General features: G+C 37.0%; 2 protein-coding genes, 3 long non-coding RNA genes and 1 pseudogene across 26 annotated transcripts, besides 12 other annotated features; 2 read left to right on the top strand and 4 right to left on the bottom strand.

Moving 5' to 3' along the window:
- COL19A1 (collagen type XIX alpha 1 chain) lies at window positions 31,991-377,903 on the top strand. 8 transcript variants are annotated; one of them, NM_001858.6, is made up of 51 exons: window positions 31,991-32,075; window positions 44,971-45,093; window positions 64,383-64,457; window positions 65,674-65,773; window positions 93,344-93,467; window positions 94,860-95,135; window positions 98,218-98,298; window positions 102,220-102,345; window positions 103,473-103,535; window positions 125,431-125,475; window positions 128,261-128,305; window positions 189,062-189,115; window positions 199,680-199,733; window positions 201,339-201,374; window positions 233,858-233,911; window positions 267,604-267,657; window positions 287,315-287,377; window positions 295,617-295,658; window positions 303,120-303,182; window positions 306,389-306,424; window positions 307,328-307,363; window positions 307,458-307,511; window positions 308,202-308,255; window positions 309,645-309,698; window positions 310,353-310,442; window positions 312,094-312,138; window positions 312,247-312,324; window positions 315,139-315,174; window positions 315,286-315,339; window positions 315,427-315,480; window positions 316,832-316,873; window positions 321,562-321,666; window positions 321,751-321,804; window positions 322,105-322,158; window positions 327,335-327,388; window positions 328,778-328,831; window positions 331,376-331,420; window positions 333,460-333,510; window positions 333,606-333,650; window positions 334,090-334,116; window positions 337,399-337,452; window positions 341,955-341,999; window positions 345,747-345,791; window positions 345,896-345,958; window positions 350,138-350,173; window positions 350,306-350,350; window positions 353,510-353,680; window positions 355,750-355,816; window positions 365,043-365,171; window positions 372,336-372,413; window positions 372,582-377,903. In NM_001858.6, the coding sequence occupies exons 2-51, from the start codon at window positions 45,003-45,005 to the stop codon at window positions 372,707-372,709; spliced, it is 3,429 nt and encodes a 1,142-aa protein (NP_001849.2). In that variant the 5' UTR covers window positions 31,991-32,075; window positions 44,971-45,002; the 3' UTR covers window positions 372,710-377,903. The 8 variants fall into 8 exon arrangements, with proteins under 8 accessions (NP_001849.2, XP_047274144.1, XP_011533739.1 ...); XM_011535437.3 differs by lacking the exon at window positions 31,991-32,075 and adding an exon at window positions 32,110-32,440; XM_017010253.2 differs by lacking the exons at window positions 31,991-32,075; window positions 295,617-295,658 and adding an exon at window positions 32,110-32,440.
- Window positions 32,629-32,678: a silencer, noted in NCBI's record as "silent region_17314". NCBI's record gives its function as "represses an Ori minimal core promoter by ATAC-STARR-seq in GM12878 lymphoblastoid cells {active_cell/tissue: GM12878}" and the evidence as "EXISTENCE:reporter gene assay evidence [ECO:0000049][PMID:35858748]".
- Window positions 32,899-32,948: a silencer, noted in NCBI's record as "silent region_17315". NCBI's record gives its function as "represses an Ori minimal core promoter by ATAC-STARR-seq in GM12878 lymphoblastoid cells {active_cell/tissue: GM12878}" and the evidence as "EXISTENCE:reporter gene assay evidence [ECO:0000049][PMID:35858748]".
- Window positions 32,959-33,028: a silencer, noted in NCBI's record as "silent region_17316". NCBI's record gives its function as "represses an Ori minimal core promoter by ATAC-STARR-seq in GM12878 lymphoblastoid cells {active_cell/tissue: GM12878}" and the evidence as "EXISTENCE:reporter gene assay evidence [ECO:0000049][PMID:35858748]".
- Window positions 53,482-53,665: a silencer, noted in NCBI's record as "fragment chr6:70597939-70598122 (GRCh37/hg19 assembly coordinates)". NCBI's record gives its function as "represses an EF-1alpha promoter that drives an FKBP-Casp9 reporter gene in an ReSE screen in phorbol 12-myristate 13-acetate-treated (for megakaryocytic differentiation) K562 erythroleukemia cells {active_cell/tissue: K562(+PMA)}" and the evidence as "EXISTENCE:reporter gene assay evidence [ECO:0000049][PMID:32094911]".
- Window positions 79,341-79,862: an enhancer, noted in NCBI's record as "NANOG hESC enhancer chr6:70623798-70624319 (GRCh37/hg19 assembly coordinates)". NCBI's record gives its function as "activates a minimal SCP1, AML or CMV promoter by ChIP-STARR-seq in naive H9 embryonic stem cells {active_cell/tissue: H9 hESC(naive)}" and the evidence as "EXISTENCE:reporter gene assay evidence [ECO:0000049][PMID:30033119]".
- Window positions 79,341-79,864: a biological region, named in NCBI's record as "NANOG hESC enhancer GRCh37_chr6:70623798-70624319".
- Window positions 79,666-79,864: a silencer, noted in NCBI's record as "fragment chr6:70624123-70624321 (GRCh37/hg19 assembly coordinates)". NCBI's record gives its function as "represses an EF-1alpha promoter that drives an FKBP-Casp9 reporter gene in an ReSE screen in K562 erythroleukemia cells {active_cell/tissue: K562}" and the evidence as "EXISTENCE:reporter gene assay evidence [ECO:0000049][PMID:32094911]".
- Window positions 82,806-84,005: an enhancer, noted in NCBI's record as "CDK7 strongly-dependent group 2 enhancer chr6:70627263-70628462 (GRCh37/hg19 assembly coordinates)". NCBI's record gives its function as "activates an origin of replication core promoter dependent on BRD2, BRD4, P300/CBP, MED14 and CDK7 cofactors, with strong dependence on CDK7, by STARR-seq in HCT116 cells {active_cell/tissue: HCT116}" and the evidence as "EXISTENCE:reporter gene assay evidence [ECO:0000049][PMID:35650434]".
- Window positions 263,824-264,117, bottom strand: RPL37P15 (ribosomal protein L37 pseudogene 15; annotated as a pseudogene).
- Window positions 300,646-301,147: an enhancer, noted in NCBI's record as "OCT4-NANOG hESC enhancer chr6:70845103-70845604 (GRCh37/hg19 assembly coordinates)". NCBI's record gives its function as "activates a minimal SCP1, AML or CMV promoter by ChIP-STARR-seq in naive H9 embryonic stem cells {active_cell/tissue: H9 hESC(naive)}" and the evidence as "EXISTENCE:reporter gene assay evidence [ECO:0000049][PMID:30033119]".
- Window positions 380,496-468,519, bottom strand: COL9A1 (collagen type IX alpha 1 chain). 11 transcript variants are annotated; one of them, XM_011535429.4, is made up of 39 exons: window positions 468,346-468,519; window positions 467,436-467,509; window positions 465,744-465,821; window positions 465,478-465,610; window positions 459,602-459,998; window positions 449,172-449,255; window positions 448,333-448,353; window positions 446,825-446,899; window positions 446,439-446,474; window positions 446,247-446,309; window positions 440,154-440,207; window positions 439,482-439,517; window positions 437,500-437,523; window positions 437,090-437,143; window positions 435,749-435,802; window positions 435,068-435,100; window positions 434,239-434,295; window positions 432,152-432,205; window positions 428,679-428,732; window positions 426,092-426,145; window positions 422,203-422,256; window positions 420,772-420,825; window positions 420,585-420,638; window positions 420,398-420,451; window positions 420,175-420,204; window positions 419,911-419,964; window positions 418,820-418,864; window positions 417,697-417,750; window positions 417,555-417,608; window positions 408,097-408,150; window positions 407,399-407,470; window positions 406,854-406,889; window positions 406,124-406,168; window positions 404,689-404,721; window positions 400,229-400,375; window positions 399,974-400,028; window positions 398,018-398,206; window positions 391,367-391,444; window positions 380,496-382,516 (listed from the first exon to the last, which is right to left on the bottom strand). In XM_011535429.4, the coding sequence occupies exons 1-39, from the start codon at window positions 468,357-468,359 to the stop codon at window positions 382,332-382,334; spliced, it is 2,796 nt and encodes a 931-aa protein (XP_011533731.1). In that variant the 5' UTR covers window positions 468,360-468,519; the 3' UTR covers window positions 380,496-382,331. The 11 variants fall into 11 exon arrangements, 10 of the variants coding, with proteins under 10 accessions (XP_011533731.1, XP_016865735.1, NP_001364218.1 ...); NM_001851.6 differs by lacking the exon at window positions 420,175-420,204 and having other exon boundaries at window positions 381,561-382,516; XM_017010246.3 differs by lacking the exons at window positions 465,744-465,821; window positions 467,436-467,509; window positions 468,346-468,519 and having other exon boundaries at window positions 459,602-459,760; window positions 465,478-465,531.
- Window positions 433,007-433,207: a silencer, noted in NCBI's record as "peak5887 fragment used in MPRA reporter construct". NCBI's record gives its function as "represses an SCP1 promoter by STARR-seq MPRAs in K562 erythroleukemia cells {active_cell/tissue: K562}" and the evidence as "EXISTENCE:reporter gene assay evidence [ECO:0000049][PMID:32103011]".
- Window positions 435,759-435,868: an enhancer, noted in NCBI's record as "active region_24730". NCBI's record gives its function as "activates an Ori minimal core promoter by ATAC-STARR-seq in GM12878 lymphoblastoid cells {active_cell/tissue: GM12878}" and the evidence as "EXISTENCE:reporter gene assay evidence [ECO:0000049][PMID:35858748]".
- LOC105377848 (uncharacterized) lies at window positions 511,305-546,882 on the bottom strand. 3 transcript variants are annotated; one of them, XR_942673.1, is made up of 5 exons: window positions 546,742-546,882; window positions 517,078-517,161; window positions 516,324-516,368; window positions 515,728-515,794; window positions 513,556-513,704 (listed from the first exon to the last, which is right to left on the bottom strand). It is a non-coding gene; the product is annotated as an uncharacterized LOC105377848 (long non-coding RNA). The 3 variants fall into 3 exon arrangements; XR_942670.2 differs by lacking the exon at window positions 515,728-515,794 and having other exon boundaries at window positions 511,305-513,704; XR_942671.2 differs by lacking the exons at window positions 515,728-515,794; window positions 546,742-546,882 and adding an exon at window positions 520,452-520,692 and having other exon boundaries at window positions 511,305-513,704.
- Window positions 541,441-541,735: a silencer, noted in NCBI's record as "tiled region #4194; HepG2 Repressive non-DNase unmatched - State 13:Ctcf". NCBI's record gives its function as "represses a minimal TATA promoter and a strong SV40 promoter by Sharpr-MPRA in HepG2 cells {active_cell/tissue: HepG2}" and the evidence as "EXISTENCE:reporter gene assay evidence [ECO:0000049][PMID:27701403]".
- A 2,727-nt stretch (window positions 546,883-549,609) lies between the features above and the next one.
- LOC105377847 (uncharacterized) lies at window positions 549,610-564,643 on the bottom strand. 3 transcript variants are annotated; one of them, XR_942667.1, is made up of 6 exons: window positions 564,394-564,643; window positions 560,454-560,677; window positions 553,284-553,494; window positions 552,977-552,986; window positions 552,500-552,644; window positions 549,610-549,730 (listed from the first exon to the last, which is right to left on the bottom strand). It is a non-coding gene; the product is annotated as an uncharacterized LOC105377847 (long non-coding RNA). The 3 variants fall into 3 exon arrangements; XR_942668.1 differs by lacking the exon at window positions 552,977-552,986; XR_942666.1 differs by lacking the exons at window positions 552,500-552,644; window positions 552,977-552,986.
- LINC01610 (long intergenic non-protein coding RNA 1610) lies at window positions 559,637-564,852 on the top strand. Its single transcript, NR_125857.1, has 4 exons — window positions 559,637-559,707; window positions 560,120-560,478; window positions 560,662-560,701; window positions 564,650-564,852. It is a non-coding gene; the product is annotated as a long intergenic non-protein coding RNA 1610 (long non-coding RNA).

The raw sequence follows: 576,716 nt of genomic DNA on the forward strand, positions 1-576,716 counted from the left end.
ATGTGTTGAATCCTCTTCAGAACAGTGTATGGTTGGGTCAGTTGGGATGAGACTAATTCTTCAGGGTGTTGTAGAAGTGGCTATACTGAAGGATGCTTTATTTTGCCCTTCATCAGGTTCAGTATTGCCTAATTATGTTTTAGCTCTTGAGAAGTGTCAAATGGCCTGAATACTAAGACTTCGCTGCTCCCAGTAGCCACTGAATCCTGGCATTGGGTAGTTAAATATTTTCCTAGAGTAATAAACACATTTTCAACTACACGGCAAGAAGAAAAAAATAAACCAGAAGTTTAATTAAGTATAGGTAGAACAATTAAGGAATAGAAAAATATAGGTTAAAGCACTTAAAGTGGCCTCTTACATAAAGCTTGTTGATAATAGGTGATATATTAAACAGTGTTTTGAGATACTACTGTCCTACATAAATTTAAAGTATTATAATTTTGAAGCATTGATGACATTTTTCAATGTGAAACTTCCAAAGATTTTTGTCAGAATAATCAAAAGTGATTACTCTTTTTGTAGCTAATAAATATTTTTAAAGGTTATGTAGGAATATAACATGAATACTATGGTGAGTTGTCAAGCATGAAGGATGTCTTTTTATGAACAAAATTCCAGTTAACTAAATCAATCTGTGTTCTCATTCTTTTAAAAACCCTTGTAAAATTTTATTTCCTTTCTTTTAATTATTTCTAAATAGTTACACATGCACAATAAACTCAACTGGAGGAATATTTAAATTGACCAAAAAGGGCAGTACAAATGATTAGCTGAAATGTATAATGTAATCTTTAAGCCGTGAAAAAATGCAGATAGCAAAAACATTTTGTTTTAAAATATTTTCCATTCAATACTAAAAGATACTTTTGGTATTAAAACTGTTAACTGGAATCTTGTTCTTTTTATAAAATACTGATTTTATTAAAATTAGATTGTTTCTAAAATACACTGGAGTTCATTATACACCAAGATTACACTTACTGCGAATTTATGCTGCTGATTCATAAGCACCAGAGAACGAAGTTCATAATGAAACCACTGACATCATTGTGTTTAAATGTACATAAACCTTTGCTATTATGATCTGTTTTATATTTCATATTTACCTATGAATGATTTATTTTCCATAAGAAACTCTAATATGGCAAATGAACAACAGCTGTTGCAAAGCGTGCTTATTTTCTGAGGGAATGGGGGAAGAAACAGCCAATTTAGAACTTTAACCAATAAACTAAAAACACTAAAAAGTAAGTTTTCCTTCCCCCTGCTGGGAATTAACTTTACGTACCATTGAGAATCAGAAGACTTGGTTGCAGTTCTAGAGGCCAAAACTAGATGGTGCTCTACAGTTGTCAGTACTTCAAGTCAATTCCAGACGTTTAGAGTAATGGAATTTAAGGGCTTTATTAAGGATGTATTTCATGAGTTTCATATTTGATTCTTCTTCTTTCTTCTTCCACAGACTTTCTTAGGGGATAAGAAAGTGGATAACATTCAGAATTAGCATGGCTCTAAGTGCTTTACAAGCATATTTTTCTCTTTTGATTGCCTTAGTTATTTCCTGCCCCACTTCTCAGCCCTTATCCATCACTTGTAAAATTATGAGACATACCAGTATCAGATGAAGAAATAAAGCCTAGAGTAATAGTTAAGGGAAATATTTCGTGTTATGCAAGTCAAACTCTTGGCCAGAATTAACATTCAGGTCTTTGCTTTATCAAGACTAGCTACCTTACCTAACAAGGCGAGAAAGTACAGGCAGTAAGACTAAATTCTTTTTGGGGAAGGAGAAGAGCCAGTAGTAACACATGGTTGTTGTTTCTTCCATCTTCATAGCAGTTTTTGCTCCCTTTCCTGAATATTCTCATTGTTCCCTGTCCACCCTTCTGAGGATATGTTGATAGAAGAGCAGAAAAAAAGAATAGGAAGGGGGATAAAATGTTCACAAACAAGCATACTCCACATGCCAGGCACTGATTTAAACATTTTACATATGTTTTCATATTTATCTTTTGAAGAAATCTAAGAAGGCATAAGTGAATGACCTCCCTTTTACATATGAGGAGTTTGGCACTCAGATTAGTAACTCCTCAAAGTCAGTAAGTAAGTGCCATTCTAAGGATTTGGCCATAAGTTTGTCTAATTCTAGAACCAATCGGGTTTTCTACAACTACAATTGTGACATTAAAAAAAGAAAACCCAAAATTGGTTATAGTCTCTTTCCTAGTGCCTGTTTACATTGAGCATGGCATGATTCTAGGTTTATACTGTTCAATGTACTGTCCTATGTATTATCTCATTTAATCTAATAGCCAACTCTATCACACTATGAATAAAAGTGAAATTTCCAAACTTAACTCTCTAATCAGTGGCAGTGCCTAGTTAACAGCCTAAGTATTTTCATAATAAATTTTAGTTTTACAGTAGAACTTAAGCACATGAAAATGATCAACTTGTACATTTTTACTATTTGCTTTATTTCTTATAATTGATATAAATGATCTTAATTTACAATTTTCCTAGTCACTAAGGGATCAACAATATGTATTAATACCATAATTTCTCAAAAATACAAATAAAAACTCTTCCAATTAAATTTTTAACAATTGTCTATGTTTACATTCATTATACCATATATACTGTGAAGAATATAAACAAATAGAAGATGATTTTTTCCGTCAAGTTTTTAATAAATGACTGGGTAAGACATATATGAAGATTCATTCATTAAACACTTAATTACTGACTACTGTGCAAAACCATCCTTGACACTGCAGGAGCCAGAAGGACAACCAAGTCAGAGCCCCTGACCAAAAGGACTGATGAACAAGGACGTGCCCAGGTACTGCCACACCCAGTCATGGATTCCTTTGTCTAGACACAATCTTGGAGAAACCACTTGCCATTTGAGGGAAATGCCATTGAATTTAGGATAAGACCTTCATTTCCTGTTCGGTATATTCAAAACCCATATCAGAAGAGGAACTCTTAAAATTGCCCCATCACCAGATGTAAAGCCAAGTTTCTTCCTTCCTCAACCTTCCACCTACTTTTGCCTCGTTTGTCATGATTGCCATGTATTTGGAGACTTGAAGAAAGTGTTTATGTAAGTGTAATTCATTGTTGATTGTGTTGCATGGCTTAAAGTCTTTAGTTTCTCCATTGATTTCTGAATATTATCCACTTTCTGATTGATAATTCAGAACCTTAGCAGCTGACCCCCATGTGACCTTTATTTTGCTCAGTGAGACCATTTTCTAATGGCTAATTATTAGGATGGTCTTATTCCTAACCAATTTGTCTTTTCCACTTCTCCAATTCGTTCCACTAAAATTATTTTTACAGTTGACATTTTATAGTATTTCATTAGCTTTTCTGAACCTTTGATTACAATACTATCACATAAACTGAGAATGATGTTCATACTGAAAAGAAAAGCTATTGTTAACATGTAACTTTTGTCAGAAGTGTAATTTTTAACATTGTCATTTTCCATGGTAAGTACAGGAGCCTTGATGGGTTAAGGATCAGTTTTACTTTCCTTTATTACAGAACAAATCTGGAATGTACTCCCAGAGTCAGAAAGTCAGTGAACATTGGTGTCTAAGTAAGTTAGTATTATATATATACAGTTGACTTCTGGCGCCAAAACTTCTTAGCCGTCTAGGTCAACTTTTATTCCTTGTACATTACAAATAACTGCGACACATTTTATCCCATTAAGTCTTCATGACACCCTTGTGAAATTTCTTTTTGATTTTTTTAAATCTCCAAATTATCCAAGAAGAAAGAAGGCGTTAAATAAATGAAGGGATTTTCCCAGGGCACACAGCTATAAGACACATGGAACTGAGATTTCAAAATTAGATCTAACTCTAAATAGAGTACTAACAGCTCCTAGTTATTTAGCACCTACTATGTTCCAGGCATGGCTCCACGTACTTTATAAGCATTAACTCAAATCTCACAACAACCCTTTTATGGAGGGAATATTTTTGTCCCCACTTTACATATGAGTAAACTGAGGCATCAAGAGGTTAAGTAACTTCTCAAACTTCCACAGTTAGTAAGAGGCAGAACCTGGCTTCAAACTCAGGCTGACCTCTGTTTTGCTAACTCTTTGTATACTACCTGATAGGTTTAATAACCACTTTGGCATCTCATAGAGGTGTTGTTAGAATTTAATGGCATAAAATGTACCATGGCTGTTTGTAAGGAATAAACATTTATCAGACTATGTGAAAAAAAATTTGAGGTCAGAAATGAAATACATGTACATTTTATTGATGATGCACATTCCACCCAGATAAAGAATATAAGACTATAATCAGGAGACAGCATCAGAGAATATGTGTTGTGAACAGCTTTTCCTTCATTTACCATTTTTTCTTCAGAATTTCTTTGAGATGGTTAAGGAATCTAGATCAGAAATTTTAAGGGCAGGAAACACAAATATTGGAGGTCACAGGTCTAGTTCATATTATTATTAATCTACTCTAATTCTGCTCCTATTTTTGTTTTTAAATTATTGCCTTCTCATAAAGACTGGTTTAAATTGCCTTCTTGGAAATTCAGGAGCTTACAAAAAAATTTTTTTTAAAAGAACGAAAATATCTCTTCCATTCAGACTCCACAAATACTGAAATTTCACCACGGGATTAATCTTTTTTCCCTTATTTTAGATGTTTTTTACATCACTTCCGCTTGTGTGCCATTGCAACTTTGACTACTTCTGCATCAAGCTTTTTAGGACATTTGGTTCTGATCAACTCCCTTTCTGATTTCCTAGCTCTGTCTTACAGTGGAAAACTCATTTATTTTTGCCCTGGGTAAACAACTTATGCTCATTTATAACTCAAAGCTACCTGGGCAATTGGGTGATTATTCAGTGATCTGAATATAAACAACCAAAGTAGATAAAGGCTGGAATAACTTAAAAAATTAAACTTTTTTAATTACCCAGTCTTTCCAGGTAATTGTCTCACTTCAGCACTTTAATTTCTCTGTAGATCAAACTTAAGGGCTGTTAATAAATGACCTTAAAGAAAGCATCCTTTTTCTCATTATATTTTTGTAATAGTCTATGCTATGCTTTGTCTGTATATAACCTGCCTACACCGATGTTACTTGGCTATTGTGTTTTATGACATGGTGCTTTTAAGCCAAGTCTACCAACTCTCACTTGACTGATAAAACACCTCAATCCACATATAGTGGACCGCATTTTCTTGCACTTCCTGTTGCTATACTCTGAAATACTTAGACTCAAATTTATTTTTCACAAGAAGCTGTATTTTGGTAATATGTATTAATAAGGAATATTTGTTACTGAGACACTGAACATGGATCATGCTTACATGGTATATTTCCACTACAAAATGTAAGCTCCAAATGCCATAGTAAGGTTGGCCAAAGCAAGTTTAAGAAGTGAAAAAGAAAAAACACTTATAGAAATCTCAGAACTGTTAAGATCATAAATCATAAGTAGATTTTCTTTCTAATCCCAGCAGTATACCCTAAAGGATAAAGATTTATAGTCCTTGTAATTTTATTTTAGGTACTATAACGGCTAGTTCTATTCTTAGCTATATAAATGTATCATTTTTCACTCTTACAAAACTATTTGCTTCAGTATCTTCTAGCCAGTGAATTCCATGTGTGTTTGAAGATTTAACACATCAGAAATTTTTAAAGTTGGTTGCTTTTGTTGACTTTTAAAGTTTTTTTTTTCATTGTGGTCGTTTAATATACATTTTGTTTATAGTTTCTTATTAAAAATTTTTATTGTATATATTTGAGATGTATAACATGGTGTTTTTACACACATATACATAATGAAATGAGTGAAATGATTACTACAAATTTACATATCCATCACCTTCCATAGTTACCGTGGGTGTGTGAGTGAATTGAGAATACCTAAAATCCACTCTCTTAACACATTTTTAGAATACAATATAATATTATTAACTATATCCTCATGTTGTACATTGTATCTCTAAACGTATCATACATAACTGCAAATTTGTACTCTTTAACCTACTTCTCCCCTTTTCCTCCCCCTCCCTGCTCCTGGTAACCACTGTTTTACTGTTTTTATTTATTTGACTATTTTTTTAAAGATTCCACGTATAGGTGAAATCATACAGTCTTTTTCTTTCTGTGTCTGGCTTACTTCCTTAGCATAAGGTCCTCTAGGTTCATCCATGTTGTCACATGGCAATATCTCTCCTTTTAAAGGCCAAATAATATTCCATTGTAGATATATACCATAATTTTTTTAAAAAAATCTATTCATCTGTTGATGGCTACTTAAATTATTTCCATATCTTGGCTATTATAAATAATGCTGAAAAGAACAAAGGAGCACAGATATCTCTATGAGGTGCTAATTTCATTTCCTTTGGGTATGTACCCAACAGAGGGATTGCTGGGTCATATGGTACTTCTAGTTTCGATTTATTGAAGAACACCCACATTGTTTTCCATAATAGCTGTCCCAATATACATTCCCATCAGCAATATATAAGGGTTTCCTTTCCTCCACACCCTCTCCAACCCTTGTTATCTCTCAGCTTGTGTGAGGTAATATCTCATTGTGGTTTTGATTTGCGTTTCCCAGATGATTAATGATGTTGAACACTTTTTAACATTTCTATTGGCCATATGCATGTCCTCTTTGGCAAATTTTGATTCAGGTCCATTGCCCATTTGTAAATTTGGCTATTTGGTTTTTATTAGCTATTGAGTTGTGTGAGTTTCATATATTGTTTTGATATTAATGCTTATTAGATCTATGGTTTTTAAATATTTTCTCCCATTCTATAGGTTGCATTTTCATTTTATTGACTGTTTCTTTTACTAGGAATCTTTTTAGTTTGGTGTAGTGCCACTTGTTTAATTTTGCTCTTGTTGCCTGAACTTTTGCTGTGTTATCAAAAAAATCATCAAGGTCAATATCAAGGAGCTTTTCCCCTAAGTTTTCTTCTAGGAAGAGTATGGATTGTTTCTTACGTATTTATTTTTCATTAACATTTTTCTTATTCTCATTACAAATCTCAAGTTGTCTTTGGCACTATAATAAACTTGGCTAAGAACTTTAAAAGAATGTACATGACTACATTAAAAAAATTGCCTTGTCTCCCGGGAAGATGATATGTAAATATATTTGGCATAACTGGCATGACATCTCCTCACAGAAACACAAGGCAGCTTCTCAAATGGTTCCCAAATTAAAAGTTCTGCCCACCTCATATACGCTGTTTTCCATTACCTTTTCCAGTAAAGTGGGGAGGGGATTCCTCTCCCTAAGTACCTATAGATAGCTTCCTACAAATTGGGGCAAAGCTTAATGTCTAATGCTTTGGTCTTCAAACATTAGTATCAGAATTACCCAGAGAGCTTGTTAAAGGACCAAGTGCTGGACCCATTCGCAAAATTTCTGATCCAGTAAGTCTGGGGTGGGGCAAGATAATTTGCATTTCTAACAAGGCCCAGGGGATGCTGTTGCTGCTGCTGCTCTGGAGCAGCACTTTGAGAACCAGTGCCTTCATGCATGAGAGTAGGGGTATTTATTTACTTGCTTTTTCTTGATCAAAAAAATTTATGCATATAACTGAGTAATATATACTTAAGTTCCTGATAAGTTGCTTTTATTTTCTTGCTGGGAATGTGGATTTTTAAAAAGGAAGATGTTAAAAACAATAAAGACCAATGGATGGATTTTTTACTTTCCACATGAATTTTGTTATTCTTTTTCCATTTTGTACTCATTGCAATGGTCATTGTCTCTCTTTTCTTAGAGGCTACCCTTGTGGAATTACTGTTATATGCCATTAACATGTCTTTTACAGATGAAGAAACTGAGGCACAGAGCGATTTAGTAGCATGCTCAAGTCATACAGCTAGTAAGTGGCAGATATGGGATTTGAACCAAGTCAGTCTGACTTTACAGCTTGTCCTTAAACAATGTGCTTTATTACCTTCCAATCTTCAGATGGCATAGCAATTATTTAAATAACTTTTGAAATAGCCAGAAATGCACTTTCAGCTGTTGAAATAGTCAATTTTGAAAAATATTTTTGAGACTAATGATTATACATGGTGCAAAAATTTTTGTAGTTGCAGTCAGTTGCAAAAAGAATAAAGTATGACATTTCTTGTAAGATCTGACCCCTAACAACTTTTCAGATTTTTTGCACCCTGCCTTCAGTTGACATTAGTCTATTCATTAGCCCCTAAAATGACTGTGCATTTTGTTACTTCAGAATCCTTGCTTATGCTGTATTTTTAACCTAGTTTAAAACATTTCTGTTCTGCTCCCTTAGGTGAGAATTGTTCCTTTATTTTAGACTCTCAACGTGCTTTTTACCACTCACGTCTTTCCACTTTGAACCAGAAAGTCTATTTTTACATATTTGTCTATTCCTTTAGAATCTAAGCTCCCTGGGGGCACAGTCAGACCTCACTCATTTCCATCCCTTTTCCTATACCTCCTACTCCTGGTGGTGCCTGGCTCAGAACTGAGTAAATGGAACCTGAAATATTACTGAATAATTATAGACAATTAAAAAATTGGCTTTTATTTATTGCCTGTGGTCACTCAGCTATTTGGTTTTGGCCTGGGACTCTCAAAACCAGGTGCTTGCTGTAAATTCCCGCCAGATCTAATGTTTTTCTAAAAGATTATTTGGTAACACTAGTTCTCTGTGACTCTCTGTTTTGTGTTACCACCTATCTTACTAGAATGAATTATTTCCCATTTTCTTCTCTGTGTTTGTGTCTATTTCTCTGATCTGTGGCTAATGTGTGGGGTAACTCTTTCTCACCTACTCTAACACCAGTCAAGCTCTGAATCACTTACATTTCAGCATGCTATTCATAAAATTGCCTCTGCTCCAATCTCAGTTTTTGAACATGTCCAAAGCATTATAATTTTTCCACACCCTTGACTTTGATGAGGTCATGTGCTATAAATTTGTCCATATCACCTAAAAGTTCAGATTTCTCTGTCTTCTAGCTCCCTTTTTCTTCTTTAGTGGTTTCATAACTGAACATCCTAATATGATTTTTCCAGTCCAGCTAAGATCCAGTGCTTAGAGGCATTGCAAAATCAATGTCTACTAATAAGTTCAAAATATTTTCACTTCTTTTATTGGTTGTCTTTGAACACAAAAAGAAATATGAAAAAATATTGTGAACAAAGGCACCCATTTTCAATGTAAGTATTTGCCAAGATAGGCTTGGACCTAAGAAATGTTGTGAGTTTTTTTTTTCATATTCTTTCTCAGTGAGTTGATTCTTCTCTGTTCTATTTTTTCCCCACTCTACACAAGTCTTTTTATGAGTCTTAAAAGAAAATTGCTAATGTCTTAATTCTCTTGCCTGGATTTCTTTTCAGATTAGTTTTTCTTGATTTCCTTACCCTTATTTTTAATCATTTTCTCTATTTTCATCTGTGAGTAGCAGATGTGTGTAGGCTCAGTTTAGCTAAATAAAAATTAGGTACCAAAATATAATTATTCACCCATGTTGGTATACTTGATTTAGGAAAATATATGGATGATTATTTGCAAGGCTTATGAGTCAATGATTATCTGCATTTAAACTTCAAATTTTTATACAAAAAATAGAAATATGATTTCAATATATACGACCCTTATATAGTTAGAATTGTAATATCAATTGAGAAAAGAATAATGGAAAGAAACTACAGCATTATAAAATAAGTTTAAAAAATCAGGATTCTTTAGCCACTTACCCAATAAACAGATGTTGAATTCATATTATCCATAATCACTAAGGGGGATATTAAAAATATTGAGCCCTGAAAGGAATCTATTTTCCCAGAGCTCACAATTATATTACATTTATTTACTACTTGCATCACATAGGTGTGAAAAAAGGTATTATAGAGGATATTAATGGATTTTATATAGGATAGTAAAGAGATATCAAGTTCAGGGAGTTTTATTATTATAAATTATAAAACATTAGGATAGGGTATATGTTTGCCTTAAAGGTGTTTGATTGTTTGGCTGCAGCCCTCTTAGGGATCCATAGAGCTTTAGGTCTGAAAAAACTTAGACATTATTTAGTCCAACTTCATCACTTTACAGCTTAGGAAACTGAAATCCAGAGAGTTAGATGACTTATCCAACATTAGTGGCATGTAACAGCCAACAGTGTAAAACTGGGGTATTTTTTTTTCACCTTTCCATTTACCTATTTATCTCTTTAAGAAATATTTGAATAGACCTGGGAATACAAAATATCGGGACAAAATAAATAAACCATCATTTGCTCTCTCGAAGTGCTTCTTGTACAACAAACTATAATTGATGGAATGACATAATGGCATAGATAATAAAAGAGTAGTCATGTTGGCGTGTGTGGGATTCCCACATCAGTGTTGCCACATAGCCTCCTCTTCAACTTAGGATAATTTCAACAGATTTTTAAAAACCTTGTCAACAACATTTTAGACAAGCAGAGAAAGATTTTCACTTTACACTTGTGCTAAAAGTGTGGGCAAAACCAAGTTTTACTTGAAATGTCTTGTTTCATTTAACATTTTGGGTTAGATAAAAAACAATGTATTTATTTATTTATTTTTAATTTTTCTTTTGAGGTGGGGTCTTGCTCTGTCACCCAGGCTGGAGTGCAGTGGCGGGATCTGGGTTCACTGCAACCTCTGCCTCCTGGTTTCAAGCGATTTTCCTGTCTCAACCTCCTGAGTAGCTGGGATTACAGGCGCCCCACCATGCCTGGTTAATTTTTGTATTTTTAGTAGAGACAGGGTTTCGCCATGTTGGCCGGGCTGGTCTGGAACCCCTGACCTCAGGTGATCTACCCACCTTGGCCTCCCAAAGTGCTGGAATTACAGCTGTGAGCCACTGGGTGGGCCAATGTATTTATTTTTATTAAAAGTTTCACGCATAGTGTTTCACAAAAATAAATAAACACAATGCTACATTTTATTATACTTTTTAAACATTGTTTTTCTTTTAAAGAAAGTTTGAAATTTGAGCTAGTACTAATTTTGCTGCTTCAATTTAGCATAATTTAAGTCACTTTAGGAAGGCGTATTTGTTGTTTTTATCGATTATTCATGAAAAGAAAGTTCCAGTTCTGACAGTCAATTTTTATCAAAGGAAGATATGAAGTTATTGTTTAACATACATTGCCAACTGAATTACATGGAGTGAAAATAAAGTAGTGTGTAGCTTTATTAATGAATTCAGACACTCAGCATTGACTCCAAGTCTCTTTAAAATTAGGTTGAATTTAAATATAGTAAAAGTCCAGTTTCAAACTTAGTTTATTTTTATAATGCTAAATTTCTCATATTAAAATTTTGATGATTACATAGTCTCCATTTTATTAAAACTTATCTTTATTGTCATCTTTCAAAAATATGAATAGCAATAAGGACACATGAACACTTTTTATTTTTTTTCTAATGAGACTGCATAGAATTGTTATGCATAAAGCAGACTTCAAAACAGGTCAGGCATATCTAACTTGTAAAATAGAGTGTACATAGTTCAATACATAATGTGTATGCTTTCATTACAGGGTGAATGTGTTTAGTGTGTCCAAAAAATTTTGGTAATACAACTAGACTATCCTTCCATCCTCCAGTACCTCAAAGGTAGAACACAATGTATGTTTTTAAGATAAATATTATTTCTGAAATACTCCAGAACCCTAAAATTTTGCTGGTAGTTCTATCTATGTTCTGGATGCCCCAAATGTCTTTATGCTTGAATTATTAAAAATGAAAATCTTGGCTGGATGTCATAGCTCATGCCTGTAATCCATGCATTTTGAGAAACCAAGATGGGATGATTGCTTGAGCCCAGGAGTTTGAGACTAGCCTGGACAACCTAGTGAGAATGCATCTCTACAAATTTTGTTTAAAAATTAGCTCGGTGTGGTGGCTCACAGAGGTGGTGCCTGCTACTCGGAGGCTGAGGTGGGAAGATCACTTGAGCCTGAGTGATCAAAGCTGCAAAAAAATGGAAATCTTTATTTTTGCAGAATTTACAGAAGTCCTAATCTAGACAAAGGCACTTTTTATAATGGTTAAAGGTTGCTGCTGCTGTTTAAAGTTAGTAAAGTGGCTTCTAATCTAGGAATATATGAAAATGCACTAGAATACAATTTTTAAATAATCTGTAAGCAAATACTACTAAAAGCTCTCAAGATTTATAAATTTTGAAATTTTACCACCATATTTAAAATATTATAGTTGATTATTCCTGCTGATGGTGGAGTTTCTATCACTAGACTTGCATTTAGGTTTGAGGTAGCAAAAAACTGTTCCTTTTGGCTTTCCAAACAACCAGCAGAAGTTAGTGTGTAATTTCCAGTTAAGTTGTTACTATTTGCTTTTTTGTTTTGTTTTGTTTGTTTTTAATTGTTGCACAATCAGCCAGGACACCATTCTTGACTCAATTACAATAATATATTCTGAGAAATAATAAACAGAAACTCTATTTCTCTTACATGTATCAATGACATACAAAATATTTCCTCATAAATCTAAATTTAGCCCTCTGGAAAGAATCTAAATAAACTATAAGGGAGGTGGATAAACTCTTGGCAATGGTGTGGTATGCAGTAGAAACAGTACAGTCTATATTACTCAGCAGTCTTTTTATCTGCAACTGATAGAAATTTAAATTCAAGTTAACTAAACCAACAACAAGGAAAAGAGAACTCATTGACTAACATCATAGAAAATTCAAGGGTTCCATCCTGCTTCAGGGCTTGCTAAATTCAGAGACTCGAATGAAGTCATCTTTCTCTTTTTATTCCCTAGCTCTAGTTTGTTTTGTGTTGGCTATCTTCCACGAGTAAGCTGTCTATTTGAGGTGGCCTCCAGAAACTCTAGGCTTACTGCTAACTATTCCAGTGAAAAACGGTTTCTCTTCTGAATAATCCCAATAAAATCCCAACACTAAATATCACTGGATGACTTGGATCACACACACACCCTTGAGCCAATTGCTATGACCAAGGAGGTAGGATATGCTCACTATACAGGGCTAAGTCACATGCCTACTCCTAGATGAGAGAGCTATGGTCAGCTCCATTTAAACAACCTAGACTGAAAGTGGAGAAGACTTGATCACTGAAAGGAAAACCAGATGAAGTTACCCAAAGAAAGATGTTTAATAGGAAAAAAAAAAATTTAAAATCTACCTTACTTTCAAATTCAGGTGATTTTGGTCTACTTAATGATAGGTGACTTCTACTGACTCATTTTCTTCTCCATATATGATATTGATTTGGGGGTCAAATGACTAGCCTTAAGAATGTAGGTTCGATGGGGCACAGTGGCCCATGCCTGTAATCCCAGTAGTTTGGGAGGCCAAGATGGGTTGATCACTTGAGGTCAGGAGCTCAAGACCAGCCTGGCCAACATGGTGAAATCCCCGTCTCTACTAAAAATACAAAAAATTAGCTGGGTGTGTTGGCAGGTGCCTGTAATCCCAGCTACTCGGGAGGTTGAGGCAGGAGAATTGCTTGAACCCAGGAGGCAGAGGTTGCAGTGAGCTGAGATCTTGCCATTGCACTCCAGCCTGGGCAACAAGTAAAACTCCATCTCAAAAAAAAAAAAAAAAAAAAAAAAAAGAGAATGTAGGTTCATCTTGATTTTTATGGTATCAGAATAAAGGGCACATACAGTACATACAGTTTCTGGAAACAAGTTTATAAGAAATTGTCTCTGTAGCCTCAGGTTGATATAAAGGAAATAAAGATTTTAAGTAGTTCAATTCACTGTTTTAAGGCATACATGAAGTCTTAGTATTCTAGTATTTATATGACATTACTTTTTGTATTTTATCGTTGGATATAATATTTAAAAAACCACTAATTCCTGATTTTTCCCCTTATTTATAAGCTGGTTTTCTCTTCCAACATGAAGGTCACCATTACAGTTCCAGGCAAATAAACAGGAGATAGCAGATGTCTTCTCGGGAAGAAGAGGGTTATAATGTAGTGGGAAGCCTGCCTCCATTGTCAAGGGGTTTGTGCAGAGAACTGGGGAAGCAAAGGTAAGAGAGGGAGCTGTAGCACCAGACTGCGGAGACCTAGTCAGCTGAAAGAAGCCATTGGATCCTTACTAAGCTGAGAGGGGATAGACAAGGGGTTTATTAACATCAGACACTAACAGCAGGTGCAGAGCTGTGAGTCAGCCAGCATGCAGAGTATGATTGTACTGGTAGTTTTTACTGGTAGTTTATAGTTGTGCCTGTATTCTTAGGTACTTGCGTTGTACTGATTTCTGTGTTTTTACTTTCAGTATCAATTAAATGACATTCAGCGCATATCCAAGGACTAGCATGAGGCCAGCATTCTCCCTCTTCCCCAATGCTATCGAGTGATTTACACTTCTCTCCCACACATTCAGATGCCGTCTTAAAGAGAAATAGAGAAAGGAGAATGAAATGTTTTTGCAGAATTATTGTAGGATTACCCCATGTAATCTCTTCAGATAGCTGGATTGTACTAATATTTGAAAACCAAATTCAGTATTTCAACCCTACTTCCTAGTGTGTGGGTGGGTAGGGTCATAAAGATTAGATCAGTTATAGAGAAATAAAGAAGTCATGTGATATGCACATCCAAGTTGTGGTATGTGTAAATCCTGATACACAAACCAATGAATTAGCTTTAAATGTAAATTTATACTATTGGCCACTAGCAAGAGGCCACTTAATTTACTCATAGACATTTAGCTGGGATCTCTGTGTGTGATGTTAGTGCCATAAAAGGATGAACTTGAACCTCATAAGGCTGCATTTTTGTCTAGGTAGATTTAGCAAAGATTATGATTTTTTTTTTTTGTTTTTGAGGTGGAATCTTGCTGTGTCGCCCAGGCTAGAGTACAGTGGCCCGATCTCAGCTCACTGCAAGCTCCACCTCCCGGGTTCACACCATTCTCCTGCCTCAGCCTCCCGAGTAGCTGGGACTACAGGTGCCTGCCACCACGTCCAGTTAATTTTTTGTATTTTTAGTAGAGATGGGGTTTCACCGTGTTAGCCAGGATGGTCTTGATCTCCTGACCTCATGATCTGCCCGCCTCGGCCTTCCAAAGTGCTGGGATTACAGGTGTGAGACACCACGCCCAGCCCTAGTAAAGATTATAATTTTTTTTAAAACTAGGTCACCTTGTAATGGAAATAGTAGCAGAGGATAAAGAAGAAAGTAGAAAAAAAGGTTTTAATAAATATAGCATGTATAGGATGAATATTCTACTTATACCAGATACATAGATGATTGAAAATGGGATCATAAATAGGGCAAAAACACTGAAATGTGTACTTATGTAGAAACATATATGGATAGAAAATTTACAAAAGAAGAAAAAAGAAATTTGGAAAATATTCATTTTAGTTTTAATAAACATAAATCACACAAATGATTTATATAAATATAAAAAGTCCCCTTCTCACTATTGAAAGAGCATATTTTATATTGCTGGTGAAATTGTAAACCTTTTTTTTTTTAGTAATTTAGCAGTATTCATAAGACAGTAGATGTTTTCAGGAGTATAACTTAAAGAAGTAACCTCAAATATAGAAAACTCTGGGTTCACAAATATGTTGATCATGTTTTTTAGTAGTAAGAAAGTAAAAACAACCTAAGCATTCCAAAGTAGGAGAATGATTAAATATACCTAATTGTTTAAATATTATGAAGGCATTTAGGACCAAAGCAAAAAGGAAAAAAAGTCATTCTAATATTTTATAAATGTTACTCTTATACCTAATGACAAATATACATTTTTTAAGAAACAAGATAATGTCAGAATCATAGGAGTATCAGGTATTATTTTTCTGGTTTCCAAATACTAACAGTGTAGTCAGAATATCTGTTCAATGGCTAAGTGCATAAAGAAAGAAAATTGCTATGGGGACAGAATTGAATATCTCTGAACCCCAGTTTTCTTCTCTACAGATACCATCCAATATAATCCCTCATTCAAGTTTTCTAGATTCTAAAACTCTGTAATCTATGGTCTATAAATAATGAGCATATGAAAGATTTAGTTTTAGACTTCTTTCAAAACGTTGTCACTAAGATTCCATGGAAATAGAGCATTGCCATCTGGTGGGATAGCTCATAAATAAGAACATAAATAATGCATTTTAAAAGTTTGTTGCATTAATAAATATTTCAAAAAATATAGAAAAGTTATAAAAAAGAAAGGATTATTGAGCAAAAGCAAAATAATAGATACTCAACACTCAACAAGATTTCATTCTCAGCAAACCATCGCAAAGACAAAAAACCAAACACCGCATGTTCTCACTTATAGGTGGGAATTGAACAATGAGAACACATGGACACAGGAAGGGGAACATCACACACCTGGGACTGTTGTGGGGTTGGGGGAGGGAGGAGGGATAGCATTGGGAGATATACCTAATGCTAAATGATGAGTTAATGGGTGCAGCACACTAACATGGCACATGTATACATATGTAACAAACCTGCACGTTGTGCACATGTACCCTAAAACTTAAAGTATAATAATAATAAAATTAAAAAAAATACCTACTTTGTGCAAAACATTGTAGTAGTAAAAATTAGAGAAAGTCTAATTAGAGAGATAAAATTTTAAATTGAAAAGTTACATTAAATATAAAGCAAAGTTCACTCATTTTTGGATTAGTATATTTTTGTGTATTTTGTTTAAAAATCTTTGCTTATCAGTAGGTAGTAAGAATATATTGTGATATTGTATTTTAAAAGCTTTGTTTTATGTTTTATATTTAGGTGTATAATCAAATTGAAATTGATTTTTTAAAAATATGGTAACACGTAGGAGTCACCTCCCACATCTATAGGCATCTTTCATCATTTATTAAAAACCTGTTATGATAGACTCTCCTTTCTCTGCTTCCCAGCTCACCACATTTCACATAAATCGTGTATATATGGGTTTGTCTCTAAATCTTCAATTTTGGTCTATTTGTCTATACTTGTACCAATACTTCATAGTCTGAATTACTGTAGTTTTACAATAAATCTTGAATTTTGGAAGCGGATGTCCAGCTTTCAGCATCATTAAGATTGCTTGGTTCTTTGTATTTTTATATACATTTTGAAACCTTGTTGTTGGTTGATGCTCATATACTTAAAAAATAACTTCTGAGATTTTGACTGGGAAAACAGTTAAATAGACTAATTTGTGGAAAATTGACATCTTTATAATACTAAGTTTGTCAAATCATAAATATGGCATATACACCTCCATTTAAATAAATGGAGGCACTTAAAATTATCTCTATTATTATTGTATTTTTTTCTGTGTGGAGGCTTTGCACAACCTGATTGAAATTATTCCTTAGTATTTTTGGCTTTTATTGTTATTGTACATTTTTAAAAGAAAATGTCATTTTATATCTATATGTTCTCAGTGGAGAAATATAATTAATTTTTATATATTGATTAATATTGTTGAATTCATGTATTAATTCTAGTAATATATCTACAATTTCTTTTAAATTTTCTGCCATTCAATTGTTATCTATGGTGATTGAGAGTTCTTTTTTTCTTTCTAATCTTTCTGTATTTTATGTTTTTGTCTTCTTTAGATATTATTTTCCCCTTTGTTATTCCATTAGCTATGTATTCTTTTGCTACTATTTCAAAGTGGATATCTTAAAGCATAAAAAATGGAAATGTATGAAAGTTTCCATAAACTCCAGTCCTTTTACTACCACCAATGTAATGACCTTTGAACACTTTATTTTTAATCTTCTTTTGTGCTATTGTGTATGTAGTATATATATATTTAAAATCATACTACACATTTTAAACTCAAAAGTTTATTACATTTTGGTTTTGCCAGTCAAAATTGATTTTACTTTACTCACTTATATACCTTTTCTATGGATCTTCCTTCTTTCTTGAATTTTTGTGCTGCCTTCTAGGATTATTTTCCTTCTGTCCAAAAAACTTCCTTTAGCGTTTTCAGTTAAGATGTGTTCATAGTTAAATACTTACTTTGGTTTGTTTGGAGGTGCTTTTATTTTCTCTTTCATTTAAAGGATAATAAATGGGTCTGGAATTCTAGATTGGCTGTTATTTCTTTTCAACACTTCAAAGACCTCATACCATTGCCTTCTGGCTCGTATTATTTTTTCAGAGAAGTGAGCCATCAGTTTTATGTTGCTCATTTGAAATTATGCTGTCTATCTCCCTCCACATGCTTATAATTTTCTGAAGTTTTACTATGATATGCATATATTTGGTTTATCTCTCTTTGATTTTATACTATTTCTTGAATCTGTAGCTTTATATCTTTCATCTGTCTTGAAAAAAATTGGCCATTTTCTCTTCAAATACACTATTGATCTATTCTCTATATCCTCTCCATGGTGGACTCTAATTACACATAAGTTAGACCTTGCATTTTGTCTCAGATGACTCTGGCTGTCTTCTATTTATTGGTCTTCATACATTTGTTCAGTTATTTCTACTGACTTTTTTTCCAGTTTCACCAATCTTCTCTCCTACTTTGTCTAATTTACTGTTAAACTCATTTATTGAGTTACCTTCAATTATCATGCATGTGGTTTTCTATTTTTTACTTCTAGAATTTTCACTTGATTATTCGTCAATTTCTTTTTTGCTAAAAAAACTCTTCACCTTTTCATCTAATTTCTTGAACATACTATTCATAGTTATTTTAAAATTCATGTCTGTAAACTCCAGTGTATTCCAATTCCATCTCTGAATCTAACTACCTTTCTAGCATCAGAAAATATAAACTTCTTATGTCACTGTTTCTCATCTACCAAATAAAGAGGTCTATTATTGTGATAAACAAAACTACTTTGCTCTTAGTACTTGAAGCATCACCTTACAATATTGAGCTGCACTTAGCCATAAATTTTAATTAAAAGTAAGGGGTTTACATAAGATTATCTCTAGATTCTTTTCTAATTCTACAAGACTAAGTCTATGGCTATTTTGAAATATCTTCCATATTTGGTACTATGCTAGGTACTGTGGGGACATTTATCCAAATTTAGTATTCAAGAGAATATGATTTAGACTGAAAGCCTCATGGCACCTCTCCATCTTTTTTGCTGATCTCCTTGTCTCCTAGTACAGTTGGTGGCACACGGCAGGTGCTCATTAAGTACTGATTGAATGAATAAATGAGTAATTTGGTTAATTGTATTAGAAATATAGATAAAGGGACAGAGCTTATACTCTTTTGGTGAAGGACTAATAGAAAATAGTGATTGGCTGAACATAGGAATTGAAAGAATAGGGAAGAGGTAAGGAGATGATAATTACTATACTCTATTGAGCATTTGCTATGTATCAGATTCTGTTCTGAATGTGCCATATACATTACACCAGAAAATCCCTATAGTTTCTCTTTGAGGTAAACATTTAGAGCAAGGCTAAGTTACCTGAAAGTGGCAAAGGTGAGACTCAAACTCAGCTTGGTCTGACACTAAAGCTTATAGTCATACTTAATGATGCCTAAAGTTTTAGGCAGAAAGACAGAAAAAAGTATCTTTTCATGCACAATTAAAAATCTGTAAACCTAGACATATGAAGATAGATAGATACAGATTGTCATATATTAAAAACAAAAGAAAAATATTCTTTGCCTTTGGAGGTTTTCTTTTCCTCTTCTTTGGTGTTTTTTCCCACCCTGAAGAAAAATACATTATGTCTTCTTCATAATCCATAACTCAACTGCCAATGAGTACAGAATCTTTAAAAATTTTACGTAATATAAGACAAGGTTCAATTCTTAATATTGCAGAAATAGATTTTTAAATGCAAACATACGTATTACATACACATAATTACACACATATACAGGAGAGAAAGAATATGTTTTCCTTGGCATAGCAGATCAGTAAGAAAATATTTCACCAGTCCAGTAATCAAACATATTATAATTTCCAGAATTAATTAGAATAAATATTCTTGTTTCTCTTTCAAATGACACTTTGGTGAGTGGTTATTGTATCCTATTGCAAAAAGTAAATTAAAAAAAATCTCAAGAAAGCAGTTAAGAAATCTTATTTTATATATATACAATATGAAGATAACACAGTTTTAGCATAAGGATTCAAAATAAAAAAGCCTAGAAAGAATTTAATGTGATAAATAGACCAAAATGAATACTTCTTTCTATTGCCAGCTTATCTTCTACAATAGATCACTGTGTAGCAATTGGAGGCAACACAGTCTCAGACCTCATCTCTTACTGTTCTCCTCTTTGTTTGCTCCATTTTAGCATCACTGGCATTTGTGGCGCTCCTTGTATACAGCAAGAGCATTTCAAACTCAGGACTTTCATACTAGCTTTTTCTTCTGCTTGTTATATTCTTGCCCCCAAGAATAAAAAGATTACCTTTTTATTTCTTTCAGGTTTCTGTTCAAATGTTACCTTTCTAGTGAAGCTTTCTTGACCACCCTTTACAAAAGAGTAACCCATGCCCTGCCTTACTCTCAACAGCAATCCTGGCACTATCTCTTGCCTTCCTTTATTTTCCTTTAACACTTGTGTTATCATTGGATATACTCTATATTATTTGCTTATTTCTGCAATTAATATCCATCTCTTTCCTTAGGAAATAAGGTCTATGAAGAAAGAAAATTTATTTTGTTCACTTTGGTATCTCAATGACTACCACAGTACCTGGTGCATGGTAGTCTTCAATAGATATTTATTGAACAATTGAGTGCTAAATGCATAAGAAAGCATTTTCAGAAGGTTTTCAACTCTTCCAAGCCAACAGATTATTATTCACGGAAATTAAGCTAACTCTTCCAATTAAAACATAGCATTGGCAAAAGGAAAAAACCACCATGCATTCATTTTGTTCTAGAAGAATTGTTATGCATATCTGTAAATAGTTAAACCAAAAGTATTGATGGAAAGATTGGGAACTGTCCCGATCTCAATTAACTTTTCTATCACAATTCATGTAAAGAACATGGAATCCTGTCCTATTTTGATGGTTGTTTGCAAAGAAGTAAAAACAGCACAGGGACCTTAATAAATATTTGTTGAATTAGAACATATATATGTTTATATACACATATAATGTATATATCCTATTACAGACAAAGTTCTGTGACATTAGAACCTCTTGTTTATTCGATGAAGAAATATTCTATTTTCTCTTGTGCCTCTAATTAAAACAGAAGGCCAAATGCTCCAACGTTGTAAATTACCGAAGTATTAACCAAAGCCAGCTGCAACTTATAAATGCCCCCCTTTTTATAAGAAGTCAACTTGGGCATGTGTTCTTCTTGGTATTATATAGCATTTGATATCTCTTGTTCATGCCTTCCAATTTTTTAATAGCACATTATCTTCTTTATGAGGTTTCCTTAAGCCCAGTAATGTATTCAACATACTCTGAAGAAACACATACACAAATGCATTCATTTTAAAAGCCCATTATTTGTATACAGCATGTGGTAACATAATAAAGGACTGAGGTTTTAACTTTCTCTATAACAAAGTACCTGAGATACTAATTAAGACATTTATATGGGTGCCAGTGTAAAACCATGAAGAAATTGGTCAACAGTATTTAAAACTGTAACATTACCTTAAATTCACAACGAAGAGATGTTAGAACAGGAGACTCAGTTTTGCTTAGAACACAAGTCATGCTCTGATAGAAAGCGCTTAGAGAAGCACTTAACTCTTGCAAGCATCCAGGAAGTTATTTTAGAACTGTAAGATACACAGTGTAGTAATATAGGCACTGAGGCAGTGTTAGGCCCTAGGGATAAGATGACCAATTAACAACACTTGCACAAAAGCTTACAATACTAGAACAGCTTTCAGGGGCTTTTACTGATCCACAGTCACTTAGGTCCCAAATCAGATTTTTGAAAGTGAATCCTAAGTAAAAAGGTGAGTACACTAGGCCCTTCTATCTTTTGACGTTTTGTTGGTGTGTTATATGCTTTGAATCTTGGGTCACCATACAGGCATTAATGCCTATATTCCTGTTATAATATTCATAAAGCCTCCTTTCATTCTTGAAAATATTCCTGTTTTGGAATAATCTGTCTGGCCGCCCAATATAAACCCTTCTGCATATATCAAGTGAAAAGCTTCTTTATCTAAGAGGCAGGAGTCATCCAAGATCTTCTCTTTGCAGACTACACCCTTGGAGAGACTCATTAAGATGAAAGACACAAAAAGGCCTAAGAATTGATTTACTTTGATCACTTAAAGAATACATCTTGATGTTTGAAAATAATTTTAAAATTATGTTTTCATGTGTGTATATACGTGATTTTAAAATATGGACAATTTTAACTTTAAATTTAGCCTTGGTCATATGAACACTACTGGGACTTCAATATTTAAAAAATATATTATACCAAATACCAGTATTTTTTAGTAACTGGGTTATTATTATGTTCTCTTTTCCCAAAATAAACCGACAGCCTCACAAACAATGAGAGATTATTAAATAAAGGAAGAAATGTTAGGAAATCATGTCTGACTATTTTTTCCACTGATTGCAACCCGACATTATTGGAGATCTGGTCCTTTACACAGAGTGGGAAATCTCCAAGACGACTGAAGGTGGTTGAGTAATGGCTCAGACCTCAGCCACTCACTAATTAACTTACCTGCTGTATCAGGAAATTATGTGAGTAAATATGGTCATTTACTTAACTTATTTGATATTCAAATCACTGGATTATTAAAATAATATTTTGCCAAGTCTTACACAAGTGACTTTAGTCTAAAAGAAACTTAAACACTGGATCCACACAGACATTTTTAGTTTATTTCTTCAAGCCCATAAAACAACTCTAAAATGTAGTGTTTAATTGTCCCTACCCTGTCTATACATCTGTAAGAGTCTCTGTGCTCATAATTATAATTATGATTCATGAAAAGAAAAGTTCTTTCTCTGGAATCCCTTACTTTTCCCCTACTGTCTCCTTTTTTCCTTTCCTCAGTTTATCTAAGGTGATTGGACAGGAGTCATCCAGGGCTATAGCAACTCCAGTTCAGGTTGAGGGACCAAGGAAAGCTGTTAATACCCTACCTTCTGTGGGAAAAATCTGGTTTCACTTGTGGGAAAAATCTGGTTTCACTTGTAGAACTTGCTGCTTCAGTCTGTTCCCTCTTGGAGAAGCTAGTGCAATTCTAGGTTGCCGCTTCTATGCCGTGCCCCTCTTTCTCCTCACAATGTGATAGGAAAGCACTTGGAAGGGCTTGTGCCCTTGCTTGGCACCCCAAGGCAAATTGTAACACATGGCCTTGACTGTCATTTATATACGATATTCTCTCCTTTTCCCCCTTTTCTAAAGGATGAGCATTTGAAAACAATGCAACTTTAATTTTTATTGATTAAAGGGAGCATAAAAACATGATTGGCTCAAACCATTTTAAAAGTCTATTGTATCCTTGAGATATAGGTTTGTTCTATGCCTCTGTTTCCTTCAGCCCTTACATCCAGCCCTTCAGTGAGTCTTTTCAAGTCTACCTCTAAAATGTGTCTTGAATTTGTTTACTTTTTATCTTCTACAAATATCATCCTCATTGTAGCCATCATCATCTCTCGCCTGGGTACAACAGCTTCAGAAATGGTCTCTTTATATGTATTCTTGCCTTGCTACAACCTATTCTCCATAGAGAAGGCTGTGATCTTTTTAAAACAAAATTCAGTTTATATAATTCCCCTGCTCAAACCCTCCAATACATTCTTACCTTGTTAGTGTACAAAATACACAATTCACTGAAATCTAAAAGGCCCTGCAGGATTCAGCTGCAGACTATATCATCCTTTATCTTTACCATGACCTCTTTTGCTTACCTGCTTCTAGGCATGAAGCCATTTCTATAGTCATTGGACAGACCCAGGTCTGCTTAACCTTCCTCTGATCTTTTCAGGGCTGGCTCCTTTCTGGCATTCAGGTTTCAGCTGAAATATCACCACTTTGAGAGGCCTTCTACAGCTATTCCATCTAAAGTTGTCCCTTACAACCTCCGCCGGAAACTTTTAATCACACCACATTATTGTAGAGACACCTAACAGGTTTTTGTTTTGTTTTGTTTTGTTTTGTTTTTGACACTAAATTTGTAATGGCTAGGTGCAAACAGTTCTGGTAACTTCCTCTCTCAGGCCCCTCAAGGTCTAAAGAAGACTAAACTGGCTTAATAGTCATTGTCACCAGCAAATCAGTGGAAACTGCAAAAGAAAAGGAGTTCTTCTAGGAGAGAAAGGATTGAAGATAAGCCAAAGAGTCCTTCTCACCACATTTGGGGTATCGGATCTCTCTCCCCTGGGGCTTGTGTTTCTGAAACCTAATGATAGGACTCACTTCTTCCCTTGAAATTTCTGAAGGAGGGATGCCTGCAGGGCAAGTGGAAACTACAGTTTAGGTTTTCTAAGAAGGAAAGGTTAGGGATGTCCACATCCCAGTTCTCCACATTTCTGGGAAAGGATGAAGTAGAGGATCTCTTCAGTTTCCATGATCTCATGTGAAAGTGACTGGCATTAGCTAAGGGATAGGACTTGTAGAGCTGAACTGGTAGTTGCTTAGTGGGATTTCTGGAGGCAAGAGACATTAAGTAGAGGATATAGGACATACCACTGGTGGGAGCTGAATGAAGATGCCCTTTGTGCATCTTCCTAACCACAGAAAATTACAATGCCCCCAATTCATCACCCTCTTATATCTGTGCTCTATGCAATGTAACTTCGAAGCTTGTCCCATCAAGGGATGGAGTTTTGACTCTTACCTGGCCTGTGACTTGCTTCAGCCAATAAAATTTGGTAGAAGTGATTGTGTGTCAGTTCTGAGCCCAAGCTCAAAAGGCCTTATGAGCTTTCATTCTGTCTTAAACCCCTGGGATCTCTTGGACCAGGCTAGTCTGTTAGAGGATGAGAGATCATATGGAGGAGAGATGGCTTTTCCAAGTAATCCACCTTCCTACCAGCCAATACTCTTATGCCCTGCCAGCTGGTGGCAGACACATGAGAGAACCTAGCTGAGATCAGCCAAGCCCAGCCTAGACCAGATGAATTTCAACCAGCAGACTTGTGAGCAATAACAAATGGTTATTATTTTCAGCTACTGAGTTTTGGAATAGGTTATTATGCTGCAGTAGCTAATGATATGTGGGTGAAAAAAGCTGAATACTGTCTGAGAATACCATTTGTTACCTTCTATGCAACTGTCATTCTAAAAGAAACCACCATCAGACTGACATTGATGGAGAAAACAGGTCTTTCCTTTGTATCTTAGTCCATTTGAGCAGCTATAACATAAAACCATAAACTGGGTAAACAACAGAAACTTAATGCTCATAGTTCTAGGGGCTGGGAAGTCCAAGATCAAAGCAGATTCAGTGTCTGGTGAGAGTCTACTTCCCCATAGATGTCTATCTCCTTGCTATGTCCTCACTTAGTGGAAAGGGAGAGGGCCTCTCCAGGTCCTTTTTTATAAGGGCACTAATCCTATTTGTGAGGTCTCTGCCCTCATGACCTGATTACTTCCCAAAAGCCTCACCTCCTAATACTATCACCTTGAGGGTTAGGATTTGAACATACAAATTTTGAAGGACAAAAAGCACTCATATCATAGTGTTCTGCCTCAGATGGCAGCTGGCTCCGGATGCAGCTAGCATCCCAAGGGCTGGGGCCAAAACTGAGTGATGGCACCGCAGCAGAACCAGCTGAGCAGTAACCACGATTAGGGATAGGATTAGGATGAGAGCCATTGTCTGGCAGCCAATGCAAGCAAATCTTTGGATAAAAGATAGTGGACTTAAGAGATTTTAATGTTGCTATCTGAAGCACTAGAAGTTATTATGAGGTTTTTATTAAAAATAAAACAGCTCTGTGTGGAAAACAATTCTGTACTTTTTGGTTAACATCTGAAGTGATTTAAAAGAAGTATAGATTTATGAACTATTATTATTTCCTTTACTAGCTATGTTTTATGACTTCTCGTAATTACTTTAAAAGGGGTTTTATAAACATAGAAGTTTACATTTCAAATGGGTAAAAATGGGTTTCTGGTAAAATAATTTGACAGCAAGAATGTCCTCAAATATCAAAAACACAGGTAAATCTGTCACCTTTGATAAAGAACAGAGTCAAGTCCAATTTATCTTATTTTGCCTTAGTTGAATAGTCAACTACGAAAAGCTCTTTGCCTAGTCTGCTATGTTGTCATTTTTTCTCTTTTAAGCCAACAAAGACTAAAGCATGTTGCAGCATATGAATAAAGAAATTCTAGATCCAATTAATTCATTTATGGTTTTCTTTTCATTAAAATTGGTTCTTGTTGTATACGTATTTTTCTTTTTTGTAATATCTTATAAGAGGAATGATGTAACTTTGCCAGGTAACTTTGAGGCCTCTGCTCTGCTTGAGCACCCACTGAGCTGTTCTTTTGGGTGTTGTAGCTCTGGATTGCAAATAGGTGCTTGCAGAACATTTGTTAAAGAAGTGATTGAAGACTAGGTACTAGAGCATAGTGAATGTGACTCTGAACTTTGGAATGAGACAGATCTGGGTGCAAATCCTGGCTACATCAGAGATTTGTTCATAGCCTTATTGTACTGTAAAAATAGGACAACAAAATTACTGAAGGAGTTAAAAAAGATGAACTATGTAAAGAAGTTAGCACTGTGCCCAGGCTAGCACAAGGGGATTTTTACAAAATGATTCTATGAGAATCATGGAATAAGCTAAATCGGTTCTAAATTGAAAATAAATGTTCCAGTAAAAAGTTACAACAAAGAGAAGCTCAATTTTATAGACATAAACTTTACATAACATATGAGCCAAGTGATCATTTATGATACGCCAATGTTGCATTATTCTTTTTAAAAATGTTGTAGATAGAATTGGTTGTTTAAAAACATTTAGGAGTTAGATCATTTTTCATGGTCTAATAATAATAAGAGATTAAACAGGGTTGTGCTCTATTACTGATAGTGTAAATTTACCTTAAGTTTGGTAAAGGAATGAAGAGAATATATGATGAGGATGTTTTCAATTGATGAGAGTCTTGTCTTCCTGTGTTGCTGTCCTCAGAGTTCCTGCTCTGGGAGTCTTTTATAGGTGAGAACATTTTTTCCTGTGATTCTTTTATCAGTAGAATAATTCCCTTAGATATAACACAACAAGGAACCCATCATTTTTTCCAGACAAACTGTAAGACTCAGTCCATACTTCGTCATTAGAAAATTTTATGTCCTTGATTATTTAACCTCTACAGGTTTCATTTCAACAAATATTTGAAGACTATATTAAGCAGAATTAATTCATCATACTTGATGCTCCGGGTATTATTAAAAATGAGAGGACCCAATTCCAGTCCTCAAGGAGCTTACAATTAAGTCAGAGGATGCAGTACAAAAATATTTCTGAAACAAGGCCGGGGAATGTAGATCATCATTAAAGAGGCACAAATTGTGCTCTGTGCTGTTCAGAGGCAGAGGAGGGTTTGTCTGATGGGAGGAGGGCAGGAAAGGAATCATCTTATAGCTAACACCTGAAGTAAGCCTTGAATGACTGGCAGAATTCCCAAAGCCACTTTGCATTTCAGTGGGAGGCAGCAACATGAATACGCTGAGACATGCTCATTCTGCGGTTACAAGTCACTAAATCTGGTTGTGGCAAAATGTACATTTAAGGGAACTGATAAGAGTAGATTGGGTGACACTGTTTAGGACTCTGAATTTGGCAAAAGGTTTTAATTCAGCAGGAAATAAGAAATCTCATGTTCTTCATCTGAATAAGAAGTAGCCTTGTTCTCTGTGGATTCTTTCAACAAACATTTATTAAAGAAACAGTAAACCCATAATTTCATAATTATTTAGTTACAATGCCCTTCTCTGTACTATGATTCTATAATTATTTGTAAGTATATTTATTTAGACTAACAACAAATGGATAGATTTTGTCCACTGAAATTTTTTGATTCCAATGCTTCCACGTTTGAACATAGTCCCTCCACCTTAGAACTCAGTTAGAGCTTTATAACTACTTTGTTTATTGCATTTTGCATGTTCATATCCTATTATTATTACGTATTTATACATGTCTTCTTCTTCCTTTTTTTTCTGAATGTTAAACTCCAGACAGTGGGGCCCACGTTCAATGTATCTTTGTATACTGTGCAGTGGTCGGTTTAAGAAGCATTCAAAAATATATGTTGAATGAATAAACAATTTAATTAACATCTGCTTCCTAGTGAAATCACTAGACTCAGTTTAAATGGCTTAAATTACATACTAATTTTTACCTGGAAGATTCTTGTTGAAAATGATTGAAAATCTTATTTAAAAGGCCAATTTCTCGGCTCTCTTAATACCACTGCTTTACTAATTTGTTGGAGATAAAACATCGCATTTTTTCAAGTTTGTTATATTTTTATTACAACAGTAACACATGTTCACTGCAGAAACTTTACACATTACATATAAGCAAAAAGAAAAAATCATAATTCTCAAAATCTCAAACTATAAGTAACCACAGTCACTGTTTTAGGGTAGTTTATGATGCAGTCTATGTGCATTTTTTTTAACGCTTTTAATAAACATGGCTAATTTGCCCTTTAGAAACACTGAACTATTATATGTTCCTGGAATTGTTGAGAATGCTCTTCGCTTATAGTAACACCACGTCTAATCAGCAATATTAATCTTGGCAGAATGGGTAGGGGAAAATAGTTCCTTTATAAATGTGCATTTCTTTGAATACTAATTAAATTGAATATTTTTCATAAATGTATTGACCTTTTCTATTTCCTTTGTAAACTGCCTCTTTGCTTTTTGGCCTATTTTTCTATTGGGGTATTTCTTTCTCTCTCTTTCACTCTGTCTCTCAAATGATTTTTCAGAACTGGATGTATATTAACCAACATTTTCCCCAGTCATTTGTCTTTTACCATATTTCCTTTCAGAGTCACTGATCCCTAGGAAGAGTCTAATAAACTAAGTGAAAGTCACATTATGATCGCCTCTTCCTTTCATTTCTAAACTGAGTAAATGTCATGAGCTAGAATGTCTTCTAGGAAGGGAAGCAAACCTAAAAACAACCAGTGGAATATTATTTTCTCTATGAAGAGAATTATTTTCAGAAGCAACGGTAAACACAGCATTTAAAATAAAAAGATGTCCTAATTTACTTTTGGCAATTACTCAGAATTTAGAATTGATATAACTACTTTCTTTTTACCCTTAAGAATATCATACATAGTGCTGGCCTAAAAAGGAATATAATGGGAAGTGCATGCTAGGGATGACAAGTCAGATTTGGTAATTACAGTTAACAGTAACGTCTGTTCATCCACTATTGACGCATTGAAGTATTTCCATGGGATATGTAAGGGAGTCATGTATAGCTGTGCCCCATAAATTCAATAAAGAATGAACACTCTTATGGTTTGGTAACTGAGAAGTTAGCTGGGGGCAATGGTGAAATTCTTTCTTCCTGAAAAATGGAAACTATGAAAGGGGAGAAAAGTGAAAGACATTACAAAAGGGAACAAGAGCAACATGACTGGGAGTACAGAAGTATAGAAAAAAGGAAAAAAGAAATAGACATAAAGTAGACGAGATGGACAACTAAGGGTTAGGAGAAACACATTTTAAAAATGTATTAAATCCAAATTATAAAAAATGGTACAATGATCATTGTAAATTGTTAAATTTATATCAGTGGGGCATTACAAATATGGAACAGTTTTTTAAAATGTTTTCAATGGAATTTATCCCTCACATGACATAAAAACATTTAATTGTATCTTCCTTTAGGCATAAATGTTGAAAGAAGTTCGTTTTTTAAATCTGTTAAATTTTTTAAGTACATACGTGCACACAGATGAACTTGGTGTTAGAAGTGCTGCAAGCTGTTTATTAAAACTTAGAGTGCTGTCAGATTCCCCTGATATTTTCAGATGTTTGTTTACCAGCAGTAGCTTCAGAAGCAAGAAGAAAACCGGATCATTTATAATTGTATTTGGCTTAGATAAATAAAAGGTGTTTGGCTAAAGGTTCTTCCTAATTGAAGTCACTTTAAAATTCAATAAAAAGAACTGGCTAAAGAAGCAAACCCTAGGTATACAATAGTTTGTAATCATGAAACCAGCCTAGATTCAAACCCTTTCCTGAAAGAAAAATAGAGAAATATTTGTTGCCCTGGGGATGTTGGTGTATCTAGAAACAGAATAAGCAACAGATAATAATAATTTGAAGTTTTATTTATTCATTTTTCACTTTCTTCCAAAATCTTGCTTGGGTCAATATTAGAAATAAGAAAAGGGCCATTTTGAAATATAAACAAAAATATAAGTGTTTAGCTCTCTCAAATATCTTAACAATTATGAAATTATTAAAATGTTTAAGAAAATAATTCTAAGATAAACTTGATTTACTTGTATTAAAACAAAAATTAGAGACAAAATTGTGGACTTCCTTTTAGGTAGTTTTAAAGCATTACTTTAAATAGTTTCAATTAAGTGTAAATAAGGTGAATTTAATAGTCTGACAAAGAAATAAAGCCTGGATGCTCTTAGTTCAATTCATTAGTGATGGCAAGGTATATAAAGTAAAATTGCTTAGAGAAAGAAAAAAATCAAATGGGATAATACTTCAAAAAAATAGAGACTGATCACCAAAAGTCTAATGAAGGTTTGTGAATCATGTTTTTCAAATGGCCATTTGAGTAGCGTGACTCATGCAATATCCTCCCTCCTTGGCCTCTTTCCACAGTCAGCCAAAAATTAGTGATGAAAATCATATGAGAAGGAAATGTATCAAGTGGTTTTAAATCCTGACATAGAAACATGGTTTGCATCACCATGAATGCCGAACTCTAAAACTGCAGGTATCTTGATTAGGTTGAGAGAGAAGTTTAAAAATCACAAGTGATACTTTAATGGTTTCACTCCAATGAAGTGGAAAGGAGCTATCTTTTAACATTTTTCTTAACATCTTTATTTTTTGCCTGCCTGATTTTATTTATTCCTTGATCTGTGAGCTCTGATATGTGAAGTGTATTTCTATGGTTCTAAGGTAACTTTTAAGCTTGATGATTTTCACCATTGTGGATCAATAATATAATTTATCCTATTTCTCCCACTGTGGCAATACTGAAATAAAAATGTAAAACCAGTTTATCTGTTTTCTAATGCCTGGTTTACTCTTCTGAATTCTATAAATCATTCTGTTTTTCATATATACACATACATATGCATACACTATATGTATACATATAAATTTACTATATATGTATATATACCTACAAATATATATGCCTACAAGTATCCATATATACCTCCTATATATGTATATAAACCTACTATATATGCCTACAAATATATATATACTCTCTCTACACACACATACATGCACCTACACAGAAATCTGCAGGAAAATGACACTTTCACATATTCAAAGGGATCCCAAAAGAGTTCAAAAGCCAAGATTGGAAGCACCAACCCATGGAAAGATGTATTTAAAATCACAAAATACTTCTGTGGACACTGAGAAAAACCAAGCCACACAAACGTTTACATATGAGCGTGATTAGAAGGTGGGCAGACTGCCTTAATCAACTTTATATAAACTCTTGACATAAAAGTGAAAAAATGAAACATAAATGATATATTTTCTTAGCTCAACCGTTAAAAAGCCAATTACCTACTCGTGAACGTTTGCCACATACAATAATACTTTGAAGACACTTCATGATCAGAAGTGAGAAACTCTAGGCATTTGCATCCAACCGTCATTTTATCTGTGAAACTGCTAGTAAAACATAAACCTGAAAGGCATTACTCCCAGCTCTAAGGCGACATCGCTGTCATTAAAGAAAACCTGTGCCTGAGTTGGCTGAGTACCTTCTTGCAGAGTCCTCTGTCCTCGCGGAGTGGGAGGGTCACACTGGGAGAGACTAATAAGGGCAGAGATGCGTCCCCCTTCCCCACTCGCAGGGAGCTCACTCCTCGGCGGTGCCGCAGCCCTGTCCGGACTCCACTGCGCCTCTGAGGGGCTCAAATACGAATTCAAGGTAAGCTGCGCGGCTTTGCGACCGGCTCTGCACTTGCCCTCTCACACATGCCCGGGCTATGTCATCTGCTCGTGTTCCTAGTTATCTGTGTGCATCTGCTTTTCAAGAAAATGTAAAAACTGTGCTACACATGGAAATATGTTTAGGTGGATAAATAATGCACACCTGCATACGTTTCCATAGGGGCCTTAAGGATGGGACCAAAAACGTTTGGCAGGAGACGGCCACTCTCATGTGGTACATACCATGTAGTTCGTGTTCCTATGTTCACATGATGCAGGCTTCATGCGTTACACCTAAGTTCTAGGTGGTTTTTCTGGCTATGTGTGTCTGTGAAGCGGAACTATGGAGCACTGCTGATGCGGGTAGGGACAGACATCAAATACATTACAAAAAAAATGGGGGGTTAAAGGAGTAAAACAAACTCACTATCAATTCATGCCGTTAGAGCGCTTTTTTTTTTTTTTTTTGACGGTGTTAGCCCTGGAAGCGAGGCAGCCAGTTAAGCGGCGTAAGCTAAGAGACGCGGGGTTCCGGTGCGGTGCCCTCCGGCCCGGGGTTACCTACTCCACATGTGGGTGTTTTTCCCAAGTGCGGCTTCTGGGGGGCGGCGCGGGCGCGGGCGGGGATTCCCGGACTCCAGCCCCACCACGTTCCGGAGCGTCCGGCCCTGTTCCTTAATTACCCTGCAGCATGCGCAGCGCGGTCGGCCACAGCGCCGCCGCCGTCCCCGCAGTCCTCCCTGCAGCCACCGCCGCCGCCGCCGGAACGTCCCAGTCGCGGCGCGAGGAAGACGCGGCCCCAGCCTCTGCCGCCTCCGCTGTCAGAGTCCCGAGGCCACCGCCGAGAGCGCGCCGGCGCCGCAGCCACAGCGGCCGAGAACCAGGAGGCGGCGCCGGGCGGCCCAGCTAGGGCGCTGCAGGGTCGCGAGGAAGTTTGTTGGCCCGGAACCAAGCACGCCGTCGGGCACGCTAGCTCCCCGAGAGCAGGCGGGCGCGTAAGCGAACCCCCTTAGAGGTTACGGAGGGAGCGGGAAGCCGGCAAGAGGGTGGGCAGAGGAGCTGGGGGACAGGCGGGTGCCACAGGAGCCCCCGAGGAGCTTCATTTGATGAGAAGGTGAAGAGGCAGAGGGGACCAGCGTGCCTTGTCAGCCTCAGGGGACAGTGGGCTGGAGAGCAAAAAGAGGAGGGCCCAGAATGCTGATAATAAGTAGTTTTAATAGAACAATCCGTGAATAGAGGCAAGAGAGTGATCATCGGCCACAGCTTGAGATTGGGAGATGGAAGAGTAAGGGAAATAAATTGCGCCACCTCCCTCAATCCCCAATTCCAAGACGACTCAGTCCCATCTTCTGCTTGGATAAGTCTGAGGAGGATTAAGATGTGAGGATAATCACTCTGCTGTAGGGGAATTTACATCTGCCTGTTAATGGAGGAGATGAAACAAACGCACACCAGTATCTATTTTCAACCACCACCCCTCCCCAAAAAGGAGAGAACACCAATGCCTCCCCCTCTGCCCGAATCAAACACTGCTATAATTCTTTAGGAGACTAAAGGGAAAAAAAAAAAAGAAAGAAAAGAGCCCCTGCTCGTATGTGGGGTCTTGGCATCTCCTTGTTTTTGAGTGGTGGGAAACTTGCAGGACCCTCTCTAAGTAGAGAGATCTTTGATATGGGCCTGCAAAGCTGAGATATTTAGGTATTCCAGTGGTGAAAAACATGCATAAATGCCCCTTCCTGAGGAGGGCTGACAGGGTTTTTGTGTAGGAATATCTCTTCAGGATGAAAAAGAGGAGGGTGACCCCCAGAGGCAGAAAATTTATGCTCTCTCTAGGGGATAGAAAGTGGAGAAAGTAACTGTCAGGTGCTTCCGTTAGGTTTTGTCCTACCTGAGCTCTCTAAGTGCTAAGGGACCTAAATGGGGTTTCCTGGGAAAGGAGGGAGACAGTATGGCAAAAGAGCAGGAAAGTGAACCTGAAACTGAAATGGACAGGACTAAGAAAGAGCAAAAAGGTGAAAGAAACCCAAATGTGATTATTACCACAATTGGGACATCATCTCTATATCTGAATCATTCTCATCCTAGAAAACCATCCAAAACAGATGGGAACTGTTGGTATTTTCCAAAAATGGAAAATTTCCATCTACTTTCTGGTCCTCCAGTTTAATCTCTCCTGCTGCAATTTTAGTTTATTTTCTCCAGCAGGCAGAAATGCCAATGTGGGTACACAGAGTCAATGGTTCTAGAGGCGGAAGAAGATATGAAGTTAGAAACCATGGTAGTGTGACTAAGAGGCATCACAAATGAAAATTCAATTGAAGTATGAAAAATAAACTGAAATGCAAGGAAGTAGGGCTATAGATATGCTAATATATAACCCTGAAAAGATGCTGGAAAAAAAAAAAACCCAGAATGAATAGGACCAGAATTGAGTCATCTGAGGCAGGCCACATTGAGGATGTACATCTTAAACAGGCAGAGAATAACTAGCTTAGCAGAAGAGATCCAGCAGGGAGGGCATTCCAGCCAGAAGAAATTGCATGTGTGAAGGCTTAGAGGTAGGAGCAAACAGTCATGTGCCTGGTAAGACAGAAAATCCAAGCGGGGTGAAATCTGAGATGAGTAGAGCAGATAGCACCTGCCAAGGAGAGATTGGAAAGGACTGGCTAAGAAGCAATAGGCTTTTTAGGGTGTTATTTTGTAAGCCAATAATAAAATAATCAGGTGAGCAAGTTGCATATTAAATTCGATAGAAATATGATGTATGCAGAGTGGACTATTAGGCCTCTCTTATCTATGCATACGTTATGAAGCACAAAGGATTTCTGACCTCCTCTTTTTAAGAGAAATCAAAAGTAATTGTGAAATTTTAAGATTATTAGATCAGAAAACCAGTAGAGCCCTTCAAATTGAAAAAAAATGGGAAAAAGGATGAATTTGAAAATACGGCCATATATTATATATTAATTTAAGATGATATTGGATCATTGATATAGATATATCTGTGGAACACAACAGAGCAAGAGAATTGTAATCAGAAAAAAATGTAGGTCAGTTGTGATGGTTGAAATTGAGAATGGTACCGGAAAAGTTGATGGAAACAAATCATAGTTCAGAGAAGTGAGTCGGTAAAACAGACAAGTTGATGAGAATGGAGAGAATAGGTTAAGTGTGCTCAAAGGGAATCCCAGGTTTGAGACCCTCTGGAATGTAGACACTAGTTTGGAAGTAACAGAAGTAATAACAAAACTGAGGAAATGTAATAGAGTTGGACATATTTCAAAGTAGTACAAACATTAGGAACTAGGGAGTATGCTTTCTGTGGAGGCAGAGAGCAACTTCAATAGTACTATTTTTTTGTCCCACTAAGTAACTGAAATTATGTTCACTGAGCTTTCTTTTAGTAATTTTTACTCTATTTCTCCATCATTCTTTTCTTTATGCCCATCATTCTACAGATGTTAAGCCCATACCTGTCTATATTACTTAATGGTTCCCAACCTTTGATTTGTTTATTTTTAGTCCAAGTGTATTGCCTTAGACTGTATCATTCTACAGATTGATCCCATGAATACCTACTAAATGTCAAGTTTAAAGAAGACACAGATAAATAAAATACAATCTGTTTTCTCCAAGATGTTCAATATAGGGAAGAGAAAGAATGCAAAGGAGTTATAGCAGTGCAGTATAAAGTGTGCAGAAGCATAAGTGGGTATTGAGCTCTGTTGAATCACAGGACAGTGAGTAGTGAACTCTCCCTGGTATGATTCTCACAGACTTCACAGAGGACATGGCATTTGAGCTACACGTTGAAGGCAGACTAAGTGTTTTCCAGATCGGAGAGGATTGGAAGGACTTTCCAGTAGCCAAAAAAGCACATGCAGAAACCTGTGAATTGTTAATAATTTGATGGCGGAGAGTGTTTGGAAGGAGGTAGCAGGACAGGTGGTTGGACAGATGAGTTGAGGCCCCACTGTAAAAGAGCCTTGAGTGCCTCACTTTGGAGTGGGCAATGAAGAGCCACCAGAAAACTTTGAGCAGGGCAGTTAAGTGACTAGGTCTTTGTTTTAGAAATAGAATTCTTGAGAAGTAGGGAGGTGGAAATAAAGGGAACAAGATGGAGAAAAGGAATCCAGTTAGGAGTCTATTGCAATTTTCCAGATTAGGAATGGTAAAAACGTGAACTAAGGCAGTTTCAGCGAGGATGAGAAAGTTGGTATGGATTCAAAAGACGTTTACAAATAGATTTGATAGACTTTGACAGAGATTTGATATGGGGTGAGGGTGAATAAATTGAAGATGATTTTGAAATTTTTAACTTGAGTTCCTAAATTAATGATGATGCCTGTAATTAAAATGTGTAGGTCATGAGGTTTCTGTAGAATATAATGAGGGCAGAAACTTTGCCTAAATTGCAAAAGACATCTGCAAACTTACTTCAATTTAATTACTCCAGCCACTGATAAAACTAAGGAATAATGCTAGACCTAGTCGTAAACTCTTAGGGATATTTTGCCTGATTATTGGCTTGAATTTTTTACTCTATAGGCTTGGCTCTTCAGCTGGTTTTCTCTAATAGTTTACAGACTCTACTATAGCTTCACTAAAGACAGATTCTAAAGATTGGTGAAAGAACAGATGTGTAACACCTGTTGTTTTTGCTTATTTACACAATGTGTCACTTCATAACAGTATGACCAGATTTTCCTGGTGGAGTTACGTATGTATAGGCATACTGGATGGTGGTCAAGAAGTTTTGATTTAAAAATCAACCTACACAGTCACACATTATTTCCCTTTATAATAAATGCTCTGAAAACATGAGTTCTTTGAGTCATTTAACAAATTAAATCTACTTTTTTGAGAGTTGAGATGCCATGTACATTAAATGTAACAACGTATGTAAAGCAAATAAGTGTTCTCTTTCTATTTCCTCCTCTTTCTCTCTTTTTTCATGGTTCCTTTCCATATTATTTTCTATTTTGGTGTTGGCTTTAACACTCTGACCTTTTACCTAACACCAAGTTTCAAAGATGTACAATGAACACTTTAAATTGTTAGATGGCTTAACAGTAAAAATGTTAATGTTTCACAGGCAGATTTGATTTGGCTCACTCAAAAACTGGTGCTGAGAGGCTCCTGACCATCTTATTTAGCAAGTCCACCATTTTTTTTTTTTTTTTTTTTTTTGAAACGGAGTCTTGCTCTGTCGCCCAGGCTGGAGTGCAGTGCTGTGATCTTTCGGCTCACTGCAACCTCCGCCTCCCAGGTTCAAGTGATTCTCCTGCCTCAGCCTCCTGAGTAGCTGGGACTACAGGTGCCTGTCACCACACCTGGCTAATTTTTGTATTTTTGGTAGAGACGGGTTTTCACCATGTTGGCCAGACTTGTCTCGAACTCCTGACATCAGGCAATCTGCCTGCCTTGGCCTCCCAAAGTGCTGGGATTACAGGCGTGAGCCACCATGCCTGGCTGTACATGTTATTCTTTGTTTTTTGTTTGTTTTTTTGTTTGTTTTTTGTTTTTCATTTTAACTCTTTAGTGTCTCTCAAAGAAAACATGATGTTTGTTTACTTTTGAGCTCTGTGACCAGAGTGGTACAATGGACTTTCCCTATTTGGCTCACTGATTTATCCCCAGTGATTGTTACATAGTGGAACCTCATCCTATCAATAGGTATCAATAGGCTATCTAGAGGCCAGGTATTAATAGGATATCAATAGATATCAATAGAATATCTATTGATAGGATGAGGTTTCTTAATGCCTATGATTAATGGTAATGAGTAATGATTAAGGTTTCTTAATGTCCCTCTCTATTCATTTTGTGTTTTCTATATACAAATAAAGATTAATAAGAACTTAAAAAAATCTATATCCTTATTCAAATATCTTTGGTTTCGATAGGTGCCTTAATGATTTCAAGAGCTAGATTAAGAAAGTTGAAGGGACAATGGCGTTTTAAAATTCACTTACCCAGCTGGTACCCAAAATTATTCCATATGGCAAATGATGGTGAGAATAATGGAATGGGGTAAAGGTTAGGGCTAGGCCTTCAGCCACTTATTATCTTTTTGTTGCCATAAGAAATATATTACAGGGACGGCTGTCTGAATGATTTTAAGACTTTATAGGCTCCATCAATGTTGTCTACTCAAGACTGCCAGTGCTGGGCACACTCACCATTGTGATTTTGGTGCTTTGTAGCACTGGGGAACTCTGGGGTCTGGCCAGAATCTTGATAGAAATAGCTGAAAATTTAAGAGAATGCATGTAGGAATGTGATATGTCTGTCCCACATCCTGAGAGTAAACATTATGATATAGCAGTAAAAGCATTTTAGTCAGGCAGACTTGGACTTGAATCCCAGGCTTTGGGATTATTCTATGAGCGTTAGTGTTTTTTATGTGTAATATGCGGATATAATACCTGTCTTCAGTACCAACATTAGGCCTGCTCTGGACCCTACATTTTAGAACACCCCACTATAGTCTTGCTCTGGATGTGCACCCGCTCTCAGAGTTAGGAGTTTACAGAGCTAAGGGGACCTGCCCACCTAAAACCTGAGCTTCTAGACCAGTCTCTGAATAATCAAGATCCTGAAATTCCCTGAAAAAAAAAAACGATCCTTAATCCCCCGCAGCATCTAACAGACCCTGTCGTTGGGTCCATCTTCCCAGGGAAAGACCACAGGTGTAAACACTCCTAGGCCCAAGGAATGGTCAAGAGTTAGCTGTTTGCAGGCATTATGGACACAACTTTGACTTACTGGCATATTTACATATGCGTGTGTGAGGCTTTTCAAGCTGCAGATGGACCCAAGAAAGAAAAAAAATGAGGGATGAACTTTGGTTTAGGCCAGAGGCCAACTCATCCCATATCACCTGCTCTGTTACATTCTAACTTGACATGGACTTTCAAGACTTTATGAAGGTATTTGCTGAAGAAAAATGAGAAAGCATATTATTTTTTATGAGTGTTATTAGCTTTATTTTAACTTTCAAATATTTAAACATATGGTATGCAGACCTCTTGCCCTGTACCCACCCTCATAATAATTAACCCAATGCCTTAAAGACCCCACCTCTTAATACTGTGACATTGGGGATTAAGTTTCTAACACAGGAAATTTGGGCAACACATTCAAATCATAGCACCAATATTCTCCATAGCCTTCTTAATATGTACTGTGAGCCATCTTTGGACAAGTTTGAGAAAAAAATTTGAGGGCCTTAAGAAACCTCAGGATCCACATATATTAGCTTGAGGTTCTTCATTAGCCACTCCATTGAGAAAGCATTAAAGATCTATATTATAGCTTAACTTTTATCTGGGAGGAGCAACACATTAAAATCTGACAACATTGGCTTGGTTCATTTGTAAATCTATCTTGATAATCACCTAGCTGGGACCTGTGGGGACAGGAAGGAAATGTGGCAAGTTTTGATGAGCAAGGAGGTTGTGGACAAAGCCAATAATTGAGAAATCCAGGGAAGGTACCAGAGATGTGTTCAGAGCATCAAGAAGAAGCCTGAGAACCGCAGGTGTCAGGGAATGGTGAGAGGTTTCTGGTCAGGAAAAGGAGAGGTTCAGAAAGACACAAGGCAAACTTTGCCCTTGTCAGTTTTGTTGAGGTCAACCTACCGGTGCCTCCAGCAAGGTTTACAATCTGAACAATTTGTTTTTAAAACATATACAAGGATTTATTTTGAGAGCTTGATGAAAAGTTTTTCAAATGTTCCTAGCTGAATGGGCTACACTTCCATTTTATCAGGATCTGAATAATAGAACCCTCAAATAGCGAACACATTTTAGAAATGTGCAGAGAGGCTGGGTGTGGTGGCTCACACCTGTAATCCCAGCACTTTGGGAGGCCAAGGCAGGCGGATCACAAGGTCAGGAGATCGAGACCATCCTAGCTAACACGGTGAAACCCCATCTCTACTAAAAATACAAAAAATTAGCCGGGCATGGTGGTGGGTGCCTGTAGTCCCAGCTACTTGGGAGGCTGAGGCAGGAGAATGGTGTGAACCCAGGAGGCGGAGCTTGCAGTGAGCCGAGATCGCACCACTGCACTCCAGCCTGGGCAACAGAGCGAGACTCTGTCTCAAAAAAAATAAAAAAAAAAGAAGTGTGCAAAGAGAAATAATATTCATGATAATGACCCTTGAAAGATTATAAGATCTTGTAATGCCTTAAGAATTATTTTTAAATATTGAATTATCACTACAGATTCCAAAATAAGTATATTTCACTGTATCTCAAGATTTGTAAATTGGCAGTCTCTTACTTTTTAAAAATTCAACAAATATTTATTGAGTCTCTGATTTTCCAAGTACTGTGCAAGGCACCTAGGATACAGTGATGGACAAGACAGATATAGTCCCTGCTCTCATGGAACTTAGAATTGAGTGGGGAGCAATAAACATACGTATACAGAAAAAATAATGTCTAAGCTAGAGACCAATGTGCTTCTTGGTCAGGTAAGGGCTTTTGCGCATAGTAACATTTAAATTGAAAACTGAAGGATGAACACAGAATGTTCCAGGATGAGGAAATAACATACACAAAAACCTTGAGGTTGAAAACAGCCTGGCAATTTCATCACTGGAAAGAATGGTACCATATGAGGCTGGAGATGTGGTTAGGGGCCTGGTTATTTGGGACTTCTAGGCTGTAGAACAGCTTTTGGACTACATTCAAAGTACAATGGGAAGCCATTAAAAAGCTTGAAGCAAGGAAGTGACATGAACCAACTCTCATTTTAAGAAAAGTTCTCTACTGCTATGTAGAGAATAACTGTGGTCAGAATTCAGTAATGAATGAATTCAGTAATTAATTGGAAGCTGTTGAGGGGTCTAGACCAGGGTGATCTGAACTGGGATAGTGGCAGAGAAATAAGAGAAATAAGTGGATGTGAGATGTGTTTGGGGTAACACTGACATGACTTGTTGATGGTTTGGAAGTAGGAGATGGGGATAAGGAAGACAGAAGAATCAGTGGGGTCCTTGGGTTTCTGGTTTGATCATTTTGATGGGTAGTAATTACTGAGACTGGGAAGAGCATGAGAAGAACAATTTGTGGTTGGAAATCAGGAATTTATCTGGATGTATTAAGTTATAGATATCTGTGTGACATCTAAGAGAGAATTTTGAATAGGCAGCTGGACACACAGTCTAAAGTTCAGTCAAGAGGACTGGATGGGAGATGTAAATTTTAGATTAACCATCTTACAGATAATATTTAAAGCCAAGAGAATGGTGACGTCATCTAAGGAGACATTATAAAGAGAGGAAAGGAGGGCTCACAGATCCCAGTATTAAGAAATCAGATAGAAGAAAGGTCTGAGAATATTTAAAAGGAAATCTGAGAGAGTGTCAGATCAGGGAGGCCAATAAAAGAGAGTTTCAGGAAGGAAAGAATTGTCGGCTATTGGAGGTGCCACCAAGAATTGAAGAAGGGAAGAGAAACGGATTCTTCTTTCAAGTTCCTGCTGAACTTGGTGAGAGGCATTTCAGTAGAGTAGTAGAATGGCAATTCTTCGATAACTAGAACATTTAGTCAACTAGCCATAAATCTTATTCTGCAAATACTTTGGATAAATGAGATAGAAGCTAAGTGGCTCAAGGAAGTAATTAGGAGATGTCAAGGTCGAATTCATATGCTTATAGCTTTGTAGCCCTCTGGTTCTTTGTTGTTTTAACAGGGACCAAAGCTTCGGTGAACATAAATTTCTAGGCTGCTTTGACACTTCTCCATTGTCCAAATATCAATATCAACCTCAAGCTTAAGAGACAGGTACAACTAAATTTTTCCAATTATTGTTTATTAATATGTACAGCAAACAATTATAATATCAGGTACCTTTTGAATATTGACTAAGTTAAGGCCCTATATAATACACATGCATTAAATAATTTATTCCTAGTATTATTTCCAATTTGAAGATGAATAAATTAGGGCTTAGAGAAGGTACATAGCTTTTCCACAAGTAGCAGAGTCCAGACATGAAGCCATGATTGTCACCACTGTGCCAAACTACTAATTTGTCAACCAATAGAAATCACTTTTGGTTAAAAATATAACCATGGATTTCTCTAAAAATAAGATCAATATTTATGAGTTCCTTCCTTTGAAATAAAATTAATTTCTTTAACAGTTACCAACTGACTTGAAATAATAGCTAGGATAATTTTGCAAAGTCATATGAGGATTAGGACTATATCTAGATGAGAGAATTCAAAAGAAATAAGGCTTAAAACCAGCTGTTTGATATTTAGAATGACACATACAGTTTTAATATTGCAATTGCCACTTCTAGCTATTCACCCAGAAAGATCTGAAATCTTGAATTAATTTTAAAATGCTGATCTTAGGGTATTTGGCACACACAGAATACCAAAGAAGATGGTGGCTTTAGTTTTTTTCCAGAGTGTCTACTGATAGAATTTAGACACTGGTATAATGAATTCTTTTATATTTGACTCTTGATTAAACTTTGAATGATGGCACCCAAGTGATATGACATTTATTTGCATATTTAGACCTCTTAGAATAGCTATTTTAATAATACTGCAATTACCAAATACACTGAGGGAGCCATTATATTTTCACTTGCAATTTATTTCCACATTAGTTGCTTCACTAAAAAAATTAATTTAAATGATGTTTAAGTTTTCCATTACAGGGGTCCTATTTACTAAATCTTTTATTTCAGTACCAAAGGAGTAGAAGTGTACATTCAGAAAGACAATTATTGGAGGTAATACATTAATATTAAATATGATGTCAATGGCAGGCTCAGGTGAGGTAGGCGTTGCACGTATTCATTTTTTCTTTATAAACATAAGGCAAGATTACTTTTCACATGTGCAGTAATCACTTCAGTAACAGTGATTATTCAATCCAATAACAACATAGTTAAGTTTATAGAAAACATGACATCAATTAAGCCAAAATATGTAAAACTAATATTCAGAAGGAAAAACAGACTTGTGAATAATATAATTATATTTTAATAATATGAATCATTGTATATTATACAATGCAAAAAGCATAGGCAACTTAAACAACTGGATTAAAAAAATGGGCAAAGGAGGCTGGGCATGGTGGCTCATGCCTGTAATCCCAGCACTTTGGGAGGCCAAGGTGGGCAGATCACGAGGTCAGGAGTTCAAGACCATCCTGGCCCCATCTCTACTAAAAATACAAAAATTAGCTGGGCATAGTGGCAAGTGCCTGTAATCCCAGCTACTCGAGAGACTGAGGCAGGAGAATTGCTTGAACCAGGACCTGGGAAGTGGAGGTTGCAGTGAGCCGAGATCGCGCCACTGCACTCTAGCCTGGGCTACAGAGCAAAACTCTGTCTCCAAAATAAATAAATAAATAAAAGGGCAAAGGGCAAAGGAGTTGAATAGACATGTCTCCAAAGAAGATACACAAATGATTGGTAAGCACCTGAAAAGATGTTCAACATCACTAATACTTAGGGAGATGCAAATCAAATGCACAGTGAGATACCATCTGACACCCATTAGGATAGTAATTATATATATATATATTTATTTCTTTTATTTATTTATTTATTTTTGAGATGGAGTGTTGCTCTGTCACCCAGGCTGGAGTTCAGTGGCACAATCTCAGCTCACTGCAACCTCCACCTCCCAGGTTCAAGTGATTCTCCTGCCTCAGCCTTCCGAGTAGCTGGGACTACAGGTGCCCGCCACCGTGCCTGACTAATTTTTTTATATTTTTAGTAGAGAAGGGGTTTCTCCATATTGGCCAGGATGGTCTCAATCTCTTTACCTCGTGATCGCCCGCCTCGGCCTTCCAAAGTGCTGGGATTACAGGCATGAGCCACCACGCTCGGCCTATATATATATTTTTTAAAAGACAAAATAGCAAGCATTATCTAGGATATGGAGAAATTGGAGCCCTTGTGCATTGTTAGTAAGAATGAAAATCGTGCAGCTGTTATAGAAAACAGTAGTCTGGTTTCTCAGAAAATTAAAAATAGAATTATTGTATTGTATTGTATTGTTAGCAATTTTACTTCTGATTCTATATACCCAAAAGAATTGAAAGCAGGGACTCAAACAGATATTTGTATATCCATGTTCATAGTAGTAGTATTCACAATAGCCAAAAGATGGGAGCAACCCAAATGTCCATTGATGGATGAACAGACAAAATGTGGTATATACATACAATGAAATATTATTCAGCTTTAAAAGAGGAGGAAGTTCTGAAACAATGTACAAAATGATGAACCTTTAGGACATATGTTAAGTGAAATAAAGTCATACAGATACAAATACTGAATGATTCCACTTATATGAAGTACCTAGATTAGTCAAAATCATAGAGAAAGAAAGTAGAATGAAGGCTGCTTGGAGTTGGGGGAGAGGAAAATGGGAAATTATTTTTTAATGAGCACAGAGTTTCAGTTTTGCAAAATGAAAAAAGTTCTGCAGATGGCGGGGATGGTTGCACAGCAATATAAATTTATTTAATTCCACTGAACTTTGTATTTAAAAATGGTTATGAACATAAATTTTATATTGTGTGTATTTGACCACAATGTTTAAAAATAAAAAAGTGTCAGTTTAAGTGTAGTTGCTTAAAAAAATTTAAAAGCAGAGAAAATTTAACTGATAAGAAGCTGTATCAACATCAATAACTAACTAGAAACTAATCTGAAAATCTTTTCAGAGCCCTTATCATACAGATTAAGGTATATATTGAGATACACCATTGCATATATAATCATATTTCCTGTTATATGATGATATATGATGTAACGTTGATTGGTTTTGCTTTGGTAACATTTTCTGGAGATGTTGAAAGGAGCTGCATACAATAAACTTTATTCAAATTTTTTTTTTTCTGTTGCAGATCCGTGGCCGTTCACATGGTTTCAAGGCACAATGAGACTCACTGGCCCTTGGAAACTTTGGCTTTGGATGTCAATATTTCTGCTTCCTGCTTCCACTTCCGTGACCGTTAGGGACAAGACAGGTATCCAGGCCAACTCTTTGCCTAATCACCAAATGTTATTTATAGCCTTTAAGTCATTAAAACAAATCTTGTTAAGATTGAAAAGGCCATAGATTAATGTACTATAACAGAATAAATTACAATTCATTGCTTTCTTCCATTGATCTTCCCATGATGCACATTAGGAATTCCTAAAATTACCTCATTTTTTTCATACGCATAGTATATTAGTCTATGTTTCCTTTCATCTTCAATATTTACAAGTATACATACATGCATGTGTGCCTCTGTGTGTATATATGACATTATGTATCTTTCCCTTTCCTCTTCAATAATTATTCAAGTTATAAGTATGGAAACTCATTACTAATTAGGATTAACAAGGACATATCTAATCTTAATTAGGAAAAAGTGAAAAATCGGATAGGAGGTATAAAAGGAAATGTAGTTTAATTATATGTTCATTTTGTAGTATCTCAGATGAGGCAAACAAAAGGTTGACAGATCTTTAGAGCACCTTTTGAACTAAATAGACAATATTTGCAATTATTAAATGTATCAGTCTTTTCATAAATATTTCCAAAAGGCTTAAGGGCAATTTGAAATATTTACCTTCATCTCTGCTTTTTTAAATTGATTATGTGGTTAATTTGGAAGACTTTTCTTGAACATTGAGTGTGTATAAGTTACTTAGCTAAATGCAATTCATATTACAAGGTTGAATTAGGCACATTGGAGAAGCCATTTGCTAGGGAAAGAGAAACTTCATCTCTCCTATGCAAACGATCACATATAATGTATTCTGATGATAATCACATATGATTATGTACTCTGAGACTGTATTATTGTGCCTATTGTTTTGAATATTTTTTCAATAATTTTTGCTAAACAAGTATAAACCCACTCTAGAGAGACTTTTGAGTTTGAGGCACACATAAAATATAATTACTCATAAAGATCTAACACATCGTAGTCTTTCAGAGTGTTATGTAAGTCTTTATGATTTTTTATTATTTGGCAGAAGGTGCATTTCCTAAAATAATTCACATGAAAGTTTGAATATTCTGTTATTGTACAAAAGACATCCTGTGGCTGTCATACAATTTGGGGGGGAAACTCTTTCTTCAGTGAGAAATTAATCAGCTGTGACTCATGGCAACTACAACTATGTAAAAAAGGAAAAGAGATGTTAGAGCAGCGGAGTTTATTCTGATACGATTTCTACTCTTCTGAATTTGTCTTTTTTGTAAAGAAATATAGTAGGTAATGTGCTTTGCAATTTAATCTGATATGACAGGACTTTTTTAGTTAGAAGGAAGAATGAATCTTTGGTTGAATAGGGACAGTTTTTAGGCACATGCTAGTGGGTAGTAAATGTTCTTGATGATAGCAAGGATTTGAAGGACCTAAATAAATGGTTCTCCAATTTTAACATGAAAAAGAATCACCTGACGTATTTGATTCCTGAGACCTCCTATCGCATATTCCCATTTTGCAGGTCGTACTGGGGTGGGATTTGGTAATTTACATCTTTAACAAGCTCCACAGATGAATCTAATGCAGGATTATCTGAGGAAAACTCTTAGAGAAACACTTACCTTTGGGATAATTAACAGACATTTTGGTTTTCTTTTTTCTTTTCACCTGGTTACCTTGCATTTTATGCACCATTTTATGCCAAGGTTACCTTTTTTTGTTATTTTATTTTATTGTTTGCTTTTAGTAACTTTTTAAAATTGTGATAAGAACACTTAACATGAAGTCTGCCCTCTTAACAAATTTTTAAGTGTATAACACAGTACTGTTAATTATAAACACGGTACTATACAGCAGATGTCTAGAACGTAATCATCTTGCATAACTAACACTTCCCCATCTTGGGATTCCCCTGAATGTTTGCTTTTGTAGCTCTAGTATCTCAACTCTTTAATCAGGTTACATGATGTATAGGACTACCAAAATGCATATATTCTGATCCAATTTACTTCGCTGAATTAATCTTTTGAAAGATTTTCCCAACAATGTGAATTCAAAATTAATCTGAACCCTAACAAGATTCACTTAACATGAAGCATTAAGGGAAATTAATAAAAGAAAAAATTACGTTTGTTTTTATCATGCTATTTGGTAGAGGGTGTTCGTAAAGCAACACGTACTGAATGTGTGATGGAAATTGCTTAACTTCAAGTATCATTTGCATTAATTGAAAATGTCAGCACAGCACTATCAAAGGGATTGTTGAAGAAGATGACAAGCTGGGCATGGCCTGGAAGGAGACCCTTCTTGTGTCTTGTGTATCTGGTTCACAGCGCAAGGTTCCCTTTTTAGTTTCCTCATGTGCAGACCTGCGCGTGTGGTCACTAACCATTTACCGGAGGGAAGTGATTACATCTAAAAATAAAATATAACAAATCTGAGAGAGAGTCTAGGGTTTCAGGGCTGGAGTCTGTGAAGTTGTCAACAGTTTACTATTAAACCTAAATATATGACAGATAGATTGGACCTTTTAATTGCTGTACCTTAACTCTATGGTATGTTAAATAGTTACCTGGAATTGTCACAGTTGGGACAGAATTTAAGAGTAATATGGAGAGATTCAATAATAACTTGAATTTTAAAATTTTGAAGGTATTAGGAATTCAGTCATTTCATATTCTTTCGTCAATTTGCCTATTGAGATCATGGGATAAGATATATTTGTTTATTTTCCCACTGCAAATGAACTTCCATTTGAATGTGGCAGTTTCAGCTCAGTTACTTGTCAAAAGAAGGTGGGGAAGAGAATTGTGTTAAAATATATACAATGCTAGAAAATCTCAAAACTTGCTTTAATTAGTTGCTTAAAACTCTTTCCTCTAATATAGACTATGTATCAAATAATTAAAGTTTCATCTACTTTCTTTAATCTGTTCTAAGGCAAAAGTACTATATCATCATAAAAAGCAATAAGAAACAGAAAACCAGAGTTTAAAAAAACAGGCTAAATAAATAGAAATGACAGAATGCTTTTTAAATAACACATTTTCCTTTCATTATGATAAATCTTCAGTTTAAGTGTCCAGATTGACTTGATTATAAATTTAAATTTAGGCCTGTAACTATTCATATAAGCCCTTCTAAGGTAGTTTTCTATTAATTACAAGGAATTACAAGGAAAAAAACCTATTATTCCAAAATGTGGCTTTTACTAGTTGGCAAACACTTCACGCTTAAACTCAGAGTAAAATGTATGCTGTTATATAGAGAATTTTATTTTGTGTTTTTAAGAAATTCTTGTGTTCAACATTGGTACCATGTAAAAATCCTTCATTGACAAATGTACTTTGTAACTCCTAAATTTTGAAAGTGGAGGAAAGCTTCACAATGATTAGATAAATAATGTAGCTTCTAACTAGGTATTTTCCTTTGGAAGAATTGGACATTTAAGCAGAGGCATGAAGGCAGTGTGAGGGCAAGGCACGTGAACACCTGGAAAGCAGTCACTTGGTCCCCAGGCTCTGAGGCGGCGGCATGCTTGGCATGTGGAAGAAATAGCAAGAAAAACTGGGGGACTGGAGCCAAGTGAATGAGGGGGAGGAGGTGTGAGGGTACATGCTCCTGAGAAATGCATCTGTGCTTTCTGTGTTGTCAAAATCTGATTTCTAAGCCTGCAAGGTCAAAGGCTAGACCTTGGACACTGGTAAATTCACCAAAGCAATAAATCCTGTCCTATGAGACCTCTTGGAAGATGGTCAACCTTTGCCATGTAGGACCCTTCCCGGATATCAGGTGGACAGGCAGGCTTCTGAATGTATGCCCCTCATTACCTCTTGGTAGCCTTATGTCACAGTTAATTGAATATTGTCATATTGTATTATTCATAATACATTGTTATTAAAGTACAGATGTGTGGAGATATGTGCATTTTAGCAAAGTTAAAATATAAGTTATAACTTGACCAGACAAATTATGTTTTCTTTCCCTGCAATCAGCAAACTGGTGTATAAGTAATACAAGAACCCTCACTAAACTGCAAAGAGTATAACAGAACTCGTTTACATTTATTTTGCACGATGACTGTAACTTTGATTTTCCCATTTGTTTTTGTATTACCCAAGGAATGACCTCATCCCCTGGCTTTTCCTAAGGCCAGAAGCCTCTGTGTCCAGAGAGCAACTAGTCCATTTTCAGTCTGAGTATTAGCAGTATACACAGATCTTTCAGGTATTAAATCAGTTGAAAAAACAAAACATTAAAATAACGGATTTTAGCTGATCTGAGCTTCTTAGCCATTCGAGAGGAGAAAAAAGGAATTCAACATACTTTCAGGGAATAATAATAAAAAAAAAGTGTAAAAGAGGGATTTCAACATACCTATGATTAATACTGTATTAAACTGAAGATTTATATGAATGGGTATAGAAAGTATCAGACCTGGCCGGGCTCGGTGGCTCACACCTGTAATCCCAGCACTTTGGGAGGCCGAGGCAGGCGGATTGCCTGAGGTCAGGAGTTCAAGACCAGCCTGGCCAGCATGGTGAAATCCTGTGTCTACTAAAAATATAAAAATTAGCTGTGCGTGGTGGCAGGCACCTATAATCCCAGCTACTTGGGAGGCTGAGGCAGGAGAATCACTTGAACCCAGGAGGCAGAGGTTGCAGTGAGCCAAGACAAGATCACGCCATTGCACTCCAGCCTGGGCGACAGAGCAAGACTTTGTCTCAAAAAAAAAAAAAAAAGTATCAGACCAATGAGAGGAAAAATGTTTAACAAAAGATGTGATGTTATCTTAAGATTAGAATGCCTAGCAATACAATAGGAGGTCAAACCAGTAGGATAAAACAGAGATTAAGGGGAAAAGTGATTTTCTGTGTGTGTGTGTTTAAGCACATGTTTAAAACTGAGGGTGGGAGCATAATGCACTTCTACTAAAGAATGAAGATAATTTCTTAGGTATGCTATTATTTTGTTTAAAATATGTATTTAAGAAGCAATGTTCAATACAGAGGGGGAAAAGTTGGTTATAGGACACTTGTGTTTTCTTTCCACTCTACCATTGAGTGGCTGGCTTTGTGATCTTAACTCCTCTTGGATGACTATGTTCTTAGGTTCTCAGGATTCTAATTTTTGGAAGGAGAAGGGGTAAACATCTTTTTTAAAGTATGTATTTTCTTTGTAGGTAATCTAGATAAAATAATGATATACCCAAATATGATCTAGCTGCCTTCCTTTGGCTCTTTTCTCTTTTTTTTTTTTTCCAGACTGAGTCTCGCTCTGTTGCCCAAGCTGGAGTGCAGTGGCGCGATCTTGGCTCACTGCAACCTCCACCTCTGCCTCCCAGGTTCAAGCGATTCTCCTGCCTCAGCCTCCCAAGTGGATGGGACTATAGGCATGTGCCACCACACCTGGCTAATTTTTTGTATTTTCAGTAGAGATGGGGTTTCACCATGTTGGTCAGGCTGGTCTCGAACTCCTGACCTCAAATGATCCACCCACCTTGGCCTCCCAAAGTGCTGGGATTATAGGCGTGAGCCACCGCGCTGGGCCCCTTTGGCTCTTTTCAGTACCCCCCACCACCTCTGTAAGTTGCCCAGGTCCTTCAAGCCAAATCAGGAGGAAAGTGGGGCTGATAGTTATTAACATCTTAGTATGAATTTGTTAAAAACATTTGCCTTTGCTTTTGAAAAAGATCTGTTAAGGTTCTCTAAGCAGTGCTTCTTTTAAAAAAATTATAAATATTTAAAAAATAAATTTTATTGTGTATATTTGAGGTCTATAGCATATTATGGGATGGATATAATTAAATGACTACTGTAGTGAACAGAATAACACACCTATCACCTCACGTAGTTACTTATTTTTGTAATGAGTGGCTAAATCTTATTTAATGAAAATCTCAAATGCAATACAATTTTATTGTATTTTGTTAGTCCTTATGTTGCACATTCCATCTCTAGATACATTTATCCTACATATCTGCTATTTTGTACCCTTTGAAGTGCATTTCTCCATTTCCTCCCTACCTCACACCAGTGATAAATATTCTTTTATTCTCTATCTCTGTGTATTTAAGCTCTTTTAAAAAATATTCCACATGTGAGATCACACAATATTTTTTTTCCTGTGTCTGGCTTATTTTACTTAGCATACTGTCCTTAAGGTCTATCTATGCTGTGGAAAATGGAAGGATTTTCTTTTTTTAAGGCTGAATAATATTCCATTGGATAAAATGTCTAAATGTAATCACAAAAACCGTAAAACTCCCAGAAGCGATCATGGGGGAATAGTTCCCCAACATTGACCTTGGCAATCATTTTTGGATATCACATGAAAAATCTCAGGCTACAAAAGTGGAAGTAAATAAATGGGACTAAGTCAAACTAAAACACTTATACACAGTGAAGGAAGCAATCAACAAAATGAAAAGACAACCTATGGGCTGGGAAAAAATAATTGCAAACTACTTATCTCATGGTTAATATACAAAATTTATAACGTATTTTTAAAACTCAATATCAGTAAAACAAATAATCTGATTTAAAAATGGACAAAGGATCAAAATGCATATTTCTACAAAAAAGAGATAAAAATGTCCAACAGGTATATGAAAAAGTGATCAACATTACTAATCATAAAGGAAATGCAAATTAAACCACCATGAGACATTACCTTGTACCTATAAGGATAGCTATTATCAAAAGACAAGAGATAACACAAACGTGGCAAGGATATGGAGAAAAGAGAACTCTAGCACACTGTTGGTGGGAATGTGGATTGGTATAGCCATTATGGAAAACAGTATGGCGGTTCTGAAGAAATTAAAAATAGAACCACCATATGATCCAGCAACCCCTCTTTTGGGTCTACATCCAAAAAAGATGAAATCCCTACCTTGTGAAGATATATCTGCACCCCCATATTCATTGCAACGTTATTCACAATAGCTAAGACATGGAAACAACCTAAATGCTCATGGATGGATGAATGGAAAAAGCAGTGCGTTTTTTTTTTTTGTGTGGTGAAATTTTAGTCATTACTTTTGCTATAGTCCAGAGAGCCTTTGAAATGACACGGTGCTTTGCCTCTGTCTACTTGACATAATATTTGGATATTTGAGTCTTTTCTGTAGTTCTTCAAAATACATGCACATTTACTCAAAAGTGCTCTTTACTTTATATTAAAGTATGTATTTTAATACTTAAAGAAATGAACATATCCACCTTGTGATAGCTATTTCCACTGCCTTGCCATTTTTGTGTAATGAATCCATAATATTCATGTATTCAGATTATTGTGCCTTAAATCTTACACCTAAATAATTAACATTTAGTTTTATTTTTTTTCAGCTTTTCACCACAAAGCACGTATGCTAAAGATATGAAATGGCATTTGATTTTTATAAAGGCTTTTAGTGTAGAAAGACTTTAATAAATGTTGCTAGAAATGTTGAATTCCATTCATTTCAAATGATAGGTTTATTACTTTGAAATCATCATATATTTGCTAAGTCCTCAGAAGAATTTAAATAAGATATATACTGTTTCCAACTTGGCAATAAGCCAACCAAAGTGTCATAATGGAAAGCCCCTTTCTACTATCTTGAGACTTGTTTTGCTAATCACCTACTGGGGCTTCCCTACATACATTGTGAGTAATTTAATCTTATTTATTATGGTTACATAGTCACTCGTAGTCATTATAAAAATATAATAAGAATGGAGTTTTTTTGAGTTTTTCAAGAGTCATTTTTAGCTTAAATTATTTTCTCACAGAGATGCTATTTTCCTCCTTTTGTTGAGATATTACACACACCAAAGTTGACAAATCTTAGTGCACAGTGCAGTGAATTTCTATGGATATATTTATACCCCTGTGTAACTACTACTCAGACCTAAATACACATTCTCAAAACCCAGAAGCCTTCTGTGTACCTGCTCCTAGTTAACATTTCACCAAGGTAGCCACTACACTGACACAGATTAGTTGTATAATCTCTAGAATTTCGTATAAATGGAATTACACAGTATGTATTAATGTTGCAGGACTTTTCCTTAGTTCAGCTAAAGATGAGTTCCTTGTCCCATGGCCATGAAAATTCAGGCTCACAGACAACTTGAATAGTGAGTAAGACAGGGTTTTATTGGGTGAAAAGGAAGGAAAGGGGGAAACAGGAACTCTCACTAGGCCAGAGTCCCTGCTAGAGCACTTCCCACCAGGCTGATTGAATCCCAGGTTCCACACAGGAAAGAGGATGGGCCAGGCTCCTCCCGCTAAAAAGGGTGTGAAGTTCCCAAGGCTCCATCTCAGTGGGCAGCCTGGTTGGAATTTCTCCAAGGACCCCCTCTCACCTGGCTGTCTCATTCCTCCCTCTAAAGAAGTACATCTAATTGCTCTTAGATTAAGGATAAGGATGAAGACCAATCTTAACTTCTTCCTGCTGACAGGGTGTGCTGTTTTGGGGAAATGGCAGGTGGAGCTCCCTCAGAGGCCTATCTAAGGTTTCCCAGCAGAAAGGGCCATTGTCAGAGGTTCCAGTTGCATTACCGTTTAGAGTTTGATGGCCTGAAGGCAAGAACAGACAAAGCCGGTTATTAGAAAACACGTATCAAAATGAAACAAGGGGAGGGATAAGGCAGCTCAAAAATTCCAAGGCCTTTTACCAGTTTGCACAGGGAGACGGAGGCCAAACACCCAACTAGCAAAAAAAAACTTTACTCTTTTGCCAGCATGTTGGGCTTCTGGGTTTCCTTCCCCAGAGTCCAATCCTAAGCCAACTAGTTTAAGGTTTGGGAAATTAACTCTTTCTAGTTTGAAGGATGCATTTAAGGGGACTGTCCTCTAGTACAAAGACACAATTACCTATCAGTGAAGAGAGGACAGAGGAGAAGAAAGGAAAAAAAAAAAGAGAGAGCACCTGTAATCCCATCACTTTGGGAGGCTGAGATGGGCAGATTGCCTGAGGGTCAGGAGTTGGAGACCAGTCTGGCCAACATGGTGAAACCCATGTATACTAAAATTACAAAAAAATTAGCCGGGCGTGGTGGCTTGTGCCTGTAATCCCAGCTACTCAGGAGGCTGAGTCAGGGGAATTGCTTGAGTTGCAGTAAGCTGAGATAGCGCCACTGCACTCCATCCTGGTCGACAGAGTGAGACTCTAGCTCAAAAAAAAAAAAAAAAAAGCAGTGTTCCCATTTTTTCTTGTTTATTCACACTTCTGTATTATTTTTGTTTTATTCTTGTCCAGTGTTACTTTACCTTTTTTTGTTAACTGGTGTTCTTTTTCCCAACCTGATATACTTGATATTCCTTTGTCAGATGTATTGGCAAAGTAGGATGTGTACAGGGGGGCTGAGGGGAACTAGTAACAAGGAAACAAAGAGCCTTTATTTTTTTAAGAAGCCTTTTTTAAAAAATGCAAAATGCCTAAAGGCTCTTGTTTTGATTCGTTTATGAAAGGAAAACAAACCAGTTCTGTATCTATGGTATATTGTTGCTCTTTATCTTCCCCAACTCTAACCTTGAGGAAAGAACTGCCATGAGCTTTGTCACTATTTGTAAAGAAAATTATTTTTCTTAACGTATGTTGGAGAAGACTGCTAAATAGAACTTGTATCAGACTAGACAGATTTTAATCGTGACTTTACATGCAATAATGATAATAATTTCATGTATGATAATTCTGAAGATATGAAGAAATAGGAAAACCAAAGCAGGAAAAATGGACAAGTGATATGTTACAATTTCTCAGGAGACACCACTTGCTCCCGTTCTCTTTTTATCTCACTCACTATGTGATCTCATCTCTCCTGTGGTTTTGAGAGGTGAAGCCAACTGGACTTCCTGGGTCAAGTGGGGACTTGGAGAACTTTTCTGTCTAGCTAAAGGATGATAAATGCACCAATCAGCACTCTGTAAAAATGCACTAATCTGCGCTCTATGTCTAGCTAAAGGATTGTAAACGCACCAATCAGCACTCTGTAAAAATGTACCAATCAGCGCTGTGTCTAGCTAAAGGACTGTAAATGCACCAATCAGCGCTCTGTGTCTAGCTAAAGGATTGTAAATACACCAATCAGCTATCTGTAAAAACGCACCAATCAGCGCTCTGTGTCTAAAGGATTGTAAACACACCAATCAGCACTCTGTAAAATGGACCAATCAGCACTCTGTAAAATGGACCAATCAGCAGGATGTGGGTGGGGAAAAATAAGGGAATAAAAGCTGGCCACCCCAGCCAGCAGTGGCAACCTGGTGGGGTCCCCTTCCACACTGTGGAAGCTTTGTTCTTTTACTCTTCACAGTAAATCTCGCTGCTGCTCACTCTTTGGGTCCACACCACCTTTAAGAGCTGTAACACTTGCCGCGAAGGTCCACGGCTTCATTCTTGAAGTCAACGAGACCACAAACCCACCAGAAGGAAGAAACCCTGGACACATCGGAAGGAACAAACTCCAGACACACCATCTTTAAGAGCTGTAACACTCACTGTGAAGGTCTGCAGCTTCATTCTTGAAGTCAGCGAGACCAAGAACCCACTGGAAGGAACCAACTCCGGACACAGTTTTACATAGGATTTATATGTCAGTCACTCCCAAATGTACTTCACAGCCCTCACCTCTCTTTTGAATTCCATTCCTAACTGTCTATTTGATAACTCCATTGTTTCAATTTCTTAATGGCATGTCAGATTTAACACTTCTAATTTCTCCTCTTTCCCACTACAGATTAACTTACGCCTTGCCAAGTTTTCTTTTATTTTTCTAGTGGGATTTATTTCAGTCAACTAATCTCCCTCCTCCCTACATTCAATCCCTTATCATCTCCTGTTGGTTCTTGTATCTCTCAATTCCTTCCCATGAAATTGAAGATGTTTTCCATTTTCAGTGTCATCTCTAGTCCAAGCTACCATCATATCTGGCATCACAGAGTATGGCAGTATGACTAAGTTTACCAGGTAAAATACAGATGCCCAGTTAAATTTGAAGTTTAAACAATAAATAATTTTTTAGTATAAGTATGTTCCAAATATTGCGTGGGACATACTTGTACTAAAAATATTTTTATTTATCTGACATTCACATTTAACTGGGAATCCTGTATTTTATTAGCTATGTTTGGTAATTTTATATATGTGAGGGAGAAGAGGTTATTTATTACACAGAGTGGTCAGGGAAGGCTGCCCTCCAACCTCACTGGGCAGGCTGGTTGGAGTTTCTCCAAGGACCCCCTCCCACCTGGCTGACTCATTCCTCCCTCTAAAAAAGTACATCTAATTGCCATTACATTAAGGATAAGGATGAAGACTGATCTCAACTTCTTCCTGCTGACAGGGGTTGCTGTTTTGGGGAAACGGAAGTCGGAGCTCCTTCAGAGGCCTATCTAAGGGTTCCTAGCAGAAGGGGCCATTGTCAGAGGCTCCAGTTGCATGACCATTTGGAGTTTGATGGCCTGAAGGCAAGAACAGACAAACCCATTTGTTAGAAAACACATATCAACATGAAACAAGGGGAGGGATAAGGACAGCTCAAAAATTCCAAGGCCTTTTACCAGTTTGCACAGGGAGAGGGAGGCCAAACACCCAGCTAGCAAAAAAAAAAAAAAAAACTTTACCCTTTTGCTAGTATGTTGGGCTTCTGGGTTCCTTTTCCCTGAGCCCAATCCTAAACCAACTAGTTTTAAGGTTTGGGAAATTAACTCTTTCTAGTTTGAAGGATGCATCTGAGGGGACCTTCCCATAGTACAGAGACACAATTACCTATCAGTGAAGAGAGGACAGATGAGAAGAAAGGAAAATAAGAGGGCACCTTTTAAAGGAGTCCCAGGGATTCAGGATGCATTTGAAAGGGGTACAGACTAAAGATGAATGGCTACCCATCTAGAATGAGGGGAGCAGGCATGCCTGGTTTTCTTCTCTTCCTAGCAGATACGTGGGGTACATGAGGGAGAGAGGGAAGAATGTCCTCTTTCCCTCTTCCATCCTTGCATCCCCAAGTCACAGCGACCTTGGCAGCTGCCGCCATGAGTGCCAAAGTGACTTTCACCCATAAAACAGGAAGGACCTAGAGAATAGGAATTATCCACTCTCACCTATGCCTCTATCCTCCAAACTGTCAGTAGCTTTGGAGTTCCCTACACCTCATTTATGCCATGGATATTAATGTGGCCTTCATCCATGAAACAGGAAGCTAGGGGTTGGCTTAATCAGCAGGAATCAGCCACACATGCTCACCTGCACTGTACCTTTTAACTTCCATTATTGTCTGCCTCTGGATCCCTAAGATCCATTTTTCTATCCTAGGGCTTTGACCAGAAGCTTAGAATTGAGTCTGGGATGAAAATTTGTCTTGAGGGAGTTGCATGGACTCCTTATCATAAGCTGAATGCTAAGTTAAAACTGTGGAACTGAGTCCTCCTCCAACAAGGGAGGGGAAAGGATGTCTTGTGAGACACCCAGATAACTGGTAGCTATAGTTATGCTTGCTAAGATTTGGGTGCATGGTACTTGGCTTTGGTTAGCTTTCTTGGTCTTACTTTCCCAAAAAGGAAACCTCCGAGTGGTGGGTATCCTATTTATCCCAACTGCCTGGCAGGATTTGCAGGATAATTGCTCAGAACTAGAATATTGATCCAGATTTCTACATTACCCATCCCTTTTGTTCTTTCTGAGCTGCAGCTGGAGACTGCTGGTTGGTTCACAGGAACAAGCAGGGTTAGCCTAAAATGTAAGCGAAAACTTAAAAACAACTAGTGAGTTTAGAATTTAATGACAAATATATGATACGTTTTGAAACATGATTTCTCTCTCTCCAGTCCTCATTTTTATTAAAAAACAAATCATCATAGGACTGAGTGGTTTGCAAAATAGACTTTACTTTTATACTTGGCCTGATTATTTGCAAAAATACAGCAAGTATAATTATTTTTACATAGGTTTTTTGGATTGGCTTTGATGGAACTCTGTTCCCCAAGGAATCTCAGATAAGATCTTTTAAAGCTGAGCCCAGCCATGGGTTTATCCTCAAATACCTGTAAGTTGAGTGATCCTCTCCTCTTAAGGTCCCATAATAAACTTGGAGCTCCTAGATCTGTTAGAAAGTGACATTCTTTACTGACCACAGGTCAGGAACCCTGTACAGGAACTGTGTAGACAAGGGTATGAGGCAACTGGGCTTCTATCATCCCTGCAAGTTGAGATTGACTCCTTAAAGGGAAGCATACCCTTCCAGTCTAAGCCTTGGTAAAACAACCACTTTCTCCAATTGTGTCCTGCCACAAAAGAAAAATGGATTCTTATTCCACTGATGCAAACGGCTATATTACCATAAGTTGAGGATACTCACTGAGAGTTTCCAAATTCTATAGGAACCAGGAAGAGAGAAACAAACGTGCTACAAATTTTGTTCATAGGAGTATACCTTACTCAATTATTAAAGGCCGTAAAAGGTTCAAAATAAATTTCTTCGACTATGAAAACCCAAACAAGGATCAGCAATATTCCAACCAAAAGTCAAATAAGTTGCTTCAGCTTTCTGAGTTCAGTCCATTTAGTTAACTCTTGTTTTGCTTGATATTCGTGAATGTTTCAGCTTTTCATGAGTCCTGTACTATTTTCCTTTATTCCAAAGGTTACAATTTCTAAAGCTATCATAAACCTATATTTCAGAGCACCTGTTACAGTTCTATAGCTTATTAGAAACCATCTTTTGAAAAGGATTAAAATAGGACAACAATTGTCTGTGAATAGCAAAATGTCCAGGGTAATTACAGTTAGAAACACAATTGACAAAAAAGTTTGGTTATCTCCCTAATGGTTTACAGTAACTTAAAATAGCAACTAAGGACTAAGCTCTGATTTTTATCTTGCCCAGATTCCTTTCTAAGGAGTCTGGGGAGTCATGCCCTACAAACCATAAATTCTCATCAGATGGGTTTTATTTAACCCTGTATATTGTGACTTACTTTCCAATCTGACTGTGGCATAACAAGGAAGAAAATTACAATGTTTTACCCCAAAGTATATTTCCTTGCCATACCTTGAAATTGCCCTGCAAAATCTCTTGTGGGAAAAGTCCACATTCTATAGAAAATTCTTTCTCCTTTGTTTTCTTTCCTTTGTTTCCAGATCCAAGAGATAATCAACTAACAGCCAGGTACCCTTTTAGGTCTGATAAACATTTTACAACTCTGCAATCTGAGAGATTCCTCTGCACAATAAAACTTGGTCTCCACAATCCTTTATCTTAGCCTGAACATTCTTTTCCATTGATCCCAGGTCTTCAGATAAACTCAACCAATTGTCAACCAGAAAATGTTTAAATTTACCTATAGTCTGGAAGCACCACCCCCGCCCCCCACTTTAAGTTGTCCCACCTTTCTGAACCAAACCAATGTATTTCTTAAATGTATTTGATTGATGTCTCATGCCTCTCTAAAAATATATAAAACCAAGCTGTACCCCTACCACCTTGGGCACATGTTCTCAAGACCTCCTGAGGGCTGTGTCACAGGCCACGGTCACTCATATTTGGCTGAGAATAAATCTCTGAAAATATTTTATGGAATTTGACTCTTTTCATCGACAGTAGTTTCAATTATGTGTTATAATAGTAATTCCTAGCATCTTTAACTTTAAGATAAAACTTGGTAAGTTGCTTTGTGTGCTAACTGCAGCCAAGGTTTGCTTTCTTCATTAAGGGCCTGGTTATTCCATATGTCCCCAGGCCTTAATAGTTGTGAAGCCAGCAAGTCAAATAGTTCTCAAAACCCAAAAAGCAGTTTGTAACCTTAAAACACTTAGCAAACCTTGCATCTGATCTGCAGTTTACCAATAATCTCTAAGGCTTTTTTAATTTCTCAAAGATTAAAGTCATGTGAACTAAAAGGTACTACAGATTTTATATTCCCTTTAAAAAATATTTGATCTAAGCACTTGTCTTTCTTTAGGCCAAATTAATTAGAGCTCTTTTGACAGGCATTAAACACAGTACATAGACATGCAGAAGAAAACCCAGTCGCTGGGTGGGGCCCTTTAAAGGACAGGCCTGGGAAAACATGCAGATATCAAACCAGAAAGAAACTTATTCCCTAAGGCAGGATTGCTAAACAAAGCCTTGCCAAGCAGTTACAGGCCATGCCCCCAGGATGTAAAACAAGATGAGGCTTGCAGCACAAACCACACAGACATGCAAAGCACACCAGATTGGCCACAGCCCAAGACTAGCCCCACAAATCCTGTTTCACAATTAAGCTTTACAGAAAAAATAAACAGTGATGGTTGGGGGATCTGGCCTAGCAAAGGGGGAAAATATCTTTAAGGCTTAACTGCTGATGGAGTGGAGAGGAGGAAAGAAAAAACATTTTTTAATGCTTGAGGAAGAACCTCTTATTCTTATACAACTGATTCCTCCACCAGGGAGAAAAGATTAAGCTTAATTACTGTCCAAAAGAGTTAAACCCGTTAGCCAGGGAAGAGGAAGGCTGTGGCAGCAGTCTGTGGCTGGGAACCAGTCAGCTGGCTGTGGGGGACTTTTGAGCCATGCGTCCTAGCACTGCGTAGGGTGTGGGGATCGGCATGGAGCTGCTGCTCACCAGTCTGTCCTGAAAAAGGAAAAAAAAGGCCATGAAAAGTCTCCCGACCCCAAGGAGCGACAGAGGGTGGTGGGGTGGTTTCCCATAAGCTCAGAAGTCCAAGGACGAAAAGGCTTAGAAAGCCACAGTGAGAGGTTTTGTGTTCTCATTTCACTCACCACTTCTTGAGCTCCCACATTGAACACCAAAAATGTCGCAGGACTTTTCCTTAGTGCAGCTAAAGATGGTGTTCTTTGTCCCATGGCCATGAAAATTCAGGCTTGCAGACAATTTGAATGGTGAGTAAGACAGGGTTTTATTGGGTGAAAAGGAAGGAAAGGCAGAAACAGGGACTCTGTCTAGGCCAGAGTCCCTGCTAGAGCACTTCCCGCCAGACTGTTCAAATCTCATGTTCCACACAGGAAGAGGAAGGGCCAGGGTCCTCCCCACTGCAAAGAGTGTGAGCTTCCCAAGGCTCCACCTCAGTGGGCGGGCTGGTTGGAGTTTCTCCAGGGACCCCCTCCCACTTGGCTGTCTCGTTAATATTTTTTGGGTGAATGACTTTTTTCTATTTAATATTATATCTGTGAGATTTATCTAGTTGTTGCATGTATCAATAGTTCATTCTTTTTTATGGCTATACAGTTTTTCATTGTATATGCCACAATTTAATTATCTTGCTCCTTCTTGTTGATAAACATTTTGGTTGTTTCTGGTTTTAGACTATTATGTGTAACGCTGCCATTAATATTCTTGTCTAAAAGGGCCATCTACACTTATTTTTTGGTACTCCTTTCTCCTGGTTCATTGAATTTTCAAGTCATACAGTTCATATATATTTAGCTTTAGTAAATACTGCCAAACAGTTTTCTAAAGTGTACTAATTTCCATTCTCATAAGCAATGTAGAAGAGGTTTTGTTGCTCCACATCCTCATCAACGCTTGACTGCCATGAATATTCTTGCCTAAAAGGGCCATTACACCCATTTTGGGGCACTCCTTTCTCTTGCTTCATTGAATTTTCAAGTCATACAGTTCATATATATTTAGCTTTAGTAAATACTGCCAAACAGGCCGGGCGCGGTGGCTCACGCCTGTAATCCCAGCACTTTGGGAGGCCGAGGCGGGTGGATCATGAGGTCAGGAGATCGAGACCATCCTGGCTAACAAGGTGAAACCCCGTCTCTACTAAAAATACAAAAAATTAGCCGGGCGCGGTGGCGGGTGCCTGTAGTCCCAGCTACTCTGGAGGCTGAGGCAGGAGAATGGCGTGAACCCGGGAGGCGGAGCTTGCAGTGAGCCGAGATTGCGCCACTGCAGTCCGCAGTCCGGCCTGGGCGACAGAGCGAGACTCCGTCTCAAAAAAAAAAAAAAAAAAAAAAAAAAAATACTGCCAAACAGTTTTCTGAAGTGTACTAATTTCCACTCCTACAAGCAATGTAGAATAGTTTTTGTTGCTCCATATCCTCATCAACACTTGGCATCTTCAGTGCTTTAATTTTAGCCATTTAGTGATATCTCACTGTGGTTTCACTTTGCATTTCCTTGATAACTAATGATGTTGAGCACCTTCTCATATGTGGGTTGAACATTTGGATATTCTCTTTTTTGAAGTGTTTAAATCTTTTTGCACATTTTTAGAATAAGATTTTCAAGCTTTTTTTGTTATTGATTTCTGAGAGTTCATTGTATATTCTAGAAATGATACTTTATTGCATATTTGGACTGGAGGTAACTTCTCCTAATTTATGGCTTGACTTTTTACTCTTTTAGTGTTGCCTTTTGAGTAAAGATGTTAATTTTAATGAAGTTCAACTTAGCAATCTCTTCTTTTGTGATTAATGGTTTCTGTGTTCTTTTCAAGACATCTTTGCTATCCCAAGTTCATGAAGACTTTGTTGTCTTGTGGATGCTTTACTGTTTTACCTTTCATATTTATTTCTATGATTATCTTTAGTTAGTTTTTGTGCATGGTGTGAAATAAGGTTCAACATTCAGTGTTTTTCTGTATGGATATTCTGTTGACCCAGCACCGTTTAGTAAAATGACCATCCATTTCCCACTGAATCAAGTGGCCTTTCTGTGGTAAATAAGGAGACCATACGTTTTGGGTTATGTTTGTGTTTTTCCATATGTGTACCAACCCCACAGTATAAAAAAATTTATATCTGATAGTTTAAAGTTCTCTAGCTTATTCTTCTTTAATTTTGCCTTTTACTATTTTAGCTTGTTTTCTGTAGTTTCATGTAAATTTGAGAATCAGCTTGTCAGTTTTACACACACACACACACACACACACACACACCCCATACTGTTGGGATTTTAATTGGCATTGCTCTGAATCTAGAGATAAAACCAAGAACTAACATCTTAACAATTTTAAGTCTTGCATTCTAAGCATTTTGTTTATCCCTTCAGTTATTTAGGTCTTTAATTTCTCTCAGGCATGTTTTATAGATTTTAGTGTTCAGATCTTGAATGAGGTGCTTGGGTTTTATAAAAGTGACTATTAATCCGAATCATTAATTGGTAATGTTTACAAAATCTCTAATAATTTTACTATTATTTAGAGCCTGCAATTGTATTAAGAGTTCTGAGATAGCAATTTTCCATATTAGCTAAGTAATATCTAAAAGTACTCAGTGCTATAATTTCACTTACTTTACAAATTGTGTTCAAAATGTTTTTTGCAGTATATTTGCTTCTTATTTTTAAATTTGATTAAGTGGTAGCATTATTTAGAATCTGATTTATTTTCTGGTTAAATATATTAAGATGATACCCTCTCACCATGCCTGAGGTCTGTGATATATTTGTTAAATGAAGGGGGAACTGGTGAATCGGCAATTTCAATTTGGTTTTAAGTAGTTTATCTCCTCTCTATATTAAAAACTTCTTAGTTATTAAACCCAAACATCAATTTTAGACATAGAGAATTAAAGTTGTGATTGCATGATGCCAAAATATTTAATCAATTTAGTTTAAAATGTTAAACTAATGGTCTTAACTGTCCAGTTGTACAGTTATCTTGGCACAATTCAAAAATTGGCTGTAATTTTGTCTGAATTAACTGAATTAGCCTGATTCAATTTAAACATGTCCTAAGACGTTGAAAAATTGGTGTGTGCATATCCATTACTGTATTAGTGTGTAGTGGTAGTATTAAACATGTACATTCACTGAGTTGAGACTATCTTTTATTTCTTTGAATATCACTAAGTGCTGTAGCACATAAGTACACTTTCTCAATGATTTTATTTCTTTTTTTAAAATTATAGGCCACTTTTGTATGGTAGAGATCTTTGCTTTTTAAATTTTATTTTAGTAACTTCCATATATGTTGCCTTTAGTTTTTAAAGTTTCATATCAGCCAACACCAAAACTTGAATTAAAGTTGTGATAAAATATAGTAGTAGTTCACTTGTTTTACTATTGTACTTTGAATACGAAAGTTTAACGATGTTAAAACTAGCTTATTTCCAAATGTCAAGGATACATAAAGTGTTCAAATAATAGTTATAATAATAATGGCTAACACTAACAAGTATTCACTGTGAACCAAGCAGTGTTCTTAGCACTCTACATAAGTAACCACATGTAACCCTCACAAAAACACTGAGGTGGTTAATGTTCTTATCCTCATTTTACAGAAATTTAATAAATGGTTTAATTTATTTCCATTTTATCTTAAGTTTCTGATTGTACTGTGTAATTAAAATTCATACATAATGCAAATCCTCTATGCTTTTTTTCTTTTTAAATAGAAGAGTCATGCCCTATCCTGAGAATAGAGGGACATCAGCTGACATATGACAACATAAACAAACTTGAAGTTTCAGGTAGGCAATATAATCCTTTGCAAAGTAATATTTTATGTAAAATTATCACCAAATGCTAGATATGGAATACATTATAGGTGAATCTTTGATACTGCAATTTAAGATCATAGCATTAACGTGAAAATTTTAAGAATTCTTTTTAATTTTTTTTTTTTTTTTTGAGACAGGGTCTCACTCTGTCACTCAGGCTGGAGTGCAGTGGTGTGATCTCAGCTTGCTGCAACCTCCACCTCCTGGGTACGAGCAATTCTCCTGCCTCAGCCTCCCAAGTAGCTGGGACTACAGGCACATGGCTATTTTTTGTATTTTTGGTAGAGATGGGGTTTTACCATGTTAGCCAGGCTGGTCTCGAGCTCCTGGCCTCAAGTGATCCATCTGCCTTGGCCTCCCACAGTGCTGGGATTGCAGGCGTGAGCCACCATGCCCGACCCATAAAAATTTAAGGTAGATGATGTAGAAAAAATTCCGAAAGCAGGGTTCTATATGTTTAATCTGTGATCAACAATACCTCAACCTCTTGGAGAAAAAAAAACTTATTTAAAATTATAAAAGTGTCCATTGTAGAAATTTTGGAAGAAGAAAAAAAAATTTGTGAGAAGGAAGATGTCACCACCCAGATAAAGACAAGATTACCATTTTGGTAATCCTTGTTATCTTTCCTTTTGGTAATCTTTCTTATCTTTCTTTCTCCTTCTTTTCCTCCTCCTTCTCTTCTCTCTCTCCCACATAAATGCTAATGAGTGTGTGACACACACACAGTTATAATTCTTATATTACATTTCATGTGTATGCATTTCCTGTCATCAATACACATTTCTTTAAAGCATAATTTTGTAAAAGGCTGCTTAGATTTAAACTGAATGGCTGTACTATTTTTAATCTAATTTTCTAACTTTAGACATGAGAGCTGCTGCAATGAGTTACTCTAATTTTTACTTAAGATAATTCCTAGGTCAAAGGAAATTAAAATTGAGTTTTTTTGAAATATATTCATGATTTTTTTCTAGAAAAATGGCTACACGTTCTATATGCAAAGTGAATTTCATTCTCTTTTACCCTAAAAGGAGAAAAATAAAATCAAGAAATTTTGCTGATCCCAAGCAGCAAGATTTCGTTTGAAGTGAATCAATTAATAGATAAGGGCAACACAAAATTCTGTTTAGAAATTAACATTTCTATTAGTTTATTAAATTGAATCATCTGTTACATTTTACAGGTTTTGATCTAGGAGACAGCTTTTCTCTAAGACGTGCATTTTGTGAAAGTGATAAAACCTGTTTCAAATTGGGAAGTGCACTTCTTATTAGAGACACTATGTAAGTAAAAAATTATTTTCTTTATGTTTAATAATACTTCATAAATTATTTTCTAAAGAGATTTCAAATAATTTGTTTTAAAAATAAAGTTTCTCAATAGCATCATCCTCACTGGAATGCAGTGGTAAACGTGTTGTTAATGTATTTGTTGTTTATAAAAATCATTGCAATCTAATCTTGGCTCTACAGTGTAAATATCATTTATATGTACAGAAAAAGGCACGATCATTAGAGAACAGTAATTAAATCCATTTCTGAAGAAATATTGTTTATGTTTAAAGTAGACATAACCAATATTAGGTTTTTCAAGGTAAACATTAAAACATAAGGCACTATATAGATTCAGAGCCAAAAGACTGATATTTATTGTATAAATTTTTAGATTTTCTATGCTTCTTAAGTTAAAATAAAAGAATTTAGCTCTTAGGTGTTCATCTTATCTATTGTATAGAGTACATAGTAAATAAAAAGCTGTTTTGTGCTTTTATTTTTGGTCTTGATACTCATTTAATTTTAAAATAGATTTACCAAAGTTTTCCCTTACTTTTTCTTTCTTTTTTCTACAGATACACTTAGAGTTACAAAAAAAAAATCACTTTCCATTCAAATAGTGACAATTGGTCAGCAACCATACAGGGCAACAATGATTTACCATATAGTTGGCAATAATTAAAGGATGACTTCATAGTAATTCAGAAAGCTGAGTTATCAGGCAGGCAGGTAGCACATATGGTCAGGATAATTATTCCTGGAGTCCAAGATGAATATTCGCATGTATGAATATACCGCAATAAAAACCCTCAAAATTCTACTTAGCTTCATATGCAACACAAATGTTTTTGTGTGAAAATATGTATGTATGTTTTCCCTTCCTGGGCAGTAGCCTAATATTTAAGACAGACAAGATTGTGGAGAATCTCAAAATTTGAATTCTTAAAGGGAAATAGCATTAATCATCTCATTGCCCTTGCTCAGACGTTCTGTGTAAATGAGGTTCATAACCTACACTTTTTCCCTGAGAAAAGTTTCTTTTAAACCTATTTTGTGATACTTTTGGTAATTTTCATTTAATGACTGAAATGGCTCCTTAAAAGTAAACTGCTCAATACTTGGTAAGAAACAAGAATATTAAGGAAGGAATTTCAAATCAGGGGATATAATGGGTGGTTGTTAGGTGGGACACTTCAGCAGATGTAACTGTATGGACCCACGCTACAGCTGCCGCTGTTTGGGTGGTCTCATAAGTAGGCATTAAATTCTCAGGGTACAGCAGTTCCATGCTTAGGTATGCATAAGCCATAAAGAAAAGATGAGAGGCGCAATATTTCTCACATGTATATATTTAGATGTTTCTTAACTAGGAGTAGATAACTTTAATTAATAAATTTAAGAAAGGCAATACATTCTGTTTAAAAATTAAGATGCATTTTCTCTCCCCATCTTCTTTCGGATTTAAACCCCTGTAATGCTGGCCAGATGGCAAAAGGATTTTGGCAAAAGGAGTGAAACCTTTTAAAATTCATTGGATTACATGTGAGAAGACTTAGCTAATTTTACGTAGCTACACTGGAAAACTTGCTGCGACATTTAGACAATGCTATTTCTTTTTAAATTTATGTGATTATAAATATTAGGCAAGACTTGGAATTTGTTTTCTGAATTTTGGGTTCTAAATCACTGCCCAATCCATGGGTAATCAATGTAAGTGAATTCTCTGGTTCTGTGGAGCAGAACCTGGTACCTCCACTATAGGAAACCGGGGGTATCTGGTTGAGCTGCCCAGTGAGTATCAAGTAGCTTGGCTCATTTCCACTTACATTTCACTTGTTGAGCCAAGTATGCTAGGATGCTTCTCTTGCATGATGCCATTTTGATTTTTCAATGAGACTGGAGTAAAGTTGTAGCTATTTATATATTTGTAAATAAGCTGCTTTGCAGAGTCAGCATGGGAAAAGGCAGATTCTATTTTATATGGAAAATGGGGATGCTTTCTGTGCCTGAGCTTCCTTTTATTGTTCTGGCATATCCCAGGTGAGGTTCGTGAGAGGAGAGACCTAATGAGTATGTTGGTCTGATACCTGTTAGGCATATTCAATGCCTTGAGCCTTGCTTAATGTAAAACTCCCAAAGACCGCTTTTGCAGGGGCCTTCCAGATAGACATCTGTCAGGTCCACAACCCAGGTACTAACAAGGGTAAATCGTGAGTCTCAGGCAAAATACAAGTCACCTTTTATCTCTGGATAACAACGCAGTAACCAAGAGCTTCTGCCCTGGGCAATAGTATCACACCTTATCAGTTGCCCATGGTTCTTTTGGGTCCTGTACCTGTGCTAAAGTTATAGGGAAGCTTATGAGAGGCCACACAGACAGCATATATGTTCCCTGGAGGAGGGTCCCTTCCCTGGCCATTCCCCTACCAACGGTTAATTGTGGAGGCCACACTTTAAATTTCCAAGGAGTAACTTGGAAATTATACTGCACTCTCACGCCAGGGGGCCACAATAGCCAACCATCTACGGTGAGGGGCTTGGAGGGTCCATGGCCAACACCAGGTTTTTTTGTTATTGTTCCCCTACTTTTAGGGGTGTTGGGGCAGGCAATAACAGATTACTGTTCATCCCCGTACCTGGCTGGAGAAGGTCATCCTTCCTGTCATAGATCTGGCCACATGGCCTGGCCCTACATGGGTCAGTGACTAACTAGCTAATTCTATAACTTTCAGGTAATGAACCACAAGGTTTAGCCTTGATAAACTGCCCAGCATCGGTTCAGATTACCACAGGTGTCACCTCTTTGGTGATCACTATCTACACTGCCTTGAGTTCAACTTATTAACTACTTTATCTACACCTGGTTTTAAACCATATGTTGTCAGTGTTAGGCTGGACTGCGGCAGCAATCAAGGCAGCAGCAGTCCTCTGGCTAGACCTATCTGTATACCATGCCCCATCAGGAGTGGTGGGGGTGCCTCAGGCTCCATGGCCTTATCTTGCATTAGGCCTATAGGCTTCAAGACCTCTTGTAAATCTGTGCTAAGGGACTTGTACTCAGCATACTTCACTGCTGCAAGTAGGGGCCCCACTTCGCTAAAGTGGATGTCTGCACCTTCCCTATCCAGGGGGTTGTTACCCATGAATGTACCTACCACACTGTTGGGTACACTCTGCATGATGACTATATCCCAATCTGCCATGCTTTTATGAGCCTGAAGGGCAGCATACGCACTTACTAACTGCTTCCCAGTCCGGGGGGTTGTTATCCATAAATGCACCCATCCTGCTATTACTAACTGCTTTTCTATCAAGGAATACCAGAGCTCAGCTCCCTTCCATAGCTGGGACCAAAAGCCTACTGATATTCTCAGGTGCTCCGTGCACTGCCATAGGCCCTAACTGAAACTATCTGTGGTCACATGCACATCTAGCTTAAATGGGCACCTCTTGTCAACTACCTGTAGGGCTTATGCCTGCTAATTAGCCTGCTTGGCTACCAGGAAGACTGTCTCAGCAGCATCATACCAATCCTAGGCAAGGGGAGCATTGCCGCTTCTAAATCTGCAAGAGAATCAGAGGTTAACATAACATCATTAATAAGATCATGACACATGGTGGGGCTATGTATATAGCCCCGCAGCAACACTGTGAAAGTCCATTGTCAACCTCCCATCAAGGCAAACTGATGGCCTTCTGCCTCCTTGAGGGCTGCCATAGCAGTAGTCACTTCATGTAGGCAGTGCCCCACATATGGGGTGAGAACAGCAGCTAGAGAGCCAAAATCACTCGGGGGCACTGAGCCCAGCACAAGATCCCTCATGTGGGAGGGAAAGCGTTCATCATCTGGCCCCCAGGTATTCAGATCAAATGGTCTGCTCTATACCCATCTTCCAGAGTATTTGCACAAAATGAGTATATGATCGCCATTTACTCACAGTTTCTAGTATCTCTCCAGCATCATTCCAAACAGTCCATATTGCTGCCATTAGCCACTCGATTAATGTGTGTTCACCATGCCCTTGTGCCAACCATCGGCACAGATACAGCCACTGACGAAGGGAGGGGTGAGTTGTGATAAAAGCCAGCTTTTCCATCTCAGAGGTGGAGCAAGAAATGCTGCCAGCCTCCTTGTCCCAAAGACAGAGTGGCCAGGCAGGGAGGGGCACTGGGTGCTGCTGACACTGTTACCTAACTCTCACAACTCAGTGGGTGTATAAGCACTATAAGAGGTGTGTTCCACTACTGTGGGGGGTTCCAGGGCTCTCCACTGGGTTCCCATCAGATGGTCATGTTGTACCTTTTGACAGATCATAGGGTGAGCCTGCAGTGGTGGAGCCCCCTCCTCCTCAGGATCAGACCAAATGGGACTGTCCAGCCTGGAGGACAGGCTCAAGGTCAAACTTACAGCTGTTGCTAACTCTTGTTCCAGGCTGTTTATCTGGGCCTCCAAGTGCCCTGCTTGCACCTGAAGGTCCCTCACCCCCGGTTCTGCTACAAGCTGTGCACTTGGGTCCCTAGGCACACGGCTTGTGCTGGGATGTCCCTTACCTGTGGCACTGAGCATGTATTTCACACAGTGCAGTCAGAAATGCCCATCCAACTCTGCTGGTGGAGGTGCGTTCCTTCTCGGTGCTGCGTGCTTCCAGCTGCCTCGGTGCTTTCTCCACACTCACAGGAGACCTATCCACTGCCTCCCACATTTCCATTGGGGCCCATCCAAGCAGCACCACTGACACCAGGTACCACAGCCCATGCTGCAGCCACAGAGCCAACCCGGGAGCCTTCAGGGGCCAAAGACCCACTCACCTTATCCTGCCAACTATGCCAATTGTCAGGTCCATGACTACGCCAGATGTTATGCTGGGGTCAGGTTCCAGCTCATGCTGAGATCTGAAGGGAGTGGGTGGGTGAGCAGAGAGCTAAAAGAACACTTGGAGGGCTGTAGGCAGGTGAAAGGTAGTTTTATTCAGCAGCTCTCTCAACAGCAGCTTACACACACTAGGTCTCTCAAACTGTTCGCTCTGTCTTGGCTGCTTCATCCGGTGGCTCCCACACACAGCTACATGGACAGCTCTCCCTTCAGGGTCAGCAGCTTAACTGTTTCTCTCTCTGGGCATGAGTGAGCTGAGCCGTGTCCTGGCTCCCCGCTGTTCATCTGCAAAGATGGACAGCTTTGACTCTCTGTTTCTCTGGGCGCAAGTGCACTTGTACAGTGTCAGCAGGGCAATTATACCTTTCACAGACAATAGTGGCGTAGGGCCAAGGGATGGCCTTCCCATGTTATGGCTACATGGTTTTGATAACAAGAGGAGTTATACGCCTGTGCTCTAAACTCACTGAGTCACTCTGGATGTTTACCTCGGCCTATCCTTGACCAAAGCACAGCCGTGTTCCTTACAACATCATTGTACACTTAGAGGTGGCACAGGCTCAGGGGATATTTGAGGGGCTTTATGTGTTTTGTTGGCTTTAAATTCATGTCCATTCTTCAGTATTTATGGGATAGCAAATGGTAAGTATTTGGGGGCTTTAGAAGATTCTGGGTGGCATGCTACCTAGTTCTCTAGAATTATTTGTTTAGAGGAAATTTTCTTGGCTTCTTATATCTCCAAGTATCCCTAGTTATTTAAAAGAGATAATTCATTATTTGTATACATATTGAGAGCTATAGCAAAGAAGATTATATTTTGATTATTTTAAAATTGTGTTTTGGCAGTTATCAGGGGAAATTGGTAAAATACTGAGTAAAAACAGATAAAAACACACACAAACACACATACTATAGAGTACCTTATTTTCTTGGCATAATGTAGTCTCTATCTAGCTTCCATTAGTTGCTTCAATAGAAAATTCAAATAAAATGTCTTAGTATTGAATATTTTAGATGAATGTTGAATTTCTACATGCTGTTGGTTCTGAAGGAGCAACACACTCAGCTTGACTGGCCGATGAAGAAATTGATTTCAAATGTACCAAGGAAGTGAGTTTTCTGATTCATTGTTTAATTCAAGTATGGTAAAGAGCCTTATCCCTTAGGCTCTTGATAGCTACTGGCTGTCTGGAATGCTATGTTGAGAAGGATTCTGGAGCCATAGTGGGTTTAAAGTGCTGTGACCCATTAAAAAAAAGAGGGAGGGAGGAGTGAGCATATGTGTTCCATATCTATAGCCTCTCTGAATTAGGATGATTTCTGTAAGCTGGTGGCTTTTGCAATTGAAGCAGTGTCTAAGAATGAGGGGAAATGAGGCTACGTGTGAAAAAATAACACAGATTAAATTTAATACGATTTATGAGCTTGAATAATATAGCTAGACACAGTGACATAAATGACATATATGATCCCCTTAGTATTTGTTACAAATAAATAAATCTCTAGTGAAAGGGAGTCTTCTTTATCTGTGTCTCTGTATCTCTCTCATTCAATTGGTGTCTACTTTATGAAAGTAAAGATAATTTAGTTTCATAGCTTTATGTGAAAATAAGAGGTAGCTGGTAGGAGCTATTCTAAATTATGTTTATGGATTTACAAACATAATAATCTTTAGCAAGTAGGAAACCCAAACTACAAATTTGGAAGATGTGTAATGTTTTTCAGAAATATTTGAACTCTGGACTTTAACAGTTCCCTTGAAAATAATCCAAAATATGGACAAAACTGTCATATGTGTTGTAACATGATGTTTACCTTGTCTTTTCTATTGTTGAATGATTTATCCCATGGGACTACCTTTTCTACACGGACCTTTACACTATCTTCAGATTATTATTATTATTATTTTTTTTTTTTTTTTTTTTTGAGACGGAGTCTCCAAAAAAACAGAGTCTCCAGCTCTGTTGCCCAGGCTGGAGTGCAGTGGCACCATCTCGGCTCACTGCAACCTCCACCTCCCGGTTTCAAACGATTCTCCTGCCTCAGCCTCCTGAGTAGCTGGGATTACAGGTGCGTGCCACCACTCCTGGCTAATTTTTGTATTTTTAGTAGAGACAGGGTTTCACCATGTCAGCCAGGCTGGTCTCAAACTCCTGACCTCAGGTGATCCACCCGCCTCGGCCCCCCAAAGTGCTGGGATTACAGGCATGAGCCACTGCGCCCGGCTGATTTTTATCATTATAAATAACACTACAACATACAAGAAAGTTGTTTTTTTCTGTATTTAGGATTATTTTCATACAATTGACTTTTAGAAATAAAATTACTTGTTCATATTTAGGGATCTTGATATATACTACTAATTATGTTCAATCATTGTTTTCTCCATGTATTCTGCATATTTTCCAATATCTTCTGTAGCACTAGGAATTATCATGTTAAGATTTTGTGTTTTATTTAACTTAAAACTTGTGCAGTTACAAATAGAAGCTGTAGTTTACTGTATAATTTTCACAGAAGTTCCTAAAATGTTTCTGTTTTGCTAAAGGGTGAATAAGAGGTAGCATTCGGTAAGTCACTGAAATGAATGCAGTCTAGTCTAGAGCTTATCCTTTTACTCAGCAAGCATTTGTTGAGTGTCACCATGGGCCAGGCACTTTGCTAGGTTCTGAGCTTACATTGATAAAAGAATGTGGATCTAGTCTTTCCTTCCTGGAACCTGCTAGAAAGATACACAGTGCAAGGAAAAGCTACACTTCCCCCTTGCTTTGCCTTCATAGAAGGCAACTGAGATGTATTGCCTTCTATTGTTCAAGCTTAGACTGCATGACTCAAATTTCACCCCTTATAAAGGCTAAACTTCCTTAAGCATCATGCACAAGGCTAATTTTCAATGTTTTCATTCCTTGCCTCTTAAGGGACTATTTTGAGGGACTATTTTGTAATGCATAGTTCTCCTTTGAGTCCTCTCCAAGTTCTCAAAACAAATTCAGAGGCTGAAAACTTGTTCAGAACTCTGATATCGAAGTGTCTCCTTGCTGAGTGTTTTAGAAGGATTACTTTACAATTCCATTAAGCTCTAGAGAATGCCTATTTATGCATCCCTTGGGTTTTCATTTGGGGCATTCCTTCATTGTGTAGATAGGAATTTTCCTATATAAGGATAGGTGACTTAGTTACAAAGTTGTCCAGCTGTTTTTATGAGATTGTATGACTGTTATACATGATTATGTCATCACTGTATTTCCTTCATTGCAGTTTGGCATACCAAGAATCTGAGGTTAGTCATTAAGTCATACTTTTTTTAAATGGAAAGAACATATACAAATATTTACTACTCAATAGTCAAAAGCACCTATTTTATTTTTTCTAGAAAATTCAGAATTGTTAATAGGCAGCAATAAATTTCTTAGTATAGAAATAGCTATTAAGATGTAATGTAATATGAAATATTATTAGTTCAGTATTGTTATTTACTGATTTTGGAAACATTTGATGTTATCATTATCAAATTTAAGTAAGTTGTGATTTTGCTCTTTCAGATTTCATATAACTCAGTATTGGGAAAAGTAGAACATATCAGTAATTAATCATATGTGTATAAATTCTACAACATTCATATGACTTAAAGTTTTTTCTTGGACTTGACCATTCATTTATTAGCCAGAGAGAAATAAGTTTGTTTAAAAGGTACAGAAATGTTTTAAGTTTAATGTCTATTTGTGGACATTAGTAGATAAAATCTTATAAAATTAAAATATTTTTGTGTTTCACATGAGTTAAAATGGAAAAACCATAAATCTATTTATACATTTAAGAAACTAAAGTTCCTATAGTAAGAAACAATAATGTCACTATTATTGCCTTCAAAGAATGTATTCTTAACAATTAAATTACCCAAAAAAGCCTCACATAAAATGGAATGAAAGTGAGAAGCTGCAATTCATTTACAAACTTATCCATTTTCTAGCCTCAAATGTACATAAACTTTCTAAGGAAAAGAGGGTAGGTTCTCATTTCTGAGGAAAAAAGGAGTAGTTTTTCACTTGTCTTGTTGAAACACAGGACAGAACATTAGTAAAGAGTTTGCAGAAAGAGGTATAAGATACGGTTCTTGCCTCTAGGGAGTGTGTGATATCTCTCCTCTTAGGGGCAAGAAATGAAGACAGACTTAATTATAATTATAATTATAAGCATACAGTTAATGCTTTAAATGTTCAACGGAACAAATATAAAGACAAAATCTCTTATATTTGGGATGATAAAAAAATATCTTGAAGACTATGGGATTTAAACTAGGCTTTGAAAACTGAAGAGACTACTGAGAGTCAGAGATGAATCAAGTTCTGGGGAGAAGAAAGACATCTAAGGTGAGGGAAGGCCCTAGGAGGTTAAGACATGGAAAAATACAATAAATATAATTACATGAGATAATTTCTATATGAGTAAAACATTGACAACCCAATTTATCCATATCCAAGGTGGCAGGCAGTTTGATTTTCTCTGATGCTCACAAACATTACATAAGCCCCTGGCAAAAATTTTGAAGAACTGATATACGATTTTCCCCACCACATCCAGATGGCTTAAGTTCTAATGAAAGTCTACGGTCATTCAAAATAGGTAATAGGCCTCTCATATGGTATCATATAATCGGAAAGGTATTATTTTTCTTTAGACTCCATTGCTCACATCAGAACTCCCATTCTTTGGCCAGGCAGGAAATTGTTCAGATATATAAGCCTTACAGGGTAGAGATTACATCCAACTGATTCATGTTTGTGTCCCTCGTGGTACCTGACACACAGTGGTGTTTAGTGCTAGTTGAATTGGTATGATCTTAAGTTTAAATTGAAGGGATATTTGAAATTTATTGGTACAGCTACTTGCATATTTTAGGCAACCAATAATTTCTTTTCACCAGCACCTCAAAAAATAAGGCACCTTACTTCTAATTCTTGTACTAGATCTTTTCACCAAAGAAGACTTAAGAACAAGGCACATGTGACTACCCAGTTTCCAACAATGATAATGATTCTTATAATACCACCTTACATTTATGAATGTTATATGATTTACAAAGTAATTTTGCCTTCTTGTATCAATGGTACCACAATGACTTCTGTGATGTAGTACTTTATCACCATTTTATAGATGAAAAATGAGGTTGAATGACATTAAGGAATTCACCTAAAATTTCAAAAATAATAAACAGTTGTGTCTAGAACTCAGTTCTTCTGTCTCCAAATCCAGAATTAATTTCTACTTTATTATGACTAATTACATGTAAATTATCTTGTTATGTCTATATGCCATTTACTTTGATAGTAGTGAGGTACTAGCTAAATGTACTACTTAGGAGTCATAATAAAGCAAATGTTCTCATAAAGTAATGAAACTAAAGTGTTCTATTTTGATAATTACTTGGGCCAGTCTAATAGGCATTGATTAATCTACCTCTATTGTTGGATTATATATTAGATTTTTTTCTTTTTCCAGTCATTCTTTTATCCTATGAATCAATCTTGTAAGGGACAGCAGAGCTTTTCGCCTGGTAGGGTTGTGTGAATGTATCTGTGCAGTGTACACTGCAGATTTTCAGAGTGTACAAAAGAAAGGCATGTAAGCATGTACTTCAGTCTTATCTTTAATCTTAATTTGGCTCATAAAAATGCTATTTGAGGACTAATTAGTTATTATCCTTAGGTGGTTGCAAATGCGTTGATTTATAATGGTTGTAAACCTACAAATAAGCATGGTCTTAAATTTATGAATTAGAGAATTGACCTTTAATAGTGCTTGATGCTTTGTTATACTAGTGCTTCAGCATAGCTTTATAACAACTCTAAAGATTTTTCTGTAGGCTGATTGGACTCTGTGTATCACAAAATAGCATCAAATAGTCTAATCCTCCTTCTCAGACACAGTCAGACTGTAGGATATAATTATAATTTCAATAATAAACTTTGAAATCTATGTCAACCAAGGAAGAATAATTGTGCCAACTGATAAATCATTACTTTATTGTCATTTCAATTCTTTCAACTTAGCCACAAATGCTAATTAGAAAATAAACATGGTAGCAGAAAAACTATGCTTATGTTATTTTATGTGATTCCTGTAAGTTTCCTACATCTTGTTCATTATCTCATTTAGGTCAGCACTTATGTTTCCTAAGACACTTTTTTTTCCCCCAAATTAGGTGACATTTTAATAATTTTAGACTAAAGTAATAAAATATTCAAATAATTGACTTGATTAATTCCTTTCACCCTGGCTATATCTAAGTAATTTGGAAACATCATAAGTTCAGTGAAAATGTTAATATGAACACATGTGGTGATGCCATGCAGAATTAACATCTGGCTGGTTGAATTTGAGACTGAGTTGACCAGATGTTTTGTGTTCAAGTTATTTTTCTTATTTGAACAATCTCAACTTCTTCTCTCTACTTCATAATTTCTTAATTTCAGCTGTTCTCCCTGGAGGCAACCCCCCTTCTTTCAAAGGTTAACCCCTTCACTTGTGCTCTTAATCCTCTCCTAGCCAGCCTCCTCTAAGACCTTGATCCACCCATGATCCCCCTGCTCTTGGGTCTTCAGTGCTCCTCTCCACAGTATCCTGGCCTCTTACTCTACAAATATATACTTAATCCTTCCCTATTACAGAAACATTTTCCCTGGGCAGTCCCCTTTACTCACAGACTTCTTAAAGGAACAATGTTACTGTCCACTTTTACTTCTTCACACATCCCTTAGCCCATTAAAATCTGACTAGGACTTCTTGAACACTATGGAAATTTCTGCCTCATAGTTGCCGGTGACAGCTGTCCTAATTCCAATGCCAGCGTTGACCTAGGTGTTGCACTAAACTTCCTTTGTTAACCCATTTCTGTCTCTCTCTGTCATACCATGCCCACCTTTTCTGCCCATTGGAATCCTACATATCCTAGAAAGCTTAGTACACATGCTACATTCTACACTAAGCCCTCACTAATGTCCTTCAAGTTTCCTTCTTTTTTTGGTGGTCCAATACCACTTTTTCCATAATTCTTACATAATTCTGATCTCATTCTGACTTGTGTAATCTAAATGTTCTCAGGCCTCGTTAATATGTGGATTTAAATGATATTATATTAACATCAATGCGTAAATTGATATTACTTCTACTTTCTACATACATCACTGCTTAAAACCTACTGTTGTTATTTCTGGGAGCCCGAAAAGTGATGCACATGTGTTCATGTTCAAAAGCAGATATGCTTTTCTTCTTGTTTTCTAATTTTCTTATCAATGCGTGTTGCTATTGCCATTGCTGGGAGCTCTCTCCATGCAAATGCTACTCTGTGAGACCCAACCAACCTCTGCTCATGGCTGCTCATTCTTGGCCCACAGGTGCCAGAATTACCCTGTGGCTTATGACTGTGTGAGGTGTGCATGTGTGCTTTGGAAGGTGGTGGCAGAGATCTAAAGACCCCTTCTCTAACTGTCCCCTGGGCCCTGAGGCAGTGTATCTTGGGCACAGAGCCTCACAGAGTGTTTAATAAATATAGTCCTATCAACTCCTGGCTCACCATCATTTGTGAGTCTCAAAAGCCAGTAGAGGCCAGGCACGGTGGCTCACACCAGTAATCCTAGCACTTTGGGAGGCCAAGGCAGGCAGATCGCTTGAGCCCAGGAGTTCGAGATCAGCTTGAGTAACATAGCAAAACCCTGTCTCTACAAAATACAAAAAAGTTAGCCAGGTATGGTGGTGTATGCCTGTAGTCATAGCTACTCAGGAGCCTCAGGTGGGAGGATTGCTTGAGCCCAGGGAGGTTGAGGCTGCAGTGAGCCCTGATCATGCCACTACACTCCAGCCTGAGTGACAGAGTGAGACCCTGTCTCAAAAAATTAAAAAATAAAAAGTATGAATACGAGGCAATTCTCTCTGTTATCCTCAAGTTTGCCTCTCTCTTCTGATTTACCCACAATAAGAATGTAAAGTTTCTTTTGGTTAAGAGGGCTATATTGAGAAAAAATATTTTATGTTATATTGTCATTATTATTTCTACCTTCAGCTTTGATGCCAGTGAAAGAATAAATACTAACAAAGTATTTCATTCAATTCCCAAATGATAGTAAATATTATATGCTAAACCCTGAGAATTTAAGGGTGAATAGAAACAGTCCCCTCCATTGAATTATTTCTGTTTGGAAGGACAGGCCAAAAATAAGCTGTTATGGCATATAATAGCAATTTTTAGATATATGTATGATAAACTCTGAGAGAACAGATGAAGCCAGGAAAAGCTTCATAGAGGAAGTGAAAAGTTGAGCCTTGAAGTGTGAATTTACCAGGTGAGCCAAGGGGTCAATGTATGTTGTGGTAGTTAGAGGGAGCATCATGGTAGTTTTAAAGGTCAAAGCAATTTGAGGAATAGTGAGAAATCCCATGTGGTTAATGAACACAGGTGAGAAGAATGTCTGGAGGTAGAGAAGACTTGAAAGTGTGGGCTGTTCTGAAAGGTCTTACTTGCTGGCATGAGGGGTTTGAACTTTATTCATATTTTAAAAAAAAGTGGAGGTGTAGTAGCAATAGCACTACATGCTAGAAAAAAACAGCTGAGCGCATATGCCATTGGGAAAATCTCAGCTTTCAATTAGGTCTAGGACCTCCCAGGCTGATCCTAAAGCAACAGTTGAGCTCTCGGACCCAAGGATACTTCAGAATTTAGAGGACCTTTTGCGGGCAGGGTTGGGTTTAATCCAGGGTTAAAAAAAAAAAAACCCTTTCCTGGCTGAGGGACACCAGAAAAAACTAACCTTCAATGTATCCTCATTTCTAAAGAGCAGACTGTCTAATTTATCCTTGGTTTTTGTTATCTGGATGGCATCCAGTAGGGGGACTTGTTTTCAATGGGAAGTCGTTTACAATGCCACATTGAACTAGTGCTAATCAGATCAGGCGTGAGATTGTTAGAGGGTCATCCAAGCTTTGTTTTCCCATTAACAACCTATCTGCCTGAATCCCCTCAGCAAACACAAAAGGGCTAAGATTTCAGAGTCTCTGTGGCTGTGGAACTCCAACATCATCAACCAGCCTGGGAGGAAGGCATTTCAGACAAACCCTCTAGGCCCTGCTAGCCAAATTGCTTGTAACTGACAGGTGATGGTGGGTGTCAGCTGGGAAAGAAATGACTTACTATAAACTCCAAGCATCTCTCACTTCACTCTCAGGAAATGTAACTTGTATCATATTTCTCTTCCTGGAAGATATTCAGCAAGTCAGAGGCCTCACTGATACTTGTAAATACGGAAGTTCTTCCTAAACCCTGCCTCACACTTACTCGGAATGGCAGAATTAATTTGGAAGCCAGTTCTTGATATTTAAAAATCGATTTTTTTCCATTTAGCCATTTAATTTTATAAGCAAAATTAAATAAATAAAGCTTGGTCTTGTTAAACAAATAAATAAAGCTTAGTCTTTTAAATATGATCTGGAAAATTCACTCTAGCTCTATCAAAATAGCACTTTGCTTTCAAGGCTTATGCTTTGAGCTGGTTGAAGAATTACCTCCGGAACCACTGTAATCAGTAATTAAACTTTTTAAACACTTTGCTATGTGAATGTATCTCACACTCAATTTTTAGAACATCATTTATGAAATGAAATTTCTCTAGAATAACAATGTCATCTTGCTTTTCAGTTCATGAGCACTGAAATTATAAAAGTTTCTTCATCTTTTTTTTATATTTTAGTTCTTGTCTCACATTCCTTATTATTTATTTAAGCAAAAGATCAAACAGGAAACTGGTAATCATGAATTTTCTTCCTAATCCTTTCTTGTTCTGTAGCTTGGTTTATCCTTTCCTTTTTGTATATTTGAAACCGAACTGTTACTACACAGAGACGTAACCATATTACAAACTGTGGTTCTTTTAGGAACACTGAACAAAAACATCAAATTTGGACTTGCTATACAATGAAATTGCTAATTACTTAATATACTAATAAGTAAACAAATTTATGAGCTTCATTATTGTCTTTAAGTTTCTTGACAACAACCCACCAGGGCCTAGTCATGGAGAACAAATGCAACCTACTGTCTGCTTCTATCTCCCCATAAAACAACTGTCAATAAATATGAGCATGTACTTTAAAATAGTGAATTAATTTTAAAATTTTCTGCTTTTCCCCAACTTTGTCATACTTACAATGCTAACCATTGGAAGGGAGTCTGAAAAGCAAAGTTTATCCTCTTAAGGCAGTTTTTATTGGCTTCTCATTAATTGGACAGCCGGGAATGCTCATTATTTGTTCAGTTGATACCCTCTGTTGCTGGGAGACCAGATACTTCACCTTCATTAAGTTAACTTTGTAGATAACAATGGCAGGCCCTGATTTCACAATTCAGGGAATGAATAGAATGAAAGTTTACTGTGTGCCAGGAAAACCATAATGTAGGATTGGTGCAAAAGTTTCTCTTTCTTTCCATCATCATTTGAGATAGTCACATGATCATTATTTTCACGTTTGAATAAATTACTTATCTTTTAGTTACGTTACCATTCTACTGTTGTTCTTCCCAAAGTATGAAAATCCCAATGTATTACTTTTCATTAGGAAAATAAATACAGAGGTACTATTTATCAGAACACGTTTTACCTTTCTTCACATTACCTAGTTACTAGTATACATACTGTTCTCATGATTTTCACTACTACTTCCTGAAAATTACACTCATCTCATCTTTTTTTTTTTTTTTTTTTTTTTAGACAGAGTCTTGCTGTCGCCCAGGCTGGAGTGCAGTGGCGCGATCTCAGCTCACTGCAAGCTCTGCCTCCCAGGTTCACGCCATTCTCCTGCCTCAGCCTCCCAAGTAGCTGGGACTACAGGCATCTGCCACCATGCCTGGCTAATTTTTTGTATTATTAGTAGAGATGGGGTTTCACCGTGTTAGCCAGGATGGTCTTGATCTCCTGACCTTGTGATCTGCCCGCCTCGGCCTCCCAAAGTGCAGGGATTACAGGCGGGAGCCACCGCGCCCAGCTTTAAATTACACTCATCTTTAAGGAAATGCTTGGTGAACCATGGCACATGTTTACCTATGTAACAAAACTGTGCATGCTGCACATGTACCCCAGGACTTAAAATAAAAATGAAAATTAAAAAGAAAAGAAATGTTTGGTGAAAACTTCTAAGTTTTCTAGAAAATGATCTAAGGAATTAGAGAGAAAATATTCCTGATTTTTTTTCATCTTGTTTAGCATGGCTATCTTTTCCAAAATCCAATAGGCAGTAATTTCTATTTTGAAGTCATAACTGTGTGTTTTGTGATACTTCCTGATCTATGCTCAAAATATCATTAGAGGAAGGAACTATAATAATTTACCTTTCAGGGCTACTAGCCACGTAGGATGTGCAAATGTCAGAATAAATACTTTGCTTGGAGCCCAAAATATGATTCATTGTTGTTGTTAATATTATAGTGTGATTGTAAACATTTTATTTATTCATTTCTTGAAATTAATATATTTACTTATATCCCTCCTTAATACTTATGAAAATAGAGACATTTTTCCCCTCATAGTGCCAAAATATTACTTTTAAGTCAGGTTGGTAATGATGAGGGGAATTTTATTCTTAACCAAAAAAGAAAGCTCAAAAAGATACAAGCAACTTGATACATTGGAAGAAACTAACCTTGGAATTAAAAGTCATAAGTTCAAGTTCCAACCTGACCTCTGGCAGAGTAAAGGTGAGGTAGTTATTTAACGTCTGCAGCTTTAATTTCTCATTTATGAAGTGAGATGATTGATCTAAATTACTATCAAAGTCCCTTTCAGCTTTAGGAGTATAGAACTACAGGAAACTATGATGTGTGGTTTCTTATGACCAACACATTTCCAAGGACTTGAAGACTTCTATGAAGACACTTTTGGTGAAATATTGGAGCAGCTATTATATTTTGCTTCAGCCTGTAGAGATTTTAAACTTCTTTTTGAAATTAAGAAACTGATGTGTTTGTTAAGGACTTCTTTTTCTATCAAAGTTTTTGATTAACCTGCTTTAGAATCACATAGGATTTGACTTTTCCATCTGTTGTTTTCCTGATGAATGTGATATAGCACAGTCTCATAAGGCCTCCACGTTAAGGCCTTATGCAAGATAACATAGATTTTATGCTGAGCAACGTAAGTGTTAAGCACTTACTAGGACTGGTTATAGGCATCATTGTGGATTTTCATGAATGGAACAAATCTTTATGGATGCTTCCTATATGCAAGGTACTAGTCTAGATGCTTGATTTACAGCCACAAGTCTTACAGGACCCTGTTTTTGTGGAAATCACATTCCACAAAACGGGCAATAAATATGTAAACCAATAATTCTTAAAAAGTCAGGTAGGCACAAACCTATGAAGAAAACAGAACAAGGTAATGTGTTAGATGGTGACTAGGGTGAGGACAATCTTAGACCGTTCAAGGGAAGTGATATTTGAGCTGAGACCTGAACAGTAAGGAAAAGCCATCTAAATCAAGGGTGTCGAATCTTTTGGCTTCCCTGAGCCACTTTGGAAGAAGAAGAATTGTCTTGGACCACACATGAAATATACTAACAGTAATGATAGCTGATGAGCTAAAAAAAAATCACAAAAAAATCTCATAATGTTTTAAGAAAGTTTACAACTTTGTGTTTGGGCTGCTTCAAAGCCATCCTGAGCTGCATGTGGCCAGTGGGCGGTGAGTTGAGTAATCTTGATGTAAATGAAGACCTCTGGGAAAGACTGTCCCAGGAGAGGAAACAGGAAGTACAAAGGCCCAAGGTCTCAATGAGCCTAGTGTGTTCAAGGAACAAAACTCAAGTCATTGTGCCTGGAGCCTGGGTGCCACACAGAGACTGGAATAGGAGATGATGTGTCAGAGGAAGGCAGGAGTCAGATCACATCATACCTTATGAGTCATGGTCAGAGAAATGCATCTTATTCTAGGAACCATGCAACACTTTTAGAAGGTTATAAGTAAGGGAGGGACCTGGTCTGATTTTAAAAGCTCATTCTAGCTGCTATGTGCAGGCCAGACTGTAAGGAAAGGCAAAGAAGGAGGACAATCAGGACACTATAACAGGAGTCCTGGGGAGAGATGGTGGCCGCTTGGGATAGCATGGTGATAGTGGAGATGGAGAGAAGTAGCCAGAGTCAAGATCTGTTTTGGTGATAAAAACAGTAAGGGCTTGGGGTGGTGGCTCATGCCTGTAATCCCAGAACTTGGGGAGGCCAATGCAGATGTATCGCTTGAGGCCAGGAGTTTGAGACCCGCCTAGGAAACATGGCGAAATTCCATCTCTACAAAAAAATAAAAAATACAAAAAATTAGCCAGGTATGGCTGCACGTGCCTATGGTCCCAGCTACATAGGAGGCTGAAGTGGGAGGATCACTTGAGCCTGGGAGGTTGAGGCTGCAATGAACCATGACCACACCTCTGCACTCCTGCCTGGGTGACAGAGTGAGACCCTGCCGCAAAAAAATAAACCCATAAAATAAAACACAAAAACCAGTAAGACTTGCTGATGGGTTAGATAGGATGGGGGATAATAAAGGAAAGGCAGGAAAAAATAATAACTTGCAGGGATTTGGGTGGGGCACCTGAGTGAATAGCCATGTCTTTTATTGAGATGTGGAATCCTTGTGGAGGGATGTTCTGACGCAGCAATATAAAACGTTCAATTTCAGTTATTTAATTACAATGCCTTTCCCCTCCACGTGGAGATGCCTACTAAGGACTTAGGTATGTAAGTCCAGAGCACAGGAGAGAGAAATAGACAAGGTTTATCTTGGTTGCATCTCACATCCCCTCCTTTTTGGAACTTTCCTCCCAAACTCCCACTGCCTTAAGGTGACACATTTGCTGCCCAAGACTCAGCATCTCATCTCTGTCTGTCTAACTCAGGAGAGCTTCCTTCTCTGGATTTGTTCTCTCTCTGTGTCTTCCCTCTTAGAACTTTGCTTCATAGCAGTCCCCACAGATCTCTGCTCTGTGCTTTCCAAGGTGAGAATTAATTATTACATAGTTTGTTAGTAATGTGTGACCGACTTTTTGGGACTATCTTAATATTAACAGAGCTTGTGTTTTATAAACACGAGGATTTTCCAGACAGGAAGAAAGCTCTAAAAGTAGATAATTAGGTGTTTTGGCTTGTTAATGAAAGCACTTCATAGTTAGGAAGAATGTTGAATGTACAATCTATTTAATAACAATTATACAAATATAGAGTGATCAAATGCTTCCTCTATCTCATGCCAAGATCTTTTCTGTAATACAGAAAACTTTTAGGTTTTATTCTGTTTGTATTTCCTAATGGTTTTAAGTAAATTTTGACCAGAAAAAAAATTTTCATTAATCAGATAGGAAAAAATCTAGAGAATGAAGTTAATATGGAATTTGGACAAATATAATTCATTCTTAAAGTCCTATACAGTGGAATTGCTTCAGAGTTAATAAAATGTTATTTTTTATCCAACTCCATGTATATTACTACTAGTAACTTTGTAATTAGATATTCCATTTTAAGTAAATGGGTGAAATATTGTCATAGGTATGTTTTTATTTGAAAGTTTTTTGTTTTGCTTTTTCTCCTAATGCTTCAGTGATTTACTTATTATAAAGGCTATAGGTTGGGAGTTCTAGACTTTTGCAACTTAATTTTTACCTACCAAAATAGAAAAAATAATATTTGTTAGTGCCCTTTTAGGTGTGTGAGGGGGTGCAGTATGTGCCAATTCTCCCTCATCTCTGTCCTTGAAGAATATAGGGATAATTTATAGGTCACATCAGAGGTTAGGGTTATTTTTCCCAAGATGGGAATAGTTGTAATTTTTAAAAACCTGATCATCAGCACAATTCATGCCCCTTGCAAAAACTGAGAAAGTAGAGAAAATATAAAGAAAAAAATAAAAATCTTTCTTAATCTTAACACCAAGAAAGAAACATTTTAATGTTAAGATTTTTATGAAATAAATGTTTTATTAGGGTCAAAGCCTCACTGGCAGTGGTTCTGACACCTGGACACTGCTTGTACTATAGTTAGTCATTTTTAAGGAGCGCTATTTCTGATCCCCTGGTCACTTCCCCGAAGTTTCATATGGTTTTCTTCCATTTTATGATTAAACAGGGGGCTGCTGTACATAGAGAATGTCAGAGAGCAGATGCAAGCTACATTTTATATTTCTGCAACATTGAAGTGAATTACAAGTTTAAAGGAATCCAAGATATATGAATTACAAGGCTTCAGAGATACTCCAGATTACATCTAGAGCTGGCTCCCTCCCTCAGAGGCCAGTGTGAAGTGGACTCCCAGGCAGCAATTTTCCCTTGACATGCCTGGAGCACTTCGACCAACTTTAGTTTGACTGTATGATGTTTAGTTAGCCATATTTTGAAAATATTGATTTTATATTGAACATTTTGTTAATCTGATATACTTGTGCCCTCATAGGCCCATGAATATCTAGATGACCTTAATTAATGTGTAGAAAAGTAGACAATTTAAAAAAAGGATAAATTACACTTAAATTTCACTGAGTCTAGGCTCTTCAAATGTAGGTTAGTATTAATTTATGTGGATAAAATTTTTATTTATGACATTGAACTACATACAACATGTATAAAATGGAGGGAAGGCAGGAAACATCCCATTGAGAATTTCTAGTCATATATATATATTCATCTATATATTCATATGTATATTCATATGTATATTCATATATATATTCATATGTATATTCATATGTATATTCATATATATATTCATATATATATCATATATATTCATATATATATTCATATATATCATATATATTCATAGACATATCATATATATTCATAGACATATCATATATATTCATAGACATATCATATATTCATATACATATATATCACATATGTATCACATATATATCACATATGTATCACGTATATATTCATATACGTATCACATATATTCATATATATATCACATATATTCATATATAATATATCCATATGTATTATATATCCATATATGTCATATATCATATCATATATCATATATATCATATATCATATATCATATATATCATATATCATATATCATATAATCATATATCATATATCTATATATATCATATATCATAATCATATATATCATATATATCATATATATCATATATATCATATATCATATATATCATATATCATATATATCATATATATCATATATATCATATATCATATATATCATATATATTCATATATTCATATATATTCATATATATTCATATATATTCATATGTATATTCATATATATTCATGTATATTCATATATATTCATATATATATTCGTATATATTCATATATATTCGCACATAGATTCGTATATGTATATAGATTCGTATACGTATATAGATTCGTATATATTCGTATATAGATTCGTATATATTCGTATGTAGATTCGTATATATTCGTATGTAGATTCGTATATATTCGTATGTAGATTCGTATATATTCGTATGTAGATTCGTATATGTATATTCGTATGTAGATTCGTATATGTATATTCGTATGTAGATTCGTATATGTATATTCGTATGTAGATTCGTATATATATTCGTATGTAGATTCGTATATATATTTATATGAATGAACTTAGCAAGTAAGGATCAGCGATATTTTTCTTACTGGGAGTATCACTGAATAAGCAATGGATAGGATTTCTTATAGGAAATTACACTCCATTCAAAATATTCAAGCATGGATATCTTAGACATAGCAAGCTGTCATTATATCTCTCTGGTAACCCAATATGGCCTCTTTTATAACAGAAATTTTGGCAAGACCCAGAGAAACTATTCTGTGTCACGTTAAGTGTTTGTGCTTGTGTGGTATAAACAACAAGCATAGTTTGTAAGAGTAGATTTTTTTTTAATATTTTATTTTTAAAATGCAGAAGTTTTTCTTCAAATAGCATAATCTTGGCAAGCAAAATCATATTTGGTCTTGAAAGCACAATATAAATTTCTGAAAGGGAAATATAGTAATTATAAAGATTTTCATTCATTATAAACTTAGATTAAAATCAATTATTCCTTAAATATAGCTAAATTTATTTCAATGTATATTTTAAAATATAATTGTTATATATAAATATTGATAATACTCTTATTTTTTTGTCACAGCAGAAACTACTCATGAGATGCAAAAATATTTTCAGCTTTTGAACTAGATTATAAATTATCGAAAAATAATTCTATTTAGGTTTTTTTTTTTTTTTTTTTTTGATATGGAGTCTTACTCTGTCACCCAGGCTGGAATGCAGTGGTGCAATCTCGGCTCACTGCAACCTTCACCTCCTGGGTTCAAACAATTCTCCTGCCTCAGCCAACTGAGTAGCTGGGATTACAGGCGCGTGCCACCATGCCTGACTAATTTTTGTATTTTTAGTAGAAATGGGGTTTCACTATGTTGGCCAGGCAGGTCTCAAACTCCTGACCTCAAGTGATCTGCCCGCCTCGGCCTCCCAAAGTGCTGGAATTACTGGTGTGAGCCACCACACCCGACCTCTATTTAGTTTTTGTTTATTAAACATCAAAGTATCATATCAAAATTCAGTACATCTCTGTCTTTCATTTGCTGGATCACTCACTCATTCAACAGATAAAGTGCCCTGTTGGGACTGCACTTAGGCTTTGTGAGTGATACAAAGTATGTTAAATGCTGTGCTTGCTTTCAAAGAGCTTTCAGTCTTAACAACAGATGGACTGGTGACTGCATGACTATCATCCTAAGTAGAAAATGAAGAGAAAAAATGTTTTTATTATCTTTTGCTTTGTAAGAAACCACTACAAAACTTAGTGGCTAAAAATAACAATTTGTTATTTCTGAAGGATTTCAGAAAACCTACTCCTCAAAAAAAGCAATAAGAACACAGGCAAAATTTGTCAAAATCAATATATTCAGAACTTTTTAAGGGGCTTTCACAATCTAATGAGTGATTATTCAAGAAAAACTTTGAATCTCAGTAAGACTAGCAGGCTTTATGGCATTTTAACTTGTCCTATTCATATCCCTCTCTCTCCAACACATGGTAGGCTTGAAAACCAGTAGCTTCAGAATCACAGTGAAAACTAGCTGCCTAGCAGCTGCTGGAAAGGGAAGAAAGAGTGTGAAGTTCATTAAAAGCTCCATTTTCAGGGAATTGCCATTATTTTTCCTGCCTGGTAGTTCCCTAAAAACCCCAATTCTTAGTTGGTCTTTATTTGACCTGATCAGAGCTTGTAAGAATAGCCCTTTCCTGTGGACATTAATTGAAAATAATCAGTGGCAATTGTTTAATATTGCAGCTGCCTGAGGCAGGAGTTATAACTGGAATAAACAAGAAGCTGATCAAAAAAATTTTTAAAGAAAAAACTGGGGAAGAAGACATCCATAGAGGGCACTAGAAAGCTCCAACATATTTGTAGGACTCCAGACACATATTTCTATGTTACAGGGCTGTGTGAAAACTCCGGAAAGGCCTGAAAAGGCCTTAAAATCTTTGGCAAAACTCCAAGCTCTGAACAAGCAGAACATGAAGGCTAAGGTGATTTATAAACTACCAGCCTGAACATTTAAGGTATTTTCTGTCACACACATAGGCCTTCAGCAAAGGCTGGGATGCTTTTGGGTAAGGGTGTTTAACTATTCAATCATTAGTTGACTACTAAGCTAAATGAGCAGAAACTTCAGGAGTCAAACACTTTACAGAATTTGTCCAGAAAAGTGACTAAGCAAATAAAAAGCAGCAACAATAAAGACAACAGACAGCACCAACGGCAAACCATTGACAGGTAGAGTCTAATTTCCAATGTTACCATATTATATTATTTTAAATGTCTTCTTTTCTTTCTTCTTTTAAATTATACTTTAAGTTCTAGGGTACATGTGCACAATGTGCAGGTTTGTTACATATGTATACATGTGCCATGTTGGTGAGCTGCACCCATTAACTCGTCATTTACATTAGGTACATCTCCTAATGCTATCCCTCCCCCTTCCCCCCACCCCATGACAGGCCCCGGTGTGTGATGTTCTCCTTCCTGTGTCCAAGTGTTCTCATTGTTCAATTCCCGCCTATGAGTGAGAATATGCAGTGTTTGGTTTTTTGTTCTTGTGATAGTTTGCTGAAAATGGTGGTTTCCAGCTTCATCCATGTCCCTACAAAGGACATGAACTCGTCATTTTTTATGGCTGCATAGTATTCCATGGTGTATATGTGCCACATTTTCTTAATCCAGTCTATCATTGATGGACACGTGGGTTGGTTCCAAGTCTTTGCTATTGTGAATAGTGCCGCAATAAACATATGTGTGCATGTGACTTTATAGCAGAATGATTTATAATCCTTTGGGTATATCTGGGTCAAATGGTATTTCTAGTTCTAGATCCCTGAGGAATCGCCACACTCTCTTCCACAATGGTTGAACTAGTTCACAGTCCCACCAACAGTGTAAAAGTGTTCCTATTTCTCCACATCCTCTCCAGCACCTGTTGTTTCCTGACTTTTTAATGATTGCCATTCTAACTGGTGTGAGATGGTATCTCATTGTGGTTTTGATTTGCATTTCTCTGATGGCCAGTGATGATGAGCATTTTTTCATGTGTCTGTTGGCCGCATAAATGTCTTCTTTTGAGAAGTGTCTGTTCACATCCTTTGCCCACTTTTTGATGGGGTTGTTTGCTTTTTCTTGTAAATTTGTTTGAGTTCTTTGTAGATTCTGGATATTAGCCCTTTGTTAGATGAGTAGATTGCAAAAATTTTCTCTGATTCTGTAGGTTGCCTGTTCACTCTGATGGTAGTTTCTTTTGCTGTGCAGAAGTTCTTTAGTTTAATTAGATCCCATTTGTCAATTTTGGCTTTTGTTGCCATTGCTTTTGGTGTTTTAGACATGAAGTCTTTGCCCAAGCCTATGTCCTGAATGGTATTGCCTAGGTTTTTTTCTAGGGTTTTTATGGTTTGAGGTCTAACATTTAAGTCTTTAATCCATCTTGAATTAATTTTTGTATAAGGTGTAAGGAAGGGATCCAGTTTCAGCTTTCTACATATGGCAAGCCAGTATTCCCAGCACCATTTGTTAAATAGGGTATCCTTTCCCCATTGCTTGTTTTTGTCAGGTTTCTCAAAGATCAGATGTTTGTAGATGTGTGGTATTATTTCTGAGGGCTCTGTTCTGTTCCATTGGTCTATATCTCTGTTTTGATACCAGTACCATGCTGTTTTGGTTACTGTAGCCTTGTAGTATAGTTTGAAGTCAGGTAGTGTGATGCCTCCAGCTTTTTTCTTTTGGCTTAGGATTGACTTGGCAATGCGGGCTCTTTTTTGGTTCCATATGAACTTTAAAGTAGTTTTTTCCAATTCTGTGAAGAAAGTCATTGGTAGCTTGATAAGGATGGCATTGAATCTATAAATTATCTTGGGCAGTATGGCCATTTTCATGATATTGGTTCTTCCTATCCATGGGCATGGAATGTTCTTCCATTTGTTTGTATCCTCTTTTATTTCATTGAGCAGTGGTTTGTAGTTCTCCTTGAAGAGGTCCTTCACATCCCTTGTAAGTTGGATTTCTAGGTATTTTATTCTCTTTGAAGTAATTGCAAATGGGAGTTCACTCATGATTTGGCTCTCTGTTTGTTTGTTATTGGTGTATAAGAATGCTTGTGATTTTTGCACATTGATTTTGTATCCTGAGACTTTGCTGAAGTTGCTTATCAGCTGAAGGAGATTTTGGGCTGAGACGATGGGGTTTTCTAAATATACAATCATGTCATCTGCAAACAGGGACAATTTGACTTCCTCTTTTCCTAATTGAATACCCTTTATTTCTTTCTCCTGCATGATTGCCCTGGCCAGAACTTCCAACACTATGTTGAATAGGAGTGGTGAGAGAGGGCATCCCTGTCTTGTGCCAGTTTTCAAAGGGAATGCCTCCAGTTTTTGCCCCTTCAGTATTTTATTGGCTGTGGTCTTTTCAATTAACAATTAGAAGATATGCAAAAAGAAGGTATGCAAAACTATGTACAGATAAAAGAGTGGCCAATAGAAACTGTTTCTGAGGAAACCTAGACATTAAACTTACTTAACAATAACTTTGTCTGCTATTTTAAATATACTTAAGTAACTAAAGGAAACTGTAATGAACTAAAGAAAAGTATGAGAATGATGTCTTACCAAATAGAGAATATCAATAAGTAGAAATTATTAAGAAGCAGCAAATCAAATTTTTGAATAGAAAAGTATAAAACAGAAATGAAAAATTTACAGGAGGGGTTCAAGAACTGATCTGAGGTAGGAGAAGAAAGAATCCAGGAACTTGAAGATAGTTCAATTAGTCTGCAGATCGGGGGAAAAAGAATGAAGAAAAATGAACAGTTCCAAGACTGTGTGATACCAGCAAGCATGCATAATAGGAATTCTAGGAGTGGAGAGAGAGTAAAGAAAGACTATTTGAAGAAATAAGCAATGCAAATTCCTCAAATTTGGTAAAAGGTATTAACTTATACATTCAGGAAGCTCAACAGACTCTAAGAAGGACAAACTGAAAGAGATCCACACTTAGTCACATGATAACCAAACTGCCAAAAGTCAAAGAGAGAATTTTTACAGCAGCAAGAGAGAAGTAGTTAACCAAAACAGAAAACAAGAAGTTCTCAATATGAGTAAGCTGACTTCTCATCAGAAACCATGGAGACCAGAAGGCAGTGGGATGACATAGTCAACGTTTTGAAGGAAAAAGACTGTAAATCAAGAATTCTATATCCAGCAAAACTATCCTTCAAAACTGAAGGTGAAATTAAGGATTAAAAAAACCCAGAATTTGAGACTAGCACATCTGCCCTATAAGAAATAGGAAGGAAATTCCTTTAGGCTGAATGAAAGGAAACTAGACAGTAACTCAAATCCAAACAATGACATAAAAAGCACTGGAATAGTTAATTACATAGATAAATATAAAAGCCAGAATAAATGTACTTAGTTTGTGTTTCTTTTATTTTCTTATCAGATTTAAAATACAGTTGTATAAATACATACATACATAAAGCAATATTAGAAATCTTCATTGATGGGAATATAAAATATAAAGATGTGATTTATTTGTATGACAATAGCACAAAGCAAGAAAAAGCTAACAGGTATATAGAAGCAAAGTGAAAAATAAAGCTAAAATATCCATGTTATATTTAGCATGGTCTTCAGTTGGGACTAAGAAATCAGTATTAGGAACTCATTTGCAAGAATTTAATATGAAAAAGTTTCTTTGGAAAATATTTGTTTACTTATTACTGGTGTTCTTTAAAATTCTCTGTACCTCTCTCTACTAACAAAATCAAGTCATACCATTTTATTTCCTTGATAAATCTCTACTGTTTGTCAGACTGCAGTGAATTCTGAGATTTTCTTCTGTTCAATATCTTGTTGAATAAGGAAATGTCACAATTTAATACTGTAATCTCTTCACTCATTTTTATACACTCCAAACTTTAACAACACTGTACCAGAAGATTTTTTAAAAGGAAAGAGAAAAGTGCATAAGTTACACATTTACTGAGAAAAATATGACTGAGATATTGTGTTACACAGAACTTTATACCTAGATTTTATTTTCTTGCAATCTCCAGTTTCCCCACAAAAGTTCTTTGTTTTCCTCCCACAGTAAGATATTTCCCAAAGGCCTTCCTGAGGAGTACTCAGTAGCTGCCATGTTTCGAGTACGAAGAAACGCCAAAAAGGAACGGTGGTTTCTGTGGCAGGTTTTAAACCAGCAGAATATTCCACAGGTAAAGTACCATTAGAGTTGTGCTCATTAGTTTTCCTTGTGTAATTAAGCCAGGTGAATTATTTGAACTGGTGCACAAATTTGCGAGTAGATCTAGTATCCAAATGTTCTATCCTTTAGAGGGATCATCAACAAGAAAATGCAAGTATTCTCGTAGTTAGGATGGCCTTGCTGAGATCCATAATATGAGAGTATAGTGGTAAACATAGTGTTAGTTTTTGTTTTTATTTTACTTCTAGGTCCATATTTTGTTTAAAGATGTAAAACTGCCTTCTCTTTACAACTGCTTCATTAACTAATTCTTTCTAAGTAACACATTCTTCATCTTCCTTCTGTCGTCTCTAATGTTATATATTATTTTTAAAGCAGTTTATCATTTCATTGGACAACTCTTGGTGAATAAAGAGTTGAGACTTAAATATTTATCCCATCAATAAAAATTTATGGAACACATACTATATACTAGGTAGTGACAAGAAAAGAGATCTGAAAAACAGAATTTGTATTATCAGGGAGCATAAGGCGTAAGGAGATGACATCTAGGAGAACAACATAATATAGCATAATTATGTTGAACAAGTGCAGTGGTAGAGTTAAGCTTAGTGTTGGGTGTGGACAATGGGAGCACCGAAAGGGCAGCTCATCGGAATTGGGGGATGGAGAGAGCAGGAATCTAGGAGAGCATATAGAAGAGATGGCGTTTGGGCTGCAAAGAAGGAATGCTGGCACTCCAGCGAGGGGAGAGGAACCTCAAAATTACTTGTTGGCACCATACATTAGTTTTTACTTGTGTACATATCCGTTGAAATGTTTTAAATCATCACTGATCTTTTAATCTGTTAATACAGCTACAATTTTATGATGAGTAGATCAACCAAGAGTATGTCCTCTATAAAATGTGTTTTCTCTGTACCTTGCAAAGTATCAATGGTGAAAGAATTGATCTTAGCTTCCCTACTTAGGGAAATGATCACATTCTTAGTCTTCTTAAATTGGTAACCTTAAATTCCTGTGTTACTAATACAGAGCAATAATTTATATATCTTATAAAATTTTATCTATAGTGTATATAAATTATGTATATATAAACTTATAAATGGTTTATATAAACATTTAAAATAACTACACACACACACACACACACACACACTCTTAGATGTTCTCTTAGGAAGGAGCATATTACATTCACCAGAATGCCCCATTTCTAAACCATTTTTGTAGTGGTGTTTGCTGTTCTTTTATTTTAACAAACCTGGTGGACACAAGTGTCATCTAAAATATTTTACTAAGTGCCTCAGTTATACTAATATGCATCTTGAGCTTTTCTTTGTGTGCTTTAATAATTTTGAACATTGATTTTTAAAACATTTAAAGATACTTTACATTTTTGCAGATTTCTATAGTAGTTGATGGTGGAAAGAAGGTGGTGGAATTTATGTTTCAAGCCACAGAGGGAGATGTGTTGAACTACATTTTTAGAAATCGAGAACTCCGTCCTTTGTTTGATCGTCAGTGGCACAAACTTGGCATTAGTATACAATCCCAGGTCATTTCACTTTATATGGATTGTAATTTAATTGCGAGGAGGCAGACTGATGAAAAGGACACTGTGGATTTCCATGGACGGACAGTTATTGCTACGCGAGCTTCAGATGGCAAGCCTGTGGATGTAAGTTGTGATGTTAGTTGTGAAAGAGAACTAAAATTTCTAAGTAAAAAAAAAATCTTATTAAAAACATTCTTCTTTTATTACTGTGTAATAGATTCCCTTCTCATCAATTTTATTAATTTAATTAATTTGCCGTCAGATGTGTGAAGAACAGCTATGTTATTTCCAATTGTATTTTCACATGTATTATTTTCACTCCATTTTATACCCATTTTCTCCAGCCTGGGAATTTAAAATAATTAGGTCATGCCTTAAAAAATTAGATTATTAAAAGTAAAAATTGAAAATATGATACAAAATATAAACTTGGTCTAAGTTCATATGTTTTAAATAGAAAGGGCTGGAAAAAGCTGAAGTTCAAATTAAATGGTTCCAGGTTATCTGCTATTTTCATTCAAGAACAATAGACTATTCATCCTTACAATAGCAATTACTTTGTATTGCAGACTATTTTTTATAAGCGTATAATGGTTTTTCAGGGTTCTATTGTACAGAAAAATTCACTAAATGTATTAGTAGGTCATTTGAAAGAGAAAAATTGCCTAGTAAAACCCTTTTGGATAAAAAGTTACTTTAAATATTACATTTGAAGCTAACATGATATAGATTTATTATTGATTTCCCTAGAGAACAAGGTCTGTAATCTTAAAAAAGTTAGATATATCTAAATTTGATGGCTGCACGTTTTCTTAGTTTATTATGTATAAACAGTTTATAGTTTATTTCTTAGAGTTTTTGCAAGAATGAGATCCAGTCTTGGACCTCAATCTAAGAAGATTGAGTGTTCTATGTCCTGTGTCTCATTAACTTCTCACCCAAGGATAGAATTGATCCCGGGCTAGGCGCAGTGGCTCATGCCTGTAATCCCAGCACTTTGGGAGGCCGAGGTGGGCAGATGACGAGGTCAGGAGATCGAGACCATCCTGGCTAACATGGTGAAACCCTGTCTCTACTAAAAATACAAAAAATTAGCCAGATGTGGTGGCACACGCCTGTAATCCCAGCTACTCGGGAGGCTGAGGCAGGAGGGGGAGGTTACAATGAGCCAAGATCATGCCACTGCACTCCAGCTTGAGCGACAGAGCAAGACTTTGTCTCAAAAAACAAAAAACAAACAAACAAACAAAAGAATTGATCCCACAATTTGAGGCTAAAGAATATCACGTGAATCCTTATAAAAAGGATATAGGTAAAAACCGTGGTATTACAGTGGTTTCATAATTTCATGTGGATTCTTGGTTCATTTGAGGATAAACTTGAAGGCATGTCACAATGATGCAATATTTTTGGAGATAGTCACTGTTTGAGTTAAACAAACAAAATACATATTTTTATAAAAGATTCTTGGTTCTACTGAAACTTTGAATGGATTAATTTTTCATCATCTCTGTACAAGCTCTGTGATTCATAAGATCTGTTATGGTGTGAAAATGTGTTTATTTGGGCTGTGTGTTATTGAAAAAAATTATCATGATTTAGTTTTATTTCACCTATCCCACCTGTGTATTTTTGTGAGAAAGTGACAAAACTGATATGAAGATTTTTTTTTAAATCAACTCAGCATTTTGACAAGCATCAGTACAGATTTAGCCTTAAGCATTCTCCTTCTAAAGCACTATATCAGTGAAGCATTCTAAAGTAATGAATGAATAAACAAAGCATAAACTATTCTGACTGTCATTTCAATGTCATGGAACTCAATCAGGTTGTAATCCTTTGAAAATTGATCATCTATCTTTAGTTAAGTAAAACAATTCATAAGCAGGACCTGGTACAATGGATGGTACATAATAGGATTTCAATATTTATTGACTATTTTGATAACAGTGATAATAAAAAAGTTTAGTTAAGAACAATATTAATTAACTAGAGTTCTCATTCTTCATTCTAAATAATTCATATGTTACTGCTGGTATTTCATTATACTATGTAAGACGGTGTATTTAAATTTTATAAATAAAAATTAACCTTAATAACCTTGCAAAAAGTTACAGAACATAAATCATTACATTTCATTTAGTCTCATGATTTTGCATTTTCTGCAAATCTTAGGCTGCTCATGAATCTGTAAGATGTCTGGAGTTGTTAACGCATTCTATGAACTGCATTGATTTTGTTCATCTGAGGCGAAAAGTAAAAGTTATAGATTTTTCCCCCCTTTTTGCTTTTAAAGTTGGAGTAGAGATTCACCTCTAATCACAAATGCCTGCTTTCTATTATTATAAGATTAATTATTATAAGATTAGAGTTGGGTCTTTCTGTATAAAGTACTTATTGACCTCAAAATAATGCATTATTTAATACATTTCAGTGCTTAAAGAATTCAAACAGCCTATTTAAGAATTTATTATATTGCTATTTTATCAATAATCAGTACTATTTACTTTTTCTTAGGTGTTGATTTCATCTTGCATTTAAAGGCATGATTTTACTTTCCTTGAACTACAGTTAATTTCATGTCCAAATGCCAAAAAAAGAGAAATCTGCTAAGCAAATAGAAGGAATCAATTATTTTTGTAAAAAGGTTGTTAGCCCTGCTTAGATTATACCAATATAATATAAAATCAATAGGTTTTAGGCAGAATTCGTGAAATATAGATAAAAAATTTTTTTTCCTTGTTGGTAAGTGAACACCTATTTCAGTGCCTCAAATAGGAGTCTGGAAGTACAAATAAAGCCTTTCTCATCATGTGCTCATATCTTTGATTTTACCTTTTCTCCAATTTTTTTTTTATTTTGAAATGGCCTCATTTTGTGGGCATTCTTTACTGTAGTGTAAAACAATAGCTTTTTTAAAATTAAGTACTTCTATTTTATTGTTTGAAACAGCTAGCCAAGGTTTGCAATTGCTTTCATTACCTGATTTCCTTTATCTATAGATCCATCTCTATATCCAACTCTATGTCTCTCAAGTAGTCCACAAAACAATGAATCCTACATTTAATAAAAACATTAAAATATCCACCAGTAATTTATTTATATTAGCTTCCTTTTTCTTTCTGATTAAATTACTGTAGTTCTTAACTGCCTGAATGTGATTCCAAAAAACTAAAGATGTTTCTTATTACTAATTTTTTCATAGATTGAACTTCACCAACTTAAAATCTACTGCAGTGCAAACCTCATAGCTCAAGAAACATGTTGTGAAATATCAGATACTAAGGTAAGTTAATTTTCTTTGCATATGAAGAATGAAGAACGCCAATTATCTTTTAGTGGCATAGTTTGTAGAGTCCAAATGTAGGGTAGCACTGAGTGTGTTCTGTTGAAGCCAGGTGGGTAATTTATTCCTAGTAAGGAAGCATTCATAGTGCTTTCTCATGGTTACTTTCAACAGTTTTAATCCCAGCATTTCACCCTTAATTTTGAGGGTAATATATACTCACTTTGAACTCAGTATAACTTAAAGTTATGCCTTTCTTCCTAAACTATGTTCTGACAGCAGCATCATTTCCAGTTACAGAAGTTTTAAATCTGTGATCATACTTTATTCTCACTCATTTTCCTTTTCTACCCTGTCACCCATCCTGGCTAGCTTTCCTTTGACATAGACTTTTCATCCTTATCTTCCATTTTCCTGTTACTGCCAAAGTGTACATTTACCTCGTGTCTGGGATATCAATCATTATTGGATCAACTGCCTTCCCTATGTCCTGCCCCTTTGCTTTGCAGCATAACCAGAATAAGTCTGAGTCACTGCTTTGTATATTCATTCACTCTCTTCCAGCAAACACTTTATTCAGAAACACTGACCTTCTAAACACTGTGCTAAGGAACAGGGCTAACAAACATGATTAAGGCACATTCCCTGCCCTCTCTTCATGTCTTTCTCTTAAGTGACTCCTGTTGGAAGTGAAATATAAATGCAGTTTCTCAGCCTCTCATTCTAAATATTCCCAACCTAACCATACAACTGTTACTTACTTATACCAATCTTTCATTACAAGAAAAATACTAAATTCAATACTTTCTGTATCTCTCAGTGTAATGGCCGTGTGTGCTATCTTATATTACTAGGTGTAACTATATTTGTTTTTAAATTGATTTAAGTACAATTCAGACTCAGTAAGGGAAGTTTTACCTTGATAAACTTTTTTATTCCTAATGCTTCATTTGGAAAAAGTAGACAATCATTGTTTGATTTATTGACTTACCAATTACTAAAAAAGATAAATGGGACAGAAAGATATTCAAAGGGGACTGGTTCTAAAAAAAAGTACAGAAAGAGCATATGAAAAGTGCAAGTAAAAGGTGAAAATGTCTTTTCTTTGGATCTTAGATTTCATAAATGTTCTATACTTGCCATAGAAAATTATATGAAAATTTTATCAACAATTTATGATTCAAAAATATTTTTGACTTTTGTAGCTCACTTTGGGTAGTGAAATAAGAATGTGACCAAAGCATAGCTTAAAGCATAGCTTTAGTGACTTAAAGCATAGCTAAGTCTTTCAAGTATTATATGTTTTGCTTTTGTAACTTGGCTTTATAAAGCATATCTCCAATCCACTTCATGTATCTCATTCCAAGTAAAATGCCAGCCAGCCAAATATCTTTCTATAAATATCTGAAAAGATAATTTAGAATGCCAATCTACAGACTTGAAATACCTAGACTTCCTGGAGCTACACATTTAAATCTTAAAGATGTTAATTCCCCCAAAATTTTGTTTTTAATTATGCTTTTTTGATGTCAGAGTTTTTAAAGTAATAACTTTCTCTGGTTGTAAAGTAATATAATGATATTTTGATATATCTGAATATTATATAATTAGCCAGTAATCACTGCCCTTTATCATTATATTAATGTAATAGAAACTTTCCACCTGATTTATGAGGAAATTGTTTAAGAAGTATAGGTGATGAATTGGGTGGAATGGTTGGTAATTCAAAGCAGTGACATGATCTCACACATTATGAACAAAAGATTTTTAAATCATATTTTGAAAAGATTATTTGGGAGTTAGTTTTAAAGAATAGAACACAAGGTAGGAATTTATCTCTGACTATGGAAAAAATAAGGAAAGACTGTATTTTTGCTGACAATTATTTGGAGGGGATATCACCATTCATTTAATGACTAACAAAAAATAGAAACATACTACATTTTATGAATAGGAATGTACAGTTGGAAGGATAAATAATTATATAAAAGCCATTTAAATGCATCTGCTCTACTTCCAATACGAATTGTATTTATTTTCTTTTTTGTTGCAAAATGTTTTGAACTCAGAAATTTTTAATGTAGTTGCTTAAATATCTAATTTTGTCCTGGAATTTCAAATCACACATGTTTTCTGGTTGTCAATATTTTATAAAGCATTTCAAAGGCAACATTTTTTAAAGATCACCTATAAAGATGCTTCTTTGTTTCTATTGGATTTTCAGTTTCTAAAGTAGTTAAGTTTCATGACTCTAGATATAAAAAGAATGAAGAACAAATATTAAGAGAAGGATGAAATCAGTAACATTTGTTGAAAATAAATGAGAAATGTGGTTAAATTTTTAAGGGCTAATACTGAATATGTGTCAAATCAAAACCAGAGGTTTTACGAGGAGAAGAGTCCTTACTTGTATGTTTGGTGTTGCCTCTAGGCACTTTTTGTGGAGTGTGGACAGGTTTATGGTGAAGCCTGAGACATACTTTTAAAGTTATTTAAATCCTCAATTTAATATAGTGACTCAGTTATCCAGAGCAGAATTGTGAATTCTAAGTGGGTCTTGGTTATCTGACTGGAAAGCCATGAGGTAAGAACTGGCTGAAACATCATATCAAATCAAATGAGATGAATGAACTGTTTTGGTAATAACCTTGTTCCATTCAAATATACAATAGTTTTTAGACTTTCAAATTTGGGAACTTGTTAGGATAAATAATCCTGAAATCTGGAGAGAGTAGATTTGAAAGAACTAGTGGTGGATACAGTAAACTAGTTGCTGTATTTCTGGGTGTTGGTTTTGTTACAGTTTTTATTGTAATTATCAAAGAATTCAACTACTACCAAGTTTTTTTTTTTATTTCTTATTTCCAACTTTTATTTTAAGTTCAGGGGTACATTTGCAGGATGTGCAGGTTTGTTACATAGGTAAACGTGTGCCATGATGGTTTCCTGCACAGATCATCAAAATGAATTTTTGTTACAAAACTTATCTATGTTTACTGGAAAATATAGCCAAATCCATAAAAGAAAATAAATATCAATCATGATTTCAACCACAGTAGAAAACCACAGATAATATTTTAGTTTTGTATCCTGAAAATACTTTACCATGCATTTATAATTTGTGGTATACAAAGTAATGTATTAACTCTCTCCTAGTGCTTTCTCTTCGTGAAATTGCAAATTCAGAGTGGAAAACTATGGTGAGAAGTCTGGTACATGATGTTGAGAAAAAACAATGTGTTTATCCTCCTCAGATTCTCCATTTGGGTTAATTTTTTAAAAAATGTTCGTTGCTTTGTAACCAAATTGCACTTCACTTTGTCCAGCATGCTCTGAACCCACTGGATAAGTATAAAATGCACTACTTGTCTGTTGTAGTGGAGACCTTTTTAATATCTTTAAGGAACAGTAGACTAGAACAAAGTATACTTTGATTTAATAAATGTTGTCTAAGAGTGTAAAAAGAATTTATTTTCTACTTTATATGCTTTAATAATCATCTTGTTGAAGGAAACCATATTTTATAGGTTCAAATTACATGTTTCAACTTTAATTTTTGTTCCCAAAAGATGTATTCACATGTTGTTTGTACAAATTATTTTATTGCAACAATACAATTATTATAAATGTATGAAATTTCTGTACTTATCAAAAAGTTACCTAATGTAACTTTGTAATTCCTTACCAAGACCATTATTTTAAATATTTTTCTTGCATGTTGTCAGTATAAGAAAACCCATGGGCTCAGGCGGAAAGTGCAAAAGTGTGATAAACATTCTCACACTGGTGTTAACTTTTGGTTAGTAAGAAGCAGTTCTTGCAGGCAACCTCAGCAATCCCTAGTTTAGTGGGAGCCAGTGTTTGGAACATGAGAATGTTTGGAATTGACCCCATTTCCTAAAGCCTCTTTTTGGATTTTAGTGCCCAGAGCAGGATGGCTTTGGAAATATTGCATCATCATGGGTAACTGCTCATGCCAGTAAAATGTCTTCATATCTGCCAGCAAAGCAGGAACTTAAAGACCAGTGCCAGTGCATTCCAAACAAGGTATGCTAGTTTTAATTGGTGCACACTGAAAGCCACTCCAGACTATGAGCCCAGCTCCTTGAATGTGGCCTCTGTTCACAGAATGTGTCTTGCCATTCAGTGTTTGTTGAAGTAAATACCTCAGTTACTGGGGTGGGTTAAGAAAAAGGCATTGAAGATAGGACTTCCTGGATTCTTACCTGGATAGTTTCAAGCCCATCTGAACTTCCTTCCAGGGTGTGAACTAGAATGAATAGAAAAGTGAAGGGAGGAACTACCTGTACAACAGGCAAGTACTGAGTACTTAGCATGTGCCAGGAATAGGCTGAAGTTCTGGGAATTCACAGTTGAAGAAAACACAGTGCCTGCTCTTCAAAAACATACACAAAAATACTCTACATTGTATTTCTTTTTCTGTATAGACTGTGTTTTTCCAGCATCCCTAAATTTTCAACTGGCTGTCTCCATCCACCATAAGTTATTAGGGGAATATACAGAGGGGCTCTGTTGTTACTCAAATAATTTGTTTCATCTGCACCAATATGATCCCCTGGTCAAGAAGGCTGTGCCATGGACCTTTATGAACTTCCTTTATGGATGTTAATGGCAGTAATAAAGCCTGTGCTAAAAGGCTGAGTGGTGTCTTGGTGGCTTTTTCCAGTGCCCATACCTGAGGAAAGGAGAACTTGCCCCAGTTTCTAGAGCAGAGTGTGCCCTAGCACTGTGACTTAAAACATGTCATCGACTTACTCATCCACCACCACTTCAACTCCTGGCTGAGCCAGATGGGGATGGGGTGAAAGTTTAAGGGAAACTTTCATTTTTTCTAGTGGCCAATATTGCATAGTAAGCTCTACGAGAAAGGCAAGGTTCGGGGGTCCATAGAGAAACAGCTTGTGTTCCAGCTCATGGAAGGTCTGGAGGAGATGATGCTAAATGGTGTTTGGAAGAGTGAGGAACAGTGAATGGAATTCCATTGGCATGCCCTTTTTCCCTTGTTCACGTGGCTCACTATTCCTCACTCTAAGCATCAGCTCAGAGGAGAACAAAGCGTTATCTTGCTAGTGCCAGCTTCACATTTATAAACCATTTGGCTTTAGATCAATGTGACAGAATGTTTGCTAACACAGATATGCATTTTTGCTCAGGGAGAAGCAGGATTACCAGGAGCTCCGGGTTCACCTGGGCAGAAAGGGCATAAAGGAGAGCCGGTAAGAAAAAAACAAATACTGATGGAGAAAACAGGGTTTTGTTAAAAAATGACTTAAAAATGTGTTCATCTCATTTTTCTTTATTCTGTACAAATATATGTTTCTATAAAAGGCTATCAAAGACTATATTAAAATGCTGATTACTGAAATAGAGACTATCAGCATTCTAGTCAGCTTTTGAATTCATATTGGTAGGCTGGTGTGAACTTTGGAAAGATCTGGAACTGCAAGTCTTTGTACCTATAAGCTCTAGCAAAACTGTGAAGCAGAAAAGTCTATTTTCTAGCTGTGCCCTAGCCTTCTTTAGCATTCCCTTCCCCAAATCCCTGTTGAATTCTTGCTTCTCTTGTCTTTTGATACATCCCCACCAGAGATTTTTCTGTAGCTCTCTACCTTTTTTTTTTAAACGGCCAACTTTTTTTGAATACTTTCTGTGTATGAGGTATGTTGCTTGGTGTTGTAGAGCACATAAAGACAAATAGGATATATTCCCTGTTCTCAATGATTTTACATCTAGAAAGAGATCGTGGAAAATTACAAGGCCATATGTGTTAGGTGCTGTAGGAGAGTTGCAAGTGTCCTGGAGAAATGATCTGGGGAGCTAGGGAGGATTTAATGGAGGAATGGCCAGTGGACTGGACCTCTAAGTGTGTAATTCTAGGCTATATCCCATGCTTAGAGATTTGTCTTTCCCTTCTCCCATGACTCAAAACTTAACTGTAATGTTTCTGACTCTTTTGAGTATATCTTTTGTCAGCTAATCAGGTAAATGAATGAGCACTGTTAGAAGTTGATTCTGTTTTTATTATCTCTCCAAGGTAAAATAGATTTTAATTCCTTTCCTGCCTTAACTTGGGAAGTCCATGATTCTAAATTATTTGTATAATCTATTGCTCCCCCCGCTTTAAAAAGACAGGAGACGGAAGTCTGAGAAATGACTGATCCCTCAAAGCTTCAACAAAGCTAAAGTCATTTGATTCCTGAAGGAATGTATTCCCATGTACCTTGCATGGGAACTTCTGACAACTCAGCAGGTGTTTGAAAAAGATTTTTGAGGAGGGACAGGCCATTTATTATTGCTCTTTAAAATGCATTGCTTGGGGTACCTTTACTTTCAATATCATTTTATGAAAATTCAAAATAATTGAACAATATCTGATTCTAAAGACCACTTCAATCAAACTAAACATACAAATCATTATACCAATAGCAAGTATTTGTTTCATGGTTACATGTACCAGACACTGAGAAGAATGTTTTAGATATGTTATCATACTTGATCCTTACACTCACTCTTCATGTTAGGGATTAGTATTAGCATTTTACAGATGGAAAAACTGAAGCTTAGGGGGGTTAAATTATTGCCCAGTGCCACATAGCTTGTGGCCAAACTGGGATCTGAAACCAGTAGGTCTGTTGACTACTCATGACCAGTATCCATTTTTAAGGCTGCCACTATGTTCTAAAAGCAATTCAGTATTATGTATCTGTGTTCTTTGATCAGGTACTTCCACTTGCGATATTTTACTCTTAAAACATCATTTAAAGATGCCAGCCTAGTGTCTCTATCCTCATTTTACAGCTGAGAGCCACACATAGGTAAATTGATGTGCCCAAGGTAACACAATTAAGAGGACTCAGAAAGTGGAAAGATCTCTGAGTTAATCCCAACTCTTCTCTGGTTAGAGGGTGAATTTGGCCAAGCCACTCAGACTCTCCATACATAAGTTTTCTTATCTGCAACGGAAGGTGTTCTCACTTATCTGTTATACCTATACTATAAAGTGACACCAAAATGCCTTGAAAAAAATGCATGTGGCTTAATTTTTGGTGACTGTGATTTATACACGTTCACATACACATTTCTTAACTTGTCTTTTCACTTCTTTGATTTATCAGTTCCTTCATATTTAAGATTGCTGGCACAGGAAGAAATTTCATGTGTTGCTTTTAGGAAAAATACCCTGCCCACTGAAAAAAAAAAATCTATGTCATAAGTACAGTCCTATTTGAATAATTATTTTAAAAATCGTTAAATCTACTTTAAATTCTTTTTTAAAGATTAAGTGCTTAGTCACTGTTGTTAGAGCCTATACCTTTTAAGGATGCATTTTCCCCCTCGATTCCCTTTAATCATAAATAGACATCTCTCACTTTAACATTTAAATATTTATTTTTCTTTATTCATTCATCCATCAACACCTATTTATTGAGCTCCTGCTATTATAATAAAAAATGTGCCAGACTTTGGAGCCTTAGCAGTAATAATAAAATACAGGGCCTGCTCTCACCGAGTTTACAATCTTGTGACAGTTTGTTCACAGAACATTCTCTCCTTCTATAGAAACTAAAACCAGTAGAAAAGAACTAGGAAAAATTAATAAAAATGGATAAATATTAGCCAATTTATTGTATGTCAAATCTATAAAATATACAAAAATGTATCTTAGAGTAACAATGCATTATATGACTTCTCATCTGCAGTATGTTTTAAGAATATTAACATTTGTTTTAAATTCCATGATAATTCATAATGGCAAGAGATTTTAGTGGCAACGTAAAAACAGCTGCAATAAAGGAAATTTATAATCTACACAACGAATAACTAATCTGTGTATTTCCCTTATCTTTTCAATACATGCACCCACATTTGCTTAAACCAACATATGCTCTGCCTTGTAAAAATGACATTAGATGACCATGACCATGAATGCATTCAACCTTCCTGGCACTTGAAATAAACATGGATGTATTGTTTCATTTTAAGGAATGGAGGGTGGGTTTATTTCTGCTCCTATTGCACTATGTGATCTTGCAACTTTAATGTGCAATAAATAAAGAAGGCTTTCCTTCATTTTTGATTCTGGCATGTAATTGTCATTATTAGAGCAGGTGCACAAAATAATGCCTACATAACTTGAAGATCGAAAGTCATTTTTGCTCTAAGGCATATTCAGTAGTAAATTTTGTGAAATGATCAGAAGTGCAATGTTACTAAGGGAATCAGATGTTGTTCTAAAGGTTTTCTTTTTGATCTGTAAGCCCAAGAAGGAATATTTAGAGGAGGTAGAACAGTATGTTGGAAAGAGTACCACTTTGGAGCCTGAACCACTTAGGATTGAATCCTCTCCACCTCTTACTTGCTTTGAAAATTATCCTTAATAATACCTAGCCAGTGGTTGATTGTGAAGAAGGAATACAATACAATATATACACAGCACTTAGAAACTGGCATATTATAGATATTCAACAAATATATGTTTCCCCTGCTTTCTTATCCACCATATAATTGTCCATATATTGAAGGAGAGGTGGAGATAACTATTTTAGGTTGAGTTTAATTTCATTTGTGGCTTGATGAAGAACAAAGGAATCTTCATTTGTGAGATACTGCCTTAGAATTTTCAATTTATTAGATGTAAAAATGTTGAGTTATCATCACATGCTACTTGTGGTAAATAGTAATAATTGATCAATAGTTGATTTCTTCAAAAGATTACTCAATAAGTTGACTATTTCATTCAACTCTGTATCTTTTATTTCCAATATTATCTGTATCTGACCTTCTCTGGATACAATGTGCTAGTTGCTTTTTTTTTTTTTTTTTAGACAGAGACTTGCTCTGTCACCCAGGCTGGAGTGCAATGGTGCAATCCCTGTTCCCTGCAACATCCGCCTCCCGGGTTCAAGCGATTCTCCTGCCTCAGCCTCCTGAGTAGTTGAGATTACAGGCACCCGCCATCATGCCTGGCTAATTTTTGTATTTTTTGGTAGAGATGGGGTTTCACCATGTTGACCAGGCTGGTCTCGAACTCCTGACCTCAGGTCATCCACCCACCTCAGCCTCCCAAAGGGCTAGGATTACAGGTGTGAGCCACTGCTCTCAGCACAATGTGCTAGTTTTTCAAATATGTTCCTTGCATTGTTTTACTTAGATAATGTCGATTAGAAGCCATCCAGACACAATTATAACTTACTTTTTCTCATTAACTGTATAATATTAGTCTTTTGGTGCATTTTACTTTTGGCCCAATGTAATAAAGTGAGAAAAGATTTGAGAATACAACTTCCACATCTCTTTCAAATTATATGTCACTACATTACAGTATTTCTAAAGGTGTTAAGATTTTTATTAATATGTTAATTGACATAACAATTATACGTATTTATGGAGTAAAGTGTGATATTTTCATTCATTTATACAATCTGTACTAATCAAATTGGGATAATTAACATGTCCATCACCTCAAATATTCATTATTTCTTTGTATTGGGAACATTCAAGATTTTCTCTTTTAGCTATTTGAAAATATTCAATAAATTATTGTTAACCATAGTCACCCTACAGTGCTATTGAACAGAAGAGCTTATTTATTCTTTATAGCTGTAATTTTGTATCTGTTAACCAACTTCTCCCTATCCCCACTCCCACCCTTCCCAGCCCCAGTAACCATTATTCTACTCTCTACTTCTATGAGATTAACTTTTTAAACTTCTACATATAAAGGAGAACATGCAGTATTTATCCTTCTGTGCCTGGCTTATTTCACTTACAACAATGTCATTCTGACTCGTCCATGTTGCTGCAAATGATGGGATTTTACTCTTTTTTATGGCTTAATGTCATTCCATTGTGTGTATGTGTGTGTGTGTGTGTGTGTGTGTGTGTGTATAAAACATTTTCTTTATCCATTTATTAATTGATAGACACCCATTTTGATTCCATGTATTAGCGATTGTGAGTAGTGCTGTAATAAACACAGGCTTTCAGTTATCTTTTCACCATACTTATTTCCTTTCCTTTGGATACATATCCCCAGTGGGATTTCTGGATCACATGGTAGTTCCATTTTTAGTTTTTTGAGGCATTTCCATACTGTTCTCCATAATAGCTATACTAATTTACATTCCCACTAAAAGGGTGCAAAAGTTCCCCTTTCTCCACAACTTTGGTAGCATTTTTTTTGGTCATTTAGATAATAGCCATTCTAAACTAGGGTAAGATGATATCTCATTTTGATTCCAATTTGCTCCTCCCTCATGATTAATGTTGAGCATTTTTTGATGTATTTCTTGGCCATTTGTATGTCTTCTTTTGAGAAGTGTCTATTCAGATCATTCACCCATTTTAAAATCAGATTATTGGGGTTTTTGTTTGTTTGTTGCTGTTGAGTTGCTTGAGCTCCTTGTATATTGTGGATATTAATCCCTTGTCAGATGAATACCTTGCAAACGTTTACTCCCATTCTGCAGGTTGTCTCTTCATTCTCTTGATGGTTTCCTTTGCTGTACAAAAGCTTTTTATTGCAATATGGTCCCATTTGTCTATTTTTGCTTTGGTTGCCTGTGCTCTTGAGGTTGTAGCCACAAAATCTTTGCCTAGACTAATGTACCAAAGCATTTTCCATACATTTTCCCCCAGAAGATTCATAGTTTTGGGCTCTACATTTAAGTTTTCAATCCATTTTGGGTTGATTTTTGCATATGGTGAGAGATAAGGATCTAGTTTATTCTTTTGAATATAGTTTTTCCAACACTGTTTAACAAAAAGACTGTCCTTTCCTCAATGCACGTTCCTGGCACCTCTGTCAAAAATCAGTTGGTTGTAAATACATGGATTTATTTATGGGTTCTCTAGTGTGTTCCATTGGTCTGTGTGACTGTTGATGACAATCTAAGGTGTTATGCTTTGAGCATCCTTACTTTAATGCAGCAAATTCATAGAGAAAAATGTTACTCTTATTTATACACATACATTATGAGTTAGACAATTATTCCGAATAGTCATGTAAGCAAATCCTGTCCCACCTGAGCCAAAACCCACTAATGACTTCTTGTCTCTCTTAAGGTAAACCCCAAAGCTCTAACCATGGGCTATGAGGCTTCACATAATGTGTAGAGCTCTCCCCTACCTGACTCCTCAATCCCAGATTGTCTCGTACCCTCTTCCCTTGTTCACTTTTGCTCCAAGTCCTTTGTACCAGTTATGTATGCCTGAAGTGTCCTTGTCCACATCCACTTGGCTCGCTCTCTTCTTCACATCATTTAGGCCCTTGCTCAAAAATAACTTTAAAATAAAAAGGCCTTCTGGCATCTCTATATAAAAAGCATCCTTACTCCCACCTCTATCCTCTTACTTTGCTTAGCACTTTTACTGCCACCTGACACATTGTCATCACGCATCTATTTCTTTCCCTGTTGGAAAATGAGTTCTGTGAGCCTATACATAGAACAACACATAAATAATAGGAGCTAAAAATATGCTGAATGCATGAATGAACACTATACCTCAAGGAAAGTTTAAATAATCAACTCAGCTATTTCTAGAAACTGTAAGTTCTCCTTCCTAATTGCCCAGGAGACTCTGCTGAGCAAGGCAAAGATTCAATTTGCAAGGAAAGAATTAAATAATATTATATTGTTAACTATTGTTCTACTACAGTTTTTTCTTTTAAAAAACAAAAATTCTTTTCACATTGATTTAATCAGGTTTAGCTTAGTATTGTCTAGGTAATGAAGCATCAAAAATATTTTGCAAAAAGCCAGAAGTTTTGGCAAAACTTAATATGTATTTTTATTTGCCTATTTTCTTATCTACTATGATGGTTTATTAATATGATTTACTACTTTTTCTTTTTTTATAAAGGTGATGGTCACCTCTCATGGAATAATGCAGTTTTAAGTACTACTGCTTGTATTTAATTATCTAGTTGTGATCAGCATTCTATATCAGAACACCTAATCAAGCGATTTTAACCATGCTCTTTAACACTAAACTCTGTATAACATTATTTGAAGTAATAATTAATACTTTTCTTTCATTTAGACTCAATTGTAATAATTTTCTGAATTTTTTAATTCCCTTTTGTTAGCAAATGTAGTTAGCAACCTAATTCCTTAGCAACTGCATTACTTTCTCAGTTCTTTAAGACCCTTGTTAATACCCTCACCCATTTCAGAGCTGAAATTCTCTCAGAGTTTTATAAAATATTAGCTCAATTTTAATGTTCTTGAACCTGAGGGGAAGTGTTATCTGAGCTCCATTTTGGGAATAATTTTCCAGTTTATTTTTCTATTATTATCTTCCATATCTCCAGTTAATTTGCCAAAATGTGTTGACTTTATGAAATGATTGCTTTGCTGATATGCTTTGACAGAAAATCAAAACTGTTTAAAATGGAATAAGTTAGCTTATTTGACTTCTTAGTCAGAAACTGGTATTGATTTATTTCAACTTCTCCTGCCCTCCAATCCCACTATAGAGGTTTTCATTTTGAGTAGTCTAATATGCTAACCCAGAGATGATGAGTAAGTTTCCCCTCATTTTCTTTCCAATCTGACATTACTCATATGCCCATTCTGTAACCATACCACAACAATAAAAATTAATTAAACCAAAATACGTTCATAATTTTTAAAAATAAGGATACCTTCTCTTAGTAATAACTTTACAGAAGTAGGATTTAATATTATTCTTTTGACTTCTTTTAATATGTCAATATAAGAAATAATAATGTTTCTTTATCCTTTCTAATCCCATATTGAATATATTGAAGTAATTGACAAGTCCTTTTTTTGGATCAGTTTTACCCAATTTGATATAATCTCATGTAATCTACAGGAATTCACTTGAAGGTGAAATTTACTTGTGGGTCTTCATCTGAAATTAACAGATAGTATCATTATAATAATGGTATTACATATTCATAAAATTACAATATATTTCTTAATTTCTACCAAGTGTTAGTGACAGAGAAACTCATTCAAAAAGTGTATATTATTTTCCACTGTTTCGAGGATAAATTTATTAGACTGAATTTGTGATAGTGCTTTTAAGGAAGCCATAGATGATCCATAGACTTCCTTGCACCTGTTTTTCCATCCCTGCTTGGCAGTTAGACAGAAGAGCAAGGAAGCTGATCATTGGATTGACCCAGCTTTGGGGTTTTTCCTGGAGGATGTAAAGGAAAGTCAGGCATACTAAATGAAACAAATAGGAATATCTTAGAATCTGAAATTTCCTGACCTACTTGAATTGAAAGCATCGGATAGGATGTAGCTTTTAACTCATTTAAACTCATTTATCATATTAATTGAAGTAACAGCAATAGTATTATTCCTTACATTTGGTAAATGTACTTTTGGTAAATATTAAATCCTACTTCTGTGAGGTTATTACTAAGAGAATGTATCCTTATTTTTAAAAATTATGAACATATTTTGGTTTAACTAATTTTTATTGTTGTGGTATGGCTACAGAATGGGCATATGAGTAATGTCAGATTGGAAAGAAAATGAGGGGAAACTTACCCATCATATCTGGATTAGCATATTAGACTACTCAAAATTTGGTAAATTACAAAGCTGAATTACATATTTCTGTGTGAATATGTCTAGTTTTAGTTATGATTAGCACTTAGATATTTACGAATTACTGATTTTTTACAATTTATTATTTTGGCTTGTGGGCAATATGAGGAAGGAACTTGAAGCACAAACTTTGGTGCAAGCAAAAGCAACTCATCTAGGAAGAGGTAGATTCACTTTGACAACATTAGTAATTAACGCACCCCTTAAAAGTAATCTCCTAATAAGCATTTCTGTATTTTAGGGTGCAGTTGGTAATAAAGGTGAATTTGGTGCTCCTGGAATTCCTGGGGAAAAGATATGATGGTTTACTCTTTGATCAAAATTTATGGTTATTTTATAAAGCTGTATCAGATAGGATAGGAAAATATACAGAACAAGTCCTATAGTTTAGAGGTAATCAAACTGTGGCCCTATAGTAGGGCTGCCAGAAACTCTCACTGTAGGATTTTGTACATAAAGTTTTACTGGAACACAGCCACACTCATTTGTTTTTGTATTACCTAAGGCTGCCTTTGTGCTTCATGGCCAAGTTAAGTAATTGTGGCAGAGACTGTATGGCCCACAAAATCTAAAATATTTACTCTCTGGCCCTTTGTTGAAAAAGCTTGCTGATCCCTGCTCCGGAACATTGGCTGCTATTCTTTTAGCCCCAGGGCTTCTCAAATTCACCATTTTATATATAATATGGTGTCTTAATATGTATTTCACTGCAGACAAAAATTAGGCAGTTTATGTAAACATTTTATAATATAGACTATAAGACATACTATAATTAAAAATATAAGAAATATATTTCAGTGTATCAATAAAATGCTATACTGTAGGCTATAGCTCATAAAATGATTGATTTTTATGTTTTTCCTGTAATACCACAAAGATGATTCCAAACAATAAATTCACTCACGAGAAGTTACTGTTGCAGTTTAGCATCTTATTCAACTTCAGTTTTTGTAGAATATTTAAAAAATTGTTGTATTTGTATATTAAACTGCAATCACCTTGTCGTATTTTTCCCTATATATGCCTATATTAATATTAATAACTTTGCTAAATTTTTAAAGTTCTCATATGTTGATGCTAAGAAAATTCTCTTCTTTATGAAAATATGCTTAGTATAAGTTTTTGTGGCATTCTAGCTGCACTGATTATCAAGTGAGTCCATTGTGTCATTATCTAGAAGGCCATGACCATTGTGGTTTTATTCACCTAAAGTTAGCACAGCAATAACTGAAGCTGAAGCAGTAGGAGGTTCAGAGGTTTTCAGACAGATATTTTTTCAGACCTTCATAAATGTGTCTCTGGTATCTGATGGCTTCATTGATGCTACTTTTTCCTTTCATAAATTATTCAGTCTGATATGCAAATTCTTTACTCCTATAGGAATGTAACTGTTAAACTCAGTAAAGTCCAACAAACTCTATTGAAAAACAATACCTTGCTGCAAGTTGATGTTTATTTGGGCTGCTATCTTCTTGTATAAGCTTACTGATGACATTAATTGACGATTCTTCATCATAAATAAAAGCTTCTTTAAATACTTGTTCAAAGTTCTAATTCTTTAAAAATATCTTTTCTCTAGAGAATATTACTTGATCACCTAAAGAGATGCCCCAATCTAAATTTACCTTGTACCCTTATTCTACCAATCTTTTTCTAAAATGCATCACAATAATCTGATTGTTTAGATTTCAGATCATTAGGAGTTTTTGAATTATTCTGAACATGGGAATCTTTTTTAAAACATTTGCAGAATCACCGAAGCGCTTGAGCTATAAAATAGATTGTTTGACTTTATTGTGGGATGTAACGTGAGACTTACGTACATTTACACAATAAATTATGGCATAGCAGGATAGAATTCCCTTTGAATGCTTTAAAACAGAATTTATCAAGGTTGGTATAAAATAGCATTAATTTTAACACTCCAAAATGACAGCCCTTGGATCCTTATGTATGACAACCAGGTGCAAACTGCTACTTATTGGTTGTGGAACAGGTTCTCAACTCCTGAAAAGGTGATGTCCACAGACTGACAATATAAGGACTAGATGAAGCATTCAGTAGAATCAATCCTGTCAAAAGCTGATCAAATGAATTGCCATCCAGGGCCATGATAGTAAGAAAACAAGTCTAGAAAGTTAAGTATGCAAGCCAAGAAATTCTCTAGAAGAAGAGAGAGTTTCTTAGAAAAGAGAGGGCATTTAGGGCAACGTGAAGGAACTGGAGCAAGTCAGTATTTCAGAGACAGGCACTACTCAGAACTAAAAATTTTGTTTCTTTTCCCAGAAGTCCACTTTTGTAGAAAGAATCTTGTGTGGTGATTCATCCTATATTTCACTTAAAGTAAAACTTCAGTGAATATAAAGGAAAATACTGATAATCTAGTTAGATGAAGTCATTCTGAAAACCAAAATCCTCAGCCCTTGGTGCCCATTTGGTCAAAATGGTGACTGAGAGAGTCTTGCAAAATCAGTTAATGAGTGTGTCTGTGTGAAGACACTGTTCCCAGAGAACTTAAGAAGCTAATATCATAAAGAAGCAGCTGTTTTTATGGTGTTCTAAAACCATGGCAAAATTGTCCTGGCAAATACTCTTTCATGTTTCCTCAAGCAGTTTTCTTCTGGGTCTAATTTACTTGAGTTACTCTTAAAGGGTCTCACAGACAGTTAGAGAATTCATGTAACTTCCAGTGGTGCTAAATATGGTAACAGATTACGTTTAACTCTTGGTTCCCGGATTCACACATCATCAGAGACCGTACTTAGTGGTTAATATCCTTCCAATACCTATAGAAGCACTGAGTCTTTGACCACTTTCTCTTCCCAAGGACTCAGTCCCTGGTGGTGCCAGCTATGATTCTAACTTGTCACTTCATTTAGCTGTTAAAGGGGTGTGACACTCTTGAGTGAAAAAATGCCGCCTCAATAGTGTTTTCTCGCTTCTATAATCCACAGGTTACCACTTATTGAAAATAATTCTAAAGAATGTATACAAAATGAAAACAAGAAAGTTACTAGCGTATTATCTAACAGTAGGTTAATAAATTGTAAAATTTTTTTTAAATTTCAAAATTTTAAAATCATCCTCATGAGGTTTATGTTTGGGGTGAAATATTTCTGTTATTTTACAAGAAAAATGGTTTGTTAGATTTTTCTAAGTAAATTTCCAGAGAAAAATTATCAGTTCTTAACATGTGTGTCACCTCAGGGCTTTGTATCCCACATTTGCTTCAACGTGAAATATGTGCATCTTCCAGAGTAACTTATCCAGCATCCCCTTAACTTTGACTCTGCTTGTCAGCAGTTATAATTCTTTGTTTTGTTTTGCTTTGCTTTACATAGAATCAGGAGTACTTAAGAGTACTGTTAAAAAATAAATAACTAGGTTGAATTGTTTAACTGTTTCACTTGGAGCAAAAACATATGTACAATACCATAGAATATGTATCTCAGGTCTAATATTCTCAAAGTGAAGATTTTTTTCTAAAGTTAACATTTAAGCTAGGAAACTGATTTATATTAATGGAGTGAAGCATATTCTGAGCAGTATGAAGTATTAATTTGTACATTAACTATACTTTACACTTACATCAATGTCATACTTCAATAAATTAAGTGATTTGCATATAAATCACATTATTCTAAAATAAACCTACACTTTGAAATTTAGCTAGGTAATAGCAGTAAATTCTTTTAAGTCAAGACTCTGAACAATGTATTAATATACTGTGGTGGCATTTTTCCTCTGACACCAAGGATAAAAATAGTACACTAAACAACACAATTTTATAAAATGTATTTATGGAATGTGGAGTCATGAGGACTCTAATAAGGATGAAGTATAGCATTTAGTTATGTTCTTTTGTAATTGTAATACTTATCACCCAGTACAGACTTGCAGTAGACATTCTTAATCTAATATTAGTTCTAATCTAATAAAGCCTTACTGTTAAACATTGCATAAAAATAACTGTCCCCTTTACATTTATTCAGAACAGCTATGATTTTGCCTAAGAGATTCGGTAAGTGTTCTGTTATGAGTTCATTTAAGAAAATCAGTTCTGTGTAGCAGTATTATTAGGTAGCTGGCGACTTCTGGTAAGCTTGGATGGACAGAAGGCTCTGTCAATCAAAATAAGTAAACTGGATGGTTCCATTTCCAAGAGAAGTGAATGACTCAAAGCATGAGATCACATGAATGCAGCCACACACACACACACACACACACACACACACACACACACACATGTTCACACCTTGCATCCTCATGGTATGAAGTAGGAAAATGAGATGAGGATTTGGACACTATGAGCAAATTTTGCCCACTTTGCCCCCAAATATAACACTCAAATCATGTTTGTTTTCATTACCTGAATACTTCAAACAAAAAAGTGCCTCATTTCATACTTCACTTATGTATTTAAACATAAAAGATATATTTCTCTAGAAGTGGGGATTTTTTTCTAAGTAGGAATAATTATTGTCCAATAATCTTATCCTAATAATGTGATAGTAAAAATTGAACAAATATAGAGCCTAATTTATGCTAAAACCCATATTCTATCTACTAAATTACTTTAAATTTGCCCTAAAATGTTTATTTTAATAGGAAAACTTTTACTAAGTTAATTTTGCTCCCCATGGAGTAAGTATGAAGTAAATCATAGCCATCATTACTTTACTATGCTAATATTAAATACTCAGAGTTAGACTGCCTGGGTTTGAATTCCAGCTCAAAATCTTACTCTCTAATTTAGAGCATGACACTTGGTCTCTCTAAATGTCAGTTTTCTCTTTTATAAAACAGGAATTATATTGCATCTACTTCTAGCTTTATCTTAAGGATTAAATAAGATTATTCATAAAAGTGTCAGCACCTGGTATGTAAATATTTGGTAAACAACAGATATAATTTTAACAATAAACAGTTTGATGATTCTATTATTCTAGCCTTACTGTGGGACCAGATTAGAACTTATTTGAAGGAATGTATACACTTCATCTTAGCCAAAAGGCCAAGAAGCAAACACTTGGGGGAATTTATATTAGTTATTGAAAATATATTTACAGGAAAATGTTAAAGTCACATATCTTATGTAACCTTGACCTCTTAAAACAAACTAGATGTCAGAAAACCAGTGAATTCCTCACTTATTATAAATATGTACAAGAATATAAACTTTTACAATAATAATAATAACAGCCATTTACTCAAAAAGTGTTATATGCTAAATGCTATCAGGAGCCTTCTTCACATTATTTCATTCACTCCTTACAACACCCCTGTGAGGTAAGATTTATTGTCACTATTTCACAGATTAGGAAACAGATCTAGAGAGAGAGAGGGAAAAAAAATTAAAAACTTCCCCTAACTTGGTACGGAGAAAATAGTAGAGTCAGGATTTGAACCTCTATCCATGGAAATCCATAGCTCTTGCCCCTTTGCCATATTACCTCATCTGGACAGCTCCTCAAATATTCAGATTTCATTTACACAGGCAGGTCTGAATTAGATCTTAAATTTGTTTGCCTGCCAGTTTAGTGAGTGAACTGCAGTTTGCTTCGGACATCCTGCTCCAAGGAGGGCTGTGTCCCTTCCCTTTAAATCCAAGGACCCCTTTTAAACTGTATCTGACCCTAGGGATTCTGACTCCCCCACCTTCATAAGATTGTGTTCACCTATTAAGAATCATTATGCATATGGTTTTTCACCAAATGAGAGGGTTTTGTCTAGCTTTACCTTCCAAAATAAGTATCATGGAAAAAAATTTGCTTGGTTTCCAAGTACAGGTTACATTTGAAGTGTGTTTTCAAACATTCCGCGCTTGACTCTCTGGAGATTCTTAATCTACCCTGCATGCCCACGTCCAGGCAGCTCAATCATGGGCACTCTCCAGATTAACCTTAATGCAACACCTAATGTAGAAATTTTTCTCTTACATTCTCCACCAAATAAATATATATAATTTATTTATCAAAAACAAAATTGTTTAACTTAGTACCATGGCTTTATAAAAATATAAAATAAATCAACCTTCTGGAAGTAAAAAAAGCTGTATATATTAAAGCACTTAAGAAGTACATCTGATAACATGATGAGAGAGTGGCCAAGCTGCATGTCTTAAAAATAGCTGGACTAACTATCATCATTATATGAGGATATGCTTTGTATGATGGGTCTTTTCACCATAAACTCTGAAGCCCTCAGCACTGCAGTGAGATGAGACTGAATGAGGCAGATCCATTGTTCCCTAACAGTCTTTGTATTTCTTTTCTGCTGGAAAATGAAATGACTATGATCTTTGAATCTTGATTTTCCCTAAAAAGACATTTTATGAGAAGACTGCAGCTTCAGAAAATAAAGGCAGATGCTGTTACAGTTTATGTAAGTGCAGACAAGGCCAATCACTGTTGTGAATTATAATGAACTTTCTAACAGTGCTGGTCCAGATGTAGCATTAATGCTTCAGAGACTCAGAAACTTATAGGCAAGTAGTATAAAAGCTAGAGAATTTTAAGCCATTTGGCTTCCTCTCTATATTTCTAGCCTCACCTAATTTTTCTGTGCTTAATTTTAGACTTCCTAAGTTTAAAACATAATTTAAAATGCCTAATGCATGTGACAATTTATTATAGAAATTGAGGCCATTAAATGAGGAGGAAAAAAAAAGACAACTTAGCTTTATTCTATCAATGGAATACTTCCTGCCTATGAAATTGTTAGGCTTTATAAAACAAGAATGTTTTCCACTTTAGAGAAAAATACCTCTTAAGCAGAGAATCACCTGTATATCTGTGTAATTTAGAAAATTCTCTAATGAGTGAAGGTATAGTCAAATCTACACACAGGATTGAATTTTTAATCATAATTAGTATTCATAGAAAAAAATGACCACAAAGAAAACAGTTTTGTAAGCCTACTTGTTGGCTTTACTTGTTAAAGGTAGGAGAATAAAACTTGAATTATCAGTGAAAAACTATTGCTCTTACATGGAATAACTGTCATTTAATTGTCTTATCTATAGACATATATTGATACAATATAGCACTAAAATAAGCAGAAACATAAGAAGGACAAAGTAATAGAAGGACAGGAAAAAGAAAAAGAAACTTGCTCACTCTGCAGCTGATTTTATTTCTTAATGGTTTCTTATTCCCTTCTAATGCCTTCCACTCACACCCCAAGTAGAGCAGTTGGCAGGGAACACAACAGATGGATGACAAGCTCACCACATGCCATGTATCTGGCACCCAGGCACTTGACTTTTATTTGCTAAACAGTCAGATTTCAAGAACCTAGTCTGCTAATGTTCCTGTTTGGTTTAATGTACTACCAGCTTCTAGCACGTAAATATTAAAATATTGCCATAAGAAAGCTCACACACTCTGTGTTTCTCTGCATAGTTAAGTGGCTAATTATTTTATTCTTGGTGTAGATACTGAACAGTGGATTTAAACATATAACTGGTATTTTATAAAGACATCTATGATTTTAGATATTAGAGTTTCCTTAAAGTGGCTCTATCTAAAGGAGCTTTTAGCCAGACACATCAGGGACTGCCAAAGCCGGTGTAAGGTATTGAATGAACCTGTTAGGGAAGACTAGAAGATTTGAGCAGATGATCACAGATGATTGGTATCTTTCTTTTCTATCTCCATCACTGCATTTTCAGATTATTAAACTCAAAACACATGCATTTTTTTCATGAATTCTCCCAGGCCACCAGGCAAAATTACAGCTTATCCACTCAGCTCACATAGCACTTTATTTATATCACCAATGTAGAGTGTGTCTATACACCCTGCTAAAATGTGAGCTCCTGGAGTAGAAGGACTTGGGGTCTGTCTCATCTCTAATCCCAGCAACTGACCCAGCGTATGGTACCTGGCTGGTTCTGGATAAGTGTTTGTTGAGTTGTTCAGAATTCGAGGACTTAGCCCCAAGCCAGAAATAGAGAAGAGAAATAGAGAATGACTGTTAGAAAACTTCGCTGAGGAAAGATCGGAAAAGCACCCCAATGCCAGCAACACTTCAGTGAAAGTCCTTCGTACTTTCTACAGAAGCATAATTTAGGGAAACAAGGGAATCTCTTCTTTGCACAACAAAGTTTACAGGTATTGCTTCCTAGAATTAAATATAATAGAAGTGTGTGCATCTCCAGAATTTGCTTTCCATTTTCTCTTGGAGAAAGTATGCTCTTCCCTCTCTCTCAAACACAAATATTCAAGTTATATTGCTTTCTTTTTATCCAAACTAGATTTGAAAATCTCCTAACTTTCTTACAACATTGTTAGGGTGTGTTCCTTCTCCATATCTTCATAACCATTTACTTCAGGGCTAAAGATAAGTAACCAATGGCTTCAGTACATTTAAGGTCCAGTAGAAGTAATTGATATGGAATAGAACTATAAATTACTCATCACGAGGAATACTCCAGGCAGGAAATAGTTTTCAGTTACTGCTATATCATTGTCCTCAATTAGGAGCTGACTGATGACACTGTCCTTCTCTTTATATCTTAAATCATCTTTCACTTGTTAGAATTCTGTATTCAGATGTCAATCACTATACTTCAGATATTTCAGTAGATGATTCACATTAAATAAGTATTTCTGTAGTATTTTTATGAAGTTTTAAGTTTGGTTTAAAGACTCTCTTACAGTTAGTCTCATAATAAAGTGAAAAGCCCAAACATTTGTGCCTGACACTTTCAGGAAATCATCACAGTTACATAGGAGCCCAGATTTTGTAGTGGGTTCTACAACATTGACTAAGGCTTAATTCTCTAGCTTTGCTATGTGTAGGAAGAAACTTTTACCTCTCCAAGACATTTCAAAATTACTTGGGTTTTCTTTTTGTTTTTTTATTTGAATAACTCTTAGTACAACTTGTATTTAATTAATTTGAAAAAGGATTGTAAAATAACATCCCTTTGACAGGAAAACTTAAGGATTGTAGTTGACTACAAATGTAGCATATGTAAACAATTTAGTTTTAAAAAGAAGCACGTTGTATTAATAGAAGTACAAAACTGTATAGTAGCCACAGCAAAGTGTGTGTGTGTGTGTGTGTGTGTGTGTGTGTGTGTGTGTGTGTAAGAGAGAGAAAGAGAGAGAGAGAGATGGTCCTGTTCTGTATTCTATGTGAGTAAGACCATTTCTGGAATGATGTGCTGAGTTCTGAGAGCCACATTTTAAAAGACATGACTGACCCGTGTGTGCCCAGAGAACAGGGACCATAGTATTAAGAGACTCCAAACTATCATTTGAAAAATGAGTGGTTTACTGAATAGAAGGCTTGATAGTGGCACAAAGGGATGTCATGTATAAGACCTATAACTTTTTTTCTGTGTAATTGCAGACAGAAGAAATAAGACTGATGGGCAAAATATGGGGAAGGTTAATTTGGGTTCAGAAAGCATTTATTCAGTAACCACACAGTGAATTTTTTTTCTTTGCTCTCCACAATGCAAATTAAGCAGCAAAAGTATTTGACTTTAAGAAGCTTTCAATAGAGTTGGTGCCTCATCAGATTCTTTGGTGGAGTTGTTATACATAAATGCATGAATTTATATTTGTCCTTAAATTTAAGAATGCCCATCCTGCTTGTTTTCTAGGCACATGCACCTGTATATACATACATACACACATATACATATACACTCAGGATAATAGATTTTAAGAGAGTAGATGTTGTTAGCTACCACTAACCACCCATACATACATTACCATGATCAAGACATGTATTGACCCATAAGAATAAATAATAATAGGATCTAATTCATTTAAGATTAAAGTTTCAAATTGGCCTTATCCTGAGCATTAATGTGATTAAAATATCCCTATGCATTAGCCGCATTAAGGATCCAAAAAATATAAAGAATTCAAAAAGTTTGAGATTTTAAATTCTTTGCTATATATATATTTTTAACTTGGTAATTTATTTCTTAGAATGAAGTCCCAAAATATAGAAGGAAAAAATTCTCCCCTTGAAATAAAAGCATTCAGATTGGATATCTGAAAAAAATTTAAAAATATAGGTTTTTAAAAATTTCCTGAAACGTTTAATGGACTGCCAACAGTTTAAGAACCATAAAATATTTCAATTTCTAAAGATTATGGCTGAATAAAGCAGGACTATAGTCAGTAATGTAGAGGTCACCTTAGTAATACACAAAATCAAAATCAGATTTACTTTTTTCTGCCTATTTTATTGGTTTTAGTCCTAGAATCCTGGCATTCCACTTCTGATATTTCTTCTAGTTATTTCATGCAATATTCAACTTAAGTAAATTTTCTTTTAATAAATATGAACTAATGAATGGGGAAGTATGATATATTTCAAGTGGACACTAAATTTATATAGAAGGTTATACTCCTAGAAAAATATGCTCTAAGTAAAATGATAGGTCAATTTTTTCAGTACAGAAATGTTATAATAGGATCTCGGACATTTTAATCAAAGGCTGAATGTCTAACTGTTAAAAAAAATCACCACAGGATAGTATGTAACTTTCTACTTTCTGGATCAAATGCTGGTTATTTGCAATTTTTTTGTTTCCCTGCTTGCTTTATCTTTATTTGCTTGGTCTCATTTATACTGGGTTTGCAAACTATAGCCCTAGGGAATGTGATTTTTTTTATCAAATGTCCTTCAGACAATATATGTTTCCTGCACAATAAGAAATACATTACTTCCAATGTCAAAAGAATCAAGAAAACTAATAATTTATAGTTTATGACCAGCTATGCTTACTGTTGAAAAATATGCAGTGATTACAAGGACGTAAAATTAAATCCAGTGATCAGTTTTTCAGAAAGCAACCAGCTGACCCTAAACATCACCTAACTTTGTCCCAAAAACTTCTCAAAGAGGTTATTTTGAATTTTGGAAAGGGTACTTTTTGATTGTCCTGTGAAGTTAAAGACATGCTATGTGTTATAGTAATAACCCAGGCAACGATACTATCGGCAGCAACATTAGATTTTGCCTGCTTTATATTACACATATTTATTAACTTATCTTCCTGTAGTTTGAATTTGTACCTGAAAAGGAATACAAGTCCTTTCATAGAAAACCCCGTAATGAAAAAAAAACCCTCAGAAATAAGTTTTGAAAGTTATGGTTTCTATGGGAATCATTTATTGTGATTTTCTTTCAATAATGAACTAAAGTATTGATTGGAAGCCAAAGAAGAAGCATCTTATTTCTTCTTGGACTGAAATTTTGAGGAAGGAGAGGCAGCAGGAGTTCAGAAAAGAAAACTAATGTGTACCTTCCAGTAATTTTAGGAGGATATTTATTTTATGAATAGAATTAAATTTGCCCTCAAAGTGCTTGTGGCACCTAGAACTATAAACCTGGGTGTCAGAGGGAGCATAAAGAAAGACTTCTTCTGTTGACATAAGGTAGGTTTTAGATAAACACATTTCCTATGAGATAATCAGTGATGTCCACTGAGTTATCGTTGAGTCTAGAATTATGTTTATAAAACACATTCAGTCAAGAAAGAGCAGAGACCATTTAATGCTGGCCACAGGAAAACACAGTGTTTTAATTACAACAATCATAAAACCTGTGTCCATTAAAGACATATTCTCAATATCACAGCTCTAGAGAGTTTTGGTACCCAATTAACAGTGCATCTGGGTGTAATCCTAACCTGACATATGGCAGGCTAGGACTTTGGGTGCCAGTACCCAGAGCACCTGGTGCATGAGTGGGCTGTGAGCAAAGAAAAAGGGGAGATACTATCACAACCTTTTTTCCCAAAAAAGTATTTTTGGCAGTGTATACCGTATTGGCGTACTTTAATGGATAATATGCCATATCTCATGATCGTATGTAACTAGTAATATGATATAAAACATTATACTGGATCAACTGATGAAAATAATCTGCTCCTTATGGACAAGTGGACATACTTCTGTGATGAGTAACAGGAGCTCCATTTCCATAGACTGTTTCCTGGCACCAAATACTTAATGTGTTTTCACTATCACTTTATCAAATGATATTGGAAGTTTCTAATAGATTTGTGTGATGCCTGAGGTCTAAAACTATAACAATTTGTTTAATGATAGAAATGTATTTATTATATAGATAAGTAGATTATATTTTGTTGATTCTGTAACATTTAATTACATTTAGCAGCAAAGTTTTACTTTAGTGTTTAGTATATACTGTGATGATAGCTGTTTTACCGTAGAATACTTTGATAATTTAATCTAATCTAAGAAAAACCTCAATCTTTAAAATAATATGTGTGCATGTATGTAGCAGACATCTCTGGTAAGAACCACTAAAACTGTCCTTAAAATGTTTTAATTAATGAAATAATGAAAAATTTCCTTAGATTTAGACAGAATATTGCTATTTTAAAGTTTAAAGATGTGACTTTTTTCTTCATAGATTTTGAATTTTGCTTAAATAATTCAAATAAATGATAGCTAATTGCTTTCTAGGGAATGTTTAAAAACTGTTATCTTATAAATTAATTGTAAATATTTGATAGAAATAAAGCAGTTCCATGAAATTGTTAGCGTATTTTGAGCTGTCTAAACCTGGAAACTCAGAAGCCAAAGTAAATTCCTATAAGCAGGAAAATTCCTAAAACTCTATTGAGAATATGCACATCCTCTCAAGAGTATCTCATTCTAGCCTGTGTGCTGTTTACAAACCAGACTTGTCAAAGAGATGACCCCAGAATTCCAGCAATGGAAACTAAAAGCCATCTGTCTTTTTACCCAAGACAGAAACCAGATGAACAGGAAGAACTAAAAAGTCTTCCAAGTAATTGCTTTATATTAAATGGCATTGGGTATGTATTCAAAATTGATCTAATGGCAATCACCAGATATGGGTAATAAAGTAAACATGCTTGTACATATATAAGAATACACACACACACACACATATATATAATATATATAGTGAGAAAAAATTCCGATTTTAGGCAAGAAGTCACTTAAAGCCAGAATTAAATCTTTTTCCAAAGACAGTGTAGGAAGGCAGCTAGGTATGCAGAGTTGAAGTGTTTGGGCTCAAATTCCAAGTCTACCACCTATTACTGTGCAATGACCTGTAAGAAGTTCATTGAGGCAGTATTATCTGCCTGATAGTTTTGTTGTCAAAACAGCAGTGCCTGGCCCATAGAAAGCACGATGTCAGACTTCAATATTATTCCCAGAAGTTTCAAAGAGAGAAAATGAAATGAGATACTAAATAACATGTGGAAAAACATAGGCTGTAGGAGACCTCAGTCCCAATCAGGTAAGTTACTAGTTAGGTGACCTTTGACATGTTACCAAACCTCTCGGAGCCTCCATTTCCCTATTTTAAAAATTGAGGTGACAGTCCTGGATTTGAGAAATAAGGAACAGATGGAAAGTCCCTATGCATGATAGATATTCAGTATTAGGCTACCTTTCCCCACAACACTAGAGCTATTTGTTAAAGACCACAAAAACGTCTATGTTCATATATCTTTATGGATCATAAACATTATTCTGTGTACTTCTTTTAGGGTGAAAATGGTTTACATGGTGCTCCAGGATTCCCTGGTCAAAAGGTAAAGAGTTCTTGAATGTTTCATCTGAGTTAAGAATTTTAACGTGTTAAAAATAAATTTGCACATAATATTCTGAAATTGTATTTGATTAAGCTGAATTCACTCAAAGACTTTTAGAAAGCTATGGATGTCTTTTCAAAGAGAACTTGTGGAAGCAATCCCCTCTTGAAGGGACCATTCTAGGAGGAAGCTTTATCACAGAGCTTTAGTAACATGCTCCTCCAAAGAACTAAATGGTAGTAGTGCTTTCTGGGGTCCGTGATAGCTGCTCTGGAAACGTTTCTGCTTTTATTAGTCAGAGTCTAAAATGTAAAATAGAACAAACTGTACTCCCTTTGACTAGTTTTGTTACCTCTTGCTTATCTTCTTTTTTGTATATCCCAGATAGAGCTAAACATAATAGTTAGAATGACATAAAATATTATATATTACAAAGATGCTGTAGACAACTACCTCTTCAAAAATATTTTTCTTTCAGAACAAGGGATTCCTAATAAGCAAGGAGTTTTGCATGGGCCAGGCTGCCTCTTCCTGTGCCTAGTATCTTTCTCTTTAACAAGATGAACTTCCTTTGTGCCCCCACTTTTTTTTTTTTTTTTTTTTTTTTGAGACGGAGTCTCGCTCTGTCTCCCAGGCTGGAGTGCAGTGGCGCGATCTTGGCTCACTGCAAGCTCTGCCTCCGTTCACGCCATTCTCCTGCCTCAGCCTCCCGAGGAGCTGGGACTACAGGTGCCCGCCACCACAGCCGGCTAATTTTTTTTTGTATTTTTTTAGTAGAGATGGGGTTTCACCATGTTAGCCAGGATGGTCTCGATCTCCTGACCTCGTGATCCACCCGCCTCGGCCTCCCAAAGTGCTGGGATTACAGGCGTGAGCCACCACACCCGGCCAGGGCTGCTTTCTTCTTCTGGGAAGAAGCATGGTTATCTGTGACAAGCATTACTAAAAACACAGAGACCATTATATTCCAGTTTCTTGGAGGGACGGGGAGCCACTTCAGGTGGGGCCAGCTGTCATGATACCATCCAGATAATCCCGCCGCAGGAGAGAGCATTATTGATGTAATATTAGATGCCCACCAAAGCCAAGCATATCATTTCTGTGCTCTGGAGATGTTTTACTGGTTTTGGCAACAACATGTCAGAAGTTACTATGCATGTAGGTTTTTCTCTATAGCTGAAAATATCTTTTAAAAAGATATGCACTTATTTATAGTTACAGATTGTGTTAAAGAATTTATTTACTTGGCCCAATAAAGATAATAAGATTGAACTGGCAGCAATGAAACGGCAAGCTTCTGAATTTCTTCACAGCAGCTCTAGACAAAACCCATTAATACAGCATGTACTGCATCTGCGAGTCAAGTTGCAAGCCAAGGGATGTGCAGATTTATCTGCTGGGAAATAGTTTTGGACTTTCCAGCAGCTGTTTGTGGTGGCTGCATCATGCTGACATTGTGGCTGATGTACTGGAGGCGTTTAGCAGCTTCAATGTCAGCTTGAATTAACAGATCAAGTTAAAGTCTATATTTTAGGAAAAATGGTAGAAAAAAATATAGACCATGCATTCAGTGGTGAAAAACAATACCTAACAACTGACATATATTCTTTCCTGGTAACTTTTAGAGGGTAGATGAAGCAAAAATAATTATTTAATTACATGCATGTAACACACACACATATATTATTTAATCATCTAATTATATTATCTAATTATGTATACTATTTAATTATATAATCATAAACATATATGCAATTATGTGGGTATATATATATAAAAAACATACTCACAAACTAAATATGTATGTATACATGCATGCATGTTTCTATATAGTTAAAAGCTGGCATTCCCTTTCATATAATTAGTATAAATTTTATGTACCAAGGGTCACCTTGTTGAGGCATTACAGAAAAAATTCTAGAGATCAGAAACCCTCTATCTCCTGTCTCTGTGCACTCAGGAAATGCTTGCTGAATGCTTCTTATGCTCCAGGCCCTCCATGGGTGGAGAGATGCACATGACCTGTTCCCAACATTCACTTGCTAGCTATGTTGTCATGAGTGCCTGACATGTAGGAGGCACTCAGTCAACTTTTGTTGAGTGTATGAATGAAACACCAGTTAAGGGGGGAGATAAGCTTGTCAGATCAGAGAGGGTGTAGATGAAGAAAGGGAGATGTACACCTTTTAGTATAATCATGGTGATTGAGAGCCAGCAGCCCTCCAACCACCAATCTTCTTTCTGTGACTGAGCCAGCATAGTGGACAAGAAGAAGCATAGCACTGGTGTCGAAGGTAGAGCCAGAACCCAAGGGTTCAAACCTGAACTCATTCATCATAAGACACTTACCAGAATGGTATGCCATAGAAGTCAGCTTTCTAAGAAGGCTGTTTCCACTGAATCTAGTAAAATAAATAGTAATTATAAGAAGAATGGCTAACTTAGTCTTTGCCATGAACTATGAGGATGAATCAAACTCTCAAAACAAACCATTGAGGAAGATAGTATTATCATACTTATTTTATACCTGAGAAAATTCAGGCTTATCAAGATTAAATTGCCTTGGAAGTGGTGAAGCTGTAACTTATACCCTAGAAAATTGTTCCTTTAGTATTTAGAAATATTTAAATCTTATGTAACAATATTGGTTTAGAGCTTACATGTTAGAAATGGTTATTTACAATTACTGATTTTTCATTGTTTGAAACATAATTTTTATTGTAAAAATTGCATGTGTTATAAGTATCATTTTTATTACTATACACATCATATTCCTCTTCTACAGGGAGAGCAAGGTTTTGAAGGCAGCAAAGGAGAAACTGGTGAAAAGGTAAATATCTCTTTTTACATTCACATCTGTAAAAAGAAATTGTTCTTGAAAATGTTTTGAAATAAAATATTTAACTTGTTTTGTGCATTCCCTATAAGCAATTCAATAATTTTATAGACATAACTAAAACATTTGCTTCCATTGAGGTAGAATAAATATATTAATGATTGCCAGAAATCTTTCAAAACTTATTTGGATGGTATTAATAGTTAGATATTTCTAGTTAAATTTGTTTCATTGACATGGAAATGATTTAAACATTTATAAAGCATTATATTTTTATATTATGAAATCATTCACTCACTAAGTATCCAATTATTTAAATAAATGTTTGTTTTTATGTACAACTGGTTTATCAGTGGAATTTTTTTCCTGAAGGAGTAAATAAGAACAACTAACTGTAAAAGTCAGGATCCCACAGAAAAGACTTGGCATACTAAAACTCGAATAATTTCAAAGAGTTTAATAAAGGCATGGTTTAAAAAGTACGGACAAGGTATAAGAAAACCATAGGGATTGTGCAGTATCCCAGGTCAGGTTACAGCAGACCTCTTAAACCCCACATAATTACCAGACCCAGAGACAGAGAAAAGTGTGTGGCCAAGGCTGGAGACAGGAGCTGAGGGTAGCAGTCAGCCCAAGATAAGCACATAAAGGGGAAATCAGGGCAATAAACACCTCCATCCCACTATCCTCTAGCCCTCAGCTCTCCTACTAGCCCGCACCAGCCAAACCAAGTTGAGAGCCAGTGAGAATGGAGGAAACCTATAAGGCTCAGCCTCCCAAAGTCCAGAGCAGGTGTATAAGGGTGGACAGTGGATCATGAGAGACCAATGGCAGATGCCAGCCCACTAATCTAAGTGCTGTCATTTAAAGTCACCTTCTTACAAAACTAAATTCTGGGTGCTTAATTTTACATGTTAATAGAGTGTTTTATTATAATAAATAACTACTGAAAGTCATTTGATAGTGAAAATACTTAAGCAATCATTGTTTTACAAATTTACAACTTTCTATTGAAAGTACAGAGAATAGAATGCTTGGTCATCCAAAATTTTCCTTCAGATAATCATTTGAATCCTTTTTCATTTCAAAATTCTTGTTTTGTTTTTAAATAAAACAAAAACAGTACCATTCTTTTGTTTAATAACTCTTGTGTACATCAAATGTATGTATGGAATTGGATGGCCAGGAGAGCTAGAAAGGAGAATAATCTCAAATTGGACAGTCTTGCCTGTATTTTGCTTTCTTGCCAGTGATCAGTTGTTTGCTTTTTCAATAAGTATTTATAGAGAGAATGAGCATCTATTATAATTATAAGACAAAGTACACATGTTACAAACTACATGATAATTACTTTTCCTCACAGAACTCAGAAAGAAAAAAGAATGGCCTTATAATAACCATACTTTTGGAGATCATTTCATTAAATGATGACTATTTTTAAGGTGAATATCTTTTCTTAGAAATCCCTTGAACATTTTTGCTTTAGAATAACAGCCATTTGGAAGGCCATGTCTTTAAATAAATGCTTTATTTATACATATTCCTGATTTATTAAGTGGGATTTTACCTGTAGGAATAAGTAGTGAATAAGCCTGAACAGATATATTCTCTGTAATTTAAAGTCACCAATACACTAAAGTCTTAGTAGTTGTTTTGATAGTTTATATACATAGCTGGTATAGCTCAATAATAAATAGATTCTCACAGGTTATAAGGCATTAGAAAACCATTCACCGTATTTGGCTTCAAGGATTTTCCTTGTGGTTCCACATATCTATTAACTGTTGCATTCAAATAGTCAATTTCACCACAAGGTAGAAATATGTTTGTAGAATGATTTAAATATATTAGAAAAAAATAAAGCATCAAACAGAAAAGACAATATGTACCTTGAATGAGAATCCCAATTTAGATGATTTATAGTCAGATATAAGATTCATGTAATAACCGTTATGTTACTTTGATTGGTGCAAAAGTAATTACATTACACCAACCAAGTAAAAATGATGTTCTGCTTTATTATTTACTGTATATTAAATTTTTGAGTTTTTTCAATGTTAGCATGCTACATATTCTGACCCAGAACCACATGTATTTTTTCATGAGATAAATAATTGAGGTCTTGTAGTTCACTTTATTTCTAGATTAAACAAGAAAAGTCTATGAAACATTCACATTGGTGTGACAACAGCATGGATTACTCACAACATAATTTATTTTCTGAACAAAGTCAATCTACCTTGGACTTTAATTTTTTGTGGAAAACTGAGTATATAATCATTTTTTAAAAACCCACTTTCTTCTTTAATTACCCTACTGTGGCCTTTACTGTGTTTAATTTGACTGTTTGAGTGACAAGTCACCAGTTGCAAAATACAATTCAGGACATTGTTATTGGTCAGAGATGTCATATCTTCCAGAAACACATAGTTACGGTCAAAATATAAAAATTACATCAACTGCAAAAGGTAAAATACTACCTGATATTTTCAGGTGACATTTCTATAATGCAGTGGAAACCAACTGGAGTAATCTGCTTCTTCCCATTATGGCTAAAAAAAACTAGCTTTCAGGCCAACCGAACTCACTAGACTGACAAAGTAGCTCCTCAAAGAGTTGAACACTCTCTCCTTAGTCCTGAGAAAAACCTGTGGCACTAGAACAAGTATAAAGGACCTCATTTAAAGTATATTTCTGAATCTATAGAAACTTGTAACAACAGGGCAGAGCCTCATACATTCCTGAACAAACACAATTCAGCCAAATTAGTCCTGAAGTGAAAGTTATTTTAAGGGGTAGTAAGTTCTCTCAGAAAGGTTGTTGGTGCTGACATGACTCTCTCAGATGACAGCTATTTGCAGGTTTACCATGCTGTGGTTTATCATGTAGACCTATAGGAATGACCCCATCCCACTTCACCATCCCTAGCTGGCAAAGTTAGGTGTGTATCACCCAAGGATCCTTGGGCTCTCCAACAGCATAGCTCATGAGGCAGGAGGGATGAAGGACCCTCTCCACAGCTGAGAGTTGTATTTTGGCTTCTCTCTCTATATAGGAGTAGTCTTCTGGGGATTTTCCTTAGATTCCTTCAGTACTATTATTATAGTGCAGGCTGCTACTACAAACAAAATACGGAGTTCAATCCTCAGATAACAGTTATCCCCATACTATCTGTCAGCCTTCCCAGCAATGATTTCATCAAACTCTTGTTATGTAACCAAATGTAAATGCATGAACTAAGCTCTTACATTACATTAGAAGCCGTCCGGGAGGTGGGGGGCAGCCCCCGCCCGGCCAGCTGCCCCGTGCGGGAGGTGGGGGGCACCTCTGCCCGGCCGCCCCGTCTGGGAAGTGAGGAGCCCCTCTGCCCGGCCGCCACCCCGTCTGGGAGGTGTACCCAACAGCTCATTGAGAACGGGCCATGATGACGATGGCGGTTTTGTGAAATAGAAAAGGGGGAAATGTGGGGAAAAGAAAGAGAGATCAGATTGTTGCTGTGTCTGTGTAGAAAGAAGTAGACATAGGAGACTCCATTTTGTTCTGTACTAAGAAAAATTCTTCTGCCTTGGGATGCTGTTAATTATAACCTTACCCCCAACCCCGTGCTCTCTGAAACATGTGCTGTGTCCACTAAGGGTTAAATGGATTAAGGGCGGTGCAAGATGTGCTTTGTTAAACAGATGCTTGAAGGCAGCATGCTCGTTAAGAGTCATCACCACTCCCTAATCTCAAGTACCCAGGGACACAAACACTGTGGAAGGCAGCAGGGCCCTCTGCCTAGGAAAACCAGAGACCTTTGTTCACATGTTTATCTGCTGACCTTCCCTCCACTATTGTCCTATGACCCCGCCAAATCCCCCTCTCTGAGAAACACCCAAGAATGATCAATAAATACTAAAAAAATTAAAAAAAAAAAAAAGAAAAAGGCCATTTAGCAAGGATTCATTCACGTGCTCTTCACTCCTTAACCCTGAGCTCAAGTTTTTACTTTATGTCCTTGTGAAGGTAGAAATATTACTTGGTTACATTTATGAAAAGAAACAGCAAATAGACAATGAAATGTAAACATCTGCCTCATTATACCATTCAATATTTTTAAGTAATTGCTTCAAATCATGTAATTTAGTTTGCTTTTAAAATGATGATTATTTTATGTTGTCACTCAAGTTCTAACTTGAAGTTTGAGAACTAATTTTCTCAAAGTTAAACTTAACTGCAGAACCTATTGCTAAATATCATTTGATTGTGAGAAACATCCAGTGGCAACTGCTACTTATACCTTACTTTTCTTGATTTATTACCTAAAATGTAGTCGACTTGGTTCACTGAATAGTGATGTTTAACTTGGGCATATATGGTGGCAGATTCTTACCTGGATCTAAGATGCTTCTGCTGGTGTGGAAATTTTCCATTTGGGAAATGAAAGTTTTCTGGTCTCTTGAGGGCCTCTTAAGTTTGATAAAAAGAAAAAAACAATCAAATGAGCACTTCTTCGTGAATCATAAGACTGAAGGAGAGGTGGAGAGCATCAAACATGTGGCATATTCTGCAGCTGTGAGAGTCCATGGTTGAGCAAGTTCTTGCTTTCTCTTGTTTAGGCTTCTGGGCATTATCTACTTTGATAATCTTTATTGCTGATCTTTTCTTCCATTCTGGGTTATACTAATAACAATAAATGCAAACACAAAACTAACAAGTTCATATGGTCCCTGCTTTAACTCATCTCTTAAAACCATTGTTGGAAAACTAGTTGTAAATTTCCAGTGACTTGTGATTTTTTTTATTGTCTTCTTCTTACCAAAATATAATCTAGGTCCTAAAATGCCATATGAGATATGTATTTAAATTAGAAAACTGTGTTTAAATATTTATTACTCTGGTTTTATAGTGGTTGCAAATATTTTTTACCAGACAGAATCCACTGGAAAAACATTCCACAGACCCGTATTCTTAGTTGATTTATTGAACTCTATATTGTTATAAAATTCCGTACAAAATATAATATTCAAATGAATACAATTATTTAAATGTCTACTATAACGTAGCGTAAAGTACACGTAGCGTAAAGTACACTTTGCTACCCACAAACTATCTGGGGTTATTTATAATAAAGTCATGCATCAAAACATTTGTATTTCTTTTATCACCAGTCAACATCAGCTAATTTTCAGATGACATAATTCAAATTTTTGTAAGCCAGCCTAAAATAGAATATATTTAGGCTTGGTGCTGATTGTATTAGTATTGATTTTATTAGCACTAATTTTATATGCCACCTTTTGCCTTCAGTGGTTACTTTTGAAGATGTGATGGGGGAATGGAAAATGCTTAATAGAAAATGTCTTCACTTATCTATTTCATAGGTTAATCATTGATATTGTTTTCTTATCAAATGAATATTAAAAATAGCAGCAGTGAATTCATTCTTGTTATTCTGTTGCTTTTTTGTTTTCAGCATTAAAAATATATCAGCAATTATGATATGTCTCATATAGTCCTAGGCTCATAAGCTTGTTGGATAATTTATTTGGTAGCATTTTGTTCATTTATTTCAGATAGATAGATTTAACTTTTATATTTAACTTGTAACAGCAGAAATTAGATAATCAGACTATTTTTATACTAGTACCACAAATAAATAATGTCACCTGCAAGCAACTTTCTAAAATATTGACTTCTAGCATTAAATGTCATGAAATTATAGTAACTCAGAAAATCAATAGTGATCATTTGCTACTAGAAACAACAGTTATGGCTTTAAATAAATGAGGATTTTTACCCTGAAAAATCTTTTTACTTTTGTCAATTTCTCATTCAGTTGTTATGGTAATTACATGCAGGACATGAGAATTTGAATGAGTGGTTGTGACTTTGGGCCACTTAAAATTTGGTATTGAGTGAGAAAAAGCCCAAATAAGGATGTTTATATAATATACGTAAACGATTATTCAGGACATTCTGGGGCAGCATCTAGATCACTCAACAAGGAATCAACATTCTTAGTTTCTGGAGTACCACTCCTGAAAGAGCCTAGACTTGATGTTTATTTTGAAAGTGATGGTGACATATCGTAAAATAAATGGATTCACATATTTTTGTGTTCTGTGTTCCAGTCCAGCTCTGTAATGGCAGCTGTGTGAACTTGGATATGTTCCTAGCTTTCTTTATCATAGTTTCCTCTTTTATAAAATAAAGTTAATTACTACCTCACAGAATGACTGCAGGAATTAAATGAGTGCCGGTGAATAAAAGATGTTCAATAAATGTTAATATCCTCAGCAGCCAATATACAAAAGTAATATAAAATCTTAATATTTTGACAAAAATTTATTTGACAGAATTATTATATATCTTTATTTGTGTAATATTAATTCCTAATTTTTCTTGTGAATAAGTAAATAAAAGACAGGAGGCTATAGTAGTTAGCTACTGATATGTGACAAATCACCCCAAAACGTAGTGACTTAAAACGTTCATTTATTTAGCTTGTGATTATATGGTTTAGAAATTTACACTAGGCTTAGCTCAGTGATTTTTTTTTGTCTTAGTTGATCTTATCTACGTTCATTCATACAATTCGCCTGTGTTATCGGCAGGTTGTGCATCCAGGGACTATGCATCTGTGGATTCACCCAACCATGAATCAAAAATAAATATTGAGAAATAAAAATTAAAAATAACAATACAACAATAACAAATAATACAAATAAAAAACAATATAATCTAACAACTATTTACATAGCATTTACATTGTGTTAGGTATTATAAGTAAACTAGAGATTATTTAAAGTATATGGGAGGATATATGCAAATACTACTTCCTTTTTTATAAGGGACTTGAGCATCCATGGACTTTGTTATCAGCAGGGATCCTGGAACCAATCCCCAGCAGATTCTGGGGCAAGAGTGTGTATCTCTTCTCAGTTGCCAGGTTGGCTGAGGGTGGCTGGGCTAGTTTGGCCTCTGCTAGACAACATGTCTCCACTCCAGATGATCTCTCATCTTCCAACAGTTATCCTGGACTTGTCCTCAAGGTGAAGGCAGGGATCCAAAAAGAGGAAGCAGAAGCATATAAAGCCTCTTTAGCCTCCTTGCTCAGAACTAGCTTGCCCCCACCTCCATCACCACCATGTTCTACTGGCCAAAGCCAGTCTCAAACCCAGCCTAGATTCAAGGAGTAGGAAAATAGATTCCACCTCCTGATGAGAGAAGCTGCACGGACACATTGCCTAGGGTGTAAATATATGGAGAGGTGAAAAAAGGGGCCATTTTATAATAAATCTAACACAAATGATATAAAATTTTATTTTAAATTAACAGTAGAGTAGAAAGATTAAACAGATTTATCAACTTTACTTCATTTTTTTCCTTCTCCCATGGCCTAAAATATAATTCTTAAAGTTAGGTTTATATAGTGGGACTTGCAGACTGTGTCAAAACATATTTTGAATTTGAAATGGTAGAAATACTTTATATGTAATAGGAAAATATTATTTTAAAAATCTTAATTAGAATGGGAAAAAAGAAACACAATATATCAAATAATTAAACCAAGGAATGGTTTTGTACTTTTACATAGCAAAATGTACTTATTAACTTTATCTAAACTAAAACTGATACAAGAATAAATGGAAAAAACAAGTCAAAGTTGAAATTTTTTTTTAGGATTTCATGATTAAAGCTTCTTGGTGATTATGCCTATTATTTAAAACTAATGCAAGTATGTTAAATACTGCTATTATAAATATAGCACTTTCCCTTCATCACTCTAAAGCAACTGTCTACATGTTACCTTACTTCCCGTGAATTCTGTCTTGGTTCACCTTGCAGAGTTCTACTGAACATCAGCGTGTTATACAATTGTTTCCTTTACCCTAGTAACATGTAAACTAAACTTCTACAATTTTTAGGAAGGACTTACTTGTTTGATTTGACAGCTGACTTAAAAAATAAAGAGAACAGATGGAGCAAAATAATAACTATGATTTTAAAAATCATAGCAATTTATCTGTGGCCAATGATAATTGGTATGGGAGTAACCATGCCAACTTTCAATTATCCATGGTAGCAGGCAATTGGGAAAGAGTGATGGTAATCCCACAGCCAAGCCAGAGGCTTAATGCTAGTCATTACAGATTGTGTATTATTTTCCTAATTCCTTACAGTGCTCGTGAATAACTCTAATTTATGTGAAATATGTTTAACCCTCTGTTGTTGCATCACTTGCTAGTAGTTATAGAAAAAGTAAAATGTCCAGAGAGAGAGAGAAAGAGAGAGAAATAAGAGGAGAATAACTATAAAGGGCTATAATATTTTATGAACATTAGTCTTTTAAAGTATTATTTTAATGATTGCATAATATTTCACTATATAAATACGTAATATTTTATGTGAGCATTCCCTTGTTGTTAGAAATTTAAGAACATCTGTTAAATGTGTTTTCTTATTTGTGTCACTGGTGACTTTAGCAAAATAATTTTGATGGAATAGAGAGTAGAAGCCAGGTTGGAGTTTCCTGAAGAGTTAAATTACAGGTGACCGATAAAGAGGCCATGCAGAAAAACCCTCACGAGAACTAGCTGTGAAGAGGACAACAGCCATAGGACAGTAGCTGGAGAGGGTGTGAGTCATTTAAGAAGACTTTATTCCAAAATCCAAAGCCATCATAAGGTCCTTGGCAGGAAATATTCTTGAACAAGTTAGGACCCAAAAGAAAAACACGGACTAGTTCACTAATACAGAGAATTCCAAACGTTTTATACTTCCTAAGAAATGTCAGACTTTAGGCCATCATTTTTAAGGAATTCCCACTAAAATCAAGACTAAGACAAAGGTGTAACTGCTATTATTTAACAATATTCTGGAATTTCTGACCAATGTCAATTTTACTTCCAAATTATAGTTTAAATCTGTCTATTTCTCTCCATCTACCCCAGTGTCACCAAACCGTAATCATTAGTCACCTCCTAGTTAATCTCCCTGTTCTCACTCTTTCTCATTCATTTTCCAAATTATGGTCAGATGCATCTTTACAAAACTATTCATGTGGCTTCTATTTTAAAAACATTTTAGTTGTTTCCCATTAGGTTAAAATCCTGAATCCCACAAGGTCCTGCAAAGTTGGACGTAGATGTGCTTCTCAGAACTCATCTCTTCCCACATTCCCCTTTTCTGCTTCTATTCCAGCCACACTGACCTTCTTTCAGTTACTTGAATGTGCCAGGCGCTCTCCTGACTCACAGTTGTCCATCAGTGTCCCCACTGCTTTGAATATTTTCCCCTTCATTTAGCTTCCCTCTATCCACTTAGCACATCTTAAAAGTCATTTTCTTGGAGGCTTCCTTGACTCTCCAATCAAAATCTGCTCCTTCTGTTATAATTTCTCATTGTACCTTTAGCACTATACTGCACCTGTATAGCATTTACCACAATTTATAATTATAAATATACTGGCATGAGGATTTTGTTTGTCTGTTTTTCTTTCTCCAATAGAGTAGAAGCTTCAAGAAAACAACGACCATGTCTGTCTGTGTACGTTTTTATCTCTAACACCTAGTTGAATGCCTAGCACACAAAAGTATTCAATTAATTCATTCTTTACTGTGGGGAAGTATTATAGAGAAAGTTAAGTAGTGTTTCTTTTCAGCCTCCAGAAGTATTTAATAATTATTATCTTGATGCATTCAATTCAGTATCAACCCTATTTTTTTCAGACTCCTACTATTGAATTTGTGAGATATAGCTAGGGATAAAAATTAATTTTACATGTATGGCCCTTAGAATTGTGTTTAAAAAGACAATATATAAAATATAAAACATTAATATATTTAATAGTATGCTAAAATTTACACAGGAAATATTGTTTAACCTAGTATATTTCCAATTTTTATTATTTGTGAATCACATTGCCTTTTGGCAGGCACTATTTAGCTCATAATTCTATAAAATAAAATACAGTTCTTTTAATACCAGATATTGCAATGTCTTTTGAATTTAGTAGTAATGTTAAAGGTTGTCTACTGGCTCCTGTATCATAATTTTACTTTCCAATTACAGTGGAATTTTGGGCTGTTGACTGTAGTGAACCTAGGTTAGTTTTGTTAAGGAAATTTATTCACTCAATATTTTATGTAATTTAAGTACAAATAAATATGAAAGTTTGGGGTCACATAAGAAAGAATAAATAGAAAAACCATGATCCTCATTTATGTAATGATTAAGGCAACTTGACTTTTAGTAGTTTCTCCTTAGTCAGTGCTGGGTATAAAAGGGTGGTTTTACAATGTGCCTACATTTTGCTTTTATTTTGACCTTTACTCCATTTATCCTATTTCTTCACTCCAGGCTCTGGAGCTGCCTCAGGTTTCTACTCTTAGCTTTTGGTCTTCCCTTTCTCCTTTCTCAGGATCTGCCTGTGCCATAGACTCCACTTCCTCTGCTCTCTGCTGGGCTCCTTGTCCTCAGCTGCTCATTAATCTCTTCACCCCCACTGCTTTCTTTTTCATTTGTTTGACTTACCTCCCATCAAGCCTGATTTCCACTTCAGGTTACTTTCTTTCATTTTTTCGCATATTTTTGTATTCAAAAACAAGGAATAGATCTCTTAGGCAGTCCCTCACCACGACTGACCCTGAGCATTTCTGAATGCAGCTGAGTTTAAATTGAGTAAAGGCAACTCTCACATTTGTTATGAGGTTTATACACACAGGGTTTTTAATGTATAAAAAAAAGATGTGTTTTTTTAAATTAAGAAAAACAGAATAGATTTAAAAATCAAGCAATTTCTTCTGCTTAATACAATCATCAAATATCCATAATTTCTAACTGTTTTTAGTAAATCTCAATTAATAAATATGCTTTATTAACAAAAATCTCTTTTTTGGAAGTACATTCCAGATGGTAAAAAGATAATTAATTCGATGTCACCAAATATTACATGACAGGTGTGTTATTTTTATTCAGGAGCTACCGGCATGTGAACTTCTTTCACAATCAATGTAAAAGCAATTCACTGTATAGGAATTGCTGAACAAGTGTGTCCTACCAGACCGAAATAGCAGAATTCCACTGCACAGAAAACAGAGGTGTTAGTGCAGCTGCTGTTCCAAGTGGATGTTGTACAGTGACTAGCTGTTTTGTAAGTTATTGTCTAGGCTTATGGTGGTCTATTGCTTCTTAGTCTAATATCTTAAAAAAAATCATTGGTTTTTATTTTCCTTGATATCCTTGATATTTCCTTACAATCTCCTTTAAGAACCTCCCCATCAATGATCTGTTCTAATATCAGTAAAGGATCAATGAAACAAGACAGAAATCAAATAATCAATTTGCTTTGTCTTTTTTCACTTTTCCTTATTGTTCCTCATTTTCTGCTGCTAATCATTTTGTGTAATCAAAACTCAAGGCAAAATGGTAAAGCGATAATGCTTTGGGCAAACATTTTGTGGAATGTTATTTTAATTGCCTGCACTTGTCCAGCCCTGGGGAGGAGTGTGGCAATGCAGATGGCTTCAGCTGGCTGTATTCCAGGAACTCACTGATAGTGATTCTGCCTCCCACTTAAGGTTTACTTATGTGTACAAATGAATCATGCAGTTCATGTCTTGGTAAGAACTACAAGGCTGGAGCACATGATAGCACCCAGTAATCACAGAGCGAATCAAGGATTCTTCCTTAAGTTAGTGGAAAGTTAGGAAGTTATCTAAATTGACTTTATTCCTTTATCCGGATTTTGACAGGTGGCCCACCATTATCATTAATGTTTATAACAGACAATTCTAAGTTCTTTATTTTAAGCCAAAATTTGTTCCGTATTATTTTGACCAATCTAATTTATCCCAGTTCTAATCTTTCAGACCAGTGTTTTCTCTGATTATATGTTCTTGCAAATGAATGACTGACCATCTTTTGGAGAGTTTAAGACAGCTTCCTTTTTTTTTTTTTTTTTTTTTTTTGAGACGGAGTCTTGCTCTGTTGCCCAGGCTGGAGTGCAGTGGAGCGATCTAGGCTCACTGCAAGCTCCACCTCCCGAGTTCGCGCCATTTTCCTGCCTCAGCCTCCCGAGTAGCTGGGACTACAGGTGCCTGCCACCACACCCGGCTAATTTTTTTGTATTTTTAGTGGAGACAGGGTTTCACCATGCTAGCCAGGATGGTGCTGAGCTCCTGACCTCGTGATCCACCTGTCTCGGCCTCCCAAAGTGCTGGGATTATAGGCGTGAGCCACCGCACCCAGCCAAGACAGCTTCTTAAACTGTCTCCTAAACATGAAGATGCATTCTCCTGAACATTTTCATGTAAGTATCTCAGTTTTGAGCAAGTGTTTCACTGTGCTTCATGGATCACTGCTAATGGATCCCTTGTCTTCCTCATAACCTTCATCTTGTAATGTTATAACTCATCAGTGTACTGTTAGTGTAATGCTCAGACATGGACAGAATTATTCTAGCACTTTGAGCAGTCATTCATATAGGCAGTTTAATATAATGAAGGCATTTGGATTTTGTGGAGCTGAGTCCTCATCCTGGCTCCTGGACAGCTCAAGTTATCCATGGCTATTTCAATGTCTTCACCTGTGAAAGAGACAGTGAGGCTAGATTAGGCCTAGAATCACACATGTTTAGAGCTAGAGTGAATCTGAGAATATATAGAGTTTATAATACTGTCAGGTGGTTGTTTTCTTGAGTCACAATATAAGCATTTACATGTATACGTGCTGCCTTTATTCTGGGGATTTAAGCCTGATGTTTCTGTTTGTTAACGTTAAACTTTTGATTCTGGCAGGTATTACAATGGTAACCTTTTATCAGCTCTGTAGACATGAATTCTAGGTCCTTGAATTTTGTAGATATGAATTCTAGGCCTTGAGTAGCTAATATAAATATTGAATAAGACATGACCAGAACACAGCACTGTGACACACCACTGGAGTTCTCTTTTTAGGGGTGATGGCCTAATAGAAATGAAGGTAGAATGAGCGTATTTATTTAACTACCTATTATTTACCTCACTAAAATTTAACCAACATTTATCAAACACATCCTAAGAAACTTTATTAAATGTCTTACTGAATTAAATAAACCAAACTCATAACACATGGTTTTTGTTTTCTGACATGGTATTGCCTATTGATAATCATCTTATTCTTAACTAAGAGTTTAAAACCAATTTGTTTAATAATTAAATCTAGAATTTTGCTAGGAATCAGTATGAAACTTACTCATCATTCATGTATATTTTTTAAATGAGCAAGCATTAGTGTGTCTAGGCCTTTCCTTCTCCAAGATTCTCAGAGATTCATCTCAGTGGCTAATTTCCATGAGCTCTTAGTTATCTGCCCTTAATCTGTCCTCTCCTATCTTAACGTCTGTCTTGGTCTCAAGAGTGGTTATCTAGAATTAATGAATTAAAAGGCCTTCAATTTATTTTCAAAGTAGTTTGATGCCGACTATAATCCAATATGATACTGTATCCCTTTGAAACATATGCTGGGTTTTGGAATATATTTGTTTATTCAATCATCCATTTATTTGATCATTTAGGACCCATTTTTTACCAGATACTGTGTTCAGCACTAGGGTAGCAGATATGAAAGAGACAAAACATCCTTTCAGAGAGTAGATATGAAATGCTTGATGGTGTTTTGTATAGGACCTGTGGGAAGGAAGAGGAGTGAGTACATAACGCTCCCTAGGAGAAGGAGGGGAGTTTGATTAAGATTCTTTAGTGAGTCCTGAAGCATAGGTAAGAGTTCTCCAGAACACGGAAGAGGCAAATGAAACAGTTCATTGTAAGGTTTAGAGTAAGAACAAAGTATGAGATGTTTAAGGAACCACATGGAGTGTCTTGAGTGACAAAAAGAAAACCAGTGACCACCAGAGAAAAAAACAAAAGGACTTTTAAAAAATTCCTGAGTCATAGTTTCAGGCAAAACACTCAAGGGAGACAATTGCCAGGAAATAACATCAAGAGGATGCCTCTGAGCATTCAGGTGATGTCATGTTTAGCTCACTCTTCCCTGGTAGGGAATACCACCTGACCAAAAGCTTGAGGGAATCCTCTTACTAGAAGACCCATCTGAAGCCGCCAGACAAAGGATTAGAGGCTGATGTCCCTTTGAGTCAGTGTGGCGATTCCTCAGGGATCTAGAACCAGAAATACCGTTTGACCCAGCCATCCCATTACTGGGTATATACTCAAAGGATTATAAATCATGCTGCTATAAAGACACATGCGCACGTATGTTTATTGCGGCACTATTCACAATAGCAAACACTTAGAACCAACCCAAATGTCCAACAATGATAGACTGGATTAAGAAAATGTAGCGCATATACACCATGCAATACTATGCAGCCATAAAAAATGATGAGTTCATGTCCTTTGTAGGGACATGGATGAAGCTGGAAACCATCATTCTCAGCAAACTATCTCAAGGACAAAAAGCCAAACACCATATGTTCTCACTCATAGGTGGGAGTTGAACAATGAGAACACATGGACACAGGGAGGGGAACATCACACACCCGGGACTGTTGTGGGGTGGGGGGAGGGGGGAGGGGGGAGCGATAGCATTAGGAGATATACCTGATGCTAAATGACAAGTTAATGGGTGCAGCACACCAACATGGCACATGTATACATATGTAACAAACCTGCACATTGTGCACATGTACCCTAAAACTTAAAGTATAATAATAATAAACTTAAAAAAAAAAAAGAAAGGTTCAGGCTGGCTTAGGTAACAATTTAATTAAACTTTTTGCTTGGCATTTCCCAGGAATTTCTGAAACTTTCTATTTTTATTATTCTTGCAATTTATAGAAACTGAACATTTCAATCCAGTGGAGGATAATAGATGTGGCCTCTATCTAGGTTTATTTTGCTAGTTAAGTTCCTGAAGCAACTTAATCCAAATATTTTATTTTGTCCTTAATTAAGAAAGAAAAGAAAGAACATGAAATGTAGCCATTTCTTTCATGAATCAAACAAGATTTAATATTTGATCATCAAGAATAAGTGGTAAGTTTCTTGCTTTACCTGCTAATAAATGGCCATGGTCATATTGAAAAAAAAAATTTTACTGATCTAAATTTCAATAATTTACTAGCCAGAAACACAGTCTCTTGCTGTGATCTTGCTCCTCAAATTGTCACAAGAATCCCCAGAGATTCTATATGTGTTACCTCTGTGAACTGATCAGTATGTGAGTCAACAGCAGGCCTTGCTATCATTCCCTCCTGATTCCTGAGAAGAGGAGTAAGAAATTTCAGGTATAATTTGAGCTGGCACCTGAAACTTTTGCTATATCTCTAGTTAGGTTGAAGTATAGCTGTTGCCAGATACACGTATACATATAGATACATATACATACATATATAGAGAGAGAGAAAGAGAGAGAAAGAGAGACAGACACAGAGATAAAGAGATAATGTTTTGCATTTTATCCAATAGATAATTTTTTATACGTTCATGGAACAGTTTGAAAAATTTATGATTCTTTGGACAAAAAAAATAAAAAACTCACCTTAAGTTGAAAAGTAGACATTTTGTAAGACTCATTCCTTGATATAAAGAATAATAAAGAAACCAATACATGAAGAAAACAGTCCTCAATAACCCCGGAACCAAAGAGTTAATGAAAAGGAAAATTCATAAAAATCAATGCACAAGAAAAATACTTTATATAAAACATATGGACCATATCAAAAGCTATAATGAAGGTGAAAATACATAGTGTCAAATCTGGTTATTATAAAGAAGAAAATATAAAAATAATGAAAATATGCTTTTATCTTATATAATAATAATAAATAGCCCCGAAACAAAATAGTAGATGGGAATTAATAAATATGGTCACTAAAATCAATGAAACAGAAAATTTTAAAAATTGTAGAAGGGACAAACAAATCAAACACCTGATTTAATAAATGACTAAGAAAATGAATACACAAAGAATTAAATTATTCTATTAAGGAAACAGAAAATAGAAAAAAGACAAGCTAGAAATAAGAAAAAAAAATGACCACAGATAGTAGATGGACTTAAAGAATTCTGAGACTATTGTTATATGTGTAATTTGAAAGAAACAAAAATTTGATCACCTAGAGAAAATGGATGATTTCCTCAAAAAATATAAAAAATTGACCAAGAATAACTGGAAAATATGACTACACTAATTACTGTGGAAGAAATTGGAGAGGTGATTCAAAATCTACCATTGAATAAAGCACCAGGACTAATTGGGTTTTTCAGCAGGGTTTTATGTAGCCAGTGTTATTTTAACTATTCTAGGCTAAAGGAAAGATCCACAGCCTCCAAGAAGTCAGCATAATGTTAATACTAAATCTAATTTTTTAAATATAACTATATTTTATTTATTGTTATAGATACAAGTATTTTTAAATAAATATTACCAAACAGAATTCAACCATTCAGCAAAAGAAAAATCAAGTAGGATAATACTATGAAGTCAAGGTGGATTCATGTTAAGAAGTTATATATATCAACATAATACATCAGCCAATTAAAGCATAAAAGTTAAATGATTATATCAGTAGATGCTGAAGCTTTTGATAATATGCAATATTCATTCCTAATAAGATCTTCAAGTAAAATAGGAATTGATGAAATATTTTTACTAAAAGCCAGCAGCAAATACTATTCTTAAAAAGGGCAAAAATAGATTAGAAATGAAATATGCAGAATTTAGACTTAAGGAGATAAAATTGCCATAACCATTACTTCACAAGAAAATTAAGTAACCTATGTAGCACTAGAAAAAAGAGATAAACTACCTTTTTTTACTAATGAGTTGACTCTATAGGTAGAAAATCTAAGAGACTTTGGGAGAAAATTTAGAATTTAGATACCAGGGATATATTTAAAAAACAATAGATTTTGTTTATTTTAGCCTTAAACATCTAGGAATGTAATGGGAAATATTCCATTAATATAAGTGGTAAAAGCAATAAGAATTTTGGAAAAATATGAATAAGAAAGGGACAAGATGTATACAAACAAAATCAAAGGGCGTAAAATAAAATCTAAATGAATGTATGTAGATACACCATTTTCTTTAAAATTATAACCTTAAAAGTTCAGTAATTCAAAATTAATACGTAAATGTAATGCAATACAAACAGGAATTCCAACATGTTTTAAATTTTGTCTTGAAGTTGGTAAAATTTTTTAAAGTTTATATGAACAAATAAATAACTAAAAATAGTCAAAAATTTTTTGAGAAAGAGAAATGTAGTAATTTAGAAATTTAGGGTGAACTTGCTTTACCAGACATCATAACATTCTATAATGTCATAGTAACAAAATAAATATTGCATCATGTAGAATAAAGATAGATAGACTAAACCTGAGAATCTAGAAACTGGCCTCAGAAGTTATGTGAAGTTAATTTAATAACTTTTGTATTTTTATTCAGTTATTCAGTTGAAAGGATGGGTTATTCCACAGGTGCATTGGCACTACCGAGTCTATCCACGAAAAACTATTTTATACCCTATATAAAAATAAATGCCAGATAGATGAAGGACTTATATAAAAATCAAAACAAAGCAATAAATACTTTACATTTGTGTAATCCAGGATTAAGTGTATATCTAACCAAGATTTGAAACCCAGGGACTGTAAAGTAAAAGATAGACATATTAGACATATAAAAATTAAATGTTTCAGTGGTAAAGTCATAATCGAAATCAAGTAGGAAATAATTGTTCTGATAAAATATAATTAATAGGTGACCAGTTAACATTTGTACGTTCCAAAGAGTTTTTAAAAGCTGAGAAAAGACAACTCAATATTTGAAAATGGACAAAATGTGTGAATAGGCAGCTCGCTAAAGAGAAAAATTCTAATGCTAGTAAACATGTGTAAGGCTCAGATTCACTGGTAGTCAGTGATATGTAATGTAAAGCAATTATGAGATTTGGCTTTACAGCCATTAGCCTGCCACCTGTTGCTGGATGTGATTCAAGGACAAAGGCATTCCCATACATTGCTGGTGGTAAGTGTAGAGCTACAGTCTCTTTTAGAAAGCAACTGGGTAATATCTATTCAAAAATGAAAAAAATGCATAATCTTTTTACCTAGAAATCACCTTCTTGAAAATCTGACTTATATAAATATATTACATGCATGTGATGGCCTTTATTTTTTAAGTGGTATAAGCTTTAATACAACTCCTAACACAAATTCTGTTAAATTCAAACATTTGCTGGGTTCCTAGAACAGTGCTCACAGAGTTGGCACACAAATGTTATAACATAGTATTACTTGTTAGGTATACAAAAAACAAACCATACAGAGTTTTTGCCAATGTGGAATATAATGGTGTTTTGTAGGGGCAGAAAACTGGAACTGAGTGAGTGTCATTAACAAGAAAACACCTGAATACATTATGGAACATCTATATCATAGAGTATTATAGAACTACTGAATAAATTAGGATTCTGCTGGGTAATCTAAATTGATATGTAGAATGTGATGATGAGGGAGAAAATAAAAAATGCAGAAAAATGTATATAATATAACCAATTTTTAAAACAAAAGTGATTAAAATCCTGATTGTGCCTGTATGTATGTGTGCATCTATTGTAACTTATGATGACATAAGTTTGGAGTAAAAATTTGGAAAAATACTTACAAACTTAAAAGTTAATAACAAAAGTCTGGCATCCAGAAAAGGAGTAAAAGAAATTAAAAAGTGAGAGGAGAGTATGATTTATTGTCTTACTTCAGAACTTACATTATATTATATATATTCTTCATATTTAAAAAAACATTTAACATTCATAAATTTTGTATGTGTTTTATATTTATAAACTTTTAAATTTATAAATGTTATATTCATAAAATATAGGTATAAATATATATCACATTACATACATAGATACATGCATTGCATATGTTCCCTTGCCCATGCCAAGTCTTGCAAAGAAAACATTTTAAAATCTGTCCTAAAATATATGTTTCATGTATTTAAGGATTTATATAAAATTACAAATATATTTTAGGTAATTTTTTAATTTCAAGAAAAGCACAAGAGAAATGGATTAAAGATAGGAAAAGCAGCAAAGTAGCTGCTACAATAATACACAAATGAAATGACCAAGGAGCATGACAAACATAATGCCAGGATTGTTGCCATCATTGTTGCCATCATAGCAATGACAATGTGAGGATCATGGTGGAAGCAGCAGCAATTTAAGAACAAAAATGAAGATATAGAAAGAAAAAAAGAGGGGGAGTTAAGAAGAATAATTCTGTTCTGATGCATTGGTCTATTTGTCTACACTTTTTTATTTTTATTTTCATTTTTTGAGATGGAGTCTTGCTCTGTCTCCCAGGCTGGAGTGCAGTGGCACAGTCTCAGCTCACTGCTACCTCTGTCTCCCAGGCTGGAGTGCAGTGGCACAGTCTCAGCTCACTGCTACCTCCGCCTCCCAGGTCAAGCGATTTTCCTGCCTCAGCCTCCCCAGTAGCTAGGATTACAGGCACCTGCCGCCACACCCGACTAATTTTTGCATTTTTAGTGGAGATGGGGTTTCACTATGTTGGCCAGGCTGGTCTTGAACTCCTGACCTCGTGATCCACCTGCCTCGGCCTCCCACAGTGCTGGGATTACAGGGGTGAGCCACTGCACCTGGCCTACACTTTTAACAATACAATATTGCCAAAATATTATAGCTGATGTTTATAGTGAGTATTTAGTAGGGAAAATTCCTCACCAGGCTCTTTAAGATTATCTTGGGTATCCTAGAACCTTGGCATTTTCATATCAATTTTAAAATCAACATGCCCGGCCAGGAGCAGTGGCTCACGCCTGTAATCCCAGCACTTTGGGAGGCCGAGACGGGCAGATCACGACGTCAGGAGATCGAGACCATCCTAGCCAACACAGTGAAACCCCGTCTCTACTAAAAATACAAAAAATTAGCCGGGCTTGGTGGTGGGCGCCTGTAGTCCCAGCTACTCAGGAGGCTGAGGCAGGAGAATGGCGTGAACCCGGGAGGCAGAGCTTGCAGTGAGCCAAGATCTTGCCACTGCACCCCAGCCTGAGCAACAGAGCGAGACTCTGTCTCAAAAATAAATAAATAAATAAATAAATAAATAAATAAATAAATAAATAAATATAAAATAAAATCAACATGCCAATTTCCACACTTACATACACACAACTTGCTGAGATTTTGAATGAATTTTCTTTCAATCTATAGATGTTTGGGAGGAATTTACCTTGCAATAGTATAGAGTCATCCAATCCATAATATATCTATTTATTTAGGTTTCCTGTATTGCCTGTAAGTAATGTATTTTAATTTTCACTGTAGAGTTCTTACATAATTTTCGTTAGATTTATGACTAGGTATTTGACGTTTTTGATGCTATTTTGAATACTTTTAAATTTTAACTTCCAATTGCTTCTAGTATATCAAAATACATTGATTTTTGTTTATTGACCTGTGTCTGGCCACCTTGCTTTATTAACTAATTAATTCTAATAGTTCACAGACTACCATGCAATTTGTGAATAAATTTCTACTTCTCTTTACAAATCTTATTTCTTGGATTTTTTTTCTTGCCATATTTTACTGACTAGGACCTCCACTACAATATTGAAAAGAAGTGGTTATAGTGTACATTCTTGTTCTTTTTCTAAATTTAAGGGGAAAGAATTCAATATTTTATCACTAAGTATGCTGTAGGCTTTTGTAGAGACCCTTTCTTAGAATATGAATATTGAGAATATAATTTGCTGAATTTTCTTTGAATACTATTCAAATATTGAACTTAAAAATGCTTTTTCCACATCTGATGAGATGGTAATATAATTTTCTTTCTATTCTGTTAATGTGGTGAATTATAATGATTGATTTTCAAATGCTAAACTACCCTTGGATTCCTAGAATAAAATTCATTTGTTAAGAATGCATAATTTTTTCTGTGTATAAGTGGATTCAATTTGCTACTATCATGATTAGGATTTTTGCACCTATGTTTATAAAAATTTAAGATTTTTTTTTCTGGTCATTTTCTGGTCAAACTTTGCTATCAGAGTTATGCTAGGATCATAAAATGAGTTGAATACTGAATAACCCCTTTTCTTGTTTCCAGAAGGAGTATGTGTAATATCTGTATTAATGTTTCCTTAAGTGTTTTTAAGAATTCACCAAAAAGCCACAGGGTCTGAAGGTTTCTTTGTGAAAGATTTTTACATTATGGGTTTAATTATTTATTTTGATTGCTTTGTTTATGTTTCTCCTGAAAATTTGAAATTTTTGCTCCAGTGGTTATAAGGAGAACTACATAAAATATAGTGAAGTTTCTATTTCTGCAGTCAGTGTCTATTGATTTCCTTCCCTAGAATGGCTGAATTAACATATTTCCACTTCTTCCATCCCTGCCACTCTCTGATGTCAATGAATGACATATTTTTAGTTTTACCTTGGTATTGTTAATATGCTTATCTTTGTTACGTATTTTGGTTTTAAAGGCAACTTAAGTTGATTTTAAAGACAATCTTTTAACACCTCACTACAAAAGATAATGGACTTAAACTACCCATTATTGCCACCCTCTTTCCTCTCCTTCCTTCTAATTTTTGTCAGATATATAATTTTAGCATTTTTTGGTATTCATAATATTTACATCCTGTTCTTAAGTCGCAAGCCCTAATTTTTATCTTATTTTTAGTCTTGTAGCTAAATGAAACCTATGTTCATTGTCAATCTTTTGCCTGAAGTTTCTGTATCATTCTCTTGGTTGGCTGATGTTTGCCTCCTAGTTTTTTCACAAAAAGTTAATGAGAAATATATATGCGAAGGACATGGAAGTCCCCCAAACTTTGCTTTCACTTTATACTTTAATGACAATTTAGCTGTGTTTATAGTTCTTGAAAGATTATTTGTTTCCTTGGGGACATTTTAGCCATTAGTCTTCTATCATTGAGTGTTTGAATGTTGCTCGGGAGTTATCTGAGATTAGCCAGCCTAAAACCTATTTCCATAGGAGATTGATAATTTTCTTCATTTTAAAGAAATAATTAATGCAAATGTAATAACCAAATGTGTAATTTAAGAGCTGCATTTAAGAACTGGTAACATTTGAAGAAAAAACATTAGGTTTAATTTGGGTAGGTTCAAAATGTCTCCCTACCCACTTGTAGTTGGGATCAGAATACAAAGTACACCTCAAAACATGTCTTTTAAGGGAAGAATTGTTTCCTTGGGTAAGATAAAACTTGAAACTGAATTCCTCACTATTGAAATTTTAATAGTACAAGGTTAAAAATGGCATTCAATATGAGTTTTGTTGTGTGGGATGGTTTTGGAATCTTTAACTGAATAATTCCATTTGTTTAAGTAGTGAGGTACTAACTTTCAGAGGAAGAGACTTTAAGAGAATCAGTTGAAAATGACTAATGCCAAACATGAAAGCAGCATCATCATTTCTTTACTCATTCCTCAGAAGAGAAACACCCTTACTGCCATCCAGAGGTCTATGGTCCAGTGGCGAGTTCAGCAACATTAGCAAAGGGGGTGAAGGATGAGAGATGACTCAGAGACTTTTCAGTCAGGTCTATTGAAGAGATAGCTTAATCAGGAAAATTAGGACCACTTTAAAATGAGTATCAAGAGTGGAAAGTAGAGACATGCTAATAAGAAGATAGGACTTCTGAAAAAAAAAGTAGCTGAGTATATATGCAAACAGCCAGGACCCTGGAACCTAAGTTTCCTTCACCATTACTGAACGTTTTCAAAAATTCCTTAAACTTCTATTTCTTTGTCTAAAAAACTGTGAAAATTTTCCTTATTTCAAAACTTTGCTCAGAAATGTCTCTCCTGAGAGTCTTTGAAAGTTTAGGGCATTTAAAAATGCATATTATTAATTTTACTGAGTTAATAGCCATTATAGTCTAGTAGTGTGTGTAATATATATCAGGGGACATCTTAAAAGGCATATTATCATAAAATGCATATTTAAGGACTTTCCACCTACATAAATTGAACTTAATAGATTATAACAAGTCTAGTGGGCCCATTAGGGTCTTTGGAAAATACAGTTCAGGGCCTTGTTAAAACATATATTCTTCATGTCATATTCTACTTAAGGAGCTTGCTTCAGTAACCTAGAATTTGAATATGTTTGTCTTGCTTAGTCATGAAAAATGAAAATAAAGAACTCTTTCTTTTTCAGTAAGACAGTCTACAAAGTCAGGAAGAAAGCAAATTTTGCCGCTAATTACATTGTTTTTAGTTTCAAATAACATACATAGAAAAGTGTCAATTAAAATAATAGCTGCCAGTAAAATGTTAAATGACTTACACGTTTTATATATATATATATATATATATATATATATACACACACACATATATATATATTAATCCTCCTTTTATAAGTCAGAAATGTGAGGGATTATATGTTTCAGTTTAAGCTGAGGTTATTGATTGTTAGTTACCAATGGATATACTTCAATGAGAAGCATTGGGTATAAATTATGTCCAGTGTTTCTCATAACGTGATCTGAAAAACCACCTACATCACAATCTCGTGGGTGCTTAAAATGCCTGTTTCTGAGCCTCATTCCTGATCCCCTGGATCAGAAGTCTAGGCATGTGCCTTGGGAATTTGCATTTTAATAAACTCTCTTAGAGATGGTTGCATAACAACTAAAGTTTGAGAGCAGTTATTTTAATGTGCAAACCTATACACATAATGTACTAAATATGTGAAGCCCTATCTAGAACGAACTTCTGGGCATATATACTTTGACCGCAGAGTTTATACTACAATTCCTTAAACTTTCTTCAAGTAATGCTTATTTTGAAACCAGTTCTGGTCTCCAGTGCCCAACTTGGTCTTATTTAGAAAGCCACTGAGCTTTCTGGCTCTAAGACTGAGACATGGAGCTCTAACTTTGTAGCTGCAATTGGAAAATGCATTAATAAGATATTTGAGTGCAATTGCCCATTAGAAATTCTATTTCTAAGATTTTGGATACTTTTTGTATTTTGTTTCATTTTGTGTTGTGTTGTGTTGTGTTGTTTGAGACAGTCTCACTCTGTCACCCGGGCTGGAGTGCAGCAGAGAAAACACAGCTCACTGCAGCCTTGACCTCTTGGGCTCAAGAGATCCTCCCACCTCAGCCTCCCGAGTAGCTGGGACTACAGGCATGACTTTTGATATTCCTTAAAAATCTTTTTTTGTTGTTGTTCAAAATCAAGAGGCATCATCCCAAAGGTGTCCACTCAAGGCCTATGGATATTCAGCAATGATAACTGACTCTTATCTGCAGCACATCACTAGCTACACCAACACAAAACAAAACACAGCAAAATAAAATCCTTCTGTCATGTTCATTTATCCTACAGTCTTCCTCAAAGTGGAATTATAAAAAATGGAATTTTATTATTTACTAATAACTCTATGTCTAAATTTGTTTTTCCTGTTTTCTCATTTTACAAGTGCAAACATTATCCTCTTGACTCAGTGAAAATTAGACTTATTCTTGACCCAGACATACGGCTATACTGAAGGAAAATTCATCATTGGCTACTGAGAAGGATCAACTCTGATAGCTGAAATAAATTTGAAACAAATCTCACACTAGAGACTTGAAAGTCCTTAAAACGATTGCTTGGTTTCACAAACAACACTGTGTTTTTAACATATAGAATCGGCTAGAGGTCCTTATGTGCTTGTGAAATTTTCCAAATGTGAAAGACATAAGCACCACCGTTTGTATCACAGCTCTTTCTTTCACTGGCTTCTAGGACTTGAATCTAACAAAATACCTCCCAGCTGTGCTTAACTGCCTTGTGGGGTTGGTTCTTGATTGTTGGTAAGGATTCCCTGCCATGCTTACTTGGGAGCCTCCTAACATTCTTCCTTCTCCTGGAGAGAGCCCCTAATGGAATGGAGTTCTTAATACCAGAAAATTGCCTAGAAAATTTACTCAAGTAGTGGGCTTTCTCAACCCAGGGTTACAGTAAAAGGGAAATGTGAAAAGTTTAGAATTAAGTATGAACATCTAGTTCTGACATGGGAGGAATAAACTGAGTACAGCATGTAAGAAAGATAATTATTTGGACCCTTAAAGCTTTAAACCAAATACTCTGACTCATACAGGTTCTGGAAAAGACTCAAAAATGGTTCACTATTGACCCTGCTGTAAGAAACAGATCTTTATTTTGTTTTTTAAAGAAGTTTTAAACACCAGATTCGAAATGACTTAAATATGCAAAAGTGCAGCATTATTACCATTTTCTTTCCCCATTCTTATATGTTCATTCTCTAACTGCAGCCTCATCAGTGGTTTACTACACCAAAGGCAGTGAAAAGGTTACATGTCATTTCCTGTACTCCTCATATTCACTAGATTTGACTATAAATTCCATAGTGAATTACAGCACCACCATTATTAAAGTAATATAGGCCAAAAGATAAGCATTACTTAGTGTGCTTAGTGCTTAGGATTTTGCATGAAGTATCTGAAAAGGGTCTTCTGCCCTCCACCATATGTGGGCTTTTAATAGTTGGCTTTTCCTTATTAGTTCCCAGATGAGAAATTAATAAAACAAATGATCGTTGCTACTGATAAATAAATGCTATACCGGAATCATTTGGGAAATCACTACTGCTTATGAAAAGACTTCTAGCACCTCTTATACCTTTCCATGTATCAGACAAGAAAGTTTACTGAGTTCTGTGCTAGATGCTCTGGTGGAATAAAAAGGAACTAGAAAACAACACCCACGTGTTAAGAGACTGATAATACCGTTGGAGATTCAAAACAAACCTCTTCCCCTCCTCCCTCAGCAGTCTCAACTTGTCTTATCAGTTCAATCATCATCTCTCAAGAGGATGGTTCCTAAATCTATAACCTAAACCTGATATCTTTCCTGGAGTCTGGTCTACTTTACCCAACTACCTGTTAGACATCTCCTCCTGGATGTCCCATTTATTCCTTTGGTTCAGCATGTTCAAAACAAAACCCTTCTGCTTTCCTTTCACATCTGCTTTTCTTCCTGCATTTGCTCTTTTCTATTTGTGCTGATAACATCACCATCCTTCTGGGCTTTGCACAGGTCTGAAACCTGTAATTTTTATGAACTCTTGCTTCTCCCCTCTTTTCCTGTCACATCTCATTTCTCATAGCCGCCCTTCTTTTTCAGCCCCATGGCATTTCCCTAAGTTCTGGCTTTCCTTGCCTTTGCCTAGATTGTTGGAATAGGTTTCTAAGTAAATTACATACCGCTAAGTTTTTTACCCACTAATTTTTTCCTACATAACTAGCTCCATTACTCTCCAAAAAGTACAATGCCGGGGTTCTACTCAAAAAGAGTCAGTGCCTCCTCAATGGCTAAAAGAGCATGTCCAGACATCCCTAACTTGCCCTTCGTGGTTTCTACAACCTGATTCTGCCTGCCTTTCCAATTTAGTTTCATAGAATTTTCCTTTTTCGGAATCCTGTGCTTTACCTAAAGCAAGTAACTTGCTAATCCATATATTTGTGCCTTTTCTTTTACTTTTCCCTTGTTCTAGAATAACGTCCCTCTATTTCTTTTGATGTAGATCAAGCTTGTCCCAACCACGGCCTAGAACAGCTTTGAATGTGACTCAACACAAATTCGTAAACTAACATAATGAGAGTTTTTTACTTTTTTTTTTTTTTTTGCTCATCAGCTATTGTTAGTGTTAGTGTATTTTATGTGTGGCCCAAGATAATTCTTCTTCCAATGTGGCCCAGGGAAGGCAAAAGATTGGACACCACTGATCTAGATCCTACCTAAAACATGGAAACTTGCTCAATAGCCACAGAATTAGACTAAAATTTAAGAGCCAATTTCTAGAACAGAATGGTCTAGGTTCAAACCCTGGCTCTCCCACTTTACTATGTCAAAATACTTTACCTTCCTCTACTTTAGTTTCCTCATCTCTAAAGCAGAGTAGTAGTACCTAATCCCTAGTGCTATGATGAGGTAAATGAGTTAAAGCTCTTAGACTAATGTTTCATGTCTATAAGATCTTATATAAATGCTAGACTTCAATTGTGAATGAGTAATTTTTGCCTTCATTTCTAGAGCTTTATCTTGTTAAGAAAATTCTCATTGCATATCAAAAAGCTTAATAATGAATGTGTACAAATGATGTATCTCTTTATTTGTGAGCATGTGAAGTACCCACTTATAAAGACTCTGGTCCTAGGCATAATAAAAAATTGTTAGTATGGACAATTTCAAATAAACACAAAAGTGTGCAGAATAAAATATTGAACACCTGTATATACTTCAGCTGTCTTCAATTCACAGCCAATCTTGTTTCACTTAGACTCCATCTTGTATTATTTTGAGGCAATCCCAGTCAGCATATGTTTCAGCTATTAACAGTTCAGTCTGTATCTGTAAATGATAAGGCTTTTGTTTTTACATAATCATTATTTCATTATAACACTTAAAATTTTTAAACATAACTTTTTAATATCATTAAGTAGTCATTTGGTGTTCAAATTTCCAATAGTATCATAAAATCATAATTTTCGTTAACAATTTGCTGTAGTCAGGATCCAAATAAGATAGGCACATTCTAGTTGGTTGCTGTGCTTTTGATGGTCTCTTGATCTATAATTTTCCTCCCCCTCTCTGTCATTTTGTTTGTTTTATTACATTATTTGTTAAAGAATCGGGGTTGTTTGTCCTGAAGAATCTTCCATAGCCTGGATTTGCCAACTGCAGTTTCATGGTGTACTTTAATATGTTCCTCTCTCCTCTGTGTTTCCTTTAAAGGGTGGTTAGATCAGTTTAGGTGTGATGTTTTTAGCAAGACTACTTCATAAATTGTATGGTGGTGTGTGCCAAGAGCCACATAATGTCTGAAAATCTTTCTTTTTGTGATGATTGCAGCCATTGATCATCAATATCTAGGCCAATTAATTCATTCAGGGTCACAAAATGGTGATTTCTTAAAAGGATTTATTCAATTTTAACTTTTTCTTCCTTTTTCTGACTTCTATTTTAGGTTTGGGGGGTACATGGCAGGTTTGTTACATGAGTAAATTGTGTGTCACAGGGGTTTGGTGTACAGATTATTTTGTGACCCAGGTAATCAGCCTAATACCTGATAGATAGTTTTGTTATTCTGATCCTCCTCCCACTCTCTATCCTCAAGTAGACCTTGGTGTCTGTTATTCCCTTTTTTGGGTCTATGTGTACTCAGTGTTTGGCTCCCACTAATAAGTGAGAATGTGCAGTATTTGGTTTTATGTTCCTATGTTAATTCACTTAGGATAATGGACTCTAGCTCCATCCATGTTGCTGCAAAGGGCATGATCTCATTCTTTTTTATAACTGTGTAGTATTCCATGGTGTGTATGTAGCTCATTTTCTTTATCCAGTCCACTTGGATGGGCAGTTAGGTTGATTCCATGTCTTTGCTATTGTGAATACTGCTGTGATGAATATATGCATGCATGTGTCTTTATGATAGAATAATTTATATTCCTTTAAGTATATACCCAGTAATGAGATTGCTGGGTCTAATGGTAGTTTGTGTTCTCTGAGAAATCTCCAAACTGCTTTTCACAGTGGCTGAAATAGTTTACATTCTTACCAGCAGTGTATAAACATTTCCTTTTATCTGCAACCTTGCCAACATCTGTTATTTTTTGACATTTTAATAATAGCCATCCTGATTGGTGTGAGATGGTTTCTTATTATGGTTTTGATTTACATCTCTCTGATGATGAGTGGTGTTGAGCATTTTTTAATATGCTTGTTGGCCTCATGTATGTATTCTTTTAAGAAGTGTCCTGTTCACGTCTTTTGCCCATTTTTTAATGGGGTTATTTGGTATTTACTTGTCCACTTGTTTAACTTTCTTATAGATTCCGGGTCTTAGACTTTTGTCAGCTGCATAGTTTACAAATATTTTCTCCCATTCTGTATGTTGTCTGTTTACTCTGTGAATAGTATTTTTTGTTTGTTTTTTGCTGTGCAGAGGCTGTTTAGTTTAATTAGATCATATTTGTCAATTTCTGTTTTCATTACAATTGCTTTTGTCATCTTCATCATGAAATCTTTGCCAGGGCTGATGTCTAGAATGGTATTTTCTAGGTTATCTTCCAGGGTTTTTACAGTTTTAGGTTTTATATTTAAGTCTTTAATTCATCTTAAGTTGATTTTTATATATGGTGAAAGGAAAGGGTCCAGTTTCAATCTTCTGCATATGGCTAGCCAGTTATGCCAGCATCATTTATTGAATGAGTCCTTTCCCCATTGCTTGTTTTCGTAAGCCTTGTCGAAAATCAGATGGTTGTAGGTATGCATCTTTATTTCTGGGTTCTCTAACCTGTTCCGTTGGTCTATGTGCTTGTTTTTGTACCAGTGCCATACTGAACTTGTAGTATAGTTTGAAGTCAGGAAGTGTGATGCCTCCAACTTTGTTCTTTTTGCCTAGGATTGCTTTGGCTACCAAGGCTCTTTTTTGGTTCCATATGAATTTTAGAATGTTTTTCTCTAATTCTGTGAAAAATGTTGTTAGTAGTTTCATTTTGCACTTGTATACAAGAACTTAAAGTAAAATTTAAAAAAAGAAAAAAAAATGTTGTTAGTAGTTTGATAGAAATAGCATTGAATCTATAAATTGCTTTGGGTAATATGGCTATTTTAACAATATTGATTTTTTCTATTCATGAGCGTGGAATGTTTTTCCATTTGTCTGTGTCATCTCTAATTTCTTTCAGTAGTGTTTGGTAATTCTCATTGTAGAGATCTTTCACTTCCCTGGTTGGCCCTATTCCCAGGTATTTTATTCTTTTTGTTGCTACTCTGAAAGGGACAGTGTTCTCGATTTGGCTCTCAGCTTGGACATTGTTGATCTATGGGAATGCTACTGATTTTTGTACATTGATTTTGTATCCTGAAACTTTACTGAAGTTGTTTCTGAGATCTAGGAGCATTTGGGCAGAGATTATGGGGTTTTCTAGGTAAAAAATCATATCTTCTGTGGTGAGAGCTAGTTTGACTTCTTCTCTTTCTATTTGGATGTATTTTATTTCTTTCTCTTGCCTGATTGCTCTGGCTAGGACTTCCAATACTGCGTTGAATGGGAGCGATGAGAGAGGCCATCCTTGTCTTGTTCCAGTTCTCAAGGAGAATGCTTCCAGCTTTTGCCCATTCGGTATAATGTTGGCTGTGGGTTTTTGTCATAGATGACTCTTATTATTTTGAGGTATGTTCCTTAAATGCCTAGTTTGTTGAGGATTTTAAACATGAAGGGAAGTTTAATTTTATTATAAGCCTTTCCTTCATCTATTAAGATGATCATGTGGTTTTTGTGCTTAGTCCTGTTTATGTGATGAATCACATTTAGTGATTTGCATAGGTTGAACCAATCTTGCTTCCCAGGAATAAAGCCTACTTGATCATGGATGATTAGCTTTTTGATGTGCTGTTGGATTTGGTTTGCTAATATTTTGTTGAGAATTTTTGTGTCTATGTTCTTCAAGGATATTGACTTGAAATTTTCTTTTTAAATTGTATCTATGCCAGGTTTTGGTATCAGGATGATGCTGGCCTCATAGGATGAGTTAGGGAGGGGTCCCTCCACCTTAGTTTTTTGAAGTAGTTTCAGTAGGATTGGTACCAACTCTTCTTTATTTGTCTAGTAGAATTGGCTGTGGATCTACCTGGCCCAGGGCTTTTACTAGTTGGTAAGCTTTTCATTACTGATTCCATTTCAGAACTCATTATTGGTCTGTTCAGGGTTTCAATTTCTTTCTGGTTCAATCTTGGGAGGTTGTCTGTTTCTAGGAGTTTACCTATTTCTTCTAGATTTTCTAGTTTGTGTGCCTAGAGGTGTTTATAGTAGTCTCTGAGGGATTTTTGTATTTCTGTGGAGTCAGTGGTTACGTCCCTTTTGTCATTTCTGATTGTTTATTTGGATCTTCTCTCTTTTTTTATTAGTCTAGCTAGTGGTCTATCAATCTTATTTATTCTTTCAAAAAGCCAGCTTTTGGTTTTGTTGATCTTTTGTATGTTTTTTTTTGCATCTCTATTTCCTTTAGTTCATCTCTTATTTTGGTTATTTCTTGTCTTCTGCTAGCTTTGGGGTTGGACTGCTCTTGTTTTTCAAGTTCCTCTAGGTGTGATGTTTGTTTGTTAATTTGAGATTTTTCTAGCTTTATTATGTGGGTATTTAGCACTATACATTTTCCCCTTTACAAAAGTAAATAACATATATGGATAGTTTGTAAACATCTTCTCAGGCAGCAACTCAAAATAATGTGGAGATAGATGATAATGATATTATGAAGTCAAGTTTATTAATAAGGAATCTGAAGCTCCAAAAAGTTGTGATTTTAATGATGTTAAATTCCTAGCTCTTTTCATCTTGTTCACTCTAATTGAGTGAGAATTTTTAGAAAGTTTATAGAAGTATTAATGCCCAAGCAAATAAAGAAGAAAATGCTCTAATCCATGTATCCTGGTCAAACAAGGAACGAGTTAAAGACAGCAATGAGAGTAGTGAGTCATTGGACCTAGTGGAGGTTTGCCTATGACGCTTGTGGAGAATTTCTTTCTAGATCTGTCATTCTCACTGGATTCCCAGGCAACAGCTGTGACAGACTAAATTGTCTCTCTCAGATGAGTATAAAATTTCATCTTCCTTCCTCATCAGCAAAATGAAATGAAATGGAGAATTTTGGAAATGGCCTGAAATATTATTGCAGACATTGCTATAATTTGGAAATTGTCACATGAGTACACAGAAGATTTGGCAGTTTCAAGAATTCATTCTGGATGTGGCACCAGTTCCAAATCAGCCTATGAGACCATTATTTAAAATGCCATCACTGTATTTTACCCCAGATGATTCCTGATGATATTTTATTCAGGAGACATTTGTGGGAGATCTGCTGTGTGCCTCTATCCATTTGCATCTGAGAAGAGGAAGACCAGCCTAATGATTTTCAGAAATGAGCCTATGTTAGCATATCTGACCCTGCCCACGGTGTCCCCACATCCTCAGACATCACCTTAGGCCTGGCTTCACCAAAGAGGCACCTTCTAGTTTTATCTCTCTACCCAGGACTTTTTATTCCTTTGTGGACTCCCTTCCTTTGAAAATCAAATGTTCTCTCTCTCACATACACACTCTCTCTTTCTTTCTCTTAAGACTCAGCTAATCTGAAAATAACTTGCCCCATTATTTGTCATTCGAAATGTAGTACCCACAAGTTAAACAAGGTGGGAGGGTGAGTTGTGGCATGCCACCTTGCCAACATGTTCCATTGGGACCATTTCTATGGATGCATTAGTTTACTGCCAGGTGTTAGTATTTATAGAAGTTATGGCAACAGTTCTATGAATGTCTCCTTTATCCCTCTACCACAAAATAAGCTTCTAAGAAGTCTGGAAATTCTGAGAGTATATTAGCCAATGTGAGTGATCACTATCTAATAGTATATTTTCCAAAAGCCTAGCTTTCTAAAAGAGAGTCTTGAATTTTAGACTGTCATACAAATGTCAGTTAGGTAGCTTTCCTGCCATAGCAATTAGCCAAGTTAACTAGGTAGCCAAGACAAGGATAACTTGATGATAGATGGTTTGATTTAAGTAAAACCGTGTGATTTTTTTTTTTTTTTACCAAAAGCATGCTCTGGGTAAGTTAGCAAATCAAAGCAAAGACTATGTCTTTCTATCTGGAATTCCAACAACCATCTAAATTCTTTAATTATACAGATAATTTTGCATTTAAAATTTTTGAAGTAGTGGACTATTAACTAGATCTTAGAAATGGTTTGTGAAACTTCAATAAAAGTGTTTCTTGAAAGAAGATTTGATTCTCATATATGAAATATGAACCAAGTTAAATGTACAATCTATTGATACCTACATTTGTAGTTACTAAAGGGAATTGAGATAAGCTGATTTTATAGAGTTATTTCGTTAGATTAAGTCCTTTCTCTCCTTGGAGAAATAACTTAATTAGGTATATGTCACAAATGCAATTAGGTGAGGAATCTTGGCCCTAATTCATTTAGTTGAAAGAATTACGAACAATTTGTGACATAGCAAGTAGGTTTTTATCAAGACAGTCTTTTTGAGATCAGCTATTCAAAAAGCAGGGGCACTGGACTCTGAACACAAATTTATCTCAAACTTTATCTCGATTCATCTTTGTGGCCTGATGAGGTCATCATTTGAAAAGAATCTAGGTGAATATAATTTATAATACAGTACCTTACCTATAAATTCTTCTTTATCTCAGTATTGACACAATACTATTCAGGTGGCTTTAGGAGTTATTTGCTTCTATCTGTTAAAAATCACAAAGGATAATAATAGAAAAAGACATGTATATTCGGACAGCTATAGAGGCAGACATGTGATTAGAATCGGACCTCCTGTTTCCAAGCACTAGACTCAGGTCACTAGATCACAATTACAGCTTTATGCTTTGGCTTGGCAGTTTTGAAAAGCTCTTATTTTTCTTAGCCTTATATTTGACTGCCAGAGACATAATCATTTCTTTACCACTCATCATGAACAACAAAGCACTAAATTAGTATCTAGTGTTAAGATGGTAAGCTACAGGTATATTTAAGTTAGGAAAGAATTTCTTATTTGGAAAAAGAAGTTATATTTTGTAACTTCCTTTGTTTAACTAATTTATATAGGCAGGTTAGTAGTACACTATACATGTATTTTTTTAATGTTTAAATTTAAAACATTTAGGCAAAGGAGTTTTGTCTAAAATAATATTCCTTAGCTTACTGATTCTTAATAATTAATCAAAACCAATATATTTTAATGATTTACATTACTGAAAAACTGTAACATAAGCTTATTTAAAACCTTTAAAAAACTATAACAAGCTTATTTAAAACCTTTAAAAACTACAACATAAGCTTATTTACAACCTTTAAATAGAGTCTGTAAAACAGTACATTCAGTGAAATCTAGTTTTATTCCTATTCTTCTACCTTGTTAGACTGTACATAATCTCTCTCTCAAAAAGACTTGTGTGTGTGTGTGTGTGTGTGTATATATATGTATGTACATATATAGTATGTGTACATATATGTATGTGTACGTATGTGTGTGTGTGTTTATATATACATATATATATATAGAGAGAGAGAGAGAGAGAGAGAAAGAGAACCAAAAGAGAATCTAACAGAGTAGAAAAAGGAGAAGGATCACTGGGAAACTTAATGCATATGTGGGGGATATCAAATAAGCCCAGCAAAAAGAAAAAGCAAAGAAGCCTTGAGAAAGGACTGCAACATTGAATGCCTTCTCCAACCCACCCACAGATTGATCAGAAGTGGATGGAAGCCTTATGGACTTGAGGTGCTATCACAGCTTCTGTCCAAACAACTAGACAATGATTAGGTTATTTGGACACAGGGGTGATCCCAACAAAGCCAGTTTAAAAATAAAAATAAAGAGAAAAATGGGCCGGATGTGGTGGCTCACGCCTGTAATCCCAACAGAAGCTGACTCTGAGAGGGCCAGGGTCTCAGATACTGAATTTAGCAAAGACTTTACAGAAATATTGTAAATCTGTTCAAGGAATTAGAGAAAACTCTGTTCAAATAATTAAGTGAAAATATGACAATTACTCAATCTCAGTAGAGAAACAGACATCATAAAGGAACCAAATGGAAATTCTAGAGTTTCAGAGTACAATAATCCAAATGAAAAATTTACTAGCTAGACTCACAGTAGATTTGAGGTGGCAGAAGGAAAAATCAGTGAACTTAAATATGGATAAATTGAAATGATCTAAAGAAAGACGAGAAAGAAAAATAATAATGAAAAATGAACAGAGCCACAACATTCTGTGAGACGACATCAAGCATACCAACATGTATGTAATGGGAATCCCAGGAGAAAGGAAGAGAGAGATAAATAAGAGAGAAGCAAGAGCCAAACACTTCTGAAATTTGATGAAAACTATTAATTTATAGATGAAACTTTAGAGAACTCCAAGTAGAATAAACACAAAGAGAACCACGTTTAGACACATCATAATCAAACTGCTAAAAGCCAAAAAAAACAGTAAATTTTAAAAGCAATAACAGAAAAACAATTCATCATGTACGTGAAAACACAATAAGAATATAGCAATTTCAGAAAGAATGGAGACAAAAAGGCCTTAGAATGACATACTCAAAGTGCAAAAATAAAAAAGAGATTGTCAACTATGAATTCTGTCTTCAATGAAACTATCAAAGATGAAAGCAAAAATGAAGACATTTTGAAGCAACAAAGTATAAAATGAATTCCTTGCTAGCATAAATGAACTATAAGAGTTGCTAAAGAAGTCCCACATGCAAATACATTATAACAGACAATTTTATTTTTTGCAACACAATTTATTTATTTATTTATTTATTTTCCCCTTTCCCCACAATTTATTTTTTAATGTTTTCATTATTTCACATAGAAACTTCATCCCTTTAGCCAGGCTTGGTGTCTCATGCCTGCAGTTCTAGCACTTTGGGAGGCCAAGGTGGGCGGATCACCTGAGATCAGGAGTTCGAGACCAGCCTGACCAATGGTGAAACCCCATCTCTAATAAAAATTTTAAAAAAACTAACCGAGCATGATGGTGCATACCTGTAATCCCAGCAACTCAGGAGGCTGCAGCAGGAGAATTGCATGAACCGGGAAGTGGACGTTGCAGTAAGCCGAGATCACTCCACTGCACTCTATTCTGGGTGACAGAACGAGACTCCCTCTCAAAAAAAAAAAAAAAAAAAGACAGAAAAAAGAAATTTCATTCATTAGAAAGTAATTCATCATTCCTACCTCCTCTCACACCTTAGTTCCCTCATTTTATTGTGAAAATATTCAAGCATATACAGAAAGATTGAAAGAATTGTACAGTGAACACTCATATATTCATCACTATTCTACAATATTTTGCTGTATTTGTTTTATCACATCCATACATCTATCCATCTCTTTGTTATGTACTTCAAAGTTGCAGACATGAGTACGTTTCACTTCTAAAATGTTAACATGCATAACATTAATTAGAGTTTATGTTTATCTTTTTTTTTTTGAGACTGAGTCTCACTCATGATTTTGGCTCACTGCAACCTCTGCCTCCCGGGTTCAAGTGATTCTCCTGTCTCAGCCTCCCGAGTAGCTGGGATCACAGGTGCACACCACCACACTCGGATAATTGTTCTATTTTTAGTAGAGATGGGGTTTCACCATGTTGGTCAGGCTGGTCTCAAACACCTGACCTCATGATCTGCCCACCTCGGCCTCCCAAAGTGCTGGGATTACAGGCGTGAGCCACCATGCCCGGCCTTCTTTTTTAATTGCTAAAATTAAAAAGACCAGGTGTAGTGGCTCACGCCTGTAATCCCAGCACTTTGGGAGGCCAAGGCAGGAGGCCACTTGAACCCAGGAATTCAAGACAAACCTAGGCATCAAGGTGAGACCCTGTCTCTACAAAAAAATTTTTTTTAAATAGCTAGATGTCATGGTGCATGCCTGTGGTCCCAACTACTTGGAAGGCTGAGGCTGAAGCATCACTTGAGCCCAGGAGGTCAAGGCTGCAGTGACCTGTGATCGTATCATTGCACTCCAGCCTGAGCAACAGAGTGACACCCTGTCTCATAAAAAAATTTTTTTTGATTACATTTAAAAACCTTTTTAGAAACAGGGTGTCATTATAACAGACAATAATTTGAATTAAGAGGAAGGGATGGAATGAAGAAATAAAGAGCACTGAAATTTGTAAATACATTGGGTCAATATAAAGCATTCTACATCGTCATCAACAACAAAGCACTAAATTAGTATCTAATGTAAGCTCTGTTAAGATGGTAAGCTACAGGTATCTTTAAGTTAGAAAAGAATTTCTTATTTGGAAAAGAACAGTTACGTTGTGTAACTTCCTTTGTTTAACTAATTTATATATGCAGGTTAGTAGTACACTATATATGTATTTTTTTAATTTTAAAATTTATTTTTAAGTTTTACTTAAGTTTCAGGATACATGTACAGTACAGAATGTACAGGTTTGTTACATAGGTATACGTGTGTCATGGTGGTTTGCTGCGCCTACTGACACATCCTTTAAGTTCCCTCCCCTCACCCTCCATCCCTCAACAGCCCCTGGCCCTGGTGTGTGTTGTTCCCCTCCCTGTGTCCATTGTTCTCATTGCTCAACTCCCACTTAGGAGTGAGAACATGCAGTGTTTGGTTTTCTGTTCCTGTGTTAGTGTGCTGAGAATGATGGTTTCCGGCTTCATCCATGTCCCTGCAAAGGACATGATCTCATTCCTTTTTATGGCTGCATAGTATTCCATGGTGTATATGTACAACATTTTCTTTATTCAGTCTATCATTGATGGGCATTTGGGTTGGTTCCATCACTTTGCTACTGTAAGTAGTGCTGCAATAAACATACGTGTACATGTGTCTTTATAGCAGAATGATTTATATTCCTTTGGGTATATACCCAGTAATGGGATTGCTGGGTCAAGTGGTATTTCTTGTTCTAGATCCTTGAGGAAATGCCACACCATCTTCCACAATGGTTGAACTAATTTACATTCCCACCAACAGTGTAAAAGCATTCCTATTTCTCCACAGCCTCACCAGCATCTGATGTTTCTTGACTTTTTAATAATTGCCATTCTGACTGGCATGAGATAGTATCTCATTGTGGTTTTGATTTGCATTTCTCTAATGATCGGTGATGTTGAGCTTTTTTCGTATGTTTGTTGCCCACATAAACGTCTTCTTTTGAGAAGTGTCTGTTCATATCCTTTGCCCACTTTTTGATGGGGTTGTTTGCTTTTTTTCTTGTATATTTGTTTAAGTTCATTGTAAATTCTGGATATTAGACCTTTGTCACATGGGTAGATTGAAAAAATTTTCTCCCAACTATAGGTTGCCTGTTCACTCTGATGATAGTTTCTCTGGCTGTGCAGAAGCTCTTTAGTATAATTATATCCCATTTGTTAATTTTGGCTTTTGTTGCAATTGCTTTTGGTGTTTTCATCATGAAGTCTTTGCCCATGCCTATGTCCTGAAGGGTACTGCCTAGGTTTTCTTCTAGGGTTTTTATGTTTTTGGGTTTTACATTTAAGTCTTTAATCCATCTTGAGTTAATTTTTGTATAAGGTGTAAGAAAGGGGTCCAATTTCAGTTTTCTGGGTATGGCTAGCCAGTTTTCCCAGCATCATTTATTGAATAGGAGATTCTTTCCCCATTACTTGTTTTTGTCAAGTTTGTCGAAGATCAGATTGTTGTACATGTATGGTCTTATTTCTGAAGTCTCTGTTCTGTTCCATTAGTCTATATGTCCGTTTTGGTACCAGTATCATGCTGTTTTGGTTACTGTAGCTTTGTAGTATAGTTTGAAGTCAGGTAGCGTGATGCCTCCAGCTTTGTTCTTTTTGCTTAGGATTGTCTTGGCTATATGGGGTATTCTTTGATTCCATAAGAAATTTAAAATAGCTTTTTCTAATTCTGTGAAGAATGTCAATGGTAGTTTGATAGGAATAGCGCTGGATCTACAAATTGTTTTGGTCAGTATGGCCATTTTCACGATATTGATTCTTCCTATCCATAAGCATGGAATGTTTTTCCATTTGTTTGTGTTGTCTCTTATTTCCTTAAGCAGTGGTTTGTAGTTCTCCTTGAAGAGGTCCTTTATATCCCGTTAGCTGTATTCCTAGGTATTTTCTTCTCTTTGTAACGATTGTGAATGGGAGTTAATTCATGATTTGGCTCTCTACTTGCCTGTTGTTGTTGTAAAGGAATGCTTGTGATTTTTGCACATTGATTTTGTACCCTGAGAATTTGCTGAAGTGGCTTATTGGCTTAAGGAGTTTTTGCGCTGAGATGATGGGGTTTTCTAAATATGAAATCATGTCATCTGCAAACAGAAAATTTGACTTCCTCTCTTCCTATTTGAATACCCTTTATTTCTTTCTGTTGCCTGATTGCCCTGGCCAAAATTTCTGATACTATGTTGAATAGGAGTTGTGAGAGAGGGCATCTGTGTCTTGTGCCTGTTTTCAAAGGGAATGCTTCCAGCTTTTGCCCATTCATTATGATATTGGATGTGGGTTTATCATAAATAGCTCTTATTATTTTGAGGTGTGTTCCATCAATAACTAGTTTATTGAGGGTTTTTAACATGAAGGATGTTGAATTTTATCAAAAGCCATTTCTGCATATATAGAGATAATCATGTGGTTTTTGTCTTTGGTTCTGTTTATGTGATGGATTTCATTTATTGATTTGCACATGTTGAACCAGCCTTGCATCCCAGGGACGAAGCCAACTTGATCATGGTGGATACGTTTTTTGATGTGCTGCTGGATTCGGTTTGCCAGTATTTTGTTGAGGATTTTGACATTGATGTTCATCAGGGATATTGGCCTTAAGTTTTCTTTTTTTGTTGTTGTGTCTCTGCCCAGTTTTGGTATCAGGAAGATGCTGACTTCATAAAATGAGTTAGAGAGGAGTCCCTCTTTTTCAGTTTCAGAAGGAATGGTACCAGCTCCTCCTTATACCCCTGGTAGAATTTAGCTGTGAATCCGTCTGGTCCTGGGCTTTTTTTTTGGTTGGCAGGCTATTAATTACTGCCTCAGTTTCAGAACTTGTTATTGGTCTATTCATGGTCTATTCATCCTGGTTTAGTCTTGAAAGGGTGTTTTTTAAAATATATTTATATATATATATATCTATTTCTTCTAGATTTTCTAGTTTATTTGTGTAGAGGTGTTTATAGTATTCTCTGGTGGTAGTTTGTATTTCTGTGGGGGTCAGTGGTGATATCCCCTTTGTCACTTTTTATTGTGTCTATTTAATTCTTCTCTCTTTTCTTCTTTATTAGTCTAGCTAGTGATCTATCCATGTTGTTGTTGGTTTTTTTTTTTTTTTCCTCAAAAAAGCAGCACCTGGATTCATTGATTTTTTGGAGGGTTTTTCGTGTCTCTATCTCCTTCAATTCTGCTCTGATTTTAGTTATTTCTTGTCTTCTACTAGCTTTTGGATTAGTTTGCTTTTGCCTCTCTAGCTCTTTTAATTGTGATGTTAGGGTGTCAATTTGAGATCTTTCTAGCTGTCTTATGTGAGCATTAGGTGTTATATAAATTTCCCTCTTAACACTATTTTAGCCGTGTCCCATAGATTCTGGTAAGTTTTCTCTTTGTTTTTATTGGTTTCAAAGAACTTGATTTCTGCCTTAATTTCATTATTTACCCAGAAGTCATTCAGAGGAGGTTGTTCAATTTCCATGTAATTGTGTGGTTTTGAGTTTCTTAATCCTGAGTTCAAACTTGCTTGCACTGAGAGACTGTTTGTTATGATTTCAGTTCTTTTGCATTTGCTGAGGAGTGTTTTACTTCCAATTATGTGGTTGATTTTAGAATAAGTGCCATGTGGCACTGAGAAGAAAGTATATTCTGTTGATTTGGGGTGGGGAGTTCTGTAGATATCTATTAGGTCCACTTGATCCAGAGCTGAGTTCAAGTCCTGAATATCCTTTTTAATTTCCTGTTTTATTGATCTGTCTAATATTGACAGTGGGGTGTTAAAGTCTCCCACTATTATTGTGTGGGAGTCTAAGTCTCTTTTGTATGTCTCTAAGAACTCGTTTTATGAATCTGCGTGCTCCTGTATTGGGTGCATATATATTTAGAATAGTTAGCTCTTCTTGCTGACTTGTTCCCTTTGCCATTATGTAATGCCCTTCTTTGTCTTTTTTTTTTAATCGTAGTTGGTTTAAAGTCTGTTTTGTCAGACTAGGATTGCAACCCTTTCTTTTTGTTGCTTGCCATTTGCTTAGTAAATTTTCCTCCATCACTTTATTTTGAGCCTTTGTGTATCTTTGCATGTGAGATGGGTCTCCTGAATACAGCACAGCAATGGGTCTTGACTCTATCCAATTTGCCAGTCTGTGTCTTTTAATTAGGTCATTTAGCCCCTTTACATTTAACGTTAGTATTGTTATGTGTGAATTTGATTCTTTCATCATGATGCTATCTGGTTATTTTGCACATTAGTTGATGCAATTTCTTCATAGTGTCATTGGTCTTTATATTTTGGTGTGTTTTTGCAGTGGCTGGTACCAGATTTTCTTTTCCATATTCAATGCTTCTTTCAGGAGCTCTTGCAAGGCAGACCTGGTGGTAACACAATCCCTCAGCATTTGCTTGTCTGTACAGGATTTTATTTCTCCTTCACTTATGAAGCTTAGTTTGGCTGGATATGAAATTCTAGGTTGAAAATCCTTTCTTTTAAGAATGTTGAATATTGGTCCCCATTTTCTTCTGGCTTGTACAGTTTCTGCTGAAAGGTCTGCTGTTAGTCTGATGGGCTTCCCTGCATAGGTGACCTGGCCTTCTCTCTGGCTACCCTTAATATTTTCTTCCTTAATTTCAACCTTGGAGAATCTGATAATTATGTGTCTTGGGGTTGATCTTCTCAAGGGGTATCTTAGTGGCATTCTCTGTATTTCCTGAATCTGCATGTTGGCCTGTCTTGCTAGGTTGAGGAAGTTCTCCTGTATAGTATTCTGAAGTGTGTTTTCCAGCTTGTTTCCATGCTCCTCATCATCTTCAGGTACTCCAATCAATCGTAGTTTGGTCTTTTTTACAAAGTCCCATATTTCTTGGAGGCTTTGTTCATTCCTTTTCATTCTTTTTCTCTAATCTTATCTGCATGCCTTATGTTAGCAAGGTGGTCTTCAAACTCTGAAATCCTTTCTTCCACTTCACAAAGTGTAATGCTCTGTGTATGCTTCATGAAGTACTATTGCTATGCTTTTCAGCTCCATCAGGTAATTTATGTTCCTCTCTAAACTGGTTATTCTAGTTAGCAGCTCCTCAAACCTTTTATCAAGGTTTTTAGCTTGTTTGCATTGGGCTAAAACATGCTCCTTTAGCTCAGCGTACTTTTTTTTTTTTTTTGACGGAGTCTTGCTCTGTTGCCGCCCAAGCTGGAGTGCAGTGGCTCGATCTCGGCTCACTGTAAGCTCTGCCCCCCGGGTTCATGCCATTCTCCTGCCTCAGCCTCCTGAGTAGCTGGGACTACAGGTGCCTGCCACCACACCCAGCTAATATTTTGTATTTTTAGTAGTGATGGGGTTTCACTGTGTTAGCCAGGATGGTCTCGATCTCCTAACTTCATGATGTGCCCGCCTTGGCCTCCCTAAGTGCTGGGATTACAGCATACTTTTTTATTATCCATCTTCTGAAGCCTACTTCTGTCAATTCTTCCATCTCATCCTCCGTCCAGTTCTGTACCCTTGCTGGAGAGATGTTACAATCATTTGGAGGAGAAGAGACACTCTGGCCTTTTGAGTTTTCAACATTTTTTCATTGATTGTTTCTCATCTTCATGAGTTTGTCTAGTTTTGATCTCTGAGGATGCTGACCTTTGGATGGATTTTTTTTAGGGACTTTTGTTTTTCTTGATACTGTTGTTGTTGCTTTCTGTTTGTTTATTTTTCTTTCAATGGTCAGGTACCTCTTCTGTAGGGCTGCTACGGTTTGCTCGGGGTTCACTTCAGGCCCTATTCATCTGGTTTGCTCCCACACCTGGAGATGTCACTCAAGGAGTCTGGAGAACAACAAAGATGGGTGTCTGCTCCTTCTTCTGGGATCTCTGACTTCAAAGGGCACCAACCTGATGCCAGTAGGATTGCTCCTGTATAGGGTGTCTAACAACCCCTATAGGAGGGTCTCACCCAGTTGGGTGGCATCGGGAACAGGACCTATTTAATGAAGCACTTTGTCCCTTGGTGGAGGGGGTGTGCTTTGCTAGGGGGAAACCCACTTGTCTGGGCTGCCCAGATTCCTCAGAACTACCAGGAGGAATGGTTAAGTCTGCTGGTCCACAGAGACTGTGGTCACTCGCCCCCTGCCCAGGGGCTCATGCCCAGGGAGATCCAGGTTCTGTCCCGGAGCCTCTGGCTGGAGTTATTGGACTTCCTGCAGGGAAGAACTGCCCAGTGAGGAAGGATGAGTCAGAGTCAGGCCTGAAGAGGCTCTCTGGCTGCAGTCTGCCACAGCCAGTGTGTCAGGCTTTGGGGGATACCTATTGGGACCAAGCCATTCAGTCTCCCTTGAAAAGCACAGACTGAAAAGCCCTTGAAAAGGGCTTTTTCAGTCTCCCTTGAAAAGCCCTTCCCCCACCCAAGGAACTTAGTGTGTTAGGCAGTTGTGAGTCCCAGTGCTGGCTGCTACCCCTTCCTCAGGGAGCTCAAATGGCTTAGACAGTAAGCCACAGCTGTGGGGCTGGTTGCCCCTCACCCTGGGAGCTCAGCAGGCTTAAGCAGATTCCAGCTGAGAGCCTGTTGAGAATCTGCGCAGCTCTGGGGTTGGGACCCTAAGCTCTGGTGGTGTGAGTTTGCGAGTGGGATTTTCCCATCCATGGGTTGCACAGTTCTGTGGGAAAAGCATGGTTTCCCTGGCTAGGCAGCATGCTCACTCACCACTTCCCTTGGCTGGGGGGTGAGGGCTCCCCTGGCTCTCAGGTGGGCTGCTGCACCACACTGCTCTTCCTTCCTCTCTATGGATCATGCCAGTCACCTAGTCAGTTCTGATGAGAGAATCTGGATACCTTGGTTGCCGGTGAAGGATTCACACGCTTATTATGGTTCTTTTCTATGGGAGCCTCTGATTGCCGTTGTTTCTAGTCGGCCATCTTGGCCCCATCCAAATTTTTAAATTTAAAATATTTAGATAGATGACTATAATTGTATTTGTCATGTCATATATTTGCGTTTGTATAGTCATAGATATATGACTATATTTGTATTTTTCTTCTAATTTTTTAAAAAATATAATGTTAAAGCAATAACTATTACACTACACTGTTACATTTATAGGATATGAATATATTATATATGATATCAATGATACAAGAAAATGGAGAGGAAATACATCTAAACTGAAATTTGCCATAGTTTTCTGAAATTAAGTCAATGTTAACTGGAATAGATTATGATAAAGTAAAGATGCATATTGTATAATCACTTTAAAAATTTCAAAAAAAGCTAAAAATTTATGAAAAACTAAAATAGCATGCTAAAAATATTTGTTGAACAAAAATGAAGGCAGGAGAGAAAGAACAGGGGAGCAAAAATGATTACACTTATAGAAATAACTAAATAACAAAATAGAAACCTTTACCCAACCCAATGTTAGAAAATATTTTTCTATGTTTTGTTCTATAATTTTTATAGCTTTGGAATTTACATTTGTGTCCATTGTTCATTTGAGTTAATTTTTGTGTAGGGTGTGATTTATGAATCAAAGTTAATTTTTTGCACATAGATATTTGCCATATCAATAATTACATTAAATGTGAACAGAATAAATACATCAAAAGGTAAAGAATGTCAGATTGGATTTTACAAAGCAATATCCAACTATATACTATCTACAAGAGATATGGATGAGATTCAAGATACAAACAGGTTGAAAGTTAAAGGATATATACAAAGATGTACTATGTAAAGAGTAACCACAAGAAATATGGAGTGAGTATAATAGTATTACACAGACTCTATGACAAGTGACATTATTGGAGACAGGAAAGAATATTTTATATAATGATAAAAGGGCCAATATAGCAGGAAGATATAGCAATTATTATTGTGTATGTACCTAACAGAGCCTCAAAATGCATGAAGCAGAGACGGACAGAAATGAAAGACAATAGGCAATTAGAAATAAATAGAAATTAGAAAGAAGCAATTAACACAATTATATTTAAAGATTTCAATACTCCTCTCTCAATAAGAATATAGTAGACTTGAATAAGCCTACAGTACACTCATCTGAACTGACATTCATAAAACACTCCACCCAACAATAATAAAATACACATTTTTCCAAGTGCATATAAATCATTTACCAAGATAGACTATATTCTCCATTACTAAATGAATCACAATACATTTTAAGGATTCAAGTTATATAAAGTATGTTTTTGGTCACAATGGAATTAAATTCGACATCAATATTAGAAAAAATCTCTATTAAATCTTCAAATGTTTCAAAATGAAAAAATATGATTCTCAACACCCTGTAGGTCAAAGAAGGAATCAAAAGGAAAATTTGAAAACATTTTGAGCTTAATAAAAATAAAAACAAGTTTAGTTGTATAGATTTAAATGCTTATATTAGAAAGGAATAAAAATTGAATGTTAATAATCTAAGTATCCACCTCCAAGAATATGGAAAAAAGAGCATATCAATAACCAAGTATGTAGAAGGCAGGAACAATAAAATCAGAGTGGAAATAAAATAAAAATGGGAAAAAAATAACTAGAAGAACAATACAGAAAACTAATACCATCAAAAGTTGGTTCTTTGAAAAGATCAACAAAATTGGTGAACTTCTAGCCAGACTGATCAGGAAAAAAAAAGGAAAGAAAAAATTACCAGTAACTACAATGAGGGAGGGGACACCACTACAGACCCTACAGAAACTGAAAGGCTTACAAGGGAATATTATCAATGAGTTTAGGCTAATAAATTCTATAATACAGATAAAATGTACAAATTCTTAGAAAGTCAAAAATTACCAAAACTGACTCAAGAACAAATAGAAGAATTGTATAGTCCTATTTCAGTTGTATACATTGTAATAGTTAAAATCTTGCTATTAAAAAAAGCTTAGATTCAGATGTCTTTAATTCTATCAGATGTCTTCATCTTTATTTGAAATGAGACCAATCCTACACATAATTTTTTCAAAAATCAAAAAGGAGGGAACTCTTCCTACTTCATTTTATGAGGCCAATATTACTCTGATACTGCAAGTCAAAGACCTCAGAAAAGTCCATAGGCCAATATCTCTCATAAAGAGAGATGCACACACACACACACATATACATAAAAAACCACTTAACAAATATTAGCAAACTGAATCCAATAACATATAGAAACAATTATAAACCTTGAAAGAGTGGTTTAACATTTGAAAATTTGTTGATGTCATGCACCATATTAGGAAATAACAAAACCAATATGATTACCTCAATGAATTCAGGACAAAATATTTTTTCAAAATTCAATACCCATTCAACAAATTAAGAATAGAAGAGCAGTTTGTCACTCTGATAAGAGGGATTTGTGAAAACAAAAATTGTGAGTATTATCTTTCACTTAATGGTGAAAGACTGAACTCTAAGATCAGGATCAATACAAGAATATCCACTATCCTCATTTACATTCAATATTATCCTGGAGGTTCTAGCCAGTGTAATACTGCAGGAAAAAGCCATTAAAGACATATAAAATGGAAGAGAAGAAGAAAGCCCATCTTTATTCTTAGATGGTATAATCTTATATGTAAAAAATTCTGAAGAATCTACAATAAAAGATTACAATTCATTAGCAAGTTTAGCAAGGTTGCAGGAATCAAATTGAATATACAAATTTTTATTTGATTTCCGTATACAAGCAACAATCAATCAAAAAAATGAAATTTTGAAAACAATTTTATTTATGGTGATGACCTGTACACAGATGACTAAAAAACATTGCTAAAAGCAATTCAAGAAGACCTAAATAAATGTAGAGTTGATTTGTGGTTTGGAAGACCCAGTATTATTAAGGTGACAGTTCTTTAGATATTGATCTATAGATTCAAGGAAATCTCAATGAAAATCTGAAGCATTTTTGCAAATGCAACAAATTTTTCTAGCCATCATGTGTAAATGCAAATGACCTGGTATAGCCAAAATGATTTTTAAAAAAATAACAAAACTGAAGGACTAATATTACCTGATTTCAACATTTATCATAATGATAATCAAGGAAGTGTGGCATCAGCTTAAAGATAGACAAATAGACAAATGGGAAATAATAGAGTCAAAATGTAAACCCACATATATCTAGACAAATGGCTTTCAACAGGGGTACAAAAATAACTCAGCTGATAATAAATAGCTTTTTTCAACAACCCTTTTATATGGTTGGATTTGCATGTTTAAGAAAAAGAAAGACAAGAACTTCAACCCATACCTCCCACATTATAGAAAACTTACTTAAAATAGGTAATAGAAATAAATGTAAAAACCAAAACTGTAAATTTTTTAGAAGAAAATACAGAATAAATACTTTGTGACTTTAGGTTAGGCATAGGTTTTTAACTATGACACTAAAAAGTCAATCAATGAAAGAAATAGTTAAAAATATTTCTTCTTTGAAAGACACTGCCAGGAGAATAAAAAGACAAAGCACACCATGGGAGAAATATTTTCAAATTACATATATGATAAAATGACTTTTATCCAGAATATATAAATAGCTCTAAACAAACAATCCAATTTTTAAAATGAGTATGATTGTAATAGCACTCCACACGAAAGATATATGAATTGCAAATAAACTCATGAAAAGTTGTTCAACATGATTAGTCATTAGGAAAATCAAAACAAAACAAAGCAAACGAGGGAGGAGCCAAGATGGCCGAATAGGAACAGCTCCGGTCTACAGCTCCCAGCGTGAGCGACGCAGAAGACGGTGATTTCTGCATTTCCATCTGAGGTACCGGGTTCATCTCACTAGGGAGTGCCAGAGAGTTGGCGCAGGCCAGTGTGTGTGCGCACCGTGCGCGAGCGGAAGCAGGGCGAGGCATTGCCTCACCTGGGAAGCGCAAGGGGTCAGGGAGTTCCCTTTCCGAGTCAAAGAAAGGGGTGACGGACGCACCTGGAAAATAGGGTCACTCCCACCCGAATATTGCGCTTTTCAGACCGGCTTAAGAAACGGCGCACCACGAGACTATATCCCACACCTGGCTCGGAGGGTCCTACACCCACGGAATCTCGCTGATTGCTAGCACAGCAGTCTGAGATCAAACTGCAAGGCGGCAACGAGGCTGGGGGAGGGGCGCCCGCCATTGCCCAGGCTTGCTTAGGTAAACAAAGCAGCCAGGAAGCTCAAACTGGGTGGAGCCCACCACAGCTCAAGGAGGCCTGCCTGCCTCTGTAGGCTCCACCTCTGGGGGCAGGGCACAGACAAACAAAAAGACAGCAGTAACCTCTGCAGACTTAAGTGTCCCTGTCTGACAGCTTTGAAGAGAGCAGTGGTTCTCCCAGCACGCAGCTGGAGATCTGAGAACGGGCAGACTGCCTCCTCAAGTGGGTCCCTGACTCCTGACCCCCGAGCAGCCTAACTGGGAGGCACCCCCCAGCAGGGGCACACTGACACCTCACACGGCAGGGTATTCCAACAGACCTGCAGCTGAGGGTCCTGTCTGTTAGAAGGAAAACTAACAACCAGAAAGGACATCTACACCGAAAACCCATCTGTACATCACCATCATCAAAGACCAAAAGTAGATAAAACCACAAAGATGGGGAAAAAACAGAACAGAAAAACTGGAAACTCTAAAACGCAGAGCGCCTCTCCTCCTCCAAAGGAACGCAGTTCCTCACCAGCAACAGAACAAAGCTGGATGGAGAATGATTTTGACGAGCTGAGAGAAGAAGGCTTCAGACGATCAAATTACTCTGAGCTACGGGAGGACATTCAAACCAAAGGCAAAGAAGTTGAAAACTTTGAAAAAAATTTAGAAGAATGTATAACTAGAATAACCAATACAGAGAAGTGCTTAAAGGAGCTGATGGAGCTGAAAACCAAGGCTCGAGAACTACGTGAAGAATGCAGAAGCCTCAGGAGCCGATGCGATCAACTGGAAGAAAGGGTATCAGCAATGGAAGATGAAATGAATGAAATGAAGCGAGAAGGGAAGTTTAGAGAAAAAAGAATAAAAAGAAATGAGCAAAGCCTCCAAGAAATATGGGACTATGTGAAAAGACCAAATCTATGTCTGATTGGTGTACCTGAAAGTGATGTGGAGAATGGAACCAAGTTGGAAAACACTCTGCAGGATATTATCCAGGAGAACTTCCCCAATCTAGCAAGGCAGGCCAACGTTCAGATTCAGGAAATACAGAGAACGCCACAAAGATACTCCTCGAGAAGAGCAACTCCAAGACACATAATTGTCAGATTCACCAAAGTTGAAATGAAGGAAAAAATGTTAAGGGCAGCCAGAGAGAAAGGTCGGGTTACCCTCAAAGGAAAGCCCATCAGACTAACAGCGGATCTCTCGGCAGAAACCCTACAAGCCAGAAGAGAGTGGGGGCCAATATTCAACATTCTTAAAGAAAAGAATTTTCAACCCACAATTTCATATCCAGCCAAACTAAGCTTCATAAGTGAAGGAGAAATAAAATACTTTATAGACAAGCAAATGTTGAGAGATTTTGTCACCACCAGGCCTGCCCTAAAAGAGCTCCTGAAGGAAGCGCTAAACATGGAAAGGAACAACCGGTACCAGCCGCTGCAAAATCATGCCAAAATGTAAAGACCATCGAGACTAGGAAGAAACTGCATCAACTAATGAGCAAAATCACCAGCTAACATCATAATGACAGGATCAAATTCACACATAACAATATTAACTTTAAATATAAATGGACTAAATTCTGCAATTAAAAGACACAGACTGGCAAGTTGGATAAAGAGTCAAGACCCATCAGTGTGCTGTATTCAGGAAACCCATCTCACGTGCAGAGACACACATAGGCTCAAAATAAAAGGATGGAGGAAGATCTACCAAGCCAATGGAAAACAAAAAAAGGCAGGGGTTGCAATCCTAGTCTCTGACAAAACAGACTTTAAACCAACAAAGATCAAAAGAGACAAAGAAGGCCATTACATAATGGTAAAGGGATCAATTCAACAAGAGGAGCTAACTATCCTAAATATTTATGCACCCAATACAGGAGCACCCAGATTCATAAAGCAAGTCCTCAGTCACCTACAAAGAGACTTAGACTCCCACACATTAATAATGGGAGACTTTAACACCCCACTGTCAACATTAGACAGATCAACGAGACAGAAAGTCAACAAGGATACCCAGGAATTGAACTCAGCTCTGCACCAAGCAGACCTAATAGACATCTACAGAACTCTCCACCCCAAATCAACAGAATATACATTTTTTTCAGCACCACACCACACCTATTCCAAAATTGACCACATAGTTGGAAGTAAAGCTCTCCTCAGCAAATGTAAAAGAACAGAAATTATAACAAACTATCTCTCAGACCACAGTGCAATCAAACTAGAACTCAGGATTAAGAATCTCACTCAAAGCCGCTCAACTACATGGAAACTGAACAACCTGCTCCTGAATGACTACTGGGTACATAACGAAATGAAGGCAGAAATAAAGATGTTCTTTGAAACCAACGAGAACAAAGACACCACATACCAGAATCTCTGGGACGCATTCAAAGCAGTGTGTAGAGGGAAATTTATAGCACTAAATGCCTACAAGAGAAAGCAGGAAAGATCCAAAATTGACACCCTAACATCACAATTAAAAGAACTAGAAAAGCAAGAGCAAACACATTCAAAAGCTAGCAGAAGGCAAGAAATAACTAAAATCAGAGCAGAACTGAAGGAAATAGAGACACAAAAAACCCTTCAAAAAATCAATGAATCCAGGAGCTGGTTTTTTGAAAGGATCAACAAAATTGATAGACCGCTAGCAAGACTAATAAAGAAAAAAAGAGAGAAGAATCAAATAGACAAAATAAAAAATGATAAAGGGGATATCACCACCGATCCCACAGAAATACAAACTACCATCAGAGAATACTACAAACACCTCTACACAAATAAACTAGAAAATCTAGAAGAAATGGATACATTCCTCGACACATACACTCTCCCAAGACTAAACCAGGAAGAAGTTGAATCTCTGAATCGACCAATAACAGGCTCTGAAATTGTGGCAATAATCAATAGTTTACCAACCAAAAAGAGTCCAGGACCAGATGGATTCACAGCCGAATTCTACCAGAGGTACAAGGAGGAACTGGTACCATTCCTTCTGAAACTATTCCAATCAATAGAAAAAGAGGGAATCCTCCCTAACTCATTTTATGAGGCCAGCATCATTCTGATACCAAAGCCGGGCAGAGACACAACCAAAAAAGAGAATTTTAGACCAATATCCTTGATGAACATTGATGCAAAAATCCTCAATAAAATACTGGCAAACCGAATCCAGCAGCACATCAAAAAGCTTATCCACCATGATCAAGTGGGCTTCATCCCTGGGATGCAAGGCTGGTTCAATATACGCAAATCAATAAATGTAATCCAGCATATAAACAGAGCCAAAGACAAAAACCACATGATTATCTCAATAGATGCAGAAAAAGCCTTTGACAAAATTCAACAACCCTTCATGCTAAAAACTCTCAATAAATTAGGTATTGATGGGATGTATTTCAAAATAATAAGAGCTATCTATGACAAACCCACAGCCAATATCATACTGAATGGGCAAAAACTGGAAGCATTCCCTTTGAAAACCGGCACAAGACAGGGATGCCCTCTCTCACCGCTCCTATTCAACATAGTGTTGGAAGTTCTGGCCAGGGCAATCAGGCAGGAGAAGGAAATAAAGGGTATTCAATTAGGAAAAGAGGAAGTCAAATTGTCCCTGTTTGCAGACGACATGATTGTTTATCTAGAAAACCCCATCGTCTCAGCCCAAAATCTCCTTAAGCTGATAAGCAACTTCAGCAAAGTCTCAGGATACAAAATCAATGTACAAAAATCACAAGCATTCTTATACACCAACAACAGACAAACAGAGAGCCAAATCATGGGTGAACTCCCATTCACAATTGCTTCAAAGAGAATAAAATACCTAGGAATCCAACTTACAAGGGATGTGAAGGACCTCTTCAAGGAGAACTACAAACCACTGCTCAAGGAAATAAAAGAGGAGACAAATAAATGGAAGAACATTCCATGCTCATGGGTAGGAAGAATCAATATCGTGAAAATGGCCATACTGCCCAAGGTAATTTACAGATTCAATGCCATCCCCATCAAGCTACCAATGACTTTCTTCACAGAATTGGAAAAAACTACTTTAAAGTTCATATGGAACCAAAAAAGAGCCCGCATCGCCAAGTCAATCCTAAGCCAAAAGAACAAAGCTGGAGGCATCACACTACCTGACTTCAAACTATACTACAAGGCTACAGTAACCAAAACAGCATGGTACTGGTACAAAAACAGAGATATAGATCAATGGAACAGAACAGAGCCCTCAGAAATAATGCCGCATATCTACAACTATCTGATCTTTGACAAACCTGAGAAAAACAAGCAATGGGGAAAGGATTCCCTATTTAATAAATGGTGCTGGGAAAACTGGCTAGCCATATGTAGAAAGCTGAAACTGGATCCCTTCCTTACACCTTATACAAAAATCAATTCAAGATGGATTAAAGATTTAAACGTTAAACCTAAAACCATAAAAACCCTAGAAGAAAACCTAGGCATTACCATTCAGGACATAGGCGTGGGCAAGGACTTCATGTCCAAAACACCAAAAGCAATGGCAACAAAAGACAAAATTGACAAATGGGATCTAATTAAACTAAAGAGCTTCTGCACAGCAAAAGAAACTACCATCAGAGTGAACAGGCAACCTACAACATGGGAGAAAATTTTTGCAACCTACTCATCTGACAAAGGGCTAATATCCAGAATCTACAATGAACTCAAACAAATTTACAAGAAAAAAACAAACAACCCCATCAAAAAGTGGGCGAAGGACATGAACAGACACTTCTCAAAAGAAGACATTTATGCAGCCAAAAAACACATGAAGAAATGCTCATCATCACTGGCCATCAGAGAAATGCAAATCAAAACCACTATGAGATATCATCTCACACCAGTTAGAATGGCAATCATTAAAAAGTCAGGAAACAACAGGTGCTGGAGAGGATGTGGAGAAATAGGAAACACTTTTACACTGTTGGTGGGACTGTAAACTAGTTCAACCATTGTGGAAGTCAGTGTGGCGATTCCTCAGGGATCTAGAACTAGAAATACCATTTGACCCAGCCATCCCATTACTGGGTATATACCCAAATGAGTATAAATCATGCTGCTATAAAGACACATGCACACGTATGTTTATTGCGGCACTATTCACAATAGCAAAGACTTGGAACCAACCCAAATGTCCAACAATGATAGACTGGATTAAGAAAATGTGGCACATATACACCATGGAATACTATGCAGCCATAAAAAATGATGAGTTCATATCCTTTGTAGGGACATGGATGAAATTGGAAACCATCATTCTCAGTAAACTATCGCAAGAACAAAAAACCAAACACCGCATATTCTCACTCATAGGTGGGAATTGAACAATGAGATCACATGGACACAGGAAGGGGAATATCACACTCTGGGGACTGTGGTGGGGTCGGGGGAGGGGGGAGGGATAGCATTGGGAGATATACCTAATGCTAGATGACACATTAGTGGGTGCAGCGCACAAGCATGGCACATGTATACATATGTAACTAACCTGCACAATGTGCACATGTACCCTAAAACTTAGAGTATAATAAAAAAAAAAAAAAAAAACACATGAAAAAAAAAAAACAAAACAAAACAAAGCAAACATGGAAATGTTTGTTATTTTAATTGTTATGATGGTTTCATGGCTGTTTGCATGTGTCAAAACTCATCAAATTTGTGTACGTTAAATATGTGAAACTTATTGTATGCTGGTTACACCTCAATAAAGCTGTTAAATTTTTTTAAATTTAAAAATATTATTTCAAGAATAAAATAACCAAACCATATTCTGGGAGCAAGTATTTGCAAATTATATATCTGATAAATGACTTGTATCAATAATACATAAAGAACTTTTACAACTCACAAATAAGAAGGCAAACTAAAAATGGAAAAAAGATTTAAATAGATGATTCTTCAAAGAAGATATGTGAATGTCTAACAAGCAGAGGAAATGATCATTAATCATTAAGAAAATGCAAATTAAAGCCACAATGAAATACTATACATCCACTAAAATGGCTATAATCAAAAAGATTGACAAAATTGGTGAGAATATGTGGAAATCAGGAACCCTAATACACTGCTGATGGGAATGTAAAATGGCACTTTGGAAACTGGTTTGGGAATTTCCTAGAAAGTTAAACACATACTTACCTATTATGACCTAGCAATTGAACTCCTGGGTATTTACCTAAGAAAAGTAAAAATCTGTGTCCACAAAAAGATGTTTATTTTATTGTTCATGGCAGCATTATTTAGAATATCTAAAAATAAGAAACTGGTGAATTAATAAATAAAATATGGTGTACCCACATAAATGATACTACTCAAAAAGAAACAAACTACTTAGCCATGCAACATGGGTAAACTCAAAAGCATAATGTTGAATCAATTAAGCTAGACAAAAAAGGCTACATATTGTATAATTCTATTTATATGAAATTTCTAGAAAAAAGCAAAACTATAGAGACAAAAACTATGTCAGTAGTTTTCTGGGACTACAAGAGTGAGAAGCAGTTGACTACAAATGGGCACAAGGAAACTTTTTTAGGTGATGGAAGTATTTTAGTCTTAGGTTGTGGTGATGGGTGCAGACCTATATAAATTTACTAAAACTATTGCACCCTACATGTACAGTGTATCAGTATTATGGCAAGTAAATCATACCTTAATAAAACTGTTAGCTAAACAATAAAAAAGATATCTATGCTGGAAGTAGGAACATGAGACTCATTAGCATATAGATGATCATTGTAGCTGTAAAAGTAGAGAAAACATCTAGGGAAAGTTTGTTGAAAGGGAAAACATAAGAAGCTGGGACAGATCCCTGTGGAGCAGCAACACTTAGAGGATCTAGCAAAAATGAAAATGAGTAAATGCAGCTACAGAGGTAGAATAAAAATGAAGGAAATATAGTATCACAGCAAGTAAGTATTTCTAGGAGGGGGCTTGTCATAAAGATATCAAATGCTTCAGATAGGTTAAGGAAGAAAAAGACTAAAAGGTGTCTGATGGTGGTCACCCAAGACCTTGGCATGAGCAGTTTTTGAGGACCAAATAAGGTACAAGTCAATCTGGAGTGAACTGCAGAGTGAGTGGGAGTAATGAATGCAAACAGGAGTATTGGGAGCCTGGCTCAAGAAGTTTATCTGAAAAAGGAAGGATTTCCTTCCAGGTGAAGCTGGAAATGACAGGATATAGAAGTGCAAGATTTTGTTTTAACAGAAGATTCAACAGCATGTTTCAGTGTGGTTAGAAAGAAGTGAGGGAGAAAAGGCTGAAGATTCAGAAGAGGGCCATAATGAGGGAGCAGAAAAAGATAGGATTGAAAACACAGGTTGAAAGATTACCATTAAACAGTAAGGAATAATTGTTCCATGTAGAAGAGTAAAGAATGGTTTTAAAATAAGTGAATTTGTAGATTTCATGGCATCAAGGAAAGGCTTGTATGATGGCTTCTTTTTTCTTGGTAGAAAGCAAGGTTTTTGAGAGTAAAAGCAGAAGTCATAATACCAAGGATTTGAGGGGAATGGCACTCTTTAAGGACCTAGAATTAGGTTAGTGATCATGAATTTATAATAATACCAGTCTACCCAATTGTATATTTTTTCTCTAGGAACAAGAGGTGGACAGTTTGATTCACTGGAGTTAGCTCCATCAGAAAGCTAGTAGAGCAAGGGTGTTTAGAGTGGTGGTAACAAAACACTTGGAATGACAGATCATGGATGGACAAAAGTGAAGGCATTGGGGGCTGATAGACATTGTCTTCACTTGCATTCCCCTGAAACAAGGTCCGAGACAATGACTTTAGGTCAGGTAGTTGATTTGAGAGGGAGCTCAGGATACAGGAGTGACGGAATGGGGAAAATAAGTCAGGAAACAAGGGAAAGATAATTAAAGGGTGCATGTTTTGAGCTACGTATCATTGTGGGTAACTGCAGCTGAGTCCTACTGGAAATCCTCTGAGGAAGCCTGTAGAATGTGCCTGGAAATTATCCCTCTGTAGAACAGAAAGCTGACACATTAATCCACTAATTCCTGTCACCCTTTGCTGGAGAATTATTTCTAGAAGCATTAACTACCCCCATTTTTCCAGGATACCTTGCCAGGGCTGAACAAACTCTCTGGCTTCAGAAAAATCCCAGAGGCAGAAAATGAAAAGTAATGGGGAGGATTGGGCTTGAGGTGAAATATTGACAGCATCCAAAACTCCACAGGAATTTTCTACCACCAGCTTCAGCTAAAAGCTGAAGTAGTCCTAGGGGCATATGGTAGAAGATGAAATTGAACCAGTTTACAAAAGTCCCTATGCAGTCAAAGTAATTGAGGAAATAACTTAGGATAATAGATGGAGTTCTTTGATTGTATGGAAGTTATTGATATCCTCTGAGCTATTGATTTATCATCTGTAAATGGGGATGAGATTACCCACTTTGTGTGGTTACTGCTAGAATTAAAAGTCCTTATTATGTAAGGTGCTTAGCACAGGGCCTGGCATGTAGTAAGGTATAGAGAACAAAAGCTACTATATTATTGCTATTATCTATTGAAAGATTAGTAATATTAATAACTACCTGCATTATGGATAATAGACTAATTCAAATTTTATGTATAATATTTTTGAATATTATATTCAAGTTCACTACTTAACTTGAACCAGTAAGTTCACTACTTAAGAATATAATATTTCATATGACAAGACATTGCAGTTTTGTTTGGAAGAACATTAAATTCTGGTACTTTTTGAAATTAGTTTTATCATAGAATGGCTATTGGGAAAATCATAAATGTAATCTAATTCCCATGCATTCTTTTTCCTTTGGTTAGGATTTCGTTGAAGTTTTTATTAGACTAGAATGATTTATTTTATTTGTAAAGAAATCACCACAGATGTATTGTTGGTTTTGTTTTCAAATCTTTTCTGCTTTTCAACTTATTCAAACACAAGAAACAATCTAAATGCATTCTACTCTCTACAACCTCTGATGTCAAATAAGTTTTCTTTAATTCTAGCTTAAATCTTTAATGCTGCAGTTTTGTTTTTGCTTATTTTCTTCTCAGTGGAGAAAAAAGGAACAGCTGGTTACTATTGTCAATTTTCTATTGTTTGGAATTTATTAAATATGCAACACTTGTGAATACATAGATATCAATACATATTTCCTTCCAGATATAGAACTCCTATTGCTTTTCTTTCAAGAGTGATAGAATTTTATATGGGAAAGCTTTAGAGTTCTTCTAGTCCCAGTATATAGTCTGATTATTTAATACTAGTTAAAATATTATTAATTGCCATCTAGAATTTCTTGTGGTAAATTGCCTGATGTGTTCTTTGCTCAACTACCAATTGGACTATTATTATATTTCTTATGAATATATTGCAACGCAACACAAAATATCTTTGCATATTGATGTTAACTATTAAACCACTACATGATATTTTCCCCCAATTTGTTATTTGTCTTTTAATTCAGTTGATAGTATTTTTGCCTTACAGGTTCATAATATTTTGTCAGATATATATATTTTTCTCTTATGAATTTCTTTTTTTGGTTTCATGCTTAGAGATGCCTTACTCACCATGAGCTTTTATCTAAGTTCACCTATATTTTCTTCTGGTCCTTTAATATTTTTATTTTTAAGTTGGTTTTCTAATCCATCCAGAATTAACTTAAATGCAGGATTGCACATTTGTTCCTAATAAATTTCAAGTTGTTTATTACAGCATATTGCTTTGATATGTTGTAGGATTTTATATCATAAATCTGTTACATATATATTCATGCTATATATCAGTGGTTCTCAATCAGAGGTGATTTTGCCCTCTAGGAACATTTGGCAATGTCTGCAGACATTTTTTATTTTCCAGGACTAGGGGAGAGGCTGGCTACTGGCTTTTAGTGAGCAGAGAGCAAGGATGATACTAACCATCCTACAATGTACAGGACTGCCCCCACAACAAAGAATTGTCAATTGTACTGAGATTAAGGGACCTTAAGAGATGATAGATGGATGGATGCATAGTTGATAGATCAATAGATAAATGTATAGAAGATAGATATTCATTGAATACCATTTTTCTGCCAGTTACATACCAATAGTAATATTTTCCAGCCTATATTTTTATTCTTTACCTATATTCTATTCTTTACCCTGAAGGGCATTTTAAGAGACATTGACTCCTACTTTATGGAAATCCAGATACATTGAATTGTTGGATATCCCTGGTTTGAGCACATAATAAATATTGAATGAGCGTTTTATAAAAATGACAACAATAAATCAAATAAATTTTAATGAACCTTATTTCACTACAGTAACTTATTTTTATATGTTAAAAAGTATGCTTTTTAAAATCCATTGCGGAGTTTTGCTAGGAATCAATTTTAAGCAGTATGTTTCTTCTTTAGTCTTCTGCCACATCTGTTATTCTCTTGCTATGCAGCATAAATTTCATCAGAATATTAACTCTGTTCTCTATATTATTTTTATTTAGTTTTATTACCACTGTCAAGCTTGCAGATTTCCTTGTACACACACATCTCTTTAATATGTAGAGTTGCTTATTCTTACCATCTATGAGAATCATTACTTTTGCATAAAGACTATATCCATTTTTAGTTACATTCTGGGAGTTAATATTGGTATCCATGGAATTATATGTGTCTTCTGTGTCAAAAATTTCTATTCACTCTAATAACTTATCCTGAACATATTTTGTATTGGTATTAACACTTTATTGTTTCTGATCCCCTTATTAGAAAGATATTTTCTTCTGTGTATTTGTGAGCCTTTTAATTCTTATTTTGCTTCCTGTCATATTTGACATCCTCTACAACAGCAATGTCCAATGGATGGAATTTATCGTGATGATGGAAATGTTCTGATCTGCACAGTCTAATATAGTAGGCATGGTTGAGCACTTGAAATGTAGCTAGGGCAACTGAACTGAGGAACTGAATTTTACATTTAATTTAATTTAGTTTTAATTTTAGTAGCCACATGTGGCTAGTGGCTGCTGTATCGGACAGCACAATTCTATAGAGTAATTCCTTACCCTTCCATTTTTAGCTTAAAATCCTCAGCTTTATTTTAACTTAAACCTATTTTTACTGGTTGTGTTTGTATGCAGTTTTGTTTGTTTTGTATATTGTATGCGTTTCTTATGTCCCAGTGATTACGTTATTTTTTACTTCATTTCCTATGCTTTCCATACAGTAATAATACATATCCTTAGGCAATTGAGAGTGTGCAAAGGTATTTCTGTAATGTATTATCTATTAATATCAGGTGCTTGCTTTTCTTTACTTTTTTGCAAATAAAATGATAATGTTCATTGTAGGAAAAATGAAGGAAGAAAAACAGAAAATATAAAGAAGAGAATAAGGCAAAGATTATTACTACTACTAACTTCACAGACACACACAGACATACGCAGAGGGATACACTTGGTTGAGTACTTTCTATACATATTCTTTTATTTTTAAACACCTTACTGATTGTACAGCTAATACGTATTTATCACTAGAAAAAAAATTTAAAAACAGGAGTAAAGTGAAGGAAAAAAATCATCTGTAATCACAATGCATAGATTAACCACTTTTATTACTTTGATTTGTTTTCTCACAGTGTTGTTTCTAAGACCTGTGGGTAGATGGTGTGCAGGTAGGTAGGTAGACAGCTGGATATGTAGAAAGGCATTTTCAAAAATTGTATTATACTATATGCAGGGTGGGACAATAGAAGTATACACTTTTCAGGTGGCAAGAAAACAAAATTATATGTCACTATGAGTATGTATCATCCACAGTGGTATTAGTGACCATTCTGAACATTTGTAACTTTAATAGAAATATATATTGGTTAACATTTATCCACTGGGTTTGTCTATTTATTAACTGTATCTTGCTTTTTATATCATGAACATTTTTCTCTAGTATAAAATAAAATTCACAAATGTGATTTTAATGGCTACGTCATAATCCATTCGTTGTCTCTATATCATTAACTAGTTTCCTATTATTGGACAGTTAGGATGCTTCTCTTTTTTTACTACTATAAATAGCATTACACTCTACATTTAGTGCCTAAAATTTTTCATCTCTGATTTTTTCATTTCTGATTATTTTATCTCTGATTATTTCATTAGTATACATTTTTAGAAGTGAAATCACTGGCCCAAATGAAATGAATGGATATGAGATCCTTGGTATATATTGTCAATCCAAATCACCTTCCAGAAAGTTCTTTGTTGCTTATAGAAGAAAATATTCTTGTTCCATTTTTATGGTTTAATCATTTTTATGCAGCTATTTTTTTTTTTTTTTTTTGAGATGGAGTTTTGCTCTCTTACCCAGGCTGGAGTGCAATGGCATGATCTTGGCTCACTGCAACCTCCGCCTCCCAGGTTCAAGCAATTCTTCTGCCTCAGCCTCCTGAGTAGCTGGGACTACAGGCGCGTGCCACCATGCCTGGCTAATTTTTTTTGTATTTTTAGTAGGGACAGGTTTCACCGTGTTGGTCAGGCTGGTCTCGAAATCCTGACCTCAACTGATCCACCGGCCTCGGCCTCCCAAAGTGCTAGGATTACAGGTGTGAACCACTGCACCTGGCTGCAGCTTTTCTTCGAACTTTTAAACTTCTGTTTGGTTTTACGACTCAGGATTGTTTTTTAATAAACGTGCCTTTCAAGGGTTTAGCAAAGTAATCATATTGTTATAAATACCCAACCAACATAACTTTATTTTTTGCTAGCAAAGGTTTTCAGATATAAGATTTTTCATTGTATAAATTGTTTCTTTTTAGGGTGAACAAGGAGAAAAAGGAGATCCAGCTCTGGCTGGCCTTAATGGAGAAAATGTAAGCCTAACTCTTTTTTCTGATACTCTGTTTACATTTTACCACTAAGATATGCTATTTAATGCTATTAAGATTTGCCTATTTTTGGCAGAGCCAGCCAGCCATGATCCAACAAAATTAAGAATCATGGTGTTCTTTCACATGGCTCAGTAGAGGCCCAGTGTTTTTAGTTTCATTTCATTGGCTTTATGTATTTTCTACCTGTGCTTAGCCTTAACAGGCCTTTCTCCTTGACGTTTCTTGCTTGCAAATTTTCTAGTCTTTTTTTTCTGTCTTTTTTCATCTTACATATCTTCTGCCATGGCTTGTGCTCTTATCAGTGGTTCACTTTTCATCTCAGTCCAAATCTCCATCTAGTCTATAGATGGCGTCTGTATTGGTAGGCTTTCAGTGATGGGAAGAAAGGGCGAAGTGAAGGGAAACTAACTCCGTATTGCTCCCCTCCATGGCACCAGTTCCACAGCCTCAGGGATAACATTGCCTGTGATATCCTAGGACCCCAGTCATCTTCTCCCCTTCCCCTCAGGATGGTTATCCTCCCAGAATTGCACTCCAGATTTTAGGATAAAATTTGAAGGATGGCCCAAATGTGGGTTTCACTCTGAAATGTAATTTTATTTACATTTACTCACCATTTACTATAGATTTGTTATCTTTACTGGTAGGGGAAGTGTCCAAAATGAGAATTAGTTTTTCCCTCGGCTTCCTTTTCTCACTTACATAAATATGTTTTGGAAAGGACCTGAAGGGCCACATGACTTATAAAAGAATAAGGAAAAACTGTGAGACTATATCTAGCTCCCTAATGCCCTAGATGTGTTCAGAAACCCATTTTGTATGCAGGAGATCATTACAGCGGAAGAGAGGCTGAAGACCAATCTTTCCGGCCTGTGGAGAAAGTCGTGTGTGTGTGTGTGTGTGTGTGTGTGTGTGTGGGTGTGTGGGTGTGTGTGTGTGGAGTCTCCCAAAAAAGAAAGACCCTAGTAGTAATAGTAGTTAATGTTTCTATGTATGTTAACTAAAATAATAGTTGTTTCACCATCATTCTTATTTCTCTCCCTTTGAAGTGATTTTTCTACACCAGAGAATAGGCACTAGCCCCAGTGGCTTGTAGCTATGGGAGTCTCTGCATCTTCTTTACCACCTGTAATACATCAGGACACTGAATGTCACACATGTTTAAATAGAGTAACTGACTCACCTCTTACTCCTGTCATTGGAGGCACGTGGTGAAGTGGGATGAGTTCTGGAGTAGAAAGCCAGGGTCCAGTTTGTCTTCCAGTTCTGTCACAGAAGAGCAGATCACTTCTCAGAGTCTGTAAAAGTGATGGACTTGGGATAGATTCTTTTTTTTTTTTTTTTGAGACGGAGTCTTGCTCTTTCCCCCAGGCTGGAGTGCAGTGGCAGTGGCATGATCTCGGCTCACTGCAACCTCCGCCTCCTGGGTTCACGCCATTCTCCTGCCTCAGCCTTCCGAGTAGCTGGGACTACAGGTGCCCGCCACTAGGCCTAGCTAATTTTTTGTATTTTTAGTAGAGACGGGGTTTCACCGTGTTAGCCAGGATGGTCTCGATCTCCTGACCTCGTGATCCGCCCGCGTCGGCCTCCCAAAGTGCTGGGATTACAGGCGTGAGCCACCGTGCCCGGCAGACTTGGGATAGATTCTAAAGCCCCTATCGCTATTATGTGCTATGATTTTATGCAAAGAGTTATTAAGATTATAAACTTGAAAAGTCTGACGAGGCCTGAAGCATTCATTCAGGTTCATTGAGTGCCTGCTACATGTAAGGCACAGTGAGAAAAACAAAACAGGAAGAGATGAAGCCAGAGCATAGGAAGTCCTGGATGTGAGGATGCTTGTCCTTCCTCCTCAGGACAAAGGGGAGATGTGGCCCACACTTTGTTTAAATGAAAATTCCTTTTACAGTGGATTCTGAAATGGATAGAATTTGGGCCTTTGCCTGTGTTTTCTGTTCTTTCTATTACACTCTCCGTGAAAGCAAAGACCATGTGTTGGAATCCTAGTACTTAGCACATGTTTGGGGTAAGTTCCAAATAACTATTTGCTGAATGTTAGTTTGAAAAACTGAGCGGTTATTAATATTATGACAGAGTAAAATATAAGTAATTAGAGTCTAAGCTAGAATAACAGATGTGGAAGGGAAGATACAGAGAATGATGCTAAAGAGGTAAAATACATATGATTTGGCACTTGATTGGAGTTGAAAACTCAAAAATAGCCCAACATGTTGACCGTTCTGTGTGAGAAGGATACTAACTTGTGAGAAATGTAGGAGTGTTCAAACAGATTAATTACAGTGTTCCAAAAAATAACCAAACTACAAGTATGTGGGCTCTCTGAGATAGAGGAGCAAAACAGAGTGTATTACAAGTGCATAAAAGTAATATTGGAATTGAAATAGAAAGAGGAGTTTTTGAAATATTTGAATAAAACTAGAAAGATATTTGAGAGGTTGGAACCTGAAATATATTCACATTAATTTCAAGATTTGAAAATTTTTCTTACATTGTCTGAAAGTAAGGTTTTTGGGCTTTTTAATTAATCAACTGATACATGCATATATTTGAGGGCCTACTATATTCCCAAACTCTCTGTCAGCCACTGTGTGAGTTCCAAATCTGAGTAACACTAACTTACTGAGAGATCCCAAAGGCCTAGTGAGCAGTGTGAATGTCTATCCCTTTGAGGAATCTTGAAAGAGTCCTTCACATGCCCCAATAACAGGAGGTCATTCCTTTAGCACCGTTATTGTCTGATGTAGCTCATTAAGTACAACCATAAAGCATGACAAAGCACATTAACTTTTCTCACTTGGTTACTTAGTTAATAAGTAGATGATGTTATTTTTTCCCCTTAATTTTGCCAAAGATATTCAGGAGTTATGACTAAGGAGAAATAACAAAAAGTAGTAAGAGTTCTCCTCTTTCCCCTCTATCACTAGTAGTAAAGAATCAGCTGCTTGGTTATTACACTGTTGGAGATGGGGGGAGTGTTAATATTGTGTTATAGTTCATAAACTATTTTCACAAGGAATTTGAAATTTGACCCTCACCCAGCTTAATTGGCTAGTAGAGTGGGGAATGATAGTATTCGTATTTTCAGAAGCAAGAAATTAAAGGCTTCAGAAATTAAGCAACTTTCTTTTTTAAAATACTAAAATTGGCCTTTAACTCTAAATATTTGGCTGAAAAGTCTGATCTTCCCAGTAAATCCTGCCACACATCATTGCTTATTTTTCAGTGCTAAAAAAACTGAGTCTGCAAACTAAAGTAATTCAGCGTTTATGACAGTTCACTCTGACTTTCAATAAGCCCAGGTATACATTCTTAGGAATTGAAAGGTATTATAATGGCTATTTTGATTTGAATTAAAGTCAAGCCAATGATGGAAATCATAACTTCAGAAATATTGTCTTAGAATGTATGGTAAATAAACTCAGTGAGCCAGGTGACTCCAGCTACTTTCTAAGTCAGAGTATATTGGAATGCTTTAATATTTCTACTAAATGAATTCCACAGCCTTTTTAATAGTCTTTATTGCTGTGTATTATATATGTATCTTAGTGTCAATGTATCTTATAATAACTTATTTTGTGCCAGCTTTCTCACAAAATGGGCCAGCTCACTTTGGAAAGTGTAAACTTTAATTTAAAGGGTAGTATGTAGCAATTCAGTCTTTCTCAATGTGGCACTCTTGGCATTTTGGCAAGACAGTTCTTTTTCAAGTCAGACTGTCTTGCAAGAGCAGAATGTTTAGCATCCTTGAAGCTCACCAACCTAATCTAAATGCCAGTAGCAGCCCCTAGTCATTGGGACAAGAAAAAATGTGCTGATATTTTTCTAAGTGTATCTTAACTGTGTGTGTGTGTGTGTGTGTGTTTGTATGTGTGTGCATGCCTAAACTTTTGTTTGATGTCTGTGGTATTACTAAACAAATGCATGCTCATATGTCCATTCTAGTTTAAATAATGCATACAAAACATATATTAAAATTTTCAAAAATTTGAATTGCTAGAAAATTTAACCTTGAAAATATATGACCTTGTCTTTACACACAATCTAGTGTATAATTAAATAATTTTGATTGTGGCCTAATACAAGATATATTTAACAAAGGTATCTTAGAATAGACTTGAGAGAGAATAATATAAAGTTGTAATTGTGATCTTTAAAGCCAGACTATCTGGGTTCACATCCCAGCTCTGCCACTAACTAGCTGATGTACTACTTGGTAAATTACTTAGCCTCTCTGTGCCTCAGTTTCTTTATTTGCACCATGGAATGATAATTTCAATATCCTCTCTGTGCCTCAGTTTCCTTATTTGCACCACGGAATGATAATTTCAATAGTACTTACTGTAGGGGAAAAGATAATTTTCCCTTCCCCTCTGAGGGGTTCAGTCAGCTGAAATGAACTGACAATGGACAGATTAACAGGAGAAAAGGCATACAAATATATTAACGTGCATACAGTGGGAGCCATAAAAAATACGAGACTCAAAGAAAGGCCAGATGGTTGAAGCTTAAATAGAACCCTCTTTATAGGAAAGAAGGAGATGGGGAAATGTAGGCAATTTTGAGAGGTAGTAAACTCTTTTTTGAATTGAATGGGACCAAGAGCTAACAATAGCTTGTGGACAAGTTACAGAAAGGTGAAGGCTGGACCTCCACTGTGAACAAAAGTTGTCTTGTTTTGCAGATAAAGACTCCCAGATAATCTCTCAGAGCTGCCCTCAGAAGAATAGACCAAGAGTCTGTCTGGGCATCGTGACAACTTTTAGTTTATTCTCTTCTCCAGAGATTAATTTTCCTGGTTATTCTGTTAGATTCCTAGGAAGGGGGTTTTAAGACAATTGCTTTTTTTGGAAGAAGATTTCTCAGTCTGATAAAGAAACTTCCAGAGAGAGCTCCTCCCTGTACTTGAGGAGGGGTTGGAGGAAAAACAAGAGAAGGTTAGAAAGTTCTTGGATCTGAGGCAGCTTCTAAGGCTTTTCAATTCCTTTTAATTCAAAAGTACTCAGCATGCCAAAGCACCACACTTTGGGGTTATCACTCTCTGTACCCCAAAATTACCTCATGGATTTTTTTGTGAAGATTAAAGGGACTATCATACAGAAAGCCTTTAGAACAGTGTCCAACATAGGGCAAGAACTATATAAACATTCACTATTATTAGAAACCAAGTTAAATAAAACACATTTAGCTCTAATAGGTACATGTTTTTATTTATTTGTTTCTGTGGGGTTATACAATCTTAGAAAAGTAGACTTAATTGTTGAGTTGTCTCTTTTTCTGAATCTATATTATGGTCTTTTAAGTATCCCTTATTAGAATTACAGCATCTGATGTTTCTAAAATAATCATGTTAATCTCCTTATACCAATGCAATCTGTACTAGAGGATACAAAAATATTGAAATCACAAAACCAGAGATAACAGCTGGCAACAGCTGTTGACATTGCTAGGGAATAACATTAAGTCATTGAAAGCTTGTGAAAAGAATTAATTGATGGGTTAAAAATTTTTAACAAATAATATTTTTATATTATCTTCTGAATTTTAAAGATATGATATCCCATGAGTAGTACTAGGTACTCCAACAAAAATTGATTTTATAGTCTACCCGCTTTTATAATTCTAGTTATAATACTGCTCTTCAGCTTTTGTCTTGCCTTTAGATAACGGTTTCTGCCTCCACATTACATGTAGAATCAACTACTGTGCTTTTGGGAATCTTTATGTACATGAATTTGATTGAAAACCTTCATAACAGATACCGATCTTACTCAATATTTAATTCAGAGTCTATTCCATTTGGCTCTTTATGCCTATGGTGAGTGCTGTGTCCTTTCTCCCTAGCACTCAATAACCATTGATAGGAGCACCAGTGTGACACAAGGAGAAAAACCGCATTTGAGAAAAGCATTACTGATGTGTTTCTCAGAGGCTATTACAATGCCATGGCCTTAACAACATTGTACTTTGTCACAGGAAGACGTGAGTTACATGGGCCTACTTTAATGGTCATAAAAGTAGAAGCTTGACAAATGCAGTACTTCTCAATTGCATTTTATCCTATGTGAGTTAAAGCACAGTTGTTACATATCCATCAAACTGGTATAAAGCTGAACAAGAAAGAACTATCAGTTATCCCTTAAACTTGAACTTGAAAAGTAAAAACAACATTTATTAAGTGCCTACCGTATGCTAAATGTCTCTACAACATATGATTCTCAGAACAACCCTTCAAGAAAACTATTACTTATTATACCTATTTTATAGGAAAGCTTACCCAACTTACCCATGATTATACATAAAAGGCCATTCGTCTTCTGACTCTGCTGAAATCCACATCTGTGAAGTCTTGGACACCCCAGTAGAATTAGGCATCTGTGGGAAATGCTTTTGTCATACCTGCTATATACTTCAATGATAATACTCAATATTCACATCAGCTTGTAATTGGCTACATCATCCCTTCCCCTCCTCCCTGCCCATAGTTGACTGAACCAGGGAGAGTTACCTGATTCAACTGCCAATACATTGCTTCCCTAGAAATTACAACTGGGATTAATTTGTTGGAATTAATCTTTAAAACTTTTAATGTATTATTTTATACCTACAAAATAATATATATAACATATATGATGGTTATAAATCATAGTTATAATGAGGACCCCAGTGTACCCAGAACTCAATGTGAGAACTAAGACGTCATCCTCCACTTGGAATCTCCCTGTGTGGTTCACTATATACTGTCCTCCACTCCAGAGTTAACCATTTTTCTAAATGCTGTACCTAATGTTTCCTTCCATGCTTAAAAATTATGTTTCACACTTACACATTTATAAGGAGTATATAATTTAGTCTTACATGTTTGCAGACGTTCAATAATATTTGTTGAGTAAATGGATACTCAAGGTTTTTATCAGTCATTTCTTTTTTTGTGTTTGTCTTTTCTCTGCATAGTTTTACACAAGCAAAAAGAGAAAACCTTTTTTTAATAAATTTCTCTGCTCAGTGAATGGGATAACTTCCTAGCCAGTTACTTAAGTCAAATGCAACTCAGCCTGGAGACTTTCCTTCTTCTTCTCCACTTCTGGCATATCTGCCAGTCTTGCTTCCAGCATGTGCCAACTCTGACCACTTCTCATCATCTCCACTGGCACAAGCCTGTCCCAGCCATCCTGCTCTCTTTCCTGGAAAAGCTGTCATAGCCCCTTTTATGCTCCCACTCTTGCTGCCCATAATTTGTGTTCCACGTTGCTGCCAAAGTGGTTTGTGGGGATTTTTGTAAACATATTCACATCATGTCATTTTCCTGCTTAAAACACTTAAGTGGCTTCCCATTGCATGTAGAACAAAACCCATCTTCCTCATCATGGCCTGCAATTACTTATGTACCATGACCCCTGGCAAACCTTGACTTAACCCCCTACTCCTTACCTGTGTGCTCATGACACTCCTTTTATCTTAGTGACCTCTGTGCTTCTTTTTCCCTCTGCCCCCACACAGATCATTGCGTGGCTGGATCCTTTTTTTTTTAATTTGAGCAAATTCATGAGGTACATGAGAATTTTTTTACACATGTATAATACATAGTGATCAAATCAGGATGTTTAGGTTGTCCATTTTCCAAGTGCAATACATTTTTTAAAAGTATGCTTATCCTACTCTGCTATCAAACATTGAATTTATTCCTTCTACCTTACTGTATGCTTGTATCTTTTTATCCACTTCTTTTCATCCTCCCTTGCCCCCTCACTCACCCTTTCCAGTCTTTGTTATCTATTTTTACACTTTCTACCTCCATGTGTTCAAATTTTTTTTGCTCCCACATGTAAGAAAGAACATGGAATATTTGTCTTTTTGTGCCTGGCTTACTTCACTTAATATAATGACTTTCAGTTCCATCCATGTTGCTGCAAATGACAGGATTTTGTTTTCTTATGGCTTAATAGTACTCCGTTGTGTATATATAACACCTTTTCTTTATCCATTCATCTGTTGATGGACACAGAATGATTCCATATCTTTGCTAGGATCCTTCTGAAACAACAAATGTCACCACCACACAAGGACCATTTCTGACACCCCCCTTGAAGTAGCAACTCTCTCCTCTTTCACTTTTATCACATTCAGCCTGTTGACCTGTTTATTGTCAGCCACTCACCTCTTATTACATGAGTTCCTTGAGGACGGGAACCTTCACCTAGTTAAAGAAAAAAATCGTTGACACTTGTTTTTAAAAAGCGATAAGGAAGACATTTTATTCCAGACTATTGCAATAGGGGAATTGCAATAAGGGAGACAGATCAGGTTCAACTCTAACTACAACAAGGACAGGTGGGGATTTATAGCCAATGAGTAGAGGGAGGGATGTCACTGGATAGAAAATTACTAAGAGGAGACATCAAGGGTAGGGTGATTCTTACCAAACTGATCTAAGAAGATTCTTGCTGAAGACAGGCCAAAGACTTAGACATCAAGTTAGAGGATGAAGAACTTGATCTTCTCAAAAGTAAGGAATGGAGAAGAGATTTTAAGGGTGAGAGATTCTCTCTAAACATACTTAGCAAGATTCTTGCTATAACTGAGCTGGGAAGACCAAAGACAGGATGGGGGCCATGGTCCAGGTCTAGCTGAGAAGAGGGCTCAGAGAACCATGACTAAAAGTTTGGTGATGGAGAGAATCTTCATTAATTTCTTGTTCTTTTCTGTATCTCTAAAGTCGTACTAATCAATAGAAATATAATAAGAGCTACAAATTCAAGATGAAGGCAAATATATTATTTTTTTCTAGTAACCAAATTAAGCAAAATAAAAGGGAACAGGAGAAAATACTTTTAATAATATGTTTTATTTAATGCAATATATCCAACTGTTATCATTTAAGCATATAATAATTTAAAAATTATTAGTGAGATATTTTACATTTTTTTCTTATACTAAATATTGTAAATCTAACAGTGTTTTATATTCATAATACACCTCAATTCAGAGTAGTCACATTTCAAGAGTTCGAAAGCTACATGTGGCTGTGGCTACCAGTACAGGTCTAAAGGCCAGAAGCAACTTCACACAAGGTATATAATAAATGTTTATTGAATAAATAAGTGAAAGAACAAATGAATTAATAATAAATCTATTCACAGAAATGGCAAATTTCTTCCTTCAAGTGTTTACAATATTCTGTTTCCAAGTTCTACTCTGGAAACATGTATAAATAGAGTATGCGTTCCTTGATTTGGGAAGAAATGGATATTGTAAATAATAAGACAATACTGTATCACATCTCAAATATCATTTAATTTTTCACTCATCCTTTTTCTATAAATATTCCAAGGTAATGATGGAAAAAATAATAACTATGAGTTTTATACGTGAAGGCATTTATGCAACTAGAAGTTTTTTTTGCCAATTAGGTATTGTTTTCATCCATTAAAAATGTTTTTCTTAAAGTATAATACTACAATTTTCACACACTGTCTGCAACAGGATTATTTTAAGTATCTAATTTTCTTTTGTTTCTTTCACTTCATCACTGGTGTCTATGTTGAGTACAGGTGATGGCATTTGGCATTATTTATTCACTACAAAATGTCAGGGCAGTAATAGCCGGGTCTTTCAGCTAGGAACAGTAAGACACTTAGACTTGCTGTGCATTGTGTGGCTTCAGAATACTTCTTTCTTCTATTATTGTTCTTCCTTCATCCAGTGTGTTAAACTAAGGAAAAAAGAAGTTTTTTTTTTCTATTTACCACGTAGTCAGGATGTGTCTATCTAACTTTCTACGTACACTGTGAATTCATGCAGCTGTAGAGCTGATCTCCTCTGGTACAATCTATTGTGGAAGTCTCAAAAGCTGTCATTGCTTAGTCAGATCAACTAAATACCCATTAAAACATCCAACAGTCCAGAGGACTTATGAAAATATTTATCTGTTATTCTGTATATGTCATATATAGTTTCATTTGACATCTTTATAAATCCAAGTAAAAAGGAATTAGAGAACTAAAATATACTTTAAAACAGGCAAGAGATTACATTTTAGCTCCAGTTGTATGATAGCAAAAGAATACATCTTTCATTCCTTTTCCCCTCACAATTAGATTTCTTGATAGAGACATAAAAATGTTTTTGATTTTACTCTTGAATTTTTTTGGCAAGCTTAACAAAGGCCAAATCAATGCTAAATCAGAGGTATTTACAACATCCACAAATTTAATCCAAAGTGGATACTTAAAAGCTCATATAGATCTAAATGATATTCTCCCAGATGGTGAATTAATGTAATTTTAGCAGGAAGCAAAGTTGCACAAATATGCAGTATTGAGGACTCGCGCTGATTTAATGTATCTGTGCCCACCACGGCACAGATGTTGCTTATCATTTTAGTGCCAGTTGTCTCTATTTCTCTCTATACTACAAAAGGAAGAATGAGATTTGGAGGTTCAGTAAATTATGATTTATTTTGTTACTAATGACTTGTTAGAAATTAAAGCTTTCTGTGAACTGTGTATTGGTTATATTCTTTCTACAGGGTTTGAAAGGTGACTTGGGTCCTCATGGTCCACCTGGCCCAAAAGGAGAAAAGGTATTGTGTTTACCCAGCCAAGCCCAACCTTTCTTTAAGAAAACTCTGACAACCTATGCAGTGACTTCTCATTGATACTGTTTATCTCCTAAAAGCATTCTAAAATTAACCAAAAGCTGTTACCTTAATAGCATCTGAATAAGAACAGCCTTTTTGTTCATTTAATTAGTTTGAAAAGACTAAATGCACAATTGCTAGTTGACATTAGCTGGTATTTATAAGATTTCCCTTTTCTCACCCTTGCTTAACAGCATGAGGTATTCAATCATCAAATTAGCAAGTGTGACCTGTATTGGAAAACTTTGCCAATAACACTGAGCTGCTGCCATAATGGTGAGGCAAGTGGCTTTTGGAAAGAAGCTAGTTTTGTATCTCAGTCTTAATTTAACTATTCCATTTTCTGCCACTTTTTCTCATAAAATAAGTTATTTCATAATGACATGTTGGCAATGATCTTGAAAAGGAAATTAAGAAATAGGAAAAAGCAAGGGTTGTTTTGAATAAAGTAGTTGGGTGATCCCAGTTTGATGAAAATTGTATGTATATGTGTTTTGCAATGCATTTTGTTCTCCATTTTTAGCACATTTAGAAATCCTTGTCTATCTTCAATATTTATCTCTGTGTTAAAGGTGATCCTGCAAATGAGTTCCCAGTGACTGATTTAAGCCACTTCAGTGTTCCCTTAGCAACTGTTGGCTATTTTAATTCAATTGTTCCAAAAAACAATGAATACACAATGCTAAGTTTTAACTTCTGAGGTGGCTATATTGGTTGAGAAAAGAGAAAGTCCTAAAGATACTCATTGTGAGACTACAGCATCCTGGTACCCCACGCTATACAGTACAGGGCTTCCATAATGTGCAGCTAAATAAGAACCGTGGAAAGGATGCGTGGTCTTTAATGTTTGAGAGTTCTTAAGAAATAAATAAAGTTCCTGGGAAAGTAAACATGAAGGTGACATAGAAATTGGAAAATAGTGAACTTTTAGATGAACCATTTTTTAAAGATGTTGAATAGTTTGTTGATATATCCACCTGGAAATTTGTATTCACATAGATCAGCAAAGCAATTTTAGCGTTCAGAAATACATAAATATAGGCAAAGCCTCTTACAGTTGATGGCAAATGCAATGCCAATTCAGCAGAGCTTTAGAAGAGGCCATGGGACTGCTTCTTGCAGCTGGGAAGCATGAAATGGGGAGATCCACTTATTATTTCTGCTGATCTTCATACTAACTTTGTCAGACAAATTATCTATCGCCGTGACACTTCCCAGCTGCTTCATTGGCAAGTAAACATACTTGAAAATATATTATTTCTAATTTTGGATTAGTAGACAAAAGAATAGAAAATTAGATTATTTTCGCTTTCAAAACAAGTCCTGCTGTTGCAAAAAGCATAGAGTATACAAGGTGATTTTTATATCATGAAAGCTAAAAGGGACATGATATATTTTCTTTATGCAGAGACTTTTATCAGGATGAAGTTCTATTTTTCTATTCTTCAAGATTTATCTCTATATATTGCTTCTATCCACCTAGAAATTTATAAATAATGTGCAAAAAGGGACTAGTGGTAATTGTAGCTTTTCTTTAATCTATTTTAGGGAGATACAGGACCCCCAGGACCACCAGCCTTACCTGTAAGTATTCTTGAAATCAAAATTCAAAATTGAAATCCATTATTCTGTTTATTATCCATATTACATCATGACTAAACCAGAATTTAAGTCACAGAGTTAAGAATTGAAGGTGACTTCGAGTACATGTAGTCAAACCTCCACATTTTAAAGATGGGGCATCTGCCCACAACAGTGAAATATCTGACCCAAGGTCATACAGGTAGTTACAATTAAAGTCTGGAATCAGTACCTACCCTGAGCAATTTCCTCTATCCTCCATATGGCTCATAATTTTGTCTCCTAAATGTTTGATTATGCACTCTTAACATCAGGTTTAATGTAAATGGAATCAGATACAGTCCTACTTGCTTTAAAAACTGTAAAAGGACAAAACAAACTCTAATCACCCAGTGAATAAAAACAGCTACCTATTTAAACTGGTAATTACATTCTCCCAACACTTTCCAAAATCATTGTTATTTTCCTCTATGATTTGATTCTAAAATTTGCAGATGATAAAATTGCAATATTTTAGTGACAGATTTATGAGAAAAGTTTATAGTGTGCACATAATGAGATTGTTCTCAATCAAATGGTACATCATGTATTAAGCACTTTATAATAAATATATGATTCTCTTATATTCAGATACAATTTACTATTACAGACTTTTTTCATAGGTGATTAAAGATTCTTATTTAACTTAAATAAGACTCTAAGCCTAATGGAAAAGAGGACAGTTTTGTTTTGTTTTTTTTAAAAAAGATCTTCTATAGCCTGAAGTCTTTTGAATTTTATGTTGATGTTACCTAGTGAGATAAATTAAGCATTTAAATCAGTAGTATTCGAAGACCTATTCTGATTATAGAAGGTCAGATTTTTAAAAGTATTCTAGTAATCTGAATGGAGCCCTTCCCATAGGTAGAACATAGGAATCTCAAAAACTGTGTGATTTTGATAATATTTATATTTATCTTTGTACTTAAAAATCCCATTATGAAAAATACATTAATAATGTCTTACACAAATAATTGTTACAACTCCCACATAAACAAATGTTTTTTGATATGTGGAAAACCTAAGGAACTAAATAGATAACTTACTTGGGGATAACTCATTCAATTTGCAGTGGAAGTTTATGCTTTAAGCTTTTATTTTAAGCATGAAAAGAAAGACTATTTTTTTGAGAGGAGGTTTTAAGTGCATATTATTCAGTTTTTTATACTTTGTAGAATTTTATTTTATTTTATTTTTTGAGACAGAGTCTTGCTCTGTCACCCAGGCTGGAGTACAGTGGCACGATCTCGGCTCACTGCAACCTCCGCCTCCCGGGTTCAAGCGATTCTCCTGCCTCAGCCTCCTGAGTAGCTGGGACTACAGGCACCTGCCACCATGCCCGGCTAATTTTTGTATGTTTAGTAGAGACAGGTTTTCACCATATTGATCAGGCTGGTCTGGAACTCCTGACCTCAGGTGATCCGCCCACTTCGGCCTCCCAAAGTGCTGGGATTACAGGCTTGAGCCACTGTGCCCAGCCTTACACTTTGTAGAATTAAAAAAAAAAAATTATTTAGCAGTGATTTAGTTAAACCTGCTCTTTTTACTTAGGACAGATGCCTGTTTCTCTTTAACTAAGTTACATGCAGTCATTTAGTTAAACCTGCTCATTTTATGTAAGACACATGCCTGTTTTTCTTCAACTAAGTTATATATTCAACTACTCAGTTATCTGATTTCATTGTCATTTTCAACTCATGTTGGAAGACTGATATGCAATCTACATATATTATTTCGCCTGAAATACAATTTTGGCTTCTCAATCAGAAAATTGTATTGGATTACATATATTTTGTGGATGTTTAATAGCAGCTAGCTTCTTTCTGCCAAGGAACACCTTGAAGATACCTCTCTGCACCAATTCATCTGTCAAGCACTTAGAGATTACAAGCTAATTTCATACTTGTCTAAAAATACGACAAGGAAAAAACACTATGAAATGAAATGTTTTATTTCATAAAGTAAAATATTCATATTATTGGGGTATTACTATTTTGTATGCTTGACATTACTTTCTTTATTAATATAAATTATCAACTCTTCCCTACAAAATAGGGATAAACTAAAATGAATACCAACTTACAATACACTAAATATTTAATTGATCTTATAATACAGGTTGGTACATTATTAGTTGAAATAATTTATAATAGTCTTTGAGGAAGCCCAAATGACTAACTGCGTTATATTTGGATTAAATGAGGCAGTGATATATTGGAGTCAATAAACAGAGTTCATCCATAATTGTTCTCAAAACTAGCTCCACGCTAAAATCTACTGAAGAGTTAAAAAACTTAACCAATATTGGGGCTCCACCCCCAGAAATTCCAATTCAATCAACCTGATGTGGGACCAGTATATTTTAAAAGCTCCCCGAGTGGATCTAAATATGCAGCAAGAGTTGAGAACCATTATTTATGGGAACTAGAATGGAAAAAGCTTTCTTCCTACTCAAAAAAATTATATCAGATTGTTGAAGAAGTCCAACTTCCATTTGAAATCCAACTTAATACATAGCGATAAAGAACTATCTCTTTCCGTTAGGGAGGCATACTAGTAAAATGAAGTTAAGATTGAACCCTGCTTCATTAAATGGAGAGAATTAGGGCTAGGAAGATACCTTTAATTACAACCTTCATCTAAATGTCCATGTACTCCTGTGGCTTGGGTGCCTTTCATGCTTCTTAAAATTTAATGTATGTAGGAACACTCAGGGTCTTGTTCAAATGCATATTTTTATTCCTAAGTCTGAGGTGAGATCTGAGCTTCTACATTTCTAGCAAGCCCCAAGGGAGTCAGATACTACTGGTTGTTGCACTACACTGGTCACAAAGGCTTAGCACCCTCTTCCCAGTTAGCTGCCTTTTCCCATAGATCAATGGTTCTCTGTCGCATCCTGGCCAACATGGTGAAACCCTGTCTCTACTAAAAATTAGCTGGGCATGGTGGTGTGTGCCTGTAGTCTCAGCTACTTGGGAGGCTGAGTCAGGGGAATTGCTCGAACCCGGGAGGCGGTTGCAGTGAGCCGAGATCGCGCCACTGCACTCCAGCCCAGCTGGAGACAGAGCAAGACTCCGTCTGAAAAAAAAAAAAAGATTAATGGTTCTCTATCTTGACTGCACATTGGAATTACCCAAGGTGCTTTAAAAATTCTAATTCCCAGACTGTACCACATACCAATAAAGCCAGAATCTCCAGGGAGGGACTCAGGCAACAGTTGTTTGAGATTTTTCCCAAGCAGTTCTAATGTGCAGGCACGCTCGAGAACTAAGGCTCTGAAAGCATGTCTAATACTTTTCTTTACAGCTTTCTCTTACAGATCTTGAGCAAACATTTTGGAATTACTCATTACACTAGTATTTATATCAAAAACACCCAACCTGATTACTTTCAGGAGCTTCCAGGAGAGGCCAGCCTTCCTAGTCATACCTACAATTTGCTTCCTGATTACTTCATTATAGAGGATAGATGAACGTCCATCTCCACATTTACAAGCTACTAGCAAGTCCAACAGTAATCCTTCTTGAGAAGGACAACAAGCATTGACAACTTCAGGACACAGAATTCCAGAAATTCTCAAAGCACACACAGCTGAACTGCCCAGAATAACTAAGGGCGAAGAGCTGAACACTTTTTCCCCCTCTAAGCCATACATTCTATATTTGCTTTACTTTTATTCATATTTTGTTTAATAAGAAATTAAGAGAAATAGTAATTGAGCACACTGTAATACTGAGTTTACTGATGCAGGGGCAATCCTTTATGATGTTTTTGGGGAAGTATTGTTTTTTTTTTTTTTTCTTTTGAGACAGGGTCTCACTCTGTTGCCCAGGCTGAAGTGCAGTAGCCCCATCACAGCTCACTGCAGCCTTGACCTCATGGGCTTACGTGATCCACCCACTTCAGCCTCCCAAGTAGCAGGGACTACAGACGGTTGGCACTATGCCCAGCTAATTTTTTTTTTTTTTTTAACAAAGACAAAGTCTTGCTATGTTGCCTAGGCTGGTCTTAAACTCCTGAGCTCAAGTGATCCTCCTCCCTTGGCCTCCCAAAGTGTTGGAATTATAGGCAGGAACCACTGAGTCCAGCTGGGATTATGTTTATTGCTGTTATTTTTGTGTCCCTGTGGATTCTTGTGCTTTTGGTACTTAAATTTTTTTTAATCACATAGAACCAGTTCATCAAAAAAAATCTGATATGTAAAACCATCTATTTCATTAAATGTTACTTTTGTTGCTTATTTATACTTTCTTTTATAACTCGTTGAGTCTGTATATAATTGGGTCTCAGTGGAAGAGAGAGAATAAAGAAGTGAGGGTGACCAAGTTTAAAAAGGAGTAGGAAAGGTAAAATTGAGGAAATGGCGTGAAACACAGACTGGAGTCCTAGAAACAGTTTGATTTGCTAGGTTCAGCTACAATAGCTTTTACCCTTTATTTCACCTCTCCCTTCCTATCACCTGAAAGTATTCTTACTGCCAGTGACCAGTGCTTCCTCACTCTCTAATATATAAGAAACCTATTAATAAGAAAGCCAACCAAAATGGTGCTGCAGTTTCAAATGCAGTTTGCAATATACCCCTTTATTATTTCAGGAAATGGGACCCCATTCAAAATTCCACAGTTGAATCCCTTTGATAACGTTTGAATCCTTCTATAGATTCATGTTCACGGGTCATATGGAAAATACTCCAATGTGACTGCCTTGGAGAAAAGAAAAGGAAAAAAAATAATAAGAGAAATCTGAGGCCTGTAAAAATGTCATGGAGATTAAAGTGATATTTATGGCATTAATTGTCACTTACATCCTTTAACCTTTAAATATTCTGTCAATCTACTTGACTTGATAAAAATAGAATTATACTTTTTGATATGACGTTAATAAACTTGCAAATCTTATTTTGTAGACTTTCCAGATTATTCTAACAATAAAAGATATTGAAATTCAAGAACAAATTTGTGAATCTGTAAGTGGAACATCTGGAAACTATTTTGTAAAACAGTGTCCAAGAGGCTTCCCTTAATACTTTTTTTAAACAAAATTTCATATAGAGATACGGAAAAAAAGAAATGAAACACTTTCAGCCCAGAAGGTGGGAATGTGGTTGAATTACACACACAAAAAAGAAAGACTAAAAATCCATGGTTGCCACCATAAACCCACCTTCATGTATCTCTTGCTAGGAATATTTTCAGCAAATACAGCTAGTTGAAAATAAAAAATTTAATGAAATATCTGATTTCTTTTCAGCCACTTTTTGGAAGATACCAAATTCACTAATTAGTTTGGTACTAACAACTATTTTGTTAACACAATAAGCCATTATAGAAACTTATAATAATTTTAAAGTTCTAAAGAAATAAATATGAGATTCTTCAACTTGATTTAAATTAATTAACTGATTATTCCACCCTTATCCTTTTTATATTTCAAACTGATAACCATTTTAAAAATAGCACATCTTGTTAGATTTTAAGTAATAATAATATAAATAATAAATGGTAGACATTTATTCAGTGCTATGTATTGTTTAAACCAAACCTTAAACAACCCTGTGAGGTATAAAATGATTATTACTACATCGTACATAAGGGAACTGAGGATGGGAATATCTAAGTAAATTGTCCAAGGTTCACAGATGTTACATAACAGAGCTAATATTCAACTGCCCATTTGGCTGACTCTTAAAACCTAAGCTATTAAATTCTGCAAGCATTATTTAAATCTAGTTTAAAAAATTATAAAAAAAACAGAAATGTTCTAAACTATTGCAAAAATTAAAATTTTTAAATCAGGTCAGGCATGGTGGCTCATACCTCTAATCCCAGCACTTTGGGAGGCCAAGGCAGGCAGATCACTTGAGGTGAGGAGTTTGAGACCAGCCTGGTCAACATGGCAAAACCTCATCTCTACTACAAATAAAAAAATAAAAGTAAAAAAAAAATAGCCGGATTTGGTGATGGATGCCTGTAATCCCAGCTACTCAGGGAGGCTAAGTGGGAGAATTGCCTAAACCCAGGAGGAGGTTGCAGTGAGCTGAGATTGCACCGCTGCACTCCAGCCTAGGTGACATAGCAAGACTCTGTCTCAAATAAAATAAAATAAAATAAAATTTTATCTTGAAGCCAAAATTCAGAAAAATTCAAGTGCCTAGCAGAGATGGGGTGGAAATGTAAATGTGCGATGCAGCCCAGTGTAAGATAATAGAGTGTGCTTGGGGTTAGGGACCAGGATAGCTATGTTTATCTCAAAGTATCAAATTCGAATTAAAAACTACTTAGAGATTGCCTAATGCAGAATATAGGCATACTTTGGAGATATTACAGGTTCGGTTCCGTACCACTGCAATAAAGCAAGTCACCAATTTTTTTTGCTTTTCCAATGTATATAAAAGTTATGTTTATATTATACCATGTCCTATAAAATGTGCAATTTATATTATGCAAAAACAATTTTACACATTTTAATTAAAAAATACTTTATTGCTAAAAAATGCTAATGATCATCTGAGCCTTCAGTGAGTTGTAATCTTTTTGCTGTGGAGGGTCTTGCCTCCATATTGATGGCTGCTATCTGATCAGGGTGGTGGTTATTGAAGGTTGGGGTGGCTGTGGTAATTTCCTAAAATAAGACAAAAATGAAGTTTGCCACCTTAATTGACTTTTCCTTTCATGAAAGATTTCTCTGTAGCATGTGATGCTGTTTAGTAGCATTTTACCCACAGAACTTCTTTTGAAATTGGAGTCAATCCTCTCAAATGCTGCTGTTACTTTATCAACTAAATATATATAATATTTCAAATCTTCCTTGTCATTTCAACAATGTTTGCAGCATTTTCACCAGGAGTAGATTTCATCTCAGAAAAACATTTTCTTTGTTCACCCATAAGAAGCAACTCCTCACTTATTCAAGCTTACCATGAGAGTGCAGCAATTCAGCCACATCTTCAGGCTTCACTTCTAATTCTAGTTCTCTTGCTATTTCTACCACATCTGCAGTTACTTCCTCCAATTACATCTTAAACCCCTCAGAGTCATCCGTGGGGTTTGGAATCAACCTCTTCCAAATTCCTGTTAATGTTGAGATTTTGACCTCCTCTGTGAATCACAAATGCCTTTAATGGCATGTAGAATGTTGTTTTTCAATTTATTTTGCCCAGGTTCATCAGAGGAAGCACTATCTATGCAGCTATAGCCTTACAAAATGTATTTCTTCTTCTTTTTTTTTTTTTTTTGAGAAGGAGTCTCGCTCTGTCGCCCAGACTGGAGTGAAGTGGCGCGATCTCGGCTCACTGCAAGCTCCGCCTCTCGGGTTCACGCCATTCTCCTGCCTCAGCCTCTGGAGTAGCTGGGACTACAGGCGCCCACCACTATGCCTGGCTAATTTTTTTGTACTTTTAGTAGAGACAGGGTTTCACCATGTTAGCCAGGATGGTCTCGATCTCCTGACCTCGTGATCTGCCCGTCTCGGCCTCCCAAAGTGCTGGGATTACAGGCGTGAGCCACCGCGCCCGGCCACAAAATGTATTTCTTAAATAATAAGTCTTGAAAGTCAAAATTACTCCTTCACCCATGGGCTGAAGAATGGATATTGTGTTAGCAGGCATGAAAACGACATTCGTCTCCTTGTACATCACCATCAGAGCCCTTGGGTTACCAGATGCGTTGTCAATGAGCAGGAATATTTTGAAAGAAATATTTTTTTCTAAGCAGTGGTATCAACAGTGGGCTTCTTCAGTAAACCATGCTATAAGCAGATGTGCTGTCATCCAGGCTTTGTCATTCCGCTTATAGAGCACAGGCAGGGTAAATGTAGCATAACTCTTAAGGGCCCTAGGATTTTCAGAATGAGGATTGGCTTTACCTTAAAGTCACAAACTGTATTATCCCCTAACTAGAGAGTTAGTCTTTCCTGTGAAGCTTTGAAGTCAGGCATTGACTTTTCCTCTCCAGCTATGAAAGTCTTAGATGGCATCTTAACTGCTTTGTTGACATTGAAAACTCGTTGCGTGGTGTGGTTACCTTCATTGAAGATCTTGGATAACTTGCTGCAGCTTCTAGATCAGCACTTAATGCTTCACTTTGTACTTTTATATTCTGGAGACGGCTTCTTTCCTTAAACATCATGAACCAACTTCTGCTAGCTTCAAACTTTTCTTCTGCAGCTTCCTCACCTCTCTCAGCCTTCACAGAATTAAGAGGCAAGGGCTTGCTCTGGATTAGGCTTTGATTTAAGGGAATGTTGTGGTTTAAGGGAATTTGTGGCTATTTGGGTCTTTTATCCAGATCTTTAAGTCTTTCTTCATATCAGCAATATGGCTGTTTTGCTTTCTTATCATTTGTGTATTCACTATAGTAGCACATTTAATTTCCTTCAAGAAGTTTTTCTTTGCATTCACAAGTTGGTTGTTTGTCTGGAGGGACCTGGCTTTTGCATTCACAACTCGGCTGTTTGGCTGGAGGGACCTAGCTTTTGGTGTATCTCAGCTTTCAGTACACTTTCCTCACTAAGTTTAATCATTTTTAGCTTTTAATTGAAAATGAGAGATGCGCAACTCTTCCTTTCATTCGAACACTTGAGGCCATTGTATGGTTATTAATTGACCTAATTTCAATATTGTTGTTCCTTAGGAAATAGGGTTGCCCAAGTAGAGGGAGAGAGACAGAGAAATGGCTAGTCAGTGGAGCAGTCAGAACATACATTCTCTCTCTCTTCCCTTTCTGAAATGCCAGTGGCAGATATGTTAGATTTTTGATAATGTCCCTCTTGTCCATAAAACTCTGTTCATTTTTTTCCCATCTAATTCCATCTTCTTGGGAATGGATCATTTCCAATAAGCCCTTATCAATCTTACTCTTGCTTTGTTAATTTCCATTCTGCTGTTAAGACTATCATGTGAATTTTTTAGTATAGATACTATATTTTTAAGCTAGTGAAGTTTATTTTATATTAAATAGTGTCTATTTCTCTGCTGTTATTTCCTATCTTTTCATTCATTATGAGCATGTTTTCCTTCCTGTCCTTGGGAATACTTTTAATAGCTACTTTAAAATCTTTCCAGGCACGGTGGCTCACACCTGTAATCCCAGCACTTTAGGAGGCCGAGGTGGGCGGATCACCTGAGGTTGGGAGTTTGAGACCAGCCTGACCAAAATGGAGAAATGCCATCTCAACTAAAAATAGAAAAATTAGCCAGGCATGGTGGTGCATGCCTGTAACCCTAGCTACTTGGGAGGCTGAGGCAGGAGAATCACTTGAAACTGGGAGGTGGAGGTTGTGGTGAGCCAAAACATACCATGGCACTCCAGCCTGGGCAACAAGAGCGAGACTCTGTCTCAAAAAAAAAAAAAAAAAAAAAAACTTTCTCCGATCATTCTGTCATCTGAGTAATATCAAGTAGTTCTTTGTTGATTGTCTTTTCTCCTTAGAATGGGTTATGTTTTGGTGCTTACTTGTATGGCAAGTAATTTTTTATTGTATTTTGGATACTATGAATGGTAAGTTACAGGAACTCTGAATTCCATTTTTTCTGAAGAGCTTTAATATATTTTTAAGGCAGGCAGTTAAATTGGCTTGACTCGCATAGCAAACTCTGTTTCTCCTACAGCTGGCAACAGCTGAAATCCGTTTTGTTCTTTTAAGCTAAGCTGAGCTACTTGCAGTTTGCACTGTGTATGTTTGGTTAGGAGTCAGCCAGAGATTTGGGGAGAGCTTATACGCAGAATTTTGGACTTCCTTACTTATTTCAGGATTTGACAAACCAACCCCACTTTACTTTACAGGAATTGCATTTGCCCTAAACTCTGTCCTCAGATTTTTCAATCCAGCAAGTCTGTAGGCTTTCTATTTAGCTAACCCATGACCCAGACTTGAGCCTGTCCTCAGACTAAACATCTTAAAAACAGAAAACTGACTCCATGCTGTTTAATTTTTCCAAATGTTGACTCCCCTCCAGTATCTGCCTGCTTTTGATGAGTTTCCAGTGTCTTCAGGTAGTTGTTCTACATGTTGTTCAGTATTTATAGTTGCTATCTGTGAGCATGTTGATTTAATATAACTACTGGGCCATCCTGGAAGCCCATTTTTGTAATACAATGCTGAGTAACTTATAATTTACTTAGATATCTTGCTCCTGTAAACATAAGTGAGTTAGCCTTCACATTTCTTTACTTATTCTATTGACCTTGCCTTCAAAAAATATCTAGAATCTGACCAATTCTCACACCTCTGCTATTACTACTTGGTCCTAGTTACCATTATAAATCTCTTGATTTTTTCAGTAGCCAATTAATGGTCTCCCTCCTTCTCCCCTTGCTCTTCTTGCGTGATTTACACAAGAAGCCAGAATGTTCCTTGTCACTCTTCTTTTCGGAATCTCCAGTGTTTCCCCAGGTAATTAAATAAAACCCAAATTCCATACAATGGCCTACAAAGTCTTACAGGATTCAACTCTCATTGCATTTCTGACTTCATCTCATTTTCTTCTCTTTCTTTCTGATTTTACTCCACAACAAAGTAATTTTTCCAGAAAATTATCCAATATTCAATTTTTTTTTAATGCAGAGTGCTGGCCAATTAGAATAAATGGATTGTTCTGATTCAGTGCACTGGTGCTGTTTGTATTTTCAGGCTTACAGTGAAGAATGAATGACTATTAAGTTTTAATTCCTGTGATTTGTCTAATGATTATGATACAAAGTTTAAATTAAAATGTCTTTAATCTATAGTTGTAGATTTTACCATGTCTTGCCTTATTCATTTTTTCATTTCTCAGCAACTTGTTAAACTCATAGATGGTAAAATTTAGCATTCTAATCATAAAAATGTGAAATAACTTGCTATAAATTTGAGACTTATGGTTTCAACAGCACAAATGAAGCCAAATACAGTCAAATAATGCAGTGATTCAGCTGAAATTCTCTAAGCAACTGGGTTATTAACAACAAAGAAAAATTCCCTTATAAATATGTTTTTCATATATATGTACCAACTTTTTGAAATTCCACGTTTTAAAAATATCACCAAATCACATTTTTTCAAAAGGTATTTGGGTTCTACCACATCTGGAATGGCCATATTGCTAATATCATTGTCACGTATTGAGTTGCAGTAATGATGGATTAGAAAAGGCACTTTTGAATAACCTGTTAAAGAATAAAAATTCCTTTTCTAAATTATTTAAAATAAATATGTTAACAAAACTATATTCAGAATCAGCATTTTTTAAGATACTGTATTCTGATTGTGAGAAAACTAAATACTTAATGTCAAGATGACACTTAACCAGTGAGTTACTGATAAACTTAAATTATCTCTTCTGTTGATATTTGTAATTTACAAGGCAGATATACGTGAGCTAAAACCAATGCTGAATAAGAAAAATGTGTTTATCATAATAAGTATACACATTTATTTGATCAAATATAATGTATCCAAGGTCATAATGAAAATCTGATAAATTATTCTGAAATATGAAGATGTTGACATAAAAATCCTCTATTAAAGGTAAATATTTCATGGTTTAATCATGTTATTTGAAAAATTGCATTTTATATTAGCTTTTCCTCTCGTGTTGAAATATTAGTTGTAAATCATTACATTCAAATATTCAAGTACGATAAGCACAAATTCTTTGGTTATATGTCATCTGTTGTTAAAACCTTAATTTTATATAAATGTAGTGTGTCTTTATATGTAACTTCACAAATTGTGTATGTTCTATAACCTTCCTATTACATACTATTGCCAGATTCTCCTCAATTAAATAATATAATCCTGTTTTTACAGTAAAGTTTTACTGAAATACATTACTAAGGCTTCAGAAGCAAGACAGGGACTATGAGTGAAATGAGACAGTTGGCTAACATCTCTATCTCCTTTTCTCTTCCAGTCTTTGCATGTCATGTCAGAGGAGAGACAGGTGAAGGAAGGTAGAACAGTGCTATTTCATGTAATATATCCACTAATTTTAGTTCCTAGGAAAATGGCTGTGTTGCTCTGGCCATGTCTCTTTGGGAAGTTATTAAATACTCATCCAGATGGCACCAAATGTTTATGCAGAAGCCAAAGGTTAAGTCTGTCAACAGCAGAAGTGCCTTAGACATGCTTACTAAATGATACTTAAATACCAGTTCCTTGGAGCCCACATAAATCCAGCTTCAGTGAGAAATTACGCACAGAGAGGGTGCATAGCTTTTACTCTAAGAAAACTACCTTAAATACCATAAGCAACGGAGAGAAAATCTCAGCTGGTCATTTATAAATCAAATGACATTCAATTAGCAGATGCCCCTAATGCACAAGAGATCATATAGTGTTCACATAAGGGAATTTTTGAAATAATTATTTTTCTAAGTTGGTATGTACAAGAAACAAAAATAACTGCTCAGTAAGTGATATGGTCCCTTTCCTCCCTTCCTCTTTTACCCACTCATTTAGTTGAATGCTTACTGTGTGCCAGATACTGTGTTAAGCCCTGCAGACACAGTAACAAACAACAATCATTGTCGTTGCCTTCAGAAAACCTACGTGGTTTAAGAAAAAGCAACCAATTGGTTAAAGTTGATCATTTTTAAAATGATCGTTTGTGAATTGTGTATAAAAAGTTTACAAGTATTTGTACAACTGTAGTTGTTCATATTATACACAGACATCTAGTTATTTCAGAGAAAATTATTTTTTACCAGAATTCTTATGTTGTAATTTAAAGTTATTTACTTTTGGTTTGTTAAAATCAGTTAATTGGAATTAATATAATTCTAATCCTTTTTAGAGACCAATCGTTTTTTAGTTCCATTTAATATATCAATATAAGGCATTACCACAAAGATTTTTAAATGCTTAGAATAGAATTGAATTAAACTAATTTTAATGTAGATTTATGACTGAAATAAATACGTGCTTTGCTGCATATAATTTTTCAAAGGCTTACCCATTTTATAATTTTCTGATGGCATTTAGAAAGGTTCTTGTTGTATGCCCAAAGAGCGTAATTCCTCTTTCCATTCTGACTAGAATTAATATGTTCTGTAGCATATATGTATTATAAATATTTATATGTACATATAAATGTATATATTATAGCATAGTAATTAACAGGCTATTCAATTTAAGATTATTTTAAATTCCTCACATATCAAAATCTGAGTTATTTAGACACTTTATGAGTTGCCTAAATTTGAATCAACACTATTAGTTTTCTAAAGTTGCGTAATTTGTATTTAATTCATTGTTAGTTTTCTGAAACTAGTAATCCAACTTAGTATTGGGATTTCTGAGGTCCTAATCTGCCAGTAGAAAGAAGGCAGTTGAAATATTTTAAAAAATCAATCCTTTTTTTTATTTGTGGGCAAAAGACATGTAAGTGAATTAGTTGATTAAAATATAAGGTATTTTTCTACAATACAAAGCTATTTTTATCTATTCTGTGAAGAAATACTGGCGAGTTGATGCTTAAAGCCCTGGAAATATTTATGTTTTAGCCTCAGGGAAGATTTATGTTTTGGAAAAACTTACAGTTGGCTCGTTCGACATGGAGGTGATTTATATCTCTTTCGTTAGATGATTAATTTGAGAATAACTCCTTCTGCCCTTTTGTTTATAGTTTGCTTCTGTTTCAAAAGGCATTTTAAATTGTTTTCATCAAAAGTCCAAATTATGCATTTTAAACCTCAATCAGTAAAACTTTCTTTCCTAAAAGTGCTATGCATTGACAATTTGTGACTTTTACAAAAGAGTTATTTTATTTCATGTTGAAATACTCAGCAATCTAGAAAAATAAATTAAAATGTATTTTAAATGCCATTAGAAAATTATAAGATGGGTAAGCCTTTTGAAAAATTATATGCAGCAAAGCACGTATTTATTTCAGCCATAAATCTACATTAAAATCAGTTTAATTCAATTCTATTCTAAGCATTTAAAAATCTTTGTGGTAATGCCTTATATTGATATATTAAATGGAACTAAAAAATGATTGGTCTCTAAAAAGGATTCGAATTATATTAATTCCAATTAACTGATTTTAACAAACCAAAAACCCATGCAGCTTAGCTCAGGAATTATACAGATCAAGGGACCAGGCTACCTGAGTTTGAACCTAACCATGTTTCTTGACCTTTCTGTGTCATCTATAAAATGTGATACTAATATTTCCTATTGTATAGTGTTGTAGTGATGATTAAGTGAGTTAATATATGTAAAGATTTTAGAACAATGCCTGGCTTCTAGTAAATACTATTTAACTCTTAGCTATTGATGTTATTGTTAGTTAATATGCTAAATGTGAATGGCAAAAATATCAATAGCAATGAGCCTAAAGTTCTTTATGAAATAATTGCTGACAAATGTTTATAGAGAACTTTTATAAAATCACAGGATTTTTATGGGTAGAATTCCTTCATCTTAAGAAAACTATTAACTATAAACTGAATTCTAAGTATTCCTTTTATAACCAGTGTAAACTTCATGAGAATAAGAACCTTGTCTATCTTATTTACAACTGTATCCCCAGAGACTAAAAGTATTTGATGTAGTATAGGTACTCAATAAATATTTCTTCTTCATAGGTAGAGGAAACAAATATTTTTTACTGACAAACAAATTATTAAAGTAAAATATCACCCAATCCTACAGTGAAAATATCTACAGAAAACTATAACATCACTTACTTGGATATCATAATGAGGAGGAGATTCCCTCTTTCCAGCTACCAAACCTAATTAATTTAGGACAGGTGGTCACCTTCTCCCATATTAAAAATTTTCAGCAATAACAATATTAATGTCACTTACTACCCCTGATTATTTTTGATCAATTTGAAAGTCACGCTTTTTGTGAGAAACAGGAATTATCTCTTTAAGACTCCTATTATCTGTTCATTATTCTGCAGACATGAACAAAAGCTTTATATAGCTTAATCCATTACTAAAGTCATATTTTGCAAAATAGAGAAACACTGGATGTAAGGCCAGGAAACCAGATTCTATCCTTAAATATGAACTATTTTGATTTATTTAGTTATTTTAGCTTGGGCATATCACTTAGTAATATGTAAGGGTCAAACAGGATGTTGTTAAGGTCATTTTCAACTCTAAAATTCTGTTATTTTCTCTTTTACCTTTCCTAAGGAATTCAATTTCCTTTAGCTGTATACCATCTAATATCTATCTCCTTAATAATATTGTTCTTTTCCTTAAATCCCCTCTATTTTATCACATTATTTTAAAAGGATAGAGAATAAATGTAAGGAATATTTAAGTCAGACACATGCCCAATATAGAGAAAGGATTAGACTTACCAGTGTCAAGAACTGTAAAAGATATGAGATTTTACCCAACTTGAATAATAACAACTTAGCCTGCCACAGTTTCATCAATCCTGGCAGAAGACATGAAACTTCTGAGTCAGAGAAAAAGGCATTATTACTCATGGCAGCAAGCAGCATGAGCCTTATGTTTGTTTTGGTTGCCCTTGCCCCCAGGTACCAGAAACAACCCAGGTAGGTGCCACATATTCAGTGGGTTTGCATCACAGCAAAGTAGGGAAGGCAAATTTTTAAAAAATGGATTGCAGGCAAACTTGCCCTTTGCCAAAAGGGAGACTTTATCTTTAACATTCTAAACAGTAAGCAAATCTATCCTTGCTTTGCGGCATAAACATCCTTTAAAAGATAGCCCAGAACAAAAGGGTGGTTAGTACCTCCCTCGTAAGACATGCAGAAGCACAAAAGCCTCATGGAAAGACCCATTGTCTCTCAACAATACCATTTTTCATTTCTATACTGTCTTGGTGTCTGGCAAATTTTTTATGAGTATACCACTCCATTAACAGCTCTGATTAATATTATCAATAGAGACTGTGACCAAAACTATTCAATTTGTCTCATATAGCATTTAATTAAAGGCTACTGTTAATAGAACGCCAAGCAAGTAGATGAGGCCAGCCTGCACTATTGATCTCAACCCTGTCCCCCAGGATTGCAAACTCAAACAGCCGAATAGATCCCATAAATCATCCAAGTCTATCTTAGAAAGCCAGATGATTTGCTCCCTACGTTTCTGAATTGGCCTTTCTGCTTGATTTGAGGCATTAATTCAGGAACATCAACAAAGACAAGGACATTTTTTAGAAAACTGCAACAGACTCAGTGTGTCTCCGACTTTGGCCCAAGTGGGCAACCATAAGGATACTGAGCTAACAGTGTACTAAACCAAGTAGTCTTTATCTTTTTTTATTTAGGACCATGTCAAGGAATAAGAATATCCAGCTGGCAGAGCCAGAATTAAGTTTGAATCCTCTAGATTCCCTTTTGGCTAGGTTTCTACCCTACAGGTGTAAAGATAGTTCAGAACCTAGAGCAGTTAGTGCCTCACTCACAAGATAAATAGAAATGCAAAAGACTCAGAGCATTGTTGCCAACAACCAGCTCTTGGGCATTGCATTTGTTTATGAACAAATATTAGCAAATGTTGCTCTTTTGTTTACCACACCATGGCTAACTATACCGCTGACTCATTCAGCTTACAATCAGCTCTAGTCCCGGAGTATCTTTTTTTCTGGTGTTTTTCTATTCTTACTTCTCTTCAGTCTATACTGTTGATTTTTCATTCCATTTCTTGTAGAATGCTGTCCTATTTCACAGCCACTTCTTAGTTTCCTATATAATCTATTCTGGAAAGTTTAATACCTTCATGTATCAAAAATGTCAAGGGTCACTCTGTGTCTTCACTCTGATAATATTGACCTGAATCCCCAGTAATGGATTAAGATAAAGCACATTCAAATATATCTTATTTTCTAAAGATTTATTTGGAAGTGCAAGTAGAATATATTAGAAGTAGATAGAGTTTGGGGGTCAGACATACTTGCTTTAAGAGCTCAGCTCCACCATTTATTTACCATGTTATCTTTAGAGAATTCATCTTCTCATCTATAAAGGGAATGCTTCTATTTCTTAGAGTTGTTAAAATTAAATAAGATCATATATTAAAGTAACTGGTGGAATTCCAGACACACTAGCAGGTATGCAATACATATCAATTCTCTATCCCCTTCTTAATTTACTATTGTGAATGTGTGGAGGCCATCAAAGAATGTATTGAAATGATATTGAAATGTTGCACTAGGGCTTCCACATTTTGCTTCTGTGCAAACATGGAAGTCTTTTTGTATGTTATGCATTATTATTTTACTTACTATTATTTGCTTGTTATGGTTCTGTAATATGCACTCTATATCTGAGAATATAATGAATCTCAAATTATCTTGATTTACTCAAGGACTTTTTTAGAAACTTGAAAATAACATTCTGATTGCTCCATTTCATTGAAATATTAAAACACCAATTGTAATTTACTTTCATGCCAACTTTCTAGTGACTGGTAAATTGAAAATTAGGGTTTTTTTCTGACTTTGATAGATTCACAATCTGATTATTTGGAAGTCACATACTACCCATGTTACCAACCCAATAGACTGGAAAGTGACACTGGAACAACCTGAGCATGTATGTAACACATCATAACTAATCTTATTAATGCCATTAGTACTGAATTGGAGTTACACTGACACAACCTTACCTTATTTAGTCCATAAAATTAGGTAGTTCGACCGATTAACCCTGTTTCTAAAAGGTTATGTTTAAAGAAATATTTGTATATAGACTTATTTTTTCATTGACCTGCAATATAATTCCCATAGAAATGAAGTTAGCCCTCAGATGTATTTAGATATCATATTTCTAACATTTTTAACGTTCAGTCTTTTTTGTCAATATAAAAATTGCCAGCATATATTTTTCCATTTAACACCCACAAATTGTGAATAAATAAACAATGCAACTACATTTCACTTTATTTAGTGCATGTATTACCAAAATTAGCCATATTGTTAATTCTTAATTCATAGGGAGGGAGATCTCACAGATTTTATGAATGAAGAATTAACTATAAATATTTAAGGATCCACTCTGGCATTTTTTCAAATGTTCTGCAGAATTAACAAGACTTGTTCAATTTGTAACATCATTCTGCCTGATTCTGTCACCAATAAGTACAAATTGAGTCTAATGACAAAATGATAAAAAGATATTTTGGCCAGGTGCAGTGGCTCACGCCTTAATCCCAGCACTTTGGAAGGCCGAGGCAGGTGGATTGCCTGAGATCAGGAGTTCGAGACCAGCCTGGTTAACCTGGCAAAACTCCGTCTCTACTAAAAACACAAAATTTAGCTGTGTGTGATGGTGGGCATCTGTAATCCCAGCTACTCGGGAGGCTGAGGCAGGAGAATCACTTGAACCCAGGAGGCGGAGGTTGCAGTGAGCTGGAATTGCGCCACTGTACTCCAGACTGGGTGACAAGAGCGAAACTCCTCTCAAAAACAAACAAACAAAAAAGATATTTCACATGATATGAATAGCCATTTTTTGTCATCCAAATTATTAACAAATCACTGCAATTTCAGAAAAGCTTCTGTTAACAGTAATGACAACTTATCATCTTTGTACTTTAGAATAAGTTGCCAGGTATGAAAATTAGGGCAATTCCTTACTATTTCAAGTGCTAAATTTGAATCTGTATGTAATAAGTAAACTTTGAGTATTAGCTTATTTGCCTTAACTTGTTTAATGTTTTAAATAAAATTGTAGTACTTTTCAAGTAAATTCATTTACAGGATTAAAGAATCAAACAGTACTGTTAAAGGCTTATAATAAAAAATACCATTTCAATAAATGCATTGGGGACAACTACATAGCATTTGGGAAAACACAAATTTGGGTTTGTACATGACTACTGTGACAATGTAAATATCAGATGGATCAAGATTTTAAAGGTGAAAACTAAACCACAAAAGTCCTAAAGAAAACATAAGAATTTTAAAAATAATTAAGCATAACTTTTAAAATATATTTTAAACTGGAGGTATAAATAGAAAAAAGATAGTATATTTTACTGCATGAGCAAACAACTCCTATATAGGGGAAAAAATACCCCACTAAACTAAATCAATTGGCCAGCTGGGAAAAAATATTTACAACTCACATCATAACAAACAACTACATATCCAAATATAGAGAGAAATTCCTCCAAATCAATTTTTTTAAATCCCAAGAAGAAAGAATAATATGGCTTTTAAACATATGAAATAGACCTAAATTCACTCATCATTTAAAAAATATAAAGTAAAACACCTCTGTGATACTAGTTTTCGCTTATAAGATTGGAAGTGGTCAAAAAGTTTGATAGTACACTATGTTAGCAAATGTTGAGAAACATACCTATACATTTTAGGGCAAGTAGGTATGGATATAATCTTTATGGAGGGCAATTTGATACTGTCTGTCAAAGTTTCACTCTAGGCTCATTCATTTATAAAATTACACATGTACCAGGTTGTTCATTTCCATATTGCTTGTAATAGTAAAAAAAAAAAAATAGAGACAACCTAGATGTCTAGCTACAGATGAATGGTTAATAAAGTTATAAAACTTTTTATTTAAACAAATATAAAATGTTCACATTTTTTGGCGTGGCCTGGTGGCTCATGCTTGTAATCCCAGCACCTTGGGGGGCTGAGGTGGGTGGAACACCTGAGATCAGGAGTTCAGGACCAACCTGGCCAACATGGGGAAACCTCATCTCTACTAAAAATACAAAAATCAGCCAAGTGTGGTGGTGGGTTCCTATAATCCCAGCTATGCAGGAGGCTGAGGCAGGAGAATCACTTGAACTTGGGAGGCAGAAGTTGCACTGAGCCAAGATCGTGCCACTGCACTCCAGCCTGGGAGACAGAGCAAAACTCTGTATTAAAAAAAAAAAAAAAAAAAAAAAATTCACATTTTAATGACTGTAAATATTGTCATGTGCAGAGCTAAGTGGTGTACCTTTTCTTTCTTGAATAGTTTGTCGTTTGTTTCGGTTTGTTTTTTTTCTGGCATTTCTAATTCTTTCTACTTTCCCTGTTATTGCCTTCCATATTTTTCAAATTTTCTCATTGAGTTTCTTGTTTTCTGAGAGTATCATTCAGACCTGCTATTCCATCTGTTGTAGGGAGCTTTCTAAGCCATCTGCAGAATTCCCATTCTGTGACTACCTTTATTTTTTTCTCTGAGTTGATTCCACTGCCGCTTGTTTTCCTTGTCATCTCCATTCTTGGTTTTACTCCTTCGTTTATGTGAACATACCTTTATACAAATTATGGAAAAAATTTGAAAGGAAGGTACGTCTTCTGGGATTTTACACATCTAAAAATGTTTTGTTTTGTTTTTTCACTTTCACACTTGATTGATAGTTTATCTGAGCATAGAATTCTTGCTTGAAAATTATTTCCCTAAGAATTATAAAGATTTTTCTTGAGTGTCTTCTAACACATGTTGCTGCTGAGAAGTCTAATGCCTATGGATTCTTTTTCCTCTTGTGCTCCCAAGAAGAGAGAAAACAAGAATACTTTCTTCTCCAGAAAGTCTTCATTCAAGAAAGCAGAAGGGAGGGACATTTTCTACATTTCCTTTCTGGTTGAGTAGAACTACACTTACCTCTCCTCCTTCACCTGTGCCGTGTGATTCATGATTGAGCCTTATGATCTATGAGAGCATCTCTATGTAGTGATGAAGCACTTGATGTTTAGACATTCTTCTCATAATAGAGCCTACTTTTTCAGACCATTGTCTTGTGTGAACTCAACAATCCTTATACTATTGCAATCTTAATCCTCCTAAGAAAATGGATGCTTCTGGCAGAAAGGAGGAAGGCCAGTAGAAAGAAGTTAAAAAGAGACGATACTTCAATCTATATTTTTAAAACTTAAAAAAAAATTATTACAGCATGGAGCATTTTTCTCCTCTTAAACGTTTGATTTTCAACACCTCACTCAATTGCAAATTGAGTGATATTGTATAAACCATCTTCACAGTTATCAGCATTAAATACCTAGGTCTTTCATGTAGTATGTGAGTATTTCTGTACTGATTTATTTTTTAAGCCAAAAATTACTAGATTAAGTTTCCCATGGTCTAGTCATTTATGTTGCATAACCCAAATGCAAAAGTTACCCATGATATTAAATTTGAAATTACATGTATATCATGCTGCCCATTGTTCCAAAAACATTGGAAGACATTTTAAAACCACATATGTATAGATTGTTCCTTCTGTCTGCAGTAGAACCATGTTCATGTTTTCACGTGGCCACTGACCTTTGGCAAAGCCAATTCAAAAATTCAGACTATTATCATCATCAGACAAATCATTAAAATGGAGTCAATCATACACCCACTTGCATAAATCATTAAGACAGATGATACAAATGGATTTGACAGACCATGACCTACCAATTTTTTACTTGTCAACAAAGCTTAGAGTTAACTGAAATAAAACCATTTCATTTAGTAGGTTACTGCCAAAATATAACAAATCTATACAAAGTTTTTCATAGTCAAGAATAATTTAAAAGACAAAATTACCAAAATATGAATGTGCTTATGATAAATAAGTGCTAGTAAACCCAGAATAATTACCAAAGCTAAAACTACACCATTAAAAATGATATAAGCATTTTAAATAACTTGATTGTTTCTATTTTTAGTAGTTAATGGTTTGTATAGATACTTTAATCTCTTCTGTTCATGTTGTTTTTTCAGAAAATAAGTACTTAATCCTAATCAATGTGAGATAAATTAAGGAACGCAGGTTATATTTCTTCTTTTAATGAAGGGCAAACTCCTCCAGATGTAAGCATAGCATCTATTTGCAGTACTGCCACATAAGAAGTAAAAATAGCTTGGATTATTTTGGTATCAAGTAGGATTTGTAGATGAAGAATATTATCTAAATTGGATTTTCCATAGCTATGGCAGTTAATATTCTAACTGCTGCAGAAGTACCAAGAGAAATGCAAAGAATCAGAATCTTAGCAGTCATTCATCCATTCGACACCTACTAACTGCAAGGCACACTGCTGGATAATATGCAGTATGGAAAGTGAGGACATACACAACTTAAAAAATGGAAAGTCTCATAATAGGAGCAAAAATTATTGTTAGAAGAGTGCTTATGAGAAGTACAGATATCACAACATCATTCCAGATTCACAGACTCTATGTTCTATTATTCAATTAAAAATGTTTTTAGCTTTATTGGCTTAAACAATAGCGACAGAGAACAAGTTATTTCAGGACCTATATAATAAAAAGATAAGTTTTCTGAGTTCAAAAAACATGGGAAAAGATTATGATTAAAATATATTCCTGCAACCACATGGAACGATCATATTTCATTGTGTCCCATGTCTGAAATGATTCCAGGTCTCCATATGAAATTGTTAAGTTTTAAAAGCACTATGTGTAACCTCTAATTTTTAAATTTTTGAAGGCAGGATAAAATTGTTCACCCAGTTAGGGAACTGGTTTACTACAATTGGTAATGATTGAATCATTCTTGTCCACCCTAATATTTCACGAGATTTTCTTTCTAGCACAGCTCTTCCTATTCTCTCTTATCAGTGCTTCCGGGGAGATTTGTCAAGGCCTTTATTAGTGTGTGGAAGAGACGCTAGTGTTCCTTGTTTCACAGATATCTATTTCCTAGTACACACTGACTACTGATTTTGATAAAATGATAGGCTTTTATACAAACATAGAATTCCTTTTCTAAACACTTGTGCACCCTTAGGAAAATTTTTTTCTTATGATAATTGGATAAAATAACATAACATAAAGCTGGTCACCCTCTAATTTATTAACATAAACATTCTTAAATTCTACTTCTCAGAACTAATGTAAAAGTCACTTCCTTTCTGGCTGCTCTAGAGGTTAAAAAAAATTATGGCACTAATAGAGAAGTGAGGAAAGTTAAAATTAAAAAAAAGAAAAATTACTTCTTGAGAGTGGACTATATATTATATTTTTACTTATTTGCTTTTTTCTTTTATAAAACTCATTTCCTATCCTAGAACAATTCATTTTCAAGAGAAGAAAGTGCACGTATAAAACAAAATTTCATTCCGATGTCCCCAACTTAAAACTTTATTCCTGTTATTCCCATGTTAAAGGCACAAAATTTTCTGTAAAAACAGATAAATTCTGTTTTCCATTTTATTTTCATACATTCTATTTGAAACACAGAAAATCCCCTAGTAGTAGTTTAGAATTTATGCAGATTCTAGTTAATCTTATGTTTCAAGTCTATGAAGCATATTCTAAAGCAATAATCATAACACTTAAAATACACTTGCATAACATTTTTGTTGAAGTGGGTATTAGGTATCATATGCACTGCAACATTCCTGGCAAGGGAGTGCATGTAATACTTTAAAATGAAACTTCCCTTTTTCACTTCAGCTCCTTTTCTTGATTAAGAAGCTGTAAATGTATCTTGCCTCTTTTCACAAATGAAAATGTGTTCAAACGTAATTAATCTACCCTATTAACTCTACAAAACATCTGCTATATTTGTTAAACACTTCAAACTTCTGTTCTGAACCAGTTAATTCTAAGTAATTTCTCAGTTAAATATTTACATGGGCTTCCATGATGATAAGCTCTAGCTTGTCTTAAATAATCAGCAGATTGTCCAGAGAGAGCTGTGTGAAATGTAACACATTGTAATAGCTATCCACTGGAACTTAAAATGGTTAGCTGGCTTGGACTATTTTTTGCTTATTTTTATCTTAGCCAAAAGAGGTAACAGCCTTATGAATTCCATTCTTTGTCAATATTTTTAATGTCCAGAATTGTGTTAAACGGAAAATGAATACCTATGTAGACCTATGCAGATGTTTACCTTGTGAAAATGCTAAATCCAATCTCAAATGTCTCTTTCAGAAAAGTGATAAATCTGTATGTGTGCAAAATTTTAGAAATAACTCAATTTACAGTTATTTTTATAGCAGACTAAGTAAATTAAAAAGTAGAAAACATTGATAGGCATTTTTCATCAGCAAATTAAATTGAAGAAGAAAAAAAATCCACAGGCTATGCAAATGTGTGGTGTGTACAAAGATAATTAAGACTATGATTCTCTAACTGCACAAATTATATAAATCTGTAAAATATCAGGTTTTGGTCAAAAATTGGAATAAGTTCCACAACAGAGATGCTGTTACAATGGTAAATGATTAATTTGTAAATGAACTATAAGGCAATTTTTCTCATAGACATCAGAGAATAGAATGATCACTTCAGACTGAGGAAGACAGACAAGATTGAAAGTTCTCCAATGTGGTAATTAAGTCCAAGTTTTGAAAATAAAAATGATTATATAAAGAGCAGATGCCAGTTCTCCAACACCAACACTCAGTATTGTTCTAACTAGGTGTTTTCTTCTTTACAATATGCCAAATGTTTATTGAGTTCCTTCTATAAGTATTGTAGAGGTTAGAAAAAAATGAGCCTGTATCCTCTACAGCAGGGGTCCCCAACCCCCGGGAAAAGGACCAGTACCAGTTCGCAGCCTGTTAGGAACCGGACCACATAGCAGGAGGTGAGTGGTGGGCAAGTGAGCAAGCTTCATCTGTATCTACAGCCACTCCCCATTGCTCACGTTACTGCCTGAGCTCCACCTCCTGTCAGATCAGTGGCTGCATTAGATTCTCATAAGAGCATGAACCCTATTGTGAACTGTGCACATGAGGGATCTAGGTTGCGTGCTGCTTATGAGAATCTACTGCCTGATGATCTGTCACTGTCTCCCATCACCCCTAGAAGGGACCGTCTAGTTGCAGGAAAACAAGCTCAGGACTCTCACTGATTCCACATTACGGTGAGTGTATAATTATTTCATTATATATTACAGTGTAATAATAATAGAAATAAAGTGCACAAAAAAATATAATGTGCTTGAATCATCCTGAAACCATGCCCCCATCAGGGTTCATGGAAAAATTGTCTTCCACAAAACTTGTCCTTGGTGCTGAAAAGGTTGGGGACCGATGCTCTAGAGCTCACGGTCAACTAAAAGGATAAATGAAGCACACACATAATGACCTTTACAAAACCAGAATAAGGAAGAACTGTGGGAGGGATTCTGAGACAAATGCTGAGCTCTATCCAAGTTCAATTTACATAAACTGGAGGTTAAGTATGTCTGTAATTTTCATAATAAGTGATCGATAAATCCACTGTTTGACTTTACTAAACGGGAGGAACAGTGTCCTGGATCATTATAAATAATCCTCCCAGAATTTTAATTTGTTAGTTTGGGAATAGATATTATTTTTCTACAGTTGATTGATCTGTGTTTTACTAATGATAATATTAAAATTATTTTTGCTTTGTCAATTTCAACTAATGTTCAATACTCTTCTCAAAATGTTCTGAAGATTAGGAGAGCATGGCTAGAATTACAAATTGGTCTTGGATCATTCAAAGAGTGAATGATTCATCAAGGATTAAAAAAGAATTTCCTCAACTTCTAATCAAACCCATAGCTGGGTCCTAGACTTAGCAAAAGTGTGGAGGAGGAGATCAGAGTCATGGTAACATCTAGGAGGCCCGTAAGTGATTTATGTATGTGAGTTTGTACCATATCTTAGTACTTGAGTCTCGCATACAAAAGATTATCATAAATATTTTTTGCGTTTGTTAAATACATTCCAAATCAAATATTATATCCTTGCATTAGGTAGACTTTGCTACATAATTTCTTTAAATAGTAAAGGGAGTAGATTTTTGATTATATGTGTCTCAGAATTAAGTGAACTCCCTGATGTGTATGTTTTAGTAACTCATGTTTAAAAACACTGAATGAGCTGTCAGCATTTGGATGAATATCAAAAATGTTATATATTAGTTTGACTATTCATGAAATTATAATAGTTTTCCTAAGGATAAGAGAGAAGAGTTTAATCTAGAGCCAAGATCGTGTCAGGCTTATAAAAAAATGACACAACCTCCCTGCAATTATATTGTAATTAATACTTGTTATATTTGAATTTCAAAATTTGTTTTTCTTATAAACACTAGGAATTTGCCATTTTAAAGTTGGCCTAATTATCCAACATTACTTGATTATATATCATTTGGCAGGTTTTGTTGTTTTTTTGTTTTTAACTACAAACAGAACTGATTAGTTTTTTTCCCTTTTTTTTCCTACCTAAATCAATAAAACATAGACTCCATATGCCCCTGTAACATTAAATTGCTCCCAAAGTAGATAAAAGAAATGAGAGTGATAAATACATAAATTTCATTCAACTGTTGTGGAGAAGGAGTAACAAAGATTTGGGGGAACAGTGAGAACTGATGACATATGCAGAATTTTTTGTACTAACACTTTAAAAAAATTAGTTACAATAATTTATACTGAACTCTGAGAATATTAATCAAATGAAAGCCATCTGATTTAAAAATTAAAATACGTATATTACTTTTTTATTCAAAATAAAATTAGATGGTGAAATTAAGCATGTATGACATTCATGAAAATTTAGTAATAAAATAATTTACAGACAGGCAAATGCTGAGAGATTTTGTCACCACCAGGCCTGCCCTACAAGAGCTCCTGAAGGAAGCACTAAACATGGAAAGGAACAACTGGTAACGGCCACTGCAAAAACATGCCAAATTGTAAAGACCATCAAGTCTAGGAAGAAACTGCATCAACTAACGAGCAAAATAACCAGCTAACATCATAATGACAGGATCAAATTCACACGTAACAATATTAACCTTAAATGTAAATGGCCTAAATGCTCCAATTAAAAGACACAGACTGGCAAATTGGATAAAGAGTCAAGACCCATCAGTGTGCTGTATTCAGGAAACCTATCTCATCTGCAGAGACACACATAGGCTCAAAATAAAGGGATGGAGGAAGATCTACCAAGCAAATGGAAAACAAAAAAAGGCAGGGGTTGCAATCCTAGTCTCTGATAAAACAGACTTTAAACCAACAAAGATCAAAAGAGACAAAGAAGGCCATTACATAATGGTAAAGGGATCAATTCAACAAGAAGAGCTAACTATCCTAAATATATATGCACCCAATACAGGAGCACCCAGATTCATAAAGCAAGTCCTTAGAGACCTACAAAGAGCCTTAGACTCCCATACAGTAATAATGGGAGACTTTAACACCCCACTGTCAACATTAGACAGATGAATGAGACAGAAAGTTAACAAGGATATCCAGAAATTGAATTCAGCTCTGCACCAAGCAGACCTAATACACATCTACAGAACTCTCCACCCCAAATCAACAGAATATACATTTTTTTCAGCACCACACTGCACCTATTCCAAAATTGACCACATAGTTGGAAGTAAAGCACTCCTCAGCAAATGTAAAAGAACAGAAATCACAACAAACTGTCTCTCAGACCACAGTGCAATCAAACTAGAACTCAGGATTAAGAAACTCACTCAAAACCGCTCAACTACATGGAAACTGAACAACCTGCTCCTGAATGACTGCTGGGTACATAATGAAATGAAGACAGAAATAAAGATGTTCTTTGAAACCAACGAGAACAAAGACACAACATACCAGAATCTCTGGGACACATTTAAAGCAGTGTGTAGAGGGAAATTTATAGCACTAAATGCCCACAAGAGAAAGCAGGAAAGATCTAAAATTGACACCCCAACATCGCAATTAAAAGAACTAGAGAAGCAAGAGCAAACACATTCAAAAGCTAGCAGAAGGCAAGAAATAACTAAGATCAGAGCAGAACTGAAGGAGATAGAGACACAAAAAACCCTTCAAAAAATTAATGAATCCAGGAGCTGGTTTTTTGAAAAGATCAACAGAATTGATAGACCGCTAGCAAGACTAATAAAGAAGAGAGAAGAATCAAATAGATGCAATAAAAAATGATAAAGGGGATATCACCACTGATCCCACAGAAATACAAACTACCATAAGAGAATACTATAAACACCTCTATGGAAATAAACTAGAAAATCTAGAAGAAATGGATAAACTCCTCGACACATACACCCTCCCAAGACTAAACCAGGAAGAAGTTGAATCTCTTAATAGACCAATAATAGGCTCTGAAATTGAGGCAATAATTAATAGCTTACCAACCAAAAAGAGTCCAGGACCAGATGGATTCACAGCCGAATTCTACCAGAGGTACAAGGAGGAGCTGGTACCATTCCTTCTGAAACTACTCCAATCAATAGAAAAAGAGAGAATCCTCCCTAACTCATTTTATGAGGACAGCATCATCCTGATACCAAAGCCTGGCAGAGACACAACAAAAAAAGAGAATTTTAGACCAATATCCCAGATGAACATCAATGCCAAAATCCTCAATAAAGTACTGGAAAACCGAATCCAGCAGCACATCAAAAAGCTTATCCACCATGATCAAGTGGGCTTCATCCCTGGGATGCAAGGCTGGTTTAACACACACAAATCATATAAACAGAACCAAAGACAAAAACCACATGATTATCTCAACAGATGCAGAAAAGGCCTTTGACAAAATTCAACAGCCCTTCATGCTAAAAACTCTCAATAAATTAGGTATTGATGGGACGTATCTCAAAATAATAAGAGCTATTTATGACAAACCCACAGCCAATATCATACTGGATGGGCAAAAACTGGAAGCATTCCCTTTGAAAACTGGCACAAGACAGGGATGCCCTCCTTCACCACTCCTATTCAACATAGTGTTGGAAGTTCTGGCCAGGGCAATCAGGCAGGAGAAGGAAATAAAGGGTATTCAATTAGGAAAAGAGGAAGTCAAATTGTCCCTGTTTGCAGATGACATGATTGTATATCTAGAAAACCCCATCGTCTCAGCCCAAAATCTCCTTAAGTTGATAAGCAACTTCAGCAAAGTCTCAGGATACAAAATGTGCAAAAATCACAAGCATTCTTATACACCAATAACAAACAAACAGAGAGCCAAATCATGAGTGAACTCCCATTCACAATTGCTTCAAACAGAATAAAATACCTAGGAATCCAACTTACAAGGGATGTGAAGGACCTCTTCAAGGAGAACTACAAACCACTGCTCAACGAAATAAAAGAGGACACAAACAAATGGGAGAACATTCAATGCTCATGGAGAGGAAGAATCAATATCATGAAAATGGCCATACTGCCCAAGGTAATTTATAGATTCAATGCAATCTCCATCAAGCTACCAATGAGTTTCTTCACAGAATTGGAAAAAACTACTTTAAAGTTCGTATGGAACCAAAAAAGAGCCAGCATTGCCAAGTCAATCCTAAGCCAAAAGAACAAAGCTGGAGGCATCATGCTACCTAACTTCAGACTCTACTACAAGGCTACAGTAACCAAAACAGCATGATACTGGTACCAAAACAGAGATATAGACCAACGGAACAGAACAGAGCCCTCAGAAATAATACCACACATCTACAACTATCTGATCTTTGACAAACCTGACAAAAACAAGAAATGGGGAAAGGATTCCCTATTTAACAAATGGTGCTGGGAAAACGGGCTAGCCGTATGTAGAAAGCTGAAACTGGGTCCCTTCCTTACACCTTACATAAAAATTAATTCAAGATGGATTAAAGACTTAAATGTTAGACCTAAAACCATAAAAACCCTAGAAGAAAACCTAGGCAATACCATTCAGGATATAGGCATGGGCAAGGACTTCATGTCTAAAACACCAAAAGCAATGGCAACAAAAGCCAAAATTGACAAATGGGATCTAATTAAACTAAAGAGCTTCTGCACAGCAAAAGAAACTGCCATCAGAGTGAACAGGCAACCTACAGAATGGGAGAAAATTTTTGCAGTCTACTTATCTGACAAAGGGCTAATATCCAGAATCTACAAAGAACTCAAACAAATTTACAAGAAAAAAACAAACAACCCCATCAAAAAGTGGGCAAAGGGTATGTACAGACACTTCTCAAAAGAAGATATTTATGCAGCCAACAGACACATGAAAAAATGCTCATCATCACTGGCCATCAGAGAAATGCAAATCAAAACCACAATGAGATATTATCTCACACCAGTTAGAATGGCAATCATTAAAAAGTCAGGTGCTGGAGAGGATGTGGAGAAATAGGAACACTTTTACACTGTTGGTGGGACTGTAAACTAGTTCAACCATTGTGGAAGACAATGCAGCGATTCCTCAGGGATCTAGAACTAGAAATACCATTTGACCCAGCCATACCATTACTGGGTATATACCCAAAGGAATATAATTCATGCTGCTATAAAGACACATGCACACGTATGTTTATTGCAGCACTGCTCACAATAGCAAAGACTTGGAACCAACCCAAATGTCCAACAGTGATAGACTGGATTAAGAAAATGTGGCACATATACACCATGGAATACTATGCAGCCATAAAAAAGGATGAGTTCATGTCCTTTGTAGGGATATGGATGAAGCTGGAAACCATCATTCTCAGCAAACTATCACAAGGACAAAAAAACAAACACCACATGTTCTCACTCATAGGTGGGAATTGAGCAATGAGAACACATGGACACAGGAAGGGGAACATCACACCTGGGTCCTGTTGTGGGGTGGGGGGAGTGGGGAGGGATAGCATTGGGAGATATACCTAATGTAAATAATGAGTTAATGGGTGCAGCACACCAACATGGCACATGTATACATATGTAACAAACCTGCACGTTGTGCACATGTACCCTAGAACTTAAAGTATAATAAAACTATATATATATAAAAGAAAATTTAGTTTATATGAAAAAAATTAAAAATGAATATATACATAATAAGTAACTATGGATCATGATAAGTACATCTGGCCTTTTAGTTTCAACGTAGCCATCACTTTTTAGAAAAAGGTCATATTATAAAAATGAATGTTAATTATTTTTAAATTAGATAACAAAAGAATTTCTTCTGGAATAAGGGGAATAAATTTACATTTATTTGCATTTGTATTATCAGATTTTTCATTTATTTCAAACCATTTAAGGCATTTAATAGATGATGGGTGAATTATAAATATTTGGAAAACTTTTTGAAAATTACTGCCTTTATCCAAAAACTTTTATTGGAGTGGATGAGTTCCCCATGTGAATTGTCATTTGGCCAGTAACAGGCACATACCGTGATGAATAAAATATAGATTCTGTTATAGATTAGAGCCTGGTGAGAGTAACAAATCATTACATGAATAATCACTTAAATGAATTAGTGGTAAGTACTTGAGAGAAAAAGTGCAAGGCACTAGGAGACTGAAACAAGGCATTGTCTCCAAGTGGTACATCAGGGAAGATCAAGCCTGGTTTTCTTAAGATCAGTTTGGCTGTGATGTGAATGGATGGAGGAATGTGTAGCTTCAACTAGGAAGCTCTTACAGATGAGCAAGAATATGGGAGCAGCAGGAGTGGAGAGAAATGGATGAATCCAAACGTATCTTGTAGATAAAGCCAACAAGATTTTGTAACTGTATGTGAGAGAGAAGTTTAAGAGAGTTGAATGTGGAGAATGAGTTCTAGATTTCTGGCATGAGCATGAAGAGAGTGTGGTATGGATTTATTGATTTGGGGCATGGTGGAAGAGGATCCAGTTCTGGAGGGAGGATCCTGAGTTCAGCATTTGATGGGGTAAACTGTGGATGCCTGTGAGGTAGCAGTGGTTCCATCAAGCACGTCGTGGGTCTGAATGCAGCTCAGAGATAAACTGGAGTTGTAGATCTGGGAATTGCTGGTCTAGAGAATCCAAAGCCCACAGATGTGTGAGATCAATGTGAGAGAATGTGGACTGAGAAGAAAATGAGACAAAAATCTCCCGCATTTAATGGTTGATTAGGGAAGAAAGAAGCAGCAGGAAAGAAGTAGTCATAACTGCTGAAGTTTTTTTTGAATGGCAATATCATCATTTTTAATTTCATGTGGAGTAAGAATTTCTGTCTAAAATAAGAATCAGGAGACTTGACTTTCAGATTAATACCTGGGATTTCCTAGGACTTTGTTATGATCTGAAAAAAAAAGAATGTTTATTTTCCCTACCACTTTATATTATTACAAGAAAGCAGTAAATAATATTTTTAATATTAAAAGTTCAATGTTATGAGTAGGCATGTTTGAAGCCAACACCATAATCATGCATTTCCTTAGAATATACTTTAAAAGCTACTCTCAACCAAAAATATAATTTTATTTATAGAGTTTAAATGTATAAAGAGGTATCTTTTTCTGCTTGCAAATATTGTTACCACTTATTTATGGTGGTTTGTTGAAACATGGTTCCAATCATATGAGATTCTTCACTGGCGGTGAACATTTGGTCTCACACCTGGTGTGGGTCTGCCTTTTTTTCTTTCTGGAGTTAGCTACAAAGAAGCCAGTCAAAGAAGGGCAATTCATCATTATTAATATATTATATAGTTCAACCTTGAAAGAGCTCAAATTACTTTAAAAGTTTGTTTTAATCAACAAAATAATTATTAATTTTCACAACATTCTTTGTGAGGCAGGTGTACTTGAAACAGTGTATTAACATGTGTCTCTTTTTCCTCATAGGGTTCCCTGGGGATACAAGGCCCCCAAGGTCCACCTGGAAAAGAGGGTCAGAGGGTAAGTAAAGCTGGAACAACTGGTGGGCATTACTAACTTAGGGGATACTTATTTGGGAACACTAATGAAAATGAAACCGAAATAGAGCAAGCAGATGGGCATATGGAGAGTATCAATTATCCAAAGGCTGAAATTTGAGATTCGAGATTTTGACAGAGGTTTTGCAATTCAGAAAATTCTATATTTTTCAAGATTGGCAGCACAAGTGTAGAGATATTGTTTGGATAAAATGAATTAGCCCTAATTTGATCTACACTACTTTGGTCATACTTTTAGTTTTTGAATTAAGTTGATGAGTATCTTTGTGGAGGTCTAGCCTATTTATTAATTCCATAAAGGTTGTGGATATTAACTACATTCTTTATCCAAATTAAATTATTGACTTCACTGGCTTTTCATAACTCTCCTTTCATTGCCATTTATTGCCTTTAACTGAGACAAAATAGTAAGCAAATAAATCATCGTTGGAATTGGTAGTAGAGCAATAACCTCCTATTTCTAGTGCAGTTCAATTTCATCATTCCACAGTAAAACGAAGCCCTGCAGTGTTATGACAACTGGTCAGCTTCATATGAGCAGTGGGGACCCCATTCTTGTGTTTTACTGTTATTATTATCATTTTCAAACCATTTTAAAGTCTCAAAAAATCTTGTGTGTTCTTTCTCATGTGCTTATTTATGGCAGTCTTTGTACTAAATAGTACAGGTACTGTCAACTTCTGTTCCCTTGTTGATGAGCATTCCATGACTTAGAGTTTAGATGATGTGCCTAAACTTGAGCTTCTGACTGTAGTCCTACGTTCTCTTTTATTATTAACCCCAAATATGTTTCTTAGACATTCTCATTTATTATTCCCAGTTCTGCCTTCTGTAAAATAAGTCTCTTTCCTCAACTACAAATATTTGAGGGTCAGTGGTGTATTGTACTAAGGTTTACCTTTTATCAAGTTAATAAAATTCCAATTCTCTTAACTTGTTCTCTTATCGTATGGATTCTGGACTCTCCAACATGCCAATAATCTTTGTCAGAAAACACTCATTGGCTTTCCAGAGTTGTCGAGAATGAGACTGGATACATGTGGTCTTACTTAGGGCAGAGTAAAATGAGGCAAGTACGCCCCATACCACAGACAACATGCTACTATTATGGCCTAAGATTGAGCCAATGCTCCTTTGTCTGGTATTGTACTTTTGACTTGTACTACATGTGGTCAATTAAATGCTCCTCCCTTTTTATTTTAATGAAAACTGCTAAGTCAGGTCTTCACCCAGCCCGTTGTTGTACAGTTACCTTTTTGAATCACAGAGTAGGAACTGATCCTTGTTGTTAAATTTCATCTTTATTGATTTTAATCCCTAATAGCATTCTATTCTTTGGGGGCTTTTTGCTTTTAAAAAATGATTTGAATCCTGTTTTCCAGTGAAATATCCCTCAGCCTTATGCTACTTTAAAATTTGATAAGCCTACCTTCTGTCTTCATTTAAATCGTTAATAAATCCTGAACAGAACAGGGCCTGACAACCCTGTGTAACACCAGCCTAGGCTACCATCTTTTCCACCATTGATGTCCTTAAAGTGTGACAATCAAATCATGTACAAATGTATTTGAACCCTACCACCTTCCCACCCACATTTCTTGATTTGGCTTGTAAGATAATTATGACAGACTTGTTAGATACTGGGTGAACTGAAAAAATATTTAAATGAGGCTTTTTAGAAATAATAATGCTTCAAATTAAAATTGTACCCTATCAAAGCTTGCATTTCATAAGAAAGTAGATTAAAGAATAAATTAAACATGTATTTTCCATGATAATAAAGAAGGAAATCAGTTAAATTGTAAAGTTCAACCACTATTTTATGTAAATTTACTCCATTTATAAATGCGTATAGTCCAGATAATTTTATATTACTTTTATCTTCTATCAAGAGTAACATAATGTCAGAAACTAAAAAATGTAATAGAACTTATAGACACTTTTAGGCATAGTTCGTCATTATTGCTACTGCTCTTTCCCAAATGCCCTATTTATCAAAAGAAGTAGCTAGAGCAGGTATTATTGACATTATCCACATTTACAAATAATTATATGCATTTGGATTATATCCATATATGCTCAGTGATTTATTCTACTTTATAAGCTACTTGAATGGGAAACAAATGAATTTTAAAAATGAGCGTTCTTACATATTTACATTTAGGTCCAACTGAGTGCCACCATTTCTTCTCAGCTCAATAGTTAAGGAGTACTCAGCTCTTTCAGACATATAAATGTATTTGTACATGTATGCCTGTGTATATACATATGTGTGTATACATACAGATGCACATTCTGAAAGCTAAGACCAATAATTTTTCTATTTCACTAAAGTTTGCAGTAGAAAACAATAGTGAGAAAAATCTAGGAATTTAAAATCATTTTTATTTACCCAATGTTAAAAACCTCTTGTATTTTAATTGAGTGGTTGACCAAGAAGGTATTGACTATCATTAAGGCTATTTAAATGAAACATAAAATATGTGAAGTTTTATGTACTTTATTCCTAGACATAATGACTTTAATTAAAGCAGAACATTTAATTTTAAACAAATCATTAACTTGTTGGTTTTCATCAATGATTAAATACGTAGTAGCTACTACTCTACCAATATCTCACAATTATGGTGAGTTTCAAACATGGGTGTCACATTTAAACATGCTTTGAAAAATATCAAACATTATAGAAACATGTTAATATTGCTATTATTATTATGAAAGACATAGGATTCTGATCAATGAATTCTTTTTCTTTTTCTCTAACTCTTTGTGTAGTTTCCTATAAGCATAATAGCAACACTATTTTTGCAAGTACCACGCCAAGGTTCTGTTTGAAATTTTGATTAGTTGATTTTATTTTTTTAATTATCATTTAAGCTGCTAAATCTTAGTTTATAAAGTGTTCATTTAATAAAATGTAGAAGTAATGTGCTTCTTACACTTAAAAGCTATTCTTAACAATGTTCTGTGACAATATGTATCTGAAATTTATGGGCTGTTTTATTTCTCAACTTCCTGATTTTCATTTTTTGGATCTTTTATATGCCATTATTTATTTATTTACTTTGTCTTCTTGAAGCCCTGCAAGCAAAATATTTGGTTGACATATTTTTTAGTCTTACATCCTTTATGGATTCACACAGTTTTTAGAATTCAATGAATGTTGAATATTGATCCTAAGCTACAGATGAGAATGTTTCAGATCACGATGAGGGAGAACAGAATGGCATTGGGGGTTGGGGGCCTTCCTGGAAGTTAAGAGGGGGTTTAATCCATCATGAGGCAGAAAAAGGCCGTACAGAACCAAGAAGTCAACAGAAGAGCGGTTCTAGATTCTTGAAGGGTTCAGCAGAATTAAAATTTGGAACAAAGTAAGTGGAGGGATGCTGGATAAGAGAAGTGGCTGGAATTGGTGCCAGGGGAGAGAAGTTCGGTTGAGTAGTGAGGAGGGCACTGGAAACAAAAATCTCAAGAAAATGTGTAAGGAAATTAGGGCATGAGTTGTGAGGTAGGAGAGGCAAACAATGGAGATTGTGGTGGAGGGAAAAGGACAGGAACTGGATGGAAACCCAGAGAAGTATCTTTGTGAAAAGTGGAATATTTCAGGTAGCAGATCATGTTCATGGATATTAATGAGAAACATTGCAAAAGAACTGGCATTATAAAAATTCCATTTAAGATGTAGGTTCCTTGCAGGATTTCTTAGTATTCCTAACAAACAGACTCTCCCCAAAAATAATGAAAACAATAATTTTTATGTAACCTTGAATTTTCATTTTATAGTCACATTAAATGCACATCTGAATAATCTCAAGGTTAGCGTGAAGCTACCCTGGTCTTTTTAAAAGAAGTTCCTCTAGGTCTCTGAAAAAAGACATTTACTGGTGAATCAACTAGTTACTGCCGCAAACAGAAGTTTGTGTGGTTGGACCAAGATGACACCTCACTCTTGCACTCTGTTGCTGGATCCTAATTTTGATCCTGAACAGAAACTTTATGTTTTAAATTCCCTGTAACTTACCCCTCTATCCTGCCCTGTCTTGCTCTCAATTTATCCTCTCTGCCTGTGCCTGTCCTTTTTCCCCTCTCTGGGCAACCATCCTCTTGATTGCCTCCTTGCAACATTTTTGTGCAGGTTTTACTTTCCCTTGAAGTGCTTGCTCCAAGCTGGCTTTGAAGCTGTGTCTGGAGTCAGGATTCCTTGCATTCTAAACAGCACAGAGAACATCAACCTACCTACCCCTGCCCCCGTCAAGATGTGTTTCTTTGCACCAGCCCACACTTGATGGCAAAGGGGCTGGGTCACATTTCCTCCATGAGCTGGGAGCCTACAAAAGTACAGGAGGGCAGGGCAAGCAACATGTCCACTTTCATCTTATGGTGCAAGCAACTTGGAATTTAGCATACAGGTTGCACCACAGACTTTGGGGCCAGATTGCCTGAATTTTATTTATTTATTTATTTATTTATTTATTTATTTATTTATTATTGAGAGAGAGTTTTGCTCTTGTTGCCCAGGCTGCAGTGCAGTGGTGCAGTCTTGGCTCACTACAACCTCCACCTCCCCAGTTCAAGTGATTCTCCTGCCTCACCCTCCCAAGTAGCTGGGATTACAGGCATGCACCACCATGCTTGGTGAATTTTTGTATTTTTAGTAGAGATGGGGTTTCACCATGTTGGTCAGGCTGGTCTCAAACTCCTGACCTCAGGTGATCCACGCTCCTTGGCCTACCAAAGTTCTGGGATTACAGGCCTGAGCCACAGCGCCTGGCCCAGATTGCCTGAATTTAAATCCCAGCTTTACTGCTTATGAGCTTTGTGATCTTGTGTGAATTCCTCAGCCACTCTGCACCTCACATGCCTCTTTTAGAAAATGGAGATGCTAATAACGCCTACCCCACAGGGCTGTGATGAGGAGTAATGCCATGTCGGTGTTAGCCTAGTGATCTCAAGATGTTTATAGAAGGGAATGTAGGTATACAGCTTCAGAATATTAGTACTTGATTAAGGAGAATGTCTAATTGATCAAGAAAAAATATTTAAGATAAAATGACTTTTTTCACTACTACTCTGTTGAATCTATTTTATTTAAATTTTACCTGAATCTTACTTTACCTAGATGTCCATGCCCATTTTCTAATGCCCCAGAAGCTTGAGGCCCAGTGTTGATCTAACTTGATAATAAAATTAAGTATGTAAAAATGTCTGCAAGGTAGAGTAGACTATTGCCTTTTCCTTAAAGAAAGATATGAAGATTGGTGTCATCACTGTGGAGTAGCTGAGACCTCAAAATTTGTTTGATGAACAAATTGTGCTGATCATGTGTAAATTTACTGGGATTTTCATGTAAAATTTACACTTGGTTTTTCTTTTGGTTTGATTCTGAACTGGTTGATATACTTTACCTAAGACAGCACAAGTAATGAATTATGTTATTAATAAGTACTGGGGTATATTGATCTCATTAGGTAAAAGGACATCAAAGTCATTGCTTCTATGAAATCAACACATACAACAGGACTCACTTAAGCAAAATTTTCCTTAAGCTTATTTGTTTTTACAGGGCTTGGGATATTTTTCAAGTGAAATTGTGCCCTCATAGTCTAGCCATGCTCTATGAAAACTTTGTAGAACACAGCAAGACAGTAATGCAGGTCAGACCTGCCTCACAGTAAAGTAAAAAAATAATAATAATAGTGTTTCATTGGGCGCGGTGGCTCATGTCTGTAATCCCAGCACTTTGGAAGGCCAAGACGGGCGGATCACTTGAGATCAGAAGTTCAAGACCAGCCTGGCCAACATGGTGAAACCCTGTCTCTACTAAAAATACAAAAATTAGCTGGGCATGGTGGTGGGTGCCAGTAATCTCAGCTACTCGGGAGACTGAGGCAGGAGAATCGCTTGAACCCAGGAGGTGGAAGTTGCAGTGAGCCGAGATTGTGCCACTATACTCCAGCCTGGGTGACAGAGCAAGACTCCACCTCAAAAAAAAAAAAAAAAAAAGAGAGAGAAAGAGTATTTCTTCTTACTTTAAGATAGCTTATTCCAAGTTACCAACTTCACAGCTACAAAGTGATCTCATTGTTCCAATGAAATGATTTCAGGGTCTGGTAGAAACCACTAACAATTGTCTGCAGTTGCACATCCTTACACAGGCTTGAATTTTAGAGAGGAGTCTTATAGAGAAAAGAATGGATAATTATGAATTTATAGGAAGTAATTTTGTTAGTTTCACATTATAACAGGTGATATGATTGTCTTCTTATCTTTATGTGTCAAAACTGACAATGACCTTTAAAATGCACGATGAGTGTTTCATAATTCTGCTCTCACTAAAACGATGACTGGTGTCCTTCCACCAGGAATTTGTATTACTAGCAAGAAAAAGTCAAAAATTACTTTAAATAATAGTTTTAACTCTGGTCGTAGGTAGAAAAAAAGCATCTTTTTTGCTTGGATTCATCTATAAATATAAACGTATACCTTAAAAATAACACGTTAAATGTTCTGTATTCTACAACTATTGGTTCATGCTTATTACTTGTTAGAAAATTCTTGGCATACAGATAACATCGTATTTTATTTACTTGCTATGACATTTCTTCAGAATGTCTCCATGAGGATTATCTTGGGAGTTTGCAAGAGATACCATCCTTAATTCTGTCTGACATTTCTAGATGAATAACAGGGAAATTGGGTACCCTATTCAGGTCCAAGCAACAAGTGCAGAGCTTTCTCCAACACATTGTTTGAATTTACAAAACCAAATATGAAACTCGGTGGATAAAAATAAGCAAATCTGCATTTATCCCTGCATCTCTGTTTGCAGAGCTCCATGGTGGACTTTGGCCGCTTGGTGTCTCCTAAAATTGGATCAAATATAGTTACTGAAGCAATGTAGTAAGACAGGAAAAAGGGGGAAAGGCTAATATATGTTCATGTCAAACAAATGCCTTCAAGGGCGTAGTTGTGCAGCGAGGATAGTCCTTTACTTTTGCCTCATATTCTCTTACTGGTGGGAAAGATAAATCAAGGAAAAAGATGTTGGAAAACAACTTCTAGCACAGGCTAATTAAAATCAGATGAACAAGAGATGTAGCCCAGACTTTGTGATCACAGGCCATCCCTTAGATAAGGTTAAACAGCACAGCTAGTTACTGACAGTGTGCCTGTGTCTCCTTGTGGTAAATTTCACTCTAACTAGTGGTCTCTGCAGTGCACTTGAGATAGAAGAGACAAAACGCCCTGGAAAGGCTGTCAATGAGAAAAAAAAAAATTGTAAGCAATGATTTTGTTCCAATAATACTTATATCAATAGTAAAGCAACAGTGAGCTGAGGTCCTTACATTCACTTAAATGAAGAGCTGAATGACATTATTTGTATTGTAACAAAATAACATAATAAGTTTTCTCTTTTATATGGATTAGTAAAGGAAAAATGTTTTGTATTTTCAAATAGGACCCTGAGTCTGAATGGTTTATTTATTTATGTGAATAGACCCAAGAGCTGTTCTCTGATGTGGAAGAGGCACATCATCTAATGGGGACTCCTTCAAACTGGAGAGATTCAGCCTCTGAGCCGAGTGGCTGAGAGCTTCAGAAAGAAGCCTGGAGAGGTGAGGGTGGACCCATTTCAGGAACATCAAATCATCACATTTTCTAGCTAAAGGGGTACTATAGTATCATTCCAGCCCACCAAATAAGAAAACAGAGACCCAGAAAACATTGGCAATTCTCCAAGGCTGCAGGGCTATTTATTCTAACTGTTCTGCATAATATACACCCATTGTCTATTTTGTGGTATCACACTGAAACCCAGATTTGCATGTTTTAAAATAGGGATATTGAGAATTTAACCAAATCACTAACTTTTAAAAAAGTTACTTAAAAATCACTAACTTAATTTTTCTAATTAAAGCCACACACTAGAAGGGACAAATATAGGTAGGTACAGCTGATCCCTTTATGGTCTCCACACATTGTGATGAGCACACATTCTGTCCCTATAACCTGCACCAACATTTGGGAACCAGCAATGCCTGGCCAGTGAGGGACCAGGGGGAGAGTCAGAACTGCTCTTTTTTTCTCAGGAGAGCAATTGGATCAATTTGTGACTTCAGCCAAATCACTCAAGACTCTAGTCTAAATTTATCTGTTTTATCATAACTTAGCCCTCAGGTATATTATGGGATTAAGCCGGAAGCACTTTAAATGCACTCTGGTGACAGGTGTTCTATGAAGGAGTCTTATAAATATTACCTACTTAGCCACAGAAACACTTAAAGAGAATGGAAAAGGAGAAGGCACATTCTGCCAAAGTGGCGATATGCTAATACACCTGCATCAGGATCTTTATTCAGAACATTACACTGAACACGTTAGTAACTATTTCATATGTTTACCATTGGAAATGTCAAGTAGAAAGTTATTTATCCATTTGGGATGGAGCGAATATATGTGTGGATGGCTGCCAAAACCAAGAATTAATCACAAGTTATTAATCAATTTGGAAAATATAAACAGATAAATTTTCAGAAATGCAAAACATTCGGAGCATGAAACATTTTTATGGCCTAATGACTTTGAAAGCCAGCAAATTATGTTTCCAATAAATAAGCCCTCAACTTTGTAAAACTCTATAGTATTTTGAGTTACCTTAGGTAATGGCACATAATTCTCAAAGCAACTTTAATTTTATAGCACTTTTGTTTTTCTTATACATTATATTTTAATTATCAAGAGAGAAGCTATTGCAAAGTAAATGTGATGCCATAATTCTTTAAAAAGTTGAAAATTTATCTTTTATATGATGTACGTAGATTGTACTGTGTTTTTATTTCTAAATTTCTTGGAATGGTAGTATTGAGAGTCGCTCTTGAATTCTTCAGAAATACCTTAGAAACTACTTTTTCTCATTTTCCTCAAAACCAGTAAACTTTTACTTGGACTTTTTTTGTGTGAATTATTGTAGATTAATTTGATATTTATTTGATATCTCTAATATGTCCAACACAAACATATACATATATGTATGTACATGTATGTAAGCATTATCCATTGTGTTTTCTAAATTCACAACAGTATACAACGTATGTTGTGACCACTGTATTATGGTGTCATTTTTGGCTCTCAAATCACTAGACAATGCACTTCTTGAACACTAGAAAGGACTGTTGTTTGTATTTCTTATGTGAGAGATGTTAACAATGTGTCTATGCAACCGTGAGAAAGATGACTGCAGAGTATCTACAAGTATATTTAATACCTTGAATGTGCATAAAATTCAATAATGTAAACACAATTTATGTGCATTCAATATTTTTATTCATTAATAATGCCACTTTAAGAAAATCAGTCTTAGAACATACAATGAAAAGAGCAAGATATCATTGGAAAAAATCTACACCTTTTGTTCTGCCATATTGAAGGCCGTTGCTTCACACTCTCCATTGGCCATGTGTTTTATGCAGTCTTCCAAATCTTTTGCAGAAACATTTCCATAGCTTTGTGCATTTATTCAATCATGTTTATAGTTTATTTGTCTTCGAAAGTATTTGAGGGTCTTATAAATGCAATCAAATAAAAATCTCTACACTGAGAGAAAAAGACAAGAGCTAATGAATAGAGAGTAGGAAAGAGAAGAAAATAAGCAAAAACACCTATACTGAGTGAGGCAACTGCATTTGAACAAAAAGCCTCTCTGAAAGATCTGAGGGCCTATTTATTTACTCAAGAAACATTTGAGTGCCTGTTTTGTGTGACATACCATGGAAGTTGGCTTAAGTCAGGCTTCCCTAAAAGCAGAGCCTAAGATGGGATTCTTGTATAAGCGATTTACAGAAGAAACCTGTAACAGAGTGAGGGAAGCAGACAAGAGAAGAGAAGAATGCAGGCAAAATGTGGTTTCAGGAGCATCAAGTCTCTCCCTGATCTCACAAGACACTCTGGAGCACGACAGAATTTCTCCTGCCTTGAAGCAAGGGGCGAGGCTTGCCCTCACAGGGTGGGGAGATGGGCAGTAACTTCCCAGTATCTCCAGGCCAGGTAGATCCTGTAGACTAAGGTAACCCTCCAGGAATGGGTGTAGATAGAAGCTTGTAGCAGCCAACACCCATGGCAACTGAGCCCACCCTAGCCTGGCACCAACTGCACCTGTACAGAGGTGAAATAAAACACAATCCTTAACATCACTGACACAGAATCCTTGATGGCTTTTGAGTGAAAGTGAAGACATGATTTTAAAAAGAACTTTGATAATATTAACCTCACAGGCCGGGTTCAGTGGCTCACACCTGTAATCCCAGCACTTTGGGAGGCCGAGGCGGGCAGGTAACTTGAGGTCAGGAGTTCGATACCAGCCTGGCCAACATGGTGAAACTCTGTCTCTACTAAAAATACAAAAATTAGCTGGGCATGGTGGTGTGCACCTCTAATCTCAGCTATGTGGGAGGCTGAGGCAGGAGAATCTCTTAATCCCAGGAGACAGAGGCTTCAGTGAGCCGAGCTCACATCACTGCACTCCAGTGTGGGCGACAAAGGAGACTCTATCTCAAAGAAAAGAAAACTATTCTTGTAGTCTAATCAATAAGTAATAAAGGGCATGATTATAAAAACCAGTGAAATGGCTGATGGGAGTGACATCAAGGAGATTGAATGAACACAGAACAGGCAAAGGACTTAAGTTTCAGAAGTGATTGCTGACGTATCAAGTCTGAAATGATAGTGCCTTTAAATGAAGTAGAAAACACTTGAAGAAAACATTCTTTTAGAAGAGATGAGTCAGTTTGAAGCCTACAGCATTAGGGCTACGGAAAGAATCTGCAATCAAAAGCCCCTTAAGATGTGAGCTGAGTAGAAGAACCAAGTTTACTGTTAGCAAGTCATCAGTTTAAGGGTGATAACTAAAGCCATCACAATGGGGTGAGGGGGCAGTGTGCAAGGGAGAAACTAGAAAGAAAAGAACTGAAAGTAGAACCTTGAAATTTGGGTAAACCTATATATAGGAATGGGGTGGAGAGATGAACTAGAAAGTTTAAAGTATAGAAAAGTGGGAGAATAAGAAGAAAGTTTTGAAAGGGAGGAGACTGCGAACTGATAGGAAATTCTTCAGAGGTATCGGAGGATGGAGGTTGAGAAAAAGCCATTGGTGATCTTGAAGGAAGCTGGTTTCTTAGCATGTCTGTGTTGCACAGAGGCAGACATGACACTGCACGGATCTCAAGAGTGTAGTAGATATTGAGAAAGTCAGGGGATTATGAACTATTATTCTCAAAAGCTGAGGTGTAAAGAGAGATGGCATAAGACTACATTGGGAGAGGTCAAGGAAAATCTTTGTTTCTTTTTTTCTCATAAGTGTATATATATATATGTGAATACTCAACTACGATTACAAACTGAAGCAAAGAAGTCTGTAAATAGGGAGAAACTGAAGATGCAAGCACAACAAACAATAATAAATTATCCAGACATACCGGAAGAGGCCAAAAGGGAAGGCACAGGTATAAACATGGGTCAGCATCTTTACCTTGAGGACACAGGAAAAGGAAAGGAGGGGCATGGACACTCACTTTGAGGACAAAGTAGAAATAAAGGCTTATTGCATATTCACATTGCATATGCATATTCTTCTCATATAGAAAGAATTTTTTAGTGTAGATATGATTTAGTAAAACATTTGCTGTTTATAAGAGGCATTAATCACAAGATTGTTTTCAGGCCAATAGATACACCTACTACTTTCTTCCCTCATGAACAGCGAGCCCAACTTAGGTAAAAGTAGAGAGAAATATAGAAGTAGAGGAAGTCAAACTAAACGATGGTGAAAGGGGCAGGCCTTGGGATAAGAAAAAGTCTATTATTGCAATTTCAGTTTAATTTCAGTTTTGCTAGGTTTTTCAAGCTGCTGGGGAAAATGTGGGCATTTCATTTTATCCCTTTTATCTAAGACTCCTTTCCTTTGTAAATTACCAGTGGTATCTTACAAGAGCATTTCTGTTATCAGACATTTGTCTGAATTCATTTATTTTGTTTCACAAATTCATTTTGTCAGAACACAGTTCTAACTCCTTGGAAAACTTTGTTTTATTGGTATAATATAAATGAGGTCAGGGTAAAATATTGTCAAAATTAAATTGTTCTTATCTTTATTGCTTTTGGCAACTTTCACGTTTTATGTCTCTGTGCACATTCTGTAAACTGTCATTTATTTTTTCTCAAATGGTATAAAATTTCTGAAGCATGCTAATTATGTATCGTTTCCAAGCGAGGAAATGCCAAGGGACTGGCTTACCATATGAAGAGTCCTGCCTGTGTTTTATCAGTAAGTCCTTGTGGTTATGGTGATACATTTTTGTATACTCTACTGGTAACTTACTATGGGCTTAAAAACCTTTTTCACTGGGAGCTTATGCAAGTGAATGTGGTGTGTTTCTTTGCAGCTGTTGCCATAGAAATAAAGACCTTTTCAAAGTAAAATGAGGATGGCATAAGAATTACAAATTCAAAAGAAGTTACGCTTCTAATTTAATATCAAAAATGGTGCACTATTCCCTTTCTTTTTAATTTTGTCAAAATTGCATGACCTGAGTGCGTCTAATATACTTTTATTAGATAATTTCTAGTATCAGAAAAGCTAAAGCCGAAAAAATGGAATAGATGAATTCCCCACAGCATTCAGTAGGATGGGCTTTAATCTTTAATCTTTTATTCTTAAGACTTATAATATTTCTAATTGTCTTCTGCATGCTCTACCTCCATACTACTTTCTATCTTATTTTCCATTTAAATCTAATTACCTATAATGGGCTTTCTTAAAAACAAACCATTTATTTTGCTTTCTTTCTTTACCACATCATTTTCAACAACAAGGCACATTTTCTAGCATTAACACACACAGAAGGATGAACAAATCTATAAAACTTTCTCAGATTTTATTACTGTTCATGTTCAGACTTTGAAAGCCTTGTAGACTTCTTTTGAAAATGAAAAAAAAACCTGAAGCAGTTACACAAATTAAAGTTTATACCAGAATGTAAATCAACACACAGCTCCCTTCATTGAGAAATTCTTGCTAAAAAGAAATGTCAGCAGACCTAAACAATAGGCTTAATGACATGGCAAAAATTGTGAATTTGTAAAGATTAATATGTTAATTTGGAGATTATTTTATTTTGAGATAATGTGGAAAATGACCATGCATGCTGAGGTATGATGGTTATTGAGGAGAAAAATTTTATCAAAAATATTAGGATTATAGAATTAATTCATTGTTTCTGCAAGTTAAGAAACCAGTTTATTCTTACTTTTTTAAAAATAAAATTTGAATAGTTTTATAGACTTGCTTATTTGTCTGTTATCATCAGTATTTTAAATAATGTCAATATTTCTATGCAAAGAAAGAATGTAATGTGTTTTTTAATGGTAGGAAAAAATAAAAGAGTGAACACTGAAGTTTCTAGAGATTGTTACAATATTATTCTCATAGCTTTACAACAGTTATCAAAGAAACAAGTGATGTTCTTGATATTCTACATCAGTGAAAAGTTATCTTCAAATATTTAACAAGTTTGATAAAACATTTCAAATTTTATTTTCCACCAAAAGAAGATGCATATATAGGAATTCTAGAATGTTGAATTTATTTATTTCATTGAGAGGTTGTTTAACTTTAATAAATAATTTATAGGGTGATTTGCTTTAACTGACTACTGATGAAGAATTGAAGATTAATTTTCAAAATACAGCATCACTTGCTCCATTTTTAAATAAAAGTTGTAAATAATATTCTGAGAGTCTAAAATTACTTCAAAATTTCTTCTTCCATTTCCTTCAAAATATCTTTGTTAAAATGATTTCTATCTTAATGTCATTAAAACAAAATAATGAAGCACTTTTTTAATTAATTAATTAATTTCTGAGACAGAGTCTCACTCTGTCTTCCCCAGGCTGGAGTGCAGTGGTGCGATCTTGGCTCACTGCAACCTCCACCTCCCGGGTTCAAGCGATTCTCCTGTCTCAGCCTCCCAAGTAGCTGGGACTAGAGGTGTGTGCCACCACACCTGGCTAATTTTGTATTTTTAGTAGAGACGGGTTTCACCATGTTGGCCTGGCCGGTCTCGAACTCCTGACCTCAGGTGATCCATCTGCCTTGGCCTCCCAAAGTGCTGGGATTACAGGTGTGAGCCACCACGCCCAGCCAATGAAGCACTTAGATAAAAGTTATCCTCTAAAACAATGATCCCCAACCTTTTTTGGCACCAGGGATGGGTTTTCTGGAAGATTTTTCAAGGACTGGGGTTGAAGATAGGGTTTCAGGGTGAAACTGTTCCACCTCAATCATCAGGTCTAGTTTGATTCTCATAAGGAGCGTGTAGCCTAGATTCTTCGCCATGAGTGGTTCACAATAGGGTTCATACTCCTATGAGAATCTAATGCCCCCACTGATGTGACAGGAGGCAGAGTTCATGCGGTAATGCTCGCCCGCCACTCACCTCCTGCTGTGCAGCCCGGTTCCTAACAGTCCACAGACCGGTACCAGCCTGGGGCCTGGGGGTTGGGGACCCCTGCCCTATAAGAAATGTCAATTCAACTTGAAGTAGATATGTTAACAAGCAAAAAGCAGGATCATGTCTTACATTAAAAACTATATAATAGTGTTTATTTCTTCAAAGAGTGCATATAGGTACTTTGTATGGGAAATCACTATTTCACTCATGATTTTTTGTTTCATTGTAATTACAAAATGATAAAAAGTTAATGAGTGCCATAGGGAATCTTTATGTGCCTTATACACACTTTAAATAAAGTGTACAGTTTTGTAATTTTTTTCATTTTTCCCTAATTTTTAAAAATTTTATTTTTAAGGCATAATTTTTTGTTTGTTGAATTCAGTAATATACACTGGAATTTATACTTCATATGTGTTTATTTCATTTTTTTCTAGCAATTCAGCTTTGTTATGTTTTATAAAAGTACTGATTCATGACAGATTGGATATTTTAAAAACCAGTCCTTTCCCATAGAATTAGAGAAGTGCTGATTTAGTAGGTTGCATTGATTATAGGCTAAAACTGAAACAACAAAAACTTTATCACCAGCAGAAGGAATTCATTTTACTGAAGTATGATTAGTTAAGCTTTTTAAAACAGTTTAGCCTTGTAATAATTAAGAGAAATGTGCACTTAGCCAGGTCAATTCTGAAAATTAACCAGCAAAATATACAATGAATTCTCAGCTATGCAACATATGTTACCAGGACTTAGAACCCAGGCAGCCATATTCTATATAAAGCAAGGATAACATGTTTCACTGTCTGTTCTGTTTTATTCCTGGCTACCTGGACTAGTTCTGCTGGAGTCCATATGCAGGGCAAGACAACCAGTAGGGCTAAAACTGATTATATAAATAGAATTTCTGAAAAAGTATTATAAGAGGAAAGAGCAGTTTCCTCCCTCAACTCTTTCAACCTTTTTTCCCCCCGGAAAAAAGATAAAATGAAGTTAATGGACAATTTGTGAAGAATAGTCCAACTTACCTTTTTAAAATTGGAAGATCCCTTTTACACAAAGATTTAAACAGATAATCTATTATATGACCACTTATAGCTAAAACACCCTCAAGTTTAACAAAAAGGACAGTTATTTGATAGATTTAGGTATGTGGACAGCCAAACAAGCAGAAACCATTTAAGATAAGATAATCCAGGTAACGGTTGGTGAAGATAACTAACTTTAGGATCGAGTTTAGACTTAATGTTGACTGGCACGAGGATGCTGAGATTTAAAGAAGTTAATATGACTTGTTCAGAGTCACAAAGCCAGAAATTGGTAGTCATGTTCAAGTCTATGGCCGAATTCTGCTCCCTCAATAGCCATATTTTTCAACCCATGAGTTGTGATCCATGAGCAAGTCAGAAATCAACTTAGTGGGTGACAATCAGATTTTCTTTGAAATATTAACAAATGGCCAGAATACAATAGAATATACAAAATGGTTTAACCAATGTAGAGGAAAATCAGTGTCGTCAGAGAGAAGCCTGATACTGACACAGAAGTTTCTCTGCCTATTTTCCTCTGCTCAGCCCGTTTTCTGTCTGGAGGCTGCCTTGATTCATTCCCCTACTAATCACTTTGATTTTCCTTCTCTTCCAGATGTACAGCTTGTGCAGATGAATATTAGGTGGTGGGTAGAGATGCTCCCTCTGCTGTAGAGTGGCTTTGGTGAAGCCAACCAACCCACAGACCTTACCTCTATAAGGAGGGCTGTTTGTTGTTTGATTAGTTTATGCCTCTGATGTATATCTGGTTCCTTGAAATTTTTATTAATAAAATGTAACCCTCTGTATAACCTCACCAAAGTAAAATCTCAAAAGGCATTAATTCTGGAGTCTTGCAAACTCCTGGGTGAGCCCTGCCTGTGTGACCCAGGGAATACTACTTAGCCTCTCTGAGTCTCAGTTCTTCAGTTATACAACCGAAATAATACTAATGGTACCTAACCCGAAGTTGATGATTAGAAAAATATATGTGTAAAGTAGCCAATACAGGGCCTATCACATGCTAGGTATTCAATAATTGCTAATTATTATATCATAGTTATAATATTAATTTCTAAGTATTTGAACATAATAAAATCCTCTAGCACTAAAACCATGGAAAAGATTTAGTGTTTCTTTTGGAATCCGAAGACTTTTCTGGATTTGTTGCTAGCACAGTTGCCCAGGAAGAAGTGTGACTAGCCAGTGGGTGTTTGGGGGTGAAATCCAGCCTGTGCCCTGCTAACTACTAACACTGTACCTCAGTGTAGAGCTGCAGCTAATAGGGAAAGCACTGTATCTGCTAAATGGAGCTCTGTCTCCTGAGTCATTAAGCCAGTTAGCACTGTCCTACAGAAGCTTGGAAGTGCCAGTTAGTAGACTTTTCCATTTAGTAAAGTGCTGAATAAATAAACTTTTACTACAACTGGTTTCTTTAAAGTGTTTGTACTTCTAATGATATTCTAGAACAGTTTTGAATTTTTTTCTCTTTGTCATCACATAGATGCTTGTAAAACCAGCCGAATATCAGGAATAAACTATTTATAACATAGGTTGACATGGTACTATTTGAAATGTTTTGTGGACTGCAGATGTTTCATAAGGATTCTTTATTCTTTTTCCTTCCATTCCTTGATGTTATGGAATATGTCAGAAGGCTTTTTTAAGGTCACCATATATCTAACCTCTTGAAAACGTATACTCTTATTTCAAAGCTCTAAGAAACTGGTACCTGGATCACTAGACCCAAATTTAACTTCAGCTTGCTCAGTTTACATCTTAAACTCCATTTAAAAATTGTTATTGTGCTATTAGAGAAAAGTCCCATATGATACCCAATTTGTATTTTGAAATTCAGCTGGATAAATTGAAATGCTGAAAGTGAGTTATGCTATTGCAACACTCACCATATATTAATAACTGAACTGATATTTGCGGGATAAGGTTTTTCTATCAGAGAAAAATAAAATGATGTTAAACTGCTAGATTCCTTGGATGGTTAGTTCTTTTCTGGGGTGAAAGACTTGAGCAACACTAGACCCCAGTATACACAACCTCAAAAACTAATTGAGGCTTTGCCCTATAATATAATAAATGGCCCTATACTTTTCGTATTTCTATATTTTACTACTCTAGAAATATTTCCATTTGGAAATGTTACCTATCCACAACAGAATTCAGCATTCACAGCAGTTAAATATAACAAACTATACACACCCCTGCCCCACCCCCCTGACACACACACACCAAGGATAAATCTTAAAAACAATAATATTGAATACAAGAAAAAATACATAAGTACATATATTTCTTTTTTAAGAGTACATGAAACAGAAAGATAATGTAAACTCGTGAGAGTAGTTATCCCAAGAGGAAGGTGAGGGAAAAAGGACTACAGATGGTCAAAAAGTATTTCCATTTAATCTATGATATTTTGTTGATTAAAAAATTCTTGAAGAAAATATCTCAAACTGTTACTAGTTGTTAATGCTGTGCTGTGGGAAAATAATCATTTGTTATGTTACTCTTTTTACATATCTGCATTTTAAAACTATCTCAACAAAATAATTTCAAATTTTTTACAAAGGTTTTATCTCATGTTATCTACAGCAAAAACAAAAATAAAAACAAAAACATCACCAGATCTTAAAGAACTTTCAAGGCATAATTAGTTTCATGGTTTTGATGTCGATGCTCATCTCAAAGTATAGTAATGAATGCGATCACACTTTTTCTCATTAGTACAAACTCCTCATTTGTCTAGTACCTTTCAAAAAGTTACGTTTACTTCCATTTTCATTGTTAGCTCAGTCCAAAAACAAGAACAAATATTTATTGAGCACCTATTGTTTGCCAGAAACTGCTGTAGGCAGAGGATAAACCAATGGACACAATAGACTGGGAATCAGCAGACTACAGCCCTTGGGCCAAATCTGGTGTACCATGTGTTTTTTTTTAAATAAAGTTTTATTGGAACACATTCATGCCCATTTGCTTACATATTGCCTTTGGGTGCTTACAATAGCAGAGTTGAGTAGTTGTGACAAAGACTATATGTCTCACAAAGCCTAAAATATTTACTTTAAATATTTCTTACTTTTCACAGGAAAAGTTTAGTAACACCTAAAATAGTCAAAAACCTCTGCCCTCATGGAACTTACATTCTATTATGGAGACAGATGGCCACAAAATAAATAAGTTTTAGTGTGGTTGATGGTGATACATGCAACCAAGATTAAGAAAGCAGAGGAAGGGGATATGCAGTGTTGTGTGGAAGTCAGAGAAAGCCTTGCTGCCAAGCTGACCGTGGAGCAAAGATCTAAAATAGATGAGGGCCATGTGAAAAGCTGAGGGAAGCTCTTTCTAGGTAGGGGAAGCAGCAGGTGCAAAGGTCTGAGGCAGAAATTTCAAGGAACTTTAGGAGGTCGGTATGGCTAGAATGGTGAAGGAAGATGAGAGGAGGTCAGAGAGTCCACACGGAAAGGCAGAGCACAGCCTTGCAGGTCATTCATTATAAGGAGTTCAGCTTTTACTCTGAGTAAGGGCCCTCATTTGTCTGTTGTAAAATCTAGACTGTTCATTTCATTTAGAAACAGAGGCCAAAGCTATAGATACTGACTCCTTAGGTCAAATGCTATTCAAGTCTGAAAACTTCAATTCTAACCTCGCCAGCAATGGTAAGGATCGCCACACTGCCAGTTCTTACCAGTGCTACCAGGGGAAGAAAGCAAGAAAACTGGTGACTATATGTTGCCACAATTTGAAAAACATTTCTGTGACACATCTATCCCATAAGTTATCCATGATGACACACTAGTGTCGGCACTAGAGAGCACATGCTATGTAAGGTTTTATTTCAGGCCAGTAGGTTGGCCTCAATAACATTAAATTTCAAACTGAGGATTTGGGGTATATTTTTCTTAGATATTTGCCAAGAATGTAATTGATCACTGGCTCTACATCTGAATGTGTTCAGCCACCTTCTACGTGCCCCTAGGCAGTTTAATTCCTCTGGGAATGCTTGGGACCTTCTGCACAGAAGAATGGGTAGACCTTTCACAGAGAGTTCATTCCGTGGCAGCTACCATACCTGCCCTCCAGAATTTATAGTCTAATCATGAGGAAAAGATCATAGAAAGCCCCTTTCAAATGTATATATTTCTCTTAAATGCCTCTCAGATCTTCATATATTCTAGCCCACTATCTTTAGGCAGGTATGTTTTTATTCCTTTTTTTTCCCTAAGGTAGAAATTGCTCAGGCTGAGAGATTATGTGACTTTTTCAGATTCACTTAATTAATAAATGAAAGAGGATGTACTAGTGGTCAGGTATCTGGCTTCTCATACAATGCACATTTTTTTTCTATCCTGTTTTTTAAGTCAATGATCAATTTGTGTCATAAATATATGAGTTAGAATCTGTATCACCTCAATATAATATACACCCTTCTAAAATATAAAGCATGACTATGGGTAACAAGTATTGAAAGTATGCCAAAATAGAAATATTGCTGCTCCAATCATCCAAAGCCACTATGTCCACGTTTAATGCAGACTTATAATTCTTGAAAATACTGGTGAACTACTATTCTCTTTTGTGGATCTATTTAAATAGCCTTATTTTTTTGTGCAGAACAAAACTTATATTGAGGAAAGAAGAGAAATATTCTAATACCAGACTATGAGCTCCTCGAGGGCAAGATCTGTGTATAATTTTTCTCTTTACTCTCCAACATCCAGCATATAATAAACACTTAATAAATATACAAATGCTTATCATTGATACAAGACTGTCTTTATTTTTCCCATTCATTTGTGTTCCTAAGTGGCAGTTGATTTCTCATTAAAGTAGTAAAAAATCTGTAACTTCGATTGTTTCCAACATTAGCTCCTGTAGTTTTAGTTATTGTTGATTTTTGAAAGATTTAAATTAAGGGTCTGTCTTCAGGAGCTCAAACATCTAAATGAACGTATGAATATTGCCATGTAATTTTATGTTTGAATCCCATAGACAAGTGACTGGATTTTTCTCTTTGCCTCTGGAGATCTTGACATCAAATAGATTTCACCTACATGTGTTTTCTCTTTTGAATGGATTTAAATCATATTTCTTCAATTTGACTTTTTCCAAATAATCATCTGGTAAAAATACTTTATTATGTGTAAGAAAAAGATCAATATAACTTTACTTAAATGTATAGTTTTTTCTCAGTTGTTGGTTTGTCAGCCATGATCCAAGATAAGGGCTTTTTTTCTTTCATTAACCCCTCAAGGCTCTCATTTGCAAAGTCAATGGGACAGTTAGGCATGTATTTTTTAGGGCATCTTTGTAGCTTTGATTCTATATTTTAAAAGATGCCCAAACTATGGCATTATTTCCCATAAGATCTCTAAGTTATTGGTTGATCAAAATATAAATGAGACAATAAACTACATTTGCATATTTCTGTGGATGAGTTTAAACATCCTTGTTTCTCCTGCAAGGTCTTTCACTTGAGTTAGGCCAGCCAACTGACATATTGCTCATTAATCATACATATTAACTGGAGTAGTTAATGCTTCAAAATCCAACTTACCATTCTGTCCACAGGGACTGGTTTGTGTTTTCTAAATGTGATGACATATGCTTCAGACACTGCTAATTAGGCCTTTCCCTTGAAAATTCATCCTGACATGTTTCAAGAACACTTTTCTCCCTTGAGTACAAGTTCATTAAATTATTAATATCCTTTTATAAGTCTTGTAGGACTACTTACACAATGCAGCTTTCTCTGTTTTCAAAACTATAGTTTATAATGAAGGATGAAATAGATCTCACTTCCTTATACTGTATATCTTTTTTTCCAGTCAAAAACAATGGGCTGGGTAAATATCAGAGAATAATAGATACTATATTCAGTTACATAAAATGTTAATGTAAGATTAAAAATATTTTTTAGCCTGGGCAACATAGAGACACCCATCTCTACAAAAAAATTAACAATTTGCTAAGTATGGTGGCACATACCTGTAGTCCCAGCTACTTGGGAGGCTGAGGCAGGAGGATACTTAAGCCCACGAGGTTGAGGCTGCTGTGAGCAATGATCACACCACTTTACTTCAGCCTGGGTGACAGAGCAAGACTCTTATCTCAAAAAAAAAAAAGATTTGCACATGGAAATGGAAATGGAAATGTTATACGGTCAGCTGTTTGTATCTGTGGGTTTTACATCCGTGGATTCAACCAACCATGGATTGAAAATATTTGAAAAGAAAATATGGTTACATCTTACTGAACATGTACAGACATTTTTTTGGTCATTATTCCCCAAACATTACAATATAACAACTATTTACATGGCATTTTCATTGTACGTATTATAAGTAATCTAAAGATGATTTAATGTATATGAGAGGGTGTGTGTAGCTTATATGCAGATTCTATACCATTTTATATAAGATACTTGAATGGCTATGAATTTTGGTATTGGACAGTGGGGATCTGGAACAAATCTCCCACAGATACCAAGAGATGACTGTACATATAATCGACTCTACACACCTGTAAGGAAGTGTTATAAGCAATCTAAAACAGATAACCTAAAATTAGTTCTATTGAGCTTCTGTATTAAATGATGAATTTGGTGGCAATTTTACCTTCTGGCCTATTATCTACCTAAGCAGGTGCTTATACCAACCTATATAATATGACCTTTTTAAGACGAAACTCCTAACGGCTTCACATCACAATCACAGTAATGAAACTCAGAGCACTCACCATAATCTACAAGGCCCAGCCTAATCTGGCCTGCCTGCCACCCAACCACACACTTGCTCTTCTCTAGCAACCTGTGTTTCTTTCTATTCCTTGAAGAATTTGTTCTTGCTGTTCCCTCTACTGGACAGCTTTCCCTGGATGCACCTGGATGCTCTTTCTCAGACCTTGCATGATCCTTGGACTCACTTTGTTCACATTTCTGCTGAGGGCTTCCCTGATTTTTCTATCTAAAACAGCACACCTTCCTGTATAACTCTGTACTGCCTTACCCTGCTTTATTTTTCTGTATTTCCTATCACTATCCAAAATTCGTATCTTTATTTATTTAGTTCTTAGAGATGCAATAAGTATAGCCTAGTGGTAATGGTCAGAGATGATACAGCCAAGTTGCCTGGATTCGAGTCTTAACTCTGGTGTTTACTGGCCCCATAACCTTGGGCAAGTTATGTTGTCACTAATTTGCCTCACCCTTAAAATGGGAATACCTCAAATATATTTTGAGGATTAAATGAATAAATATGTGTAAGTTTCTTTGAATGATATTTGGCATCTATTACTATTATTGTCCCCACTGGTATATAAGCTCTATTGAGACAGAATTCAAGGTATTTCCAGAGCATGGTAAAGCATCTAACCCACAATAGGGACTTCGTAAATACTTCTTAAATTAATTTATGAACAATTCTGGGCACATGCCAGCTGAAAGTGGGGAAAATATCTTATAAAAACACAGCGAAAAGCCAGCAGGTGAACAAATAGAGTTTAAAAGTCATAATGGAAATTTTATGTAGTTGAGAAAGCTGAGTTGGTTATGTGAGTTTTGTAAATGTAAATGCATATGTACTAGATGTAGCAGGAATGAGGGGAACAAGATGTATTTAGGGTTTCTGCCTTTAGGATACTTCCCTAGAGGTGAACAGAGAAAAAGTCAAAGAACATAAAAAGAATCTGGCGACTGACCAACAATTGCTGCCGGCAGGACCAACTGGGTCACCAGCTTTCCCAGGAAACCCTAACCTTACTTTGGGAAATGTTGGATCTGATGGGAGCTGAGGGAAGGTAAATTGTAAAGCACAGACTTCAAATTACTTTTACCCAGTTACAGCTTCAGGTGACATTGGATGTTAAGTTTAAGGAAGCGAAAAGTAGTATTCAAATAAAGAAAAATACTCTCGGTTTTGTACAATAGTATGTCCCAAGTGTTCAGTTTTTAAAGGTCATCGATACATTTTCCAAATATTTAAATCAATCATGCAAGAAAAAGAAGTGGTGAGCTGGGAAATGCCGTCTGAACACACTTGATCTAAAGCCTGGGGATAAGTATCAGAAGAGAAGAGAACCGAAGAGCGCACACACGTCTAAGACAGGTTACCGCAGGTGCATCCAGGGAAAGCTGTCCCTGTTTGAGGACTTTTCAGGGGATATAATGTCCCAGGTTGTTGCTGAGGTTATGTAAATGACTTTTTCTACCCACATTTTCCTCCTATCCCCATGATCCCTCCACTCCAGAGGGAAACTGGAGTGCTGAGGTCATCTATAACCAAATGAACAAGTCTGTCTAAATGCCTGTTGCAAATAATTGTCCCTTCTCTTCCACCATGAAGGCAAGCTCTAGGTCTTAATCATCTTAATATATTTTCCCCAACACAGCAGGTAAAACAGACAGTAAATTTCTGCCAAATAAAACTTACTCACATCTTTTTGATAGGGTTTTTTTCTGAAATCAGCACTTAAGTATCAAAATGCAATTTAATCCATTAAATTCACTTCAATTAATAGAGAATTACATAAGGAAAATTTTTCCATTTCAAAATTGGGTGACCTTTATAGTTCCACCTCACTGATCCTCTAGAGTTCTCTTCATTTGTCAGACAGTTATTGAATGACTGCAAAATGTAGTTCTGTGAACTTATTTTGTACTAGTCAATTCAATCCTGGACACTGAATATGTAGCTCTAAAATTCTACCCCTTGAGTATATCTTTTAGATTATGTAACTCAGAAATACTGAAACTATGTCCTGTCACTTTACCTTAATTGAAATCAAGATATCCAAATATTACTAATGATTATTTGTTCCAATGCTCACTGGTGATGCTGAGCTTGTTCCTGTTTCACGGGCTTAGCCTCTGACCTGTCTGAAGTTTGTAGATGAACTTCACTACACTGTTTTTATTTTAACATTTCTATTAAATAAGACTTATCATTTTATATGCATTATTTGTCCCTCTGCATGTCAATTTTGTTGACTCTAAACCTACAAACATAACAGTTCCCATAATAAAAGTGAAGGAGAAAAGTCTTCATTCATGAGGCATTGTGAAAGTGGAATGTTTTAGAGATGTGGAAGCCTGGCAGCATAATTCTCAGACAGGAAGGCAATGTATATAAAGGCCAAATTCCCCTTCTCCAGTATGGGAGTGTGCTGCCTGTGAACATCCAAATATGGAGGAAAGAACGTTTTCACAATGAGCTTTCAGCTTCCACCAGCTTCATGTGGCACCAAGATGTTAAAATACATCACAGTATATTCAGGAAATTGTTTAGCCATACCCTACCACTGCCCCATCCATGATACTAGACCAATGAAGTGGCTTGGCAAATATTGGCAATGACAGGCCTAGAAAACAGAGCCAGAAGTTGGGCCTTAGAGAGTTGGTGGTGTGGCAAGGCAGTTAGGCATTCCAACAAATCTAAATGGAAGGTTTGGGTTGGCCTCAGAATCAGGGTAGAGAGACGTGAGGGCAAGCAGAAATCAGGCAAGCAGAGGAGAACTAGGAAGATCCACGTTCCAAAGGGAAAAGCAGCAAGTAAATGGGACATTTACAAAATCTGACTTGGTAGTGAGAAGAAGAGAAGCTCAAAAATTATAACAGCAAAATAACCTAAATTGTGAATGATCGGGATACTCACATCAAGGAAACGTTAATCCTGTTTTAATGTTTTAATGAATCATTTATTCAGATTATCATTTATTGAACTGTAGCTCAAGAGGTTTAGATAATGATGTCACAACTTCTAACTTGTTTTGAAAAGCCACATTAGTTACAGATAGAGTCCATCTAAGGGGGGATAAAAGGAAAGGGGCAGAGAGATGAGTAAATACTGGAATGAAGTAATTTAAAAATGTTAAGATCCCAGCCTCAATAATGTTCATCTTTCCTTAGCTCTGAACCTATTTCAAGTCATTTGTTCATGCTGAATTGCATTTTCTTCTCATGTCCTTACGAGAGTCACTTGTCAGATCCCTGAAGTAATGAGACCTTTATGACTAGTGTTGTTACTGTCATAGATACATTTTAAAATATCTATTAAGAAATAAAATGTACTTAACATATTATGTCTTCCTCAGTAAGTATTCCATTCTCATTTTTACACATATCATTGAGTTCAAAATGTAATTCTTTACATCAGGCATAAATCTTATTTCCTTTCATGAAGTTAAAAAAGAAAACTAAACTTCCCAGATAGTCTGTAATGTTTTCCTGTGTAATTAACACCTCATTCACAGTTGTGTGTGCCAGTCAAGGCCCTGTCTCCTCTTTCCTAACATTTCCTTAATACCTTGTTCAGGCTGAGCTGATGCCTAACAGTGTGCAAAATACACATATGGAAACAGGGGAATGTTAGAGAGAAGTCAGCTGAATTACCGTGACCTGCCAGTTTAAAGAGAGTACTTAGACACAGGTTTCATTTTGTGGGTTTGGGGTCTGTGTGCCATCCCTTAAGTCCAATTACTGCTGTAACCTCATCTTCTTCATCATCATCCTCATCAACAATAAAAACCATCTGTCAAATGAATACCAATAGTCCATTATTTGCATTCTTCTCTTCTTAATGCTTCTAAGAGGGCCAAATGTTTATAAATCAAGTGTCTAATTTAAGATACACGTTCTCTGACACTGCAAGTCATCCTGGAAGCATTAGGTTATTTTTACTGTTGAAAATTTGTAGATGTCATTGATTTAAATAGCCTTGTATCTTTTTTTCTTGCTGTTAATAGTGACCCTCTGTGTCCTTGTGCACAGAAAATGCAAGTGGAATCAAGCTTTAGATCATTCAAATAAAATCATTCCATTGTGGGAATCTCCTGGCTTCATTTTTAAAAGTTATATTGAAATTTAACATACATTAAGAAAAATGTGAATGTCATAAGGGTACAGCTTGATGCTTTTTTATAAAATGGACATACTTATGCAACCACCACATAGTCCAAGCAACAGAACATCATCACCCCAAGAAACTCCTCTCATGCTTTCTTTCAGTCACTTTCCACTCTCACATGGGTAACCCGTTATAACTTCTAATAGGATAGATTAGGTTTGCCCATTTTGTTCTTTGTATGATTTGATCAACATTATGTTTATGAGAAACATTTATATTGTTGCATGTAGTTCAATTTCATTCATTTTCATTGCTATCAAATATATACTTTTCCATTGTATGAATAAACCACATTTTTTTTATTTCTACCTCTAATGGGTATCTTGATTGTTATTTTAGATTTTTTAAAAAACTCATATCCACAGTTAAAAGGTGATTACACTTTTCTAAAGGATGCACACTACATATTTTGGAGGTTTTCCTAGAGACATTATCTAACATTTTTATATAAAAATGGAGAATTGGAGAGAGGGTAGTAGAAGGGCAATGAGGAAAGGAACTAATATTTATTAGAACTACCATGTACTGGACATTTTGGTAAAAATAGTTGTTTTCTTTTGAATTGTGGTAAAAAATATATAACATAAAATGTACCATCCTTACCACTTTTAAGTATACACTTCAGTAGTGTCAAGTATATTCACATTGTTGTGAAACAGATCTCCAGAACATTTTCATCGTGCAAAACTGAAACTCTATAAACATTAAACAACTCCTTTTTTTTCCTCTTCCTTTTCTTCAGTCACTGGTAACCCCCATTCTATTTTCTGTCCTATGAATTTGGCTTCTTTAGATACTTCATATAAATGGAATCATAGAGTATTTGGTTTTCTGTGACTGGTTTATTTCACTTAGTATAATGTCCTCAAGGTTCCTCCATGTTGTTGCATGTGACAGGATTTTCTTCCCTTTTAAGGCTGAAAATATTCCATTGTATGTTTGTACAACATTTTATTTATCCATTCATCCATTGGTTGACATTTGGGTTAGTTCCACCTCTTGTCTATTGAGAATAATACTGCTATGAACATGGGTATGCAAATATCTTTTCTTAAAACTGTTTCCAATTGTTGGAGTATATAACCAGAAATGGGATTGCTAGATCATACGGTAACTCTATTTTTTTTTTTTTTTGAGAGAGGGTCTCACTCTGTCACCCAGGCATGAGTGCAGTGGTGCCTTCTCAGCTTACTGCGCCCTCCACCTCCTGGGCTGGAGTGATCCTCCCACCTCAGCCTCCTCAGTAGTTGGGACTACAGGCATATGCCATATGCCACCATGCCCAGCTAATTTTTGTATTTTTTTTTTTTTAGAAACGGGGTTTTGCCATGGTGCCCAGGCTGGTCTCAAACTTCTGGCCTCAGGCAATCCACCCTCCTCGGCCTCCCAAAGTGCTAGGATTACAATTTTACAATCCCATCAACCTTGCACAAGTGTTCCAATTTCTCCATGTCCTCACCAACACTTGTTTTCAGATTTGTTGATAGTAGCCATCCTACTGGGTGTATGCAGTAGGAATTTTACCAGTGATCTTTTTATTCCTTTAACAAAGTTGTTGCAAAGTATAAGTACCATTTTACATCAATGAAATCTTAGCACAAAAGGATTCTATAAGAGAAAAAATGGGGCACAGGGATTTTCCAGTCCAGGTGCTCTTGAACTTGACAATGAGCATTTTATTCTCAAAGTTCCACATAATCACAAAACAAATTGAATTCTTTTGTTCTGAGCTGCAAGATATAAGGTGCTCTACAGGATTGCCTGACTTTAAATATGAAATAACAGCTTTAGTTTTAGAGTAGTGGTTCTCATAACATGGTCCCCAGACCAGCAGCATCAGCATTACTGCAAACTTGGTAGAAATGCAGATTCTCAGATCTCACCCCAGACCTACTGAATCCAGAACTCTGAACAGCCAAGCAGGTGGCACACACCTGTAATCCCAGCTACTCAGAAGAGGGGCTAGCTCTATTACCGTGACCTGACAGTTTAGAGAAAGTACTTAAATACATGTTTCATTTGTGGGTTTGGGGTCTGCATATCATCCTTTAAGTCCAATTACTGCTCTAACTTCATCATCATCATCCTCATCAACAACAAAAACCATCTGTCAAATAAGTACCAATAGTCTATTATTTGTATTCTTCCCTTTTTAGTACTCCTAAGAGGGCCAGGTGTTTATAAATCAAAAGTCTAATTTAAGATAAATGTTCTCTCACACTGCAAGTCATCCTGGAAGCATCAAGTTAAAAAAAAGAGCTTTTTAAAGCTATTTTTTATTGAGACAGGATCCATGCTGGTCTTGAACTCCTGGGCTCAAATGATCCTCCTGAGGTTTCCTATGACTGATTTATTTTACTTAGTATAATGTCCTTGAGGTTCATCCATGCTGTTGCATGGGCCAGGATTGTCTTCCTTTTTAAGGCTGAAAATATTCCACTGTATGTTTGTACCACATTTTGTTTATCCATTCATCCATTCATGGACATTTGGGTTACTTCCACTTCTTGATCCTGAGGAGGATTGTTTGAGACCAGCATGGATCCTGTCTCAAAAAAAAAAAAATTCTGCGAGTGAGGCTCAGCAATCTATTTTAAAACAGCCCTCCAGGTGACACTCATGCATGCTCAGGTTTGAGCCCTCCTGGGTTTAGATCATTAGGCAGATATCTAAATTATTGTCTAATAATCTCCACACTGTTGCCAAACAGAAAACTGACATATTGAGCACTTTCAGGTTTCCAGGGCAACTTAATAGAGTAAATCTGTGTTTTGCTCTTTATACCACAGTTTTCAGGAAAATGTTGGATTAGCCCAGTTATAATAATGCTGGAACACTAGATCTCTATCCATCTGAAAGTTCACCCAAACACTAATTTATCAGAGTTGCTTCTGAACAAATGGCCACCTGAGAATAGCCACCCTAACCAGGAAGACTTATTCCGGCTCAGCAGATATCTGACTTATCTCCAGGATTTTCACTCCACCCACACCCAAGTCCCCACCTTTTGTCTCACTTTTGGGTCTAGAGAGAGCCTTGTAATGAATGGACCAAAACAGCCAGAGATAGAAGTGAAAGCAAACATGCAAACATTCCTCCCATTGGCATCAGGAGCCTTCTTCCTGTACCTACTACCAACCGCCGCAGGCCCTGGCCCCAGCTATCCTCAACCACTTCCCCAGAGCCCTGCAAAGAAAATAACAAAGATTCACAGATTAGACTTTCCTCTGAAAAGTGGGGGAATCTGATTTTAGTCCTAGGAAGGGAGTTGTGGTTTATGCCTTTTTTCTTGGCCTAATTATTAATAAAATACTCCCCCAAAGTATCCTAGCTTAAGGAGTAAAATTCACCCTACCAAAAATCTACAGTTAGCTCCTTTTTTAAAAAACAGAACATTTATTGTGTGACTAATCATTGAAATTCTTAAGATAAACTGGATGCTACAACAGCTGCCCTCTTGGGTTTAGATGTTGTTCCTTCTCAGAATCCACGCCTGAATCTGCGGTATACAATATTCAGGTGCCTCATTCGACCAGTCCTGGTATTATTTCATCTTTAAGCCTTGGCACTTCAGTTATACTTCCTCTTGCACTTAGCAGGGTAGCCACATTTGCCACAGGATGACTTCTGAAGGTGGCAGGCCTTAGAGCCACAGTGGTGGCACAATGTGTGCGTCTTACTGCAACACTTTTCAAACGATGGCGTTCCCTTCAGTATCTTGCTTCTGTGGCCAAGACCAAAGAGTGTTGTTAGCTCTTAGGTAGGCTTTTGCCTTTCCCTAATGCTTTTAAGTAGAAGATAGATGATCCTTCAGAGGAACAGGAGACAGTGCGGCTGTATTCGGTGCAGCTTGGGGCCTTGAAGGAGGGAAACAAGACAAGGGAGTTAATTCCTAGGGGTCCTTGGAGAGAAGAACAATGATGTCTGGGAGTAGGCATGGACTATTGTGTTGATAGAAATTGCAGCCCCTAAGAAAGGTGCCATGGCTCACACCTGTAATCCCAACACTTTGGGAGGAGGCCAGAGCCGGAGAATCACTTCAGTCCAGGAGTTCGAGACCAGCCTGGGCAACATAGTGAGACCCTGTCTCTAAAAAAAAAAAAAAAAAAAAAAAAAAATTGAGAAAAAAAGAGATTGTGCCCTGCCTGGACCCATAGCTCTGTTATGCTCTAAAGCTTCCACCCACATTTCTCATCCATCCACCCCTCTCCTCTATCCTCCACAAGTCACTGATACTTGAGACTTAAGTCTCAAGAGTTTTTCCTAAGGTGAATCTTGTTTCTAGTACAGATTGAGCATCCCTAATCTGAAAATTCGAAATCTGAAATGCTCCAAAATCCAAAACTTTTTGAGCAACAACATGGCACCACAAGTGGAAAATTCTACACCTGACCTCACATGACAGGTTGCAGCCAAAACACAGTCACAATTTTGTTTTATGCACAAAATTATTTAAAATAGTGCATAAAATTACTTTCAGACTATGTGGATAAGGTATATATGAAACATAAATGAATTTTATGTTTAGACTTGGGGCCCATCCCCAAGATATATCATTATGTATATGCAAATATTCCAAAACAAAAAAAAAATTACAAAACACTTCTGGTTCCAAGCACTTTGGGACAGATGATAATCAACCTGTATGTATTTGGTGGTAAGCCTAACAAAAAGGTAACTGCACTGCTTTGTATAGCACATCTTTAAAAATTGTTCAAATCTGATTTAAGGTGCTAATAGAAATTCAAGCCTAGAAACTACATTTAATGTGAAAATATGTGCTGGCCAAAGTTGTGTGCACACAATATGTTCCAATTACTTAGCAACCCCCAAAAATATTTTACCTGCATGTCCACTCGGCAAAATCAGCCTTCTCTCTGCCCTCTTCCAGCATGCACACTGACACTCTGACACTCTGACAATGGCAAGGCTGGCTGAAATCAGCAGTGAAGTGCAGGAATCTGGATGCTTGCCCTCACCATATCCTGAATCTTGGATGCTTTTTACTCCTCATCTTAACACATGCCAATGTTATGTTACAATATCTGACATTTGGTTTGTTTCAACATTAACTCTGCGATAAAAGTTAATCAACAGTCAGCTTCATTTTCCCCGCTTCCTGCCCAAATCAATATACATGACTCCTTTGAAGAAAGGGGAATGTAAACTAAAGTTGATCCTATGGTTTTAACTTACCTCAACCTAATGTATGCTTAAGGAAAGAACCAATCACTTACCTAGATACCATTGATTTAGTTTCTTTGTGTTGTTGTGAATTAATAAATTACAGTGTTTCCACTTTCTAAGTAAACTTTTTATCATTGATTAGTCCTCAGAGGCGAATTTACTTATATTTACTAAAAGACCAAATATACTGATTTTCAGAAAATGTAAACTGCAAGACTAGAACATGGTGTACATGTGTATAACTTGTTTTAAGTATAGAGAATATTAAATTATATGTTCATTTCAATCTTACAATCCTCCAAAAGAACTGCATGGTTTAGATCTATAAAATGAAAGATAAGAGAAAACACTACTATTAATAATTATATTTGTGTTTTTAATTTTTTTTTTTTTTTTTTTTGAGACAGAGTCTCTGTCTCCCAGGCTGGAGTGCAATTCTCCCGTGTTCAAGCAATTCTGCCTCCAGAGTGGCTGGGATTACAGGCACATACCACCATGCCTGGCTAATTTTTTTTGTATTTTTAGTAGAAATGAGGTTTCTCCATGTTGGCCTGACCTCAGGTGATCCGCCTGCCTCGGCCTCCCAAAGTGCTGGGATTACAGTTGTGAGCCACCATGCCTAGCCTATGTTTTTAATTTTTAAAAAATTTTAAATCTGTTCTGTAGATGTTAACTAGGGCTATTTATAGAAAAGGCTGCTGTTTTCATATAAAGTCTTTGATGGTATCACCTAATTTCCCTTCAGGAACAATGGACACATTTCTCATCCAATCCCAGCATTGTATTTGCTTGTTTATCTCTGAAAACTTACTCTACTGTTTCAACTGGCATTTAGACCTCCTACCCCACTTCAAGACTAGATGAAAATCAGAGGAATCAGGCAACTTTGCCTGACATTTTCAGAGCAAGAAAATTGGTGAATAAAATGGGCCTTTCTGTGCCTACACTTATAATTCTCCCCCAAAAAAGCATTGAAAAGATCAACCTAATATCTTTACTTTATAAGTATCAATAAGGCTTAATATGTACAGACAGTTTACCAATGTGATAATCAAATAGAATTGTTAGTAACAATGAAATAGAGTGACCATATTTAGAAAACATATGCTCATAAATGCTTCTCATTCAAAATGTATGCTTTCAATACCTAAGCTCACTTCCCTCTTTTAAAAATTTAAAAAATAAAAAATGTTTAAGAAAATAATTTTATAATAAATAATGAAATGCTTTTTAAATGTTATTAGATTCACGGGTACTTAGAGAGGTTAGCACAACATCTTGCGATTGGAATTTAGCTAGTTGTGAACTTGGGAGAGTTAATATTTGGTTGTAATCATGAAGATTAACATGCAAGAATTATACATTTTACTTCACTTATAAAAACAGCTTAACCATCTAAAGGGAAGAAAAGAGCTAATGTGCTTCATTCAGTATATGTAATTACAATAGGGCTTAGGGCAGTGCTTTCCAAATTTTAGTGAGCATAAAAATTATCTGAAGTAGTTTTAAAAATGCAGATTCGTGGCTCCGACCCCCGGGATTCTAAACCGTGAATTCTAGGATGAAGTCCAGGAATATGCATGTTTAACACCCAAACTCACCCTCAAATAACTCATACAAAATTAGAATTCAGACCCCTCTTGGACAACACCAACATAAGATGACAGATGTACTTGTTATTGCATCCGAAACCACAGAATCATCAGATAAAATACCCATCTTAGACCATCTTTCATATACTTTATATTACTTTGCTAAAGAACCAAGGTAGATAGCATTTAAAGGGCTGCTGATAAAAGTTAAGGTTTATTCATTTCAGGTACTATACTTCTCATTATGGTCCTTAAAAATTGGCCCACAGCTTTTAAAATTGATATTTAAAAGTCATGTGGAATTGGAATTGTTTCTTAACTTTCTGTTCATTTTTACTGTCTTCAATATTCCCATTTAATATTGTTTGATATTAAAATATAATGGAGTCACAGTATTTATCATCTATTCTTCTTTGGTTTCAAGGGAAGACGAGGGAAAACAGGACCTCCCGGAAAACCAGGACCCCCAGGACCACCTGTGAGTAAACAATACAATGACTGTCCCTTTAAAGAGTCTGTCTTTATGTCTGTGTGTTTACCTAAGGATTATTTTACTCCCCTGTAGATAATGATTTCCTTTATTCTACTGTTTAGAATGACTGGTTTCAGCATTTGGATGAGTAGTTCATACTCTCTATATTCCTAACTCCATCATCACCACAAACCAAGAGATGAGGGAGGCTGGTAATTGTCCATACACCTCACCCACTTCTTTATTACACAAATGGCAATAACAGTAGTGTCTGCTTGAACATCCCAAGCCAAGTGTCCAGATAGATGAATCCTGTTCTGAACCTACCTGAACACCATCTTCTAGATTTCTTAACATCCAGGCTGTTAGAAAATCAGACATCTGGGGAAGCATATCCACTTTTCTTGATATGAAACTATTTTGTTAGTATAATTTCATGATTTGGTAAAAAGTGCTATAAAGATCATCTAACCAGTTAGCTTATCTGGATCCTTTACCCCAAGCTTCTAGAAAAAAAAAATATTCAATTTCTTGTAGTTCTGGTAACTCTGCAGCCTATGAGAGTCTGGTTTGTGTCCAAGCTGCTCCACTGACACTGCACTCTCTGTGGTCACCAACAATCTCTGCATTGCAGATTCCCTGAGCACTTTTCAGGCTTCTTCTTACTTTACTGCTACACAGAAATGTATACTATTGACTGCTCTCTCCTTGAAACTCCCTATTCTGTTGGTTTAGCAACATTGGGTTTTTTTCTCCTATGCCTGGGGCCATCTTTTTGTCTCCATTAACAGCTTTTCTTCTACCCCCTACATGTTGGATGGATTAATGAATGCCAGTTTTTTATTTCAACCCAGACATTGTTGCTGAGTCCCAGGCTGGTACATTCCTTTATTTTTTAGTATCTCCACTTGGAAGTCTCCTAGCTACCACAAAAGTATAATGTCCAAAACTAATCTCTAAAAATAATCCTAGATTTTTTTGTTCTTCATCCTCTTCATCTAAACAGTCTCTAAATCATATCAGTTCTACATCCCAGTAGCCCACAAATCCTCTCCGTCTTCACTGTCAACGGCCTTAGTTTAGACCTCTGTCAATTTGAACCTATATTTTTGAAGTCATCTGAGAGCTGGTCTCATTGCCTCTACCTTCTCCAAGTGGAGCAAAACCTCTAAATCATGACAGCATCTAGGTGGGCTTGGATGGCTTAAAATTCTCTAAAAGCTTAAAACTATTTGATTTTAAATTCCTCAATCGCTTCTTTTTTCTTCAAGAAAGATGGATTCCACATCCTCTACATGCCATTCTGGGCCCTTCATGGTTTGCCTTTTACCTGCCTTGGCCTATCCTCCTCTATGCCCTTCCTTCTTTTGTAATCAGTAATCTTCGCTTACTATTTCAAAAATGCCATCACTTGCAAATGTTCTCCAGTAGGCCTATATATGCTTCTCTCTATCTTCATGACTCAGCTCAAACATTTCTCCTATAGAAGCTTTGCCAGTGCTCTCAGCATTTGAGGTTTCCTCCCATGGTCCTGTATCTTACACCTCGGACAGACACGGCATGTTACTTTGGACTCTTATTTTCCTCATCTGTCTGACCACTGCACTGTGACTTTTTTGAACCTCTATTTTCTCACCATTGCTTAGAACAGTCTCTAGCCTATAGCATGTGATTATTGTTTATTTAATGACTGAGTAACAAATGAATATATTTTGTAGACGAAAAAATTAAAACCAGGTAAGTGACCTAAAGACCAAAAACACCCTGCACCACCACTAGAGGGCCTCAACCCAGTACCCTAGGAATCTCTTAGGATGTGCTCACCTGCCAAAAATGAACATGATTGCTGTCCTGTCATTGATTTCATTTCACTTTAGCCATTCTAGTGGATTGTCCTATTAACAATGCATTGGTGCCAATTGATATTTGTTATATAAAAGCACATTGGGGGAATGAGGGGGTGAGGAAGCATGAGCTGGGTGTCTGCATTAGTCCATTCTCATACTGCTATGAAGAACTACCTGAGACTGGGTAACTTATAAAGAAAAGAGGCTTAATTGACTCACAGTTCCACAGGTTGTTCAGGAGGCATGACTGGGAAGGTCTCAGGAAACTTACAGTCATGGCAGAAGGGAGAAGGGGAAGCAAGCACATCTTCACATGGCAGCAGGAAAGAGCGAGTGTGAAGCGGGAAGTGCACTTTTAAGCAACCTAATCTCGTGAGAACTCACTCACAAGACAGCACTAGGGGGATAGTGCTAAACCATTAGAAACCACCCTCTTGACCCAATCACCTCCCACCAGGTTCCTCCCCCAGCACTGAAGACTACAATTTAACATGAGATTTGGTTGGGGACGCAGAGCCAAACCATATCAGTATGCTAGAATCTAGTCTTTTAAAGGCATCAGTTTTGTTGATTTTTATTTCAAAGTTTTAGGCAAAACAGAGAACACATTGTAAGATCTTTAAAATAATTGTTTCATGCTTTAAAGAAGAAAAGCTGGTGAATGCTAACAGGCAAGATTAGACCTTCGTGTAGTTTTCTAAACCTATGATGCTGCTTTTAAGACAGGCTAATTGTTGTCTCAAAGGAGGAATTTGAATGTTGAAGGCCTTTATGACAAGCTTGCCAAATGTGTAGGAGAGAAGAGGATTACACCGAATTCTGGAATGAGTTCTCAACTATAGATCAAATGAGTTTACTGAAGAATTCAGAAGATTAAAAAACATGTGACTGTATGATAGGATTTATAATATTCAATTCCGCAGACTTTAGTTTGTTGCCAGAGTGTTTGGGGGAGAGAGGTGCTTATTTTTATTTCAAATATAGATTTAGAACTTAAACTCAGCTATGGGTCTGACACACAGTGTTCATTAAATCCTGGGAACATAATATTTGAAAAAAATGGTTTATTAACTTTTTAAATATAATAAAATACCCAATTTGTTAGAAAAATTAGGAAAAAATCTATGCAGAAGACAAAGTGTTTACTTTGGTGGCATGATCTCGGCTCACTGCACCCTCTGCCTCCCAGATTCAAGCAATTCTCCAGCCTCAGCCTCCCGAGTAGCTGGGACTACAGCTGCGCACCACCACGCCCAGCCAATTTTTGTATTTTTAGTAGAGACAGGGTTTTACCATGTTGGCCAGGATGGTCTCGATCTCTTGACCTCGTGATCCACTCGCCTCAGCCTCCCAAAGTGCTGGGATTACAGGTGTGAGCCACCGTGCCTGGCCAGTATTCACTATTTTTAAAGTATCAGCAGAGCACTTGTTATCTCTTAGGATTTCCCAGGGAGCTATTTGTATTTTATTACAATTTACAAATAGCTTAAGAGATGTTCCCCCTTAATTGTGGACATTTTTAGATCAAAACATTATTGTTTTTCATTTATATTTCTTTTCCAACATTGAACCCTTTATGACATGCATCTTACTTTATAGCAAGAAGGAAGTCAAGAAGAGAACAAGAGACGGGTTGGTAGGATCTACAGTTTTTCTAATTGTTACTGGAGTTAGTATATACCTCGCCCCAGTGGCCAGTATGTGAGAATCCTGAAGCATGTGTTAGAATATCTTATGAAAATGTGAAATGTATTTTTTAAAAAATTTTAATTTTGTCTCTTGTCAAACAGTAATTAAATACTATGTAATATCCCTCAAATAAGTGAATATTTTATATCATTTAAACATTATGTTTGAGCAATTAGTCTTTAGGAAAGTTGGAGGGAGACTTTATTCTAGTCAGCATGATTGTCTGCAAAGAACAAAGGAATAGGAATTACCAGGAGGCATGATTTTTTTATTTTTTTAATAACAGCATACTTTATAAGAAAATGTTCTTCCCTTTGGGGGTTTAAGATGTTTCTGAAATCAAACATAGTGTTGTTATTCGGGGGAGTGTCAGTGAAGACTTTAAAAATCTTGAATTGAAGGGACTCTAAGTCCCCAATGGCCTGAAGCAATTCAAATAAAGTGTTTTAACCAGTCCTTCTACTTGATTATTTGTTCTGAAGCCAAATTAGTATATTCTCAGTTTCTTACAAAATGTTTGTACCAAAAGGACAACTTGTTTACCAAAATAATTTCTGACAAATAGCTAAGTGTGTGCGTGTGTGTGTGTGTGTGTGTGTGTGTGTGTGTAAGAGGACAACGTTTTGTCCCCTGAGACATTATATCTCCTAGGGAAAAAAGATTTCTAATAATGGAAAATTTACTAACACTAGTTTTATTAAACTAACATTATTAAATTATCTTTGTGAATCAGTGTTTCATGGAAAGTCATGTATATCACTCCAATTTAGCTTAACTATTATTCAATAGCAACTTTTTGTGTCTTTAGGACTTATTTGAAATTTATACACATGCAATATGCATATAATGAAACTATTCTTAATCAGAGTGCTTGTCATTGAACAGTGACTAACCTGGTTAACAGAGCTAGCTACAATGTATTTTTGTAAAGTATTTGTCCAATTCCTTGTTAAAAACCAGAGCTGATCTTACCTATACAAAGGAAAAAGCTCCCAAAGTGTCCCATGTAACTTCTGCTATCTTGTCCTAAGCGAATATTCTTCATTGGAGGGAAACTATTACATAGAGATCTCTTGGATTTATTTCAATACATAAAGATTACGACTGAGAACAGTTTTTCAGTATGAGAGGGCTAAGCATCTCCCTCGGGAAGGAAATAGCACTAACTCCTGAGGAAACAGGTTCAGAGGAAAGAGGGATGAAGCAGACCAGGAGAATGTATTACCATCACGAGCTCTGCATTAAGTACTGTATTTCCAGTGTCTTAGGGAATCCTTACAACTATCTTGAAAAGTAGAAATTATCTTCATTTTATAATGGGGTAAATGATACTTGGAAATGTCAAGTAACTTACCCAAGATGACACAAGCAGTGAAGACAGAACTGAAACACAGGAACTGATCCCTAAACCTTTATTCTGCCAGACTTCAGGTGTGAAAGACAAGCTTCTAGTTTACAGTTCAACTAAGATTATTCTTCCTCAAACATCATACCTAGAACAATGTTTGAGTTTTCCGTTGCAATCAATGGCACTATCCTGACTCCAGACAGCGAGATGGTATAGGATAGCATAGGATGGCGGTGAGGAACTTAGTCCTTCTCCTCACTAGCTTGTCCTGGAACAATTTTCTTAATGTTTCCTTGTCTCCATTTTCTTTTCTGTAAATTTGAAATAATAGCACCTACCCCACCTACTTTTTCCCACAGTGGCTACAAGAGCCCAATGTCATTGATATGAAAGAACTTTCTTCTAAATGTAAAGCTCTATCTAAATGTATCTTAGTTCCACTGTTATTATTCTGAACACCCATTCACACTGTAGAGAGAAGAGATTGTCTTCAATCAGTAATTAAACCAACACTTCTTTTCTCTCTTTACAGTTCTCCAAAAATCTAGTTAACAGAAATTTGAATGTCTATCAATGAATTGCTGAAATAAAAGATCACTTTGCATATGTCACACTTATTCTAGATACGTCATGAAGAGATCCAAAAGTTATTCCCAATTAGGTAACAATAACAACCAGGTCTAAAGAGTCAGTGATGTTTTTTCTCCCGAGATTTACAGCCTCTTCCTTGCTTGTGGGGCTTGTTCCTTTACCATCTGAGCTGTTGCATTTTATTAGTTGTGATGTTCTCTAAGTCTCAACTGTCCTTCCTCACACTCCAATAAAAGCTTGTCTTTTTTAAAAACCTTCCAGTTATCTGAGTAGCATAAGCAGTGGAAAGTAATAGACTTATGTTATGATAATGAGACTTGGAAAGTCTCAAGACTTGGAATGCCTTTGTTTATTTCAAAGTATTCTGGTTTTCAGTTCCTTTAGAAAAGAGAGGAAAGCAGCTGGAAATGAGGCGGAGCAGGAGAGAAAGTAGGAGAATTTAACTAATGAGCCATTAAAGGAAGTAGGTATTAGCCCATCCATTTGACATTAACTTTACTTCTCATTCATCATTACTGGAAAAAGCGTTTATTAAAAACCACACTAATTTAAAATTGTGTTATTATTTCTTCTGCTACAGGCAAGACTTTTTATTTTCTTTCTTTTTTTCTTCTGGTATTGTTTTTATGCATTGTTTCATTATTGCAGTATGAGAATTGAGCAGTGGGCTCCATTTGTCACATTTGTGTGCATAGCAATTTCAGTTGAAAACAGAAATTCAAAAAATTTTGTAACATGGGGCAACAGCTCCATCTACTGTTTCCATAGGAAAAGCTCTAGTCAAAGAATGACAATAGCTCTTTGAAGGATGTCAGAGGAATGGAAATTTTTCGATGTTTGAAGCTTATAAATCCATATGATTTTTAAAAAATTATTTTCAGGATTTTGTTACATTTATGCTTACCTTGAAATTTAAATATAAGTGCTATTTCATCAGCAGTCATTTTCAATGTCAACTTGATGCTCTTTTGAGGTAAAAATCCATACCTACTTCATGGATCTCTAAAATGCCCTTCTATTGTACAATACCAATAAAACTCTGCAGCATTAATTTTTGGGAGCTTACTCCAACAAAACATATGCTTCTTTTCTAAAACAAGTCTGATTTGAAACATGTACATTCATGTTTCTATTTTAATTTTAACTTCAGTGTAGAACTTCTTCTACCTTTAAAGCATGAATCATTGCACAGTCCTGAAAGTTACAATTATACATCAGTTTGCACAATTAAAAGAGTAAATTTAGGGTGTAAAATTTAATTTATTTACTAAACAAATACTTATGGCCTATCTACTATGTGTTAATCACTATTACAAACATTGAATATACAGTGGTTAAAAACACAAAGCAACAACAAACTACAGATAAGGTCTCTACCTTTCTTTATAACTTACTGTCTGTGGTGAGGCAGTACACCAATGGTTAATAAGCAGTTAAATAAATAGACAAAACAATTTCGGTTTAGAGTGAGGTGCTATGGGGGGAATAAACTGGGTAATGTGATAATGATTTGGAAGGAGGAGATGTTCTTCTCATTACCATCTAATTGAGGTGGTCCAGGGAGGTGTCTCTGAGCAGAAGACATTCCTTGAGAAGGAGCTGGCCATGTAAGGGCCAGAGCAAGAACTTTCCAAACAGAAATATCAGGACTTGCAAAGAGCTTCAGGTGGGGAAAAGCTTGATGTATTCAATAAACATAAAGGAGCTAAGAAAAGAATAGTGCCAGAAAAGATTTGGGAGCTGAATGGCTTCATCATATAGGGCCTTATAAGAATGGAAAAGAAGGGTTGGGGGGCAAGTGGAGAGATACACGTAGCCATGAAATAACCAGTTACATCTCCGTTTTGTAAGTGTGTGTGTGTGTGTGTGTGTGTGTGTGTGTGTGTGTGTGTATCTGCAGCGGTTTGATTTTTTTATGTGATGAAATTACTGTTCCTACTGATTCAAATAAATTATTCTGAAGGTAATATTGTTTTTAGCCCATTATCTTTAGTCTTTGAGTGGACGGGGAATAGGCTTGTTTGCTGAAAGAAAACAAAATTGACAAAGGTTTGATTGTAGCCCATTTAATTTCAGTCTTGTCTGAATCCACTGGATATCACTTTGGTCATTAGAGATGGAGAATTTCATCACATCTAAGTCTTTTCTTTTTCCCCACAGCTAAATCTGATGTTTCCTTTCTGATAGGCTATAGGTTGAGTCAGTTGAACAGTTGGGGCAATGAAAATACATACCCTCAAAACGCCATAGAACTAAGTGCCTTCCGGCACTTGTGCCCCCTTATCCATCGCTGTTCTCAACTTGAGTATCTTCCGTCTCCAACTTTATTTACTATGCACTGAAAACTGAAAGGAAAGTTATTATTTTCAGCATATAGCAGGACCCACCTCTAAAACAATTTAGTGTCCCAAAACACATTTTTGGACTGCTGAATAAAGCAGATGACAAAAACTGTCTCAGTGAAACATTTGATCACTTGTTAAAATACCCTCAGAATACCTTGAATGTGACTACATGCATTTTGAAGCTCATCATGTATCAATGGGAATCCAATTCAAATTCTTAACATCCCTTCTAGAAGCTTGAACTGATCAGGGCTTAGTCATGTTGCTCAGTTTTCCTTTCAGCAAGAGAACCACAATCTCTTCTGTTAAATGACTAAAGTCTGTGCAATGTAATATCTTCAGAGAAAATGAACCTAACAATTTATTTGAGTCAATGGGAATAGGAATTTCATTTCTTAAAAAAAAGTAAGATGACACTTTCTCAGATTTAAAAATATAGACACATAAGACCTATAAAATGGAGACATGGCTAGTTAATCATGTTTATTGCCACTTGTCCCTCATGGGGGTAATGGTCCCAGACAAAACAGCTGTTCCCAACATTGCTAAAATTCCAGTGTCACCTTGTGTGACCACAGAATACATAGACATGCATGTGAGGCAGCTGGGGATATCAGGTTGAGATTTTGAAAACTGGCTCTCAGGTTTTATTTTCTAATTATTTCTCTTTTTCTCTCCCTACGGACAGCAGCAGTAGGACATTATTAGTCACTTTCTGACTTCCTGTGTTTTTTACTAATAGTGGTAACATTATGGTGGAAAAAATATTATATTTGTACAGCCACTGACTGCTTGTTTCATCTTGTATTATGTTCTTGAAACCAACTATTAAGACATCTGGACTGACATGTGTTATTTACAGCAACGATGAGACAGACTATTTGAAATCCTTGATCTGTGGTCACCAAACTTGTAATTAGTTGTGATGGTGCCTGGATTCAACATCATTTCTTTGTGTTGGGTAAACATTAAGATTTGAGAAGTCAAAGGCCAGTCAGATTTATTAGAACCTTAATTTTCAGAACGGGATATTTGTTTCCTAAATAATCTTATAGTTTGCATTTGATGATATAGTTTCCAAGAGGATCTCCATACTGTATGTAATTTTACTGCTGTATATCTTTGTGAGGTAGGCAAGAAAAGATTATTTTCATTTAATAAGAATATTCTAGGTCCTGATGAATAAGGAGCTCAGCTCAATTTTTGCAGTCAGTTTTCTCTGCACATCAGTAACTATAGCTTAGTATGATCAAAGTAAAGACTGAAGGAAATTATATAACTAGAGAAGCAACAAGTTTTCAGCATTGTCTAGGGGACCTAAAACATGGAAGAAAAGTTGGCAGAAAATAAGATTTGAAGGGTCTTCAGCTATGTCTGTAATGAATTCATTAAAAAGTAGAAAGACCCAAAGCAAATATCGCAAAATTGTTAATATTTGACAACATAGGATTTTGGACTCATTGCAATTTATATTATTTTCTGTACTTTTCAGCATGCTTAGAATAGTTCAAATTCATTTTAAGAAGCAGGAAAAACATTCTATGGGATTAGTAACAGTTAATATCACTGATTACTTCTTCACTGGCTGATATCATCAGTATCTTCTCCTTTGACTGAAATCCTTTGTGGAATGGGGCCACGTGTTTTAAAACTAAAATTATTAACTATTTTTTAGAACTTTCCTGAGCACACTGTCTATAACCATGGTGTTCAGCTGAGCCAAGAATTGTCATTTGTAGATTTATCATTAGCACAACCTATAGATAAGGGAGAGACCTTAACATCACACATTTGAGTTGAAAGTGAGGACCACAATCACCCAATTATTCCAGAGCTGCCCAGAATGTCCCCAGCTATTCAAATTGTGCACATGCTCTTGGCCTCTATGTAACTTGGCAGTGTATAAGCTAGTGCCACCAGCCTGGTTATCTTAAGTCCCAGCAGTGTGCCTTGAAACTTGCATTTTCTTAACTCAGGAAGAGTTGTCATTCTACCAACACTTTTAAAGAGAATGAATGTTATCACCTAATTACAGTAAATGGAAACTCAAAGCATTCATAGGTGTGGGCTGCCTGTGGGGTCCATGTAAGCCATCTTTCCTCCAGATTTTGGTGGCATATTGAAAAATTCCTGAGGTCAAACAAGGGGATGGAGGCACAGTTGTTCCTAAGGTATGGTTTTTGTTGGTGGTGATCTTTTGAGGACACCACTGGATACAAATAATTTGTTTCACACATTCCCCTCCTTGCTAGTTTTCATGCCCCTGTGGCTTTTATCACCTTGTACTGGGTCATTGATGTTGCATCTGTGGGTGGCAAGGCACTCTAAAGATTCCTGCTGCTCCTTATATTGCAGGACACTGACAAATAATATTTTTCCTTTTTCAGGACATACTGGGGAGAGATGAGTATGAAACATTTTATGGATGGATAAGCAGAATAGCAGCATTAGGGGAGGAATCTTTTTTTTTCTAACTATCATGCCATGGAGATCAGTCAAAATGTCCCACTCTATCAATAAGGCAGTGGGCTTTACACCAATTAGGTTGATATCTGGGGAAATAAGTACCTTTAAATATATTTTTTTCTGCCTTAGAAAACAAAGTGTTAAAAAATCTACAAGCTTCCTAGCATAATTTAGAAAATCTGCTTTTATGAAATGGGTTAATTATGCCCATTGAATGCATTCACTGTCACAGTCTCATCCTCCCACTTCTGTTCCAAAATGACAAGTGAAACCAGGGACTGTGCAATTTTGGAAGACAATCAGATCACATATTGAGTATTTTGCTTATTCATACAACCATAAACGGCCTATGCTTGAGTTCCCTCAATTACACAGCTCAGTATGCAGGCCAGAAGCAGACAAGCCCAGCTCAAGTGAACACTTTCCTGGAATACACGGGGGAACGAGTTTGAAAAATGTCCAAAGTGGCAGATGTGAAAAATTCTCATTCAACATCCAGAGCTGCCTTTGCTGCAATCCTTCACCTGTTAATCGCACTGCCTCTGAACTTGTGAACCAGGGATGCTAGCGATATCTTAGACTGAGACACTTAGGAGCTATAGATCTTTCAAGGTATGGTGCCAGTATATGCCAAGGTGGGGGAAAAGCTAGCGAGACAAGACAAGATCATGGATCACAGCACTGCTCAGAATTTTCAGACATTCACCAAGAATAAGCATGTCGCTGCCAGCTTCCAACTAAACTGTTATTATCTTTTGTAGGGGAAATTCCCAAAAGATGTCCTTGATAAATGCTTAAACCATTGTACTGTATCACTTAAATTCTTCAGACTCCTGCAATGCTAATACACAATCTCTCCTCCACAACAGAATACAATGGCACTATTGTAGTCTTAAGTGAAGGATATTTCATTTTCCCTGAGTGAGACAACTTTCCCACAACTGTTATCCACTGCAATTTCATGCTCCTTGGAGTTTCTGTGCACCAAAATCATCCCCAAGCAATATACTCTCTTGATTAGCTAGTATTTTATTCCACCTCCTTTGACTATATTTATTTTTTCTTTTCTTCCACCATCTTATAAGCGCGAAGGCTCCTTGCCCTTCATTTGGCATTATTGAAACCTCAAAAGTTATTTAAGATGCTGGTTGAGATTGTTAACTTCCTTCCTTTTCCATCTCAGCCTAACTCTGATCTTTCTTTCTCCTGCTCTCTTTCTAGTAGAAGCCCTCCATGATTTTGAACTTCCTTGTGTCTCTGTGTTGTTCCTCTCTCTTATCCTTACCCCTCTCCCATTCTGGTCACTTTCCTCTTGACTCTTCTTGTCATCCAAGTCTTTCTTTTTTTTTTTTTTTTTTTTTTTTTGGAGATGGAGTCTTGCTCTGTCACTCAGGCTGGAGTGTAGTGGCGTGATCTCAGCTAACTGCAACCTCTGCCTTCTGGGTTCAAGCAATTCTCCTGCCTCAGCTTCCCAAGTAGCTGGGACTACAGGTGCACGCTAACATGCCCTGCTAATTTTTTGTATTTTAGTAGAGACAGAGTTTCACCATGTTGCCCAAGCTGGTCTCGAACTCCTGAGCTCAAGCAATCTGCCCGTCTTGGCCTCCCAAAGTGCTAGCATTGTGGGTGTTAGCCACTGTGCCCAGCCCTTTCAAAAGGCATGTCTACACCAAGTCTCAGACCATTCTTTTCTTGGCCCTTAGTGATTGTATACCTCATTAATCCTGTGATCTTTCACCACACGATGCCCTGCTCGATTGTTTAAAAACCAGCTTTAAGATGATTGGTATTTTATTTTCCCATCATCCTTCTCACTGTGAGGTGGTTTAGGGGAAAGAGTTAAAAGATCAAGGCAGTGGGGTCAGACAGACCTGAGTTGAAACCTAGCTCTTGTCTACTATTTATATGACCTTGAGTCAGATATTTAGTCTTTTGTTATGTGTAAAATAAGGAAACACCACCTCACTGGGCTGCTGTAAGAGCTAAATGCAATAATGCATGTACCTCACACAGTTGTCACTTTCAAAGGGTAACTATTGTTATTTATTAATATTTTTGTTATCATTATCCTCATTTAATCATTATTTGCCATCTTCTCATTATTTTTGTCTTTCTTTCCCAGGATTTAGGAACTGACATTTCCAAAGCAAAAGGGTTGATATTTTTTCTCTTTTATTATCACCTGCATGTAAATTTTTCTTCTATCTGCTTGGCTCCCCTCCTTCCTATTTTCCTCTGTTAAAGTCTTTATAGAGAAACTTCATCCATCTAAGAATGTTGGCCTAAATATATGCATATACATATTCATCATCTGGAAAAACTCATTAGATTCTATTTTCAATGTGAACAAACACACTTGAAAACATCTCTTTTAAATTGAGAGCATTTAAGTTTCATAACTGTATTCTTTTGTATTGACCAATGAATGAAACAGGTCCATCAGATTAGCACTGAAACATGAATTTTCCCTGAGCTTATTTCCATTTGAGTCCCCACCACTTACAATCCAAGTTAACCTGAAGACTTGGCTCACAAGTCATTTCTCAAAGCCTCTTTCCAGAAAGTGAAAGCCCTCAGCCTAACGGTGGTGGAGGCAGAGATGCAGTCTGCAGAGTCCTCAGCCTCCCTTTCCTACTTGGTACTGTCTTCTCCTGTCCTTAGCCCCCAAGGGCCATCCCTTTATTCTTCTCCTTTCCTGTCCTACCCGCCTTGCTCTTGGGAAATATGTAATGAACAATTCACATGAATCTATTAGAATGGAATGATTTTGGACTTGGTTCTACCATTCATGTGGTTTGGGGAAAAATCTCTTGGTTTTCCCATCTGTTAAATGGAAAATATAATACTACCCACTTCAGTTGGTTATTATAAGAATCAAATAAGATAATGCATTTTACAGTCACATTACCCTACCACCCAAGAAAATATAAGTGAAAATACTTTTAGAATTATCCAGAGCTGTGAAAACATGAACCTTTAGTATTATATCTCCCAGGAACATTTGCATTTGATCTGGCAGTAAAACCTAACATCAAAAAAAATAAGACTTTTGTTAGGACATTTTGGGCATAACCTGGAGAGCAGGCAAGATATTTGAAGGAAAAAGACCTCCTCCCAGGAACCTTTAAATTTCACCTATATGTGGCCCATGTTCTCTAGGGTGACCCATTTAATCCCAAGTATGAGAGCTTGAGGTCTCTATATTGAAATGTAAGAATAATATAAATACTCACTGAATCTGCTCTTGGCTTTAGGAATCACATTTTATAGTTCAAGAGTTTCTAGCAGTTGTTGTTTTTTTTGTTTTGTTTTTTGGTGTTTTGTTTTTTTTTTTTTTTTTGGTGGGGAGAAGGTGTTGGTATCCCTTTAGTCACTAAAAATTCTCAACAGAAGCATTCTCAGAAAAAAAATCCATTACAATTATAACTGCTTAATTTATGTAATTAAACCCCAAGAGACACTGAAAAAAATTTCATTTTGAGTAAATATTAAGACAGAGAAAAGGATGTGTGTCTTTTTTAAAAAAAGAAATTGAGTCCCCCAATATTTTCTATCTAAAGAACATTATTGATTTTTTCCCCCAGAATTACTTTACAACTTATATGTTGTAATTCTGGTCCAAAAATCCATCCATGAGCTCTTTTCTACTTAACTGGAGCTCACTATAACTATGCTTTCAATTAACTAGCCACATTCTTAGGTTAATCTAAATCTGTTGGTCTTGTCTTTTATAAATTTGGAAGAAGCAAGCCCTTTGCTCTGTTTGATACCATTTCTAACTAAAACCAAAACCAACAAACAAAAAAATGGCTTTCTCCACAGACTTTTTCTTATAAAAGCAATGATTCTACCGAATTCAACAAACATTGGGTGCTGGTGATGGGAGACAGATACTGCAGACTGTAGTGTGCTGAGTTTAAAAGGATCAAAACTCCTTGCCCTCACAAAGTTTTTGTTGCAACTGGGAATACAAACATGTACATAAGCCACTATACTCAATGTAAATGTGCTTTACTAAGTTATGTATAATGTGTTATAGATGGAAACATAAATGAGAGAAAAACTCATTTGACATTACCTTTTCCAACCATTATTATTTTTTCATCTCACCATTCCTATGTCTGAATTTAGGCTTCCTAATGACTGTTTTTTTTTCTTGAATACAAAGGGAAAAATAATTACTGATCTCTACTTTTTTACAAGCCATTAGAACACTGGAAATGTTTCTTGAAAATTAGTCCAAAGGACTTTCCAACAAGCATTCTATCTGTTCTTACAGAAAAGCGATTTTTTAGCACTTTTGAAGAGAGTTGGTTAGTACAACTTCCTTCACAGAGGTTTTTGGTATTTCAAAGATTGTTCTTGAATTTAACTGAAAACCCACAGGGCCAAAAGCAGCTGTGTGTAACCTGAAAACATGTAATTTTGAATCCAGAAAAAAGCTTCCAATAGGAGATTGAAGAGCTATGGTGCATAAGTGGCATCTGGATGGCTCAAGGAGACTCAGTCAACAGAGATGAAGAGGTACAGGGTACTTTTAGAGAAAAGGGAGAAAGGAAAATAGTTCAAGATTGAGGATCAGAGAGTGAGCAGGCGATTTGACTAAGGAGCCACAGAGCTCCTGATTCACAATGTGCAGAGTGTGCTAAAGCTGGATCAGAAGGCTCAAGCTCTGACTTGCACAGACAGCTTATGGCAAAGAACAGTCAGGGAAAAAAAGGCAAAAATATTGCTCTTTAGGCTAAGTATACCGGGTGAATTGGCTAAAAAGTGAAAATGCAGCTAAGACTAGGACTAAGGACTATGGTTTTTAACAGAGAACTCTTCCCAACTTTTAAACTTTGGGAATGTGCAGCCAAAACTGAAATCTACTAAGGGAATGATAATGCAAATAGCTCATCATTTTTACACTACGTGTCTGACAAGTCCGGTGGCAGACATCATGGTATTTCTGTTTTCCACCTCCAGCAAGATTTAAGCCAAAAACTATTTAAAAGCTGCTAGAACTATTGCTGAGAGTATATACTTCCCAAATTGAATATAGCTTTAATTCACTTTATCACACCTGCTGTAGTTCTTTGCAGTAAGAAACGACATCAGGATCTCTATCCACACCAGGTTTATAGGCCTCTCAGATAATTATGAATCAGTACAGTTAGGTTCAGAACAGTTGTTTCTCCCTGGAGTTCATTAGCATATTTTAGCTGCTCTGTAATTGTATACTCACCACATTAATCCAGATGTCCTATATCTCCCAATCCCATACAAATAGAGTGAAGCAAATCTCCGTAAAAAACAGACATTGTATAGGCATGACTTGTGTACAATCATGTTGTGGGTCACTGTTATAAGCAAGATATTGGGACATTTTTCCTTTCCATAAACCTTTAACCACTTTTCCTAGCAGAGCTCCTAAGAGCATAAGCCAAGGCTGACATGCCCTCTGCAGTTGGCCTCTCTTCACCACTGGACCTGGGTCATCTAAGTGTCTTTTGATGGGTCCTTGTAAATGCAAACCTCAGAGAAAGGGTTCTGTCAACTGCCCTAGAGCATCTACACCACCATGTGATGCCGAGAGATCTGTCACTTACCACAAGTCTTTAACTTCTTTCTTGGAGTTGATTGGTAGTCTGCAGGATAGACAACTCTTGCTAAACTTGGCGACAACTCCTTGGATCTTCTCCAGCCATATTTCATACCAGAATAGAAGATAGAAAAATAGCACATCTCTTGGGATGTGGCTGGTAGGATAGCCACCAATTCTGAAACCCCAAGGTTGTGTTCCAACTGTAAACAGAGTTGCTTTTGCAATTTAAATGCTTATAGCTTATTAATGACCACTATCTTTGACAGTGTTAGAGCAACCAAGTGAGACACTGCCTCACTGACTATAGTCAGAGTAGAGGGGGACTTCCAGAAGACTCTAATTGGCATCTCTTTCTAGTCTCTGAAGGGTTCCTTCGGACCGCTAGGAGAGTTTGTATAAAGTATTGCCTGCAGGGTAGACGGTTGGCTGTAAATTTCTGTCACATTAAACTTGCAATTTGTGGTACCCAAACTATCCCAGTGACTAAAAAAGTGAGAAAGAAAATGTCATCATAAATACTCATGATGAGATTAAGTGGTAGAACCTAAAACTTCAGATCAAACCCATTTCGAGTACTACTTTGAAGATAAGACATTTTGTGACAAAAGCAGAACATATGAAAATGTAGAAGTAATTTTTATGGGTTTATTAATCTTGTGGATATTTGAATAATAACGTTCAACCTTTTCTGTAGCCTCATTGCTCTTGGCATTGTTTTTAGTGAGTTGTGCCCTTGCCTTTGTTTTTAGAGGGAGCAGCTGCACTGAGCCGTGCATATTCTCCCACCCCACCCCCAGTGGTAAGCTCAGCAGCAGCCAGATCAGGATCCTGCATGAGAAGTATATACTTTGCTTATGAAATACAGCTATCTTCTGTGTGCATATGACCAGTCTGTAAAGGATCATATCCCATTTCACCCAATTTTTTACAAATCATTATCATTCTATTGTTTTTTACTGTTCTCACTTACACTGCTACCTGTTTTATTCTGTGCAAACCCTACAACACATTTGCTTTCTTGCTTCTTTTCCTTACTGCCTCCCAGAACCCTTTGGGAGGCTTCACACTTCTTGTATCTCAGACCACCTGCTCTCCCAACCTCTACAAACAAAGATAGGATACATTTGAATACAGTCACAGACTAGGAGAAATGTTTTGTAATATTCAGGGATAATCTCCCTAACATGGGTTAAGAGACTGTATGAACATAGATGGGAGATACAAGGAGTAGATAAAGAGGCCTCTCTCAACTACACGGTATGACTACAGCTAAAGGTAATGTGTTCACTTTCCCGCCTCCTGCACCAAGCACTGTGAAGTACCTGGCAGAAGTGCTACGTAGAAGTTTTGTTGATTTTTTTTCAATTTCAGTAAAGTAAATAGAACATAGAAGAGTGATCACCCAGTATTCTCTAGGGTACACACATCATCATGATAAGAAAATTACTGCAAAAGTGATTTTTGGCTGAGTTTGCCTTTAAGTTAAGATAGTAGAGTAGACGAGAACTGGCTTTGGGCCCAATGCTAATGTTAAATATTAGCCCTGCCACTTACCAGTGGTGTGACCTTGGACCAGTTAAACATTTCCAACCCTCATTTTCTTTATCTTTGAATCAGAGAGAATGATGGGACATTCCTCCTGTCATTGTAAGGACTAAATTAGTTAATTCCTGCTGTAATGCCTAGCACATAATAAGCACTATATAAATGTTTGCTATTGGCCGGGCCCGCTGGCTCACGCCTGTAATACCAGCACTTTGGGAAGCCAAGGCAGGTGGATCACTTGAGGTCAGGAGTTCAAGACCAGCCTGGCCAACATGGCGAAACCCTACCTCTACTAAAAATACAAAAATTAGCCAGGCATGGTGGCACATGCCTGTAGTCCCAGCTACTCAGGAGACTAAGGCACAAGAATCCCTTGAACCTGGGAGGCAGAGGTTGCAGTGAGCTGAGATCGTGCCACTGCACTCCAGCCTGGGTGACAGAGTGAGACTCTGTCTCAAAAAACAACAACAAAAAGAGTTTGCTATTATTATTTGACTGATTCTGCTACTCTATTTGGGAGACTGTATTATTAATTTTTATGCTATATTTAAGAGTTCTAATAATTAAGACCCTCTCTTTTAACTAGATTGAATATGTATGAAGTTAAATTTACCTACTTCATCACTGTTCTTTGATCTAATCAGCCTTGTCATCAACACACACTCACTGAATGCCTACTATACATATACCCCTAAGCCACCTCTTAATGCTACTACATATGGTGTCTAAAATTCCTCCTTGCCTCATTATATGTTTGCAGAAGGATCAACATGTATGGAACTTCATGTCTCCTGACTTTCAAGAATAAGATCTTAACTTGCATGTTCTTGGCTAGATACTTTGTGTAACAACCCCCCCACTCAATGATTGCTTTCTTTCTTTACTTCCTCTAACTGACCTAGAATTCTTTACACAATGCTGGCTGCTGAAAAGTTGCATGAAAAATATATAATGCCATAAGAATTCTCTTCTTACAATAGCTCCGTTATTGTTTCAGCATGGTAACAGCATCGTTTGTCTTTCCAATCATAGGCAACACCATTACTTGTGAGGCCCATTATTTTCTCAAGAATTATACCAGCCTGCTTCTAAGTATCCATCACCTCATTCTTGTGCCCTTTATGTTTAGTGGCACAATGCAAAGGTTTTATATTAGAAGAGATCTTCAGTCACAAGCTGCTCATAAGAAACACCTGGTGTAAATGTTAACCAACATTAATCTTTTCTGTATACCTAAGGTGTTACCTGCATCAGTGAGTGCAGCTAACGATTGCTTCTTAAAATTTTTCTCCACTTTTCAAAGCTTTCATTCCCTTTGAAAAATATTAATCTTTGTATAATGGTGCTGTTTGATTTTGGCTAATCATCTTCCTTCTGTGTCTTATCTTATAAGGTAACATGTTAAGAACTTGGTCTCTATAATATTTTCTCTCCTCCTAGCTTTTGAGTTCTGGATGAAATGTGCAATCTCTTTTCTGAGATAGTTGAACCTATTTGACTTGAATTACTTAATCTAAAATAATGCTAATCTTTGTGTTTTTTTATGGCCCTCACCCCAAAATGTAATCCCTGAAAAACCTGGAAAAGTCTTCTTTCCTTTCTTCCTAGAAGCTTTAGGGACAGCCAAATGTATTTGCTTCTTTCCTATCCACTCCAAGCCCAGCATAGTGCTTACTGAATTATTTCCAGGTCAACTGAAAACTATCAATATTTAAATTTCTTAAGCCTGAGATTTTATAGCACACATCTTTTTTCTGGCCCAAAAGTCCATGTGCATCCCATTTTCTTACAACTAATTCAAAAAAGTAAAGCAATAGAAAAACATTTTTTCCCAATTTACTAAGTTAATAACATGTGGGAACACACAGTTCTATAGTACATTGATCAAAATCCTGTGAGAAGTGCCAAAAATAAACTGAAGAGTTATACCCTCTTCTCTGGGAGGGTCTTATGGGTATAATTCCTTTCAATAAAGAATATGCTGAGGGCTGACCTTCTGGTAAAATGTTACATGCTCCCACTTAGGACCTCTTTTTGGATTCATGCAGGATTTAACCTAGAAATATCTTAGGAACCTGATGATAAGTTAATGCCCGTGTATTTCTCTATTAATCAGAATATTTGACTAAATAGACAAGTCCTTTTTCTTCACTATATGATTTCAAGAGTTCTTAGATATGTTATTTAAATATTCATTGTTTTGGTAAATGTGTATATATTTGTCTTTGATTTGTTTATAATACAGGGACCTCCTGGAATACAAGGAATACACCAAACTCTTGGTGGATATTATAACAAGGATAACAAGGTATGGCTTCTTTTTTCCCATAATTTATAATACATAGAAATTTTATATGATTGTATTTTTGAAAAAAAACTTATTAATTCCTAACTTCTCAGACTTTTATACATGATCACATGTATTTAAACATCTTTCCATACTGAAAGCTATGTTTTCAAAAACAAAAATAAAAAAAGTATTCTGTTCAGTATCTTACAAATCTAGGGTTTTATCCTAATAAGTTTTTTAAAAATTTTGTTCAAAGATTGTTAATGCAAAACATTGTGTTCCACCATCAATAATATCATAGATCTAGCCTCTCTGAGGGCAGAAAGAAATTATTTGATACTTTGAAGCTCTGGGTAGCACAACAGGTGATAGACTTCTTATCAAAACCAATAGGTGTTGCGCCAAAATCTCAAGCAAATATTTGCATACTACAGTTCAAGAATGAGAGTCCCCACCTTTCATGGGGAATTACATTCAATTTCCCCACGGTTTTTTTTAAATCACATTTGGGATAGGCGGAATGCTGACGTGGAAGTATCCAAATGGCAAAAGCAAGGGAGTTTTGTTCCAGATTCTACAAGGAGCATAATAGAGTGGCAGCCAAGAGAAGATCTAGGTGAGATCATTGATTGATTCATCATTCAATGACAAATATTTGGGGTCTGATCACTTTGTGTGAGGCATTCTGTCCACTGATTAGGATACCTTGTATACATAATGGTTCATCATTGATTTCTTGCACCACAGAAAGAATTGGAGACACTTCCCTTTATGTCTTTCTTTTCCATGTTCTTACTTTCCCTTCCTGTAATTTTTTCTGACAGCTGTTACTCCTCTTTGTTTAGAAATCCCAAAGAGAAGTGTCAAAAAAATTTGTTAAATGACTAGCTAATTATAAAATCCCAGTTTCTCTCTCTTCAGAACAAGGTCAACATAAAGACTTAGATAATTTATGGTTGACAAATTTAAAATCAAATATGGAAAGTTTTTTATACTTTATAAATTTGATAGTGATGCTATTTTAAATTATCTCCTTTATTTAGGTTTTCCAGGGAGTATTATATTAGGAAGAATGTTTGGGATATATTTCATGTTTCCTTATTAAACACTTCTTTAATTTCTCAACCTACTCATCTGACAAAGGGCTAATATCCAGAATCTACAATGAACTCAAACAAATTTATAAGAAAAAAACAAACAACCCCATCAAAAAGTGGGTGAAGGACATGAACAGACACTTCTCAAAAGAAGACATTTATGCAGCCAAAAAACATATGAAAAAATGCTCACCATCACTGGCCATCAGAGAAATGCAAATCAAAACCACAGTGAGATACCATCTCACACCAGTTAGAATGGCAATCATTAAAAAGTCAGGAAACAACAGGTGCTAGAGAGGATGTGGAGAAATAGGAACACTTTTACATTGTTGGTGGGACTGTAAACTAGTTCAACCATTGTGGAAGTCAGTGTGGCGATTCCTCAGGGATCTAGAACTAGAAATACCATTTGATCCAGCCATCCCATTACTGGGTATATACCCAATGGACTATAAATCATGCTGCTATAAAGACACATGCACACGTATGTTTATTGTGGCATTATTCACAATAGCAAAGACTTGGAACCAACCCAAATGTCCAACAATGATAGACTGGATTAAGAAAATGTGGCACATATACACCATGGAATACTATGCAGCCATAAAAAATGATGACTTCATGTCCTTGTTAGGGACATGGATGAAATTGGAAATCATCATTCTCAGTAAACTATCGCAAGAACAAAAAACCAAACACCACATATTCTCACTCATAGGTGGGAATTGAACAATGAGAACAACACATGGACACAGGAAGGGGAATATCACACTCTGGGGACTGTTGTGGGGTCGGGGGAGGGGGGAGGGATAGCATTGGGAGATACACCTAATGCTAGATGACGAGTTAGTGGGTGCAGCACACCAGCATGGCACGTGTATACATATGTAACTAACCTGCAATTGTGCACATGTACCCTAAAACTTAAAGCATAATAATAATAAATTTAAAAAAAAAACTAAAAAAAAAAGTGGTTTATATACACAGTGGAATATTATTTAGCCATAAAAAGAATGAAATCCTGTCATTTGCAGCAACATGGATGGAACTGGAGATCATTAAAAAATAAAATAAAATAAATAAGGAAAAAAAACTGTACTGGCTTTTTCAAAATATTAAGGCTTAGCACAAGTGAAAAAAAGAATGCTGAAGCATGTTTAAATTTAATCAATTTAATGACACCTGTAATGACACCTGCTGTTATAAAATAGGATTTATCATAAATGCTTCAAAATAATGAGAATAAGTTGGCTCTGATGTCACAGTGTCAGCTACAAAAACTTAAAGAACACACTATATTACTATCGCCCTTGGTATAAAATATACCTAGTTGCTACTTAGCTACTTAAATATTTGCTATCCCTTGCAAAACTTTTAAAGCTCACATCTTTACAGGTCTCCCAACCCTACTTCTCTATACAGTTTATCTTGCTGATGAGTCAGTTTTCCCTTAAATGAAGATATATGGAGCATTTATATTTTAGAGTCTAAAGTTGAGAATGTAAATTTTTAAACTTTAAGGTTATATTTCAAAAAAAAAAAAAAAATGGGCACTGACCAGAGCAGCTGAGTGGAAAATCTTGCTAGTAACAAACCAGTACTTTGAACTTAATTATTAACTCACCTAAAAGAACCCCAGTTATTCTTCTTGCCATTACAGAATAGAGGCTCACAGGTATTTAGTCCACGTGTTCTCTAAATGTGACTTTAAAGCTGGAATATGACTGGATAAACAGAAAGGAGTATAGCTGTTATCCCAAATGATGCACTATAACCATTTAGCATTAGAGGCTTTAGATCCATCTGTGAATTAAGAGACAATAACTTACCAAACACTTTATTCTGTTTCCTTTGGGAGTAGTTAGAGCCCTTACACCAAGGCCCCACCAAGAAGGATGGAGGTGGTGGGACCCACTTTCCCAGCACCCACACTGCCCCATGCTTCTGTATTGTAACCACCTCCTCCTCACCCTCAGCTTCATAAGGGAAAAGCCAAATGTGCTATGATGAGCACGATGCATGTTTTCCATTGGCATTGTCTCCACCACCTACCCCTGTCTGTTTTTGGACACTGAGATTGCAATTTGTAGTGTGCCAGATGGTCTGACTGTAGCAAATAAGCACAGAGAAGTGGGGCCTGAGTGAAACCTTCCTAGAGATTAAATAATGGACCATGTATTGAGACATAGCAAGTGACACTCCAAGGTTAAAATAATCTTCCCTTTTAAATTGGCATTGATTTATGTGATGTCTGCACTGGAGCCCTAGACCTCAGCTCTTCAACTCACAGTGGCTTCAACAGTCACACAGCCCAGATTCTGCTGAAGCAACTACCCATGGGAGAATGAGTAACAGACTACTCATAAACTGCCCCTCCTCATTCCGAGCTCAGAGAGCCCATGGTTCATTTTCCGGTCCCAGGATCCTCACTTGCCCTCTGGCCCCCATATAGGAACTGATCTTTTCCTCTGCTATTTTCCTTATGTCATCTGGAGGGAGAAGCTCAGGTATGAGAAACCCTCTCTCCTCACAGCACAAATCCAAAAAGGGATGGAGAAGGAAAAAAAAAGCAAATGAGGAAGAAAAAAAAAGCAAATGAGGAATAGAGAGACAGCCTAAGGAGTGAGGTCAGGAAGATGGATATGAGTGTGTTTATGTGGATTTTTGCATGCCTACTTATGGATGCAAAGAATAAAAGGTAGATTTCTCTCTCTATCACAAAAATAATGTGCAAAACAGCTGCTCCCATTCTGCAAGATTGTTCGCAAAGAAGCAACAATGCTGAGCATATTCTTCCCCTCAAGGAAAATCTGCTCATGTTCCAGTAAACTGCACTTCATTGTTTCCAGCTCTGGGGGTTTTAATAAAAATTTGATAGGCTCTGTCAACTACTGAAGCCATCAGACCCACAGTTCCTTACTACACTTTAAATGGAGAAAAAAAAATACGTTTTATCTGCGGAGGCCAAGTGCTGGTGGATTTTATATTTGATGTTGTTTTTAAAGCTCCATATTGAAAATGCAGAGTTGTGTTATCTTACATCACCACACTCGGTCTCAGCTGTTGGAGATTTATGCTGTGCCTCCCAGCAACCAATTCTTGTATTCATTTCTCCAAATTATTGATCCAAAAAAAAAAAAACCAATTTGCTAGCAAAATAATCTATTTTTCTTTTCACATATTAAATCATAACTTCACTTTAATATCCACAGACTAGAAAGGACAGAAAGCCTTTATCCAAAATCCAATAGACAAGGCCTTTCCAAGCAGTGAGTTAAACCCAACGATGGCATATAAAGTGTAGGCTCCCTTGGAGACACTGCAGGCAACCTTCCTGGGCCCAGAAGATTGAGAAATAAAGTTTAGGTTCTAACTTCATTGCTCTCCTTCTCTGTGCCCCAGGCTCCACTGGCTTTGAGGAACGTTGTGGACTTAGGCACAGACATATGGACTTTCAGATGTTGGTTTGATTACAGACAGCCCCCCAACTCACCTGAGTCTTCCCTTCCTTTCATGACCCTCCACACTTGCGGCTGGTGAAATGGTTTTTTGCAGATAACTAAGAGGTTCGGCTTTGAGCCAGCCTTAGGCCTTATTTTCAAGTGAGCACAGCTTTCCTAGCCCACATATTATGTTTTAACTTGCTAGGGCTGCCACAACAAAATATCACAAACTGAGTGGCCTAAACAACACAAATATATCATCTCACAGTTCTGGGGGCCAGAAGTCAAGATGAAGGCGTTGTCAGGACCACGTTATCTCCAAAGGCACTAGGGAGGAATATCTTCCAGGTCTCTCTCCTAGCCTCTGGTGGTTCCTTGGCCATCTTCACTTCAAACTATAGCAATAGTGATCTGAATGGGTACCTCTGTATATTTTGTTGTCTAAATATTTCTGTACCTTTTAAGTTTTCTATCAGCACATGTATTTTTAATCAGAAAAATAAACTTAATGGAAAAACCACATGATTAGAGATTACTGGCTCATTTGCCCAACAGATATTTATTGAATGCCAGGGGAGGCTTTCATGAATGGCATTTCATAATAGTTGAGACTTGATTAATGACTAGTTTCTGGCCAGACAAAAAGGTGAGGGCAAAGAGTGGTGATCTGGAGGCTGAGATGGGAATGACCTTGGTCAGTTTAGGGAGCTGAAAAAAGACCATGACAGCTGAAACTTCTGAGGAAGAAGAGTGACCAACATGATGCTGGAGAGGGAAATGAGTTCAGGTCATGCAGAGATTTGAAGGTGATATTAAAGTTTTGAGAAATGGAGGCCAGAATGTCTTTTGAAGGTATTTCTCTGATCTTATGTAGAGAATATGTGTGTCAGGAAAGCAAGAGTGGATTGTAAAAGGCCAGTTAGAGACTCACTGCAATCCTGGCAAGACATGATGGTGGGCTGCCTGGGTATAGGCAGGTTGACTCTGTCTCTTAAGAGAAGAGAAAACATTTGGGGAGACAGAGTCAACCAAACTGGATGACTGATCATATACAAGGAATAAGGATGAGGGTGATTATATTAGTCTGTTTTCATGCTGCTGATAAAGACATACCCTAGACTGGGCAATTTACAAAAGGAAAACGTTTCATGGACTCACAATTCCATGTAGCTGGGGAGGCCTCATAATCATGGTGGAAGGTGAAAGGCACGTCTAACATGGTGGCAGACATCAGAAGAGTTTGTGCAGGGAAACTTCCCTTTATAAAAGCATCAGATCTCATGAGACTTATTCACTATCATGAGAATAGCACAGGAAAGACTCACACCCATGATTCAATTACTTCCCACTGGGTCCCTCCCACAACATGTGGGAATTGTGGGAGCTACAATTCTAGATGAGATTTGGGTGGGGACACAGCCGAATCAAGTGGTATTGAGAATGACACTCAGAGAGGAAGAGTTCAGGTTTTCTTTCTTTCCTTAATTGTTTTCAATTGTAGAATGGAATTCCTGCTCAATTTAACAAGAAAAACTCCAGAGATACATTAGAAAAAACTGATTCTTTTTCTCCCATTTCTGTACTAAACAATGTTAGCAGCGTGATGTAACTCTATTTTGTTCTCTCATATGTGTATTTGTTGCATTTTTTGTTTCAGTTTTAAACTTGTTGACTATGAATTGCTTCTAGAATTTACAAGTACATACATCAAGTAGAAAATTAGATATATGGGTCTAAAATTCCTAAGGGAAGTATATGCGGGGAATATAAATTAGATATATGGGTCTAAAACTCAGAAGGGAAGTATATGCTGGGTTTATAAATTTGGCTGTGTAAATATTACCTAAGCCACAAAGGTAAATAAGAGTGCTGGGGAGAAAGTGTTGAGTCACAAAGAAGAAAATCCTGAGGAAATCCAACCTCTAACAGATGAGGGAAGACGAAGTCACAGAGATAGGAAGAAACCAGGAGAGTAAGCTATCATACAAGCCAAGAGAGTGACAAGTGTAGCAAGAAGGTCGATTACTGAAGAGTCCATTAGAGTAAGCAGCAAAGATATTATTATTAACATTAGAGGGCCACATCAGTGGACTGATCGGGGCCAGTGTCAAATACATATGTGTTTAGGAGTAAACAGGAGTTACATAAGTGGTGTCAAATAAAAAATTGCACCTGACAAAGTTAAACAGGCAAGGAAGACATTATTCAAGGCTATTGCAATAGGAGAGAGAAGGTAGACTTAGTCTGAGCTCAATTCCACTGAAACAAAGTTCAGGAGAGTTTTTAAGTATTGATGTAAGAAAGAGAACACACTTCCTTGTGTTTGCTAATTGGCTTTACCCAAAGGAAGAGTAAACTTTCTCATATCTTTGTGACAGGAAGAAGGTTTACAACTTGGCACAAGGCTGAAGTTAGGCTCCTACCCTCCCACAGAGCCTGGAAGATAGTGGCACTATCTTCTCCATGATTACATTTTAAAGGGATGGCTCCCAGATCCTTGAGAAAGACGTTCCCAGATTGTAAAACTAACAGGAGGCTTTTAGAAAGATTTACATCTCAAAGGGATAGTGAAAGAACTTACAAATACAGATTTTCTAAAGCGATTGGTCTAGAAAAAGAGAGATCAGGGTATGGAATTAGGAACAAGCCTGTCCAAAGTTGATTCCAGCTGAGGGAAACATTAAGGCTGTCTTGGTCAGTGGACGCAAAAAGCACTAACTACCCTTTTGAGAAAATTGTCCAGAAATGGGAGGAAAGAGAGTAACTTAAGGGAAATGTGTGCTGGGGAACTATATGCTCTTTGTGTGTTAAGTTTAAAGAAGGTAGAATAGGTAGGTAGTCAGAGAGAGAAAGAGAAGTGTTAAAGAAATTGGCCAATTTTAGCTACATTTTACTTAACTTTACCAAATTGGCCAATTTCACCTGATAGCAATAGGTAACATTAATAAGGAAAATCTCCTAAGAAGGCAGAAGGCATGGGAATCAGAGGATTTATAGAGGAAACAGCCATGATAAGAGATGAGACAGCTCATTAACTACACCCAGATGTGCATGCACATGGGTTGGTACATTCATTAGCAGGAATTAGAAGTGGTGACTGAAGCCTGGCGCAGTCGCTCATGCCTGCAATCCCAGCTCTTACGGAGGCAGAGGCAGGAGGATAGCTTGAGCCCAGGAGTTCAAGACCTGCCTGGGCAATATACTGAGACACCATTCTCCACAAAAAGGAAAAAAATAAAATAAAATAAGTGGTGCCTGAGAACTTGCATTTTTTTCAGTGTAGTTACAGGCAAGGTCACTTGCCCAAGGACTGTAGAGTCTAATGTAGTGGTCTGAGAACAATAAAGAAGACTTGAGAATAGGGAGAGCAGATCAGAGATGCTCAGATACATGGAGAGGCCAGTTGAAGTGGCCAGATGTGGATTTGGAGTAGTGAGTATTTATCCCCAGAGGTGTGATGTTTCTCCAGAAGCAATCTCCTTAAGAAGTCACAAAGAAGATGCATGGGGTGTCCAAAGCTGGAATTATTTAGAAGAATATTTAACAGGAATATTTAACAACAGGCGAGAGAGACAAAGATGTCTGCACAAATGACCTAGTATCCATAAAAAGCGGTTACAGAACTATTATCTGACTGCTTATACTGTTACAGATTGAATGTGTTAAAAATTAGCGGATTTTTCTTTTGTATTTTAAATTGTTTTTCACCCCTAGGGAAATGATGAACATGAAGCTGGAGGCCTGAAAGGAGACAAGGTAATCAGATTTTTTTTTTTTAGATGGAGTCTTGCTCTGTTGCCCAGGCTGGAGTGCAGTGGCACAATCTTGGCTCACTATAACCTCCACCTCCCAGGTTCAAGTGATTCTCCTGCCTCAGCCTCCCAAGTAGCTGGGATTACAGGCATGTGCCACCTCTCCCGGCTAATTATTGTATTTTTAGTAGAGACAGAGTTTCACCATGTTGGCCAGGTTGGTCTTGGACTCCTGACCTCAGGTGATCCACCTGCCTCAGCCTCCCAAAGTTATGGGATTACAGGCTTGAGCCACTGCACCCGGCAGTAATCAGATTTTCAAAGTGAATAGAAGGGCCCAGTATTTTATACGGACTTACACATTCCCACGTAGGGGGCAGCCCCCTGGCAGCAGTTGGGTTGCATCTCTGGGAGGGTGTCCAGCCTGCAGTGGGCAGGGGCCTCCGCCTGCCTCCTGACCAGGCAGTAGGATTCGAATCTGCTTCAGGGTCCAGCAAGGACTGCTGAGTAGCAGTTGGCTATAAGAAAGAGAACATATCAAGGGGAAATTACTGTAATAAGATAAATGAAATCAGGACACAAGACTTGTTTTGTAATTAAATGTGAATCCGTGTAGGTGGCAAAAACAATCTGAAGACCCCTTTGGCAAAATGCCTCAAGCCCAGGCTCACTATTTTGTGTCTTCCTAATTACCAAAACATAAGCTGCCCTGGCAGCCATTTTTGGTGGGGTTTTATACTGTCCAGTAGTGGTTTAACCAAATAATTATTTCAAAATAGTTTTAAAACTAAGACACTGATAAATTTCCGTTGCATTCCCCTTGTCATTTGCAGGTTTAATTATCATAGCTGTAAAGATGACAGATTCACTTCCCCATTCAATAAGATGTTTCACTCCTGTTTGATTCTGAAATTGTAATGACCTTGGATTCCATGTGAATGTGCCATTGTCAGAAAAAAAATGCACATTAAATCTACAGGCAGAGATGAGTAGTTTGAAAATACTCTGAGGGAATGTGGCCTGTGAGTGCTACTTTCATTCATTCACCTGTAAAAATTCTCTAGATTGAGGGCAGGGGATTTTGACATGAATCCAAGAAAATATGACTTCTGTGTCTTATAAATCAGTGCAACCAATCCATTCAAAAAGTCGTACACCCATCACCAGAAGTTACTGCTAAAAGATAGTCTCACCAGAAACTAGGAGCTTCTTACAGATTGATGATTGAAAATGAAATTTTCTGCTAAATAAATAAATAAAGGCTTGACATTCTGAAAAAGACATCCAAAAATTGATTATACAGCAATGATAAGTCATTTGTGTGAGTTAGATTTTATTGCTAGTACATTAACATTATTTCCTGTAACCTAATAGCTAACAGAAACCATACGCCACCATAACCAACGCATTACATTTTAAGCAATGACTTCTGGACATATGCAGGCTAAGGGGAAAAAAAAGGAAAAGAAAGCCACAAAGCTTGTCACATAGGACAGCTGAGCAAAGAAGAGTGTTGTGACTTTTAAAGTATTTAAATGATGATTCATTTCTTGAAACAAAACAGCTGGGTTCTGTTTTGCTGTGTTCATTAGGAAACATATGTTACTTAGACATTCTTAAGACCTCACTGATGAGAAATTTGATTCTGTAAAACAGGTGTGTTTCAAACTCTAAGGACCTTTTCTATTGCTCAAAATCTTTTCTAATTGCTTCAGAATCTTAAGTAGAATTAGGAAAAGCCAGTGGCATAACTGTTCCCTCCTCTCACTCAAATAAATAACACAGAAAAGTCTACAGGGAACTTGATGCAGTACATGATATAAAGAGACACATAAAAAAACTTTTAAAAAGCGTGATTAACAGGAAATTGCCAATAAACAATGCATAAAATAAACAAAAATTACAGGTGGTAGCTCGCACCTGTAATCACAGCACTTTGGGAGGCCAAGGCAGGAAGAACCTTTGAGCCCAGAATTTAGACCGGCCTGGACAATATAGTGATACCCCATCCCTACAAAAATTAAAAATATTAGCTGGGCATGCTGGCAAACACCTGTGGTCCCAGCTTCCCAGGGAGGCTGAGGCAAGAGGATCACTTGGAGCCAGGAGGTAGAGGCTGCAGTCAGCTATAATCACACCACTGCACCCCAACCTGAGCAACAGAGCAAGACCTTGTCTCAAAACAACCAACCAAACACAAACATGAGCATAGCAGTTGCTGGAAGGGTGAAATCAACTCTACCTATGTAAGTCTACTTAGTATCTCTTCTGAATCAATACATTAGTTTTTAAAATTATAATGTAATTTAATGTAATGTAAGTCACCACAGTGAAAATTTAAAGCTCCATCAAGCTGTTCTCAGAGATCTCTGTTGCACCTGTGGCGAACCCCAGTGCTTCTGAATCCTGGCTGCACATTGGAATCACGTGGAAAGCTTTGACAAAATACCCACACTCAGGCTCCATCCACAGAGACTCCGATTTAGGGTAGGGGTCTTATCTCTATTTAGAAGTGTTTCAGATGACTCTAATACACAACCAGGGCTAAGAACCACTGAGTAATAGGAAGAGCATGAGCTTTGGGACAAAAAGTTGATTGTGGCATTAACAGCTAGGTCACCTTGGGAAGGCCACTTCATTTCTCTAAGCATGCATTTCCTCATTCACACCATGGGCAGAATTGTATCTACACAAAGAGTTGATAGAAGGATTAAAATTAAATAAGAGGAAGTTACTCAAAAGCGCAATAACTAAAACACATATAAAGCCCTCACTAAAGATTTGTTCTTTTCTATTCACCCATCTCAATCTTTCCTTCCTCTCATGAGGTCTCATTTAGCACTTTTGAGGATTAATTGTTGTTCTCATTCTTAGCACCTGGTCTTGCTCATCTTTGTATCTCCCACCATAATTTTGACAAAGAAGGGACTCAGTTTGTGCTGTAGAATAAAATATTTAACCAGAAGAATAATTAAACACATAAGTGATTCACCATTCCTTTATAATATGCTACTTCTCAATGCACTGACCAGCAAAATAGAATTACTAAAAGAGCCAACCCTTTGGAACCCGACACTACAATGAAGCACCAGGACAAGCACAAATAGCACTGGAATATACACACCAGTCACCCCTGGTTTAGCAGCCACATCCTGTATCAAGAACACTACGATACAGGGAGAACCACGACTTGCAGTAAATGGCCATGGAGACCATCCACATGACCAGTCTACCAGTGTGGAAATGAACGATCCCTGCTCTGTGGCTTGACTGAGACTGACAGGATGTGGTGAAGGGATAATGTACTTGCAAGTTACTTGAGGAGAACTGCTGCTTTATAGAGACAGTAGAACAAAATATCAGAATATCTTAGCCCTCCTGAGAAAATAGCAGGTGTCTTGTGAGGAAGACTGTCAGGGAAAAGGTGGAGTCACTACAGCACCAAGCTAATAGCATCGAAAGTGTCAAACTGAAGGAGAGTCTTTCCTAATGCAAAGTAACTTCATCACTTGTGTTTCAACTCATCTCTACAGTGATAAATCACTGAACATTCAATTTAAATAAAAAATACAAACCCATATGTGTCTAAGGTTCAGGTAGAAAATGCTTTTGCTTGCAGAATTTTATGAGGAAAGAGGTCTCTAAGATTTCCTTCCAGCCCAATGTCATCCAACGACTATGTGGAAAGATGGACTGCAACCCCTTTTTTGTCCTGCCCCTGTTTACCTGTAGAGCAGCTATGAATATACTTACTTTTATTTCACCATGTACATTGTCCTCCCCTTCCCCTTTGATATTGGCAGATTTGATTTTTACAAGCAATTGCTAGACTCCTTCTCAGCTTTCTACTTTTATTTTATTAGGCAAGTCTAACTAGTAGGCATATTTTTCCTTCACACCTATACAATGGAAACTGTAGCACCTACCAGATGGGTAACACGAAGGTCACTCTGTACACCCTAATGCCTATACAAGTCTAATTGTTTATTTTCTCTATCAAACCAACAACAATTTGTTCCTAAATGTATCCCCCAACTTCTCCCTTGCCTTACCTTGAATATAATTTACTATGTCTAGGAAAAAAAATGGCTTCTCTTATAATGTGGTAAGAATAAGACTGATGATACACAGGATGTTTAGATACTACCATAGAAAAAAACAATACTTACGTAGCTTCCTCTGAATTAGGAAAAAGCCTGTATACAGCACACTAAACTTTAAATTTGATGGATATTGCTTCAAAAGGCACATTGAATATTTAAATTAAGAACGTGAGTGAATTCAGAGAAAAAATAAGCTACATATATATAGGTGGTATGTAGACATAGCGAATATTACACAGTTGGGATGCGGATGACTGAACTTTGGGAAACACTGCTGTAGAATATTTGTACTGACAGGTCTGCAAGTTGGCTTCTTATCCATTTGGTTCCTTGGCTCTCCAACAGGGCCTTACTATTACTAGCTGAAAGCCTAATGGTATAAAAAATTAGTACTGAGGTGAGTCAGAAAAGCAAACACTTCTTTCCTAGTATCAACTCTCACAGCACAAAATACTTCTATGACCAAATACATGAATTTTTCACACACAGCAAGCAAGCAATCAGTTTTGCAACAGACACCAGCTGATTGTCTTCTAATTCCATTCAATTCTGACACTATTTACCTGGTGGTAGCAACAGATCCCACAGATTGAGGGCTCAATCCCACAATGCTGCCTTCCACTTCATATGCCAATCGAAAGCCCCGTGTTGTTTTATCTGTGCTTTTGACCAACTGGCTATAAATCGGGGTCCTTATGACCCCGTCCGCGGCACTAATTTGCTGGAATGGCTCACAGAACTCAGGGAGATATTTACTTACGCTCACCAGTTTATTATAAAGGATGTTACAAAGTTTACAGATGAAGAACTGCATAAGGCAAGGTATGTGGGAAGGGGTGCCAAGGTTCCAAGCTTCCATGCCCTCCCTGGTCATGCCACCCTCCAGGAACCTCTAAACTTCAGCTCTACAGAAGCTCTCTGAACCCAGTCCTTGTGGTTTTTATGGAAGCTTCATTATGTAGGCGTGATTGATTAAATCATTTGTCACTGGTGACCAAGTTAACCTTCAGTCTCTCTCCCCTCCCCAGAGGTTGGAGGTGAGGCTGAAAAGACTGTAATCAAGCCTTGGTCCTTCTGGTGACCAGCCCAATCCCGAAGCTACCTAGGGGCTGCCAGCTACCAGTCAACTCATTAGCATACAAAAAGACGCTTATTGCTTTGGGGATTCCAAGGATTCTACGAGTTGTATGCCAGGAAACTGGGAGGAAGACCAAATATGTATTTTACAATATTGTTATCAAGCAGATGGGCTCACTGCCCACTGTGCACCGAAGCCAATAACTATGGCACCAGCTTTTCAGAAAAGAAAGATTGTATTGCAAAATCAGCCAGCAAAGAGACCGGAATTGGGCTTAAATTTGCCTCCTGGATTTGGGGATTGGGGCAAGTTTTAAGGGATCAGAGGGCAAGGGACGGGATTTAGGGATGTTAGTTTGGCAGAATCTGATTGGACAGCTTCAAATTTGACCATTTATGGTAAGGTATGTTGAGGCAGATTTTTGCCCTGGATATTCCAGGCTAATGGACTTCCATGCTTCTGAAAGAGTTCAGGTTCTGGTCATGTCCCGGTCTTCTTGGTTCCACCCAGGGGGTGGAATTGTTGGTTCCAGCTGTTGTTACAAGTCAAAGCTTTTTCTGTTATGCGTGCCTAGGCTGCATGACTTGCAGTTTTGGGCTCTGTTATACCTTAAAGGTAACTTGACATTTTGTTATCAACAGAGTAGGCCCTGTTTGGGCTGGTTCCACAGTTATACTATCACATGAGGTTTTAAAATTTTAGTAAAATTAAGATTAAATTAAACAAAACGTATTCCATAAATCTAGAAGACTAATTAATACAAACATGATCTTGTCTATCCATTACAGAAAATCACAAGACATGGATTAGGATATACATATAAAAATAAGCCAAAGATTTTAGGGCTGTAGTAAATTTATACTTGAAGCACTTTTTGGTAGCTGTTTGAGGCTTCAAAATGAACAATTAGGCACATCCACAGGGGTCAGGATTAGAGATGTTCACTGCAGCCTTGTTTATAATAGAGAAAAGCTGATTACAATCAAAGTGCCCATCGGTGGGGCTGAGATAAACGCTGGTTTATTAACATGTTAGAATGCTACTCATCTGTTATAATGAATGAATGAGATCATATGTATCAATAGAGATGGATATTAAAAACAATGCTGAGTGGAAAAAACAAGTCATAGTATGTTATTTATGAGATAAAGCTATTTATGGAATTTGTTTCAAATATTCAATAATATATTGTTTATGATTCCACATATGCAGTAAAAGTACAATAATATAAACTGAAAATATAAATACTAAATTCTTGAGAGTGGCTCCCTCTGGGTGGAAATAGGAAATATAGGGGATTTCTTCTTTGTAAATTTTTTAATTTCTTTCATTTTGGGTACCTGGTACATGAAGGCTTGGTGTATTCTACTTTATTATGTTTTCTGTATTTATTCTTTTGAAGTAAAAAAATAGGCCAGGTAGGCAAAAACGGTATATGCTCAGAAATGTAATGGTGAACATCATTTTGCAAAAATGCTCTTGAAGTTAGGGAAAAAAAATCAGCATTACATATCTTCTAGAGACTATGTTTAATTTAAGAATTGTGTAGGTATTCAGAGATCTTGGTAAACACTAAAAGGATGCACAATGCTGAGACTCCTCTGAAGTCTCATTAGTGATATAACTCCTTTCTTAAGTATTACTTCTCAAATTATATTTTCCAAAAACACTCTTTATATGTCACATACAGATCTCTCTTCAAGGTTTTTGACCAGAACCTCTTAGACATTTCTAAGCTACTGCTGTCACCACATCTACAAGAATGCCTTATTTGCCCACAGCCAATCATCTAAGTAGCATTATAAACCCTGGAAACAGCTGAGAGACTCGTTTTGCTTCATATAACTGCTGACTCTGCCCACCTAAACAAAGAAAAAAGTGCCTGAAATAAAATGAGTCTGGATTATTGTGCCAGTTAAACAGTCTGATGTCTTTGAGATCACACACAAAAAAAATTGGTTTTGGCACACCAGAACAAAATTATAATTTTTCTCCTCTAGATAGATATTCTTTCCTGGAAAAATAATTAACTTTGTTTCACATTACATTTAAGTATCATAATGAAATATATGGATTTCTAAAAGACATAAAGCCATTGTGAAGTACTGACAAACACATTATCATAAAAATAGCCTAAGTAGATTCAGAACTTTGCATTGTCTGTTGGATGCTAATAGATAAATTGTATAGTTAGCAGGAGAGCAAGCAATCATTCTGTATCTGACAGTCACAATAATGCTTCTCTAACCATCTGCAAAATCTCTCTTCTGCTTTGTCTTGAAAGGGTGAAACTGGACTACCAGGATTTCCAGGGTCTGTTGGCCCTAAAGGACAAAAAGGAGAACCTGTAAGTATTTTAGCTTTGAGGACAGAGGAAGAATATCTAAAAAACGGGATTAAAAATACGTTTCCAAATCAGCCCCAATTCCACGTGCCTTGGTTGATCCTGTCATGGGAAACAACAGATCAGATCTTCAAGCAAGTACTAGCTACGCTATGCACTAAGTCTCTTACATGTATTTACACACTTAATCCATAAAAAGTTTCCATAAGGTCATCTATTATCACCTGCATACTTCAAATGATGAAAGTAAGGCATAAAGAGGTTAAAAAACTTTGCCCAAAGTCACACAGTACTAAGCATTGGAGCTGTGAATCACACCTAGGTGAGTTGATTCTAGAACCTAAAGTTTAAAATCACAAAGCTCCTCTGGTATAACTAAACACTGCAGCTAAAATAATAAAATCAATGTATCAAAAGACTAGTACAAATTTATCCAAAAGAAATTGGAAACACATCTTTCTGCTCAAACAACTGTTCTCAGTGTACCTTCTGAAGTTATTTTTCTTTCTTGATTTTTGTATGATCAAAGTGGCTTCCCAACCACTTTTTGGTATTACTGTGGCCAGTTTCTTTCAAAATGTAGTTCTTTTTGTGGGGAAAAAGAGAAAAACCCTACAGTATCATTTATATTCAAATAGGACCACCTAAAGTGATTAGAGAAATCATAGGTACAAAAAATGACTTGTTTTAATGCTTCTTTTAAAAAAGCAGTTTTCAAGAATCAGTGAGAATCAGGCTTAACAAATGTTTCATCTTTGTTTAAAGAAAAGTAATACATCTTATTAAACCACTCTACCCCTTTCTTTACGAGACTGAATAAAGGATATTGGTTTATCAGGGGATAAAACATGAAGAGGTCACTAAATTGCCTGCATGACAAACAGGAACATTATTTAAAGTATTCAGTGTTACAAAGCCAAATTTTCCCTATGCTTCAGCTTTAAAAAATTAACAATGACAGTAATTTTTGCAGCTTTAGAATCAGTCTGTGGCCTATGTACCCCAGTTCTTCTACCTTCAGGAGTCGTGCTTGCCCTTAGTATTCAGTTCAAGCCTTCTTACACAACTACAGGATTTGGCAGTCTTTAATGAGGTTCTCCAACTGAGTATTTGCAATAATGTCTGGAAAATCTCATGTCTCAGAAATCCAGCCTGGTGCATGCCCCTGGTACCTGCCAACTCTCTAGGTGCTCCACACTTGGAGGTTCCTCTTACCATCTCTTAGCTGCTTCTCTAGGTCTCCACTGTCTTCCCTCCAAACCTGAACACTGACACCAACCTTCTCTTAATTTCCACATGATGCATGGAGGACCCTGCAGTAAGATTAATAAAAATTTTACTGGAAAATCGAGGATTTTTAGAGCAGAAAGGAGAAACTTTCAGTGAGTTAGAGCGGTGCTTCTCAAATGTGAACATGCACTTGAATCCCACTGATTCTAAGTCAGTAGGTTTGGAAGCAGGACCAGAGAGTCTGTGTTTCTCATAAGCTCTCAGTAATGCTGGTGTTATTGGTCCATGGACCACACTTTAAGCAGCAAGGGTTGAAGGAGTTCATAGTTCCTAGGAGTCATAGGCCTTTTCCTCCTGCAGGGATTTCCTCTGGCTTTCTTTCTGGCTAACTTTCAAGGGCAGTCCATGTATCTCATGAGGACTGCCTTTAGCCCTGTTTTCCTTAAATAGAGCTTCTTTTCCTCCTAACTCTTCTCCATACCAGGTCCCTATTCATCCCTTAATTATCCCACCACCCCATACATCTTTACTTGCCACCTTCCTCTACCCCTACATTAAAACAACGCAAATTTTACATTATTACGGAGAGCAGTTTAGCTTTTTATGGTCTCAAACTTTCTCTTCCAGAACAGGATGTAGACTTTACTTTGCATAATAATCAGAAGGCCCAAACAGAAGAGTAGTATTCATTCAAAGGTAAATTCTGAACCACTGATCCCGAATGGTAACTAAAATGGCAAATTTTCCCCCACCATAGGACATTCAGAATATGGTTTGATGTGTAACACATCAGAGCTAAAATATACTTAAGATCACCTAGTTGAACCCCATGATTTTATAGATAAAGAAAGGGGAGCTCTAAAAGATTAAGTGACTTGCCTCAAATAGTAGCCATTGGAGCCAGGACTAAATATCAAGTATCTAGACAACTAGGCTCCCGGGTTTTTCTCTTTTTTTTTTTTTCTTTTATAACCAGTTACTTTAGTCAATGTGGCCACTAAACTTTACAGTGGCTGTAAATAAGCAATGACATGAGCAGTGTCATATAAGCAAAAACAAGCAGGGAAATAAGAATATAAATAAAGCCTTGATCTAATATATAGAAATCAACCACTATTAAGATAGTTCATCATGTTGGGTAGATATGGGTATATAGTTGTCCCTTGGTATCTGTGGGGGATGGGTTCCAGGACTCTCAGAGGATACCAAAATCTGAGGATGCTCAAGTCCCTAATATAAAATGGCCTATTTTTATTTGCATATCACCTATGCATTCTCCTGTATACTTCAAATCATTTCCAGATTACTTATAATATATATTACAATGTAAGTGCTATGTAAATAGTTGTTATACTGTATTATTTTTAAAATTTGTATAATTTTTATTGCTGTATTATTTTTTATTGTTTTTCTTTTTCAAATATTTTTTATCCACAATTGCTTGAATCCATGGACACAGAACTTACAGATATGGTTAACCTCTTCAAGTCATTTTCATTAAAGTAAAAATAAAAACTAGGAAACTATTTTTAAAATAATGAGTTTGTATATTTAAGCACACAATTAACCAACTGGAAGAATTCAAGTGAATGTCTTTCCCTTCAACGTTTTTATCAATTTCTTGCTGTCATTCCCATTTCACATTCAATTGGATGTGTGTGTGTGATCGTTTTCTATGTGGACTAGGCAATAGGAAGCTTTGGCCTTGGGCAGCATTCCAATTTGTCAGCCACTTGGGATTTTATAAATGATGTTAGAATGATTAACTCATTGTTCATTTGGGAATATAAAGGAGTTTTTAAATTAATTATCATATATTTCCTTTAAGCTGCAAAGACAGACTGTGTGACACTCTGGGTATTTTTGGAGGTCTGTTTGCAATGGGAATCTGAGTTTGGCCTATAGGGTTTATCCACACCCCGGTTTGGAGAGTTTATTTCTAAGAGCGTTTAATTCTATTTTCTACCCCTTCTCCTTAGGGAGAGCCTTTTACAAAAGGAGAAAAAGGAGATAGAGTAAGTAGATATTTTATCACTACCTTGGGTTTTCTACTTCATTGATTTGTTTCTCTCTGATTTTCTGGTATGTTTACTTTGGAGTCTAATAGATTTGATTAAATAAGGTCCATGAGCATTTTACTTTTTCCTCTGTGATTTTTAACTCTTTTATTTTGATAAATAAGAAATTTTAAGCCTTGTTAACTGTTGTCATGCAAGGAGACTTCAACATTGGTTTGAGTTTTCTAATACATTGTTTAACCAGTTACTAATAGTGATTGGACATGAATGTTATACAAGACATCCATGTAGGATATCAAAAATATAAAATTAAAATAAAAGATACATTTTTTTCCAAAAATTCTGTTAATGGCACAAAGTGGATTTATCAAATATATTAATAAGTCACAGAAAATTTAAAAAGCAAACTTATTATAGCCAGTATCATCCTCTTTTGTATAACCTTAATTTTGTTGTGATTTTTTTCATTAAGCACATATAACTAACCATTAAGCACATATAACTAAAAGTAGAATCACCAACACATATTACCTTAAATTCTACTCTCCCTCATTCTTTCTCTGAAGTTTTAATTCTCTGGGACATGAGATTAGTTGGTGTCAAATTATAACTATGTCAGCTAAGTAGAGAATGCAGTGATTGCTAATGGGACATGATAATTAGTGTCAAAAATGGCATTGGGGGAAAAATTATTATAATGAAGAAATCAAGAAAGTATTATTTATTAGTAGTAAGTATTTTGAATCATGTTTTAGAATGAACTCTCCTTGATTTTATTGTGTCTTCCATAATTTCCCTTTTTATTGTATGTTAATTAGTAGAAATTCAATTAAAGTATCAGAGATGTCCATTTCCATCTGAATTTAAGCATTACCCTTATAGTAATTATTTTATTTACAGGGAGAACCTGGGGTAATAGGATCACAGGGAGTAAAGGTAATTTCCTGGCATTCTTCAATTTCCTCTCCAACCTTAATGAGATTATGAAAATTAAAGAAACATTGATCTTTCCTTCCCCCCACGTGTTTAGGGTGAACCTGGAGATCCCGGACCCCCTGGTTTAATAGGAAGCCCAGGACTAAAGGTATATAAGAAATAACTAAGATTTCTTGGGAAATAATTTGGGAATTGTAGCCATTCTGTGTAAAACATGGTGCTTTGGTATGCCACTCATTTTCTTCACAAATGCTCTCCAAGACTTTATCCTGTTTCCATGGTGATTTTCCCCACTGGCTGCATTTATTACACGCATAGTAACTGTCTTTTGGTTTTCACAATAGGATTTCTATACTCTTTTTCAGAGCATATTCACAATAGCATCCCTAAAAGCCTTAAGAGTAAACAATGTGAGCTAAATCTACGACCTTGAGCTATATTCTAAAAGGAACAGAATTCAAGTTTCAGTTTCTAAACCAAAATTATGCAACGTTGAGTTGCTTGAGTTTCCCAAGTGGGATTCCACAGGAGTGTCCCAAGAGAGCAGCTTTTGGAAAATGCAGGAGAAATTAATGTGGTGTACTCCCAGACAATGGGTAGGGCAAGTTACCAGGTATCACCTGCTGGTGAGAACACATAAATTAAAAGTATCTGGAAACTATCTTGGTAATCACAAAGCACATTTCAGTATTATACAGATAAAGTGGGAAAGTGGGATGGTGGAAAGTTGGTCTTCCTATACATGAAGATCACACTATTCTTTACAAATACTCAGGTACAATCTATCTTTTTTTTTCTTTTTTAGCAAAGCTAAAGTATATACCACCTTTTATTTTAGGGTCAGCAAGGATCTGCAGGCTCCATGGGACCCAGAGGACCGCCAGGAGATGTTGTATGTATAATGTCTTTGATATTTCTGGAATTGAAATTGAGACTAGGACATGTTTTTAAAAACATCAACATGTGTTCAAGTAACTGAGTTATCCCTCATTTCCCAAAGACATGGGTCATCTATGCCACAAAAACTGATCATACCTAATGTCAGGAGCTATTGGGAAGACTAGACCCTTCATATAATCATGTGAGGTCCTTTTGAGTATCATTAGCCTAATAAATTGGTTTTTGGAGCTCAAGTTAATCAAATTGTCATTTTGGACATGCTTGTCAGTGCTGTACCAGCAGTAGAGGAGATTGGAAATGTCAAAAGAAATAAAGAACACCAAAAGAGAAAGCAAACATTTTCAATATTCACAGTTTTTAGTTCAAGTCTCCATCTAAGGAAGACATTTCGAAAGCTTCTATCATTTTCTAGCAAAAGCCTTCCAAAAAAAGCAAGTCTTTTGGCTAAAAGTATGTCTGGAGGAAGATCGACAGATTGCATTATAACCTAGCTTTAGTGGACTTAAAATACTCAATACACCTTTCTATTCATTATCCGGATCAGCTTTTTGTTCCTTGGACAACTTTCTAGCCTTCTGACAACTTGGGAGCTGCGAGCTCTCCATCAGTTCACACTTGAGCAAAATAAGAAAAATCCTTGGCCATAACTCCTTGGAGACTGATCACTATCTGACTATGATTAGAGTTCCCTCCAGGCAACTCTTAGGATCTCTCCTTTTTTCATGCCCTGGGAACAGCCCCTTAACCTCACATTCTATTCTCCATGCTCACCGCTTGAGCCTCTCCTGTCTACTAGTCGGTGCACATATTCTGCTTGGTACTTTGAACACCCAGTTTATAGAGCAAAGCTTTTGATCACTCCCCTATGCCAAGTAATGGGCCACTGTAGATAAACCTAGTGGACAGATCTTATGAAAAGAGAGATAATCCTGGTGGCACAAGTGGAGCCACAATGCTCAAAAACTGAGACTAAGTGATAGTGGCCAGAGCTATAAAAAGAACAAAATCTAAAGGGAAAGAGCCACTGTTTCTAAAACATAGTAAAAATATATTTTTCTAGTTGCCCTAGAGTTCTTTGGAATCATTATGTGATGCTGCCAACCACCATCCTTCCTCGATGGCAATAATATGGGTGAGACGTTCGGTTCAATTCGACTTTAGTTTCTTTCCTATGGCATCCAGGTGGCTTCACTTGAAACAACAAACCACGTAGAATCACTAATATTTTTCCAGGTCTTAAAGGCCAAAATCAATCCAACTCCTTCTATTAATAGGTTATATGTTAAAATTCTGTTCTCTTGACAGAGATTCACAGATATAGGGAAATGTTATTGTAAGAGATGTTCTCATTACTCTTTCCTATTAACTCTGAGTTTTCTAGGGATTGCCAGGAGAACATGGTATCCCAGGAAAACAAGGCATTAAAGGAGAAAAGGTATAGTTTACATTTTCCTCATTTTATATGTTAAGTAGATAGGAGGAAGAGACAGAGGATCATAAGGGAGATGAAAGGACAGCCCAGGGCTTCTGGGATTGTACAGATTGTGCACATTAACTACAATGTAAATGGCACCCCCTAGAGTTGTGCATTTGGCAGCCCTGGTTCTGGCACAGGAATGCCATGTGACAAAATGAACTGACAGATGAAGATATCAGGAGTCTGAAAGTCAAGCTCAGTTACCAATCCTGGTATAAACCTAAGAAGTCTCTTAATCTTGCAGGATCTGTTTCTTGATATCTACATGGAAACAGTGCATTAACGTTGAACCATTATTGGAGAATAACTTAAAGAAAACATAAAGATCGTCTATAGAAATTTATTAATAGATATGCCCTTTTGTGCATACACATGCATATGTTTCATGATACTGCTAACATAACTAACTGCAAAATCTAAATGCACTGAACAGGCATGAATTAGGTACTCAATAAATATTATTGAGTGAGTTGGTGAGTGAGTGAGTGAGTGAGTGAATGAATGAAGTTTGACTGGCTATGATGACAACTTAAAACAATGGAAACCACTACCTCCTCACTTCCCACCATGAACCTGAGCATCAAAGTAAGAATCTTACCTTGTTTTCTACAGGGAGATCCGGGTGGGATCATAGGCCCTCCCGGGCTTCCAGGTCCAAAAGGTGAGGCTGGTCCTCCAGGGAAAAGCCTGCCAGGGGAACCAGTAAGTATTAGCCCTTTTGTTAATATTTTTCTTGCAAGTTCATTAATTACTACTTGTGGGTTCCTAGTTTCAGATCACAAGTATGGGAATAAGTTTAGGTCTGCAAAAAAAGGAAAAAAGAACTTAAAACAGAACTACCATTTGACCTAGCAATCCCACTACTGGGTTTCTTTTCCCAAAAGAAAATAAATAGTTCTACAAAAAAGACAGATGTATTCGTATGTTCATTGCAACTCTATTCATAGTAGCAATGAGATGGATTCAACCTACATGCCCATCTACAATAGACTAGATAAAGAAAATGTGATACATACAACCATGGAATACTATGCAGCCATAAAAAGGACAAAATCATGTCCTTTGCAGCAACATGGATATAGCTAGAGGCCATTATCCTAAGCAAATTAATGCAGAAACAGAAAACGAAATACTACATGTCCTCACTTATAAGTGGGAGCTAAACATTGGTTGCACACCAACATAGTAGAGATGGGAGCAAAAGACATGGGGGACTACTGATGGGGGAGAGTTGAAGGGAGGCAAGGTTGAAAAACTGTCAGGCACTATGCTTACTTCCTTGGGTAGTGGGATCATTCACACAATAAACCTGAGCAACATGCAATTTACTCATGTAATAAACCTGTACATATACCCCTGAACCTAAAATAAAAGTCAGGGGAAAAAAGAAATATTCATCTATTCATCTTATTGTTTCTTTTTTTTTTTTTTTTGAGACAGGGTCTTAATCTGTCACCCAGGCTAGAGTGCAGTGGTACAATTATGGATCACTGCAGCCTCCACCTCCGGGATTCAAGTGATCCTCCCACCCCAGCCTCCTGAATAGTGGTGACAACAGGCACACACCACCAAGCCTGGCTGATTTTTATATTTTTTGTATAGATGGGGTTTCACCATGTTGTCCATGCTGGTCTTGAACTCCTGAGCTCAAGTGATCTACCCATCTCGGCCTCCCAAAGTGCTGGGATTACAGACATCTTACTCTATAAATCAGAGATAAAACCTCTTAAAAGTTTGATAAGCAAAGGGCTTTCTTCTGAAGAAAATATACATGCATACAACATTTTGCATATGATTTTGGAAGATTCCTAGGTCCCCTGAATCCTAGGCATGAATTCTGTAGAGATCTATGGATCCCAGTCAGGTACACTGGTTTTAAAACATAAACGTTCCTAGGGCAGTATTGTAAAACAGAAAAACTACCTGAAATTTCTCTTCCAGAGGTTTTGCAGATATCATCATGGTTTGTCATTTGCAGAAAATGTCTTTGTGACCCAGACTATTCCCAGGACATTGAAAACTGGACTGCCGGAAAATCTAAATAACCAATGTTTTTAAAATATGTTTTATATGCCTTTGTTTTTCATCTCCTTTGAACTTTTTATGTATTAAATAATAATAATATTTCTCAATATCAGGTGCCTCATTTTATAAATAAAAATATTTTATATTTTAAAGCAACTATACAAAATCTATAACATATTGAAATTTTTACTCCCCGTTCCTTATTCTTTTATAGAAAAAGATTTATTCAAGCAAGATGAAGAGTGATGAAACATATTTTAGTTATAACTTCTAATGTGTTTATAACTTTTCTAGAAGAAGATATGTATTCATACTTTTTTTCTTTTAGGGATTAGATGGAAATCCTGGAGCACCTGGTCCACGTGGGCCAAAGGTATACAAATATTATAGTTAATTTTTAAGGAATGAATAATTAACAAAATACAGCAGAAAAATGTATGTCTCTTGAGCCTTGCAGTAACAGAAGCCTTTCATTTCACAGGGTGAAAGAGGACTTCCAGGTGTTCACGGTTCCCCAGGGGACATAGGCCCACAAGGGATAGGAATTCCTGGCAGAACAGTAAGTGAAATTCATTCGAGTCCTTGTTGATTCCAACATTGTGAAACAAAATCCAGTGTCAAATTTTAACAAGGAGAAAAGAATAGAAAGGTCAGAGACGGAAATACAAATAAACACTATCCAGAGATGACTGATCAGCATTGAGGTTGTATCACTTAAGCACAGAGACAGTACCCACTGTTTGTTTATTAACTTACAGATGCTGGTCACACATACACTAAGTTTGGATTAGAAGCAGTCATTTAACCCTTATACCTCTATTCTATATATTAAAAAGCACAAATACATGTTTGTAAGATAGTAAGAATGCCTAATATTAGGTCAATATATATTACAGCTTGTTTTTAATTAAGTTAAAACAAGAAATTAATATTTAAACTGGATGGAGTATGCATAAGTGAAATGACACCAAAAAGGTCTGAGTAACGTCTTCAGAGTGAAGAGATGATGTTTTCAATGGTAAAAATAAATAATGAGAAGTTTTTAAAGTATTTAAACTATAAGGACAGAGCCTAGAACAGCCCCTATTAATAATGACCACTATATCCACACTTGTAGATCAAATAATAGTAAATGTACAATTTTTATTTACTATGGAAAGACATAAAACGTTTTTGAACAAGAAAAGTGGAAATAAATGGTTATTCTAATGACATTAATTTAGAAAATTGGTCTGTGTGGTGTAATACAAAAACAAACTAATTGTTTTCATATTATGCTCTTAACATTCAACATAAATACAATTCTGACACCAGCTGTGTGGGGTTTTTTTTCCCCTACTCATCAATTCCCCAATGGACATCAACTGAATGTTCTATTAGTCAATTCATGTCTGACACTATCTACCTGGATTAAGAGTCAGATCCCACAGGTTAAGGGCTCAGTCCCACAAAACTGACCCCTACTTCAGAGGCCAACTGCATATCTGGACCTTCATGACTTCTGTCCAACCAGCTATAAACTGGGAGCTTCCATGACCCCCACCTCAGGTTCTATAGTTTGCTAGAGTGGTCCACAGAATCAAGTAACGCTTTCTTACGTTTACTGGTTTATGATATCAGTAAAGGATATGATAAACGATACAGTTGAACAGTCAGAAGAGATACAAAGGGAGAGGTCTGGAAGGGTCCCTGAGTGTAGGAGCTTCAGTCCCCACGGAGTTGGGGTGTGTCACTCTCCTGGCACATGGGTGTTTTCGCCAGCCTGGAAGCTCTCTAAACTCCATATTTTGGGATTTTATAGAGGCTTCATCATGTCAGCAAGATTGATAATTAACTATATTTCCAGCCCCTCTCCCCTCTTCAGAGAACGCGGGGTGGGCTGAAAGGCAAGCTTCTAACTGTGGCTTGGTCTTTCTGGTGATCAGCTCCTATCCAGGAGCCCACCGAGAGTCACCTCATTGGAACAAAAGGCTCTCCTATCACCCAAGAAACCCAAGGGATTAGGAGCTCTGTGTCAGGAACCAGGGTCAAAAAACAAGTATTAGAACAGGACTTTATGTTAGCAACCTATTGTTAAGGAATTTACGAGGGTTTTAGGAGCTCTGTGCCAGGAACTGGGGGCAGAGAACACATATTATTTTATCACAATATCACATCCTTATATTGAAGTTATCATGAAAAGTTAAAAGAAAGCATAAGCAGTGAAGGGTTATGTTGTGAATGAGGGTTGTCTGATTTGCCAGGGCAAGAATGTAAAAGAACATTGGAGATGGAAATTAAGCCAAGTAAAAACTTGTATCAGAAAATTATTAGAGGCTGGGCCTGGTGGCTCACACCTGTAATCCCAGCACTTTGGGAGGCCAAGGCAGGTGGATCACTTGAGGTCAGGAGTTTGAGACCAGTCTGGCCAACACAGTGAAACCCCATCTCTGCTAAACATACAAAAATTAGCCAAACGTGGTGGTGGGTGCCTGTAATACCAGCTACTCAAGAGACTGAGGCAGGAGAATCGCTTGAACCCGGGAGGCGGAGGTTGCAGTGAGCTGAGATTGCACCACTGTACTTCAGCCTGGGTGACAGAGTGAGACTCCATCTAAAAAAAAAAAAAGAAAAGAAAATTATTAGGGAAGTGATGGTGGTTGAGGAAAAAATCACTCAGGGACACAGGATAAATAGGAAGGGAGGAAAAAGTAGCTTTGGCAAGAGCAGTGATATGAATATTTATTTATTTAAATAAGAAAAGAAAAATCAGTGAGCAGTTACTGAAGTCAACTGCTAAGAAACCAGCTCTTGACTTACTTAGGTGAACATTCCTCATGCAGAAGTTCATGGTTACCTAAGAGCGGTACAACTACCATCGTTAAGTTCCCTGATAATCTCCCAGCCTCATTTTATTTATCCGAAATTCTAATTTTCTAAAAGTAGAAAAAAAAATCATTGATTAGTGTTTTACCTCCTACTCCTGTCACTGAACACTGTTTCTGGTGATTTATTCCAAGAGATAAATGACTCAAAGTTGAAAGCAGAAAAGAATCCCTGAGCCAGTTACCCCTGTGGGTGGTCAGTTTCTGACAGGTGGAATTTGGATGCATTCTTTGTGCCCTCATGAATGTGCAGTGACAGATTATGGTAATGATATAGATGTCCCAAGTCCCTGAGCAAAATCATGTTGATGTTTCCAGCAACAGGTATCTGATTAAGTATTCACCTACGACCTGAAAGTCTTGGCCGACTTTGCAGTTTTCCACGTGTGTACGGTGGCAAACCCTGTTGTTCCTCTAAGTAAACTACAATGCTTAGTCTTTTATGTCACTTGGATAATTTATGGACATTCTTGGTGGAATTTTAATAATAAAATCTCATTTGTACTCAGGGCGCCCAAGGACCAGCTGGAGAGCCAGGTATTCAGGTAAGCTATTTAACTAATTTTTTAGCACAGCAAAGCCAGCTTGCTTACTTGGGGGAAATGACTGAAAGACCATCCTCATAAGTAACTGTTTTTATTTCCCTCCTTTTCCAGGGTCCTCGAGGTCTCCCTGGGTTGCCAGGAACTCCAGGGACTCCAGGGAATGATGTAAGGACTTTCTTTATCTACCCTCCCCCATTTTAATCTGCACCTGTGCCACGTGCAAAGATTGAACATGGATACCTCTGTTTTCAGGGAGTTCCAGGGAGAGATGGAAAGCCAGGCCTGCCAGGCCCCCCAGGTGACCCGGTATGTAGACAAACCTTGTCTGATTTATGTATCTTAAATGCACCCAGAAGCCAAACAGCCTACCAAGCAAGTTTTGCTGTCCAAACTAATTAGAATGCTCGGTGACTGCTTGGTGATTTTGTTTATCCCCATTATTTTGTCGAGTGAAAAAAAATTCAGGCTGGATCAGCATTTCTGTGTGTGTGATGAATACTTATTTCCTAAGGGCATAATTCAACTGTACAATTTTGCCCCAGGCTGAGCCTTGGCATATAATGTCTCAATCCCATTGAAAATTGAGATAAAATATATTGCCACGATTTCTATTTTTTCTAATGCTAGTGGCTAAATGAATTTCATTTTTCTAAATGAAATTTTGCAGGTAAGTTGCCTACAATATGGTATAGATCCATTGATTCTGTAGCTTTAAAATGTTGCGATGATTAAATTATGAAAACTGGCTTGAGTAGGCTCTTAGAAAAAGGGTTAGGCACAAATGTGTGTTTCAAAGTTTTATTTTAGGTTAAACCTTGCTTTGAGCAACAGTGAAACCCCTTTAAATAGCCTCAGACTCGGCAGTTATAATTTGAGAGGCCATATGGTACATGACATTGTATTAAGAGTCTTGTATAATAAAATCCAAATCTGGCTTCTCAGTTCTAAGCCTCACAAATCCTTTCTACCTCCCACAGTGTTTGGGCCTTATGTGCCTTTATAAGCTATGTGTGGAGGCATATTTTGGCATTACTTTAACGCCACTGTTGAGTGAATCACTTGTGCATTTTTCTGGGAATCTTGCAAAAATGTTACTTGGGTTTACACCGTGTCTCTCTGAAAGAACATCTCAAGACGTGTGGCCAAAAGGTAGCCCAAGTTCCTTCAGTGTTTGTCTTGCCTATCACTTAAGCCAACTGTAGGTTCTTTGAACTTCCATGAGAAATAACTTTAAGGCAAACTTATCTGGTACTTTTCATATTTCTCAACAGCCTGATAGTGTGTTCGCCAGAGGAATGATTTCCTTTTAATAAATAATTTATCTTTATGTATTATTTAAAACCAATGATATACCAGGGACAGCATAAAGGTTGCCATGAAAATATAAAATAGGGATGCACAGTCAAAACTATGATATGTGTGTTTGCACATTCAAGAGAGAAGAATAGTGAACATTTTTCAAAATTTGTTCTGAATTCTATCAGTGCCATGTGCACATTTCTTTATACGAAACATAATGTTAAGCCAGTGATTCTAAAGTGAGACACCAGAAGCTTCATGGCATTTTGAGGAAAAATGTCTACATTATACTGTATGTTTATATTGTATTGTGTTCATATATAAATGCATGTATTTGGTTTTATCTTCTTAACCACAGATTGCACTTCCTCTCTTGGGAGACATCGGTGCTTTGCTCAAGGTACTCTATTGCTATGTAAGAAATTATGTGTTAATTTCCAGGAAAAATTAGAAAGAAAAATATTTAGCAGAAATTGAGTCAATTGCTTAGCTGGAACTAAAATTCAATTTTTAAATGGCAGGACATCTTTAAGATAGGAAAATAAACATGTATCTTATATATCTTGTGCCATTTATCCTAATTCTTTCACTCTCTTCTTCTTTACCAGCCTCTCATTTTGGGTGGGGCAGGGGTGGAGGGCAGCTGGTAGGATAGTTATGAATTGGCTACAGGGAAGGAATTATGTCATTAGCACTCTGGAGTAGATTATTCTCTCCTCTGGAGGAACATCTTTCTCTTAATGGGTGTTGACTCACCCTGGCTCACTACTGTGAAACCTAATCTTTCTCGCTATATCTGGCCTGGTCAGTCCCAAGATGAAAATCAGTGCTGCTCTATAAATAGCCACTTACAAGGCTGAATTTTGATGTCATAGGATTTTACAAAATTCCACAGTTGACAAGTGCCCTAATACCTGTTACTCTGTTCAATAAAAATCACCTCTACCTATTATCGTCTCAGGGAATTAATCTTGCTACCTCTTTTTTTTTTTTATCTCTAACACTTCCCTGTATTTTATCAGTAAAACAGGTAGGGGGGGATGATAATGGCACATATGTAAGGGTATGTATTTGCATGTTTCTGCCTGATATGCTAAGATTGAGTGAGGCCACATGAAAATCAGGCCCTTGACTTCATACTCAAACACAGTGTGTTGTATCTGTCTTTGTATGAATGGACGTTGTGTATGTGTACACACACACACGCACACACACACAGACTACAGTTATATATATATAATTTAGTTTGTATTTCTAGCATTTAGCCCAGTGATTTACACAATTATTTGCACAATAGTAAGCAGGCAGAAATATTTGTTTAATTGAATTCAAAAGACTCGAGTTCCGGCATATACATTTGTAAGGTAGAGTTTTGAGAATAGATATATAAACATAAGTGTAAATATGAATATAAATATAAAAATATATTAAAGGAGTTTCTAAGACCTCCAAAACCAGCAGTTTTTATAAGCCAGAGAAGAATATTTGTGGGGATTTCAGGAAAATCTTATATTTATTGAGTTAAAATTACATGCCACTCAATATGCCACTTTACTTATATCATCTTATTTAATTTCCTTAATAATCTTATGAGTTCAGGCTGTTGCGCATTCCCACTCTATAGATGAGAGACCAGAAGTTCTCAGCAGTTAAGTAACTTTTTCAGTCATAGAGCAAGTAAATGTAACATTAACACAGGAACATAGGTCCTCAGACATTAAGTCCTAGATTCTTTACAAGACAGTGGTGCTGGAAATAGCAGGATTGCCGGAGTTATATCATTTCAGAATACTTAGGGTTCTTTAAGGATGAGAAACTTGTATGCTTTAGTAGAAATGAATATACTGGTAGAATATGGGATCTCACAGAACAGATAAAAGGACCATGAATAGGCTCTGACGGGAAGTGGAACCAGGGCTCTCAGAAGTGGAACTAATTGACAATCTCGCCCGGGAATCATCCCTCTAATGAGTGTGCTCTGCCATTGCACCAATCCCTGCATCATTTCACTAAGGTTCTGAGTCCATAACGAGCAGGACATCTTGACTGATAGTCTCCACAAACTGTATACAATAGAAGAAAGGGGAGGTATGTAGTTCCCCGAACAAAATCCAAATACAGGAATTTAGACTGTGGGTTGGATCTGTCATGCCAATGTAATAACATCATGTTAAATCCTGATCTTGTTACCCTATATGTTAACACTATCTCTCTCTGCCTTGAGTCTTTAGACAATTTGATCATCCTGCTTTCTGTTCGCAAAAATATCTTTGATTAAAGTATTAAAAAGAACTGGCATAATTACAGGCACCTTCAAAGGCCTTCTTCTAGATTAATCAGCATATCAATCCCTCTTTGAACGACTTTGTGTATTGGTTAATAATTGATGCATCTTTATTCTTTCCATGAGAAAATCTTAAGACATTTTTCCAAGAATGTTAACAAAACTCAGTTATTTAAATTTGCCATTCTGGTAACCCTAACCCAAAGAAAATGAAGTCAGTTTCAAATGACTCTTAAAAATTATGTTTATCATAATGATTATCATTTTTTAATGTTTCACTTAAACAGTCTATTGAATAATCTATTCTAAAATGTTGCTCCATATTGATATGCCAAGGTTTTGCTCCATATTGAGATGCCATGTTTGTGTCTGCAGATAATTATCTTTTTCATACTTTTTGAAATATGGAAATCATTTTGTTTTTCTTAAGTTCTCAAGTGTCTCTTTATCTTCATAGTTTTTCAGGTGTCAGTAATAGTTCTATAAATATATATATTTAACTCCCCTGCCAACACATTACCACCTGTGAAATAATCCAGGTGGTAAAATTCATCTGGGAAACATTGCATATAACCCTAGTTCCCTTTTATATATTCAGACTCTAAGAAAGACCACCATGAAGAGAGCTTTTTCACCCAGCATTTTTTTTATGTACTTTAAGTTCTGGGGTACATGTGCAGAACGTGCAGCTTTGTTACATAGTTATACACGTGCCATGGTGGTTTGCTGCACCCATCAACCCGTCATCTACATTAGGTATTTCTCCTAATGCTATCCCTCCCCTACCCCCCCCAACCCCCCACAGGCCCCAGTGTGTGATGTTCCCCTCCCTGTGTCCATGTGTTCTCATTGTTCAGCTCCCACTTATGAGTGAGAACATACGGTGTTTGGTTTTCTATTCTTGTCTTAGTTTGCTGAGAATGATGGTTTCCAGCTTCATCCATGTCCCTGCAAAGGACATGAACTCATCCTTTTTTATGGCTGCATAGTTTTCCATGGTGTATATGTGCCACATTTTCTTTATCCAGTCTATCATTGATGGGCTTTTGGGTTGGTTCCAAGTCTTTGCTGTTGTGAACAGTGCTGCAATAAACATACGTGTGCATGTGTCTTTATAGTAGAATGATTTATAATCCTTTGGGTATATACCCAGTAATGGGATTGCTGTAACCCAGCATTTTTGAGATGATTTGCCTCATGTATTCATCAGGGTTCTCTAGAGGGACAGAACTAATAGTATATATGTATATATGAAAGGAAGCTTATTAAGGAGAATTGACTCATGTGATTACAAGGTAAAGTCTGACAATAGGCTGTCTGCAAGTCGAAGAGCAAGGAAGCCAGTAGCAGATCAGTCCAAGTCTCAAAACCTCAAAAGTAGGGAAGCTGACAGCGCAGCCTTCAGTCTGTGGCCGAAGGCCTGAGAGCCCCTGGCAAACCACTAGTGTAAGTCTGAGAGTCCAAAGCTGAAGAATTTGGAGTCTTATGTTTGAGGGCAGGAAGCATCCAGCACAGGAGAAAGATGAAAGCCAGAAGACTCAGCAAGTCAACCCCTTCCACCTTCTGCCTGCTTTATTCTAGCCGAGCTGGCACCTGATTAGATGGTGCTCACCCAGATTGAGGGTAGGTCTGCCTCTCCCAGTCCACCAACTCAAATGTTAATCTCCTTTGGCAACACCCTCACAGATGCACCTGGGAACAATACTTTGCATCCTTCAATCCAATCAAGTTGACACTCAGTATTAACCATCACACCTTGTAAGCTTTTCAGTATCGTGCAAAATTAGTGTTCCAAGGAGCCCATGTTTGAAAATCAGATTTACATTGCTATTCATTAGGTCAAAAATATTGAATTTGAATAGCCATGGGCTTTCTTGCCAGCTTCTTATCAATAACAAGCTTCACTTCTTTTTCATGTTTAAAGATTCTTCCCTTTAGGGAAAAGGATGGAAGAATGGAAACTTAAGTTGTCCTACCTTCTGTCAACTGTTAAACTATCTCCCCCACTCAGTGGCCCTTATTCTGTGCCTTTCTTGGTCATATTCTTATTCCAACAATTTATTTAAAAATAAGCCTATATAGAGCTTTTCACACACACTTTCTTTAGCTGTGTGATGAGAGTTATGTTTATCTTATGAGCTCAGACACTTGAAGTCAAGCCTTCCCAGATCAACTAAAGGTTGCAGAGAAGGCAATGGAAAGGTCATTTCACTTAGATTTCCTATTGTCACTTGGATATGACCTAGGAGTCAAGTTTATGTCAGTCAAGTAATTATTTCTCTCGAGTGCCTCCACTGACAAAATGTTAGTAAACTGTATGTAGTTGGAGAACTAATTTTGCTCCCAGAAGAACAAATCCTTTCTTCACAATTTTTTCTGTTGTTTTTAAAATGGTTTATGCTATAGGTTGTTTGAATTCTGTAATCTTGCTGGGTTTTCTAAACTTTATTACCACTCCCTTTTAAAACATTCTGCTAAACAATTGAGCCTCAGTTTTTGTTCTTGACTTATGTGTCTTTTCCTTATTTATTTGGAATTTTCTATTTAAGTGTCATTGGAGACCTGTTTTAAAAATAAAAGTTCATCAATATCATAAACAGATATCACTGATGAGCTTTGTAAACAGTTTTTGCCTCACAAAAATTAATGTTTTTAAATTGGATACATCAAGTGTCTGAAAGCAGAATGACCTATCTATATCACTCATCTCCAGAGGTTCCAAAAAAACTTCACATCACATGAAACCTCACCTTTATAGACGGCTTTTATGACTCCCTCAGTAACCTTATCTTTATACTCATTAGAATTTCTGTGGCAACTGCCAAGCCAGTGTCCCAGGGCTGAAAAGCAACAAAGGAGAAGAAGGAGGTGCTGGTGAGCCTGGAAAGTATGATTCCATGGCCCGGAAGGTGAGAAGCCTGGCTGAATGTTTACGATCCCTGTGGGTTACATGTAGTGCATCCTCTCAGTTCTGTTCTTCCTCTGTCTTCTAGGGTGATATAGGGCCACGGGGTCCTCCAGGAATCCCAGGAAGAGAGGGACCAAAGGTAAGAAATTCTCTCCTCCACTTTCCCCTGTGGGAACCTCAATTTAGTATGAAAAAAAGAACCCGATTTGAAAATAGACAACTTTTAAAATACATACTATATATATATATGTATGTATGTATATGGAGAGAGAGAGAGAGAGAGAAAGTGATGTAAAAGTCACTTGCAAATGTTGCCATTTATTTGTTCCCTGACCCTGTCCAAATTACATGCCCCAAGTGTTCTTAGAAGAGATTTTTTTCATTTCCAAAAGATAAGAAAAATGATTGCATGTGCTAGCTGAATGTATTGTCTTTTTAGGGAAGCAAAGGAGAGCGGGGCTACCCTGGGATACCTGGGGAGAAAGGCGATGAGGTAACAGATTCTTTTCTGATTATATAGTCCTAATATTGATTCTCTTTACGTGGCTCAACAGAGTAAAAATGTTAATTTTTCTATAGCTCAGATCTGATGCTATAACCAATAAAAACAAAGACCACTTAGAGCTTTTAAAATGCTGACAGATTTTAAATAACATATTTATGTTTATTACCAAGGGTCCGGTTTTAGAGACAAGGAAATTAAGGCACAAAGTTAATATGTCAGTTATAATTTTTCTGTTTTCATTTAACAGATAATAATTCCAGCTCTCTCAAAATAAAAGTAAGGGAAAGGAGGAAGGGAAAATTTACTCAAAAGAATTCCAAGGTAGCTAAGAGATTTAAAGGAATAGTAGTTGGACAACCAGCCTAGCAGTAAGGGCAGCTCAAGAACCCAGCAGAGCTTCCCTGGGTACCACTAAACTCTGATTAAACTTCAGCAACCTTGGATTGTCTGTGTCTTTGCTCAGCTTTCAAATTCTTGGGAGAAAAAAAAACTGTCAGAAAAATCTTCTTGTTCTAGTTTACATCAGCTGCTCACCCGTTGGACTAAGGTTCCAAGTCCAATGTGCTTTTGAGATAATGGTATAATTTTCTGACTGTAAGCCATGGTGATGCTCAGGACATCATTTTTTTCTTACATAATTCACATTAACTCTTAGAAAAACCAATTAGAATGATGAATTGCTGTTAGTTTAAACAGTTTTGATACTACTAATTCTTAATGAAAGTAAGTAAGCCATCTGGCATATATTAACCTTGATGTTATTGTAGAAAATCATAACTATATAAAGAAAATCTATTTTTCTAGGTGGAGTTATATTTTACATTACCAGTAATCATCATGTACTATTGTTTCTAATTAATATTGCTTGTAATCTAGAAAACTTTGAGGTTTGATTTTTTCCCAAGTTAAAAATTGAATACCAAGTATATTCAATATTTATTTTCATCCATAAATAAAACATTATCTTCAAAATAAGTTATTGTGCTTTTGCTTCCTCATGTTCCACAGAAGGTTTTACTAAAGTACAAGCACAATAACTGATTTTCATAGTCCAACAGCTTTGAACTACCTCCACCCAAAAGGTAGGCTTTAGAGGCAATTGAGAAGGTAATAACAAAAAGATCAGGAAATAATTGGAATTCAGGTTTTGTATAAGTAACTCTAAGTTAAAGTCACTAGAAGTTAATTTTCATTGATTCTACAGGGCACTTTTCTCTCTTGGTGAACTGAAATCCATTGCTAATATTCCTCCACACTTTAGCGGGCTTTTTCTTCGGTACCCCTCATAAATTCTGTAACACAGTTCACAAAATTGTACACAATTCTCATTACATGGGGAGTTCCAGCAAGTTCAGGAGATTCTTTTCCATTGTTTCTTCACACTACGTGAATAATATGAATAAATCTGAAGTAAACTATTGACTCCTTTAGGCCTTGTAGGGGGAATAAGGTGGTGCAGCTTTTTCTTTAGCAGATGGGAAATAACGGATATAATCTTGTCTTCTACTTGGTCTCAGATATTATTTGAAATTACAATTTGTTGATTTGTCAAAGTGAATAAAACTTTGACCAAAAACAAGTGCATTTCCAACTGGCCAATGAACTATACCATTTCAACATACAGTATGGACTTGAGATCTAATCTTATGAAATCTCAAATGTCTATTGTACTCTAAGTGGAAAAGATACAGAGGGACACCCCATCTCTTTGAGACTTCTAATTATTATGTCTTTCATCTGTTTGGAAAATGAGAGAGAGGAGTTGCCTGCTTGTTTGTTACTCTTAGAAAAGCAACATTTTCTTCCACATTTTTCACAGACGTTGTTGCACAGCTCAAGGTAGCAACTTGGAAGATGCTAATAGAACACATGCTAACCTTTGATGGAGTGATTTCTTGCTTGAAATGCAGGTCTTCCTATAATATCTTGGGATAATAATTGATAAATTAGACATGAAAAATATCATCAGCCAGATATTATAGCAACAGAAAATATTCTTGGTAGCAACTGGGCTAGGATTTGCAAAATGAAATATCAGAGCAGGGTAAGAACATAGCTCCAATGGTCTCCAAATATCTCTGCAATAAATTTTAATTTGTATTTTAGTTTGGCACTGTATGTTAAATTGACTGTCCTACTCTTTAATATGTATTTGTCTTCTTTAATGATCATCTTGTCTTCTAAAATTATCTTATTGCCCTTTATGCATCCATAGTAACTTTCACTTTTACTACAGAATTTCAGCTTTTTCAGAGAAAGGCTGATGGGAATGATTTTTTATTTATGGACTGAGGTTTATTTTAAAGTTTAATGTGGTCATCAAAGGTTAATGAATCCCAAGCTTATAAATTAGACTATCTAAAAACTCACTCAACATCTCTGGACTGATTCAGTGTTGAGACTAAAAGTAGCAAAAAAAAAAAAGGAATACATATATACGTATATTTTATGCATGTACATATAGAAAGAATTTTATGGAAATATGGGTATTTTGAGGTAAAGAAATTTATGGTATAACATTTATAATCTCCAGTCATTTAGAGGTGCCATTATCAATGAAAATTTTTTTACTTTGCATCTATAAACCTGCATACAAGTTAATGTTAGGGGAATAAAAAGAATGAGTACCACATACCGATATGTAGAGCCTGCACATGCACACATGCCCATGTATACACACATACACATACACACACACACACACACAGCACTGCCAATGAGATTGATAAAATTTTGAAGAAAAATATGTCAACATTCTTTAACACCAATACACACAAGATTTGGCCCAAGACTTATGAGGAATTCTAGCATGTTCAAGTAGAATTTTTAAGCCCTTCTTCATATCATATCACATGAATAGACCTGAAGTAACACATGATGCCATTTGGCATTGAATGGACAAACCTAGAAGAACTTGGTCCTTGATCCCACTGATGCAAAGAAACTTGATCCAGCTCACAGTCCTATAGAATGCTGATAATCAATATGCAGTAATGTTTCCATGGCCACATCATCTAATATTTATAAAGTATATGAAAATGCATATATCATAATAGTAAAAGGTAAAGGAATTGTATGATGACAAAGAATGGTATGGCAATCCAGAAAGAATATTTTACTCAGTAAAGGAGACTAAATCCTGAAAGAATGGAATCATTCAGTCTAGAACTTGATGTATCACATGGTTATCTGAAATAACAAAAGCATATTTTAAAATAGTTTTTTCTCATAATAGAAGTGATCTCAGTCCACTATTGAAAATTGGGAAAATACAAAAATGCACTAAAAGATAAAATTTCTCCCTATTCCCACTACCCAGGAGGGACTTCTGGCAATAGTAATGTCATGGTCCACAACTCTATTAGTCCATTTTCACACTGCTATAAAGAACTTTCCTGAGACTGGGTAATTTATAAAAGAAAGAGGTTTAATTGACCCACAGCTCCACGTGGCTGGGGAGGCCTCAGGAAACTTACAATCATGACAGAAGGTGAAGAGGAGGCAAGCACCTTTACGAGGCAGCAGGAGAGAGAGCAAAGGAGGAACTTCCAAACACTTACAAAACCATCAGATCTCCTGAGAACTTACTCACTATCATGAGAACAGCATGGGGAAAACCACCCCCATGATCCAATCACCTCCCTCCCTCTACATGTGGGGATTACAGTTTGAGATGAGATTTGGGTAGAGACTCAGAGCCAAATCATATCAACAACACCTCATCTATAAATTCCAAAACCAAAGCCTCTGAAAACCCTGGAAATGTTTCCCAAGTTTGGCTTTGTTTCCCAAGCAAATTCATTTGGCAGCCCAATCTGGCCTAACTCACACGGAGCTTGTCTATTCCACTCTGTCAGAATATCATGTTTTGCCACAGAAATATTTGTGTGTTTATTAGAGGGCACTGCCTCAGGCACCACTGCAGTGTGATATAATATTCAGTATGTATATCATGTTACCTGTGAAATGAAGTGATAATCCAGAATTCTAAAACACATCTAACACTAAAGTTTCTGATAAAACTTATCTATTTGTCGTGATAAAATAATAAAAGCCTGTATGTATCATTCCCATCTTTTAGGAAGTACATTTAAAATTGTTTAAAAATTTAGACCCTGTGCTATATAAGATTTGTGACTTTATTTTTACATGTTTTCTAACTTTTTTAAAACATGATTTTAATAATTGCAAAATATTTCATGTTATAAATTGTATGTAATTTATCTAACAATATTCTGTTGTTGGCAAATGTATCAAAGTAACAAAACTAATTACATAAGTTAGCTAATCTTACCATTTCTTCCTTGATATATAAATGTATCAGCATCTTAAATCCTATCCGGTATAATTAGTGCTATTCTACAAATCTAAGGAGGGGAGGGAGGGGAAATCTATTCATTATTATGCTTAAGCCATTAAAGCGTTCCAAATTTAAATTCACCAGTGAGCCAAATTTCTTCTTATAATAAACTGACAAGCTAAAATAAATATTATATCATAAAACATATTCCATTTTTCCCTAGCTGAATGGAGCTTAAGTGTAATCATCTATTTCTTCAATGGCATTCTGCCAATCTAAAATTTGTATTTCCATGTTTTACCAGTACGAGATTCTTAGATACTACTGCTGACGGAGTGGCCCTATAAAATAAGAAATGCTCTATGAATCACCAGATTAAATTATGTTTGCTTCAGATTCCATGTCATGGCATTTTAGCTCACCCTTCTTACTCTTTAAAACTGAGTATTCACACATATTCTTACTTATAAGTGAGGGCTAAGCTATGAGTACGCAAAAGCATACAGAGTGATATAATGGACGTTGGAGGCCCAGAAGTGAGGAGTATAGGCGAGGTGTGAAGGATGAAAAACTACCTATTGGGTACAGTGTACACTACTTGGGTGATGGGTGCACTAAAATCGCAGACTTCACCATTATACAATTTATCCACATAACCGAAAATCACTTGCACCCCTAAAGAAAAATTTTTATTTTTGAAATTAAAAAATTAGAATTAAAAAAGTATATTTGTATATGACAAACATTATGTTTCTCGATTAGCTAAATAAGTGTTTAATGTTCAATGGTCAAAATATTTGATTAACTAAAATGCCTTCTTCCCAATGATATAACAGATTTTATGATGGGAACTATCTTTTCCAGGGTCTTCAAGGAATTCCAGGCATTCCAGGTGCTCCAGGCCCGACTGGACCCCCTGTAAGTATTTGTTAAAACGATTGCACTCACAGCTTATATCTGCTGGTTTGATGCAAGGTGAATTAATTTTCTTCATTGCCTTTTGTTCTCTGTGCCTCTATGTAGATTGTCCAGATATTGCCTGGAAAAGTAGCCTCATCCAAGCTCTCAGATTTTCATTTAGTATTACTTAAGGCTACTCAGTGTCCTGGGGACTTGCCTCAGAATTCCACCAGACCAGAAAGCAGTCTGCGATTAAGCTAGTGTGTTTGAAATAGAAATTGCATATAAAAGAGCATTCTATTTTTTATTTATAATTTTTTGGCACTAACCTTTAGAAGAGATAGTCAAATGGCACCACAAACTGAGAATTTATTTTCTAAAGGAAAAAAAAGTGTGCTAAGGATTATCAGATTTCATTTATTTTTGTTCCTATGTATAAAATAAAATACCTCTATTTTAGTCAAGGCTTTCACTGCCCCTCAAACACACCATCAAAGCCTTCGTGTCTTTCACTGTCTTGTTTTCCTAGAACAGAATCTCTTTTGCTTTATACTTGCCAAACCCAATCTCTCATTCAAACAGTTTAATTCTAGAGTCATCAGATAAAATATAGTGCATGCAGTTAAATTTGAATTTCAGATAAACAAATAATTGTTTAATATAAGTTCATCCCAAATATTGTGTTTTTATTTGCTAAATCTGGCAACCCAGCACATGCTTCAACTTCTCCACCTCATCCTTTCTTAGAGTTCCTATGCCAATAGAGTCTTTACCACACCAGTAGGAATGTAATTATATATTTTAATGTTCTGAAATAAGGATTTTCCATAATTAAAGTTGTGTCATTTATGCTTCCGCCACAGTTATACAGAACAAACCTGGCTTTAAATTGTTCACTAAAATTAAAAACGATGAAAAAGAGTTGTGAAAGAAACCATGAAAATTATAGCTAACTCTGTTCCCAAAGGATTAAAATTAAATTTTATTTTTCAGTGGTAAAATGCAGATCATAGAACTCAATATGCACACTGTTAATTCTGCCGCCTTGAAGTATTTAAAATGTTGATCCCTACCAAAACTATAGCTCATTTAGAAAGGCATAATGTTATGTAAATTGCCATTTAAACAGCAAGACTAGATTCTTAAGTGTATCAAAAGGTTCCAATTAAGGTCATTAAATGTGGTTGACGAAGGTGAAAAAGCGACCACAAATACAAATTTTACCCTTCCAAGGGCTTATCAGCAGGATACAGCTGCTGTATCAGCCAGAAGAAACATAAGCTTCTAGGGCTTATTTAATTAGGATCAAATGACCTTCAAAATGTGTAAGTTTTAGTAACCAACTTCCAATACCCTTTGGCCATTTAATTGTTGTTTCTGTAACAAACTTAGTTTTGTGTTTTACAGGGCTTAATGGGAAGAACTGGACATCCTGGTCCCACAGGAGCAAAAGGTGAAAAGGTACAAAGGAAAAGCCTCACTTACCATCCAAACTGGGGCTTGGAGTGGGAGCAGGATGAGACTCTTCACAGAGAGAGCCATAAAATCAAGCAAAGCCTAAAAGTAGAAATGATGGTAGAAAGTACCTATTCTTGTAGTGGATTTGGAAGAACACAGGTCCAAAGGTTATTCTAAACACGGGAGATATTTTCCTAGGAGAAAGGATAAATAGAATATTGGTTCCATAAAACAAAAGTTCAGGCTGGATTCAGAATCCTGGGCAACCATCTATGTGGAAGGATTGGGTGGGGGAGCCTCCTGGAAGGATGCAAGTAATGTGGTGTCTACCAGGGAGTTCCAGCCACAGGGGCTGTCAGTTTTCTATGACAAAATACCATAGACGGAGTGGCTTATAAACAACAAACATTTATGCATATTTCTCTCAGTTCTGGAGTGTGGGAAGTCCAAGATCAAGGTGCTGGCAGAATCGGTGTCTGACAGAGTCTGCCTTCTTGTTCATAGATGTCACCTACTAGCTGTGTCCTCACATAGTAGAAGGGTGACCAAGCTCCCTTGGGCCTCCTTTATAAGGGCACTAATCCTATTCATGAAGGCTCCACCCTCATGACCTAATCACCTCCCAAAGGCCCCACCTCCAAAAGCTCCAGACAGCAGACTGGCTCTCAGGACCAAGATTCTGGTAACCAAAGAGCTTGCAGAGACAGTCGAGAAGTTCTGTCCCTAGACGGTCATGGGGGAAATTTACTGAAGAACCAGGATAGCTTGTTTCCTGGGGAGATCAGTTATTGGACAGATGGGTTGCCATGGTCAGAAAGGAGGACCAGCATTAGATGAGTCTCAGACAGGACACCACACAGTTTTACATGTTTACCCCATTTAAGATCTAAACTGGCTCTATTGTACTAGTCCAGGCAGATCCAGCAAGTAAGTGGAATAAGCCTAGCTATTTAGATCGGGGAAGTAAGAATCAAGAGTCCACATGAGCCACTCAAGCAGCTTCCACCCACTCGTCAGGACACAAGTTCCCTGACCAACGTGGAACATAATGACATCAAGGAGCAAAGGAATCCCAACACATTTTGAAGGAAACAATGACTTTATTCTAGATAGTCTCTGCACATTTTTTTCTGATTTTATCCCAAGGAGCTTGCCCAACCCCACTAGCCTTTTTTCTCTGTTCTCTATGGAAATTATTCAGTCATAGACTTGCCTTTGAAGTTAATGGGAATTCCACACTGAGATGAGCTTTGGGGCACAAATGAGAGTGAATATATGACTTTTAATTGTGCCGGGGGAAAAAAAAGACTTTTCAGTAGGCACATATTTTTCCTTGTTTGTTGACTCATTAGAACTATGACATAATTCTTTGAAGGACACTGCCAGTTGTCAGCAGAATGTGACATGTCTTAGAGAGATAGCCACATCAAAGCAGTTTGGGAAAAGAAACAATATGCTTGTTCTTTGTTATATATTCTCAGGCAGAAGCATTGCAAGAAAAACTTTACAGTTTATTTTTATTGATAAACATGAACAAAAGATTTTATGATACTTTCGTTACAAAAAATGGCAGGGTATTGGAATGAAGTCCTTGATTACATTTATGGGAATGGACTAAAATCCCTCAAAATTCTTGGACATTGTGAGTAGAAATTTTACTCTATCTGAATTCTTTTTTAATTAACCATGTCTTGCCATTTCCCCTGCTATAGAGGGACTTAAGAGATTTTATGAGGCTATTATTCTGAGAGAAAAGCAGAGTTATAGGAAGAACTGCTGAGAGACACCAGAGGGACTTCAATAGCTCTGCTTATTATGGACCGATAAACATCTATGGTTTATAAAAATAGAAGTGAAATACATTTTTCAACTTTCAACTTGAATTCATTTTCACAAATTCTATTTTCAGTCTGCTTCTCCTGTAAGTCTAAGACTGTTTAAATTGTAGTGACTATTTGCTTTAAACAGTACTATACCACAGTTGCTTCTGCTCAGGAAGATGTGTCTGACTTGGGTGTAAAGTCAGATATTAACGTAGGAAATGGAAGATGAAGTTTCCCTCCTGCAGACACAACACAGGTTGTGATTTTTTTACTTTCGTCAAATTATGTGGATGTCCCCTCTGGTTCCCAAAAGATGAAGGTGGTAGAAATGAGGCTCAAAGTGAAGGCTGACTCAGAGCCACAATCCCAGAGCCCACTGCCTGCTTGTAGGAGAGTTCCACATTGGGAGAGTTCCTCCAGCTGCACTGGAAGTCCAGGACATGAGCACCTGGGTTGTCTGGCTCCATCTAAAAATAAGCTTCGTTTCTAGAGCTCACACAGTGAGAGTCAGAATGGGTATGGGAAAAGACCTTTACCTGTCCTGCGGTCTAGAAATGTATTTCCTGGGTAAAGGAGAGCCCAGCTGAATAAGACTACAAGGCTGAAACAACATGGCAAGTCATATCGATTTCAGAAGATGGCTCTGTGATTAATTTCAGAAGATAGTTTGTAAACCTGGGGTAGAAACGTCTACGCCGCTGATATGTCTATATATCCCTTGCAGGGCAGCGACGGACCCCCTGGGAAACCCGGACCACCTGGACCACCTGTGAGTTGTTCTAGGCTTAAAATTTAAAATTCATGTGTTTACTTAAGACTTTTATAACTCAGAGGTAAGACTACATTTAGATGTTTTCAAAGATAAAATTCTTCTGAATTTCGTGTATAAATATAAATGATAGCCAATGTAGCTTTAAAGAGACCTGATTTGTTCTCCTTTTGGTTCAGCCTCAATGTGCAATGCTCAGATTGGCATACTGCGGGTCTCCCCATCTTGGATTTAGGAATCTGGGTTTGTGCTCCGACTCTCCACTTCCTGGCTCGGGGCCCCTGGGAAAGTCATTTAACCTTAATGTGCTTCATTCACAGAAAGGAGAAGGGCCAGAAAAATAGATCCTTTCCGCTGATGCGAGTTGGTAGAAAATCGGATATTATGCTATATGTGTTCATTCCCATTCATGATGTCTGAGATGCAAGGAAACTCTATTTATGTAGCTCTTAGTGAACAAAAAGTACAAGAGGCATCGATGTTTTCATTATTGTGATTGAGACAGATGCACGCTCCGTCAGGGAAACGGTGGAGAGGAGAGGAGCCTCTCTCCGTGGCAAGTCTGCCCTCATGTGGGGCCACGCTCGAATCGCAGCCGAGCCGAGCTGAGATATCACGCAAAACACCCTTTTCTACCCCACCTCACAGGAATACTTTAAGAAACCAAACTCACCATAGAAAGGGCAGAATTGACCGTGACTTTCCGAAGACAATGAGGATTATTATCAGTCTGCGTGCAGTTGCATGCTTTGTACACGTAAATGAAGAGATTAGCACTCTATTTCCTAAACTTGTTTCCTAAATCTGTTCATCTGTGTTACTGACCTTTTCCCTTGACAAGAAAGCAGGACGGAAAGTATTAGGGTTCAAATCCTAAAATTCACTCCTTCCCCCGTGGGCAGAACAGCAAATATAACATGAGTTCATGAAAGGGACCTATAATTTTATAATGCACTTAAGATGTCTTTGTCTTCCCTCTGAATTCTCCAAAACCATCCATCCTTCAAAACACAGTTTAAATGTTTTCTTCCCTGGGAAACCTCCTTTGGAAATCTCAGATGAAAATATCCTTTGTCTCTCCAGGACGTAGCACACTAAAATATGGCAGACATTCAGTCGCTGTCAGATAAATGAGTTAAATAATAGAGTAATAAATGGATGGAGCGTTTGTCTTCCATCACTAGTGTTTGGAAGATGCATGCAAATTGTCTTCACAGAACACTACTGGCCACCATCATACAGAAACAATGAAACAGTGACTTCTTCAACTCTGCAACTGATATGTGAAAACTGCAGAAAGGAAAAGGCAGATTTGACTATTGATTCTATACAAATGTTTAAAAAGAAAGACAAAAGATTCTAACTAAAATTTTTATATGGAAATTTTTCCTAAATGCTAAAATGTATGATTTTTTTAAACTATAGAATAAGTTCTCCTTTAAGTGTTGGTTACTCTAGGACATGTCAATTTTTTTCAAGATGTTCTTATTCTCTTTTATCCTAAAGAATTTATTTTTGTAGAAACATCCACACAGGGTTGTGGATAATGTCATCTCCCCATTTACCTTAATTTTCTATTTGGTATGAAAAGACTGTGGAAAAAAATTACTTTTCAGTAGCCAAATTGTTCCCTATTCACATCTTCATCAGCACTATGGCATTATAGCCTGCAGGTTAGCAGGCTGTAAACAGTTAGTATAAATTGACAATTCAGAAACTGAATTTTAATGAGCAAATATTTTCCTCCAAATGCATTAGTGTCTCATCTGTCAAACCTGAACATTAATTAAACCCCAACTGAAAGTATCCGTGTGCTTCAGGTGTAGCTCACACTCCCTTTTCATTTCCCTGCATTTGCTTTGGAAAAGCTAAAAATTAAAATGTATTATTTTACTTAGAGTATTAAATTCCCTTTGTAAAATAGAATAGAAAAAAGTAAAAAATAGAATAGGAATAGTATCATTTGGTAAAATGATAAAATGTAGAGATGCAAAGTATTAACTTCCAAGAATAATTCTGTATCTCACCTCTTTCCTAAGGGTATTCCATTTAATGAACGAAACGGCATGAGCAGTTTATATAAAATTAAGGTATTTATATTTGTAATTATTTAAAATCCAGTTATAGACTGCTGTAAATTCGTCTCATCTTTCTCTTTTTCTTTTCTTTTCATTTTCTTTTGAAGGGAGGTGTGAATGTTCCCAGTTACCCAGGGCCACCCGGTCCTCCTGTAAGTACAGTTGTTTATCATCAAACACACTTTAGCTGAACAACCACAATGAAAAACAAACAATAAAAACCTCTTAAGTTCACTGAAAAACGCATGTTATGAATACAGCCAAATTTTACAGCAGAAGGAAATAAGTAAAACCAATTATAATAAAATTGAGAAAATGTATGCAGCCAAAATAATGGAAAACAGCATTTTTCATGGTGGTGTCACTTTTTTCATTGCAAATCTAAGAACTAAGTCAATGTCCAAGCAATCATTTTTATGAAATTTCCATCAAGTTATATTTATTCATCTTATTCTTCAAATTCAAACTGTAATTAAAGCAAAACTTGCTAATATTCGTATGTGTATTAAGGCAAATTGGACAACAGTGTTTCTTATTCTGTAACTGCTTTGGTCATTATTTGAAAAATGACTTTCCATGTTTCTCTTACAGGGCCCAAAAGGCGATCCTGGCCCAGTGGTATGAATGTTCCCATGTTTTGTGTCATTTAGAATATTGGTCTTTGTTAAATTTTGAAAGAAAAGCATCGGGCAAAATGGCCTGCCTTCTTAGGTGTTCATCAATTAACATGCTGGTGGTGACAAGCAGGCCACAATATAAATGCCAGCAATATGTTCTCTGTTTCTGAGATGCATTAGTCCTGATGTTGTCACTGCCCTTGAGGTTTGTCTCTTTCCGTCAGTGTGTTTTTAAAATCATCCTGTGATGGAGGAAGACACATATAAACTCTGATAAATGGGGCACTTTCTTCTAATAGCCCTCTTCTGATAATTGATTCAATTTTAAGTAGATTGTGGAAGAGAAATACTTACTGGAAAGAAATCCCTTAATATATCTGCCATCTCCCCAACAAAAAAAAAGGAACTGTTTATTTGCTTTAAACGTCTTAGGCAATTATTTTGCAGGAGATATGTTTTGTCATAAGGCTGCTTATTAGGAGGAATGTATCAGGAGGTTATGCTCAGCATGGAAGGAGATCATGTCCTCCAGCCGCCTAAAGGACGATAATTGTTCTCAGCATCTTTCTGAACCATGGAGCCTCTGTAAAAGTTCTGCCAAATTCAATTAGATGCCCTTTATTGCTGGGCATTTTCTCCTGTCATGTCTTTTTCAAGCATATCCTTCATGTTTCATTTGTATATATTTTAACCTTTGGGTATATACTTGAAACTCAAATGTACCTAAAGCTGAAATAAATTTTCAAAACACTTTCCATTGCCATGTGAAAAAAAATTTAAAGCCTTTTCATTATAGTACAGTTTGTTAAAACTCAATGAATAAATTTTAAACCAGCAAAGGGACAAGTCATAACAAGTAATGTTTTTATGTCTAAAAACATATTTTAAAGAGATGCATTAAAGAGCTGTTTGATTTTGTTATTGGGCAATATATATTAAAAGCCAAATTGTTATCCCCTGAAAGCATTGTTTCAACTAGTTAGGATCATATTCTGTAATTCAGTTTCCTTTGTTTTACTATTCATTCACCCTGTCTACCCTATCTTTACCTGAAACCAACTATACGCTTCATTCTAATTTTAATTTTCTTACATCTTGTTGATAAAAATTTCCTCCTGGTCTTTCCCTCTCATACTCATACACACAAAACAGCTTCTCTGAATCATTTAAAAGCACCTAGGCTTCTCACTGACTTTTTGGGAACATTCTTTGAAGTTCTTGCATTAATAACTGCAGATTAAGATAAGAACTTTTTAAGTATTATAATAAAGGATAAATTATAATTTACTGGCATTGAAAAGGGGCTGGCAACAAAAATGTAGACCTATTTGAGTAGAATTTGAAGAGATTAGTCTTCAAATTTCTTAGCTACAACAAAGGATGAAGAATAAAAACTGATTGAAGTGTGTTCCTTGCTTTTAGAGATGTGAATTGAGTGAGTGAAGCACAGAAACAGAAAAATGCAATCATGAAATGAAATACACATTTAGTGTACACATTCAGCCTCATCCTGGATGAAACTTTGAAGTTACTCTTTTGGGTTCTCTGTCAGCACCACCCTGCAACTCTCATCATCTCCCACCAGCTGTCCTGTAGGGAAAAATAATAGTTCCTGCCATAGAAATAATCCAGGAATGATAGAATTGTAGATCACAGAGCAAAAACTTGAGAAGTCTTTTTGAGGTTGGAAATTTACTCTTCCAACATTCTTCAAATCCCATGACAATAGACCTGCCTCACTATTTCTAATCTTCTCCATAAACCTTTCTAGAGGAATATTACCCTTAATTGAATTTATTATCTTCTGAGGCGCTCCATTTCATTCCTTTGGTATTCAGTTTATAAATGATGTTTAATTAAATATTTAATTATTGCTACTTTCAACAAATGTTGATTGATTGAGCACCTCTGTCTTAAGGACTGTTGAGAATGTAAACAAGGAGAATCAAAGAGTGTGTTTCCTTTGTCAGCAACCTAGGGCCTCTTATACAGAACTTTATGCAGAACAGAATCTGAACTTTTTTTTTTGATCAGTTGTCAAGTTACATATTAGGGGACATTTTAAAAGATTTCTGAAACATAGAAAGCATATCAGTTCATATGCTCACTCACTAAGTATTCTGTAATAAGGGCAATGTTATAAATAATAATGAAGTTATATCCCTGGTAATATTTTTGAAGCAGATTGGAATTATGTATGCAAAAACACACTTACAGAGAACACAATTTGAAAGCTCTTGTTTCTTTGTGATTATGTCTAAAGCATCCGGTGTCCTAAGAAAATATTTGCAGTGAACATTAATTTATTAACAAGAAGGCATCAAACAACTCCCCACTTTATCTCTTTTTTAACTTAAAGCCCTAATGCAAGCTTGTCCAACCCATGGCCCATGGGCTGCATGCAGCTCAGGAAAGCTTTGAATATGGCCAACACAAATTTGTAAACTTTCTTAAAACATTAGGAGATCTTTTTGTGTGTGATTATTTTAGCTCATCAGCTATCGTTAGTGTTAGTGTATTTTATTGGAAGACAATTCTTTTTCTTCCAATGTGGCCCAGGGAAGCCAAAATATTGAACACCCCTTCCCTAATGCTTTTTTTGTTCAGAGTTAGCAACTTCCTTCACCACAGCTTTTCCCAAAGTGTTTCTTGAGGATCTACAGGCTCCAGCTAGCCTGGGACCATACACTAGAAAATGTAAAGATTTTTAAAAATAGAAAACACTAATCTACCCCCTTCCAGTGACTCATCAACTTGAGCAATAACTTTTAGTGTTATTGGAGATAATGATCCTGGGGTCAACTTCTTAAGCATTCACAATTCTTGTCCAGCTGCAGAGAATACTTAAAGATGATAAACACTGCTTTGAGTGCTCCATCTTCATCTACTCTTAAACAGTTTATTCTTATTCTCTGAAAATCTAGCAGCACCAGGTAGCTCACAAATTGGCAAACTTTATTAAAGCCCCATCTTTCATTCTAGTTCTTATTGAAATTGGAGTTATCACTGAGTAGAGGGATTCATTCTGATTAGATTCTCAATCAGAATGAAAATGATTAATCAGAAAATATACCTCTCTGGAGAATAGCTTTTATTCTCAAACTATTTTCAAACATCAAATGCAATAATACATTACTTAAAAATAGGGCATATCATTTCCTTGCTAAATTACACATCAATGTTTGGGGTGGGAAGGTTAAGCAAAAAAATCTTTGCTTTGGAAACCAATGCTTAAAAACATTTTGATTATTGCTCCTGCATTTCTTATGTTCATATTTAACAGGGAGAGCCTGGTGCAATGGGGTTGCCAGGATTAGAAGGATTTCCAGGTGTAAAGGTAAGCACAGAAGTTAGAAATGTGTTCATTTATTCAACATTCAAAATTGTTTACTGAGCACCTAATGTGCCAAAAACTGTTTTAGGTTAGGGATATATAAAGGAACAAAACAGACAAAAATGTATGTACTCATGGGACTTACATTCTAGCAAAAGGATATAGAAACTAAAAGAATAAACATTTTAAAATTACATCTTATTGTTGGGGCTATGGAAAGAAAGAAAAAGTAGAATGGGTTAAGGAGGATCAGGAATGCTGACGGGGTAGGAGGGCAGTATCTGAGCAAAGACCTGAAGGAGGTGAGAGGGAGAGCCAAGTCCCCTCCAGTCTGGAGGAATAATGTTCCAGGAAGAGGAAACAGCAGGTCTAAAGAGTCTGAGACATAAGATTTCCTGATGTATCCAAAGAGACCAGGGGAGGGAGTGAGGAGATAGTCGTAGGAGATGAGGTCAGAGAGGTGGGGGTGGAGGTGGGAAGTGGCCTTGTCATATAGAGCAGTACTACTCAATGTATAGCCAGTGGAGAACCAGTGCCAGTCTGCAGACCCTTTGTTATGGGTTCAGTGGCAAGGTTATTACAGAGACTGAGAGTAAGCACCTAAAAACATGTCCAGTAATTTGTCTAAAATTGTCTAGCAAGCATGTGATGGTAGAATTATCTTTGTTCATGATATGTTAGAAAATAAATAAAAGATTGCTCTTTTACCACAGGAAGTTTGAGAAACACTAATAAAAAGGCTTAACAGCTATTGTAAGGCCTTTATCTTTCAATCTTTGTAAAATGCAGAGCCATCGGTGATTTCTGAGTAGTGGCATGAGGGAACTTGCAGCCAGAGAGTTGCAAGGGTGGAAGTAGGGAAGCCAGTTAGAAGATATCCAGTAATCCAGGTGCCAGGTGATGCTGGCTCAGATCAGAGCAGAAACAGTGGAGATAGTGAGAATGCCTGGATTTGGATATATTTTGAAGGTAGCACTGATAGGATTTTCAGATTGATTGCATTATTAGAGAATAAAGAGGAGTCAAACACGAACTTCAGTTTTATGACCTGAGCAGTTTGCAAAATAGGGCGGACATCATCTGAAATGAGGACAGCTATGAGCAAGGCCTATTTTGAAGGGGTGGAATTATCAGGAGTTTAATTTTGTACGTGAGACCAAATTTGGAGATATCTGTTAGACAGCAAAGTGAAGGTATTGAGTAGGCAGTCTGATATAAAAGTAAGGAATGTGGAAAAGAAGTCTAAGTGGAGATATAAATTTGGCTGTTCTAAGCATAGAGATGCTGTTGTAAAGCGGAAGACTGGATAAGATTACCAAGGGAATGCCAATAGAGTTTTTAGAAACAGAAGAGTCAAGGATTGAGCCCCAAGGCCCTCCAGTATTAGGAGATCAAGAAAAGGAGCAAAGAGCAAGGAAGACTAAGAAGTAACCAGCGAGGTAGGAGGAAAACTTGGTATCCTACAATCCAAGAGAGAATAATGAATCAAAGGGAAAGGAGTGATCTCCTGTCTCAAATACTGCAAATAGGTCAAGTACAATGGAGATGGGGCCAGGTAGAATGGTCAAGTATTGAACATTGGATTTAGCAATGTAGAGGTCATGGATGACCTTGACCAGAGAAATTATTATTTCACTATATGGTAGGAACAACCGTGGACTTGAATGGGTTTAAGAGAGAACGAGGAAAAAAAATAGAGTCAGCAAGTCAGTATAAATAATGCTGACAGAGTTTTGCTGCAAACGGTAGCGAATAAATAGGCCAGAGGCTGCTAGAGGAAGTAGGGTCGAGGTTTTATAAGATAGATTTTGAAGATAATAAAAATATCAGACTGCTTATATGCTAAAGGAATGACTCAGTAGAGAGGGGGAAGATGGGGATGATGATGCTGGAGAGAAAGGAGAGAGTGCTGGGCCAATGTCTTTAAGTAGCCTAGAGGGAAGGGGACCTAGTGCATATGTGGAGGGTTTGGCTTCAGAGAGGATAGTTTATCTACAGTAAAAGGGGAGAAAGCAGAGTATGGGGACAGAGGCTGATAGGTGGGAAGATGTATTGGATGGAGTCTACAAAAGTTGTTTTCTGATTGCTTAAATTTTCTCAGATAAAGAGGAAGCAAGGCCATTAATCTGAGAGCAAGGTAGGGTAAGAGGTTGGGGAGAAGGTCCATAGTTCAGGGACCACAGAAGTGTGATGACTGCTCAGCCCTAGGGACCCTCTTGAGGTTCATGGTCATGAACTGAAGTGAGACCTCTCAACAAGACTATGTGTGCTGGCAAGGCACAGTGGCTCACGCCTGTAATCCCAGCACTTTGGGAGGCCAAGGCGGGCAGATCACCTGAGGTCAGGAGTTCAAGACCAGCCTGGCCAACGTGGTGACACCCCATCTCCACCAAAAATTAGCCAAGCGTGGTGGCAGGCACCTGTAATCCTAGCTACTCAGGAGGCTGAGGCAGAAGAATCACTTGAACCCAGGAGGCAGAGGTTGCAGTGAGCCGAGATCGTGCCATTGTACTCCAGCCTGGGTGATAGAGCCAGACTCCGTCTCAAAAAAAAAAAACAAAAAAAACAGGACTACATGTGCTTTTCCAGCCATGTTCAGACATTCAGGTAAAGACACAGAATAGGAGGGGAGTTGGATTTCAACAATGTTCTGCTTTTGACGGTGAGTACTGGACGGAAGAATGGGAAAAGACCCTTACTGGCTTACTGGTATACACAAGGGAATGATTCTAACAAGTAACCATGGAATTTTAACTAGGCAAGAGAGAGGGAGAGGCCATTGAGGGAGTGAAAGATAACAAATTTGTACCATCAATGGATTAGGGTTTAGGGGTTCAAGGTACTCAAAGAGTGAATTAGAATGATGTGGAATGGTGGTCCAAAGTTGGAACGCATGAAATTGAGATTATGGATGGGCAGCAAATATTTTTACTGACAAAGTGTCAGGTGTAACTATGAAAATAAGAGGTAAGTTCATTCGAGAATAGTGGTTAAGGAATGAGAGGCATGAGACATGCAAATATTTCATTGAATGAAAAGTTCTAGTATATTAATTTTAAAAATGAAAATTTTGTAATTCAAAAGGAACAGAGGGAAATTGATGTGTATTGCCTGTTTATGTCCTTTACCCATTTTTCTATCAGTTATTTTTTTCTTTTTGATGATGGCTATGCTCCATACGTTAAAGACATTACTTCTATCTCATGTGTTGGAGTTTTCATCCTAGTTGATCTTTGCCTTTCATTTTTACGTTTAATCTTATTGTAAATATAACCTTAATGTAGTCAAATCTAACACTATATTTCTTTATGATTTCTTGTTTTGGTTTTATGCACAAAATGACTTCTACTTTTATTTTCAACCAAAATCAGAATGTCACTAATATATTCTTTGAGCTCTTTTATAATGTATATTATTTTATTTTTATATAAATCTATGTGGAATTCATATGGGATATAATGTAAAGAGAAGAAGCAAACTTTTTTCAATGAAATTATCCAATTATTAGAACTGTTTGTTAAATAAAATCCTATTATAAATGCCGGTCTGTTTCTGATATTTCTGTTATAGTATTTTGATATGCTGCTTAATCTTATGCCAATATTCCATTATAGCTTTATTTATTATATGTTTAAATGTTGGTATTACTAGTATCTCTTTATTATTATTCTTTTAATTTTTTTATCCTCTCAGTTATTATCCCAAGTAAACTTTAGTATCATTTGATCACACTGCAATTTTGTAAGAATTGCATTAAATTTATAAATTAGTTTAGTTAGCAATGACACCTTTACAACATTGTCTTGCTCTCCAAGAACAGAGCATATCTCGTCATTCATTAAATCAAGCCTTTTATGTCCCTGAGTAAAGTTTTTTAAATTCAGTTTCTGCCCCCAAAAATTGCCATTTTATTATCCCATATATATAGTCGTTAGTATTTTTAGCATTGTCAGCTTTATCTAAAATATCACATTGGCTCTTAAAAAGGAGTTGAGTCACTCTGTTGTTCAGAGCAATTCAAGGGATCTTCTAATTGGCCAAATGAGAACTACAAATCATTAGTTGTAGATCATTTTATTCTAACTCTATATCCAATGAGACAAGGATAGGAAAAGCTTTTTGGAAGACACTCAAAGTGCTTAATCTTTTAAGCAAGAGTAATGATCTTTTGAACATGTAGAATAAAAATATTGACTAATTTAACTATAAGTATGTAAGGGGACATTAAAATAGGTCACAGAAATGATTATGCTTGCTTTCATTAAAACTATTATTTACTTTAGTTTTATGGAAAATAAAAAAGCTGTAACGAGTTCAGTTGTCAATTAGCTACTCAGTTTGCTATTTTTCCATCTACACACTAGCTTCACCCCATCTAATATCAATAACACTTATCAGATCCAAAGGAAAGCTTTACCAAATCCAAATTATTATTTGAGAATTAATTTCATAACTAAAGACTTCATTGATGTCATTAAAGTAGCAATGTTTTTAAATCCCAACAGGGAGATCGAGGCCCAGCAGGTCCCCCAGGAATAGCAGGGATGTCGGTGAGTTCAGATTACTTCACATCATTTTCACAGGTAAACGGTTCTATCTCCATGATACACCTGTGGCCAGGGATCAAGACAGGCAGGAGAGCATACCATAACTCCCATGGCATTAGGTTCCTGACAATTCTAGTTTCATAAATAATGCCACCTGTATTTTCCACCTCCACAATCCTCTATTTCTTTTGTTTTGTTTTGTTTTTTGTCCTCTTTTATTTTCTTCCCAAGTCACTTTCATGGAGGGGAGAGGAAACACAGTTACTATACATTAATTTATGAGCACAGCTTTGGAAAGTTTATTGTGTTTCTCTATTCTTGTCATATTTCAAGGTTTCTCAGTCTTCAAAAGACAGAGTTCTTATCCTCAGGCATGTACTTCAAGTTCCTTGTATTAATGCAATCTGCCTGAGTTATTCCTTAGCCCAGTGTTATTAGCAGAGCTTTATTGCTGCTAATGTTTCCTCATAAACTAGCCCTTCAATCCTCTCAATCATTTTTGTTGCTCTCTGGTGTCAAATGTTTTAATCTCATCAAGGCCTTTTCAAATGAATAGGAAGTGTTCCAGGAAAGGTTGAAATTATTTCTCTGAGCCCTAGAGATCATTCTGATCTTCATTCATGATGCTCTAATTAAAATTTTGTGGTCACGCTTTATGAATAAGAGGCCATTTATCCTCTTGCTAGGTGCTCCTGCAGGGCAGGTCCAGGATAACATTACAGGAAAGTCAATGGAAACCATGGGCTTGTATCACAAGAATATAAGAAAGATAAGATAAGATAAAGGCCCTACAATCACCACCCACAGTCACCCACCGAGATCTACTGACACCCAACACCACCCAAAGCCCTGCTCATCTCCCACTGCCATCCCACAAAGTGCTCAGAGCCACTCTACTTCACTCCATTAACTTCTAACAACACAAAATAGAGCCCCATCCATCATCTGCATCCTTCGTAGATGATGACATTCCCTTACTTAGCCATTATAGATCAAGTCAAATATTCGTATGACTGTAAAAGTAGCATGAAAATATCTTCTTTGGAAAGCTCTTCCAAATTTTTTATAAAAGGAAGTATTCTTGAAAGTTGACTACACACTTAATTCTATTCCCTCACTACTGCCCCACTCACAGCCATTCCCAGCAACATATTTGGAAATCAGTTTCTGGAAGTGTCCTTAGAGAACCTTTACAACCTGTTCCTCTTATACTCACATCCTGTGATTTGAATTTTTGTTTCCTTGTGATAAAATAAAGTCTAGTTTTTTTCATTGTGTTCACCCAGGTGTGTCTACAAATTACATTTTGCTATTACCCTAAATTAAGCTTATCTTCTAGGAAAAAATACTGGCCACCATTGCAAGTATTTAAAAGATGTGCAACAGTGGCCACAGGCAATCCAAATGAGAAATTCCAAATATGTTTTTCAAAGAGGAAGCATTATTGAGATAAGGGGCTAGCCTGCCACTTAGTTGGATGTCTAAGATCTGATATATTTACTAAAAAAGCAGTTTTCATATGTCATAATTAAAAACATTAACTGGCTAGGCATAGTGGACTCACACATGTAATCCCAGCACTCTGGGAGGCCAAGATGGGCAGAACACTTGAGCCCAGGAGTTAGAGACCAACCTGGGAAACATGGCAAAACTCTTGTCTCTGCAAAAAGTGCAAAAATTAGCTGGGCACCTTTAGTCCCAACTGCTTGGAGGCTGAGGTGGGAGGATCACTTGAGCATGGGAGGCAAAGGTTGCAGTGAGCTGAGATCGTGTCACTGCACTCCAAACTGGGCAACAGAGCAAGACCCTGTCTCAAAAAATAAAATAAAATAAAAGCACTGACTGACAATTACATAAATAAGAAAGGGTAAAAAATTTACATACTACAAACATGTTCAGTTAAAGATGCATGTTAGATTTTTATAACTGGCCCTTCTGCGGCTCAGAAGATAAAATAGTTAAAAGAATCTAGAAATAGACAATGGTGATGGCTAGATGACAGTGTGAATGCACTTAGTGCCACTTAAGTGTGCACTTAAAAATGGTTTAGAGGGTAAACTTTAGGTTATGTATATTTTACCATGATAAAAATTTTTTTTCGAAAAATGGTGATTGTTCTAGTTGAAGCAGGGCTGGGGCCTGCCCACACAGAGACACTGGTAACTCAGCTGATTACCAAGGGGACCCAATCCTGCTCTTCCTAGAACGGACCGGTCTATCCCTTTCCTGTATATTCAGGGCTAACCAGGGATTTCCCCTAGAGCTTCTTTCTTTGCCTTACTCTGAGGAAAGCGTGTGGGTTTACAGGAAGAAGTGCCTGTGAGTGCTGGTCGTGGGGTGGGGCCTCCGGTCAGCATGCTCTCCCCCGGATGCTCTGAGTTCTCCACTGGTCCTACCTGACCTTAGGAATGACTTCCATCAATGTCCCTTATCTCTTTGTCTCAGATCTCAAGGCCCGAGCCCTCTATACCCGCCATGTCCCACAATAAGACCCTTCAGGTCATTGGCCTTCTCAGCTCTAACACATCTTCCCACTCAGGCCCCTAACAACTTCAGCACAGGCAAGCTGTGGGGACCCAGGGATGCTCTCTCTAACTTCTGCCTGCCTAGCTTTGCCATTCAGCACCGTATCTCTACCTATGGAGGGATCTCCTTCCGGAATTCTAAGCAGCAAGTTGAAAAAAGCCCATTTCTTTTCATATTTCTCCAAAACCTACTTGGCTTTTTCAGGTCTCAGCCCCACCACACCTACATCCCACGTCGTCTATCTTTCCCAGCCACATTAGACCAAGGGACAGGAGGTGGTTCCTTCTCAGAGGCAACCAAGCCTTGCCTGCACACTCAGGCCTTGTGTGCTTCCAGTCTCCACTGGACCGTCTGCCCCTCTCGTCCCTCGCTGTGGTCTGTCTGCTCCAGGATCGGTCATCCAAGCCATGGTGTAGTGACACAAACTTATCTGTTTCTTTTCCTGTCAACAAAACATGGCTTTTCAAATCAAACATGATTTTTTCAGGTTGTCATACTATGAACTTAAAAGCCCTCTTGTGAATCTCAAAGCCTAGAAAAAAACTTATTTGATGCTTTGTGCCCATTTCTCCACTCCCAAAGTAAAGAAGAGCTGCCAGGAAAATAAGCACAAGAGGGATGTCCAATAATGATGATACTTTGGGCTAATATTTTCAAAAATATTCTCCTCTCCTACTCTCCACCATCCACACAAATATATATTCGAAGAACTGCACCCCAGTCTGAAACTTATGGCCTGCGGAGTTGACTATATGTTCCCCAGTCTCTGTCCCCTTAGAAATGCCACTTTATTTATTTATTTATTTATTTATTGAGATGGAGTCTCACTCCGTCACCCAGGCTGGAGTGAAATGTCATGATCTCAGCTCACTGCAACCTCCGCCTCCTGGGTTCAAGTGATTCTCCTGCCTCGGGCTCCCGAGTAGCTGGGATTACAGGCACGTCCCACCATGCCTGGGTAATTTTTGTATTATTTTTAGTAGAGACAGGGTTTCGCCACGTTGGCCAGGCTAGTCTTGAACTCCTGACCTCAAGTGATCCATCCACCTCAGCGTCCCAAAGTGCTGGGATTCCAGACATGAGCCACCACACCTGGCCAGAAATGCCACTGGAGAGCATCACCCTTGGGAGCACTATAAACTCAATTGGGGTTGGGGGAAGAGAAGCATATGGTGTCGTTCAGCAATTTGGCTCCTAACATTTCTCTTCAATTTGCCTTGCCAGGGAAAACCTGGTGCCCCAGGGCCTCCAGGAGTTCCAGGGGAACCGGTGAGTTGGCAGTTACTTTCATGACAGTTGTACTTGTGTTGTACTTGCATGCAGTTTTAAAACATTTGTTGGCAATTAATTTGTGTCTGTGGATGTGTTTATAGGGTGAGAGAGGACCTGTTGGAGATATAGGTTTCCCTGGACCAGAAGGACCCTCAGGAAAGCCAGTAAGTACTTCTTACTACTTAAAATATGCCACCTAGAGAAATGCTCTAACATTATCTCCTCATCTACCACCTCAGAAATTCTGAGATTTGAATAAGCAGTTTCCAAGGAGTAAGAAGAATGCACAGATGGATTTTTGATGGCAAGGGCAGGAGTTCTTATTGAGTTCCCTAGATCTGTGTGTGGTATCTTTATGTCTTAAACAGTGTTGAAAATGGTGAGAGTTTTAAGTGTCAGGAAATCTGACTCATCATTTCTTAAGCCTAATGTTCTCAACAGACTTAAAGAAAATATAATGGCCTGTCATGTCCTAAAGTATAAAGAAACCAAAGACTTATAGATATAATACCTGTATGTTAAACCAAATCCTAAAGTAGAAGTTATTTTCTCAAATTTCCTCCTTTGTATACAGGCCTTGTTTTCTTACACTTTCATAAATCACTACTGGTGAATGTCTCATCCCCTTGTGTCCTAAAAGAGCTCTTGGTTACTGATCTGTGGTATTGATGTGACATTGTAACAATCATTCTGACTAATCCAGTTCCACATAAATTCATCTAGTCACTGCTGTTTGCTAAGAATGTGCTGGGCCCTTAGGGAGGGGATCTAAGATGAATAAGACAGATCTCACTCTCAGAGTTATCCTTTACAGAAGGTCACTGCTGATTTGTTTGCTGTGGTGTGTATGGGAAAGAAGTCGAGGTGAACAAACAGTGCAAAATTCAGGAAGCCAGTTTGGCACCTCTGTGAAACCTTCAGGGTTGGTGGCCACCATTTCCTCAGAGAAGACATGAAAAAAATGTAATTTAGAGTCAGGAAGATCTGGGTCTGAATTATGGTTGAAAGGATTTTATGAGTCACTTAAGTGCCATGACATATGGAAAGCATTTCCAGTGCCTGGCTATGGGAGGTACTCAATAATATTAGTTTCATTCCCTGCCTCCTCTTACCTCCTCATTCCCATCCCCTGCAAGGCATATCATTAAAGCCTGCCACTGAGTTCCCAGGAGATTATGCAAAAAGCAATTTGTTCATCACCAAATATTTCTTGAGCACCTCCTACATGCTAGGCACTGTTCTAGGTGGTAACAACTCATAGCTTTTGCATTCTAATATAGGAAAACAGATAAAAACAACACACACACACACACACACACACAGAGTTTCAAGTAGAAGAAGGTATAAGTAGAGTAAAGCTCTGGAATATTATTCAAATAGTGGGCTCAGAGAAAATTTGCCTGCAATTTGAGCAGAAACCTGCATAAAGTGAGAAGTCAAGCCATGGGAAGGTCAGAGGACCATTGTTTCAGGAAAAAGAAATGGCTAGGAGAGAAGTGAGCCCGATGGGGTCCAGGACCTCATCAAAAGGCATGAAGTCAAGAATGAACGAAGTGAAGGAAGAGTTGGAAAGATACGGAGGGAGATGTAGGCAGTGGCCAGACCATGAAGAACTTCCAAGCCAGGGAATGAAGTTTGGATTTCATTTGAAATATGATGGAAATCCACTGGAGCTTTTGTAGCAAATAATGAAAATGATTGAACATTTTGAGGATCACTCTGATATTGTGTGGAGAGTAGGCTGTAGGGAGTGGGGTAGAGGAAGACAGAACAGTAAGAAAACATCACCATCATCTCCACGAGAAGTAATGACAGTGGAAACAGCCATGAGTAGAGGAACTTAGGATGTACATTGAAGAGAGAGCCAGCAAGCAACAAAACTTGCTGATGGACTAATCTAGAGAAGTGTGAGGGAAAGAGACCAATCACAGCTGTGGTGTAGGGTCTGAGCAACTATGTGAGAGTGCTGCTGTTTGGTGAAATGGGGCAGACTGAAGGTAGGTGGATTTGGGAGGGAGAGCCAAGAGTTCTGTTTGACATGTTCATGATGGAGCACTAGCAGGTATTCAGGTGGAGATGTCAAGTACACAGTGGAGACTTAGGAGAGGCCAAGATTGGTGAGACCAATTAGGGTATCTAAACCTGAGCCTGGAAAAGTGGAGTCACTGTGGATAGGAAGGGAAGAGAGTGCTTCAACTGTTAGGAAGACAACCCAACAAAGAAGGCTGTGAAACTGCAGCCAGAGAGACAGGAAGAAAATCGGGCAAGTGAGGTTTCCTTGATGTCAAGTGAACTGTTTTAAGAGAAAGGAGAAAGCAGTAAGGAGTGATCAACATACAGGTAAGTAATATGAGGGGTAATAATTCTCTACTGCATCAGAAACGTAGAGGTCATTGGTGGGAGAGATCACCACATGTTAGTATCTTGGTAAGAATGATCCAGTTGAGAGAGGAAAATTTGATGACACAGGAGAGTGAAGACTACTTTGAGTAGAACTGGTATACTCACAAGTGGGAATTGGTCTTAACTAGGAACAGGGGCAGTTCACCCTTCCTAACTGTGGAGTGTGGGGGTGCCAAAGTTGGGGTGCAAATCCATGAAGATTGACGCAACTGGTGGAGGGATGGTGAGAGGGGTCTCTTTTGTTTGTTAGTGAAAGAAGAATGGAGGTTGTCCAAGTGTGAGGAGTGGGGAGGTGATGCTGAAGTTTGGAAGAGACAGGAAAATGTGTGAAAGAGTACTTTTGGAGAGATAGAAAGGGAGTCAAATTGGGAAATACAGAGGGATGGCCTGGTAATGCTGAGGGTGCTGCTTGCCATCTGCTGTTGAACATTTGGGTTGGAACAAGCGAGCAAAGATACGTGGTTTTCTTCAGCCAATCAGCTGCTCAGATGCAGATGTGAGGTAGGCAGAATGTACCCAGGAAAGGGGCTCTGCCAGGTGAATGAGATGAGGGTAGAGAGGAGCAAATACATATGAGTTATTGTAAAAATCTCTGAAAGCAGGGCTGCCCTGTGGATAGAAAGTAACACCTTCCTATACAAAAGAGAACACTGATGATAGTCTTTGATAAATTACTGGAGATAAAAAACAGGTTATAGGGTTACGTATTTTCTTATATTGTTACCAAAAACATGAACTACACTTTTACTCTAGATTTATCTTCTCTTATTCAAGTGACACAGCTGTTTCTTTCACATCCTCTCCTAATCAGCTTTATCCTTGTTCCTTGTGTGTCTGAATGTAATAAATTCTTTGAACCATACACTTCAGGTAACATGTTCTTATTTAACGTACTCTCAATAATTCCCAGGATGTTTCAGAAAGGTTGGCGAACTATGGTTGGGTTGTCAACTGTGACAGATTTCAGCATAATTTATAGCAGTGAAAACACGCAGTTCTTTGCAGTTCCATCCCACAGAATCCATTCCAGCACAATAAAAGTCCCTTGGGCTTTTAGAGGAGCAAGTCCATGCAATTGCCTGCTGGCTAAGAAATCATATTCCTCACCTTGATCTTCCTCTTCAAATCAGATCTCTAAAACACACTTGCTGTTGGGCCCTGGGTATTTGATTTGACCTCGAATACTTTTCCTTCTTATATCTCCCAGCCAATAGTTCTCTCAGTCTTATAAATCTTTAAGCAGGACTAGGCTTCGTTATCACTTCTAGAACTCCCTTTTAAAGTTCAAGAAACTTCCAGTTTTCTAATAAAAAGTGACTAATACTGTCAAAAACCATGATTATACATTTCTTGCTTTTCTTTCATATTTCCAACTGAAAAATAACAATTGTTCTCTGACTGACACTTTATTTCATAGTAGGATCATGCTCTGGCCATGTTATGAAATTTCCCCAGCAGCAACTGAGACCATTTACTGAGAATGATACTCTGTGCTGGAAAACCTGTTAGAAGGTAACAAAAATGCCATACTCCAGCCACCTATGCCATGAGGCACCTTCTTATTTCTCAGGATGACCTAATAGAAGAATAAGAAAGGAAAATAATCTTTGTTGACTATTTATAGAGGACCATGCATTTTTCATGTTATTTCACTTAATTCTTAGTTTTGAGGTTATTTATTTTCCTCACTAGTGAAGAGATTGATGCTATTGAGGTTAAGTAAATTGCCCAAAAAGGTTAATGGGACTAGTAAGTGACAGTGTCAGAATCCGAACTCAGGACTGTCAGATTCTATTTATTTGTTTTCCATTTTACCACCTTTCTTTACCAAGCTCTCAGTAGAAATATGATTAAGGAACTGTCCTCGAAACCTTATGCTTTTGTTGTGTTTAACTATGTTAATGCAGAGTTAGAAATATTAATCCTTTTTTTCTTTATAGGGAATAAATGGAAAAGATGGAATACCAGGTGCTCAGGTATGGGAAATATGATTTAAAATAAAAGTTATAATGCATACTGCATCCAGAATACCTACCAACATTTACATCAATCAGACTGATGAAAAATCTTGGCAAGGAGTGATTTTCATGTTGACATCTGTTTTTCAGGGCATCATGGGTAAGCCTGGAGACAGAGGCCCCAAAGGAGAACGTGTATGTATATTACTATTGTGATTGTTATTCAAGTCTGTCTGTTACAACTGTCCCATCATTTGAGTTACACAATTATGTGTGTAGACCCCTGCAAATCACCAAATCTATAAAGGCTAGGGTGTAGGCGATCAAAGATCTCTACCAGACATTAAATATGACAACGGACTCAGAGCAAGTTATATGGTACATCTATGTAGTTGGCCTTTGTACACAGCCAAGTATACTTTGCTGTTTAAATTTGGGAAGCTTTTATTATCCTCCTGTCTTAGACATATATCTCTACTATAACCATCACCCATGTTCTTTTTATCTAGAGTAAGGTTTCTCAACCTCAGCACTGTGATTATTCAGGGGCAGATAATTGTTGTGGTTGGCTGTTTGGGAATTGTAAAATGCTTAGCAGCATCTCTGGCCTTCATCCACTAGATGCAGTAGCGCCACCATCCCTCCAATTGTGACAACCAAAAGTGTCTCCAGACATCACCAAATGTCTCCTGGGAAGCAAAATCACTGCAATTGAGAACTACTGACATGCAGAAAAACTAAGTAGAGTAAAGAAGGTGGTGTGAGGGGTTAGAGAAATGGAAAGTGTAACTGAAAGTATAGTGAAGTTACTAGTAATGCCAATTATGTTATATGGTTTTGTGTTGTTTGGAGCGTTAATGTCATTATTGCAATTTCTCTTTATTTCCTTTAATGAACCTCAACATTTTCTAGTAGAATTGATTTCTACTAGAATTAACTTCTACTAGAATTAATTTCCACTAGAATTAATAGAATTAATTTCTAGTAGAGTCATGCCACTGCAAGAAGTTACTCAAACATTGTTACTCAGTGTAATTCTATTAAGGGTTGCTATTGTATGTGAGTGTGGGCACATATGTTTGTATACTGGTGTCTAGTTCGCTAACTTTTATTTATCATTATACAAGTAATCTATAATAACTGAAGGAAATGTGAAAATACAGATGATGTAAATTTAAAAGGAAATAAATCTACCTTACCCCACTACACAGAGATAAGCACTGTGATATTTGTACGTATTTCCATCTCTCTCACTCTAATACATAATATACACATATATTTATATGTATTAATATAAACATATACTTTTCCAAAAAGGAGCTTATGCTGTCTTGTAAGTGTCTTTTTTCACCTAACGATATATATTGATCTTTTCTTGTCTGTAAATATAGATCTATATCTACCTTTTAATTGCTATATGTTATTCTACTATTTGACCATACCTTATTTCACTTACCTAGTCCGCTGGACATTTGGATTCCTTCTAGTTGTCATAATAATAAACATCACTACAATGAACATCTTTGTACCTAACTTATAAAATAATTTTAATATGTTAAAGATTGCATTTATCTTGCACATGATCAGAGTATTAATCATTGATCAAAGTGTGCTAATATTTTTTCTTGTCATCTCAGAAATTTCTCCAAATGTGAGCTGGAGTGACAGACCTGTATGCAGATATATTTTTATAACTAAGACAGTAGCATTGATACCAGGCCTAAGTGCTTTTATTTCTTTCTACATGGCTTATTTCCATATCTGATTCTATGATCACACAAATCTCTGTAACTGTTCATTTATTTCTGTTAATTTTTAAGTCAAGAGAAATTGAGTTTGCCCTTCTGCAGAGTAGTCATAGTTAAAAGAATAATATAATGAGATACAGGACCACTTCAAGCATCATTCCGTCATATTTGGTGTGAGGATCACTTCCTGGAGTTATGCAACTGAATATTTGAAAATTTATGACTGAAGCAACTGCCATGATCTCTCTCTCTCTCTCTCTCTCATTCTCTCTTGCACAAACACATACAGTAGTAGACACATTCCAGGATAAAAAACAGCATCAAGCAAACTTCATATCACATTTAGGCACATCTAATATAATATTTTACTAATTAATTATGACATCTTATTCAACTGATTCTTGTTTTTTTGTTTTGTTTTGTTTTGAGACAGAGTTTCTCTCTTGTTGCCCAGGCTAGAGTGCAATGGTGTGATCTCAACTCACCGCAACCTCCGCCTCCCGGGTTCAAGCGATTCTCCTGCCTCAGCCTCCTGAGTAGCTGGGATTACAGGCATGTGCCACCACGCCTGGCTAATTTTTTTGTATTTTTAGTAGAGACAGGGTTTCTCCATGTTGGTCAGGCTGGTCTCGAACTCCTGACCTCAGGTGATCTGCCCACCTCGGCCTCCCAAAGTGCTGTGATTACAGGCGTGAGCCACCGCGCCTGGCCCAACTGATTCTTCCATAGTTCATTTATACTATTGAGTAAATGATGTCAGTGACATCCTCCCCCCAGTCACCTGCTTTGATCTTTTCAATGGTTCTCCCTTCTCACCATCCCGTGGGTATATATTTAGGGCACAGTGATCACACTCAACGTGCACACACACATGCATACACGTGTAAAGCACAAATACAGAAAACAAACCTGAAGAGTCTAATAAAGCACAAACAAACAGGGGAAAGCCAGGGGTGGGGAGAGCACATGATTTAGGAGAGATTTTGAATGTCCTAAAGTTTTTTTAAGTGAAAAGTCTCAGTAATGAGATCCAGGGGAAAGCCAGGGGTGGGGAGAGCACATGATTTAGGAGAGATTTTGAATGTCCTAAAGTTTTTTTAAGTGAAAAGTCTCAGTAATGAGATCCAGGGGAAAGCCAGGGGTGGGGAGAGCACATGATTTAGGAGAGATTTTGAATGTCCTAAAGTTTTTTTAAGTGAAAAGTCTCAGTAATGAGATCCTCTTGGCAATCTTCCTTTATCATTGCAAAGGAGACCCAGACCTCAAGTGACAGCTGGTATTGACTCAAAACTGCCATCATCCTAGATGGGCAACCAAGCACACCTAACATTCTCTCTATCTTTTATGTATTAAGTACTGCCAAGGTGCCAGGCATTGCTCTGAGCACTTTACTTGGGTTAATTCATTTAGTTCTGAAAATCGCCCTATCTAATGGATACTATTAATATGCCCACTTTGTAGGAGAGGAGGCTAGGACACAGAGAGTTTAAGTTATTTATACAAGGCCCAACAGCTAATAAGTGCCAGTATGAATCCAGAACTTTTGCTCTCAACTACAGCTGATGCTAGAAGAGATTATTCTTTGTTATTATTTTTTCCTTAACAGGGTGATCAGGGGATTCCAGGAGACAGAGGCTCACAAGGTGAACGGGGAAAACCAGGCCTTACAGGCATGAAGGGGGCCATCGGTCCTATGGGTCCACCAGGAAACAAGGGCTCCATGGGATCCCCTGGCCACCAAGGCCCTCCAGGCTCTCCAGGCATCCCTGGCATTCCGGTAAGTAGTGCTAAGACGCTTTAGGGCTCCTGGCTTGTACCGACCATGTATCCCTTTTACAATGAAAGCAATGATACTGCCTTTCAAATAAATAAAACAAACCTAAACTGGTCCCCGTGAGGGCAATAATAGCTGTCATTTAAAGTTATGTGCCAGATCCTCTACTAAGCACTTACTATACATTACCTCATTTGATCTTCACAATCATTCTGGAAGGATTGGTGTCCTTTTCAGCCCAGTTTTATAAACGCATAAAATGAGCATTAACTTGCCCAAGGTCACAGATTTATTAAGTGGGTCAGACCCAGGTCTGGATGGCTTCAAACCCACGCTTTTAACATACAGGTACTGTCTCTAATGTCTCCTTACACTACACAGAAACCACATATGCCTGTTTCATATTGCTATGAAACATGTCCATTTCATACTCTATTTTGTTGAATATCAGAACAACAAATCTGCCATGAGTAGTGCCTTGAAGTAGAAACCACTTAGGCCAAGAGTGTTTAGTAAAGGAAGCCCATATCTTTATTAATCCTCAAGAGGAGTGGTGAGTGGCTATTCTGCAGAGAAATTTAATCTGAAAATATCCATGTTAGGAAGAAAGGAGGGTCTTGAAGTGAAGTAGGGCAGTTAAAGACACATTCTCCTCAGATAATCAACCAATACCAGATATAAAGCAAAACTGAGCATTCATGCAATTTTCATACTTCTATATTTCTGCCCACTGTCCTGAAACTCTACTTGAATAAAGCCTGTGTAACTTCACTCTTGGGGTTGTGTCAGTAATTGGTATTAGTTGCATTAATTAAAGTTCATTAATGAAATAGAGCATTCTTGGAATTATTCTGTCCTACCGGAATCATCACTTTATAAGCCCATCATATTGGATTTTTTTTATTTTTATTTTTTGTCATTCTAAGTCAGTTTGTTGTTACAAATGAACTAGCACCATTATGTTAGGAAACCCCACAACAATACTATTATCACATATCTACACACAGACAGGATAGAGGAATTTTCAGTGAAGAGCGATGAGGAACCTACCCAAGAATGTTTATAATAAATTAAGGCTCACTATCTAAGTAGGCTCTGCTTCATTCTTAAATTCACATTGCATGGTGATTTTCCGTAGAGCTTCCAACTCTCTCATCTGACCATCTTCTGTTATGGTCTTTGTTCATGTTTATATCTCAGAGTGGGGCTTATTGCCTTTGTCACAACCGCCAATCTTCATCATATTGTCTTTAATGCCACACATATACCCCTGGATAATAATCACCAACTATAAAGAGTAGTAAAATACTTTGAAATTCTAACCATCAAGAAAAAAATAATAGCTCCTTTAAAAATATCAAGGCACTATAATAAAACATTACTGTTATAAATGTTAAATTCTTTGTCAAATGCATGTGGATTTACTTGTCAACAGGTGGAAAATTCAGCTGACATTATTTGCCTGCTTCCTTTTACCAGATCCCAATTAAGAAAAGAAAATTACTTAATACCTATATACTTGCAATGTGTAAATTACAGAATAAACTTTATGATGAAATGGGTAAAACTTGCTTTTATCCCATGAATACAACATTTTTTAAAATAATCCAGCATACTTGGAGTTCTGTTCCAGGTTGTCTTCCTTTGAAAATACATTATATCAATTAGATATTGACTTTGCCATCCAGGGATTGGTTAAAAGTTAAATTGTGATTAGGCTACTAACATCATGTTTATACTTTTTAGATTATTTAACCTTATAAAATGAAGTCATAGGAATGTCTTCCCTAACTGTATAAAGCCATGTGTCTCCATTTAATGGGAAACCTGTTGATACCACTGGTTATGATCCCAGCCCATAGCTTTTAAAGCAATTACACACTTCAACTTCTTCCCAGAATTTGGTCAAAGCAACAGATATTTATTGCCCAATATAATCAATTGCCAAAAGCATTTTTCTTGATAAATGCATCCCTACAGAAGTTTCAAATAGGCAAGCCAACCCAATATTTCTATTCTTTATTCATTTGTGCTATGCTCTATTTTAACAACCTTTTTTTTTCCTTCTTCAGGCTGATGCAGTTTCATTTGAAGAAATAAAGAAGTATATTAATCAAGAGGTCCTAAGGATTTTTGAAGGTTAGATTTTCTTAATAACATTTTCGAATTTTTCACTGATTCCCACCTCCCACCTACTATGGGGAATCCCTCCAGCAACATTCTCGAAAGATGGCCATGCCACAAAAACCTTAAGGGGCAGCCCATTTTATGATGGGACAGCTCTTTGATGAAAATTCTTCTTTATACAAAGTTAACTTTTGCCTCCCTGGAACTTCCTTTCATTATACCTGGTCTGTAAAACAACACAGGTAAAGTACCTGCTTGTACTCACATGACAGCCCTTTGAGTATTTTTCAATATCCCTCATACTCCTCCTTAGTTTTCTCTTTTATGGAGTAAATGTGTCTAGCTCCTCCACTATTATCACCCCTGGGAAATGTTTAATTTATAAATGACTCTCATTTACCAAGGAATATTTTGACCAATGCAGAGTAGTGTCTTTTTATTTAGACCAAAGTCAGCAAACTGTACCCCCTAGCCAAAGCTATTGCCACCTGCTTTGTACAGCCTACAAACTGAGAATGGTTTTTGCTTTTTGGTAGGGAGCAGTGGGAGCGAGTTATATTTTTAAACGGTTTTTAAAAATCAAAAGATATTTCATGATATGTGAAAATTATCTGAAATTTGAATTTGTTTCCATAAATAAAGTATGCACATTCCTTCGCCTCTTTTCTCTGGCTGTTATCCCACTACAGCAACAGGACTGAGCAATTGTGACAATATGGTACATAAAGGCTTAAATATTTTCTATCTGGCCCTTGCAGAGAAAGTTCTGACCCCTGCTCTAGATACTTCAATAATTCATCCTAAGATGTATTGCTTTTTGGAAAAAAGCATCCATATTATTCTGTTGATTCATTACGAGTTTTCAGTTAACTAACAGCCCTGGATCTTCCTTATAAAAATATTTTTAAATGAGGTGTTTCTCATTATGGACTGTGTGTTTATTTTTTGAATCTAAGTGTGTGATCTTATGTTTCCTCTTATTAATTTCAAATCATTTGTGTTCATATCTTGTTCCAACCTGAAGATGTCTTTTGAAATGTTGTCTCTTGAAGAGCAGGTTGGCTGACCCTATAACTTTGTGTCATGCTAAATTTCATAAGCATGTCATCATTCTAGCTGTTGATAGAAATGTTGACTAAAAAAGCCAAGAGTCAAGGATTAGGTCTTTCCAAATGCCATGGGATTCTTTCTGTCCACTTGTAAATCATCTTCTAATCTATTGTTTAGTGAGCTCTGAATCCATTTCATTGTCCTAAAACTCACCCTACATTTCTTTGTCTATTTGCAAGGAATTGACAGTATCACATGATTTTGACAAATGGTTTGCTAAAATCAAGATTACTCTTCTGAACTGTAAGATTTAACAAATGAATCCATGTTGGTTCTCATGGTTCCTACTTCCTTTGCTTAGCATCCATAAGCCAAAAATAGATTGTTGAATTTTTTTAAGGAATAAGATTATAAGATGCCCCAAGTCGATCTTGACTCCATTGCTTCAAACACGGACTCAGGTCTTCTCCAAGGAGTCTTGATTATTTTAAATAATAATTAGCAGTAGAGACTGAAATCTTGGTGCTTGGATGCACATTATCTTACTTTATATGAGAACTAGAAATACAGTAGAGTAACACTGGGACTTGTAGCTACTTTAATGACAAAACAGAAAAAAATGGGGTTTTTTGTTGTTGTTGTTTGGTTGGTTGGTTGGTTTCTGAGGAGTCTCATCTGTCACCCAGGCTGGAGTGCAATGACGCGATCTCAGCCCACAGCAACCTCTGCCTCCTGGGTTCAAGCGATTCTCCTGCCTCAGCCTCCAGAGTAGCTGGGATTACAGGCACCCACCACCAAACCCAGCTAATTTTTGTATTTTTAGTAGAGACGGGGTTTCACCATGTTGGCAAAAAATGTTTTTTTAAAGGTCGTGAATTTATGCTGTTGATTTTAATTTACCTTGATCTTCACTAAGTATCTTTATCTTGCTCTGATATGACAGTTTACTAATACATTTGTCCACTCTTTTGTTGAGCTACCAGTAATTTTAATGTTGCCCTTAAATTTTGAGGTCTTTTCTTTCATTCTCTTTCATTCTTTCTTCTTCTTTCTTTCTTTATTTCTCTCTCTCTCTTTCTTTCTTTGTTTTTTTTGACCCTTGAATCAAACATTGTGGACTAGACTCTAAACTTTGCTTTCCAAACACTCATTTCCCCGTCAGGAAGTTTGAAAAAAAGGCAACTGTTTGAAAAAAGACATCTCAAGCTCTTCAGGGGAATACTGAAGAATATACCCATGGCTACATAATTTGCGGTGTTCAGTGCACAGTGAAAATGCTGGCACACTTGTTAAAAAATGATTAAGAATTTTAAGACAGCAATAGTAAAGCCGTAAACTAAACATGGGGCCCTATGTGACTGCATAGGTAGCCCGGACATGCTAGTCCTGGGGACAGGACATCTAGAATCTCAGATAGTATCCATGCATTTAGTTGACCTCAACCATGAAAAGAGAAATGCCAGCGTATGTGTATTTTTGAATTGCAATCTAAAGTTTTCCTTTAACTCTTAATCCCTATGGGCTGTAGTGTCTTTATTTATCTTTTATCTAAGAGAGCTTTAATACTGAACTTCAGTCTCTTAAGAGGCTTTAGATAAAATCATATATTTAATAGTCAGTAATTAACCCATCTTTTTGGAAGCTGATTAAGAATGTCAGAAAATATAACCAAGCATTTTCAGAAAAAAAAAAAAGTGACATGTTGAGATATAGAAGGTGTTCGTTTTACAAGTCCATCAGACACTGGATGAAGGTGTGGCCCCTGGCAGCCTGCCCTGTGCATTCAGCAAAAGAGACACTTCTACTCCCTCCTGGGGAAGGCTCCGTCCTGCCCACTCCCAGGCCATTCTGTGGCTACTCTCATGAAGGGCTATCAGTCTTCAGAGGAGGCAGGTCAGGGGAGTTGGGCCACTCTCCATCTGTGTTGGGGCAGGCTCACCAGACTTCTGCTTTCTGAGAAGCTCCTCCTCTGGGTCTGGATCCTTCCTCTCTGAGTTCCTGCCCCTCCTTCCTCTGTCACAGCCCACCTGCCTGGAAGCTGACAGGTGCAGAGTCCTCCCCAGGTCTCTGGCTTCACACCCATCTCTCTTACTGCGTCTCTGTCTCTTCCAGCCTGGCCAGGTCCAGGTGAGTGGCTGGACCCCCACCAGAGCCAGTACTCCCTCAGAAACCACAGGTGTCTTAGCCTTAAGACAATATTTTAAAGCGACCCATAAGGAAACTATTTTCTGAGACTTCTAAACTCTAAGACTCCATGTGTGATAGCCCTTTCCTTTTGTCTCTCTTGACACTAGTCCAGCAAAACTGTCTTCTCCCAAACAAAACTGTGCCTGAAACCCAGAATTTAGTTATTTAGCATTTAAGTTAATTTGTCCCAAGATCATTTCAATTCACTCCATTTAATTTTCCACTTAGAAATCACTTTTTCCATGGCTTCTGAACACCATTTACAAAAAAGAAAAAAGAAAACTCCATTTTCACAAATCATAAAGCTCCAAGGTCACAATTACCATTTTCGGAAAGTTTTTTCTCTAAAAGCAAAGATTAATTTTCACATGTTAAAACAGTTACAGTTAAGTAGTACAGACAGCTAACTGCTACAGTTAAGTAGCACCCGTCTCCTTCTCTTTTTCTTAGTGGTTTCACAAGAGACAGTGTCAATAACAGCTAATGCTATCTCTGCTGCACGCATCCCTGCACATCTGCAGCCTCGAGAGCCATTGTCTCCGAGCGGCAAGTCGCAGACTGTCAGCAGGGACTCGAAGGAGTCCTTGGAAGATCCTGCTCTCCAACTTTATCATCCCAAGTGTCCAGATTACACCCTCTAGTGAAACCCTAGACCAGGATGACCCAAACTTTGGGCTCTCCTCTTGTGGCTTTTTAACCCCTTTGGGGCTTCCCAGGTGACCCACCTGGTGATACAATACCCTACAAATCTCAAACCTTGATCTATTTTCCAGGCCACCTAACCTCCCTTCAACATCCTGGTGCCCCTTCCCAAACCTAACTGTGGTGGAAAGAGGTGTCTTTTCACCAATCCCAAGTCTAGGTTCCAGATTGATCACTATGCACAAATATATATCCTCTCTGAAGTTCAATTAAATTCCCAATTTGATTGTCCAACAAGTCAAGTCCTTTTGCTAGTAAAGTGACCACACAGGACAAGGACAGATGCCATCCATGTGTCTCAGCTTAGCATTTGGCTTTAGAAGGGCTTCCCAGCTGCCAGTGATGCTGCCCACACAAATGAGGCTCTTGCCAGATCTGAGAAGTTTAATTCTTGCTATTACACTGTCCTATTATGCTTGGGAATTTACATCAACATGCAGGAAGAATTTACCAACCTTTGCAGAAATGTGTACTAACATCTGGCTCTCTAAGTTCTTGAGTCAAACATGGGACCAATAAGCCCACACCTCCAGCTGTGGGAGAAAAGAAAGATTTGGGCTAAGTATTCCCGAACAATGTTTCTGCCTCCAGATTTCCAGTGTTCAGAAAATCCCCTTACCTATGTTTTCTCGATATGCATTTCATACATATATTTCATATATATATATGCATATATATATGAATGTGTGTAAATATGTATGATCCTATTTTCTTATCCCAAAGTTGTAACATCTTTTCTTACCTCTCTACAACTAAGATATTAATTTTTATGTATGTATATATGTACTTGTTATATACACTTCATCTGATAAATATACATCATTGATGATATATATATATATATATATATATATAAAGAGTTAAAAAATATATTTTCCACCACATAGTCTCTGTTTCTTCCAATTTGCTTCTTTCTGTTTTTTTGGTTGCAACTCTGTTGTTCAGTTTGTAGGATTTCCTCAGTGTCCAGTAATCCTTGGCTGTCTGCATACATAAGAGCAGGGTTTTAAAAACCGATTGAAAGTTGTGAGCGAACAGTGGGGCTTGCCAACCTCGAGTTTCACTTAGGGTAGTCCAGATGGGCTTTTTAAGTGAGGGACCCTTAATTTCAGTGTCTTTAAGTCTTTACTCTCAGTCTGGTCAGATTCTCCAGTGGAGACATTCCATTTCCTGCCTGGCTGTGAGCTTAGCTACTTCAGATTTTCAGTTTGGAAGCCTGAGTCTCAATGGAGTCTGGGCTCCTCCATGCAGAGGCAGACTACTTACCCTTTTAAGATAATAATAAACCCTCAGTCTTTTGCTAGGGATGGGGAGAGGCACCTGCCTAGCTGTATAGAGAAAGGAATTTCAACAACTACTAAAACAGGCTTTCAATCAGTGCTCCTTATTTTAGTTCCCCTCTTTCACCCCCACTTCCAGAGGTAACTTGTACTGCCAATTCTGAGCCTTCTGAGGATTTTGTAGTTTAGGTCAAGTTATTCCTCTACTTCTAGTCTAAGAGTTTAGTTTTCTTGCATTTGTTAAGTAATGTATCACTCAACCGTCTGGTTCTTAACTTCCAAAATTGTGCTGCTATTGTCTCCTTTCATATGCTCCCCCATTCTTGTCTGTTTAGGCCTTTAGGAGGATTGTTTTGCTAGGATTCAGGAGGTAGTTAAAGCAGATCCATGTGTTTAATCCGCCATCTTTACCCATGATAGTTCAAAGCAACATACTCATTAAGGTGGCAAATGATTGAGACAGAGACAAGTGAAGTAGTAACCACCTTTGGGTCATAATGAACCACAAAATAAATATGAATCCACCAAATGATGCTGTTGAATTAACAGTGAAAAATGAAACTAGAATATAATTATTAAAATATCACAGGAAATTACTCTTCTGATATTTTTGCCCTTTAGGAGAGAACTATATTTAATTTTGGTTTCCACATTTAGGAGACATTTATGGAAAAGCCCTGAAATAATGGAACCAAAAGGAGATTTACAAAATAGATTGTGAAGCCTATGAGTAAAAGTTATTTAACCTGAATGCTAATATGTAACAATATGACTGATTTCCCAAGGGAAATACTCATTAACTGCTCTCTGTTTCCATAATGGGGTAGCAAAATAAAATAAATTGAAGTTATACCAAGAAAATGGATAATTAGACATTTCCATGGGCATTAGGAGGAGAAGAATTTCTGTCTTTGAAATATTTACAAATTTTGTCTGTGAAATAGAAGATAGACATGGGCCAGATGACATGTGTGTGTTCCTTCCTTCTCTAAAATACGTAGTTTATCATCATATTAATATTAATGTCTGTATTATATTAAGGAGCCCATTCTCCAAGGAAGCCAAGCCTTGGTCTCATTTGTTAGAGTGACTGCTGTGGCTTTGCCTTGGCAGATGGAAAATGTGTGTTTGGTTTATGCATGCTTATATCGGAACTCTTCAATTCCTGCCTCATTAGAAAGCATAGCCAAAAACATTTTAATTGACTGAAGATCCCTGAAAACAGAGGAAAAGCAATTAAGAATAAAGGCCTTTACAATTCATCTGGATGCTCTGAAACATATTATTGTAAATTATAGAGCATTAGGGTAGGGTTCAGAAGAGGTAATTACCCTTATGCTAAATGACTGTTTCTGAGTGTATTTCAAAGCCAGATAATTTACAGCTAGAAGTAGTGAAAATAATTATCTGTTTTGCTAAAAATATTAAAAACCACCAAAGTACTTCTAAACTCAATTCATATATTAAAGAGGAAAAATTAGTACTGTGAATATTTGTGTTTCGACATTGAAGGTATTTAAACAGACATGTTTCAAATTAAGAAAAATTGTGACCGGTCTCAGTGGCTCACGCCTGTAATCCCAGCACTTTGAGAGGCTGAGGTGGGTGGATCACGAGGTCAGGAGATCGAGACCATTCTGGCTGACACGGTGAAACCCTGTCTCTACTAAAGATACAAAAAAAAATTAGCCGGGCATGGTGGTGGGCGCCTGTAGTCCCAGCTACTCGGGAGGCTGAGGCAGGAGAATGGCGTGAACCCGGGAGACGGAGGTTGCAGTGAGCTGAGATCACGCCACTGCACTCCAGCCTGGGTGACAGAGTGAGACTCTATCTCAAAAAAGAAAAAAGAAAGAAAAATTGTACTGAAACACATCTCTTCTTTGAGGTGCAGAACAGCAAATATTCAAACTGTGATTATTGAATTTCATATTTATTGTAATGCCCCAAGTTCATAATTTGATGTAATAAAGATATTATATGTACATTCAGTATGATGATTTGTAAAACTAAAACTATATATTAATTACCTATTTGTTTTATCTATTAATTACTAGAATAAGATATAGTAATATCAACCACACATCCCAGGTAGATAGTGAGGTAGTGATACTCGAGGGCAGGTGATTTCATATCACTCCTTGGGACCAGCATCCATTAGATCCCTGTTGGCCTCCCATTCATCCTTCAGTCTGCAGCCAGAGATTCTAGTCCTGTGCGGGTTGTGGTATATTTCCATTCTGCATGCTTTGTGACATGAGAATGTGAATGTAGGTGATTACTTTTCGGATAATGTCAGCTAATGCTCTATAGCTATTGGGGCTTTTCTCTTAATAATTCTATATGAAAAAACAATTGTTTTTCTTTCTTAACCAGTATGGGCCTACATTGTTTTTAAATGATTGTTTTAATTGAAAACTCATGGGAAAACAGATTTTCCTCAGAAGTAATTTACTCTTTATTTAAAAATTTACATAAAATAAAAGATACATATCTGTTTAAGTATGCCTTTGCAATTCAACTAAATCAACTAAACTGAATGAAAAGACTGGAGAACATGGAAGTAACTCTTTACAAGACCTATATCATTTGGGCTTTGTGTTTTCTAACTGACGGCTATCGTTTCTACTGCGTTGTTGTCTGTCATTTGGTCTTTACTTACAAAATAAATACTAATTTCCTCAGTAAAAAAAACTTTTCTGGAAGATTTGTCTGCACCAAACCCAGACTAAAGTTTTTAAATTGAATATTTATTTCTTACTACACAAAAGTGTCTTTGAAAAATTGTGTGTAAATTATTTTAAAATAAAACCATTTAAATTACTAAGAGATTTTTGAAGAAGTTATGCAAAAAGAAAAAGAAAAAACAATGCGATTAACTTCTTGTCATGGCAAGGATAGAGCCTCCTCAGGTTTTCTGTTTGAAATCTAGTTGTTCATATATTAGATTTTTTAAATGTGAGGTATACTAAATATAAACAAACCAAGCAATTTTAAGAAAGACTCCAGTGATAGATTGTATTTATAATGGCCTTGGAATGAGTTAATGATTTTACCAAAATTAATTTCATATAGTAGTAAAATATTCGATATGCTTTTTTTAGTTATCTGTTGCTGCATAAGAAAATACCTCCAAACTTTAGTGGCTTAAAACATTTATCTTACATTTCACATTATAAATGTTTATTATCTCACATTTTTTATGGGTCAGGGACTTGAAGTGTTGCTTAATTGTATGGATCTGGCTCAGGATCTCTAATGAAGTTGCAGTCAGGATGTCATTCAGAGCTGCAGTCATTTGAAGGCTTGACTAGGGCTGGATGATCTGCTTCCAAGTTCATGTGCGTGGCCACTGGCAGGTAGCATCAGTTCTTCCCCACATGGGCCTCTCCACAGGACTTCTTGGGTGACCTCACTCCATGTCAACTGCCTTCCTCCAATGAGTGATCTAAGAGAGAAAGCAACTAGGAAGCCACGATGTCTTTTATGACCTCATCTCTCTAGTTGCCCACTGTTAATTCAGCCTTTTTCTTTTCACTAGAAATGAAAAGTCTAGCCCCCATTCAAAACTAGGAGAATTAAACTCCAACTTTGGAAGACAGTGTCAAAGAATTCATGAATATATTTTAAATCACCACACATACGTTCACAACATTCCTGGAAAGTGCCTTAAAGTTATTATGAAATCATTTTTTAATGTGAACCTAAACTCTCTCCACATGCCATTACCAGAGGTTAGATTCCATGCTAGTGTTCTGTCCACTAGATTGTTACATCTCAGAAGCACTGAAAATTCTCAGACTTTCTGAGTGACACAGCTGGTCTGCATCTATACACAAACAACTTTGCAATCGATATTATTTGTCTAATCAAAAAACTCAGCAGTCAGACCAGTTGGTAAATTAGATGTGCTTAAATTAAAAACTAAATCTTTTTGTTTGTTTGATTTCATGTATTTTGAAATTTTTTGACATAAAATATTTCTGTTCTATGATATATTATTTTTTCTTCTATACATGAAGAGAGGATGGCTGTATTCCTATCCCAGCTCAAGCTGCCAGCAGCAATGTTGGCTGCCCAAGCTTATGGGAGACCTGGGCCACCAGGGAAGGATGGGTTGCCTGGGCCACCAGGAGACCCTGGACCCCAAGGTAAGTCTTCAAGTGTAATATTGGCTTATTGATTTTTAACTCTCTGTATTTATAACATGTTAGTCACAGTTAAGGAAAAAAGTATGTATGTATGTCCTTTATTTATACATTACATATATAAATATATGCAATATATAAAATGGTTTCATATGTAATCTCTTTATAATATTTGACATTCTAGAAGTAGATGTTTAACTATTACTACTTCAAATTTAAAACCAAATGAGAGTTACCTGGTATTCTAAATGTATTGTAAAAATAATATTTATTATAACAATAACAGCAATAATGTGTGCTTATATATCATTATTATCTAGGAATCTTAGAATTTTTTAGGCTTCCCCTTTTGGTGTAAGTTAAGCAAGTCTCCATCATCTGAGTGTCTTAAATAAACTGGAGAAAGAGTTTTAGGTGACTCAACGACAAATAGTTATTTGGTTCTAAAATATATTTTTAAGAAATTTTAGAATCTTTCTGCTTTGAATACAGCTTGTGGATGGTAACTTGAATGTTAAAGAATTTTTCACATGATTTCTAAAGTTCTTAAAACCCAACTTATATTGGCAAAGAATTTTGTTCCACTTATGACAACTTGACGAGAGACATAATCTTAAGTATAGCTTAACTAAATTAATCTGACAAGGCCATTTGCTAGAAATATGATTAGCAATCCAGCAAAGTGGCCAAATAGGCCCAGGCTTAGAAGAGTCAACAACTCTGAAAGGGAAATATTAAATTCAGTGAATATATATCATGAAAGATAAGACCAGGAAAACTGCTTCTTATTGTTAACCATGGAGGATCTCAGGTTCCTTCCTTGAAATAATCAAAAGCAACTTGTATAAAGAAAGAAAAGTGGAAATTAACACTAAAATTAAATAAGAATGCAGTCCAAAATAATATATATGCAAAGAAGTGTTTTTCTGTCACCAGTTTCCTTCCTACTGCTATTCTGTAATATTGAGCCTCATTTTCTGAAGTGTCCCAAGGTGACTGATGTGCCCTTCCTCTTCTGAAAGAGCAACATCTGTTCAGTTCCCAATAGCAGTGCCTGTTAGTATATATATCTTAATATAACCTTATAACCTATGACCATGATTGCCAAGTCTTTGCGTTTAATTAGCACAATATAAAACAGGAACAGTTAAAATCTCTCTAGTTTTTTTTAAACGATACATATATTCCACCATTATCTTTAGATTATAGTGAAGTTTGGCAGATTGATGAAGGAAAGAGAAAAGTATAGGATGAGAAGTAGCCCTCTATGTATACACTATTGTGTAGAGGGGGCTAATTATTATCTTTCGCTGGTTGGGTCTATTCTGAAGTCAGAGTATATGAGACTGGCATGCAGATCTCAAAAGCTTATCTGAAAATGTGTAATGCCTCAAGCCACGTGAAGAATAAGCAGCGTTAACACCAATAGGAAGAAAACTTTGGATAGATCCTTCAAACAGTGGTGGTTTGAGAAGACAAGAACAATGGAAAATTGAGATGATCAAGGAAAACAGCTCTGGAACTGGGGTCTCCTGTTCCACTCAAACACCTGGCTTCAGACACCTCACAGGTGCTGCGAAGGCCCATTTGGAAGGCTGTCAGTCAGAGGCAATTCTAAACCCACAGTGTCAGTGAAGCTTTTGGAAACAAGCCTTCTGTTCACCACTCCACTTGCCCTTCCTTTTGCAAAGGATTTCTATGGATTTCATCTGCTCTTGTGCCTCAAAGATATTATAGACTACTTCTACTCCTGATAGGGCTTCTGGATGCAATTCTTAAACTTGGAAGATATCCCCACATGATTTCCAGTTTTTTTGTGAACCAAGGTTTACTAAAATTGTCAAAACTTTTGTCTCCCCATTGGGTTTCTGACAACAGACATATCTTGACTACAACTTAGTATATGTCTCCTTAACCTTTACATAATACTTTCTTTTCAGTATTTGTTAAATTTGCCTAAAATTTAGCAAAAAATAAATAAAAATTGCAAAACATAGAATTCATTTTTAAGGAATATGTGTTTCTTAAAAATATTTGTTTTTAAGGAATATCAGTACAGTAGGCATGCTGTACTGATAATCCTGCCTAAAGGCACAGAGAAATCTCACTGAAAAGAAAGAAAATGAGAGGCTGCTGTTTAATTTTTGGTGCCTCTAGAGAAGTGCACAGGAAATTGAAGTGTTTTTCTCTAGTACATAAATAGGTGTGACATGCTCAGAAGATGAAGTTATACATGTAACTTATAAGCTTTGCTCTGCTCAATTTAAGTGTTTTTTTCCAAAAAGGAAAGAAAAAAATGCATTTAAAATCACCAGTGACCACGCAAACCTCGGATGCTGTTGTCTGAATTAGTCCTCTTAATGACACAGCATGACTGAGTTTAAGAAAGGGTTGAAGTCAGAAATGCAACATAGGTTGGGAAGAAAAGATGGCTTCTGAATGTGACACAGTGTGTTCTGCCACTCATTCATCCTGTCTGATGGTGGCTCCTCTGAAATTTCTAGATGAGACATTTTGTTTTGTTTTGTTTTGTTTTCAGTGTTTGTCAGGAAAGAAATCCATTTGGTTCTGAAATACATTTTTAAGAAATTTTAGAACCTTTCTGCTAATAGAGCTTGTGGATGGTAACTTTTGAACTTTAAATAATTTTTCTTATGTTTTCTAAAGTTTTTAAAACCAAAAGTTGCTTATATTGGCAAAAAACTTTGTTCCACTTAGGACAATTTGACGATATATATCATCTTAAATATTGCTTAACTAAATTAATCTGAAATGTAAAATTAAAATTAAATGGTTGGTTTGAAATGTGCACTATGGAATGAGTCCTTTATTATCTTTAGGAAAGGACAAAAGTATAAAGGGGTTTCATAAGGTTTCCTGTGCTTATTCTGAGAAGCCGGAGACGTATAGAAAGCAGTGAGAAAATCGACGTCAGACTGTGAGAGGTACACAATTCATATTGAAAAAAGGAAGAGCCGCTCCTACCAAGATTCTGATCATGAAAGCTTGAGGATCCGCCTTCAGCACCCTGACCTTCTTAAAGTGAAAAGAAAGACCTTTTGGATTCTGAGTTGCATCACTTCATTTGCAGTTTTTCTAATGTTTCCAAAGGGGTGATTGTCGATGTCTTTTTTAAATTGAAAACATTTCCAGACAGCTTTTAGATTTTAGCCGTCCCATGGGGTTCTGAGTATTGGCTTCCTGCTGTGCCTTGAGAGAACTTTCCTTGGTGTCCATTCCCACCTGGGGCTTGCAGCACAGGGCCTCATGGCTGGTTCTCCCGGGTATGAGCTAAAATGTGCCACATCAGAATAAAAGAAACCCCAAGAAGCATGATTCAGCTGAGTTCCCCTATATAAACAGGAGAGGCAAATTTTCCTAACAGACGTTATTCTTTCGAGTGAGTTTTATGAGAAAACACTTCATTTAAACTTCTTCTCAAACACAGCTGATTCTCCATCACCTATTCCACCCGAGGAATAGATACCACACCTAAAGCCCTACTCATTTCAGAAGGAAACTCACATGTGGGGTCAGTAGGAAAAAACAGCTACATCCATCGCATGCACCCTGCATCAGTTCCAAAAGGACAGTAGTGGGAATAGTTGTTCTTACTTGTGCACTTTTAAAGTAATTGATCATACATACTGTTTGTAGGAAGCACTTGTGATGTATAGATTTGACCTTTCAAATTTAGTAGCATTAGGGGCATTTGGATATGGGAGGACATGTGTGTGTGTGTCAAAATGACTGAAGGGCACTGCTATCAATTGGTGGAGTAGAACCAGGGAGGCTAAACAACTTGTAAGGCACGAGGCAACCCCTAACCCCACCCCCACCATGCCCACCGTAAACAACTATCCCTCCTAAAATGCCAATAGCATCCATTTACTGGCCTTTTTCCGGTATGTATACAGGCGCACAGATTTACAACTTTAGAAGTAAATCTCTGGAGTCAAAACTGAAATCTTCCTACTGGAAATAAACACAGTCTACCACCTGAAAAACTACACCAAGCACCAGGTTTCATCAATGACTAGTACCTCTAGATGCTTTCAATTAGGACACTGCTGGTGTTTTATTTGTTTTCCTACATGAGCTGCAGTTTTATCAAGCTGTCATCCTGTAGAATTTTTTTTTTTTGAGCCGGATTTTCACTCTTGTTGCCTAGGCTGGAGTGCAATGGCCATAATCTTGGCTCACTGCAACCTCCGCCTCCTGGGTTCAAGCAATTCTCCTGCCTCAGCCTCCCAAGTAGCTGGGATTACAGGTGCCCACCACCATGCCCAGCTAATTTTTGTATTTTTAGTAGAGATAGGGTTTCACCATGTTGGCCAGGCTGGTCTTGAACTCCTGACCTCAGGTGATCCACCCATCTTGGCCTCCCAAAGTCCTGGGATTGCAGGTGTGAGCCACTGTGCCTTGCCCATCCTGTAGACTTATCGTATATGGAAATACATGTCTCTTTGCAGATAGACCAGCCTCTTCCAAATTTAAAGACAGGTCCACGCTGAAGAGGTGAAAAGCTTAATTCTATAAATGGGGAAAGCTGTTATTGACCTTGTTAGCATTCCTACAAGGAGTTTTGTTATGAAGTAATGATAAAAAAGAAAAAAAACCCTACGGCTTTATGGCAGCCTTCATAATGAATGAGCTTGGGACCTTAATAGGAAATTCAAGAGTAGAAAGTACTTGTGCAATTCAGTCGCTTTATCTATTAATAACAGGTAATTATTAACCTAATGAACTGAGAAATTTGTACATGGAAATTGTTACATTTGACAGGAGAAGGGTAAATGTTACCTTATGCAAATACACGAATCACAGTTTCTTAATTTGTAATACCACATGAACCGAAATGCATGCAGAATAATATATTTCTGCATTATATTGCAAATCTGAGAGCTGAACTTAAATGAAATCGCTAAGTTTTAGCCAATATATTCTTCATTTGGAATTGCGTTACACTCTTGTTAATCCTCTTATTAATCAAAAGTTCATGTATCTTCAGTTATTATTCTTCCTCATATTTTTAGCCTGTAATCTTAAGTACTTACCGAGATAGCTGAGGATCAACTTTATAACTTTTCTGTAATAGTGGGACCTGAGTTAAACTATCAAATATACCTCAGGAAATAAATATTATTTTACTCCAGAAATGTTTAAGTAATGGATTTGGGAGGGTGGTTTCAAATGACCCTAAGTATATACATTTTTTTCCTGCTGTTCACATACGTTAAATGAAAGTCACCTATATCAAAGAAATCCTGGAAACATTTTAAATTTCAATATAGATCAACTATGGTTATTATGTCACATGTCAAAGCCACTGTTCTCTCTAGGGTCTAGGATTGTACTGAATATCTTTAACACAATTTTCAAATATAAATATGTGAAGGTTTCCTGCTGGTGGGTGTATTTCTACTATATACTTCAAAATATTTTTAACATATATTCTTTTTTCCACTAGTTTCACATTTATGATCAGGTCTTACATAAAAAGCAAATAAATACCTGTGTGGTGATTACATTGCCAATGTTGTTCAGATAATAATGTGTACATTGTATGACCTAGTCAAAGTGAAAATGATAACCCCTGCTATCTAAAAACTGCTATCTAATTCTCAACAATAATGGGAAATAATTGATCATACATACTGTTCATAGGGAGCATTACATTTTCTCCTCCTGCCATGTTCTACTGTAACAGCACACCTTTATGAAAAGGCACAACTAAATCACAGCCTACTGTTTCCTACTGAGATGCTCTCCTACTGATATCTTTGCTGTGTGTCCACATGAGTCTGCATGGCTGCTCTGTCCATTTAGGACAAGGAGTGATCTTTAAGGGGCTGTTTAAGTATGAAAAAGTTGGAAATAAAAACTCTATTTGCCATCACTGTGAAACTCTTACAGCATGGAACCTTTTATTCAAACAAAGTATTACATGGGTGCCAATATATAAAATGCAGATAAAAATGCTTTATGCTTTTTATAAGCAGGGATAATGACTTCCAGAGACACAAATTTCTCTGTACTCTTGTAGCTCAGCCAATAGCAAGCATATTAGATAGTAAGAATAATTTTGTTTTAAAATATAGACAGATCTTAGACCTAATTCATTTTGGTTAAAATATCTTAAGTTGATGAAGTACATTTGGGAGACTGTCAGTCTCCTCTCTTGTTTCCTAGCTTTGCTGAAGCTCCTTTGGAGTTATACACTGCCATGTTCAAACATGGGGTGGATGTTTAAACGTTACTTAGAGAAGATATAATGTTTATAGTTGATCATTTGAACACAGACCTGACTTTTTAGATGAGTTAACCCACATATACTCATGCTCTTGCTATCATTTATTAGAATCTTGAATTATTTGTTCCTTTCATTTCCTTTAATTCTTGGAATAAGATCCGTATTCCTATTATATTATCTTGTTCTCATTTTAAGCAAGACTCTTTCCATATACTTCTTTCATTTAGCCTATACCTTGCCTTCAATCAGAATTCCTACTGAAGAGGGCTCACACAGCTTGTCATAGCTATTTGCAAGATTGATTTATTTAGGTGTCATTTTCAGAGCCAAAATCTCGCTATCAAGAGTATAACTAGTTGGGGCTGGGCATGGTGGCTCATGCTTGTAATCCCAGCATTTTGGGATGCCAAGGCGGGCAGATCACCTGAGGTCAGGAGTTCGAGACTAGCCTGGCCAACATGGCAAAACCCTGCCTCCACTAAAAATACAAAAAAAATAGCCAGGAGTGGTGGTTGAGTGCTTGTAATTCCAGCTACTCAGGAGGCTGAGGCAGGAGGATCACTTGAACACAGGAGGTGGAGGTTGCAGTGAGCCAAGATAATAGTGCCACTGCACTCCAGCCTGAGTGACAGAGCAGGACTCTGTCTCAAAAAAAAAAAAAAAAAAAAAGTTTGACTAGTTGGAACTTTTTATAGTAATTGCATGTTTTTTAAGATCCTCATTGCCCTATTATACCCAATCTGTTTGATATGTAAGTTTAATATGTGGTTAATGCAAAACAGTTAGCTAATATACTATTTATTTTAAGCAAATGTATCACATAATTATCACAGACTCAGAAAATGGTTCTTCTCTGTGCTGTGTTGCCATAGAACCCTTTTTGTGTGTCTCTTTTTTATATATTTCTCACTTAGGCTACAGAGGACAGAAGGGAGAAAGAGGTGAACCTGGAATTGGGCTGCCAGGGAGTCCAGGTCTTCCTGGGACTTCAGGTAAGTGGGATATTGTCTTCACAACACAAGCAAGCCTTTACAAATTAGAACCATGCTTCTCCCCTAGGGTCCTTATATGTCAAGTCGAGTGATCCATGTTGGCTAGAGGGTGGGAGAGAGGAAGGGCCATATGTGATCTGCATTGTAATTTTTTTTTTATGTCGTTAGCTCTGGGTTTGCCAGGCTCACCAGGTGCCCCAGGCCCACAGGGCCCCCCAGGACCCAGTGGAAGATGTAACCCAGAAGATTGCCTCTATCCTGTGTCTCATGCCCATCAGCGCACAGGTGGGAATTGAACACACCTGAAGAAGACTTGGTTCCTGGTAACATTTCCTTGCCACTGGAGCTCTCTTAATACCGTCAAACCCTCATCATCTGTGGGTTGCTTTTTTTTTTTTTTTTTTTTTTTGGGAGTAAGCCAGGCATTAAAAGCAACCGTTTGAATCCTATTCCTATAGCAATTGCAAATCAGCATTTTTTGATTTTTCCCAAATTCATTCCATATGTTTTGCTTTACAATTGCTATGATTTTTACTCAGAGTTTTATATGAAATATGCAAGTAAATCTTATCGTTAGTTCTTCTTCAAAAGGAAATTGCATCTTGTGACTTAGTAGACTGATGATGATATCCATTTTGTAGACTCATCAACATGTGGTTGGCCTTTGATTTCTGAATTTTAAAGTTTCAGACTTATCTTTTCCTTGGTGTTTAAATTTACTATCATTGCTAAACATCTCGTCAACTTTTTTGATATAGTGCATTGCTCCTGTTGAATGTTTTTTGACTACTTTTTATAACTTAAGAATTTTTATACCATCTACATCTATCCTACTTATGCAGAAAAATAGGCAATAAGAACTTCATTTTACAATTTATGTTTTCAAAAAAAAAATGCAGGAAACTGTTTTATCAGGGAGCCCAAACACCCAGCATAGCCAACTACTGAAATGATTTTGTTAATTCTGTATAATGAGCTCAATTCAAAGCAATCACCACTGGCATGAATAAGTACTGCATGAAAAGGGAGTATCAAATTCCAGTTTTGTATGAGTTCTGCAAAAAAAGCCTAATATTCTGTGGTCCCCTCACTCAGTCTCTCATTTGGTAAACAGAAAGCTGTTTTCCCTACAAGGTGCTTGGTGGTGAAGCCACCAAGCTGTCTTTGGTACTCTTAAAGCTTCAGTGGCCTAGCAAGATCTTTGGGCCCTTGTATCCATTATCCTTATGACCTCATCACCCTCAGACTTTAAGACAAGAAGCCACCATCAAAACAAAGGATGGGATACGTATAGAATGGACTCACTTGTCCTAGAAGATGAATGTGTAGTGTCAGCAAATGCATGTTAAGAAGGTGAAGCCCAAAAGCTCTTAAGGAGAATTGTATTTCTCCAGAAGCTGCAGCAAGAGGTACAGCTCAACAAAGGAAAACCACAGGACTGGATATGCAACTAGTGCTCAGACCAAAGAGTTCACACCCACTCTAAAACCATGTCCTCTGAAAAGAAACAAAAATACAGTGATCATCAAATGCCTAAACAGTCTTTCTGTTGGTTAGCTGTACATTCATTGAGGAACTGTTGATTGGCAGGCACTGATTCTCTAGAACACTGGGCATGAGGATGTTGCAGAAATCTAGATGGTGGGTCCCACAGATGTGAGAACATGCTGCAAGAGCCTGCCAGCCACAGCAATCAGGACTCACAGCTCTTCAAGGAGCAGTGCAGATTTCAATTTGGCTAAAACAGGATGATTGCTTTTGTCTGTTTACTGAAAAATGAGTTTAGAAAGGCTAGCCCACTGACATTGGAAAAAGCTGTGAACAGAGTTGTGTCTGAGGAATGTGCCTAATTTAAGGCAGGGTTTGTTCCAATGCATCCGTGATTTGAACCGGTTTTCATTATAGATTAATGAACTGCTGGTCAGGTACTGTCTACAATGGCTGTGCATACCTATAACATTTTAGGTATTTCATATTGAATTATGCTGTATATTTCAATTCCAAGTTTATTTATTTTCCAAGGTTATTTTATTTATTGTAAGCATTTTGACATTGATTTTTTTTTTTTCGTTTTCTTTCTTGTGCAATACCTACAATGGTGCTGTGTTTTAAACTTACACAATTGGGACATACGTATGTGTTTTCTTAGTAAAATGGTAATTTATCCCGAAAAAGTGTACATAGATCTAAAATTTGGTGCTATGTGTATATCTTGAGCTTTTAATTTGTTGAATTTTCTAAACGCTTACAACTTATCTGCCACTCATATTAATTTACTTGAATTTGTCATAAAGCTAAATATTTTATATGTTTTCAAAGATTATTTTTTCATATTAATAGGTTGTTTATCTTTTTGCCTGTTTGCTAATTTAAAAATATTTATTTTATCATTTTAATGTTTTCATGGACTTTTTTGCTGATGGTAATCAACTTTTTTTGTTTTTTGGTTTTTGAGTTGTTCTTGTCATAGACATAAAAAGACAATTCATTTTCTTGTTTTATTAACTCTGTTCATTTTTATTCTACAAAATATGTCATGCATTCTTTCTTATGAATTGTATATTTAGAAATCTTTCTAAATACCATTAAGGCTTGACTGGTTAATTCCTATTTCAAGGATTTGGATTTATTCAGGTAATTTGATGGGATGGGGAAATATAATATTGTGTGATGCATATTACAAAGTGGACTTGTCACAATGACACAAACTCATTTTTTGTAACTGGGAAATATGACTAAATTTGACGTAACTAGAGAAACAAGGCTGTATCCACATGGTACAAGCCTTTCTCACCCTACTCTATTATTTACCTTCAGATACTTTTTCCTGCCTCAGCTCTGTACACATGATATGCAACAAAGGGCAGCAAGAAATGCTGGGTCCACCTAATTTAACACAAAATGAAGTTGAGATTCGGCAGTTGCCCAATTCCTTTAATAAAAAGAAACTAAATAATTTGGGCCCCAAAGTAGGGTGGGAAGTTTTCCTCTAAATGACTTGATGGTTGCCAAATCCCTTGCACCATTTTATTCCATTCCAAAACATGTGTTTATTTCCACATAGATGTTAATGATGTTCAAAGCAGGGGAGAAGAATTATTCAATTTCATGAATAACTCTTGTTTGCACTCCAGAAAACAACATACATGTTTAAATACAAAATAATTATGGGCCATGACGACGATTAATATTAAAACTGTGATTTCCATATACAAGTATGTTTGAGTTCCAATCTTACATTTTATACCAAGTTCAAAACACTTTCAGATAGAAGTCTTTCTATGCAAAGATTAAAGTATGACTTCAATTCATATTTATGGCCTTTGGAATCCAAAGAAAAACAGAAGAATAATTCATGGATTTGTTCATTGTTCTTTCCAACTGAAGGCAGTAACCATTACTTCTAACCGTAACACAAACACAGCAAGTTTTAACCTTTTAAACTTTTCACTTTGTGAGCAAAGTAACCCCATAAGTTTATTTCCCTATTTCATGGTATTGTTTAAACTTTAAAATTTTAGTCACTTAAAGAACTTAAGCAATTATATTAAAATACGTTGTCTGTGAAAATTATCATTTGATATTTGGCTTATAAAGTAATTTTTATGAATCTGTTTTATGAGTTAGGTAAGATTTAGCCTTTCTGCAGTCTGTCTCATCTGTTGGGAACCTGTGATATACCTCCATTTGTCCACAAGATGGTGTTTAAAACAATTTGTTCAGAAGAACTGAGCAAACTAACAGAAATACAAGGCTACGAACAGTTTAGTGGACAACTAAATCAGACTCTTGCCTTTGCACTTTTTTTTAACTTTTGTAGATAATTTTTGTTAATTTGTTTTGTTAATTTATGTTTTTCCTAATTTTAAGCATCTTTATGAAACAGGCACAGTACCCTTTGGTTTGTTGACTGTTTTGATTTTATTTCTTTGGTGGATATATATGTACTTATACACTTAGTTAACATGCAGATTAACTAGTCATAACTGTTTATACACCACTCTCATATTTTAGTGATCAATATGAAGACAGCTAAATAATTATCCTACTTTTTAGACAGGACAGATACTCTCAACAGACAAGAAAAAAGATTTAGCTTATCACAAGAAGCAGACAATTTATAAAACTACACAATGTCTAAACTCTATGTTGCTCAGTGTACTTAAAATTTTACAGTTATATTTGTATAACGTTTATATTTTTCTAGAATACATCACTATTTACAAAAGTACAATTAGAAACACTGTTTTTTTTAAGTACCGTTTTTATTTTCATAACACTAATAATACACTGGGATTGAGAATTTCTGTTAAGTGTTTTGCTGACGTTGTTTTAATGAATACTCAAAAAAGCTTTGCAGATTTGTCCATTGCTCTTGTTCTTAAATTATTTTTCATACTTGTCTGTATCCACCTTCTGAAGACACACAAGTGTTTACTGTCGCAGTTTCCCAGCGTTATTTCTTAATACTTGAGTGTTGACACATTTTTGTACCATCCCCCTTTTGTACCATCTCTGCTCACAAAGATTATATGCAGGCTTTGAAGAGGAGGAGATGCAGAAGATAATTGAATTTGTATCTTGTATGCCTATGTAATTCAAAGTGACTTAGTCCATTGAATTGTGTTCATTTATTAGTTGGCTGGTTAAGATAGCATTAATTATCTTAAATTTATTCAACTACTAAAAGTCTCAGGCAATAGGACAGATGAGTGTCATCATTTTTATTGTGTGGCATACTTGGAGCTATAATCCAAACGTTTTACTCAACAAAATAATGCTAGAGTAACTGATCAATTTGGTTAAATTGAATGAAGAACCAAGTGAACACAGAGAAAACTTATTCGGACAAGTAGACCCAGCACAGCAAAAATTTGTCTGAAAGATAAGACAAGCTTATAAGACCAAAGCTAAGTCTAAGAAAATCTAAATGGAAAAAAAATTGCGTGTTCAGATCCAATAGTGAGTGATGTGGTACAACTGGAGGAGTTAGCTACTTGCTTCATGAATTTGTCAAAAGTGAATACTAATAAAGTGGGAGGCTTCACTAAATGAGGGGGTAAATAAGATTTAAGTTTATCAGAAGTGTGTGTATTGTGTGACCATACTAAGCTTCTGGGTGTAAGTAAAGATGCTGGCTATTTTACAACTTTTTATTGTATTGTGTTATGCAAAGTACATTTTGGAGATAAATGTTTTTCAGCACATTAATGTCTTTAAATTCAGGTTGTATTGGGTGTATTTTACAACTATTTATTTTTAAATAACATTTAGGGTGTGTTTTCCCCCATTTTGTTTGTTCTCTATCTTACCTCATCAAACTCTTTACGATTTAATTGAATATACTCATGTTAAGTGCAATGGCATTAGTTTTATTCAAAATCCCACATGGGCATAATGCTTTGAGGCCTTGATTCCTACATGTTCATTATGCATAATGAGCTTGTCACCTATCTCAGCAATAAAGGTTCTGACCCTATGTCAGGGAAATCTAAGGTGCAATTATTAAGGCCATATCTACTCTTCATCACTTGCCATGGCTGAAGCTCCACACTTCAGTCCATTTTGTTTGGTGTCAACCATGGGGATGCTCCAGAAGCACTCTTGGCTAACCATGAGCCCCACAGGTGTCCAAGGAACGTTAATTGGTCTATTGCAGGGTTCATGTTTGTACCATCATTATAGTTTTCTTTGTCACATGAATCATTGCTCAGCTTGAAATAATCAAGTTTGTCACCCATCTCCCTGGCAGTTCATAAAAAGCCTAGTCTAATTATTTCAGATGAGAATTATAAGCAGAATCAAAAGCCCAAAAGCAGGCAGTCCTTTGGGACTTTTGTCCCCCAGAGTGATCATCTCACTAAAATCATTTGAGACTTTTTGCTATAGAGGTCCCTGAGGGAGATAAGAAATAACACAATTAACTTTTCTCATCCATAGAAGCTTTTACACCATGAGTGATAAGGTAATAGGCAATAAGTAGTTAAATACATAGCAGGTTTTCTTAACAGAAATTAATTGCATCAAAACGTGCCAGAGGATTTATATGTTTACCTATACCGGGTAATAACTTACATAGTTCTTAACTATTCCTATCTTCAGGCCCCCTTTGGATAAATTAACTAGGTGCTCTCTAAAGAATGTTGTTGTCTTTTCACACACATATTTTCAACTTAAGAGACAAAATGGAATTTCAAATATATCTCAGAAAGAGAGGTAATTTGTTTGAGACAGTTTCCCTCCCTTGTTCTCTCTCCAGCTATGTTTTGATAACTTGGAGTCAAAAGTAATTTGTGAAGGCATGTTAAGCAGAGAGTTAGCATGAATTGCCATTTATTAAGACTAAAAGTAATTTTCAGTTAGCAGCATCCTCTTCCTGATAGCCAGATCAATCAAATATGTTACACTTCCTCTCGTTGATCATTTAAAGAGCACTTAAGCGTGTGTATTTACAGACAGGCATTACTACAGTCAGCCCATTTTGATTTAATAGTTCTTGAGCCATAGGTACTTTATACTGCCATGTCCTGGATCACAACTCACTAAAGAAGGCTACACAATTGAAAAGTATTTATTTTACTTTGCACAAAAGGGCTTGACCTATGTTTATTGAACACAAGTATTATTTTTAAAAAGATATTTAAAATCATTTATGTTTGTCACCCCTCTATAAACAGCAAGATTGCTAGTTTGCTAGTATTTTTTCCTTAATACTGAGTTTTCACTCCTTTTGCCAGGTTACCAGCAAATATTTTTAAGTAATTTTCTTGATATTTGGAAATCAGAATTTCTATTGGTTTTCCACCTATGTTGGTTTACTTAGTTTATTTTAGAGACAGGGTCTTGTTCTGTCGCCCAGGCTAGAGTGCAGTGGTGTGATCATAGCTCACCATGGCTTCAAACTCCTGGTCTCAAGCAATCCTCCAACCTCAGCTTCCCGAGTAGCTGGGACTACAGGTGCTCACTACCATGCCTGGCTAATTTTTAAATTTGTTTTTATTTTTACAGAGACAGGAGACTCACCGTCTTGCCCAGGCTGGTCTCGAACTCCTGGGCTCAAGCTATCCTCCCACCTTGGCCTTTCAAAGTGTTGGGATTACAGGCGTGAGCCACCATGCCCAGCCTTGGTTTACTTTTAAACTCAGAGACTGTATCTCAGAAACACTATAATCACCAAAAAATTTTAAAAACACAATAGAGGTGATCTTCTACAGCAGGAATTTATATTAAGCTTATTTCAGTTGGCAAATAAATCAGATTTTACTAATGATGTTTAAGAATAGCGATATTGGTTCAGTCAGCTTGAAATGTAAAGTATCCAAATAATCAAATCGATCATCTATCCTGATATGACTACTCATTCATATTCTTCTGCTGTGCAGAAGCCAATTACCCAAAACCATGCCAGGGAATTTATGTGCTCAGTCAGTCTCGGAAGTGATTTCCACAGTTCTTAACCAACCTGTCAGCTATTAGGGTTGAAAATCATATCATACTGCCATAGAAGCACCGGCTAGAAATAAATCAGGAATCATTTGCCCTTAATTAACATGCCAGGTTCAAACCAACTTTATTTATTTACACTCTCCTCTCCCAGTGAGTGCTCTAGTTGCCACTTTATCCAACTTTCAAAAATATCTCAGAGAGGATTTGAGATTTCTATTTTGCTAGAGAGACATGCTTGGTCAGATTCAACATTTACCAACTCTCTTTCATGGAGGGAATTTGCTGGGCTCTTTTCCTTGCAATTTCTAAGCCAAGTGTCTTCTGCTTCTGTAAACTACTTCACTTAACTGAAATTTATAACGAATTCTTCCTGCCATTTGGAATGTGGTAGTTTTGCATAATCTATTTGTAAGTGCTTGTTTCCAATGTTGCTGACTGTATCTGTGGAGCTTGTTGTACAACCTTTACATAACCAGGTTTGTAAAACAGTTGAGTGAACTGTTCTTTGAAATTTTATTTTTTTTAATTTTCTTATGAATATTATAAAACTTAGAAACATGTTTGATTATCTAATTTTTCTTTTATTGTATTTGATTATGTCACTCTAGTTAAAATAAAAGCACTTTGGTGAAAAGATAATTTCTATGCCTTTATTTAATTATGTGTCACAGCTCCTGAAAAAGTTTGCCATTTTTTTAAGGATTGTTTTAGGGAGCTATAACAGAGACCTTTATTTTCAAAAGTCATATTTGAAAAAAGGGAAAGAACATTCTTTCAGTCTATGTAAATAGCACTGATCTATATGGCAAAGTTGGAATCTTCTTAAGCAAAATTCATGCTAGAAGCATAAAACTAGATGCTGTAAGCAGTTTTAAAGAAATCCAAATACAGATTACATAATGATTGATTTAACCAAACAACTAGGACTAGAATTTAAAATGTATAAAAGTACACACGAGAAAAATATATATAAAAAATTATATTAGGGCTCACTCTCCTTTGACTTGACAGAATTTAGTTCCATAAACTAACTAAAGATACTATGTTGAGCTATTGTTTTATGCCCCAGCACAGGTTACTCACAGGCTCTGTGATATAAAATGAATATATTAAGTCTGTTGGATAGTTAAGTAGATGTTAATGAAACAGCAAGCCAATATGATTACACAGATAATAATAAAGTGCTTAAGTGGTCAGGAAATACTTGTTAAGAATACAGTGCTTTAGCTGAGCTGCATTTATAAAATTTACAAGAAATGGTGAAACATAAATCATGTTTACAATAAAGTTCTGAGTAGGAGGGAGCTAACAAGCCATTGGAATGAAGGCAGTGGTTCTTAACCTAGAAATAAAGCAAGGCTAGACTTAAAAAAGTCCACGAAATCTCTGAAATACTATACAAAAATATAGATGCGCATGCAGCTGCACATCTTTCTAGGGAATTAACATTTCGAAAAGGTCCATGAAGCTCTCTCCATACACACTAAAACACACACACACACACACACACACACATACGCATCTGTCACAGGGTAACACCCTCTGTGGAACAGCTTTTTAAATTACTTTATGTAGAAAAAACACTAATATTATAAACATACACCTATAGAACCAGTAGTTAAGTAATGTTTAATGTATCTAAATAAGCTCAGTAACTTCTTTTCATTGAACATGATTATTTATAAGAAAACATGCAAGAGATTAAGAAACCATATTTATTTCTTCTTTGGTACAACCAGAGATGTTACCTCAAACCTTTAAAATAAATAATCTCATCAATAAAATTTATGAATGCCAGAGTATTAAAATTATTTCTTTGCTTTCACATAGAAGCGCTCAAAATATTAACAGGTTTGGGGTAAAGTACATACAGTTCAACAAAAGTTCAAGGTGAAGAAGGAAACCAATACATGACGTAAAGAAATCATTTCGGGAGATGTAGCCCTTTCTTATCACTCCAGAGACAGCACATCGATGAGATTTTAAGCACCAATTCCATTGAATGTAGTGGGGTTTCTTCATAACTAGTCTAGTAATCCTCTATATAACTGAAACAATAATCTGAGAACAACTTCTAAATGAAAATAACTACTGCAACTGAGGTAAACCAAACAGTTGTTTTTGTTTATTGGCACAGTGGCCCACGATAAGACACATAGGTATAGCACACTAAAGCTCAAGATCCTGGGAACAGGAGTATAAATTTATTCAAGGGAGGTGTTTGGTTTTCTTTTTTTTTTTTTAACTGATGACTCTGCTGTCTTCCCTCCAAGGGAAAGGAAAGAGAACTTACTGAATAGCACCGTTCTTCTATATGTGATTGTCAAGTAGGACTTCTGTAATCATACTGAAGGTAATACATTGTAATCATGCTGAAGGTAATCATCTTTGCCCCAGCTTTGGATGGTGTTTCTCACCCAGGCTCCTTCACCAGGCGTGGTTCATGCAGACAGCCATGCAGCAGTAAGCCTTTCAAGGGTCAGGCCCTTTGTTAAATGCTCGCTGACCAGCCTGCATGGTGCAGGAGGCTGGCTCACAGAAACCGGGAAGCCCAGGAGGTCCCGGGGGTCCAGGCACTCCAGGAATTCCTGCCACCCCTGGGGGGCCTCGCTCACCGTCTCGGCCATTTCTGCCATAGCTGGCAGGGCCTGGGTCACCTGAAACACACAGAAGATTGCACATGTGAACAGGAGAATCCTCATTGATGCAAACTGGCAGAGGGCATGGCTCAGCAGCGCTCAGATAAGGGGTTTAACAAACGCTTTTGGAAGCGATGGATGATGACTGGTGATGATTGGTGATGATGATGATGATGATGATAATAAGATCCCTTCCTTGGACTTGGGTTTTCATGGAAATTAAAAGCAGAAAGAGACCTCAGTGTCTCTAACCCCCATTTCCATCAGTAGAGCTGCACCGTGCACCATGGTAGCCTCCAGCCACAGGTGCCTATTGAGAGCTGAAATGTGATGAGGCCAAATGGAGATGAACTAAGGATCAAACACACCTGGATTTTAAAGACTTGATATGAAAAAATGTAAAATAGTTCATTAATAATTTTTGTGTCTATTACATGATGAAATGATCTTTTGCACACAGTGGGTTAAGTAAACTATATTATTAAAATTAATGTCACTTGATTATTTTTACCTTTTTCATGTGGCTACTTGATTTAAAATCATACATGCAACTCACATTTGTGGCTCACATTATATTTCTTTTGAATGCAAGTAGCAGTATTCCTTACTTCTAAGAGTTGAGCAACATCCGGGCAGGGAGAAGTATAGTTTAGCGGTTAAAAACACAGGTTTTGGAGACAAATAGCTTTACATTCTAGCCCTATCATTTATGAAAAATGTGACATTAGCAAGTCACTAATCTCTCAGTTTCTTCATCTACAAGATGGGATAATGTCTTCCTAATAATTAAATTCAGGCCAGGTGCAGTGGCTCATGCCTGTAATCCCAGCACTTTGGGAAGCCAAGGTGGGCAGATCACCTGAGGTCAGGAGTTTGAGATCAGCCTGGCCAAAATGGTGAAACCTCATTTCTACTAAAAATACAAAAAAATTAGCCAGGTATGGTGGTGTATGCCTGTAGTCCTAGCTACTCAGGAGGCTGAGGCAGGAGAATTACTTGCACCCGGGAGGCAGAGGTTGCAGTGAGCCGAGATCGCGCCACTGCACTCCAGCCTGGGCGATAGAACAAGACTTCGTCTTAAAAATAATAATAATAATAATTCTACAATTGGAAGCACCTGATAAATAGGGGCTATTATTACAATTATTAAGATATTATTGATTAATGTCTTTTAGAAGGCTGTGCCATGTGCCCTACAAATTTTCATATTTTTCTCATGAAGGGCTGACCCCAACATGAACTTTGCAATAGCAGGTTCTCTGGGGGACATTTCTTGCTTGTCTTCCTTTTGTCGTGTTTAAGGGTTGTATGTTGCCCTCAATGGGGCACACTCTCTGAGGCACAGCACCCCATAACAAAGAGGAATTTCTGCTGAATGTTTACCCCAGTGCACTAGCAGCACTTTCACACAATTATTGCAAAAGTGGTGATGAGAAGTCAGTGTAAAACAAATTGTGTATGCCAAAATAATATAGGGATCCTCATTCCATCTCAGCCATCTTAACCTGGTCTTTCAGCCAAAAAGCCGGAAGCCAAATCTACATGTTCAACTACATATTTGCTTATATTTGGTTACTCTCCTTCTTTCTCTGTGGTTTTTACTTTTCTTTTTCTATTTCAGTTGTCTTTTTATATGTCTTTTGTTGGTCTTACTGTAGTAATATGGTCTTATTCATATATATCTCACATATTTTTAGAAGGAAGGTAGGTTAGAGATCCTGCTTTACATAACATCTCATTCTTCCTCTGGTGCATACACTTCGATCCACACAAAGCAATGTCATAGGGCAATATATTAATAAGTTTTAAGGGAGAATAATTATCTTTGAATTTATCCATCTCAAAGCTATAGATAAGCAGAGATATAAGTAATTTTCCCTAATTTATCCCATATACTTTCATTCAACTATACCTAGTAAGTATGAAGCAGATCATTATGTGTTTTCTTTTAATGATGAGGTCCCTGAGAAAGCTTCTCCCTAATCCACAGCATCTATAGATAAAGCTGTAGCAGAACTATGCCCTTAGCAGCACCTGTTAAGATCCTTAACACCAGATGCAGTTAAAGGTGAAGTTGATTTTTTTAAGGTTTAAAAGATGAGCCAGATCTAAATCCGATTTTCATGCACCTTATCACTAGGAATGTTCCCACTGAGACATACCAGGTGTGCCTTAAAATCAAATCAAGTTTAGGAGAAGGAAATGCCCAAAGAAGAGGTAGAAAACCAAATGAGCACAGGGGCTGGGATGGTCATTGAGATCAGGGGTGGGCAAACTTCAGCTCATGAGCTAAATCTTGTTTTTGTAGTTTTATTAGAACACGACCATGGTCATTTGTTTACATATTGTCTGTGGCTGCTTTGGCGTACCAGGGCAGAGTTAAATAGCTGCAATATGGTGCCCATAGCCAAATAATCTGATCCTTCACAAATAAAGTTTGCTGATCCCTGATGTTATAAAGAAACAAGCCTGGATTAAGAAATTCCCCCACTGTTTTTACCAGATGAAAACGTAAAGTACAAATGCAATGAAATTTGGCCACTAATATTCCACGTAAGTGTTGGGGAGACCAAAGGGAGGAGTGAGGCCTGTGGTGAGCTGGAAAGTGGATGCGGGCAGCAGCTCTTCTCCAGCTAACAGCTGTCATCGGGGAATACAGGCCAGTGTTGCCAGAACTTCTGATAATTTTCAAGAGAGGCCAGGAAGCTGAGTCTTTAAATAAATATCTCCCAATGTTTAAATGTTAGCAACTAATTCAAATTTTTTTCAACATTTGTAGAGCCAGCCAAAAACCTTAAGTTTTAAGTAATTTATTCTCTAATACACTAACAATATTAAAAAGCAGAAGGATAGCTTTTTAGATTTTCACATTTGGTTCCCCATCAACACACTTCAGGAGAAGTTTTTCTTTTTCTTTTTTACCTTGCTGAGTTTATTCCAAATTGCTGCTTATCCTCTGAAGGAAGAGTCGATGAAGCCATCCTGTCTACCCTTGATTTATTTTATGAAGCATGCATCTCATCCAGTTCTGCCTTTGGCAAATGCAGCAATTTACCCTTTGGAGCTTTTGATGATGTCATCATCATCATCATCATCATCATCATCACCACAAATGCTTAATGAGAATGCTTTCTCTTTTCCATGGGCATACACTATGCTCATTATTGAGCCCATTTTTCTCATGCATAAACTGAGAGTTAGGAAGGTCAAATAATTGTCCATAGTCATATAGCCAGAAATGAGGACCCTTAACCACTGCACTAACTGTATTTTCCTACCTATTGATTTTTTTAACTCTGTGGAAGGGTGTGGAGGGGTGTGGCAGGGTGTGTGTGTGTGTGTGTGTGTGTGTGTGGTCATTTTTTTTAATTCCTTGGGCCTGAGTTGACCAGGAAGTAGACAGAGGTACAAAAACAAAGCACAGTATTGACTTTTGCAGAGCTCTAATGATCATAAGAAACTAAGATATTTCTCTGAGGTTTTGCCCTGTAGAAATACCAGAGAAAAAAAAACAGCCTTAACATAGCAGATTGTCAGGCTCTGGAAAGCCCTGACCCAGGGCCTTTGCTCTCATGTATGTTCTAAACTATGTGGGAGCCTCAGTTGGGTGACACTATGTCCACAGTCCACATCACTCAAAAAGTGAAGCTGACTCATAATAACGGTTCACAAAATGGGCATAAATGGTTAGCCCAGCAGCTACATTCATGAATATCTATCAACTGCTTTGTAACTCTTCAGAAAGAGAAAACATGCATCTAAAGTGTTATTCTGCTCTGCCTGCCTCATGTGTGTATTACTTACACTAACTGCCTAATGATTACATGGTTTTCTGAAATGTCAAGGACCTATAAATATGTTGAATATTCCCAATACAAAGAAATGATAAATGTTTGAGATGATGGATATACTAATTACCCTAATCTGGTCATTATGTAATATTTCTATTGAAACATTACTACATATCCCATAAATATGTATAACTATTATATGTCAATTAAAATAAAATAAAATATTTAAAATTATTGCTAAACGTTTTTTTTTTAAACAAATGAATAGCTATGTCATTCTCTATAAAACCACTAGAGGGTAGTCATGTTACACTGATGGAAGCCCATCTCGGCTGGATCATTCTGGAGGCAGCCCCTCACCTAATACATGCTGTGGCGTAAAAGGGACTGTGTATACAGTCAAAACAAAAAAAGTGAATAATTTTCACATTAAATAGGGTATTTCATAATTAATCCACTGGTTATGTAGACTTTTTGTATGTACCAGGAGTTTCTTATATTTCTTGAGCTTAATGTTGTGGTATTTGACAAAGCAGTATATGTTTAAGGAATTATAAACTGGTTTATGTAAGGCCCAGCAACCAAATAAAACAGCTGCAGCAATGGAAATGGAAAAATTAGGTACTGAAAAACTTAGCCCAGAACTGAATGTGTGCGTGTGTATTTTTCCACTCAATAGTCTCAAGCAAAGCTCACCTTTCTGTGGACTTTGCACAAGAAAACCAAATACTCTTATAACCTAGCATAGTCCAGCACAAAGCCAGCTACAACTTCCATGTCCAAGAGGCAAAAAGCACCTTAGCTCACAAGTCACCTTCCTAGTGTTCACATTCAAATGATTTGTCATTTAATTTATGTTTTGCCCTAGTGAGTGCACAAAGAGGAAGTCAGGACTCTTTATTATTAATAAATATGTTCCTTTAAAATTCTCAGAGTGACGAGGAACTAGTCCCAATGGGCAAGTTTGGTGGCAGCAGAGAGAGTCTTTGAGACAACCGACCAAGCAATAACACTAGCTGACCTGTGGCACAAAACTGAAGGCGGGGGAGACTAAAGTTCCAGGGATTGCTAATGTGATCCACGTAGCTCTGCAAGAGAGGCAGAGAAAGAAGCGAGACACTCAGCAATTATGGGACATGCTCAATTCACATGTCTAGGTTGCAAAGAAAAACTAATCGTATGATTAGACAGCCAGCCAATCATTCTGTCCACTTTGGGAACATAGACTCAGGAAGCATGAATATCTGTCTTGTTATTACCTGACAGACTTTTGTCAGGACATGAATTTAAGAGTCTGTATTTTCTCAAATATATTATAAAAAAAGGGAGCAACAATAATAACAGTTAAATTTCACTAAATAATGTCAGAGTGTCTGTTTGCCATATGCCAGGCACTGTTCCAAGAGCTTTACATGTATTAACATGTGCATATATGCTCTAAATACAAGGTAGGCATAGTGATTCCCATTCACTGAAGAGGAAACTGAAGCACTTCAAGGTAAAAGAATAGTGCATAAGCCCTGGCAGCCTGGCTCCATGTCTGCACTTCTTAAATATTCACCCAGCCTACTCCTGGCTGTGAGAAACAAACTAGATTGTGCATGTGTACTTTTTAAACAACAAAGCACTGTAGCCAAAATGATCATCAATGTAAAGGTTATAATAATAACCTGTGTTCCATAACAAGCAATGAGCATTATGTCCCTGCAGGGCATGTAATACTTAACACTGAACAAACAGAGATACAGCATTGGAGAGGGGAGACAGGGAACTAAAACTGTCCAGAAAGAATACAGGAACTCTAACAACCGATAGAAAATGATGATATTAGTTACATCGTTAAAAATATGTTAAATGCCTTAGCACAAAGAATGATCCAACTATCTTTTTTTTTTTTATTCAGGAGGATTTGAGCCCCAAATCCAACAACAGGAACAACAAAGAAGGTTGCAGACTATGCTGTTCTGCAGTTTCTTTATTTTAGGTAAGAAAAGAATTTTTTTATCTAGACGGTTCCAGACAAATTACTGCACAGAATCCTTTTGAAGTTTCATCAGGCCTTAAAGTCCTATTAATATTATGTTTTTGAGAGATCAGAAATCACATTCCTAGTCACATTCAAGCTCTACCAAGAAATAAAAAGCAGTATAGCCTCAGTGGACAATTAACCAGTGAAAAGATGTACTGCTACCCAGTACTTCGCATTTGTGATTTGGAGTTGAAGTAGACTTTCATGGAGGGAAGGTCTGGGCATCAGGGGCGGTGCTGATTTAGAGAAGAGTAATATATTACTGCTGATCAACGGCAAGAGAAAAAAGCTGCAGGGGCTGAACTGGGGCCCAACTTTGCCCTCAGCTTTCCTTGATCCACCTTAAAAAGCAAAAAGTGGACTTGATATATTAATAATAGTATGAACAACCAACATTTCTTGAGCGCCTACTATAGCCAGGAACTGTCTTAAGCAATTTACATGGATTGAGTTTCTTTATTTCTCAGAATTACCCTATCAGAGAGATGTTCTTGTTATCACTGTTTTATAAATGGGAAAACTGAGGTGTAGAGAAATTAAGTAAAATGCCCAATATCATAAAGTTAGTTAGTGGCATAGTCAAAACGTGAACCTAGGATGTCTGAATTGTAGATGCCACTCTTCAAACAGCCCACTTCCAGGTACTAGCTTTAAGGGAGGAATGACCCAAAAAGCTCATGTCAGGAACTTGACTGACTTGAGCATATGCACGGTGTCAACAAGAGAATGTGGGCCGACCTCGAAACCCAAGCCCTCAGCTGGTGCTTTCACCTGCGCACTACACGAGGACACCGCGCCAAAGCGCAGAAAACGATCCACCAGCAGACCCCTCTTCTCTGGCATCTGTGCTTTTGAAAGTTAGCCTATATTCCTGAAAAATAATCTGGAACTCAGATTTGTCACTAAATAATGTCAGATATCGTCTCAATTAAAAGGTAACAAAAGTCCAAAAAAGGAAGGTTACCGAGGTTGAGACATAGAAACCAGGACAAGGAAATCAAGAAAGAAGAGTCAGCTGGGAGGTGAGAAGGATGGGAGATAATCAGAGCTGATGGGGAGAGCAAAGTGAGAGGAGGGGAGAGATCAGAGGAGGGCAACGATTTTGGAGGTGATCCCAGGAAAGCAGGGGCAAGGACTGGCCAAAGGAAGAAAGGAAAAGGAAAACAGAAAGGACAGGTATTAGGAGTCCCCTGGATCAGGGGGTCCACAAAATGTTTCAACAATTCAGATTTAAGATTAAATCCAAGATCAGCTAAAATTAATAATTTTGTTTGTAAGCGATCCTAGGGAGGGCTGCAAATGATGATCTTGTCCTGCCTCACAATTTACTTACACGTGGATGGTCTGATGTTCTAAAAAGCAAGTCGGGGAAGCCCCTCTGACTGACTGTGTGCCCCGTTTGCGCCCCCCATCAACTTGGCTCCTGAAAATGGTTTACTGCAGGTGGGAGATAATGTGCTTCTGACAGTCTGGGACACAGCACACATGGAGCTGATCTTCTCAATCTTCTCATCTTTACATTTAAATTGTGGCTTACCAACAGATTATTTTCAAAGTGAGAATCCCTATAAACCATAATACATTTTCAATAAAGGAAAATGTTGCCAATAGTGCAAGTCATTGGTTCAAGAACTGTTAAGCGATTTGTCAATAAAATGAGAGAAGAAGGAGTTATTAGGCTTTCTCATAAATATATAGATAATTAAGTAAATTGTGATGATGGTATGTTGTCAGCCTCAAAACTTCCTATTCCTACTACTGGTGATGGAGACAGGCACCTTTAGTAAATTCTATTTCCTTTTCCTCTCCTCTACACACCCATCAATGAATCCAAGCTTTACCGTATATTAAAATCTTCTCTAAATCCCATTTAAGCCAGATTTTCCTTTCATTACTAATCATAAATCTTCCATTTCCAATTATAAAAATTTATCAATATGTGAAAACATTTTGATGAGCCCATGAATCAGTTTTAGAAAGGCAGTGTTTGAGTTATCTCCAAACATTCATGTTTTTTTAAAAAATTTTTTAATGAGAACACAATCCCCAGAAGCAATGAAATGGATAATTGGAAAGCAATGATGTTTTTGGCTACAATTATAGCTGTGATTAAATACATCAGCCTCTGGCAGAATTAGAAAATTGTAATTTCTTTTCCTAAACTTCCCTAAGCCAAGTTTTCCCAAACCATTGTGGAAGCAAGTATCATCTCAACTCTCCTCAGCAACAGACCCCTAGGGCTTTGGGAGCCTTCCTAAGCCACTGCCTCCCCACAATAAGAGAGCGTTTGCTGGAAAGTTGCGCATCATTCATGCCCTTAAACTGAACTGGCTTTTGGCCCTGCTATGTTGCCTCTGTGCTTGGGCTTGTAAGTCATTTCCTAAGGGATAAGTGTGTTCCAGCCTGGACTCTGGTGACAGGGTAGCCAGTGTATAAAGAGAACAGAAGGCCCAGTGAGAGAATCTGGGCCCTTCACACAAGGGCTACCCTGTCACCTCAGTTGACACAGCTGTGATGTGTGGCTCTTAGTGATTATGAGCAGGAATGTTCAGTTTTGTATTTTCTTTCTTTCTTTCTTTTTGGATGTGGGGTTTTGGAGGGTCTGGGTGTTTGAAAGGGGAGCTTTAAAAATAAAATTTCAGTTACTCCTTGTGCAAGAGATTAAAAACAGGCTAATCTTCCTACTGCTCTGGCATTTTAGATTAAAAAAAAAAACAGGAAACTATCACCTGCTTTAGAAATAGATAGGATCCAATTTATTCAGAATTTTATAACAAGTGCATTGTGCCTGGACCTTGACACTATTTTTCTTGAAGCATCTATTTAAGGAAATTAGTATTTCAAGTCCTGATACCTATTTTCTGATTTGATTTACAGATCATTTAATTCTTTACTAAAGCTGGTCTTGAAAAATCTATGCTAGCCATTCTGAATAATTAATATGCTTAAGTGATCAAATAACAATTATTTTAAAATTTTATTCAATTCAGGCTGTGTACTTGCTACCAATTTCGCTACCTCCTCCTCTCAGCTATACAACACACTTACCTGGGAGACCTATAGCTCCAGGCAAACCGTTGGGACCTCTTCCTGGAGGGCCACGCTCCCCCTTTTCTCCCAAGTCACCTGCATTACATTAAAGAAATGTTATTTTTCTACATATCTATAAAAATAAACTTCCGCATCTTTAAACTTTCAGCAAATCTAAAATTCAGAAACCAAAAGGTCATGAAATTGCCATAAACTAGATTGTAGTGAGTATGTAGCAAGGCAAAAATCAAGTTCATCTATTAATAGATCTAAGGGGGGAAAATCAAATTATTATATTCATAGATACTGGAATGACATTTGACAAAATTGAACATGCATTCTTGATAAAACATTCAATAAAATAAGAACCAATGGCCACTTCCTAAACACGAAAAATATATCTATCTCAACCCAAAAGCTAGCATTATGCTTAATGGGAAACACAAGAATTAGTTCCACTACAATCAGAACAATATAAAGACGCCTACTTTATCACTAATATATAACTTTTGGTTTGAGTAGTTAAAACTATCTCTATTTTCAGGAGATATGAATATATATCTTAAAACTCTAGAAAGTTAACTCAAAAACTATTACAAACAGTGGCATTCAGTCAACTAGCAGGGTACAAAATTAATATATGGAAATTAAAATTTTATATATATTAACACAACCAGTAATAAGACATAGTAAAAAAGATACCATTTATAATAACAATTAAAATATTAAATAACGAGGAATAAAACTAATCAGAAATAGGCAAGTCCAACATGACAAAAAGTTTAACATTTCTAAAGGACACCAGAAGACTTGAAAATCATTCTTAAATAGAAATGATATCATCATAAAATATTGCCAGTTCTCCCCAAGCTGAATTTTCATCATGATCTTAATAAAAATACAAACCCATTTTTTATCAGAAAAGAAGATCCTGAAGTTTGTATAGAAAAACACATAAGCCAGAGTAAGCCACAAAAACTCCATAAAGAAAAGCAACATGAAGGGAATTAAGTTGACCAGATATTAAATCAACTAAAATGTGTGGTGTTGCTCCCTGAATACTCAGACCAGTGAAACAGAATAGAAAGCCCAAAAAGTAGGCCCAAATACATACAGGATTTGGGTTTATAATGAAGGTGGTGTCTTAAAGTGGGAAAAAGTTGAACAATTCAGTAAATGGTATTGGAAGAAGTGGGTAGTCAACTGGAAAAGAAAAGTTAGATCTATACCTCACACCCTATTCCAGGATAAAATACAAATGGATCAAGTATTTTACTGTAAGTTAAGAATCAAAAGAAAACAAGGGAGAATTATGACCTCAGATTGGCCTTTTTATTAAGATTCAAAATATGAAGGGTTCCTAAAATCAATACAAAAAGGCCAACAACACAACAGCAAAAAAATGACCAAAATACATGAGCAGGCAGGCCACTAAAAGGAAGTAAAAATGGCTCTTAAATATATGAAAAATTCCCTGACTTCACTCTCATAACAAAATAAATGCAAATTGTAAAAAAAAAAAAAAAAAAAAAAAAGGATGCTATTTTAACCTATAAGATCGGCAAAAATTCCAAAGTTCAATTAAAGATATACTAGCAAGTCTGTGGAATATGCACTATTATGAATTGCTGATAAGAGTATAAATTTGTACAATCCCATTGGAGGCTAATTTGACAATAGCTATCAAAATTTTTACCCAGCAGTTCTACTTCTAGGAATTTATCATAGAGATAAAGATGGAGTGTATGCTGCTTTTTAATACAAAAATGAAATATGTACAATGTTGTTCACTGCAGCCTTGCCATAATAGCAGAAGGTTGGAAACAATCTATGTCCATTAAAAGGTTAAAGACATTACAGAATTTCCACAGAATAGAACACTATGCAGCTGTGAAGAATAGCCAGGAAGCTCTTTGGAATGGTCTCCATGGCATACTGCTCAGTGAAAAAGGCAAGTTCCAGAACACTTGCTAAAGGACAATATGATTCATTTTTAAAAGGATGTAGAAAAAATACATATTCATGTATCCTTATATAGAATTGCTTGTAAGGATATGTAAGAAAAGAATAGTATTGATTACCTAGTGGGAAGGAGAAAGGAAATTAGGCAGATGGGAGACAGGGATAGGAGAGAAACTTCACTAAATATCTTTTTTATACATTGTTAATTTTTGGAACTGTATAAATTTAGTATTATGAAATATAAATTAATCAATCTTAAAAACATAAAGTGTGTTGTTACAGTGTCTACATTTCACTACTGACTCATTGTTTATAGGGAACATACTTTGGATTGCAACCAACCATGTGGATTTGCAAGACATTTACAAGACAGTTGATTGAAATTGGGGATTTAGCAGCCACAGAACAAAGTTGCATTAATTATCCCAGCCCCTGAAGATACCAAACCCAGCAACTTGACCTCATTAACAAAAGGCATTAATTCCTTAGTTAACTGGTCCTAAATGATGTCTGCTGCTCTTTGTTGAAGGCATTATCCCATTATTCCGGTAGTACAGTAGTATATCATTATTCTACTATGCTGTTAGAAAATGCAATGGCACCTTGCAATAAATTCTATACATACCATTTTTTTTCCAAACATTTGTTTCAGCTTAGCCTCATTCAATATTAAGTCATATTTGTTATAATTTTAAAAACAAAGTCATGTACACAACAAAAACAGAAAAAATATCTGTATAACCATCTGCACTCAGATAGTCAAAGATCTCTAATTCTGAAGTGAATATTTAGTCACCATACTTTGATTTTAGTTGTGAATGTCTTCATGTGAATGTTTTTATGATAAACTACATTTCATCACATTTCAAAACAATTTAAATTTATATAAATACTATGACGGATTGAACTCAGGTTGAACTCATATTTACATAAGCTAGTTTTTTTAACATTCATCATCAATATGGCCTTACTATATTAGGAAGATACGACAATTAACATCTTATAAACTAATGGCATAAGCATTCTTGTTAACTTGGTAATTTAAGTGTCATATCACTATAATTCTGGAGGCTGGCAATGAGAACAGACTGTCTAAATGTGCCACATTTCTGAAGATATGAGATGAAGATTATAAATTAAAGTGTGGCTTTTACACTGATAGTAAAAGCTAAACTTGTTTGTACATTCTAGCATGAAGCCACACCAACTTTTAATGTTGCTTCGAGGACTAAGACCAGTGTCTTTGTTGTGATACTGTCTTTTGGTTATCAGTCAGAGAAAAACAAGTTTTAAGATGAGCTCCAAAACAGAGCCTATTCTGCAAACTGCTACTCCACAGCAAACCATGTATACAGGTTGGTTCTATCGACAAGGTTAATCTATTACTTCAAACCCTGATCATGTCTTATTTTGAGATGTACAAAAACCAGCTTAGGGAACTAAAGGTCCAGCTTTGTTAGCCTCCTCAGTCAAAAAATATGCATAAAGAGCTTGTAAAATAAGCTTTAGGTAAGGTATAAAGAAAAATACACAGCTTCAGCAGAAAAACAGCTCATTATGAACGAGTGGAAATTCTCATTGCTCTATAGTTGCTATTTATTTCATTTATTCATGAGCTATAATTGATGCTCTATCTCCATGTAAACAGATTATCACTGAGAAAGGTGTTAGTCATAATTATGACATGTGTGTTTTCTCAAACCTTCATTTACATATTGCAGTGTCTGTTTGATTCACACTAAAATATCTAAAAATATACAGCCTTACTCAAAGGGACTTAAAATTAATCCAAACTGTGAATATTTAAAACTAATATTTATGACACAAAAGACCAATGTAATACCAAGCAAAGTGAATATAAGGCCAGTTAGATATCTCTCAGGTTTTAAGCCTGGGCCCTAACATTTTGTATAATATTGTGTAAAGCATGTCAGTGAAAAACAGAAAAATTATAGATATAACCTAAGCTTTGACTATGATTTGAGGCATATTTCTACTAGTTCCTATTGAAAATGTTCTACTGTGTTCTTCAGAGTATTTTCTAGGAGAAAAACAGTGACTAAGACATAGGCTGAACTGTTCAAGCATTCATAATAAAACTTGTTTGTTATTTATGCAGCAGTTTCTCTGGAAAAAGGCTCTCAAAGTGACCATATGGTAGAGCAAGATTCATACCATCCCTTCTTTACCAGGGATGGGGAAAAAAGCCAGCAAGCAATACTGAAATATATCTCTCCTCTAATTGACTGAAAATTTAAGTTTCAAATTGGTGGAATGTTTATGCTCAGGGAAATTTCAGCTGTAACCCCTTGGATATTACAAAGCTATATGTTTTCTAATAAATACTCCTGTTAATGTATGTGGTGGGACAAGAAGAATCAAATCCAGCTACCTAAAATCATACATTTCCAAAAGTATGACAGTGTTAATTGATTTTAAAAATTTAATTACCGCTCCCTACCTCCACCCCAAATTCTCAGAAGTTAAACTAAGAGAAGATACAGCTTTAAAGGAATCTGATAACGAGAAAGGGATGGAGGAGGGTAGGGAGAAAAAAAATCCTTTGGAAAAGGGAAAAGAATTGTATCACTTCATGTTATAGATTATGTCATGAATACTGAAGAAAAATTAAGAGGAAATACCTCACATGATCAAGCTATACTTGACAAACGAACTTAGTGCTAGAGCCATTTCCCAGGTTCCAAATATAGAAATTTACTTTTGTTTCTTTCAAACTGAGGTTCATCTGCTAGAGCCAACCCAACCCAGCCTAGCCACAATTCACTGTTGCTAAAGCTTCCCCAAACTATTCACCATTGTTTCCAGTGGTTCTCAACCCTGGCTGCACATTAAAATCACCTGGAGAATATTTTAAAATCCCAATGCCCAAGCCAATAAAATCAGAATCTCTGAGAATGGGATCCAGATATCAGTGGTTTTAAGCTCCTCAGGCAATTCCAGTGTGCAGGCAAGGCTGACAAAGGCAGCTTTAGACTGTCCTAGCTTAGCTTTCATTTTTTAAAGAAGAGTTCTGTTACTAGCTCAAACAAAGTTAAGCTCTGCCCCAAGGAGACTTCCTGTTAACCAAAGAAAATAGGGCTGTGATGTCTATAGGCCCTATAAGTCATTCCCTTTCAGTAGGAAAATGGGCGATTGCTCCACACCAGGTGCAGCAGAACCACCAGGAGGGCCTGTTAAACTAGACAGCTAGACCTCGACCCCAGAGTTTCTGATTCAGTGGACTCAGTGTGGACCAGCGAATTTGCATTCCTAACAAGGTCCCTGGTGACTCCGCTGCTCCGGGGACTGCTCTCTCAGAACCACTCCCTAAAGTGAACTCAGAAAAGGCCAGGTCGTCATGATCCACCCGCTTTTGCACAACAGATCCAATGAAGTCAACAATCTACCTAAGGCTGTAGAGTTTCTTAGAAATTATTTACAGAGTGAATTGAGACTAACCATAGAGAGAGCACCTAAGGCATGAGCTCCTGAACTAGTAAAGCTGGACAAAGATGAATAGGTATGTGACTCTTTCAAAGAAAATGTTCAGTTCTCTTTAAGAAAAACTCTACCCTCAGTCTGTACTCTATTTGATTTTGTCTAGCCTCCCAAAGCTTTGAATTCATGCCAGCCTTATAAGAGGTCTCAGTTAGACCCCATTTTTTTAACATGAAGCTCTGAACACGCCAAAAAAAAATGTAATTAAATAAATTGTTCCAGCTGAAGGTCTAGTTAGCCAACTGCATCAGCAGTTCATTTATAGATCCAAAAAGGCAGCTTGCTTGCCATCTGACCATTCATACCACAGTATTTATCCCTAATTGGAGCACCGCAGTACTTAAAAAAAAAAAAAACAACCCTCTCTTGTTTCTGATGCCACGTCTTTCTGAAGTTCTCCAGAAAGCTGTCAGTCACTCATCATGACATAGAAACTACTCACTTTATTTAGTCCTCTCTGTAAATTATCCAGGGCACATACACCCCAAGCTGATATACTTACTCCCCTCAACTAGCAAACTCCAAATGAGACAGCCAGTTCTTCCACCAGTCCTGCTGAGTACCTAACACACTCATAGCCCCATTTTTCTGCAAAATCCTGGATGCAAGGGCTTAACTTGCTTTAAATAAAAGTGGAAGAAACAAGCTATCTTACATACTAAAGAAGGAATTAGATTGTACTTCAGAGCTGAAAAAAAAATCCATCAAAACTAAATATCCAATGTCATGTTTTAAAAGAGGGAGGCAGCTCTAATGCATATTTTTCTTACATCCTGTTAACAAATTTTATTAGTTTAAATAACAAATACAAATATCCTAAGGATGGTTGCCATGTTAGAGGAACTCAACAATGACTTTAGGGTCTCAAAAAATAAATAAATAAATAAAAAATAGCTGAATGATCGTTTACCAGATCCCATTATCTTTGTTTTGAACCATGATTGAGGTAGAGTATAATAGAAAAAGATCAGTCCTAAAAGACACGGGACTTTAATTCTAGTATTTGGTCTACTGTTGTGGTAGAGCAGGGTCAAGGGAATATTATATAACAGTTTTTGAATCTTCACCGTCACTATTGAAAAGAGAATAATACATCTTATCTCACTGGATATTCAGAAATTGGTAAAACATAAATTCCTCGAGCTTGATACAGATTATACATCTGAAAAAGGTTGTGTTCTTTGGTTCCACATGGGCAAGATGACTTACCTTTAGGTCCCCTCAAACCAAGAGCACCAGGGGGCCCCTTAATGCCCGGAAGGCCACGAATTCCCATCTGGCCTGGGAAACCATTCTCTCCAGGAGGGCCGGGGGGACCAGGAGGGCCAGGCCTTCCAGGAAGCCCAGTGGCACCTGAGTCTGGACGCTTAAGACTGGCAGCCATCTCAGCAAAATGTTCTAAAAGAGAATAAACAAAACAACCCAGAAGTGTCAGAAACATAAAAGTTATTCTAATGAAAAGAGAGGTATTCCAAATGCCTTTTTTTCTAAATGTGTCACCAGATCTTCAAAATTGGTAGTAAGAAATGAATAAAGTTGGATAATTTCTCTGTGGGCTTTCTGCCAGAAAGCTTCGCTGGTGCTGTTTGATGCAGCTCTCCCTGGATATATTTGGTCCTGTTGTTCTGAGACAGAGTCAGGGCACGGGGAGGGAGGTAGCAGGGGGTGGGATTCACAAAAATCTTAAACTACAGGCTTTGGGGTGAACGATGTTCTGGAAGGATGTCACCTGAATCCCTGCTGGGTATCTGAAAACCCAGGATGGGAAGAAAAATGAGTTTCTTAACATATGTGGAAGCAGATGTCCAGACAGTTTTTAAAAGCCAAGAACATTGTCCAGAATTAATATTCAGACACCATTTGAGACCTCGCCTCACATTCTTAGTTTGAAGATATTATATAAACTGAAATATCCCCAGGAGTCACAGCTTCTTATAAACCCTCCTTCTCAGAAGTTTTTTCCACGCTTGAAATAGACAACAAACATTAAAAATAACTTGTTTCTTGGGAATGGTCAGAGTTAGTCTTAAAAATTAATAACTGTGTGGGCTTTTTCAGGAACCATTAAATAGATTCAGAATCACCCACTAAAGGCATGGCCTACAACAAAATCTCCCCATGAAAACATTCTAAGGGAAATATTCTCATGTAATATTTTTTAAACTTAGAGGGTAAAGGAGAATATGAAATGGAAACAAATTTCTACCCAACATTTTTAAATTGTTTAAATGTGAGTATTTTAAATTTGCTTATATAAGTAAGAGTTTGCATGGAATAATAATTTTTTAGATATGTTTAAAACTAAAATAGACTTTCAGGACAAAATGTCTGCAATGAAGAGGCCTATATTGCTTTTCAAATATAGAAGTGAATGTTTCATTCCTATTTGGTTCTGGAAAACTTCTCAAGTCTCCTAGACAAACTAGACTGTCTAGTGAACATACAAAAGAGTATCTCTTCATGACAAAGTTAGCTACACCAGAATACTGTAACTAGCTATGGGCTTCAGTGTTACAGAACTCCTCAGCTATAGGGTGCTTTTGCACATCTTCATTTTCTGTGTGTTTTTATAACTAGACCAATTCTGAAACAAATAACAATTGCCATAGCTACAGGTAAATTTTGATAAGGGTTAACAAGTATGAAAATGTGTCATAATTTTGGTAAATGCTGGTTATTGATTGTTTTTACATATGTGTACATGAATGGCGATAATGTCCTTATGCTTCCTATGGGCATGGAGTCTGTCATTTACTTCTCACAAAATGTAGAGAAAGCCTAGGTCAGTGCTAGGTACACACTAAGTGGTAGGGTCTTAAGGAGGGGAGAGACAACTAAGAATTTGTGTTCCAAAGGAAAAAAGTGTGTGTGTGTGTGTGTGTGTGCACTTTGTTATAAATTAGCCCCCATGGCAAAAAAACAAAACAAAACAAAAAAAAGGCAGGATAACCAGAAAAGTAATATTTTACATTGAGGCTACGGGCTGTATACTATTGTGGATGCCAATAGTTGGAAAAACAGAATTGGCATTAATATTACCCTAAATGTCCTATCTTTAAGGCACACAAAAAGTCACTCTTGTTTACCCTTGTGTATCTACAAGAATAAAATCTTAAGAAACAAGAGTTGATGGTGGAAAAAGTCAAACCATTGTGATTTATTTACCTTGTATGACTCTCATGCAAACCTGCTTAATGTGCTGATCTGTCGGTGCTCTACCCTGGGACAGAAAAGAAAAAAAGGCAGTTTATGCATGAAACCATAAAGAGAACATTGTTAAGTTGTAAACTGACAGACTCTGCAAGGAGCCAGGTGGCTGGATTTACAAGAGAACTTGTTGAGAAGCTGATGCCTAGAACAGCCCTGCTGCTGTGGGATGGAGTCTCCAAAGGGAAACCACAGAAGCTGCCCACCACTCACCGGAGGGCCCTGGACACCAGGCAGGCCGGTGGCACCCTGTTCTCCCTGCACACCCCGGGGTCCAGGTGGTCCTCTTGGTCCTTCCACTCCAGGAAGCCCCCGACTTCCCTCAGGCCCTCTCAAGCCAGGTTCCCCAGGATTACCTGCCTGGAACACAATTGCACACTATCAAACCAGGGCTAAGCATAAAGAATGTGCCTGCTTCATACTCATATAAACACTTATATGAAATTTGCGGTTTCCTGCACTCTGCATCCTAACAGGTGTTCTTTCAGAGGTTACAAAACCTTCACTGCAAGGTGAAGACACATAATGCTACACAACTTACCCATCTTTTAGAAATCTAGTTCAAGTTAACTTTCAATATATCTTTCTTTTGGCTGGGTGTGGTGGCTTACACCTATAATCCCAGCGCTTGTAGGAGGCCCATGTGGGTGGATCATGAGGTCAAGAGTTTGAGACCAGGCTGGCCAATATGGTGAAACCCTGTCTCTACTAAAAATACAAAAATTAGCCAGGCATGGTGGTGCATGCCTGTTGTCCCACCTACTTGGGAAGCTGAGGCAGGAGAATCGCTTGAACCCAGGAGGTGGAGGTTGCAGTAAGCGGAGATCGTGCCACTGTACTCCAGCCTGGGCAACATAGTAAGACTCCGTCTCAAAAATTATAATAATAATAATAATAATCTTTCTTTCGGGGATAGTTATTCTTGCAAAACGTTTATTGGAATACTACATTTTTTAAAAACTACATTCTTCATACTTTAAGCCACTCTCTAAGAGGAACTTAGTTTTCAATAAGCTTGTTAACATTTTCTGGCTACATAAAAGCCCCTGCATTCCTACAAAATATGTTACTTTGCATATCACAAATGCAGCAAGCATAAAATAAAGATATTTCCAAGAACATAAGTTATTTAGCCCTTACAACTTTTTTTTTTAGAGAATGTGAAGATGCCAGGTATATCCAGGAATTACTAAACTAAATCAATGCACTTAAAATACCACATTTAAAATGCTGCATTTAAAATACTTGACCAGGCCAGGTGCGGTGGCTCACGCCTGTAATCCCAGCACTTTGGGAGGCCCAGGTGGGCGGATCACGAGGTCAGGAGATCGAGACCATCCTGGCTAACACGGTGAAACCCCTTCTCTACTAAAAATACCAAAAATTAGCCGGCGTAGTGGTGGATGCCTGTAGTCCCAGCTACTCAGGAGGCTGAGGCAGGAGAAAGCCATGAACCCAGGAGGCAGAGTTTGCAGCCAGCCGAGATCGCACCACTGCACTCCAGCCTGGGTGACAGAGCGAGACTCCATCTCAAAAAAAAAAAAAAAAAAAAAAAAAAAAACTTGACCAAAGAAAGTTACAACTTACTTAAGTATGAAGGAAGTTAAAAAATCTAAATATTGAAGAAGTTAAAAGTAAACCATGTGTTTCCTTAGCATAAAAGCAAATACAAGTTAGATTTTTTTTTAGCTGAAAGCAGACCACTAAAAGCATTTAAAAGAATCATCTAAGATAAATGTTTTAAAAAGAGACCAAATTAATTCACTTTTTGTTAAACTAAAAATTTGTTAAATTCCTCTGGTAAAATTTGTGGCAGAATAGCTCCAATGTACTGCTGCTGTTCAGAATAAGAATGAGAAGATAAAAGAACACGAGGCAGCAAGGGAATGCTAGTGTTCAAGATATGAATGTTTATAAAGCAATTTAATCCTGCTTCTTTTTCATATGCATCATTTATCTAGAAAAAGCTGGCTCTTTCAAACAAATACTTTAAACTGAAGAAGGCGATGAAGCAATGCTTTTACTAGATACATCCAAATAAAGCTCAGCAAATGTGCTTTTCCAATTTCGCTTTATGCAAAAGAAATTGATATTCATCTAAGTCAACTTGCCAAAATTGCTTCTATGAAGAAATTATGGTTTAAAGACTTCCTGAAAGACTGTCAGCAGGACAAGGAAAAGGTATCCTACATAGAAGGCTGCAACATTGTCAGGTGCCTAGGGTGCAAAACTGTAACAACTTCTTTTTTTTTTTTTTTGAGATGGAGTTTTGCTCTTGTTGCCCAGGCTGGAGTGCAATGGCGTGATCTCGGCTCACCACAACCTCCACCTCCCAGGTTCAAGCGATTCTCCTGCCTCAGCCTCCAGAGTAGCTAGGATTACAGGCGTGCGCCATGACACCTGGCTAACTTTTTGTATTTTTAGTAAAGATGAGGTTTCTCCATGTTGGTCAGGCTGGTCTCAAACTCCTGACCTTGGATGATCTGCCCACCTCGGCCTCCCAAAGTGCTGGGATTACAGGCATGAGCCACCTTGCCCTGCCAACAACTTCTAAAAGAACCCAGAAGAGAAGACAAAATGAACTCAGAAATATACTGAAGAACTGACAGAAAACAAAGGAGACCACGACAGAGTGTATAATCCTGCTGATAATGACTGAAATACTGCTACAGTAAGAGCTGGGAACTTCCTAATGAAGAGATTAAGGGCCAATATGGCCAGGACCCTGGGTCTCTGGGAAAAAATTCCTCAACTGAGGAGTGGTATACTGAAACAGAAATCAGGTTACAGACATCGCCTACTTCACAACTTTGTCTATGCTGAAATCAATGAAGAAAGTGTAAGTCTTTGTGTTAGTAACAATTTCCCCTGATTGTGGGACAGTAGACTTCAATTTCACTCATATTACCTGGGCAGTGTCAGGTAAGACACTTGTGGGGAAGGAGATGAATCAAGAGCTAATTCCTAATACTATATGCAAATTTGAATGCAATTAACTTATTCTTGTCACTGCATGGTTCATTAACTTTTCTTTTGTTACAGCTTGAATTCTTTCTATTGAACATTACTATTTCTAGATAGTGAAGTAGGATTTCTATTACCAAACTCAATCAAGGTTTACTCTAAATTTTTCTCAATCCTCAACCATTTCTGTTAAAAATTCTTAGGCATAAAAATGTTACTTGAAACTTGAGACATAGTGTTTAGAGGCAGGTAAGTTAATACGATGTAATAATATTCATCTCTGCGGTTTGCAAAGAGCCCAAGGCTAGGCATTGTAACCAAGTCTGACTGGGTCCTCCTGGAGAAAGTGAAGCTGAGGATAGATCGAAATGCTTAAGTAGGAAGTAGCTATTCCAAGGAAAGAGGAAGAGGAGACCAGAACAAGGTGTTAAACAGCATGTAAAAGAAACTGCAAATGGATGAAGTTCTAGGTATGTAGGAGATGAGGTTCGTGGAGCAAAGAACACTTCATCAAAGGCTTTGTTTACCTCGCTAAGAATCTGATTTTATTCTTAAAGAGTTTTAAACAGAGGAGGGATACACAGTGGGTTTTATTTTTTTAAAAAATCTAGATGACATTGGCTGCCATGAGGATAATATGCTGGACAGGGACAGAGAAGGGTTGAGGAGATTCCGGAAACAGGAAGGACTTGGAAACTTATGGAAGCTGGCAGTAGTGGCATTTGAGATTGAGGTCTGAGCTTCATCTTTTCTCCTCAACCTTTCTTAAATTCCTAATTGTTTTAGATGTGAATTCCTTTCCAATTAGCAAGTCATCTCAGGTTTCCTACTAAGTGATTCTATAATTCTGAATACATCTAATCTCTAAGGACACCAGTTTAGTTTCTATAAAAATGACAAAAATGAACAAGATCGTTTTCTACTTCTAATAATTTGCTATTATATTTTCTTATGCATTATTCCTCTATCTTACTTCCCCAACTAGAACACATCAGAGATTAAGACAATTACTGAAATATTTTTCAATGGTATAACTGCCAATGAAATTTAGTTATACTGTTGACAACAAAAAACACAAGTCAGTTCTTTAAAAATGACCCATTTGGAGAGGACATTAGAGTATTACCATGTAACACTCATTGAGTCATTTACAATATGAAAGAAAAAAAACACTTCCTTTCCAGTGGTTAGTTCAAAAGGTAAATCCATTTACACAGTGGTGAGGTATTTTTCTATTGGATTAATCCATTGCCTAAAGTACAAATTTAGACATTTATTTCCATGAAAGTAAGTCCTTTAAGAGTTGAGTGTTGGCCGGGTGTGGTGGCTCACACCTGTAAACCCAGCACTTTGGGAGGCTGAGGTGGGCAGATCACCTGAGGTAAGGAATTCGAGACCAGTCTGACCAACATGGTGAAACCCCATCTCTACTAAAAATACAAAAATTAGCCGGGCATGGTGGTGCATGCCTGTAATCCCAGCTACTTGGGAGGCTAAGGCAGGAGAATTGCTTGAACCCAGGAGGCAGAGGTTGCAGTGAGCCAAGATTGCACCACTGCATTCACGCCTGGGCGACAGAGTGAGACTCCATCTCAAAAAAAAAAAGAATTGAATGTTACATAATGATTTCATAAAGCAGAATATTATATATTCTACAGCTTTATTAATGTTTTTAATTTTTTTATACCATTACTATTCACCATACTTACAGATCCCTTTGGGCCAGGTAATCCTATATCTCCCTAAATCAATAAAAGAAATTTATGTTAGAACAATGTATTCACATTTGATAATTTCCTGAAAACACTTTAAAAGTTATTGTGCTACTAAAATACGGAAAACCATGAACAGATTAACTCCGGCACTGCAAAAAAATATTAGACTCCAATTTTGGATTCTAATCTCAGTTCTACTTAACTCTGTGACCCTCTGTAAGCTATGTAGCCTCCCAGCCTTTGGCTAATTTATCTGTTAAATAAAAGGGTTGAATCAGAGCTTTCCAGGGTTTCATCCAGATCTCAAATGCTAGGTGTCAAGAATTAAAAATGTGGAAGGCAAAAGATATTAAAATAGCATTATCTTATAAAACACAAGAGACATTTAGACCTGATGACTTCATTTTTGTAATTCAAACAATATTTAAAAGTCATCCCCAAAAGTCTACTAAACCAAATATGCCTGTTTTTATGCTTTAAAAAATAAACATTGAAAATTTCCTACCACTAATGCTAGTTATAAACTCAGCTCATGTTGGCATATCAGCTTACCTCCACTACAAAACAATGATTTAAAACATCACGTTACCCTATAAAATGAACGATTTTAACAGAAAATGAAACTGGAATAATCCTCTTATGAATTTACTTAATAGTTGGGAAGCTTTGACTAATTTAGATGTTATATTTATATTAGCTCTAAATCCTGAAAATATGAATAAAACATTTCTAGGATTTTTTTCCTGCCCTACAAGCTCTCTAAAACTGTTTTCTGAAAAATCTATTACCCTACCCCAAAGGACCAAAACATAAGTTTCCACATTAGGTCACATTAGTTTGTGTCAAAACCATAATGATGAGCCTGCAAACCAAGCAGCTCCAGCAGTGGAGAGAACTTGTTCTCATTTGTATTCCTTTCCTGGAGATTAGGCAACAGCCTCCTCTGGAGATGGAGGTCACTTTTTCGGAGGGTTTTAGACTAAAGAGATTACCCTTGGTCAGATTTGTGAGTCACAGCTTTCTAACTATAATAAAACTTGAATATTGTTTTCATGATAGTGCACTATTATTCATAGACTTTCTATAGTCATGTAAGAATCACCTTGAATGTCTAGACATAAAGCCACAGAGGATTCACCATCTGTAAGAGTACAATTTTATTCTCCAAAAGTTTAAAGCCAGATCTATCAATATGGCAATGTTTCCTCTCTGCTTTACTTGATCTTGGCTGCAATCTTGGGAGACTTTTGTTAGCTGATAGGAGAAACATCATAACCTTTAAAGAAGGCAGTGAGGATAACAGTGTCCAGAAAATAAGAATATATATATATATATACCAATTTTGAACTGTGTTAGAAGTATATATATATACTTCTAACAGTTCAAAATTGGTAAAGCTTCATCATTAACCAGAAAAAAAAAATCTTACAAGTTCCCCCCTTTCTCCTGCTTCACCTTCTTCACCAGAGGCACCCTAAAAATTAAGATAAAAGGTTACATTTTAAAATTCTTAGTCCCATTGCCCAATTTTAACCAGTAAACATTGATAAGCATTCATAAGTGCCCACAGTGTTCCCAGAATCATGCAGAAATACAAAATGCTCTCAGCGGCTTTCCAATCTAGCTGTCAGTGGTTAGTCCCAATCAGAAAATAGCGGAGAGGAAAGCCAGAAGGTGAGGCTGAGTTTCAGCTAGAATGAAGGATAAATGACCATATTCAACAATTTTATAATTGGCCCTTGAAATAGGGAATCTACAGTAGAAAAAGGAACCCAGGGAAAGGACTGAGTCTAATTCATATAAACAGTTTATTTGCTGAGGTCTTGATCAAGAAAAACCTAAGACATTCTAATGTGGCTGTGGAAGGCTCCATTGGATATGAATAAACCAATTCCGTGAACCAGAGACAGAGCCACGCTCTTCAAAGGAAAGACAGTGTGCAGTCCTGGAGCAGAGCCATCTTTAGCTCCAGCTTGTTAAAATAGTAAACAATGCTGCGGACCAAACTCAACACCAGGTTTCACTCACTATGAACACATTGAGAAAAACTGTTAGCCTTCATGGTTTTATTAACCCCCATAAACCAGCCATTCCCCCTTGCTTGTGAAATGGTGCATATCAAACATTGCATTTTATACCAATTAAATAATAAGACTGACCTGTTCACCCTTTGGACCCGGTTCACCGACTACACCCTGTAATAAATAAAATATAATACTTTTTCAGTATTTTCAACTGTTTATATAATTTCAAGTGAACCTTATTGGGTGGGTGGATAAGCACAAGTACGGATAATGTGATGGGAGAGGACGTTCCCACTCCTCACCACCCAACAAGAATCAGGACCAAAACATAAGTTTCCACATTAGGTCACAATTTTCCAAGAGGCTCTGGAACTTGGGGCATTCTCTGATCACATCCTCATAAAATTTGACTAGTAGAAATGTAAATTGAGGGCTAAGTAGAAAGTGTGATTACAACGGACATTTTTACTTTTCTCAGCTTTTTTTCCTTCTGTTAAATTATATTAATAGACTTTTTGCTTCTTAATCTCAACTCTGAGTAATTTAAAATATCTTTCTTGATAGCTGTTTATGATAAATTCTAGAAAATTCTCCACAGGGCCAAAAGCAAGCTTTGTTTCTCAACATGGTAGAAATCACCCTTCCAAATAAAGAACCTTCTGGAGTGCTGGAGCTCTTACCCTGTCACCTTTCATTCCAGGAAGTCCAGGGGGCCCAGGCAAGCCAGGGAGGCCAGGGCTACCCAGAGAACCCTGGAAAGCAAAAACAAAGTCCCCGGAGTTACTGTCACTGCAACACTGAAAGCACGGAAGGCAGAAACAACCTTGGGTGTGTTGACTTGTGTCTAAAATAAACGTGCTGTGGTTGGTTGAACTCTGCTTCTTGGGTTTGCCTCTCTTTCATATTCTCAGGAGAAGAGGGCGGGGCCAATGTTCTCCCAGCCTTCACTCCACCCTAAGGTCCTCAGTTCCCCTTGCACTCCTTGGCAACAGTAGGCTTTTTCAGTCAAGCCCCCGCCACCCCCGCACTGCCTGCAATGGCGCTGCTGCTCCTCTAGCTATGTAAACAAGCACTGCACAGGAAGTAAAAGGCACCATTCACTCTGTTTTCTGCCATTCCAAGAACAACCAGAGGCCAAATGCAGCACTTCACATTTCACCAGGTTTAAAAATGGATGCTACAAACCACGCAGATTAAAATACCCTCTGAGGGTATCCTACCCATAATTTGAAATTTCCCCTTTACATTGTTCTCATATTCACATAACAAGAGAAATCAAGTACAGGTAATTCAATTGTAAATTGTTTTCTCCTCTTGCTTATTTTTAAAAATGCATTGTGTTTCGTAGAAGGCAAATAAACGAAACTTTTCTACTTACCAGTTTACCTGGTAGGCCTGGGGATCCCACTGGTCCTAATTCTCCTCTACTGCCCTGTAAAAACACAAACATTGTCAATTGGATATTTTGCCAAAATTCAAATGCTTAGTTACTATGTAAATAAAATAACATCCTACCTAGGTTTTTTTCCTTCAGCTAAAGGCATAGGCCATCCTACATAGTGCCTACAGCATCCTGTGTTCATCTTGCATTGAATGATTCGAATGCTGTTTACTGTGATTACAGACGTTTAGAAATGATAGCTATGCATGTATATGAAATGGCAATTAGTCACTTTCAACATCTAAATCACATCCTAACTTTTATTATGGTTATTTGTGTCCATGTTTTAAGCCCTCACTTAGATTATGTGTTCTTAAGGTATTGTTAAATATTAATTTGGAATTCTGCACAGTGCCTAGAACACAGAATAAATTCTCAGGTCTACAGAACATTTCAAAGCAACATCTGGCAAATGATCTTAAACCTCAACAGAGTGAAAAAAGAAACACATAATAGATATGTTTGCCTTTAAATTACTATTGCAACTTCAAAAAGACACAGATGGTAAAAATTTCTGAAGTTTCTGAAGTAAAAATTTTTTTCTTCTACTCATTTTTGTTCTAAACATATCTTAAAAGATTAAACAGACTTCAGAAAGTAGAACTTATAACGAAGATACACCAAAAATAATTTTATTTTGTGAACCTACTTCAATTTTTTATTTGAAACTCTAAGCTTTCAAATTTTTATTTGAAATGCTAAGCTTTTCTAATCTATTGAGAAAAAGAAACACATGAACTTTTCAACTTTTTTCCCTGAGAACTTCATACAATTTTATGCAATCTGACAAAAGTTCATTTTATTTCCTAATTTTTTTTTTTGAGACGGAGTCTTTCTCTGTTGCCCAGGCTGGAGTGCAGTGGTGCGATCTCAGCTCACTGCAACCTCCATCTCCCAGGTTCAAGTGATTCTCCTGCCTCAGCCTCCTGAGTAGCTGGGAGTACAGGTGCATGCCACCACGCCTGGCTGATTTTTGTATTTTTAGTAGAGACCGGGTTTCGCCATATTGGCCAGGCTGGTCTTGAATTCCTGACCTCAGGTGATCCGCCCGCCTTGGCCTCCCAACGTGCTGGGATTACAGGTGTGAGCCACTGCGCCCGGCTAGCTCATTTTATTTCTAATGCATGTTCAACTAAGCTGAACACTGACATTATTGGATAAATAATCACATTTCCTGGAAGGTGCATATAAAAATGAAAGGAGTCCTTTAAGTTAATTTTTCTGTAAAATGACATGACAGCTCCATATTAATGTTTAATATTTATAAATGCTTCTGATAAGATTATTCTGACTCGTGCTATTTATTCCTATTTAAGTTTAACAAAGTGTAAAGATCCATAAACCTTCTGAATTTTGAATTTCTCTAAAGGATTAAGAACTGTTTGCCAGTTTACAACAATCTAGCAATTAATATTAGCAATAATTTCATAGTAGTCATTTCATATGACTTATAGGTGATTTAAACTAAATGCTTTTAAACATTTTTCAACAACTTTATATAAACAACCTGTGTCTGGTATATGACTTTGGGATGATGCATTGGTCCTTAACCTCATGAGCAGTTTGGAAGCCAGAGGCAGTGCCCCATGAGGGTGGATACTGGGAGAATGTGAGTCTAGATGAAAACCAGCCCCTGTGATAGATTCCTCTATCCATCTATAAATATAAAAATTGGGTTCTACCCCATCTTTACAACTTCAAAGTTCAAGACAGATTTTCCTCATCGTGTCTGCTCTGTTGGCATTTTGAAATAATTTCTCAAGTGCATCATGATTGACATCCTAAATATCACTGGGCTCACGTGACTTTAATTCACAGAACAATTAATAGTAATTGGTGGGGAAAAGTTAATATCAGAAGGGGAAATCTCAGTTTTTGGCACATTCTCAAGTATTCATTTCTAAATAAATGAACCATTATGCTATCTTATCCAAAATAAAGATGATTATTATACATTTTTTTCTCTTCCATAAACCAAAGGGCTAAATTAAAATAAGAGATTGTATAATCTTTGATTTATTTGGGGGAGGATTAATTATCTTCCCAGTGAATAACAAAGATTTTCTCTGCTGGACTCTTATTTTCTCTGTCTTTTCTAAGTTCTTATTACAGTTTATAAGTGCTTTCCAACCAGTGGCAGACCCTTGGTAATATATATGAATGAACAGCTCAGAGACCCACATACACAGCCTGCTCTGCTGAACTTGTGTACCCATAAGAGTCCACCATATGTAGCACGGAGAGAAGGATCAGTAAAATTGTGAGCATTTACTCCCCTGTTACTGCACAAATGGACAGCATGTGGTTCCTCATTTTTATTTCACTTCCATCCTATAAATCCTTGGCCATTCTAAATGCAGGTAATTTTACAGAAATCACCTCACTGTGCAAAACAGTAATGTTTATTTTCCCAAGAGTGACCAAACAGTTACAAACAAGGTGTTGGGGCGAGTTTCTGATGCCCATTCATGTGATTTCTTTGTCTTCTAAGAACATGCATACTCTTGCTCTAAGTTCTGGAATTTCATCTACTAAGCTAAGATGAACATAAATAATCAAGATATAAACAGTTATCTCTGAAAACATAGACTAAACACATTCCTCAGGGAGTAATTAAGCATGTGGGAGTTATTTATATCCTACTGCTGAAGGTCATCGCCAAGGTCTGATTGTAAAAATTCAAAAAATTGCAACCTCAGGCGTAAACGGGTTACCCATGGCACCGGTAACCACAAGTGTGCTAAATAAATGCTAAAACTCTTAGTCTTCAACAGCCTTGGTGATAACCATATTCTCAGATATGGGCAAGAGAGGGTGGTAGGAAAAGGCTGTTCTTCCCAGTTGCTAATATTTATAAATCCCATGACAACAAGAGTTCCAATTTATAATAAAGGAATAAGAAGAAACTGGAATAAAGGCAAAAATCCTACCATTAAAAATGATGAATTGGCCGCGCATGGTGGTTCACACCTGTAATCCCAGCACTTTGGGAGGCCGAGGTGGGTGGATCACTTGAGATCAGGAGTTCGAGACCAGCCCGACCAACATGGTGAAACCCCGTCTCTACTAAACATACAAAAATTAGCTTGGCGTGGTGGCAGGTGCCTGTACTCCCAGCTACTCAGGAGGCTGAGGCAGGAGCATCACTTGAACCCGGGAGGTGGAGGTTGCAGTGACCCAAGATCGCGCCACTGCACCCCAGCCTAGGCAAAAAAGTTAGACTCCATCCCAAAAACCAAAAATAATGATGAACCATAACCAAAGGCTGTACATTTCTCTTGGATGCTCTGTGCTGCCACATACGTCCCCAACAAATTGAGACACATCTGCCAACTCATCTCTTTTTAAGAAGCCATTCAGGGCTAGGCGCAGGGGCTCATGCCTTATAATCCCAGCACTTTAAGAGGCTGATGCGGACGGATCACCTGAGGTCAAGAGTTTGGGACCAGCCTGGCCAACATGGTCAAACCCCTGTCTCTACAAAAATTAGCTAGGCATCATGGCGGGCGCCTGTAATCCCAACTACTCGGGAGGCTGAGGGGGGAGAATTTCTTGAAACTGGGAGATGGAGGTTGCAGTGACCCGAGATTGCATCACTGCATTCCAGCCTGGGCAACAGAGTGTGACTTCATCTCAAAGAAACAAACAAACAAAAAAAAAAGAAGACAAAGAAGAAGCAGCCGCCAATCAGGGCTTTGAAAAAGATGCAGACCTTCTATCACTGATTCCCAGTGATAGCTATGCATCAGAATCCCCTGAGTTCTTTAGAAATATATTGCACTAGATGTCCTCCCCCCAACCCCATCTCCCCATTCCTTATCTTTATTTAGCCCCTTGCCCTCTGATTCTAATTCTGCAGGTCTGGGGTAAGATCCAGGAATCTGTATGCATTTATGTTGTATTTGTTTGTCTTTACCAGCTTTCTCAGACTTTTGTTAAATGCCCACCACCAAAGTTCCATAAATTTTAAATAATTTGCTAGATACGTCTTGTAACATCAGCATTTAGCCAGCAAACTTCAACTGAAAATCATCCTGTGGAGCTATGATTTGAGCTACTGAGGCATATGCGAGGGTGGAAATAAAGACAAGAACACTGAGCCCAGTGGCCTGGTCTGAAGCTGATTTTGCCATGCATCTGGTAACTTCGGGCAAGCAGCTTAACCTCTCCGTGCCTGTTTCCTCATCTATAAAGTGGGAATAAAAATAGTACTTATCTCTTAGGGCTTTTTTGAGGATTGAATAAGTTAAAAGACATAAATCACTTAGAACTATGCTTGTCTCATAGTAAGCATAGTAGAAGTGTTAGTTATATTGATCTGAGGTAATTACTAAAGAAATCGGCCAAAACATTTTTAACCAAATGTTTAATTAAATGTTGTTTGCCTGTCAAATCCCCCAAGTCTGTTTAAAAGCACAAGTTGTGCTTGGAAAAAAATAAGTCTTTAGTTTTCATGTTTCCAGTTTCTGTCAACATCACTGATCATCAAGCAGGCAACTTCTTTATAAACAAGTACTGGGTGTTATTTTGTAAAAATTATTTCCATAAATACATACAGCTAAATAATTCAAGTTGGAGGTTTTCCTTTTAAAATGGAACTGTTAGACTTTTAAAAGATCACAAAAAATAACAGATTTAACTTAATTATACTTATGCTGCCAAAATTATTTTCCCAATAAATGGATTTTATTCCATCATGCTCTAGCTTGTAATGGCTGTTGTCTTTGTCCAACTACCCAAAATGCTAACTAACTGAAAAACGAACACTATCCTCAGTACCTTTCCAATTCAGAGGTTGGAAATTATAAATCACTATACTTAGTCTGTACTATATATTAAGTGCCTCTCTCTGGCAAAAAGAATGCTGATTAACCTAGGAGATCAATTATGATTTCTATAGATTGCTGCTTTTATAAACCCATTTTCATGTTAACATTGAAAGGTCATATTAGTCCTACTACAATGATAACATTTAGATTTGTCACAAAGATATTTTTAAAATCTATTCAATTTTACATTATATAGTTTGCATATTTCTCTTGTGTATGTTTACATATGCCCTCATACAGAGGCAGAAAAAAAAAATCTGTCCAAACTCTAACCATCACACACATCAGCTTCACAAATTATTGACAGAGGAAACATGCCAGTGCCTAGATGGAGTGGGAGGGTGGCTTAGATCTTTCACAATACAACATTTGTGGACCTCTGTCATTGAGGCTGTTGGTATTGGAGGGGTGGTAAAGGACTACGAGAGAAAGTAGACAGGCTTCTGTACACAAGGAACGTATCATCTTCAGAAAACTGAGGTACATCAGCATGAAACTCATCCCAGTCAGTGCCACGAGAGCAGAATGAACACAACCCACTCAGCAAAAGCCCTGGCAAGTTCTCAGAAGCCAGGAAGACAGAAATGGACCGAGAGCTACCACATGGTAGGACCAAATGAAAAGCCCAGGTCATGTGCCTGTGCAAAACCAGGAGCCACCCAGACCAGGTGAAAACCAAGGGGAGGGCCATAGAGAAATCCAGAAGCATAGCCTACATCGTAAAGGCAGGCGCCCATATGAAACCTCTGGAGGCACCAAAATGAACAGACAATATTTTTGCAGTAGTATTGGCAAACATTAAAGGAAATAGCACTTAATTTCAAATACATGCTTCTAGGACACATTAGAAATGTGTGTCCATGTCTTCATCTCCAACCCACATGCCTCAGTAGCTCATTTCTTCTTCTCAGCTTGTTTTAGATTTGCAGGAAAAACTGATCAAACGTGTGAGGCATTGTTAAAAATGTATGAAGTTATCTACAAAACTGAATTTAATGATGTAAAGTGAAAGAACAAATGTGTCTTTCAGTAAGTGGATTTGGTGTTAAAACTCTGCTCCAGAACTATAACATTTATAACCTATCATGACATTTTTCAGAAAATTTTATAGCAGGTGAGAAGTCAGTTATTACCAACAAAAGCAGCATGGCAGGATTTATTACGCCTCCGATTCAATTCGTTTCAAGAAATATTGATTGAGTGCTACCTTATGGCAAGCCCTGAGGAAAGCGAGGTGGGAAACACAGCGGTGAAAACGACATGACTGGCACCTTCTGCAGTTACCACGGCATGGGGTACAAAGGACACAAGAGTTCAGAATAAGGAAAGATCACTTCTATCTGGGGGACAGGGCATAATTGAAATGTTTTCATGATGCAATTAACATTCCAATTACATCTGAGATGGCTTATGGAATGTTGAGCCAGAGAAATGAAGGAAAAAGCCATTTAAATGCAGGGTCTGGCCTACAGGAAAGAGGTACGGAGAGTATTTGAGAATTAGCATGGAGTCCAGCCTGACTTGAACACAAGATCTGAGTAAAGCCGAAATGAGAAGTAAAACAGGGAGGTTAATGGACAGTTTAAGATTTTAGACTTTCTCTTACTGTCCGTGGAAATCCACTGAAGATTTTTAAATGGGGAGAAGTGAGTATGGATGCTGTACTTTGGAAATACCAATACAGTGGTGTGTGCAGACTCAGGGAACTATCATTCCCCAGGGACTTTGGAATTGTGTTTGGCATTTTTGTTTGTCCCAGTGACTGTGGAGACACTACTGATGTTCGTGCAGGACAGAGGTCATGGATGTGAGACACCCTGCCATGTGCAAGAGTTCTGGAAAACAAAGAACTAGCCCAGCCCAAGTTGCAGCAATATCCTTTTGGGAGACACTGGTAGAGAAAGGAAAGACTGCAGCCGGTGAGACAATTGCAGTAATCCAAGCAGTAGGTGATGACCTGAGCCAGGGTGATAGTAGTGGGAATGGAAATGAAGAGTCAAATATAAGAGATCTTGAAAAGAGGACAGAACCAACAGGTCCTATTTGTGATAGGAAATGTGATGGAGGAAAATGCTGAGGTTTTGAGCCTCAGGGACAGGAGCAATGGCAAGAATTTAGACTCTTACAGAAATTCAAAAATCAAAAATCTAAAACTCAGATCCAAAACCCTGCATCAGCATAGCCTCCTATGATTTGCCTCTCCTCACATAAGAGAATCAACCCCCTACCCCATCCTCTCCTGAGGTGCTGCCTCTGGTTCTTCATTGCTTTATGCAGCCCACGGCACTTAACTGGTGACTGGCCAAGCAGCTCTCCCTACTCCATGTCATGTTTTGTATTCATGCATGGTTCTGTCCCACAACAAGTGCTCAGTCAATGTTCCTTTAACTATATAGAGCTTTCTGCTCTTTAAAGTGACTAATACAGCCGGGTGAGGTGGCTCACACCTGTAATCCCAGCACTTTGGGAGGCCAAAAAGGGTGAATCTCCTGAGCTCAGGAGATTGAAACCAGCCTGGGCAACATGGCAAAACCCTGTCTCTATAAAAAATACAACAATTAGCTGGGCATGGTGGTGTGCACCTGTAGTTCCAGCTATTCTGGAGGCTAAGGTGGGAGGATCACTTGAACCCAGGAGGTGGAGATTGCAGTGAGCCAAGATCCTACCACTGCACTCCAGCCTGGGCAACAGAGTGAGACTCTGTTTAAAATAAAATAAAATAAGATGAATAAGAGATGTAATAGTAAACACTCGCAAAGCTCTAATGGCCACACACTGCTCAATCTTCCTGGGCTAGTCATATAGCATCTTCATTGTTTTAGAAATGTGATCTGGCTATAATGTCATTGCTTCGACAGTTAACTTGTGGAAAGTATTTTAATTAGAAATTCACAAGCTTCAAGCAAAAGAAAAGAATAAAATAAGCACAGAGCAAGTGAGTGAGGGGCATTATGAGCTGGTTGTTTTGGCTGCAGAAACCTCAGGAAACCACCTGGTGGAAGTCGGCTGACAAATGTCTGTGAGAAGTGGAGAAATTCCATTCTCATGGCACAAGACACCTGGAATACATTGCTTTTCTCAAGTATAAAAATCTTCATTCAACAAGCCCAAGAAATGCTTCAAAAAAAGTAATAATGATATTTGGAAATGTTTCTGTGTTCTCACTTGGAGTTCTTTTGGCTATTCCGCAGCCTTTGAAAATAAGAACTGAAACTGAAGGCCAGAGAGAATGTTTTAAAGTCAAATTTAAGTGTATAATATTTAATTTCCTAATCAATTTCTCTCTAGGGTTAAACTGTGTATAGTGAGAAAATGGTCATTGCTATGGCTGCTATAAAATAGACAAGTTTACAAACTCACACTAAGAAAAGTCTGGTGGTTTCTCCAAAGCAGAGCTACCCTATCACCCAGCAATTCCACTCCTAGGTAGGCACTCAAGAAAAATTAAAACACATGTCCACACAAAAACCTGTATACGAATGTTCATAGCAGCACTTTTCATAACGGCCAAAAAATGGAAACAATTCAAATGTCCATCACCCAATGCATGGATCAATAAAATGTGATATAGCCACATAATTAATCCCCACAATTAAATATATTCAAGAATAAAAAGAAATGAAGTACTGATACATGCTACAGCATAGATAAACCTTGAAACATTATGCTAAGTGACAGAAGCCAATCATTAGGAAAAAAAATAAAATACAGTCGGGCATGGTAGCTCATGTCTGTAATCCCAACATTTTGGGAAGCTGAGGCAGAAGGATCTCTTGAAGCCGGGAGTTCAAGACCAGCCTGGTCAACATAGCAAGACCCCATCTCTACAAAAAAAAATTAAAAGTTAGCCAGGTGTGGTGATGCACCCCTTCAGTCCCAGCCACTCGGGAGGCTTAGGCAGGAGGACTGCATGAGCCCAGGAGTTCAAGGTTGCTGTGAGCTACGATTGCGCCACTGCACCCCAACCTGGGTGATTGAGAGACACCATATCTCTTAAAAAATTAACTATTTATTTTTAAAAAACAAAAAGCTCACATATTGTATGATTCCATTTTTATGAAACTTCCAGAATTGGCAAATCTATAGAGACATAAAGTGGATTAGTGGTTGTCTAAAACTGAAGGAATTAAGAGGAAATGATGGATGACTGCAGGTGGGAGGTGGGTATAAGATTCTTTTTTTAGGTGATGGAAATATTCTAAACTTGATTGGGGTGATGGTTGCACAATTCCATCAATATGCTAAAAATCAATAAAGATAGGTGAATTATATAGTATGTGAATTGTATCTCAACGTTGGGTCTTTTTAAATCACACTAAAATATTTCCTTAAACATGGGGTGAGGGCAGAAAGGGTCACCATGGTTTTTGAAGCACTTTATTTTTGTTTCCATTTTCTGAAAAGGCATGCTGTGCATCTAAATAGCATTTCATCTCCTTGTGTGTCTTGGACTAGCATGGGCTCAAACATCAGACAGCATTCATGGATAGATGGATGAATGAATGGAAGAACATCCAGCAAAGTCCTGAGAAGGTGCTTTAGGAAAGAACAGCAAGGAATACTCACAGGAAGCCCCTGGGGTCCTCGGGGTCCCACCTCTCCTGGAGGCCCCTGTTGGCCCTGTTATCAGGAAGGAAGGTAGAAAAAAAGTTAACACCTACTGATTACAACAGGTTAGAACTTCAGGAGAGGTAAAATGGTGTCTTACCGGTTTGCCTGAATTTCCCATCTGACCAGGCTTCCCTGGAGCACCTGTGCTACCCTAAGGGTAAAATGCAACATCCAAAATAACTCATGCTGAAGTAAGCATAATCATCAATCTGCCTTACCCAGACTGGGATCTCTTACATTTGAATAGCATTAATTCCCTGCTTTCACACTGAGAATCTGGGAATGTGCAGAATCTCTTTCTTGTTAGATACATCGAAATCCTTTAGATTCAAGATATTGTCTGTGAGTCTGGGAAATATATTAAAGGTCAAATGTCAAACAATGAGGGGTTTTAGCCTTCAGTTAAGGGGATCCTCTTCAATTAGAGGATTTTTCTTTCTTCACAATATTAATAATATATGTCTTTCCTTTACCATTTCCACCTCCAATATAATTATTTGAGTCTTTCTACCTCACATTAAACTATTGAAACTATTAAGAATCCAACCAACATGGGGAAATAGGATATGCTGCTGAGAAAGCCCCGTCAGCAAGCTCTAGGGAAAGCACATGTCTGGAGATGCCCTCTCCACCATCAATCTCATGTGCAGCTCAAGACGCTGCAGACCACTGTGACTGGGGAGCTGCAGCCTGGTACTCTAATAGCCACCAATCTCTATGTTATTCACCTTTTATCTCTTTTCTTCTCAAGCAAAGCTATATTTTATCCCTTAACATTTTTTCCACCTATTGTTTTTAACTGCTTACATTTTTGTTTTATGTAGAATATAAGCACTGGTCGATCAGTATGTGAAAAAAAAAATGCCTAATATCTTTTTAGTTTAGCTGAATCATCCTAATAATAGTCTCTGACATAAGTTCTGTGGCTTAATAATATCTTCCTTATTTTAGTAGTAAGGAACAATAAAATTTTCTGTTTTATACTGGCAAAGGATGACATTTTCATTAAGGAAATCTAATTAGCAGCATTTTGTCAAAGTATGCTTTCTGTAGCTAGGAAAAAGATTAGTATTTGAAGCCTTAACACATTTACCTTTTTATTTCTCCCTAGGGCCAAATATAAAATAAAACACATGCTGAAAATATTAAAAATTACAAATACGTTAGTAAATAATAAAGAAATTAAGAAAGATATTAACTTAAATTTTAAAATATTTTACCTTTTCACCAGCAACACCCTTTGCACCAGGAATTCCAGGTACACCCTAAAAGAATACATACACAATCCTAGTTTAATCACCTCCTCTGAGAATCCATGAGATGCCAAGCCCACTGCACACTGCAGGGAGGCTGAGGGAATCATGATAACCTCAAAGCTTTAATGTAAGGAAGATGCTTCCTAGTTCCCAAATTCTGCACAGTCATTTATAGAATTACCCACAGTTTAGAGGGCATGACTTTACTATATCTGGCTTGTTAAAGCTAAGTACCCTTAAAGCAAATCTTGTCTTTAAACTAAAGTTACTTTTCAAGGACAAACTTCCCAAATTAGAATCCAGTACCACTTTCAGGTCAAGAGGAGCTCTACTAGGCAGGACAGAGGCTACAGGGATGTGACATGGTTTCATGTACAGAGTAATAAAATGAAGACCTCTCAGAAATGCTGAGCTTTATAGGAGAAAAAGGAAATGGTAGGAGGATGCTGGATCTGACTCAGGTTTGATATTATTGGGAGTGCTAATATTATCTGATTATTTAAAAGATTGGGGGCCAGGCTTTGATATTACCAAGTATTCTTTATTAATTAGAAAGATTTGCCTGCAAAAGAGCCAAGAATACACGTGGTACAATCCACACGAACTTCCAGACACATTAATGCAGGGAAACACCAATTTGAATGATTAAAAATAGTACATAATCTAAGGGGTCACCTGAGTATACTCTCAGCACTCTTGTTGCTTAATCCTACTAACAAGAGCTTTAGAACCGGTTTAAAGTGGAATGAAATATATCACACTGGCCTACAGCTTAGGGTTAGTTAAAAAATATGTAAAAAAAGACTGAGTAAACTAAAGAGAGAAAAGGAATCCAAAGCATAAAATTAAAGCCTATTATTTACAGTTATTACACAAATAGCTATTCAGAGAAAAAGTATAAAATATAAAATACAAATGTAAATTGTAAAAATGTAAAAGTAAAACATCATATCTTCCCCAGAACTTATCAGATTAGGTAGCATGTCTCTCCCCAAAATGTATATCTTTAAAACATGTATATAAACCAATTAACATGTAAAGAATCAAATACTTACTGGTAACCCCTGCAATCCTGCATCACCAGGAGGCCCAGGTTTTCCTGGTTCACCCTGCAAAAAAAGCTTTTATCACATGATTGAACCTGTATGAGCTGCTGTATTTCTTTTAAGAAACGGAGGAGCACAGACGTTTTAAGTAAAAGGATTGTCCCAACAGCTGACTTTACATGCACTTTTATAAAGTGACTTAATTTAGGGTGGGGGAGTAGGGTGGGAAATAGGACATAATTCAACCAAAATGCACAGTCTCTCTCAACTTACTTTCATCAACAGGGCAATTTTACTGAGTTCCTGAAACCAAGCAAATAATTATACTATTCTAGTAAGTATTTCATATTTGACACTTGATTCAAAAATTAAAGGAAGGGAAAAAGCCAAAGCTAGCTAAATAAATCTTTTGGTGATTTAGTAATGGAAATGCCACACTCAGTTGGCCAGGGCAGAGACAGCCCCACTCACTCTTGGAGTAAATTACACAGCCTACCTTTGTTCCAGGCATTCCAGGGATCCCATCACGGCCATCCACACCTGGCAAACCCTAAACACACACAAAGAAACATACTGTCTCTTACACACAGTCACATTCTTTTTCCCTTCATTATTTTCTAAAGTTTCATTGCAAGTCAATGATCACTGAAAAATGTGCTTGATGACTACAGCTCAGGACATACCGTGTCTCCTTTGGGCCCAGGGAGACCAGGAATTCCTCTAGCACCTTCAGCCCCCTGCAGGGAGGAAGAGAAAGAATAGACAAGACATGTTCAGTTAACATAATACTTAGACTTGTCAAAGAGATCAGCATAATCAGCAGATGACACTGAAAAGCAGGAGGCTTGGAGTGACTGAATTTAAACTCACTCTATCTCCTTTGGGACCTGCTTCTCCTGGAGGTCCTCGCTGTCCTTGATCACCCTGTATGAAAATAAAATTTTGTTAATACAAGAAAAAGTTACTTATTAATCAACTTTTAAAAATTAGAAAGTATCATCCACGTCACCAAACTATTAGTCTTCCACCACAATGGCTTTGCTCTATCAAGGAAGCCTAGATGAAGAAGTCTTTTTATAAAAACGGAATTGTCTTAAAAATGGATATTGCCATAGAGATAACTGACACTTGATGGTCTTTTGTTTTCCCCTTAAATGCACTATGCCTCTGTGTTCTTGTGTGTAACATATAATGGATCCATGCAGTGGATTTCGACATCAGTAACTGCATGTACATATCAGCTAACTTCATTGACTGTTATAGAGGTTTGAGGTTTGGATTAGTTGCCAATCTTTCCCTCATATTATTTAATCCCCCAGTCAATATTAGTAATTTCTGTCGAAGTGATCTAGCTAATGTTGATATACGTGATATACGCTACAGGTGGTAATAGATAAGAGGCTGTGTCTTCCTAAAATATAGCTTTTGTTGAGTTGCTTAACTCTAAAACCTCAAATGGCTCCCTATTGCTACTGGATCTGTTCAAATGACTCAGGTTGGCATTAAACATTCTCCATTATGTATCTCTACCTTATCCTTCCAATCTCATCTTTTCAACCAAACTTTCCACTCCAGGCAGTGACAGCCCCTATGACAGCACACATAACCCCATCACCACCAACAGTGCCACCCCTGTACTTTGCTGTCTTTCCTGCCCGTAGGCTTTCAAACCAACCTCCCCCTCAGGTCCTCTTACATGGATTACATCTATCCTGTGCTCTAGCATTTGATCTTGTATAGTTTATCATTGAGTTACTTTCTGTCTTTCCCATTGGAACACAGGACTTTGACAGTTGGAAATTCTATCTTTCTTATATCTTTTCTACTTTTTATGTGGCATATTCAATTATCAATGGATGGCTTTTTTGTCTATTTCCCTCCCAAAAACAGGCTTGAGGAAACCTAAAATAATGACACATGGACATATGGCAATCAAAATGTGGAATAATGGAGTCAGAAACCATAGAAAACAAAAAATATCAAATGGGCAAGAAAGTAGAAACAAGATAGTTACTGAGACTCAAGGCGTCCTAATAACCAAAGAAAAGGAAAACACGCAAACATAAATACTTAATAATTTGGCTTAATCTATGAAGAAAAAAATCATGTCAAGTCAGAAGAACATTTCTATGTACCCGAGAAAGATACCTGTCTTAATTAAATTTAAATTTAAACATATATATATAAATTGTCCACTTTTCCACTTTAATTATTCACACATAAACAATACTGCACACACATGCATACATAGCAAAAAAAAAAAAATCTATCATTGGGTTTTGTGGAAGGAAAATCACTTACAGGTGCACCAGGAAGACCCTGAGGCCCAGGTTCACCATCTAAGCCCCGAGCACCCTGCAAAAAAACAAGACAATGGAAAAAAACTGAGATCAGTCATGTATGTTAAAGGAAGCATCCATCTTTCTAAAGAAATTTAATAGCCAGATGAAAAGGAGGTTTTGTGCCTGTAATACACACAGTGATCCCTGAGGAGTAATTACTCAGGCACCTCAGGTAAACTTGTTTACATCTACTCAGCATACCAATTGTACTTAAACACAATCTTTGATGCCACTCTGTAATTTTTTTTTTTTTTTTTTTTTTTTTTTTGTAGACAGGGTTTCGCTCTTGTTGCCCAGGCTGGAGTGCAGTGGCGCCATCTTGGCTCACTGCAACCTCCGCCCCCTGGGTTCAAGCAATTCTCCTGCTTCAGCCTCCTGAGTAGCTGGGACTACAGGCGCACGCCGTCATGCCCAGCTAATTTTTGTATTTTTAGTAGAGATGGGATTTCACCATGTTGGCCAGGATGGTCCCAATCTCTTGACCTCATGATCTGCCCACCTTGGCCTCCCAAAGTGCTGAGATTACAGGCGTGAGCCACTGCACCCAGCCCAGTCTGTATGTTTTAAGTTAACACTGCACCCATCCTCAGTTGCTGACATGAGCTAAAAACACAGGTGCTTATTAATAGATTGGTAAATCTATTAGAAGAAGTTTGGTAGCCACTCTCCAGGGTTCTTAACATTTCTATAGAAATTAATTAACCGCCAGGTGGGGGGATCACATGAGACCAGGAGTTCCAGACAGCCTGGCCAACATGGAGAAACCCAGTCTCTACAAAAATACAAAAATTAGCCGGGTCTGTTGGCACATGCCTGTAATCCCAGCTACTCAGGAGGCTAGAGCAAGAGAATCACTTGGGCCCGAGAGGAGGAGATTGCGTTGAGTGGAGAGAGCACCACTGCACTCCAGCATGGGCGACAGTGTGAGACCCTGTCTCAAAAACACACACAAAAAATTTATTAACGATGAAGGCCATGGAGCCACTCTAAGAACAGCTGCTATACTCTGTTGCTGCCACAACTGTGAGAGGGATTTCTGGGACTCTGGATCTCCCATCAAGATCTGGAATAAGAAGTCCAGCCACATGATTCAGAAGAATGAATTACTGGAAGGACCTGAGCATACCCTCTTCCATCCTGGACAGATATTAGGTTCAATTTATATAAAGTAACCGGCCTATTTTCTCAAGAGCAGATCCAGTCTACCAAGTGATGACATAAGAATGACTCAGAGCTTTATAAATCTAATTATCTTGAAATAATCTCTGATGTGGCTAACATATTGTACACTATCACCTCTTTATTTTCATCATGAGAATCAAAATGTGATATTAAGATCTTAAAAAGTGTTTTTAGTGCTCTCTACATATGCTATCTGACAAAATATAACCCCTATCTTTATTTTTCTTATCTACTAAGTGAATAAAAAGGCATAATGAGGCAGCCTTCTAATGAACCAAGTTGAGATGAGAAGATGATAAAATAAATGAAAAACAATCAAGAGTACTGGATAGATGTCAGGCCAAGAAATCAAATGTCAAATTTGAATCAAGTGTCAAATCAAGAAAACCAGGTGGACGGCATGTGTAGTAAGAATTAAAAATTAGAAAATCCATGATAGAAGGTTCAGACATAGGTAGAATCAAAGAAGGAACTCAACTGAAGCAGAGGTACCAGAGAGCCCTGAAATTCTTTGATCCCTAAAAAGTAGGACAGAGCAAAAAGCATTCTACACTCACCAGAGAAGAAGAGATTTTGAAGACCTGAAAAAGACCTTGAATTTATCATTCACCTTGCATTACAAGAGCAGAACCCAGCCTTTGCATTATAGACGTGGCTTTGATGCACTCTCTCTCTCTCTCTTATTGCTGTTCAGCATGAGCTTAGACCCAAACTGCTGTTACTAGGTAACCACTCCATGGGTCTGAGTTCACAAGAAGAGCTTTTTTTTCTTTCTTTTTTAAAGCAATTTGACAGAACTTAGAGGAAATGAGAAGTTTTGAAAAATACCAAATGGAAAAATATCTCAAATGAAGACCATATCAAGAACAGTAATTGGTTTCAAAGTGAGGGGTCACATATTCTAGGGGATGATTTAAATCCAGAAAAAAATGAAGGTATCAGCAACTTGAAAATAAATGGGATCTATTGTCTGATAAAAGAAAAGACACACAGTGAATGTTACTTAAGGTGACATAAATATAGAAATATGAATGCATCTAATATGTTTAACAAATACAAAGTTTTCAGAAAAGAAATATTGATTGAAAAGATGGATAAGGAAAGCAAGCAGAATGAAAATACCTAGAAGTGACAAACAGCCTGGAAAAAAAACATTAAATTGACAAAAAAATGATAAATAAGCTTCATCCTTCATTCACCAAGCTGTGCATCTCTTTTTTAAAAAGAAAAATTTAATTTCATTTATTGAGCATGTACAACGTACAACGTATTGTTAATTAACTGTTAATAAAAGGCTCTGTGCTGCTGGGGGAACTGACACCAATTAACCATAGAAGTTATAAAGAGAATGAGGTCAGGGTCAGAAGTGACAGTGGGCAAAGATGCCTTTTGTATTTTCTGGAGCCTATAAATTAACTTTCCTAACATCCAAGAAGTGGTAACCATTTTCTTAAAATCTGATAGAGAGGCTAAACACACCCCTACACACCCTACACACACGCCAAGGAAAACACTTCTGAACGCATCATGATGATGCTGTGATGATAATCACTCAGCTAAACATAGCCTGTCCTTCATCCTCCACCAACGGCAACACCTCATCCTTCCAGGCTCCACATCCTTCTAATGCCACCTCCTTCATGGGCCCTCTCAGTTTCCCTATCAAGATTAGCCCTGCTTCCGCTCCACTCCATCATACCACTGGCTCTCAGATTCATGTCTCTTTTGCTTGCATTGTAGTTAACTAACTACTTATTTGTCTTGCCCAATAAATAACTGACTTGATAAAGGTCTTATTCCCCTTGGAATCTCCCCAGCAGCCTGCGGAGTGCCTTGGTATGGAAGTGCTGGGGGAATCTGGTTTCTGAGACTGGGCTAAGGGCAGGCTAGTGTCCTCCAGCCATAAGTGTATAACCCATGCTAAGGGCAGGGCTCATGGATCAGCTTGCAGGTGGGTCACTGGAGGCTCCAGTGTCTTTGGGGATGTCCTGCCTTGGCTTACCTCTCCTTTTCCATCCTCCCTGTCTTTGCCTTGCCTGACCAGAAGCGCTCCAGGCACTGTGCCAGTGTTATCAAAGCTAACCACTGATCATGACAATGAGTTAAAATGTAACAACCTTGTTTACTCTGATTTACTCAATATAATTTAAAATAAATTAAGACATGGCAAATATCATGCATACTGCTCATTCCTATTATCTGTGCTTACAACAGAATTGTGAAAACCTAATCACACATCTACAAAGCATCATAAAATATCATGTTGTTAGGCTGGGCGCGGTGGCTCACACCTGTAATCCCAGTACTTTGGGAGGCCGAGCCAGGTGGATTACCTGAGGTCCGGAGTTCAGGACCTGCCTGGCCAACATGGTGAAACCCCGTCTCTACTAAAAAATACAAAAATTAGCCGGGCGTGGTGGCAGGCGCCTGTAATCCCAGCTGCTCTACTCGTGATGCTGAGACAGGAGAATCGCTTGAACCCAGGAGGCAGAGGTTGCAGTGAGCCAAGATCGCGCCATTGCACTCCAGCCTGGGCAACAAGAGTGAAACTCCATCTCAAAAAAAAAAAAAAAAAAGTTGTTGAAGATAAAAAGTTATGTTTAAACGGCCAAAATTTTAAATATTTAACACATTTTGGTATTATATTATTGTCATCACCATCTTACTTTTTCCCCTTTGTCCCCAACTATGCCGGTGATGCCTCGCAAACCCTGGGCTCCCTGGAAATGTGAAAAAGAGAAGTGAATTATTTTAGTTGAAGCAAAGATTTTTAAAAATCTCATCACAAAAGCTGATCTAGACAATGGATATTATCATAACCAAAGGTAATACCAAGAAATAGTAACTATATATATATAGACAAACATTTCTAGTTTAGAAAGTCCAAGGAGAATTCTTCTGATGGTAAACCTTTTTATAAAATTCTGAAGTCTTACACAAAACTGGAGTTGACAAAATCACTTATGACAAAAAAAGTAAATACCAGCATAAGAGAAATTGTGATAATATGTTTGACTTACCTTTTAACTTGTATGTAGAACTTACACTATCATTCCCACTTCCTTCATGGCATGTAACCTGGTTACATGTAACATGATTTTAAACCTTGAAATAATTTTTTTCTCACCAATGGACACCATCAAAAGCAGTAGGTTCCCAGGCTAGCCCACGAAAGCCTATAACCTAGAAAGGAGCTGGAGCCTCCATCAATCCCTTGTAGTCACTATTCATTATACCATTCTTATGATGAAAGGCATTCTGAATTCCAACTCGGGGCAATAGGAACCCATCTTAGTCATAAGAGTGGATAATCCTAAAAATGAGGGGCGGGGTGTGATTTCTAGGATCTCTTTCAATACTGAAATGTTACCATTCTGGACTCTCTGGCCCCCATACTAGGAGGGATCCAGAAATGGATCCTGGAAGGAGTGAGCTTGGGAATACCCTTGGAAGCAGAGGAGGGTGGATGCTCCATTAGGAAAGTGGGGGTAGCTACTTCTGGACAACCTGCTAACTGTCCCCATTGGCTTAAGATAAAGGAGCTCTAGGCCAGCATTTCCCTCTTCTTCTCACTTAGAGAAAATGGGGCAAGTCCATGACCAACTCTTCATTCAGACCAGTCACAAATTCTATGTAGATCAGTCAGGAATGACCTCCAATTCAAATATGCAGGATGATCCAGTTTAGGATATCCATTTAGAATATCGAGTGAGATGTGGCCATATCAGATGAAAGCTGCTCTTTCTTGTGTAGCTCATTTACTGACTCTAAAGTTATTTCTACAAAAAGAAATATTTGGGTCAATAGCAATGACACGAGAATACCACATATTTTCTCTTGAGGTGTCTACTTTGAAGAACAGAGCTTTTTCTAAATATTCCAAGAAGCATATTTGTTTAAGTTGTGCATTACTTTATATTTGTGCATGTACATTTAAAAAGTACATGCTTTTTAAATTTGGCATACCTATTCCCAAATAGCAGGAGGTAATCAAGCACTAACGGATATCCCCCAATGGACCACTTGAGCCACGCAGTACCCAACATAGATCCTTAATCCCTGAAAATACTGTTTTAGAATGTTGTTTGCAAAACCCTGTTTTGAGAATCTTTGGGAATGGCTTTTATAAAATTTTTTTAAAAAACTTTAAATCCCTACCAAATTTTCATCAGATCAAAAAAAAAAAGCATATGTCTCTTACACCATGTATCCTTATCTCCTACCTGCGAAAGAGTCCAGCTCCTAGTGTCTCATATGGCAAACACTCAGGGGAGGGCAAACTTCTGAAATAAACACCCTAGACACCACAGATTCCCTGAAAGTTCTCATGTGGCTTGAAAGCAGAGACCATTTCTTCCAGATCCTCTGACTTACTTCCTTTAACTTAATTTCCCTTACACTTTAAATTCCCTTACACATTAATCTGCACAGCTCGCTGAACCCTTTTTAAACAGCCAGTCCTGTGGAGAAGAGCAGAGCAGGTGAATGGTGTTCCTGTGTTTGTCTTCAATTCATCAGTTTCTAAGAATAGTACCTGAGCTCGTCTTCTATAGAGTCTATAACCTGGCTAGCTGCAATGTTTAACTAATATTCTTCAATTATTATTTCCAAAATTGTCATTACTCATTTTAACAGGAAAAAAAGTGTAACAACTCCATTTTAATGTAATACAAAATAAGGCAAATTCTGATTTAACAACATTTGAAATTGAAGTTTGATGATGCCCCAAATCACCTTACTGTGAATATTATTGCAGAAATCTGCTAAAGCACGAGGGACCAATTTTTTATTAAAAGACATGATATGAGCAATTAAGAATGTTTTAATTAATTATAATGATTGCATACTGGAATAAGCTACATTAATCCAATAAATGATATACCTACTGCATATTTAGAACACACAAAATTTTCTCATTATATCATGTGATAATACGATAGAACATAAAAGATGAGTATCATCCTTTTGTGCTTAGTATTTGCTTTTCAATTGCCTGGCCCTGAAATCTGGTAAATGAATGTATGTAAATTATAGGTAGAATTTTTCTGTTAAAAAAGTGCTAGAATATATAATGAAGACCCTCTCCTATTTTGAAGAAGTAGTTATCCCCCAGTGCTGGCGTGGTGGAAAATAGAGGACACCAAGTTCATGTAATGCTATTCATCCAACTGCTAAATAGAAAATATTCCAACAGTCATGAAAAAAAAGAATATTTACATATCCTAGTTAAATATTTTTTAAAAAATACTTTACTGGAGGTCCTTGAGCTCCAACTTCTCCGAGTTCTCCCTGGTCACCTTCTTCACCCTAAAGAAAAAAAAGAAAAAAGAAAAGCACACCAAATGTTATTCTAGCAAACGAACATAGAAATAGGCTTGGTCTAACTCATTATGTTTTAAGTTAACTTGGTGACTCCTGAATTATTCTACTTTCTTAAATTATTTATATGGGTAGTCCAAATTAATTGTAGAACATTCAGAAAATACAGAGAAGCCTACATATAAAAAGTCACCAAAATACCACCATTTAACTATAAAATACCAGTAACATTTAGATGTTATTCTTTCAAAGTTTTTCTAAAGTGGGGGAAAGAGGAAGAGAGACAAAGATATCAAGAAAAATAAAGAGAGATAGAGAGAGTAAAGTTACTCATTTATGTTCCAAGTGTGTGTCAAATGGGGGGGATTTATTATTAGAAAAATGTAATTATACTATGAAAACTTTTTTGTAAGCTACAATATTTTTCATCGTGATTTTTATTTTAGCTTTTCTTATTATAATTTTTGCACCATATACAATATTTTAATGTAAATCAGCCATTTCTTTCATGGGTTATACCTCCTGATGTCACTCATAGAAAAGCCTTTTCCACTCTAAAAATATACATTTATTTATATTTTTGCTCTATTTCTTCTTACATAGAAATCTGTAATTACCCGTAATTTGTTTGGATGTAAAGCAAAACGTATACATCTTTTTTCTTTTTTCTTAGTAACGGGCCACTCTTCCAATAATAGATTCTCTCCACACAGTTTTCAAAATTCATCCTTAACATATACTAAATTGTTACTGGCTCTAAACTTTGATTCTGCTCTACCGATCTACTATATGATGTTGCCAATGCCACAACATGTTAATTACTGAAATTCTATAATACATTTTAATCTCAGGTAAGGAGAATTCCCTTATCTTTATTTTTCATTTATAGTTACTCTTATTTTTTAGATTTCCTAAATGTTTACTCTTCCAAATAAACTTTAGAATCATTGGACAAATCTTCACAGAGTCTACTTGCTTTGTACTAGGACTGCATTAAATTAATAAATTAATATGGCAAGAGTTAAAACCTTGACAATATTGAATCATTTATCTTGATTTTTTAAACAAATTATGAGAGTCATACATATTGGTTTTAGCCTCATAATTATATTCAGATTATATTTCACTAGAATCTATGACTGACAGTGGGAAGAGGCAGTCCCAATAGGAAAGCCAGAGAATTAGCTAGTTCTTGGCACAGATAATCATCATGTGTGCCTAATTAAATTCTACTTCTATTTCCCTACAAAAATATAAAACTAGATACAAAACAGCAGTGATTGATATGTCCACTGAAATTTTTCCATAACAAGGTACAGGGTATTTTCCATAGATTCTCCATAAACTTTGGAGTAATATATTTGAATTGTTTCACCTACAGGTGAAAACCAAACAACTAATCCATAATTATGAAGTTTAGGAGTAGCAATTTATTATCATTTCACTATGATTTTTGCATAAGTATTGACCTGCTGTATGATGTTACAAATACCACAACATTTTGATTATTGAAATTTTACTATTAATTCCTATATTCATAAACAGTTTTAAAGATCTTCATTAACTAATTTGGGTAAAATTCAAGGCAAATTTGTGAATTTGAATCCAAACCTCAGGCCTCCAAGCTCTTACCATTCTGTTTTCAGTTTCAGTTCAGTCTATCTGCTCAGCCTTTCAAGGTTCATTCTGCAATGAGCTATGGCCATCCTATCGATTTTCAAAGACATCACTTACACTTTTAAGTGACACTAAAATGTAAAATAAATCAAAGAAATTTTCAACAACCTTCAAAGTAAATTTTGGCCAATTACTTGACATGCCAAAAAAAATTGTAGGTTTTCCACTGAACATCAAACCAAATTTGAGAATCTAGATAATTAACTTGTTTAAATATTAAAAAGACTACTTTCATGGGAAAAGTGGAGAGGCATCTGGATTAACAGCTCCATCTCCAAATCCTGTGGGATGGGGGAGTGAAAATTCCCCAAAGGAAAGCATCATCAAAAGAAGGAGAAAGGGATACAAACATCAAAAATAACAGAAGTCTACTACATCTGCTTTACTGCATAGAATACCTCATGAATATCTTTTGATGTAATTTAATATTCGTACACACTTGTTTTTTGTAGTTAACTACTACTCTATTATTATATGGCTATGACATATTTAATTTAGTCCCCTGTGCTTGTACTTTTTTTTTTTTTTTTGGCTTCTGTGCCCCCAGTGCTCAGAATAACCCTAGCACATAGCAGGTACTTTATATTTGTCAAAACTTTTAATGACAATTTTTAAGATTCAATGGAAGAATGATCATACAGAGAAATTTCCAAAGCACTTGGGTTTTTTTCCTATTTTCTCCAATTTGACATTAGGAACCCAGCTGTTATATTTCAGATAAATAAAATGCCTTAACTATCACAGCCTATGTAATAAGAGACTTTTAAAATAAATGTCCAAACTGTAATAGGTTACAGAAAATTGGTCTATTTATCCTGATTGCTTGAGGCTATTTAACAAACTGATTTTTAGCTAAGAAGTTCAAGGGTATTAATGCCTGAAGACACTGATAAATTGCCTCTTGAGTTCTTGACTTCCAAAGAATAGACTAACCTTCTATCACTACCCAATAAAGGGGTAGAAGGACATAGTCAACAAAGTCAAGAGGACCTGCATTAATAAGAACAACTTAACTTTGTAAAATATTATCAAATTTACCAAGAGAAAACCTACTATGCAGGAAGTCAAATTCTTAGATACTCTTACACTAGTGGATGAAAAGAGGGCAAATATGTTACCTTGCTTTAAATCCCAGCCTTAGTTTTTCTGCAGGGCATGCCAGCTGCAATGCAAATTGTGCTGTGGATTCTATTTCTATGCAGATAATAACGTAAGTTATTACTAACCTCCAGCTTACTCAGAATCTAGGTTATATTGAAATGAGGTCAGAAATAAATAGATAAATTGTTTCAGAACTTGAGATGAGAAGCTATAAGCCAATTACCAACTTCTCTGTTTGCTAGTCTCAGCAACACTTGTCATAAAATTTTACAAATGTCATAAAATTTTGTCTGGTGAAGTGGAACAACCGTCTGAATAATGTTGGACTATCATAGCATCAAGGAAAAAAGCTGAGTGTGATTGATTTGAAAAGAAAAGAAAAGGTAGTGACAGAAAAAAATGAAAATGTCTGGTGCCTTATTTGTAAGTGTTTTATTGTAAATGAACAACTTCAGAATATGATATTTAGTCAAATATTGATGCATCTGCTTAGAACTTATCAATCATTATTTAAAAAAGAATGGTAAAATATCGAGGTTCATTATTTCCTATAATTCCTAATTTCTTATAATGAAAGTGACCAATAACTCCTAATCACAATTTATCCACTAAATACCCATTTTCCTTACCTTGTGTCCTTGTCTTCCTGGTTCACCAATTTCTCCTTTAGCCCCTTTATGACCCTAACAAATGCAAAATAAGTAATTGTCTTGAGTTTGGTACAGAAAGTGATCAGAAGGCTCATAAAGTGATCCTGCTTCCCTAAATCAGTGCCAATGTATTACTAAGAAATGAGTTATGTCACAAAGAAAATTAATGCCTTAAATGACCTTAACAGCACCATGACTGCCATATATAATTAATATCAGTTTTACTTAATAGAAAAACACTGCTCTAGAATAATACACTTCATTACCTAGTTCAGCAATGTGATTCATTGATACTTGCCTGCTATTTCCTAGATCCCTATTCCCTATTTCTCCAACTTCCTCACACGGGTTAGGAGCATTAAGTCTTCTCTAGTTCCGGTAACTTAACCTTTCAGAAGTGACAGCCTTGACCAAGCTCAGCTGGCTATCCCCTGCCCTCTGAAGGCTGCTCTGAAAACCCTTCGGCCTCCTCCATTCCCACCTCCTTCCTGATGGTGGAGGAAGGCCTGGTGTAAGTGGACTTTCTCGGATGCACAACTTTCTGCCTCTTTCTCTGTACATTTTTTGTTGTTGTTTGTTTGGTTTTTTTGTTTTTTTTTTTTGAGATGGAGCTTCGCTCTTGTTGCTCAGGCTGGAGTGCAATGGCGCGACCTCTGCTCACCGCAACCTCCACCTCCTGGGTTCAAGCAATTCTCTTCTCTCAGCTTCCCGAGTAGCTGGGATTACAGGCGTGTGCCACTATGCCCGGCTAATTTTGTATTTTTAGTAGAGACAGCGTTTCTCCATGTTAGTCAGGCTGGTCTCGAACTCCCAACGTCAGGTGATCCACCCACCTCGGCCTCCCAAAGTGCTGGGATTACAGGCGTGAGCCACCGCGCCCGGCCTACTGTGTACAGTTTTTAAGTGCAAAGGGAAAGCAATAAAGGGCAGTGGGTGAAAGCTGCATTGGATGAAAATATCCCTATCTTTTCTTGTCAGGCCACTTGTCCTAAGCACGTGTGTGCTTTGTAACAGGAGACAAAACTGTGAGACAAGCGTTCCAAAATGAAAACTGTCGGAACTTTCACCCCTCAAAGAAATCTTTTTGAAAAATAGGACACCAGTCCAGGCTGAATCTTCTGCAGTTGAGGGAACCCACCAAAACTACCCTTAGAAAAACTCTAATGGAAAATCAGTGCCTTCGGGCCTTTCAGATCACAGCAGAGCTCCATTGGTCTGGAATGTCCCAAAATCACTTTAGACTGAGAGACTAGAGAGAGAGAAAGCTATTTATCCCCAGAATTTGGTATTTATTTTTTGTTTGTATGGAAAACTTTCAAGTAATTACGGTGGCAGACAGAGAAAAATACTTTGGGAAAGTCTCTTTTCCTGACTATTTTGCACAGTTTTTCAAAATTTTTTTAACTGAAAGTTTTCAAATACATTATGTACACAACCCCCTCCAACTGCCCCCACCACTCACTATCTTCCTTAATAGGAAGCACTTTTTTTTTTTGAGACAAGGTCTCCCTCCACCACCCAGGCTGGACTGCAGTGGCACAATCATAGCTCATTGCAACCTTGACTTCTCGAGCTCAAGTGATCCTCCCACCTCAGCCTCCCGAGTAGCCAGGACTACAAGTGCATGCCACCATGCCTAGCTAATTTTTTATTTCTTGTAGAGACAGGGGTCTCCCTCTGTTGTCCAGGTTGGTCTCAAACTCCTGGGTTTAAGCAATCCTCCCACCTTGGCCTCCCAAAGTTCTAGGATTACAGGCATGAACCACTACACTCAGCCAGGAAGCAAACTTCTGAATCTTACTTTGGTGTTCTAAAGTCTCTCAATCCAATGTATTTTATTGGTATTTCTTCCCTGAACTAGAAAGCCATCCTATGATTAAACCTCCATGTCTTGGTAGGAATACAGGAATACATGTCAAGGGCAACTGGAATTGCTAGGACTGAATAAGCACTACTTGCCTGATCATCCAAGTGGGGTCTCTGCACCAGGAAGGCTAATGCTTAAAGTAAAGGCTCCATTTTATCTGTGGATAATACTCTTAAAATACTGGAAGTTATTCTCTTACCCTCATGCCTGGTAGGCCTGGATATCCTGAGCGACCTGGTGGACAGGCATTGGGACACTGCCAGGGAGAGAGGGAACAAAGAGAAAGAAAGACAGACAGAGTGCATAAACTAGGACTCCCGCTTTGTGACAGTATCTTTTTTAAGGGATTCCAGTTACAGAACTCCATTGCAATAATATTCATTGAATAATTCTAAACACCCCTTTCCTTTTTATTATTATTATTTCACATTTAAAGCCAGAAATATTTCTAGCTAACAGAAAAGTGTAGAGAATATAATACCCTCCCCCATGAATGTACCATCCAGATTTAATAAATGTTAATATTTTGCAAAATTTATTTCAAATCTAATTTATTAAGGAAAATATGTTTACAGATAACCTATTGTACCATGACAGGATTCATTTCCCCTTCCCATTCCACTAGACTAGCCCCATCCTGAGGTTCGTGTCTCCAATCAAATGGGCCAACATTGCATTTAGTGTACATTACCACCATCATTGGACTGTTAATCTGTGAGTAAAACAAATCCTAGAGGAAGTTATTTGAACTCTATCTCTTTAAAACCTGGATGCTCTAGTGAAAAGCATGTCTTAGTCATAAAGTAAAAAGATCATAAAAGAACAAAGATACATCTATAATGAAAAATTATTAGTCTGAGTAGATGCAAGCCACTAGTCCACTAGCGTTACAGACTGCTCTGCCATTTGAGTGAAAGGAAAACACAGACACATAGAATATTCCAGGGAAATCTTTTAAAGAAAACTCATCTGCAGGCTATATGGTCTTTGAATTAAAACTATATTTTGTTCAAAGGAAAGCATCTTACCAATGGATCTCCATCATGAAAGCCAATTGTTCCCTAAAGTAAACAAAATATTAAGGTTCAGAATACAATTAAATAATGAATTCAAACATACTAATACTAGAAAGCTCATCAGGCAAAAGTATAAAATATATTTGTTTAATAAAATATAAGAAACCAGATAATATGCTAATATTCTAAAATCCTGACTCATGGGCATGTTCTCTTTGGAGAGCCATGAATTGCAGTAGATTATTTTGGGAAGACATTGAAGGGAAACGAAATAAGAGGCAAAATAGAAAATGTGGGGAACTCTGAATTACAAATAAAAATATGAATTACCTTCCATTTAAACTCATATTCTTTAAATTTTTCTTACTATGAAAACCTTTGTAAAAACTAGTTCATTTGAAAATGCTTCATTTATATATCTAAGTTTTGAGCATTTGAGACATCACAACTGTCAAAAGACTTCAAAAGTAATGAGTAAGATATACCCTATAAAAACCACCTTTTAAATTATTGTGATTCTTCTACTTCTTGCCCTAAACAGAACCATGCCCTTGAGTGCATGGAAAAATTGATAGCCGTTTTGGAAATTTGGGACAATGACTCAATTAATAGGAACTTCCATTTTGGATTCTTAGATTTTTTTCAACCCTGACTCTCAGACACAAACAGAAATTCAAGCTGCAAATAACTTACTCTGGGTCCTGGGGGGCCAGGGGGGCCAGGTGGTCCTCTTCTCCCAGGGTCACCCTAAGTTATTTGAAAATTGCGACACAGTGGTTATACATGTGTCAAAACACAGTACATAAAACCAGTGAGGCATAAGAGAATGGTATTACTGGAAACCCCCACCGAGCTCAGCCATGCATAGACCTGCCACCAAAATCGATGGGTGGCCCGTAATCCAATTAGTTCTACAAAATGAGAGTAATAAAGGCATTCCAGTCTCACCGAGGTAATAAAACAAGTCAGAGAGAAGCTAGGGGAAAAAGCAAAGCCAATTCTTCTCTATCAGACAAACATTTTATCTACTCTGAAAGCAAATTGGAAACACTACTTATTTTTCTGGTTGATTTACAGAGGACCTAGAGCAACCTATACTGCTAGTGCCATTCTGCTAACCAGTGCAAAAGAAGGTTTGCACTCAGTCTGAAACTGTGGAATGGAAGGTTAATCTCTGCAGTGCCTGACTCTTGCAAGTGCTGTTCACCCACAATCTATCACTTGGTCTGTCACTGCACCTCTTGCAATGAGTCAGAAAATCAAAGAAAGCTACATCGAAGTAAACCGTTCAGATGAAAATGGGTTCCAATTACTCTTAACATCCAATGTTTACTCTTGGCACATTTTCCTTCTTGATGTTCTGCCATAAAGAGTCGGAAGCACCTCCCAATTATTTTAACTTTACAATCATTTCATATTCATTCACTTGTTCACTAAATAAATTTGCAAACAGTAAGCACATGTAGAGGAACAAACAAGGTATATGATACATGGCTCCTTCCCACAGTGAGTTTACAATTACGCGCCTTCACATAACATCACTATGTCAACGTTTTTGAAATGTTTACTTAATATCAATATGAAGCATTTTATATGAGACATTTTTTATGAAGCCCAGCTCTTTAATGTTAAAAGTTAAATTTTGTTGGCTGAATTATAATTTAATGATCCTAACATAAATACACATGGTAATAATTTTAGGCTATTCACTTTTATTTCATGCAGGGAGCCTAATACAAAAGCCACTAGACTCCAGTCCTGGCTGAGAGTCTGTAAAATGAGGACGACACTCTCTTACTTGACAATCTGGAAGTTGGGAAGAAAAGTTTAGCTGAAAAATTTAGGAAAAAATTAAAATCACTCTGCAAAAATTATTATTATTCCTGGTTCACATCAATATTATAAACTGGAATGAAATTCATCTGCCATGTTTTGGTTTGCAAGTGGAAATGTACAGTTAGGGTAATTTGCTTTCCCAAATAACATCTTCTATTAAATCAGCAAACGTCTATCAAAGTGCACTGTGGTACTCACAACAGGTCCTACACGGCCAAGCTCTCCAGGGAGTCCTGCTGTCCCAGGAGGACCCTGAAGTCAACAAATCAAAGCAAATGGTCATTTATGAATATTTTTACAATCTATCATACATTATATCAAATATGATAAATATTAGATTTACATTTCTGTATTAGCTTTGGTTTCCAATGACACAATAACTCATTTGACCAAACTTTAATTACTTAAGATACAGCAGAAATTTCCTAAATTAATAAATATTTTGTTTAGCAGAATAAGGGTGTTATCCTTAGTAGCCACCTAAGATCTTGCAGGTAGAACACTGTAAACACCACTGAGTAGACCGTTAGTAGGAGAATAAGGTGGGGATTTGAGAAATAGGACATTTTTATAGACTGCATAAAAATAAATGATGAAGTGATACTTACAGGGGGTCCAGGAATACCACGGCCCTAAAAGAGTACAATAAAAATGGTTATAGCTTGAGGTTTATACTTAGTATAAATATGAATGTAGACATAACTCAGCTAAAATAAACCATAAACTCTATTACTAAAAATGATGCTCATTCTAAAGAAAGCACTGAATAAAGAAAAGCAAACACGGCTCTGCTTCTACAGGAAGCAGAAGCTTATTTCAGCTCCTCTAACATTCCTTTGCTGTCTATGCTAACTGGGATTTTTCCAAACTTTTTTTTTTTAAGGAAATCAAAGTAAAGAAGCCTTCCATGCTTGCCCTCAGGAGAACTTACCATAACTCACAAAGAGGTGCATCACAACTGGAGAGTTTACAGATTTTATTCATTTGTAGCATTTTATAGGAAACCTACATTAAAAGCATTCTAGTTTTACAATCTATAATAAATTATGTTTAGAAGTTCCCCAAACATTCAGCACAGAGAGGCAGGGACAAAAAAGGGTCAGAAACACACCTCCCTTTTGAAAGGTTGGGCTATATTTTCAGACACTGAATCCAGTAGATATTGAAAATAAAATGGTGTCACTCCTGAAGTAACCTACAATGGGACGCTAATTTAATATGTTATATTTGATTTTTAAGATAGTCATTCTATTTTCTTCTTTACATTTATATCTCGTTAGCAACACCAAACTTTACATAATCAAGGATTGAACCACATCTTATTCATCTTCCTAGCCCCAACTCCTAGCACGGGGCCTAGCATATAACAAAACCTAATAATATGCTCGTTGAAATTAAAACTGAATATCAGCTGCCTAGATCTCTATTCTCTCTCTTTAATTTCCAAGTTCAATTTTTTCCCCTTGGGATTTCTCATTATTCTTTTCTCTCCTACATTGGTTAGAATGGTTTTTATTCACAGCTGTCTGTGATATGATATTCATGATAGCTTTTCACTCCAGACTGGCTTTTCTAAAATATGAATATACCAAGCATCCCATGGAATCAATGCACTGATAATGATATTATTATTTCTAATTAGTTGGACAGGAAAAACAAGCAAGAACTTCACATGGACAGTATGTTTTAATAATCAGTGGGATTTTAAAAGGCATTCCTGGAAAAAGGACTCCAGTTTGAACACTTTAATACATAGGTCAATTCAGGAAGTAAGTGTTGTGTTTGAAAACACCAAAGTAATCAATAAGTTCTTTCATTGTCAGAAACCTAGATGTTCAACAAATTTCACTAAACAAAAAGGCATCTCTATAAATTGTTGAGATTAAGAGTTGAGTTGAAAAATATGGGAGAAAGGCCAGCAAGCTGTTCACTTCTGAAAATAGGCTTATAATGGAAAAGTTGACATGCTGAAATATGGCAAAGAAAATAGCACAAATAGGAAAAAAGAAGAAAAAATACAGATTAATGACAAGAGTAAAAGTGGAACAAAGAGCAAAATAGATAGGAAAAGCAGCCTAAGAACCTGGTCCTCATATATACAAATAACACACACCTGCCATATTGTGCAAATGCAGAAAAAGACTAGCCAAGGAATCAGGCAAGTGATAATATCTGATTAGTCGATATTTCATTAGAGATAAAACCAGTTGTGAAGAATGTGGTGTGACACCATGGTCTAAACATTGAATACTTAGATATGCTGTTGTTATGCAAGAAGTGTTTTCTATCATGGCAGGTAAAGAGGGAATTGTCTGCTGGGAAATACCACCTGCAAATAGAATATATATTTTCTACTGTACATTCAAACTTCTCTAAAATTTTTCCACTCATAGTAGAAATGCTTACCATACCAGATGTCATCAACTTATTTCTCATGTATATTATGCAGAAAACTGCACATGTACCCTAAAACTTAAAGTATAATAATAAATAAATAAATAAATAAATAAATAAATAAAAAGATTTCACAATGGCAGAATTTTACCTAAAGATAGGAAATTTTCAATTCTGTAGCTTTACATTTACTTACTGGAAATCCACGCGATCCAGGCACACCAGGTTCTCCCTAAAAATAAAAATAGTTTCATTGTACTGACCTTTCATATCATGAATATGTAAATGTGAAAACTGCATAAATATTGAAAGCATTAAAACACCCCATTATGGTGTTTTTTTTTTTTAAATTTCCAACTTTTATTTTAAGTTCAGGGGTACATGTGCAGGATGTGCAGGTTTGTTACATAGGTAAACATGTTCCATGGTAGTTTGCTGCACAGATCATCCCATCACCCAGCTATTAAGCCTGGCATCCACTAGCTATTCTTCCTGATGCTCTCCCTCCTCCCACCCCCTATTTTCTGACAGGCCCCTGTGTGTGTTGTTCCCCTTCATGTGTCCATGTGTTCTTTTTATTCAGCTCCCACTTATAAGTGAGAACATGCAGTATTTGGTTTTCTGTTCCTGCGTTAGTTTGCTGAAAATAATGGCTTCCAGCTCCATCCACGTCCCTGCAAAGGACATGATCTTGTTCCTTTTTATGGCTGCATAGTATTCCACATCATGGTGTTTTTAAACACAATTTTAGTTGAACGAGTGCATTTTAGATACTTCATAACTTAATGTTAGTTGGCTTGCAAACACTGCAATAAAATTATACTTCAGCATTTTCGTACTAGCAATTAATGCCAGATGGCTAACTTACTTTTTGTCCCTTTGACCCAATGGAGCCAGGGGATCCATCAGGTCCTGTTAATCCCTAATAGAGCAAGACAATGATGTTAGAACTATCATAACATCCTTAGGCAAACCACTAAGTAGAAAACTTTCATTTTATTTATTAATTGTCTACAGGATGGTTACATAAGTATGATGCAAATATTTATAAAGAAATACCTTACTATAGTCTTACTCAAAAGTAAAGATTAACAGAAGATCTGCCTGTTGTGATTATTTCTTCTTGATAAGTTGTATCATACTCCTAACTTCCTGCTAACTGCATTGTTTATCACAGGGTTCAATAATTCAGTGTTTTTTGTCTCTGCTTTGGAAAAAAATGCAACATAGCAATTACAATGTTGTAATAGCTAAGACTGGTGGGTCTTGGTTCTGCCATTTACTCAGGTTTATTTACCTCCTTTACTTCATTTATGAAACAAAAATACTATGTATCTCTCTACAGGACAATAATCTCTTTCTACATGACAACAATGTCTTGGAAGTCAATAAAATATTTCCTCAATAAGAATTAAACACAAACAATCTCATTATTGCCTTATAGCCACTAACAGCCCCCTAGCCATCTTCTAGCAATGACAATTGCTTATCAAAGAATATTAATTCTTAAAGTAGAAACATTTGAAAGCATGCATGTTTCTACATTATTTTTCTTAGTAAAAATAGCTGTGATTAAGTATATATGTTCATGTATGCCACTCGGTATGTAAAATTTAAGCCTATTATTATAAACCACATTTATAATTATCATATTTAATACTAAAGCAGTTATTAAATACATATTCTAAACATTCTCATTTTCCCTACTACTACTTACTTTATCATCATCCTCAATATAAAACACGTATTAAAGAATGATAATATCACATATATACAAGAATTTCCATATTTGGTAAAGATACATTTCTATTTTTAATTTTTTTCTTTGCTCTTTGACACTTTCAGATGCTGTCATTTACAATGTAATCTTGAAAGTATACCTTCCTAAAGATAAATATGATATATATGTGTGTACATATACATACATGCCTATATAAGTATCTTATAAACCCTTTCTATTATCAAGATTTTGAAGAAGACCCAAACAATATTGACAGAGGGATCTCTTGAAAAATATGAAAGCCCTACTTAAAAATGGATCACCAAAATTCATATTTAGTCTGTCATGGTCTGAATAAACATCCATAAAATTCCTTCACATAATTCATATAGAAAACTAGTTCAGTGGCCACCATTTTTACATTTCTCTACCTTAATTAATTTTCCTAACAATGTCACAGAGTGAATCAAATAGAAAAAAATGAGTTGAAATGTTAATTACTGGAAATTTACCAAAGAAGAAAAATATTAAACACACACAAAAGAACTTTTGACAGACTGCCTTTGATTTTCAATAGCCCTAGTCTAATTACAACACCGTAATTTGGGAACAAACCTCAACATGATTAGTTGCTAAGCACCTATGGTAATGAAATGTTTGCTTTGGCATTTCACAAACAAACTATACATCCAGGAGCACTCTCTGGATGCACATATGGCATGTAAATTTTATAAACCTCTGGGCATATTTAACTAACTGATCCTCTAATTCTCACTTAATGCATAAACCCTCCAAGACCAATTCTGTTCAATTTTCATACACACAGTCAACTAACACTCTTCAACCTGTGACTGGAATAACTGACAAGATTGGAGGACAGTAACTATAAAGCAGAACCAAGTAAATAGTTGGATAACCTGGAAGCTGTTTTTCGGTTACTTCATATTAAAAATATCCTCCATAAGACATGCTAAATTATGTCAATCACTGGAAAGTTCTTTGAACTAAGTTGAAAATGGATTCTGGTGTCAGATGTTACAGTAACACCTGTTATGAAATAACTATGCAGAAAACCGTAAGCTCCATGAGGACAAGAGTCATATGTCCATTACAGTCCTAACATGTTGTCCTGGCATCTAACCACTCAAGATGTGATTACTGCCTACAATAAGTTTAAGGAGGCCTTCCAGGTGGCAGGATATTACACTTGTTCCTCCACAACATCTTTATATTCAGCTCAAATCCTGATCCTACTACTTAGCAGCTGTGGAATCATGGGCAAGGTCCCTAACTGCACAGTGTTCTAGACGCTGTTCCTCATTGAGAAAAGGTCCTACAAACAAACAAACCAAATCTAGGTATTAACCACAGCACTGTATTTCTTATCCTCATCACATTTCTTCAATGCCTGAATATTTGCACCTACACTGATCTTTTAGAATAATTTCTTAATAACTCACAATTCTAGTTATAAAGCATCTGCCACAGATAATAGTTGTATACATTCAGAAAATACATAGCACCTAACCTCTGCCTGTAAAAATTATCACAGTTTAGCTATAATTCTTATACTTTATTCTAATTCCTCTTCTGCTTATCTCATATGGGTGTTATAAGAAAGAATAAAATACTGTTTTTAAAGGTCTCTCTGAGCATGTCACAACAAATAGTACATATAAAAATATCTCTATTAATATAATTGCTGAGAACAGCACAGTTGTCCTAAGGTTAGGACCAAGTTCTGTCTTATCTAATTTTACATGTCCATAAGCCAAAAAAAAAAAATCAACTTAACCTGAAAAAAGGGCAGATTTGAGTTGAAATATACAGACCACACACATAATACATACATAATTTTCAAAATCCAGTTTGCAGTAAGACCTCCTAATTCTTATTTCAAAGAAATAAAAGAAGAAAACATTACCAGAGCAGAAAAAAGTGCCTTCATATGAATATTCATACAGACAAACTTCTATACATTATAACATTGAAGCTGACTGTGTTCTGAACTTCATGTTACTGTTTGGCAGAGAAAACCAGTCCTCAATGGAGATTTCCTTCCAGTATTCTGACAGCTCAGCTGGTAGGACTCAAGGCTTACTTCTACAAGCATGACTGCTATGACTCATTTACATTTTCTGCCAAAAATCCATTCAACATAGGATAATGAACACTGAACAGGGTTCCTTTCTGATTCTTTCAACCATCATCCAATTAACCATTTTTTAACATTATCAAAAAATAAGCCTTGTAATGACCCAAAGAGCAGAAGACGAAATGATTCGAGGTTTAAGGTCCTACCAGCACACTCAGGTTCACCTACCAAGAAAGGACTGTTGAAGCTCTCCTACTTACTTAGCTCCCCTATGGCCAAGGACAAACAAACAGCAAATTCTGACCCAGTTACTGCATTTCATTATTCTCAAAGATATCCATTCTCAATTTAGAATAAAAGATTTTTTTAATGTCAAATCAGTCAAAGAGTGGAATAAGAAAACTTTACAGTTCCAGATGCCTCATGTGGCTTAAATTCAAAAGTCAGGGAATATAAAACAAACCAATATTTATAAGTAATTATAAAATATCTATTACAAATGGCTGTTATTATCCATATCATTCTTCTTGATCGGTGACTTAGGTACTAAAAATTCACTATCACTTTTTCTCTCTGTTCTCGCTATTCTCTCTCATCTATTAAGATCGTCACTTGTATTCGCATGAGGCAGAATTGCCTGGGGAGTCTAAAAATCAAGAAATCTGGACTATTTTGTTATCTTAGCTACTAAATAGCTCTCTGAGGAAACCACTTGTCTTCATAATTATTGTTTCCTTATTTATGGAAAGTAATATTAGACTAATCTACTTTCCAGGTTATTGTTGGTTAAAAGAAATGTTTGTGGCAGTGCTTGAGGAAAAAGTTCTGTGTAAATGCAAATAGTATAGTTGATTTTTCCCCAAGATCTAGAAAATGCCTAAAATACTGGCAGATACAGGGATTTCCTTTTTTCTCCCCTTTCCTCTCTTTCTCTTTTGCTTTCCTCTCCTGTCTCAGCAGACTAAATGTGCTCATCATTTTTTCCTTGAGGTCAAAGTTCAATAATTTAAGGCAGCTTATTCTTTTATGTCTTTTAATATTTGAAATCTGGTTTATGCTGCACTGTGGGTCTGCAAATATAGACAAAGAAAAATTTACTTGAAATTGCTTTCTATGTTGTACTTCTAAAAATTTCAAAGCACTTTCATTTGTTTATCCAAAGTTTCTGTTAGAGTGGGGAAATTACTTTATAAGCAAAACCAAGGATTGTCTTTATGACACCATGGTATAAGGTAAAGAGAAGAATTTGTTGAGTAAGCTACAAAAGCACTATTAAATTGGGGGACAGATAAGTCCAGCTTTCTGTCTGACATTATATTGCAGTTTAATTAATAGCAAGACAAGGATTCAGATGACCCATTTACGCTTCAAATACCAAAATAAATTTTTGAAATACAAAATAAATATTTTATTTACCAAAATAATTTTTTTAATTTAGTCAGAAATTTTCTTTTCATCCAAAACTAAAGGCTGATTGAAATTTCAAAGGAATATAGAAATAAATTCAAGCTACATTAGGCTACCAGTTTGTTCAGTAGCCTTGAATTTGTCAGACTCTTTTTATTATGGTATGACAATTTCGATTAATTATAGATGTTCCAAAGAGTTTGATTGCCAACAAGTTATATTATTTCAGTTCATATTACATTAATACAAACGCTTGTTTGAGATTCAGTTTTTACTATCTAAATATTAGTCCTTAGGTGCCTCCTGTACTGCTAATTTGCATACACAGAAAGTTCAAACTAGGGGCTTTGAAATGTAAACCAAGATCTATTTCCTAAAATACTATGGGTGAAACCCCATCTCTACTAAAAATACAAAACTTAGCAGGGCATGGTGGAGGGCACCTGTAATCCCAGCTACTCGGGAAGCTGGAGGCTGAGGCAGGAGAATCGCTTGAACCCGGGAGGCAGAGGTTGCAGTGAGCCGAGATCGTGCCATTGCACTCCAGCCTGGGCAACAAGAGCGAAACTTCGTCTCAAAAAAAAAAAAAAAAAAAAAACACATACACATACAAAAACGCTAAATAGTATAGACACAGTATAAACAAACACATTCATTATGGGAATCCCGACAAAGAAAGCACACCTTAATAACAGTAAAAATCCAGTTATTTATTTTTCTTTCAAAATGAAGGATATGTCTTAAACTGTAGTCAAAAATTCTTGGAAATCATAATTATAGGTTTTCGAGTGCTTTCTTTCATTTAGAAAAGTCTTTAGTTTTTGGAAAACACATAAAGTGGTAACTTGAAGAGTAACTTGAGTGATGCACCATGGTATGCTAAGAACAGACGCCATTTCTTACTTCACTTCATATTCCAGGGACAAAATCAAGGACTGGTCTGTAGTGGGTCATTATTACATATTGTTAGAATGCATGGAAAGAGGAGAAGCTGAGAATCCTGAAGTCATTTTACTCTGAAGAAGTATTATTTAGTGTTAGGTTTACCATATAAGTCAGCATTTGATGGAGATGTGGGTAAACTGGAGAAAGCCTGCTGGTTCTCAATCTTCATACAGTCCTAGCCAGCTCATTTCTGCCAGTAATGCCAGCCAGAAAAACTCCATGGAAAGACGAAAATCTAGTTTTGAATTTCTAAATTCCCCGCACATCCCCACTCACTTCAAGTGCATCTTTCTTTTTCACATTCCTTGGGATTTAGGAGTGCTCTGGCCCTTTGCCTACCTGCAGGATCTTTTTCTAAATTAATGCAGGGAGTGCCGGTGAAAGAGCAAGGGCGAAGGCTAGCTTCCAGGAGCCTGCCAGTGGGCTCACAGCAGGTAAGCCGAAGCCAGTACAATCTATTGCCATCCGTACCCCCTCTGGCCCCAGTGGGGCTGAGAGTTCACAGCGTGCACTGTGAGGTCACGGTTAGAGACAGGAAGCCAGTACCCGCTGCTGTTTTCTAGGAGGAGGAAATGCCAACGCCTCCTAGAGAGAGGTATCCTCACCTTCACAAGTCCTTTTGCAAAAGCTGCCAGTTCCACGATCAATCAGGCGCTGGCAGGAGGCCAAGTTTAGAGCCACAGCGCGTTCTCTCTCTCTCTTTCTCTCTCTCCCTCCCCCCCCACAAAACACACACTTACTCGTACCCACCACACACCCCAGGCTGGGCGCCCTCCCAGCACTCGCCTACTCACATCAGCGCCAGGTGTGCCAGGCTTGCCTGGAGCTCCTGGCTTTCCCGGTTCACCTGCAGGACCCTGAGCAGGGGCAGAAGGGTGCGGGGGCAGGAGAGAAAAAGGTGCAAAGTTGAGACCCTTCAGAAACAGGGGGCTGCAAAACACGTCTAAAGGAAGGAAGTGGAGCGCCATATGCTCCAATCAACTTACCGGGGGGCCCGGGGGGCCCTTAGGACCTCGGTCACCCTGGAGGGGTAGGAGAAAAAGAGAGAGCAGTCTATGAGCGGGATAGGCTGAGGACCCCACTGGGACAATCCCAGGAGAGCTCACTTCACAGATGGGGATGGTGTAAGGGTCAAACGTGGAGGTTCATGACCAACAAGGACAACAGAGACACCTCTCCCTCCAAAAATCCCCGGGTTCCTAGGATCCTACCCCCAACTCTCGCCCATGTCTGATCCTGCCTTTAAGTGGGGTGGCAGGAAGGGGAGACCCTGGTCCTCTCTGAAAAAAAAAAAAACCCCACAGGAGCCCTGGGAAAAGAATAGGAAAGGGCAGGACTGGGGAACAGAGGTGGCCTGGAGATAGAAACTTACGTCGATGCCATCGATGCCTGGAACTCCAGGGGGGCCCGGAGGCCCGGGAGGACCCTGCTCACCCGGGGGACCTCTCTGGCAAAAATAGCAGACATAGGTTAGTGGAGCACATCGGGCAACAGGGAGCAACTGAGCGCGGTGCCCTGAAGCCCCCGCCTCCGTGGGGTAAAAGTTACCTTCCAGAGGAGGCCGGGTTTTGCAACCCAACGCAAAAATGTCTCAGACCTCCAAGCAAGCGCAGCTTTGGTCTCCGCCATATTCTAATGAGCTAAACTGTGGGGCTAGAGCAGGATTGACGCCCCCAAGGTTGGGGGAGGCTTCACTGGTTCTCACCTCTGCAGAGTGCATTAAACCCAGGAGGAGTTGTGGAAAAGGAAGGGTCTAACGCCTTTGTATCCTCAAAAGGATACAAAAATGAAAATGGGGCTCATTCGATACCTCGATTTATCAGTCATTGCAGGTCAGTGTTTTGGCCAGAATGGAACAGCCAAGAACAGAGACTCCACACCAGGATCTTTGTCCAGTAGAATGGGGAGGCGGGGCGTACACTTGAGGAAAAGATTTGGGAGGAGTAGGGCAGGGCAGCCTTGAGACCAGTGCCTGGCCTCATTTCAGTTTTACCTGCAGTGACACTCCCTCAGTCCCTTGAATTAGGTCTTTGCATCTCACTTCAAAATTACACCAAATTTCAGACTGACCCTGGGGCGTGACCCCTTTTATCGCTTGCAAACAGCTGCGTTTTGATGGTGCTAGAGGGAATGCTGGCGTCTGAAATAGTATAAACGTGTTGCTTAGGGAATGTGGGGCTGTTTTTACCCTTCTGAATTAAAAAAAGAAAAAGAAGAGACTCTTTCATCAAGGAAAACTTTGTTTTTCTAAACTCCAACGACCAAACAGGTTACAATGGGGTCTTTGTAAGTGAAACCTCAAACCTCAGCTGGGCTTATGCGCCCCCGCCGGGTCCTCCCTCGCGCAGGAGGCGGGAGGCGCTGGAGCCTTTGGGAAACTGCTGAAATGCTGATGGAAGCCAGGGCCGCCAAGTTCCGTCCCGGAGCCGCCAGCACCGCTAGCTGGACTCGGGGTTAGTGCAGCTACGGCGGGCTGGAGGAGCGGGAGAGGGAGCGTGCCTGGATTCCCGCCTTTTCCAGCAAGGCCTGCTGTTGACAGTGACCAGGAGGTGGGGCGGGGGAGGGGGTGAGGTGCGGGAAGTAAGAAGCAATAACAGGCTAAGAATTAAACCTCGGTCTCCAGTCACCTATTACCTTCAGCGCCAGAGCCTGCAGTAGGGAGGACCCAGATTGGGGAGGAGCCCCCCTTCCTAGACCAAGGGGTCATCTACGGCTCTGGACTTCGATAGGACTCGCGGCAGGTGCTCGAGGCTGGAGGAAGCGCGGGTCTGAGAGCCCTGGGGATGCTCCGCGCCTTTCTCACAGCTCCCTCGACCGCTGCGCCCCGACCTGTCCTCGTGTGCGCTTGAAAAATGCAAACACTCCCTGCCCCCAACTTACCTCGTCGGTGGTCTGGCTGGGCTGGAGAAGAAAAGATGGGGAGAAAGTGAGAAAAGCACCCCTCAAACTCGATCGCAACTTACTTGAGCCGCGCACAAGCAGAGCCCCAACAGCAGCAGCCCCAGGGCCCCGCGGTCCCGCGCAGTCCAGGCCATGCCCGCCGCCCGCCGCTAATCCCTTGGCCCGGCTCTGCAGCCTGGTTCCCCTCTAGGCTTCCAGACCCGCCACTAGCATAGGTGGCACTTCGTCCCTGCAGAAAAAGCACCCCCGGGAGTAGCGGTTGCCAAAGCGTCCAGGCCCGGGAGGCGCGCGTTCCCCCTGTTTATGAATGGCCCCGGAGAGGGTCCTGGGATTGGAGGAGAGCTAGGGGGCAGGGGAGGACGGATAGAATGACAACAGTCGCCCTTAACCCCTTCCCTGCCGCCGCACAGGCGAGGACTGAGCACGCAGCTCTGCCTCCATCCCATCCACCCCAGTGCAGCTTCTGGCTGTCCTCGGAGACTTCCCGGGTGGCCTGTGCCAGTGCTGGCCAGTAGAACTCAAGTGTTCTTGGACATGTTTGAGAGTAAGGGAGGAGGGTCCATAAGCTACCAAAGGGACAACCACACACCCGCAGGTGGTTTCTACCTGCCAGGCTGCAGGTGGTTTCTACCCGCCAGGTCGAAAGTATGAAGTGTACTTCCCTAATATTTCTCTAGTCAGTACAGCAAAGCACAGGCTCTCTTAGCGAAAGAGAGTGGGGAGGAGGGGTGCTGGGGAGGTGGCAAGATGGGAAAGTGGTGAGGTGGAGAGGGTTGAGCTGGGTAGAAGTGGCCTTTGCAGGTAGTCAGGGGACTCACCGTTATTCTGGCTGGCAGCTCATGGCAAGTTTCTCTCCTGGGCCGCAGGGGGTCACAATGGATCAGCATCCATTGAAGTTCAAACTGGAGAAAGGTAGTAGACAGTCAGGTAAGGTTTTTTGGACGACTGAAGCTGGTCATTCAAGAGAGAGATGAGTTGCGTCTAATTGTTAAATAATTGGAAATCAACTTGAACTGGTTGAGCACACTGGACCAGGACTCTTGCTTTTCCTTGAATACAAGTTTTCTAATGGAAATGGGTTGGAAGCTTTCACAAGTTTCTCTGATTATTAGGTATAGATGTCTTTAGCTTTGAATTATTTCAGCATACCCCTAGCCTGGAAACAGACCACCAGCACTGACTTTCTATTTCTGTTCTGATGACAATCTCAAGATGTAGATCCTACTAAAATGAGGTTCAGAGAGAACAGAAACGGTCCAAGTCACAAACCAATAAGTGTCAGAGTCTGGGTTGAAACCCAGGGCTATTGAACTCTACAGGGAATATATGCTGTAAGATTTTAGATGGGAGATTAGAGACAGAAAAAAAAAGTGGCAATCAGAAGGACAAGTAGAAGAAAGAAAATCTAGTCTTGGAAAAAATTTGCACACTGGAGAAGATATTCTCCGTGGAGTGGTCACAGCTTAAAATGGAAATGTAAGGACTGAAGATGAAGGCAGTGAGAAGGAAATATAAGACTCAGGAGAAAAAGATATAAAATATTTAATTTTTTATAATCTTATTCATTGGTTGAAAAGATGTAACTTTCTAGACACTTGAAATCCAAATGTGTTCTGACAACTTCTTACATTGTTAGCAGGTGTTACAGGATAAAAAAGAGGGTAGCAGGAAACAAACAGAGCAAGGAAAATGTTGCCAGGTCTGAATCTGAAAAGATCCTCAGGTGACAAGGCAAAAAAAATTAAAATGTCATATCCCATAGGAAGCCTATAGCCACAAACCATGCTGGTATCTCTTAATTAAGGAGCTTTCTGCTAGGCATTTCAAATTGGATCCATATTTCTTTGTCATTGATGTTATGCAAATGTCTGGGTAAGCATCCAGGTCCTAGATCTAAGCATTACTTCTTTTCTTTCATGCAATAGAGATTTCCATGTCATCCCACCTGCCAAATGGATTCTAGAGCTCCTAAACCTAGAATGGGAAATTACATAATTTTTTTCACTGTTTTGGAATCATCCACAGTTGAGATCACTGGACAGAAGATCAAAATTGGAGAGACAATGAAGAATGAAGTCTTTCCTTCCTACCCACAGAGGAAGGGAAAGTTTAACAAAAGGAAGTTTTGGCTAACCAGAAAACCTATATCTTTTGTTTCAATAGTTCATTAAAGTTACTTATTGCAAATGTGAGGTAATTCATTAAACTGTTTTCTCAAATATGTAATTCTCTCTGGATAAACTGGTACACCTGTTTAAATATGCAAGCTGCAATTGTGGCACAGGATAATGGGGGAATGAAATGTAATTCATCTGTGAATACAGGCTGGGTTGTTCAGAGTGCCACATAGATCAAGAGTTTCTGAACACATCTGCGCATCCACATAAACATCACCTACACGCTAATAATCATCTATACAACAACCGTTTTTTGGCATGAAATATGAATTCCAATTTGCATGCTGATTATTTTGAAGGAAGATTGGCAGAGTGCCTTGGTAAAAGTCACTTGCGTTATACATGTAAAATGCTGATTTTCACACATTTCTCATTTTCATACCTGGAATCATTCTTCTCTTTGAATACTCACTGACAAAGTATATGTGAAAAATAATTTAGTCCTTTTGGCTGGTGTGAGTACAGTGATGTTTACAACTAATTTAGTCCTTTAGTCAACATTTGTGATGTCCCAATAGAAGCCAAACACTAAGGAAACATTCTGGTGAAACCAAAGATATTCCCCTCTCCACACTGGGTTTATAATTTGCAAGACAAGAAAAATACAAGTAAATAAATAAATAAGTTTGTTTTAAATCTACTAAACAGAATATAAAATGCCCTAGCAAAAGCCATCCTTCTCAACATAAAATATTTCTCCATTGTCTCAAGGAGAAATGAGTAGTGTGTGAATGTAAGGTTCCTCACATCTGCCCAGATTTAGGATTATTCAATTATTTTCTTTTCTTTCTTTCTTTCTTTTTTATTTTTTTTAGATGAAGTCTCGCTCTGTTGCCAGGCTGGAGTGCAGTAGCACAATCTTGGCTCACTGCAGCCTCCACCTCCTGGGTTCAGGCGATTCTCCTGCCTCAGCCTCCCGAGTAGCTGGGACAACAGGCGCCCACCACCACACCCAGCTAATTTTTGTATATTTAGTAGAGACGGGATTTCACCATGTTGGCCAGGATGGTCTCGATCTCTTGACATCTTGATCCGCCTGCCTCGGCCTCCCAAAGTTCTGGGATTATAAGGTGTGAGCCACCGAATCTGGCCTATTCAATTATTTTCTATAGGACAATGTAAAGGTATAATTCAATCCTCAAGGTTACAGTAATGCCCAGCTGACAATACATTTAAGCAAGGAATTTTGGCCCCAACTCTCTATTCTTTTACCAAGGTTAACGATTTCTACTTATTTTGCCAGGTTGTTAAGAAAGATTAATAAGGTATTTAAGTCCTTCATAAGAACTAAACAAAAACTAACTGCAGACAACTATCTTTTCCTCCTGAGAGAGAATGTTAATGGCTATGAAACTTGGCTCAGTGTTAATGAGATTGGCACAAGGTTTGATTTCTGCAAACTGAATTATGATTAAATTTTACAACTATAAAACACCAAAAAACTAGCTCTTTAATAGGACAGATGTTTCATTAAGCTTTTGTCTTCAGTGACAACAAAGATTTAAAAGAATACTTGAATCCTCAGATCTCATCTTTCCTTTCAGTTTATGACCAAATGTTAGTTTATACCATCATGAAAGACCTCCTCCAAGTGAAGCTTCCTGATTACTGAGCAGGAGGCTCTGAGCTGCCTCAAAATTAGAAAATTTCCTAATTCTATGTAGACTAAACCCGGCTGTTCCAGACATAGTGCTAGGGATGTAGGCAGCACTCATATTTAACGCAATACTGTACCAAAGGCTACAGCAGAATGGTGAAAGGAGAAAGCAGTAAACTTGGAGTTAGTAGACCGGAGACATGCTCATTTATTTATTCAACGTATTTTCATATAACACATTCATGTGCTTTGGGATAGACACCATGAAAGACACAAAAATGTCTACCATATAAGGCAGTATCTAAGCAGAAAATGATTTGATGATAAATACTATAGCAGTGGAGATGACAGAAATATTTTTCTGGCTCAGGTCATCAATGAAGGGATCATATAACACGCGCATATATGTGCATGCACATATATGGGTGGGGCCCTGAAGCCCCACTTCTGTTATTATAAGCAGAGACACGGAGGGTAAAGATTAGGGTTTACATAGAGGGGTTACAACAACAAGTCCCAAGGGTAGGAAGTGGTATATAGAGAAGAGACCAAATTTGCTGGGGCAGAGTAGACATCCGATTTTTTTTTCACCTTGACTTCAGGGCTAAGGAATTTAAATATTATTTGGTATATTATTATTAAATTGTCATTGAAAGACTTTTTTTGCAAAAGATAAGGATGGGGAAAGCTTCCTTGATTTAGAGGGCATTTTGAGGAAATTCATTTGGTCATAAATGCCTAATCCTTTGAGGCAGAAGGAGGCTACCGCAGTAAAGCAACAAGAAGTGTTACACTCTGAACTATGATGAGGCATCCTAAGTTATCTGTCAGATAAAAAGAAAAATCCTCCCCACATTTTACATACCACTTCAGCTGCCATCCTCTGTTCCTCTTTACACAAAATTCAAAAAAGATGTCTACAACTACTGTCTCCAATTCTTCTCCTCATTTTCTCTTGAACCCATTCCAGTTGGGCTTTCACTCCCAACACTCCAATGGGTCTTTTCTCAAGATCACTCTCTTTGATTTCTAAATCCAATGGTCAACTACTTGACTTATCTACAGCATATGAGTCAGTTTCTTATTCTATCCTTTTTGAAATACTATTTTCCCTTGACTTTCAGGGCACCACAATCTCCTGGTCCTCTCCTATATTACAGATCCCTCCTTCTTAATCTCTTTTGACAAATGTTCCTCATCTCAGCAATCTCTAAGTGTTTTCATTTAGAGATATTTCAGGACTCAGTTCTTGGACTTCTATATTACACTTGTCTCTTGGTGATTTCCTGACTTTAAATACCATATGTATGTTGACAATTCCCAGAGTTCTATTCCCAGATGGACCTATCTGTTGAACTCCGAAAGCATATATCTGCCTATTTACCAACTTCATCTAGATGTCTAGTAACGATCAAACTAACTCCAAAACCCAAACTAACTCCTGATACTCTCCCTGACACCTGCTCTTCCCACAGCGTTTCTCATGTCAGTAAATGGCACGTCTATACTTCCAATTACTCGCGCCTAAAGTAATGGTGTCATCTTTGATTCCTCTTTTTCTCTCATACTCCAAATCCTGTTTTCCTTACCTCAAAATATATTAGGTTTGGATCACTTTGCATCACCTCCACCACTACCACCCTGGTCTAAACCAAGGCTGTCTCTGCCTGAATTATTGCAGTAGCTCTTAAGTAGCCCTTGCTCCTACACTCTTATGTCCTTCTCTCCCTTCTCCTACAATATATTATCAAAATAGCAGCCAAGGAGATCCTTTTGAAAGATGAGAACATGTTGCTTATCTGTTCAAAACCACCTGGTAGCCACCCATCTCACACAGTGTGAAAGCCAAAGTACTAACACAATTTCTCAACCACATCTCCATCATGTTACCTCTCCAACCTCAATACTTCCTTTCTTAGTCTCATTCCAGCCACACTGGCTGCCAGGGAGTTCTCAGACATCACACACCTACACCAGACCCTTTTCCACTCACTGTTCTCTTTTCCTGGAATCCTCCTCCCCCAGATATCCAGATGCTAATTCTCTCAACTTCTTCAGGTTTCTGCCAAAATATTTTCTTCTCCATGAGGCCCTCACTCAAGGCACTCCAATATCCTGCTTCATTTTTCCCCATAGCATTTATGACCACCTGGCATCCTCCACATATACTTATGTATTTACAGTATCTGTCTTCTTTACACAGAATGTAAGCGACATTGGAGCATTAATTTTTTCTGCTTTCACCACCACCTAAAATAAGGCCTGTAACTTAGCAGATGTTTAATAGTTACTGAATATTAATGAATGAGTATATAGAGATGGATAAGAAATATAGTGAAGAAAGAACTGATAGTATTTGCCTTTCTGGTTTGATCATTATTTGTGGCAATTCCCTTCCCCTGTGTGGGTTCCAGTTTCTTCATGATAAACTGAGAGGTTTGGATTAGATGCAAAGTTTCCTCCAGCTCTGAAAGCCCATGATTCTACTGACACCACACTGGAACCAAAGAAACTAACCAAGCAGAGATTAACATGAACAAAGATTTCTTTATGGTCTTAGCCCATGTATATTTTTATAGAAATAAAAATCTAATAGCACACTGATTTTTTTTATTGCAACACTATGGGCACAGCTGAGGCCAATAAAAAAATTCAGTGTTTTTAGTTTTCTATTAAAAGAAAGTTTGATCATTATTCAGTTTTTATTCTAGCTATCCACAGCCCCTACTTCCAATCATGGCTTCTGCTGTGTCACCAGCTCTAGTTCTGTGTTTCCTCATTTCATTGCCACCTAGTGGAAAATCCAGCTGAGGTTGTTAATGTGGTCTACAACGCAGCAGGCTGAGTTTCATCTCCAAAATATAAAATAAAATTGTTCTGACAGCACTCAAAACTGTTTTAATCAAATCAAAATTTTATAAAAATATTTCCTAACGATATGTATAGAAAATATTCCCATTTTTCTTTTTAATTTAATTTTTACTTCCAACTGAAAGAGTATTTGTAAAAGATGTACTTGTCAAAAACAACTTAATAAGCAGACTTAATAGTTTTATGCATAATAGATAGTATGCATTTCCTAAATCACCAGAAACACAACTTTCCAATAGTAATTCTCAAATATCAGAAATAATATTAATCACAGCCTCATAATTTATTTTTCCCATGTTATAATTCATGAAACTTATATTGTTTTTACATTTGGAAGTTAGCGTGATTCAATTCTGTGGATGGAGAAAAGTACATATAGCTTTTCCAACAACGGTTTTACCAGCTCTCACATTTTCTCTGAATCTAGTGAAAATAAACACAGAGCCACGCATTTGATAATATACTTTTTAAACCAGTAAGTCTGTCCGATTAATCACGTTCCATGTTGGCTTCTTTGGAATATGCTCAGGTAAAAAGAAGGATGGTTTGAATCATATGTTTGTTAAGCCACATAAACTTTAATCACCCCTCAAACAAGCCCAAACTCCCAGCATATATCTCTGAAAAGGGAGAAAGGCCAACTTTGTTTTCTAATAGAGCTGTACAAAATAATTCTCCTAGGCTATCATGCTGACAACAAACAATAAAGAATCTGTCATAAAATAACATGTTTTTATGGTATGCTGCCAGGAAACCAAGCTTTGCAGTGGGATAAATGGCACCATCCTAAAATATTGGCACAAAGGAGAATAAAATATATGGGATTTATTGCTTTAAAATCAAACTAACAACATATTACAGCAGTGCATTGGGAAAAAATATAAAATGCTCTGAGCCCACTAAGTAACCATGAATGATGAGAAGATGTTTGAGTGGTAGACCATGTGAACAGCTATATCACAAGCCTATGAAAACCCTTTGAAATTGGCTTCCTTTTTCAACTTAGAAAAGGAAAGGGGATGAAAGATAGGATAGGCAGGGGGAAAATAGCAAACAAGTACCATATAAGTGACTCTTAGCATCAGTGATCTATCAAATGTGGTTTCCAATTGCATTTCTTATTATGAAGTTCCTAGGGTTACTTTTTGACATCTGATAATCCCTTTAGAAGGGATATTTTGCTTTTGATTTATTTACTAAAGAAAAGCAAGATTCGACTCTGAAAAAAGTATTCAATTAATGTAGAGTGTCAAAGATTAGAATGAATGCAATTGCATGAAGGAAAATGTAAAACCACACTTTTTCTTATTGTTTTTATGGTATTTTTATGCTATTTCATTTTCATTTAAAATTTCTAACATAGTAATATTGAATATTTGCCATCTCCAAATTGAGAGAAGGGTGATCTATCAGTATAGTTCTTCTGCCTCTCAGAATATGTCCATATCACTACCCATCACTCTCTAAGTCTTCTAAGGGACAGGTAGTCATTGTTCATCTTCAGCAATTGTCAGCAACTTCAGATTTCAACCAAACTGGTGAGAATTCTAAGAAAATAGGCCATAAAATTAAAACAAGGGACTAAGGACAACTCATGGACACACAGGCTTTGTCTATGGGTTTCTATGAGTGTTTGACTACCTTCAGTTTTCAAAAATGAGGAACAAAATGGGAACACTAACAAAGCTTGAAAAGGGAAGAACTGACCCATCTGGGAATTTCCAAATGAGAGTCCATCTGTCTGAAACATTGTACCTTGTCTTCTCCTAGATGATGTTTTCATCCCCAGGACTCCTTTCAGACATCAAATCCCTTAGGAAACATCCCTGGCCCCCACTCTCATGCCTCCCTGCTCTTATCTGAGTGAGGAGATTTTTTTCTATGTGCTTCTTAGCATGCAGCACTGGCCACTATCATGGTCCTTATCATGCTATATTGTGATGATTGTTTACTTGTCTCAACTCCTTGTTCTCAACAGACTGAAGAAAAAGTCTGTGATTTATTTCTCTTTGTATGCCCAATATTTACATACTCAATGAAAGTTTACTAGGTAAATAAGCAAGTTGGATTAATGTCTGAAGACATGTTTTATACTGTACAAACTTCTCACTTTTTAAAAATTTATTTGGTTTTTCCTGCAAAGTAAATTCTGAAGGAAAATCACAAATGCCTTTCGAAGTAAGAATAATGAGATTCTTTATAAGGAAAAATATGTGGTTGCATATATTTTTCTTTTTCCCAAAGGAAAGCTAGTTGGCATAGCAGAAGATAAGGTAGATTAGAAATGTTGTGCCTAACACTATTTCTTACAAGTTAATAGATCTGTATGAGTTCACTTCCTCAGCTGAGAAATGGAGATAATGCTATCTCTACTTTCCATCTTACAAGGTTGTTGCAAGAATCAAATAAGTTAATGGGAATAAAAGCATTTCAAAAACTTTGAATTGGTATATTAAGCATATTAAGATGATGTTTTAAAAAAGTGTAAGTTGGCTTTCCTTACATAGTGTTCTAATTCTTAAAATGAAGTTTGAGAAATACATTTTGGTGAGAAGTTTGAATTTCACATTGTCACTTCCAGTTGTTAAATGTGGATAGGATTGTTTTGGCCTATAACCTTGATCTAGTTTAGCTATCATTGTCACTGTCACACCTCCACCATCATCAGCCAATGAGGAATGTTAATGGGCTGTTAGGCTCAAGTCTTTTTTGTGTTTCCTGATAAGGGAGTCAGAATTCAGTCTGAAGGAAGACACTTGTACATGATGATTTCAAATATTTTTCACATTGGCTATGGTATACTGATTTAGAAAAGCTCCTTGGTGGACCAGAATCAGAATGTAAAACCAGCTGCCAGGTTTCTGGTTACACTCCTGCATGTGGTAGAATAAAATAGAAAGTAATTGGTACTAACCGGTCTCCACTGTGATGTGAGAATAGAGTTGGCAGAAAAATCTACAATCAGCTCTGACATTATTGGCAAGGCTATAGTATAATGAAGTAATAGTGAGACTTTAGCTTACTGCTCTGGCAATAAGACAATTTAATAGCATCTTAGCTCACAGAATTTAGTGTTATAAAGACAAGTATTTTTAATCCAATGAATAAATAAATAAATGTTTAAAATACTTGACTGATGTTTGTAACAGTGAGGAAGTAACCTAAAGTATCTTCCCCTTCACCCGTGGCCCAGAAATGAACAGCTATTTGCAGAAGTTCAGTGTTGTCTGAGAACCTTTCCAGTGTCATTGCAAAGATCTTGCTGCACAGAATTTCAAGATGGCATAACAGTAGTCCAATCGGCTTTCTAACTCAGCCACTTGAGGTGTGATAACTCATTAAATGAAGAAATACTTTTTCAAGAGTCTACAAGCCAGAGCAGTAACACGGCAGTTACAAATTGCTTCCCGTCCATCACAGAATATAGAAATTTCACACTACCCTTCACACTAATCACAATTCTTCCCTTGAAAACAAGTTATTTGAACAATTCCATTACTGAAATCCCTGATAACCTTTTCTTCTTTGGAGACATGCACAGAAACAATTTGAAATCATTGTATCACCCTGCTACACTCCGTGATATGGGTTTTGTGACTAGAATTTAACAGCTCCGTGCTAGTATGAGAGAAAGAGAGAGAGAAAGAGAGGTTGGCCTCAAGATTTATTTGTTGAGCTCTAAATTCCTTTGTTTCCTTCAAAAGAACACTTGTCCTCTAAGACATATTTTCTAAATTCCTATCATAATATTATAAAACATCCTTTTAAAGCATTGCTCAAAGTATAACAATTCAAAATGATAGAACTATCTTGTACTAGTTGGCACAATTATTGTGTCAACATGTAATTCCTTACCTTTATATCTGGGGATCTCTGCAGTAAAATCATGAACAGAGCTCTAAAATCCTTCACTTCTACAATACGTCGTGCAAGACCTACTTCTAAATAAATCAATATTATGCATCTATATAACTTTCATTCTTGTTGACCAGACATCATATGGCTTTCTAACCTCATCTCTCACCACTCTGAAGATAGTATGTCTCACCCTCCTCTCTCTCTCTCTTTCACACACACACACACACACACACACACACACACACACACACACATTTTCATATACATATATCATCCAAATCAGCGAGTCCCTAGGCCTTTGAATGTGATCTACTTATTAACTTTTTCCCTTAATGGTGTTTCCCTCAGCTATAATGTACTTTCTCCTCTCTTTTTGCCAATCCAAATCCTTTCATTTCAAAGTGCATTGCTTCCAAGAAGCATGGGATTCTTGACTAACTGAATCTGTCACCTACCTCAACCTTACTTTGAATATTTTTATTAGTTATGTGTACACAATATGTGCCACATCAGTATGGCTTTCTTTCTAAGTTGCCTCAGAAAGACTCTGGGTGCACTAGGTGGGCATGTAACACTTTCCAACTTTAAGCTCCTCAAGACCAGAAGCTATCTACTTAACTTCCTCTGATTCCAAATTCCATCTGGGACATGCTGCACTCAGCTGATTATCAAAGATGCTTGAGATGTTCATTTTTACCAATCTAGTTTTGCTTTAATCTGCCATAGTGTGTGGTTTTATACTTACTGGAACAGAAACTTGAGGATTATCTGCAAGTTTTCCCAGCACAGCAAAGCCATCAATGTCAATTGGGCCTCTTGGCTTTATAGGTAAAGATTCAATCCTGTTGCAGTCAACAAAAAGAGTAGCACTACTCCTCTCCACGCCAATCATGATCTTATGCCACTGGGAATCAAACAAGGAGGACAAATTCGAAAAGGCTGCTGTTTGGAGACTTCCATCCAGTCCCTTGTATGAAAATACAACAGATTGTGTTTGGCCATTAATCTTTATGCCAACTTGCTCCTTCCCAGAGGAATCCTGAATCTGCCAAATGTTCCAGTTCTTTTTGAGAGTGCTTCCAGTCATTCGAAACGTCGTCAAGAAGGAGTATTCTTCAGGCAGTCCACTGGGATATAAATTCCTGAGTAAAATTTTTAAATAGTAAACATGCATCTTGTTTCCTGTACCCATATGTATTTACCACATTCCCTTTTGAGGCCATTTTAGATGCCAGACCTATAGAAAAGCTACAGTGTAAAAACCTATGTACCGTTTGTTCTTTCATGACTGTTCATAAAGACCTTTACAGAAGTTCAATCATTCCTGTACATTCATGGTCCGTCTTAAATTACACATTTTAAAAACACCCTCCCTCATGGCTAAGGAAGGTTCCCAATGCCACATAATCCCAACAATATTACTATTTATACTACCCAAAGAGCTACTGTTCAGCAATTTCATCTCAGCCAAAAAATACATTCTTGCAAAGTTCTTGGCAATATTTCATTCACAAGTGAGAGAGGAGATCATTAGGAATGTAAATCAGCTGTACTAGCTTATGAAACAATTTAATTAAAGCAGCTAGCAGCTTCTAATTGTTTTATTTTAAAGTAGCATGTTAAGATTATTTGTTATTTCCATAATTGCTTGGGTATTCCACTCCACAATTATATCCCAGACCCATATAAGTATTTTGAGAACCAGTAACTGAGGACTTCAGGAGCTTCTTCACACTGAGGATGTTTGTCTTTTTTTAGGGAGTTCAAATTATGATGTTAAAGTAGCAGTTTGACACTGGATATGTGGCAAGGGAAAAGTGACCAATTCTTACTTCTCTACTGCAACTCTGTTGTTGCTTCTTTTTTTTTTTTTTTTTTTTTTTTTTATGGAGTCTCACTTTGTTGCCCAGGCTGGAGTGCAATGGCGCCATCTCAGCTCACTGCAACCTCCACCTCCTGGGTTCAAGTGATTCTCCTGCCTCAGCCTTCCAAGTAGGTGGGATTACAGGCGCCCACCATTATGCCTGGCTAATTTTTTGTATTTTTAGTAGAGATGGTGTTTCGCCATGTCAGTCAGGCTGGTCTCGAACTCCTGACCTCAGGTGATCCTCCTGCCTCAGTCTCCCATAGTGCTGGGATTACAGGTGTGAGCTACTGCATCCGGCCCAGTTGTTCCTTAATCTGCCAACTAAGTCTGTATCATTGCTAACTCCTTTACTGCTTTAAATGGCAGAATAAAACCAGTAGTGTCCCTGAGGCATCTCTACCCTATACAGAGACTGTGGTCTGGAGCTGCACCAGCTACCTGGATATTCTTTTGCTGAAGCCAAGCTGCTAAAAGCTGAAGACTGAACTTTAAAAATCAGCATGTTAAATGTAAGCATCATCTTTCAAGGACTTGAACATTATGTCTTTTTACATTTCTCCTTCTAAGCGTAGAAAAATTCCTAAGCAAGGAAGAAATGCTAGGCAAACTAAATGCTAATGAATTTTCTGTGCTAAACAATAAAAATTTTATATTTCTGAGAACAGTTATGGACCAGGACCCAGAATCCCAAATAACCTTCCTTCAAGTCAAATTCTTGTTATGTAGCCCTCTTTAATTTGCTAAGATCTTCTATCTTTACTTTGATTTTAATTATAAAACTTTATTATGTCTTATAACAACATAAACAAATCTTTAACTTCTTTTATACAAATATTTTTACAAGCCCTCAATAAAATAAGTCAACTATCTCAACAAATTTTATCACTTTGTTAGTTTTCTAAAGATAACAAAAAGGTTAACTTTTCATCTGAATACTCTTTCATCATAGAAGTATTTTTTTTAACCATTACTTTGTAATATGACTGGTTTGTATTTAGGGTATGGGATGAATTATTTTATCCATACATCTTTTTTTCACTGGTGACATGTATTAATCTTACTGCAAAGTTTTCAGTTCACTACCTATGTTTTATATCCCTCAAGTGTACATTTTAAAATATTCAATATGGAGCTACAGAAAAAAATTATACAAGAACCATTGACTGACCTATTTTCCCCATATGAAACTGTCTACTACATGACTCCAGATATTTGTTTTTAATATACTTCCTGTTTATCAATCAGTTTGTCATATTTTCTTTGACTTTATATTTTTCAGAATTATATCTATTCTGGAATAACCTCTAGAAGAGAAGCTAAGATTCACTATTCACAATAAAATGCACTGCCTATTGTATAATTATAAAACCTTATGGAAGTTTGTACATCTTACCTAACTTACCTCAATAAATTTGGAGCTGGGAGATACATTTTCAAAGTTTTACTCAATTGTGAAATTGGGCAAGTGTCCATTTAAATTATAAATAGATTATTTTGATTTTTATTTTTAATTAATGATTTGGATTTAACCAGATGCTTAAATAATTTATTTTATTTTTGTCCAAGATAGTTATTGTTGAAGCATGAGATTTTTTAAAAGGAAGATAAAAATCTAATGCTGCTTCTTCTCTTCCTTAAGCATTATTTTTCCAGGCTTCAACTATAGATATACTGAGCAAAACTGTAGAATTTAATCAGTTTCCTTTAAAAAGTCTATTTTGTTTCAGTTCTGGAAGTCACAGTAATGTGTTTAGGTGACTCTTGTGAAAATACAACCTGAAGTTAACTGAGGGAGTTCTCCCAATTTGTGTTTCATTCAATCTTTCCCACTCAATGAAGAGATTATGTTAAAGGTAGGAAAGAACATAATGTCTTAATTTATCTCTGACTTGGTGTATGTAATGCCAAAAACTAAAAAAGAAAATAATTAATTTAAAATGATGGAGGGTAGGTTTGAGATTGCTAAATGAATACCTCAATTACAGATACATCGTTAAACTAATGGTAGCTGTCTCTTTCTCTCCGTATATATGAAGATAATATATGTGTGTGAATATATGTAGAAATAATTTAGATTATCATGTTATTGATCTTTGATCCTTTAAACTAGGCTAGTATAGTAGTCAATATGGTAAGAAGAGAAAATTTATTTTGGTATTCATACTAATAAAATATATATGTAGTTGTATATACCTAAGACCACTTAAAAGTCTCACAAGTCTAATTTATAGAACAGTCAGCTCCATTGTCTTTTCTTGGAATACCCGAAATTCGGTTCTTGCAAATATGCTATGCACATCAATAAGTAAACTTGACAGCATACATAATTTAAAAGGAGCTGTATCTATAAATGATTTATTTTATTATATTACAGCCTTCAAAGAGTACCTTAAGTGAAGAATCATAAGGGTTTGAATGAAAGATTAAATAGTCTTTGGACCTTGAAACATTTGTTTGTGACCTTAACCCAAAAAAGACCGTGTTTTTAAGGAAAATAAACATAACACGTTTGTTAGTGGGAGTTGAGAGTGTAAAACGATTATGCTTAAAATAAGGAATAAAAAACAGCAAAAAAAAAGTATGTGTCTCTTAAGTCTTTCAAAAAAAAAATAGAAAAGATAAATAAGGATAAACTGTGACTCTGTCACATTAGTTCCATATACCGTAATATTTTCCTCCCACAAAGATCCTGCTAATAGTTTCTTTCACTGTCTCAGAGCCTATGTTCTGTAGCACAGAAAGTCCCTTTATAGGAACATTGTCTACACCTCGTATGGCCGAGAGCAATTCCCATCCCTAGTCTCCTTGTCAACCAGCTTTTGAATTGGCAGGACTTGGGAGGCAGATTATAAAGAAAGGATCCTCTAAGGAGAAAAGACTTTCATATACATGCATTTTCTCCTTCTAGTGCTCTTCACCACTAATAATAAACACTTACCCAATACCAGTGTGGACTGGGCTCTTGAAGCACTCTCCAGTTATGAACACCTACTCTACATAGCAACCTCATGACAGAGTTACTATTCCTAATTTTAAACTGAGGGAACTGAAGTAAAGATAGTCTAAGTACTTTCCCAAGAATAAACTTTACTGTTTACTTGGAATTCCACATGTCTGAGTCTCTAACTTTCCTCCTTCTCTTTTTATTCTCCTACTTTCTTTTCCTAATTTCTTCCTCCTTCTTTCCTTATCTTTTAACAAGCCTTGACAGTAAAACAAGATTTTTTAGTCCTTATGGGGGCAGGGAGTCAAGGGTAGCAAATGTGAGACATTAAATATAGCCTGGGTACATTATTTAGTGACAGCTCTAGACAACAACGAAGATGAGCAGGAGGTAAGGAAGCCACGTGGCATCAAATTAATCAATCTCTGAACTTAAGAGTTAATGACAGTACCTCAAACCTTAGAAGAGAAAATCAGGTCAGCACTGAGGACCTCATGTTTTGCTTAATTATTTAAGAAAGAAAAAACTGAATTTTTAAAGCTTATTTAGCAACACGACTGGCACTTCCATACATGAAAAGAAATTATGAGGAAAAAAAAGTGAATTCACTGTTATCATGGTTTTAATCTTTCCAGATGTGAATGGTTTTCCAGAGTCAGTATGGAGTAGTGGTTAGAAGTAAAACCTTTGCAACCATTCTGCCTGGGATTCAGTCCTTCCAGCACATTCCAACCCACTCACCTTATGCAAGTAAATTAAACTTTTGGGGATCCCTGATTTAAGAAAAAAAAGGTTAATAATGACCCTATATCACAGGGTTGTGATGAGAATGAAATTAATGTTAATTAGTAAATTTATAGAAAGAGCTCATATAATGTACTATTGTTGTATTATACAATAATATATAGTAGGTTCAAAATATGAATTTCTAGCTGTAATCTGGTACTATTATATCAGATTCTTCTAATTTGTTCAAAATTTTTATTTTTATATACATTGAGTTTCTATATTATCTTATTGTTCTAATTAATCATTATTTATCTTTATAACTTAATTTCTATTGAAGTCCTAATTGTCTCATTTATCTACTAAAGGAATTTTAATTCTAGTTTTTTTATAGTGTGCTAAAGCATATAATAATTATCATAATCATAAATAAGGTATTTAGGTGATATCAAAACTAAATTGCTGAGATTCATTCATAATGATGACAGGACTCAACACTTACACACTAAAGTACCTCAGTTTTAAATAAAGAGCAAAAGGCTTAGTTCCAGAGAAAGAAATCAGTGAAGTGGAGGATTTGATGTCGTTAGTATTACTATCATTGTTTCTATTATAATTATTTTAGTTTTGCTTTGGTTTGATGTCTGCCAGAAGCCAAGCAGTGGACGTGTGGCTCCATTTCAGCACCAGGACACTTGAACAGCACCATTGTGAGTCTTCTAACCACTCTGTGGCTCCTAGTTAAATTTATGCTTACCCTCTGGCACTTTTCACAGAGGGTCCTTTCAGTCAAAACCAGACAAATTATAGAAAAACAGAAAGCAAGGTAATAAGAACATGTCCTGAATCAATGTATAATAGTCTCAGTGATGCTTTTTCCTGGAATGGAAAGTAAATTACATACTGAAAACATGAAATGCAGTATTAAGGTACTGAAGATAGGCAGGTAAATAAATTTCTTCATCTTTAAATACAATTATAATCCAAGAAACATTGATCATAAGAAAACTCTAACATTGGATAGCTATCCATTTTTAATGCATTTGAGTCAGATAATTAGATTAAAATATTTTTGATAGATTACCTAGTTGGAATCCTGAAGTCTACATTATTTCCCAACTTGTAAGCCACCTGCAATGTAGCTGATCCCACTACTCTCTGGATAGCTCTTCTAGATGCTGCTTTATCTACCTGGAACTGAGAGATCAGATCAAACCCTATAGAATGGGAATACAAAATGAAAAGTCTAAAATGAGATTGGTTTTATTTCTTTCCACAACTTTCCCAAATAAAAAAAAAAATCAGGTTTATAGAAAGCATGCATTTTCAATAGGGTACATTGCTACTCACCTGGTAAGTCATCTTGGCCAATCCTGATCTTTGGACAGAGTTCATTTCCACCATTAGAATTGGAATTGACAGGGAATCCTGCAAAAGAGATAGCATGTCATTCTACTTCATCCACTCTAACTTAAAGTATAATAATAATAAAATAAAATAAAATAATAATAATAATAATAAAATTTAGAACCAGAAAATAGCAATTGACCACAAAAAAAAGATTTCAGGATGTATCAATAATAATAAATATTTAAAATTCAATATTATACCAGCTTGCTTAGAGGTAAAGTGTTTGGCTTTACCTCCATGCCTCTACGATTATAATCTGTCCACCTGCAACTCATCCTGGAAGGGGTGGATGCAAGGCACAAAGTTGCTCTAATAATCTGGCTGGGAAAATGTTCGTTTTGAAGAGGTTAGGCATTTGTTCCTTTTGAAACCAAAGCTGAATGGTGTCCTGAATGGCACAGGGTCAGAAATCTGTTTGGAAAATTCCTGGTGGTTTGGGCTAGAAAATGTTCCTTAAACACCACAAATTTTAGGATTCCAGTGAGATTCCAGAGCCAACCTTGGTCCAGTTCAGTGGGGCTTCTGGAGAGTAGAGTTCTTAGGAATCTTTGTCAGATATAGGGGCCTGGGGAAGTCTTGAGATTCACTAATCCTAAATAAAATATAGAGGATGGATTTGATTTCATAAATTCGTTCTAAGAGATCAAATAAAAGTCCCGACTAGATTAATCCTAACATCTTAGAACTGGGAAGAGTAAAAAGAAGAAGAAAATAATCATGAGAAGGATTAAATCCTCAATTTGATAAGAAATCATAGAATGGAATTGTGTTCTCCTTACACAAATGGAAGGTCAAAGGGAAGAGAGATTTTTCACCACCACAGAAGGCTTCTTGGAAATATCCAACCTCAGTGCCTTGCTAAGATTCATCTGACAACAGAGACTCTCTAGACTTCAAAAAAAGTATTATTCAGTTACAAAGCATAGGCCCGGCGCTGTGGCTCACGCCTGTAATCCCAGCACTTTGGGAGGCTGAGGCAGGTAGATCACCTGAGGTCAGGTGTTCAAGACCAGCCTGACCAACATGGTGAAAGCCCGTCTCTACTAAAAATATAAAAAATTAGCCAGGCATGCTGGCACATGCCTGTAGTCCCAGCTACTTCGGAGGCTGAGGCAGAAGAATCACTTGAACCTGGGAGGCGGAGGTTGCAGTGAGCCGAGATTGTGTCATTGCATTCCAGCCTAGGTGACAGAGTGAGACTTCATCTCAAAAAAATAAAAATATAAATATAAAAAAGCATGGGCCTAACCATAATGGTACATCAAACATGCTCTTTATACTCTCCTCACCCCAAATTGTTGAGGTCCATCCATCCATCAGTCTATTTATTCATTCATCCATGTATTCACCCAACATTTACCAATCACCATCTGTACTAGGCACTGCACTAGGCACTGCAGCTCACAGATTGGCCTTCCTACCAACTGTGATTACTGACAGGACTTACTTTCCATACCCAGCATTGACCATGGAAAACCAGAACCTAATGTATCCCTGTGCCCCAAAGCTGGATTGAAGAGTGAGGGTGTGAAGGACTATGAATGCCTCACTCAGTCTTCAGTCAGCCACAGCCCTGCCTGATCATTTCTGGGAATAAGTGATCTTTGAAAGTCTAGAAACTATGGCCCTTACTGGGGCGACGCTTGACAGCTGCAGATGCCCAGGGTTCCAGGAAACTGCACACAAAGAAGAAAACTGGAATTTTCCTGAAGAAGAGAGAAGAAAAATGACTGAAACAGGAGTCCCCGCAGATGGAAAACACTTCCATATTTTCAAACCTAGTAAACCTAATTAATGTAAGGTGATCAAATCACAGTATAGTTTTTTTTTCATTTCTTTTTTTTTTTTTTTTTTTTTTTGAGACGGAGTCTCGCTCTGTCACCCAGGCTGGAGTGCAATGGCGCGATCTCGGCTCTTTGCAACCTCCACCTCCTGGGTTCAAACGATTCTCCTGCCTCAGCCTCCTGAGTAACTGGGATTACAGGCACGTGCCACCACACCCAGTTACTTTTTCTATTTTTAGTGGAGACAGGGTTTCACCATGGTGGTCAGTCTGGTCTTGAACTCCTGACCTCGTGATTCGCCCGCCTCGGCCTCCCAAAGTGCTGGGATTACAAGCATAAGCCACCGCACCCAGCCTTCATTTTTACTTTGAAACCCTACTGAGAGATGTAAGGAACTCATGTTTCCAGACCCCACTGTCGTTGTTGTTTTATTGATCTCACCTTCTCGGTATCTACCTATCTCACTGTTTTGGTACCTATTTCTTTGTCTCTGGTTTCTTTCACCTTTGATTTCCTTCCTCTCTTTTTCTGTGGCCGTCACTTTCTCTCCCTTCCTCTGTCTGTCTTCGGTTTTTTGTGTCTGTCTTCGGTTTCTCACGCTTGCCCTCTTGTCTTACTCTCTCATCCGTCTCTCTTTCTGTCTCTCACCTTGAGGCTCACCTACTCTCATCTTACCACTGCTGCAAAAATACAGACCCTTGGTTCTGAGGACCCCCAGCTCCATCTCCCCACCACTCTTTCCAGGGTTATTGTCTTACCAGCAGGTCTTCATTTTCCCAGTTGATTTTCTTTGTTTGCCAACAGTCCCTATGAAGAAGGGGTTGGAAGGGAGTCACTGTCCCCTCACGACCCCTTCACTGTTACCCTAGGACTATGTGTTCTGGGCCCAGCCTTGGTCCCTCCTGCCCCCGGTGAGGGCTAAAAGCAAAGGGAGAGAACCAGAGGCATCTCGTGACACTTTAAACTGAAGCAAAGGAAAGGGGTGGGGAGAAGCAGCGCTCTGAGCCCAGGCCTAGGGGTGTGTCCTCAAAGCTAACAAGGTTATACTGAAGGAGGGATTTACAGGGGAAAGTTTGCTGAAAAGAAAAAAATAAAATCAGGATGTGGGGAAATTCACCAGAAAGATCCAGGCAAGGTGCTATAGGAACACAGTAGATGCTTTTAGATCTGCTATAGGAGTACAATGGCAGCTTTCAGAACTGCTATAGGAATACAGTGGAAGCTTTCAGAGGGCTGAGGTTCCAGTAAAAATGTGCCCACTGGGAGGCAGAGGTGTGGAAACTCGTGGGAGCCTTGGTGCCCGATCAACCTAAGTTTCAATCCCTGTTTATTCTGAAGCTTACTAGCTGTGTGTCCTTGAGAGAGTTACTTCACCTTTCTGTAACTAGATGCCCTAACTGTAAAACAGATTGAAAATGCTTACATTAAAACAATGGTTTTGAGAATTAAATGAGGTATCAAAGGCAGAGGGTCTAACACCCAACAATCATTATTTGTCATCGTCTTCATAGCTAACGCTTCATTATGCACCTCCGTCTGTTGAAAATGCTCAAAGCTTAATGCCATTTAATTCTCACAACAACATTATAAGGTAAGACTGAAGTTACCCTTATTCTCCAAATAAGAAAGTTGAGGAAGCAGAAAATGAAGTAACTTTTTCAAAGTGCCATGCCTATTACTAAATACACATTCCCTCTCTCTACCTCATGGATAGAAATCCTGATAAAATGTAACATCAAGCCCCCTACTTGTTGTTTATTCTTAAACTCTGAGACTACCAGAGTTGAGCAGAGGACACTGTATCTGGAAAGAAGCAACATATTATCCTCCGTTAACAAGGTGAGAGCAAATTACAAGGAGCACAAACCTAGAGAGAGGCATGTTATCAGCATCGCTACCACACATGCCATGCCGTCTCTCCAGAACCTGAGCACCTAAAGAGAATTCCCTATAGCCCCCACATCACCCCCGTTACCACCCACTCAGCATGGCCAACCTCTGGCCTTGTCTTGAGGGACACGGGTGGTTACTCCAAAAACCAAGACTCTAAAGGTCAGAAGATCCAATGATCTCAAAAATCACAGTACAAGCAAAGTAATTTTTAGGTGAACTTTTTTTTTTTAAGAGACAGGGTCTCAGGTCTCGCTCTGTCCCCCAAGCTGGAGTACAGTGGCATAATCATAGCTCACTACAGCCTTGAACTTCTGGGCTCAGGGGATTCTCCCACCTCAGCCTCCTGAGTAACTGGGATGATAGTCATGCACCACTGCACCTGGCTTCTTGAAATTTTTAAATTTCGTTTTCTAATTGATTTAATTTTTATTTAATTACAAAACAATAGCGTTGCTTCTTATTTTTCATTTGTTTATTTCTTTTCCAAAAAAGTCCTTTCAGTTTCTGCCTCCCCCAGCTCACTGATGAAATGTAAATCAGGCAAACTTAATATCCATGCTTTTGCCCTTTTATTTTCTACTCATAGCCCACCTGTTGGAGTCCTGTCTCTCTTTCCCAGAGGGACACCCATTTCCTCATGCTGTTTGGGGCTTTCTACAAGTCCCTGTCATTTGCCTTCTGTCTATCAAAATTCCCATTCCCTAGTGCAGCCATCCTGGCTCTGTGACAGAACTACAAATGACCAGATCTTAGCTTATTTGTTTAAGTCAGTCAGGGCTCATGAGAAAGAAGCGGTCTATTAACCTCAGAGGAGAAACTGCAGCTGGGGACCTTCCTGACATCCTGAAGTCACAGGAGGTAAGCCAGCCAGAGATTCACAGGGGAAAAGGCATTTTCCAAAGGGACTGTCCATTGAAGCTATTTATTTGCATGATTGATCCTCTCATATTACTTACTCTGGTAAGAAAGGAGAGAGGGATTTTTCATTATAATGAAGTGTTTGGGAAATCCTTTCATTGCTTTAGAGATCTCAATTCCGCATTTGCCCCTCTCCTTCCCACTGTAATGAATCCTCTTCAAGTAGAATTTGAAATCAAGTGAGGGTGCCTTTTAATTAAAAATGAAAGGATAGAGAGAAAAATAGGTTTGCTTATAGGTGGTGTGGCTTTTTTCTAGCTTGGCAGTTTTATTTAAGATGGTAGGAGCAAGCAAGAGCTATTTTAAGAAAGAAAGTAGGCTGGGCACAGTGGCTCACGCCTGTAATCCCAGCACTTTGGGAGGCCAAGGTGGGTAGATCACCTGAGGTCAGGAGTTCGAGACCAGCCTGGCCAACATGGTGAAACCCCATCTCTACTAAAATACAAAAATTAGCCAGGCCTGGTGGCACGCGCCTGTAGTCCCAGCTACTCGGGAGGCTGAGGCAGGAGAATCGTTTGAACCCAGGAGGCGGAAGTTGCAGTGAGCCGAGATCACACCACCGCACTCCAGCCTGGGTGACAGAGTGAGACTCCATCTCAAAAATAATAATACTAATAAAAAGAAAGAAAGTAAATCCAGGCCAGGCAGGGTGGCTCATGCCTGTAGTCCCAGCACTTTGGGAGGACAAAGGCAGGCGGATGACTTGCACTCAGGAATTGGAGACAAGCCTGGGCATCATGGTGAAACCCCATCTCTACAAAAAATACAAAAATTAGCCGGGCACAGTGATGCACACCTCCAGTCCCAGCTACTCAGGAGGCTGAGGCAGGAGGATCTCTTGGGCCTAAGGAGCTTGAGGCTGTAGTGAGCAGTGATTGCACTACTGCACTCCAGCCTAGGCAAGACAGTGAGGCCCTATGTCAAAAAAAAAAGAAAAGAAAAAACAAAAAACAAAAAAGAAAGTCGATCCAGAGAGAACAAAGATATATACAATATTATTTAAGGAAATTTTTTTTCCTCCCTCCACTCCCATTTTCTATTAATCTTGTTTCCTAACGCGACATTAGAATCTCACAGACAGCAGTGCAAATGCCACACTATTCTGGTCTGGGTCAGTTGCACCCTAAGGTCATAGACGCATAAGCTTTTTCACCCTTAGCATTATTTCCTCACCTTACCTAACAGTTTGGTTCTGAAAAACCATGTAGAAATGAAATGTGGTCAATCATATCAGATTATAAATGAACTAAGACAGCTTAATATTTAAAATGATCCATTTTATAAATAGAAGTGTTTTGTATAGAACAGTTATACTTTTCTTTGTACCTCCTCTCATCCCTCCCCCACATACTTTTTCACAGAATGCACACACACTAATCTCCTTCTTCTTATAAATCAAGAATATTATTTACTTAAAGCTTAAATCGGGGAACATCATCACAAATAATCATCTTTCTTGATCATCTGCTTTCTTCCCTTTGTTTATTCAATCATGTATTGAGTAACTATATACAGTAGTATATGTATCAAGTATGTGCTGGGAGGTGAGGAAGCAAAAAGTGTGAATAAACACAGCCTTGCCCTGAGGAAGCTGACAATCCAGCATGGAGGACCAATATGAAAGCGACCACAATTCAGAGAATAAGAAGGCTGTAGTGTCACTGAGAACAAGTATTAGCATAATCCAAGGGCATCGGGAAATTTTTAATACAAGAGATGAAATCGTGAAGGATACTAAGGCTACTAAGAGAATAAGTGGGTGCAGTATGTTTTAGACAGAGAAAACAGAAGATACTATAACAAAAAGGTAAAAGAGGACATTTGGGAAGCAAAGAATCCTTTCATTTGGTAAATATCTATTGATGCCTCTTCTACCATGCTCCCTGAGTGACCTTAACACCAGAGAGACAACCAGAGAAAGATCAGGTCCCTGCCCCTATGCAGCTTACACACTGGTGGGAAGAGAGGTACTAAACACATTTACAAGAATAGACAAAATAATTTCAGGTGGAAACATTATGAAAAATATAAAAGAAGACAATGTGTCATAGAGTCTGTAGAAGGTTTAGAAGCTGGTCTAGGTTGAGGGGTTAGGGAAGGCTGCTTTGAAGTCGTTAATTTTGACTCAGACCAGATGAGAATAAAGAGATAAGATTGGTGGGTAGATTGGAAAAGGGGTGGGGGACAGGAAAACTACCTGGTTTTGAGCTTGAGCAACTGAGTAGATGGTGATGTCACTTTCTGAAATCACAAGTAGGAGGACCACGGGGGAGGAGTTGGGTAAAGGATCTTGAATGACATCAAAAGAAAGCATAGACATTATTCTGGCTGTTATAGGAACTGAGAGAAGAGTTTGAGGCCAATAATGACTTTTTTGGATGTGTCTTTAGAAAGACAGTTCTGGTGTTGCTTGGAGGATGGATTGAATGGGCTTTATTACTACGTATACAGATACACAACCAGAACAAAAGTTTCAGAAAGCAATAGTTACTCATATAAATGTATTAAATTACTTTATAATCAGTGAAAGGTCAGTAAAATGTAGAATTATAAGTGCCTAGTGACTTAATAGGAGGAAATATGGAAGGTTAAGGAAGGAAGTAGGAACCTGGAATAAGAAAGCTAAGTTTCATTTATAGCTCCGATGAGTGACTTTCTTTGTTTTCACCATTGGGAATCTTAAATGAGGAAAGTGTCGTATCCCTTCCAGTTATCTTTATGTTAATAAACTAAGTGAAGATTGGACAGAACTAACAAAGGAATTAGTCTCCAATGGTGGACTTCCAGAGTTTTGAGATTAAACTTTGAGAGGTGAGAAGCCTTCCTGATGCCCCTGTAATCTTAAATTGGCAGGTGTCTCTAAGTGAGGCCATCCCTCTTTGCCTGCCTATCATTTTAATCTTTATACTGTAACTGGTTCCTTTCAACTCTGGCCTTTTATTGTAGCACTTTTATCAAGTCTGCAGCTTCCCAGCTACTTGGGAGGCTGAGGTGGGAAGAACACTTGAACCTAGGAGTTCAAGACCACTCTGGGCAACATAGTGAGTCCCTGTTTTTAGAAAAATAAATAACCTTTAGCTTTTTGCTATAGAAAATATCCAAATAGAGTCTGGACAATGCTGGATGTAAAGAAAACTGTGAAGCTACCTCTAAGCATATTGTTTGTAAATACTGTGTACCATTTAGAGGATAACATGGGGGATTCACATGAAGTTATGTGAAAATATTTTATAAGGAATAATACCTAAGTGCCTCTCTTACAGTTCTCCAGTAGAATGTATTTTCAATTTTTGCCACAAGGGGGAGAAGTTATTTTTATAGTAATATGTACATTTTTTTATTTTAAAAATAGAATTCACACAACTTTACAGCATCTATGAACATTTTGCTATCCTAATTATGTGTGTGTGTGCATGTGTGTAAACAAGATTCTGAAAGTCTTGCATGAGAAAAATTTCAAAGGAAATTAATAACAAAACCAAAACAGTTTTGAAGAATGTGCACAGTGGACACAGGAATTGAACAAAGTTTACCATGATTAAAATTATGTTTTCTTAGTTAAAAAATAAATAAATAAATGTAATATATTCTATTTTCTGTTTTATTATATTTCATTTTTGAGTGATGATAACCAAATCAGTGAGTACATTTCAGGACCAACTGATGGGTTACAACTCATGGCTTAAAAAACATTCGATTAGAAAAGAGTAGACACTAGAAGTGCCAAAGGATCTCTTTCCCCTTGTTTCCTGGTATGGGCACAATAGTTGGGATGCCCCATGAAACTCATAGAATAGTAGGGCAAGTTCCTTAGTTTTAACATGACTATATATATTTTTTAAAACATTCTTTTGAAGTAGCTGTAAATTGAGAGTTTTAATTAAACATACCACAACCCCCATATTTAATGAGTTCATAGGTTAAATTAAAGAAGAAGTATTTTTAAAACTAGCTTCCTAATGGTATTTAATTTTAAGCTTTATTCCATCTATCTTTACTTTAAAATAAAAGACCCAAGATGCCTAATGGCACCTACCAGTTGTGTGAGGATGCTGCAAATTAGTCACAGCTAGAGCCTGAAATTTATCACAGAAATCTCTGGCTGAGAGGCTGATTAACAATTAGAGTTGCTAAAACTAGGACTCCCACAGTTTTACATTGGGTTCAGTTTTACTGTAAAGAAATTTCACCATAATCAAAGCTCTATTTTTAATCTTCTTATTTTGGCCCAATACTTGTAATTGTAGCCTAATCATCTATAGCAAGCACATAGAGCCCATGGCCGTTTTTTCTCTGAAATCACTCACAAACAAATGTGTTCTCACCATAGAACATTAATACAAAAACAGGTCATTTAATGTAAAATTCCCCCACTCCTAAGCTTTTCAGCATATTACTTTTGCTCTCTCTAAAGTATGAGCATTTCCATCTCCCCAAGGAGGAGAAAAATCAATTCCCCTCCATAGCACACGTGCTTCCAGGAGCTGTTGCTGCATTTGCTGCCTTGTGAGTCTTAGGTCTACAGCAGCTGATTCATGTCCTAAGCCTCTTTTGCTCCCTTCAATGAAACACACTTATTGGCCCAATCAGTATGTTTCTTTACCTACTGTAAAGCCCTGAATCTTGTCTCATCAATAATACCTTCCCTTTCATAATGCTCTATGGTTTTCCAAGACCATTTCTTACCACAATTTCATGGCTTGTTAAAAACATACTCCTGGGCATTACCCCCAGAGGTTCTGGTTCAGGATATTGAAGATCAGTCTGAGAATTTGCATTTCTAGCAAGCTCCCAGGTGATGCCAATCTCCTGCTGATCCACTGAGAAGTGCTGCCCATATAGGTCATGTTTTCAACACCGTTAGGCTACCTCTCCTTTGTTACAATTGGCATTGACTTGTAGACTGTAAGTGTATGAGTATTTGTTTAATAAAATTTTAAAATAATTATCAGTTGAACCCATAACTCCTACTGAGAACTTTTGATCTCATGAAAGGAAATTGTATTGATTTCCTTACTAGACATTAATTAAGGAAATTTACATGGCAGAATGAAGTATAGAAACCTAAGCCTTCTCTTCTGCACTATTGTCCTTTAACAACCTACTACTACTAATAAAAGTGTGTACCTGAATTGCACGTTAACCTTTACCAATAAAATGTAAAAAGGTCATTGCTTCTCAAATACCTCGTTCTCTTTTATGAAATAAACTTTAAATATACCTTGTTTTAGGTTGCATCTATGAAGTTTCATATGCATTTACTAGCTTTCACATGCTGGGAAAATGTTTTCTCTGCACTAGGTGGCAGTATAATCCTGAAATTTGAAACCTAAGCTAAGGCATCAAAGACGAATTTGATTTCCAGTCTTCAAGTAGATAACTTTGATTTTAAGAAAATATTTCATTCTTGGTTATTTTCCATATGTATAAATTGAAGTATTGTAATTGACTTCTTTTTAGGGTTCCTCTCAAAAAAATGTGCAAATACAATGCACCCTGAGGTTCATGAGAGCCTACTGAAGGAGAAAGACACTAAACGAAAGATTAAAATTAACTCTGCCTTCATAGATGAGCCATCCACTCTGACCTCACTAACCACCACCAATTTCAGCCTTATAACTAAACAGAGCCAAACTCAAGGTTAAGAATGTGGGCTCTGGAACCAGATTGCTTAGGTTCAAATCTCAGCTCTACCACTTTCTAGCTGGGAGACCATGGAGAGGTAATTAACCTTTCTGACTCATCTTATTTATCTGTAAAAATGAGTAATGAAAGCACTTACCTTATAGGTATACTATAAGGATCAAACTAGAGCCAAAAACAGTACCTGGCACTCAATAAATTTTAGCTACAATTTTTCTTATAACTCACTCTCCTCTGCTTTCTTCTTTGATTCAACCCCAATCTGTCCAGTAAATGGTGGTTCATTTAGATCTTAGAAGAGTGTGGCTGTGCTAAATACTAAAAACTATCCTAGACAATATACAACTACTCAAAAAACCCATTATAGATAGCAAGGTAAATCAATTGAAAGCCCCCTTCTCCCTTCCATATGCACATCTTTGTCTGTTTGCTACACTTTTATGATTCTTCCTCCTGTAATACTGCCCTTGATAAGTCCTTCAAGCTCTTCTCATCAATAATACTTTCCCTCTCATAATACTATATGGTTTTTCAAGAACATTTCTCATCACAGTCTCATTTGTACCTCGCAACAATCCAGCAGGACAGATGTGACTCTCCTGTTTTCCTGGTGAAGAAACAGGTGAAGAGACCTGTATGAGTTCATGGTTATATGTGACAAATCTACTGACTGACTCCTGAACAGATACAAATAAAAGGCAACTCCAGTAATCACTGGTGAACCAGTCAAACAGCTATTTACAAAACACTGCATACAGGAGGACCGATGCCTACTGATTAGTCCCCTTTTGGGGACATATGTGTATATACATATATATATATATATGTATATACACACACACACATACACACCACACATATGTATATGTATACATATGTGTATATATACATAAATGTGTGTATACATGTATATAATTGGTTTCTTCATTTTAAAATATTATATGGAAAAGTAATATATGTATTTGGTAACATGTATTGTATTTAAAAGTAAGATATATATTTGGTAATAAAACAGGATGACTATAGTCAATAATAATTTAATTGCACATTTTAAAATAACTAAAAGAGTACAACTGGATTGTTTGTAACACAAAGGATAAGTGCTTGAAATTATGGATACCCCATTTACCCTATGATTAGTACTTATTGTATGCATGTATCAAAATATCTCATATACCCCATAAATATATATACCTATTACATACCCACAAAAATTAAATGTTAAAGAAGTAATATACGAACATTTTGGAAAAGTGGAAAATACAGAAATAGAAGAAAGAGAAAAAAACATAGTCTCACCACCCAGAGACAACTCGCTATTAACATTTTAAGATGTTTTCTTCCAGTCCCTTTTCTACATACAAGCTGTGGTCATACTCTACACAGTTTTACAACTTCCTTAAATGCACACTACTTAAAACACTCATGCACGTGCTTTCACAAAATTTAAATGCAATCATATAGCACATATAAAAAGATAGCAAAACCCAGATGTAAGAACTTTGCCTTGAAGTCAAGATTATAGCTTTTAATTCTAACTGCTGTAACCTTGAGAGAGAAAACAACTATAGAGAAAGAGACACTGAGTAACTGGGAGAGGTTCTTCCAGCAGGTCTTGGTTTTTGAAAGACATTCTTTTTCTCACCCAAAGCCATGTGGGACTATAAATTTGAAGCCAACCACCTAACCACAAAACCACAAAGGCATGTGTAGACATTCCAGTGGCACCAAAGGGCAACCACAGGAGAGTCCTGCCTCCTATCGTTTCTTAAATCCAAATATCTCTGAAACCATGACTAACTCCAGGAATAGCAGTAGCAACTGACATGTGGGCAGGTGAGAAAGAGCCTTTGTTCTTAAAGACTCGACTTAGAGCCACGACAAACTGAAAGGCTCTAGCATTAGCATACTTATAGTGATTCCAGAGAGTGGTCAGTCCAGGGTGGAGCAGCAGAGATGGAAAGGCAGACAGGCAGTACCAGGATAGTGACAGAGGAGGAACAGAATCACGATTCATATTATTTCAGCCTGTCCTGGCCAAGGGCCTCGCCAGGGCTCTCAGGACTTTTTCTAGAAGTGCAGTGTAAGGAGGAAATGTCAGAAACTATACTTCATACTTTTTAAAATATATATATTTTTTATGTATATCATTCATTATTTTTGCTATTTTACAGGTGAGGCAAGTAAGGTTCAAAGACGTTAAATAACTTGCTAAGGGAAATTCCAAATGGCAGGCCAAAACCAAACGTTGGTTTCTCTAACATCAAAGCTGATGTTCTTCCTATAATTTGTCATATTCTGAGTATGCATACATGCACATGCACACACACACACACATGCACACACATACATGTGTTTAAGGACAGTCCCCGCTTCACTCTGCATCTAATTGTTCACTATTACTGTCTTTTCTTCATAAACTCTCAAGCTGGAAAACTTCAAGACTTACTAAGAAGACTTGCCCTTGTACTAATCACCAACTTGGTGCTGTAATTGTCCAAGGGCTTACCCTACTAATGCTTTGCTAAAAGCTACAAAAAAGTAGTGCTAAAATTCTCTCATACAAAATATCTCATGGAGAGTGATCATTCCTGTGTGAGTGTCCTGGACTTTATATAAACTCTTTATTATTGACTCGATTTATAGAGCATTTGTGAATTTTTTATGTATTTCTGGTATTTTTTTCTATATTTCCCTGAGGTTCTATCCGTATGTAAATTTGTCTCAGCTTCTAAATTCTCACACATTAGGGATCTTGATTACAATCTCTCCCATGCTTCATTTATTACCTACCGCAGTCAATCATTTTGTATATTCCTAGGCAGTCAAACTTCAACAAACATCGTATTTAAAGCACAGTGCTGGCTACTAAGGAGACTTTCAGAGCCAAATAATGTCTTCTCTGTCCTCAAGGAAGTAGGCGGGACACCCACACACCCCAAAACTATGGAACACACTTTGGCCTAAAAGGACTCCCCAAAAGAAAGTAGAACCATAAACAGTACTCTAGAGACAGAAAGGCAAAATGACTGATACTCTCCAGAAGGATTCAAAAGTGTTTCACAGAGGAAGTAACCTTAGCTTGACCCTAAAGAATGAATCCTATTTTACAGGCAAAAAAAGATAGAAAGTTTTACAAGGCAGTTGGAATAATGTGAACAAAAGCTCAGAGGCTTGAAAATGCATGGAGTGTAATTAATTACGTTTCAAACATAACTTAGCTTTTTTGAAAATATTGCGTGCCATCAACCCAGAAGTTGAGAAAATGCATGTTATTAAACAATATTTAGTAAGCAAATAATATGCCAAAAATGTTTATGACTTTCTTACATTAGCCTACCTTTCATATTAATATTTTGCTACTGAAAATTAAATCAACAATTCATCTGCTACAGTGGAAAATCTGAAAATTTGGATTTTGATTACAGAACAACACAGTTCTAGGAGAACCCTTATTTTGGCCCACAACGGATTCTCTATTTAGAGATTCCATCAAGACATAAAGAACACCAGGTGCCCTGATGTCAATGTCAAGGGAAAAGAGGCAAGATGTCTTCATTAGGATGTAAAAAGTCATTTGCTGTCACTTAAATTACCATTCTTTTTTTCTGTTAATACTAGTAACAGGCTACTAAGCTTGCTGAAGTTTGGTGCTAGGAAGGGTTAATGGCATAGGCAGAGAGCAATGCTTTCATTTCCTTGGAGGAAAGCTGATGGGTAAATAAAGTACACATTACTTTAAAAAAAAAATAAAGATCGAGGAGAATCTTGGGTATATACTAAGAGAGGGCTTCAAGCTGCAAGAACGAGGGCATAGTGCCAAGAATGGGAGATGCGTTATGTGCAGGGAAAAGATTTGAAATTGAAGTTGCTCTGAACAGTGAAATGAGCTCTCAAGTGGAGCCAAAGGGAGACAGGGAAAAATGCAGAATGTAGCTGCAGCAACTCCAGTGGAAATCAGCATGCCCGTGGTGAATTTCCTAAAACCTCTTCAGTCAAGTAGAACAAAATAGTGAAAAAGCAATAAAAGAATAAATGACCTAGAATTATTGGCCTTGCCAAGCATAACCTACTATGTAGCACTGGTTTCAGAAGCAGATGTAGAGAAATTGCAGCCCCACAAGGCTTCCATCACTATAGATGTTCTTTTAAGCTTTGTTATCTGATAGGACACTGTTGAACGTGTAAAATGTTATTACAAGAATCACAGGAGTAATCAGTAGAAATCTGTCTCTTGGTACAATATTGGAAAATGTCATTTGGCTATGGATTTGTACCATAATAAAGTCGTCCATAAACACACACCATAAACACAGGAAACAAGAAATAAATAACTTTAATATTATATCCAGAGGCTAAATAATAGATTGTTGGTATGTTATTGTGAGTAGTTATTTGAAAAGAAAAGAAAAAAACAAGTTAGTTGACCCTGGTTGGATTATAAATAACCATAAAAAGACCTTTTTTTAAAGCAATTGAGGGATTTCAAAAAGCCTCCAGGCTTTGCTGTGTTGCCTAAAGAGCCCTCCATGTTCATTCCTATTACTCTGTGTCCAGAATTACACTGGCTGTGAATTCAACTGTAATTTGTACAGTTGCAATTCATGTGTTACCTTTAAAAATAAACACTTTATGTGAAACCCAAGTACTACTGTTTTCTCAAATGAGAAATAGTGAAACTAATTTTAATGCAAGACTTGTCTCTCCGTGTACTATAGTTACAAAAGATCACTTATCTTCTCTCTAGCATGCTGCATGCCCAATGTTTCCAAGCCCTTCTCAAACAAGCCCCCACCTCTTCCACAAAGCTGATCTGGTACCTCCAGCCAGATATTCTCCGTTCTGCTCAATCATAGGAAGAACTATTTACATGAAATGACATTACATTCTGTTCTATAGGCAGAAGGGTACAGTAGAGAAAGCAGGGGGCATCTAAAATCAGGAAACTTAGACTTGAGCCCTTGTTCCTTTCATTAGCCTTGTAACACTACTGAGCCTGTTTCCTTTTTTGCCCAATAGGGACTTATCTTAGGGGCTCATTGTGAGGCTCAGTGAGTTAATCCATGCAGGAGAGCTGGATAAAATGTAAAGTGCTCTACAAAGGTAATTGTTATTTCAGAATTAATATTTAGGGAGCATCAGTATATGCAGGACACAGTTTTGAGCACTGCATAGTAATCAAAGCTGAAGAAGGCAGATTCCCAACTCTCATGGACCTTAAAATATAGTAGAGAAGTGAAAACATTTACCTTAATAATTAAAACACAGGGTATTAAATAGTAAGTGCTTTAAGCCATATCCCCAGAACTTCAAGTCAATTTGACAAATATTCATGAAACAGGCTCTTGAGATACAAAGGAAAACATCATGGGTCACTGTCACTTATCTGGTGGGGAGGACAGATACACAATAATTATGGTAATACCAGGCAGATAATGATAAACACTGTAGAGTAAGTGCATACATACTGGGAATTGATTAGGTCTGGGTAGATAGACACACAGAAAGGTTTTTGTCTAGTTCAGTGGTAAAGTTTGATGGGCGATAACAGAGCTTAGCAACTGTTTCTAAAGATTGAGTTTTTACTTCCAAACAAGATAAAAAAGGACCAGATCTGACATCAGATTGACCAGCTCTGTGAGGCAGGTGGATGCTGGGAAGATGTGGAGGTGACTGTGGAGATTCAGCTGAGCTGGAAAAACACTCAAGTAAGATATTAATTGTGGGTTAGGAACTTCTACAAGGCCACAGCAGAAATCAAACAGCAATGGGGTAAGAAGAGTATGGTGTAAGCAGAGGTTAAGGAACTAAGGGATAGGAAAAGATATAACAGTGGTTAAAGGAGGACAAGATTTTTTTTCTTCATTTGTTTAAAAATAATAAATTTAAAAATAACTAACACTTGTACTGTTTACTACATGCTGGGTATTGCTAGAAACATTTTACCTATATTAATTCATTTATTGCACAACCATAAGTTGTAGGTGCAATTACCCCTCAGTAGTAATGGTGAAGGTGAGATAGGGAGAGCTGACATTTATAGACTGAGAAAAAGGAGTCAGTGCAGAGAGAGATTGAAGACAAAAGGGAGGATGCCCTGGAACTCAAAATAGCAAGAGCTCAGGGATGAGGGGTTGATTGTCATTTTCCTTTCTATACTATTCTTTGACTCCTAACTTCTTCACAATAGGAATTATCACTTCCGTTTTTGTTTGTTTGTTTGTTTGTTTGTTTGTTTGATAAAGAGTCTCACTCTATCACCCAGGCTGGAGTACAGTGGCATGATCTTGGCTCACTACAACCTCCGCCTCTCGGGTTGAAGCCATTCTCCTGTCTCAGCCTCCGGAGTAGCTGGGATTACACGCATGTGCCACCATGCCCAGCTAATTTTTGTATTTTTAGTAGAGACGGGATTTCACCATGTTGGTCAGGCTGGTTTCAAATGCCTGACCTCAAGTGATCCCCCCACCTTGGCCTCCCAAAGTGCTGGGATTACAGGTGTGAGCCACCATGCCTGGCCTGCATTATCACTTTCATAATTAGAAAACTAAACAATATAAAAATAAGAGATCACTTACTTATAGTTTATATTGTTTTTAAATTATTCTATATTTCTTCTGTGTTAAAATATGCTTTCTAATAAGAAATTAGCTCCCTGCATGTAGGAAGGGTGCCTTATTTCTTCTTCCATCCCTTCAACTGGCACCGGTTTTGTGTGTGTGTGTGTGTGTGTGTGTGTGTGTGTGTGTGTGTGTGTTTTAAAGGGAACAAAATTAAGCCCAACAAAACCGAAACCCTTGTTAATATTGCTCAAAATTTAACTAACTACCCTATGTTGCTGTCTTTAAAAACTTTTTATGGTCTGTTTTTAATTATTTTGTCTTCCCTCTACTTCCCCTCTCAGTATATCACATTCTGTCACCACTATTCTTGGACCTTAGAAAATAGGAAAACCCAGGGGGAGGAGCCATGATGGCTGAATAGGAACAGCCCCAGTCTACAGCTCCCAGCGTGAACGATGCAGAAGATGGGTGATTTCTGCATTTCCAACTGAGGTACAGGGTTCATCTCACTGGGGAGTGCCAGACAGTAGGTGCACGACAGTGGGTGCAGCACACTGTGCGTGAGCCGAAGAAGGGTGAGGCATCGCCTCACCCAGGAAAGGCAAGGGGTCAGGGAATTCCATTTCCTAGTCAAAGAAAGCGGTGACAGACGGCACCTGGAAAATCAGGTCACTCCCACCCTAATACTGTGATTTCCAATGGGCTTAAAAAACGGCACACCAGGAGATTATATCCCACAGCTGGCTCGGAGGGTTCTACGCCCACGGAGTCTTGCTCATTGCTAGCACAGCAGTCCGAGATCAAACTGCAAGGCGGCAGCGAGGCTGGGGGAGGGGCACCTGCCATTGCCGAGTTAGTTGTTTGATTAGGTAAACAAAGCGGCTGGGAAGCTCGAACTGGGTGGAGCCCACCACAGCTCAAGGAGGCCTGCCTGACTCTGTAGGCTCCACCTCTGGGGGCAGGGCACAGACAAGCAAAAAGACAGCAGTAACCTCTACAGACTTAAATGTCCCTCTCAGACAGCTTTGAAGAGAGTAGTGGTTCTCCCAGCATGCAGCTTGAGATCTGAGAACGGGCAGACTGCCTCCTCAAGTGGGTCCCTGACCTCCGAGTAGCCTAACTGGGAGGCACCCCCGAGTAGGGGCGGACTGACACCTCACATGACCGGGTACTCCTCTAAGACAAAACTTCCAGAGGAACGATCAGGCAGCAGCATCTGCGGTTCACCAATATCCGCTGTTCTGCAGCCACCTCTGCTGATACCCAGGCAAACAGGGTCTGGAGTGGACCTCTAGCAAACTCCAACAGACCTGCAGCTGAGGGCCCTGTCTGTTAGAAGGAAAACTAACAAAGAGAAAGGACATCCACACCAAAAAACCATCTGCACGTCACCATCATCAAAGACCAAAGGTAGATAAAACCACAAAGATGGGAAAAAAACAAAGCAGAAAAACTGAAAACTCTAAAAGCAGAGCGCCTCTCCTCCTCCAAAGGAACGCAGCTCCTCACCAGCAATGGAACAAAGCTGGACAGAGAATGACTTTGACGAGTTGAGAGAAGAAGGCTTCAGATGATCAAACTACTCCGAGCTACAGGAGGAAATTTGAACCAACAGCAAAGAAGTTAAAAGCTTTGAAAAAAAATTAGACAAATGGATAACTAGAATAACCATTGCAGAGAAGTCCTTAAAGGACCAGATGGAGCTGAAAACCAAGGCACGAGAGCTACCTGACAAATGCAGAAGCCTCAGTAGCTGATGCAATCAACTGGAAGAAAGGGTATCAGTGATGGAAGACGAAATGAATGAAATGAAGTGAGAAGAGAAGTTTAGAGAAAAAAGAATAAAAAGAAACGAACAAAGCCTCCAAGAAATATGGGACTATGTGAAAAGACCAAATCTACATCTGACTGGTGTACCTGAAAGTGACGGGGAGAATGGAACCAAGTTGGAAAACACTCTGCAGGATATTATCCAGGAGAACTTCCCCAATCTAGCAAGGCAGGCCAACATTCAAATTCAGGAAATACAGAGAACGCCACAAAGATACTCCTCCAGAAGAGCAACGCCAAGACACATAATTGTCAGAGTCACCAAAGTTGAAATGAAGGAAAAGGTGTTAAGGGCAGCCAGAGAGAAAGGTCGGGTTACCCACAAAGGGAAGCCCATCAGACTAACAGCTGATCTCTCGGCAGAAACTCTACAAGCCAGAAGAGAGTGGGGACCAATATTCAACATTCTTAAAGAAAAGCATTTTCAACCCAGAATCACATATCCAGCCAAACTAAGCTTCATAAGTGAAGGAGAAACAAAATCCTTTACAGACAAGCAAATGCTGAGAGATTTTGTCACCACCAGGCCTGCCCTAAAAGAGCTCCTGAAGGAAGCACTAAACATGGAAAGGATCAACTGGTACCAGCCACTGCAAAAACATGCCAAATTGTAAAGACCATCAAGGCTAGGAAGAAACTGCATCAACTAATGAGCAAAATAAATAGCTAACATCATAATGACAGGATCAAATTCACACATAACAATATTAACTTTAAATGTAAATGGGCTAAATGCTCCAATTAAAAGACACAGAATGGCAAATTGGATAAACACTCAAGACCCATCAGTGTGCTCTATTCAGGAAACCCATCTCACATGCAGAGACACACATAGGCTCAAAATAAAGGGATGGAGGAAGATCTACCAAGCAAATGGAAAACAAAAAAAAGCAGAGGTTGCAATCCTAGTCTCTGATAAAACAGACTTGAAACCAACAAAGATCAAAAGAGACAAAGAAGGCCATTACAAAATGGTAAAGGGATCAATTCAACAAGAAGAGCTAACTATCCTAACTATATAAGCACCCAATACAGGAGCACCCAGATTCATAAAGCAAGTCCTGAGTGACCTGCAAAGAGACTTAGACTCCCACACAATAATAATGGGAGACTTTAACACCCCACTGTTAACATTAGACAGATCAATGAGACAGAAAGTTAACAAGGATACCCAGGAATTGAACTCAGCTCTGCACCAAGCGGACCTAATAGACATCTACAGAACTCTCCACCCCAAATCAACAGAATATACATTCTTCTCAGCACCCCACCACACCTACTCCAAAATTGACCACATAGTTGGAAGTAAAGCACTCCTCAGCAAATGTAAAAGAACAGAAATTATAAAAAACTGTCTCTCAGACCACAGTGCAATGAAACTAGAACTCAGGATTAAGAAACTCACTCAAAACTGCTCAACTACATGGAAACTGAACAACCTGCTCCTGAATGACTACTGGGTAAATAATGAAATGAAGGCAGAAATAAAGATGTTCTTTGAAACCAACGAGAACAAAGACACAACATACCAGAATCTCTAGGACACATTCAAAGCAGTGTGTAGAGGGAAATTTATAGCACTAAATGCCCACAAGAGAAAGCAGGAAAGGTCTAAAATTGACACCCTAACATCACAATTAAAAGAACTAGAGAAGCAAGAGCAAACACATTCAAAAGCTAGCAGAAGGCAAGAAATAACTAAGATCAGAGAAGAACTGAAGGAAATAGAGACACAAAAAACCCTTCAAAAAATTAATGAATCCAGGAGCTGGTTTTTTGAAAAGCTCAACAAAATTGATAGACTGCTAGCAAGACTAATAAAGAAGAAAAGAGAGAAGAATCAAATAGATGCAATAAAAAATGATAAAGAGGATATCAACACTGATCCCACAGAACTACAAACTACCATCAGAGAATACTATAAACACCTCTACGCGAATAAACTAGAAAATCTAGAAGAAATGGATAAATTCCTCGACACATACATCTTCCCAAGACTAAGCCAGGAAGAAGTTGAATCTCTGAATAGACCAATAACAGGCTCTGAAATTGAGGCAATAATCAATAGCTTACCAACCAAAAAAAGTCCAGGACCAGATGGATTCACAGCCGAATTCTACCAGAGTTACAAAGAGGAGCTGGTACCATTCCTTCTGAAACTATTCCAATCAATAGAAAAAGATGGAATCCTCCCTAACTTATTTTGTGAGGCCAGCATCATCCTGATACCAAAGCCTGGCAGAGACACACCAAAAAAGAGAATTTTAGACCAATCTCCTTGATGAACATTGATGCAAAAATCCTCAATAAAATACTGGCAAACCGAATCCAGCAGCACATCAAAAAGCTTATCCACCATGATCAAGTGGGCTTCATCCCTGGGATGCAAAGCTGGTTCAACATATGCAAATCAATAAATGTAATCCAACATATAAACAGAACCAAAGACAAAAACCACATGATTATCTCAATAGATGCAGAAAAGGCCTTTGACAAAAGTCAACAACCCTTCATGCTAAAAACTCTCAATAAATTAGGTATTGATGGAACGTATCTCAAAATAATAAGAGCTATTTATGACAAACCCACAGCCAATATCATACTGAATGGGCAAAAACTGGAAGCATTCCCTTTGAAAATGGGCACAAGACAGGGATGCCCTCTCTCACCACTCCTATTCAACATAGTGTTGGAAGTTCTGGCCAGGGCAATCAGGCAGGAGAAGGAAATAAAGGGTATTCAATTAGGAAAAGAGGAAGTCAAATTGTCCCTGTTTGCAGATGACATGATTGTATATCTAGAAAACCCTATCGTCTCAGCCCAAAATCTCCTCAAGCTGATAAGCAACTTCAGCAAAGTCTCAGGATACGAAATCAATGTACAAAAATCACAAGCATTCTTATACACCAATAACAGACAAACAGAGAGCCAAATCATGAGTGAATTCCCATTCACAATTGCTTCAAAGATAATAAAATACCTAGGAATTCAACTTACAAGGGATGTGAAGGACCTCTTCAAGGAGAACTACAAACCACTGCTCAATGAAATAAAAGAGGATACAAACAAATGGAAGAACATTCCATGCTCATGGGTAGGAAGAATCAATATCGTGAAAATGGCCATACTGCCCAAGGTGATTTATAGATTCAATGCCATCCCCATCAAGCTACCAATGACTTTCTTCACAGAATTGGAAAAAACTACTTTAAAGTTCATATGGAATCAAAAAAGAGCCCGCATCGCCAAGTCAATCCTAAGCCAAAAGAACAAAGCTGGAGGCATCACGCTACCTGACTTCAAACTATACTACAAGGCTACCGTAACCAAAACAGCATGGTACTGGTACCAAAACAGAGATATAGACCAATGGAACAGAACAGAGCCCTCAGAAATAATGCCACATATCTACAACTATCTGATCTTTGACAAAACTGACAAAAACAAGCAATGGGGAAAGGATTCCCTATTTAATAAATGGTGCTGGGAAAACAGGCTAGCCATATGTAGAAAGCTGAAACTGGATCCCTTCCTTACACCTTATTCAAAAATTAATTCAAGATGGATTAAAGACTTAAATGTTAGACCTAAAACCATAAAAACCCTACAAGAAAACCTAGGCAATACCATTCAGGACATAGGCATGGGCAAGGACTTCATGTCTAAAACACCAAAAGCAATGGCAACAAAAGCCAAAGTTGACAAATGGGATCTAATTAAATGAAAGAGCTTCTGCACAGCAAAAGAAACTGCCATCAGAGTGAACAGGCAACCTACAGAATCAGAGAAAATTTCTGCAATCTACTCATCTGACAAAGGGCTAATATCCAGAATCTACAATGAACTCAAACAAATTTACAAGAAAAAAACAAACAACTCCATCAAAAAGTGGGCGAAGGATACGAACAGACACTTCTCAAAAGAAGACATTTATGCAGCCAAAAAACACATAAAAAAATGCTCATCATCACTGGCCATCAGAGAAATGCAAATCAAAACCACAATGAGATACCATCTCACACCAGTTAGAATGGCGATCATTAAAATGTCAGGAAACAACAGGTGCTGGAGAGGATGTGGAGAAATAGGAACACTTTTACACTGTTGGTGGGACTGTAAACTAGTTCAACCATTGTGGAAGTCAGTGTGGCGATTCCTCAGGGATCTAGAACTAGAAATACCATTTGACCCAGCCATCCCATTACTGGGTATATACCCAAAGGATTATAAATCATGCTGCCATGAAGACACATGCACATGTATGTTTATAGTGGTACTATTCACAATAGCAAAGACTCGGAACCAACCCAAATGTCCAACAACGATAGACTGGATTAAGAAAATGTGGCACATATACACCATGGAATACTATGCAGCCATAAAAAATGATGAGTTCATGTCCTTTGTAGGGACATGGATGAAACTGGAAACCATCATTCTCAGCAAACTATCACAAGGACAAAAAACCAAACACCGCATGTTCCCACCCATAGGTGGGAATTGAACAATGAGAACACATGGACACAGGAAGGGGAATATCACACACCGGGGACTGTTGTGGGGTTGGGGGGAGAGGGGAGGGATAGCATTAGGAGATATACCTAATGCTAAATGACGAGTTAATGGGCGCAGCACACCAACATGTCACATGTATACATATGTAACAAACCTGCACGTTGTGCACATGTACCCTAAAACTTAAAGTATAATAATAATAAAATTAAAAAAAAAAGAAATAGAAAAACCCTTCTGGGGCTATCCAGATAGCAGGTTTGTTCTTATTGCCTCTTATTTTCCTGTATTGGAGATTTATAAGACCTAGATAGCCAAGTAATAATTTGAGCATACTGCCATTTTGTTTCCTTGTCATTTTCATAGGCCAAGGTGAGTTATCAATTAAATTGCAGTCTTTTACATTCAATCTTTAAATAATTTAGCTTTCCCTCAAGCTACTGATTGTTGAAACTGGTTGTTTGTTGTTTATGTTGTTTATTTAGGGGAGGAGAAAGCAAAAGTGGCTTTTTATATTATTGTTTTCTTTATTATTGTTTTCTATGTTTTCTATTCCTCCCTTTCCCCTCCTTCCCTTGTAGTGAGCCCATCCCCAAGGTTCATGTTTCTCTTTATTCCTATGAGATCTATTCCCCTTAGCTTCCTCATTACTCTACATTAAAAATCCAAGGAAGGCAGCCTAGATTCCCAGTTTCCATATATGATAAGTACTTCCTTTCAAGTTCCAATGTGGTTCTAGTAGAGTTTTGTCTGGGAAAAGTCACTGGGGAGGAATAAAGATAAACACCTTGCTTGTCTTCATACCCTGGCCCTTGTGTGGACCTACATTTAGTACATTCACAAAAGAAGAATATGCTGTTAAGTGTGCATATACTTCACACTTCTCCCTGGAAGTGCAGGTAAGAGGGTTCCCAGGAAAGTGAAACAAGAACCTCCTTAAAATCGAATGTAGGTTCTAATCTCAGTATAATTATTTGAAGCTACTATACATTGCCTGGCATTCTGGAACTATTTTTCCCTTGAATATTTCAATCCATTAGAGTCATTATAGCTGTTAGAAAGAGCATATTAGGCCAGGCATGGTGGCTCATGCCTATAATCCCAGCACTTTTGGAGGCCAAGGCAGGAAGATCACTTGAGGTCAAGAGTTCAAGACCAGCCTGGCCAACATGGTGAAACCCCGTCTCTACTAGAAATACAAAAAAAATTAGCCAGATGTGGTGGCGGGCGCCTGTAATCCCCGCTACTCAGTAGGCTGAGGCAAAAGAATGGCTTGGACATGGGAGGCAGAGGTTGCAGTGAGCGGAGATCATGCCACTGTGGTCCAGCTTGGGTGACAGAGAAAGACTTTGTCTCAAAAAACAAAAAAAAAAAAAGAGAGAAGAAAGAAAGAAAGAGCATATTAGCATCACCTAGAAATCTTTTTTAAAAATGTAAATGCCTGGGTCTATCCACAGAGATTCAGATTTAGTTGGTCTGGGATGGATGCCCAGACATCAGTATTTGCCTCCCACACCCTTCCTTTATCCTGCTAGTGATTCCAAGGTGTAACCAGGTTGAGAACCACTGGTATAGGGCCAATCCAAAAGCCTAAAAACTTTAGGGGTGTTTGAATATATATCTTTGGATCTTAGAATACATTCCAGACCTCATTCCTTTTTAATTAAGATAAGGATTGCCTCTGAGTTTAAAACAGAGTCAAAGCTATTCATCAAATTGTCTCTTCCTTTTCTACAAACATGCACACAAACATTAAACTAAAACAGCACTCCCAGGGCTGCTCAAGGGACTAACCAAGCAACCTGACCTAGTTATTTTCTTCATACCACCTGTATGTGGCATCTTGCTAAACTTGCTAATGAGGTAGCAAAGTAGTTTAGGAAGGAAAATTATCTTTACATGGTAATAAGGCCCTGAGCCAAGAAAGTAAAACAAGCATATTACTGCTGAAAGTAATTAGGATAAAACCTAGTACTTTAAAAATCATCTAGTCAAAGAGGTTACATAATTTTGGCCTTGAACACCAGGGTATATGGAGAGCTTTGGGATATTGCAAACCATTCCTTGCTTCAATTTTTAGTTTCCAAGTACAAAATAGAGCAATGTTCAGGAGGTTGAAGTACAAAATTTGTACAAAACAAGTATTTTGTACTGCGAACTCATATTTTTTTCATATTTAAAATAACAAAACTTTTCACTCTTTAATTACTAGTGGAAACTGGAGAATCACACCCCAATTTAGAGTTTGCAAACTAAGATAAATCACACTTCAAAGTCTTAAGTTACAAGCTAACGGCAGCAATGATCTCTACAATTGCTCAGTGTTGTTTGCAGATACATTTCATTCTTGGTTGGTTTCATTTTCAGGTTAGGCAACTAGATTAAGACCCTTTCCTCTAGGGGAAAGGACTTTTTTCCTGCAATGTATACAAATCTCATGGGACTCAGTTTGAGTGGCTCCTTGTCTTTAAAACTTGTAGGCTTAAATTCATGTCACAGTCAGACACACATACTGCCTTTGCAAAAATTCACATTTCATCCTTCATAATATGTAAAGAAAATATCCCGGGTGACCAGTTCATCTCAGTTTGCTCAATACTTTCTTAGTTTTAGCACTGAAAGTTCACATCCTGGGAACAGCCCCCCTACCCCTGTCCTAGGTAAACTGGGATGGTTGGTTACACTAAAGCAACAAGAATCAGAATCTAGTCTGGAGTTGACTTTGACCTGTTGGACCTCTCCTTCAGGCCAGGTGTTCTTCCCTGATATTAATAAATAATACGTGCCAAAGTGAGCCAGGCTGAGACCACCAGCCACCATGTAAGATCTCTCACCATGATTTTAATGTGCTATCTAGGATGCTTGCAACAATCGTGTAAGGTAACTGCTTTTGTCTCCATATTATAATATAAAGAAACAGGCTTTGGTAAATTAAGTGACCTGTTGAAGACCACACTGGTAGTAAGTAGTACAGCTGAAATTCAAACCTAGTTCTGTCTGACTTCAAAGATTGCACTCATTCTATTTTATCAACCATAAGAAATTTTAAGAAAACCTACATAGAGGAGACTTTATAAAAGCTAAAGAAAAAACAAGTAATAAAATATAGAGTAGGAATAAAAATAACAAAATATCAGAATCTATATGGATTCAACAAAGTATACCACAGAAATAAGAAAACCAGCAGCTATTTGATGGATTACAACTTTCCCAAAGTCAAATTCCTAATATTCTTTATAACATCCTTTCAAGTATTCAAATAAAATGCCACCTTAGGTAAGAAGAATTTTCTATTAATGTGTAAGAAATATTTTGTTCCTAATTTTTTCTCTTCAGAGTAAGTAAGAATGTCTAGTGTAAATATAATTTGTTGATAAATTTTTATATTTTAATTTATCCTATATGCTTACAAAGAAAAATACAATCATAAAGCTGCTATTTAAGAACTGTCTAAAAGATGCAATAAACTCAATTTATAATTTAAATCCTAACTATGCAGATCCTCAGCATACATTTAAATCTGAATTAAACCAGCTAATATTTTTGAACCAACATAATTTCAAGGATATTGCTAAAGAAACTCATGTCTGCTGCTTTTTACTTGACTTTCTTATACGCTCCTAATGTCTCCCTACACGTTCGTCCTATTGCCTGCTGCCTTCACTGGATCCTCGGAAAGATGCATTCCAAAGGAGATTTCCTTCTAGTAGCTACACATGAAGAAAAGGAATTGATGTCCATCAGAGTTCATGAGAGTCAGTCTTGACAATAGGTGACAGCTACTGCCATCTCCATATGAATCTCTCAGCAGAATAGCAGAGACAGACTTTTTGGTACTGACCTTTAATTATTTTTTTTAAATGTGTGCTGTTACTTCACCCCATCTTAAGGTTGTTCAGTGACTTTTAAAAATTTTTGAATACTGTTAGGTGTGGTCAGACCACCAGATTTACAAGTGACAGAATCACTAATCAGCTCTAAAATTGTCAGGGTCTCAATTATACCCAAAGTTTCTGATATTGCAGTTTACCAAATACTATTGAAATCTTCTGAAAAAAAGTTTAGTAACATGTCTTGGGATATCTGGAGTTTCCTTCATCTCTATAATATCTTTTTCTCAAGGAAGATCTAGGCATAGCACACTTCAGAGATTTCTGTAAGGTGTTTTTCTGAAGAAAGCCTGTTTAGCCCTTATGTCAGTATGGAAATGAGACACCACTGAAGTGTTGTACTCATCAAAAATAGCTAAGGTATTCCTTGGCAGCTTTTACCAACTAGCCATGATCGAGTGTAATGGATATAATTTAGCCTATCTGGATTAGATATTCTCTAAAAGAAGTACAGTGTTTCCTGGTAACAAGTATGACTTCCTGTGAATTTTAAGTGGAAATTAAATGAACTCTCACAGTATTTTTAACTCGTATTTGCAAGCATGAACAGTCAGAGCTAGGAACTCTTCAACCAGCTGATAAAGAATATTAAGAATCAAAAGTGAGGGGAAAAAGTTTAGTTCCTTTTACTTTAAATTAGATACTGTATGTATTCAGCATAAATGTGCAGTGTTGTCAGATTTTTTAAGAAATCCTTTTAACTGCTTCAACTGCTCTATCAGAGGAAAAAGTAGAAAAGAATAACCTGAAAGAAAAACAAACCAAATTTTATCATTGCAGTAACTGTAAACTCCTGAAAATCTTAGTGGTTGTATTATATTTATTTATTTGGCCATTAAATATGCAGATGTATTCCTTCCTTGGCTATATTTTGCTTCATCCTCAACTTAAAAAAATAACATGCAAGTTTCACTTTATTCTGGGAACTTATGAAAAACACACAAACCTTCTGAATAGTGATACAAATTAAGCCATATAAACATAAAAGACTCTCTGAAATAAAATAATTCTTTTGCACAAAAACTCAATTCAAACTGTTAAAAGCTAGGCATTAATTCTAAATACAAATTCAGTGCAAACCAACACAAGTGTAATTACAAGTTATAGGTCATGTTTCCTATTTACCTATGCTCTTTTCTACATCAATCATTATACACTAGCAAGATAAGATGGGGCAAAGATGGGCAAGATAATTGCCCATGCTATTAGAATTCCCATATTTCTGTAGTATGAATGAAATTGCAAATTAAAACTGCTAATTTGTGTGTTTTTTAAAAGGTCACATTGTTACACAGGAACTTGAAAGTGAACAAAACAAATAACTCTCCAGCTAGTTGCTGAGTGGAGAAGTTGGTTTTTACTATTTTCATTTTTTAGAAACTTTACAAGCATTTTTTTTTTTTTAGAAACTTAGAAATTGTGATGATGTTGGGTGAGATGGGGTTGGAGGAGGGATAAACTGGTGGAATCTTGGATCCAGTGCTTTGAAATTTTCACCAATGGCAAAACATGTTGAAATCACATTGAAAGATTCTCAAAATGTTATATCTGCTAGCAGCAAATTGTGAATCAGATCTGTTTTGTTCCTCTGCAAGGGGACAAAACAGGAAATAATTTTGGAATCTAATAATGTTTCTTTCTTGTTGTATAAGAGAGTTTTGACTTTATAATTAAAATTCTCATCTTTCTCTGTTGTCATGTAAATATCTTCTCCATATCCTGAATATTAATGTGTCATAACAATCTTGTAGGAGGGGCTTGTAAAACACATTATTACACCCAGGCAAGTTACATAATATGTATTGAATGGCAGTTCACAAGAGCCAAATCTAAGGAAGAATGGAAAAATCCAGTTCAAAGTAGATGTCAGTATCCATGTGACAGAGTATAGCCTACTGATGAAGCCATCTAAACAAACTGACAAAATGTTTATATGATGCTTTTACATAAATATACAAACACAACAAAAAGGGTAAAACTAGGCACTATTACTAAATACAAAATCCAGTGCAAGCCAACACATATGTATAATTACATATTATGTCTCTTTACCCCTTAAACTAGAGATAATTGGGAAACAGGAGAGCCAGAGATCTTTTATAATGGACTAGAAACCTAGTCAAAATGATCAAGAGCTCTACTCACTCCCAACACCTCTCCTGCAGTGACGGGAGCTTAGGGAAATTGAAGTCCAGTTTTTTGGCTTCTTTTTTTTTTTTTGAGACTGAGTCTCTATCACGCAGGCTGGAGTGCAGTGGCTCGATCTCGGCTCACTGCAACCTCCGTCTCCCCGGTTCAAGCGATTCTCCTACCTCAGCCTCCCGTGTAGCTGGGACCACAGGCACAGGCCATCACACTCAGCTAATTTTTGTTTTTTTAGTAGAAACGGGGTTTCGCCGCCGGGGGCGGTGGCTCACGCCTGTAATCCCAGCACTTTGGGAGGCCGAGACGGGCCGATCACGAGGTCAGGAGATAGAGACCATCCTGGCTAACATGGGGAAACCCCGTCTCTACTAAAAATACAAAAAATTAGCCGGGCGTGGTGGCGGGTGCCTGTAGTCCCAGCTACTCAGGAGGCTGAGGCAGGAGAATGGCGTGAACCCGGGAGGCGGAGCTTGCAGAGAGCCGAGATTGCACCACTGCACTCCAGCCTGGGCGACAGAGCGAGACTCCATCTCAAAAAGAAAAAAAAAAGGAAAAAGAAAAAAAAGAAACGGGTTTCGCCACGTTGGCCAGACTGGTCTCAAATTCCTGACCTCAGGTAATACACCCACCTCAGTCTCCCAAAGTGCTAGGATTACAGACGTGAGCCACTGCACCTGGCCCTGAAGTCCAGTTTTTACTTGGGCTTTAGGTGATAATATTATCTTTTAAAATATTTCCATACTTGAGCAAAGAAGATGATCATTTCCAAGCTATACTGACTGTTGAGAACTGTGAAGGATCTGAGATTTTACCCTACTTGCAAGCTAACATGATATCCTACCACAGGTTTACAGGCGCTGGCTGAAGACACAAGATTCCTGGATCAGAGGCAAATGACAGTTTATTACTCATATATGTAGCCAGAGTATAAGCACTCCTGCCAATACCCTGAGCCCCAGTTCCCACAGGGTGATGTCAAAAAGACCAAGTTATACTTGCACATATAGTAGGGTATGTTGCAGGAAAGTTTAGCAAGACCAATTTTTCTTTTTTTTTAGGTTAGTGACACTAATTATTTTATTTTATTTTATTTTTTATTTTTTATTATACTTTAAGTTCTGGAATACATGTGCAGAATGTGCAGGTTTGTTAAATAGGTATACACGTGCCATGGTGGTTTGCTGCACCCATCAACCCATCATCTACATTAGGTATTTCTCCTAAGGCTATCCCTCCCCTAGCCCCTCACTCCCCTACAGACCCCAGTGTGTGATGATCCCCTCCCTGTGTACATGTGTTCTCATTGTTCAACTCCCACTTATGAGTGAGAACATATGGCATTTGGTTTTCTCTTCCTGTGTTAGTTTTCTGACAATGATGGTTTCCAGTTTCATCCATGTCCCTGCAAAGAACATGAACTCATCCTTTTCATGGCTCCATAGTATTCCATGGTGTATATGTGCCACATTTTCTTCATCCAATCTATCACTTTTGGGCATTTGGGTTGGTTCCAAGTCTTTGCTATTGTAAATAGTGCTCCAATAAACATAGGTGTGCATGTGTCTTTATAGTAGAATGATTTATAATCCTTTGGGTATATACCCAGTAATGGGATTGCTGGGTCAAATGGTATTTCTCGTTCTAGATCCTTGAGGAATTGCCACACTGTCTTCCACAATGATTGAGCTAATTTACACTTCCACCAACAGTGTAAAAGCATTCCTATTTAGCCACATCCTCTCCAGCATCAGTTTTTTTCCTGACTTTTTAAGGATCACCATTCTAACTGGCATTAGATGGTATATCATTGTGGTTTTGATTTGCATTTCTCTGATGACCAGTGATGATGAGCTTTTTTTCATATGTTTGTTGGCCACGTAAATGTCTTCTTTTGAGAAGTGTCTGTCCCCATCTTTTGCCCACTTTTTGATGGGGTTATTTCTTGTAAATTCGTTTAAGTTCCTTGTAGTTTCTGGATATTAGCCCTTTGTCAGATGGATAGATTGCAAAAATTTTCTCCCATTCTGTAGGTTGCCTGTTCACTCTGATGATAGTTTCTTTTGCTGTGCAGAAGCTCTTTAGTTTAATTAGATCCCATTTGTCAGTTTTGGCTTTTGTTGCAATTGCTTTTCATGTTTTAGTTATGAAGTCTTCGCCCATGCCTATGTCCTGAATGGTATTGCCTAGGTTTTCTTGTAGGGTTTTTATGGTTTTAGGTCTTATATTTAAGTCTTTAATCCATCTTGAGTTAATTTTTGTAAAAGGTGTAAGGAAGGGGTCCAGTTTCAGTTTTCTGCATATGGCTAACCCGTTTTTCCCAACACCATTTATTAAATAGGGAATTCTTTCCCCATTGCTTGTTTTTGTCAGGTTTGTCGAAGATCAGATTGTTGTAGATATGTGGCATTATTTCCCAGGCCTCTGTTCTGTTCCATTGGTCTATATATCTGTTTTGTTACCAGTACCATGCTGTTTTGGTTACTGTAGCCTTGTAGTATAGTTTGAAGTCAGGTAGCATAATGCCTCCAGCTTTGTTCTTTTTGCTTAGGATTGTCTTGGCTATGTGGGCTCTTTTTTGGTTCTATATGAAATTTAAAGTAGTTTTTTCTAATTCTGTGGAGAAAGTCAATGGTAGCTTGATGGGGACAGCATTGAATCTATAAATTACTTTGGGCAGTATGGCCATTTTCACAATATTGATTCTTCCTATCCATGAGCATGGAACGTTTTTTCTTTTGTTTGTGTCCTCTCTTATTTCCTTGGGCAGTGGTTTGTAGCTCTCCTTGAAGAGGTCCTTCACATCCCTTATAAGTTGTATTCCTAGGTATTTTATTCTCTTTGTAGCAATTGTTAATGGGAATTCACTCATGATTTGGCTTTTTGTCTATTATTGGTGTATAGGAATGCTTGCGATATTTGCACATTGATTTTGTATCCTGAGACGTTGCTGAAGTTGCTTATCAGCTTAAGGAGATTTGGGGCTGAGAAGATGGGGTTTTCTAAATATACAATCATGTCATCTTCAAACAGAGACAATTTGAACTCCTCTCTCCCTATTTGAATACCTTTTATTTCTTTCCCTTGCCTGACTGCCCTGGCCAGAACTTCTAATACTATGGTTAAATAGGAGTGGTGAGAGAAGGCATCTTTGTTTTGTGCCAGTTTTCAAAGGGAATACTTACAGCTTTTAACCATTCAGTGTGATGTCGGCTGTGGGTTTGTCATAAATAGCTCTTATTATTTTGAGATACATTCTGTCAATACCTAGTTTATAGAGAGTTTTTAGCATGAAGGGTGTGAATTCTATCGAAGTCCTTTTCTGCATCTATTGAGATCATCATGTGGTTTTTGTCATTTGTTCTGCTTATTTGATGGATGGATTATATTTATTGATTTACATAAGTTGAACCAGCCTCGTATCCCAGAGATGAAGCTGACTTGATCGTGGAGGACAAGCCTTTTGATGTCTTGCTGGATTCAGTTTGCCAGTATTTTTTTGAGGATTTTCGCATCAATGTTCATCAGGGATATTGGCCTGAAATTTTCTTTTTTTGTTGTGTCTCTGCCAGGTTTTGATATCAAGATGATGCTGGCTTCATAAAACGAGTGAGGGAGGAGTACTTCTTTTTCTATTGTTTGGAACAGTTTCACAAGGAATGGTACCAGCTGCTCTTTTTACCTCTGGTAAAATTCGACTGTGAATCTGTCTGGTCTGGGACTTTTTTTGGTTGGTAGGCTATTAATTACTGCCTCAATTTCAGACCTTGTTATTGGTCTATTCAGGGACTCGACTTCTTTCTGGTTTAGATTTGGGAGGGTGTACGTTTCCAGGAATTTATTCATTTCTTCTAGATTTTCTAGTTTATTTGCATAAAGGTGTTTATAGTATTCTCTGATGGTAGTTTGTATGTCTGTGGGATCAGTGGTGATATCCTCTTTATCATTTTTTATTGTGTCTCTTTGATTCTTCTCTCTTTTCTTCTTTATTAGTCCGGCTAGTGGTCTATTTTGTTAATCTTTTCAAAAAATCAGCTCGTGGATTCACTGATTTTTTGAAGGGTTTTTCCTGTCTCTATCTCCTTCAGTTCTGATCTTGGTTATTCCTTGTCTTCTGCTAGCTTTTGAATTTGTTTCCTCCTGCTTCTGTGGTTCTTTTAATTGTGATGTTAGGGTGTCGATTTTAGATCTTTCCTGCTTTCTCCTGTTGGCATTGAGTGCTATAAATTTACCTGTAAACATGGCTTTAGCTGTGTCCTGGAGATTCTGGTACTTTGTGTCTTTGCTCTCATTGGTTTCAAATAACTTATTTATTTCTGCCTTAATTTCGTTATTTACCCAGTAGTCATTCAGGAGCAGGTTGTTCAGTTCCCATGAGTTGTGCGGTTTTGAGTGAGTTTCTTAACCCTGAGTTCTAATTTGATTGCACTGTGGTCTGAGAGATTGTTTGTTATGATTTCCATTCTTTTGCATTTGCTGAGGAGTGTTTTACTACCAATTAGGTTGTCAATTTTAGAATAAGTGTGATGTGGTGCTGAAAAGAATGTACATTCTGTTGATTTGGGGTGGAGAGTTTTGTAGATGTTTATTAGATCTGCTTGGTCCAGAGCTGAGTTCAGGTCCTGAATATCCTTGTTAATTTTCTGTCTCATTGATCTGTCTAATATTGACAGTGGGGTGTTAACGTCTTCTACTATTATTGTGTGGGAGTCTAAGTCTCTTTGTAGGTCTCTAAGAACTTGCTTTATGAATCTGGGTGCTCCTGTATTGGTTGCATATATATTTAGGATAGTTAGCTCTTCTTGTTGCATTGATCCCTTTACCATTATGTAATGCCCTTCTTTGTCTTTTTGATCTTTGTTGGTTTAAAGTCTATTTTGTCAGAGACTAGGATTACAATCCCTGCCTTTTTTTTTTTTTTTTTTTTTTTTTGCTTGGTAAATATTCCTCCATCCCTTTATTTTGAGCCTATGTGTGTCTTCGCACATGAGATGGGTCTCCTGAAAACAGCACGCCGATGGCTTGACCCTTTATCCAATTTGCCAGTCTATGTCTTTTCATTGGGGCATTTAGTCCATTTACATTTAAGCTTAATATTGTTAAGTGTGAATTTGATTCTGTCATTATGATGCTAGCTGGTTATTTGGCCCATTAGTTGATGCAGTTTCTTTCTGGTGTCAATGGTCTTTACAATTTGGTATGTTTTTGCAGTGGCTGGTACCAGTTTTTCCTTTCCATATTTATTGCTTCCTTCAGGAGCTCTTTTTAGGCAGGCCTGGTGGTGACAAAAACTCTCAGCATTTGCTTGTCTGTAAAGGATTTTATTTCTCCTTCACTTGTGAAGCTTACTTTGGCTGGATATGAAATTCTGGTTGAAAATTCTTTTCTTTAAGAATGTTATATATTGGCCCACACTCTCTTCTGGCTTGTAGGGTTTCTGCAGAGATCCGCTGTTAGTCTGTTGGCCTTCCCTTTGTGGGTAACCCAACCTTTCTCTCTTGCTGCCCTTCACATTTTTTCCTTCATTTCAACCTTGGTGAATCTGACAACTATGTGTCTTGGGGTTGCTCTTCTCGAGGGGTATTTTTGTGCTGTTCTCCATATTTCCTGAATTTGAATGTTGGTCTGCCTTGCTAGGTTGGGGAAGTTCTCCTGGATAATATCCTGAAGAGTGCATTCCAACTTGGTTCCATTCTCCCCATCACTTTCAGGTACACCAATCAAATGTAGGTTTGGTCTTTTCACATAGTTTCATATTCTGGGAAGCTTTGTTCACTCCTTTTCATTCTTTTTTCTCTATTCTTGTCTTCATGCTTTATTTCATTAAGTTGATCTTCAATCTCTGATATCCTTTCTTCCACTTGATCGATTCAGCTATTGATACTTGTGTATGCTTCATGAAGTTCTAGTCCTGTGTTTTTCAGCTCCATCGGGTCATTTATGTTCTTCTATAAACTGGTTATTCTAGTTAGCCCTTCCTCTAACCTTTTTTCAAGGTTCTTAGCTTCTTTGCATTGGGTTAGAACATGCTCCTTTAGCTCGGAGGAGTTTGTTATTACCCACCTTCTGAAGCCTACTTCTGTCAACTCGTCAAACTCATTCTCTGTCCAGTTTTGTTCCCTTGCTGGTGAAGATTTGTGATCCTTTGGAAGAGAAGAGGTGTTCTGGGTTTTGGAATTTTCAGCTTTTTTGCGCTGGTTTTTCCCCATCTTCATGGATTTACCTACCTTTGGTCTTTAATGTTGGTGACCTTCAGAAAGAGTTTTGTGTGGAGGTCATTTTTGTTGATGTTGATGCTATTCCTTTCTGTTTGTTAGTTTTCCTTCTAAGAGTCAGGCCCCTCTGCTGCAGGTCTGCTGGAGTTTGCTGGAGGTCCACTCCAGACCGTTTGCCTGGGTATCACCAGCAGATGCTGCAGAACAGCAAAGATTGCAGCTTGTTTCTTTCTCTGGAAGCTTTCTCTCAGAAGGGTACCCGCCAGATGCCAGCCAGAGCTCTCCTGTATGAGGCGCCTGTCGAACCCTGCTGGGAGGTGTCTCCCAGTCAGAAGGCATGGGGTTCAGGGACCCACTTGGGGAGGCAGTCTTTCCCTTAGTAGAGCTTGAGCACTGTGCTGGGAGATCTGCCGCTCTCGTCAGAGCCAGCAGGCAGGAACGTTTAAGTCTGCTGAAGCTGCACCCACAGCCGCCCCTTCTCCCAGGTGCTGTGTCCCAGGAATTTGGGAGCTTCATCTATAAGCCCCTGACTGGGGCTGCTGCCTTTCTCTCAGAGATGCCCTGCCCAGAGAGGAGTAATCTAGAGAGGCAGTCTGGCTACAGCAGCTTTGCTGAGCTGCAGTGGGCTCTGCCCAGCTCAAACTTCCCATGGCTTTGTTTACTCTGTGAGGGGAAAACCACCTACTGAAGCCTCAGTGATGGCCGACGCCCCTCCCCCCACCAAGCTTGAGCATCCCAGGTTGACTTCAGACTGCTGTGCTGGCAGCTAGAATTTCAAGCCAGTGGATCTTAGCTTGCTGGGCTCCATGGGGGTAGGATCTGCTGAGCTAGACCACTTGGCTCCCTGGCTTCATCCCCCTTTCCAGGGGAGTGAACGGTTCTGTCTTGTTGGCATTCCAGGTGCCACTGGGGTATGAAAAAAAAAACTCATGCAGCTAGCTCGGTGTCTGTCCAAACGGCCGCCCAGTTTTGTGCTTGAAACCCAGGGCCCTGGTGGCGTAGGCACCCAAGGGAATCTCCTGGTCTGTGGGTTGAGAAGACTGCGAGAAAAGCGTAGTATCTGGGCCAGAATGCACCATCCCTCACAGCACAGTCCCTCACGGCTTCCCTTGGCTAGGGGAAGGAGTTCCCCAATCCCTTGTGCTTCCCTGGTGAGGCGACACCTGACCCTGCTTCATCTCGCCCTCCATGGGCTGCACCACTGTCTAACCAGTCCCAGTGAGATGAGCCAGGTACCTCAGTTGGAAGTGCAGAAATCACCTGCCTTCTGTGTCGATCTCGCTGGGAGCTGCACACCGGAGCTGTTCTTATTCTGCCATCTTGCCAGCCACCTCAAGTCCAAATCTTTTATAATGGGGAGTAAGCCTGTTGGGCCTTGCTCTGGAAGTAGGCACTTTTATTACAGTGGAGAGTAAACAAATTTTACTTTGCTCGAGATAAAGACACTGTTGCTACCTTCTTAGGCTGTTCACTATACAGACGTCCTTGAAAAAATAATCTGGAAAAAAACCAGTCAGTATCTCTGAGCATAAGTTGTGCAGAAACTTAAAGGACCCATGGAGAATTGTCTCCCAACACTAACCAACCAGTGAAACTCCACACAAAGATATGTGGTTCATGATTCTTTCTTTAAAGATTTCCAACTGAAGCTTAGCACAGCACTAACCTCAAAACTCCATGTTTTCCATTCCAATCCCAAATTTCCCCTTTATCTTTTTTCTTTTTTTTTTTTGCTCCTCAGCAGTTTCTCTGTATTGAGCCCATTCCTCACTCTCATTTTTGCTCTGGTGGCTGAACTACTTGCTCGTAGCCCCAGATCTTAGATTCGCCTCTGACTCATGTGTCTAGCTCATATCCTCTGGCAGGTTGCTCCCATAGATAATCTACCAGTAACAACTGCCTTATCTAACTGGTACTGGGACTCTGTTACTGCCCTGATAAGGGGGCCTCTCCCCTCAGAGAGCACATATTGACTATGAAACTGATCGCTTCCAGGAATATGTAGGACGATCTATAGGTGACGAAAATCATTACAGGCAACTGGGTTTGGGTTCAGCCTGCTCTAGCATTTCTCTTTGTTTTTTAATGTGTTTCATTCTGTTTATGTGCAATTTTAGTTAATGCTGTTTGGAATAGTCTTTCAGTCTGTAAACCCAATATGTTGCCATAGAAACAGTTCTCCATCTGAAATACATCCAATCAATTCTAAAATTATCATTCAGAAAATCTTCATAAATTAGAAGTAATCCAACAGATACCCAGAATGTCAGCATTTTCAGCATTTAGGTAATGAGCTGCATTTTCTCCTTTTATTTAATTATTTTAAAATCAAGAAATCAACAGCAAAGAATCCAACTTAGATACACAGATGCTCCCTGACTCGTGATACAGTTCCATTCCAATAAACCCATCATAAGTTGAAAATATGTTAAATTGAAAATACATTTAATATATTTAAGCTACAGAACATCATAGCTTAGCCTGGCCTACTGTAAATGCGCTCTGAACACTTACATTAGCCTAACGTGGGGCAAAATCATCTAAAACAAAGCCTATTTTATGATGAAGTGTTGAATATCTCATGTAATTTATTGAGTACTGTACTGAAAGTGAAAAAACAGAATGGTTATATGATATATAAAGTACAGTTTCTGCTGAATGCATATTGTTTTTGTACGATCATAAAGTCAAAAAAAATTCTAAGTCAAACCATTGTAAGCCAAGGACCATGTGTACATGGAAATAGAAAGATATTCAAGCTAGGAAAATTCTTCATTGATTATTTTATTCTGGAAACAACATTATTATAGAACAACATACGCCATTTAGAAAAGACAAGGTTATATTTCCTTTTTTAATTTTTTTTACTTTTATTTTAGGTTCAAGGGTATCTAGGTGTTCAGGTTTGTTATATAGGCAAACTGCATGTCACAGGGGTTTGGTGTACAGATTATTTTATCATGCAGATAGTAAGTATAATATTCAATAGGTATTTTTTTCTGATCCTCTCCCTCCTCCCACCCTTCACCCTCAAGTAGGCTCTGATGTATGTTGTTCCCCTCTTTGTGTCCATGTATTTTCATTGTTTAGCTTCCACTTACAAATGAGAATGTGCAGTATTTAATTTTCTTTTCCTGCATTAGTTGCTAAGGATAATGGCCTCCAGCTCCATCCATATTGCTGCAAAGGGCATGATCTCCTTTTTTATGGCTGTGTAGTATTCCATGGTGTATATATACCACATTCTTTTAATCCAGTCTACAGTTGATGGGCATTTAGGTTGATTCCATGTCTTTGCTATTGCAAATAGTGCTAAGATGAACATATGCATGCATTTGTCCTTATGGTAGAAGGATTTTTATCCCCTTGGGTACTCACCCAATAATGGGATTGCTGGGCCAAATGGTAATTCTGTTTCAAGTTCTTTGAGGAATCACCACACTGCTTTCTACAATGGCTGAACTAATTTACACTCCCAACAATAGCGTATAAGAGTATCCTTTTCTTTGCAACCTCATCAGCATCTACTTTTTTTTTTATCATAGCCACTCTGATTAGTATGAGGTAGTACATCATTGTGGTTTTGATTTCCATTTCTCTAATAATTAGTGATGTTGAGTTTTTTTCATGTGCCTGTTTGTTGCATGTATGTCTTCTTTTGAAAAGGTTCTATTCATATCCTTTGCCTACTTTCTAATGGGGTTGTTTGCTTTTCGCTTGTAACTTTGTATAAATTCCAAATAGATTCTGGATATTAGACTTTTGTTGGACGCATACTTTGCAAATATTTTCTATCATTCTGTAGGTTGTTTGTTTACTCTGTTGATAGTTTCTTTTGCTATGCAGAAGCTCTCTAGTTTAATTAGGTCCCGCTTGTTAATTTTTGTTTTTGCAACAATTGCTTTTAGTGTTTTCAGCATGAAATCTTTGCCAGGTCCTATGTCCAGAATGGTATATCTTAGATTATCTTTCAGGGTTTTTATAGTTTTAGGTTTTACATTTAAGTCTTTAATCCATCTTGAGTTGATTTTTGTATATGGTTTAAGGAAGGGATCCAGTTTCAGTCTTCAGCATATGGCTACTGAGTTATCCCAGCATCATATATTGATGGGAAGTCCTTTCCCCATTGCTTGTTTTTGTCAGCTTGGTTAAAGATCAGGTGGTTGTAGGTATGCAGAATCATTTCTGGACTCTCTATTCTGCTCCATTGGTCTATGTAACTGTTTTTGCACCAGTACCATGCTGTTTTAGTTATTGTAACCTTGTAGTATAGTTTGAAGTTGGGTAATGGGATGCCTCCAGCCTTGTTCTTTTTGCTTAGAATTGCCTTGGCTAGGCTGGGTGTGGTGGCTCATGCCTGTAATCTCAGTACTTTGGGAGGCCGAGGCAGGCGGATCATGAGGTCAGGAGTTCAAGACCAACCTGACCAACATAGTGAAACCCCATCTCTACTAAAAATACAAAAATTAGCCTGGCATGGTGGCTCACACCTGTAGTCCTAGCTACTAAGGAGGCTGAGGCAGGAGAATCACTTTAACCTGGAAGGCGGAGGTTGCAGTGAGGCAAGATCCTGTCATTGCACTCCAGCCTGGGTGACAGAGCAAGACTCTGTCTCAAACAAACAAACAAACAAACAAACAAAAAGAATTGCCTTGGCTATTTTGGCTCTTTTTTGTTTCAATATGAATTTTAAAATAGTTTTTTCTAATTCTGTGAAGAATGTCATTGGTAGTTTGATAGAGAAAGCATTGAATCTGTTAATTGCTTTGGGCAGTGTGGCCATTTTAACAATATTGAGTCTTTCTATCTGTATTAGTTTATTCTCACACTGCTATAAAGAACTCCTGGAGACTGGGTAATTTATAAAGGAAAGAGGTTTAATTGAGTCACAGTTCCACATGGCTGGCAAGGCCTTAGGAAACTTAAAATCATGGCAGAAGGGAAAGCAAACATGTTTTTCACATGGCAGCAGGAAAGAGAAGTGCAGAGTGAAGGAGGGGAAAGCCCATTATAAAACTGTCAGATATCACGAGAACTCACTCACTATCATGAGAACAGCATGGGGGAACCGCCCCCTGTGATCTAATCACCTCCCACAAGATCCCTCCCCTAACATGTGGGGATTACAATTCAGGTTACAGTTCAAGGTGAGATTTTGAGTGGGGACACAGCCAAACCATATCATTTTGTGCCTGGCTCTTCCCAAATCTCATGTCCTCACATTTCAAAAAATAATCATGCCTTTCCAATAGTTCCCCAAAGTCTTAACTCATTCCAGCATTAGCCCAAAAGTCCAAGTCCAAAGTCTCATCTGAGATAAGTCAAGTCCCTTCCACCTATGAGAGTGTAAAATCAAAAGCAAGTTAGTTATTTCCTAGATACAGTTGGGGTACAGGCATTGGTTAAATACACCCATTCCAAATGGGAGAAATTGGACAAAACAAGGGGCTACAGGCCCCATGCAAGTCCAAAATCCAATAAGGCAGCCACTAAACCTTAAAGTTCCAAAATGTTCTCCTTTGACTCCATGCCTCACATCCAGGTCACTGATGCAAGAGGTGGACTCCCATGCCTTGGGTAGCTCCATCCCTGTGGCTTTGCAGAGCACAGCCTGCCTCCTGGCTGCTTTCATGGGCTGGTGTTGAGTGCCTGCAGCTTTTCCAGGCACATGGTGCAAGTTGTTGGATCTACCATCCTAGGGTCTGGAAGACAGTGGCCTTCTTCTCACAGCTCCATTAGGCAGTGCCCCAGTGGGGACTCTGTGTAGGGTCTCAGATCCCACATTTCCTTTCTGCACTGCCCTAGCAGAGGTTCTCCTTGAGGACTCTGCCTCTACAGCAAACTTCTGCCTAGATATCCAGGTGTTTCCATACATCCTCTGAAATCTAGGTGAAGATTCCAAAACTTCACTTCTTGACTTCCGTGTGCCCACAGGCTCTACACCACTTGGAAGCTACCAAGGCCTGGGCTTGCACCCTTTTAAAGCAATGGCCTGAGTTGTACCTTGGGCCTTCTAGGCATGGCTGGAGCAGCTGGAACTCAGGGTACCAAGTCCCAAGGCTGCACACAGCAATGGGGCCCTCGCCCTGGCCCATGAAATCATTTTTCCCTCCTAGGCCTCCAGCTGCTGTGAAGGTCTGTGACATGCCCTGGAGACATTTTCCCCATTGTCTTTGGTGAACAACATTTGGCTCCTAGTTACTTACGTAAATTTCTGCAGTCATATTTAATTTCTCCCCCCAAAAATGGGTTTTTCTTTTCTACTGCAGCCTCAGGCTACAAATTTTCCAAACTTGTATGTTCTGTCACCTCTATAATGCTTTGCTGCTTAGAAGTTTCTTTTGCTAGATACCCTAAATCATTTCCCTCAAGTTCAAAGTTCCACAGATCCTTAGGGCAGGGGCAAAATGCCACCAGTCTCTTTGCTAAGGCATACCTAGAGTGACCTTTACTCCAGTTCCAAGAAGTTCCTCATCTCCATCTGAGACCACCTCAGCCTGAACTTTATTGTCCATATCACTATCAGCATTTTGGCCAAAACCATTCAACAAGTCTTTAGGAAGTTCCAAACTTTCCTACATCTTTCTATCTTCTTTTGAGCCCTCCAAACTGATCCAACCTCTGCCTGTTACCCAGTTCCAAAGTTTCTTCCACATTTTGGGTTATCTTTACGGCAGCACCCCACTCTCTGAGCTACCAATTTACTGTATTAGTCCATTTTCATGCTGCTATAAAGAACTCCCTGTGACTGGGTAATTTATTAAGGAAAGAGGTTTAATTAACTCACAATTCTGCATGGCTGGGGAGGTCTCAGGAAACTTAAAATCATGGCAGAAGGAGAAGCAAACACTTCCTTCTTCCCATGGCAGCAGGAGAGAGAAGTGCAGAGTGAAGTGGGGAAAAACCCCTTATAAAGTGATCAGATCTCATGAGAACTTACTCACTATCATGAGAACAGCATGAGGGAACAACCTCCATGATCTAATCACCTCCCATGAGGGTCCCTCCCCCAACACATAGGGGTTACAATTCGGATTACAATTCAAGATGAGATTTTGGGTGGGGACACAGCCAAACCATATCACTATCCATCAGCATGGAATGTTTATTCATTCGTTTGTGTCATTTCTTATTTCTTCAAGCAGTGTTTGTAATTCTCCTCTTGAAGATCTTTCACCTCCCTGGTTAGCTGTATTACTAGGTATTTTATTCTTTTTGTGGCAATTGTAAATGGGATTGCTTTCCTGATTTGGCTCTTGGCTTGGATGTTGTTGGTGTATGAGAATGCTACTGACTTTTATACATTGATTTTATATCCTGAAACTTTGCTGAAGTTGTTTCTAAGATCAAGGAGCTTTTGGGTAGAGACTAGGGGCTTTTCAAGATATAAAATCATATTGTCTGTAAACAGAGATAGCTTGACTTCCTCTCTTCTTATTTGGATACCTTTTATTTATTTCTCCTGACTAAATTGCTCTGGCCAGAACTTCCAGTACTATGTTGAATAAGAGGACTGAGAGAGAACATCCTTGTCTTGTTCCAGTTTTCAAAAGGAATGCTTCCAGCTTTTGCCCATTCAATATGATGTTGGTTGGGGGTTTGCTGTTGATGGCTCTTAGCATTTTGAAGTATGTTCCTTCAACACCTAGTTTATTGAGAGTTTTTAACATAAAGCGATGTTGGATTTTATCAAAAGCCTTTTCTGCATCTATTGAGATAATCATGGTTTTTGGTTTTTGTTCTGTTTATGCTGATTAGTCACATTTATTGATTTGCATATGTTAATCACCCTTGCATCCCAGGGATAAAGCCTACTTGATAATGGTGGTTAGGTTTTTGATGTACTGTTGGATTCAGTTTTCTAGTGTTTTATTGAGAATTTTTGCATCTATGTTCATCAAGAATATTGGCGTGAAGTTTTCTCTTTTTGTTGTGTCTCTGCCAGGTTTTGGTATCAGGATGATGCTGATCTCATAGAATGAGTTTTTTGGAATAGTTTCAGTAGGAATAGTACTAGCTCTTCTTTACACATCTGGTAAAATTTGGCTGCATCTGGTCCTGGACATTTTTTGGTTGGTAGGCTTTTTATTACTGCTTCCATTTTGAAACTCATTACTGGTCTGTTCAGGGATTCAATTTCTTCCTGGTTCAGTCTTCAGAGGTTGTCTATGTCCAGGAATTTGTCGATTCTTCTGGATTTTCTAGTTTGTGTGCATAGAGGTGTTTATAGTGGTCTCTGAGGGTTTTTGTATTTCTGCAGGATAAGTGATAACGTCCCCTTTGTCATTTCTAATTGTTTTTATTTGGATCTTCGCTCTTTTTTTCATTATTATTCTGGATACTAGTCTATTTTTCTTATTAGTTTTTTCAAAGAACGAACTCCTGGATTCATTGTTTTTTTGTATGGTTTTTCACATTTCCTTCAATTCAGCTCTGATTTTGGTTATTTCTTGTCTTTTGCTAGCTTTGGGGTTGGTTTGCTCTTATTTCTGTAGTTCCTGTAGTTGTAATGTTACGTTGTTAATTTTAGATCTTTCTAACTTTTTGATGTGAGTGTTTAGTGCTATAAACTTCCCTCATAACACTGCCTTAGCTGTGTCTGAGAGATTCTGGTACGTTGTATCTCTGTTCTCATTTATTTAAAAAATTTATTGATGTCTGACCTAATTTTACTGTTTATCCAAAAGTCATTCAGGAGCAGATTGTTCAATTTCCATGTAATTGTATACTTTTGAGTGATTTTCTTAGTATTTATTTCTATTTTTATTGCACTATGGTCTGAGTGTGTGGTTGGTATGATTTTGGGTTTTTATTTTAATTTGCTGAGGATAGTTTTATTTCCAATCGCGTAGTCTATTTTAGAGTATGTGTCATGTTCAGGTGAGAATGTATAGTCTATTGTTTTTGGGTGGAGAGTTCTGTGGATGTCTATCAGGTCATTTGATCAAGTGCCAACTTCACATCCTGAATATCTTTGTTAATTTTCTGCCTTTATGACCTGTCTAATACTGTGATAGGGGAACTGGAGTCTACCACTATTATAGTCTGTGAATGTAAGTCTCTCCATAGGTCTCTAACAACTTGCTTTATGAGTCTGTATGCTCCTGTATTGGGTGCATATATATTTAGGATAGTTAGGTCTTCTTGCAGAATTGAACCCTTTACCATTATGTAATGCCCTTCTTTTCTTTCTTTATCTTTGTTGGTTTAAAGTCTGTTTTGTCTGAAATTAGGATAGCAACTCCTGCTTTTTTCTGTTTTCCATTTGCTTAGTATATTTTTCTCCATCCTTTTATTTTCAGCATATAGGTGTCTGCATGTGAAATGGGTCTCCTGGAGACCATATATCATTGGGCCTTGCTTCTTTATCCAGCTTGCCACTCTGTGCCCTTTAATTGAGGCATTTAGCCCATTTACATTCAAGGTCACTATTGATATATGTGGATTTGATCCTGTCATTGTGCTGTTAGCTGGTTACTACACAGGCTTGTTTGTGTGGTTGCTTTATAATGTCACTGGTCTGTGTACTTAAGTGTATTTTTGTAGTGGCTGGTAATGGTCTTTTCTTTCCATATTTAGTACTCCTTTTAGGACCTCTCATAAAGTAGGCCTGGTGGTAACCAATTCCCTCAGCATTTGCTTGTCTGAGAAGAATCTTACTTCTCCTTCACTTATGAAGCTTAGTTTGGTTGGATATCAAATTCTTCATTGAAAATTATTTTATTTAAGAATGCTGAATATAGGCCCCCAATCTCTTCTGGCGTGTAGGGTTTCTGCTGAAAGGTCTGCTGTTAGTTTAACAAGATTCTTTTGGTAGGTGACCTGCCCCTTCTCTCTAGCTGCCTTTAACATTTTTTCTATCATTTCAACCTTGGAGAATCTGATGATTATGTGTCTTGGGGATGGTCTTCTCATGTAGTAGCTCACAGGAGTTTTCTGAATTCCCTGAATTTGAATGTTGGCCTCTCTAACAAGGTTGGGATAGCCTAGCTAGACGATATCCTGAAATATGTTTTCCAAGTTGTTTGCTTTCTCCCCATCTCTTTCAGGGATGCCAATGAGTCACAGGTTTGGTCTCTTTACATAATCTCATATTACTCAAAGGTTTTGTTCATTCTTTTTTATTCTTTTTTCTTGTTTTTGTCTGACTGAGTTATTTCAGAGAGCTGGTCTTCAAGCACTGAGATGCTTTTCTCAGCTTGGTCTAGTCTTCTGTTAATAATTGTGATTGCATTATGAAATTCTTGTCATGTGTTTTTCAGCTCTATCTGATCAATTTGGTTCTTTTTTATAATGGCCATTTCACCTATCAGTTCCTGTATCATTTTATTATAATCCTTACATTTCTTGGATTGGGTTTTTACTTTTTCCTGAATCTCAATGATCTTTCTTCCTATTCATATTCTGAATTCTATTTCCATCATTTCCATCAGCAAGCCTAGTTAAGAATGCTTGCTGGAGAACTAGTGCATTCATTTGGAGGAAAGAAGACACTCTGGCTTTTTGAGTTGCCAGAGTTCTTACACTGGTTCTTTCTCAACTGTGTGCACTGGTGTTCCTTTAACTGCAATGTATATTGAGTACAGCCAATTGACTTCTTTTCTGGATGTTTTCAGAGGCCCAAGTCTTTGTGCAGGGTCTTTATTTGTAGCTGAATTCTTGTCACTGGTTTCACAAGAGGGTATATTAGCTAAGTGTTATTGGTGTTGAAGTTTTGGACTGTCATCCAATAGGTGGTGCTTAAGTGTAATGGCTGGTAGGTAGGCTCTTGCTTAGCCACATGATTTCTCTGTATTTCCTCAGGATTGCAGCTGGGCTCCCTCTCAGTGCTGTGAATGGGTGGTCTCCTCTCCCACTTGAGTGCTGGCTGCATATCTCGGCTTGGCACTCCTGGGCTGCACATTACAATTCTGGGGTGAGTTCAAACTTTCTGTACCCTCTCAAGCTTGGAGGCAGCAGGTGAAGGGACCTTAGCAGTGGCTGTGGCAGAGTGTCTTTCACTTGTCTTTTGACAAGAGGCTCACACCTCTTTCTGATGTGGAGCCACTATCAATCGGTGTGATCAGCCCAGGATGGGGCCACCACACTTTGGACCCAAGGGCAAGGGGAGGCCCTGGTAGTGATGAGCAGGGAGAGCAGGTGGGTCCTGGAGGGATACAGACTGGCCTCTTCTCCTTAGGGCAACTTCAGCTTACCAAAGGTGTGGTTGAAGCACTCAGGGTCTCTGCTCCTTCCTTAGTCTGAGGGAAGCAAGAGAAGTACCACAGCAGCGGCAGTGGCAAAGGGCCTTTCAGTTATCTCTGGGAATTCTACCTCAGAGAAGCAGAACCACTGCCAATGGGAGTATTCAGCCAGGGGGTGGGTTGGCTGCACTGCTGGCATGAGTTGGGCACTCCACTTGGTGAAGAGGGGGTGGAAGGCTCACAGGGAGGAGAGACTGGGCTTTTCTTCCGATGGTGACTGTGGTGTGCTGAAAGTGCAGGTGAAGCCCTCAGGCTCTTTGTTTCTTCCCCAGATGGAGGGCAGCAGAGGCAGAACCATTGCTATGGCAGAGGGGTGTTGGTTCCCTCTGGGAGCCCCTCCTCTGGGAAACTCAGAGCCACTCCCAGTGGGCATCCTTAGCTGTGGTTGGGGCGACTGATCTGCAGTCCTGACCCAGGGGCCCTACCTGGTGAAGAGTTGAGGGTGGGGGTTCACAGAGAAGAGAGACAGGACTCTGTATGGGGGCTACACAGTGCAGGAGGTGCTAGCACAGGAACTAAGCCCTTTGTTCCTTCCTTAGCCTGAGGGTGGTTAGGGTGGTACCACTACAGGTGCAATGGTGGAGGGGTTGTGGGTTGACTCCAGGATTTCCTCCTTAGACAAATGCAGAGCTGCTGCTGACTGAAGTGCCCAGGCAGGGCAGAGTAGTTATGCGGGAGTCCCAGGTCAGGAGGCCCTGCCCAGTGAGGAGAAGCAGGGACAGGGACCAAGTGAAGAACAGTCCAGATGAGAGGTGAAGCCAGCTGGACTTCCTGGGTCAAGTGGGGATTTGAAGAACTTTTCTGTCTTACAAGAGGATTGTAAAATGCACCAATCTGCATTCTGTAGTTAGGATTGTAAAATACACCAATCAGCGCTCTGTAGCTAGCTAGAGGTTTGTAAAATAGACCAATCAGCACTCTGTAAAATGGACCAATCAGCAGGACAAGGGCGGGGACAAATAAGGGAATACAAGCTGGCCACCCCAGCCAGCAGCGGCACCCACTCAGGTCCCCTTCCATGCTGTGGAAGCTTTGTCCTTTCACTCTTCACAATAAATCTTGCTGCTGCTCACTCTTTGGGTCCATGCCATCTTTAAGAGCTATAACACTCACTGCGAAGGTCCACGGCTCCATTCTTGAAGTCAGCGAGACCACGAATGAACCCATGGGAAGGAACCAACTCCAGACACACAGACACTTTTCTGTGAAGCAGTTGTGCTGCACTGGGGATCCATGCCAGTTCCTAATCACCGTGCACCCTCCAGCACCTGAGGGCAAAAGCAGCAAGGGCTGTGAGACAGCAAAAACGGCAGCCATCTTCTCCTTCTGGGAGCTCTGTCCCAGGGGAGTGCAAAGCTGGTACCAGCCCTAGAGCCCTGGTAGGGGGTGGCTGGAGTCCCAGGTCAGGAGGCCCCGACCAGTGACGAGAAGCGGTATTGGGGACCCATGTGGAAAACAGTCCGGCCACTTTTCCATGTGGTGGCTGCACTGTGCTAGAGTCCGTGCTAGTCCCTAATCACCAAGCACTTTCCAGAGCCTGAAGGCAAGAGCAGCAAGGGCTGTGAGACAGCCAAGATGGCAGCCTGCCTTGCCCCCTTGGAGCTTCCTCCCAGGAAGTGCAGAAGATTATATTTCAAATGACTACACAATAGTGATAATGCAAGGTGGGGGAACTGCTTCATTTCAACAGTGTTATTCTCCTTAGAAGAAAAGCCTGTAAATATATGTATCAGAAAAAGTTTCTAATTTTTAGAGTAGGTTTTTAATACTCTTTTATATCTCTTGTCTCCTTGAAAATATTTTAAACACTCAGTAGTCCCAAGTGGAAAGTTATTAGGAGTCACGTAGTTCTTGCAAAGGAAGTCACAGATTGAAAATAAGGAGAATCCCGCCAGGTGCAGTGGCTCACGCGTGTAATCCCAGCACTTTGAGAGGCCTAGGCGGATGGATCACTTGATGTCAGGAGTTTGAGACCAGCCTGAACAAGATGGTGAAACCCCGTCTCTACTAAAAATACAAAAAATTAGCAGGGTGTGGTGGTGGGTGCCTGTAATCCCAGCTACTGGGGAGGCTGAGGCCAGAGAATGGCTTGAACCCAAGAGGCGGAGGTTGCAGTGAGCCAAGATCACGTGACTGCACTCCAGCCTGGGCGACAAAGTGAGACTCCATTTCAATTAAAAAAAAAAAATAGTAAATACATAAATAATAAACTAAAGACAGGCCAGGCGCAGTGGCTCACGCCTGTAATCCCAGCACTTTGGGAGACCAAGGCAGAAAGATCATGAGGTCAGGAGTTCGAGACCAGCCTGGCCAATATAGTGAAACCCTGTCTCTACTAAAAATACAAAAATTAGCTGGGCATGGTGGCACGTGCCTCTAGTCTCAGATACTCGGCAGGCTGAGGCAGAAGAATTACTTGAACCCAGGAGGCAGAGGTTGCAGTGAGCCGAGATCTCACCGCTGCACTCCAGCCTGGGCAACAGAGTGAGACTGTCTCAATAATAATAATAATAATAATAATCATCATCATCATCATCCTGGCGCGGTGGCTCATACCTGTAATCCCAACACTTTGGGAGGCCGAGGCGGGTGGATCACGAGGTCAGGAGTTCAAGACCAGCCTGGCCAAGATGGTGAAATCCCGTCTCTACTAAAAATACAAAAATTAGCCAGGCGTGGTGGCGCATGCCTGTAGTTCCAGCTACTCAGGAGGCTGAGGCAGGAGAATCACTTGAACCCAGGAGGCAGAGGTTGCGATGAGCCAAGATCGCACCATTGCACTCCAGCCTGGGCAACAAGAGCGAAACTCCTTCTTAAAAGAATAATAATAATAAATAAACTAAGGAGAATCCCCCAAACTAAGGAAAGGGACCAGAAATGTTTCTTTCTTGAAATTTATGGTAAACATAATAAAAATAATGAGATGAGCCATCAGTAAAATAAGTTCACCCCAAATGATAATTAGTTCAAGTATTGTCAAAAAATTCAAGTGTTTCCCAATTTTTTTCCTGGAGTTCACATTATTTCACTAAAATTTCACCAGAAAAACATTAGTATAGAATATTGAGAGCAGTACTGTTCAATACAACTTTCTGTGATGATAGAAGTGCACTGTAATCTGTACTGTTCAATATGGTACCTACTAGCTACATATGGGTATTGAGCACTTGAATGTAGCTAGCAACTAAAGAGCTAAATTTCTTTAAAATGTTAATTAATTTAAATTTAAATTATAGCATGTGGCTAGTAGCTACCATTTCGAACAATGCTATTTAATAGCTGAATACTCACAGAGTTGGGCTCAAACTGCTGAGGTTCAAACTCTGGTTTCACATTTCACTACTTTGTTATTCTTCTCCTGTTGTTGGGTTGATGTCAAGATTCAGTGTGTTAAATTATATGTTAAATAAATCTTAGCAATTGTTATTATTATATACCAGTTACACAATTTACCAGCCACATGCTCAAGTTACCTAACCTCACAAAACCAATTTCACCCACTAATAATACTATTGTATGGGATTTTTATGAGAATTAAATGAACTAATGTGTAAAATTGCTTAGTATATGCCCATCACATGGAAGCACTCAATACCTGTTAAATGCTATTATTAAATTATTATCAAAACAATGTTGAAACAAATTTTTGTAACTTGCAGGAAATACTGGGAAAATATACTGAAGTTATAATGATTTATAGGTGAGCAAATAATTTTGAGTCAAGTCAAATTTGTTCAACAGTAAAATTTTAAAAATTGCAAACCTTGAGTGATTCCATCAAGATTTATAGAGCACGTGGGATTCATCTTAATTAACACAGTCTGCCAACTTTTCTTTTCCTCAGCTGAAGCCTTAACAAAAATAAATCTATATGAATATGTATTTACCTTGTCTTTCTTATTATGGTTTTACTCTCTTCTTATTTTCGGTACCTGGTAGCACAAGAAAGTTAGTTAGAACAAATATATCACTGCCGGGCGCGGTGGCTCACACCTGTAATCCCAGCACTTTCGGAGGCCGAGGCGGGCAGATCACGAGGTCAGGAGATCGAGATCACCCTGGCTAACATGGTGAGACCCCGTCTCTAGTAAAAAATACAAAAAATTAGCTGGGCATGGAGGCACGTGCCTGTAATCCCAGCTACTCGGGAGGCTGAGGCAGGAAAATCGCTTGAACCCAGGAGGCAGAGGTTGCAGTGAGCCGAGATGGTGCCACTGCACTCCAGCCTGGCGACAGAGCAAGACTCCATCTCAAAAAAAAAAAAAAAAAAAAAAAAGAACAAATATATCACTGCAGGAAATCCTGTTTCCAATTATTTCAAGATATGCTGAGCCCATCAATGGTATACCCAAGCTCTAAAAACAACATATTTATAGCCACAATTTTACACATTTCAAATGATTTCTTAATGTGAAATTCAAATAAACTAGTAACTCCTACATACATATTAACTCCTTTTCTATTTATATCTTAAATGTGGTTCCAAATGAAAAACATGTAGAATCTAAGAGTTTGGGGAATTTGTTAACATGTTACAAAAATGTTTCTGCAAATTTACAGAAATTTATGAAGTCTGGAAAGTCTGAATTAGACTGCTGTTGGTGGTGACTTAAAACGATTTTATTTTATAAATGGACTTACTGTGCTCTTTTCATCATTTTTCTGGCATCTTAACAGCAGACAAGGAAAGTTCTTGTTTTTCCAGCAGCGTCTGCTTGGTAAAGTCTAAGTAGGTCAGAGGAAGAAGCAAAACGTTTTTATTTCAGCGAGAAATTAAAAACTCAGAACCTACTTTATATTTAAAGTTGCTTTCACTAGTGTAGTTGCCTAAAAGCAAGCAAGTAGCAGGTCCTTGCTCCCAGATGCCTGCTCGCAGATCATGAAAAGAAAACAAACCTTCAGGGTTTGAAGTGTAAATTTTCTGGAATATTTTGTACTAAATTGCCAATGTGATATCAAAGACATGGCGAAGTGTAGTTACTCTGCCATGGCTGCCCCATCAGCAGGCTCCCTTTAATGAGCAGTTAGTTCTAATTAATAGCTTACCTCTGGCAGAGAATGTAATTTCACTTTGGGTCATTTTCAAGCACAGACTAGAGTAAGAGTAAGGCAGTCAAAGAAAGAAGGAGAGAAATGGTATGAGGGTTGGAATTATATTTAGAGACAGCAGGAAGATGATCACTATCTGGTTTTCCCAAATCTTCACAAATTGGATTACAGTGTCTGGAGCTGTCTTTCAGAAGGGCACAGATTACATTGTGCAGAATTATCTGCAAGGGATAATTCTTCTGTTGATCTGAACTTTCAGCTAACGCCAGTGTCTGATGGTAAAGATTTTGATAGTGACATTTAAACACTTAGTATGCTAACATGTATAACCCAGCTGGTAACTGAAGTTTCCCTATTCCTTGAGTTGTAGCTAAAATTGCCCTGATCTGTGCAAGTCCAAAGCCCATCCTAGGACTCAGATGATTTCCACATCTACAAGTGTGTCTTTAATTCACTAGGCATCAATTTTAACAAAAAATCCAAGCCTTTTATCAACTTTCAATTCCCCCCCAAATAAAAGTCCACTCCCAGAGAACACTCATGATTAATAGAACCGACTGAGGTTTCAGTGGTGGGGTACCTATATAAGGAAAGGTCACCTCTCACCTCATTCCACAAACAACTTTAAAAAATTATCATTACCTTCTTGTGCTTTCAAGTCATCTGCAGCAACTGCCACCAGGCAAGGTGGGCCTGTAGGCTCGAGGTGACTAGGGGACACTGACAAAAGAGACCCTGCCACAGGGTGAGAAGCAAATGACAAGTGGCCCCAGGTGAGACTTATGACTTCCCAATAGCACACTAACCAGTGCTCAAGAGTCTTAAATCTCTGAAACCTCTGCCTTCAACATGGAATCTGGGCCCAAACTGTTGGTGGCAGATTACAGTGCACTTCTATTGCCACAGAAAGTTTTATTGAACAGTACTGCTGTAAAGATTCTACACTAATGTTTTCCTGATGAAATTTAATGCAATAATGTGAACTCCAGGAAGAAATTTGCAGCATATGATAGGAAATGTAGGTATGCCACCCCTTACGAATGATAGGAAAACTAAACAGTATGTGTTTTGGTAAGCCAAAAGACACACTCCCCACTTCCCTGATTTGTTCTACACTGTCCCAGATAACCATGGCATAATAAAGAAAAGTCAGTCCCATGTAAGATTAAATGGCGTTCTGGGATAGACTTGTTACCAAGAAGTAAGTACCAGCACGTAAAAATATTAAGGACTACCTCTTTAGCAAAAACATAAATAAGAAAAATTGGCCAGGTGCAACGTGGCTCACACCTGTAATCCCAGCACTTGGGGAGGCTGAGGCTGGAGAATTGCTTGAGCCCAGGAGTTTGAGACCATCCTGAGACCCCATTTCCTCAAAAAATTTTTAAAAATTAGCCGGGCATAGTGGCACACACCTGTAGTTCCAGCTATTCAGGGAGCTGAGGCAAGAGGATTGCTTGAGCCTAGAGAAGGTCAAGGCTGTAGTGAGTCATGATGGCACCACTGCATTCCAGCCTGGGCAACAGAGCAAAAAAAAAAAAAAAAAAAAATAGAAAGAGGGAGGGAAGGAGGAAAGGAAGGAAGGAAAGAAGGAAGGAAGGAAGGAAGGAAGGCCAGCCAAGAGGGAGGCCAACTGTCTCTCTCTCTCTCTCACGCACACACACGCACACACACACATGCACATACACACACCCACACACACACACAGAGCATTACAAAGGGGACAATGGGAAGAAATTAACCAGAAAATTACCTGACCACAATCTTTATTTCACCACCAAAAACAAAATGAAAAACAAAACAAAAGAAACCTTTCAGTTATCACTATGGCCTAGGGCCAATTTCTTGATAACTGGAATAAATTTTGTTAATTTAAGATTTAGCTTCCTGCTTAAACATGTTGTGTGAACTACTAGATACTGGCTTGTTTTAAATTCTAAATTACTTTTATTTCTCCCTGTGGAAGGGATTTGAAATGAGTCCCATTTAGAAAGCAAGCCATCAGGGCAGGAAAATGATGATGAACACACTAACATCAGTATATATACTTAAGAGAGCCTTGTAACTTTGACTTAAGTGCTAAACTAAATATGGTATCTTATCACATTTCTGTACTGGTGAGCCAACACCACAGAAAAGCAAACTGAAATGAATGAGATTCTTTGATTAATTTTCTAGTAAAAGTTTAAATATCACACTTCAAAGTAATTTAAATTATAGCAGATGGAAATGGCAGCATCCTTAAATAGATTCCTGCACACTCTTCCAGGATTCAGAAGTCTTCTATTTAGGTATCACAGCCTATCTTAATATGATTTACATGTTGGTGTCTGCAACTTCTATCAAGCTGCCGGGTTAGAGGGCAGGGGCTGCCCTATCTCCCTACTCTCACTGTCAAACTTCTGATCAGATGCATTTATAATGACTAAAGATAGAGCCTTTTTTTTTTTCACTTGAGCTTCTTTGCTGCCTAGACTTACCTTCCTTGTGTTCATTAGTCAAACCAGAAAGGCCTTTCTGGACTGTTAGGCTGCTAAGAGAGGTTGCTCAGTCCTCTCAGCCTCTATCCTATGGAATTACTCTGAAACTGAGGACCATAAACCCTACTGAATCCTTCCCAATTTCCTTTGGCTCCTAGGGACTATTTTTATTTCAGTTCCCACCTCCTTCCCTGTTCTTAGCCATGTCTTGGGAGATTTGTGGGATTCTGTGGTGGACAGAATAATGATCCCCCAAAGATTTTCACGCTCTAATCTCCAGAATCTGTGAATGTTTTATTACATGGCAAAAGAGACTTTGACTCTGTCAAAAAAAAAAAAAGAAAAAAGAAAACAAATACTGATTCTGTTACCAGGAATGAGGTACTGCTATAACAAATACCTAACCATGTGGAAATAGCTTATAATCAGGTGGTGGGTGGTGATACTAAAAACGTTTAGGAGCATGGTAGAAAAAGCCTAGATTACCTTGAATAGGTTATTAGTAGAAATGTGGACTTGAAGGATGCTCTGGTGATCTCTGAGAAGAAAATGAGGAACCCAATATTGGAGACTGAAGGAAGGAGAATCCTTGTTATATAGAAGCAGAAAGCTTATATATATTGTGTTCTGCAGTTATGCTGAAGGCAGACTTTGTAAGTGACAAATCTGGTCATTTAGCTGAGGAAATTTTCAAGCATCATGGTGAAGGTATGACCTGTTTTTTCTTGCAGCTTATAGTGAAATGAAAGATGAGAGAGAGAAATTGAGGGTGGACCTATTAAAAAGAAACCAATACTTGGTGATTTTATAAATTCTACACCTATTTAAATGGAAACAGACTAAAATTAAGAGATTCACTGTCAGGAAGTCATGTTATAAAAAAAGAGCCCAGGATGTGTCTGTAAAACCTTTTGGTAATACCTCAGAAAACTCAAAAGGTTGTAATATTTAGTTACACAAAAGACTACTTGAAGAGATCAAAAGTGTGACAGATCAATCTCCTTGGCCATCTCAACAGAAGCCATAAATAAAGATGGTATTATCTAGGAAAGATCTGTGTACAAGGTGAATCCCATGACATACATGGGAGACTCACAAAGTTCCTAAGAATATTAAGACAACAGAAATTCTGCCAGCTAGGACTGAAAGAGATAGAGAGTACAAAATTTTCAAAAACTGTCAGTCCATAAAAATTCTACCTGCAGAAAACAGACTGCTATGGTCTGAACATATGTGTCCCTTCAAAATTTATGTTAAAATCCTAATCCCCAAGGCAATAGTGTTAGGAGGTGGGACCTTTGTGGAGGGGGTTGGGTAATGAAGGCAGAGCCTTAATGAACGGGGTTAGTGTCCATATAAACGAGACCTCAGAGCCTGCCTTGCCCTTCCACCATGTGAGGATACAGCAAAAAGATGTCGTCCATAAGCAATAGCCCCTCACCAGACACTAAACCTGTGTATTGATCTTGGACTTCCCAGCCTCCAGAACTATAAGAAATAGATTTCTATTGTTTGTAAGTCACCCAGGATATGGTCTTTTTATTACAGCATCTGAATGGACTAAGACACAGACTGATAAAACTACCCTGTTGCGAACATGTGTTGCCTTTCCTAAACAAAAAAAGTGTGACTCACAGGGAAGAATCAAGAACCACAGAACATTTTTTTCTCCAGGCCTTGAAATCCAATGGAGTTTGCCCGGCTGGGTTTTTTAATTGCTTAGAACCAGTGATTCCTTTTATTCTCCCATCTTTCTCCCTTTTTGAATGTGAATATCTGTAAGTGTTATCCTGTGCCTATCCCACTGTTGTATGTTTGGAGCAGATAACTTTTTTTTTTTTTTTTTTTTAGTTTTACAGGTCCAAAGATTGAGAGGAACTGTGCTTCAGGGAAGATTATACCCAGATTCTACCTACATATAATTTAAATTATTTGGGTGATTAGATTTGGGGTTTTAGAGCTCATGGAATTTAGACGAGATTTTGAACTTAAATTGATGCTGTAATGGGATGAGAACTTTGGTGATTTTGGGATGAAATAAATGTATTTTGTGTATGAAATAGACATGAATCTTTAAGGGCCATAAGGTGGACTGTGGTAAGCAGAATAATTACCACCACCACCACCCTCTCCAAAGACTTCCATATCCTAATTTCCAGAAAAACAGTTAGTTTAGATTGTAAAAGGGAAGGGACTTTGCCAATGTGATTACAGTTATGGACATTAAAATAGGGATATAAGGCCGGGCGTGGTGGCTCATGCTTGTAATACCAGCACTTTGGGAGGCCAAGGTGGGCGGATCACCTGAGATCAGGAGTTTGAGACCAGCCTGGCCAACATGGTGAAACCCCATCTCTAGTAAAAATACAAAAAAAAAAAAAAAACTGGGCATGGTGGCAGGTGCCCGTAATCCCAGCTATTGGGAGGCTGAGGCAGGAGAATCTCTTGAACTGGGGAAGCAGAAGTTGCAGTGAGCTGAGATTGTACCATTGGAGTTTTGCTCTTGTCACTGAGGTTGGAGTGCAATGGTGCAAATGGTGCAATGGTGGTACCCAGAGCAGAAAAGCCAGCTGAGCCTACCAGACCTCTGACCTATATAATAGTGAAATACATTTAGTTATTTTAAATTGTTGCGTTTGTGACAATTTGTTACGGCAGCAATAAGCATCTAATACATATTCACATCCAGAGATTAAAATCATTTAAAGGAGTTGATCCTCACTGTCTAATAGTATAATAATAATAATCCCATACTTTCATGTAAATTATAATCAAAAGATCATTTTAAATGGCTTTGTCTTTCACAGAAGGAATTTCAAAAATTTATTTTGTGCTTATGCTGAAAGCTGGCATTCCCTCTATTATTTGCTGCTCCTTTTTAGAATAATCAATTCACAAATTTAAGATTTAAAATGTGCTTCTCCAAGATTGGCCAAATCACAAGACAGCAGTACTCTTATGAGTTTCTCCCTTGAGTCATAAGTGGTGAGTTCGTGTCCCAGAAGATCAAAATGGCGTACTGAAAAAGAGCTCTTGGCTAAATCAAAAGGCCTGAATTCTAGTCCTAACTCTGACATGAAAGAGCAAGGATGCCTCTTTGGAGGAAATTAATTAACCTCTATGGATCTCATTTTCTTCCTTTTTAGAATAAAGCAGTTGGAGATTCAGGGTGGCTTCCATGATGAAGTATTGTTTGTTTGAAATCTGAAGTCTTGGTAGCATTAATGAGACAATTAGGTGGAGAAGCAGTCCAGAAGACTCAGCAAACCCTGTTTTATATGCCACTTGCTACAACATTAGTCTCCCGATGAATTTAGTGACCAAAAACAGAGCAAAAATAAAGATCTATAAATAGGCCTAGAAGAATGTATGCCACTTGGCAGTGTTAACCTCTGAGGAGGGCTATAGGGAAGCTTTATGGAGTAGTGCTCAAGGGCATAGACTTTGTTACCAAACCTTCTAAATTTAAGTTTTGGCTCTGCCACTTCCCAGCTGTGTGTTTTCTCTACATCTCTCAGTTTCCTCATCTATAAAATGTATGTGTGCATGCACAATTGCTTAAGACAGATCTTGGCATAATATGCGCTCTATAAATTAGCATATACTATGTAAATATTTGTCAATGTTATTGCTACTGGCAGAATTGTGTCCCCCAAAACTTCATATGCTGAAGCCATTAATGTGATGTTATTTGGAGATATGGCCTTTGGGAGGTGATTAGGTTTAAATGAGTTCATGATTGTGGGACCCTCATGGTGCAATTAGTGTCCTTATGAGAAGAGAGATCTTGTCATCTCTGTCCACCATGTGAGAACACAGTGAGAAGGCAGCTGGCCATCTACAAGGGAGAAAGAGAGCCCTTGACAGAACCTGACTATGCTGGCACCCTAATCTCAGACTTTTAGCCCCTAGAATTGTGAAAAAAATGTATTTCTATTATTTAAGCCATTCAGTCTATGGTATTTTGTTATGGCCAAGTATAATTACTAATAAAATTATTAAGGAAAAAATTAGTTTTTGTTCTGTAGCTGCTGTTCTATTTAACTTTTTACATTGAGACTATATTAATGAATTCTTTTACAATTTAAAATAAAGAAAACCAAGTGAAAAAAAACACAAAAAGTCCATAATTCATTTGGAGTGATACCTTCCTTCAATTATCTCTTAAACTTCAGAGTGGGACCAATTGCAGGTTGAATGAGCCATCAATGAAAGACATCAATAGACTGTTTCGTCAAACTCACTCCCAGTTTGTAAGGTGTCTCATTGATTCACTTGTCAACTTTAAAGTGATGCAATTGTTGCCATTGCTTTTGGAGTTTTAGACATGAAGTCCTTGCCCATGCCTATGTCCTGAATGGTATTACCTAGGTTTTCTTCTGGGCTTTTTATGGTTTTAGGTCTAACATTTAAGTCTTTAATCCACTTGAATTAATTTTTGAATAAGGTGTAAGGAAGGGATCCAGTTTCAGCTTTCTACATATGGCTAGCCTGTTTTCCCAGCACCATTTATTAAATAGGGAATCCTTTCCCCATTTCTTGTTTTTGTCAGGTTTGTCAAAGATCAGATGGCTGTAGATGTGTGGTATTATTTCTGAGGGCTCTGTTCTGTTCCATTGGTCTATATCTCTGTTTTGGTACCAGTACCATGCTGTTTTGGTTACTGTAGCCTTGTAGTATAGTTTGAAGTCGGGTAGCATAATGCCTCCAGCTTTATTCTTTTTGCTTAGGATTGTCTTGGCAATGTGGGCTCTTTTTTTGTTCCATATGAACTTTAAAGTAGTTTTTTCCAATTCTGTGAAGAAAGTCATTGGTAGCTTGATGGGGATAGCACTGAATCTATAAATTACCTCGGTCAGTATGGCCATTTTCATGATATTGATTCTTCCTATCCATGAGCATGGAATGTTCTTCCATTCATTGTGTCCTCTTTTATTTCATTGAGTAGTGGTTTGTAGTTCTCCTTGAAGAGGTCCTTCACATCCCTTGTAAGTTGGATTCCTAGGTATTTTATTCTCTTTGAAGCAATTGTGAATGGGAGTTCACTCATCATTTGGCTCTCTGTTTGTCTGATATTGGTGTATAAGAATGCTTGTGATTTTTGCACATTGATTTTGTATCCTGAGACTTTGCTGAAGTTGATTATCAGCTTAAGGAGATTTTGGGCTGAGACGATGGGGTTTTCTAAATACACAGTCATGTCATCTGCAAACAGAGACAATTTGACTTCCTCTTTTCCTAATTGAATACCCTTTATTTCTTTCTTTTGTCTGATTGCCCTGGCCAGAACTTCCAACACTATGTTGAATAAGAGTGGTGAGAGAGGGCATCCCTGTCTTGTGCCAGTTTTCAAAGGGAATGCTTCCAGTTTTTGCCCATTCAGTATGATATTGGCTGTGGGTTTGTCATAAATAGCTCTTATTATTTTGAGATACGTCCCATCAATACCTAATTTGTTCAGAATTTTTAGCATGAAGGGCTGTTGAATTTTGTCAAAGGCCTTTTCTGCATCTATTGAGATAATCATGTGATTTTTATCTTTGGTTCTGTTTATATGCTGGATTACATTTATTGATTTGTGTATGTTGAACCAGCCTTGCATCCCAGGGATGAAGCCCACTTGATCATGGTGGATAAGCTTTTTGATGTACTTCTGGATTTGGTTTGCCAGTATTTTATTGAGGATTTTTGCATCAATGTTCATCAGGGATATAGGCCTAAAATTCTCTTTTTTGGTTGTGTCTCTGCCAGGCTTTGGCATCAGGATGATGTTGGCCTCATAAAATGAGTTAGGGAGGATTCCCTCTGTTTCTATTGATTGGAATAGTTTCAGAAGGAATAGAACCAGCTTCTCCTTGTACCTCTAGTAAAAACAATGGCAACAAAAGCCAAAATTGACAAATGGGATCTAATTCAATGAAAGAGCTTCTGCACAGCAAAAGAAACTGCCATCAGAGTGAACAGGCAACCTACAGAATGGGAGAAAATTTTTGCAACCTACTCATCTGACAAAGGGCTAATATCCAGAATCTACAAAGAACTCAAACAAATTTACAAGAAAAAAACAAACAACCCCTCAAAAAGTGGACGAAGGATATGAACAGACACTTCTCAAAAGAAGACATTTATGCAGCCAACAGACACATGAAAAAATGCTCATTATCACTGGCCATCAGAGAAATGCAACTCAAAACCACAGTGAGATACCATCTCACACCAGTTAGAATGGCGATCATTAAAAAGTCAGGAAACAGCAGGTGCTGGAGAGGATGTGGAGAAATAGGAACACTTTTACACTGTTGGTGGGACTGTAAACTGGTTCAACCATTGTGGAAGACAGTGTGGCAATTCTTCAGGGATCTAGAACTAGGAATACCATTTGACCCAGCCATCCCTTTACTGGATATACACCCAAAGGATTATAAATCATGCTGCTATAGAGACACATGCACGTGTATGTTTATTGTGGCACTATTCACAATAGCAAAGACTTGGAACCAACCCAAATGTCCATCAATGATAGACTGGATTAAGAAAATGTGGCACATAGACACCATGGAATACTATGCAGCCATAAAAAATGATGAGTTCATGTCCTTTGTAGAGACCTGGATGAAGGTGGAAACCATCATTCTCAGCAAACTATCGCAAGGACAAAAAACCAAACACCGCATGTTCTCATTCATAGGTGGGAATTGAACAGTGAGAGCATTTGGACACAGGAAGGGGAACATCACACACCAGGGCCTGTCGTGGGATGGGGGGAGCGGGGAGGGAAAGCATTAGGAGATATACATAATGTAAATGACAAGTTAATGGCTGCAGCACACCAACATGACACATGTATACATATGTAACAAACCTGCACGTTGTGCACATGTACCTTAGAACTTAAAGTATAATAAAAAAAAAAAAAGAAAAAGAAAAAAAAAAGTTGGACAGAGGCACTAATCACAGTACTTAGGGATTTGTATGGAAACAGTTTACAGATTTTCTGACAACCTTGTCTTTCAATTCAGATGAAAGAAGCACTATTGTTTGGTCATGAGGAAATTAAATAAAAAAGTTGTCACCAAAAATAAAAAATAAAAAAAATAAAGTGATGTAATTAACAAGTATTACAGTTAAAAGATCCTTTAGCACAGTATCAGAAATTCAAGAGAGTATTAAAAATGCTGCTCTTTTGATGACATTTAGATATATATAAAGTTCAGTAATTACTTCAAAGGATGACTTTATGAAAAGAAGAGTTCACAAAATTCAGACCTTGGAAATAATCTACGAAATTGCCAATACATTGACACTCCTTAGAGAAAATATTTAAAGCTGAGTTATAAGTTGCTAAATTAAATGTCTATTTTTAAAAGGACAGTTGTATGTATGCCTGTTATCAAGATATAACTTAAAATGTAATTAATGCTTTCTTGCAGCTTACAAGTTAGTGGTTAAAACAGATATTAATCAAATAAACAAATTAGTGCATAATTATAAACAATAATTTGGATTTTACTTTGTCTTTATCCTCTAAGCCACTTGTCTATAATACTTTCCATCAACTCGGTTAATAAAAAGGTGCACACACAATGGAGAAATTACAATATAAGGCACAAAGCACTGGCTTGAAAATCAGTTGATTCCTAGCTTTCCCACTAACCAAGTGAGCTTTCTGAGTTCTTTAAGCTCTGTAAGATTAGTTGGTGTCATATATATCCTTGTAGGGTTCTCTTACATTTAAAATCATATAAATAATTTTCCAAGCCAGACATTATTTTAGATCCCCAAAATTAGCTATTTCATAATAAATAAAGTCTGTGTCTTCCAGAGGGGAAAAGGGATTTTAAATGATTAATGTATAAAGAGTTTATACAAATGGCCGGACGCGGTGGCTCATGCCTGCAATCCCAGCACATTGGGAGGCTGAGGCAGGTGGATCACTTGAGGCCAGAAGTTTGAGACCAGCCTGGTCAACATGGTAAAATCCTGTATCTACTACAAATACAAAAAAATTAGCCAAGCATGGTGGTACACACCTGTAATCCTGGCTACTTGGGAGGCTGAGGCATGAGAATCACTTGAACCTGGGAGGCAGAGGTTGCAGTGAGCCAAGATCACACCACTGCAGTCCAGCCTGGGTGACAGAGTGAGGCCCTATCTCAAAAAAAAAAAAAAAAAAAGCAAACAAAAGAATTTACACGAATAATAAATAAGAAAGATTATAAGAATTTAATAGACTTAACTTTAAGAAATACATAATGAAGAATGTTCAGTATAATTAATAATGTACAATTTTAGTTGTAGCAGGAAGGATGGTTAAACTGGGATGTTGAAATCCTTTTCTCCAGCAATCTTTAAAAATCAAGTCGTTTCCCAAGAGTAGTGAGATGACTTAAGAAAGGAGAGAGTTGATATGAAGTATCAGGCACGTTTCTGCCCTCTGAACATTATCTGAGATACTGCCGTCATACCTGAAGTGTTTTTTTCCGTAAAGGAAGAGTTCTTTTTAATTGTCCACAGCCGTACATTATTAATCAAACTCTGTCTTTGAATCATAATTCATGCTCAAGCCCCTAGAAGTTAAAAGCGTGAATGAAAATTTATAAAAATTTGAAAACTTCACTCAGGAGGTCATTGAGAGTACATTAAAAGGCATTTAGTTTGTTTAGATGTAATGTATTTTATTATTAGGGCTGATTCACACTCACTGTAATACTCCAGGGGGATTAACCACATTAATCTAATTATGAGAGTTTCACAGCACTCTTAGCAGAAAGACATTCACCAAACTTCAATTATTTTTAGAAGCTCTATCTTTGAATGTGATTTAAAATGTGATTAAGTTCCCTTTTGTGTTATCTAAACTGAATAAAGGCATTGTTTAAGCTTATTCACAGACAAAAGAATAACTTTATTAATTTTTGTTTCCTCATACAGCTTAAATCTAACAATGAAAAATATATGCTTTTATTTATATCTAATTATATTTTTCATTATTCTGTAAACTAAATGCAGGTTTCATATTGGATTGTCTTGAACCCAATAAAGTACAAACATAAAATGGTTTTATTTTCTTCCCTTTCACTGCTTTCGGACTTACTTTGTCAAATCTCCCTTTCCTGACCCCTTACAACATCTTGGGTAGATCCCATAGCTTTCTGGTGACTTCGAATATTAAAAAAATCCAGTTAAGTCTAGGTCGGTTTAATATTTTAGATCTTATACAGTATTCAATTTATATTCATATCCTTGCTTTCCAGACCTCTAGTCAGCTGCATCGTGAAGGATGTGGAGGTACCCAGGCCACTGTGTGTTATTTCACTCTTTCAAAGAGGTAGTGAAGCAGGATATTTCCCTGGCCCCTTCATGGGACTCACAAAGGGGGTGCCTTGTTTCCTCAGCCTGCAGTTCTCAACTCCTCGCAGGAGGGAGCACGCAAGCGAATAAGGTGGGAAATTGTGTGCCCGGGCACTGGAACTAGCCAGCCACTTCAGTGCTGGCAGTGGCAAATTCCACTCACTTGGAGCCACTGCGCTCCACCCCTCGTGGGAAGGCGCATGCAGGTGAGCAGGTGCAGGAGCCAGGGCAAGCACTTTTGGGTGTGAGCAGGAGCAAAGTCTGTGCAGGCCCCAACAGCAACATCTGGGAGGGTACCTGTGACCCCTGAAGTCCCAGAGGGAGTGTTACAGTGCTCTTTTAGTGCTGCTGTCCACAGACAGCTTAAGTGTTAACAGCTCAGTGGACCCTCTACCTTTTGGTGTGAGGCAGCTGCCTTTTGCCAGAGAGGGCAAAGGGTCAGTGTGACAGCCTTTTGTATCTGCACTCGTGGTTCCTGAGTTCTTCTGTGGCGTCCAGGAGGAATGAGGTCACATGAACAAATTGAAGGATTGTAAATGTGGGAAATTTTATTGCCGATGGGCATGGCTGTCAGTGGGAAGGGGAGCTGAAAAGGGGACAGAGCTGGAAGGTAATCTTCTCCTGAAGTCCAGGAGTCTCCAACCAGATTCTTCTCCCAAGTTACACGGTCAAGCTGTCCCTCTGGAATCAAGCCGCTTCTCCCCGACATCCAGCTATAGTCTCTGATGTCCAGCTGCTTCTCCTCTCTCTGTCAGCTGGGTATGAGGTTTTTTATAAGCCCAGGATGGAGGGCAGGGCAGGCAATGAGTGGTTTTGGAAAAGGCAACATTCAAGTGGGAAAACAGGGATGTAAGTTCTCACTTCTGGCTGCGGTTTCAGGCTTTTCAGCTGGAGGGTGGGGCATTTGCCAGGGACCCGCCCTTTCTGCCTAGAATTTCTCTGCCTCCTGCCTCTATCGTTGTATCCATAGGAGCAGAAATATGATATTGAACAAATGGAAATAGTGGCTGAGACCAAAACCAGTAGTGTTCATCAAATTTCCATGTTCTCACCAATGGAATGTAGGGGAGATGAGGTGTCCCTTCTGGTATAGCAGTTAAAATCAAGTGTGACTTCTGCATGTTGACTCTCTCCTAAGGCTAGCTGATTAAACACAAAGCACTCAACTCCAACATGGCAGTGTTAAGCTGGATGCAGCCTGGCCCCTGGGTTGCCGCTGGAAGGGAAGTGGTGTAGGAGAGCTACCAGGCCAGCCTGCAACAGACTGCAATGTAAAGGGAGATATGTCTCTGTTTCATTAAGCCATTGAGAGCTCAGCAGTTTTTTGTTATTATGACATAATCTAGCCTATTGTGATTAAGACAAAAATAGATCTGGAAGTGAGGCACAGGAGGCAAAGAATGGGCTACACTGGAGATATCTAAACAGAGAAAGGAAGAAGAGAGAATGATTGTATGAGAGAATAACAAGTTGTGTGAGCTTGCTTATAAATAGTTGAGAAGGAACCAGTAAAGAAAGAAACAGGCAATGCAAGAAACAGGGGAGCTAATAGACAGATCTGTTCTCATGAAGAGAAGTGAAAGGTTGAGATTAAGGACTCAAATGAAGAGATACATCTTAGAAGGTGTCTTTGCTCAGAGACAAGAGCAAAGGAAAGTGAAATGGGAGAAGAAACCAAAAAACAGAAGGGGGAAATGATTGAAAGTTGCAGAAAATGTAATAAGCCGCAAAAGGGACCATTTTTAGCCACCTTCTGACAGAAGTGTAATCAAAGCAATTTCCAAGTGACTGAGCTTATATTAATCTTCTCTCACACACTTAAATTTATTCGGCTTTATCCCTACAGGCCACATGTAATACCTATTCTTAATTTATGCTAAGCCTGATATCTTCTAAATCTTACATGTTTTTAATGCAGTACTAGACAGAGTTATTCATGCTCCATGCACACTAGCAATATCATAAATTCAGATTTGGAATTACTGAGGTATGAGAGAGCTTACCAACCTGAACTCAACAGAAGTCCAACAGCATTATGCATAGGTTTTACAGAAAGAGATTTTGTTTGAATTGAGCATCAAATAGAAGAAAAAGATACATAGCATTTGAAAAAAAAGGTTTTAAAAACAATTTACAGAAAAATATATTCTGCCTTATATTAAAGAGATGGGAAGAAAATAAGAAAAGGAGGGATAGAGGGAGGAAGGGAAAGTTACCAGTTTAAAATTTTTGTTAAGTTGTAAGATACACTTTCCTTCTACTTCTGCTCCCTCCCACTAAATTCCCAAACCCACAGTGACCAAGTCAGTGGACATGTAGCCATGCAAACTGACTGTTCCCAATAAATCCCTCAACAGATTTGGAAATATTAATTTATTTTATATGTGACAATATCACTCTTTAAAAACAGGTGGTGGGTTTTGTGTCAGTTATCTTATCAACAGATCAGACTTTAGCATCTTCAGGGATCTTATTTCAAGAGTACAGAATAATTATCTATTGGTTTTCATACAGTTAATAATCAAGCCCCTCTCTCCTTCCTTTCGAATATCTCATATCTGCCCACTTCTTTCACTCACACTGTCTCACACTCTATTCAAGCCCCACATCACCTTACACCCAGAATTCCTAGCTCTTTAGAGTTCCCAGCCCCTGTCTAAACTAAACACCTCCTTAAAGCATTATCTTCATCATGTCATTCCCAGATTTAAAAACTTGTAATGCCTCCTCAATGTGTATAACAGGGGATATTTACCTGGCGTTCACAAAAAGGTTTCCAGAGGACTTCTGAAAGCACTGAAATTCTGTGCAATCATTTGTGTGCTGTGAATTATTTTGCTGGTAAAAATATCTAGTTTCTTCAAATCCTTCTTGAGGTCCTACAAAAGGCTGACAATCATCCATCTTTAGGGCAAAAGTTAAGCTCAATGACCAGTATTCAAGAGGTGAGATCAAGCTTGCATTTCACTCTCGTCCCCTAAGTCAGGTCCTTAGGTGGGTAAGTTCTCCTCATCCTATACATTTATTTATTCATTCAACAAACATTCATTGAACACTTCTATGTTCCAGACATGATTATAGGCACTCAGGACACATAGATGAAAGAATAGCCTCCTCCCTAAGGTATTTCCAAACTCTTATAACAACTCCCCTGTCAAGCAGGTGGGAAACTAGGTCTATGGCTGTGCTTGATATTTCAGAAATTGGAGAAAGGTATCAGACTGGGATGAGAGAAAGGGTCCTGAGAGCTCAGGAACAAAATGTAACAAAAGTAACATCCACAGAGATCCTCTAACACATCAAGTCCAAAGGAGAGTGAAGAGCAGAGAAGTGAAAAATCAAGCAGAAACAGAATCCAAAGCTCAGCCAAACTAGAAAGAGCAAATGGATTCAAGAGGATAAAGAAGAGATGGGGCCTGTAGGAATTCTCTGGAGTGCCCATACATAGACCCAGATTCATTTCTACACAGTCTCCAATGGTGTCAGTTCAGTGGGAGAGAGCTGCCAGGACTCCAAGAAACAGCAGAGGGACATGAGACACTAAAGTCTGCTGAGAGAGTCCTGGAAGGCTTTACAATATGCTGGTCACATATAAGGTGACCCTTCAAAGAGGAGTAGGATTTTGTCAGATGGACAGAAGGGAGGGCAGGACATTCCATAAAAGGGAACGTTCAATGCAAAGGCCCAGAGTCTTAACATAGCATGTTTGGGAGAACAAAAAGTGATTTAGTATAAATGGAGGCTTGGAGCAAATTATTTAGAGATGATGACTGATACTCTCCCTAAGTATATAGATACTTGACAGTCCAAAAGAAAATTAGATATGTAATTCAGAATTTTAGAGCAGAAATAAGTGGAGTTTGCTAGACAAAGCCCCTCTAAGTAACTATGTCTTGGTGAAGATTTGTCTCACCCAAATTAACTAAGGGCAAAGTCAACACTAGATTTCTTGTCCACTAATCGACTTTGTTTGAAGTTGCCTGTGTGCCACACAGCCAGCTCTCACACCAGATTCAAACTGTTTGGCCTCATATTAGAAGTAGGGCCTTCAGGAACACACATACACACACAACATCCAATGACTATAAGGTCGGAGGGCAGGTGGGAAAATGGTAATTTTTCACTTCAATAGTTTATAATACTGAACATCTTTGAATGTTCTAATAAGAAAAAAACAAGAGAAGACATAAAAAGAATGAGGTAATACTATTATCTCTGCCAATGACAGAATAGGGGTCTAGCATTGTACTTGTTGCATAGCCAGTGGTGTGCTGGCAAATGTTTAACAGCCAGTATGCAGGGAAGGAATGGAACAGGGAGCTCATCTGTAGGGTTTTCCAGTTTCTATAGTGTAAGTATGCTTCTGTGGCTGATTTCAAGCTACCACTGTGGTATAATGGAGATGCTAACAATTGGTTCTCAGAAGTTAGTACAAGCTGGTTTAAGTGCACCACTGCTAGCAGAACTCAATAAGCATCCAGTAGATCCATCAACAACGAACCAACCACCACCTACAGGGCCTTCAACTTCCGCTGGCTTCAGTCAATGATTAAGCCACAGCTGCCCATTCCTGGCAGACAAAATGAAATAGTTAATCTATCTAGCTAAGAAGTGCTGCACTTCACAGAATATAAAGAGGCTAAACCCTCCTTTCCTAGCACTACGGCCCTCCTCTTCCCTACCTTAGCTCACCAGCATGGACTTGATCTTGGTCTAAATGATGCTGTTGTCCATCACACTTCCAGGAACAAGTATGACAAAAGCATTGGCCAGAACCAATGAAAAGATTCCTTTTGGAGTACTTAAGTCATTTAGCCTTGCTTGTGAAATTATTCTGAAATGAGGCAGGTGGAAGTTCAGCAGCAGTCATGCCAAAATCAAAGTCAAGTATGACATTCAGATATAATACTGAATGGGCTGGGCATGATGCCTCACACCTGTATTCTCAGCACTTTGGAAGGCGGAGGCAGACAGATCACTTGAGTTCAGGAGTGTGAGACCAGCCTGGACAACATGGTGAAACCCCATCTCTACTAAAAATACAAAAATTAGCTGGGCATGGTGGCAGGTGCCTATAATCCCAGCTACTTGGGAGCCTAGGCAGGAGAATCACTCCACCGGAGGTGGAGGTTGCAGTGAGCTGAGATCTCACCACTGCACTCGAGCCTGGGCAACAGAGTGAGACTCCATCTGAAATAAATAAATAAATTTTTCAAAAAGAGATAATACTGAATGATGAGAGGCGCCTATATGGAAGCCTGATGATATTCACAAGCAACCAATAGAAAGGCAGCAGTTTATTTGCCACTATTAACATCACTGATGGTGTTGCACCCTTAATATAGATGAATATGGATAAAAGTTCTGGAAAAAGTGCTAGTCTGCTTGCTTTCTTAGGACCTGAGCCATTCATCCCCCAGTCATGCTAAAGTGAGTATTTGAATGGTCTTTTAAAGAAAGGCTTTCTAGGGCTAGAAAACTGTGCTGGTAGCTTCCTCTGCAGGCCTTAACCACTTTATCAGCCCATCTGGCACTTCTATAACACTCACTGGGAGGCTTTCTGACTCTCCTAGCTTCAACCTAGCATTCTGATCTGCTGAATTGACTTTCTGATTCAACCGGGCCACCCTTCCAGCTCTCTGCTGCCCCCTTCTGTCGCCAAGCAGTAACGACTACGTTGGCCCCATCTTTTGGACAGGAATCTTGTACTCAAAACCAGTGACTTCTCTGTTCTTTCCCTTTTGGCCTCTGCATGTTTCTCTGAACTGTTAACAACTCTTCCTGCTTTGTACTCTGGTTTGGCTTCAAAGACAGCTGTCTCTCCTGGACTTTTTCACAACTTCTCAGTTAACATTTGTGAGTCCTTTCCTGAATTTCCTCTTTTTATCTCATTAATAAAGAACATATTCAAACAAACAATTCAAGGACATCTGCTTCTTTCCTTCTATACTCATTCCTAAGGGAAATTCTTCCCTTTACAGATTTTCAAACAACAGCCTCAATGGAAGTCACAGATTTCCATTACGAGAGCTAACATTTCATTTTCTCTATAGTCCTACATTTTTCACTTTTTTTTTTCACAGTCCTTATTTATACAGATTTCTGGGTTGGAGTTAGTTTAGCCAGCTGGTCTGGCCCTGGCATTCTAGCGACTAGACTATGATGTCTAGACCTCAAAAGGGCAAATTGTGTAGGTCTTTCTGAGAAAATTAGAATATTACTTCCCGTGTGGATGTCCAGGAAACTTCCACTGGAAATTTATCAAAACTGGGGAGATGATGATTAATCACATCCAAAGAATAAGCTAATATGTACACAAATGAGAGAAAAGTGAAAATAGGAACATTGTCTTGGTATGGACAAAGGGTTTGCTATGGCAGTCACCAGGCTAGTTTGTGTAGCCATGAGTTGAGGTTTCCTAACAAAACAAAGAGGTTCTTACCTCCAGAATGCTACTGGACCCACAAATATCAGGGACAGATTTGATGACTTCTTTAAGTTCCCTTCTTTAGGTTCTCACCTAGCAGTCTATAATTTTAGGATTGTGGAGAATATTAGCAATAATTAAACATGGCAGCCCTTAATCAATGGCATTTAGACAAGAAGATGATGCATTAAACATGCTGTTTTCACTGTCCTCCCCATCTTCACCCCTGTGCAGCCCTGTTAAGAATGAACACATTAATAATTTACAAACGCGCACATATGCTAATCTATTTTCTAAAGTGATGGAAAGATTCATAGTTTGCCAGTGTCCGTTCCAAACAGCATGATTTATTGAGGATTAAGGTTTAAGCTTATCCTCTCTAAATTCATCCTCAGTAATAAGATTTTGGTTCATTTGAATGTAAATGCTGCAGCTGAGTATCCAGAAGCTGCGTTTATTTAAATCCCTATCCAAGATATTACTGAACATGTTGCCTACATGTCTGACATAACTTTTTTGAAAGTAAGTTAACATTTACTCAGAAGTGAGCTGAGTCCACAATCAAATCACCTCATTTCTATTTTAAATAATTGTACTTTATTTCACCTTTAAACTTACCTTGGGTACGTTCCACTTTTATTTTTTAAAATAGTATTTTTCTGTCGCTGAATAAAACCAGCTGACCCAAAGCAACTTCTATGCTGACAATTTGATCAAAGTAGATCACTCTGAAGTAAGCATGACATATTCTGAGTAACGCAATATGCTTATTACAAAACAGCGTAAAAATGGCTTCATTACAATGTCAGTAGATAAAGACATTACTAATATTGGATTTTACATATTCTAAGGAAGGAATGGGACAGACTATTTTTGGCTTTGAATGTGACAGACATAATTTCATCAGTCATAAAAATAAACCCATGGTATGCAGATCTATCATTATATAAATGTGGAAAATTATACTCAAAGTTTAATTTAAAGCAGTGAATATAACCAATATTTGATATACATACATATCAGAATTTAAGATTGAACGTAGTTAATATTACTGGAAAAAAATAATAAATTATTCAATTATCTTCTGTTTACACTGCACCCAGAAATATTTTGTAAAATCTCGCCTGCTTCAATTGTAAGTGGTTAGAAACTAGCAATAAATTAGTAAGTCTTGAATTCCTAGGTTTTAAATTTCAGGCAGCCAAATTGAAAAAAATACAAGATTGATAAAGTCATAAAAACTTTATGTAAACACATAGTTCACTGCTTTGAATTAAAGAGTAAACATAAAGATTAGTCACTAATTTGCTGATGGTTCTTAACATTTCTTGGACATCTGCCAACATTTGTACATTTAAAGCTAGTAAAGAAACCAGAATTTCTTCAATCTTGCCACTAGATGGCATAGACTTGGAGACTCAGCCTTGGCTTAAAAGTAGTTTAAGCAAAACACAAAACACAGAATCTTTGTATGGTGGACATAGAGAAGAAAAGTTTGTATTAACTTGGGTCAAAGAGGATAAGAAGAAGAATAAATAAATAATATTTCCCTACATCATATTTAAGTTTTCCGTATGAAAGTTTAGAATACAAGAATTTTATAATTTGTCATACATGGGAACAGGGAAGAAAATTGGTGGTAAAAAATAAAATATATTCCTTGAAATTTATCCATTTTTAGCTATGAAAAAATTACCACAGGATAGGGAAGGATTAAAACCAGTGATTCCCCCTTTCCCCACTTTTGGAATGAACACAGGTAAATATATGCATGCAACTATTAGGAACAGATTAAAAATTAGTTGAATTTAAATTGAAAACATCTGGTGATCTATTGTGCAATTTAAATGCCTTAAATTTAGCTTTTTATTGATAAATATTCATGCTGATTTTCATTCCAAATAACATTTTTAACAGCTTTATTGAGATAAAATTTATATACCATAAAATCCAGCCATTCAAAGTGCACAATTCAGTGCTTGCTAGTATAGTCACAGGGTTGTACAACCATCACCATAATGTCAGGACATTTTTGTCCCCCTTGAAAGAATCCCTGTGTCTATTGGCTGTCATATCCATCCCCCTCCCTGTCCCACCTCATCAGCAACCTCTCATCTATTTGGTGTCTCTATGGACTTGCCTATTCTGGATATTTCATATAAATAGAATCATACAACATATGGTCTTTTGTGACTGATTTTGTTCATTTAGCATAATGTTTTCAAGATTTATCCGTATTTCAGTATGTATCAGAACTTCATTCCTTCTTAGGGCTGAAAATATTCCATTGTATAGATATCCCACATTTTCCTTATTCATTAATCAGTTGAACATTTGGATTGTTTCTACTTTTTGGCTATTATGAATCATACTACTATGAACACTGGTGTAGAGGTATCTGTTTGAATTTGTTTTCAAATTTTGGAGTACATACCTAGGAGTGGCATTGCTGGGTTATTGGTAATTCTGCTTAACTTTCACAACAGCTCCACCTTTTACATTCCCACCAGCAACGTACAAACATCTCAATTTATCTATATTTCTCCTTGGCAACATTTACTATTTCTGGGGTTTTTGTGTTTGCTTGTTTGTTTGTTTGTTTGTTTGTTTTGTATTGCCATCCTAGAGGGTGTGAAATGGTATTTCATTGTGGCTTGACTTGCACTTCCCTAATGCCTGATGATATAAACCATCTTTTCATGTGCTTACTGGTCATTTGTATATTTTCTTTAAAGAAATATCTATTCAAATCCTTTGCCTATTTGTAACTGGGTTGTTCGTCTTTTTTTATTGAGTTCTATGAGTTCTTTGTGTATTCTGAATATAAATCTCTTATCAGACACGTGGTTTCCAAATATTATTCCTGTGCTGTGGATTGTCTTTTCACTTTCTTAATGGCATCCTCTGTAGGGCAAACTTTTAAAAAAATTGTACATAGTTTAATTCACCATTTTTTTGGTCACCTTTGCTTTTGGTGTCGTATCTAAGAAACTATTGTCTAACACAAAGTCACTAAGATTTACTCCTATGTTTTCTTATAAGAGTTTGATTGCTCTTACATGAGATTTATGATCCATTTTGAGTTAACTATGTACCTCACATACAGTGTGAGGTAGAGCTCCAACTTCATTCTTTTGCATTTGGATATAGAGGTGTCTCACCATTATTTGTTGAAAAGACTATTATTGCCCGATTACTGAATTGTTTTGGTCCAAGTAACATTTTGTATCTTAAATAATTTGCATCGTTTGAAAGTAAAATTAAGAAGTATTATACCAGATGCTTTACTGAGGCTCAAACATTCAAAGGTTATACATTTCAAATAAGTTTGTGATTTCAACACAACTCTATGCCTAGCATCAGTAGATATGCAATAAAATGTTGATAAATGAATAAACATACAAACCTGTTTAATTTTTGTTTTCAAAAATCAAGTTATGTATCTCCACCTTCATTTTGCTTCATATATTTTATTTACAAACTACAAAATTCTGAGATTTCATAATACAGGACACTAGTAAATTTACTAAATGCTTGTTGATGTCTATTTGCTTCTTGATAAAAGTTGTTAATGTAAGAAAACTTGTTTAGAAGACTACATATATTGAAAAAGCATCTGGCTAAGTGGTCCAATTTACCTGGAACCTTTTTTTTTTTAAACATTTCTCATCAGTGCTGTCTCTCAAACTAACCAATCTGCTGGTAGCAACCACACATGATATACAAAATGCATCATCAACTTACCTAAGAAAAGTTAGTAATTACTTAAGAAAAGTACTATACAATGTGAGGATCATAACAATTAACACCAATTATTGAACATTGTACAGGTACTTTATGTCTGGTTAAGCTAATGGCCTAGAGTGGCAAAATTAGTATGCTGTGGAACCTGTGCTGAAACCCAGATCTGACTCCAAAAACAATGTTGCTGGCCTCTTTATTGTGTCATCCGAAGACAGTATGGATTGTGTTAAATTCCCCTATGAAGACCTAACACAGGTGTCTCTAGATAAGTAGACAGGATTTGTATTTATAATGGTAACACTGAGGAGGTTCAGGGGCGCATAAGATCCCCCATTTCAAAATGTGTTCCCCACCCAATATATTACTACAAATGTACACACAACTGTAAACAGCATAACAGAATGTGAAGCATGACAGCATTCATCATTTGTTCTTTTATTCATTCATTCAGCAAATATTTAGAGTGCTGGTTATGAACTAGACATTATCCTAGGCATTGGAGATTCATCAATAAACAAGACAATGTTCTTGCAATCATGGACCTTCTTGAGAGTGAATAGACTGAGATAAGAAATACAGGTATCTAAAAATAGAATAAGATCATTTTTGGTGGTGAAAAAGCTATGAAGAAAATTCAAAAGGATGATTAAATAAAGAGTTATGAGAGGGGAAGGGCTACTTTGGCTCAGAGAGTCAGCAAAGGTCTCTGTGAAAGTAATATTTGGACCCATACCAAAAACATGAAAAGGAGTGAGCTATGTGAAGATCTGGGAAAAAGGAGTTCTAGGTAGAGGGAACAGCAAGTGAAAACACATGGAGGTGAGAATGAGCCTAGCTGTTGGAGGAAGAGATAGAGATAGGTGATGGAACATAGTAGATGAGGGTGAGAGTGGTGGAGATGAAGTCTGGACAATAGGCTTCACATAAGCTCTTGTCCATCACAATAAGGAGTTTGGTTATTAATCTAATCATTTTGGGTAAACATTAGAGAATTTTAAGCAAAAAATAATATTGCCAGTGAATATGGTGAGAAGTAATTCAAGATATATTTTACAGGTAGAACCAGGAGAGCTTGTTGAAGTATCATATATACAGGTGAGAAAGAGAAAGAGTTAGATTCATGAAGCCAGGTACTTACACTGTAAAACATAATTCATACTTCTATTTTTGCAAAATAGAAATTGCAAATTTCCTAACATTATTGAAATTAAAAGAAAAACTGTGCTTCCTCTCTTCCTCGTCTTCTGCATCTCATCCCCACAGAGAATTGTATCATCATCACATCAGTTTCTGCATTCCAATAATTTTAGTCACACCATGCCTGTGCTGTGAATGACACATAGTTTATTGTACCAATGTGCTATGCACAGGAGGAAAGACAGAGTTATTCTTTCCAAGAAAACAAAAATCAACTATCTTGCCATATTCACCAAAGTGCTTTTCCCTTAAATAATTGAGTGTGTCCCTAGTGGTAAACGCGTCTGGGATTACTTGCCCCATCCATAGCCCCTTCTCTGAAAACTACTGATAAGGTTTGGCTCTGTGTCCCATCCCCCACAACTCACTTTGGATTGTAATAATCCCCACGTGTGATGGGAGAGACCCGGTGGGAGGTAATTGTATCTTGGGGGCGAGTTTTTCCCATGCTGTTCTCGTGATAGTGAATAAGTCTCATGAGATCTGATGGTTTTATAAAGGGGAGTTCCCCTACAGAAGCTCTCTTGTCTGCCAGCATGTAAGACGTCCCTTTCCTCTTCCTTTGTCTTCCACCATGATTGTGAGGCCTCCCCAGCCATGTGGAACTGTGAGTCCATTAAACCTCTTTCCTTTATAAATTACGTGGTCTCGGGTATGTCTTTATTAGCAACATGAGAAGAGATTAATACAACTACCTTTACCTATAATCTCACCCAAGGAACCAGCCCAGACATCCATGTTTGTACCATGTAATTTCATTCCCTACCCCCAACACATACGCGATTGGATCAGGATTGCCGGCTAGTTTATTAGTAGATAAAAGCGTTGATAAAGCAAAGACAAAGAGAGCCCACTAGTGTTAGGTTCTGGAACTGACAAGTCACGGAGAGAGAACTTGAAACCATACCAAGGTGAGACAAAGCCAAGTACATGCTGCAGTTATGGGGAAAAGAAACTGTAGCGGGTCAGGAGACGGGAAAGACCAGACCGGTATAAAGACAGATAGTGGAAGACCAAAACATAGAAACAAGAGAGCATGCAGACTTAGAATTCAACAATCTAATGGTTTGGGTGGGTGTTTTGCAACCAGAAGTCCTGGCTGAAACAATCCCCTACTCCATTCAACATATACAAATACCTGACTTTAACTCAACTTTTATTAGGAAAAAATCTAAAGCCTGGCTATAGTGGGCCATTGGTGGATATTTTTGACCAACTGACCTATCTTCCATTCAATGAAACAAGATTCTGTCTCAGAGTATGGATCTTCCAAGATAGCTCGAGATCGTCAAGATCATTAAACCCTCTGTGACTCATGGAAAGGGAAGGAGTTTAAAAATTTTATCTCCTCTTTCCAAAAATCCCTAACTGGTATTCCATGACACTTAAAAAAACTTTCATGATTGAAACTACAACAAAAGGCTTTTTTTTCTGGCCAATATTGCATGTACTATCACTAATTTTCTAGCTGAGATTAGAATATGTATAGTGATAAGATGAAGTATATGAAAGTTACATTATCATATTGTGCTATATTGTAGAACCAAAACAAAAAGAAATTGTGAAGGTCTGTCACTGGAAATGTGTGAGAACCTGATAAGAAAAAGGGAGTCTGGAATGTGACAAAATCCATGGATAAATATAACTAAGTGTAGCAAAACTCGAACAATAGATATTCTGGGCACTAAAAGATCTAAAATAGAAACAAGGACAAAATGATATATTTTTAACTGTATATTCACACACATACTGTATTCCTATGTAGGTATGCCCTATACATATGTGTATATGAATACATGAAGAAAAGGCCAGGGGAAGACACACCAGCTGATAATAACTGTGATTACCTCTGGAAAAGCTACATGAGTGGTCAACAGGGACTTGGGCTTCATCTATAATGTCTGACTTTTTTTTACATGAAATACTTACATCATTAAACATACTTTTTAATTATTTAGAAAAATATTGAACAAACAAGAATGAAAAAAGAAAAAGCTGCATAAGAAACTGTGCTAATGTGAAAATAGTTGCAAAATATAGGGATGTGGTGTTACCCAGTTTGCCAACCTGTGAACCTATGGAAGTCATGGCTAAAAGTTTACAAATTCATGCTACCAGATTCTGACACAAAACTTTAACGAGTCTTTACCATCAGCTGTTTTATTGAAATGAGAAGAAATAAGATTTATCTACATACTGCCCAATGGCATAATTAGATAATTCTAGATTCCCTTAGAGTTCAGTTCTCAACAAAAGATGAACAGTCCTGGGCTCTTTCTCAACCAACCTTGATAAAATCTGAAAAGCTGTCCCTGTCAGGAAAGCTGGTAACAGATTAGCTGAAGCAGTAGTGCTGATAAGGAGCTTCAAACCCTTAAAGTCTGAGGTGCCTCTATTGCAAAAAATTAGCTGTGGACAAATAGGAAACAACAAATAACAGGCGACCTGTTCTTTTTTTTTTTTTTTTTTAATTATACTTTAAGTTTTAGGGTACGTGTGCACAATGTGCAGGTTAGTTACATATGTATACATGTGCCATGTTGGTGTGCTGCACCCATTAACTCGTCATTTAGCATTAGGTATATCTCCTAAAGCTATCCCTCCCCCCTCCCCCCACCCCTCAACAGTCCCCAGAGTGTGATGTTCCCCTTCCTGTGTCCATGTGTTCTCATTGTTCAGTTCCCACCTATGAGTGAGAATATGCGGTGTTTGGTTTTTTGTTCTTGCGATAGTTTACTGAGAATGATGATTTCCAATTTCATCCATGTCCCTACAAAGGACATGAACTCATCATTTTTTATGGCTGCATAGTATTCCATGGTGTATATGTGGACAGGCGACCTGTTCTAAGAATTGCTGTTAAGGCACAACCTAAGATTGATATATCAAATAGTTGTCCCTCTCGTCATTTCTTAATCACCCCATTCAAAGCACCCTAAGTTATACAACACATAACTGAAATTTCTAACATTGAACCAAAAACCACCCCAACCATTTATCAGAATGCTAATCACACTTTTAAAACATTACTTTCAAAAAAGAAAAATTAAAGGAAAGAAACAGAATGAGAAATTCACTTGCTTGTGTGCTAGATATTTTAAACCTTTTCAAAATCATGACCTAACCTAAAATGTTCTAGAAGCACAAAGTAAAATCATATTTATATCCATGTGCCTTACAGACATCCTCCTTACCTCATTGAAGGTATTCTGAAGGAAAATTTGAGAGATCATTTTGGTACTAAAATGAAAGGTCCCTCTTTAAAAATGTATATAGAATGTTAGGAAAATATTCAAAATGTCTAGGAGAAAGACTAGAAGAGAGATTTCCCTTGGAGTATTTTTCTTCTGTTTTTGAAAGGAAAAACACAAATAAATTAGTGAAGATATCAATTTAAAAGCACTCATATTCCCCGCTTTTCTGTGCACATTACTGAATACTGTAAATAGGGTGTATGAACTTCCAATTGATTTTCCACAAATAACTACAGATTTGCACACATTTATTCATTCTTTTACAGTGCCCTGTGGGTCCAATACATTCATTTGCACAGTGGCTAGAGACAGTCTAGGAGAGATGCTGCAGGCCCCAAAGCAAGTGGGGCTAACTGGACTATGTGAGAATTGAACCCATGACCTTGGCCTCCACTAGGCTATAATCAAAAGAGTTAATAACCGACCAACAACTGCTCAGATAACGGCAATTTCCAAGCATAACAATAAGAAGAACAGTACTTCAGAAAATAAAATTTTAAGTATGCTGTTGAAAACCTGGATAGCAAATAGTGGAGCAAAAAATAAATACCTGCTTTCTAGTCAAGTCCAAAATACTTTCTTATTGTTGTTGTTGTTAAATCTCAGATAACTTTTGGTGAAATAATTTTGAATGTATATTTTATTTCTTCTTCTTCTTTGTTTTTTGTTTGTTTGTTTGTTTGTTTGTTTTGAGACAGTTTCCCTCAGTTGCCCAGGCTGCAGTGCAGTGGCGCGATCTCGGCTTATCACAACCTCCACCTCCAATGCTCAAGCGATTCTCCTACCTCAGCCTCCCGAGTAGCTGGGATTATGGGCATGCACCACTATACCCAGCTAATCTGTGTATTTTTGGTAGAGACAGGGTTTCATCATTTTGCCAAGACTAGTCTCAAACTCCTGGCCTCAAGTCATTCTCCCAGCTCAGCCTCCCAAAGTGCTGGGATTACAGGCATGAGCCATCACACCTGGCCTCAAATGTATATTTTTAACCTAAAGTGTTTCTTATGTGTAGTTAAACAAGTCTTTATCCATTCAAAAAATATATGAGACTGTTAAGAGTTCATCGCTATGGGAACAATAATAAGCTATTGATGAGAAAGGACTGAGTAATAAGCTAAAGTAGAAACAAGTTAGTAATCCATTAACTTGTAAGTTAGTTACTAGCTTCTGTACGTGTATCTGCTACAGAAAAAACAAAAGCAACCACAATGTTCAACACAAGCTACCAGCAACGTTCAGCTCCATAAACAGCTCTCCATAGGTCCCAGATGAAGAGAAGGGCCAGACAAACCGAAAGTGAGGAACTGTAATGGTTAATTTTATGGGCTGACTGGGCTAGGCCAAAGTACCCAGTACTTGGTCAAACATCAATCTAGAGTCTCCTGTGAAGGTATTTTATGGATGTTATTATTATGTAAACAGTAGATTTAGAATAAAGCAGATCATCCCTCATAATGTGTGTGGGCCTACTCTGCTTAGGTGAAGGCCTTAAAAGAAAACAGACTGAGTATCTACGGAGGAAGAAAGGATTTTGCCTGTAGCCTACTTTCATTCTCAAACTGCAGCATGAACTCTTCCCTGGGACTGTAGGAGGGCAGAGGTGGACTAAGGGGGACCTGTCAGATGCTGTACTTCAGGAAAGAAATGATAGTGACCCTAGTCATTAGGTGGTAGACATGCAATTCCATCAATACATGGGTGGGAGAATTCCAAATTGGAGCTGCATCTCTTTGGAAATACTGGGTCCTGAAGGCTGCCGCTGATTATACCATAGAACGATGACCAAGCCTTATGCATGGATCCAGCTAAGTATTCTTACAAGTTCCTGAGGCGGGCAGGCAGGAAAATCAACCAGCTACTTTGCAATTACCGTAACTATATTTATAATTATGGTCATGTGCCACATAACAATGTTACAGTCAATGGCCAACTGTATATATGACTGTGGCCCCATGAGATTATAATGGACCTGAAAAACTATCACTCAGTGATGTCATAGTGAAACTGCCTTTGCAAGATTGTAACTGAGGAGATTATGACAGTGAAAGAGATCAGACCTAACCGACTCTATCTTGCTTCTAACCCCTAAGCTGTCCTTGTTTATTCCTGAGCAAGGAACTTTGGGAAGGAATTCAGTTCATGGTTTGACTCTGAAACAACATTGATAACAGCCCTTTCCTGAAAAGACCCCCTTCTTGCCTGGGGTCCAGTCTGCCTTTGCAGGACTACCAAATTACCTACAAGATTGGAAATTGCAGTTTGGGGGTCACGCAGCCTCTGGGTCCAAGAGTCTGAACCTCCCCAGGGGGTCACACAGCCTCTGGCTCCAAGAGTCTGAACCTCCCCAAATTGCTCCTGGGGATATCGTCAATATTGTAAAACCTAAGATCAGGGCTTGAGATATGTTGCAGACCCTGCACTCGATGGATCAGCTGACACCACCCACACCAGTAATCTGGGCCAACCAGTTCTGCCATCTCACCCAGAACAGAAGACATTTAAAAAACCTAACTTCAACCCCCTATGATTCCATTTCCAACCTGACCAATCAGCACTCCCCACTTCCCAAGGCCCTACCCGTCAAATTAGCTTTAAAAACTCTGATCCCTGAATGTTTGGGGAGACTGATTTGAATAATAATAAAACTCCAGTCCCCTGCACAGCAGCTCTGCATGAATTACTCTTTCTCCATTGCAAATTCCTTGTCTCGATAAATCAGTTCTGTCTAGGCAGCAGGCAAGGCGAACCCACTGGGCGGTTACAATAGCCATTGTGAAATTGTAGTGCGTAACACATTACTTACAAGTTTGTGATGATGCTGGTATAAACAAATCTTGGTGCTGCCAGTCTTACAAAAGCATAACATTATGGCCGGTCGCGGTGGCTCACACCTGTAATCCCAGAACTTTGGGAGGCTGAGGCAGGTGGATCGCCTGAAGTTAGGAGTTTGAGAACAGCCTGGCCAACATGGTGAAACCTGGTCTCTACTAAAAAAGAAAAAAATACAAAAGAATTAGCCAGACGTGGTGGCGTGCACTGCTGTCCTAGCTACTCAGGAGGCTGAGGCAAGAGAATTATTTGAACCCAGGTGGCGGAGGTTGGCAGTGAGCCAAAATCATGCCACCACACTCCAGCCTGGGTGACAGAGCCAGACTCCATCTCTTAAAAAAAAAAAAAAAAAAAAGCATAACACATGCAATTATGTGCAGTATAACTGTGTTACTAGTTTATGTATTTCCTACACTACGCTTTTTACTGTTATTTTAAAGTGTACTCCATTTACATATATATATATTTTTTAAAGTTTATGTACCACCAGGGATGAGGTTAAAACAAAATGTTAACTATAAAACAACGTCAGTCAGGTCCTTCAGGAGGTATCCCAGAAGAAGACATTGTTACCATAGGAGATGACAGTTCCATGCACACTATTGTCCCTGAAGACCTTATGGGACAGGATGTGGAGGTGAAAGACAGTGATATTGATGATCCTGACCCTGTGTAGGCCCCAGTTAATGTGTGTCTCTGTGTCTTCATTTTTAATTTTAAAAAAGTTTAAAAAGTAAAAAATCAAAAAAAGTTAAAATAGAAAAAAGTTTATAGGATAAGGATATAAAAAATGTTTTTGTACAGCTATATAATGTGTTTGTGTTTAAGCTAAGGATTATTACAAAAGAGTCAAAAAGTTTAAAAATTAAAAAGTTTATAAAGCAATAAAATTATAGTAAGCTAAGGTTAACTTATTATTGAAAAAAGAAAAAATTTTAAATAAATTTGTGTAGCCTAAGTGTACAGTGTTTATAAAGTCTACAGTAGTAAGCAGTAATGTCCTAGATCTTCACATTCATTCACCATTCACCCACTCAATCCCCCACAGCAACTGCCAGTCCTGCATGCTCCATTCATGGTAAGTGCCCTATATAGGTGTACTTTTTTTTATCTTTTTTTTTTCCCCCCCAGAGTCTCATTCTGTCACCCAGGTTGGAGTAGTGTGCAGTGGTGCGATCTTGGCTCACTGCAACCTCCACCTCTTTGGCTCAAGTGATTCTCCTGCCACAGTCTCCCAAGTAGCTGAGATTACAGGCACCTGCCACAACACCTGGCTAAGTTTTCTATTTTTAGTAGAGATGGGGTTTCACTACATTGGCCAGGCTGGTCTCAAACTCCTGACCTCAAGTGATCCTCCTGCCTTGGCCTCCCAAAGTGCTGGGATTACAGGTGTGAGCCATCATGCCTGGCCCATTTTTTATCTTTTATACCTTATTTGTATTATACTTTTTCTACATTTACATATGTTTAGATGCACAATTACTTACCATTGTGTTACAATTGCTTACAGTATTCAGTAGAGTAACATACTATACAGGTTTGTAGCCTACAAGCAATAGACTATACCTGTAGCCTAGGCCTATAGTAGGCTATACCATCTAGGTTTGTGTAGGTACACTCTATGATGTTCACACAAGTAAGTCACCTAACAAATGCATTTCTCACAATGTACTCCTGTCGTTAAGTGACGCATGACTGTACAGCTAAATAAACCTGAGAAGTTCTGGTTTCATGACTATAAGGAGAGAATGTGGTACCAGAGGGACACAGTTTGCTCTGCATTCTAGAAAAAGGGAGCAATGACTTTTCTAGTCTATCTCTAGAATTATCCCCAATAGACAAAATCCTAGCTATGTTTTCATAGTCTGCCTCCTTGACATATACCTTCTTACAACACTGATGAATGATGAGGCTTTCGTGGCTTGGTGGGCCATGAGGATCATCCAACTTAGTCCTCTTATGCCGATCTATGCCCAATTAATAACTTAAGTGTAATGTCACTTCCCATGGAGATTTTCCTGTAAGAAGCAAGTTCCCATAGTAGCAACCATAAACATTTTTTCTTCTTTTTTAAAATTTTGAGGTATGGGCATGGTGGCTTATACCTGTAATCCTACCACTTTGGGGGCTGAACGAGGAGGATCACTTGAGCCCAAAAGTTTGAGACCAGCTTGGGCAGTATAGGGAGATTTTTGTCTCTACAAAAAATTTAAAAATTAGCCAGGCATGATGACACAAGCCTGTAGTCCCATCTACTCAGGAGGCTGAAGCAGGGGGATCGCTTGAGCTCAGGAAGTCAAAGCTGCAGTGAGCCATGTTCACACCACTGCACTCCAGCCTGGGTGACAGAGCAAGACCTTGTCTCAAAAAAATTTTTAGAATAAATTTTATTGTGCATATTTAAGGTATACAGCATGATGTTATGAGATACATATGTACAGTAAAATGGTTACTATAGTGAAACAAATTAACATATCCATCATCTCACATAGTTATCCACCTTTCCCTCCTGTGGCAAGAGCAGCTATAATCTACTCATTTAGCAAAAATATTGAATACAATGCACCATTATTTAATATAGTCCTCATGCTATATATTAGACCTTTAGACTTGGTCAGCCTACATATCTGCTACTATCTATGAAGAACTTTAAACCTGCGTCTCCCAATTTTCTCCCCTCCACCTGAGCCTCGTAGCCACTGTTTTAGTTTCAATCTCCATTTATTTGACCTTTTTTTTTTTAAGATTCCACATATAAGTGAAATCATGCAATATTTTTCTTTTGTTTTGTCTGGCTTGTTTCACTTACCAGGTCCATCCATGTTGTGGGAAATGGCAGGATCTCCTCCTTTTTTAAGGCTGAATAATATTCTATTGTATAAACGTATACCACAGTTTCTTTATCCATTCATCTGCTGACAGACACCTAGGTTGTTTTCATATCCTGGCTACTGTGAATAATGCTGCAATGAATATGGGAGTATAGATATCTTTAAGAGGTAGTGCTTTCATTTCCGTTGTGTATATACCCCAAAAGAGAGATTGCTAGGCCATATGGTAATTCCATTTTTTATTTATTTAGGAACTTCCATATTGTTTTCCATAATGGTTGTACCAATTTACATTCCAACCAACAGTGTGCAAAAGTTCCCTTTTCTTCACACCCTTGCCAACACCTGTTATCTCCTGGCTTTTTGTTAACAGCTATCCTACCAGGTGTGAGATGATATCTCACAGTGATTTTGATTCGGATTTCCTTGATGATTAGTGATGCTGAATACCTTTTCATAGACCTCTTGGCCATTTTTGTGTCTTCTTTGGAGAAATGTCTATTCAGGTACTTTGCCTATTTTTAAATTAGCTTATATGTTTTCTTGCTTTTGAGTTGCATACTTTCTTTATACATTTTTGATATTAACCCTATATCAAATAGATGGCTTGCAAATATTTTTTCCCAATCTATAGATTGCCTTTTCATTTTGTTGACTGTTTCCTTTGCTGTACAGCTTTTTAGTTTAATGTAGTCTAATGTATTTATTTTTACTTTTATGGCCCGAGCTTTTGGTGTGATATCCAAGAAATCAATGCCAAGGTCGATGTCAAGGAGATTTTTCCCTATGTTTTTTTCTAGGAGTTTTATGGTTTTAGGTCTTACATTTAGGTTATTTATTTCATTCTGAGTTAAAAGTATAAACTTTAAAATTTGCTTGACACTTTGGGAGGCCAAGACAAAAGGATCACTTGAGCCCAAGAGTTCAAGACCAGCCTGGACAACATAGTGAAACCTTGTCTCTACTAAAAATAAATAATAATTTTTAAAAAACTAGTCAGGTGTCACGGTGAATGCCTATAGTCCCAGCTACTTGGGAGGCTGAAGTGGGAGGATCTCTTGAACCTGGGAGGTCACTGCTGCAGTGAGCTATGATCATGTGATTGTACTCCAGCCTGGGCAACAGAGCAAGTCCCTGTCTCAAAAAAAAAATTGCTAGCATTATACATTTCATTGTAAATTAATAAGTTGGTTCAAAGTTCATTTACAGTGATACTATGTGTGTAACATACAAATTAATCCTCTTGAATCTGAATGCTCAGAAAATTTCAAGTTTCCTGTGTCTTGCTCATTGACAAGAGAATAGACATTTATTAGGAAGAATTCAGGGGAAAAACTGAAGGAATGAGATGTGCAAAGTCACAGAACCAGGAAAGAGAGTGATACCATCATTTAACACAAATGAAGCAGAGACTGAGCATTTGAGCATTGTTGGGAGATAAGTCTGGAAAGGCCAGTTCAAGTCAGATCATCCCATGAATGCCTTGAGGAGACATTTAGATTTTCCCCCAAGGCCAAGGAGATTGCAGTCTATTTGTAAGAAGAAGAGTAAAATCGTCAGATTTATTTTAGAAAAATATCTCTGGTGATGATGTGGAAGATAGATTAGAGTGTAGAGCAACTAGATGAACTGGGATGAGTTAGGAGGAGTCTCAGTGGGAAACTACATAGACCTGGAAAAAGGCAATGGCAGTAGATACGGAGTATGGAGAGTCAAGAGGATAACACAAAACAAACCATATATGGGTGTTTAATGGAGAAGCATGGACAGATTTAGCTTAGTTAAATAATTGGAGAGCAATATCATTAACTGAGATAGGAAATGGAGAAGGAAAAGTGGGTTTTGTTGTTTTTTGTGTGGGTGGAGGATATATGAAATTTGGTTTTGAACATCGTGATTTTGAAATGATTATGAGTCATCCAAGTAGAGACATTCAGAAGGCAATGGAAACTACAAGTCTATACTTCAGGAGAGCCATTTGGGCATAAGCTGTAATTTTGGGATTTGCTGTAAATGATAGGCAAAGTTATAGAAGTTGATGACTCAGAATTTGGCAGTGGTGTGGGGGATTCAGGGAATGAGGTGATAAGAAGAGTAAGAATAAAATTCTGGGCTGGGCATGGTGGCTCATGCCTGTAATCCCAGCATTTTGCAAGGCCAAGGCGGGCAGATCACTTGTGGTCAGAGGTTTGAGACCAGCCTGGCCAACATGGTGAAATCCCATCTCTACCAAAAAATACAAAAATTAGCTAGGTGTGGTGGCACGTGCCTGTAATCCCAGCTACTTGGGAGGCTGAGGCAGGAGAATCACTTGAACCTGGGAGGCAGAGGTTGCGGTGAGCCAAGATCACACCACTGCACTCCAGGCTGGGCGACAGAGCGAGACCCAGTCTCAGAAAAAAAAAAAAAAAAGAATAAAATTCCAAGGACCCACATATATAAGATGTTAACAGAATGACAAGAGCCATTCAAAGATTTTAAAAAGTAAACAGAGGTGTGGGAGAAGAGACAAATAGGTGCAACGTTATAAAAGCCCATGGAAGCAAATGTTTTAGGATGAAGAGAGAAGTCAATATTCCCAAACGCTCTGTAGGGTGCTAAGAGAATGAGGACTGAAAAGAGGCCACTCCATTTATAAGTTAAGTCATTTATGACCTTTTCCAGAACCATTTCATTAAAGTGGTGAGAAAGAAGTAAGATTGTGAACACAGTAAGTGAGAACAACTCTTTCAAGAAGTTTGGCAGTTAGGAAGAGACAGAAAATGGCAATATGTGAAGAAGGCAGGATAGAGGGAAGAAGCCCAGATTGAAGATCTTGAGTCTTTATCTTCTCCCTATTCTCGCAATCCAACAGCAAATATGTCCTATTGATATTTGATTCAAATTATTTTCAAAACTCACCCTTCCTCCCTTTTCTTCAGTTGCTCAAGTGCTGTCAAGACTTCTTTGTTTGTCTCAGACCTGTTTCCGTCTTCCCAACAACCCTCCCTGCTTCTTTTTGCTCTTCTCTCCAAGCCATCCTCCATCCTGCTGCCAGACTAATTTTCTAGAACACCAGTTACCTTATGTCATTAAGTCGCTCAAAAAACTTCTAGAGTTCCTCATTTACTCTTATTCCCTCTTCAGCCTGACATCTGACCAAGCCGAGATTGGTTCTCCCTAGACATTCCATAACCACCTCCTTCCATGCTTTAGCCAAGATGGACTTCTCACTGTCCAAGTCATTGAGTATGCTCTCCCTTCTGACTGATAAACCATCTGACTTTTCTCAGGTAATCAACCTCACCTGGCCTTCAAGAATCAACTCACAAGCCTTTTATAGAAGAGGAGGAGGGGTAGGAATTAAAAATAATTACTAAACAATTTTATCTATCTTACCTTATCTCGGCTAGAAAGAAGGGAGAAGGGAAACAAGAAGGGGAAACTGGTTAAGAAAATAAATTGTAAGGTCTATATTAACGTAGAAATTAATAAACATATAATATTGAATCTAGTATCACTCTTGACCAATCATTCACATACTTTTGATAGTGAAGTTCTCTGTTTACTTCAGATACTAACATCTAGTTTATACAGGATAAACGACTCCTGTATTAAGGTTTCTAACCTACTATTCAGTATGAAAACGATGCTAATTGATGGGTTTTGGACTCAGCTTTGCAATTGGAGCACTGTGGAAAAATACCTGGGGAGCTTTTTGAAATCACACACACTCCAGGAGATTCCGTTTTCATCTCTTTCAATGGCTATGCCCTCTAGCTAAGAATCCCTGCTGCCCTGTGAGTCTTCTCACTGGTGGGAGTGGACCACTTTCCTCAGGTACAGGTTTGAGAGCCACTGCAGGGTATGTTGGGTGGCAAAAAGCAGAACGGTTACAAATTTGAGGTTAGTTATTCCTGTGAAAAAGAAAACACAAAACATTATAGTAATTAATTGAGTGACTCCAGTTCCTCAGAATATAAAGAATAGACCCAGGAAAGTACTAAATGTTACACAAGGAGACTTTTTTCCTCCCTAAATGGTCACAAAAGAATTTTTTAAACATGTAAGAAATGTAATATCAAAGTAAAAATAAATCAGCCAACCAGACTGTCTCCAATCTGTTGGGTGATATATTTAGCATATTTTGTAATTAAATGAGCTGACTTTTAAAGTTGTTTTGAGACTACAACTACTTAATTTACCTAATAAGACTGCATGGCACTCTACATATTATCCATTGTTAGCTGTACTCATACTGCTATGTCTTGTAGAGAGACTAAGCTGCTTTTTCCTGCAACATTGTATTAATGGTTTTAATGACGTGGACATAATTTCACAGGGGCAGTATTTTATTTTTACTCAGTTCATGAACATCAAACAACCCCAAGCTGTTTTGATAACTAGCATCCTCAACCTGTGCTATTGCTGTTTGCTCACAGCAATGATAACCACTGTTTATTTAGCATCATGAAGTTTAATGACTTTGTATTTCCTTCTATTAACAAAACTCACAGAACTCTGAAATAAGTAGGCCCGTAGCTCTGATGAAAAACCCTAAAGTTCCAGAACTTCAAATTTTATCTTAGAATTTTAAAACCAGTGGGGCTTGGGCCACTACCTACTCCACGGGTTCTCACTTATGGTGAGCATCAGAATCTCTTGGGGAGCTTGTTAAATACACAAATTCCCAGGCTGGGAGGTTTCAATGAGGCTCAGAAACCTGCATTTAAAACAAGAACTCAAGATAGTCTTTGAACTTCAGTTTGAAAATTACTGACCAACACCCTCACTTATACATGATGAAACTGAGCCCCAGACAGGGTAAGTGACTTACTCAGGGTCACTTAGCTAGATAATGACAATCAAGTGTAGAACTGATGCAGCCTAATCCTTAGTTCTGTGCTCTTCCCACGCTTACACCCTTACTGTTTAGACTGCCCATCTGGGTTCCTACAATATGGGAGGTCACCTATCTATTACTCCCATGAAAAGAAGTTCATGGACAATATTCTATAGATGCCACAGACAGAAGGAAGTAAGCACTGTGGGAATAATAGAAGAAAGGCTGTTAAAGCTGTTACCTTCATCTTTCTGAATTTCAGTTTCTTATCTGTATGCAAGCACCAATGGATCATTAGAGCAAAATACCAAGAGCTTGTGAGATGGAAAAAGATTACTATAAGATGGTAAGTTTACTCACTCCCTTAATATGACTAAAATAGCTAAAAAAAAAAAAGGGTTCCTAATAATGAAATATCAGAAAGGCTACACTCTGAATTTACTTTTTCTTTCTGAATTTCAGTTTCCTGTCTATAAAAAGGTATGCTAAAACTACATACTAGGCAGCATGATCTTGAGTACAGCAATAGCACATGAACAGTGCTTCATAAAATCCTAGAACATGGTATATACTCAATACATTCTATAATTTTTTTAAGTATTATCATATGGTGGAAGGGCCAAGCTAATTAAAATGGGCCAGGCTAATTACAATTACATACATACCAAAGTAGAATTATTGATACCTCCCATCCCTAGAGTGCTGCAGAAATTACAAAACATGGCAGCTAGATCATGTAAGACACATTTACAAGCTTAAGGAGAACACCTATGTAGGGTAACATGGATGAATCTAATGGAATATAATATTGGGCAAAAGAAGCAAGACACAGTAACATAAATACTATGATTCCATTTATAAAAGTTAAATACAGGCAAAACTAAACTATATTGCTTGGGAATGCATAGTTAGGCAGCAAAACTATAAAGCAAAGCCAGGAATTCAGGAATTCTCTCTTTCTTCTCTCCCCTTCCCCTCGTCTTCCTAGAAAACAAAAACACCAGGGTAGTGGTTTCCTCTGAAGGGTACCGAGGGGTTTGCCCAGAGGAAAGGCACATGAGTGCTTAAAAGGGTGCTAGCCTTGTTTTACTTATTGACTTGGATGGTGGTTAAATGGGTGTTGCCTTTAGAATAATGTGCCAATTTTTTTTGTTGTTTTGTGCATTTCTATTTTATATACTGTATTTCACAACAAAGTTTTAAAAAGATTTTTAAAAGACACATTTAGTAGATAAAGCTGAAGGGAGTTACTCAACATTCCTATTATAGATATTTGGTTGTCTCTCCACGTGGACTACTAAGATAATGGAATTCAGCTGCACAGTGGGTCTATGTAAATATCCATTTGTGTACTGACAAAGAGGACTCATGCCCTGGAGCTGTTGTGATGTTTAACTGAAAGGCATTTGATCAGAGGTTGCCAGGATCCATTAGACATTAAATATATCATCAACCTAATTACATATGACTTACTAGTTCAGTGCTGATTATATCCGAAATCATCAGAGTCTTAAAAATAGTCATGCTTGTTTGTCCCAACAATGTTTTCAACCATAGTTTCTGTGGTTCCAACCACATATGGAGAAATAATATATGTCCTCACGGGGAGAAGAGTGATTTCTGAGTTTTAAAAAGTCGAAGGTTGTCATTTTGCCACTTTGAGAATATCCCTTGATCTAGTTTGATCTATGTATGTTCCACCTAGAGACTAAATTAAAACTCTAGCCAAAATATTAAAGGATGGAAATATAGTCCATGACTGTGGTTTATCATTCCATTATTAGAATTGACTAGCAGTATTTTGACACCTAGATAGGACTGCTTTGGTGTGTCTAGGTGTATTGTATTATTTAAGTTACATAATATTAGAAACTTAAAATAAAAACAACTTGGTATCAGAATTGGTGACTGAGTTCGAGTTTGGTATTCAGCTGTTTCCATGCAACTGAATTGTTAAAATGCTTACAATTTCCTGTGATTTATTTTCTAAAGCAAGAAAAGGGACCTAACATTAATATGCCTCTTTTAGATTAATTAGATTTACTTTAATGAAATATACAAACAAGAAAGTATAATTTATATGTATAGTTTAAAGAATAATAATAAAACACCCATTTACCTACCATACAGCTTAAGAAATAGAACATAACCAAAACCTTCATTTCCCTTTCTCCCCCATAAGAGGCAAATGCTACGCTACGCTGAATTTTGTGAATATCATTCCATGCTTTTCTTTGCAGCTTTACCACGGGTATGATACATATAATTATGCATATTGTTTGGTTTACCTGTTTTTAAGCTTTATATAAATGAAATCATGTGGTAGCATTCTTCAATAACTTTTCTTCATTCATTATTGTACTTTTGAGATTTATCACATCAGTAAATGTATCTCTACTTCATTCATTTTAAATGCTATATATTCAGTATACCGTGACAGCAGTATCATATACTTTCAGGGCACTGCCAATATTTCTTCAACAATTGCCATTTCCGTATACACCAGCCCTTCACCTGCCAATGCCTCCATTTTTTGCCTGAAGGCTTTCTCTGGCCATCAGTGACTACTCAGTCTGAACACACAACGGGCTGAAAATACCAAGGAATTAACGTTTCTCGGGAGCAGTTCTCAACCAATAACTTGGATAAACTGGAAGTAAGTGTTGTAAACTGTCCCCCAGAGTTCCCCAGCAGGATCAAACTCCAATTGCCCACAGTGATAATGTGATAACACACCTTTATTGGTTTTCTTCCCATCTGTTTAACTTCCCCATTATCTACTGGTGTTTCTTGGGAACATATCCCAAACAAAACCCTTTCCACTCATTGCCACAGGTCTGTCTCTGGAGGCACACAAACTAAGACAGCAGGGAAATTAAACTTAAGAACCTCCAAATACCTGATTCTGCTATGCCTCCAAGATAATGTAGCCATGCTCCAGATTTCTTCAGGGATGTCTGAGAGTTAAGCTCCTCTCAAAATCCAAAATAGGAAACAGAAATAAAAGTCCTCGGCCTGTTCGGCCCTCACTTAGTTAGCACATGTAAAACTGAAACACAACTTTCCTGAATCTCTTCCTTCTCTCTCTTTCTTCTCTCCCCTTCCCCTTTTATTCCTAGAAAAATAGACAAGCTTTTCTTTAACTTTCCCTACATCCTGTCTTCCTTCCCGGTTGGAAAGCAAGCTTTCTGAGTTCACTACCATTGACTGAAGGGACATCCTTTCTATACTACGGTAGAACTCTGTGTTCTAGGTCATCCAGGCTCAGCCCTGGGTATGTTAAGTAGGAAAGATTAAGGAATTTATAAAATTCTCTCTCAAAACTTGTATACATTTATTTTTTAATTTCAGAAACTATCACTTGTCTTTACCTTTAATTCTTTCTGAAACATCCATTTCCCTGGTAGAGGTTAGACAGTAAAGAAAAAATACATAGGAGAAAAAAGGAAACAAAAGGCAAATGAAGAACACAAAATTTCAGGACCTATTCATAGAAAAATAGGCCAATTTCAAACAAACAGTTCTCCCAAGACTCAAAGAAACTAAAGGCAAGTTGGCTTTCCTTAAAAAAAAAAAAATTATCCTGAAAGAATAACAAGAGATCGATCAAAAGAGAGATGAAGCAAGAACAGGAGATAAACAGTGGGTGTGTGGAGCTCAGAGATGAATAGAAGCATAAGATGAAATTATTACAGAGGTGAAATTCTCATTAGAGTCAACAAATGGTAACACATATATATGGATAAAAATACAGTCTAGGACAAAAAGAAAGCCCTTGAGTAAATAACATAAAACGAATTGGAAAAGAACAGAGATAAAATAAGAAAGGAGGTGGTATGGACATTAAACAAATAATCACTTTCATGGAAGAAAATAATATATGGAATGGGAAAAATTCAAATATATAATTGAATATAATTTTCTTGAAACAAAATCTCAAATCTATAGATTACAAAGACATAGCTTAGCCAAATTCCTGAAAATGTTGATGAAGGCTAATTAGTAAGATAACTTAAAAATGGATTTAGAGCAGCAGGTTGTAAGAAGTTACACAGCAGAAAAGAAGCACATGAACCAACTCTACCAAAATGAGAAAGAATAGGAGGAAATGAACTGAAGAGGTATTTAAGATCCTGGCATTTAGTAAGCCGACCATGGTATGGTTGTTAAGAGGCCAGCGCTGTAAACTGCCTAGATTTGGATCCCATCCCTGCCGTTTATTACCTGTGTGACCAAAGCAAGTTATTTTGCCTCTTGGTGCCTCAATTTTCTTAATTTTAAAATGGAGGTGATATTAGCCACCCACATAACACAGTGACTGTGAAAATTGAGAAAATACATTTAGTCTTCTTTAAAAAATGCCTTTCATATTCAGCATTGTCAATTATTATTAAGTTCAACAGAGCTTGGTGATTCTCTGAAGGTGAGAGAGTAAGAGACAGGGAAGACACGAGTTGATTCCTAGGTTTCAGGATGTGACAATCATAATGCCATTCACTATAGAGAGAATACAGAACAAGGGTAATACAGAAGAAATGATTTTTTTTAATTCTCAATTGATATAGTCCCCACCCAAACCTCATCTTGAACTGTAGTTCCTGTAATTCCTATGTGTCGTGGGAAGGACCAGGTGGAGATAATTGAATCATGAGGATGATTTCCCCTATCCTACTCTCGTGATAGTGAATTAGTTCTCACGAGATCTAGTGGTTTCATAAGGGGCTCTCCACCAACGCTCTGCACTTCTCCTTGCTGCCACCATGTGAAGAAGGACATGTTTGCTTCCCCTTCTGCCATGATCGTAAGTTTCCTGAGGCCTCCCAGCTATGCTGAACTGTGAGTCAATTAAACCTCTTTCCATTATAAATTATCCAGTCTTGGGTATGTCTTTATTAGCGGTGTGAGAACAGACTAATACATCAATTATAATGGATTCATTTTGAACATGTTAAGATTGACTTATCTTTGAGAAGATAGGTAGAGAGGTCCTGTGGGCACCTAGAACTCACCTAGGGCTGAAGGCAGGTGTACATGGCTTTAATGTGTGTGCAGAAGCCATGAATGTGGATAAGATCTCCTTTGTGATGTACATAATGAAAGAAGAAAAAGGGCGAGAACTGAACCTGTGGAATATTCCCATTTATCAGCTGGCAGAAGACTAAGGCCTGTGACAAAGGATCAGTGGAAAAATAAAGAAGAAGGAGAGGATAAATGATGAATCAAAGGCACAAGGACAGGCTGGGCACAGTGGCTCATGCCTGTAATCTCAGCACTTTGGGAGCCCAAGGTGAGTGGATCACTTGAGCTCAGGAGTTCAAGACCAGCTTGGGCAAAATGGGAAGACCCCATGGTGGGAGGGATATATACATATATGTATATACATAAATAGTTGTGTGTATATATACACACACATATACAGTTGTATATACGTATATATATATATAGTTGTGTATATATACACACACACACATATATATATAACAAGTACATTGGAGAGGCTGTGTTCAGGAGCACAGATGAACAGGTTGGCCTTTGCCAAGGGAAGCACATATTTTCCACCGAGAAAGAGAACGATGAGGGTGTGCGTGGAAGCAGGTTAAGTGTGTAGACTGTAGTTGGTAAAGCTGAAAGAGCTCTTACTGAAAGATTCTCCCCGGGGCCTGAAAGTTTAAGGGAATGAATAACTCCGCCCTCCTCAGGCCCAGTCCCAAGGTGCAAGGCCACTTGTGCTAGCAGCATGCGTCAGCAAGATAGCAGAAGCAGGAAGAGAGCTGGCCGGAAGATATGTACCCTGTGAAGACCGAGAGAGAGGCCGTCCAGGTACCACGTAGCAGTTACATCAGACTGAGACACTTCCTGTTTACAGGAGACTATAAAACCCCTGCCCCATCCTCATTTGGTGCTGATGCCATTTTCAGCCTCAGCACGCCTGCACCCAGGCGCTCATTAAAACAGCATGTTGCTCCCCACTGCCTCGTGTTGTCTGTTGGCGCGCTGTCGGGGTTCGAACCGATACAAGAACCTTCCACCTACCTGGTGCTTTGGCCTCATCTATAAGGTAAAAGCAAAGCCATCTGTTGCTAAATATTGGAAACTCTGTGTAGCAGTGAAGATTAGAAGTAGTTAATGATTGGAGGATGACCCCTCTCAAAAAAAAAAAAAAGTTACATTGAGGGCCCCGCAGACATTGAATGAAAAATATGAACTCAAGTCAAAAAATTGTTTTCGCATTTTTTTCCAGCAGCTTTTCCACTGTCCTGAAACAAGATAGAGAATCTGAGGTAAGATATGATCTGAAAAATGTTTGACATGGCTGCTTTTGCCATAAAAACAAAGTAGAAAATAATTAAATGTAGTCCATTTCTAGAGTTACCTAAGTGTAGTGTTGGCTTATAAGACAGAATACCTGGACCCTGCCTCATGTGTGCCTATTGTTTGCTGAAAGGATTTTAATCCTATAATAAAATCTCTCACAACATGCCATGGAAAGTATTTCCTAGAATTCTTAAAAACTAATGAGAAGGAAGCTTGAATATGCTGATTAACATGGAAGCTTGTTACTGGAAAAGAAAAGCAAAACTGAAAGATATTGTTTTAATATCCTTTCAGCTACTCTAAAAGATTACATAACTGCACATAGAACAAGCTATATAAAGTACAAGGCTTAGTCAAAGAAACATCAGGCTAATACCTGAGTTTTCATACTTAATACAAAAGTCTAAAATATTTCTTACCCCCGACCTGAATATGGCTTCAACTTCTCATACAATGTACTACTAGCCTAATAGATATTTTAGAATTAATTATTGCAAGTAGTTCATGTATATAAATGCATTTTTATTCAACTTTAAGTAGTTTGTTTCATTGTTTTGAGTATAAATAAGCAATCTCATCAATGATCACTTCAAAGATACAGTTTATTAAATATCTTAATCATTATTCACAAAGCATTATAGGATTATTAGTAAAGCTCCCTAATAGATAGTATTATTATTTTCACTCTTTCCAAGGAGTCAGTTGTCAATATAAAAAAATACGTTTAGAGAATGGGTCAGTAAAGCAGCAATTTGAATAATGAAGGATATTTGAACGATTGAAGGATAATGAATCAAACTGAGGCAAACAAAGGAAGTGAGAATGAAGAATAAAGTGATGTAAAGAATTAATATAAGAATAGTAAGGAGCATTTTATAAATAAACCGTTAAAAGCAAGTTCTTCACAATAAACAAACTCTGAACAATGAGTCTATGAGGAGCTGCCACTGAACTTTAAGTTGCTCAAACACACTAACTGTGGAAGAGTAGTACAAATGACAAGTAGGCTTCCCACCAAGCAAAACTAGAAAATCAAAATTTGTTTCCAGCAGTAGCACATCTTCAAGTCCCTCCTCCTCACTTCCTCCTTTCTTTTTTCTTTGCCAAAACAAAACAGATCTACTTAAAAGGCCAAAGGCCACTGGAGAAAGAGTTTATGATCAGACAACCCAGGTGTCCTATGTCTAAAAGGGAAATACAGGTCTTGAAATGAGATAGACTGTGAAAATAATGAATTAGTTAGAATTCATAGGGAAAGAACTTCATTCCTTAACACTTATCATCATGGTATTGTTTCTGCGGTGTGTTATTACTTCAGTAACTTCTTCCTGTAATGATCTAGGTTACATGTAGGTATGTATTTATCACAATAATCTGATGGCTGTCTAATAACTAGTCACATACATGACATCTCTACTTCATAATAGTAGGAGCAACTTACTCTAATCTGACTAAAGTAAAATATGATACATAAGCCTTTTTAATTCTGCAATAACCCATTCATCTTTATTATTAATAGATTTTTAAAATTACCAGTACGTATTTTTCTGAAATGTGTGCAATCAATCCTTTGTCAATTCTTTACTACTACGATCTGAAGAAAGTTGCAATCCAAAGAGAATAAGGGTTACAATTATACTTGAAGATGAGAGTGCTAAAAATCTGTGATATGTTTGAAAACCTAGCAAATGGGTGACTCATACTTTCATTACCTTACTTGCTGCCTAGTAAACTAAACTGGGTGCCTAAAATTCCCTTTGTTTATTTTCAACTTCAATTATATATGCACAGTATTTTAATTACTTAGCATCTATTGTTCCAGGTGCTTAGATTTTTCCACATCAAAATTCTCCAGTTTCCATTGTGTTATTTCCTGTTATAAGATTATTCAAAGTAGTTTTTTTCTTTATTGTTGTTTTTCAAAGGGAGGCAGACTGACCAGTCGTGTTTGGGGTTATTTCACAATGCTAGTTCCTTCCTGTATACAAATTCACACACGCACCCATATTCATACAAATGCTGGCCTTGGGTAAAAAAAATAAGGTTGCCAAACATTTGAAGTCTTCAGACCATTCTTTCTTTGTTCCTCCTTTGGGGAGCACCACCTCCCCTTCAATTATTCTGCATCCTGCATTTTCTCCTCTTCCTTACAAAGAGCCTGGTATCAGTCACAGCTCCTGGCACTCCTGAGTTACATGGCCTACTTCTGAGGCACGCAAAGATTTGGTAGCAAAGCAAAGGGAAGGGAAGTGGCAGACCTGTCTCTCAGCTGCCAGCTGCAATCTTTCTCGCACACCAGTGCCTCTCCTTCTTACAAGTTACGTCCTGTCGGTAGACGGACTGGCCCAACAACAAGGTTATATCTATTGAGGTTAAACTTGCCCCAAACAGTGTTTGTTGGAGCAGAGAGGCAGAAAGCGTACAAAATAGGAAGGTGAGTTCTCGAAAGAGTTAAAATCCAGCCTTAAAAATTCCACATATGCTCAGTCAGGTAAATCATCATGAATTTTTTACTGATATTTTGTCCTAGAAGATAGTGATATTAACATATTCTAGAAAAGAAAAACCTTGATTCAGTAAAAACCTCCTTAAGTGAGAGATACATGATTAAATGTTGATGACAAAATATATTTTGAGGTTATCTCAAAGTTTAATGAAGTTCTAAATATATAGAATGATTGAATATACACTTTAAGAAAACATGCAATAGGTGACTGGATAGAGCTGAAAAAGAGGCATCCATATATTTTAGATTGTTCATTTCTTGTATATTTGATTTTATGTATGAGAGTGTTTGTTATCCTGATTTAGAATGAAATGACTTTGAGTGGTATTTGTGGATTCAATTTTTTTCTAGCCTGAGGAATAATCTATTGTAGAAAAGTTGAAAAGTTGCTCTAATTCGCTAATATTTCAAAGCATCATTTATTTTCTCAGGGAAAGGACCAGAAAACTCGGATCCAAACTTAAAATGTCAATACTCATAGTTTAGCATTTCAAAATGAATAACTACATGGAGTTACCAGTGATACTTTTAAAATTTATATTTTTGCTATGTGTACTGTTTCAACAAAGTCATGAGTATACCAAAGCGAGCTAACAGTCTTCATTCCAAAATGTTGCCCCAAAATAATTTCTGAACCACATGACAGATGTTTGATACAGATGACTAAATTTCCTGTCATGTTTGTTTATTGTTAATAGTAAAACCAACAGAGAGTGCTAGACTTTAGACACTAATATCTTCAAAATATGGACTTACATGAAACTAGACAGCAATATCATCTTAAAGTACTTTTTTCTCTTAAACAAACAAATCGAAAAAAGCAAAGATCAGAGATGAAAGGAAGAAAAGTATATCGAGTGACACCATGTGTCAGCCAGACACTGGGATAGATGCTTCATATACCTTAGGTCATTTAACGTTATAGTTAAGTAGAAAATGTTTTAAAATTGTGGAGGTGTTTAACTAGTTTTTCATTTTCTAAGCCAGCACAGCTGTTGACTCACCTGTTCATAATGCAGAGATTATTTGTTCTGCCCTACGTTTCTGTTGCACAACATTTTCCCTCTCTTAAAAGTCATTTATTGAATCATCATCTGTCTCAGGCTTGATACGGTATAGCCTCTGAAAGACTGGTTTAGTACTTAAACCCACCTTTCAAAATATTTCCAGTGCAGGCCATTCAGTGTTCCAGGTACCTAATGAGTCATTTTCTTCTTCCCAGTCTACCAAGCAGGATCTCAAAGCCTCCTTTATCTTTCTGGGTGTATACAGAGTCATTAAGCTCAAATATGTCCTTTGCCAATGGACTTGAGGGTTGGGTTTAGTTATTAACTTGGTGAGTCTCCACCCAGCTAACTATTCTAGGAAATCATTTGGTGAGTCAGGCATTCTTGTATTCACATTGCAGCGGCCAGTCATCTGCCCTAAGTGCTGCCGCCGAAGACTGAATGTCCTGGAAAGTTTGCTGTCACATCTCCATTATGACAAAAGCATTGTGCCGAACAGATGAAAAAATGCATTGTCAACGGAATCTTTTATGTTTGTTTGTCTTCCTTTAAGCAACATTGCCTTACTTGTTATAAAAGATAAATAAATATTTGTTCATTTCAATTCTGATGAGTCTGTGAGCTGTTACCATCAAGCACAGAGCAGCAACCTACTTTGGGATTGAGAAAGTGGGAAATCTGAAGTGAAAGTCTATGGTGATTAAACAAAACTGAAAACTAAGCCACTCCTCTTCCATCTGGTAGAGAAATTGTGACCATATGCCCTTCTCTCCACTAAGAGGAAAGACCAGACTCACTGGTTCACTGGTATGTTTTCCTTATAGTAGACTGTGGTATGACAATGCCAAGTGATAAAACTTCTATGACACCCCTCTCTCCAGTTGATCCAAAGAACTTGGAGGGGAGGAAGAGGGGAGAGATGTGAGGAGACACAGCAAGTTAGGCACCTCTGCTTTTTCGCAGGAGCAAAAATAATAGGTTCTTATCTACTTGGAAGGTGAGGATACTACTAATTCATAAAACAACATGAACACAGTTAATTTTCTAAATGCCAAGACATAAAAAAAAAATAATCTTCTTTAGGAAAAAATTGTTTCTAAAATAAAATAATAAATTTGTATTGAATTCTTACTATGTAATAGGTGCTAAACCAAGCACCTTACATGCTTTTGCTCACAACAACTCCATAATGTTGCTGTTATTTCACCATTTTACTGATTTATTAGCCCATTTTCATACTGCTGATAAAGACATACCCAAGAGGGGGTAATTTATACAGGAAAAAGGGTTTAGTGGACTTACAGTTCCACATGGCTGGGGAGGCCTCACAATCATGGCAGAAGGCAAGGAGGAGCAAGTCACATCTTACATGAATGGCAGCAGGCAAAAAGAGAAAGCTGGCTGGGCACAGTGGCTCACACCTGTAATCCCAGCACTTTGGGAGGCTGAGGCAGGTGGATCATGAGGTCAGGAGTTTGAGACCAGCCTGACCAACATGGTGAAACCCTGTTTCTACTAAAAATACAAAAATTAGCTGGGCGTGGTGACAGGCTCCTATAATCCCAGCTACTCAGGAGGCTGAGGTAGGAGAATCGCTTGAACCTGGGAGACGGAGGTTGCAGTGAGCCGAGATCACACCATTGCACTCCAGCCTGGGTGACAGCGAAACGCCGTCTCAAAAAAAAAAAAAAAGAGAGAGAGAGCTTGTGCAAGGAAACTCCTGTTTTTAAAACCATCAGATCTCGTGAGACTTATTCACTATCATGAGAATAGCACGGGAAAGACCTATCCCCATGATTCATTTACCTCCCACTGGGTCCCTCCCACAAAATGTGGAAATAGTGGGAGTTACTATTCAAGATGAGATTTGGGTGGAGACACAGCCAAACCATATCAACAAATAAAGAAATTTAGGACAGTAACTGTCCCAGAGTTGCACAGCTGAGCCCAAATTTAGATGATTTCATTGCATTTGTTTTTAAGCACCAGACTATTAAATTAGGTTTTCTTATTTTTGAAGAGCCAGAACTAACGGCAAGTATGTTGTATTGCCTATATAGCAAGGAATTAAAAGAAAACTAATGTGACTAGCATGTAGCCTTACAATTAGTTTGTGTTTTATATGTATAATACATATATATAACATATCATATATACAATAACTTGTTTTGATATTAATTTTACCATTTTTTTTAAAAATCACATGATGAAACTTTCAAAGTAATTATTCCAAGACAATGAGAAATAACTGTATCAAAACATAGCTAAAATTCATAACATAGGCAGCATCAAGATTCAGTCCCAAAAGCAGAACCTACTGAAAGTTATAAAGTTAAAAAAAAAAAGACAGTATTCACATTTGACAAAGATGGGTTGTGGTGGCTCAAGTGTGCATTATTCTTATCTTTTCACATATGTTTAGAATATTTTACATAGAAATATATTTATAAAAACATGGATCATTACCTATGCAGAACTTCTGGCCATTATCCTTACCTTGATTATACCCTAGGGAACCTTATTTTCCAACTTTGTATGTGAGCTCATAGGGAAAACCAGAAATAATAAAAAGAATATATGCTAGGTAGAAGCCTGTCTGAAAACATAATCTTTTTCTGGGAAAATATAAAAGGACTATAGAGCAAGATGGTTTTTAACAACAAATTCTTTTAAAATACCATGTGATATAACTAAAAAGAAAAAAACTTCCAAATTGATTTGATCAGGTTTACAAATCTGATATCAACAGTTGACAAATGCCAAAACAAAACAAAAAAACCAAGGGAGACTACTTGAGGAAGAAGAGAAAGAAGTAAAAAGAAAGGAAAGGAAATTAAACAAAATAGCATTTATGGATATAGATGAAGTAATGTTAAATACAATCTGCCAAATCAAATTCAAAAATATATTAAGACTGGGAGTGGTGGCTCATGCCTATAATCCCAGCACTTTGGGAGGCCGAGGCAGGCAGATCCTTGAGTCCAGAAGTTCAAGACCAACCCAGGCCATAGGGTGAAACCCCATCTCTACAAAAAACACAAAAATTAGCCAGGCATGGTGGCACATGCCTGTAGTCCCTGCTACTTGGGAGGCTGAGGCAGGAGGATCAGTTTGAGCCCAGGATGCAAGTAGCCGAGATTGCGTTATTGCACTCCAGCCTGGGCGACAGAGCGAGACCCTGTCTCAAAACAAAAAACAAACAAACAAACAAAATATATATTAAAAGAAAAATCTGTTCCCACCAAGGAAATTTTACTCTCATGAAATTAAAGGACAGTTTAATCTAGAACACTAGACATAACCATGTGGCATTTATATGTCAAATGAGAAAATAAAAATAGATATCAAAAGGTACCTAATACATTAGGTACCTAATACATTCAATGCCAATTCCTCATTTTTAAAACACCCACAATATACTAGAAGTAGATAGATATCTCCCAAACATAATAAATAATATTATTTATTGTATTAGTCAAGGGAACACCAGCTGCTATAACTTATAAATTCTGTGGTTTAATAAAATATGTTGATTTCTTATTCCTCTGTTGTTCAACTAGTGGCAGTGTCAAGGAGGTGAGGAGAGCATAATTTCAGAGTGCGACGTGTGAGGTACTGTCTTCAAGATCAAGATACTCAGGCTGATGGAGCCTCTACCATCTTCAATACATAGTTTCTCAGGCTGCCCTGAGAATTAGCATCTAACCAGCAAACAGGGAACAAAAGGAGAATATACATGGGACATTTTAAGTGGCACTCATTACTTCCACTAACATCCCACTAATTAGAACTTCGTATATTGTTGCTTCTAACTGCAAAAAAGGCTGGGAAATGTAATCTCTCTGTGTACCAGAAGAAAAACTGGGTTTGGTCAACAGTTAGCCAGTTTCTGCTGAACCTATTCTACTGGTTATCACATAGTCTTTTATTCTTCTTCCTACACAAGCTAACCTCTTTCTCAAAAGAGACAATTCAAAATCCCAGCCAGTCACTATGTCCAGCTCAAAATACAGGATCTCCAAGTGATAATGATGTACAGTTCTTTCTCTATCTGATAAAAATGTGGCCTTATAGTTCAGCAACATATCAATTAAAATGATAAATTATCTGCCCATTTCCTTCCCCCCCACCCCCCCCACACACAGGAATATAGCACTTATTACCTTTTAATTTACTATATACCTATCTCCTTTGTTTGGTGTCACCTTCCACTAGAACTTAAACTCCATGATAGCAGATTTTTGCCTCCCCACCCTTCCATTGCTGTATTCTCAGTGTCTACAAGTAAATAATTGTTAAATATTTATTTACCTTGCCCAAAATAAGCATGTATTATTTTTACAGTAAAATTAATTTTAAACAGAAATGCAAATATCTTGGGAAGTGGTTAAGCATCATTCATACCTTGGTTTCAATTTCCCACATCTCACTGATAGAACTGAATCACCACTTTTGGAGCTGGGGTTTGTATAGGCAGGGAAAGAGAGTAGGATGGTGGAATGTAGGACTATGGAGAACTGAAACGGCATGAAGACACTGGTCTGCAAGAGACCAAAAAAGTGGAGTCAAGAGGTGAAAGACAGGATCAGAATGAAAGGTGAGAGAGTAACAAACTTTGGTTTGAGCCACAAGAGTAATTAATTAGTTAATTAACTGATTAGGAACTTGTAAACTCCTTCATTCAATAGTAACATATTGATTTTTATCTGCCAAAACTGTGATGAGTATTTGGGATTAAAAAATGAACAAGAGACAGAGCATGACCTCGAGAAACTCATATCTGGTTTTGGGGGACAAAATATCGTGAGTATATGAGTGTGATGAGGGAGATGTGAATGGAATGTTATGACAACACAGAAAGAAAGCAATTAAACAGGCCATGGCCAAGTGGCGGACAGATCCAAGAAAAGTTTCAGGAAGAAAGAACCTGAGTCTTAGAAGAGAGGATACCATTTGTGATGGTTTCAAGGCAAAGGAGAGAAAGGCATAATGCATTCAGAAGACTGGACTTTAGGGAGTGAGTAAGGGGGTTGGAGATGTTAGCAGGTGACAGATTGTGAAGGTTCATTCTTGTCCAGTTCTAATTCCTTTAAGCCACCAAGCTGTCCCTACACACACACACACACACACACACACACACACACACACACACACACTACATGAAGGGGAGTTCTACTCCTTACATATAACTCCTTTTCATTTTTAATCTGTCTCATTGTTTTGGTACTTTGGAAATACTCTTATCTAAATATCAACCTTGATGCCCACTGGAAAGCAATTGTAGTCCTCATCTCTGGAAAAGCTTCCTCAAGCCATCCTATTCATACTCTCCTCCTGGTTCCATTTGCTCCAGAACCCTTTATTTCCCTCTGCCAAAGTTACTTCCATCCCAGATGCAGACATTATAAGCCTTTATAAGCTTTGCTAAGACATGTGCACTTGAACCTAGACAGCCACCAAAGAATTTTAATCCTAAGCATGATAACATAATAAAATTTACATTTTATAAAAATCACTCAGCAGTGTAGAGGATGGCTTGGAAGGGCATAAACTGGTAGCAGAAGACATTTAGAGTAAACTAAAAAAAAATAAAGGCTGACATTATGCCTTGTTATTATCAGTAAAATAAAATATAGTTTTAGATAAATGACTGTTCATATCAGTCATAACAGAACATTCCAGTCCAGGTATGTTAAAGATCTGTTTGTTATTTGCCCTGTGGAGATAAAGGGAAAGGTGAGCAAATAATAGTATCTTCATTAGAATTTAAAAATCATCTAACATTAAATTTTATGCTCTCTGCCTACATGTAAGAAAGGCAAACTATTAATTTGTTTAAAGGATTCATTAAACTGATTTCAGAAAAGACATAATTTTATTACCCTTTATTTTACTTTATTTATCTTTATTTTACTGTGTCTAGCAAGACCAAAAATAATAAACTAACTCTTTAAAGATAAAAAAGATAAGTGGGTTATATCTGGATTTTTTTCCTAAAGGCTCAGAATTTTAATTAAGTATTATCTTAACATGTGTTCTTAATAAATTGTTTCATAAATGAGATAAGGTACATGAGAGTATAAAGTATATTTAATTGGAGCCTGCTTTGTGCAAAGCACTCTGGCAGATAGAAAGAAGAGTAAAAGATGTTCCCTGCCTCAAAGAAACTTTTATATAATATATATCCCAGAAACACTCAATTTAAGATTAATACCTTCTTAGCCAAGAGAGTATACATGAAGCGTTTGTGACTATCTCAAAAACACAAGCACGATAAACAAAATATTCAGCTTCTAGACTGACAGCTTGTAAAGAATTGAGCAGACCAAACTGGGCCCAAAATCTACTTCACTCATCCTCTCCTGCTTAATGAAATATCCTGAGAAAATATCAAACGCATATTGAAAGAAATGAAAGCAATAAACTAATTAGAACTGACAAGGTTATCTTAAAACAGGAGAATCACAGATGATGGAGACCATGACATTAGCATCTTTTTCACAACACAGAAGAAACTGAGGACTCAGGTGATTAATATGTCTTGCCTAGATTCATACAGTTTAGGGACAGCACTAGAGTTTGAATCCAATTCCCCAAATTATTAGTAGTCTTTTCATTTTACCACATTGACAGGTAGAAGAATAGACCTCCCCAAACAATATGAAATAGCAATTATTTTCTGCATTTAGATATAGTCCAGCCCAAGTCTTCTCTAATTTATAAAAATATCTTTGAGAGAAAGGAGAGTTTTTGAAAAAATATATTTTAATCTTTAATCCCTTCTACTTTGCTATTCTAATACCATGGTAAGGACAATCTAAAGTAAAAATTCTTTTTTCTTCTTCTTCTTTTTGGAGACAGAGTCTCACTCGCTCTGTCGCCCAGGCTGGAGTGAAGTGGCATGATCTCGGCTCACTTCAACCTCCATCTCCTGGGTTCAAGTGATTCTCATGCCTCAGCCTCCTGAGTAGCTGGGACTACAGTTGTGCATCACCACGCCTGGCTAACTTTTTGTATTTTTAGTAGAGATGGGGTTTTGCCATGTTGCCCAGGCTGGTCTCAAACTCCTGGGCTCAGGCAATCTGCCTGCCTCGGCCTCTCAAAGTGCTAGGATTACAGACATGAGGCACCACACCCTACCTAAAGTAAAAATTCTCTAAGAAATTGGAAGATACCCCTATTTTGATTCTAAGAGACTGGAAATCTGCGTTATCTAAGTCCCATGGCACTGTGCATGAGAAGGTAGAAGGAATCTTAGGCAGGGGTAGAAAGTGAGCCAAAGTGCCAAGACTGAAATATGATCGGTTTAGCTAAGGCAAAGGTTAAGATGGAAAGGTAGGTAGGTGCTAAATTGTGAAGGGCCTTTAAAAAAATCAAATGAAAAATACATATATGTATATGTAGATACATATATACGTGTATGTAGATACATATATACGTATATGTAGATACATATATATGTGTATGTAGATACATATATAGTGTATGTAGACACATATATGTGTATGTAGATACGTAGATACATGTATGTGTATAGAAAATACATACATATATGTAGATACATATGTAGATATATAGATATATATATGTTGATACATACATATATGTATGTATGTATACATATAATGTTTTTCTAGAAAAAGTCTATCAGGCGACGAAAGACAATAATGCCTGAGAAAGAAAATAAGAGAAGTTCTATAATTGCTCTAATTTACTGCATGGAGAAAGTGTCCATGTTGTGCATCAGGGAGAGGAACGCAGACAAAGCCTGGTGATCTCTGAGTTGAGAAAAACCTGGAAGTCAGAGGAGGCCATGGTAGGTAATGTTTGCAGGGTGGAGTAGAGGAGTGGTAACAGCTACATAGAGAATTCCAAAAATCTGCAGATCTCCCATGAATCTTCAGCTGGGTAATGAAAAGTGCATTTATGTACAAATTCCATCTGAAGCTGGGGGAAACACTTGAAAAGAATTATTTCAAACAATTCCAAGTGTTCATACAGGGTTGGATATAATGCCTCTTCCTACCAAAGAGAGTGGAAAATGTCATAATTCACAAGATATCATGGAATACTCACAGAGCTGTGCCTCATATTAGGGAAAAATTGACCCTAGACTAAATGCTGCTCTTGTCCCATGTACCAAAGCATAAAAGCAAGATCTGAAAGATTCAAACTGTTTCCAAGTGACTTAACTGCACCCCATGACAAGTTTAAGAATATTTATAGGAATACAAAAATGCCAAAAACCAGCAAAGCAAAATTTACAATGTTGGCCATTGAATCATAAATTATTTGGAATTCAAAGAAAGGGGAAAATATAACCCATCATAAGGGGAAAAACCCAACCCATTGACATTGACCCAGAAATGATAAAGGTGACAAGATAAGGATTCATGTACAAGGACATTAACAGTCATAATTATATCATATATTCAAGAAACTAGAGGAAACATTGAACATGTAAAATAGAAACATGGATAATACAAAAAAGACATAAAATTCTAGAGTTAAGGTCAGCAAACGTTATTTATAAAGAGTCAGAAAGTAAATATTTCAGGCTTTGCAGGCCACTTAAAGTATTCTTTCTTACGAAAACCTTTTAAAATGTAAAATCATTCCTAGCTCGTGGACTATACAAAAAAAGGGCCAAGGGATAATTGTCCATGGGTCATATTTTGCTACCTCCTGTTCTAGAGGGTAAATCTACAATGTCTGAAATGGAAAATACATTGAATATGATTAATAGCAGAGTAGGCAAGTAGAAGAAAAGTGAACTTGAAGACATAGCAATAGAAACTATTCAAAATGAAACACAGAGAACACAAAACACTAAAGAAAAAAGAACAGAGCTTGAGTAGGTTATAGGACTACTATAAGCTGTCTAATATATGCATAATTATAGTTCCCAAAGGAAATGAAAAATATTTGAAAATATAATGGCCGAAAATATTCCAAAATTTGGTGAAAAGTCTAAACCCATAGATCCATGAACCAACAAACCTGAAGCATAAAAAAAGTGAAGAAAATTATACCAGGGCACATTACGGTCAAACTGCTTTTTTAAACGAAGAAAAGATTTTAAAAGCAGACAGAAGGGAGAAAAAAAGCCACATTACACAACTAGGAATCAAAATAAAGGTAACAGCAGATTTCTTGTTGGAAACAATGCAAGAACACAGTGGAGCAGCATCTTTAAAACATTGGGAAAAAAAGTCACTCTAGAATTCTATGCCCTATGAAGATATCTTTCAAAAAGAAAGTTACAGTCATGACATTTTAAGACATGCAGAAGCAGAAAGTATACATCACTAGCACACCTACATTCTAAGAAGTGTTAAAGGTCAAGAACAAAACAATACCAGATGAGAATCTAAGTCAACACTAAAACATAAAGAGCACTGGAAATGATAACTATGTGGGAAAATACAAAAGAATTTATCACATATTTAAATGTCTTTTAAAAATAATTGACCATTTAAAGCAAAAAAATGCATTGTGAGGTTTATAACACATGTAGAAATAAAATGTATGACAACAGCACAAAGCATGGGAATGGAAAATGGAAGTATAGTGTTATAAGGTTTTTTAATACACGTAAGGTATGTAATACACTTGACATTGGATCATGGTAAGCAAAAACTGTATATGATAAACCTTCAAATAACCTCCGAAATACCATAAAAAGAGCAATTGCTAATAAGCCAACAAAGGAGATAAAATTGAATCATTAAAAAATATTAATGCAAAATAAGTTTAAAAAAGAATAAAAGAGGGGAAAAGAACAGATAGTGCAAATAGAAAACAAGCAACAACATGATACATTTAAACCAAAACATCCATAAATACATTAAATACAAGTGGTATAAACATATCAATTACAAGCCAGATTGAGACCTCCAAGAAATCCACTTTAAACATAAAGACAAAAGTAGGTTAAAAGTAAAAAGATAGGAAATTCTATATCATAGTAACATAAATCAAAATAAAGTTGAAATGATTGTATTAATACAATACTAAGTAGATTTCAGAGCAAAAAATTTCACTCGGGAAAATGAAGGCCATTTCATAATGGTGAATTATTCATATAAATTCATTGAGAGGACCTAACTATCCTAAACGAATATGCACTTAATAAAAGCGTGTCAAAATACATGAAGTAAACACACATAAAACTACAAAGAGAAATGGATAATGCCTACTGCGTTGAAATTTTGTTATAAGGAGCAGAAATAATGTATATTAAGACTAGCACTCAGCAGATGATAAAGGTTCAAGATGTTATCTACTGTTACTAGTATCAGAAAACTAAAAGATATTATAGTAGTTTATGCAATGCTTAAAGTTTTACTCAACTTTTTTTGTTTTTGCTGTAAAATGTAGATTTAAAATCTACAAATTACATTAATTTCCATTCACATTGTACCTTAAATCCTTTCTCCAGTCTCACCAGAAGAGATGTTCCTCTTTTTGTTCAAGTTTGACTTTTCCTTGGACTACAGAAGCATTTTGAAACAGACAAAATATTTTGAAAGAAAGGTCAGACAAGACATGGAAATGGAATGGACAGGAAACTAAAAAAAGGGAAGCATCAAATATAGCTGTGTTAGACATAAACATGGGAACAGTAGACGCTATGGACTACTAGAGGAGGAATGGAGGCAGTGGAGTGTGGGTTGAAAAACTACTTGCTGGGTACTATGCTCACTATCTGGGTACAATATACCCCTGTAACAAATCTGAACATACACCTTCTATATCTAAAATAGAAGTCGAAATTAAAATGTGTGTGTGTGTGTGTATATATATACACACGTATATATATATGTATATATATGTGTATATATATGTGTGTATGTACATATATATATAGTTGTGGAATAACTTTGACTATATCTCATTTTTAATTTTCAAATAATGACCATACTTACAACAGGAATATTTTAAAAATCATAAAGCCCAGTAAGGAAAAAGCCAGCTTAATTTTTTTTTTTAGTAAATTAATGTTTAGCATCTGACAAATATGAGACATCCTTCATGAGGCTATTTTCTTTTTCTTTCTTTCTTTTGTTTTTTTTTGAGATGCAGTCTTGCTCTGCCGCCCAGGCTGGAGTGCAGTGGTGCAATCTCGGCTCACTGCAACCTCTGCCTCCAGGATTCCAGTGATTCTCCTGCCTCAGCCTCCCAAGCAGCTGCGATTACAGGCACTCACCACCACGCCTGGCTAATTTTTGTGTTTTTGGTAGAGACAGGGTTTCACTATGTTGGCCAGGCTGGTGTCGAACTCCTAACCTCGTGATCCACCCGCCTAGGCCTCCCAAAGTGCTGGGATTACAGGCATGAGCCACTGCGCCCGGCCTTCATGAGGCTGTTTTCAAATTTACAATATTCATTTCTTCTACTGTCTCAATCTTTAGCTGAACCAATGTTGTGCAACCGAGAAAGGGAGAGATAACCTGATCTTTGGATTAAGAGAATACTCCACAGTTAGAAGGGTTTAGCAAACATTCAAAAACACTCCATGCCAAAGTTAAATTATGTAAACCAATTACAAGATAGAAAGGATTCCAAATCTTATATTCCTTGAGCACAACATAGATTGAAAAGGACACATATATAACATAAAATGTTAATGTACATTAAATGTGACACAAAACTGTTTATTAGCAGCATAATGGGTGACACCAAACTTGGGAAGATAAATATGGGAAGTAAATTTAGAATCAGGAAATTTCTAGACAAATTTCTAAAGGAATTCAAAGTCTATATAATGTGATTATCTTCTTATATTTGAGAGAAAACAGACCTAGAGAAGATAAGAGACTCTCAAGATAACACAGTATACTGTAGACTCTAGAATTAGAACCAGGTAATCTGACAATTAGATCAGTATGCTATACTCTCTAGTAGTCTGTACCTCAGTAGATGCCATAAATTTTCGTATTTCTTATTGTTTTTGTTGTTGTTGTTGCTGTTCGTTTTGGTTTTTTTTGCGATGGAGTCTCACTCTGTCACCCAGGCTGGAATGCAGTGGCACGATCTCGGCTCACTGCAACCTCCACCTCCCAGGTTCGAGTGATTCCCATGCCTCAGCCTCTGGAGTAGCTGGGATTACAGGCGCCTGCCACCACGCCCGGCAATTTTTTTATTTTTAGTAGAGATGGGGTTTCTCTACTAAACCCAGGCTGGTCTCAAATTCCTGACCTCAAGTGATCTGCCTGCCTCGGCTTCCCAAAATGCCGGGATTACAGGAGTGAGCCACCCCAGGTGAATTTTCTTATTTCTTTAAGAGATTATTTTATATTCTTCTATCAATAGATAATTACCAGGAAGTCCTGCTAAATCTCTAGGTTAGTTAAGTGCTCCTCTTCTGGGTTCCCAGACAACCCCGTACCTACCCCAATTTTAACTCTGTAGCAGAACTTGTTTTTTTTTTGTTTTTACATGCCTGTCTACCCCTGCTAGATTGCA

The sequence above is a fragment of the Homo sapiens genome, chromosome 6 (assembly GCF_000001405.40).
Source record: "Homo sapiens chromosome 6, GRCh38.p14 Primary Assembly".
In the NCBI taxonomy this organism is placed as follows: Eukaryota; Metazoa; Chordata; class Mammalia; order Primates; family Hominidae; genus Homo; species Homo sapiens.

Bases quoted from the DNA above. Each gene is read 5' to 3' on its own strand.
- COL19A1 (XM_011535437.3), top strand. From the start codon at position 32,398: ATGTGTGTCTGTGAAGCGGAACTATGGAGCACTGCTGATGCGG. The intron at 95,136-98,217 runs GTAAGTTGTGAT...ATTTTTTCATAG, and splicing joins CAGATGGCAAGCCTGTGGAT to ATTGAACTTCACCAACTTAA. The intron at 342,000-345,746 runs GTGAGTTCAGAT...TTGCCTTGCCAG, and splicing joins CAGGAATAGCAGGGATGTCG to GGAAAACCTGGTGCCCCAGG.
- COL9A1 (XM_011535429.4), bottom strand. The intron at 398,207-399,973 runs GTAAATAAATCA...ATTCTCTTTTAG, and splicing joins TTGCATGAGAGTCATACAAG to AACATTTTGCTGAGATGGCT. The intron at 382,517-391,366 runs GTAAGTGTGTTG...TGTGTGTTTCAG, and splicing joins TGGAGCTATAGGTCTCCCAG to GTGACCCAGGCCCTGCCAGC.